We start from the raw sequence: 576,716 nt of genomic DNA, 5'->3' as shown, positions 1-576,716 counted from the left end.
ACATGTCTCTCCATCCAACCAAAACTTTTATTGGAATGCCTGCATTTTGTTTTATGTCTATTGAAAAGTGTATATTTTGGGTACCACAAGCACCACAACGTATTCTATAAAAATACAACCATCTTTGCCTAAACTCCATATTAACTAGATCTTCCTGTTGTCATTATCTTCTAATTGAACAAAATCATCAGGAACCCAGACACCAAGCAAGAAGGATAAAATATCTTCTTTCCAACCCTTCATTCACTATAGCCCAGAGATGGAATCCGTTTCTTTATTTTGTTTCCAGCACTCTTGAGAAGCTTTCATCATATCTCCTTGGACTATTATAATAGCTGGGAATTGTCTTTCCTGCCCCTATTTGGTTTTCCTACAAACTGTCCTTCACATTTTTGCCAGAAGGATAGTTGTAAAATGCAAATCCCACCTTTTCGCTACTCTGTTAAAACATGTAACTCTAAAGCAGCATTGTCAAGTAGAAATATAATTCTAGCCACATATGTAATTTTAAATTTTTCAGTAATCAATTAAAAAAAGTAAAGACAGATGAAATTCATGTTAATAATATAGTATATTTTACTTAGCTCAATATATCTAAAACATTATCATTTCAACAAGTAATCAGTAAAAAAATGAGGTATTTTACAATTATTTTTTTCGTAGTAAGCTTTTGAAATCTGGTGTGTATTACTTTACATTTATAGCACATCTTAATTTGGGTTAGCCACATCGTAAGTAGTCATTGCCACATGTGCATCGTGGCTCCCATACTGGTCTGCACAGGACTAATACATAAAAGGTCCAAATTCGTTTATCTGGTTTATGAAGGCCCTTGATTATCTGCTTCCATTCCCCATCTTCAGCACCATCTCCAATCAACTTCTCAACAAACTCTAAGTCCTAGCTCTGCTGAAATTTTTCAAGATCTACTAAGTTCTTAGTATCTATGCTTTTGCACATATTATCCTCCCCTTTACTTGGAAGAGTGCCCCATCTTCTCTAGTTGGTGACCTGATTGTTCTTTACACCACTTTCTCTGCAAAGTTTTTCCAAGTCCCTACTACTGAAGACCCAGGTGCCCACTCTTCTTGTACATGTCCCAGTTCACATATGGTGTGAATGGAAGTTTTTTTTTGTCCCATGCACTCCTGGTTCCACTTTCCAACTTGTCACAGGTGAGTATGAGTCCTGCCTCTGATTCTACAAAATCAGATATTGTGAAATGTATCATTGGTTGGCATAAGGAGGTGACATATTTGAATCATTTTTTATTTCCTTACCTTAACCCACACACTGAGCAATTTATTTTTATTATTTTGACTACAATTTACAAGCCTACTTTAAAAAATGTAAACATTCAAAGCCTCTTGAAATTATATTATCCATAGTTGTTTTTTATTTCTTTTGTAACACTAAACAGTCAACAGAATTAACCTTGAGAAAAGTATGAATAATTTTAATAATTAACTTGCTGATCATTCTTTAGTTTTTTTTTATTTTTCAGCCATACACAAATGACTTATGATCAAGTTCTTAGCATAATAGGACTTTAAAAAAATCTTCATTTATTATTATTTAAAAGAACATCTACATTTCTAAATAAGCATGCCCTTTGTGAATATTCTGGCTTGTTTATAATGAGGTTAGAAAATAGTTTTCTAAATATGTTTATGTTCAATTTCATATGTACTATGGGAATTTGTTCTCCAGTAACAGTGTCAAATGATATAAAAGCACATCCCCAAAGTCCCCTGCATTTAGCAGAAACAACCACTTCTTTTTTTTTTTTTTTTTTTTTTTTTGAGATGGAATCTCACTCTGTGGCCCAGGCTGGAGCGCAGTGGCGCGATCCCGGCTTACTGCAAGCTCCGCCTACTGGGTTCACACCATTCTCCTGCCTCAGCCTCCTGAGTAGCTGGGACTACAGGCACCTGCCACCACACCCGGCTAATTTTTTGTATTTTTAGTAGAGATGGAGTTTCACCAAGTTAGCCAGGATGGTCTCAATCTCCCGACCTCGTGATCCGCCCTCCTTGGCCTCCCAAAGTGCTGGGATTACACGTGTGAGCCACCGCACCCGGCTGGAAACAACCACTTTTAACAGCTTTGCAGATATTCCTTCAGACATTTACTATGAATTTACACACATGTATTTTTCCCTTCTGTATTTCTGTAGTTCTGTAGAACTACTTTTGTGTGATGAATTTTTAATTTATTTCTGTGTGGGAGATCTTTCCAACATCAGTATGTACAGATCTATGTCATTCTTTTAAAAAGCGAGTGACATTTATGTTGATTTCAATGTTTCACTGTCATAAAGAATGTAACAAACATCCTTATTCAAATGTCTTTGGGCATGTGTGTGTTTTTGTAGGATGCATTCTTATAGGTGAAATGAATGAGTCAATAAATGAGTTAAGAATAGTCCTGTTTGAAATTTTGATAGATATTCCTAATGCTCTCTTTCAGAAAAAAAAAAAAAAAAGACTACTAATTCTATTAATTTCCACTAGAGTAGAAAGGATGAGAACTAGACCTGAAGGTAATGTAATTTGTTGGTGGCAAGGGTGCTGGGTCAGGCATCTGAGGAACTGGTTCCTATTCTCCTTTCTGATGGTCTGCTTAGCTCTGTGACATGGCTCTGTGACCTTCCTGTCTTCCTGGGTCCTCTAACATGCTACCTCTAAAAAATGCTAATGTAATAGAAGCATTTTGTAGCCTTGGTTTCCAAGCATGTAGCAGAATTTAACATGCTTAATATGCAGTTTATGAAGGCTGCATTTCTAAATCAATCTGATAAATCTTCTGCTTGCTGAAATTCCTTTAGAATGGAACCAAACTCAGAAAAGCTAAGACCTTCAAGACCCACTCACATTCTCGGGAGCCAGCACTGCATTTGGTGCTTTGCTGCCCGAATGCTACTTTGGCTCAGAGACCAGCTTTTGACTGGGTGTCTAAGGCCAGTAGGGATTCCAGGAAGGCAGCCGACAATCAGTTAGAAAGCCAGAAGAGGTGAGGTGGAGGGACAAGGCATGGCAGAAATCCACTTGACAAGTATTTTGGTGAAAATGCTGTGTTGCCAGACTTCCCTGTTTCTCAGTATTCACAGGTAGAGAGTTCCATATAAAAGAGTTTTATTTCCCAAGCCTGTGCCAGAATAGCCGTCAACCTGTGACTTAAGTTAACTTTTTTTTTTTAACCAACATTACTGTTATCACTGTAAGTGTTTAGCTTAAATACAAGTATACTATGAGGTGGTGGAGATAAAATCAACTGCAAGGCAAAACCTGATTCCAGGTTTTGCTGAACAGTGAGAAAGTGAATAGAGGGACAACTATATATACCAATTTTCTTTCTCCCTTTCAACTACTCATTTCAAAGTGGAAAAAAAAAATGAAAGGATGTTCAAACCAGAATTCTGAAACTGAGAGGAAAATTAGCAAGCAGTGGCAGTCTAGGCTATTTGACTCTTCATTGTTGCTGCACATCGTGTTTTCCTGGTTTTGAAAACAACTGGGGGGATGGAGGTTGTGTGGAAGTGGGATAGGGGAGGGCAGTACAGTTAGAGAACCAGTATTCCAAGTTCTGTGCCATCCAATATGGCAGCCCCTCGCCCCATGTGGCCATTGAACACTTGAAATGTGCCCAGATTGCTTTGAGACATGCTCAAAGACTTAGCACAAAAACAAAAAGTAATATCAATAATTAATGTATTATTATCATATTCTATAAGTTATATATTATACCTTAATTTAATATTACATTAATGATACTATTATTAATGTTATATTAAAGACATTGATAGCAATTAAATACTATTTTATCTGGATTACATGTGAGGATGATAATATTTTTGGATCTGTTGAGTTAAAATATATTACTAACAGATAAATGATTTCTTTTTACTTTTTAAAATGTGATACTAGAAAATTTTAAATTATATATGTGTTTCGTATTTACGGCTTACATTGTGTTTCTGTTGGAGAGTACTATATATTATCAGCTTAGGCTGATTCCTGATGATGCTTGTGCATTCACACACTAGAAAGAATTAGGATACTGATTAGAAGGGAGGAAGATGTGCCTCAGGTTTAAAGTTTCTGTGGGGGCAATTTTTATTTTTTATGACCATAGAAAATTTTGCCCATAAGATGTTGTGAACCCATAAAATCTAAGACAGGTCTCAGTTAATTTAGAAAGTTTATTTTGCCAAGGATGAGGGACACGCGTGAAACACAGCCTCAGGAAGTCCTGATGACATGTGCCCAAGGTGGTCCGGGCACAGCTTTGGTTTTACACATTTTAGGGAGACCACGAGACATCAATCAATATATGTAAGAGGTACATTGGTTTGGTCTGAAAAGGCGGGACAACTTGAAGCAAAGGCAGGAAGACTCCAAGTGGGGAGGGAGTTTCCAGGTCACGGATAGGTGAGACACAGACAGTTACATTTTTTGAGTTTCTGATTAGCCTCTCCAAAGGAGGCAATCAGATATGCACTTATGTCAGTGAGCAGAGGGATAACTTCGAATAGAATGGGAGGCAGGTTTGCCCTAAGCAGTTTCCAGCTTGAGTTTTCCTCAGTGATTTTGGGGGCCCAAGATATTTCCCTTTCACAATGTAGTCAGCCACTTTGAAAACATAGTTGTCAAACTAATGTCACCTGTTACTTTTTTTCCTCCATGTTGTAATGTCAAGGGAAATTCATCAGACATTTTTTGTTTTCTAAAGTAAGCTTAATAATTGCAAAGGAATACTGATTCTCATATGCCTGAAACTCTCTATTAAATAACTGACTTCCTTTGTGAAGAATGTAATGAATGTAGTAGGAAATTTACTGACTTCTCCAAAGAGAAAAGAAATCACGTGACCTTGAATCCTAGGACATCAAACTGCATCTGTCTTATAAAATTTTTTTTATCAAGGGAGAATTTGAGAGGTGTAATAGTAGGCAATATTTAGCCAATCTGCTAGGAGAGTTAAACTCATCTTTTTTTTTTTTTTTTTTTTTTTTTTCAGTAGTAGTTAGCCTTATTTCCTAGCAGTGGGAAAACCAGAAAGCCAAGTTGCCTAAGAACAAATTTACAGGGATGTAGGATTTATTCAAAATTGATCTGGCAAGGAAATCTGTGAATAAAAGCCACTTGAGCTCCACCTCCATCAAATAATGAAAAGGATGAAGAAAGATTGAGAATTTAGAGCAAAAACTGTAAACATGTCAGAAAATATAACACCCTAGTAGGTGTATGTCCGTGACTTTGTTCTTAATAGAGAATTACTGCATTGCTTTGCAGAATTTGAAAGTTTAATAAATTTTGTCTTAATCACTTTAGGGCTTTGCTTATCTAGTCCTTGTCAGATTCGTTCTGAAAATAAAGACGAAAAAAGTGTTAGCTCACTTCCCTTTACATTCCTTACTATTCTTTCAGCATCTTCAATATTCACTCTTCCTTCAATCTCTTTAACTGAGATTGAGAAAGGTACAAAGCAGATCATTTTGGAAGAGGATTTTCACTATTGTCTTTATTGTCTTTTTATTTATTTATTTATTTATTTATTTATTTTTTGAGACAGAGTCTAGCTCTGTTGCCAGGCTGGAGTGCAGTGGGCGTGATCTCGGCTCACTGCAACCTCCGCCTCCTGGGTTCAAGTGATTCTCCTGCCTCAGCCTCCCAAGTGGCTGGAATTACAGGCACATGCTGCCACCACGCCCAGCTAATTTTTGTATTTTTAGTAGAGACGGGGTTTCATCATGTTGGCCAGGATGGTCTCGATCTCCTGATCTCGTGATCTGCCCACCTCAGCCTCCCAAAGTGCTGGGATTACAGACATGACAGACATGAGCTACCGTGCCTGGCCCACTATTGTCTTTATTATCAATTTTATAGTTCTAAAAACTTTCTATTATTATAAAATGGAGGCTGCATTAGTCTGTTCTCATACTGCTACAAAGAACTACCTGAGACTGGGTAATTTATGACGAAAAGAAGTTTCATTGACTCACAGTTCCACAGGCTGTACAGGAAGCATGGCTGGGAAGCCTTAGGAAACTTACAGTCATGGTGGAAGGTGAAGGGGAAGCAAGCAGGTCTTACCATGGCAGAGCAGGAGAGAGAGAGTGTGAAGGAGGAAGTGCACACACTTTCAAACAACCAGATCTTGTGAGAACTCACTCATTAGCGTGAGAACTCACTCATTAGCATGAGAACAGCAAGGGGGAAATCTGCCCCTGTCAGCCAGTCACCTCCCACCAGGCCCCTCCTCCAACACTGAAGATCACAATTCAACATAAGATTTGGGTGGGGACACAGAGCCAAACCATATCAGAAGCTATAGTTTGAGTTTGTGTATAGACTTAAAGGTCCATGAGATAGTTGAATTTTGTGACACAAAAGAAGAATCCTTAAAGAGATTATCTGAAATAATCAACTTTGCTCAATGGTCGCTGAGAAAATAGTCCTTAAGGACATTTTGCAGGATATAGAAAGCCAAAGGAAAGAACAGGACGGTACATTATTTGGAGCCTCGGGACTCCAAATATGTTTAGTTTGGAGTCTTTTTTCCTTTTATAGATTATGAGCTTTGGAAATCTTAGATTTCAAAAGTTTTGGAGTTTTAATAAAATTGTACTCCAAAAATTCCTTTTGAACTTTGCTTTAAATGGGATGTGATGCTAAGTAATAAACTCTTGGCATACACTTACTGGAAACTCTTGGCATACACTTACTGGAAACTCTTGGCATACACTTACTAGGGAGTTTTATTTTCTGGCATGTTTACAGTTGCTAACTCTAAATCCTCAGTATGTCTTCATCCTTTTTGTTATTATTTGGTGTATGTATAGCTCGGGAAGACTTTGGTCTCTCACTTTTCTGTTTTGCATGAGTTTGCAATGGGTATATAGAATTTTCTGAGAAGGCAAATGTTGGGTTCAGACTGACATTAATTACTTAATCTTTCCTTTCCTGTATATGACTTGTATGTATTTATGCAACTGTTTTAGGCTCCAACTTTCGTCACCTTTAAAATTCAGATTATAGCACTCCCTTACATAATTCTTTTCAACATTAAAGGTACTTATCGATGTCTAGTTAGGGTTATATATGTAGTAGGTCAATGAGTGGTAACTTTTATTCTTATTATAATTAGTTAAAGTCTGTCAGAAACATAGAAGATACTGTGTTTGTATTTCTTGGCTGAATAATACTGTACTGTCTAAGAGGCAGTTTAATGTAGGACACTGACTCTCAAGCCCACTGCCTAAATTCAAATCTCATTTCTATCAACCACTATTTGTAAAACCTTGGGCAGAATTTTTAATCTCATCTCGATTTTCCTCATCTATAAAGTGGTTTACTCATACTACTTTATAAGATTATTACAGATATTAAATGAGTGAAGACCTTAGAGCAACAATTCCTGGCACCCGGAAAAACTTTGTAAGTATACCGCAATCCCAGCACTTTGGGAGGCAGAGGCAGGTGGATCACTGGAGGTCAGGAGTTAGAGACCAGCCTGGCCAACATGGTGAAACACTGTCTTTACTAAAACTACAAAAATTAGCCAGGTGCAGCTGTGGGTGCCTGTAACCCCAGCTACTAGGGAGGCTGAGGCAGGAAAATTGCTTGAACTTGGGCGGTGGAGGTTGCAGTGAGCTGACATTAGGCCATTGCACTCCAGCCTGGGCAACAAGAGCGAAACTCCATCTCAAAAAATTAAAAAAAACTTTGTAAGTGTATATTCATCCTGGCGCATTCTAGGTACTCAATAAATGTGCTATTATATAATTGCATCATGGACAGAGACAACTCTGACTCTTGGGCGGGAGTGGGAGTTTGGGGAAAAAGAATAAAGACTTCTGAATTTCCCTAGAATATCAAAATGTATATTAGGTTTGAGAGACCAATGATATTAATACATGGGTTGCAAAGATGAGTGTGTATTATCAAATTTTGGAAATAATCCAACTTGCATTTTCCAGATACTTTTACATGTATTTTATCAGTTATTTATTATAAAACTTGAAAGAGATTCAGGATAGACCTTATCATCCCCATTTTAAAAAAACTAAACCTTGAAGAAATTGAATCAATTTGCCCAGGAACAAAAAAACAGAAGCGAGCTATAAAATTATGACATTTACCTCCCAATTTTGGTTATTTTTATCATTATGATTATGTCACCTTGACTATATATGAAATGCTGCTGGTAAATGATGATAAGTATTTTCTAGATTTTCCAATACGTTCATTTAATTTTACCATTTTAATCCCTTTCTGAAGGAATCTTCCTCAAGGGAACTTTCCCTCAGGGAAAATTACATTTGTGTACAGTCAGCTCTCCCTAGCCAATGGCTTCAGCGTCCATGGATTCAACCAACTGCAAACTGAAAATATGTGAAAAAAAAAAAAAGAAAGGATGATTGTGTCTGTACTAAACACGTACAGACTTTTTTTCCTTGTCATTATTCCTGAAATAATTGAGCACAACAACTAATTACATGGCATTTACATTGCCCTAGGTATTATGAGTAATCTAGAGATGGTTTACAGTATATGGAGGATGTATGTAGGTTCTATGCAAATAACTACACCATTTTATATCAAGGATTTGAACATCTTGTGGATTTTGGTATCCACAGGGAGGACCAATCCACAGCGAGGAAGAAATTCCCCTTGAATGCTAAGGAACAATTGTATACACCACCTACATGGATTATACTTTGAGAATATTTTAATTAAGTTTTAGTTCTTCAGACATGTAGCATTGAATCTTGACTAACTTAGAAGCAGTTTCATTGGCTGAAGTTTTTATAAGCAAAGCTCTTGGAAATAAATACATTTAAAAAACCTTCAGATAACTGGGATGTTAATGTATTCTAGGTACTTCTAAAATCTAAATTGCAAAAGTTATTCTTTATTCTAAAGCTACATTGGCCTCAAGTGAAATGACATTTTTCTTTTGTACAACATCAACAGTGGCTTAATTTTTTAATCTTTAGTTAAGAATTTGTGTAGTTAGGCCGGGTGCAGTGGCTTATGCCTGTAATCCCAGCACTTTGGGAGGCCGAGGCGAGTGGATCACCTGAGGTCAGGAGTTCTAGACCAGCCTGGCCAACATGGTAAAACCCCGTCTCTACTAAAAATACAAAAATTAGCCAGGCATGGTGGCACATGCCTGTAATCCTAGCTACTTGGCGGGCTGAGGCAGGAGAATCACTTGAACCCAGGAGGCAGAGGTTGCAGTGAGCTGAGATCGCGCCATCACACTCCAGCCTGGGGGACAAGAACGAGACTACGTCTCAAAAAAAAAAAAAATTTGCATAGTTATTTGCACCGTATTAGTATTCTTTTCACCTTTATGGACAAAGCCATTAAACAATTTTAAGGAAAGAATCCCTCTTCTGTAAGTTTTGGGATCTTTATATTAGGTTTACACTTTTTAAGTGTATGTAATAACTCAAACATCAGACATTTAGTGTATTGCCTGTGTAGTGTTCTAATTTGGGCATAATTTCAGAATATTATTTCATTTATTTGATTAACTTTGAGTCTGTCTAGTTATCAGTCTCTAGATCACAAGATATTTGGCTACTGTAGTTTGAACTCTCAACACTGGTTCTGTACAGCCAGATGGCAGGGGCTTCCTGATATTTTGTTACAATTTGAGTTTGAAATAAGGTTTTATCTCTTATAAACACAACCATTTATGATAATTTGTTGAAAGAGAGCACTTCAATTGATGAGTCATTGCTCAGAAACCACATAAGCACAGAAACAAAGGGGAGTTAGGTAGGAGGGCTTTTTTTTTTTTCTTTTTCTTTTTTTTTTTTTTTTTTGAGATGGAGTTTCGCTCTTGTTGCCCAGACTGGAGTGCAGTGGCACGATCTCAGCTCACTGCAACCGCCTCCTGGGTTCAAGCGATTCTCTTGCCTCAGCTTTCTGAGTAGCTGGGATTACAGGCATGTGCCACCGCACCCGGCTAATTTTTTGTATTTTTAGTAGAGACAGGGTTTCACCATGTTGGCCAGTCTGGTCTTAAATTCCTGACCTCAGATGATCCGCCCGCCTCGGCCTCCCAAAGTGCTGGGATTACAGGCATAAGCCACCTTGCCAGGCCAACAGTCTTTATAAAGAACCCAGACCTTATTTCCTACAACGTAAAGTCCTTTCAGTTTAATAGCATATTGTGTTTGCCCCTACAAGCTCCTTCAGGAGATGGATCAACCCCTCTTTGCAGAGGCTCTGAAAATCCTCCTACATAATTCTTTCTGTTTCTTGCTAGATGGTTCACACAGTTATTTTTGGACTCAGCAAATCGAATTATTGGTTTAGTAAAGCCCTACATACAGTTAAGGCCAGTTATTTTATCAAATGGGGCTTTTTGCAGTTCAGCCTGTCACCTGATCAACACAAACACATGTGATGTTTTTGTTAGAGCCCATTTTAATTCACTACTCCTTTCAAGACTATACAAAGAATGGCCAGTAGTTTTCTGGGCACAACTCAAATGCCTACGGGACTGGACTGCTAAAATAAACAAATAGAGTGGGTGGTAGAGACTGTGGCAAATTGGAGAGTAAATATTCCTCCCAAGAATGACAGGATGGGATGGGGCCGGGAAGAAAGTGTTCCTGAATGGGGTACTCTGTTAGTTATTTTTACTATCCTTTGAGGCATGTAGGTTCCTCATTCCTTCTGAATGTCCGCGGTCACCTGAAACTGGACATACCTCTTCTACCTATGTTCCCAGTCGGGAACAAGAGTTTCTGTTTTTGTTGTTGAGGGACAGAGATGTGGAAAAGTCAATCTACCTGCTGCTCTCGCTGAAGTATCCACCTAGTTAGTTCCTTTGTTGCAGGTGCCAGAGCCCAATATCTGACTACCCATACTCAGGATGTGCTCAGAACCACTTCCACTTTTTGCAGGAGGCTTCTGCTATGCGTTTGTCTTCTTTTTTTTTGTTTTTGAGACGGAGTCTCGCTCTGTCACCCAGGCTGGAGTGCAGTGGCGCAATCTCGGCTCACTGCAAGCTCCGCCTCCCGGGTTCACGCCATTCTCCTGCCTCAGCCTCTCTGAGTAGCTGGGACTACAGGCGCCCGCCACCACGCCCGGCTAATATTTTGTATTTTTTTTTAGTAGAGACGGGGTTTCACTGTGGTCTCGATCTCCTGACCTCGTGATCTGCCCGCCTCGGCCTCCCAAAGTGCTGGGATTACAAGCATGAGCCACCGCGCCCGGCCTGCGTTTGTCTTCTTCTTAAATCTAATTCCTCTGCTTTCTCTCTTACCAGGATTTCTCTTTGGTTATTGTTTACCAGGGGCACCCCTTGTAATTTTTCAACTCATAAATTTAATTTATAAACAATATATTTAATTTTTAGAGTTGGAGTATGAAATAGTGACTTCATGAAGTCCGTCATGTCAGAACTCACCTATTTCTATTTTATAGAAGATAATCAAATTATTGAAGAATAGAAATAATACTGAGTATGAGGCTAGCATTTTTTGAAAATAATAACTTACTCATTTTCTTAGCTAATGCCTATAGACTATTTTGTTTTTGTATAACACAAGAAAACCATTTGCTTATAGGAATCTCCTAAGTTTTTTGGTTGACTTTTTTTTTTTTAATTGCTCTTCCTGGGGCAGCACATCTTCCAATGCCTTCCAGTAATTCTTTTTTTTTTTGAGACAGAGTCTTGCTCTGTTGCCCAGGCTGGAGTGCAGTGGTGCGATCTCGGCTCACTGCAAGCTCTGCCTCCTGGGTTCATGCCATTCTCCTGCCTCAGCCTCCTGAGCAGCTGGGACTACAGCCTGCCACTATGCCTGGCTAATTATTTTTTTTGTATTTTTAGTAGAAACAGGTTTTCACTGTGTTAGCCAGGATGGTCTTGATCTCCTGACCTCGTGATCCGCCCGCCTTGGCCTTCCAAAGTACTGGGATTACAGGCCCAGTGATTCTTTTTTGATTTTTTTCCTAAACTTATCCTAACTTGGGTGCCTGAGATCTGATAGAAGTGGAGTGTGAGACTAATATTATAAAATTAATTTATGCTTACATGCTGATGCAAAACAGTTGAGTGACTAATCTTAAAACTCATGTATCCAATAAAAGTAGAGATTGGGAAGGAAGCATATAAACAAAATCAGAGTTGAGTGGCAGCGACAAATCTGTATTCATAGTAGCTTTAGCTATTTGCCATCTGTCATTTTCACCTTTAGGAATCTGAGGAATATGAGATAATGAAGAGCATAGAGCTAAACATCTCATGTCCACAGTTTATATCCTTATTTTATTTTTAGTTACCTCCCCAAAGTTCATTACAGTTCCTGGTATGTAGGTGGTGGGTAATGAATGATCCTAGAAAAGATGATGACCTACTGTCTATTTCAGATATTTAAATTATTTGAACATATAGAAGCATACAAAATACAAAATATAATTACTAAAGTAACTGTTGTTTATTGAGCACTTAATGTGCAGGGCATGGTCAATTACTTCTTCATGTTAACATTTTTCATTTTAACCAAGACCTCGTTTTATGAATGGGAACTAACTGATGTATAGAGAGCTGAAGACAAACAGGTAACAAATGATAAAGCGAGGATTTGAATCCAAGGCTCTTTCACTTCAGAATCTATACTTGTTACTTGTCTACTTTTCAGCCAGTAGACTGAGAAGTGCTTGAGAAGTTCAAGACCAACTCTGTAAACAAACAAGGCAAGAAATAATTAATTACTTGGGTTGTTCAGGTAAAATCTGTGGGTTCCTTAGAGATGTGTATTTTAGGTTACCATGTTAGAGAAGAATTCCAAGCTTAGGAAGCAAAGAGTGTTTTAACTTGATGAATAGTTTATTTTCATTCTTTGTTTCTTGAATTGTTATAAAAATAACTTATGCATATAATAATAAAAATCAAAGTTGTATACAATGTTTAAAATTAATAGATAAAAGATTATTCTTCATCCCCACTTCTAGACTTGCTCTGCCTAAGGGAAGGCATGTTTAACCATTTCTGCCTGTATTTCATTTAGTGATTATTTCCATGCCATTAAATAATATATTTATAGTGCTTCTTCTGTACTAGCCTCTATTTTAGGGGCAAGGCATGTATGAATAAACAACCGTTAAAATCATCCTTCTTATGGAGATAACTGTCTAATCAGGAGGCAATCAATGAACAAATAAATAAGCTGGGTAATGTCAGAGTGGCCAGTATCCTCATGAAGAGAATGATATGAAGTACTACATGGAATGGTGTGGAAAACTGGTGAGGAAAATCCAGTGGATTTCTTGATTTATCTTGGAATTTTAGCTCTTCTCTTTCTTTGCTTCTGTTTTTTACGCAAATATCTTGTGGTGTTTGGGTGGCTAATCTTATTTTTAAATGAAAGACCAGGTAGATTGTTAAAGGTGGCTTCTCATGCCTCCTCATTTAAAAGATCTGATCTGGGCCGGTGAGACAACTTTACTTTAGGGTCTGCAGCTGCGAAACGGGGGTCAGCCACACCCTCCCAATCTCCAGGCCAAAATGGGGAGGGATTTACTCTGAAGTGCCTACTGATAGTGGAAACAAGTTTCATGGACTATTTGAGACAGGCAGGTTAGATAAACAAGTGGAGCTTCCCGGTGAGAGAATTTTGCCTCTACTCTGCCCCCACTGGATTGTTTCCAGAAAAGAATGTGGGTATAGTATGGATGGATACCCCACTGAATGGCAAATGCAGATTTTTATATGCAGCTTCCTGATTGCTAAATTTTGAGCCCATCTTTTAAACATTGTCAGTAGCCAAATGGAACATACGGAAGGGCTGTGGGTATGTGACTTCTTCAACCAGTGCTCCCAATCTTTTTTTTTTTTTTTTTTTTTGCATAACACAGATAAAATATTTGGTGGTACATGTGGTAATAGATTGAGGTTGTTCAGTCTGGCCCGGGACCTCTGGATGCCTCAGCCTACCTAAGAGCTGAAAGGCTCAGTATGTCAGGACACACATAACTAGCAAGTCTATACTTGCACGTTTGCCGGTTACAGTCTGTTTACACCTGTTGTCCCAGAATTGTTATTAATAACACTCCCCTTCACTCTCAAAAGTCTTTAGATTTGAACAACAAGTTATATGGTCACACTACCCATAACCCATTCATGGCACACAATGGTTGGGAAGTTCTGGAAGTCTTTTCCTGGCGGATAGATACCATTCCTTTAGAGAGAAACTCTGTGTTAGGTGCAACCTCTGTTGTTGCTCATGAAAGGAAGGTGGGGCAGGGGCAGCTGAAATTGTACAAGTTTTCTGTTAACTCTTCTCAATTAAATATTTTTATATCTGTTCCCCTACATTTCTCCATTTTCATAACTGCCTGCCTTGAGATTGAGTTGCTGAGAACTCAGCCAGGTAAAAATCTCTCATCTCTATTGCATCGTTCCGTGTGCTTTCTGAGTAATACATCCCTTGACTATTCATAATAATAATAATAAAATCCAATGTGTTTTATGCATTACAAAAATACTTTAAATCACGAGCTTGTTAATTTGTCACCCCTTTCTCAGTAGTGTTAGTGAATAGATACCTTTTTGAAGTTTTTTTTTTTTTTTTTTGAGACGGAGTCTCGCTCTGTCGCCCAGGCTGGAGTGCAGTGGCGCAATCTCGGCTCACTGCGAGCTCCGCCTCCCGGGTTCACGCCATTCTCCTGCCTCAGCCTCTCCGAGTAGCTGGGACTACAGGCGCCCGCCACCACGCCTTTTTGAAGTTTTAAATTGCATTTTTAATGAAATTTGAGTATGGAGAAAAGAGAAACATGGGTATTCAATTCAAAATCTTGATCTAAAATTTTAACCACTTTTTCTTATTTACCCAACTGAAATTGGAAACATAGGCCCTGAATTCTGTTTTCCTTCTTGTTTTCTTGTTCCTTTGGTAGGCTTTTGCATGCTTAATAAAGGCAGAACTTCTAAATGTAAGGTTGTCATCTGTATGAAATTGAGCCAAGCTTTATCAAGATTACTGTTCAAATGCATTCAGAGATTTTGTCAGATCTTGCCTGTGGCAGTGGGGTCATCCTGCTAGTTAAATCTCAAGAGTTGCAGACTATCCAGATAAATGAGATAACAGCAAAAGTCCCATATCTACCATCTGTGCAACACAACTTTTACACTGTTCAATGTCAGTGCTGCCTCTGAATCCCGGCTAGAGATCAGTTTGAGACTGGACCCGTTTAATTAGCTTGCTTCTTTAAATCCTCCCTTTCAAAGTAAATTCTAGGAAAGATATTTTGAAAAGTTAGTAGTGCTCTTGTCCTGAAATGCTCTAAAACAGGAGCCACAAATAGGCATTATCAAATAGATGAGCAGCAAAGTGCCAGTGACATTTTATAACCAATGCTTGCCAGTGCTTTTGAGATTAGGAGTGGTAGAAAGGGAAAGGATTAGAAAACTCTCATTTAAACAATGAGCTTTGCCTGTCTCTAATAAGCTGCTTCCTTTCTTGCCTGGGAGTTTCCTAGGAAATAAGCTGCCTGTGACGCAGCATGGGTGACATCAGCAGCTTTATCTTTTTGCCTGCTTCAGTGAACAGGCACTGTGCAAACTATGTCTACTAGTAAATAATTTAATTTTGTTATCTAGACTGAGGAGTGTGCCTGTGAAAGCAAATCCTTTAAAATGATCTTGTCACCCATCACACACAGACACTGCAGGAACAACTGGGTGAATGGTTAGGGGAAAATCAGGCTTATAAAAAAATCAGGGGGTAAAACAGGGAGAGTAGCTCTTGTTTCAATTTTTAGAGACCAGTTACCAGGGAGTTCTTTTTTTTTTTTTTTTTTTTTTGAGACAGAGTTTCACTCTGTCACGCAGGCTGGAGTGCAGTGGCGCAATCTCAGCTCACTGCAACCTCCGCCTCCTGGGTTCAAGCAATTCTCCTGCCTCAGCCTCCTGAGTAGCTGGGATTACAGGTGCCCACCACCAAGCCTAGCTAATTTTTGTATTTTTAGTAGAGATAGGGTTTCATCATGTTGGCCAGGCTGGTCTCGAACTCCTGACCTCAGGTGATCCACCTGCCTCGGCCTCCCAAAATGCTGGGATTACAGGCATGAGCCACCGTGCCCAGACTCAGGGAGTTCATTTTTATGCTGTCTCCCTGCTCAGCTGTTTGAAGATCTATTTTTATTATTCTCTCCCTGAACTAAAGTTATTGCTGAACTTAAAATTCCAGCATCACATAATACCCTAATAGTATCTATTTTTTTTTTTTTTTTTGAGATGGAATCTTGCTCTGTTGCCCAGGCTGGAGTGCAGTGGCCCAATCTCGGCTCACTGCAACCCATGCCTCCCAGGTTCAAGCGATTCTCCTACCTGAGCCTCCCAGGTAGCTGGGACGACAGGCACAAGCCACCAAGCCTGGGTAATTTTTGTATTTTTAGTGGAGACGGGGTTTCACCATATTGGTCAAGCTGGTTTCAAACTCCTGACCTCAACTGATCCACCTGCCTTAGCCTCCCAAAGTGCTGAGATTACAGGCACAAGCCACTGCACCTGGCCCTTAATAATGTCTTTTGTGAATGGATGGAAAGGAAAGTGATGTCACCTGAAAGGGAAGCTGTTCAGGGAAATGTTGTACTTTTTGGTCATTATTAAACCTTTTTAAAAAAGGGATTGAACCTTGAAAAACTATATAGCTTATTATTATGCCCATACAAAAAATGTAAAACAAGGCAGCCCTACAAGTGGATCTTAAAGGACATACTCTAGTCAAGTCATTTTTGGAAAATTAGAGAAGAGGGCATGGGTCCAATGGAGTCCTACCTTCACCTACAATAACATGAACCTAGCGAAGACTCAACCTTTCTGTGCTGTAGATTTCCCATGTGCACGGAGAGGTGAGGATACTGGGTCTGTCTAATCACAGAGTTCCTGTGAGCATCTCATACATTTTAAATACATTTAAAAATTTTCCGGGCCGGGCGCGGTGGCTCACGCTTGTAATCCCAGCACTTTGGGAGGCCGAGGCGGGCGGATCACGAGGTCAGGAGATCGAGACCACGGTGAAACCCCGTCTCTACTAAAAATACAAAAAAAAAATTAGCCGGGCGTGGTGGCGGGCGCCTATAGTCCCAGCTACTCGGAGAGGCTGAGGCAGGAGAATGGCGTGAACCCGGGAGGCGGAGCTTGCAGTGAGCCGAGATTGTGCCACTGCACTCCAGCCTGGGCGACAGAGCGAGACTGCGTCTCAAAAAAAAAAAAAAAAAAAAAAATTTTCTGAAAAGCTGTGAGGAATACCGAATGTGAGGTAGTAGTATTTTTATTTGTCTTAAAACCTGACAGCTAAGAAGTTTGTTTATCTTGTGTAGACAAGGAAACTATTACGTTACATAGGCATTTTCCTTTGCAATTTAAACTGGCTGAATTGTCAATTATCTCAGCTGAAGCTGAACACAGATGTGTGTACAGAATCAATTTTCTTTCATGCCAATTTCTTCTGTCATTGATCATATGATTTCATAAGCTTAGCAGTAATAAGAAATATTTTAACAGCAGCATTCTGATATTGGTAGGAGTTGAATTCTTTGGTTATATCACATTTCACTCTAAAATTTTTTATGTCTGTTACTCTCTTGTGATTTTTTTCCATAGACCCTTATTTTCTGAATCAAAGGTACTTACAAACTAATTTTCCATCTTCTACCTAAACTCTGGTTCTCTTTTAATTCAATTCCTGCATACTGCAGCTGAATCTATGGTTTACATTATATGATGAGAAAGCATTCAATCAGCCGAGTGTATCTACTCTGTCCAGTTTTGACAAATATATAGGGTGAAGTTTCAAGCTCCTATGTAATTTAGGTTTCTTGTGAGTAACCAGTACCACTACGGCAGCTAATTTAAGAACATTTTTCCCACTCAGATTTTTATAGCTTCCTCCTACATTGTTACTAAGAAGAAAAATAGACAAATATCACATCTTGAGTCACGAAGTATGTGTCTCATTAGAGCATTCTTGAATTTCAAAGAAATTTCAGGGTGAATCCATATATATATATAATCCTCCCTAAGACGTATTAGGCTGAAAAAGCAAAAGCCACTTACTGAGCTTTTGAGTTTTGAATCAAACAGCATTGCCCTGCCAAGGCCTACACACAATTCATATGAAGCTCATTGCAACCAATCATAGAGGAGAGAAGAATTTAGTAAGAATCCTTGTCCAGACATTTTGTTGATTGAACTTTGCAGAGATTGGCAGAGATGGGCTGACCTCCTTAAAGTCACACTGCTGGCCCTTGCGTGCAGAGCTGGAACCAGAATGCGAGTCTCCAGCACAGTCCAATGCCCCCCCACTACTTCATGGTGCCTACTATATGCTTTGCTGCTCCATGTACTAAACCTTAAGAAAGTCAAGAAATAGAAGAATTTTGCCTGTTTGGTTACTTCATTTTCCAACCAAGAGCAGTCTATTAGATTATTGGGGAAATGTTGGTCAATGGAGATGTGACTAAGTCTTCCTGCTGCGAAATTTAGGCTTTTTGAAGTCCAAACACAAATGGAAAAATGTAATTAAACCTTTCAAATTGTTATCAAATCGAATCAAGAAAAGAAAATCTCCACCTCAGTGAACAACTGTGTTGAAAAAATGTGTCAACCTGAAAATAAATTTGTTTATTTATGAAAAGCAAATTAATTCTTCCTGTTCTCCAGAACTGACTTATTTAACCTCCGCATTAAGGACATCTTACTGAATGACTTTGGGTAGAATAAAGAATCTAATGATTTGTTTAAGAGTAAGGAGAATTAGCTGAGCCCTTGCTTGGCACCCAAGTTTTTGCTTGGTACTAATGAGCTTTTTGGTGGACAAGGAAGTTTTTCTTCTAACTAATACTTGCAAAACCATAAGAGCAAAATACATCTCATGGCAACTGACTGCTAGGCAGTTAATGTGTTACTATCATCACTAGTTGTCAGCTCCTTATTTACTAATTACTTATGGATCTGTCTCACAGAAGTTTGGGCATATCGATTTTTCTAAATATATTGGAGGTTTATTTCAAAGGTAATTTTTACTTCTGTAAATAACATAGGACTGTGGTTCTAGTTTAAAGATTAATCTTAAGAAGTTATTTGAAACTCATTGGTAATAAATTTGAAGTCACATGTTAATCTCATGTGATGAAAGCATCATGGTTCAGTGAAAAAAGTAATAGATTTGGAATCAGAGTAGCTGATTCCATCTCTTGTTGATTGAGTGATCTTTGGAAAGTTACATATGTACACTGAGCTTCAGTTTATTATCTGTTAAACTGATAAAACTTCTTATTTTATTTTATTTTATTTTATTTTATTTTATTGTTTTTGAATTTTTTGAGACAGGGTCCCTATCTGTCACTCAGGCTGGAGTGCAGTGGCACAAACACAGCTCACTGTAGCCTCAACCTCCTGGGCTCAAGAGATTCTCCCACCTCAGTCTCCCAAGTAGATGAGACTACAGGCACACACGACCAAGCCCAGGTAATTTTTTTACTTCTTTGTAGAGACAGAGTCTCAATATGTTGCCCAGGCTAGTCTCCAACTCCTGGACTCAAGCAATCTTCTGACTTCAGGCTCCCAAAGTGCTAGGACAGCAGGTGTGAACCACTGCATCTGGCCAACTTCGTATTGAATAAAGTTATTCAGATGGCTGCATGAGACAAGATTTTTGAAACTCAATAAGGGAAAAATTATTCTACTATAAAAAATTTAATTCAATGGATAATAAATTAAGGAAAGCATGACAGGGCTAAAATCTAGTAGGTAGTGATGGCAAGCTTTCAATATTCTTTTTTATTCCTCAGAATACTTTTTTATTCCTCAGAAGGAGTAGAGAGGAAGAAGATACATTGACAGTAATGTTGAGGTTTTAAGCATAGGGAGAGAAGGCTAGGACAGATGGAGGGTTCTGTAGAGGAAGCTGCATATGACCTGTGCTTAGAAGATGCAATATGTCGATACTGAGGAAAAGGGCCTTTCAAGAAAAGGAAACATGTTTACGAATCTTGAGACAGGAAATTTGTGAAATGTATGCAGTTTGGTAACTGTGGCAAAGTTACAGAACCGAACTGGGGTCCGCTCACCTGGTGCAGTAAAACCAGATGTCTACTCTAAGGTTTTGCAGCAGTAGAAAGAAAGTCATGGCCGGGCACGATGGCTCGTGCCTGTAATCCCAGCACTTTGGGAGGCCGAGGTGGGTAGATCACCTGAGGTCAGGAGTTCAAGACCAGCCTAACTAACGTGGCGAAACCCTATCTCTACTAAAAATACAAAAATTGGTCAGGCGTGGTGGTGGGCGCCTATAATCCCAGCTACTCGGGAGGCTGAGGCAGGAGAATAGCTTGAACTCAGGAGGCAGAGGTTGCAGTGAGCTGAGATCGCACCATTGCACTCCAGCGACTCCGTCTCAAAAAAAAAAAGAAAGGTCTTTGAAGAGCACCAGGCAAGCAAGGAGGACCAGGCAGCTAAACACTCAAACCCTGAAAGGCAGGGGTAAATTTAGGGAAAGCAGAAGCTACTGGTAAAATCATAAATCAATACATAGAGGTTACACATTGGTTTTGGCCTAAAAGGTGGGGTATCTTGAAGCAGAGGCTTATAGGTCGCAGGTAGTTTCCAAGATTTTCTAATTTGCAATTGGTTAAGGAATAGAAGCTTTGTTTAAAAATTTAGGGTCGGCAGAAAAGTGCTACCTAGCTGAGGGGTGTGATTTTCTCCAAGACCCTCAGGAAGAAAAAATGATGGTGAAAATTTAGTCTTCAATTTTCCCTTATCTGAGGTCTACAGGCCATTGGATCCATTTGGTGGGTGTCCTCACTGGGGATCTGAGTCCCTGGAAGACAACTCAGGGACACATGTTAAAATGTTATTTTTAGTTTCTATAAGGAAAGCAAACATCTGTGAATTCTAACTTCCTTGACTATAGTTTTAGTCTAATATTACCTTCTTTTTTTTTTTTTGAGACAGACTCACTCTTGTCATCCAGACTGGAGTGCAATAGCGTGATCTTGGCTCACTGCAACCTCTGTTTCCCGGGTTCAAGCGATTCTCCTGTCTCAGACTCCTGAGTAGCTGGGATTACAGGCACCTGCCACCACGCTCAGCTAATTTTTGTATTTTTAGTAGAGATGGGGTTTCACCCTGTTGACCAGGATGGTCTCGAACCGCTGACCTCAGGTGATCCACCCACCTCAGCCTCCCAAAGTGCTGGGATTACAGGCATAAGCCACCTCGCCCAGCCCTATTACAGCCAGGTGATAGAGGTAGCAGCACAACCTCTACCACCTGGTTGTAACAAGTCTTTAACAAGTCACTTATTTGCTTCTGTGATTAGCTAACTAGATACCTGGAATTTCCCTTGAAGGAATTCAGGATTTTACTTTATTTTCATCCTTGGAGGTCCACAGGCCCCTAAAAAAAGGGGGTCCCTGCTTCATCTCAGGACAGGAAATAGCTGAGAGTAACTGAGAACAACAAAGAAAGCTTCCCAGGCCCATAGGCAGGGATTCTAAGGTGAAGAGCTTTTTAATCCTTCCTGAAGATTCTCCGTATCATTTTATTTGGGTCTCTCGATGATTTTACAGCATAGTTCTCTCTTTCTGTTCAGCATAGTTGATGTGGCCTTTCTCTTCAGAGCTTCTTTGGCAGCAATCCCAGACAACCTTCACCTCTCAGAAAAATGGAGATCCATTACTCCTGTTTGAGGGAGGGTAATTCAAAAGAAACACTTACAGATCCTTAAAATGATTAATGGCCTCTCAAGTTGGATGCTGGGTTGTCCCAGACCTGTCTCACTGTGTAAGCTTGAAATAAGGTTAGGAAGTTTGCAGCTTAGGTGTAGACATTTTACAGTTATGGAACTAAAGATACACAGTTCCTTCCTTCAGTATTGCATGTGATATAAATGTGGAACACAGGTATTCTCTTGAAAGACCACCATTCGCTCTGTCTCCCAAATTAGGCCATTTGCTTGAGCATAAAATAAATGACAGACCCAGTGTTAGGAAAGTAAGTCACTCAATACCACTGAATTCTTGGTTAGTGTACGGTGACAAGTCAGGTCTGTCTTTCATTGGTGTTATTTTTTACCTTTATGACTACACCTGATCTGAAGAGAATAACTAAAAGATGAACGTGAGAAATAAGATTTGACAATCTGTGAGGTAGGTCTGAAGTGAGATCCAAAGTGAGCCATTTTACATTTTGTTTATTGACTCTAATAAGTGGAAATGACATTTGCAAATTTCTTATTTCTTATACAATCATTCAATATAATGAAAGAATACCCAACATAAAACTATATAATCTATCAAAATTAATCTCTCTTATTAACACACACCACATACACACACACACACACACACACACACCCGTATAGCCATACCTTTTCCGTACACACACTTCCTGGCATTATGTCAGAAGAATTTCTGAGTGTGTATCTGTAATGGTCCATTAGTCGTCCATTAGTTGTGGGTGTAGATTTTGTATTACTTTCCAAAGGCTTGCTTAGGCTACATTGTAGATTGGATCCAGTGGGTGGGCCCTTGTAGGATCAAGGTTCAGAGTGGACTCAACCTTCAAGCATTAGGTGAGGAGGGAGATAGCATGTACCCACAGTGAGAGCAAGTAGCATCCACACTATCAAAGCTGAGAGGTTTTTATAATCCTAGTATCTTGGCCCTAGATATGATTGCTGCACACATTGGTGCTACGACCTCTACCACCTGGCTATAAATTTTATGTACATACTGTAAGGGGGAAAATTAGTTTGCTCAGGGCATGTAACTTAACCTCAGAAAGAGTCACCTTATCAGTGCAATTTGCACATGAGAGAATGATACTTACTTTGTATGTTGTAAAAAAGTTAACGTAAAGCAAGTTTCTGACTTCACCCACAGGCCTAAGTGCAACTTTGTAAGAGTGAACCATCACTGGATTTTTGTATCTAGTTAAAAGCAGGAGGTACACATTGGGTTGCCAGTATTACCTACCAGTTGCTTGTGAATGAATTTTAATGAGAGCCTGACGTAAGGGATGTGAACAAATGACTGAAATTCAAATAGCTCATAATAAATACCAGTTCTGGCAGGCCAATATACACATGCAAGATGAGTCTGGAAGACAGTATGGTTTAGTTTGGAAAGTTTAATTTAATTAATTTAAGACTTACCTTCTGCTAGATTTGGTGTATAATTATAAGGTCTTTCTCTTTTATTCCTTTCTGTCATTAATGGATGAAATAAAATGTTTTACTAAGTTTTGATTGGATTCAGAACTGGGCAAGAGTAGAAAGGAAAGCAGTTAGAGTCCCAAGCTGTGTGTCTTCAGTTTATTCAGCATTCAGTGTCTGTTAAGGTTTTTTTTTTGTTTTTGTTTTTTCATAAGAAAATATCTTGAAATAGCTCAGAGGATGATTTTGCCATCAAGTTTAAGAACTTGATGAGTTTAGAATGTATGACAATAAGACCTATATTTATCATGAAACATTTTGTGAAAGATCTCAGTTTGAACAAACTTTTCTGTTGGAGTCCATTAGTCTATTGAAACTTCCCCAAGATATCCCATGAATTGGGCCAGAACCATTTCCTCCTGTTGGTGAGAAGGAGGAATTGATGGAGAAACGATAGCGGAGTATTTATCAGATTCATAAAACAGTTAGGAAGAAAGCTTTCAAGTTATATATGACTTCCAGTCCATTACTTAGTTTCCTGAGTTCCACTTCCTTCCTTTCAAAGTTCCTACAAAATATACATATGAGATAAAAATAATTAATTATAATTCTCCCTTCAGTTGCTATAGCAATGACAGTTTCTTAATGCATCCTCTGTTTATGCCATTCTGAATTAATTTAGCGAAAAGCAGCCCAATTTTAGAAATAAAGTCCTTTCAAAATAGGTGTCAAGTGGTTTTACAGGGATTTTATGGTATCTAGATGAGAATTTCTCAAGACTTCCCGAAAGGCCAGGGCCTACTGACTAGGATTAGAAGGTGGAGGCTGCACGTTTCCTCTTCCCTTCTATGGCTGTTTTATTTTGAGAACAGCTATTTCTCAAAATAAGTCCAGATTAGGAGGATTCAGAATTTCTGTATTTCCCTCCCCAGATCCACTTTATTGTCTTCTCTAACTTTTTTTTTCTGATTATTCCCAAAGAGGAAAATAGCGTGTTAAAATAATTTTATTCAAAGTGATTTCTAAAATCCTGAAGAGCAAATATTGTTGTTATTATTCTATGAACAGTAAATGAGAAGTATCTGGCCATTCTAGAAGATTAGCACTTTTCTGTAGTTGCTATATTTATTCTTACAGTTGTCTGTAATTATAATGATATTTGAAGCAGAATATACTTTAATAAAGTAAAACGTTTCAGATATATATTTATAGAGAATAATTCACTAATGTAAAACTTCAGTATGCTAAGAAACAGGTCAATTTTTCTTCCTTCGAGAAAAAATATTTGGTCAAAAACCCATAACTAAACTCTTTGATGCTGCCTATTAACATCTGAGAAAATCAACACAATTAACTGAACAAAGGTTTGTATTATCTCTCTCCTTCATTGACCATTTGAATTTATTCATCCAAATTTTGGTCCAACTGTGAGTCATCTTTACTGGAATAAAATGGAACCTAGTAATAGAGCTCTAGTTCTTATATATGATAAATAATTTAAAGAATTCAACCCATTGTATTCAATCAATTTTATGGGATTAATCACGGTTCCATCAGAGAAGCAGAACCAGTAGGAGGTATATATTTGTTACAGGGACTTTACCATATCCATATGTGTAAGCTTCTTGGTGCTCCAATTATCCCATGAAAATCTCCATTATGGTCTAATTGGGAATTCTGGGAAATGTAGTTTATCTAGCCAAGTCCTTAGATGACAAAAGCACCACATGTGGTTTGAGATTTAAATACAATCACATGTCACATAATGATGGTGATATGCTCTGGGAAATGCATCATTCGGTGATATCATTGTTGTGCAAACATCATCGAGTGTCCTTACACAAACCTAGATGGTGTAGCTTACTACAGGCCTAGGCTATATGGTGTACTATTGCTTCTAGGCTACAAACCTGTATAGCATACAACTGTATTAAATACTGTAGGCAATTGTATCACAGTGGTATTTGTGTATCTAAACATAGAAAAGGTCCAGTAAAAATACTGTGTAGGCTGAGCGCAGTGGCTCACACCTGTAATCCCAGCACTTTGGGAGGCCGAGGCGGGCAGATCACAAGGTCAGTAGATCGAGACCATCCTGGCCAACATGGTGAAGCCCCATCTCTACTAAAAATACAAAAATTAGCTAGGAGTGGTGGTGCACGCCTGTAGTCCCAGCTACAAGGGAGGCTGAGGCAGGAGAATTGCTTGTACCCAGGAAGCAGGGTTGCAGTGAGCCGAGATCACACCACTTAACTCCAGCCTGGTGACAGAGTGAGACTCCATCTCAAAAAAAACCAAAAATACAGTGTAAGAGATAAAAAATGATACATCCTATGGGGCACTTACCTTAATGGAGTTTACCAGACTAGAAGTTGCTCTGAGTGAATCAGTGAGTGAGTGGCAAGTGAATGTGAAGGCCTGGGACTTTGCAAACTATTGTGGACTTCATATATGAACACTGTACACTAAGGCTACACTAAATTTATTTTTAAAAATTATTTCTTCAAGAATAAATTAACCATAGCTTACTGTAACATTTTTTACCTTATAAACTTCTGAATTTTTAAAAACCTTTTGACTCTTGTAATAACACTTAGCTTAAAACACAAGCACAATGAACAGCCATACAAAAATATTTTCCTTATATCCTATTCTATAAACTTTTTTCTATTTTTTATGTTTTTATTTTATTTTTAACCTTTTACACTTTTCTGTTAAAACCTAAGACACAAACACACACACTAGCCTAGGCCTACACAGAGTCAGTCACAATCAGCAAAATCACTATCTTCCACCTCCACATCTTGTCCCACAGGAAGATCTTCAGGGGAAATAAAATGCCTAGAGCTGTCATCTCCTATGAGAACAATGCTTTTTTTTCTGGAATTCCTCCTAAAGGACCTGTCTGAGGCTGTTTACAGCGAACATTTTTTTTTTTGTAAGAGTACACTCTAAAATAACCACAAAAAGTGTAACATATAAAATATATAAACGAGTAACAGCCATTTATTACCATTATCAAGTATTATGTACATAATTGTATGTGCTATCCTTTTATATGATGGACAGCACAGTAGGTTTGTTCACACAAGCATCACAGCAAACAAGTGAGTAATGTGTGTTGCTATGATGTTAGGACAGCTACAGCGTCATTAGGCAATAGCAGTATTTCAGCACTGTTATAATCTTATGGGACCATCATTGTCTATGTTGTCCATCGGTGGCCAAAATGTCATTATGTGGTACAAGACTGTACTTCCTTTAAACCTTCAGAGATTAAAAAAAATGTAAAATGCCCCAATCTACCTCAAGCTTCTTGCAAATGAGCTTTTAAAACCTGATTTAAAAAATCAATCTTTAGAACTGTAAATAACACAAAGTGGGAATGACACTAACTTTTGCCAAACAAAACATTGCCTCTTAAAAATAATAATCAATAAACCATGTATCAATATAAATCACACATACATTGCTTGTTATTATGCAGAGCAGGCACACCTCAGAGTTATTTCTGGTTCTGTTCCAGATCACTGAAATAAAACAAATATTGCAATAAATTGAGTCATACTGTTTTTGGTTTCCCAGTACATATACAGGTTATGCTTACAGTATACTATTAAGTGTGTAATAGCACATGTCTAAAAAACCAATGTGCATACCATAATTTAAAAATACTTGATTGCTACAAAATGCTGAAACAGAGACACAAAGTGAGCATATGCCATTGGGAAAAAGGCACAAATAGACTTACTTGATGCAAAGGTACCATAAACCTTCAATTTGTAAAAATGCAGTATCTGGGAAGGGCAATGATGTAATGCACAATAACACAAGCTATGCCTGGATAATATAATGAACAAGAGTAAGATCTTTGAAGTCTGACACTTGGAGAAATGTGAGTGCTAACTCTCGTAAGATGCTAAACCACCACTTTCTCATATACAAAATGAAGACAATACCTAAATCTTAGGATTGCTTGGAGGTTAGTTGTGATAATGTATTATATACATTCTTTCATCTAGCTGTTAGCATAGTGCCTGGGACATAGTAACCACTAAAAAATTATAACCATGGTTATTATTAATAAAATGTTCACCATTATTTTTTTAAATATTTTTTGGCTTTTATTTGTAAAACAGTGATTGATAGCTTTGACCCTATTTTGGTTAAATGAAATTCCTGACAGTACTCGATCAAAAGGTGAATATAGAGATTCTAAGGATACCTCATTGATTTTTCAAGTTTATGAATTTTAAATCCCTAGTGCTGAAATGAGCTTTCTGCTGTCACTCATTTGCTTCAGGGCTGACTTGTTTTGAAGCCAGTGGGCAGCAGAGAAAAGCACCTGGTAAGTGGTGCAGCAGGAGAAAACGCTTCTGTTGAGACACACTTTTCTTATCCTTGTCATTCCTGTACAAACCTGCTTTACTTGCAGATGGTCGAGGTCCTGAAGCCAAATAATAAGCAAATGCAATTAGGGGAAATGTATAAAATGTTCTTAGGTAAGACTGACTTGCCTTCACTCCTCCGGCTGCAGGAATTGTAATTATTTGTAGCAGGAAGTAATAAGGGCAAGGAAATTTATTCTGGCTCTATGCTATAAGATGCGTGAAGGTGGTAATTTGTAATCCTCAGCGGGTTTGCTTCATCTGCCTGCTGAAGAAATATTGTGCTTGTGTGGTCTTTTCAGACATGAGGATGAACTTAAATCCCTCTTCTCTCTGTCAACAATATCTATTTTAGGAAAGCCATTCTACCCTTGGAAAAGAAATGTAGAATTTTTAGGATAAAAATAAATTGAATAAACCTTATTCTTATATGCAGGCATTCTGAGACTATAGGACCATACAGCATAAGGGAGGTGATGATAAAGGAGATAATTTTATCCCTAACTTTATCAGCAATTCTCATCTGATATAAATAAAGAAATATTTGAAAATATAGAATGACTTCAATGGTATTGAAATGTATTAGACTTGGAGTCAGAATATCTGTTTGAGCTATGGTTTTGCCACCTGCTATTTTCTTTAGCTTGGTACTTATGATCTTTGACTACAGATTTATCCACAATAAAACAGGGATGATAGCACTTGTTCTATTTACCATATAGTATTGTTGGAAAGATTAAATATCATAATGAAACATTATACACAAGTATGTGTAATGTATAGTGTTTCATTATGTTATTTGATAATAGAGATGCCACTACTTTCTCTATTACCAAATTACCGATGAAGAAAAATAATAGAACCAAAGAGCTAGAATATGCCTTGAAGTAAATTTTGAAAAATTTTAGGGCTGTCATTTGTTAGGTCAACATTTATTGCATATGGCCAATGGACTTAGTCATTTTCTTTAGTATTCTTTATATATTATATGCCAAGTAAAAAAATTATTATTTATAATAATGTTGATGATGATGGCATGCTTCAAATTTCAGGCTCTAGGGTTGTCAATCTAAATAACAAACAGAGAGGCTGTAAAAGAAAATGATGTTTATTTGGGTCTACGGCATTGCAATGGGAGTATGTGTGCCATAGTAAACTATGTGCATATTCAGGGAGATAAAAGAAGACCAAAGATTTTTTTTTTTCTTTAAATGAGGAAGATTACATAATTATTTTGAAACTATCATCCTTGACTACAAGGAGTAATAACAAGGGTGGTGCCATTTAGAGGTTTGACAGGCAGTTTCTGGGAAGATGTCCTCCTAGAAATAATTTTTTTGCATAAGGTTGTGATGGTGTTTGTTGTGCTTTTTGCGAGTCTTTTGTGATAGTTCTTGTTATCAGGCATTTGTATATGAGAATCCTCCCTTCATAGTCTTCCTGGCTCTATTTGTCAGAGTTTTAAACCCAAGTGACTCCATTTGGATTCTGAAAACTTTCGCGTTGTCTAGAGATTTCTGGAAAAGTACATAGTAGTGTCGCTGCTCTAATCCTTAGTTTAATATGAAGGATGTTTCTTGACATATATTAGAACTTATGGGACAGGGAGGCTGGTACACATAATTTCAGCTACTGTGGAACAATAAAATCCACATTTCCTTAGATGTTCTGTACAGCTTTATACTGTCAGTATGCTGTTTTTCTTCCTTTTTATTTGAGCCTTACCACCAGTCTGAAGTCCATGTTTTGCATGGCTGTGGTTTGTCATCCTTAAAGCATATTTTCTTGTGGTCAGGCCTTGTATCCCAGCTGCCTCCTTCTCCTTTAGTTTCTTTAGCTGTCTTTTAGGGGAGGTGTTTGCTGTGCCATTGGAAAGGTGGAGATAAAACCCTCATCACTTATTACAAGGTGATAATGAAAGAAAATGGATTTAAAAGACAGCAGCTGAGACTAACATTAAATGTAGTGGTACAAGAATCAGTTGGTTAAGGATTAGGAGATTCAGTCAAAAAGGTATTTGGTGAGAACTGAAGATAAGACGAGCTTGGGTCTGGAGATGGAGTTACAGTGCATAAGCATAGTCCCCGTTCCCCAGAACTCACAATACAGTGTAGTGATTCTCAAACCTCATTCTGTACCAATCACCCAGAGGCCTTTAAAAATACAGATGCCTGTGTTCAATCCTTAGAAATCCTGATTGAATTCTCCCATAGTGGGACCTGGAGAAGTGCGTAGTTTTAACTGCTCCCTACATGATTTTATCTGATCAGTTCTGGTTTTATTCTTTCATATACTATGAAATCAGGCAAGTCTCAAATATACTTCTAGCCGACCTATCTATGAAACATGGATGATATCATCTGCTCTTTATTCATTTATGTCATAAACACTTATGGCATTCATATGTTGTGTTAGACATTATGATATGTCAAAGAGGCAAGTTACAATGTCCATTGTAAAGGGGATTGTAAGCAGAAAATTTGAAGTAAAACGATAAACCTGAAAAGCAGATTTGTTCATGGCTTTTGACATCAACTCTGTATACAGCAGAGAAGACAGGAACTTTGAGTTAATTGATTGAATCAGTTCCTGCACCTGAGCAGCTGGAAGCTTCTGGCAAAAAAATCACCTGCTTGTGTTGACCAGTTTTTCTTTAATTTAATCAAAAGCACATGTCACTGACTGGTAACCTTACTAAATGTGCTGGTTTAGTGATTTAAAATCCTACTTGCAGAAACTATTATTTCACACTCTTTCCAAAACCTCCAACATCACCTCGAGTCAACTATCAGTTACTGACATTGTTTATTTTACTGAGAAAATCAGAAACAATTAACAAAGAATCCCGTTGTTTTTCAAACATCAGATTTATCAGTTTACCAACATACCTACCCATATGTTTTGGCTTTCTTCCTGTTATAGCTGTTCCTGCCCATATCTAAGTCTAATTCCTTCTGTGTTCTAAATCTACGTGTGTTTTCAGCTATCAAAGCACTTCTACAATTGTCTCTGCTCTCACCTGCATCATCAATTTATCCCTGCCTGCCAGATCTTTCCCATCAACAAATATGCACTAATGGCACCTACCTTAGAAAAACTAAACAAGACTATCATCCAAGGAACCTACAGCCTCCTCCAGCTCTTAATCTCATCTCCCTTCTTCTCTGTAAAACTTCTTGAAAGTATCTGTATGGGCCGTCTCTACTTCCTCACCTTACCACATTCCAATTGAGTCATTAATTATATCTATATATTCTCTGAAAATGTCTTTTTCTCCTTAAACTATACATACACATACATACACTCCCTGTAAATGTCTTATCAAATCAGAAGAGATGGTGGTCAAGTCTCTGTTCTCCTCTAAATCAACCTCCAGATGGTATTTGAACACAGGCAGCCACTTCTAGAAACATTCTCTTCTCTTCTTTTGGTATCTACCACATTGTCTTTGTTATCCTGTTACATAACCAATTACTTGGTTTTAGTCTGCTTTGATCATGTCCTCAAATGTTGAGCCTCCCAGAAGTTACTCCTAGGCCCTCCTTTGGCCTCTATCAGAACTCTTGTCATCTCTTCTGGTTCTACAACTTGTAGTAGTCTATCAACGGATGAACTATTAACACATTTAGATATTAACATATTTAGTCTACTAAGGGATAACCAGCAGGTGTATATATATCCATCTTTCTTATCCCCTGAACTCTCTCTGCACAAACCTGCTCTTGCTCCTCCTTCAATCTTACCCAACTCAATAAATAAAATTAATTGTCCCTGCTTTTCAACTCTAAAACCTAAATACCAGCCTTCATTCCTTTCTTTATTCTACCACATCAGATCTGTCAGGAAGTTCTGTTGGCAAGATATCCGAAATGTATTCCACTCTGACCACTTTTTGACATCATCACGTTACCTCTTTTGTTCAAGCTACTTTCATCTCTGCCTCAACAGTGCATCAGGCACCTAAATGGTTTCATTGCTACTGCCTTTGCCTTCCTGTAATTTATTTGACAGATTTGTCAGAGTGATTTTTAAAAATCAGATTATGTTGCTTACTTTAATGGCTTCATTGCAATTTTAATATAATCCATCTCCTTTAAACAAATCAACTCTAAAGAGACTTTTTTTGAGAGAATTAGGGAAATTTGAACGAGTATGTGAGAATTTTAAGGGATTGTAGTTAATTTTGTTCTACTTTTATGTATGTTTAACAATTTCCATTAATTCATATAAAGTTGAAGGAGGACAGGTAAAGTTTCAGCCCTTTGCCATGGCCCCTATGGGACTGAATGTTTGGCTGCTTCCCTGGCCTTTTCTTTCACTCTCTCTTTGGTTGGCTATGGTCAAGCCACATTCACCTACTTTCTTTTTCTGAACACTTCAAGCCTTTGCACCTTTTGATCCCTCTGCCTGGGACGCTTCACAGAACTGGCTTATTTAGGTCTTACTGCCAGAGAAAATTCCCCTAACTTTTCCCCATCCCTCTTCTGCTTCCCTGTAAAACTTTCCATCCCCAACACCTCCATACACTCTATTCTTTTTTTTTTTTTTTTTTTTTGGAGACAGAGTCTGGCTCTGTCACCCAGGCTGGAGTGCAGTGGTGCGATCTCAGCTCACTGCAAGCTTCGCCTCCCGGGTTCACGCCTTCTCCTGCCTCAAGCCTCCCGAGTAGCTGGGACTATAGGCGCCCCCCACCATGCCTGGCTAATTTTCTTTTGCATTTTTATTAGAGACAGGGTTTCACCGCGTTAGCCAGGATGGTCTCGATCTCCTGACCTCACGATCTGCCCGCCTGGGCCTCCCAAAGTGCTGGGATTACAGGTGTGAGCCACCGCGCCCGGCCTCCATACAGTCTCCTTTTAAAAATTAGTTGACTTTGTTTACATGTTTATTATTTCTTTTCTCTACTAGAATTTAAGCACCATGAGTCAGAAACTTGGTTCTAAGATGGTGCATAGTGGGTATTCAATAAATACTTGTAAATGAAGGAATTGGTATTGTAATTGTAACAATAAATACTTGTAAATGAAGGAATTACAAGTATTCAATAAATACTTGTAAATGAAGGAATTGGTCATTACTTTTTATTCCATTTTAAAAATGAGAAAACCCAGACTGTAAAAATTAAATACTTTTTCCTAATATCACAGATATTAAGAGGCAGAACTGAGATGCGAACCCAAGTTTTTCTGATTTAGGAGCCCTTTAAAACTCTATTGTATAATTTTCTGCTAGAATAAATTAACAGAGGACAGAGGCAGAGCATAATCCCCCACTCACAAAACTGAAAGAAGAATTGTCTTTGTAGCTATATTGACTTAGGAAGAAATTCCATGACTTTTATTAAATTCTCAAAGGAGTTCTTGAGCCCCCAAATTTTAATCATTGTCTCTTTGGTTGCTACCATGGCAACTTACAATGTTAGAGGCTCAATACAGTATGAAAAATTTAAACTGCTTGCTGACTAAAGCGTTATGTTATCCAGTCCTAAACATAAACATTTGTCAACACTTTAACTTTTCTGGATTTAATAATTTTTTTCAGAGGCCATTGGGCATCCCTATTTGCCTCCATACTGGTCTCTAGGATTTCAGCTGTGTCGATGGGGTTATAATAGCCTAGATATGCTGAAAACCACAGTTGGACATTTAAGACAATATGATATTCCCCATATAAATGTACTCAAACAGTATGGAGGGCATTGAGAGGAACAAGGAAGTCAGAAATTGTAGTAATTATACTGTAATATATATGTGTGTGGATGTGGATGCGTGTGTGTATAAGAGAGATGTGTAACTGTAATCATTTTCATATATTATCTTCTCAGCTCCAATAAAATAGTCATTTTCATTCTCTTTTTCTTACAAGATAACCCAAAACTCACACTAATATTTAAATTTCTAATTGAATGCAGTCACTTATAAGCTACTTGTGATTCTTCAACAATATTTGTCTGTTTTCCTGGTGTGAGAATCTCATATCTGTGTTGCTCCTTGGTACAGGATGTTCAGTATTGTGATATCGACTGCATGGAACGTCAGATGGACTTCATATACGATGAAGACAAATTTGATGGTCTGCCTGAGTACATTAAGGAACTGAAAATGATGGAATGCATTATATCATTGTTTTGGTAAACTTCTTTTGAAGATCAAACACAATATTTTAATTTATATTTTCTAAATATGTATTATAATTAATTTATCAAAAAGTAGAAGTCCCAACACTTGTATATTCTTGAGGAATAAAATTTTATAATATTTAATGATAAATGTTATGTTTCATTAAAGGATGATAGATTATAAGTACATTTTATGTTATTTAATGACATAGACATGTCATCAAGTGATGAAGGAATTCAGTTAAGTTTTTAAAACTCAGTCCTCTTGCTAAAAGAAAATCAACATATTGATTTCACCATCGAGGTTTTTTCCACCATTTCACAACTTTATCTCAAATAAGAAGCAACAAACACAAAACCAGGAAAGGTTGCATACCAAAATAGCAACAGTATTTCCTTTATCTATTCGTATAACTTTCAAAAATTTTTATTTAAAATTTGTATGGGTACATAGTAGGTGCATGTATTTATGAGGTACATGACATGCTTTGATACTGGCATGCTATGTGTAATAATCACTTTAGGCTAAATGAGGAACCCATCACCTCAGGCATTTATCCTTTGTGTTACAAACAATCCCATTATGCTCTTCAAATTATTTTTGAATGCACAATTAAATTATTATTGACTGCAGTTACCCTATTGTATTATCAAATACTATTCTTTATTCTATTTTTTTGTGTCCATTAACCATCCCCACTTCCCCCCACCCCATACTACACACCCCAGCCTCTGATAACCTTTCTTCTATTTTTATCTCTATGAGTTGAATTGTTTTAATGTTTAGAACCCACAAATAAGTGGCAATATGTGATCTTCATCTTTCTGTGCCTGGCTTATTTCTCTTAACATAATGATCTCTGGTTTTATCCATGTTGCTGCAAATGACAGGATCTCGTTCTTTTTTATGGCTGAATAGTACTCCATCTTCATTGCGTCTAAGTACTACATTTTCATTATCTGTTCATTTGTTGATGAATACTTAGGCTGCTTCCATATCTTGGCTATTGTGAATAGTGCTATCATATTGAAGAGATTGCAGGTATCTCTTCAACATACTGATTTCCTTTCTTTTGGGTGTGTACACGGCAGTGGGATTGCTGGATCATGTAGTAGCTCTATTTTAGTTTTTTGAGGAAACTCTAACTTGTTCTTCATAGTGGTTGTACTAATATACATTCCCACCAACAGTGTATGAGGGTTCCTGTTTCTCCACATCCTCACCAGCATTTGTTATTGCCTTTCTTTTGGATATAAGCCTTTTTAACTGGGGTGAGATGGTATCTCATTGTAGTTTTGATTTGCATTTCTCTGATGATCAACAGTATGCACGTTTTCATATACTTGTTTGTCATTTGTATATCTTCTTTTGAGAAATGTTTATTCAGACCTTTTGCCTATTTCTAGTTTGATTTTTCCTATAGAGTTGTTTGAGCTCCTTATATATTCTGGTTATTAATCCCTTGTCAGATGGGTAGTTTGGAAATATTTTCTCCCATTCTGTGGATTGTCTCTTTACTTTGTTGACTGTTTCCTTTGCTCTGCAGAATATTTTTAACTAGATAAATTCCGATTGGTCCATTTTTGCTTTGGTTACCTATATTTGTGGGGTATCACCGAAGAAACCTTTGCCTACTCCAATGTGTTGGAGAGTTTCCCCAATGCTTTCTTCTAGTAGTTTCAGAGATTCAGGTCATAGGTTAAAATATTTAATCCAGTTCAGCTTGATTTTTGTATATGGCATGAAATAAGGCTCTAGTTTCATTCTTCTACATATAGATATCCAGTTTTCCCAGCACTATTGATTGAAGAAATAGTCTTTTCCCCAATGTATGTTCTTGGCACCTTTGTCAAAAATAAGTTCACTGTAGATGTATAGATTTGTTTCTGGGTTCTCTAGTCTGTCCCAGTGGTCAATATGTCTGTGTTTATGACAGTACCATGGTGTTTTGGTTATGATGTCTCAGTAGCATACTTTGAAGTCAGGTAATGTGATTCTTCCAGTTTTGTTCTTTTTGCTCAGAATAGCTTTGGCTATTTTGTGTCTTTTGTGGTTCCATATAAGTTTTAGGATTGTTTTTTCTATTTCTGTGAGGAATCTCATTGGTATTATGATAGAGATTCCATTGAAACTGTAGAATGCTTTTGGTAGTATGGACATTTAAGCAATATTCATTCTTCTATTCCATGAACATAGAATATCTTTCCATTCTTTTGTATCAGCTTCAATTTCTTTCATCAATGTTTTATAGTTTTCATTGTAGAGCCCTATCATTCCACTGGGTAACTTAATTCCTAGGTATTTTATTTTATTTGTGGCTACTGCAAATGGGATTGCTTCCTTGATTTCTTTTTCAGATTGTTAGCTGTTGGTATATAGACATGCTACTGATTTTTGTATGTTGATTTTGTATCCTGAAGATTTACTGAACTTTTGTATCAATTCTAATAGATTTTGGTTGGAGTCTTTAGGTTGTTCCAAATACAAGATTATATCATCTGCAAACAAGGGAAATTTGACTTCTTCCTTTCCAATGTATATTTCTTTCTCTTTTCTGATTGCTCTAGCTAGGACTTCCAGTACTAGATGTTGAAGTCTCCAGCTGTTATTGTATTGGGGTCTACTCCTCCTTTAGCTCTAATAATATTTGCTGTATAAGTCTGGGTGCTGCAGTGTTGGGTGCCTATACATTTGTAATTGTTGTGTACTCTTGCTGAATAAACCCTTTATCATGATATAATCATCTTCTTTGTCTTTTATAGTTTTTGCCTTGAAATCTATTTTGTCTGATATAGGTATAGCTACTCCTGCTCTTTTCTTGTTTCCATTTGCATGGACTTTCTTTTTCCATTTTCTTTTCACTCTGTTAGTTTCTTTATAATTGAAACCTTTTTCTTGTAGGCAAGAGATTTTTGGTTTTTTTTTTTTTAATCCATTCACCACTCTATGTCTTTTGATTGGACAGCTTCATCCATTTACATTCAATATTATTACTGATAAGTAATGACTTACTTCTGTCATTTTGTTGTTTTCCAGTTGTTCTGTTGTCTTCTCTCCTTTCCTTCCTTCCTGTCTTCCTTTTCGTGAATGTAATTTTCTCTGGTGTTATGTTTTAATGTCTTGCTTTTTATTTTTAGTATATCTGTTGTATATATTTTTGAGTTGAACTTAGCAAGAAGCTTGTAAATAATATCTTATAACCCATTTTTTCAAACAGATGACCACTTGACAGTGATTGCACAAAAAATCAGGCAAAGGGAAAACTAGTAAAAAATCTACACTTTAACTTTTTCCCCCTCTGTTTTAACTTTTTCTTGTTTCTATTTATATCTTATTATACTGTGTCTTGAAAAGTTGTCATAGTAATTATTTTTTATTGGTTTGCCTTTCATCTTTCTACTTAAGAGTAGTTTATACACCACCTTTACAGTGTTATAGTATTCTGTGTTTTTCTGTGTACTTATTATTACCAGTGAGCTTTGTACCTTCAGATGATTTCTTATGGCTCATTTGCATCCTTTTCTTTCAGATCGAAGAACTCCCTTTAGCATTTCTTGTAGGACAGGTCTGGTGTTATGAAATTCCTCATCTTTTGTTTGTCTGGGAAAGTCTTTATTTCTCCTTTATATCTGAAGGATATTTTCACTGAATATCCTATTCTAGAATAAAAGTTGTTTTTTTTTTCCTTCAGCACTTTAAATATGTCATGCCACTCTCTTCTGGCCTGTAAGGTTTCCACTGATGAGCCTGCTGCCAGACTTATTGGAGCTGCATTGTATGTTATTTTTTTCTTTTCCCTTGCTGCTTTTAGGATTTTTTCTTTATCCTTGACCTTTGAGAGTTTGACTATTGAATGTCTTGAGGTAGTCTTATGTGGATTAAATCTGTTTGGTGTTCTATAACCTTCTTATACTTGAATATTGATATCTTTCTCTAAGATTGGGATGTTCTCTGTTATTACCCAATTGAATAAACTTTCTACCCCATCTCTCTCTCTATCTTCTCTTTAGGCCATTCACTTAGATTTGACCTTTAAAGGCTGTTTTCTAGATCCTGTATGCATGCTTCAGTCTTTCTCCTTTTGTCTCCTCTGACTGTCTATTTTCAAATACCCTGTCTTCAAGATCACTAATTCTTTATTCTACTTAATCAATTCTGCTCTTAGGAGACTGATGCATTCTTCCGTGTGTCAGTTGCATTGTTTAACTCCAGAATTTTTTCTTCTTAATGATTTCTATCTCTTTTTAAAATTTGTCTGGCAGGACTCTTAATTCCTTCTCTGTATTATCTTGAGTTTCCCCAAGTTTCCTCAAAACAGCTATTTTGAATTTTCTGTCTGAAAACTCATGTGTCTCTGTCTTTCCAGGATTTGTCATTGGTAGCTTATTTTGTTCATTTTGTGAGGTTATGGATGATCTTTATGCTTGTGGATGTTTGTCAATGTCAGGGCATTGAAGAGTTAGTTTTATTATAGTCTTCACAGTTTGAGCTGTTTTGTACCCATTCTTCCTGAGAAGGATTTCCAGGCATTTTAAGGGACTTGGGTGTTGTAATTTACAGTTTTGATCTCTGCAGCCGAATCTGCATTAGGGGGCACCCCAAGCCCAGTAACACTGTGGCTCTTGCTGCCTTATAAAAGTACCACCTTGCTTGTCTAGGATAAGATCCAGAAGAATTCTTTGGATTGCCAGGCAAAGACTCTTGTTCTTTTTCCTTACTTTTTCCCAGTCTCTGCCCCCCGATCCCTCCCTCCCTTCCCTCCTTCCCTCTCTCTGCTGAGCTGCCTGGAGCTGGAGGAGGAGTGACGCAAGCCCCCTGTGGCCACCATCACTGGGACCGTGCTGGCTCAGACCTAAAGCCAGCATGGCGCTGGGTCTTGCCCAGTGCCTGCTGTAACCACCACCTAGCTACCACCAATGTTCACTCAACACCCTAGGGTTCTACAGTTAGCAGGTGTCAAAGCCTGATAGGCTTATGTTCTTCCCTTCAGGGTGGTGAGCTTCTCTCAGCTCTGGATGTGTTCAGAGATGCCCTCTGGGAGCCAGGGCCTGGAGTCGGCAACCTTAGGAATATACCTGGTGCTCCATTCTGTGGCTGAACTGGCACTCCAGCCATAAGACAAAGTCCTTGCTACTCTTCCCTTTCCTCAAACAGAGGAGTCTCTCTCCTGGTGACCATCACGACCCCAGGCCCACAGCAAGTATAGCCTGGGTACTACTGATGTTCAATCAAGACCTAAGGGCTCTTCAGTCAACTTGTGGTAAATGCTGCGAGGCCTGGGACCTTTCCTCAAGTGAAGTTGCTCCTCTTTTGCCCAGGGCAGGTCCAGAAGTGCTGCTCAAGAGCCAAAGTCTAGAATCGGGGACCTTAAGAACCCACTTGGTGCTCTATCCCACTGTAGCAGAGCCAGTACCTAAGCTGCAAGACAAAATCTCTTTTACACTTCCCTCTCTTTTTCTCAAAAGCAGTCTGTCACTATAGCCAGCAAGCTAGGAATGTCCAGGGTCACACCAGAAGCCAGCACATCTCCGAGTCTCACCCAAGTCCCATGGCAAGTACTGCCTTGGCACCACTGCTGATAATTCAGAGCCAAGCACTCTTTAGTCAATAGGTGATGAATCCTTCCAGGAGTGAGTCCTCCCCTTCAAGGCAATGGATTCCCTTCAGGCCCCGGGTGTGTCTAGAAATGTCTGGAGCTAGGGCCTGGAATGGGTGCCCCAGGACTCTGTCCAGTGCCCTATTCTACTGTGGTTGAGCTGATATCCAAGTTGCAAAGATAATGTTCTCTTTGCTCTTTTCTCTCCTCTCCTCACGCAGGGAGAAGGAGCCTTTCTTGGAACTGTGAGCTGCACTGCCTGGGGTTGAGGGACATGTGATGCAAGCACTTTCTTGACCACCCTAACTGGTATCTTACTAGTCTGCATGCTCCCCAAAACTGCTGGCTCTGAGCCTAGGAATTGCAAGAATTGCCTAGGAATTGCAGTCCTTGTGACCTAGACAGCCTTTTAGGTTTGTTTAGGACTCCAGAGCACTTTAGTCTGCAGGGCTGAGGTTTGCTGGAATTCAGGTACCAACGGCTGGGATGGATGATTCTGGCTAGGGCTGGTCTAAATCCTCCCTCCTTGGGTTTCAGCTGAGTTCTGTCCAGTGTTGCTTTCCACTGTGACAGGACAGCACTGAGTTCCAATGCAAAGTCCCACATATTCTCTCTCTGTTTCAGGAGGTCCCTGCTGGGGGATGGGCGAGGGTTGGTGTTAGCAATTCAAGACTGTCTTTCCTACCCTCTTCAGTGCCTCTTTTTGCAATATGAAGTTAAAACCAAGTACTGCCATCACTTACCCGATTTTTGGTTCTTATGAAGTTGCTTTTTTGTGTGGATGGTTGTTCAATTTGGTGTTTCTGCAGGGAGGATAATCCTTGAAGGTTTCTATTTAGCCATCTTGCTCTGCCTCTTGCTCCTATAACTTTTTAGTAAAGAAAATTGGATATTTTCATTAGGAGCAACTGATTCCACTGCTAAATTAACATTGCTTGGGTCCCCATTTTGCAGCACTAAAAAATTCATAGAAATAATTCTTAAATTTGTAACTGTACTTAATAGGTGAGAAGATTTTAAAGAGTACAATATTAAACATTGTTTATATGAATATTGGAGATTCTTATTTCAAACATTTTTGTAATGCTTACCCTTAAATATCAATCACCAGACAGACTCTTACCGGTGACAACGTTCTTGGGAATTCGTAGGATCCCTTTTTGACCAAAGATGAACCACCAAGGCACTTATAAGCCCTGTGAGCTTGGATAGGAAATGGAAATTGGAGTAAATAACTCTGATGGAGTCACGCCAGCTATTGGCAAGGTAAGCATGTTAAAGAATAAATGACAACCTCCTTTCTGTATTGAATATTTGATAAACAAGTGCAATTCACAGGGCCTCAGTGAACTGATACTGCCTGATTTCAGTTCAAGAAAATTGTATTCAGCTTCTTCAGCTGTGTTAACTCCTGAGTGTTTGGAGCATTGGCCTACATAATAAGACTTTTTAAGAAATCATTTAAATCCCAGAGAATTGCCAAGAAATTCAAAAGAAATATTAGTATACGTGTATGACATCTTTTGAAAAGGCAATCTTTTATAATTATGGTAAAATTATAGAAAATGTTGATTGATATTATATTAGAAATTTAGGTTTTTGTAGATTGAGTAATGAGACATATAAAATATTTATTAAGCAAAAAGAAGTTTTTAACTTTTTCTTTTGCACAATAGAAATATCCTTAATGCTTTTGCCTGTTTATCAAAGTAGTACAACATTGTAAAAAATATTGTATAATACTGATTTTTATGAAGTAGAAAGTAACAGTTCTTTATCTTCAACTCCCTAAAATATCACTTTTATCATTTTAGTGAATATTCCTCCCAAATTTTAAATATATGTGACTATATTTTTAAATGGGAAATAAATTATATGTCATTTAAAACCTTTAAAAACAATAACGATATTATGTATATATATTTTCATGTTAATACATATAAAGCTATCTCATCTTTTTAAATAGTTACATGACATTCCATTGTTCTCAGGTAAGAAAACTAGTTTAACCAGTCCCTAGTGATGGACATTTTCTTGTTTCTAGTATCTTAATATTATACTATTAATATGAATATTGCAGTAAACATTTTATTACAGATTATTGTATATATTCTTGTCTCACTATTTCCATATATTTTTAAAATGGAATAATTATATTTAAAAATATACATCCCAAATCTATAAAGATATTTTCTCAATGTCCTCAAAATATACCAATTGGAACTCTTACCAAACAAGCCTCTTTGCTCATTCACCAACACAGGGCAACCAAAAAGGTGAAAGGTATTTTCTTGTATTAATTGCAGTTTTTCTATTATGAGTGAGGTTAAGCATCTTTTTCAAAATATTTCTTGCTGCTTCTATTTCATTGTAAAAAATCACTACTCTTTTTGTCATTTTCCTACTGGGGAAGTCTTTCTTTTTCTTATTGATTTGTAAAATATTAATTCTGTTTTTTTAAACAGTTTATTCTGTCTTTTGCTAAATAGTTTTAAACTTTTTCATAGCCAAATCTACTTTTTTTCTTAGTGGTTTCTGCCTTTGGTATCATGTTTCAAAGGGCTTTCCTTAACTAAATTTGTAAAAGTAGAATCTATATATTCTTAGAGAATTTTTAAGTTTTCTAAACACTTAAATTATGAATCTGCTTTAATTTTGTGTACAATGTTTGTCTTAATGTGCTTGAGCCACCATAACAAAAACTGAGTGACATAAACAGCAAAACTTGATATCCTGCAGTTCTGGTGGCTAGAAAGTCCAAGACCAAGGTTTTGGCAGGGCTCTCTTCCCGGCTTGAAGATAGCCACCTTCTCATTGTGTCCTCACGAGGCAAAGAGAGAGAGAGAGAGAGAGAGTGACAGACAAGAAAAGTTTTTAATAGGGGTACTAATCTTATGAGAGGCTCACCCTCATGATCTCACCTAAACCTAACCACCTCCCAAAGGCCCCATCTCTAAATACCATCATAATGAGGCTTAGGGCTTTGACTTAGCCATTTTGGATAAACACAACTCAATCCATAGCTGGAACATGACTTAATTTTTTTCCAAGTGGATAGATAATAGACCACATGTCACCTATTAAATAATTCCACATTTCTGCATACTTCGAGATATCATCTTTATCATAGAGCAAATTTCCATATAGATGTCTATCTGTATCTTATCTCAATTTTGTTGCATTGCTCTGTTTATCCATTCCTATATTCAGTTCTGTTTTATTTAATACGAGCTTATGGTATGTTTTTGTAGGCTTCTTATTTTTCTATAATTTGTAGCCAGTACCATCCACTTATACTTCCAAACGATTACAGAATCAAGTTACAAAACATACCATTGGAATTTGGGTTAGAAATACTTTGAATTTATAAATCAATTTGGAGCAACTTGACATTTATACAACGTTGAGTCTTTCCATCCACAGTCTTTCTGTTCATTCCATATCTCTTAACTTGTATGTCATCTTTTGTATACTTCAAGAACATTCTATAGTTTTCATTATTCTTAAGGCTCTCGTTAACATCGTGGCTATATTACAGTTTTGTTGTTATTATAAATGTAATTCTTACATTTCCTAATCCTCATATTTGTATTAATATAGATTTATATGTGGAGAAAAATTGCTAAAATTATAGCAGGCGAATAAAAATATTATTTCATGTGTAATTTCATGGCTGAAAGAGCACTGGACTGGGATTCTATTCCCATTCGACAATGAACTTGCTATATGCTTATACTACCTACTTGGTAAAGTTATTTAATTTTACTAGCTCTCAATTTTTATTTGTATGGCTCAAAATGCAAAATGAGACCCAATTACAGAGTTTTCTGTACCATATTAGCTGGGTTGCATTATTTAATTTGACTTACTCATCTATTGTAGGACTGGTCTCCAGGAGGATCAGTGTTTGCAGACTACACCAAACCCCAAACAGTAGATTGGTAGATCCAGATGTGCAAGGAATTTAAGAACATCCTTGATTATGATAGGATCTGGATTGTAAGTCTAACCTTATTATTTAAAAATATTTGTCCTTGGTGAAAAAGTGGAGTGTTCATCCACTTGTCTTTTTTCAGCTTTTTTTTCCCCTAACCCTTCAACTTCTATGAGCCCGTCAACATGCAGCCTCCATACCAAGTTCTCCATGGAGCCTTCACTGGCACTCTTACTAGAAGTAACTCCTCTTTTCTTTTAGTACGACAAATAAGTGTTTATTGAGCACCTACTCTGTGCCAGGAGGCATTGGGGATACACTTAGAAAAACTCTTGCCTTCATGGAGCTGACATTTTAGTTGGAGATATAGAAAATAAACAAAATAAGTAAGTAAAACATAGATTACGTTGGATGATAGTAACTGCCAAAAAGAAAAATTATCTAGGAGGTGGAGTAGGAAGTTTGAAAACTTAAACAAGATTGAAATTTAAATAGGGTGGTCAGAGAAGGTGATAATTGCTAACAAAGGCCAGAGGCTGGACCATGGAGATATTTGAGGGAAGAGTATTCACGAAAGGAAAGAGCAAATACAAAAATTCAAAGCAGAACATGCCTGGCATTTTCTAGGAATGGCAAGAAAGCCAGTAGAGCTAGAGCAGAGTACTCAGGGGGCACAACCACAGAGGAAAAGGTCGCAGAGATATAGAGGCAGCATTGTAGACCATTGCAAGATCTTTGGCTTTTGCTCTGAGTGAAATGGGAAACCACTGGTGGGTTTTAAGCAAAAGTTTTAAAAGGATTGCTCTGGTTGCTATATTGAGAATAGACTATAGGAAGCAAAAACAGTGTGAAGACAGAGGTGAATCTAGGTTTTGTAAAGCTTTCTACAATTTGAACAACTCTCTTTAAGAAAAAATATTTAAAAATTACAAATGGAAAATTAGGCATACAATTATGGAGGAGGTCACGCAAAAAGCAGTCATGAAACTTCAAATTTATTAGCTTCCAGATAAATCCATTTCAGGTCCCTATTGAAAAGAGAGGCAAATTAAGTAGATGCTATTACAACAGTCCAGGCAAAAGAAAATGATGGTGGCCTGAGATAGTGGCAACAGAGTGAATGACACATGGTCAGATTCTGCATGTATTTTAAATATAGAATTAACAGGATTGGTTGACAGATTAGATAGTGAGCTTCAAGAAAAAGAAATTAAAAATGATTTATGTCCATAGCCACTGGAAAATTTGAATTGCCATTCACAGAACAGAAATGGGTGGTATCTATTCTTGTGCAATGACATTTATAGCTTTGTGAAACCGTTGCTAATTTGCCAGTGTATGCTACTCAAGACCAGGGATACAATGTTGTTTATTGCCATGCCTCATAGAGCTTCTAACTTACCATCTCACACATTTAGATAATCAAAATATATCTGTTGAATGAGTGATCTTTATGTGCTCTGTTACCTCAATGGGAAGTAAGAAAACTATGCCCATTATTACTCATTGAGTTTCTATTTTTATGTAAGGATATGAATGAACCAGCCAATTTTAGGACAGGCCAATACCCAAGATGTGAAGAGCATACGCTAAACTACCCACCCTATGTACCTGGTAAATACACTGAAAATGCCAAATGGTTTTGAAGCATTTTCACATCCTGTAAGGAAAAGTCTCCTTACTGCTGTCAGTTTGTCTTAGGAAAATATAAACTCACCAATGAGTAATTCATAGCTCACCAATCTAAAAATAATCCAAAAAACTCAGAATACGTATGTGTACCTACTGTACTCCTTCAGTGGGAAGGCCTTGGAATGTCTGAGAATTGTGTCCTTACTTGTCTAGGGAGGAACCAGAGATTCTCTTCATAGACTGTCCTTCCAAGGAGGCAGGTTATGGTATTGCAGCTGACTCTTAGATGACTGAATTCTTCCCTTTGGCTACAAGGTGTGTCCACTTTAGTTTCCATAATTTTTGCTATTTCTGTAACTAGTCTACAATCAAAAATGCTACAAGATGGAAAAGTCGTGAAAATTTAATTGAGAAGTAGAGTTTTGCAGTCAGAGTAAAAGAGGCTTACCCTTGGCTGAGGATTTCAACTTTGAGTGATTATAGTCCTTCATTTACATTTCCTTTGCAATTATAGCCATTTTCATCTGCAGTGGTTCAGTTCCCAGTGAAACCTTAAAAAAAAAGAGAAAAGCAAAATACGATAAAATTCAGTTCAGAGAACTGGTGTTCCGTAAAGTCCTGCTTACCTTCCTTGAATCCTGGAGACACGGACCCCTCCTCCACATTTTACTTGTTAGGCAAAAGAAATGGTGTGCAATAATTATTTCCTCTTTTATCATTGTCTGAAATATCTAAATGAAAATATCAAGTAGGCAGCAAGATATGTAGGTCTAGAGAGAAGTCATATGGGCTTGAGATTAAAAAAAAACCCCACTGGGAATTAGATGCATAAAAATGGCATCTAAACCCAAAGGGATGGATGATTCAATGTACTAAGAATGACAGAGTATTAAAAAGTAAAATCAACAAGTGGGCCTCCCAACTCTGAGTTCTAAGTGAACCTGCACCCCAACATTAAGACTTTGTATAGAATAAAATACACAGCTAGGAAAACCAAACTGATGCAATTGGATAGGGAGGAAGAATGGCAGGAATACATGACTCAGCTGAGAAGACTGCATAGTCATTTCTATCAGATGCTGCCAAATAGCCAAATACAATGAGTGGAGACTGTGTGTAGAGTTCAGCAATATAAAGATGGACAATATTAGTTTCAATGGAGTAGTGGGAATGGATATCAAACTGAAGTCAGTTCAAAAGTGAAAGGAAGGTGAGAAAGTAGAGACAGGTTCGTATTGTTGCTGGAAGAAGAAGAAAATGTGTACAGGTGCATATAGATGGAAGGATTCAGTTTTTAAAATTTTTCATCAGTGGGAGTGATATGGGGAATGTGATTGAATTTGGGGAGTAAGAAGTTTGAAGAGAGAGGAGAATATGAAGGGGATGTACCACAGTCATATCAGGGAGTGGCAAAGTGAATTTTTGAAAGAAGCATAGTGGGATTCTCAGGTGGTACTGAGAATTCATTTGAGGTTTGCATTCTTGAAGTAAAGGATGAAGAAGAATAGAGAGAAGGTAATTTGGGTTTTTGGATTTGAAAATGTCAGTGTTGCTGTCTGAACAGCATTTGATCAAAATGTCAGGGACTCCATGAAGTCACACACAGTAACTTCAGCAATAAGACACCTGTGTCCCATAGTACACAGTAGTATAGAAACATTTGCCCAGAAAGTCAGCTCGCATTACACAGGAACATGACGACATGATACAGAGAATAAACGTGGGCGTTAGTGTCACAATGGCTCCCAGTCCTGGCTCAAGCACTTTCTTGTCTTATGAATTCAGAAAAGGTCTTTCACTTCTTTTGACTGTTGAACAGGGAATATGAGTACTATTTACAAGTTATGGATTTAAAATATTATATGTCAGAGTGACTGACATACAGTAAGTGTACATAAGATAGCTACTACTGTATCTATTACAAACAATTTGAGAGGACTTACATGTAACTCCAAATACTTGGAAAAACTCTGCAAATAAGCAAGTAATATAGCCAATGATTATTATAACAATTTTCCATCATCTTCAGTCTCCAGAGTATGAAGACAGAATTGTCTGTCAAAGCCAGTCCTCATTTTTGCCCTGATTGGAATAATTATTTCACAAGTGATAGTCTAGTGCTTAGCTACCTTATTTCTGGTTCATATTCTTTTAAGGAACAAATCTAACACTATGTGAAACTTAGAAAGAAAAAGGAAAGAGGATGAATCAAAGAAGAAAGAGAATGTTAATGCCAATTTGTAACATGAAAGAAAGAAACAAGGCCAGTTAAGCTCCCAGATGCATTATTTCTAAAACAGATTATTGTAAAAAGTTCTGAAGAAATCTGTTAGCAGTCAGGGTGAGTGTCACCAAGATACTGAGTCTAAAGACTATAAAGACCTGATGCAGCCTCCCATGAATATTCCTATTCCCCATGCCATTTTTAAACAATATTAAAAATTTTTATCTCTTTTACAATTCAACAATCTAAGGTTTTTACTGTTTCATGTAATCTCTTTGATTGTTAACTGTTTCTGATTGCATAAAGTTAGGCATTTGAGATAATTAGGAGTTATATTCTGGTTGAAGTACAGGAGTTCTATAATTACCCGCTGTATTTCAGTGAATAATTATCTACATTTGTACATTTTTTCTTCCTGGCTGAGCAGGCTGGCTCTATTATGATATAGTTAATGCTTAAAACGTTTTCTCAGAAGTGAAAGAATATGATGAGGTAGCTGCCTTCATCTACAGGGGGTAAGAAAATTATTACACAATGTCTATTTCCTTTTTTTTCTTTTTCTTTTTTCCTTTTCTTTTCTTTTTTTTTTTTTTTTTTTGAGACAGAGTTTTCCTCTTGTTGCCCAGGCTGGAGTGCAATGGTGTGATGATCTCAGCTCACTGCAACCTCCGCCTCCCAGGTTCAAGTGATTCTCCTGCCTCAGCTTCCCAAGTAGCTGGGATTACAGGCACGTACCACCATGCCTGGCTAATATTGTATTTTTAGTAGACATGGGGTTTCTCCATGTTGGTCAGGCTGGTCTCGAACTCCTGACCTCAGGTGATCTGCCCGCCTCAGCCTCCCAAAGTGCTGGGATTACAGGTGTGAGCAACCGCGCCCGACCAATGTCTAGATTCCTGTGTCACGGTTTTACATGTTTCCTGTGTCATGGTTTTACATGTTTCGGGGAACCTGCCCCGAAAATCACGTACGTTCTTTTCTATTTTCCTAAGCGTCGGCTGGCTTGAGAAATAAAGGGACAGAGTGCAAAAGAGAGAAATTTTAAAGCTGGGCGTCTGGGGGAGACATCACACGTTGGTAGGATCCGTGATGCCCCACAAGCTACAAAAAGCAGCAAATTTTTATTAGAGATTTTCAAAAGGGGAGGGAGTGTGTGAATAGGCGTGAGTGACAGACATCAAGTACTTATCAGGGTAATAGAATATCACAAGGCAAGTGGAGGCAGGGTGAGATCACAGGACCACAGGACCCAGGTGAAATTAAAATTGCTAATGAAGTTTCGAGCACCATTGTCATTGATAACATCTTATCAGGAGACAGGGTTTTGAGATCAACCGGTCTGACCAAAATTTATTAGGCAGGAATTTCCTCTTCCTAATAAGCCTGGGAGCACTATGGGAGACTGGAGTCTATCTCACCTCTGCAATCTTGACCATAAGAGACAGGTACGCCCCCGGGGGGGGCCAGTTCAGAGACCTACCCCTAAGTGCGCATTCTCTTTCTCAGGGATATTCCATGCTGAGAAAAAGAATTCACTGATATTTCTCCCATTTGCTTTTGAAAGAAGAGAAATATGGCTCTGTTCTGCCTGGCTCACTGGCGGTCAGTTTAAGGTTATCTCTCTTATTCCCTGAACAATTGATGTTACCCTGTTCTTTCTTCAAGGTGCTCAGATTTCATATTGCACAAACACACATGCTGTACAATTTGTGCAGTTAATGCAATTCTCACATAGTCCTGAGGTGACATACATCCTCCTCGGCTGACAGGATTAAGAGATTAAAGTAAAGACAGGCATAGGAAATCACAAGGGTATTGATTGGGGAAGTGATAAATGTCCATGAAATCTTTATAATTTATGTTTAGAGATTGCAGTAAAGACAGGCATAATAAATTAAAAAAGTATTAATTTGGGGAACTAATAAATGTCCATAAAATCTTCACAATCCACATTCTTCTTTCATGGCTTCAGCTGGTCCCTCCATTTGGGGTCCCTGACTTCCCGCAACATACATGTACTACAAATGGCTTTAACATGAACTGAGCTAAGTATGTAGTTAAATTTAAGCCATAACGAATACCCAAGTTAAGGTGACTCAGGTGTTCTTTACATATCAAAAAATCATGAAGAGTTTCATTAGACTTATTCTCAAATATGTAGATTTGGAGGTCAAATGTCAAGAGGCCCTACAGCTCTTTAGAAACATGTTCTCTTCTAATTATAACAGGTTGGGGGAAAAGTTTATGGTAGAAACAGTAATGCTTGAAATGGACAAAATTCTCCCTTCTCCTCTTTCCAAGGAGACCAGCCCTTTGGCATCTTGTGTGTCTTCAAAATGTATCATAAATTCAGCTTAAAATGATACTAATGTCTCAATTTTACTGATACATATCTAAAAGAGAGGCAAACATTTCAAGGCAGCAAAACCAGTACTAGAATTAGATTTTCTTGTCTGTTAGACTCTAATCCTTGCTACCGTGTTGAACAAAATGCAGTTTAAAAAGTCATAAAAGCTGAAATTCATGATTCCAAAGGAAAAAGCCAAGAAATAGAAAAATAAGGGGAGACAGCTTCCAGTGTGAATCCTTACAACAGAACACATTAAAAGTGGTATATGAAGAGGTGTCTTTGAGTAGACTTGTTTAGGTCAAGCTTTTGTGATATGTACTGGATATGTTTTGAGAGATATGATTTAACACTGGGAATCTTTGGATCTAGGTACAAAGGAGATACATGGATGAGAGGCTTTTGGAATTCCGCCACTCTTGTTTGAATATTAGGCACATGTCCAAGGCTCATGCTTTCCTAGCAGCACAGCTGCTGGAGGCGTATCATCTCTAGCCACATACAGTACTGGACCTCTTCCACTGCAAGGTAAGAGTGAGTCTATTGAAAGACAAGTGTTTGACCAGAGCTTGCAAGTTCTGCTTTAGTGCTGCATGTTTTATAGATTTTAGCACAGAACATATCGTTTTTTTTCTATTTTTGAGGCAGGGTTTCACTCTGTCACACAGGCTGGAGTGCAGTAGCATAATCATAGCTCACTGCAGCCTCCATCTCCTGGGCTCAAATAATCCTTCCCCCTTAGCCTTCTGAGTAGCTGGAACCACAGGCCCACAGGTCCACTCACCACTATACCTGGCTAGCTTTTGTATTTATTTATTTATTTATTTTTTGTAGAGACAGGGTTTTACTGGACTGCCCAGGCTAGTCTAGAACTCCTAGGCTCAAGAGATCCACCCAACTAGGACTCAGCCTCCCTAACTGCTGGGATTACAGATGTGAGCCACTGCATCCAGCCCAACGTACCCTTTTCATCTTGTTCTTTCTGCAGCCTCTCCTTTCCTGCCTTGCGGTTTTTATACCCATAGTAATCTTGAGGACTGTTGAAAACATATAAGAAATGTCTTCATATTTTAGGACCTTGTGTATGATAGGATGCTATTAGTGTGATTAAGATCCTACAGAATATGATTTAGTCCCGTGTGTAATCTAATCTACATCCAACTCACTTCAAGTGTTTAGCACAGAGATGAAGAATGGGGAGTTATTATGAAGAGGAGTTGAATTTCAATTTCAAAAAAGTACAGCAGTTAGGGACACTGGGCATATACTAAGAAACAGTTCATGAAATATAGGTAGGCCTTGGAGATATTGTGGGTTAGGTTCCAAACCACTGCAATAAAGCAAATATCACAATAAAGAGAGCCACATGATTTTTTTTTGTTTTCCAGAGCATACAAAAGTTATGTTTACACTATACTATAGGTTATGAAGTATGCAATAGTGTTATGTCTAAAAAATGTAAGTTATTAATTAAAAATACTTTATTGCTAAAAAAATTCTATCATCTGAACCTTCATCAAGTTGTAATCTTTTTGCTGGTCTTGCTTCAAGGTTGATGGCTACTGACTGATCAGGGTGGTGGTTGCTGAAGGTTGGGGTGGCTGTGGCAATTTCTTAAATAAGACAACAATGAAGTTTTCCATATTAATTTATTCTTCCTTTCACAAAAGATTTCTCTGTAACTTGTGATAGTGTTTGATAGCATTTTACCCATACTAGAACTTCTTTCAAAATTGGAGTAGTCAACCCTCTCAAACCCTGCTACTGCTTTATCAACTAGGTTTATGTAATATTCTAAATCCTTTCTTATCGTGTCAACAATGTTTCCAGCATGTTCACCAAGAGTAGATTATATCTCAAGAAACTACTTTCTTTGCTCATCCATAAGAAGCAACATCTCATCCATTCAAGTTTGATCATGAGATTGCATCAATTTAGTCACACCTTCAGGCTCCACTTCTAATTCTAGTTCTTGTTATTAGCACCATATCTGTGATTATTTCTGCCACTGATGTCTTGAACCCCTCAATGTCATCCATGAGGATTGGAATTAACTTATTCCAAATTCCTGTTAATACTGATATCTTGGCCGGGCGCAGTGGCTCACGCTTGTAATCCCAGCACTTTGGGAGGCTGAGGTGGGCGGATCATGAGGTCAGGAGATCGAGACCATGGTGAAACCCCGTCTCTACTAAAAATAGAAAAAAAAAAAAAATTAGCCAGGCGTGGTGGTGGGCGCCTGTAGTCCCAGCTACTCGGAGAGGCTGAGGCAGGAGAATGGCGTGAACCCGGGAGGCAGAGCTTGCAGTGAGCCGAGATTGCGCCACTGCACTCCAGCCTGGGCGACAAAGCGAGACTCCGTTTCAAAAAAAAAAAAAAAAAAAAATTGATATCTTGACCTTCTCCCATGAATCACAAATATTCTTACTAGAATCTAGAATGGGGGGGTCCAGAAGTCTCTCAATTTACTTGGCCCAGATCTAGCAGAGGAATCACAATCTATAGAAGCTATAACTATGAAATGTACTCCTTCAATAAGAAGATTTGAAAGTTGAAATGACTGCTTGATCCACAAGAATAGATATTGTGTTAGCAGGCATGAAACAACATTAATCTTCTTGTATATCTTCATCGGAGGTCTTGGGTGACCAGGTGCATTATCAATGAGCAGTAATATTTTGAAAGAAATCTTTTTTTCTGAGAAGTTGGTCTCAACAGCTTGAAATAGTCAGTAAGTCATGCTGTAAACAGATGTGCTCTCGTCCAGGCTTTGTTGTTCCATTTCCAGAGCAGATTTAGCATAGAGTAGATTTAGCAAAATTATTAAGGGCCCTAGGGTTTTTGAAATTGGGAATGAGCATTAGCTTCAACTTAAAGTCACCAGCTCATTAAGTCCTAACAAGAGTCAGCCTGTGCTTTGAAGCTTTGAATCCAAGCATTGATTTCTCCTCTTTAGCTATGAAAGTCCTAGATGACATCTTCTTCCAATAGAAAATTGGAAAATAGAAGACTGAAAATCTATTGTTTGATGAATCTACCTTTATCAATTACCTTAGGTATATCTTCCGTATAACTTGCTGCAGCTTCTCCATCAGCACTTGATGATTCACCTTACACTTTTATGTTATGAAGATGACTTATTTCCTTAAACCTTATGAACCAGCCTCTGCTGGCTTCAAACTTTTCTTCTGCAGCTTCTTCACCTCGCTCAGCCTTGAGAGAATTGCAGAGAGTTAGGGCCTTGCTCTGGAATAGGGTTTGGCTTAAGGGAATGTCGTGGCTGGTTTGATCTTGTATCCAGATTTGTCAAATTTCTCAAATATCAACAATAAAGCTGTTTAGCTTTCTTATCATTCATGTGTTCACTGGAGTAGCAATTTTAATATCCTTCATAAACTTTTCCTTTGCATTTACATGTTGGCTGTTTGGCACAAGAGGCCTAGCACTTGGCTTGTACTGGCATTTGACTTGCCTTTCTCACTAAGCTAAATCATTTCAAGCTTTTGATTTAAAGTGAGAGATGTGTGACTCATCCTTTCACTTGCATATTTAGAGGCCATTGTAGGGCCATTAATTGGCCAAATTTCAATATTGCTGTGTCTCAAGGAATAGGGAGACCTAAGGAGAGGGAGAGAAAAGGGGGAATAGCTGGTCAGTGGGTCAGAACACCCACAACATTTATTGATTAAGTTTGCTGTCTTATATAGGCATGGCTTGTGGTACCCCCAAATAATTACAATACTAACATCAAAGATCCCTGATCACAAATCACCATAACAGATGTAATAATAATGAAAATGTTTGAAATATTGTGAGAATTACCAAAAATGTGACCGAGACATGACGTGAGCACATGCTGTTGGAAAAATGGTACCAGTAGACTTGCTCCATGCAGGGTTGCCATAAACCGTCAATTTGTAAAAAATGCAGTATCTACAAAGCAAAGTGCAATAAAATAAGGTATACCTGTATAAGGTAATAGTATTAAATTCCAGAGAAAATAGTATATCTATGTATGTTTAGCAAACTATTTTAAAAGAAGTTAGGCTGGGCGTGGTGGCTCACACCTGTAATCCCAGCACTTTGACAGGCCGAGGTGGGCAAATCACAAGGTCAAGAGAAACATGGTGAAACCCCATCTCTACTAAAAATACAAAAATTAGCTCAGTGTGGTGGTGCGCTCCCAGCTACTTGGGAGGCTGAGGCAGGAGAATCACTTGAACCTGGGAGGCAGAGGTTGCAGTGAGCCGAGATCATGCCACTGCACTCCAGACTGGTGATACAGCGAGACTCCAACTCAAAAAAAAAGAAGTTATACTGAATGCAAAGACTTTTTTCAAATTTGTTATGGTCAACTTAAAATTGTATATATTTATGGTACAGAACATGATGTTTTGTTATATCTATATATTGTGGAATAACTAAGTCACAATAATTAACATATCCATTATCCCACATACTTATTTTTTGTAGTGAAAACATTTAAAATCTCCTAGTAATTTCAAGTAGATAATACATTGTTATTAACTATATTCAGCATGTTCTACAATAGATCTTCTGAATCTACTCTTCTTGTCTAACTAAAATTTTGTATCATTTGAAAAACATCTCAATTCCCCACCAGCCCTTGGGAATCACCATTCTACCCTCTACTTCTATGAGTTTGACTTTTTAAGATTCTGCTTTAAAGTGAAATCATGTGGTATTTATTTTCCTGTGTCTGTCTTATTGCAGTTAGCACAATGTCATCCAGATTCTTTTCACTTGAGAAGGGTGCTTCCCAACTCTGAGAGGGGCAACCACAAGCTACTTCTCACTTGCCTCATAATTGGTACCATGCCATCAGTAAGAATATTTAGAATTCTTGCAGATTACTCAGTAGGAATACTTAGAAGTCATTAGTAGGAGTAAGTAGGAATTACATGAGTAAGAATACTTAGAACTCTTGCAGGTTAATCACACAGGTTAGTTTTCTGTTTCTGCCATAACAAATTTACCACAAATGTAGTGTCTGAAAAACAGCATGAATTTATTATTATCATACAGTTGTGTAAGTTAGGAATCTGACGTGAGGCTCACTGGATGAAAATCAAGGTATTGGCAGAACTGCCTTTCTTTCTGGAAGCTCTGGGGGAGAAACCCTTTACTCTCCTTTCCAGCTCCCCTACTCCTTGGCTCATGACCCCTTTCCTCTAACTTCAAAGTCAGCAATGTTTTCTGTATCTCTCTCTGACTTTCTTTCAGCTTCGCATATTTCTGAACATAACTGGGAAAGGTTTCATTCTTTTAAGGATTCATGTTTTTGGATTGCACCCACCTGGATAATCCAGGATATTCTTCCTATCTCAAAGGTCTTATTATTTTTTTTTTAAATTGACACATAATAATTGTACATATTTATAGGGTATAAAGTGATGTTTCAATACCTACAATGCATAGTGATTAGATCGCATAATTAGCATATCCATCATCTCAAACATGTGTCATTTCTTTGTGTTGGAAACATTCAATATGCTCTTCCAGCTGTTTCAAAATGTATAATGTATTATTGTTAATTCTAGTCATCCTACTATGAAACACTAGAACCCATTCATCCTATCTAGCTGTAATTTTGTGTCCTTTAACAAATCTCTCCCTATCCCCTACTTCCTCCTACTCTTCTCAGCCTCTAGTAACCTCTGTTTTACTTTTTACTTCTGCGAGATCAACATTTTCTTAGCTTTAGCATGTGAGTGACAACATGCAGTGTTTATCAAAGTTCTTAATCTTTATCGCATCTGCAAAATTCCTTTTGCCATAGAAAGTAACATTCATGGGTTCCAAGGATTGGACATGAACAATTTTGAGAACTATTGTTCTGCATACCACACCATGACCACAGAGCTTTATTACTATCTAGTCTTCTTTTGCTTAATTTTGACTCAGTAGACTTTATTCTTACTTTGGTTCCAAATTGTGCACAAACCTTTTCTCAACCAGTTTACCACAGTTTTTGGATTCGATAATGTTTACCAAATTCCTCCTCAATCTTTTCCTACTAAGTCTGATCACTTTATCACTCATTAAACTCTGTGGATTTCATAGGACTCCATTCTAATCTAAATCATGGCTATATGGGAAATATTGCATTACTTTATTTCCTTTAAAACAAATCAAATCTGTTAGCCTCCATCTTAGGTGTAAAAACCTTTCTCAGTTGCTACTGTAGTACTCCTCTTTTTTTTTTTTTTTTTTTTTTTTTTGAGACGGAGTCTCGCTCTTTCACCCAGGCTGGAGTGCAGTGGCGCGATCTTGGCTCACTGCAGGCTCCGCCCCCCTGGGTTCACGCCATTCTCCTGCCTCAGCCTCCCGCGTAGCTGGGACTACAGGCGCCTGCCACCTCGCCCGGCTAATTTTTTGTATTTTTAGTAGAGACGGGGTTTCACTGTGTTAGCCAGGATGGTCTCGATCTCCTGACCTTGTGATCCGCCCACCTCGGCCTCCCAAAGTGCTGGGATTACAGACGTGAACCACCGCGCCCGGCCTGTAGTACTCCTCTTTCTACTCTCAGTGTCATGCCCAAATTGTTTCAGGCAGAGAAAAGCTATTTGAGAAAGGTGTTTGGGTCTTTTGTTTCTGTGGAGATGGAAGCCCAATTGTTCAAACCCAAAGTCTGCCAAAATTCTTGTCCTTCTATTATTTCTTTGCGTGTATGTGGGACATCTTTGCAGGCCTCAGGAACCTGGTCGTCTACAGATACAGATAGTCTCCTGAGGTGCTCTACATACTCATTTTCCTTTAAATGTCCTTTCTTTTCTCTAGGGTATTGTGAGTGTAGACTAAAGACTGAGCACCAAATCTCTATCCCCTCTTAATGCCTTCAAGCTAATATCCCCTCCTCTAGCCTTGGTAAACTTGCCTCTTTTCCATTATGGCCTTCATATGCAAGCACCTTTGTCTTTTACCCCCTCACATAATTTCCTTAAAAAGATTAGATTTCTGGAGGTAAAACTTGGAGATAAATTAGTCTGCTGAGACCTACTGCTTTTCAGAAAGCCTTCACCAACATCTGTTGAAATAAAGGGGACATCCTGAAACATCTTGAAACAATGGGGAGAAAAAATACTGCTAAAATGAAACACAAGTTAATAATTTCATAAACGATTTCTTCATGCTACAGTTTACTTGCAAGTACAGATTTATATGTCGCTCCAGGACTGATCTTATTAGTTTTCTAGCTAGATGTGCACAGCAGCTTCCCTCCAAGTTGCAATAAATGCCTCGAGGTTAGACTTCATAATTTTAGGATAAACAAATAAATAGAATGCTAGCAGGTAGGTTGAGACTCTACCTAAAAGGTCTACATTGTACAGACTGTGTAAATTAGGAAATATTTGTATTTCATATAATTCATATTCATATTTATATTTAATATAAATATAAGTAATATGTTTATTAATAATATAATAAACTAGTAACATGAAAAGACCTATTATTTATACTAATTATTTCATTTAATCCTCACAACATACCACTGAAGTGAGAATTGCTAGAACCATTTTCCAGATGAAGAAACTGAGGCTCACGAAGTACCTTACTCAAGGTCACAGTGTTAGTAAATGGCTGTGCCCGGACTTAAGCTCTATGAAGATCTGGGCTTTTACCACCAGGCTGTGCTGCTCATAGCGCAGTGTACTAACCAGTGGACTTCGATCTGGAGGTCCAAGCTGAGTAGAACTGTCACATAAGTAGGAGTTTAGGTTTAAAGCTGACGCTCAAAATTGAACTTTCATCTTTGGAGTTTGTTTAACAGAATTCAACACCAGCAGGCAGAGAGGTACACACATGCCAGTCTTGCGTTTGTCTGTAATCTGTAGTCAGTTTGAAAACCTCTCAAACTCATTGCCATTTTATTTTATTCAAATAATGTGGAAGATTATAAAGCAGGACAAAAAGGCAAATCCTTTTCATGCTTCCCTTTGCATTACAGTGACTATTGTTGAGTTAATATTCTATATAGCCTAAGGCATGGGGAAAAATAATTTTCTAATCAAAGGCAAAGTTTTCTCTAAACTTAAAATGATAAAAGTTACTACATTTAAAAATAACTTTCTTTTTACAAGGACCTTGAGAATATATTCTTACAGAGTATATCTTTTAATAACCTTTCTGAATTATTCCCCTACTCTTCATGTTTTAGACTTTTATGCAGCAACTTTTTTCTTACTCATCTTGCTTCAGCTATGTAATGCAAATATATTTCAGAGATAGGTATTGTATTTTTATGTGTGTGATTTGTTATGATATTATAAATCTATATATATTTTGGAAGGTGTTGTGCACACAGGTTACAAGACACTATTCTTGATTATCTACATCTCTTTCACTTTTGAAAGAAATGGAAAAGCAGAAGGGAATGGGCTAATCCCTACTGTGAATAGTTTTTAGGAAGCAAGGATGAATCTCCAGTCCTTTATCTTATTTGTTTCAACACTCAGTTAATTTAGAGGGAGAAGTCCCTTCTTATCCTAATCTCTCCTTTCCAGAAAGTTCCAGGTTCTGCCAACAGTAGATAAAACCTTTATTCCCTTCTGTGTGTATGCAGAAGCAAAGATTCTTACAGCAGGAAGGAAACATTAATGGTACCTAGCATTTTTCCTACATTGCAAAAACACTGCTGTAATTTTTTCTACAGTTGCAAAGTCTTCTATTCTTAAAAATTTTCAGGAAGAAAATCATTATTTGGTCTGGTAATATTTTTCTTATACTTAACATAATCTTTGTATACTATACACCTATTTCCTCTCATTCAGTTATTTGTAGGAATGGGAGATAATTTCCTAGTTATTGTGCTCTGTGTAAGAATGCTTTATATGCTTGCTAAAGAATCATTCATTTGGAAAATATTTCTTGATCGCTTCCTATCTGTTATGCACAGTACAAGATGCTAGACACCTACCATCTACCCTCACCATCAATGGGGCAGGACAAACATACCTAAAAGATAGCTGTCTCTAGAAAGCCGACAGTCTAGTGAAGGTGACCAACATGTAACCATACAAATATAATCAGAGATGTCCAGGTGATAATGGCAAAATAAAACTACACTCAGAATCTCCCATCCCCAGTAATTAATGAAATTTTTAAAAATGGGAAAAAGCAAAATTTATCAGTAGCAACCAAAAAAGGAAAGGGAACTCCTTCTTAAGCCTTTACCTTCAAAAGTGGCAGAGGATATCACAGTGTGGACTCTTTAGAAAATAGAGACTGAGGCAAAGTTTATCTGGTAAATGCTGTTTTGGCGTGGAAGGAATCAATGCTAAGCAGAAGGGTCAGGAAGAGAGGTAAATGAGGCTGGGAAGAAAAGGAACCATCATTCTCAGCAAACTATCGCAAGGACAAAAAACCAAACACCGCATGTTCTCACTCATAGGTGGGAACTGAACAATGAGAACACATGGACACCGGAAGGGGAATATCACACTCTGAGGACTGTTGTGGGGTGGGGGGAGGGATAGCATTAGGAGATACACCTAACGCTAAATGATGAGTTAATGGGTGCAGCACACCAACATGGCACATGTATACATATGTAACAAACCTGCACATCATGCACATGTACCCTAAAACTTAAAGTATAATAATAATAAAATAAAAAAATAAAATAAAATTATTTGAACCACTGGAAAAAAAAAAGGAACCAAATGCAAGGTGGCATGTTAACCTGTTGCTCAGTCATCTCAATTTTTATCAAAGTGGTGAGTATGAAATGTCAACTCTGTCTGTATTTTATTTGCATATCTCTGATTATAAATGAGACTAAGCATTTTTCCTCTTGTTAGCTTTTTAGGTTTTATTGACTGGTTCAAGGGTTTTCCTCATTTTTCTATTGGGACGTGAACTTTATTACACTGATTTTTTGGTTATATGTATTAAAATATCTCCAATAATTTCTGGCTTACATTTTCATGCTCTTTTTAGTATCTCTTGTTGAACACAGGTTCTTAACTAAAATATTGTCAAATTTACCAATGCTTTTCTTTAACAATTTGTAACAATATTTTTGAAGTGGTAGTCATGAAAATATATTATTTTAAAAATATTTTATAATTTTGCCCTTTCACATTTGGGCCTTTAATCTACTTCGAGTTGATTTTGAGAAGTATGTGATAACAATATAAATTCATTTTTTTCTATATGGAGAAAGAATTGTCTCAGAACCAATGAAAAGTCTATCCTTTTCCCCCAGTGATCTGCACTACTTATTTTTTCTCGTGATAGATATCCATGTATACTATGTGTTGCTTCTACGCTACTTTTTCTGTTCATTGGTTCATTTTTCTTTCCCTTAACCAATTTGACACTGCCTTAGTTTCTATTGATTTATAATAAGTCATCAAAAAGGGTAGAAAATAGGTCTTCCCACCTTGGCCTTCTTTAAGAGTATTTTGGCTGTTGTTGCCATTAAATGCATATAACAATTTGGAAAGAATCAATATCTTCTTCATACAGAGTTTCCAAAGATATAGTATTGCTCATCCTATATTTGTCTTTAAAATTACTTTTCATAAAAGGTTATAATTTCTTTATGAAGTTTTTGACTCATTTGGTTAATCATATTTCTAGGTTCTCTATATTTGGATGCTATTTTAAAGGCCCTCCTTTAAGGCTTTTGTTGCTGATTTATGAAATGTAATTGTGTTTTTATATTGATTTTTTACCAGGAAAACTTGCTATACTGTCATATTAATTATCATAACTTATCTGATGACATTTTAAGATTCTTTGTGTAGACAGTCTTGCCTGTGAATGATCCATAGCGTTGGTTCCCATTCTAACTTTTTCACTTTTTTTTTTTTGCTTGACTTATTCCTAGGTGAGAACTCGAGTTCAGGATTGAATAAAAGTGCTGACAGCAGGCACTCTCTTGTTCCCAATCTCAATTAACTGTTTTTTGTTTTGTTTTGTTTAAATTTTAGAGACAGAGTGTCACTCTACTGCCTAGGCTGGAGTGCAGTGGAGCGATCATAGCCAACTGCAGCCTTGAATTCCTGGGCTCAAGAAATTCTCTCATCTTGGCATCCCAGGGTTGGGATTACAGGCGTGAGCCACTGCACCTGGCTGAAGTGTTTTTAATATTTCACAGTTATGTATGAAATGTACTATAGATATTTTTGTAGCTAATCTTAACAAGGTTAAGAAAATTTTATTTTATTTTATTACTATTTAAGAAATTGTTTATCAATCAAGTTGAATTTATCACTTTTTTATATCTCTTGAGATAATTATATTCTTCTTTTAAAATATATTAATATATGAATCATGTTGCTTGATTTTTTTAATGATAAATTAGTTTTATATTTCTGAGATAAATGCACCTTGGTCTTGATACTAATATTCAACTATGTCTCAAATTCAGGGTGCAATTTAAAATTTTTGTCATGTCAGGGTAACACTGTTTTCATCAATTAAAAAGACGTTTATTGTTCCCAAAGAGCTCATAGACGAGAGAAAGTAACCAACATGCAAATCGATGAATAAAATACGATGATATTTAGATTCTGTTAAGTATGCATATTTATTTTGTTTCATCCTCAGATATCACAGGTAGACTTTTGGCTCAGAAACATCATGCCCTGATTCCAAGACTTATCTGGGATATCATTATGACACACATTCTCTGTCTGGTCACAAGCAGCACTTACTTTCTACTGCATAGCTTGTAAATCTTGAAATGTTCTTGGTGTTTTAATACCCAAAAATTATTATTAAAATACCATTTAAGAAATAGGGAAAAAATTGTTTACAGCAGATGTTACATTTTGTTATATCATTTCTTAATTTGTTAAGGACTAATAAACAATCTTCCTTTTCTAAGGTTTTATCTTGCTGATTTTACAAGTATTTCTAACAACCCATTTAAACAGCACAAAAGCAGAGTAAAATGGCCTTAGCAGAAGCACAAAAACTTCTGTAAGACAGGCAAAAATCAAATCTAAATTTCAGATAAATGGTGGAGGAAACAGAATTTTGGAACAATTTTATAATGTAGGATGTAATTGTTAACAAATGCTACAGTTTTAAAGGTTATGTGCACTAATGTTGCCTTTATCTTGCTTCGACTAAATTATCTCTTATACTATTAGCTCTGAATAGAGCCATTTTTAAACCTGATTAAATAATGATGTGTAAAGTCCCTACCATTAGAGTCATAAGTCAGGATTTATGCGTGTTGTTACACTGACTGCAGTACACTCCAAGCTTGGCAGACAAAACCTTTTCTCTCCCGGAGTTAACAATCCCAGATCTTGAAGCACCTTCTCCGTGACCACCTGATTCATGCTGTTCCTCTAATGAGGGTTTACTGTGTTGCATTATTTCTGTCTTTTCCTGTGTGTGTCTATTAGGAGATTCTTCTAGCCTGCATTAGTAAAAATGGGTTTATGGGCTCAGGGATAGAACACTGTGTTTCCATTTACTGCATCCTTGTCTGTTTAAAGCAGGTTTTCATTTTAATTCAGGTTTATTACAGTACTTTGACAAGATGTCATAAACATGGGTAAAATATATGTGATTAATAGACTCAGCCTGTCTGATTTACAGAGTGAGTTCTCAGAAATACTAGTTTTAAGGTATGAGAATCAAGATAGAACTGCTTATTTAGGTCATATCCAAGTATATGCCACTTTAATGTTTTGGAATAGAGCCATTTTTCTAGACCATTACATTCAGGAAATGTAATGAAATTTGTTTGGTGAAAATAATAGATATCGGGCTCTCTTAACTACTACTGAAAAATTCTTAGGTTTTGATTTGACTGAAAACAAAATAAACAAACTGTCTAGTAAACTTGATGGACAAAGTTCTGAACATATATTTTTAAAATATGGCAATTAAATATATCTGCCAAAATATTTCTCATGGACTGGTAAAAAAGAAGTTATCTTTAAATATAAAAGTAACAATACATTAGAAAAATAGAATCATATGTCAAGGCTATAAAACAGAGAGTGGTTTATAGCTACTTTAGGTTCATTTATCCTATTTTAATCAGGATTCTAGAAGTCTAATCAGTTCTTCAGACTTTATTATTTATTTATTTATTTATTTTATTTTATTTTATTTTTTTTTTTTGAGGCGGAGTCTCGCTCTGTCGCCCAGGCTGGAGTGCAGTGGCGCAATCTCGGCTCACCGCAAGCTCCGCCTCCCGGGTTCACGCCATTCTCCCGCCTCAGCCTCTCCGAGCAGCTGGGACTACAGGCGCCCGCCACCACGCCCGGCTAATTTTTTTGTATTTTTAGTAGAGACGGGGTTTCACCGTGGTCTCGATCTCCTGACCTCGTGATCCGCCTGCCTCGGCCTCCCAAAGTGCTGGGATTACAAGCGTGAGCCACTGCACCCAGCCTCAGACTTTAAAATGTACCACACACACCTAGGTCCTAGGTTGCCCATGCAACTGCTACTTGTGTCTAACTCATAAAGAAGTTTAAGCAAGGGGGAGAAGGGGAAGGGGGAGGGATAGAGGAAAAAGTTTAGACATGTATTTCTTTTCAGTGTTGAGAGATACATATCTGAACACTTTTCATTCTCTGAGATAAAGGGAACATGACTTCCAAATTCTGAACTTCACTAAAATCAAACAATGAACATTTTTCCTGAAGGACGTAACCATTTTAAATGGAAGCACTAGCAAGATTCACCTTGATAAGGCAGTAGGAGTGTCTACTGAATTTATTAGTAGAGCTTCTATCATTCAATGTCATCAAACAATCAATTCAACTTTTCTTTTTATTTCTCATTATTTTATCCTTGAGAGACAGAATAATTGGTCCTGAAGTTCTAGGTAAATAATGGCTAAAAATGAGATTCAAGTTGTTTAGCTAGGATGAAGTAGATTTGCAGCTGTAACTGCTCAGCACAATTTACTTGTTAAGTGCTGTTGTGATATATATATATATTCTTTTAAACATTACAACAGTCCTGTGAAGTTAAGTATTATTAGCTTCACTTTATAGTTGTTAAGTAACTTGCTCAAAGTTACAAATATTTTTCATGGAAGAGATAATGGAGTTTAAACTTTATCTGTAGATTGCAATGCCCATTTCAATTTTTTCTTGATTTATTGGTTTGTAATCCCAGCATACTGCGAGGCCGAGGCGGGCGGATCACGAGGTCAGGAGATCGAGACCATCCTGGCTAACACAGTGAAACCCCATCTCTACTAAAACCACAAAAACTTAGCTGGGCGTGGTGGTGGGTGCCTGTAGTCCCAGGTACTCGGGAGGCTGAGGCAGGAGAATGGCATGAACCTGGGAGGCGGAGGTTGCAGTGAGCCAAGATTGCACCACTGCACTCCAGCCTGGGCAACAGAGTGAGACTGTCTCAAAACAAAACAAACAAACAAAAAAAGGCCAAATATACAAGTTAAATTCAAACAAAAAGTAACCAAAGTAAAACCTTAAAATAATGCTACTAAAATAGGTAGACATTCTTTTTCATATACATGTAAAGATTCACTAGGTAAATATAATCAATTATCGAAAGAAAATTACTAGCATTTCCAACATTAGTATAACAGGCACCATGGCTGTCACATTAGAATCACACAGAATTTTTAAAAATGCTGATTTCCAAGTCCCAGCCCTAGATATTTTGATTTAATTGATTAGGAATGGAGCCTTGGCATTGTTTTGTTTTGTTTTGTTTTTTTTAAAGCTTCTAGAAATTTCTAACATAAAACCATGGTTGAAAACCCCTGAACTATAGGATAACTTACAAGAAGAGTTTAGTGCAAGAAAATTTGGTTTGAATACTTACCATTGGCTTTTAACAGCTTTTTTTCTCCATAAAATGTGTATAATAGCTTAAATATAACTTCTTTTTTATTTGTTTCTTCCATTTTATGTTCACAGATTTATATTTTTGATAAAATATTTGAATTACATGAATATTAGGGAATCATTAATATATTTTAAAACTATGTGTTTCTTTAGTGAAAAAAAAGGATCATTTTAGAATAATATTGAAGACAACTTTTCTGATGTTTCCTCCAGGGCTTCTCAGAATGCTACAAAAAAGCAAGCATTGCTTTGAGTCATTCAACATTTATTGGGAGTGGGAAGTACCCTGGCCATTGGCTGGGTGGTAACTTCTCATGTTGGAGAGACATGCATTTGTCAATCATTGGAATGCTAGAATGTAATCTCTTTGGAATTCCATATGTGAGTTTGTTTGTTTTTTTAGATGGAGTCTCTCTCTGTTGCTCAGGCTGGAGTGCAGTGGCGTGATCTCGGCTCACCGCAACCTCTGCTTCATGGGTTCAAGTGATTCTCCTGCCTCAGCCTCCCGAGTAGCTGTGATTACAGGCACGTACTGCCACGCCTGGCTAATTTTTTTGTATTTTTAGTAGAGACGGGGTTTCACCATGTTAGCCAGGATGGTCTCAATCTCCTGACCTCATGATCTGCCTGCCTCGGCCTCCCAAAGTGCTGGGATTACAGGCGTGAGCCACCGCACCCAGCCCATATGTAAGTTTTAAAATTAAATGAGTAGATTACATATTTTCAGGGCATTACAAATAATACACTTCATTTTGTCACTGTAGAAATTCTCTTAAACTGTGTAGATCTCAGGAGTACCACATCTTTCTAAATTATTTTTTGTTCTTTTTGTCTTAAGTCACTAAAGTACTTGGTCATGGTAAAACTGGTAAAGTTTATTTCCTCTGCCACTCATTTCTCCCCCTACCATATCCATGATTCTTCTACAACCTATTGTTTTAAAACTCATAGATAATGGGGAAAAAAGAAGGACAGATAATTTGGATAGAAAATTGATGCCAGGGGTGTCTCCATCTCCTATGAAAGGAGGAAGTGCAAAGAAGCTAACAAAATGCTTTAAATACACAGTAAAATACTCCCTTATCTGAGCCCTAGTGATAAATGAACAATTGAACTATTAAATAATTTGCTGCTATGTTACTAAATCAGAACATTTTATCATAGCAGTTTTTCCATATCTCAATGACATTTTAAAATAAAAGTATAGAGCATTATTTGCCTTATTTTGGAAAGCTACAAATATAATGATCTACTCTGAAATTTAGCAAGAATTGCATTTGTTGTTCAAGTGATGAATTAGCTACATTCAAAGAAGAATTGCTAAATATTGAAAAAGAAATATAGCTTTAAGTTGTGTCTGGATCAGAAAACGACAGAAGCCAAACTTTAAATAAGCAGCTTCAGAGAGAAAGGTAACATGAACTGTTTTTTCTCCAGGGAAGGCCTTATAATTTAGTGGAGCATACAGTACAACCTCTGTGGTTTGAAGAACATTTTTCTGTAATCAACATATTTTATGACTCCATGCTGTACTTCTTCATGACTTTTTAACCTATAAGCCTTGACATTAACCACAGCTTTGGGGTTAAAGGTTGTATTTCTGAGAGAACAAGAAGAGCTCTGAAATAAAACAATTTGAGCACCATGAGAAGCCATCATTAGATGTCAGGAAGCAAAGTATCTGTAAATACAAAGAGAGTATAGTCAGGTGCAATAATCCTGTGCCCTTTTGTCCCAGCTTGAGTAGTCAGCTACTAAGGCTCTTGTGTTAGCTAAACACATTGTGAAAATTCTGTGTCTTTTAATTTATATTGAGACAGGAAATTTACAGCACTGCACTTGAAAATAAGCATTTTAATGTAAACTGGATTACCCAAAAGACTCCCTGCTTGTACCACGATGTAGCCCACAGTTTTCTTTCAATCAAGGCTGCATAAGCGGGACTTGTCACTATTTTATCCCATATGCTCTTCTCAAAGAACACATTTACACTGTCAGATTGTACGTGAATATGATATCCTTGTGGTCTTAAACATATTTGTCAATTCAAAATAGTGTAACCTGAAAGATTTCAGAGTGGTTTTCTTGACAAAATTAACAACTGATATATTTTGAAGTCGATAAATTTTTCCCCAGGTTGGAGCTGATATATGTGGGTTTAATGAAGAGACAACTTATGAACTTTGTCTGCATTGGATGCAATTTGGGGCCTTCTATCCCTTTTCCAGAAACAATAAGGTCATTGGAAATAAGGCAAGTGACAGTCAATTTAAAATAACTGCTATGCTCAGTATTAATCTGTAATTAGAAACTTGGGTTAGAAAAAACTGTATACAATCATTAAAATATGAATAAAAATCAAACTGTTCTTTGACAGCTTTCAAAAATATGTGATTTTTTTTGAAAAAATATCTTGCATGTCATTCATTTTATCAAGACCTGTGAGAGAGAATGCCAAGAAATACATTTTGGAGAAATAGTTTTCTAAAATTGTTTTTGAAAATGCATTGTTTGTAATTTCTACGAGAGGGAGCATATTACATCATTTAAAATAAGCTGTGAAAAATCTTTCACTTTATGACACAGGTAGCAACATACAAATGTATGATATTTGAAATTATCCTTAGCAGCCCAGTAACTGACCAAATTACAAGACTTTGTTTTGATGGCAGGCAGATTTTAGTGTGATCTTGTGCTAGATTATCTCCTCAGTCTGAAGGCAGAATTATTTCGCAGTCAAATGACTGTGAAGTCTCCCACTCCCTTAAAGAGAAGTTATAGTAATTCTATCGAGAAATTATTTGAGGCTTTGCTGGGAGCTGGGCATAGAGACTATATAGTACACACTATAATATATGAACTTTATAGAGTACATTTAATTGAGAAACAACTCTGTAATAATCTACCTTGGTGAAAGGCTTTCAAGTAGAAATAATATTCAATAATATTGAAATAATATTCAAAAATTGTCTGCTTCTCCTTAACACCCCCAAAAAGAAAGAAAAATGCTTTACAAATTAACACTTCAGTTAATAAGTATGTTAAAATGTTTCTTTTTAATAGGAATAAGATCCTGGAGCGTTTGGAGAAGAGTTTGCTGCAATTTCTCATTCTCCATTAAGGATTAGATACTTATTGCTGCCTTACTTTTTTTTTTTTTTTTTTTTTTTGAGATGAAGTCTCACTCTGTCGCCCAGGCTGGAGTACAGTGGTGCCATCTCGGCTCACTGCAACCTCCACCTCCTGGGTTCAAGCCATTGTCCTGCCTCAGCCTCCTGAGTAGCTGGGATAACAGGTGCACACGACCATGCCCGGCTAATTTTTGTATTTTTAGTAGAGACAGGGTTTCACCATGTTGATCAGGCTGATCTCGAACTCATGACCTTGCGATCTGCCTCAGCCTCCCAAAGTGCTAGGATCACAGGCATGAGCCACTGCGCCCGGCCTATTGCTGCCCTACTAATACACCCTCTTCTACCATTCTTATGTCAGGGGACATACAGTGGTCAAAGGATTGATGCATGCGTAAGTAAGATTTTTTTTTTTTTTTTTTTTTTTTGAGACGGAGTCTCGCTCTGTCGCCCAGGCTGGAGTGCAGTGGCACAATCTCGGCTCACTGCAAGCTCCACCTCCCGGGTTCACGCCATTCTCCTTCCTCAGCCTCTCCGAGTAGCTGGGACTACAGGCGCCCGCCAGCACGCCTGGCTAATTTTTTGTATTTTTAGTAGAGACAGGGTTTCACCGTGGTCTCGATCTCCTGACCTCATGATCCGCCCGCCTCAGCCTCCCAAAGTGCTGGGATTACAATCGTGAGCCACCGCGCCTGGCCGTAAGTAATATTTAATAGTTACTCAGGTCTTAGATTTTCTACCATTTAGATCCTGTAAGTCTGAGTTTTTCTACTAAGGCAATTGTTTAAAAATGAGAAAATCAGTTTTTCTCTTTTCTGATTATGATTAGAAATGATTTACAAATTTGGAGAATTTAGTTAAGAAAACAATCAATTATCAAAAAGGGAAGGCTATATCTTGTTGTCTAGTGTGTGTAATATATAAAAAGGATGAAATGATTCTTTTCCATAGAGAACTGGGAGGATTACCACAAATTTGGAAAAAAAATGATTACAATGTAGAACATTATATATTTATATCCTGAGTGTGTGGCACAAGCTATGGAATATAGAATGCAGTAAAATTTCAGAGAAAGGTAAAGTTAACGTGAATGAAATAGGAACAGCTCTGTGTAGAAGAGGGGATTGATGCTCAATACTTGAAGGATGTTCAGGATGCAGAAAGGTGCAATAACAACAAAAACATAGACAATTTAATTACTTGACACTATTTTGACCTTAGCTTTAATACCTAATTATCTTTGGGTGAGGGAAGACAATTGATGCCAATTACTTCACTTGATGACTAGATGTTTATTTCTAAAACACTGCTTGTACCCCAAAACTTTCCCTGTTTTGGTCATTTTGGTATTGGTCACTATGAACAAAAGTTGGTTGAGTAAAAGTGTAATTAATTATATAAAGACGTAAGTTTAATTAAAGTAATGGGTTTTCATTCTAAAAGTCTAGATTTCCATCAGATCCTAAAACCAATGAAATTGACAGAGCATTTCTTTGGGGGCAGCTTCGATGATTGTCCATTTCTTGAAGAGATAAGTACTAGAATTTTATATCAGCACAATATAGTTATTTAAAGCAGTTTACACAGTTGCCGTTTTTTACTTACAACCAGTCTAGGCTTATCACTTTTCTCTATTTTTCTTATATTATTATTATTATTATTATTATTATTATTTTTGAGACAGAGTCTCACTCTGTTGCCCAGGCTGGAGTGCAGTGGCGCAATCTCGGCTCACTGCAAGCTCCGCCTCCCGGGTTCATGCCATTCTCCTGCCTCAGCCTCTCCGAGTAGCTGGGACTACAGGCACCCGCCACCATGCCCGGCTAATGTTTTTGTATTTTTAGTAGAGACGGGGTTTCACCGTGGTCTCGATCTCCTGACCTCATGATCCACCCGCCTCAGCCTCCCAAAGTGCTGGGATTACAATCGTGAGCCACCGCGCCCAGCCTATTATTTTTGTTCTTGTATTTGAAAGCAATGTATTTTACCTCGTAAATGCATATTACCTTATATTTGAAAACAATGTAAAATATACTCATGTATGTCAAAGATCAGATGGTTGTAGATGTCTGGTGTTATTTCTGAGGACTCATTTCTGTTCCATTGGTCTACGTATCTGTTTTGGTACCAGTACCATCCTGTTTTGGTTACTGCAGCCTTGTAGTATAGTTCAAAGTCAGGAAGCATGATTGCTCCAGCTTTGTTCTTTTTGCTTAGGATTGTCTTGGCTATGTGGGCTCATTTTTGGGTCCATATGAAGTTTAAAGTAGTGTTTTCCATTTCTGTGAAGAAAGTCAATGGTAGCTTGATAGGGATAACATTGAATCTATAAATTACTTTGGGAAGTATTGCTATTTTCATGATACTGATTCTTCCTATCCATGAGCATGGAATGTTTTTCCATTTGTTTGTGTCCTCTTTTTATTTCGTTGAACAGTGGTTTGTAGTTCTCCTTGAAGAGGTCCTTCACATCCCTTGTAAGTTGGATTCCCAGGTGTTTTATTCTCTTAGTAGCAACTGTGAATGGGAGTTCACTCATGATTTTGCTCTCTGTCTGTTACTGGTGGATAGAAATGCTTGTGATTTTTGCACATTGATTTTGTATCCTGAGACTTTGCTGAAGTTGCTTATCACCTTAAGGAGATTTTGGGCTGAGACTATGGGGTTTTTTAAATATACAATCATGTCATCTCAAACAGAGACAATTTGACTTTCTCTTTTCCTATTTGAATACCCTTTATTTCTTTCTGTTGCCTGATTGCCCTGGCCAGAACTTCCAATACTATGTTGAATAGAAGTGATGAGAGAGGGCATCCTTGTCTTGTGCCGGTTTTCAAAGGGAATGCTTCCAGTTTTTGACCATTCTGTATGATATTGGCTGTGGGTTTGTCATAAATAGCTCCTATTATTTTGAGATACGTTAAATTACTACCTAGCTTACTGAGAGTTTTTAGCATGAAGGGGTGTTGAATTTTGTCAAAGGCCCTTCCTGCATCTATTGAGATAATCATGTGGTTTTTGTCATTGGTTCACATAAATGTGATGGATTACATTAATTGATTTGCATGTGTTGAACATGCCTTGCATCCCAGGTGTGAAGCTGACCTGATCGTGGTGGATAAGCTTTTTCATATGCTGCTGGATTTGGTTTGCCAGTATTTAATTGAGGATTTTGGCATCGATGTTCATCAGGGATATTGGCTTGAAATTTTCTTTTTCTGTTGTGTCTCTGCCAGGTTTTGGTATGAGGATGATGCTGGCCTCATAAAATGAGTTAGAGAGAATTCCCTCTTTTTCTATTGTTTGGAATAGTTTCAGAAGAAGTGGTACCAGCTCCTCTTTGTACCTCTGGTAGAATTCGGCTGTGACTCCGTCTGGTCCTGAACTTTTTTTGTTTGGTAGGCTATTAATTACTGCCTCAATTTCAGAACTTGTTATTGGTCTTTTCAGGGATTTGACTTCTTCCTGGTTTAGACTTGGGAGGGTGTATTTGTCGAGGAATTTATCCATTTCTTCTAGATTTTCTAGTTTATTTGCATAAAGGTGTTTATAGTATTCTCTGACGGTAGTTTGTATTTCTGTGGGATAAGTGGTGATATCCCCTATATCATTTTTTATTGCGTCTATTTGTTTCTTCTCTCTTTTCTTCCTTATTAGTCTGACTAGCATTCTATCTATTTTGTTGATCTTTTCAAAAAACCAGCTCCTGGATTCACTGAGTTTTTTGAAGGGTTTCATGTCTCTATCTCTTTCAGTTCTGCTCTGATCTTAGTTATTTCATGTCTTCTGCTTGCTTTTGAATTTGTTTACTCTTGTTTCTCTAGTTCTTTTAATTTTGATGTTAGGGTGTTGATTTTAGATCTTTCCTACTTTCTCTTGTGGGCATTTAGTGCTATAAATTTCCCTCTACACAGTGCTTTAAATGTGTCCCAGAGATTCTTGTATGTTGTGTCTTTGTTCTCATTGGTTTCAAAGAACATCTTTATTTCTGCCTTCATTTAGGATTCCCTATTTAATATATGGTGTTTGGAAAACTGGCTAGCCATATGCAGAAAACTGAAACTGGACCCTTCCTTACTCCTTATAAAAAAATTAACCCATGAGGGATTGAAGTCTTAAATATAAGACCTAAAACCATAAAAACCCTAGAAGAAAACATAGGCAATACCATTCAGGACATAGGCATGGGCAAAGACTTCATGTCTAAAACACCAAAAGCAATGGCAACAAAAGCCAAAATTGACAATTGGGATCTAATTAAACTAAAGAGTTTCTGCACAGCAAAAGAAACTACCATCAGAGTGAACAGGCAACCCACAGAATGGGAGAAAATTTTTGCAATCTATTCATCTGACAAATGGCTAATATCCAGAATATATAAAGAACTTAAACAAATTTACAAGAAAAAAACAAACAAACCCATCGAAAAGTGGGCGAAGGATATGAACAGAGACTTCTCAAAAGAAGACATTTATGCAGCCAACAAACATATGAAAAAAAGCTCATCAGCACTGATCATTAGAGAAATGCAAATCAAAACCACAATGAGATACCATCTCATGCCAGTTAGGAAACAACAGATACTGGAGAAGATGTGGAGAAATAGGCACATTTTTACACTGTTGTTGGGAGTGTAAATTAGTTCAACCCATTGTGGAAGACAGTGTGGCAATTCCTCAAGGATCTAGAAATAGAAATACCATTTGACCCAGCAATCCCATTACTGGGTGTATACCCAAGGGACTATAAATCATTCTGCTATAAAGACACATGCACAGGTATGTTTACTGCGGCACTGTTCATAATAGTAAAGACTTGGAACCAACCCAAATGTCCATCAGTGATAGACTGGATAAAGCAAATGTGGCCCATATACACCATGGAATACTATGCAGCCATAACAAATGATGAGTTCATGTCCTTTACAGGGACATGGATGAAGCTGTAAACCATCATTCTCAGCAAACTAACACAAGAACAGAAAACCAAACACCACATGTCTCACTCATAAGTGGCAGTTGAACAGTGAGAACACATGGACACCGGGAGGGGAACGTCACACACCAGGGCCTGTCAGGGGGTTGGGGGATCGGGAGGGATAGCATTAGGAGAAATACCTAATGTAGGTGACTGGTTGATGGGTGCAACAAACCACCATGGCATGTGTATACCTATGTAACAAACCTGCATGTTCTGCACATCTACCCCAGAACTTAAAGTATAATAAAAAATATACATATGTATATAAAATATATATATACTCATGTAAAATATACTTCACATCAAGTAAATCTGAACAAAAATGAAAGATATGTTTCTCCCATTCAGAAATTCTGAAATTGGTCTCAAGATAATTCACAGAAGTAGAATATTGATCCCAGAATACATACTGCATTAAAAAGAATGGAGGTAGAAGTCCCTTTTCCACTTATGCCAATTTAATAGCAAGGAAGTCTACGTGAAGAACATCAGTAGCTTCATACAACCTTTCCTAATCAAAATCAAAATTCCTGATTCAATATTGCTTTTTCCTTGTCCTCCAGATAGTTGTCTTACCCATTCTTTAATCACAAAGGAGCATATACATCATGTTAGGTTACAAAACAAGTATTAACAAATTTAAGAAGATTGAAATGGCACCAAGTATCTTCTTGTACTACAATGGAATTAAACTAGAAATTAATAGCAGAAGGAAAATTGGAAAATTGCAAATATGTGAAAATTAAACAACACATTTTTTACAATCAGTGGGTCAAATAGGAAATCAAAGGGCAAATTAGAAGATATCTTAAGATATGGTATAATTTAGGCCAGGCATGGTGGCTCACGCTTGTAATCCCAGCACTTTGGGAGGCCGAGGCGGGCGGATCACGAGGTCAGGAGATCGAGACCATGGTGAAACCTCGTCTCTACTAAAAATACAAAAAATTAGCCGGGTGTGGTGGTGGGCGCCTGTAGTCCCAGCTACTGGGAGAGGCTGAGGCAGGAGAATGGCATGAACTCGGGAGGCGGAGCTTGCAGTGAGCCGAGTTTGCGCCACTACACTCCAGCCTGGGCGACGGAGTGAGACTTCGTCTCAAAAAAAAAAAAAAAGATATGGTATAATTTCAGTCTTCTTAAATTTGTTAATATTTGTTTTGTAACCTAACATGTAATCTATCCTAGAGAATGCTCTATGTATGCTTGAGAATAATGAATATTCTCCAACTGTTGGGTGGAATGTTCTGTAAATGTCTGTTAGGCTCATGTTGTCTATAATGTGGTTAAATGTTTTGTTTCTTTGTGATTTTCTGTCTAATTGTTCTATGTATTACAAAAAGCAGGAGTATTGAGGTCTCCTATTATTATTATATTGCTATCTATTTCTCCCTTCAGTTCCGTCAATGGTGGCTTTATTTATTTAGATGTTCTGATTCTGGATGCAAATATATTTATAATTGTTATGTCTTCCTGTTGAATTGACTTTTTACCATTATATAATGTTCTTCTTTGTCTCTTGTGAGTGTTTTTGACCTCAAAGTCTATTTTGTCTGATATAAGTATAGCTACATCTGCACTCTTTTTGTTACCATTTGTTTGAAATATCTTTTTCTATCCCTTCATTTTCGATCTTTGATTGATTTCCTTAAATCTAAAGTAAGTTTCTTGTAGCTAGCATATAGTTGGATCTTGTTTATTCATTCAGCCACTCTGTCTTCTGATTAAGGAGTTTAATTCATTTATATTTATAGTAATTATTGACAGGGAAAAATTTACTATTGACATTTTAATTTTTTTTGTTTGTCTTACATTCGTTTGGTCCCTCTTTTTTTCTTGTGATCTTTCTTTGTGTTTTTATAATTTTATAGAAATTCTCTAATTTCTATAATTTTTTGTAGTTATTTTTTAAAATTATTTTTTCTCTCCCTACCTCTCCTTTTTTTTGTTACTTTTATAGGTATTTTACTTTTGATTATTACATAAAATATAATAGCCTATTTTAAGCTAACAATTTAACTTCATTCACATAGAAAAAGCCTGTTGTTATTAATTCCCATCCACACTTCATGTTATTGATATTACAGTTTATATCCATTTATACTGTGTATGCATAAACATACTTTCTAGTTGTAGTTACTTTTAATACTTTTGTCTTTTGACTCTTATACTAACAAGTAATTTCTTCAACACCATTACAATGATAGTTTTCTATATTTGTCTATGTATTTACCTTTACTGACAAGTTTTATAATTTATTATGCTGTGTTGCTTTTCAACATCTTTTTACTTCAACTAGAAGACATCTCTTTAGCATTTCTTCTAAGGCAGATGTAGTGGTAGTGATTTCTTCATCTTTTGTTTATATGGAAGAGTCTATGTCTCTTTATTTTTTGAAGAATGGTTTTGCTGAGTATAATATTCTTGGTTGGTAGCTTTTTAAATTTTTTTTCTTTCAATAGTTTAAATAATTCATTCCACTCCTTTTTGGCCTACATTTCTGCTGAAAAATCTGCCGATAGTTTTACAGGTATTTGCTTATATGTGGCAATTTGCTTTTCTCTTGCTGTTTTCAACATTCTGCCCTTGACTTTTGATAATTTCGTTATAAAGTGTCTTGATGTGGGTTACTTTAGGTTCATCTTCTTTTGGGTTCTTTAGGCTTTCTGGATCTGTATTTCCACTTCCTTTTCTAGATAAGAAGTTTCAGCAATTTTTTTTTGATCATGCTTTTTTGATCCTTTCTCTCTCATACTTCTAAGACTCTCATTATGCATATATTGGTTGCTCGATGGTATTCCATAAGTCTCTTAAGTTTTCTTCAGCCTTTTTCATTCTTTGTTCTCTTTGCTTCTCTGACTGAATACTTTCCAATGACCTGTCTTCATATTTACTAATTCTTTCTTCTGCTTGATGTAGTCTCCTATTGAATCGCTTTAGTGAATATTTCAGTTAGTTCTAATATTCTCCAGCTTTATTATTTCTGTTTGGTACTTTTTATATTTTTTATTTCTTTGTTGAAATTCTCACTTTCTTCATGCATTGCTCTCATGATCTTGGTGAGCCTCTTCATAAAAATTATTTTAAATCTCTGTCAGGTAGATTTCACAACTGTTTTATTAGGGTTGATTTCCAGAAATTTGTCTTGTTCTTTAAAACATGTTTCTCTGTTTCTTTTTTCTTTTTTGACTGTTGGTGTCTGCACATCAGACAAAACAGTTATCTTTCTTATTCATCATGTGACTGGTCTTCTGTAGGAGAAGACCCTTACCCATCAGCATGGACAGATTCTAGTGGCCTCTCCATTCCTGAGGGATCTGCCCCCACAACCCAAACATCTCCCACTAAACCCCACCTCTAATACTGGGGATCACATTTCAGCATGAGATTTGGAGGGGACAAACATTCAAACTATATCAATAAGCATTTCATATTTTATATTTTTCCATAACTGTATGATAATTGTCATTGAATTAAAATGCCACAAAGTAATTGCATGGTATGTAATAATCTATATCTATATTATAATGAGACATTAATATTTTGAAATATAGCAAATTTAGTTTTTCAGAAAACATTATGAATATTATACATTAAAATTCCATAATATAGACATGAAATATATTTTCTGATAGAACATAAATGTTTCATGTAGATTCTCCTGCCCCACTGCATAATCTTGTATGAATTCACTAGGACTTGGTTTGAATGGCAACTAATATAAGATTAAATATGTATACAGTCTAATTCATTTTAACTGGAATATTTTAATTCAACAGAATAATTTTAAAAGTCAAATATTTTCTTTTTTCCAAAGGGGAAAGATCTGTGTATGTGTATTTTCCTGAAGCAACTTGGTTTGACTCAGTATATGCTTTATAGATATTTTATAGAAAAAAATAAATTCATTAACTTGGAGATTTTTTATTGTTTCTATACGACCTCTAGAGCCTTGGGCTGTGTAATTCTGATGACTTGGCTCTTTGTGAAGCCTTATGTTTAGAATTGCTTACTCTTCTCAAAATAGTGGAATTGGCCATATATAGATCAGCAAATATTTAAGATAAAAGATGTGATAATTTTTTTTTTTGGAAGCAGACTGGACTTGATATTTCATGCAAACATTTAAATTCTTAAGAGCAAATGGGGCCAGACACAGTGGCTCATGCCTGTAATCCCAGTGACTCTGAGGTCAAGGCAGGAGGATTGCTTGATGTCAGTTCATGTGAGATACTGAGTCTAGAAAATTTTAAAAACCAAACCAAACCAAACAAAACAAAAACCCAAACATTAGACAGGCATGGTGGCATGCACCTTTAGTCCTAGCTACTCAGGAGGCTGGGGTGTTTGAGGCTGCTAATGAGCTATTATCATGCCACCAAACTCCAGCCTGGACTGGAGTCCAGAGTGAGACTCCAATTCTAAAATAAATAAATAAATTCTTAAGAACAAATGAATTCCCATAGTGAGGTTTCTTTATAGTAGAGTGTAATAGAGATTACATATAATCCATAAGACACGTACTTTATCTTGCAAAAAAGCAGAAATCCATTCCAACTAGCTTTAGTATGAGGTTTATAGTAGGGATCTAGGTGAACTGACCAAAGAAATCTCATGGAAATTCAAGAACAGCAACTATGACAGTACTGGATTTTATGGAGAATTCCAGGGTCAATTGCAAGAGTTGGTGAAATTTCAGCCTGGTGTTCTGCCATTCCCAAGGCTCAGCATTCCATTGAACTCTTTTGTTTTACTAATAACTGGTTTGCAAAGGGGCCTCAGCTTGACATGAACTCTTCAGCCTTAGTGAGGCAGGTGAATACCGTCTGGAGGCAGGGAACCTAAAGCTGTTCATACTGACTTCCTAGAACTAAATTGAAAGGAAAACCCTAACTTTCCATGTCTAAGTAACAAAAGGACCAGAGGCTACTACTCCCTTTGACCTTTTCTGCCAGCAGATGAAAAATTGGCTGTCCGCAACAAATCAGACTGATTGCAGGTCCAGTCTTCGTCTGCAACTTTGTAACTTCACTCCAGCCTCTGAATGGTTGCTGTCCACAACCAGTCAGAATGACTGTGGGCCAGTCTTCGTTTGCATAGAAATATAACTTTGTAACTTCCCCCTAGCCTCTGATTGGTTGCTTTTTGCAACTAATCAGATATTTGCACAGGAGTGTGACCTTTGTAACTTCACTTCAGCCTCTGGTTGTCTGCTTTCTGAAACCAATCAGACTAATTGCAGGCTACTACTTCATTTACATGAGGTGAGCATGAAGTGGCCAATAGGAAACTTCTAGGGTAACAGAAGTAGGAAGGTGGCCAATAGGAAACTTCCAGGGTAACAGAACTTCTAGGGGGCATTTGAACCCAAGAAGATTCTGTATCTGGGCCCTTGAACCACTGCTCGGGTCCGCTCTCACACTGTGGAGTGTACTTTCATTTTCAATAAATCCCTGCTTTCATTCTTTTGTTGCTTCATTCTTTCTTTGCTTTGCTGGGTGTTTTGTCCAATTTTTTGTTCAAAACACCAAGAACTTGGACAACTCGCAGTCGGGACCCTCTATCAGTTACACTAACAGGAGACTTTTATATTTATACAGCCTTCGTGCTTCTGTGATAAGTGGCAGGCTCTCTCCATATTTCGTAGTTCAAATTACTCCCAAAATATAATATTATCCATCCAACTCATCTTTTCATCCAAGATATACCTAGTCTCTTAGGCAGTGGGAGTTATAGTTGTGATGATCAAGGAGAGCGTGGACTGTGAGAGAGAAGCAATGTGTCATCTCTACCATAGAACTTTCATTTGAACTAATGAGTTCATTTCCCCCAACCTTTTAGTGTGGTTTGATGAACATTGACTAATCTTTCCCAGAAATTTTTCAACAAATTTTTATGGGAATGAGTTTTGACTATAAATGTAGGACTAATCTCAAATTGGAAGCAAAGATATGTGACCTTTTTTTTTGAGAGACCAAGTCTCATTCTGTTACCCATGCTGGAGTGCAGTGGCATGATTTCGGCTCACTGCAACCTCTGCCTCCTGGGTTCAAGTGATTCTTGTGCCTCAACCTCCAGAGTCACTGGGACTACAGGCGTAAGCCACCATGCCTGGCTAATTTTTGTATTTTCAGTAGAGATGGGGTTTTACCATGTTGGCCAGGCTGGTCTCAAACTTCTGACCTCAGGTGATCCACCTCCCCTCAGCCTCCCAAAGTGCTGGGATTACAGATGTAAGCCACTGCACCCAGCCATGACCTATTTTTAAATTACCAATTAGTTATGACTAATTATAAATATTATTATATTAAATTTTAACACTTTTTAGTATGCGTGGTTATAAAGTTAAATTTTTGAAATAAGTATATACTATTATAATAAATGCTACTGTTATGTGTTTTACATATTGGAGTTTGTACGTTTTTTTTTTTTTAAGCAATGATTAGACATTTCAAACCACCCTTCCTGTTAGTGAGTTCTATGGATGCTTTGTGGAATTTAAGTAGAAGTTTGGATTTCAACTTCCCATGTCTCTTGAAATGTATGACTTCTTACCAGTTATATAATTGGAACAGTTAACTCTGGCTTGTTCTATGCTGGGGGGGTCAAATGCTACCTTCTTGGCAGAAGAAGTTTGTTGAAGTTCCTCCTCCTCTAAATGTAATTCCTCTTTTCTTTCTTTCTTTTTTCTTTTTCTCTTTTTTTTTGAGGAAAAAAAGAGGAAAGGAAGTTCCAGCCTGGAGGGCAGTGGCACGATCTCCACTCACTGCAACCTCTGCCTCTCAGGTTCAAGTGATTCTCCTGCCTCAGCCTCCCGAGTAGCTGGGATTACAGGCACCCACCACCACGCCTGGCTAATTTTTGTATTTTTAGTAGAGACGGGGTTTCACCATGTTGGCCAGGCTGGTCTTGAACTCCTGACCTTGTGATCCACCTGCCTCGGCGTCCGAAAGTGCTGAGATTACAGGTGTGAGCCACCAATTCTTCTTTCGTTCATGGAGGATACATTCTACCTAAACAGCTTCCAGTCAGAACAACAACGCTCAGGTAATAGGCACATCCTGTCTGGAGACTTCACAGGAAGTATGATTAACCCCCCTATTTGCAGAGTGTCCAAGGAGGCGGTGTTGTGAGTAGGGGGCCACCAACAAGAGATTGGCGCAATCAGTAGTACAATCAATTGTCTATGTGTGAATTTATACCTGTGTCTGTGCATATGTGTGTGTATGTGAGAGAGAGAAAGCAAAGAGGAAGAGAAGAAAAAAGGAGTGAGAGAAGTCAGTAGATAATTTTCTGCTTGAGCATTTGATTCAGTTCTAAGCTATCCTTCTCTAAATATATGCCTATCATCATTTTTAAGTTGCTAGTGACTTCAGATACAGAAAGTCTCTCCAAGATTTTATATATAAACTAGATCAGGTCCCAGAGCTTTTTTCCCACCTAGGTTATATTTGATTAATCATTTTTGTTCCATAGATATCACGTAATCAAAGCCTTTGTCAAGCAAATAAACAGATTTTTTTTTAAAAAACAATGATTTGCTCATACTTCTATTTTACATCAACGATACATAATAGCAACTCAGAACTTTTAATCAACATTAATTAAAAATAAAATTCAGTTAAAATTATACATCATTAGAGAGTTTTGACCAGACATTTAAGAATATTGAATGCACACTGTCCAGCCTGGGCAACATGGCAAAACCCCATCCCTACAAAAAATACAAAAATGAGCTGGGCATGGTGGTGCTCTCCTGTAGTCCCAACTACTTGGGGTACTTGGGAGGCTGATGTGGGAGGATCGCTTGAGCTTGGGATTCTATGATGGCGCCACCTGCACTCCAGCCTGGGTGACAGAGCGAGACTCTGTCTTTAAAAAAAAGTACTCGGAGGAGCCCAGAACCAGGTACTAGAAGTAGATCCATAGCTTCTAGAGACTAACTTGAATAATAAATCCATTTGAACTTCAAGTTATTATATTATTCATTGCCAAGAAGAGCAGATCTCATGTCTTTCATTTCAATAGGAAGCATATAATGACATAAGTGTATTTTATATGAAACCAAAGCATTTTTCTTTTTTTTTTTTGAGATGGAGTCTCACTCTGTCGCCCAGGCTGGAGTGCAGTGTTGCGATCTCAGCTCACTGCAAAGCTCCGCCTCCCGGGTTTACGCCATTCTCCTGCCTCAGCCTCTCCGAGTAGCTGGGACTACAGGCGCCTGCCACCACGCCCGGATAATTTTTTTGTATTTTTCAGTACAAACGGGGTTTCACCGTGTTAGCCAAGATGGTCTCGATTTCCTGACCTCGTGATCCACCCGCCTCGGCCTCCCAAAGTGCTGGGATTACAGGCGTGAGTCAGCGTGCCTGGCCAAAACATTTTTCTTAAGGAATTTTCACTGTAACTCAAGTTCTCCAAAAGTAAGTTGGTTTTATTGCTTGCATTGTGTAGTTCTTTTCTTGTTATGCACCTTTCTGTTGCCAAGCGGTTAAAATCAAATCTTTGAGTCTTGTCTCAATTGTGGAAAAACAAAAATGGGGCTCATGGATTCTGGCATTTTTGCTCCTGAGATGTTAATAAGACTCCCAGCTGTGCAGACTCACTAAGTTATTATTTAAGCCTCATTCTTCCTGGAATTCCATTGCTCATACCTTAAAATCAGCTCCCAGGATCTCTAATCCAACAACTTTGTGACAACTTTGTTACAACTTTCTTTTTGTTGTAGATAAGCCAAAGAAAGGGAAGGGTATGCCTTCAATCAGCATGGTAGAATAATTATATCATTTTGTTAAACATAAAAACATTTCCTTTTTTTCCAGTGGAAGGCTCTTTGATAATTGCATTTGATGAGAGGTCTGTACTATTGCTATAACTTTTTTTTTTTTTTTTTCAGATTGAGCTATTCAGAGGTAGAATAGGTTGCTTAGGGATATTTTAAGTTTCTTATCACTGGAGGTATTCAAAGATAAATTTGAACATTTGGTAAAGATAATAAGTGAAGATTTAGTAAAGATGTTTCAGAAAGAACTCAACAATTTTCTGCATAGTTCTATAAGATGACTGGAGATGGACTTTTCTAACCCTGAAAATACACACTTATGAAAGAAAATTAATATCAATTTTCACTCTTCCTCTATAGCTGTCTGAATCCTTTTGGCTTCAGAATTGCTCTAGACAAACAGGGAGAAGCATCTGGCTCCATTTTCTGGGATGATGGTGATTCTATTGATAAGCAGACTAACAGCACAATAGTTGAAATGTTCTGGATTTCAATATGACTTTATTTAACATTATTTGGAGACCTAGGCCCACAAAGTAAGTATGATGTAATGAACATCATAGCAAAATTCTGCTTTTTTCAACATTACTGCACAGGAACATGAAATTTTCCTTATCTCTGACACTCTTCTGGATTAAGCAACACAGGTGAGACATTATCTCCAGGAAGGTGGTAACAAAATACACTATGGTTACCTGAAAGGAGAACATATTTCTCTGTTTTACTAGTGTGCTGAAATAAAATTTCTTCTCATGAACACATTGGCATTTCGGGAGGAATGAGGACACCAGTCTTAAGGAATAGGGATTTGAATGGAAAGTTGTATAGCTGTTAAGTCAGAGAAAGAAGGGACTACTGAGGTTCTGTGGTGAACAGAACTGAACCCTTCATTGAATAATGTTGTGTAGTAGAGGAAAAAGATATGGCTTGACCCAAGAAAACGGTCAAGATATAGCTAGCAAAGGCACAACATCGGTGTTTTTTTTTATTTATTTCTCTTTTATTTATCCATATGTTTTCCTTTGATCTAATGTCACGGATCAGTAAATTATTAGGGAAGACTTTTAGGCCCGGCATGGTGGCTCATACCTGTAATCCCAATGCTTTAGGAGGCCAAGACAGTAGGATCACTTGGGCCCAGGAGTTCAGGACCAGCCTGGGCATCATAGTGAGATCTTATCTCTACAAACTGTTTTAAAAATTTAGCCATGTGTGGCAGCACATGCCTGTAGTCCCAGCTACTCAGGAGGCTGAGGCAGGAGGATTGCTTGAACCCAGGAGGCTGAGGCTGTAGTGAGCTATGATTGCACCGCTACACTCCAGCTTGGGTGACAGAGTGAGACCCTGTCTCAAGAAAGGATTTCCTCAGAACAATATAAATGACTCCCATGACAAGAACGATACATACTTACTATATACATTGATAACTATATTCAAAGAGGCCCCATTTTACAAATCAGAAATGAGTTTTCAGGGACTACATCACAGACAATAACGCTTCTGAGGTTACTGCTCAAAGCATTTCTTCCTTCTCCACATTGACCTCCCATCTGTCATCAGTGAGAAAGACAGGCAAGAAGAAGAATCATTTTAATAAAAAAGATGAAAGGATAGAACAAGAGAATGTGAAGCCAAATAGGAAGATATTCTCCTAATCTTACATATAGATAATATGGTTGGTTGCTTCTGGATAGAAATTAAGGGAAGGTACAGAAGCCTCCCCAGGGCCTGGATTTTCGTGATAACCAGGACTCTTTTATGTCCCTTTTTAGTTTTCTTTTCTTTTCTTTTCTTTTCTCTCAGCGAATTATCTCAGGATAATCAGATTAAATATCTAACACTTGAAAGAGTTTGTTTCTGAATTTTAGAGACAAGAATTGAAATCAGAAGAATATTGGCAGTGGGAGAGAGAGATGCCTATGTCAGTCTGTGATTGAGTGTTTGCATATATGGACAACAGAGAGAGCTTCAGGAGGACATTGTCCACAATGTCATTATACCATCTCCCTCCCTTGCTAAGTGAAAGTGTTGAGAACATGTCTAAAACAAAGCTCCTTGTCTCTTATTTTTCCATATAAAATGAAGGAAGAAAATGAGGAAAAAGTGGAAGGTATGGTAACATGATGAGGTCTACTTCATCAGATTAACTTTATTTTTTATTTTCCAAAGAACATCATGAAAAATGTAAGTTTTTTTTAATTAATTAAAAAAAAATTTCCCCCCGAGGATTCTAAGTAAACAACCTAGGACAACTTATGGACTTGGAGCTTATTTGACCAAAATCTAAATTTAAAAAAATATATATAACATTGACCTTTATTTTCTAAAGTTAACATTTGTTTTGTAGATTCTATTGAAAGAAGGGAGTAATTTATGTCCAATAAACATTCGGTGATGTAAGTTTAAATACTCAGTATTTGTGACATAATAGTTCATTTTTCTGAAGAAAAATATGTACCAAGAGATCTTAGAAATAAGTGTTTCAAAGTATTGGCAGTTCTCCAAATTATGTTTCATTGTACATTTCTGTATATGTCATCATTTGTTTAAAAATGTTACTCGGCCGGACGCTGTGGCTCACGCCTGTAATCCTAGCACTTTGGGAGGCTGAGGCGAGTGGATCATCTAAGGTCAGGAGTTCCAGACCAGCCTGGCCAGCATGGTGAAACCCCGTCTCTACTTAAAATACAAAAACTAGCCCTGTGTGGTGGTGCATGCCTGTAATCCCAGCTACTCAGGAGGCTGAGGCAGGAGAATTGCTTGAACCTGGGAGGTGGAGGTTGCAGTGAGCCGAGATTGTGCCACTGCACTCCAGCCTGACCAACAGAGCAAGACTCCGCCTCAAAAAAAATAAATAAAAAAAAAGTTTCTCTCCCCTAATAACAGAGAATGTTGAAAACTACTGTGATTAAAAATGGCTACCTTGGAATCAACAGTCTGGCATATGGCACAATTCAGATCCTTGGTCCGATTTCAAAGCCAAACAGTATTTCTGTAAATGGAGAAATCATTCCAAGCAACAGACTACTATATAAGTCTAATAATAGGGTAAAGTTTAAACACTATTGACTTAAATGGCAAAATTTCCTTAATTAAGTCGTAAGTGCTAATAATTGAATTTTCCCTGAATACTGCCTCTTTGCAAAAACTACAGTAAATCACATTTCTTAAATAACAGATTGCATATTTCTGAAGCACAAGGAAGACAATAAGCATACAGTTATATTTCCAGACAAAACTGTTCCCATATCAGGATTAGAAACTTTGTTGGATTAAATGTCACAGGCAATATCATGCAAGGCTGGTGCATTCTCTGGCAAGTGTAATATTAAGAAAGGATAAATGGGGAGCTAAAATAAATGAGAATTAAGTTTATAGAAAACTGAAGTAGAAGGTTTGGAGGGACTGTATTTAAATTCCTTCATTTAACAGATATTCATTTAACTGAGCACCCAGGGAGGTGTAGTGACTTATCAAGGTCATATACTCTTAACAACTGACAAAACTGAGTCTTGATCTTAAAACTCCTGACAGCTCGTGCCTCTTTCCTTCTACTTCATTCTCTCTGGAAATTAAGCATATTTAGTGAGCTCCTACCGAGAGTTTGAAAGTTATGCTATAGATGCATGCTTATGGATACAAGACATGGTTCCCACTCCTGAAGAACTCAATGAATAGTATGCTGAATAGACACCACTCCCCTACAATATGAAGAGAGATCTAGAGATTTCAGAGTCTCTGAAGCTCCTATGTCTAGTACTTTGTCACACAATACAACATAATTGTCTTTATAAATACAGAGAAGTGACATAGAGCTCAAACTACTAGATTTGCTTTTTTCTAATTAAAAAATGTTTGATAACAAGGTTGTTTGACTAATAATCCATTCAAAATGTGCCCTTCTCTATCTAAATGCAATTCTCTCTAATTGGGATTTTTTTTTTTTTTTTAGTAAGTTTGATATCTTAGTCTTAACAGTAATTCTTTACTTGAAGTTTTATAATTTACAAAGAATTTTTAGCAACATGACTCCGTTTGATTCTCACCATGCTCCTGGGGGATAGATATAGCTGATATTATCATGCAGATTTTACAGAGGAAGAAATGATGCCTTAGAATGATCTTGCAGTTGGTAATGGAGTGGTGGGAAACTTGGTCTGCCCTCCCTGCTCTCTGTGTTCGTTCTCTTTTCTAAGCTGTCTGACAAACTAAAGCTGGTTGTTGAGGTCAAGAAAACAAAAATACTTCTGGGAAATTATTTTCACAAACTTTTGTTTCATGTATGTGTGTGGCTGATCTTGAGTTAAACAAACAAACAAACAAAAAAAAACAAGAAAAAACTTGATAAAATTCTGTAGGATATAAAAGTAACTTTCTAATGAAATAAGCTATTGAATTGGAGGGGTCCATGGGCTTATCATCTTAGGGTCTGTAAACAATTTAGTCCAATGTGTGAATGTGTGTGTGTGTGTGTGTGTGTGAATACATATGTGTTATATACGTGATATACCATACCATATACACATTATTACATATAAATGTGTAAAAGTTTCCCTTGACCCTTGATAACATTTGATTGTCTTTATGGCATCAAAAGTTAATTCTGATGACATCAACTGTAATTAAATTTCTTTACGTCAGTTTACTTTCATTCATTTATTTCCTTTCTCATCTGTAACAGAAAATTATTTTATGGATATTTGCACCCCTTTCCCAGGAGCTGACCATTTTATTTCATTAGGTTGAAAAGTTTTCAAAATAATAACCAAAATAGTAGTGAAAAATTGTCTATAACAGTTATTTATAACAGCTAAAAATTATTTGAATAATATGGAAATTGTTTAAATAGCAATACAATTAAAATAATTCAATCTTGTGTGTTGTCTGTGTTTATTACTCAAATTATTTGACAGTGTCTCTTACAAAAGCTGGAAAAACTGCTGAATAAACTTTATCTGCCTTATGTGAACTAATATATGTTGAAATGCTGAGCTGACAAATGAGACTGTTTCTTGGTTCTCAAAGCAAGCCTCTTAACAAATATGCTGGAGAGTTTTTAGTTCAGTAGAAGGCTCGTGAACCCAGTGATACTTGGTAGATCTCTGGCAAAAAGTAGCATTTTGTATGAACTTTTCAGCAGAAAATACTTTTTTTAAAAAAATTGGAACATATCTGATTTTCATTTTATATTACCTGATTTTTTTCTTAGGAGTAAAATAAGAAAACACAATTTCTGATTTTTGTGACTCAAAGATATCTCTAAGCCCAAGTTTCCTGGTGAGGGTCAGGCATTTAAAGAAATTATTTATCCTTTCAGAACAGTGGCTTAAGTATTTATTGCACCAAATTAACTATTAAATGATGACTAGGGTATTGAGGAGCAGTCATGAAGTAGGAGGAAACCAAGAGAAAGTAAAGGTCCAAGAACCAAGGAAGAAAGTCTTTCATGAAGTAAGACCTCTCATAAAATGCTATGGGTAGGTCAAGTAAATAGGCACTGAGAAGTGACCATCAGGTTGGTCAAAGGGAGTGTTGTTAATGAACATGGTGTCAGGCCTCTGAGCCCAAGCCAAGCCATCGCATCCCCTGTGACTTGCATGTATACGCCCAGATGGCCTGAAGTAACTGAAGAATCACAAAAGAAGTGAATATGCCCTGCCCCGCCTTAACTGATGACATTCCACCACAAAAGAAGTGTAAACGGCCGGTCCTTGCCTTAACTGATGATATTCCACGACAAAAAAAGTGAAAATGGCCGGTCCTTGCCTTAAGTGATGACATTATCTTGTGAAAGTCCCTTTTCTGGCTCATCCTGGCTCAAAAATCTCCCCCACTGAGCACCTTGCGACCCCCACTCTGCCCACCAGAGAACAACTCCCCTTTGACTGTAATTTTCCTTTATCTACCCAAATCCTATAAAAGGGCCCCACCCTTATCTCCCTTCTCTCACTCTCTTTTTGGACTCAGCCCACCTGCACCCAGGTGAAATAAACAGCCATGTTGCTCACACAAAGCCTGTTTGGTGGTCTCTTCACACGGAAGCGCATGAAACATGGCAAGAGGGGATACGGTGAACTGGAGAAGGTCTAAGAGAGAATGGGGAAAAGCAGTGACTAGAGAACACTCTTTAGTGGAACTTAGCTGTAAGGGACAACAGAGACTGGGCAGTTGTTGGAGGAAATGTGGGTATGGAGTTAAAGTTTGCTTTGTTTTTGTTTTTAAGGTGAGAGATTTTACAGCATGGCTGGTATGAAAAATAAGATGGATAAATACAGATAAAAACTGATGAAAGGGATAAGAGAGGTAAAAACTTCAGGGAATAAGTCCTTAAAAAAAGTGTGAGTGGAAGGAATCTAATGCATAAATAAAGATTTAGCATTAGATAAAAGCACAGCAAATTCATTCATCCCAATGGGATAGAAAACAGATGTGTGTTGGTAGAGATATGGGCTGATTTGTAAATTTGGTGGTGGAAAGGTGGAATTTCCCTTTTAATGGCTTATCTTTTTTTCAATGAAATAAACAATGTTATCATCTGAGAATGAGGATAAATAAAGAGGTGTTAGAAATTTGAGGAAAGAGAAGAAGATGAGAGAAGAAGAAAAATGAACTGATGAGAGAGATTAATGTGATTGTTATTTAGCACCAAGGGCCCACTTAAAGTTACGTCAGTTAGCATGATTTGTGATTTCTTCAACCAGTTTCAGCTGTTATGGTGCAAGTGGTAATTAGAGGAGAGTAGAATTTAGTCAAGTTGGGAATTTGGCCATGAGAATAAAAAGGAGGGAGAGAGTAGAAAAGACATGGAAGGAAAAAGAGAATAATTATAATGATGGAACATGGAATTTCAGTTAAGCAAGAAAAGACATGCAGGATATGAGGGACAAAAAAAAAAAAATGATAGGGTCAATAGATCAGAAGTCACAGTGAGCTGGAGGAATTGCTGGAGAGAGGGAGAGGGTTGGGAAGATGGCAGTAGGGGAGTGGGATTCTTGAGATTAACTTTATGTGGGCAGTGTCTGTTCAATGACTACCACTCATAAATGTGTATGTTTGGTTGTGTTTTCTTGTATGATTTAAAAATAAAGTGCAGGCAATAATTTGGTGATGTCTACAATTTATGTTTAGAGGTACTCTCTAAGCTTGAAAAGCCTGAGTCAAAACCCACTATACACCTATTAGAATGGCTAAAATCTTCTAAAAACCTGGCAATGCCAAGTGCTGGTGAGGATGCAGGAGAATAGGAACTCTCATTCAGGAATGCAAAATGGTACAGCCATTTTGGAAGACAGTTTAGCAGTTTTTCATAAAAGTAAACATAGAGTTACTATGACTTATGCCTACATAAAAACCAGCACACATGTATTTCTAATGGATTATTTATATTTGCTAAAAGCTGGAAGCAACCAAGATGTCCTTCAATAGGTGAATATATATAGCAATGATGCCCCAGTAGCAACAAGCACACTTAGCACTCAGATCTTGGTGTCTAAAAACATTCTCCAATATAAGGAACCAGGCCGGAGATCCCTGGAGAAATGACTGTTTTTAAGGATGAGACAGGAAATATACAAGATGAGTCTGGAACATAATATAGTTCCAAAATTGATGGACGTGTTCAAAAATGACATGATGGGAATATGCCAAAGGGACACAGGAGCCATCATAAAGAGCTCCCAATGGCTGAAGCTGGAATCAGATTTTACCCTAAGGATAAAATAAATATCTATAGGCCCAAACGATATGACTAAATGGTTGAAAATAAGTAACTGTGGGGAAAGAGACACATCTTCCTTAAAGAAGAATTCTAAATAATTTATAAAAAGACTTCCCCCTCAACTCTCAGCTACACTTGGTGACTTCCTTCCAAAGAGCACATTATAGAACAGGGGAGAAATAAAAGAGTAACCATACAATGGAGAAACCTGACAAACACTACCTCAGACTGATGGTCAAGGTTAATATCATAAGTGATAAATTGTGTTGGTAGTATGTACTCGTGGTCTGTTATGTTGAAAATGACATTTCACCCATTATGAGCTTCCTCTCAAAAAAGTCATAACCCTAGTCTAACTATGAGAAAAACATCAGACAAACTCAAATTGAAGGATATTCTACAAAATACCTGACCAATACCCTTACAAACTGTCAAAGTTATTAAAATTAAGGAATGCCTGAAAAACTTACAGTTCATAGGAACCTGAGGAGACATGATGATTAATTATAATGTGATACCTTGGACAAGATCCTGGATCAGAAAAAGGCCATTATGGAAAAAAACTAATGAAATCTGAATACAGTGTTGAAGTTAGTTTATAATTATGTATAAATATTGGTTAATTAATTATTGACAAATATACCATAGCAGTATGTTAACATACTGTTGCCAAGATGTTAACAATAGGAGAAAGTGGATGCAAGGTATATGGAAACTCTGTACTATCCTTGAAACTTTTCTGTAAGTCTAAAATTGTTCTAACACAAAAAAGTTGATGAATAAGAAAGCATATGGAGCTTCATAAGGGTCCATATTTTCGCCTGAAATTTAGGATTGTCTTCCCAGTAGGAGTCATTGCAGTTAAATTATCTTTTTAGGTCATCACCATTTCAACTTCCCATTCATTTTGACTTCCTACGAAGAAAGTTGCTGTGATACCAATATGGTACTTAAAACAAATAGGCTGGTTATCTTAAGCCTGTACACAATGTAAAACAATTATGGAAATATAAATATCTTTTTAATTTCAAGAGCTTCCAGCCGTTTATACTATTCTAATGAAAATGTTATTAAAATCCAGATTGCGCCCAGTCTTAAATTTATGGTTGACCCAGGATTAGAGAGATGCAATAAATATCATGTGGATATACTTAATGATTTTCACAGTTTGTGACCCCTAGTATTATCAGCATGAGACAAATAAACTCATGTCTTTATTGAATAAATGTCTGTTGTGGGCCTCCTGTGTGACAAGCATTGTGCTACCTGCTGGGATGCCATGACAGAGCAAGACATCATCTCGGGCCTCTGACATTGACATCCTTCTTTAAGAAACTATGTCAGGGGCAGCTGGAAAAGAGAGAGTAAATTGTGGCAAAGACCAAGCATTTTGCCAAACTGTTTTAAAGTCCTGGATGTTGACACTGAGCCCACATCCCTAGGTCTATCTCCATGGGACAGAATAAAATGTCCCAAAGCCCCTTGCAGGGACTCCTGCAGATCAGGAGAGACAGCAGGAGATTTTTCCAAAACTGTACTCTTTGTCTTTAATGACCAAAGGAAGAGGCATGAAACTTTTCTCGCTGTCAGGAACATCTTACCCTATAACTTGAACCTCAGAGATGTTTGAAATTTTCAGATGAACTTTTTAAGAAATACATAAAACAGGAGAGACAGCTCTCATTACATGGCAGTGTGTCCCACCCCATCCAAATATCATGACTCTCCCTGCCAATGGGCCTCTTCTGCAGTAAGGATCTTTCAAGTGACTCCATTGAATTCTTAGCACTTTGAGACTATCCAGGATCTTTCATGCAGTAGTTTTTAAAACACATGTGATTTTATAAAGAGAATGATTTCAAAACATATTGAAACTAATCACTTGACTAGCACCTTTAAGATATTTCTTAACATTTTCTTAAACCAATATCTTGAACTTTTAAAACCTGGGGTCTTTTAGAACTAAGACACAAAATCCTTCATGCAGCATCCAACAACATAAAGCTATATATTGGACCAAGCATGATGGCTTATGCCTGTAATCCCAGCACTCTGGGAGCCTGAGGGAAGGGAGAGGATTGTTTGAAGCTGGGAGTTTGAGACCAGCCTGGACAATATAGTGAGACCCCATCACTACAAAAAATAAAAATTAAACATAAAAAAAAGCTATATATAATTTCCTCGGCTTTTTAATTCTTCATAGTATATAAGAGTAGTGGAATTATTTTATGAGAATAAACAATGTTAAAAAAAAAAACCAGAGTTCAATGAAGATATTATGGTTGTCAATTCGTGCTACTTGGGAAACATGGGATTATTTTCAAACATAATCTAAAGACCAAATTTCTGCCTATTTCTAACAGAAAATGTAAACTCAAAGCATATATCAAAATAATATTACCTCATTCCAGTTTCAGCCTCAGTATATGTAACAAGTGGGCAAGATGGAGGCTTTCTCACAAAATGTATTTCATATATTGATTATGGATCAATTTTTCTTGTTTGCAAGCAAAACAAAGCCCTCTTGTTACTTTCCTCAGTGTATTGATACAGAAAGCAAACTCACTCAGCTTTTCCACACAAGAAAAACAAATGATACTGAAATTGGAAGGAAATTAGTGCCAATTAAAACAATTGTGCAGCTGTGAAAAGGGGCATGTTTATACTTAGATTGCTGCCCTTATGGTATGCTTAATAATGGAAAATCTAACAATGTGATGTATACATCGGGGCTTATAATTTTCAACAAAGTTTTAACTTTTATTTTCAAATGATGCTATTTTTATTCTGGCTCACAAATTGGAGCATATTTGTGTAAATTACTTAAAATGCATGCTGGAAGATTCATTGTACCATCACATTTTTCCATTTGCATTCCCCATTCCATCTGTCTTTTTTTTTTTTTCTGTGAGAAATCTGTACATGTTAAAATAGATTATTTCTTGAAGTGTTAATTATGTACAAGAGAAAACCCAACTGTGAATGGGTTGTCATCATCAACGGCTTCACAGTTTTACTCTTTATGTGCTTTCTTGTATGTGGTGGTACAGCGTTCAGAACTAGGCAGACACAATAATGTTAGTAGCAACAGCCTACATCCTCAGACATTTGTAAATGAATTTGTAGGTGACTTACAGACATACAATCGAAGAGGCTCCCAAGCACTGAGCAAATAGACATGAAATGAAATATTCATATTCTATAGAAGTATACTATAGGCAACATTTCTTGAGGGAGCATGCAGGTTTTTGTGGGAGCCTATGTTAATATAAAGGAGCTCCTCTGGTTGGTAGAAGATTTTGTGCATAACAAAGATTTCAGAAGTTTCCAAATGATTAAAGAAAGCAATCTTGTTAAATCTAAGAAAGGTATTTTGAGGGGATACACAAAGTGAGTGTCCTTATGCGTCCCTTCAAAATGCCTTTCTTAGATTCAAAGATGCCTTTGAAAGATTCAACATGGAAAGCATTAAAAAGCTTTTCAAAAGGAGGGATATTGGCTGACCATAGCAAAGAAAAGGAAACAAGGGAGTCCAGGATGACTTGGAAAGTTAGACAGTGTTTATAATAAAACAGGAAAAAGATTATAATTGATTTAACAGCAGATGAGTTAAATTTCTTAGTTACGAACCTTACTATGATGCTGAGCATGAAGGATCACAGTGAACTGAGATGTAGACAACACCCAAAACCAGAAATGGAGAAAGTTAATCTGCAGACAAATTATTATAGCTGGATAAACATCACAATATGTTGTATGCCATTGTTTATGCTGGAGGTATGTGTAAGTATGTGTGTCTTTGCGGGTATGTGGGAGTGTAGAGCTACATACACAATTCACTCCCCTTCCCGTACAACACACACACAAATGGAGACATTCAGTGATAAATCTGGTGGACTAAATAAATATCATGTACTTTTAACGTGTGGAATCTCTAAAAAAGATAATATAGGTGTGAACATAAAGCAAAATGGAAAGTAATGTAAAATAGAATGTAGGGAAATAACCAAAGGTGTCTTCTCACTATGCTCGAAGCAGCATCCTGGTGAAGTATCACAACATGGAATAAGCCTGGGAGTAAGGTCAAGAGTGAGTCTGTCACTTGATCATGGTAAATGCTGCCTCTTAGGAGGTTGTTGCAGATCAGATTAAAAGTGCGATGAAGGCATTCCTCTTCTACTCAAGGTGAATTAAAAAATAAGATTGTTTCTGGATAGAATGGGATCACCAGGATTGCATTTACCCTCCCACCTTAAACAACTAAAACAAAACCAAACAACAAGAACAACAGCAGCAACAACAAAAACAGAAAAGGAACGTGAGAAGCAAGAGCTTTCTGGCAGTGGATAACAGGTAGTAAAGCTTACAGGACAATGAGAGGCTGAAAAAAATGAGGTAAGAGCGTGTCCCACTTTCCTGTCTGAAAAGAGTTCCCAGGCCATTGTGCAGAGAGGGAATCCAGGAATAGCCCAGCTGACTCCGCAGGTTAAGAGACAGAGTTTGGAGTATGAGGAGGCCAAGGCAGCTAAAATTTGCAGAGCAGGGGACCAGAGAAGAGAGAGCTGCCCTACGTTTCTGTTAAGGCAGCCCCAAACTGCTAGAGTGAAAGAAATCAAATACTATAGAAATTGAGTTCCTACTAATCTACTAATCTAATCCACTAATCAATTCTAATCTAATTATAAAATACTTTCAATTTTCAATTACCATTAAAAGGTACAATTTCTAATCCACAATAGCTCTTTCTAAAATCTAATTCTGTCACCCTCTGCAGCTGAACTCGTAGGGTACCTTCAATTCTCCTCCAACTTCCCAAACCCCATTAAGAAACTAGAGCAGCCCTGGTCTTTGCTCTGTTGCCTCCCCTACTGCTCATATCTCTAGGCTTTCCCTACTAATTCTCCATATTTCCATCACAAAAGCCCAAGGACTAATACCTAAAACTCTCCTTAAGGAAGAGGAAGCTGAGTGGCCTGAGAAAGATTCTTCTAAGCAGTGTTGGTGGAGGAGAAAAGAGGGAAGACAAGAGACATCTACATGTGCGTACACTTGCTCTTTTTATAGACATAAAAATTCATAGATATTTTGCATTCTCCTTTTGCAAAGAGTTAAATAATCTCTACGATGGTCTACCCTAAGAGCAAAATAACTGCATTCTGGGTATTCATCAGAATGGGCAATGCTGAATTTGCAGTTTGTAATATTTAATATGAACCCACTGTGACAAAACTAATAATTAATTCAACTCCAAGTATCTCCACATTCTTCGTTTGGGAAAAAAAACAAACTGCTAGAAAGGTTTTTTTTTTTTGACAATTTTCTGGCAAAACCTAAAAATATTGAATTTATTTGAAGGAAACAAACTAATTTCGAAGCCAAGAACAATATTTGAAGCCTCTATTGCTTTTTGAATAAGAAGTCATCTCTTTTAATCAGAATCTAACACACAAAATGGAGAGAGAGAGAGAGAAAGAGATGCCAGATCCCTTCCACATAGATTTTTATCAGTATATACGGAACATTCAGTTAGCTCTCACAACCAATGCTAAATAAAACATACAAGGGTGATACTGAGCAGATAGACTTATTAAAGTAATGCTAATAACTCATGAAATATGTTAATCTCTTGAAAAGAAAGATAATCAAATGAGATTATTGCACATTCATGTACTCTAACTGCCAAGTTCTGAGTAAAATTCCTTGATTGCAAATTTTGAAGCATGAATTTTAAGCTGAGTGTTATAACTGCAAATAACATAATCAGAATTTTCCAAAGAAAAAAATATTATTGAAAGAGAAATACAAAATTGCATTAACATTTAAATTCTTTGATTTAAATGCTACCAGGCAAAGATGCTCATAGGATAAAAATAACCTATAAATAAAATCCTTTTCTCCTCAGAGCCTTGCTTTTTATTTCAACACCAAACTGAAATATAACTTTTGCTCTCATCTACAAGCTTGGATCAATCACATAATCAATATCTTGTAGAAATAAAGATAATTTTTCTGCATCTTCTTAGGCATAATTGAAATTAGGGCAGAAATCGGACCTCTCAAGTGGAGGATACAAAGATGCCCTTAATTTGAGGCAATCTATTTACTTATAGTAATAAGCAATCTGTGTCTTAGGCTTTGTATAAAGGTACAAATCTGTACTGAGAGAAGTCATGGGATCTTTGCAATGAGGAAAACCTGAACAGGAGATAAGTAATGGCACTATTGGAACTCAATGGAGACAGGAGAAGAGGGTTGAGTAGAGCACCAGGATTCACCAGGTGGAAACCGTCTATCAACATCCATGGATAGTATCCTCAAATCCGAAAAGAAAGAAAAGCAAGTGTGGCCACATTTCTTAGTCCCTCTTCAACAGACCTAATCTTGTCTTTCTGGCACTGTAAATTTCCCCCCAGTGGCAAATAAGAAAGAATTGCTTGATATGCCTTGAATCAAATTCCCCTCAACACTCAGTCTTAGAACTAGAGAGATCAACACTAATACCATTTACAATGCAAAGCAGTATTAAATGTGTGCTATAAGACAAGCAGACACCATGTGCTTTAGGGGAACCAGTGAGAGCCCAACTCATTCCAACAAAAACATCCAGGGAAGTCTTGGGGGAATGGGAGTGGGATTAGCAATAGTGAGGAAAAGAAAGAGCTATGGAGGGGCCAGTGGAATTATCATTTGAGAGAAGAGTAGGCTATTACAAGTTAGAAAATAGGAAAAAGAAAATTTTCAGGAAAGAGAAGAGAATGAGTAGAAACAAAGATTATAGGCTAAGATGTTTAAAGTTCTTGGTTTTCAGAAAGTTTTTCCTCAGCATCATGTTATTGAATAAAGTCTTCCTTTCTCACTGATTTTTAGTATTATTTTAGTCATATTTTAACTTCTTAGATGGACCAGTTTATCCAGTGTAATATCTAAATTATCCCAATCCACATACTTGTTTATTTGCTTTAGAGAACCTCTACATCACTAAATCCATATGCTATTAATAGCATCCCCCACATGTTAGTAATCTGTTTTTGGAAATCAAAAGTTTTGTCTGAGAAAACTAACCAATAGCCTAGGCTGGGTATGGTGGCTCACACCTGTAATCCCAGCACTTTGGGAGACCGAGGTGGGAGGATCACCTGAGGTCAGGAGTTCAAGACCAGCTTGGCCAACATAGTGAAACCCCATCTCCACTAAAAATACAAAAATTATCCAGGCATGGTGGCACACACCTGTAATCCCAGCTACTCAGGAGGCTGAGGCAGAAGAATCGCTTGGACCTGGGAGGCAGAGGTTGCAGTGAGCTGAGATCACCCCATTACATTCCAGCCTGGGCAGTAAGAGTGAAACTCCGTCTCAAAAAACAATAAAACAAAAACAAACAACTAACCAAGAGCATATTATTATTTTAAAGAAAAAACTATAATTCATTATACTTCATCCCATATTCACCAGCAAATTTTCTGAAATTCAACTAAAATCTAGTAAATACAAATATAATAGGATACTGTAGTGTTAGGATCTAAAGTGCTTTAAACATAGCTTCTACAGATCATCAGTCATTGTGTTTAAAAAACACAACTGTTGCTTTTTATATGGTAGTGTAGATTTTGCATGCTGTACTATGGTAAACACACGGAAAAAAATAAATTTATTAGAGCTAATGTGCACAAAAAGTAACAACCAAAAACAGGAAAATTTTCTGTGATGAACTTTACTTACCAAGTAAGACAGAGACTTAAAACTTGTAAATGGAGGGGAGTTTAAATGCATATTCACTCAGTATCCTTTTCAAAATGTCTAGCATATGATTCCAACAATGTACCCAATTGTATACAGAATGTAATTTAAACAGTTTTTGCACATCCTTTAATTTTGTATTGAATTTGGAAGAAATTACTGTACTTTTTCTAAATAAATATCGTCTGATAAAACATGGATGGATAAATACTTGCATTCTATACATTTGGATACTAAAAACTAAGGAGCATGAAAAAGCAGGTGAAATGTGAATAAGGATTTTTATTTGATTCAATGGTATTGTGCCAAAATACAATATCAATATTGTTGTGCCAGTATTGATTTCCTGGTTTTGACAATGTATGATAAGATGATTTCCATGGGGGAAGCAGAGTAAAGAGTACATTGGGACTGTGTACTATTTTTTGGCAACTTCTTGTGAATCCAAAACTATTTCAAAATAAAACATATTTTTAAAAAAGCATTAACTGAGAATATTATGCGGAAGATGCCTGTACTTTGTTATTGTTCTTGATTTATTCTATCAGTTTATGCTAGGTTCAGAGAATTAGTTATAACTATCCTTTTAGGCTTAGGCTGGGTGCAGTGGCTCACACCTCCTAGCACTTTGGGAGGCTGAGTCGTAGAAGGATCACTTGGGGCCAGGCATTCGAAACCAGACTGGGCATCATAAGGAAACCTCATCTTTACTAAAAAAAGAAGAAGAAAAAAAAGAATTATTCTTTTAGCATATACTGATGATATTGCACTTTAGAAATGGTTAGAATATATTATCATGATTTGATCACATTACTCTAAGTAGGTACTAAACCACTTGTGGTAAAAAAGAACTTTGCATTTATGTAACTTGTTGGTAAATCAGAGTCAATACAGTGAATGAATTAATAGCTTCCAGCTGGAGGTATTTCTGTTCTGTAGAATGTGATGAATTTATTCTAGGTTTTTAAAGTCAAAAGTTATAACTCATACAGAAATTAATCAGTTTTATGTTTCCATATGTTGTAACAGCCTTACCATCACTAACTATCTGCCAAATTTTAAGACTGTGGCTTTTGAGTGAACATAGAAGAATGGAGTAAAGAAATTCATAGTTACATAACATCTATTGTGTATCAACCTCTATGGTAGGCACTTTCACTTTCTCATTAAATCCTAATGACTCTGACTCTGAAAGTCAAGTGTTACCATTCCCACTTGAAAGATACGAAAGTTGACTACAAGAGATTAAGCAATTTTTCAAAGGTTTCACAGCTAGTAAGTGTTTGGGGGTCATGATTTAGCCTCAGATCTGCAGCTCTCATTCAGCCCTCACTCTCCTCCACTGAGAGGGCATGATGATACTGATTTTCTACTAGCTCAGTAATTGCACTTGTCTGTAGAGATAATAAATCTTGGACTGATCTCTCCTTAGCATGGTATTCTGTATTGATCACTATGTCCTCCTAATCTTCCCGTACTTATGGAGAATACTTGTTCAAATGTGGGCTAAATTCTATTCCTGAACACTACTAATTTCCTACGGTGTTCCATATAAAAGATTCAGTAAGTTATTTTTACTCCAAAGACAGAATCTACTCCTATCACCTCCACAAAGAAATAATTTATTTAAATGATATTAGGTAAGCTGGGCGCAGTGGCTCATGCCTGTAATCCCAGCACTTTGGGAGGCTGAGGTGGACGAATCACTTGAGGTCAAGAGTTTGAGACCAGCCTGACCAACATGGCGAAACCTCATCTACACTAAAAGTACAAAAATTAGCCAGGCATGGTGGCACATGCTTGTAATCCCAGCTTCTTCTTGGGAGGCTGAGGTGGGAGGATTGCTTGAACCCGGGAGGCTGAGGTTGCAGTGAGCCAAGATCGTGTGACAGCACTCAAGCCTGGGCAACAGAGCGAGACTCCATCTCAAAAAAAAAAAATGATATTAGATAGATCACAGAATCTTCTGATGAGACAGAGAAGCTAACCAGCCAGAAAAAATGTCCAACCATATTGTAGACATAGGTAGCTAAAATGTCATCTCCTACTGTTGTATGGTTTCTGTGACACTCAGAACTGAACATCAGAACGTCTGGTAGTGTTTTTTTCAACAAACCAGTGCCTGTATCATACTAGCCAGAAACTCAACCTTCCTCAACACAACTTTGGCCACATAATACACATTTCCACACCCAGGACACACGCATACATGCATCATTGGCAAAATCTAGGTCATATGACTACATCTTGAGTAAACATTTGAGGTCCGTTTGAGGTCCACTTGAGGAAACACCTTTCAACAGTGACACAAGTAAAATCTTCTTCCTGGCCTTCATCAAAATAACTTTAGCCATTTATCTAGGTGACTATGAAATGCAGAAGGGGAAATGTGTAAGAATTTCAGGGATAACAGCACTGGCTCTGAACTGACATAAATTCCAGAAGTCCTAAAATGCCATCATGCTTCATTAGAGTGGGGATTTATGGAGGCCAGAAAATAAGTGAGGTTTTGGCTCAAGTTCCTTTCAAAATGGGTCCCTAGGTCCATGAGTTCACTCTAGAGTTATTTCCCAGGTTCCTGAATTCATAATTGGGGTAGATGATTCGGCAGTTGCTAAATAACATTCTGGCCAGCAGCAAAGACCTACACAGAGTATCTGATACAGTACAATTTCTTACAGAACCATCTAACCCTTTCTCCTTTCATTGTGGAAATGGCAGAAATTTGACTTTCACTGGATGCTTTATACAACATCCTGGTATCCAACGACAATATTACTTCCAATCAGAGAACTAGTTTTATAGCAAAATAACTAAAGCTCTTCTCTTAATCCTGTATTCATGAGAATCAAAAGTATTACGACATATGCTGTCAACAGAAGCTGCTAACATGAGAGAACTGTGCATAATATATTAAAAACTGACTTAGGTTGCCGATTTAGTAATGGACCATGAGGGGTTGATATGCTGTCCCGAAGATTCACTATGTACTCTAAAACAGTATCCAGTTTATGGTGTTTTATCTCCCATATTCAGAATATATGGGTCTGGGAACTGAGGGTGGAAAAGAGATCAAGAACTTTTTATGCTTTAATGCCCTCAAATCTGTGCTCTGTTTGTTTAGAAGGGTTGTTTCTGAGGGAGGCAGGGAAGGGAAATGAGAATTGTACTGGATAAAGTGACTGGTTCCAATTGTCGTTGAAAAAGAAGGCTGATGCTACATAGTAGGGATTAGAAGTATGGAATTGAGAGGATTCTATACCCTGGGGCATTTCTTATAATTTCCATACAATGATAGAACAGAAGACAACATCAATCTAATGCAGTTAGAAGCATTAATAACAGATCCATTTGGAATAAAGGTTTGGGTCATGAAACTTGGTGAAACAAATAAACAAACAAAACTAAACTAACTTATGATCAATTGAAGGACCTAGTAACAGATATTAGAATAAGGGAACAATGAATATCAAAATGGCTTCATGACTAGTTATAGAATTAGGACTGTATAAGCCATGGATATTTTCTCCCTTGGTTTGTTATATATTTGTATATATTATTATTTTCCTCTTCACTCTCCTACCTTTATATAGGATGTGTTGGTGATTGTTTTGTTGGTTTGTTTTTGAGACAGAGTCTCACTTTGTCACTCAGGCTGGAGTGCAGTAGTGCCATCTCGGCTCACAGCAACCTCCATCACCCAGGTTCAAACGATACTCCTGCCTCAGCCTCCTGAGTAGCTGGGATTACAGGCACGCACCAGCATGCCTGGCTAAGTTTTGTATTTCTAGTAGAGATGGGGTTTCACCATGTTGGCCAGGCTGGTCTCTAACTCCTGACCTCAAGTGATCCACCCGCCTCAGCCTCCTAAAGTGCTGGGATTACAGGTGTGAGCCACTGCGTCTGGCATTTTTTTTTTTTTTTTTTTTTTTTGAGATGGAGTCTCACTCTGTAACCCAGGCTGGAGTGCGGTGGCACCATCTCAGCTCACTGCAACCTCCACCTCCCGGGTTCAAGCAATTCTTCTGCCTTAGCCTCCTGAGTAGCTGGGACTACTTAAAACTTATGTGAATGTTGTGTCCCTGTCTCTCAATATCTAATTGTAAGGTACTCTTTTTAAGACCACTGAAATTATTTTCAGACCACTGTTGACCAGAACTGTGGAAAGTAAAACCAGGGATAAAGGAGGACTACTATATTTTTTAAATAGTTGGATGAATAGGTTAGAATGGTGTAACGGGACCACCACTCCCAGCTAATTTTTTGTATTTTTAGTAGAGATGGGGTTTCACCATGTTGGCCAAGTTGGTCTCGAACTCCTGACCTCGTGATCTGCCCACCTCGGCCCCCCAAGTGCTGGGATTACAGGTGTGAGACACCGCACCCAGCCTGGCCATTTTATATTTTAAGCAACTCTAATTCTGTAGTTGATTTACAGAATACCAAAAAGAGATCATGACTGCTAAAAAGAGAATAACTGTTATCCACAAATGGACATGGTATTTTATGGGAATTTGTGTTACTTTTGCCTGTAGGGCTCTGGTTAGATTACACAATGTGAGGCAATCCTGAAAAATTCATAAGGAGAGAATGAAAAACCATCATTCTCTAGTAGCAGCTGCGAGAATATTCATGAGCATCAACAGACAGCAATGTCAAGAGCAGTGAAGGGTTGGAGATCAAGTTAGCCTGTGACAGGTTCATAAACGCTGGCAGAAGACATGAGCCTGCTGGGTCAGAGACAAAAAACTTTATTATTCGTGGCACATCAGGCAGCATGAGCTTCATGTTCACATCAGGTCCCTTTGCCCAAGTCCTATAGGAGTGATGTGAAGCCATATGGGTAGATGCTTCACACATAGTGGCTTTATGTCACAGCTGAGAAATCCTGAATTTATGACACCTCAATCTTATAAGGCAGCTGCCAGAAAACTTGAGCAAACTTTGTACAGGGGGAAGGATATTATCTTTATTAATCTGATCAAATAAATCTATTCTCTGCCCCAGAAGGAAACACCATTGCTATATTTCAAGGCTATCTGCTATTAAACAACCTTGGGACGATAGTCCAGAACAAGAACTAATACAAGATACATAGAAATGCCATGGTGAATTGTCTTTTAATAAGCTATGTGGTTGTGTGAAATCTCTTCCTACTCAATTACTTGTTTTTCTAACCAAACACTAACAAACACTGTTGCTTTTGGAAACTCTAGCCAAGAAAATAAAATACAAAACAGATAAAACAAAATGGGGATAAAATTACTATTTACATATCACATAATTTTATTCCAGGAATACATTACAGAATCCCATAAAAATATTACAATTGCTAGAAGTCCATTAAAGTGACTAGAAAAGTATATTGTATATAAAAATACAAAAATTACTAACTCTCCTATGTATCAGTAATAGCCTGTGAAAACACCTATGTCAAAAAACCCAAACTTATAACCAATGGTAAATTAACTGCCCAGCATCCAGGAATTAATTTAAATTAATAAAAATAATTGCATGAAGAAAACTAAACGTCCTTATTACTAGATGTGGAAGAGGAATTGGAACAAGTGAAGAGAAATACAGAGCTCTTGGGTCATATAACCTAATGATATATTTACATTCTTTCTAAACTGAAGCTATAATGTAATGTTTATCAAAATTCTAACAGCATAAACAAAGGGTCAAAGCAGTGAAAAGTGAAACTATGTGTGATGGCTAATATTGACTGTCAACTTGATTGGATTGAAGGATGCAAAGTATTGTTCCTGGGTATGTCTGTGAGGGTGTTGCCAAAGAAGGGTAACATTTGAGTCATTGGACTGGGAGAGGCAAACCCACCCTCAAGCTGGGTGGGCACAATCTAATCAGCTGCCCGTGTGGCCACAATAAAAGCAGGCAGAAGAATGTGAAAAGACTAGACTGGCTTAGTCTCTGGGCCTACATCTTTCTACCGTGCTTAATGCTTCCTGCCCTTGAACATCAGACTCCACGTTTTTCAGCTTTGGGACTCTTGGACCTTCGACCACAGACTGAAGGCTGCACTGTCGGCTTCCCTGCTTTTGAGGTTTTTGGACTTGGACTGGCTTCCTTGCTCCTCAGCTTGCAGACAGCCTATTGTGGGAGCTCACCATGTGATTGCGTGAGTAAATACTCCTTAACAAACTCCGCTTTACATATACATCTATCCTATTAGCTCTGTCCCTTTAGACAACCCTGACTAATAACTGTGGTTAAGGAATAAAACATCAAATATTCTGGAAGAAAAGAAATTCAGGTCTAGATGAGTTAAACAGGCATTAGAACAGAGAAAACAAATCAAGATCTCCATAGTTCTTTCATTCAAAGTCCATATATTCTCATATATTCTACCATAAGTTTAAATTTTGTATGCATTTCTATCACATAGTAGATTAGTGAATAATTTTATTGCTGGAAAACAGAATATCTTCAATTTAATCCCAATATTTTAAATGTGAGGAACTCTCAGACAGAATATTAAATGCTTTTCTTGTATATGAATCTATCACCAAAGACTGCAGTCATGTTTGGAAGACTTTCTAATGAGCTGTGATCTTTGTTATTCATTACCTCCCCTCCACCTTTTTGGTAATAGTACTGTTATTCTTTAGGGAAATGCCTCAACACCATTCTCATTCCATGTGTCTTGATGCACCCATTCTTCTCAGCTTCAGGAGTTTGCTTGAAAGAGGAAGGAGTTGGGGTGGAGGGATAGTATCACATCTCCCTGGCCACTGTGATTAAATCAAGGTTCTGCATGGGCCTCACTCAGATCTAATGAAATGTAATGAGATAACTTTTTACCAGGGTCACCCAGAGACAGGCAAGTTTTCTCCTCCAGCGTAGCTGCTGGTATTCATAATGATGTGAGACTAGAGCTGACTGGAGTATAATGAAACCAACAGAGGGAAAGAAGATAATCATTTGACCTCCTGGGCCAAGCTCTGCTTTAAAAAATCAAATACTATTCCTGGAAGTTTTTATATTTTTTATTCAATAATGTTTTTAAATCAGTTGATTGGGTATTCTGTTACAGTAAAAAACAGTTCTAACCTATTCCTCCAACTATTTAGAAGTGAATATAGTAGTCCTCCTTTATCCCTGGTTTTACTTTCCACAGTTCTGGTCAACAGTGGTCTGAAAATAATTTCAGTGGTCTGAAAAAGAGTACATTACAATTAGATATTGAGAGAGAGGGAGACAACATTCACATAAGTTTTATTACAGTATATGATTATAATTGTTCTGTTTTATTAGCAATTGTAAATCTCACACTATGCCTAATTTATAAATTAAACTTCATCATAAGTTTGATGTACAGGAAAAACACATATACAGAATTTGGTACTATATATGGTTTCTGGCATCCACTGGGGATAAGGGGGAAACTACTGTACATTAATATATATTTTAGAAAGGAAGAGGACAAACTTTGTATATTAATAGAATGCACAAAATACAAATGTAATACAAGAACACTTCAGTGTCAGTATTTTTTAAGATCTTTTAAGCTCTATTCATAAAATACCTATAGCTTTTGTTTTGAGTTAGGCAATCCTTTGGAGAGACACTTCCTTTTGTATGCAAATTTCCTAAATATTTAAAGAATTCCATTGGAAGAAGTGATGTGTAAAAAATGATAGTCAAAATAAATATGTATTTATGCTTAATTTTGAACAAAAGTCTGAATCATTTGTAGGAGGAAAATACAAGTATGTGAGGGTTGACAAGATTTTGCTTGACTACTGAATTACTGAACCAATAACAAATGTGGATATAAAAATCTTTCCTTCCTAATTGCTGTCTTATATCTATGTCCCTATCACTACCACATAATGCCAACTTTTGTCCAGGTCGGGTGTGGTGTCTCGTGCCTGTAATCCTAGCATTTTGGAAGGCCAAACAGGAGGATCACTTGAGCTCAGGAGTTCTCAACCAGCCTGGGCAACACTGAGAACTTATCTCTGTAAAAATAAATACGTAAATAATTTTTTTTAACAAAGCAACTTTTGTCTAGCCTAGGGCACCTCAGCATCCATGTGGTCAATCATTTCAGTTCCTTGATCTCCTCCTACTAACAATTATATAAAGTAAATATTTATCAAACTCCTAGTCATTGCTTATGCAGTAAACCAAAATGGTTAATCTCCTAGTCATTACCTAACGCAGAAAACCAAAACAATTTTTTTCTAGCAGCAAGGGGCTTACATTCCACTGGAAAAGACTTGGAAAATAATAAATAACTGTGTAATACAATGTCAGGTAATTAAGTGCCACGAAATTAAACAATGCAAAATTAAATAATAAAACATTGTCTGAAATAATGCTATTTTAGAGCAGTCAGGAAAGGATTCTGAAGAGTGATGTTTAAGCAAAGATTGTACTGACCTAAAGATGATCTATGCAACACCTTGGGACAGAACTGATGGAACAGCAAGAATATTCTCCCCAAGTTAGAGTTCGTTTGTTAAGTTAGAGAAAGAGCAAGAAGCTCACTGCCTGGACCAGAGGAAAATGAACCTGGAGAAGTGGCTAGAAGCCAAGTACATATGGCCTCATATGTAAAATAATTTTGAATTTAATTCTAAAAAGCCATTGAAGAGTTCTGAACTGGAGTCGGTATCAGATGACCTGCACTTTAAAAAGATTACTCCAGGCTGGGCGCCCTGGCTCACGCCTGTAATCCCAGCACTTTAGGAGGCTGAGGTGGGTGGATCACGAGGTCAGGAGATCGAGACCATCTTGGCTAACACGGTGAAACCCTGTCTCTACTAAAAATACAAAAAATTAGCCGGGCGTGGTGGTGGGCGCCTGTAGTCGCAGCTACTCGGGAGGTTGAGGCAGGAGAATGGCGTGAACCCGGGAGGCAGAGCTTGCAGTGAGCCGAGATCACGCCACTGCACTCCAGCCTGGGCGACAGAGCCAGACTCGGTCTCAAAATAAAATTAAATAGGCTGGGCGCGGTGGCTCACGCTTGTAATCCCAGCACTTTGGGAGGCCGAGGCGGGCGGATCACGAGGTCAGGAGATCGAGACCACGGTGAAACCCCGTCTCTACTAAAAATACAAAAAGTTAGCCGGGCGTGCTGGCGGGCGCCTGTAGTCCCAGCTACTCGGAGAGGCTGAGGCAGGAGAATGGCGTGAACCCAGGAGGCGGAGCTTGCAGTGAGCCGAGATTGCGCCACTGCACTCCAGCCTGGGCGACAGAGCAAGACTCCGTCTCAAACAAATAAATAAATAAATAAATAAATAAAATTAAATAAATAAATAAATAAATAATAACACTCATGCTAACGTCCCTAATATCCTTGTTCTTCAGATTATTCATTTTACTGACTTGGAAAAAATGCAAATCTAGATGCCTCCACGATCTGCTTATTCTATTTCTGCAACGCAGCTTTGTGCCATTTCTCAACACACACTCACAGACAAACCTGGGTATCTATCATTCCTAATACCTCTTCCTCTTCTCCCTTATCTTTGATACCCATTCCAAAATATCATCAGGTTCTCTCAAGCTCTCCAATGGATTCATTCTTGCTATGTGTAAGACATCACTTTTGTCCTGAACTTCAAGATCCTCTAACCAGTCCCTACAACCTTCCACCCCCTACAATACATTGATGCAACCATAGTGATTTTTATTTTTTACAATCAAGTCTAATTATGACTTCTTTGGTTAAAATTTCAGTGAGTTCACCTTGGGATAATTTTTTATCAAATGGCCTGTAGATAGGGTGACTATGTAACTTGTAGTTCAGAATGGGACACTTGAGTAAGTATAAAGGGGAACTATTAATGGATGTGTTAGGACAACTGACATAAACCTGGACTACCCTGGGAAAGCTGGAACATGTGGCCAGACAACATAATATCCTATTGATCCTGTTACTCTCTAACTCTGCCGTCTCATCTCACATTCCATTCCCATCATTTAAAAGCATTCCAGCCACAATTTCACAATTTCTACTCATTCCGCAATCCATGCCAATTTGGCTTCTCCCTCCTCCAGGATAACAGCTTCTGATCTTCTAGTCTAGGTTAAGTCCTCCTATTATATTCACTTAACACATCAAGTACCTCTCCTTCTTGTAATTTTATATATACTTGTGTTGTTGTTTAATTGTCTCACTTTCTAGACAGTTACTTTTGCTTACTATATAACTAAATTTCCTGTAAAATGTCCACTGTATAGTGACACTCAATAAGTATTTCTTAGACACAGAATAAGTTAATGAAAATTTAAATCATGTTGCAAAGTGGGTAATTATGCTTATCCCTCTGTTCTGATCAGTGGTAGATCTTAGTTAAGTCCCTTTCTATGTGTTAATTCTAATACGATTTGAATGGAAAAAAAACCAATTTTTTCCAGTATGCCCCAAATATTTGCAATTGCTTTTCAGCAATTGTATAGCTTTGCTCTTTCCTACATTGAAACCAGTTGAAATAGACACAGCTGTGGGGCTATCCGTTATGCTTGCTATTGTTGTGACTGATAAGTATGGCATAATGGGATATAAGAACAAACACATGTATATGTACAATAGAAATTGCCTATGCATCTATTTTTACCTATATCCCGTCCCCACTGCCCATACCATCCCCATCAGGAAATTAGTTTGGAAATGAGGCATAAAATTCCATACCTAAATGAATGCAAACAATTTTTTTCCTGAAAAATAAAAGAAAAAAATGTTTGTATGGAGGGAGTAGAGTGGGATGGCATAGCCACCTTTTTGCTGTCTTCTTGAGCTAGATGAATTGTTTGGGTTCATTATGACTCTACTATTCCCATAAGTGAGTTATAATTATTGTCTCAGTACAATGTAGACACTAGTACCAAGCCTGCCAACTTGTAAGAGCAAATTCAATGACATAACAGCTTAAATATTTTCAAAACTGTTGTTGAGTTCTGAATGTTTGTCCCCCTGTACCGCCCCCTGCAACTCCCAAATTCATATATTGAAATTTAATCCCCAATGTGTTGATATAAAAAAATGAGACCTTTGGGAGGTGACTAAGTTATGAGGGCTCTGCCCCCAAGAATGGGATTAGTGTGTTTATAAAAGAGAACTGAGAGGGCTGTCTTGCCCATCTGCTATGTGAGGACACATAGAAGGTGCCATTTATGAGGAGTGGGCCCTCACCAGAAACTAAATTTGCTCACACCCTCACACTGGACTTCCCAGGCTCCAGAATTGTGAGCTATAAATTCCTATTGTTTATAAATTACTTAGTCCAAGGTATTTTGTTATAGCAGCCCAAACAGACTAAAAAAACCTGTAAATCTCTTATGAGTCTAGGCAATGAACATTCATGGCCACTAGAATCACAAAAGTGACTAGTCACCCTGTTGTGCTATCAAATAACAGAACTTATTCATTCTATCTAACTATATTTTTGTGCCCATTAACCGTCATCACGTCCCCCCTCACTACCCTTCCCAGCCTCTGGTAACTATCCTTCTACTATCTCCATGAGTTCAATTGTTTTAATTTTTAGCTCCCACAAATCAGGGAGAACATGTGAAGCTTGTCTTTCTGTGCCCAGCTTATTTCACTAACATATTGACCTCCACTTCCATCCATGATATTGCAAATGAGAGGATCTCGTTCCTTTTTACAGCTAAATAGTACTCCATTGTGTAAATGTACCACTTTTTTTAATTTATTCATCTGTTGGTGGACATTTAGGTTGCTTCCAAATCTTGGCTATTTTGAATAGTGCTGCAATAAATCTGAGAGTACAAATATGTTTTCGATATACTAATGTCCTTTCTTTTTTGTATATACCTAGCAATGAGATTTCTAGATCATATGATAGCTCTATTTTTAGTTTTCTGAACAACCTCCAAACTGTTCTCCATAGTGGTTGTACTAATTTACATACCCATCTAGAGTGTACAAGGATTCTTTCTCTTTACATCTTTGTCATAATTTTTTATTGCCTGTCTTTTGGATAAAAGCCATTTTATCTGGGGTGAGATGATATCTCATTTAGTTTTGATTTGCATTTCTCTGATGACCAATGATGTTGAACACCTTTTTATATATCTGTTTTCCATTCACATGTCTTCTTTTGAGAAATACCTATTCAGATCTTTTGCCTATTTTTAATTAGATTATTAGATTTTTTTCCTTCAGAGTTGTTTGAGCTCCTTATATATTCTGGTTATTAATCCCTTGTCAGATGGGTAGTTGGCAAATATTTTCTCCCACTCTGTTAGTTGTCTCTTCCCATTGTTGATTGTTCCCTTTGCTGTGAAGAGCTTGTTAAGTTGATTGTGATCCCATGTGTCCATTTTTGCTTTGGTTGCCTGTGCTTGTGGAGTATTAATCAAGAAATCTTTGCCCACTCCAATGTCTTGGAGAGTTTTCCCCAATGTTTTCTTGTAGTACTTTCATAGTTTGAAGTCTTCGATTGAAGTCTTTAATCCATTTTGATTTGATTTTTGTATAAATGAAAGATAGGGGACTAGTTTCATTCTTTTAAATATGGATGTCCAGTTTTCCCAGCACCACTTATTGAAGAGACTGTTCTTTTCCCAGTGTATGTTCTTGGTACCTTAATCAAAAATGAGTTCACTGCAGGTGTTTGGATTTGTTTCTGGGTTCTCTATGCTATTTCATTGGTTGATGTGTCTGTTTTTATGCCAGTACCATGCTGTTTTGGTTACTATAGCTCGGTAGTATAAATTGAAGTCAGGTAATGTGATTCCTCCAGTTTTGTTCTTTTGCTTATGATAGCTTTGGTTATTCTGGGTCTTTTATGGTTTCATATAAATTTTAAGGTTGCCTTTTCTATTTCTGTGAAGAATGTCATTGATATTTTGATTGGGATTACATTAAATCTGTATATTGCTTAGATTAGTATAAGTGTTTTCAAAATATTGATTCTTGTAATACATGACCATAGAATATCTTTCCATTCTTTTGTGTCCTCTTCAATTTCATTCATCGATGTTTTACAGCTTTTGTCATTGATATCTTTCAATTCTTTGATTAAGTTAATTCCTAGGTATTTGATTTTATTTGTAGCTATTGTTAATGAGATTGCTTTCTTGATTTCTTTTTCAGACTATTTTCTGTTGGCATATAGAAATGCTACTGATTTTTGTATGTTGACTTTGTATCCTGCAACTTTATTGTACTTGTGTATCAGTTCTAATAGCTTTTTTGGTGGAGTTTTTCCAAATATAAGATCATATCATCTGCAAACAAGGATAATTGGACTCCTTCCTTTCCAATTTGAATGTCATTTATTTTTTTCTGGTTTGATTGCTGTACCTAGAATTTCCAGTAGTATGTTGAATAACAGTGGTGAAAGTGGACATCCTTCTCATGTTCCAGATCTTAGAGGAAAGACTTTCGTATTTTTCCCATTCAGTATGATACTAGCTGTGGAGCTGTGGATCTACCATATATGGCTTTTATTGTGTTGAGGTAAGTTTCTTCTATACCCAGTTTTTTGAGGCATTTTATCTTGAAAGTATGTTCAATTTTATCAAATGCTTTTTCAGCATCAATTGAAATGACTATATGGTTTTTGTCCTTCATTCTGTTTATATGATATGTTACATTGGTTGACATGCATATGTTGAACCATCGTTGCATCCCTGGCATAACTCCCACTTGTTCGTCATGAGTTACCTTTTTAAATGTGTTGTTGAATTTGGTTTGACAGTATTTTGTTGAGGATTTTTGCATCAATGTTCATCAGGAATATTGGACTGTAGTTTTCTCTTTTTTAATGTGCCTTTGATTTTAGTATTGGGGTAATACTAGTCTTATGGAATGATTTTAGTAGTATTCCCTCCTCTGATTTTTAAAATAGTTTGAGTAGAATTGTTATTAGTTCTTCTTTAAATATTTGGTAAAATTCAGCAGTGAAACCTGGGCTTTTTTTTGGCCGGGTGCGGTGGTTCAAGCCTGTAATCCTAGCACTTTGGGAGGCTGAGGTGGGCGGATCACGAGGTCAGGAGTTTGAGACCATCCTGGCCAACATAGTGAAACCCTGTCTCTACTAAAAATACAAAAAATTAGCAGGGTGTGGTGGCGGGCACCTGTAGTCCCAGCTACTTGGGAGGCTGAGGCAGGAGAATGGCGTGAACCTGGGAGGTGGAGCTTGCAGTGAGCAGAGATGGTGCCACTGCACTCCAGCCTGGGGGACAGAGCCAGACTCTGTCCCCAAAAAAAAAAGAAACCTGGGCTTTTCTTTGTTGAGATAATTTTTTATTAAGGCTTCAATTTCATTACTTGTTATTGGTTTGTTCATGTCTTGTGTTTCTCTGTGGTTCAACCTTGTTAGGTTGTGTGTATCTAGCAATTTATCAATTTCTTCTAGGTTTCCCCTTTATTGACATACAGTTGCTCATAGTACTCTCTAATGGTCCTTTGAATTTCTGTAGTATCAGTTGTAATGTTGCCTTTTTCATCTCTGATCTTATTTATTTGGGTCTTCTCTCTTTCTTTCTTAGTCTGGCTAAAGGTTTTTTAATCTTTTCAAAATACCATTTTATTTCATTTATCTTTTGTATTGCTTTCTTTATGTCCGTTTCATTTATTTCTGCTTCAATATTTATTATTTTCTTCTGCTAATTTTGGTTTTGGTTTGCTCTTGCTTTTCTAGTTCCTTAAGATTCATTATTAGGTTGTTTATTTGAAGTTTTTCTAGTTTTTTTCATGTAGGTGTTTATAGCTCTTAGTATTGCTTTTGCTGTATCCCATATGTTTTGGTATGTTGTGTTTTCATTATCACTTCTTTCAAGAAATTTTTCAATTTCCTTCTTAATTTCTTCATTGACCCACAGGTCTTTGAGGAGCATATTGTTTAATTTCCATTTGTTTGTATAGTTTCTCATATTCCTCTAGTTTTTGATTTCTAGTTTTATTCCCGTATGGTCAGAGATAATTCTTTGATTTTAATTAAGAAAATGTTTAAGACTGCTTTTGTGGCCTAACATATGGTCTGTCCTTGAGAATAATCCATGTGCTAAGGAGAAGAATGTGTATTCTACAGCCATTGGATGAAATGTTTTGTAAATATCTACTAGGTCCATTTGGTCTACAGTGCAGATTAAGATTGGTTGATTTTCTCCATCGGAGATCTGTTCAGTGCTGACAGTGGGGGTGTTGAAGTCTCCAGCTGTTACTGTATTGGAATCTATCTCTCTCTTTAGCTCTAGTATTTGCTTTATATATCTGGATGTTTCAGCATTGGGTACATACATGTTTAAAAGTGTTATGTATTCTTGCTGAATTGACCCCTTTATCATTATATAGTGACCTTGTTTGTCTCTTTTGATAGTTTTTGTCTTGAAATCTATTTTGCCAGATATAAGTGTAGCTACTTCTGCTCTGTTTTTGCTTTCCATTGGCATGAAATACCTTTTGCTACCCTTTTATTTTAGGTCTATGTTTGTCTTTATAGGTGAAGTGCATTTCTTCTAGGCAAGAGGTCATTGTTGTTGTTTTAAATCCATTTAGCCACTTTATGTCTTTTAGTTGGAGAGTTTAGTACCTTTATATTCAACATTATTATTGATAATTAAGGATTGCCTCTCATTTTGTTATTTGTTTTCTGGTTGTTTTGTGATCTTGTCTTTTTTCCTTCCTTTTAGTGAATGTGATTTTCTGTGATGATATATTTTAATCTGTTGCTTTTTATTTTTAGTGTATCTGTTTCTATGTGTTTTGAATTGAGGTTACCATGAGGCTTGTGAATAATATCTTATAACCCATTTTTTAAAAACCAGTGACCTCTAATGCTGTTTGTATAAACATACTAATAAACAAGCAAAGAGAAAACTAACAAAAAATTCATACTTTACTTCCTCACTTTAAAACTTAGGACGGTTATTTCTATTCATGTCTTATTATAGTATGTCTTGAAAAGTTACTATTTTTAATTGGTTCATCTTTTAGTCTTTCTACTCAAGATATGAATAGTTTACACACCTCAGTTGCAGTGTTATAATATTCTGGGTTTTTCTGTGTACTTACTGTTACTAGTGAGTTTTGTACATTCGGATGATGGTTTATTGCTCAGTAACGTCCTTCTCATTCGGGTTGAAGAACTCCCTTTAGCATTTCTTCTAGGACAGGTCTGGTGTTGATGAAATCCTTCAGCTTTTGTTTGTCTGGGAAAGTCTTTATTTTTCCTTCATGTTTGCTGGGTGTGTTATTCCAGGATAAAAGGGTTTTTTCTTTCAGCACTTTAAATATGTCATGCTACTCTCTCAAGGCCTGTAAGGTTTCCATGGAGAAGTCTCTGGCCAAAGGTATTGGAGCTCCACTGTATGTGATTTGTTTCTTTTCTCTTGCTGCTTTTAGGATACAGTTTTTCTCCTTGACCTTTGAAAATGTGATTATTAAATGTCTTGAGGTAGTCTTATCTGGGTTAAATCTGCTTGGTGTTCTTTAACTTTCTATAAACATACTTGAATATTGTACTTGAATATTCATGTCTTTCTCTAGGCCTGGAAAGTTCTCTGTTACTGTGCCTTTGAACACATTTTCTGCCCCTATCTCTCTCTCTACCTCTTTTTTAAGGCCACTAATTCAGATTTTTGTTTTTGTGGTTATTTTCTAGATCTTGTAGGTGTGCTTCATTCTTTTTAATTCTTTTTTATTTTCTCACCTCTGACCATGTGTTTTTAAATAGTCTGTTTTTAAGCTCACTAATTCTTTCTTCTGCTTGGTTGATTCTGCTTTTAAGTGACTGATATATTCTTCAGTATGTCAATCAAGTTTTTCAATTCCTGAACTGCCGCTTAATTCTTTTTAATTATTTCAATCCCTTTGTTAAATTTATCTGATAGAATTCTGATTTTCTCTGTGTGTGTTATCTTGAATTTCACTGAATTTCCTCAAAACAGCTATTTTTGTCTGAAAGGTCACATATCTGTCTCTTCCAGACTGGTCCCTGGTGTGTTATTTAGTTTTTTTTTTTTTTTTTTTTTGTTTTTGGTGAGGTCATGTTTTCTTGGATGGTGTTGATGTTTGTGAATGCTCTTCAGAGTCTGGACATTGAAGAGTTAGGTATTTATTGTAGTGACTGCAGTCTGGGCTTGTTTGCACCCATTTGTCTTGGGAAGGTTTGCAAGTATTCAAAGGGACTTGTGTGCTGTAATTTAAGTTTTTGACCACTGCATCCATGTCTGCATTAGTGGGTATTCCAAGCCAAGTAACACCATGGATCTTGCATACTCAAGAGAGGTACTGCTTTGGTGGGCTTGGATAAGATCCAGAAGAATTATATGTATTACCAGGCAGAGACTCTTGTTCTCTTCCCTTACTTTGTCCTAAATAAATGGAGTCTCTTTCTCTGTTCTGAGCTGCCTGGATCTGGGGGATGGGTGACACAAGCCTCCCTGTAGCCAACACCATTGGAAATGCACGGGAACGGGATCAGATCTAAAGCCAGCAAAACACTGAGTCTTGCCCAAGGCTCACTGTAAGCACTGCCTTGTTACTTACTATGTTTGCTCAAGGCCCTAGAGCTCTATAACCAGCAGGTGACAAAGCCAGCCAGACCTGTATCTTTCCCTTCAGGGTGGCAAGTTCCCTCTGGTCTCTGGCGTGTCCAGAAATGCCATCCAGAAGCCAGGGCCTGACGTTGGGAACCTTAGGCATCTACCTGGTATTCTATTCTACTGTGGCTGAGCTGCCACCCAAGCCACAAGACAAAGTCCTTGCTATTTTTTTCCCATTTCCACAGGCAGAAAAGTCTCTCCCTGTGGCTATCACCACCCAGGCCCCCAGCAAATACTGCCAGTCTACTGCTGATGTTCATTCAAGGCCCAAGGGTTCCTCAGTCAGTCTGTGGTGAATGCTGCCAGGCCTGGAACTCTCCCTTCTGGGCAGTGGGCTCTCCTCTCGCCCAAGGCAGGTCCAAAAATGCCTTCCAAGGGCCAAGGCCTGGAATCAGGGACCCCCAAGAGCCTGCTTGGTTCTCTAGCTCATTGTGGCCAAGCTGGTGCCTACGCTGCAAGACAAAGTCCCCTTTACTCTTTCCTCTCCTTTCTCAAGCAGAAGGAGTCTCTTCTCATAGCCACCACAGCTGGGAATGTGCTGGAGGATACCTGAAACCAGCATGTCTCTGAGTCTCCTCCAAATCCCAAGCCAAGTACTGCGTGTGTACTACTGCTGATTATTCAGGGCCCAAGTGCTCTGTAGTCAGCAGGTAATAAAACCTGTAGGGTCTAGGTCCTTCCCTTCAAAGCAGTAGGTTCCCTTCTGTGCCTAGGGATGTCATGCAGGAGCTAGGGCCTGGAATAGGTGCCTCAGGACTCTGCCCAGTGACCTATCCTACTGTGGCTGTGAGGCTATCCAAGTTGCAAGACAAAAGTCTCTTTCCTCTTCTCTCTCTTCTCCTCAAGAGGGGTAAGGAGTCTCTCTTAGACCTTCCAGCTGTGCTGCCTGGGGTTGAGGCGGGGTGGCAGGAGTACTTCCTTGACCACCTCTGTTGGTGTTTCACTAGGCTGCATGCCCCCCATGTCCACTGGCTCCAAGCCCAGCACAGCATCAGGACTTGCCCAGGAATTGCAGTCCTTGTGGCCTTGACTGCCTTTCAAGTTTATTTAGGATCCCAGAGTCCTTAGCCCATAGTGGCAAGACTTGCCTTGACTCAGGATCCAAGTGCTAGGATGGACAATTCGCATCTGGCTAGGTCTGGTGCAAATGCTCCCTCTGTGATGCCACCTGAGCTCTGCCACAGTCACTGTGCTCTTCCTCCCCGAAGTGTACAGATTCTCTCTCCTCACCATGCAGCCACTGCCAGGGCTTGGAGGAGGGGATGGTGTCAGCAATTCTAGACCGTTTTTCCTCCCTCTTCAGTGCCTCCTTCAGTGATATGAAGTTAAAAACAGTTACTGTGATTGCTTACCTGATTGTTGGTTCTTATGAAGGTGATTTTTGTGTGGATAATTGTTCAATGTGGTGTTTCTGTGGGGTGGGTGACCATTGGAGGTTTCTACTCAATCATCTTGCTCCACCACAGAACTTTAGCTTTTAGATCTACCTGCCAAGGTATTATGGTTGAAACGATATGCTGTCTGGGTGAAAGGGAGTGGAGTATAGGTGAAACAAGATGGTTTTGATAGATAATCACCTAAGAAAGGTTATGGGTATGGGGGTTTTATTGTACTATTGTTTATATATTTTAAAAAATTTACAATAAAACCTCAAATTAAAAAAAAATCCATAAGGAAAAGACGCAATTCCTTTATCCTCTTCTTTTCCTCTAATACTTTTCCTCCTCTCTCTCTCTCAGAAATGGAGGCTAGGAGAGATAGGTTTATCTAAGGTACACTGATTTCAAAACTTGCAGTTTCTGAGAAGATTATTAATTTCACATTCCTGCAATAAACATCTGTGTGTGCATGTGTGCGTGTCCTTGTGTATTTTACTCCCTGTAAAAAAATATTTTTATTGTAATCTCAAAGAAATGTAGAATCTGATATGGCTACACAACTGTAGAGTAAATATACTCTATTTCTTATAATTTTTTTTTTTGAGACGGAGTCTCGCTCTGTCGCCCAGGCTGGAGAGCAGTGGCGCCATCTCGGCTCACTGCAAGCTCCGCCTCCCGGGTTCACGCCATTCTCCTGCCTCAGCCTCTCCGAGTAGCTGGGACTACAGGCGCCCACCACCACGCCCGGCTAATTTTTTGTATTTTTAGTAGAGACGGGGTTTCACTGTGGTCTCGATCTCCTGACCTTGTGACCTGCCCGCCTCGGCCTCCCAAAGTGCTGGGATTGCAAGCGTGAGCCACCGCACCCGGCCTTCTTATAATTTTCATTGAATGATTATTCTTGTGTATAAAGGTGATTTTCATTTGATTAACTATAAATCGTAAAATATACACCTTTTTCTACCTTTAGTCCTGACCAAATTGAAGATGTAAAATAATTATAAGCTTCATTTCTGAGCATTTTTATCAAAAAGAGAGAAAATTTTGTTTTTGTTTCTAATTATTCGAGAAATACATGATTCTGATTGTGAAAAAAAACCCTCAAATAATAAGTATGGAGAGCAAAAAAGGAAATCTTATTTCTCTGGCAAAGCATTTCCTTCAGAATATCCACTATTTACAGTTTAGTTTGTGTTCATTCAGAAATTGCTATGGATTTACACATCTTTATCCATATTTCCACATTATATGCTTTTAAAAATATATAAATGGGAACATCTTGTATTTTTTTTTTCTGTGACTTTCTTTCTCTTAACAATAATCATTAACATATAATTCTTTGCGAACTTATGTAGATTACTTCATTGTTTAACCAATTTGTTTTGGTGAATAGTATGGAAGCAGTATAATTTAACTATATCCATACTGATAGATGTTTGTTTCTAGTGTTTGTATGACAAACAGTATAGTGGCACACACATCCTTGTACATGAAATTTTGTTAGCATATAAAAGTATTTCTGTTGGATAAATGCCTTCTTTTTTTTTTTTTTTTTTTTGAGACAGAGTCTCACTCTGTAGCCCAGGCTGGAGTGCACTGGTGTGATTTTGGCTCACTGTAAGCTCCACCTCTGTGAATGGGTTCACACCATTCCCCTGCCTCAGCTTCCCAAGTAGCTGGGACTACAGGCGCGCATCACCGCACCCAGCTAATTTTTTGGATTTTTTTAGTAGAGACGGGGTTTCACCGTGTTAGCCAGGATGGTCTCAATCTCCTGACTTCGTGATCCACCCACCTCAGCCTCCCAAAGTGCTGGGATTACAGGTGTGAGCCACTGCACCTGGCTGATAAATGCCTTCTTCTATAAGATAAATTCCCCAGAGTGGAATTACTGGGTCAATGGTCTTGTTTAAAATTATATTCGATACTATTAAATTGCCTTCTGAAAAGCTATACAAATTACTTTCTCACCAGCAATGAATTTCAGAACCCATTCCCCTACATCCATGATAATAATGGTTACTATCAATTTACCTAATTTAATTCAATTTTATGTATAAAAAATAGTCACTCATATTTTTTTGATTACTAGGCAGTTTGAATGTTATTTACAGACTTATGAGCCATTATATTTCTTCCATGAATTTCTCTCCTTTATGTGTATTAAAAAGTTTTTTGTAGACACTCTTTCTATACAACAAATATTGTTTCTCTACTACATTAATTTCAGATGTCTCTTTCAGTCCTTTGCTTGTGTTTAATTTTAATTGTAATAGACTTTGACAGACAGAAGTAATTTTTATGGAATTTTTAGTTGTTGTTCTGTAGTGTTTCTCACTGAGAAAGTCTTCCTGCACATCAAAATTTTAAAAATATGTATATTTACATATAGATAGATTTTTTCTTCTAGTAATATTACAGACTTATTTTATATATTTGACCTATGAAAAATTTGCAATTTATTTTTTGAATAGGGTATAAGGTAGGTGTAGGATACAGTCAAATTCCTCTTCAAAGGTTTTAGCCTGTTAATTTCCTTTAAAATCCAAGAGGGGAAAATCGTTAAGTACAATGAGTTCTGAGTTCCTCTTCAAAGAGCCAATATGTCAGTATGTTCAGCTTCCCTGTTCTTTGTTCTCCATTTTAAAGTTTAATTTCCTCGTTCTTTATGTCTCTTTGCCCCTAGTTTCAGTAAACAACTCCATCCTAGCCTCTATCACCTGCTCTGTCCTTAGTCATCCTTAGTCACCTCCTCTGTAACCATCCTTCCCACTGAAACTATTCACCCTGCCACTCTGGCTCATACCCCTGCTTTCTTTATAGTAGCCAATCAGAATTAGCTTAGACTGTGCAGTCCAACCCTAGACAATAGGGGAAAGATACAGCAGTAGGGACTAGCTGCATTAGGATAAGAACCCCTTCCCCTCCCTTGTCCAATGTGCTCTCGCCATTGCTTCATCTGTGAGATGCACCCTTCTATAGAAGTAAATTGCCTTGCTGAGAAAACTTTTGCCTGAGTGCTATTTTCATTTGGTGGCACTGAGCATTTACTTCCAACAAATTTAGGGGCCCCCCTGGGATCCCATTCTCCTCTGGGAAATAGTTTCTGATCACCTCTTATGAGGAGACGTGTCCTGCTGCCTCACTGAGGTGGCCCCAGGGGCAAGGAATGGAGACCCACCCGATGTGATGAATAAACCCAGACTCTCAGCAACGTGGGAAGAAAAGGCCTACAAATAAATACCGCGGCAACCAGGTAACTCTGTGCACAGACCAAGGTAAGAAAAGTGGCAGGGACAATGAAGTATTTCTTTGGTGTTTGGGACCAAGATAAGAAAAGCTGCAGAGGCAGTGAAGTATTTCTCGGTCAGGACATACCAAGGTAAGAAAAGCCACAGGGACAGTGAAATATTCCTTGTGGTCAGGACATCCTGGAAGTTGAAAGTGTGTGAGTGAGACACACAATTGAGTGCAGAGCAAATGCAGAGTCTAGATCTCTTTCTGCAGTCACCTCATATGGCTTAAAGGTGGCTTGCCTTCGTGGGGTTTGTACTGACCTGCCTGTGATAAGAGGGACCTGAAAATTCCTATAAGGGAAGCAGATGGAGAAGGACAAGCAAAAGCCGAAGGGTGCAAGAAATCTCTAGTAGGAGAGGTTAAGCCCTGCAGACTCGCTAGGTTGCAAGAAATTTCTAGTAAGAGAGATTGAGCCCCGCGGACTCAGGGAAAAACATTTTCTCCAGGATGGGAAATATAGCAAATAAGATAAAAGATAGGAAGGATCATGATCACGATAATATCCCCTCTGATAGTCTCCAAGGCCTAATGTTAGAATACTGGAAGGATAATGGGAGGACCAAACACAAGAAAAAGCAGCAAGTGATAAAATACTGCTGTTTTATTTGGACTAAAGAACCTTCCTCTCCCCAAGCAGCTGCCACCCCAGAACCTTCCCCTACTCATATTATACCCTCCCCCCCATAATCCTGAGTGTCAGCCCTCAAGGGGACTTCAACATGAGACAGAACAATATAAGAAAGATACCTGAAATTTCCCTTCCCCAGTACCTCCAAAGAGTTGGCTCAAACTCTCTTTCCCTTAAGGGAAGTGCTTCTTGGAGAAGGGGGCATTGGCTTTGTGAACACCCACTTAACCACCTCAGAAGTCCGAAACCTAAAAACAAAAGGAACTTAAACCACTCTTAGATGACTGTTATGAAGTTGCAGATCAAATTGATCAGTTTTAGGACCCCAGTTATATACTTGGGCCAAGTTAATGTCTATCTTAGGCACCTTATTCTCAGGAGAAGAAAGGAGCATGATACACGGGGCTGCTATGACCGTGTGGGAACATGAACACCCTTCCAGTCAGAATGTCCCAACGGCTGAACAAAATTCCCAGCCCAGGATCCTCAATTGAATAACAACAATATAGCCCATCAAGGAATTATGAAAGATCTTAGGGGAGACAGAAGTGAAATACAAAAACCAATCAGCTAATATCAAATTTCTGTTAATTCCAGAAGCAGGGACAAATCTATTAGGAAGAGATTTAATGCTAAAGTTAGACTTAGGCCTCCAAATCAATCATGGAAAATTCCTCCCTTCCCTAAACTTGCTCACCACCACAGATGAAGAACACATTCATCCTGAGGCATGGCCAAAAGATGGGAATCTAGGACAGTTACAGATTCTTCTGATTCATGTTAAATTAAAAACCTCTGGAGAAGTAGTAAAGAGAAAGAAATACCCTATTCCTTGAGAAGCCAGGATAAATTTATAACCTATAATTGAAGGTCTTCTCCGTGATGGGCTTCTTGAACCATGTATATCTCCCTATAACTCTCCAATACTACTGCAAAGAAGCCAAACGGGTCATACCAGTTAGTGCAAGACCTTAGAGCTATTAATCAGATAGTCCAAACTACATACCCTGCTGTTCCCAATCCTTATACTATTATCAGTAGGATCCCATACAGCCACCAATGATTACAGTCATAGATTTAAAAGATAGCTTCTGGGCTGGGCGTGGTGGCTCACGCCTGTAATCCCAGCACTTTGGGAGGCCGAGGTGGGCAGATCACGAGGTCAGGAGATCGAGACCATTCTGGCTAACACGATGAAACCCCATCTCTACTAAAAAATACAAAAAAAATTAGCCAGGCGTAGTGGCGGGCACCTGCAGTCCCAGCTACTCAGGAGGCTGAGGCAGGAGAATGTCATGAACCCAGGAGGTGGAGCTTGCGGTGAGCCGAGATGGCGCCACTGCACTCCAGCCCGGGCAACAGAGGGAGACTCCGTCAAAAAAAAAGCCTTCTGGGCTTGTCCCTTAGCAGAGGACAACCAGGACTTATTTGACTTTGAGTGGGAAGACCCTCACTCCAGTCAAAACAGCAATACTGATGGACAGTCTTATCCCAGGGGTTTACAGAGTCTCCAAATTTATTTAGTCAAATATTAGAACAAGTCCTAGAGAAACTTTCCCTGGCCTTGCACATATGCCTCCTCCAGTACCTGGATAATCTTCTAATTTCAAGAGACGATAAAGAAGAAGTAACAGCCTTCTCAACCCACGTCTTAAATTTTCTATGGGATGAAAGCCTAGGGGTCTCAAAAAACAAACTCCAATTTGTAGAACCTAAAGTAAAATATTTAGGGCATTTAATTAGGAAAGGTAAATGAAAACGGGGCTTGAACGGATGGAAGGCATCATATCCTTGCCTCTGCCGGAGACTAAACAAGAACTTAGAAAATTTTTTGGATTAGTTAGATACTGTCATCTGTCGATAGACTCTTATGCCCTAGAAACAAAACCCTTATACAAAAAGCTTATGCGAGACGAGCCAGACCCCCTCGTTTAGCAATTACCAAAAAGCCAACAGGTGGAAAGGTTAAAATATCTATTACTAACTGCCGCTGTCCTAGCCTTACCCTCCTTAGAGCAGCCATTCCATCTTTTTGTCAACGTAAAAAAAGGCATAGCCTTAGGAGTACTTACCCAAAAGCATGAAGGCCATCAGTAACCCGTAGCCTTTCTATCAAAAATCCTTGACCCAGTAACCAGAGGATGGCCCAAATGCATTCAATCTGTAGTGGCAACTGCTTTGCTAACAGAAAAAAGTAGAAAAATAACTTTTGGAGGAAACCTCGTTGTGAACACACCTCATCAGGTCAGAACTATCCTAAGTGAGAAGGCAGAAAGATGGCTTACTGACTCAAGAATTTTAAAATACAAGGCTATCTTGTTAAAAAAAAAAAAAAAAAAAAAAGATGATTTAACCCTAACCACTGATGATTCACTTAACTCTGTTTCCTTCTAACAGGAAATCCAAACCCAGAAAAAACCCACGCCCCAGAACTTGGGCATAGATGATTAGATATTATTGCCTATCAGACAAAAGTTAGACCAGACTTAAATGGAACTCCCTTTCAAACCAGAAGACACCTTTTTGTAGATGGTTCTTCTCAAGTAATAAAAGGGAAAAGGCACAACGGGTACTCAGTAGTAGATGGAGACACCCTCACAGAAATAGAATCAGGAAGATTACCTAAAACTGGTCTGTGCAAACATGAGTTGTTTGCACTAAATCAAACCTTAAAATTTCTTCAAAATCAGAAAGGAACTATTCATACTGACTCCAAGTATGCCTTTGGAGTAGTCCACACCTTTGAAAATTTGGGCAGAGTGAGCCCTCATTAACAGTAAAGGCCAAAACTTAGTCCACTGAGACTTAATAATCCAAGTACTAGAGAACTTACAGCTGCCAGAAGTGATAGCAGTTGTTCATGTTCCAGGTCACTAGAAGAATCTTTCCTTCAGGAGCCGAGGATAACCTAGCTGACCGAGTAGCCAAATAAGCTGCCTCTTCTCAAGCAGCACCCATTTTCCACCTAACCCCTTATCTTCCCCCTCCAGCTGTAGTCCCTATCTTCTCCCCAAAAGAGTAAGAAAAGCTAAGAGAAATAGGAGCCAAAGAAAACCACGAGGGAAAATGGATACTACCAGACAAGAGAGAAATGCTGTCTAAGCCCCTCATGTGGGAGATATTGTCACAGCTACATTGAGGACCTCACTGGGGCCCCCAGCCTATGTGTGATGCAGTCATTACAGTTTATGGATGCATAGGAATTTATACAAGTTGTAGATAGTTGCATAGTGTGTAGAAAAACCAACAAACAAACCCTAAAGAAAATGGGAATACCACACGCCATGGCATCTACCCTCATCAGGGAAAGTAGAAAGGCCTATTGCCCTGTTGAGAGTCCGAACTGCTCCCTGAAAAGACATAGACCTACCCCCTTATGAGATGCTTTATGGATTGCCTTATCTACATTCTACTACTGATCTTCCTACATTTGAAAAAAAGATCAGTTTCTCAGAAATTATATACTTGGTTTATCTTCCACTTTCTCTTCCCTCAGAACTAAAGGTCTTTTAGCACAAGTGCCACCCCTAGAGTTTCCAGTACACCAACATCTGCCTGGGGACCACGTCCTCATCAAAAGCTGGAGAGAAGAAAAAGCTTGAACCAGCTTAGGAAGGACCTTACCTAGTGCTCCTAACTACTGAAAGTGCAGTTTGGACAGAGAAAAAGGATGGACCCATCAAGAAGGCACCGCCCTCTCCAGAGTCATGGGCCATAGTCCCAGGGGAAAACCCCAACAAACTAAAGCTAAGAAAAAGTTAACTCTCTTTCATCTATTGCATTACTCCTTCTTCTTTCCTCACTCTATTGCTGACCACCTCGTTATTAATGCAACCAAGTAAATTTTGCCTCAAACTATTACATTTAATGCTTGCCTTGTTATACCCTGTGGAGACTTGTCAAGTCAAAGACAGCTCTCCACTCAGAAAGTACCTCTGTCCTTCCTGGCTCTACTCAGACTGGGCATTAGTAAATCAGGATCATTTAGCCTGGAGAGGTTTCGATGAAGACCCTAGTGTCAACCGGAAGTCTTGCCCCCCAAGACAGAGCTTTTATGCTGTAGTTGGTCCAGTGTTCTGTGGACCACTAAAGAGCAAGGATGGACTGCCCCAACCAGTAGTTGAAATTTCCTAAAGCTATACATTCACTACTAAAAGAACAGCTTCCCCTCACTGTCAGCTAAACCAGTACTATCCAATACAGGTTATTATCTCAAACCCTCAAAGTTCTTCCCCTTCTCTAAGCTGGCTCCCTTCTTTAAGCCGGTTTTATGGTATGGGGGCTGAGGCTTCAGGAACAGACTATCTGATCCTTTGAAATAAATACGCTTCATTGATCCCCCACCGCCTACACTTTCCCCTAAGCCTTCTTCCAAAACCTCTCACAATGAAACTGTTGTTCCTCCTCCATGTAATGACAAGATCAAGGTAGCTATTGTAGAAGTTAAAGACCTAAAACAATCTTTGGCAATTGAGACAGGACATCAAGATGCTAATGCCTGGTTGGAATGGATCAAAGATTCCATCCGCACTTTAAACAAAAGCAATTGTTATGCTTGTGTGCACGGCAGGCCAGAAGCCCAGATTCCCCTTTCCACTAGGATGTTCTTCAGTCAATCAGGCATGGACTGTATAGTAGCTCTTTTCCACAGTTCCACAGCTTGGGGTAACAAGTCATGTCAAGCTCTCTCTCTGCTATATCCCGAAGTTCAACACCTTGCGGGTCAGCCCCCGAGGGCCATCCAACTTCCATCTCCAGAAACTAAGTTCACTTCGTATCTCTCACAACAAGGAGGAAACTTTGTGTTCCTTGGAGACCTAAAAGGATGCAGTGAGCTTAAGACTTTCCAAGAGCTTACCAATCGGTCAGCCCTCATTCACCCCTGAGCAGATGTATGGTGGTATTGTGGCAGACACTGGACACTCTACCAAGTAACTGCAGTGGCACTTGTGCTCTAGTCCAATTGGCTATCCCTTTCACCCTGGCATTTCATCAACCAGGAAAAGGAAAAACAACATCGTAAAGCAAGGGATGCTTCTTATGAGTCTTTTGACTCCCACGTTTATTTAGATGCAATTGGAGTCCCACGAGGAGTACTAGATAAATTTAAATCTCGAGATCAAATAGCTACAGAATCTGAGTCAATATTTTCGTGGGTGACAATTAATAAAAACGTAGATTGGATAAATTATATCTATTATAATCAGCAGTGGTTTATTAATTACACCAGGGATGCTGTTAAAGGGATAGCCCAACAATTGGGGCTGACTAGCCAGATCTCAGCATTGTACCTTTATCCCAAACAACACTGCCTCCACAGCAACAAGGGCCTTACAAGGACTTACCGCTTTAATCCAATGAATTAGCTAAAAATTCTGGAGTCGACAACCCTTTCTCAGGATGGCTAGAAAGGTGGCTTGGTAAACGGAAAAGAATCATAGCCTCAATTCTTACTTCTCTTGCAGCCGTAATAGGTGTACTCATTCTTATTGGGTGTTGTGTCATACCATGCATCCGTGGGCTGGTGCAAAGACTTATAGAAACAGCACTTACTAAAACCTCCCTTAACTCTCCTCCACCTTATTCAGATAAGCTTTTTCTTTTATGGATCAAGTCAAGCAGCAAAACCAAGATATGTTAAAAAGGTTTGAAGAGGAAGGACTATGAAAATTGAAAGGGGGAAGATTGTAGGATACAGTAAAATTCCTCTTCGAAGGTTTTAGCCTGTTAACTTCCTTTAAAATCCAAGAGGGGAAAATCATTCAGTACAATGAATTCTGAGTTCCTCTTCAAAGAGCCAATATGTCAGTATGTTCAGCTTTCCTGTTCTTTGTTCTCCATTTTAAAGTTTAACTTTCTCATTCTTTACATTTATTTGCCCCTGGTTTCAGCAAACAACCCCCTCCTAGCCTCTATCACCTGCTCTGTCCTTAGTCATCCTTAGTTACCTCCTCTGTAACCATCTGAAACTATTCACCCTGCCACTCTGGCTCATATCCCTGCTCTATTTTAAATAGCCAACCAGAATTAGCTTAAACTGTGCCGTCCAACCCTAGACAATAGGGAAAAGACACAGCAGTAGGGACTAGCTGCGTTAGGATAAGAATCCCTTCCCCTGCCTTGTCTGGTGTGCTCTTGCCATTACTCCATCTGTGAGACACACCCTTCTATAGAAGGAAATTGCTTTGCTGAGAAAACTTTTGCCTGAGTGCTATTTTCACTTGGTGGCACAGAGCATTTACTTCCAACATAGGGATTATTTTTTTCCAACTTGATTGCCAATTCTCTTAATAGCATTTATTAAATAAATGATCTTTTCCATATTGATTTGAATTGTCAATTTAAACTTAAACTATTTTCATCAAGACAGATTTTTTCAAACAAATTATTTTGCCAACACAGTATTTTTTATTGGCTTTAATTAGCAGAGCCTTCATAAACATTGACATTTATTGTTGGTATGTAACATACATATAACATAATAACATAAATAATAGGCTTTTTATGAATAATTTTCATAAGGCTTGGGTATTCATGCATGTTTCCTCTTCTTTGTGAAATTTAGAATCCCAAATCCCTGCTGGTATTTTACTAAAATTTCACTGGATTCATGGAGTAATTTCAAAAATTGTATTTTAATTTATTGGCAAAAGTAAAATGTATCTATTTAGTTGGGGCTTCTCTTACACCTTTCAGCCAAATTTGATAGTTTTATTCTCATAGCTATTAGATGATTCTCATCATGTTCCTTCTACTTCTGGGAAAAGAAAATGTATAAGGTGAGCCTAAAACATGTTTTCAGACCAGAAAGCAAAGAAGCTGTCAAAGACTACTAGAGTTATGTCAAAAAGAACTCAGGACACAAGTCGAATAAACATCTAGTCAAAAGATGAGAAAAAGCGGTTACAAATAAATCCAGTATCTTCAGTAGATTGAATTGAGAATGTTTCAATCCCTATGTATGTAGTGACACACACAAAATTACTTGTTAACTTTGGAGATTGCTAAGGAGTTCATTATTTGAAAAAACAGGCAAATAGAGAAACAATCGAGCATTTATCACACCTTTCGTATCTAAACTGTACGATGGGGTGACCAAATATTTGATATAGGAATGTTTCCATTTATTTATTTATTTATATACTTCTGATAACAAAACATTATTGCCATTTTGAAAAATTTTGTTAATTAAATGCATTGGGTAATGTAGTAAATGCTCAAGGAGTGATAACTATTATGATGATTACCATGCAGGTAAATATTTTGGATATTTGGAGTTGGAGTAGTTGTAATCAATGGCTGCTAACATAACATAACAGGCATTATGTATATCCTAATGAAAATCTACAATGTCACTTATCAGGACTCTTACCATAAAAATGAAAAATGAAAATGAATCTGATCAAGCCATTAGATCCAACTATGAATACTTTAACAGATAAAGCAGAGATGCATTTAACGAAACAAACATTGTGAAAAACTCTACAGGACAAAAAACCCAATTCTTTCAATAGCAACAACTCCCCTCCCTCCTCCTGAAAAAAAAAATCACAAGAAAAAATACAGAGGGAAAACTATAGAATACAAGAGACTTAAGAGGCTTATTAAACAACTAGAACACCTGTTTTGTTCACTGATTCCAACAAACTAAAGAAAAAACAAGACAATGGTTATATGTGAACTAACTGTAAATAAGATGATATATTAAAATTATTGTTACTTTTTTTTTGAGACAGGGTCTCACTCTGTCACCCAGGCTGGAGTGCAGTGGTGCGATCTTGCCACACTGCCTCTGGGGTTCAGGTGATTCTCCTGCCTCAGTCTCCTGAGTAGCAGGCATGTAGCATCATGCTTGGCTAATTTTGTATTTTCAGAAGAGATGGGGTTTCACCATGTTGCCCAGACTGGTCTGGAATTCCTGACCTCAAGTGATCCACCCACCTCAGCCTCCCAAAGTGCTGGGATTACAGACATGAGCCACAGCGCCCAGCCGATTGTTATTTTTTAAATGATATAATGAAATTGAAGTTGTTTTTTTAAACTGCATTCTGGGGGGATTCCTTTACTTCATCTTGCATCTTAAGAATGTAATCTTTACTGATACTTATATTGCTATTAACTCAATTTGTTGTATTTTTTCTATTTTAACAATCACTTTTTATAGTTCCCTAAACTCCCTTTCCTAAAAATTCATTAACGTTTTATGATTGTCATAGCTTTTAAAGATTTCTTTTCAGACATTATGTTTTAATGTACTTAAATATATTCTTCTGCTCATTCATTTTTTCCCATGAATGTTGTTGAATGCTGGATGTTTTGTTGACTGAATGTAGTGATTCATCATGTTGACTTTCCCTCAATTTTTACAACTCTTCTTTGCATTTTCATATTTTTCAATAAATGTAATATCTAAAGTAAGACCTGACATATATATAGGAATTACCTGGATAATGAGTATGGCAGGAAGAGGGATTAAAGTGAGAAAAAACTCAGAGCTAGAATGGAAGTGCACATTGCTTAGTATGGCTAAAATAAAATTGCTGAAGAGATGTGATTACAATACAATAGGCCAGAGAGTTAAAATAGAAAACAAAAACAAAAACAAAAACATAAACATGTTGGGCAAGGCTTTTTGTGCCACCTAGGACATTTTAGACTGGGTTCTAAAATCGATGGGTAGTAATATCAAATTTGTGGCTTATAAAGATCAGTGTGGGAGAGTGGTTTCCAAGGAAATAGAAAGCAGTCCCTTAAGAAAATTAGCTTTTGAGATAGAGGCTTTGTTTAATAGCTGGCTTCACAACTTATAAGCTTTATATATTAGGGCAAGTTATGTTACCATACCTTTCTAAATTTCAGTGTCTTTCAAAAATTGTAGCTAATAATACCTACCTCACAGCATTGTTGAAAGAATTAAATTAGATAATCTTTCATTGCACTTACCAGGATAATGTAGTAAATGCTCATGGAATGATAGCTATTATGATGACTATCATGCGGGTAAAACTTCTTTTGGACATTTGGAGTTGGAGTAGTTGTAGGATGTTTTTAAAAGCCAAGCAACTGGCATTTTAATCTGGTCAAAGATTCTTAGTGCATACCAAATATCTTCTATTTTCTCACCTTCCTTGCAGTAAGTTTGGACCATATGATTAGTGCTGGCCAATGAAACATGAGAAGTGGCATATGCCCATTCCATAAGAAACTTGTAAGTCATGTTTCAGATGGCATGGATAAAATATAGAGGTGGAATACCTGATTTGCACAAGATTGTGGTATGAGGGGAAAGGAAAACTTTACTGTGTTAAGTTACTAAGATTTGAGGGTTTACTTGTTACTGCAGCCTATTCAATCTTATTAATATTCAAATTGACCAAAATGATAGATGGTAGAATGGAGAATATGGCAAAATTTTTAAGCCACTGGAATATAGCCAAAATGTTTTTAACAGAGAGCTTGTGATTTAGCTATAGATAAAATGGGAAAATTTTTGGACATTAAGAATAATGAAACGTAGAACAAAGGGAACATATTGAAAGGGTAAATTCCAAGGCCCCACCACAACAATTTGAATATTTTACAAGTGACCCAGATGATAAAAAGTTTGAGAATCCCTGATCCATGAAAAGGCTTCAAGATATTACTCAAATAACTAAAATAGAAGACAGAATGCATAATAATGATCATGTCAAATGTAAAAATAAAGTGTTAGGAGAGCTGACAGTATATTTCTAAGATATGTCCATATCTAAGTCTTTATTACCACTAGGAAAAGTATGAAGAAGGTGGCATTTGAGATGGAAGATAAAAGGATGAGATTTTGGTAGATTAATATAGGCCACTCACATAAAGGGAATGGTACAAGCCAAAGGAGGGTAGAGATAGGTATTGCACCTGCACCTAAGGTAACCTGATAGTTGATATTCATATAAAGTGCCTAAAAAGCTTTAGGCAGAAGATTCTTCAATTTAGATTTCCAGTTTTAATTTCTCCCTCAAGATTCTGATGTGAAGACAAATGGTTTTCTGGTTTCATGTATACTCCCAAACTTGACTTTACACTACAAAAACAGACATACTTTTTGAAAACGGCAATTTCCTGATTAGAGAAGTAGAATTTTTCTGCTAATACAGGCTGATTTTGTCATACATTTATAAAGCTGACTTTACACTACAAAACCTTACACATACTTTTTGAAAATGCCAATTTCATGATTAGAGAAGTAGAATTTTTCCGCTAATATAGGCTGATTTTGTCATAAATTTATAACGCTCTGTAGGCAAGACTTAAATGTATTACTTGTTTAGATTTTTTTCCATAAATGGGTGGATTTCTAATCCTTCTTACCATGAGAACTGTTGTATTTTCCTAGTCCTTCCACCAAATAATAGTTTTTAGGACTCTGCTTAGATTCTGAGTCATAAAAGATCTCTGAGATGTGTTAATTAATGACTTCCAACGGAAACAGAGAAGGAGGTTGTGGGGGAGTGATTGATATTTACATCCTGTGGTAGTTGAGTTCAATTATACCATTGAAACCTAGAACAATGCAGTGCTTTAAAAACCAGCTTCCCATATTCTTAACTGTTCTGTGTCTACTTATTCTGGAGAACTGTAGGTTACTTGCAAGCTCTGGGGGAATAGGCTTTCGTATTTTAACATAGGTGAGAACAGCAATTTGAGTCTATTGTTTGTGATGCCACTTTGTCATCTGCAACTACCACTATGGCACTTACGCAATATTTCTCTAACTGCTGTTTAGTACATTACTGTAGAAACACATGTTCACATACAAATATCTCTTTTGATTCGAACATTAATTTTATCTCAATTTCCTCCTCATTTAGGAAGGTTCCTCAAGTCACATCTATGGGGTCCCTTGAAGCAAGTGTCATAACATGGAACAGAAATATTCTCCATGTAAACCTCTGTGTTAACATTTCCTGCTATTTAAAATAGAGAGAATGACTTGTGTAATTTCCTACAATTCCTTGGTAGGAACAATATAAAAAGGCATAATGAGTAAAACTTTTCAAGACACCATCTTGCAATAAAACCGAGTCTTGGAACAAGGCATGTATTTTCCATCTAATTTGAGGCACAGTTACCTAGTGCTACTTAATGCCAAAATCAAAGCAGGAAGTAAGAAATTCATTTTGCCTTGTAAAGAAAGTATTAAGTGGATGTCCCAAGCTTCAGCATTTATGGGTCATTAGGCTACCATTTTAAGACACTGGACTTACAATTTAGCCTTTTCATCAAGTGGCTTATGGTTATATTTTCCTGCCTAAATTTCAGACTTGATAATGAGCGACTTAGGAGCTAGGGAGAAAGAAGCCTACTGACTTATGATTTAATTTAAGAAATGCTCTTACTTCGAATGAGCTTAATTTTCTCTGAGTTAAGTTATGTGTGTAAGATAACGGGGTGGGTGGAACAGTTCATTACTTTTGATGTGCACAACTAACAAAATCATTCTTCTACGGTGTTTCTTCCTAGTTCATTCATTCATTAACATTTTTAAAGAATTTATTCTATGCTAAGGGTACTATTGTAGGTGGTAAGAGTAAATAAAGAAGTGACTAAGACACAGTCTAGTCCCAGGTCTCCAGAAATTAATACAGTTTAGTGAGAGTTAAATATTACCCTTATATCCAGGAGAGGTTTAAGTTATTAATCACTTAAACTTGGTGTTTGCAACTGACTTATGCAAGTAAGCATGACTGGGAGAAATTCTGTCTGTTAAGAAGGCATCATATTCTAAACTGCTACTATAGAGAAGGAACAAATTTTCCACTCTACAAAACGTATGTACCAAAAGACAAATTTTCTAGAACTGAACTTAGTTTCAGTCCCAAGTTCCTTTTCTGCCCAGTGATGGGGAACCTAATCTTGTGAATTGAGGGTAAACTCAATCAATCTATGGTTAGTATTATCCTGTTACATTTCTCAAGTCATTTAATTTTCTTGAGGCTTACGTAACATCATAACAACTTAAGTCCAAGATCTGTTACCACAATTAAAACTAAGAATCCATTTATATTTGCTTCCTATCCCTCTGTCTGTCTCTGGCCTCTACTTCATTATTTTCTCTCCTGTAAGATAAGTTCCTTGGACAGAAGCAATTTTATGTGGTGTACCATGATGGTCATGAAGGTTCAATGTATTAGTACTCAAGGCGGTCAACCTTTAACTAGCTAACAAAGGAATGGATCTGTTGGATTAGAAGGTGTGACTACCAGCCGGACAGATAATTCTTTTTTTTTTTTTTTTTTTGAGACGGAGTTTTGCTCTTGTTGCTCAGGCTGGAGTGCAATGGCACAATCTCAACTCACTGCAACCTCTGCCTCCCGGGTTCAAGTGATTCTCCTGCCTCAGCCTCCCAAGTAGCTGGGATTACAGGCACCTGGCACCACACCGAGCTAATTTTTGTATTTTTAGTAGAGATGGGGTTTCACCATGATGGCCAGGCTGGTCTTGAACTCCTGACCTCAGGTGATCCACCCACCTCGGCCTCCCAAAGTGCTGGGATTACAAGCATGAGCCACAGTGCCTGGCCTGGACAGATAATTCTTAGCTGGCATTTTGAGACCTTTCAGTCAGCTGGTATTCAGTAGATACAGGTTTGTGGTACAATAGGCTGATTTGCACAAGATTAGGTTTACTGCAATCTCAGTGTTGTAGGCTTGCAATGTTGAGAGGCTGTTGTCGTATAAAACAGTAGAAGACTCAATTACACTGCAAGCCTGGAGACAAGTTCTTGTGAGGGTGAGGTGTTCTCCTGTAAGATGCCTAATATCCTCTGAACTCATTAAATGGTGCATTCTCTTTCATAGTCACAGTATTTGCTTTTATACAACTCTGGAATCTTCTTGTCCACATGTTTGAGAATACACGGAGGAATGCTTTGACTAGAGAGTTCCATTGAATTGGAATCTGAGCTTGCTGCCAGACAATTCTAGACTCCAAATGGCATTTAACGAAAGACAAAAATATTCTTAGGATTATGGTGTGGGCTTGGGTGACAGCCTGACCCTCAACAGGAAACAGGTTTGCTACTACAAGCAGGAATGGAAAAGAGTATGACTAGAGCCCAGGAGATCTCTGGTACATCCATGCTTATCAAGTGGAATAAAAAGCAATATCATAGAGGCAGGACTTCCGGGAGTTGGTTTCTAAGAAATGAAGTTGTAGGCCATAAACTTAGGCAATAAACTCAGACCAGATTAGATGTTAGCTAAAGGAAAAAAAAAGGAACAAGTAAATGAGATAATTAATGAGATACAGAGATTATCAATACCAACTACAGCCTTATAACCAGTTATAGATACAAAGTAGAGAATACCTGCATTTTCTTTCTTGCAGTCATATGCACACACACACACACACACACACACACTCTGATAATTATCTCTCTGATAATTGCTCTCTTTTCTTCCATTTCATATTATTTAATGTTAGTTCATACTTAAAAGATTATCGATACAGAATTATGTTGGAATAAAAAAGGAATGGGCATTCCCCAGAGATATCGAAACTGAATGTGGTAACTGGTAAGTCTTTGTGGAAGAAATGAGTGTATATTTGATGTGCAAGGCATAGTTATGATGTGCCACGTGTGATCACACAGGTAGTTTTATACATCCAAATATATATTTGGAAGTGTTAATAGGAAAGGAACTAGATATTTTTTGTATGCCAAGTGCTATAATTCTTTTCTACATTTGGATTATTCTTACTTTGTAAATTTTGGTGGGAGACACACCCCATCTCTCAATATAAATGCTAATAAATTCTTTATTTTCAATTTTCCAACTTTCCTTGCATCTGAGGAATAGACACTTGCTCTTAACTGAATGTCCCAAGATAAATAGACTAGTTTGTCTTTGCTAGTGATGGCAGTGATGTAATTGGTGTAGGTAGTGGTGGCAATGGTGAAGAAATGACAGTCGAGGTGGTGAAAATGATGACAACACGTAGCAAAAATGGCAGTCTGGTCTGTGCTACCTGGGAGTCAATTTTCCAGTACAATAATGGAAGTGGTACTAGGGTCAGTATTGAGTAGCCGCTCTAGTAATAGCAACAATATAAGGGCAACATCTAATATTCACTGGTGTACTCATTAGACCAGTCTTGAGGTGTGATTTTGGGGCATTTTAACTTCACTGTCTCAACTTTGTTGACTTTGAGACTGGTTCTCTTGAACTCCCAGTGATTCCAGGAGCAACCCAATATGTAATTAATTTAATTAATTTTCTGCTTAAAAAAACCAGAGTCAGATTTGGTTGCTTGCAATTAATTAACTTGAATGATAAGACCTGTTGATTAAAGCCTTCCTCTGAGAGAAGGGAGGGGGTCAGGGAGAGGTTTGTCAATTTTCCTGACAACAAAGATTTCTTCATTCTTCTCTGATTACATTCTTCCTTTGGATATGAGCCTTGCAATTTCCTCCCCTTATCTAGATTAAACCACAAAAAGCCTTTCTCAAATAACATGTGTGTCTGTATGTGTGTGTATATATATATATGTGTATATATATATATATACACATACACATCTGTGTATATATATAAACACATATACATATATGTATATATATACACATACACATCTGTGTATATATATATAAACACATATACATATATGTGTATATATACACACATACACATCTGTGTATATATATATACACATACACATCTGTGTATATATATAAACACATACACATCTGTGTATATATATACACATACACATATGTGTATATATATACACACATACACATATATGTGTATATATGTATAACTTCCCCAAATACTAGATTAGTCTTTTCTTATCTTCAATAGAAGTTTTCTTATATGCTATCTTCTGGGATTTCTTGTTGGGTGGTGGGGGTGGTTCTCTCATTGAAAAAAAAAATCTCAAGTGGCTTATAAAATCTTATTTTTAATCAAGGTTTTGACTCAGTGTGAGAGAGAAAAAAGCAAAAAGACTACTTAAATAAAACTGGAAAAGACCTTTAATTAAATGCTGTGTACCTGGAAATTTTGAGATGACTAAGTTTAATACAAGTTAAAAAAATTAAGCTACTGTATATTTGTTACAAAAAGGATCAATGAGAATTACCCATTTGGAAAATGATAAATACTTCATGCTTCTTAAAATTAACTTGATTATAACATACATTCATTTAAAAGAAAAAAGTAACATTTTAGAGGGACACTACACATGTGCAAGAGAAAAGAATAGAAAATTTCCAAATTCTGTATGTTTCTTTATATAATAATTTATAGTAATTTAAAGAAATATGTCTGCCACTATATCTTTTTTGTGTTTTTAACTTATTTTTTGTTCTGAAAAATTTAATAATAAAAACTACACCTCTTATCAGAAAAAATACTCCCACGAACAACATTTTGCACATAATTTTATGGGATTCATGGGACTTTTGAAGTCCCTTTATTAATCCTTTTTTAGGATCCTTGGTTATCATGTTAAACATCTCTAATCTACTCTAATCTCCAAAGGAAATTCAATAAATTTTTCAGCCAATTACATTTAAATTTATATTATTATAGTATTGATTTAATTTCTTATTTAGAATATAAGCTTAACTTATCATATATAATAATCTTATTCCATTGAGTATCTTAGGCATAGAGTTTGAGGAAGCATAATACATTAAAGAATAAATGCCATTAATTCTTTTTAAAACAGGATCCTTTTTCTATTTGATTGAAGTAGTACTCTAAGCAGAAGAAAGGGCAAAGAAATCTTTAGTTAAAACAAAAGTAATACAAAAATTTGAATCTGAGCAGTCACAGCTGTTCACAACAGCTTATTGTGAGAAAGTCAGTTACTGGTTATTTGTACTCCTTAGCAGGTAGGCATGTGCCACCTGCTGGTCAGATAGTTTGAGCTGAGAATATTCTCAGCATGTTACATGCATGAGTCAGGAGCCTGGAGTGTGGATATATTTTTACAAAGCAAAACCTGTTGAGAGTCTATCTATCTATCCGTCTGTCTGTCTGTCTGTCTATCTATCTATCTATCTATCTATCTACCTACCTATCTATCTATCATCTATCTATCCATCTTCTGTCTAGCTATCTTCTATCTACTCTTCCAAAAGGAGGTATTTCTATTGTAGCATAACTCTAAAAGCCCATAAATTTAATTTACGAAGCTATGATGTTAGTTACGTATTGAACTGAAATCTACTTGCTGCACAAGCATAAACGTTTGCTTTGATGCTGTTGTTTTTCCTATTTATTGAATCTCCCTTTCCACCAAAGCAGGTATATTATTAGAGAATTCTCAATCAAATTATAAAAATAATCCTTGGAGAGGACTTACCTATTTATCTATCTTTCATAGTCTGAGACAGAGATAAACACTAAGTGGCCTCTCAAGACCTCTTATGGTGATGTTTGAAGATTTACAGGTAATTACTTGAACTAAATATATATAAGATAATAAAAGAAGTCTTCATACACTCAAAACTGTTATTATATAATCCATTTTATCAGATAACATTGTAATTGGATTATTAATCAATAATGAAAAGATGATAAGATACTCTTTTGAGAAAAAAGATACACTCCATACAATCAATTGGTTAAAATGAAATTTGTAAAATATTATAAAGCAGCAGTCAACGTACAGTCAGCCCTCTGTACCTGTGAGTTTCACATCCATAGATTCAACCAACCACAGATCAAGAATATTTTAAAAAATATTTCATTTATATACAGACTTTTTCCTTGTCATTATTCCCTAAAAAACACAGCATAGTAACCATTTACATAACATTTACATTGTATTATTATACTAATATAAATAATCTAGAGATGCTTTAAAATATACGGGAGGATGTGCAGAGATTATATGCAAATACTATGCCACTTTATATCAGAGACTTGAGCATGTTGGTGTCCATATGGGTTCTGGAACCAAGCCCCCATGGATACTGAGAGGCAACTGTACTCTATATCAAAACTTGTGGAATGCAGTTAAAGCAGTACTATAGGGAAATTCATGGCTTTAAGGCTTTAAGTCCTTGTATTATAATATGAAAAAGATTGTGAAAAACTAAGCATTAAACTTAGCAAGTCAGAAAAAATGAAAACAGAGTAAAGACAAAAGACAAGAAAAGAGCAAAATGAAAAGAAAAAGAAATTAATAAAATAGTAACTAGATAAAATGATACACAATTACAGGCTGTGTCAGCAGAGCTAAATGATTATGAGCAATTGTAAATGCTATGGACATACAGAGGAGGAACAGACTGGCTATGAGGGAATGGAAGATAAGTGCTATAGTGAGAAGAATTCAACCTTTGGAGTTATTTGATTGGAGCCATTTGCCACTTGCTCTAGATATGTGACCTTTAAGTCACAGAGCTTCCCTAAGTCTAAATTTTCTTACATGGGATGGGAATAAATAATACCTATTTTAAATAATACTTACTTCACAAGGTTTTTTTTTTTTTTTTTTTTTTTTTTGAGACGGAGTCTTTCTCTGTCCCCCAGGCTGGAGTGCAGTGGCGCGATCTCGGCTCACTGCAAGCTCCGCCTCCCGGGTTCACGCCATTCTCCTGCCTCAGCCTCCCGAGTAGCTGGGACTTCACAAGGTTTTGATGAGAAGTAGTTATTGACTTTATTTATTATACGTCAACTTTGGCTCTCACTGCCTCATGAGTGATCTGATACAGAGAATTTCATTCGAGGTTCTGAAATGCTTAATGTATACATTTTTACATGTCATTCATACCCTATAATACATATGTAAAAGGAAACAAAACATCTTTATTATTAGAATTCTAGATTTTAAAAACTCTCTGGATTGAAAAATCATACTGTCTCCTAGTTAACTACCAATTTTCCTTCACATGAAAAAAAAAACCCTCCCATTTTTAATCCATTCAATACATATTTACCACGAGTCACTGTGTGCCAGGCCCTGGCCTCGGCAGTCACGTGTCTTGGCTCGCTCTCAGCTGACGGACGGCCACGGTCTCTCAGAAGCTGACTTAATTATTTTTTTGTGGGTCATTTTGTTTTGGGTGAAAACATGTTTTGTGTTTACAATTGTGGAGGTCCAGGTAGACATCGGTTGCAACCAGAAACAAAAAAAGGAGCTTATTTGAAGTTTTTAATGTTGTTTAATTTTTTCTCTATGTGTATTGGACTACATACAACTTTTTGCTTCCTTAACCAAATCTATTTATGTAGACCTGTTATACTGTTGTTAAACAACCATCTGGAACTTTATCGTTCACTTGCAAATGCTGGAGTCATGGAGCTACCATTTGTGTGAAAAAAAAAGCAGGTTTCTGAAAAGAGATTTGCACTGAAGATGTATCTAGCATTCTATATATTGAAGTTACATAATATCCTGCTATTTTTTGGCTATAGTCATAATAAAAACAAAGTGGCAGGAAAAAGTCTCTTGTAAAGAATAAGAATACTGCATCCTTCTAACCTGTGAGTCTTTGAATGTTAGTACATTATCAAGAAAGAAAAGATACTTTTTTTTTTTTTTTTTTGTAAGACAGAGTCTCACTCCATCACCCAGGCTAGAGTGCAGTGGAATGATTTTGGCTCACTGCAACCTAGAGGTATGCGCCACCATGCCAAGGTAATTTTTGTATTTTTAATAGAGATGGTGTTTCACCACGTTGGCCAGGCTGGTCTCAAACTCGTGACCTCAAGTGATTGCCCTCCTCAGTCTTGCAAAGCGCTGGGATTACAGGCGTGAGGCACCGCACCCAGCCACCAAATTTTTAAAAATTTTAAAATCCAACGTAGTTGTGAATCTTGGCAATCAGAACAATTAACTGCCCAGCTAATACAATGAGTCACACTAGAAATGCTTCTTAAAACAAGCATAACAACCACCACTACAACCACCATCACCAAAACCTAAGATATAGTGGAAAATGGTTTGAGTGGCCTCTTAAAGGCAAGCCATTCTAAAATATATGTGGAATTAATGAATAGACCTTTTAAATATTAATTTTTCTTTTTTATGTTTGTTGACATTCTTTGACATGTTGACTCATGCTGGGATAAGCATGAGTTTTCTTGTACTGATTTTAAAGCTCCTAATAGAGATACATTGAGATCCTGTAAACACCAGACGGAATGCATAGAAATCAATCTTTTTTTCTCTGCCATATGGAGAGCTACTATACCAAAAATGTAGTATCCCAGAGGCCACTACAAATCTGTGGCATAGTGTGATACTTCATAGTTTATGAAAAGGAGGCAGAAAGAAAGGAATGATGGGAAGGAAGGTGAGAGAAAACACACTTGCAAGTAAGATGCTTTTAGGGTCTGTTTGTGGCCAGTGGGATGGAAATGATCACTGTTGGAGTAAAAAACAAGCAATAGTTGGTACAACTGAATTGCTTGACTATTTTCCCAAAGATCTAATAAATATTTAAAGAATTAAGAGTTTTAGCTAACTGTATGTATCATAACAAAGATTTGAAAATAAAATCTGTCTTCCCTTAATTGAGTGACAGGGTCACATAATAATCATTTTATCCGGCCAGGCACGGTGGGTCATACCCGTAATCCCAGCACTTTGGGAGGCTGAGGTGGGTGGATCATCTGAGGTCAGGAGTTGGAGACCAGCCTGGCCAACATGGTTAAACCCCATCTCTACTAAAAATAAATATTCGTTATTATGCCTGCCTGATATTCAACTGTGAAACATGCTTTATTTATCAAATTCCTTATTGATGAACACTTACTTTGTGTCCAGTCTTTTGATATTGTTAACTGGTATAATAGGTAACCTTAGGCAAGTATAATTTCACACATTTGCAAACATTTCTCTACAATAGATTCCTTGATTGGAAATGCCAGGTTAAATGGTGTGTGCATTTTTTTTTTTTTAAAAAAAAGCTTTATTGAGGTTTTATTGACATACAATAAACTATATGTAATTAAATTGTTCATTTTGATACATTTTGACATATGTATTCAACCATGGAAGCACCACCACAATCAAGACTATCATTATAGCCATCACCTTCCACTGTTTTGCTTTTTCAGTATTACAACTAAAGCTGCTATGCACATCTATGTGTATATCTTTGTATGAATATATGTTTACTTGGGCAAATACCTAGTGGTCAAATGGCTACATCACATGATCATATGATGAGTGTATGTTAAACTCATACATCATATGATCAGTGTATGTTTAACTTTTAAGAAATGTCCAGACTTCCGAACTGTTTTCCAAAGTGGCTGTATCATTTTACATTTCCACCAATAGTATATAAAAGTTCCAGTTACTCCATATCCTCACCAATACTTGGTATGGCCAACTGTTTTTATTTTAGCCATCCTAATATGTGTGCTCTAGTATCTCACCATGATTTTAATTTGTACTTTCCTAACAATTAATGATGTTGAGCATTCTTTGAAGTATTTATTTGCTGTCTGTGTATCTTCTTTGAGGAAGTGTGTGTTCAAATGTTTTTTCAATTTTTCAAATTGTGCTGTTAGGTTTGTTATTAAGTTTTGATTTATATATTCTTGCCATTGATTAGATATATGTTTTGTAACATATTTCCTCTCCTATGTGATTTGTCTTTATTCTCTTAAGAATGTCTTTCAAATAATAAACATTTTTAATTTTGATGAAGTCCAGTCTATCAGTTTGTTCTTTTCTGTACCAGGCTTTTCTGCCTCAACCTCCCAAGTAGCGAGACTTACAGGCTCCCACTACCATGCTCAGCTAATTTTTGTATTTTTAGTAGAGATGGTGTTTCACCATGTTGGCCAGGCTGGTCTCGAAATCCTGACCTCAAGTGATCTGCCTGCCTCGGCCTCCCAAAATGCTGGGATTACAGGTGTGAGCCTTTGCACCCAGCCAAACTTTACAACATTCTAAGGGACTCACTTGTGAAATGACAATTTAATTATTTGAACTTTCAATAAAGAATATTGCATCTGTTATCACAAAATTATGGTAAATTTAACAGCAATTAACATAACTATGAAAAACAGTTTTGTGAATTACAAGTTTTGCCTGAATCTCTTGGACGGTTAGAGAAAGGTCCTGTAGTATTTTAACATTTTCTAATTAAAATAATTATTTTCAAATATACCAAAAAGGCTAGGTTAGCTCATAAGAATGTCAATTATAACAAGTTACTAAACACTCAAGATTTATATTCTTTTTTTCCTCTCTGTCTCTATTTCCCTAGTTTCCAGCAAAACTTTTACTTTTTTGCATGGTTGCACATTCTAATTGTCCACGCAGGAAAGAAACCAGAGCAGACTCTGACCACATACTAATTAATGCTTATCTGCCCTGCTCTAGCAGAGATCTAAATCAGGTCTGGAAATGAGGCATTAGTTCCTCATACATCTGGCTATAGTAGGCCAGAGGGCGTTGTTCCTATGTGAGGTCCTCAGCCATGCAGTTGCTTACTTAAGAGCTATCTTCCGGATTAATGGCATGTGAAGCAGGGTGGGCTTTATTCTCAAGACAGCACAGTGGGAGCTACAGTTGGGCTTCTAGGACATTTTGGTAGAAGAATCTGAAAGACAGTCCTTGGATGATTACAGAAAATCTTTAGAGGATTCTGTAACATTGGTAACTGCCCGAGAAAAATAGTGAGGCAACCCACAAGGACAACAAAAACAAGGCAGAAATGTGGCCTCTGCAGCTTCTACCACAATGATCCCATTGACATCTTTCCCCTTAATAGCTTCTTCTTTTTATTTAGTGTCTTGATGCTGTTTTTTGTTTGTTTTTCTTTTCCCGTTTGTCCACGTGCTTCTTCCCAACTTGTTTCCTTGGTAGGACCTTTCTTTGTCCTTCTCTCCTAAGGCCAGATATGCATTATTTTTCTTCTTTTCCTTTCTGTCCTGGAGTACTCACCAAAATGCTTGGCATCGACTGCTAATTCTAAGCTATTGATTCCAATATCAACCATCTTGTCCTCTCACCAGTCCCAAATGCCTGTTGGACAATCCAGCCAAGTGCTCAGCTGTTGCTGAACTAAACGTATCAAAGTGAATTTAGATACTTTCAACAGTCCTTGGCCACACAGCACCTCACTCACATTGGTGTACACTGAGTGCAGGGGACAATCAGTGAGTAAGACAGATGGACCCCTATGCCCTTGAGGCTCAAAGTCTAGCAGGGGAAATAGGTATTAAGCAAATTGTCAAACAATGCTTATTCTAATTATGATAGTTAAAAGTTATCACTTATTTTGGGCATTTAGGAAGGTGTCTGTAGATGCAAAATATTTTAGACTTCATACTCCTTTTATATGAATGTATTTTTTCTTGTATTCTTTTGAAAAGTTTCAGAATTCTTTAGGCCTGCCCTTTCTGATTCATTCTTGCAAATGGATTTCTTTCAGCAGTCTTGAAAAATCAAACTGTCTGAATTAGCAGATTTAGTGAAAAGCTACTTAGAAGACATTTTTGATAAATTTAGAGGCTGAAAACATTTATAAAAAATAAGTCTTGTTCTGTGCTTAATAATCATGAAAAAATATCCTTGTAAAATTCTTATGGACAGGCCCCTTTCAAAGACATCTGGATTTCAAGGAGTAAAGGCTTTATTCTAGGAAGTCTCTCAATGTCAGCTGGGTATCATTGAGTAATCATATACAAATAAATGTCTACAACTCTAGAAGAAACATACTGTTTCTTCTAAACATACTAAAAAAAATCTAAAATCTTTTTTAGATAAAGGAATCCTCAGATTTCATATGTCTCTTCTCTATGCATTAAGTTGTCCTGCTAGATTCATTTTTTAAAAAAGCAATGAAAATGAGAGTATTTATTGAACACTTCCATGAGAAAATGACATTTAGGTAGGCCATGAGGACTGAATACGAGTTGGCCAAGTAAGACAGAATTAAAAGGAAGTACAGTTTAAAAGCTTTGAGAAGGAGAGGGGCAAAGTAAGTTAGAATAGTTCAGGGAAGGCTGTGTGGCTCAACTGTAGTGAATGTAGATGCCTCTTAGTCATATAAGCCACATAAGTAATTTTAAATTATTACTTGGGAGATAGGTGACACTGGGAATGCTCCTCTGGGAAGCTTACGTAAGAAAATAGAGCCAGAGGGGTTAAACCATCACCACCAAATTATGGTCATCACTATAATCAGCATCACTACTCTCATTTTAAGTGTTAAGTGCTAAATGAATTACATACATTTTCTCTAATTTTCACTAACTATATATCACACATAATGGTATCATTTAATAGGTAAGAATATTGAGACTCAGAAGTACCTGAAAAGGCTTTGTTGAGGTAGTGACATCTGATTTGGGGTCAAATATGTAACTGTTAGCTAAAGAAGAAGGCAGAGAGGAGTATTACAGACAAGGAGAGTGGTATGAACAATTTAGGAAGGATTTTGACAAGATCAGATTAATGTTTTGTAAAGTGCACTCTAGCCATGGAATGAGGAGCAGATTGGAGGAGGGGACTGGAAACAGGGAGACAAGGTAGGAGAGTGTTGCATTAACTGGGTGGAAGATGACCATAGACTGAACTAATGTCTACCATCAATGGAGTGGATGAGAGAATGTGAAAGTTGAGGAGATTTAAGAAATATTTAGGAAGTAGAATAGGTTGTCAGCACTATCCAATAGAACTTTAGAGAGTAGGCTGGGAGTGGTGGCTCACGCCTGTAATCCCAGCACTTTGCAAGGCCGAGGTGGGCGTGTCACCTGAGGACAGGAGTTCGAGACCAGCCTGGCCAACATGGTGAAGCCCCATCTTAGCTAAAATACAAAGATTAGCCGAGCATGGTGGCATGCACCTGTAATCCTAGGTACTCGGGAGGCTGAGGCAGGAGAATTGCTTGATCCTGGGAGGTGGAGGTTGCAGTGAGCTGAAATCGCGCCACTGCACTCCAGCCTGGGTGACAGAGTGAGACTTCATCTTCAAAAAAAAAAAAAAAAAAGAACTTAAGAGAGTAAAGGAAATCTTCTATCATCTGCATTATTCAATAGGGTAGCCCATAGCCATGTGTGGATATTGAGCACTTGAAATGTATTAGGTTGGTGCACAAATAATTGCAGTTTTTGCCATTACTTTTAATTGCAAAAACTGCAATTATTTTTGCACCCACCTAATCGTGCAACTGAAGAACTGCATTTTAAATTTTATTAAATAGTAATTAATTTAAATAGCCACTTGTGGACTCATGGCTACTCTACTACAGTTCAGAATTGTATAATTTTAGATTGCTGAAACTTTTACATATCCTCACTTTCATTACAAGATCTTTTAAGATAACTTTGTCCTGTCTATCCAAATTTGCACACTTCTTTGGTGAGTTTGGTTGTCTTTCTACTGTGCAAACATATGTAGTACTTAATTTTACTTCTATATTTACTTATATTGTAACCCTTTTCTATATTGGTCAGTTGTCTTTTTTTACCTGTTGGAAAGTGTCAAGTCCCATTTTTCCAGGAAAGTTTTAATAGCTTGTCTTTCTCATTAATATGTCTTCCCTTGAGCATCAATTACATTAGTCTGTATCACATTATCTCATGACAAAAGATCATTGCTTATTTCTTGCTCTTTCATATTCTTTACTGGTGCAATGAATTGAAGCTGGGTCTCACACTACACTCCAAGATGCTTGGAAGGAGGGAAGATATCCTTCATGTCTTCTATATTTCTTCCTCCACCACCACTGTTCAGCCTATAGTTGGCATAACAGCAATTCTTAAAGACGAATACTTGCTCACTACTATGAGCCTACTCATTACAATGTATGCTACGAGATTTCTGGTTCCTTAAATGTGTTTGTTCTTTTCAATCAGAAAAAGTCTAAACTAGTGAAAAAAATATATGAATGTCTTTTTTTTAAAGTGGAGGATACATGCTATTTTAGCCTCTATTGACTATTTTAAATAGCTAGTCCCCAAGGAGGCCTGCCATCAATTTCCTTCCCTCATAATATGTGCATGCTGCTCTACCCTGCAAGTCAAGTCAGCCACCCCCCGCCCTCCCAACTCCTTACAATGGCCTTGAGACTTGCTTTGACAATTAGAAATCAGTGACGCTGTGCCAGTTCCGGGCCGAGGTTTTCAGAGACCCGGCAGCTTCCACTTTGGCTCTGGGAAAGCCAGCCACCGTGTTGTGGAGAAGCTCAGGAGAGACTCGAGAAGGAGGAGAAGCCATAGAGCAGCTACTTGGGGGAAAGGCACTGAGCTGCCAGACACGGGAATGAAGGCTTGTTGGATTTTCCAGTCCAGCCAGCCTCTGGCTGAATGCAGCCATGTGTACGACCCAAACTGAGGCTACATGGAGCAGAACTGCCTGGCCAACCCGTGCCCTAATTCCTGACCCAAAGAATCATGAAAAAGAGTAAAATCATGTTGTTTTGCATGACTAAATGCTGGAGGGCTAGTTATACAACAATAGATAGCTGAAGTATTATCATTAAAAATAATAGAAGATTCAGTTATAGTAAAATAACTAACCTCCGTTTGGTCACCTTCCTGATCTACACTCTCCCTTGACTCCTGCAAGTTTACGGTCTCCTTTTACTATAGCCGGTGGGTGGAGTCAGTTGACTCTGTGATAATGGAAAGCAAATATCCAAACCAACCCAAGACCTTCAAAACATCATGTGAAATAAATTACGTGCTTAAATATGAAGTGTGAAATTCTGAAATTGAAAAGATTTTGCATTCTATGTGCTCTCTTAAGTGTAAATTTTACTTTGGAAACATTTACTTGAGACTAAGTTTGCCTAAATAATCATACATGGTCCCTTAGAAAAGTGTTACTTGATTAAAATATTGGATTTACTGTCCCTAGACACTTATTCATGACAGATTTTAACTTTGTTATTATTTGTATTATTTTAAAGTTGATTTTAAAAGTGAGAGTCTTCCGACTGTCTTAGCTATTGGCAATTTACGAGGTTGGTGAGACATTGATCTTACTTGGTCACAAAGGTAACTTTAAGCAAAAAGTGTTAGTGATATTGACAATTTGAATGTTTGAAATGATTGAATTATTTACAGACTTGATCCGCTTTGTATGGTTTAAAACCAGGTGGTTATCTGATCCAGAGAGAAGGCAGGTACTCAGAAAACATGTTTTGGCCACTCATCACAATGTCTTCCCTCATCTGTCGCTCCCTAAAATTGAACAACTAGCCAATTTTTGCTGTGATATAAGTTTATTTTATTTTAAGCTGTGTCTTCATAGAGCAGGTCAAGTAGCTAAAGTAATTATAAAGCTATCCACAGAGGTTAGAGAACTATGTATTTTCTTCAATTTCCTGAGGGTATTTTAAAGGTGAGCATAGGGCAATGCTGGTATTTCTGACTTATCTTTGGCTAGGATAGTTGTTGGAGCCCGTAGTGCAAATGTTTCATGGTGAAGCTATGCCCTGAAGAAATGCTCAGTCCAGTTTGTTTTGGATTATGTGTGAGCTCATACATCACTTGCCAGGCATTTTATCCTTATATTATAAGCATACACTGTTTCAGGGACATTCTTCAAAAAGTATATTCCCTTCTTTCTGTTTTTTTTTTTTTTTCTTTTTTGTTTGGTCTTTCTCTTCATATGTTTTTCTCATTAGCCTCTCCTTAACCAAGCTATTTTGTAAATAAGTCCTTCTGAAAATAATGGTTAATAATAATTTAATTGACAAACTGAAGTCTTCTCTAATCTTGTGAAATTATAAAATCTCAGAAATGAAAAGAACTCCATGATTCACAATAACCAAGATATGGCATTAACATAGGCGCCCATCAACAGTGGATTGGATAAGGAAAATGTAGTACATATGCACCATCGAAATACTAGACAGCCATAAAAACGAGCAAAATCATGTTCTTTGTAACATAGATGCAGCTGGAGGCCATTATTCTAAGAAAATTAATTCAGGAACAGAAAACCAAATACTGCACATTCTTACTTATATGTAAGAACTAAACTTTGGGTGCTCATGGACATAAAGATGGCAATAACAGACACTGGGGACGAATAGAGGGGGATGGGAAGGATGGAGGCAAACTTTTGGGAACTGTGCTCACTATCTGGGTGACAGGATAATTTGCATCCCAAACCTCAACATTACACAATCTATCTATTTAACAAACCTGCACATGTACCTCAGAGATCTGAAAGTTGAAACTATTTAGAAAAACAGAGCTCGATGATTCAGTCAGTATAATCTTTACCCAATAATGTATCTCCTTGCTAACTTTTACTTGGTCTATAAGTGCCAGAAGGAGCTTTAGCTCTTAGATCTAGTATAGTGCCTAGTGCATAGCAGACATTGAATTAATGTTTGCTAAACCACTGATTCAGTGAATGATGGTTTATTATGTTATAGTAAATGTAACTTATCTTTGATTTTTAGCATATTCCATGGGCTTTATGTTATTAATTTAAATGAATTTTAACAAATATAAACTGTTTATTATAAAATCTCCAAAAGTTTAGACGTGTCATAATTTATATTTATATGATTAAAATTTATTTTTAAAAATTGTATTCCTTTCTGTATTGTGCTAACTATAGCAACAGAATTTGAGTATACTTTCAAAGTTTTATCATTTAAAGCTTACTTCACTATGATGAATTTATAAGCACAGAACTTGAAAGAGTCAGCAAAATGGAAATAATAAATGTTATCGGTATGCATTACTTTTCTTAGGGCTGCTGAAACAAATTACTGCAAGCCCAATTGCTTAAAACAACAGAAATTTATTCTTTCACAGTTGTTGGGGGCCAGAAGTCTAAAATCAAGGTGTTCCAGGGTCAGGCTCCTTCCAAGATCTCTAAGAAAAATCTTTCCTGGCCTCTTCCAGCTTCCTATGGTTACTGACAATACTTGATATTCTTTGCCTTTGGTGGCACAACTTCAGTCTCTGCCTTTATCTCCACATGGCCTTGTTCTCTGTCTGTATTTTTCCAAATCTCTCTCTCCTTAAGCACACCACTCCACTGCTGACCTATATTAAGGAAGACCTAAATAAATGGAAAGATATACAATGTTCATAGATCAGAAGATAAATTTGGATCAGATGTCAATTATTCTCTAATTTGTCAATACAATCAATGCAACCCCAATGAAAATCTCAACGAGACTTTTTGTGGACCTTGTCTAGCTGATTCTAAAATTTATATGAAAATGAGAAGGATTAAAAATGAAAAAACAATTTTGAAGAGGATCAAAGTTGGAAAAGTTATACTACCTGACTTTAAGAGTTATTTTAAAGCTACAGTAATCAAGACTCTGTGGCATTGGTTTAAAGAAAGACAAATAGGTCAATGGAATAGGATGGAGTCTAAAAAATGGACTCATAGATAGATGTTAATTTTTGGCAAAGGAGCAAAGATTTTTCAATGAAAAAGAGTAGTATTTTCAACAAATGGTGCTGGAAAAATCTGATGACAATGTGTAAAAATGAGAACTTTGATTAGAAAAACCAAAATAAATTATAGAGATAAATGTAAAACCTAAACTGAAATTTTAGGGGAAAGTATAGAAGATGATAATTTTTGTGATCTCACATTAGACAAATATTTCTTAGTTTTGACATCAATATTATGATTTATAATAGATAAAGTTGAAGAACTAGATTCATCAAAATTAGAAACTTCTTCTCTTTGATAGACAGGAGAATGAAAACACAAGCCACAGACTGTCAGAAAATATTTTGTAAACCACATGTGATAAAGGTCTTGGATACAGACTAGATAAAGAATTCTCAAAACTCAGAAATAAGAAAACCAACAACCTAATAAAAAATAAGTAAAATATATGAAGACACTTCACCAAAGAAGATACGTATACACATAGCAAAAAGACATAGGAAAATACGTTCAACATCATTAGTCATGAAGCCACGTGAGATATTACTACACATCTGTTAGATGAGCTAAAATTTAAAAGACCCTAATAAATGTTGGCAAGGATGTGTGCAACCAGATCTCTTATATACTGTTGTGGGAAAGAAAAGTAGTAAAACTCTTTTGAAAAAAATGTTTAATAGTTTCTTCTTCTTTTTCTTTTTGCGACAGAGTCTCGCTCTGTCACTAGGCTGGAGTGCAGCGGCGCGATCGATCTCCACTCACTGCAACCTCCGCCTCCAGGGTTCAAGCGATTCTCCTGCCTTAGCCTCCCGAGTAGCTGGGACTACAGGCGCCCGCCACCGCGCCTGGCTAATTTTTTGTATTTTTTTTAGTAGAGACAGGGCTTCACCATGTTGGCCAGGATGGTCTCGATCTCTTGACCTCATGATCCGCCCACCTCGCCCTCCCAAAGTGCTGGGATTACAGGCATGAGCCACTGCACCTGGCCTTAATAGTTTCTTAAAATGTTAAACATACACATTCCATATGATCCAGCTATTCCACTGCTAGGTACTTACCCAGAAGTAATGAAAACATATGTCCACAGAAAGAGCTGTACATATATGTTCATATCAGTTTTATTTGTAATTGCCCAAAGTTCGAACAACCAAAATGTCCATCATCAGGTGAATGGACAAACAATTTATGGCGCATATATACAATTAAATACTATTCAGTTAAAAAAGTAGAATGAACTATTGATGCTAACATAGATGAATCTCAAAAGAATTTTGCTTAGTGGAAGAAGCCAGACCAAAAATACTACCTGCTTTATGATTCCGCATACATAATTTTTAAAAATGCAAACTCTTCTATAGTGACATAAAGATCAGTGGTTGCTTAGAGGGTTGTTTCAGTGATGAAAGGAGGTACTGATTACGACATAAGAAAACTTTTGGGGTGATGGAATGATTCATTATTTTCATTTTGGTGATGGCTTCACAGGGAGATACATGAGTCAACATGTATACAATGATGGATGCACTTTATGTGCAGTTCATTATATATCAGTTATACCTCACTGAAGTGGAAACAAATTGGACGTAAGTATCCCACATGTTGACTACTAAAGTTCTCAAGTTTCATCTCTTCAGTAGCCTTCTGTAAAGTAAAATTCTGGTGAGCTTAAAAAAAACCCTAGATCTCTATGCCAAATTAATTTTGAGCAGCATAATAGAAATGCCTGGAGTTTTAGGGCATTTCCAAATCGCAGTAAACTACAGTTTAATTTGTAATAGGACAAGAGGAAGAAAAAAAAAAAGGAGAAGAAAAAGCGGTGGGTGGCGAAATCAGGAAAGGAAAGCAAGAAGAAACAGGGGAAGTACACTCGGCAGGGGAAGCGGCAAGACTGCACCTACACACTCTCACCCGCCTCTATAGATTCTCCAGGCAGGTGGCTGCAAGTGGATTAAAATGTTACAACGCAAGGCAAGTCCTCCACCGCAAAAACTGCTCCTCCCAAACTTAGCCCAACCAGCTGGAAACTCCGTGCTTGCAGCGTTAAATCGGATGGACACCCGCCCCCTCTTCACCCTCCGCCTTCCAGCTGCGCCGCATCCTGTTTTCCGTCGCCGCCTGGTGGCGAGCGCCCGGGACCCGCAGGCGCTCGGGTGAGGCAGGAGGGAAGGCGCGGGGAATAAAAGTCCCTGCAGTGGAGAGGCGCCGCGTCTACCTCCGGATGCTTTTGCCGCGACTCCGTCTTGCCACCAGTCTTGCTGCCCTGGAATGCAGTTTCCCAAACGCGGCGCTCACTCTGACTCGTCTCTGCTTTTATCTGTCAGGTCTCAGGTCTTGCGGGTGGGAGTCGGATGAAGGAGCTGCGTTATATGATTGTGACACCAGTCCCCCCGGCCCCCATTTTCAGGTCAGAACTTTCATGCCTTTGGAAACGAGGGACCCAGAAGAGCCCTTACTGTAGGAGGATTGTCGCCGTTAGACCTCTAAGCTCCAAAGAACCAAGGGGAGACAGAATCCAGATTGTTCCCTTAAATCCCAAGGAGTATTGTTTTTTCCACCTTAGAGTCCGCCCCCCCGCCCCCACTTGTCCCATATATTGATCGGCCACTTTGCCACCGCGTTCCAAGGTTGGAGAGCGTCACAATGCCCCACCGTCCCCAACTCTCAAGTGGCCGACAGTGGGCAGTCCAGAAGCTGGGACCAGACTCATCTGCCCGAGGGCACAGTAGGAGGGACGGAGGGATCTCCCATGAGCTCCGAGGGCGAGGTGAGAACCAATTGTGGGGAGGGGAACCTTATAACGGGGCAGTTAGGAACGGGCAGAGGTGCCCCCACCTTCAGCTTTCAACTCAGGCGAGGAAACTTCCAGACCTTCCCGTCCACACCTGATTGACAGAAGGAAGCTGTCGCGGCCCAGGAGGCGAGTGTGGGTGTGCAGAGGTGGAGACAAAACCTAAAAGCACGCAGAGCTGGCGAGGGCTTGCCGTCCTGGACGGTAGGGGTCTGCGTCTGGTGCCACCTACTCCATCAGGCTACTTGCTGGGTCCACCAAGCCTGACCCCTCCAGCCAGGAGGGGATCACGGAGTGTGCCCCCGCCCGGGCTGCTGCCTGCCGGAAGGGGGCTGGGAAGCCGGGAGCCCCGCGCGCCACTTCCCCGGCAGCGTCAGTTTCACCCAGGACTGGCTCGCGGTTCCCTCGTGGCTCTGCGCGGAGGCCCGCCTCCTCCCTTCCCTCCCCCATCCCGCCCGCTGCCTCCGCCTCCTTCTTCTGCCTCCACCCTCAAACCCCATCCCCGCCTGACGGGAGCTAGCCCTCAGTCCGCCCGAGCTCTGGTTGTGGGCGCCGGACAAGTCCAAGGCGCCTCATCCCAATATGGACAGCCGCTACACCAGCACTGCGGGCATCGGGGACTTGAACCAGCTGAGCGCTGCCATCCCGGCCACGCGGGTAGAGGTGTCCGTGTCCTGCAGGTGAGGACGCAGCCCTTCCCCTCCCTCCTGCCCTCTCATCTGCGGTGTTGGTAGCACTTGGAGAGCGCTTGGGGTACCACGAGGCTTTGCGCGGGCGAGAAGTTGCGCCATGAGTGGGAAATATCTCAGCAGTGGGGCTGGAGTTACCCCGGGTCAGGTGACACAGGGGAGCGGGAATTAGAAGCGAGTGGTGGGCTCCGGGACTGAGACTTCCTATTTTCTTTCTGGGAAACGCTGTAAAAGTTGGCTGGGCTGTGACTCAGCTGCGGGAACACCGGCCGCCGCCCACTTTACAAGCCCGTTTTCCGTCCCAAACCCGGGCTGGATGGTTGGGTGATGACCGGAATCGAAGGGGACAGCACTGCCAAAAGCGCTTGTGACCGCTGCACGCTTCGGCCCGGGACTTCCTCTGCTAGGCGTGTGCAAACCTGCTGTTGCTAGGGTTGGAGCTTCCTCCCCACCCACTTCCTGGAGCCTTCCAGCTTGCTTCTCCCCCACCCTTCCGGGCTTTTTGCCTTTTGCCTGATAGGTAGAGATTTCGGCCCTCCTTGCAGACGACTCTATGCCTTAACTAAGATCTGGGAAGTCACGACTTGTCTTTTGTTTTGTTTTGTTTTCGGGCCCACATTTGAGTGCTTTTAAGAACTGACTCTCGGTCGGGCGCAGTGGCTCAGTACAGTTTATACGCCTGTATTCCCAGCACTTTGGGATGCCAAGGCGGGCGGATCACGAGGTCAGGAGTTCGAGACCAGCCTGGCCAATATGGTGAAACCCTGTCACTACTAAAAATACAAAAATTAGCCCGACGTGGTGGCACGCGCCTGTAGTCCAGCTACTCGGGAGGCTGAGGCAGGAGAATCGCTTGAACCCGGGAGGTGGATGTTGCAATGAGCTGAGATCGTGCCATTGCACTCCAGCCTGGGCGACAGTGCAAGACTCTATCTCAAAATAAACAAACAAACAAACAAACAAAAAAGCTGACTTTCAACGCTGTCCAGAGACTGTAAATTGCAAACTCGTTGTCCTGACCTTCTTTCGGTTAGTTGCCCTGTAAATAAAGCAGCATCACCGCTGTATCGTAGATGATTTTGAGAAGGAGATGAGCGACGGTGCTAAATTGGTACTGGCCACTAATTTGCGAATTAATAATGACCGGAGCCCACTCCCTTGTTTGCATAATTGGGTCTTTCTCACTGGAAAACTCTTTCGTCATTTATCCATTTTTGCCCTAAGACTGTTTTTATGCCCTCAAATCCTCCCTTTCCTTTCCTTAGCAAACCTGCCTTGGAGAAATCTAACAAATTTGGGTAATCTTGATGTAAATAAGTTTAAAATTCCATCAGACTTGACTTTGCATTTTCACAAACTGAGCCTAAAGCCAAAGGAATTCTTTTCTGGGGGTGGAAATTCGAGCACCAGCAACCCTAGTAGAAGTATTGTTTGAGGGTAGGGGACGGCCTTTATCTAGCCCTGAAACTGTATCACCTGATTGTTTGCCGCCTCTTAAGACTGATCTGGGACTATGGAAAAATCATGCTGATAATGATAGCTAACATTAAGCTCTTGCCTTATTGCTGTCACTGCTTTAAGTGCTGTCTGAGATTTTTCTGTCAATGGAACAGGTGAAGCTGTTTGGAAAACTCTTTAGAGAATTCCTAGGCCTTTTTCTTTTCTCTGACGCTGGCTTTGGTTGTTAGAGGGAAGTTACTGGTATATACAGATAATGGATAGCCAGAAGTCCTACAGTAACAGCATTACTAGAGTTCTTACCCTCTACTCAACAGTCTGCAAAGTCTGAATGGCATGCCTATACTTGGAATGAATATAAAAGAATATTGTCAATCAAATCTGAATTTTTCCATGAGCTTTTTAAGGGAAATTATTCCTAAACTGGTCATTCTGCCAGTAGGGCCCACGTTTAATGCAGCCCCTTTTTTGATGCATGTTTTCTGTGAGTGTGCTGGGCATACTGAAGTCAATTGGCTTGAGGCAATTTGTTTCAGTTTGCTGCCTCAGAACCTGGAAATCCCTTGTTCCAGCTTTTTTTCATAACATTGCTTTGACATTTTGTTTTTAATTTTTAAGATTTCTAATAGGAAAAAAAAAATCCTGAAAGAGAACCCAAATACTTAGTGTCAAGCATCTCTTCCAGGGGCACTAGTGCTTAGTCTATTGTTTGAGTTGCTTCTGACTCAGCTTACTATTTACGGTAAGTTTGAGGTAAAAAGCGTCTTTTGGTCAAAGAGAAACATAATTAAATACCCAAGTTAGTGCCTTTGGAATAGGTTTGCGAATAGTTCTTGAAAAGGTGGGTTAAATTTATTTTTAATACATTAAAATTCAAAAATAAAAATATTTGAGTATTGTTGGATCTTGTAACCATAGGAGGTGGTTTAGTTTGGGCTTTGGCATCAGAGACCTAAGTACAAATTCTGGCTTTGTGACTTGTTCTTGCTACCTCGGAGTAAGTTCTTAGTCTGTCTAAGCATTCTCATCTCCAAAAATAAGAATAATTATGGTATTTACCTTATATAGAGTGTTATCAAGGTGATGTGTGAAAGCACTTATACAATGCATGAAACAAAAACATGTTTTCAAAAATGGTAGTTATTATTATAATATTGGAAATAACATTTGTTGAATAAATGTGTCATATATGATTCAGGTGTGGAATTCTGTAAAAGTCCTTCTCCTTTGAACTTCAATAAGTTGGTTAAAGAACACAAGGATAGAACCAGCATTGGGATACCTGTTCCCTCTTTCTCTATCTTCTTTGATGTGCATCAAGAACATGTTTTGTAGAAAGTTTGTGGGGATTTCACTTAGCAACAAGGCACAGTTGAAGGCCTCTGAGCCTTACTATGGGCAGGCAGAGTAAGGAATTCCCTTGCCTTACTATACCAGAGACTTCTGAGGATTTGACCACACTTCAAAAGCAGCTCAGATTTGAATAGGTTCTTTCTTTCTCATTCTTTCCCTCTCTTTCTCTTTCTCTCTCTTTTCTTTCTTTCTTTCTGTTTCTCTTTCCTTTTTTCTCCTTCCTTTCCTTCGTTTCCTTTCTTTCTTTCACTTCCTTTCACTGTCCCCTATCATTAAAAGCTTTATGACAAAGTTTTTAATCTTCATTTTGGGGAAGGTGAAAAAGATCAACAATTGAAGCTTGAATATAATTCATGGAAATAATTTAGTCTGTTTATTCATCAAGGGTCTGAGTGCCTTTTATATGTCTATGTTTATGCTAGGGTCCATGAGAAATGCAAAGAAGTTCTCCTCTGAAAATGTAAAATCTGATTGGGAGATAAACACTACATAAGACACGGTAACAGGGCTAAATTCAAAGATGAGGCTCATGAATGAGGAGGGAAAGGATCATTGTGGAATAGGGTGCTTGGAATATATTACAAAGAAGAGATGGGGCTTGGGCAGAGACAAGCTGGATAGGCATGGTTTGGATTAGAGAAGGGACAGTGGTTAAATTTATAGCCACTTAAATTTGTGTTAAGGGGGTGAGAGGTACCCTTTTCTAGATGTATTTATGCAGAGGCAAGCTCCTGCTATTTGACTTCCTTCCTCTTCTACCCATTGTCTAGCTCTTCTTGCATTCATTTTCCTTTATTGTATGAATTTGTAGATTTTTAAATTAATTAGCTTACTTAATTAACTAAAAATGCCTGTAGCTGAAATGATACAACCTTGGGAGATAAACTAAGGTAATATTTCCATTTTATTCTGAAAGCTTATTACTATAGAATGAGGTAAACCCACTGGAAAAAATAATATGCAGTAATCACCTGTTTTCCTTGGGTCCTTGATTTGTTGCACTATTTCACTGATTTTCATCATTTTCTCTGATTGAGAAGCCAGCTTATCAATATTAAAAGCAGTGAGAGTATTGTGTATTTCTAGACTTTGTATGTTAGGTATCAAATGTACATCCTGTCACAGAAATAATCCTATAACGGTGATAATACTGACTATTTATTTATTTGAGATGGAATCTCACTCTGTGGCCCAGGCTGGAGTGCAGTGGCGCGATCTCTGCTCACTGCAACCTCCACCTCCCAGGTTCAAGCGATTCTCCTTCCTCAGCCTCTCGAGTAGCTGAGATTACAGGTGCCTACCACCACGCCCAGCTAATTTTTGTATTTTTAGTAGAAACGGGATTTCACCATGTTGGCCAGCTGGTCTGGAACTCTTGACCTCAAGTGATCTGCCCACTTTGGCTTCCCAAAGTGCTGGGATTACAGGCCTGAGCCACTGCCCCCCTGACCAATACTGACTTTAAGCATTAAAGTGGAAGGAAGACTATGAAGTGGAAAAGGGTTGAGTGCCTACATGGTGCTAGGCATTCTAAAAAGCCCTTCCTGACCTGGTGTAAGTCTATTGCCTCATCTCCCATCACTCCTTGCATGAACCCAGCAACTGTATATAGTCTGATAAACAGGTGTGTGCCATAGGCCAAAATGCATGCCCAATAAATATGGCTAAAAAATACTCATAAAAGGTACAGTCCCAAAGCGTGAGTGTTCATCCTAGACAACCAAACTCCTCATGCTTATGTGGCTACACAGGTGCTGCTCTTTGCCCTGCCCTACCTCCCTTCCCCTTCTTTTCTGGTTTAGGTTGTTCTCCTAAGCTGGATTAGTCCCAAAGTAGCCAGGGTGTGCCAGTGTCATAGGTATATAACCACTCTTAGTCTTTCTACTCTCCTTGAGGACAAGTTTTGTCTCTTTCATATCCATGTACTGTATTCTGAGCTTGGCGCAGAATATGTAGTTAGTAAATGTTTGATGCTGCAGTTCTACAGCCAAATTGTCTAATGTGGGGAGGGGGATTTCTCCTGTTAAAATGTCATTCCTAGGTCCCGTAGCAGATCTATTGAATCAAAATCTCTGGGGATGGGACCCAGGAATCTGAGCTTTTAACAAGTTCACCCTGTGCTGGTTATACACACTAATTATTTTAATCTCCTGGTTTCGTGAGTAAGTGACTCTGACTGTAGTCCCTTGATCTAAGTTAGTAAAACCCACCCTACTAGGGTGTTAGGAAGATACTTTTTGATGGTGTGCTGGAGCTTAAATGGGTTTGGGAACAGAAATTTGTAAGTCAGTTGTTAAAGTGACTATTAAAAATTGGATTATATAAACAAAATTAAATTATATTAAAAATAAATTTAAGAAATGCTGAAAGGTTATAACTTCCTAATTGCTTTACTACATTTTACTGTCTTCTGTTTTTTTTTTTTATAATCATCTATTCTCTATTTTTTTAATCTGTGTGTTGAAAGTATTCTGCAGTGCTGTGCTTCTGTTCTCTTCCCAATTCATGTATGCCACCTTGGCAACTTGAAATCAGCCATAGCGGGAATATTTACACCATGGAAATTGGCAAACACTGCAAATCAGTGTTTGACTTACCCTTTTGTTATCTATACTTAAGAAAGCATTCTGTGGGAATCAGTTGACTCTATGGAGTTTATAATAAAAGTACTATATGCAACTTATTATTTGTAGATTGTGTGCCAAGCTACGTACTCTACACATCAGTAAAAAATAACAAATTTTGTACACACACACATTCAGCTTTTTATTGAAGAGCTTGTTTTAAAATATATACTTGCACATCACTGTTTATGGACTTTTTGTAAAAGGTAAAGCCTTATATAAAAGAAAATTATTGTTGTTTGTCTGGTTCAGTTCTGGCTACTGTAATAAAGTACCAGAGACGAGGTGGCTTATTAACATCATACATTTATTTCTCACACTTCTAGAGGATGGATGTCTGCGATCAGGGTGCCAACATAGTAGGTTCTGATGAGAGCTTTTTTTCAGGTTACAGGCTGCCAGCTTCTCACTGTACTTTCACATGGCCTACAGAGAGTGAGAGAGCTCTCTGGGGTTCCTTTTATTAGGACAGTAATCCCATTCGTAAGGGCACCATCATCATGACCTAATCATCTCCCAAAGGCCCTACCTCCTAATATCATCACACTGGGGGTTAGGATTTCAACACATGAATTTTGGGGGGTCACAAACATTCAGTTCATAACACTCTTGTTAGACTGTCACTATTAGAAGTGGTAGTGTCAAGTTCAGCACTATCTCTGGTCTTCCTTCCTTCTCTACTGGAATAAGTGGGGTTGTATGATTTTATAATCATAAAAGTTGTGATAGCAAGTATATTGCAGTTAGGAACTTACAGACTTTTAAATTTCTCCCTCTCGTTTTCATGTGGTCCTCTCTACACCTTTATTCTTCTCTTACTTTGAAGTTGTATTTTTCTTTCCGTTTCTCCATCCAGTGGTGGCATATCCTTTGCAAGTTTACATGTTACAAGTCCAGCTACACTTAGTGATTAACTGACCACCTGCGAAAGCAAAGTTAGATTCCAAGAGAGAGCATGTGACCCTTTTTGGAGTTGGCCGTTTGAGGTGGATAGCTGTGCTGTTCCAATGATCTGTGGTGAAAGGCATCAAAGCGCTCAAACACAACAGTTGGAAGCTCTACTTTAGTCCACACTGGTTCATCTCTCAGCACACTTTACCTTTCTTTAGTCAGACAAAAAATTTGGAGTTACTACGTAAATAGGTTTTCAAGTGATGTTATTAGTTGATAAATTAAGTTATATAAGCTAGGGATATTAGACTGCCTGTTGTGCTGTTAATGAGCCATATGACAGGTAAATGGAGGGTAAAGTTGTTGTAGACCGTAACATTTTATTCTGTCTCTGCAGCTCTTGAGATCCTGTGGTTCAAGACTGTAGTCACCTCGTAGTGCCTTTTTTGATCATATTTAGGTTTGTCTTAGCCCCAGAGTTTCAGTAAAATTTGTCCTGGGAACTTTCTGAACTGTGGCGTTGAAGTCTTAATGTGAGAGTTGCCCTGGTATATTTTTTTTTTTTTCGGAGAAATACCTTATTTAACATTGTTGTTCCACCAGTATTTTGGTCTGCCTGTGTTTTTTAGCATTTGGGGCCTGAGGGGTTCTCAAACAGCCCTGGTATGTGGAGAAAGCTAGTCTAGAAGCAGTTTAAAAGGACAGGATCCCACAGGAGAGGGTGGTAATAGCTGTGCTCCTTTAGGTCTGTTATTTGTGTTGTAACAGGCAGAAGCCTACATCCCCTGTTTGAGTTTACTCGAGGCTGAGAAGAAATACAATTCCTTTCAAAGAGATTTCATCCAGTTCTTAGCCTGTTTGAGAGCCAGTTTTGCTTAGCGTTGAAGAACATGGGTGTAGGGCTAGATTAGCTCTGCCACTTAATATCTTTGAAACATCTGTTCCTCAGTTTCTTCATCTGTAAAGTGGGGATTATAATAGCCCCTACTTCTTATATTTGCTTTGAGGATTAAATAAGTTAATACATGTAAGTGAGATAAAACACTGCTTGTGACATTAGTTAAGCACTCAATTATTACAAAAAGATAATAAAAAAATTAAAATCCTTCACTGTTCCATCAAATTATGAGCAAATGAGTTCATTTTTGTCTCATGTATAGCATCACATTTGTATTATCTTTGTGTATATTAATATATACACACATATATAATATATAATACATAATACAATGTGTAATATATTAATAGTGTGTATATAATATAGAATATAATTGTATATTCTATATAATATTCTGTACTTTTCCATTAATATTATATCATGAATATGTTGTTGTCATTAGTCTTTGGAAATATAACCTTCCATGTCTGTGCAGTATTCTATTATATGGTTGTACTATATTTATTTAACTTAACCCTTGTTTTCCAAAATTTATTTCAAAAAGTTGCTATTCAAAACAGTGTTAACAATGAGTATTCTCCGTCACAAGCATCTAACATCTCTGGTAATTTTTTTTCCTGGGGATAGTTTTCTAGAACTGAAATGATTAATAAGCTATCTTCTCAAAGGGATTTTGGTAGCTTGTTTTGATTACTTCCTTCCCATTCCTATTTAAATACACAGAATCAAGGCTGAGCTACTGGCTGCACTTTTCTAAATACTTTTATTACCATAAGAATGTTGCATTTAGAGATTAATGAGAATTCGAGGCAGCAGAGTATAGCAGCAAGACAATGGAATTAGAAATCAGACAGATGTCTTTAAATCTCATTTTTATCCCTTTTTGGGATGTTATTTTGGGTAACCTGTTTCAACTCTTGGAACCTCATTTCCTAATCTGTAACATAGAAATGATTTAAAAACCAAAATTTCAAGGTGGTTGGATGAGTAAACGAAATACAGTCTGTACAATGCCCAGCCTGTCACAAGAAAAGCGCCAAGTAGCTGTTAGTCTTATCCCAGTTTCTTCAGCATTTTACTGTGTGGCACACAGCAACATAAAAGAAGGTATCTGTACTTTGGAAAAATTTACAGTCAATTTGGGGAGCCATAGAAACATAGAACCAAGGTGACAGTGATAAAGCTGCATGTTATACCATGCTGATTAATTCAATGTGGAGAGAGTGTGGAATAAAACAGTCGTTAGAATAGTGTGGATTTGTAAATGCACACTCAGTTTCTACAGATTCCACCCCATAGGCCCACTTCTGCCAAGACACAATCAGTCATGTGGGATTTGACAGGTAGGAGGTAGTCTGCTGTAATAACCAAGTTTTAGAACAAAAGAACATTCTTGTATCTGCCCAATAAAATCAATGGGCTGATATTTAAGACAGCTGTTTTGTGTTGGGCATGATAAAACACATACTGCAGTAGTTGCCAACACAGGCTGAGGTAAGGCAAGTATTTATTGCCCGTAATAAAATAGGATGTATTTGAAAGGTGCCTGCCCCAGGGACTGGTGATGTTCACTCCCTAATACACAGTACCTTAATATTGGCAAACTTAATGACAACTTTCAGTGTTAATGCCTCTCCAGCCGGGACTATTAGCTACCAGACATTCTTGTTCAAATTGTGAGGGTTTTTGTCAGGTTTATTCTGTGAAGAATAATGCTTCAGATCTCCTGAGGGAATCATCAGCTGATTTTCTGACACTCTGAAGAAACAAAATATTATTGATAGTCCCCAGCAAACATTTCTATTTATTAGACAGTAAAGGAATTCAAATATAAGCTGTTTTAATGAAGCCAAGAAACATGCAACTTTTGGATATTTGCCATCTATTTTCTTTAAATTCATCTCAAAATCTAACTCTTTGTCAGACAATGTATAAAGTGGTTAATGTGGGCTAATTCATTCAATCCTTGCAATTCTGAAAAGAGGAGATGTTATGTCCTGTTTTACAAGTGAAGAAATTGAGGTTTAGAGAGAGTATAAGTAACTTGGTTGAAGTCACGTATCTGGTAAGTGGCAAAGTTGAGTTCCTAATCCATATATGTCTAATTCCTAAGCATATGCTTATGACCATTAGGTATATTATGTTGTTCTTCCATAAATTCTTTATTGTCGGCTTGAAGAGTGGAGCTCTTTTCTGTCAATACCAGTGTGTTAGTAACTAAAAAAAAAATTATAAAGCTTAGGAGACGCAATTATAATAGATCATATCAACACTACTCTACCACAAAGGATATATTTCTCTGAGGATGCAAAATACAGAATTATTTCCTATTTTTCTGTTCCCCACTGGTGAGAGCTTTGAGTAGAGCAATTCATAGGAGTGGCATAAACTTTATCCATGTGTTGTTTTATTTCCAGTATTGATTCTCATCTTTTTCTGATGCTGAGTTACCTAATGAAGATGTGGGAAATTAAGTAATGAGAAGACTATTTAGCTAGAAATCATCAGGCAGGGTGAGATGAAAACTAAATACTGGAGAGAGGTGATGGTCTGGGCAAATGAAAAGTAAGAAAAGTTAATTGAATTGACTACGTGACATTCAAATTTACCAGTGGAATTGAGAATTGACTTCAGGCCCTACCATTTCAGTCCAGTGCTTTCTTAGTACTGGGGAAGTCACCGTTTAACTTGCTAGCTTTTCAGTAATACTTAATTCCAGAGTTTCCCTTCATGGCAAATTCATGCTTCAGAATTTCATGTAAATAAAATAACTACTTCAATATTAATATCAGTACATTATTCTGAGCTATATGAATTGTGGCATGAGTTTGTAAAAGTCAATTTTTTCTTATCTTGCTAATTAGCTTCATGCTCTCTCTCTCTCTATGTATGTAAAATAAGTAACAAGTGACACATTAATTTTATTAAGAACGATCTCAAATGTCAGAGAGTGTAATGAACCAGAGATATGATTATAATTGCCATAACTGGTTGAAACCAACATGTGTCTCTGCCTTAGCATAATAGTGGTTTTATAATCATTTTGAGAAATGTAATTGTTTCTCACTGTCTGCAGATCCTTCTTACTGCATCCATCTCCTATAACTCTGAGCATTCCTACAAACCTCTTTTATCTAAATGTACTCCTATAAAGGAGTACTCTTTTATCTAAATGTACTCCTATTTGTGGATTTTTTAGGTAATTGAAAGTAATGCAAACATTTTTCTTTAATGTCTTAAATAGGTTTTCATGTTTCCAAGCTATAAGCAAAGAATATGAGAGAGAGAGAGAGTGAGCTAGAGTGAGAGCAAGCACGTGAGACTAAGGGATACGTGGGAACTACACCAGAATAATAAATGTATTTGCTAAACCCATCTCAATTACCTACGATTTTAGATATAGCTTATTATCTGACTTATCTTGGTATCTCCACTCTCAAACTAATTATGGAAGCAGAGATATTAGAAAGTTGATTACAACCGATTTTTATGACAGTGGTTTCATCCAAAGCCTCTTGGAGGCACTGGGGAAAGGAGGCATAATCAATATCAAGTTACTAGTGAACTTCTCTCTTAATTGATAATTTAAATTAGTAAATTAAAAAATTTTTTTTGGGAAAAGTTTGAAGTATACTACCTAAAAGATGATTGATTTTTTAACTTAAGACATATCTTATAATGGCTTTAATTTCTTTGTTTCACTTAAATCACTGTGCCATTGGAATGTCATATATATGGCATCTTGCTTCCTTGTGGAACACTTCAGCAAAGAAACAGCATCTGTTTTGTTTCTGGAACTAGCTCTGTGACCTTTGACAACCATGCCACTTCACTGGATCTTGGATCCTATAGAAAGATTGGGTCTCTGCTCAAGATGACCTGTGATATTACTTGGAGGTTCATAATTTTATGATTGGAGAAGCAGGACCTTGAAATAAAATGGAGACATACTCCAGTTTAAGGAAATAATGTGATTGTCAAAGCCCATTGTAAACTAGCTAAACCAGGTGGTGATAATTTATGTTTAATAAAACAACCAAAAAAGGCTATTTTGCTTTCAAAATATTTATCTCAGAATGTCTTTAAATAGACAATTCCTCTAGTGTATTTAAAATGATATTGATGTATGAATTTTAATTTTAATCAGAACAAGTACAGATGTAGAGTAAAAGTTATTTATTATCTTTGAGTTTTTTAAATAAAAGAAGGTTTGTGAAGAAAAAGTAATAGGGAAAGGAGTAGTATTGTTACTGAAAAGAGGTCCTGACCCAGATACCAAGAGAGGGTTCTTGGATCTCGTGAAAGAAAGAATTCAGGGTGAGTCTATACAGTAAAGTGAAAGCAAGTTTATTAAGAAAGTTAAGGAATAAAAGAAGGGCTACTCCATAGGCAGAGCAGCACCAGGGTGGCTGGTTGCCCATTTTTATGGTTATTTCTTGATTATATGCTAAACAAGGGGTGGATTATTCATGCCTCCCCTTTTTAGAACATATAGGGTAACTTTCTGATGTTGCCATGGCATTTGTAAACTGTGATGGCGCTGGTGGGAGTGTAGCAGTGAGGATGACCAGAGGCCACTCTCATTGCCATATTGGTTTTGGTGGGCTTTGGTTAGCTTCATTATAGCAGCTTGTTTATCAGCAAGGTCTTTATGACATGTATCTTGTGCTGACCTTCTATCTTATTCTGTGACTAAATGCCTTAACCTCCTGGGAACGCAGCCCAGCAGGTGTCAGCCTTATTTTACCCAGCCCCTATTCAAGATGGAGTTGCTCTGGTTCAAACACCTCTGACAGTATTAATATATATTTAGAAAACCTTAATTTCCTCCAAACAGTTTAACTTTGTTGCCATATTACACTTGATTTTCTAGGCATAGGCTCTTAAACCTTTGTGTGATCTTGAGACTTTAAAAATGTAGGCTCTAATTCTAGTGTCTAAGGTTTTTTTAAAAGAACTATTATGTTAGATTATTTCTAACACCAACTACTTGCTATTTCAACGTCCTCATTTTCCTTAATATTCTCCCCAAGAGTTGTCAAATTCTGCTGTTGCTGTTCTAGTTTTTTCTCTCAACAGAAATCTGTAACAAACTGTATTCATGGAAATGAACAGTGTTTGATATGAATAGATATGAATGCCTTTTCAGTAATTTACTTTTCTAATATGTTACTTTTAAAAAATCATTCAGGTCTCTTTGGCAAATAGAGAGTTTTTAGTAAAATTGTCAGATGGATTCAGTCTTCTGTGCTTCCTCTGATCAGTTGTCACTGAGTGTGGGCTACCTGGGCTTTCTGGAACAGTTGACCTTCAAAATGAAATAAGCCAACACTATGAGTCATGTATGCTATTACTTCCCTACCATTATAATGCTTGACTTACTGTATTTCATAGGCTTTATGAATGGTTTCAGTACTTTTAAAATCACCTTATCAGTCACCAGGACTTGTTTATTCCGTTCTCCAAAGTGTCGGTCACCTCCTTTCCATTTCTACTGTCTCCACTCTGGCTCAAGAAGTAAACATTTTTCCTCTTCTTCACACATGTAGTGAGCTTCACATGTTTAGTTAGCTTTGTAAACAAAGGTTGAATTGCATGATTTTTCTTTGCAGAAACTTCCACTGTTTCAGTGTGTCCCCTTTGTTTACAGAGTAAAGTCCAAGTACGCTAGCATGTGTTCAGAGTATTTACTCATCCTGCCCAGATTCCTTTCCCAGTCTCATCTCAGACATGGGCACCAGCCAAAGTGGACTAGGTGTTAATCCCCACATTCCTTTATGTCTTCCCTTTCCCCACCCTTGTTGACACTTTCCTACAGCCTGAGAAGCCTTTCCCCCATTTGTGGCTCTCCTTGCCTGGTTGTCAAGATTTACCTCACTCAGTGCAATTTGTGATATTTTACTAGATTATTGAAATTGGAATTAATTGTTGCTTCCTTGGAGTTCCCAGACAACATTTCTTGTACATTCTTTTTGTTTTATTTTGACTTAAAATTTTTTAGGTTTTTGCACTCCTGTCTCCCCAACCAAGTTTAAAAATACCTATTTGTTTTATCATTGATTATTACAAAACCAGACTTTGTGCTTTACACATGAAAGGTTTTCAATAAATGTTTGCCACTTGATAGATTGGAAGAATGAATGTGGACATCTATGAATTTGAATATGTTTATATATTATATGTTTATACCCTTAAAAATATTAGTTTACATTGGCTGGTTGTGGTGGCTCACGCCTGTAATCCCAGCACTTTGGGAGGCTGAGGCAGACGGATCACATGAGATTGGGAGTTTGAGACCAGCCTGACCAACATGGAGGAACCCCATCTCTACTAAAAATACAAAATTAGCCTGGCGTGGTGGCACCTGCCTGTAATCCCAGCTACTAGGGAGGCTGAGGCAGGAGAATCACTTGAACCTGGGAAGTGGAGGTTGTGGTGAGCCGAGATCGTGCCATTGCATTCCAGCCTGGGCAACAAGAGCGAACACTCCGTCTCAAAAAAAAAAAAAAAATTAGTTTATACACATAGTGAGAACACTGAAATGCCTGATTTTGCTATTCAGTAAAAATATAATTATTTAATCTTTGTTTATATAACGTTCTACAAAGTTTTATTTGTGAAGAAATGAGAAACAAATAAATTTAAATTAAAACACATTGTCCTCAAGGAGAGCAAAGCTAATTTTAGAAGTGGCCACAGTGCATTCTAAATATTGACCCATAATTTGGCCAGGCGCAGTGACTCATGCCTATAATCGCAGCGCTTTGCGAGGCCGAGGTGGGTGGATCATTTGAGGTTGGGAGTTTGAAATCAGCCTGGACAACAGGGTAAAACCCCATCTCTACTAAAAAATACAAAAATTAGTCAGGTATGGTGGTGGGTGCCCATAATCCCACCTACTTGGGAGGGCGAGGAGGCAGGAGACTCTCTTCAACCCAGGAGGCAGTGGTTGAGTGAGCCAAAACTATGCCACTGCACTCTGGGTTGGGTGACAGAGTCAGACTCTCTCTCTCTAAGAAAAAATATTTTATATATATATATATATATATATATATATATGTATAAATGTAGATAATTCGCTTAATCTGGGCATGAATACTACCCAAAAAAAGAATACAATTTGCATGTGTGATATCCTATATAAAATACCTAAGTAGAAAAATAAATGAACATATCTTTTACTCAAGGAAGATTTTTGTCTTGGGGAAAAATACGTCTTAAAGTACTTGGTGAACTAATAAAGTGCAGCAGCACGTGATGGTTTCACTTGGGTATAATCTAGGGTAAGAAGAGCCGTTTGGTGGCCTGGCCACTTGAGGAGGCAAAAACTTGCTTATGCGCTAATGTACTTCTTCCAGACTCTGTATTTTTTTTTTTTTATCACCAATTTAAATTTTGTGCCACACAATGCAAAATAAAATTTTAGAAAAGCCAAAATCCGACTAAAGAAAAGTGTCAAGGATGAGAAGATGGAAAACAATGCTTTCTATAAAAAAAGGAAAAGACAGAACTTGTTTACACATGTTCTAGTTAAAAATGAGCAAGTTTACTTAAGTCAAGTCACTATCCATAAATCATGTCTTTCCTACACTTGTCTGGCTATAAAGTTTCCTTGGATGGCCTAAGTAATTTCCTAAGTGCTTGTAACAGCTGAAGTATCTAAGTGCTCAGTTGATTATATTTAGCCTAAAATGTTGTCATCCCTGATTACATCAAGTCTTTCCAGAGAAACAGACCTCATTAGTGGCTATAGCTATAAAATTAGAAAAAAAAGAAAATTATAAAGCCACTTTGTTTCAATGAGGTCAATAAATGGTAATACAAGGTGATGATGATGATGATTGACGAACAATTTCCAGCACATATATAAAATGCTGTGATTTAAAAAATGCAACTATTGTGTGGTTGTGTCATTTTCATTTTGGCAGCATGGTCTAAACCAGCTATTGTCAACAAGAGGCACCATCAAAATTGCTTCAGAGGTTTTGCCAACTACTTATGGGCACTCCTGAAAATTCTAGGTTGCTTTCCTACAAGGGACTAAGTCCTCCCCATCATTTTCTCTATGCCCCCAATACCCCAGTAAAACTTCTGTCAGTTGAGCCTCAGGCCTCATCCTCCCATTCCTTCTACTTCCATATTGTCTCTTTAACATGGCTGACCATTCTGCTAACTAGGTCCAGGCCAGTCTGACCCATGCAAAGACGATGTACAAGTTCCTTGACTCTTCCAACCTCACAATCTCTGGCCAACCTCCTCCTCCTCGCCAGGAATCCTGTACTTTGAGCTGGTAGAGTTGTACTCAAAAAGGGCAAATGACACCATACTATTACTCCCTTGTTTAAGACCCTCTAGTTGCCTGTATAATGAGTCATCAGGATCTTCCAAACCCTGACTTAAATTTTAAGCCTCATCTCTTTCTATGTCCCACCACCCTCGCCTTCTCCACTTTTGCCTCTAAACTCTTTCCTAAACTCTAAGTCACTTCAGACACCTGCATTTCCTGAGAAAACCATGATGTTCACACTGTGGTTCTCTCTGCTAGGAATAGTTCGGCCTCACGTTGTTATCTCACATGATGGACTCTGCCAATAGTTCAAGCATCACTCATACTATGAAGACTTTTCCTGATCCTTCAGATTGAATTGTCCACCCCTCCCTTTCTCTAATTTGTAATGAATTTATTTATTATACATATTCCACATTTCACTGCACATATTTGTTTACAAATCTGTCCCCTTAATGGAATATAAATAATCTAGGCCTGGAGCCCAGTGTGTTCATATCATGGTCTCCAACACTAAATCCTTTATCTGGCACTTATTAACCTAGTGCTGGTTGAATAAACATTTGAATGAGTGTCAGACAGCTATTAAACTGTAAACTCTCATAGGATAAGAATCATGTCTTATTCAGCTTTGCATCCCACTTAGCTTCTAGTCCAGTGTATTGCATATAGAAAGTGCTTGATAATTATTCAATATATAGTTGAAGAAAGGAACGTTAGTGGAAGAAAGGCGCATCACATATGAACAGGAATCATGGCTGGAAGGCCTGAAGGCCAGAAAGAGTATAGTATTAATTGAGTTGAAAAAAAAATCAATTGTAAAAAGGCAGGATGAAGGAGACATGGCTAAGCAATTGCCTATGCCTGTTTCATTCAGTGGTTTTTTAGGACTTGTAGAACTGTAGGTAGGATGGGCTGCTACTGAGATTTTGTTTCCATTGTTGTTTTGTTGGTTTTGGGGCCGAGATGAGAGCCTTTGAGTCAGGGCACACTTCTGTTCTACTCACTTCTGATAAGGATGAAACATACATATTAGGAAGTTATTTTCATTCTCCTGTATCTCAGCTGATCATTTATGCTGACCTACATGTTCCCATTTGGATTAGTTCCTTCTTCTGTTTAAATTCTGTTATTGAGTCTGCAAATCTCAGATTACTCCTAGGTACTTTTGAATTGTCCAATGGTCCAAAGAAATTACAGAAGATATTGCTTAAAATCTGGAGGAAGAAAAAAACCAACCTTGCCAATCTAGCCTTACCTTTACAAGCATGTCACAGCCTATGTATTGATTTATGCATCTTAAAGAGAGCTGGCAGAAGACAACCTTGCATATAGATAAAGATTTTCTTTTGAAATGTTGAAATGTAGAGCCTGAATATACATGACTTTTCCTCCCTTATAGAAGCAACATAGTGTTCTACAGCTAATAGACAAAGGAACAAAATGTTAGAAAATCCAGTCATATGATCAATATATTTTGGTGGTGGTGCTTGGAAGGCAGCAGTATGTGAGCTGATGTTGGGTAGAGTGATGTTAGCTTCCAGCTTTCTACTTAGTGGAGATTTGTAGGCACATCACAGTCATCAGCTCTTGCTCTTGCATCAGTCAGTGCAATGGACAAGTGATCCATTGCACTGACTCTGGGAAAGCAATAAACCCTAAAAGACTACTAATCTAGCTAATTGTGTAAAATATTTGGAGGGTCATTGTCCACTTAGCTGTTAGCAAGTGAGCTGAAATGTGGTTACTGCTTTTAGAGTGGGCAGGAGGAGAGACAGAAAAATCATGATATATAATCTCAAGTGTTGTAACATAGTTAGGGAATGGTGTAATGTATTACAGGCTTAGCAAAACTTTAGAGCCAGAAAGATCTGGATTTAAACGGCAGCTCTATACTTTGAGAGTTCAGATAAGTTAGTTTCCTTGTGCTTCTGTTTATAGAAATTCCTTCTGATACAGTTGTATAAGGATTGTCTGAGATAATATTAATAAAGTGTTTTGAAAATTTCCATCCCTTAGCAAGGAATTCTTGTTTTTATACAGGTATTCAACTGAAATATTTGGGAAACAGTGGATCACTTCATGAAGATAAAGTTTCAAAAATACGCAAAAAAAAAACCAAAAACAAATTATGTTGAAAAGAGCAAAGGAGAAAGTACAAATCGCCCCAACTTTCTTACCCAGCAATAGGTCAGGCCAAGCAGGTATCTCTTTGTGCATTTATTTAGAGGCATATAAGGCATATTTCCATTCATATTTATTTTACAATGACTTAGGTAAGATGGAAGTCGAGTTTTTTTCCTTGGATTTTGGCTTCAGATATTAATACCTGAACCTAGCTGCTGCTTTGCAGGCCTAGCACGCCCTGCCTGGAGAGCATCTCTCCAAGGGAATGATCTCAGCTGTGGTCTCAATACACCCGTCTTCCTATCTGTCTGCCTCCATGCAGCCTTCACTGCTGTTGTTAAAACATTGCTGTTGACAGTGCCACTGGGAAGTTGCAGTAATGCCCTATTGCTACAAGGCCTGGCATGAGGCCTTGCTGTCTGCTGTCCCTGTAACCCTGTATGTAACTCTGCTCATTGCCTCCTGGTGCTGGTCTCTCTTGATTTACCAGATCTTTGTGGTTCTATGTGGTCCTTCTAGGTTCAGTCTCAGTCAGGAGTCCTCCTTACTACAGACTCCCTGGGTGTCGTCATTTCTTTAAATCCATATATTCACAACTTTTTTGCTCTGTGGGCACACACCCCACAGTTCCAGGCTCCGGACTGTGTGGGCTTGTCTTTGTCTCTGAATCTGGGTCTCTCATCTGAGCTCTACCTTCTTTTGTAAAGAAATTCCTCTCAGAGTTTCCTATTACATATTCCTTCCACCAGACCCCAGCTGGGCCGACAGTATAAACTTAAAAAGATATCAAGAGGATTCATTTTTCATTTTACAGGAGGCTCTTTGGCCCTTTTTAATTTCATAGAAGGCAAAAGGAACTTGGAGGAGCAGCCTTAGGCTCACATTACATCTTTCTTCTACAAAGTGGACTTGAGATCAGGGCTTAACTATTCCCATGCACTACTCTAGTAGTGCCTGGCACATAATACACGCCCAATAAATCTGTGTTGAAAGAAAGCATGAATGAATGTTTTCGAATGAATTTGACCTTTTTCCTTAATCACAGTTTAGGGCTTTATCACTTAATTTAGGGCATTGCACACCCACTCTACATTATTCTCTTTGCCTTTGCCTCTAGATAGTTTTTCTGATATTTACTATATGCTGGATTTGCTCTAAGTGCTTTATATTTACTAACTTACTCCTCAAACAACTCTATGAGGAGGATACTATGATCATCTCCTTTTTTACAGATAAGAAAACTGAAGCCTAGAGGGTTTTAGTTTACACAGCTAGTAAATGGTGGAACTGGTGGTTCCCAGTTGTAACGATTGTTCAGAGGTGGCACCCTGCCAGGTGATGACAAGTCCATGAGATCTGGTGATTGTAATGAAGCGGGGAAAAGGTGGCAGTCTCTTCTTGGGTGCCAGAATTATAAAATATGAAGCTAATAACCCCAGCCATCTATATTAGTCTGTTCTCCCCTTGCTGTAAAGAACTATCTGAGACTGGGTAATTTATGAAGAAATGAGATTTAATTGGCTCACCATTCTGTATGCTGTACAGGTAGCATAGCGGGGGAGGCCTCGGGAAACTTTTAATCATAGTGGAAGGCGCAAGGGGAGGCAGGCACATCTTTACATGATGGAGCAGGAGAGAGAGAGAGAGAGAAGAGGGAAGTGCTACACACTTTTAAACAACCAAATCTCCTGAGAACTCACTATCACAAGAACAGAAGGGGGAGGACTGCCTCCATGATCCAGTCACCTCCCACCTGGCCCCTCCTCCAACACTGAGGATTGCAATTCTACATGAGATTTGGGTGGGGACATAGAGCCAAACAATATCAGCATCTATGTTTCCCATCATGTAGTTCAGACAAGTAGAGGAAGCAGGCCGGGCGCAGTGGCTCACGCTTGTAATCCCAGCACTTTGGGAGGCCGAGGCGGGAGGATCACAAGGTCAGGAGATCGAGACCACGGTGAAACCCCATCTCTACTAAAAAATACAAAAAATTAGCCGGGCGTGGTGGTGGGCGCCTGTAGTCCCAGCTACTTGGAGAGGCTGAGGCAGGACAATGGCGTGAACCCGGGAGGCAGAGCTTGCAGTGAGCTGAGATTGCGCCACTGCACTCCAGCCTGGGCGACAGAGCCAGACTCCGTCTCAAAAAAAAAAAAAAGAAGTAGAGGAAGCAGTTAAAAAAAAAAAAGATTGAAATAGATAATACATGCACACAGAAAAACAGTTTGGATGTTTCTGCCCTTGCTTTTGTTCTTCTCATAGGATCAGCTACATGCCTGAGTCTGGGCTGTATAAAATATCTGTATTTTCACCATAAATTTCCCTTTTCTTCTGTAACTTACAACTAAATGAGTTCTATTCATGCTGCTAATATTTGTCTGTCTCATAGTAGAGCATTATCTTATTATTTATTTTATTTGCATGTCATTGCTCATTATTCAGGATGAACTTTATTTAAAATGTGAGTGACCAAATATATTTCTTCCTCTTACAAAATGCCAATTCACTTCTTTAAGTCATTTTTCTTTTGGGGTGCTTATACTTTTTTCTCATTAATTTAGAGAATGCTTTGTATATTTATAGCCTTAACATTCTTATATATATGTTACAAATGTTGAATTTTGAGTTTAATTATTATATCATTTTTTGTATATTAGTTTAAAATACATTCATTATCATAAAAATTAAATTTTTCTCTAGGCTTTGTACACAGCTTAGAAAGTATCCCTTATGCCAAAATTTTAAAATCGTATGTTACATTTTCTTCATGTTTTTTTCAATTGATGCTGGTTGATGATATCTTTTCTGTAATTTACTTTAAAATATTTCAGCAGAGAGTGTCATATAGATGTGTGTGTTAGACTGTAGAGTTAAATCTCAAGGATCCTAAGCAGTTTTATATACTTTGGGTGTGGTGAGTTAGCATTGGAAGTTTAATCAGTAGATCATGCTCTGGAAGTGGCTACTCCTAACTGTTATACTATCTTTACCCTTTATCAACACCAGAGCGTTTTGTAATTACTATGATGTTAGACTTAAAAAAAACAAACTGATAAAACGTATGGTGATCAGGTATGTGGACTGACTACTTCATACCACTATATGGTTATAAAAAAAAGACTGATAATAACACTGGCGAGGATGTGGAAAAATTGGAACCGTTACATATTGCTGGTAGGAATGTAATATAATGCAGTCACTTTGGAAAATAGTGTGGCAGTTTTTTCAGATTTTAAAAATAGTGTTACCATAGGACCCAGCAATTCTGTTAGGTATATACCCCAGAGAAGTGAAACCATATGTCCGCATAAAAACTTGTACAAATCTTCATTGCAGTATTATTCGTAATAGCCAAAAAATAGAAACAACCAAAATATCTATGAATTGATGAACCAAAGTGGTATATCCATCCAATAGAATATGATTTGGCAATAAAACGGAATGAAGTACTGACACGTACTACAACGTGGCTGAATCTTCAAAACATCATGTAATTGAAAGAAGCTACTCACAAAAAGAGCACATGTTGTATATGATCATGATTCTATTTACATGAAATGCTCAGAATAGGCAAATACATGGAGACAGAAAGATTAGTGGTTACCAGGGGCTCAGGGAAGTGGAATAGGGTGTGATTTTTGATGGGTTCAGGGTGTTTTTGGTGGAAGGAAAGAGGTAAATATTCTAAAATTAGTGGTAATAGTTGTACAACTCTGGGAATATACTATCAACCACTGGATTGTACACTTTAAAAGGGCAAATTTTATAGTATGTCATTTACATCCGAATAAAACTGTTATAAAAAAGAATAATGTGGATTAGCTAGAAATATTGCTCAAGTGAACGGGAGATACATGCCTAGTGACTCCGGGGGTTATGCCCTTTAGAGTGGTGCCATAGGCCTAGGGACACCTTAGGTAATGGGTATAAATGTTTAGAGAATTCTCTACGCTTATCTGACCAGAAAGTTAGACACTGTCAACAGAATATTGTCCATCTGCCTGAAGGTGCTATTTAGAGTGTCTGAAAGGACAGGGAGCTGGAAGTTGATTAAACTGATGGAGTACACTGTGTGACTGTTTTGAGTTCTTCTTGGTAATGAATATTTGTCACTTTGGCACAATTTGGCCTGAGACTTGCTTTGTTGGTAACATACTATTTTGGAGTGAGGTTATAGTGAGAGCTGCATAGCTCACATACTTCAGCAATTGAAGGCAACATATAACTACTAAACAGCCTAGTTGGATAGAATGATTAACAGTTGATACCCAAGAGCATTATCGACTATTATGTATTCATCGAGCTTCCAGTCACTCTACTGAATTATCTTATTAATTTAAAAAGCTTTTATTTGTTAATTTTCTTGCTTTTTTCTGTGTACAAAATTAAATCTTCTGTAAGTAAAGATAATTTAATTTTTCTTTCCACTACTGCCTAATTTTTATTTTATATCTTTCTCTGTAGAGTCTCTGAAATGATGCTAAATAATAACATTATTTGCAGCTCATTTCATTTTGTTCTTAATGATACAGATGAATAGTGTAACGAATACAGACATCAAAAATCAAAATCAGATTCAGAAATCAATAGAAAATTTGCAAAACAGCCTCCAAGTGTTTGCCTTTTCTGTGACTTTGGCCACTTTATTTAACCTCTCTGAATTTGATTAACTTCTTTGGAAAATGGACCCTGCTAATAATTGCTACTTGGTAGGACTATGGTGAGGGTTAAGTGAAATGATTTATTTAAATGCCCAGCTCAGCGCCTGGCACTTAGTAAATAAACAGTAGGTGTGCAATTTGTGATACAGATTCTTGTTGAGTATTATGGGGTACCTGGGGGAAATAATCAGTTCTGCATGCTAGGAGAGAGCCATGGAGAGAGGCTGAAAGAGGAATTCTCATTTCCTAGCAGGAAAGGGGTTGGTGAGGAAATTTTGGGAAACAGAATGCTATGGGTAAAATGTAAGTGTAGAGAAGTGTGAGGCAGGATTTGTTTGAGGGACCGCAAAGAATCTGAAGTGTCAGGAAGCAAAGTCTGTAAGAAATAATATGGATAGAGGTGCAGCTGGAGACATAGCCGGGGTCAGAATGTGGCAGGTGTTCAGTGCAATGTTATGGAGTTTGGACTTTCGGGAGGTAATGGGTTTTTTGCAAGCAAGGCGTTTGCTCAAGTATTTACGGCAGAGAGCTTTCTCCTGGAGGTTTCTCGGTGAATGAACTGGGATATGGGAGACAAGATGGCCTGTTACTGAGGCGTCTTGCTTGGAGGAGAGGTTGGACAGTGTTGCTGGCTGTATTTGTTTCCTGTGGCTGTTATAATAAATTGCCACAACCTTGTTGGCTTAAAAGAACAGAAATTTATCTTCTCACAGGTCTGGAGGCCCAGAAGTCCTAAATCAGTATTGCCAGGCTGAAATCAAGGTGTTGGCAGGGCTGATGCCCCTCCAGCTGCTCTAGTGGGCAATCCATTCTTTGCCTTTTCCAGCTCCTGCTGGTTGCTGCTAGCATGCTTTGGCTTGTGACTGCATCACTCTAATCTTCAAGGCCAAAATCTACAACTCTATCAGTGCTGTCACTGTCATGTCTCTTCTGTAAGTGTCAAATCTCCCTCTGCCTTCCTCTTATATGTGATGTATGTGATTGAATTTGTGGCCCTCCCAGATAATCCAGGGTAATCTACTCATCTCAGGATTTATAGTTTAATCACATCTGCAGAGACCTCTTCCAAATAAGGTCACATTTACAGGTTCCAGGGATTTGGACCTGATATGTTTGGGTGTCCATTATTTTTCTTTCACAGTTGTCATTTTCTAGGACAGAAAATACAGGAGCCATAAGATTGGGGAAAAGGTAATGAATTTAGTTTTGTACTGAGATTTAGGTTTTTAAGAAGACCCATATCCTGCTCTCAGTCTCTTTTTTTTTCTGCGTTTTTTAAAGCATAAACATGTTTCCCTTTTCCAGCTGAAATGAGGAATTGCATTCTGTATCTTTTTCTGAAAGCTTGCATTACCCTGAGTTAACCCGTCATTACTTCAGACTGGTAGGTTCTTGTATTTATCTCAGGCTAACCAGAGCTCTGACATGTCAAGTTCTGACAAAGCACAGGTTTCTTTTTAAGTAGTTTCCAAGGATATTGATCACAGTTGAATGCCTCAGAAGGAATATAAAAAATTATGCAGTTAATTCTCCTCTCCTCAAATTTCTGTTAGTATCTAACCCAAATTCACCCATGCTGGGAGTGGTGGCAGGCGCCTGTAGTCCCAGCTACTTGAGAGGCTGAGGTAGGAGAATGATGTGAACCCAGGAGGCAGAGCTTGCAGTGAGCTGAGATCGCACCACTGCACTCCAGCCTGGGGGACAGAGTGAGAATCCGTCTCAAAAAAAAAAAAAATAAATAAATAAAAAGAAATACTTTAAAACCAAAACTTACTAAAAAGCCAAAGTCAGCTAGAATCTAAGATACCAAGTAATTCTGAAGGATAGGGTCATTGGAAAGTACTTAAGTTTATCTGGCTTTCAAGAAAGTAAGAATAGACTTTCAGATTTGAAGCTGCACAAATAGACTAAAAGATTCAGTTCAACAGCTTCCTCTGGTAGCCTGAATATACAGCAAGAACTTTATCATAAATGACAGATATTACCCAACAGACACTAGGGATAAAAGAAATTTTAAGTTATTTTTCAGTTTCTGCTGAAATTGGTTGTTCAAAGTACTTATTACTACTTTTAAGCTGAAAAGGCCAGTTATAAAATTACAGTTTCAACCTTTGCATGGGTGAACCTCACACAGCTAATTTTGAACCACGCCCAGCTAATTTTTTATATTTTTAGTAGAGACGGGGTTTCACCGTGTTAGCCAGGATGGTCTCGATCTCCTGACCTCGTGATCTGCCAGTCTCGGCCTCCCAAAGTGCTGGGATTACAGGCGTGAGCCACCACGCCCGGCCTTTTTTTTTTCATTTCTAAACCTTTCCTTTTTGCCTGTACACAGTTTGGCTCCCCTTGCTATAGAAATTGTAGTTTTGGGAAAAATATTTTTTCCTGAAATGTGTATGTCAAATTTCTCAGGGTATTGTTTATTCAATGAATAAAATAAAAGAATGAATGAATGAATCAGAGAGAATTAAACATTGCATTCAAATCACTTCCAAAGATTAAATTTGCTTTCAGTTGCTCAAAAAAAGTTTTGATTTCCTTGTCTTCATTAAAAAAAAAAAAAAAATTCTGAAAACCATTTTGTGTGTATGTACATTAAAAAATATATATACGTACAAATAACTTTCTAATTCCAGTCCATAAGATAACATAATGCCCTAAATAAAGGCCGTGGGCATGGTTCAGTGACATGAGGCCCAGTGATGCTGTCACTCTCAGGGATTTTCAGTTAATGGATTACCTATTAGGGCAAAGGCCCCAGATGCTAGATTCCCCTTCTACTCTGCTTTCTATAATAAAACACCTAACCTTACCTAAAGTGAAAAAAGATGATGCTTTAGATTGGAGACTGAAACTCTTCGTTCATTCAATGGGCCCCACTTATGTGCAAGCTTGTGCTAGTTTCTGTAGCTGCCTAAGCAACATTTGGTAAAGCTTGCAGGCTATCAGTGCTCCAGAGACTACACTGAAAAATATATAAATAAAAGGCCCTTAATAATTTACAAAATTTTAATTAAAACCAGAATCATTCTGCTTATTGACACAGGGCAATTTGCAGGGGACACTATGATTCAGAGATACTGGTCTCTGTCCACATGTGGAAAATTTATTCTGGACAGTGTTTGCAAAATGATAAAGCATTGTTTGGCTCTACTTATAAACTGTATTTTTGTCCCTATAGAAAATTAAATATTTTTTTTGTTGGGCTCTATTTACAAACTATATTTCCATTCCTGTTGAAAATTAAATAGAAAAATTGCACTCAAGGTACAGCAGTAGATTTTTTAATGTGTTGTTTCACTTCTGCTGGTCACAGTGCTTTTTGGAATTAATTTTATGTCTCCAAGTAGAGGACTTAACCCCTAAAACAAGTATCTTGTATTTTTTTATTATTAAATTAGAACTTTAAAAACGTCACAAATAGCAAAATTGCCTTTATTCTGAAACTATTAACTTTAAAATTCATACACAGGTTGTCTTTTTCAAATTTCATCTGTGGAAGGATAATGATATTTGTTTCCCTTTTGAAGGATTTTTTAACAAGAATATTTATGAGGTGATTTTATCTGCTGAGCAGGAAAGAGTCAGTAGCATGCCTGCAACTTTAGGATTAACTCACAAGTCACTTTTTACTTTAAATACATCATGTTATGCTCATTTTACATATGAAAAATTCAGAGTTTTTATTTTCTACTATTAAATCCTTAATACATATAAATATAGTAGAAAAAATACTTAGCTTTTTAAAAATAATATTGCAGAATTTTTTCCTTAGTTCAGCTAAAGACAGGATCCTTGTCCCATGGCCATGAAAATTCAGGCTCACAGACAATTCGAGGAGGGAGAAAAATGGGACATATTTGGCAAAAAGGAGAAAAAAGGGGGAAACAGAGACTCTCTGTAAAGCCGGGGTCCCTGCTGGGGTGCTTCCTGTCTGGCAATTTGAATCTCAGGTTCCACACAGGAAGAGGAGTGGCCAGGCTCCTCCCGGCTGCAAATGGGGCAAACTGTGGCTCCACCTCTGTATGCATTCCCAGTGCACAGGCTGGTTGGAGTTTTGCCAGGGACCCCCTCCCACCTGGCTGTCTCAATAAGGTACTTATTTCAGGATATCTATTTATTTAGATCACTTAAATTATATATATGATTATCAATTATTTGAAAAATAGTTGGAATGAGAACTAATTACTGTACCTGGCTTTTGTTGTTGTTGTTGTCGTCGTAGCTGAATCAATTTGACACTGTTTTTAGGTTACTGTTCTTTCTCCCTGTAATAAACTGTGATTTTATATACCATCCTATGTTGCTGTTTAGTTGTTTCTGTAAGTAAAATTCAGGCTTCTTGAAATAAACCTTTAATACAGATTGTATTATTTTTGGTAGTGCTTAGTTAGGTCTTGGCCATAGCTCATTTGCTTGAAAAATACTTGCAGATTTGCTTTGAAGTTGAAAGAGAATTGCTACTTTGCAGTTTGAGAAAGACAAGCATGAGATACATTTTAAGAGCCTAGCTGGCTGTTCAGTGTGGGTCTCAGAATGCTGACTGACAATAAAAACTACAACTGTGATATTCATATTGGCTACTTCGTAACTACTATATGGGAAACGGTCTTCAATTTGGAAGATGGCTTATTGAGCATAAAATCAGAGCAGGCTGAGTTCAGATGAGCTAACTGACTATTGTCTTTAGGGGAAGGTAGCCTGTTCTCAAGGCTGAATATGCATGAGAATTGACTAGGAAGGCTGAGGAGTCAGGGAATTCTTTATCTTGGGTGATTTTGGAAAGGTGTTGCTAAATTCCTGCTTATCTACTTCCTAATTTTACATTTCATGCAAAATACACCTCTCCAGTTAACCCAGTGATGTTACTAGGAAGGTGTCCCGATCCAGACCCCAAGAAAGGGTCTTGGATCTTGCCCAAGAAAGAATTCAAAGTGAGTCAATAAAGTGAAAGCAAGTTTATTAAGAAAGAAAAGGAACAAAAGAACAGCTACTCCATGGGCAGAGGAGTGCCAAGGGCTGCTGGTTGCCCATTTTTATGGCTATTTCTTGATTATATCCACAGGGGTGGATTATTCATGCCTCCCCCTTTTAGAACATATAGGGTACTTCCTGATGTTGCCATGGCATTTGTAAACTGTCATGGCCCTGGGGGGAGTGTAGCAGTGAGGAAGACCAGAGGTCACTCTTATCACCATCTTGGTTTTGGTGGGTTTTGGCCAGCTTCTTTACTGCAACCTGTTTTATCAGAAGGGTCTTTATGACCTGCATTTTGTGCCAGTCTCTTTATACTGACACTAAGGATGCCTTAACCTCCTGGGAATGCAGCCTAGTAGGTCTCAGCCTTATTTTACCTAGCCCCTATTCAAGATGGAGTTGCTGTGGTTTGAAGACTTCTGATAGTATTTCTTCCTACAGGTTAGAATTAAATTGGCTGGGCCTCGGCTTCAGTTATGCTATTTCAGTTATCCCCCTTTAAGCTCATAGTCTAGGAATTTTAATGAAATTTGAGGATGAGTGGCTACTAGAACAACTCAGGCAATTTATAGGTTATAATTTTGATTAGATATTTCATCAGGTAATTTTTCTAACTTGTACACTGTATTTTTCCAAAATTTCTTTTGAAGAATTTGTTCTTTTGTATTAGCTACATCTAGATCTGCAGAATAGAAAGACATGTTCAGGACTTTTAACCTAGTGTTGATGTTCAACATCATGTTATAAAATGGTAGGAACAAAGTTACAGGCATCCTAGCTCAAGCAGATGACAAGTCCATGGAGGGAAGAGTAGCCTTCTCGTATAAAATCTGGTCATGGAGGGGTGTGTGTATGTTTATTTTTAAAAGTGCGTTATATATAAAACAAAGATTTTTTTCTATGGAAAGTATAGTCAGTTTGGCCTCTCATTCTGGTTTTCTGTCCTCATTCTATAAGCAGCATCTCTCTTTATACTAGTCTATGAACAGGAATTTATTTCCCTTTATATTCATGTGATAGGTAAAATTGGAGGCCTTGGACATTTTTAATACTCATAGAAAATAAGAAGTCTTCTGGACTTCTCCAGAAACTGAGGTATTTTGTAAAGAACAGAAGAATCAGATTCAGAATGATTGGTACCATTAGATTATTCTATACTGGGCTGTGTACATTGAATCATTCACTCACTTTCTCTGAGCCCCCGCTTAGTTTATGAATTTATGAAATGGCCTTCACAATAATACCTATCTTATTTTACTTAATGTTAATGGGTTTTGTTTCTAATAGGAACTTGGGAAGATAAAATTCTTATTCCTAAAATAAATCTAAACTGAATGGTGCATTTTAACAATCACTGGTCTTTTGCAGTGTATGTATATCACTAAGAATATTTGCCTTTTCCAACTTTGCAGTCATACATGCTTGAGTAAAGTAGTCTTTTGGGAATTCAATCTGTCAGAGATAGTCTATTCTACTGTATTCATATGACCAAAGTACAGGTAAAATTATTACCAAATATAATTGGAAAGTTAAATTGCAAATTTCAGACTATGTTATGAAGAGTTACAGATTTTTACTTGTCATTATACAAAGGGTTTCTTGTTGGCTTGTTTTATTTTTTATCTTACCATTATGCGTTATGGATCACAATGGCTGAGTGAAACAATGTGACAAGTAAAGTTTATGATTAAGAATACTAATCTTGGCGGGGCGCAGTGGCTCACGCCTGTAATCCCAGCACATTGGGAGGCAGAGGTGGGTGGATCACCTGAGGTTGGGAGTTCGAGACCAGCCTGACCAACATGGAGAAACCCTGTCCCTACTAAAAATACAAAATTAGCTGGGCGTGATGGCACATGCCTGTAATCCCAGCTACTCGGGAGGCTGAGGCAGGAGAATCACTTGAACCCAGGAGGCGGAGGTTGCAATGAACAGAGATTGCACCATTGCACTCCAGCCTGGGTAACAAGAGTGAAACTTCATCTCAAAAAAAAGAATACTCATCTGTCCTATTGTTGATAGAAATCCTTTATTTTATATTTGTGGTTAAAACTTGTAGTTTTTTTTTTTTACATAAGTAAGACATTGAAACTACATTATTTTCTGTTAAATACGTCTATAGCATAGTTTTTGAGTCACAGCCACATCACAATGTTTTGCACTGTCATCTCTGTTTTTTTGTAAATTCTGAAAGAAACAGCATAATATTTTCCTAGGATACCTAATGAGCAAAAGCTTGAGTCACAGGAAGGATTGGGAGAATTCCCACTGAAGTGAAGAACTACCTTTGTATAATAAATGTAATATCACAGTAATTTCTCAAATGAAAATGTTTTAATTTACTGTTTGCTAACCATTGCTGGAGTCATGGTGTCTGCTCAGGGGATGGAAAGGATTAATTTAATGTGATTACTGACTAGTGGTCTTCTAATCTGATTTAATTCCAAATATGAGTATGTCTGATGTTTCTCCTTTCTAGGAATATTTCAAGACATGATCTCATTTCACTGTTTGTACTGCATTGGTTTGTTGAATATATTTTTATTGTTTCAGTGTATGGTGATTCAATGGAGGCAATCACTTTTGAGAACCTGAAATAAGAAAGGATGCCAGATTCATATGAAAAAGGGACTTTTCAGATACCAAGGGCAGTACAAATAAATGCACGTGAATAGTAGTACTGGTGGAAAATAAGGCAGCTTGAACACGAGATTTTTATTATAAGTATTACAAATAGAAATGTAATTTAGCTATTCCAAATTATTACCAATTAATGGAAGATGATTATTAAACACAAATTCAAACTTTTAGAACCCTCAAGTCATCATTCTAATCAAATTTTTCAGAAAAGCATATAGCTTTAAATCATAATTTTATAAAAACTAATTTTAGATGGAAATTTTTCTAATAATTTCCTGCGTTGTGAATCAGAGCATATTGAATTTAACTTTTTAATGAGTACTCAGTGTTATTGTTATGAGCATAAAGTATAGGACTGCATTACTGTCACTGAGGGTAGCAATACACTGGTATCAGAGGAATCCAGGCTTTCCTACTTTCTGATATTCCATTGTTATTCTATTTTAGAAATATTTGGAGGGCCGGGCGCGGTGGCTCACGCTTGTAATCCCAGCACTTTGGGAGGCCGAGGCGGGCGGATCACGAGGTCAGGAGGTCGAGACCACGGTGAAACCCAGTCTCTACTAAAAATACAAAAAATTAGCCGGGCGTGGTGGCAGGCGCCTGTAGTCCCAGCTACTCGGAGAGGCTGAGGTAGGAGAATGGCATGAACCCGGGAGGCGGAGCTTGCAGTGAGCTGAGATTGCGCCACTGCACTCCAGCCTGGGTGACAGAGCGAGACTCCGTCTCAAAAAAAAAAAAAAAAAAAAAAAAAAGAAATACCTGGAAAAAAAAGTACTAATAATGGCCTTGTGTATGTTTTTAATGTTTACTGAAAAGAGTCTTCAGGCAACATCTATATGTTCATCTTAAATTCCCAAACCGTAATAGCAACATGAAACTCGTCAGGGTTGATGTAACACAAATGTCAGTAGATGCTGCTTCACAACTGTATTCTGATTGTATGGACTAACGTGGTCATGTGCTTTGAACGGCAAATAAGTTTGCATTAATGACAACTCACAATTCAATTCAGGAAGCATTTCTGAACACCTTTATATTCTTCATGAAGGATTAAATGGAAACCTAAAGCAGTTAATTCTCTCAAAGAGATTTTCATCTTAGGATGTAAGGAGTCATGTTATTGGTTAAGTGGAATGAAAGTCTGAGAAAATAAAAGCTTTCTCTTATTTTTGGAGTCCAGTGATGTTCAGTCTGAATATATACAAGCAGACCCCTAGGACATGTTTATTTAGTCATATATATGTATATGTGTGTGTATGTTTATATATATATACACAATTATGTACATATACATTTTAATATGTCTATATAAATATAAATATTTTGCTTTTATATCCAGCTAACATTTTCTGTTTTATTCAACAGAAATCTTCTTGACAGAGACACATTTTCTAAATCTGATCCAAGTAAGTATGTATTGCTTGCCTTTTGAAAAATCATTTGATTTTGCAAAAGTTGTATGAAACTCATAGTTCTTGTTTAAAGGTTTGTTTTAAAGCCTAGAAAGCAGCAGGGGTCCCAAGCCCTACATACTCATCAACCCCGGGCAGTACTGTGGGTAAAGAGGGACTTGCTGCGCACTTTGAGAATAAAATGAGAATGCAAATGACTCCAGTGTGGGACAGTTCACTTTGAAATTAAAACCTCGTACTCCGGCCATTTGGTAGAAATTATTATATTTGAAAGAAAACTGTAATGGGCTATAATTTAAAGTTATTTAGTCACAGAGTAATACGTTTCTTTCTTTTTTTTTTTTTAAATGAAAGTGCTGGTCGGGCAAGGTGGTTCATGCCTATAATCCCAGCACTTTGGGAGGCTGAAGCAGGAGGATTGCCTGAGCCCGGGAGTTCAAGACCAGCCTGGGCTACATAGTGAGACCTGCCCACCCCCGTCTCTTAAAAATAAAAGAGAGAAAAGAAAAATAAAATAAAAGTGGTATATAAAATTTACAACCAAGTGAAATATGTAACATCTGATATGAACCAAAGTGTTTACTAATTAGAGGTATTGAAAATTGGAGATAACTTATAAAGTGAGAAGGGTAGTTTGAATTAGAAAACAGCAGAATGAACTGTATAAATCAATGTGTTTCCGAATCTTGTAATATTTAGAAATGGACATACAACAGTTCTTTATCTCTACAAATGTGTGAACAAATACGGTTGAATTACAGAGAAAAGGTTTTTGTCAGTTGTCAGAATTGTTGAGGTAGTCATTGGGAAAAAGGCATTGCAATCGTGGGTATTAAAAATTCCTGGGGCTCATTTGACAAGTGGGTGGGACACTTCTTATCTCTTAATCTTTATCCAAAGCCCTTAATCTCCCTTTTGGGAATTCCTTTCTTGGTTGACAGAATTTCTTACCTATTTACAAATATTGAGGGTGGAAGTTATAAATATTAAATGTAGAGCATGACTTGCCCCAAGTTTTCGTTCCTGTTATACTCTTGGGCACTATAAATATCTTAGGAAGAGCTTGGCTTGTTTTTCACAACATAATGAAATATTTCAAATTGTTTAAATTATGGTTTTAAAATTTATCTGTGAAGACCTTAGCAAGTACTTCTTATTTTATGTGCCAAGCTCAATTCATACTAAGTTCTAAAGATCTGGCATAATAGTTTGTTTTCTGCTTATTTAAATTAATTTTTAGTCATATGATGATTTACTAGCCTTTTTTTTTTTTGCAAGGGTAAGTCTACGAATTAGGCATTTAATTTTGATGTAGCTTTTGGACAGCTGAAAAATAAATTGTACACATTCACATAGGATTTTCATAAAAGACATTTATATGTGCGTATTTTTTCATCTTTTGTAGTTTGTGTCTTATATGTACAAGGAGTTGGAAATAAAGAATGGAGAGAGGTAAGTTTAAAACTTTTTTAAAAAAATCACTGGGCTTGAAGATATGTAAGTTATAACTTGATCAAGATGATACTTTCTATTTTCCGTTGTAAGTCCTTCTTAACCCAAAGATTGAATTGTTTTTATCTTAGGAAAGTTACCTTTGTGTTTTGTTTTCAATAACAGTGAATGGTTAGCTGACTTATGACCTTCTTGTGAGATATTCTAGTCCTGAAACTTGTACTTCCTTTATCCAGACATAAATTTAATGTGTTGCAATCTATTTGACATGATTTCTTAAAAAAATTAAGTTTGTGGGTTGTCTTATTTTTAGAGATCAACTGCTGATACTTATAAAATGCCACTTTAAAAGATTTCAGTTGTGCCGCTTAATACCAAATATTGCCTACTTTTTGTAACATATTTAAAAATAAAGTAGAAATTCAGCTTCTTAATACAAATGTACGTTGTTTAATGAAACAAAAGTGAAGAGACTGAATTGTTAATTTATTTTCTAGAGTATCTCCACATTCAAATGGATGGATGAACATTGGAAGGTGGGGGGCATATTAAATAAAAGGCATTTCCATCTGCCTATAGTTGCCAGTTATCTCAGGAAGTTAGTGCATTGTTTTAATGAGGTTACAGTTTCTGGCTAGATTTCCCTAGTGAGGTTTGTGCTATTTGTGCCACAGAGTGCATTTGCCAGTCATTTTACCACTGTGTCTCAATTTTGAGTAGAGGGCAAGAATAAATCATTTAATTTATTCTTAAAACCTGGGGAAAATAATTCAAAACTTGTTTCTACTGATAATGAGCTGGTGGTCGGTAGTCTGCTGAATGTTTATCGTATCTAACTGCTTCTGCACATTTTTTTTTTTTTTTTTTTTTTTGAGACAGTTTCACTTTTGTTGCTCAGGCTGGAGTGCCATGGCACAATCTCAGCTCACTGCAAACTCTGCCTCCCAGGTTCAAGTGATTCTCCTGCCTCAGCCTCCCGAGTAGCTGAGATTACAGGCATGCGCCACCATGCCCGGCTAATTTTGTATTTTTAGTAGAGACGGGGTTTCTCCATGTTGGTCAGGCTGGTCTCAAACTCCCAACCTCAGGTGATCCACCTGCCTCGGCCTCCCAAAGTGCTGGGATTACAGGTGTGAGCCACTGCGCCTAGCTCATTTCTATTTAGTTCAATATTTACCTCGAACTCTGTATATCAAATATAAACTCATCATCTTTACCCTATGTCTGCTGCGTTTTTTCTTCAAATGTAGCTAAAACTACCAGCCAAAATATGAAACTGCAATTTTTGTAGTCATCCTGAGTTTCTCTCCCACATCTTCATCACTTAATGTCATCCAGTGCTATGAATTCTCTTTCATAAAAAAGAAAAATCCACACTTGGATAAGCCACCCTTTTTATTCAGACCGATTTTCTCTTTTGTCTTCCCTGTTGCAACAATTCTCCTACCTTAGTATATGCCCCCTTTTTCCATGTTCATCTCTCTAATCATTCGTTTGATTATCTTCCTGAAAGACGTGCTGTCTTGTCATTCTCTTCGGAGTTCCCTTTCTCAAAGGCCTGAAACAATACAGTGGAACTGCTTATTGACCATAGATGCAGGCTAGATGGGACTGAGCATTGACCAGGGTGTCCACAAAATGACTTTGTTTCAGGCACCAAAAAGTAACCAGGATAAGGATACCTAAGTTACAGTACCAGACATCTGGGCCAATGCAAATGACTAATAATGAGGCAACTGGAAACTTTATTGGATAAAGGGAGTTTGAAGAAGGACAACAACAAAAAATTCTGGACCTAAACCAGGATTCTGGGAGTTAATTCTTATTTATTTATTTATTTATTTATTATTTTTTATTTTATTTTATTTTGTTTTATTTTATTTTATTTTATTATTATTATACTTTAAGTTTTAGGTACATGTGCACAATGTGCAGGTTTGTTACATATGTATACATGTGCCATGTTGGTGTGCTGCACCCATTAACTCGTCATTTAGTATTAGGTATATCTCCTAATGCTATCCCTCCCCCCACCCCACAACAGTCCCCAGAGTGTGATGTTCCCCTTCCTGTGTCCATGTGTTCTCATTGTTCAATTCCCACCTATGAGTGAGAACATGCGGTGTTTGGTTTTTTGTCCTTGTGATAGTTTACTGAGAATGATGTTTTCCAGTTTCATCCATGTCCCTACAAAGGACATGAACTCATCCTTTTTTACGGCTGCATAGTATTCCATGGTGTATATGTGCCACATTTTCTTAATCCAGTCTATCGCTGTTGGACATTTGGGTTGGTTCCAAGTCTTTGCTATTGTGAATAGTGCCGCAATAAACATACGTGTGCATGTGTCTTTATAGTAGCATGATTTATAGTCCTTTGGGTATATACCCAGTAATGGGATGGCTGGGTCAAATGGTATTTCTAGTTCTAGATCCCTGAGGAATCGCCACACTGACTTCCACAATGGTTGAACTAGTTTATAGTCCCACCAACAGTGTAAAAGTGTTCCTATTTCTCCACATCCTCTCCAGCACCTGTTGTTTCCTGACTTTTTAATGATTGCCATTCTAATTGCTGTGAGATGGTATCTCATTGTGGTTTTGATTTGCATTTCTCTGATGGCCAGTGATCATGAGCATTTTTTAATGTGTTTTTTGGCTGCATAAATGTCTTCTTTTGAGAAGTGTCTGTTCATGTCCTTCGCCCACTTTTTGATGGGATTGTTTTTTTTTTCTTGTAAATTTGATTGAGTTCATTGAAGATTCTGGATATCAGCCCTTTGCCAGATGAGTAGGTTGTGAAAATTTTCTCCCATTTTGTAGGTTGCCTGTTCACTCTGATGGTAGTTTCTTTTGCTGTGCAGAAGCTCTTTAGTTTAATTAGATCCCATTTGTCAATTTTGGCTTTTGTTGCCATTGCTTTTGGTGTTTTAGACATGAAGTCCTTGCCCATGCCTATGTCCTGAATGGTAATGCCTAGGTTTTCTTCTAGAGTTTTTATGGTTTTAGGTCTAACATGTAAGTCTTTAATCCATCTTGAATTAATTTTTGTATAAGGTGCAAGGAAGGGATCCAGTTTCAGCTTTCTACATATGGCTAATCAGTTTTCCCAGCACCATTTATTAAATAGGGAATCCTTTCCCCGTTGCTTGTTTTTGTCAGGTTTGTCAAAGATCAGATAGTTTTACATATGCGGCGTTATTTCTGAGGGCTCTGTCCTGTTCCATTGATCTATATCTCTGTTTTGGTTACTGTAGCCTTGTAGTATAGTTTGAAGTCAGGTAGCGTGATGCCTCCAGCTTTGTTCTTTTGGCTTAGGATTGACTCCGCGATGCAGGCTCTTTTTTGGTTCCATATGAACTTTCAAGTAGTTTTTTCCAATTCTGTGAAGAAAGTCATTGGTAGCTTGATGGGGATGGCATTGTATCTATAAATTACCTTGGGCAGCATGGCCATTTTCAGGATACTGATTCTTCCTACCCATGAGCATGGAATGTTCTTCCATTTGTTTGTATCCTCTTTTATTTCATTGAGCAGTGGTTTGTAGTTCTCCTTGAAGAGGTCCTTCACATCCCTTGTAAGTTGGATTCCTAGGTATTTTATTCTCTTTGAAGCAATTGTGAATGGGAGTTCACTCATGATTTGGCTCTCTGTTTGTCTGTGATTGGTGTACAAGAATGCTTGTGATTTTTGTACATTGATTTTGTATCCTGAGACTTTGCTGAAGTTGCTAATCAGCTTAAGGAGATTTTGGGCTGAGACGATGGGGTTTTCTAGATATACAATCATGTCATCTGCCAACAGGGACAATTTGACTTCCTCTTTTCCTAATTGAATACCCTTTATTTCCTTCTCCTGCCTGATTGCTCTGGCCAGAACTTCCAGCACTATGTTGAATAGGAGTGGTGAGAGAGGATATCCCTGTCTTGTGCCAGTTTTCAAAGGGAATGCTTCCAGTTTTTGCCCATTCAGTATGATATTGGCTGTGGGTTTGTCATAGATAGCTCTTATTATTTTGAGATATGTCCCATAAATACCTAATTTATTGAGAGTTTTTAGCATGAAGGTTGTTGAATTTTGTCAAAGGCCTTTTCTGCATCTATTGAGATAATCATGTGGTTTTTGTCTTTGGTTCTGTTTATATGCTGGATTACATTTATTGATTTGCATATGTTGAGCCAGCCTTGCATCCCAGGGATGAAGCCCACTTGATCATGGTGGATAAGCTTTTTGATGTCCTGCTGGGTTTGGTTTGCCAGTATTTTATTGAGGATTTTTGCATCAATGTTCATCAAGGATATTGGTCTAAAATTCTCTTTTTTGGTTGTGTCTCTACCTGGCTTTGGTATCAGGATGATGCTGGCTTCTTAAAATGAGTTAGGGAGGATTCTGTCTTTTTCTATTGATTGGAATAGTTTCAGAAGGAATGGTACCAGTTCCTCCTTGTATCTCTGGTAGAATTCGGCTGTGAATCCATCTGGTCGTGGACTCTTTTTGGTTGGTAAGCTATTGATTATTGCCACAATTTCAGAGCCTGTTATTGGTCTATTCAGAGATTCAACTTCTTCCTGGTTTAGTCTTGGGAGGGTGTATGTGTCGAGGAATTTATCCATTTCTTCTAGATTTTCTAGTTTATTTGTGTAGAGGTGTTTGTAGTATTCTCTGATGGTAGTTTGTATTTCTGTGGGATCGGTGGTGATATCCCCTTTATCATTTTTTATTGCGTCTATTTGATTCTTCTCTCTTTTCTTCTTTATTAGTCTTGCTAGCGGTCTATCAATTTTGTTGATCTTTTCAAAAAACCAGCTCCTGGATTCATTAATTTTTTGAAGGGTTTTTTGTGTCTCTATTTCCTTCAGTTCTGCTCTGATTTTAGTTATTTCTTGCCTTCTGCTAGCTTTTGAATGTGTTTGCTGTTGCTTTTCTAGTTCTTTTAGTTGTGATGTTAGGATGTCAATTTTGGATATTTCCTGCTTTCTCTTGTGGGCATTTAGTGCTATAAATTTCCCTCTACACACTGTTTTGAATGTGTCCCAGAGATTCTGGTATGTTGTGTCTTTGTTTTCGTTGTTTTCAAAGAACATCTTTATTTCTGCCTTCATTTCGTTATGTACCCAGTAGTCATTCAGGAGCAGGTTGTTCAGTTTCCATGTAGCTGAGCAGTTTTGAGTGAGTTTCTTAATCCTGAGTTCTAGTTTGATTGCACTGTGGTCTGAGAGACAGTTTGTTATAATTTCTGTTCTTTTACATTTCCTGAGGAGAGCTTCCAACTATGTGGTCAATTTTGGAATAGGTGTGGTGTGGTGCTGAAAAAAATGTATATTCTGTTGATTTGGGGTGGAGAGTTCTGTAGATGTCTATTAGGTCTGCTTGGTGCAGAGCTGAGTTCAATTCCTGGGTATCCTTGTTAACTTTCTGTCTCGTTGATCTGTCTAATGTTGACAGTGGGGTGTTAAAGTCTCCCATTATTATTGTGTGGGAGTCTACGTCTCTTTTTAGGTCACTCAGGACTTGCTTTATGAATCTGGGTGCTCCTGTATTGGGTGCATATATATTTAGGATAGTTAGCTGTTCTTGTTGAATTGATCCCTTTACCATTATGTAATGGCCTTCTTTGTCTCTTTTGATCTTTGTTGGTTTAAAGTCTGTTTTATCAGAGACTAGGATTGCTACCCCTGCCTTTTTTTGTTTTCCATTTGCTTGGTAGATCTTCCTCCATCCTTTTATTTTGAGCCTATGTGTGTCTCTGCACATTAGATGGGTTTCCTGAATACAGCACACTGATGGGTCTTGACTCTTTATCCAATTTGCCAGTCCGTGTCTTTTAATTGGAGCATTTAGTCCAGTTACATTTAAAGTTAATATTGTTATGTGTGAATTTGATCCCATCATTATGATGTTAGCTGGTTATTTTGCTCGTTAGTTGATGCAGTTTCTTCCTAGCCTCGATGGTCTTTAGAATTTGGCATGATTTTGCAGTGGCTGGTACCGGTTTTTCCTTTCCATGTTTAGTGCTTCCTTCAGGAGCTCTTTTAGGGCAGGCCTGGTGGTGACAAAATCTCTCAGCATTTGCTTGTCTGTAAAGGATTTTATTTCTCCTTCACTTATGAAGCTTAGTTTGGCTGGATATGAAATTCTGGGTTGAAAATTCTCTCCTTTAAGAATGTTGAATATTGGCCCCCACTCTCTTCTGGCTTGTAGAGTTTCTGCCGAGAGATCTGCTGTTATTCTGATGGGCTTCCCTTTGCGGCTAACCGGACCTTTCTCTCTGGCTGCCCTTAACATTTTTTCCTTCATTTCAACTTTGGTGAATCTGACAATTGTGTGTCTTGGAGTTGCTCTTCTCGAGGAGTATCTTTGTGGCGTTCTCTGTATTTCCTGAATGTGAATGTTGGCCTGCCTTGCTAGATTGGGGAAGTTCTCCTGGATAAAATCCTGCAGAGTGTTTTCCAACTTGGTTCCTTTCTCCCCATCACTTTCAGGTACACCAATCAGATGTAGATTTGGTCTCTTCACATAGTCCATATGTCTTGGAGGCTTTTTTCATTTCTTTTTACTCTTTTTTCTCTAAAGTTCCCTTCTTGCTTCATTTCATTCATTTCATCTTCCATCAGTGATACCCTTTCTTCCAGTTGATCACATATGCTCCTGAGGCTTCTGCATTCTTCACGTAGTTCTCGAGCCTTGGCTTTCAGCTCCATCAGCTCCTTTAAGCAGTTCTCTGCATTGGTTATTCTAGTTATACATTCGCCTAAATTTTTTTCAAAGTTTTTAACTTCTTTGCCTTTGGTTTGAATTTCCTCCTGTAGCTCGGAGTAGTTTGATAGTCTGAAGCCTTCTTCTCTCAACTCGTCAAAGTCATTCTTTGTCCAGCTTTGTTCCGTTGCTGGTGAGGAACTGTGTTCCTTTGGAGGAGAGGCACTCTGCTTTTTAGAGTTTCCAGTTTTTCTGCTCTGTTTTCTCCCCATCTTTTTGGGTTTATCTACTTTTGGTCTTTGATGATGGTGATGTACAGATGGGTTTTTGGTGTGGATGTCCTTTCTGTTTGTTAGTGTTCCTTCTGACAGACAGGACCCTCAGCTGCAGGTCTATTGGAGTTTGCTAGAGGTCCACTCCAGACCCCATTTGCCTGGGTATCAGCAGTGGAGGCTGCAGAACAGCGGATTTTCATGATCCGCGAATGCTGCTGTTTGATCGTTCCTCTGGAAGTTTTGTCTCAGAGGAGTGCCTGGCCGTGTGAGGTGTCAGTCTGCCCCTACTTGGGGGTGCCTCCCAGTTAGGCTGCTCGGGGGTCAGGGGTCAGGGACCCACTTGAGGAGGCAGTCTGCCCGTTCTCAGATCTCCAGCTGTGTGCTGGGAGAACCACTGCTCTCTTTAAAGCTGTGAGACAGGGACATTGAAGTCTGCAGAGGTTACTGCTGTCTTTTTGTTTTTCTGTGCCCTGCCCTCAGAGGTGGAGCCTACAGAGGCAGGCAGGCCTCCTTGAGCTGTGGTGGGCTTCACCCAGTTCGAGCTTCCGGGCTGCTTTGTTTACCTAAGCAAGCTTGGGAAATGGCAGGCGCCCCTCCCCCACCTCGCTGCCGCCTTGCAGTTTGATCTCAGACTGCTGTGCTAGCAATCAGTGAGACTCCGTGGGTGTAGGACCCTCTGAGCCAGGTGTGGGATATAATCTCCTGGTGTGCTGTTTTTCAAGCCCGTTGGAAAAGTGCAGTGTTAGGGTGAGAGTGACCCAATTTTCCTGGTGCTGTCTGTCACCCTTTTCTTTGACTAGGAAAGGGAACTCCTTGACCCCTTGCACTTCCCAAGTGAGGCAATGCCTCGCCCTGCTTTGGTTCACACACAGTACGCTGCACCCGCTGCCCTGCGGCCACTGTCTGGCACTCCCTAGTGAGATGAACCCGGTACCTCAGATGGAAATGCAGAAATCACCTGTCTTCTGCGTCACTCACGCTAGGAGCTGTAGACCGGAGCTGTTCCTCTTCGGCCATCTTGGCTCCTCTGGGAGTTAATTCTTAAGTGGGTGCTGACCAAGTAGTATTGGCCAGTTAATTTAAGGGCAGCCTCAGCTCAAAATCTCCCTTCCTAAAAAATTTCTCATGCTTTCCTATTGCCTAAGCAATGAATTATAAATTTCTTATTTAATTTACAACTTTTGTAATAATGATGGCTAACTAATGTTCCAAACCCTTTATAAATATTGACTAATTTAGTTTTCACAGCAAGTTTAAGAGGTAGGTTATATTATAATCCTTATGTTTCATGAGAAAAATGAAACACAGAAAGGTTAAATGACTAGACCAAAGTTACTCAGTTGTAAATGACAAAGTGGGAATTTCTTTTTTTTAACTTTTAAATTATTTAAACTTTTATTTTTATTTATTTATTTATTTTTATTATACTTTAAATTAAGGGGTATATGTGCAGAATGTGCAGGTTTGTTACATAGGTACACGTGTGCCATGGTGGTTTGCTGCACCCATCAACCTGTCATCTACATTAGGTATTTCTCCTAATGCTATTTCTCCCCTAGCCCCCCACACCCCGACAGGCCCCAGTGTGTGATTTTCCCCTCCCTATGTCCATGTGTTCTCATTGTTCAACTCCCACCTATGAGGGAGACCATGTGGTGTTTAGTTTTCTGTTCCTGTGTTAGTTTGCTGAGAATGATGGTTTCCAACTTCATCCATGTCCCTGCAAAGGACATGAACTCATCCTTTTTTATGGCTGCATAGCATTCCATGGTGTGTATGTGCCACATTGTCTTTATCCAGTCTATCATTGATGGGCATTTGGGTTGGTTCCAAGTCTTTGCTATTGTGAACAGTGCCACAGTAAACACACGTGTGCATGTGTCTTTATAGTAGAATGATTGATTTATAATCCTTTGGGTATATACCCAGTAATGGGATGGCTAGGTCAAATGGTATTTCTAGTTCTAGATCCTTGAGGAATCACCACACTGTCTTCCACAATGGTTTAACTAATTTATACTCCCACCAACAGTGTAAAAGCATTCCTATTTTCTCCACATCCTTTCCAGCATCTGTTGTTCCCTGACTTTTTAATGATCACCAGGCCATCTGGCTACACAGCCCTTGCTATTAGACCATCTTGCTATGCAGAATTCTTGTCTGATACCAACCTTTATGCTCTTCTTTTATAAATGGAAAGAAACTTTACCAATCAACTTTTGGGGCTTTATTAATATTTTCTTATGCTTAACTTGGAAAGAAAGACAAGTAGAAAGAGGAAGCCTACAGTTTATGAGAAATTGCATAATATTACCTACAGTTTATGAGAAATTGCATAATATTAAAATAGAAAAAACAGAGTATTTTGCTTATTTTTTATTTTTGAAGGAGTTAAAAGTATTGGTAAGATGGAATGATGATCAAAAAGGGTTTGAAAAGAAAATGAAAATGGAGAAAATGATGAGATAGGACCCAGAGTTATATAGAGTATGTGGGAGCTGAAGATGGCTGAAGATGGGGAAATACAAATTAAGAGGCATTTTCAACATAGTTTCAGAAGAGTGAAAAGTATTAAAGAAAGAGAATGGTCTGGAAGAATAGAAAGGAAGTGCCAGATGGAAGAGACAAGCATTTTGGAACATTTAGCAACTAATTGAACTTGCTGGATAATGAAAATGGATCAAAAAATGAATGACACTATGTGTGTTACTAAGCCCCACAAAACCATTTGAGGAAGATACTTTATTTTGAGAGCCAGCATAATGTTGTGGTTGAGGGCATGCACTTGATCTTTCAGTGACTCTGTTTCCTCATTTGTAACATGAGAAATAATGATAATGATTCTAGCTAATACAGCTGTTATGAGGATTAAATATGAATCACTTGTAACAGTATCTGGCACATAAGAAGTACTGTAGAATTAAGGACACATTATAATTCTAAGACATTAAGCAACTTGTAAAAGGATAACAAAACTAGGAAGTGGCAGGTAGGTAAATTCCTGCATTACAAAATTCTGTAAAATTCTTTGCACAAGCCCAGCAGTTGATGGGAAAATGACTTATGGGATTTACTTGGCCTCAAACCTAATATGAAGCTGTGGTGTTACCCAGCTGCTAAAAAGCTAGTGCAATCTGAGGATCCATCGATGGATGTGCAGTGTTTACATCAAGGAAGATAATGCTATTATGTTGAACCGTATGAAATTGTCATATTTTATAGGTTAGAAATGGTTGAATGTTGGCAGTTTCATGTGATTCAACTGAATACTATTGCATTTTGCTCCAGTGGAAAATTGCTTTTTTATCGACATTTCAAACCATTGGAAAGCCAAGTCTGTATTCGAAGAGGGCTGCCATTTTGAAGAAAGGGATAGAAACTATACCATACAAATAAAATAATATTTAATCTGAAAAAATGCAAAGACTGAACAGGTCACAGTACTTTCTTCAGACTCTTAAAATATTTTCATTTGGAAATGGGGGTATACTTGATGTTCAAGAGAAAACAAAAAATTTTAACCAAAGTTTGGAGAGACAAATAGACAATATTTAGTCTACTGTGAAGAAAACCTTTGTAACACTTCAAGTATCCCACAGTAGTAGGTTTTTCAGAACTGTATCCTGAAACTATAGCGCATTTACTGTTACTGGAAGTATTGAATAAGAGGCTGCATTGATTCATCAGGAAAGAAGTTGAACTTCATTATCTCTGTTTTCTTACAAGTTTGCGAATTCTTATGATGCTATGGAGTTCAAAGAGTTTCCTAGTCATTTTATTAATTCTACCAAGTATCTTTTAAGTGTTGAACACTATTTTATAAGGATGAAAAGTAGCAAAACTGCTCTAATAATTACTGTTAGGATTATTTGAAATCAGACTGGGAAAATTTAGATACTTTATTAATAGTTTTTAAATGTATCCTTTATTTATCAATTTGACCAATATTATTGGGTGCTAATTATGTAGTAGTGGATAAAATTTAAAAATAGTGTTTCTACCTCAGAGAGCATGCAGTATAATTGGAGAGTTTTCTCAGCAATTTTGGTACATCTGTAAAATCAATTTATTGATGGAGGTATCAGCATTATCTCAATAATATAGTGGTTATGTTTGTATTTAAATTCAGGTATATTTTGGAAAAGCATGTATATAACAAGCCATATGAATTTATGTTCTGAGATGAATCACTTTTAGATAATAAGGGGAATAAGTGAAAAAATAAAGCTTAAAAATGTATTGAAACAAATGCTCCAAATAAATATAAAATTATTTAAAATTAATCCGTAGTTGAAATTTATGGTTTAAAAATTATCTCTAACATGATTATAATTACCACTATATTGTTGATAAGTTCTATCTAATGAGTGAATTATGAAAAACTCTTGAAGTAATGGATGTTGTAAAACTAAAATTATTTTTAGTGTATAGTAATTTCAGAGCTAGAAATGATGCTTAAGCACCATGAATTATGAAAATGTGGAAACCTCCTAGTAGCAAATGGAAATAACAAAGTAACATCTCTAAGAATGGCCACTTTACTGAGAGTTGGGACAATGTTCCAACTAATTTCTTGAAGTTAGATTTTAGTTATCCATAGACAATTCATTTTGTGAATTACTTTTAAACATTTAAAATTATAGAATTTGTTCCAGGTTCCCTAAGTTAGTATGTGATAAAAGAAGGCAAGCTGAAGTTGTTTATGAACTACAGTGATTATAGCATAGAGGCAAACAAGTCTGCTTTCAAGTGCTGATTACTACAGTTTGACATTGTCTCCGCTCTGCTCCATTCCATTGACACTGAGCTATTTTAACATTTATTCATCTCCATACTGAATAATACTTGTTTTGGTATCTCTCTCTCTCTCTCTGTCTCTCTGTCTCTCTCTCTCTCTCTCTCTCACACACACACACACACACACACACACACACACTATACTATTCAACAAACATCAAGGACTTTTTTGTAAACTTACTCTCTTACATGTCTTAGCTTCACTGTTTAGCTTTGTGCTTCCAAAGGTGAAACCTCCTGCACAGCATTTAGAATATGGTTTTCTTTGTTCCTAAAAGGTGTTCAGGGCCAGGTGCAGTGGCTCAGGCCTGTAATCCCAGTTCGTAATTTTAATTTAATCTAACATAGCAATATGATCCTTTATAATCATAACATATCCTTTATGATCTGTGCTTTTGTTCTCTTTAAGAAAATCTTCTTCTCTGAAGGCCATGATGATATTTCCCAGTGTTATCTTTTAGAAGTTTTATTGTTTTACCTTTTATGTTTAGACCTAGAGTTCCTCTGGGATTAATTTGTGTATATGGTTTGAGATGAAATTTACTTTGATGCCATATAGTGTTGAATTGACTCGGGAACATTTGTTGGTGGGATCGCCTTTCTCCGCTGCACAATTACATCACCTTTATCATAAATAACTGTATATGTGAGGACCTTCTTGAGGAGTCTATTGTGTAATACCAGACTGTTTTAATAACTAGTGCTGATGGCATGAGCTTTGTAGTTTTTTTTTCTTCTTCTTCTTCTTTAGGATTTTCTAGGGCAGGGGCTGGCAAACTTTTTTCTGTAAAGGGTCAAATGTAAATAGGAGCCAGGGCAAAGATTTTAGGCTAGGTGGGCCTTATAGTCTCTCTAGCTACTGTAGCATGAAAGCAGCCATCGACAGTACGTAAATGGATGATGATGGGACTATGCTTCAGTGAAACTTAACTTACAAAAACCAGCGGCAGACCAGATTTGGCCTATGGGCCACAGTTCTCCAACCCTATTTCTAGGATATTCTTAGCAGTACACAGCTCAACAGAAATTTTAGAATCTGTTTGTCAATTTATACATATATTTATCCTTACGCTACTGACAGGGGCCTCTTGTATAGTGTTGAATAAAAGTGGTGACAGGAGGCATTCTTTTTTTTTTTTTTTTTTTTGTGAGAGACGGAGTCTCATTCTGTCACCCAGGCTGGAGTGCAGTGGCGGGATCTCGGCTCACTGCAAGCTCCACCTCCCGGGTTCACACCATTCTCCTGCCTCAGCCTCCCGAGTAGCTGGGAATACAGGTGCCCGCCACCAGGCCAGGCTAATTTTTTTTTGTATTTTTTAGTAGAGACAGGTTTCATCATGTTAGCCAGGATGGTCTCGATGTCCTGACCTCATGATCTGCCTGCCTCGGCCTCCCAAAGTGCTGGGACTACAGGCGTGAGCCACCGCACCTGGCCGACAGGAGGCATTCTTGTTCTTGATCCCATGGGTAAAATTTCCATGTGTTTGCATTTATTCAGATAATTATATGATTTTTATTTTGTCATTAAGGTAAAATACATGCTTGATTTTCAGTGCTAAAACACGTATTTCCGTAATGTTTCCAACTGAATAATGATGTATTGTCTTTTAAATATATTGCTTACTAGGCTTTGCTACTATTTGTTAGAATTTTGCCTGTTACGAATTATACTGATCTATAAATTTACTTCTTTGTCATAAACTTGTAGCTTTTGTTGTTAAGATTAGGCAAGCCTCATTACTTCTGTTTGAAAGCATTTCTGTTTTCTCTTTGAAGGAATATGAGTAAAATTGGTGTTATATTTTAGTTAAATGTCTGACAAAGTTTGCTGCTAAAACATTCTGAGTCTGGACATTTCATTATAGGAGGTTTTAATATCAGATTCAGTATCTTCGTTACATACATGTCCACTTACAATTTCAATTTCTTCTGTTAGTTTTGTGTGCCATGATTTTTCAGGAATTTGTCCATTTAACCTAAATTTTCAATTTATTGGCATAACACTGCTTATAATACTCACTTACGACATGTGTACTTTCTGTAGGATCTATAATGATATCCCTTTTTTACCTTCTTATATGATAATTTGTGTTTCTTTTTTTGATTCTTCTTGGCGAAGGTTTATCAATTATTAGTCTTTTCAATAATCAATTTCTGCCTTTAATGGTTATCTCTAATTAAAAAACTGTCATTGGTTACTGCAACTAATTTTTTTTCTCATTTTTGGGTTTAATTTGATCTTTTATTTCTTTTTTGAGTCACAGTCTCATTCTCTTATCCAGGCTGGAGTGCAGTGGCATGATCTTGGCTCACTGCAGCCTCCATCTCCTGGGTTCAAGTGATTCTCATTGGTCAGCCTCCCAAGAAGCTGGGACTTCAGGTGTGTGCCACCAGGCCTGACTCATTTTTGTATTTTTAGTAGAGCCAGGGTTTTGCCGTGTTAGTCAGGCTGGTCTTGAACTCCTGACCTCAAGTGATCCGCCTGCCTCGGCCTCCCAAAGTGCTGGGATTACAGGCGTGAGCCATTGCACCCAGCCTTTCTCTTCTAAGTTCTTGAGAATGACAGCTTAACAGTTATTGTCAGTCATTTTTCTAATATATGCATTTTAGGCAAAAATTCTCCTTTGAGAGGCTTTAATTATATCCGAGTTTGTTATGTTATGCTTCTATTACCTTCCAGATTCAAAGTTATTTTTTAAAATTTGAAACTATGTCAGACCTACAGAAAAGGTGCAAATATAGTATAAAGGATTTTTTCCCTTTAAACTGTTTGAAAATAAGTTGCTGACAAGATGCCCCACAACATTAGAATGCTTTATTTACATAAAAGACATGCTCCTCCATAATCATAATAACCAGAATCAGGGAAATAAACTCATATGTTTCTACCATCTAATCCTCAGGATTCTATAAGAGAAATATATAACGATTATAATATATATAATAATATGTATAATGCTAACAAGCTAATTTGACCTACAGTTACACAGTCAGGATCTTGTTGACCGTGTGCTTATGGTGCATTTCATTCTGTTTTTTCTGTTCTTTGCATTTCCACAGTTTGGCAAATTGAATCTGAATGTTGAATAGATAGAGATTTAGTTTCTTTAACAAATCTATTGGTGGTTGTATGAACTTTCATTGGAAAGCAAATGATGTCGTTTTCACTCTTTGTGATATTAGTACCCTTTGATGCTTAGTGCCTAGATCATTGGAGATTTTCATGTATTAGTTGGAATAATGTTATTCTATACCAACATTAGCAGGTTATATTGCCATTCATACTTTATTTTCTCTTTCAGCCATAATTTAGTCTTAGTTCTGTAAGTAATGCTCACCACTACTCTATATGTCAATATTTCTCTAGTAATTTTGGTTTTATAAAAATCAATCTTTAGTAGATTCCTTAGAAAAGTTCATAGGAACAATATTTCCCTAGTTCTTGCATATTGATAACAATTTGTGTCCTTTATACTTGAAGAACATAAAATCTTTTGATCACATTTTCTTTCCTTGTGTATATTTAATATATTATTCCATTTTTATTCTGTCATAAAGCATTTCTGACAAAAAGTTTGATGAAAATATAATTTTATTTTAAGCCATGTACTCATTCTGCATGAATGGCTAGTGGATTAGTTTTCTTTTTTAAATAATACTAAGTACTTTCACTAGACTGTATCTTGGTATTAGTCATTCAAGACTGATATTCTGAGTAGGTCATGTTTTCTGTTAATGCTTCAAATTGTTTTTGTGTTTGAAAGTTTAATAAGTTGTTTTTAATATTCGTTCTGATTTGCTTTGCTTTGATTTTCTTTATTTTTTATTGTGATAAGAACACTTAATATATGCCGTTTAAAAAATTTTAAGTGTACAGTACAGTATTATTAACTATTGGCATAGAACTTACTTGTCTTGTGTAACTAAAACTTTATACCCATTGAAAACAATTCTCCGTTTTTCTCTCCCCGCCCAGCCAATGGCACCCACCATTCTGTGCTGTTTCTATAAGTTTGACTATTTTAGATACCTCATGTAAGTGGAATTATACAGTATTTGTCCTTCTGTGACTTGTTTATTTCAGTTAATATAATGTCCTCTAGGTTTATTCATGTTGCTGCATATAGCAGGATTACCTTATTTTGTAAAGCTGAATAATATTCCATTGTATATTTTCACATTATTTTTTGTGATAAGAACACTTCACATAATATCTACACTTTTAGCAAATTTTTAAGTATGAAATACAGTATAGTTAGCCATAGGCGCCATGCCATACAGTAGAACTCTGGGACTTACTCATTTTTTGTAACTGAAACTTAATACCCTTTGACTAATTCTTCCCAGTTTTCCCTCCCTTCAGCCCCGGACAGACATTCTTCTACTTTTTGCTTCTGTGAATTTGACTATTTTAAATTCATCATATAAGTGGTATTATGTAGTATCTATCCTTCTGTGTCTGATTTATTTCACTTAGCATAATATCTTCCACATTCATCCATGTCGTTACGAATGGCAGGCTTTCCTTCCTTTTAAAGGCTGAATCATGTCCCATGGTATGTAGACTATTGTGAATAATGCTGTAATGAACATAGGAGTGTAGATATCTCTTCAAGATCGTTATTTAAGTTTTTTTTTTTGGATATATAATCAAAAGTGGGATTGCTGGACCACATGATAAATATTTTTAATTTTTGGAAATTTCATACTGTTCTCCATAGTGGCTGCATCATTTTACAATTCCACCAATAGGGCACAAATGCGCTAATTTCTCCACATCCTCAAAAACAATTCTTCCTTTTTTTTTTTTTTTTTTTTTGATAATAGCCATTCTAAGAGGCATGAGACAATATCTCAGGGAACTGTGAATTTACAGTTCTCCAATGATTAGTGATGTTGAGCATCTTTTCATATACCTGTTGACCATTTGTGTATCTTCTTTGGAGAAATGTTTATTCAAGGTTTTTTTTTTTTTTGCCTATTTTTAAATTGAGTTATTTGGTTGTTTTGCTGCTGAGTTTCTGATTTCTTTGTATATATTGGTTGTTAATTCCTCATCAGATGGTACACAAATATTTTCTCCTTCTGTAGGTTGCCTTTTGACTCTGCTTTCCTTTGCCATGGAAAAGCTTTTTAATTTGAGCTAATCCCACCTAATTTTGCTTTTGCTGCTTGTGCTTTTGGTGTTATAATCAAGAATTCATGGCCCAAGACCAATGTCATGAAACTTTTACCCTATGTTTTCTTCTAGGAGTTTTACAGTTCCACATCTTACATTTATGTCTTTACTTCATTTTGAGTAGTCTTTTGTGTATGATTTAGGATAAGTGGCCAGTTTCATTCATTTGTGTATGAATATCGAATTTTTTCTACACCATCTGTTGAAGAAATTATCTTTTCCCCATTGACACGCTTGTTGAAGATCAGTTAAACACCTATGTGTGAATTTATTTATGAGCTTTCTCTTCTATTCCAATGATCCATGTGGCTGTTGTTATCAGTACTATGGTATTTTAATGACTATAGATAGCTTTTTAGTATATTTTGAAATCAGGAAGTGTGATACCTCGAGCTTTGTTCTTTTTCAAGTTTGCTTTAGCTATTCAGGATCTTTTGTGGTTCTGTATGAATTTTAAGATTGTTTTGTCTATTTTTATAAAAAATGTCATTAGGATTTTGATAATTATTGCATTCAATCAAAGATCAAGATCACTTTGGGTAGTGTGATTATTTTGATCTTCCAATCCATTAACATGAGAGGTTTTTCCATTTTTTTTTGTCTTTCTTATTTATTTCATTAATGTTTTGTGTTCAGTGTACACAGGTCTTTTACCTTCTTAGTTAAGTTTATTACCAAGTATTTTATTCTTTCTGATTCTGTTAGAAAGAAGTTATTTCTTAAGTTTCTTTTTGGATGGTTCATTGTTGGTGTATAAAAGCACAACTGATTTTTGTATATAGATTTCGTATCTGTAACTTATGAATTTGTTTATTATTTCTAATAGTTTTTGTGGAGTCTTTGGGATTTTTTATTTTACCTATAAGGTCATTTGCAAATGAAGATAATTTACTTCCTCTGTTTTGATTTGGATACATTTTATTTCTTTTTCATGTCTAATTGCTCTGGCTAGGATTTTCATACTATGTTGATTAGAAGTGGTGAGAATTGTCATCTTTGCCTTTTTCCTGATTTTAGAGGAAAAGCTTTCAGTTTTTCACCACTGAGTATTATGTTGCCGTAGGCTTTACGTATATGGTTTTGTCATGTTCAGGTAACGTATTTACTAAGTATTTTCATCAGGAAAGGTTGTAGAATTTTGTCCAGTGCTTTTTCTGTGTCTATTGAGATGATCATGGTATTTTCTCTTTTAATCTGTTTTATTGTATATTGCATTAATTGATTTGCTTTTTTTGAATCATCCTTGTATCACAGGAAAAAAAATCTCATTTGCTCATAGTGTAACTGAGGTGGAAGTTGGTACTGGACTCCAGAGGTGAGGCTTAGACACTAGACCAAATTGAGGACTAGCAAAAACAGGGCTGGTGTGGAAGCAGCTTTCCATAAGATGTCTACCAATGTGCCATGTCAGTTTACCATTGCCGTGATAATACCTGGAATTAATTGCCCCTTTCCATGACAACAACCGAATGACCCAGAAGTTACCACTGTTTTCCTATAAATTTCTGCATACACTGCTCCTTAATTTGCATGTAGTTAAAAGTGAGTATAAATATGACTGCAGAAGCACCTTTGAGCTGCTACTTTGGCACATTGCCTATGGTGTAGCCCTGCTTGCAAAGAGCAGTAACTCTGCTGTTGCTGTACACTGACACTTCAATAAAAGTTGTTGTTTAACACCGCCAGCTTGCCCTTGCATTCTTTTCTGGGTGAAGCTAAGAAACCCTCCCAGGCTAAGCCCCAATTTTGGGGCTCGACTGAACTGCATCATAACCATCTATGTTACGTAATTGGCTTTCTATGGAGGAAAAACAAACTTCCTGTCTTTAAGATAAAAGGTAGTTTTGCAACTTGGAACAATGACTCTACCAAAATTAGGCTCCTACTTTCCCACAGAAACTGGGAGACAGAGGTGCAAGTTATTTTGATGTTTACGTTATATAAAGATGGCTCCTGTGTTCTTGAGAAAGACATTCCTGGGTTATAAAGCTGACCAGAGTTTTCAAAAGGATTTATATACATTTTAGAGAGAGAAAGTACTTGTAATTACGTGTTTTCCAAAGTAAATGCTCTGAATAAAAGGAGGGAAGGAAATATTTTCTCTTATTATCAACAGGGAGAATTAAGCCTCTTATTTATTTTTTTTAGACAGAATCTTGCTCTTGCCTCCCAGGCTGGAGTGCAATGGCACGATGTCAGCTCACTGCAACCTCCACCTCCCCGGTTCAAGTGATTCTCCTGCCTCAGCCTCCCGAGTAGCTGAGATTACAGGTGCCCGCCACCATGCCTGGCTATTTTTTTTTTGTATTTTTAGTAGAGATGGGGTTTTGCCATGTTGGCCAGGCTGGTTTTGAACTCCTGACCTCGTGATCCACCCACCTGGGCCTCCTAAAGTGCTGGGATTACAGGCGTGAGCCACCACCTCTGGCCTAACCCTCTTATTTTTAATTTTTGGTTTGTATTTGTCCTTACATAAGAAATAATACAGAGAAATCCTGTGTCCTGTTTGCTCACTTTCCCCAAGTGGTAATATCTTAAAAACTCTAGTACATTATCACGACCAGAATATCGACATTGATAAAGTAAAGAAATAACTATAATGTAGTTCAGTGTTTTTAGTTGTACTTTGCAAGAAAAATAGAGAAATGACTCCATCTTTCTGAAAGTGAAAGTCCCATTCTTACAGTTTCTTTGATAGCCAATCAATAAACAATGACAGATCTATGTTTTATTTATAGTCAATATATTCATGTACTGCCAATTATATTACAAAATAAAATATGAATTATTAGAGTTGTAGCTATGATTTTAATTAGGTGTGTCTCTTGTGTAAAGGCTACATTGGCATGAATAATACCGTTATATTTTGTTGACATTTATGTATGTTAGATCAGTATGTGATAGGGTTTTGCTATATGAATCAGTAACACTTGAAGGAAAAGTTTGAAGGTTGTCAATATAGGTTGCTAGCCCTTTATTTTGAAAATTAAGGAAAAAGACAACAAGATTAAGGTAAACATCTCTATTATCATAATTTATTTCTAAGTAAAGAGTATTTATTTTTTATCAAAATATATCTAGGCTGTATATTGAAAAAAAAAATCCCTGATACTCATAGTATAGTCCAGTTAGAAATCTTATGCCGTCACAATTTTCCTTAAATGTGAAGCATCTAAAGTTTTAAATAAAGATAAATCACAACATAAGATTTTGTGATAGTACATGTATACTGAAAAACCACAGCCTAAAATTTTATTCTATGGTTAATCATTGATATTGTAGCTGTATTCTCCCAAGTTTTAAATGTGGTGATCAGTTTCTTGCAGTACAACATGAAGTACAGAACAATGTCCAGCCTATTTGTATTTTTATTTTATGGGCATTATAAACAATTCAATTTTACATAGGCATTGTGGAAAATGTGTAAGCACTACTGTCAAATTTATTTTATCGATTCAGAATATTATAGGAAAACTAAGAAAAATCTAAGATTCTGCCCTCTAGGCAACCCATGCCGTTAGTTGGTGACACCAGGTGTCTAGCTAGTGAGGATTATAGACAAGGATGATCCTTTTAATGTGCTGTTGAATTTGGTCTACTTGTATTTTGTTAGGATTTTTACATCCATATTCACCAAGGATATTGGCCTATAATTTCCTTTTCCAGTTGTGCCCTTGTTTGGCTTTGGTATGATGATAATGCTGGCTTCATAAAATGAGTCTGAAAGGTGTTTCTTTTTCTTAATATTTTGGGAAGAATTTAAGGAAGATTGATATTGATTCTTGTTTAAATGTTTGGTAGCATTCATCAGAGAAGTCATCAAGTCCCAGGTTTTTCTTTTTGATTACTACTTTTGAGGTTGTTGATTACTGCTTCAATCTCTTATTCATTATTGGTCTGTTCAAGTTTCCTATCTTTTCATGGTTCAGCCTTAGTATGTTATATGTTTCTAAGAATTTATCCATTTCTTCTGGGTTATTCAATTTGTTGGCTAAAGTTGTTCATAATAGTCCCTTATGATCATTTTTATTCCTGTACCATCACTTACAATGTTTTCTCTTTCATTTCTTATTTTATTTGTGATTTCTCTCTTTTTAAAATTAGTTTAGGTGAAGGCTTTTCAATTGTTTTGTTTGTTCTTTGGTCCCTTTCTATCTCTTTCTTTCAGTTGTTTCATTGAATTTTAAAGTTTTTGTTTTAACTTTTAATTGACAATAGTTGCATATTATATATTTATGTGATACAATGTGGTATTTTATATGTTTACATTATGGGAATAATTAAATCAGGTTGTTTAAGAAATCCAGTACCTTACCTACTTATTATTCTTTTTGTGGTGAAAACATTTAAATTTTCTCTTAGCAATTTTGAAATATACAGTGCATTATTATTATAGTCACTTTTTTCTACAGTAGATCATTAAAACTTATTCCTCCTGTCTAACAGAAATTTTGTACATTTTGATCAACATCTCTCCTTTCCACATTCTGTGTTGTGCATGGATTTATTTCTGGACTCTCTGTCCTGTTCCACTGGTCATTATATGTTGTTATGACAATAACATGCTGTGTTGGTAACTATAGCATTGTGATCGATTTTGAAGTCAGGTAGTGTGATGCCTTCAGCTTTGTTCTTTTTTTTGTCAAGGATACTTTGGCTATATGGGATCTTTTGTGGTTCTATATAAAACTTAGGATTGTATTTTCTATTTCTGTGAAAAATGACTTGGAATTTTGATAGAGATTGTATCATTTATGTAATATGGCCATTTTAGCTATATTAAATTTTCAGTCCATGAACATAGACTGGTTTCCATTTATTTGTGTCATAATTATTTCTTTCATCAGTGTTTTTTTTTTTATTATACAGGTTTTTCACCTTTTTGGTTAAATTTACTCCTCAGTATTTTGTGTTTTTTCATGTTATTGTGGATGGGATTTTCTTAATTTCTTTTTCAGATAATTTGTTGTTAGTGTAAAGAAATACTACTGATTTTTCTGTGTTAATTTTGTATCCTGTAAGTTTACTGACTTTATCAGTTGAAATAGTTTATTGGTGGAGTCTAGAACTTTCTCTAAGATCATGTCATTAGCAAATAGAAACAGTTTCACTTGTTTCTTTCCAATTTGCATGCCTTTTATTTCTTTTTCTTGTCTAATTGCTCTGGCTAGAACCTGCAGTCCTATGTTAAGTAGAAGCGTGAGAGCGGGCATCCTTATCTTGTTCCTGAATTGGAGGAAAAGCTTTCAGTATGATGTTAGCTGTGGGCTTTTCATATATGTCTTTTACTGTATACCAGTATATTCCTTTAAAACTTAACTTGTTTTGAATTTTTATCTGGAAACGTTCTTGAATGTTGTTAAAGGCCTTTTTGGCTCCATTGAGTTGATCATATAGTTTTCATAATTCGTTCTGTTAATGTACTGTATCATCTTTATGGAGTTGTGTATGTTGAACCATCCTTGCATCCCAGGGAGAAATCCCACTTATGATAAATGATTCTTTTAATGTGCTGTTGAATTAAGGCTGATAGTATTTTGTTCAAGATTTTTGCACCTGTGATCATCAAAGATAGCTGCCTTTAGTTTTCTTTTCTTATAATGTTTTTGTCTGGCTATGGTATCAGGGTGTATTAGTCAGGGTTCTCTAGAGGGACAGAACTGATAGGATAGATGTACGTATAAATGGGAGTTTATTAAGAAGTATTGACTCACACAATCACAAACCACTGGTATAAGTCCAAGAGTCCAAAAGCTGAAGAACTTGGAGTCTGATGTTTGAGAGCAGGAATCATCCACATGGGAAAAAGATGAAGGCCGGAAGACTTAACAAGTCTGCTTTTCCATCTTCTCTTGCTTGCTTTATTCTAGTGTGCTGGCAGCTAATTAGATGGTGCCCACCCAGATTGAGAGTGGGCCTGCTTCTCCCAGTTCACTGACTCAAATATTAATCTCCTTTGGCAACACCCTCACAGACACACTCAGGAACAATACTTTGCATCCTTCAATCCAACCAAGTTGACACTCAGTATTAACCATCACACAGGATAGTACTGGACTTGTAAAATGAGTTTGGAAGCATTCCCTTTTCTTCAGTTTTTGGAAGAGTTTTAGAAGGATTGGTATTACAGATTGATTGTCCCTAATCTGAAAGCTCAAAATCCAAAATGCTCCAAAATTTGAAACTTTTTGAGTGTTGTCATAATGCCACAAGTGGAAAATTTTACATGTGTCCTCATCTGATGGGTCACAGTAAAATGCGATCAAAATCCTGTTTCATGAACAAAATTATTAAAGTTATTGTATATGATTGCCTTCAGCATATGTGTATAAGACATACACTGAAGCATAAATAAGACACACACTAAAGCATAAAACAAAGGAGTTTCATGTTTAGACATGGGTCCCATTCCCAAGATATCCTAATATGTATATATAGTATTCCAAAATTTGAAAAATTCTGAAATCTGTAACACTTCTTGTCCCAAGCATTTCAGATAAGGGATAATCAACCCGTATTTTTTCTTTTAATATTTGGTAGAATTCTGTGTGAGTCATCTGGCCTTGTTTTTCCTTTGATGGGATATTTCTTTTTTATTATTGTTGATTTAACCATTTTATTCATTATTTGCTTATTCAGGTTTTCTATCTTTTTTTTTATTCAGTCTTTGTGGGTTGTATGTTTCTGTGAATTTATCCATTTTACCTAGGTTATCCAATTTCTAGGTACCTTGTTTATAGTAGTCTCTTATGGTCTTTTGTATTTCTGTGGTATCAGTTGTAATGTCTTCTCTTTCATTTCTGAATTTGTATATTTGTCTTCCTTTTTTTTCTCTCTGACTAAAGGTTTGTCAATTTTGTTTACCTTTTCAAAAAAATCAATTCTTAGTTTTATTTTCTATTGTCTTTCTAGTCTCTATTTTATTTATTCTTCCCTGATCTTTATTATTTTCTTCCTGCCACAGACTTTGAGCTTAGTTTTTTCTTTTTTTTTTCTAGTTCTGTGAGGTATAATGTTGTTTATTTGAGATCTTGGTCTGCTATATGCTGCTGTGATCTATTACATAGAGCTGGAACAGAAGTTCTCATTTCTGATGATAATTGCTGCATATGGCATATGAAAAATTAGAGATAATGTGAAGGTTTGAATGATTTTGTATTTTTCTAGAGTGGGTTTACTTTTACTTATGTAGATACAGAAAGGCTAGTAAAAGTTCACCTTAATTCCTTAAACATTTGAATGACTCTAATCTGGCTTTCATTGCTCTTGAGGGTTGTTCTTCCGATTTATCCTTCTCAATTGTAGCCCTTTGGGATCCCAGTCTAAAGGTTTGTTGACATATTTTTTTAAATTTTTCTCTCTCACTTTTTAAAGGTTTAGACATATTAAAAATGGAAAGAAATGTAGACCAAATAGACCAAACATGCATATACACTGCTAAAATCTCTGCCTAGTTTGACCTTTTCTAAAGTATATGATAAAACTTTAATAAATGTTTTAACTGAAGTTTTAAAACACTATAATATAATTTTAAATGCTGGTAGACTTTAGTTCTTTCTATATTTTATGTGTGAAAATTACAGAGACATGATGTAGGTATTCATTTGTTGGTGGTTAATGATTTAGGTGAGTTCCTAAAAACAGAAAATCCTAAAAATTGAATGACAGTCCCTTATGTGAAATATTTTGTCTTAACCAAGAACATTAGAAGGAAGTCATTTTACTTCTTTCTTTCTCTCTCTCTGTGTGTGTGTGTGTGTGTGTGTGTGGTGTGTACATGTATTTTTATATCTATAGCTACATCTCATTGATCTATAGTATTGTAAGATCTAGATAAAGCTTTCAGATATTCTACTTGTTTTAATAAAGTGAGTTTTGTATTATTGGATTGTGAAAAAAAATGCCTTGGATAATGAGTTATATAACAGAACTATATGTCTTCCTCTTAGAAGAAGAGGGCTGTGGAGTCTCTGGTGAGGCCGGTGTTTTATTTCCAAGAGGAAGAGTATGAGAATGTAAACCTTCTTTGTGTGTGCAGCTGTGTGTGTTTGTATGTTTGGTATCCTTCATGCAAGTTGGATATTTATGGTCCTAAATTGCGGTTTTAGATTAAATTTATCTTAATATTATGTCAGAATATTCTGCCTGCTGTACTCATCTAATTTACTCTTGTCTAATCTCTGGAAACTGTGGCTGTATATCATGGCTACTAAGATTTAATTATAACATAATAATTGAATTAAAGATGTGCAGTTGTTCAGATGACGTTATTTCTTCATCACTTTCACTTGACAAGTGAATGTGAGACTGGGTGGTTGTGCTGGGCCTTCATAATATATTAAAACATTCTGAACATTTTTATCAAAACATAGTTAATCTGCTTGGTGCCATAAATAGATGAAGTTACTGAGTGTTCTTTCCAGTACTGCTTCTCTGAAGTAGTTTAATAATTAGTTGATTTAGAAATGAGGAGTATTTCTATTCTATCATTTTCTGCAAGATTTGTTCCTAAATTGGAAAAGTAGCTATTTATCCAATTAGCTCAAGCAAAAAACAAAGGAAAACTTTGAAAGACTTGATTGTGAATTGTGTTTCATTTTTTGCTTGGAATTTTAAAGGGAACAGTGTTTTCTGGTTTTAACAAATTTAAGTTTACACACTTTTTTTTTCAAATAACTGAAAATTTTCATACTTGGTGAATAATAGTTTCCTAATTATAAGTTTATGAAAACTTGATACTGTATCATGTAAAAGTGCTTGGCTTCCACATATTTGTACATGTACATTGTGCCAGAGGTTATTGTAATTAGGTTCATAGGTACTTTTGATAATCTAGTATTATTGATATTCAGAACAAGACTTTTTAGGACACAAGTTAAAATTCTTTAAAATGTAGCTGTTTCTGGGTGTATAACATCAACAAATATTATTAATAATTGTCTTTCCTCAAAATTTTACACCCCTTTGATAGGTATAGAATGATATAACACTGCACATTTTCCAAAGAATTAGCAATTATTTATTTAGCAGCATAAGACATTAGCTAAGATGTAAATTTTATTTCAAGTCAAAAAGATTAATCACTTGGTTGATAGCTAATACATTCCAGCCTCCAGGAAATAACCAATGTATTTCCCATAAGCTGAACTAGTCATAACATATCTGTAGATTTCTTATTATGTCCAGTTTTCACTTTTTATAATAGAGTGAACTAAAAACAGGAAAACTGCCTGAAAGTTTTTGTTTCTGATTTTAAAAGTAAATTCTACTCATTGCAAGAAATTGGGAAAACCCAGAAATGCATAACACACTTTTAAAAAATTAGATGATAATCATTACATTCTGGTACACTGTATTCTATTTTTTTCCATATATATATGCATATATATGCTTATGTTTTAATCAAATTGGTATTATGCTATACATATACCAAAATTGGTATTATACTATATATTACCCTTGTTATATTTTCTGAACCTTGATATTTATATCTCAGATCTCCCTTATTTAACCATTTGTTCAATTTTATTCAGGTGTAAATCAAACACATATCTGTCCTGTTCCTTCATGAAGCTTCCTGTCTAGTGGGGGAAACATAAACATTTTATTTTTATTTTTATTTTTTTTTCGAGACAGAGTTTCACTCTTGTTGCCCAGGCTGAAGCGCAATGGTGCGATCTTGGCTCACAGCAACCTCCATCTCCTGGGTTCAAGTGATTCTCCTGCCCCAGCCTCCCGAGTAGCTGGGATTACAGTCATGCGCCACCACGCCTGGCTAATTTTGTGGTTTTTTTTTTTTTTTTTTTTTTTGAGATACAGCTCACTCTGTTGCCCAGGCTGTGAGTGCAGTGGCGCGATCTCGGCTCACTGCAAGCTCCGCTTCCCAGGTTCACGCCATTCTCCTGCCTCAGCCTCCTGAGTAGCTGGGGCTACAGGCGCCTGCCACCACGCCTGGCTAATTTTTTGTATTTTTAGTAGAGACGGGGTTTCTCCATGTTGGTCAGGCTGGTCTTGAACTCCTAACCTCAGGTGATCTGCCCACCTTGGCCTCCCAAAGTGCTGGGATTACAGGTGTGAGCCACCGCGCCCAGCCTACATAAACATTTAAATGTATAGTAGCAAAATATACGTTTTAGTAAGGGGGAAGACAGGTCCTGTGAGAGAGACTAAGAATGGAGCACCTATTGCAGATTGATGTTTAGAGCTGGCATGCTGACATTTAAGCAGAGGCTTAAAGGATGAGGAAAAAGTCAGCCATTCAAGAATGGGGTTAAGAACATTCTAGTAAGAGGAAATAGCAGGTGCAAAGGCCATGAGGTGGGAAAGGGTTTGGTGTGTAAAAGGGCCTACATGAAGGCCAGGAGGCTGGAGCAAAGAGAAAGAAGGGATACTGCCTAAAATGAGGTTAGAGAGGAAAATAGGAGCCAGGACCTGTAGACCAAAGAAAAGAGATTTTATTATAAGTACTATGGGAAGCCATTAAAATTTTTTGGCTGGTGGAATGACATAGGCATGTTTACATTTTCAAAAGATTATTCTGGATGTCACATAGAAGGTGAATTGGAAGGAGAACAAAAGAAGAAGCAGAAATGTAAGTTAGGAGGCCCTTTGGGTAGACCATGAGAGAGAAGAAAAGCTTGAGTTAGGCTGATGATGGGAGCTGTGGAGAGAAGTAAACAGCTGTGAGGCATGTTTTGGAGTTATAACTGATAACTTATGAGGTAGTGATGAATAGGAGTTGGCAGATTAAAAAGAAAGACTTGAGATTGATGACTTTCATTTATGGTCTGATAAATCAAGTGGATAGTGGTAACATTTATTGACAAGAAGTAAACTTGGTAAGCACCAGTATTAGGGTGATGTTTGTGATATGAAATAATTATTTTATGTTTGGATGATACTTTTGAGGGATCTATAAGACAACCACTTGTATAAGTTAAGAAAGCAGTTGTATGCATGAATACCTAGAAGTGAGTCTCAGAGCTGATGACATGCCTTTGGAAGTTATCATGTAGATGGGATTTAAAACCAAATAAATCATCCTGGTCTGTTTTGTGTTGCTATAACAGAATACCTGAGACCACGTAATTTAAAAAGAAGAGAAATTTATTTTCTCACAGTTCTGAAGTCTGGGAAGCCCAAGATCAAGGCACTGGCATCTGGTGAGGGCATTCTTGCTGTATCCTCACATGGTGGAAGGCGGAAGGGCAAATGATGGCCAAATGCTGTATGAAGCCTCTTTCATAAGGGCCTTCCTGCCATTCATGAGAAAGGTGCCCTCATGGCCTAATCACTTCTTAAATGCTGTCACATTGGTAACACCTCAATTTTGGAAGGGATACATTCAAACTATAGCAGGAACAGATGAAATAACCTAATAAAAAGTGATTGTATAGAGAACAAGAGTGCCTTGAACTGAGCTCTGCGAATGAGATGTTGAATGCTTGAGAATCTGAGAAGAGGAGAAACAGAGGAATGTGGTGTCAAAAGTCAGGAAAGACGGCTTCTAAAAAGAATGAGTGGACAGCTGTGTCACATGCTGCTGAGAGATCTGGCAAGATGAGGGCCAGAAGTGATCACTGAATTTAGCAACATGAAGGTCACTGGTGATATCATCAAAAACAATTTCAGGGCTGTGTGTTAGAAGACATATTGTAATGGATATAGTCATAATATACAGATGATTTGCTAAAGCCAGGATTTTAATGGCTACGAATTAATCTTCACTAGAGATAGCAGAGTATACTCAGTCACTGCTATTGCTGAGGAGCCAGCATTCTATGAGGAATAGGCTTGTGTGTGTTTTAAGGGCTAATAGGCTCTGGGGAGTTGCTGGCTGCACCTCAATGGGGCTTATTGTGGGAAATTTAACTTCATTTTTAAAAATTCTCTCTGAGTGTGAGTTTGGGTTAAAAATCCAAATACTTGGGAATGTGGGTACTGGCTGAGCTTCTGTTTGAGAGTGTTGTGCATTTGCCGCTTTAGTGCTCTCTGCTCTGGTCTGGAAATCGTCTTTCCTCCCAGCAGTAGGAACAGTGGGAGGGTGGAGGGTCCCTTTGGTTTATACTTGAACTTACTGACCTCTGCGCAGTTCTCTTGAAGTACGTGAGCACTGCCAGCCCCTGGTTATTTGGGTATATTCTCTTCTTCCCACTCCCTTCAGATTAGAAAATTAAAATGGATAGGCTCATTGTTGGATCTTCTCCAGGGCCTACGTTTTACGCTTGAATAGAGGAGAGTCCTAGAAAGAATGCAGATTTTGTAGCCAAAGTGACTTAGGTTGAAACTCTGCTTTAATTTTCTTATCTCTAAAATGGGGCTGGTTCTACCATGCAGAATTATAGTAAATATTGAAAGTAATGTGTGAAAAGTGCTTGGAACAAAGTAAATACTCAATAACTGGTGACTGTAATTAATATTATTGTTTAAAGTAAATTCTCAATATTATTGAAACGTTGAATTAGTGACCTGGTTTATAATTTGTCTGTATGATATTTGTCTGTGATATAAAACATTGTCCAATGGCATAGGCCTCTGAAAATTTGTTCTTTTTGGGAGTGATCCGTTGGAAGTAGCCTTAGTAAATCCTATGTTATCAATATTTTGTACTATAGTTTTATTATTACAATTTAAGAAAGCTTCACATTTTAATGGATTATCATAATTCTTCTCTTTTCCTACTAAAAAGATAATATTTCATTGAACTTTAATAGAAGTTGGTTCGTGATAAGACAGCATGCTTCATTGCCTAATGCCGCTCAGAACTAAAGTTAAAATTCTCTCATTAGAATTCCATGGGAGTTGTAAGGGAAGAATGTAAGCCAAGGATAGAAAAGAGATGTGAATTTTATATTTGTGCTCTATCTTTGGGAGAAGTGCCAAATGGCCTTCTTTCACATTGAAAGGAGGAAGGACTAGAAAGTGGAATATTTTTTCCTGTTTTCTACTTGCCCTAAGATGGAGAAACTCAGTTTTTCTAAGCTAAAGTGCAGCATATTGCTTTAAAAGATGCAAGAAGTATAGGTCCCATTTTAGCTATCTAGATATGGTAAGAATTAAAACATGATTAATCAGAAACAACTGATTGTTGTGACATTGTGTGTAGGAGATTTTCAGAGCATTCTCCCCAAAACATGGCTAATAAACGGCCTTGTATATGGGACTGTTATGTATAAAAAGAGGAAGAAGGTTATGAATACTATGATCTCTTCAATTACAAGAATATGTATTGTCTGGCCTTCTTATATACAAGGTTAGGAAAATAATTTGTAATACATTTAAATTTTAGGTAGAAATAACTTCTTTTCATTAAAAGAGGATTTAACTTTCAAGTAGGGAGAGGTGAAGGAGAAGCATTATGGTTTGTCGTATGAATTTTGGGGAGAAGCTGATTTTTGAATGAACTCAGGGCTTATTTTATGATTTCCCTGAATAAATAAGAGAGGTGATTTGATCGCTAAAAAATTTCTATTATTTGGATATTTATTGCTTATTTTTTAGAAGAACTGTGTGATGTTAAGTACTGTACTTGTAATAAGTAGCCATACAAGGTTTAATTTTAAATTCTCTCTCTCTTTCCACAGTTTGGAAGAACTGAAGTAATTGATAATACTTTAAATCCTGATTTTGTAAGAAAGTTTATTCTGGACTACTTTTTTGAAGAAAGAGAGAATCTTCGTTTTGACTTGTAAGTTCTACTAAAACTTGCATTTAGAAAAATTTGATTTTAAAGACAATATTACTAATGTAAGGCAGGGTCCTATGGTTGCACTGAGTTCTAGATTATATTGGCAGGAAACCAGATTAATTCTGTTCAGCATGTGGCCCAAGCAAGCCCCCTGCTTTGCATTTTGTAGGTCTGAATACATGTTGGATGAATAGGTGAGCAGTTTAGCCATGCAGGACGGTGTATATGGACATTCTTCCCAACTGCCCCGTGCTTCAGTGCATTTCCTACAAGTTCTATGTATACTCCAAAGTTATCACATCCACTCCCATGGCTGATGTCTCTCAGATCTTTAAGTTTGGCTCAGCAGCTTCTTAGCATAGCACCTGGATGTCTGCCTAACTATGGCTTCCGTTCATCCCTTGGTAGCCTTGTATTTTTCCAAGGGCCAGGATAATCAAGTCAGCATTTTAAATATGTTAAGTATTCTTGTTACTTTGATACTAAATCTGGCATATTAAAACATTATTGTCAAATCCAAGTTCCTGTCCACAGAGAACCTAGAGTCAGCCTGTTTATATTATTATAGAGTTTTTGTTCCACAGAAGTGAACTGTAGCGATTGTTGAAGTATCTGGATATGATTAAAAGGAAATCTGTTGTGGGGAGGTGGGTAAAATATGCCTAAAATATCAAAATAATTAAAGGAAATTTATGAACATTAAAAAGATAAATGTCTTATTTTAAATAGCTGAAAATCCTGATGTACCATGCTTTTACAATTTTTAAATACTTTTTGATAACAAAAGCTATCAATATCTTATTTGAAAAAGTCATGATTTGCTTCATAATATAAAAAATAATGGCTCTTTACTGTTAATAGTCTTTCTCATTTTCCTCTAAAATATGCATGGTAAAATAACCCACAGTGCTTGTGTTTAAAAAAGATCTTATACTAGCTTCTTTCTTCAGGAATATTGAGTATTTGTCATATTTATCAAACAAAATTTATTACATCTACATTTGGTTTTTTATTTTTTAGAAACTCCTTTGCAAATAGTAAAAATGAGGCTCATCAGAAGAGAAAGTGAAATGGAATGTAGTCACTTCTGATTATGTTTATGGTAGAGGCTGCACATAGCGTTGCCACTAAAAAACAGATATAAATCATGTAGTATGTGGTTGAATTCTCCCATTATTCTGGGTCTTGGTAGCAATTGCTTTTTAAGAATTTTCTTTTACACCAGCGTGGGAGTCTTAATTTTTCCTCCTTAATCCCAGACTTAACTTTATATTAAAACCAGTCTCTATTTCATGATTCTTTGTTCTCCCCTTTGTTTTTTTCTTTCTTTTTCTTCCTTTCTCATTCATCTGCATTGTTTTCACTGTTGAAAGTAATAAATATTTATTGCAAACTTTAAGTGATATAGACATTTAAAATGAAAGCTTCCTTTTATCCTAATACAAAAAACATTGTCCCCCCTCCCAAACCTGCAAATGACTCAATGTATATGATGGGAGTTTTTTTTTTTCTTTAAGCATACACATATGCATACAGGAATTGCAATAAATATATTTTCCTTTACCTTGTATTTTGCAGATATCCTTTTATGCCACAAAGTATGCATATACCACATTCATTTTAAAGGTTATATAATTTCCATTGTTCAAAAGAACTGTAATTTATTTAACCAAACACTTACTGATGGGCATTTGGCTGGTTCCATTTTTCCTACTACATATAATCCTGCAGTGAGTTTCCTTGGATGCAAATCTTTTTTGTAATATATATTTATATATACTTTACGTTTTCAGAGGACAGATTACTCAGAGCCAAATTTTAGGATTATAGGATGCAGACAGGAGTACCCACTGTCTGGTTCTAAATCTTTGAAATCAACTTGGTGTGAAAGTTGATTATATGAATTGAGTCATTCTTGTCATACTCAACTAAATCAGAGTCAAGAGGCCAGCGGGGAAAAGCACTTATAGCACCTGTCCCAAGAATTGAATTTTCCACAAGGCCAATTGCTGAATTGGTCCACTGTAACCCTAAAGAACAGTCATGACCTGCCATGACTCTAAGACTAGTTTTACCTACCACCGTCACTCACCAATCACTTTTGCCAGCTCCCAAAATCTTCTGTAGTGCCAATCAGTTTTCTTTCAAAGCAATATATAGCGTTTCTCTTTCTAATAAAACTCCCAACCTTCTCTTTGTTTTTTGGACATACTGAATGAAAACCACCCTGGTATGTGTGTATATGCCCTGAATTGCAATTCTGTGCATCCCAAATAAAAGATTTAATTTAGAGATTCATCTCTGTATTTTAGTTTGATTTCAACATTGGAGATCTATAAGCTTTGTTACTTCCCTGAACTCCTTGTCAGTTATTTAGCTCTGATTTTTAGATCCATGTCCTGCTCTTCTTTCATTACCTGATACTCAAAACTTGTCTGTTCCAGGAACATTTATCTCAGAGTGTCAGGAAACTATAAAGTAACATAAATTAATGTTATGTAAATGGATATATTTTAACTTCCTAATTGAAGTTGAAGCAATTTTTACAGAAACAGTGTAATGTTTGAAATGTGAAAGCATACTGCAAAATGGAATTAAATAAGTATTGTTTTACCTTTTGCATGTATTTTGTTAGTTTCAGAAATTCAATTCAAAGAACATCTCCATTTTATATGATTGCTGAAAAGTTCAAGCAATTAGGGCTAGAAAGGGTTACCTGCAGGAGATCATCAAGAAGAATAACAAGTCCATCCTCTTAGTTCATGTAGTGTCTTTGCTATCACTTTAATTCCTTTTGATTTTCCATTTTTTAGAATACTCACATAATAACCTTTAACCTGAAAGAATACGCTTATTATTATTATCATCATTGTTATTATTGTGATTTCTTCAGGATATCTACATAAGTAAATGTGGAAATAGTGTAATTAGTTCACGAGTTATATATATATATATATATATTATACCTGTGATATTGGCTTTTAAAATTCTTAGCAATGTGTTATTCCTAGTAAAAGTAACATATTCATGGTAAAAAAATCGGAAAATAAAAAAGATTAAAGTAGGCAATACAAATTACCAGTAGTCCCAACCTCTACCACCCAGAGAACTACTGCAAATATTCTGACATATTGGCAGTATCAGCCTTAAGTAAATATATTCAGAGATTAATCTCTAAGAAAAGTATTTAGGAATAATATACAATAATTAGAATTGCAATTTGCGCACGTACACACACATACCAGAATGGTTTCTGGTGTGTTCAGAGAACAAAAGGAAAGGCTGGAGTTTTACTGGGAAAAGAGAAAAATTACATAGGTTGTTTTGAAAGAAACTTTATTGATGCTGGTTGTGTCTTACAGAAGCTGGTGATCTTTCATTGGTAAGGGGTGGCAATTACAAGGTTAAACTTGTCTCAAAATCACAGCAGGTCCTTGAGGTTTTGGATTGGGCTTGTGAGACAGTTCTTGGAGTAGGTGTTTGTGACTCCCAAGTGATTTTCCCCATGGCTCTGCTGCCCCTTCAGTCCTGATTCTGTTTTAGTTGGGTGTGACAAAAATGGCCTCATTTTGTGTGATCAATTTTCATTGCAGTAATGTAGTTCGTTGAAGGAACAGCATGCTGAAAGATGCACTAGTGTAAATTGAGCAACGGATAGATGTAAATGGTTTTCAGAATTGTTTTGGATTTACTTAATGCCTATTGATTTTATAAAAGTCTAAAAAAATTAAAAAAGAAGCTTTGAACATGTTTTATCTAAACTGGATATTGTAACAGGTTTTAGAAATGGCTTTTATAAACTTAAAAAAAAATCAGTGCTTAAATAATTGTAACGACAGTGAGAGAAAAAGAGAGAGAAAGAGATAGAGACAACTTATTTCTGCTACCACTGACCCAAATTCTTGTAAGTACTATAATAGTTAACCGATAATAATTTTTTTATTGTTACTATGGTATGTCTGAGATATATTTTCAAGATTACCTTATTGGCTATAAGTCCTAAAATTCCCTTGCCTTTTTGATCCGGTATGTGCTTACTCATTCAAGAGACATGGTTTCTCTCATCATGCTATGTATATATCACAGAGAAAGTAATAAACTTTGACATTTATTTATTTTCATTAAAATTATCACACTGATACAGGTTCCTAATAAATCCACTTTGTTGTCATGGTTGAAAACTTTATTAGTGGTAGAGTAGCTGTACCAAAATGTGTTTGAGCAGGAAGTGTGGATAGCCTTATCACTTCGTAGTATGTGCCAGATACAGCATAATTTAGAAATTACTCTTCTCATTTGTTTTTCCATTCAGACTGGAACACTAAAAAGGGATTTCTGAGTCTAGATATGACTTACCCAGATAATTATTTTCTTTCTTGATAAATAAAATGGTGATAATCGTGAAATGTATAATGTTATTACAAAATATTTTAGATGGATCTCAACACTTTGAGGAAAAATAAGTTGTTTTATTTCTTCTAGTAGTTGTCCCAACACCATGTCAACTGTGGTTTTTCCCATTGGTTAAGGGCTCCCTTAACAATGTCAAAGTCTAATTTCATGCCTTTTCAGTCACTTTTGTTTCTTAGAACCATCTTACTCTGTTAATTGTTAGGTACTTTTTATTTTAAAACTTTAATCTCAAACTTCATTTAAGACTTTTCACTTCCTCTACCTTCAGCTGGAGCTATTGCCCAGCTCCTTGCAGGACAGAAGGGAGGTGGGAATGCAAAAACGTAAGCGGTGTTGGGAGACAGAGATGTGGGTCTCCTACCGTCCAAAAAATCCAGCCCTTATGTGGGAATCAGCCTCAGGGGACACATTTTAAGTACTTTGCTTGTCTTGTCCTTATGAAGGAGGGGCCAAAAAGGACATTATTCTATGTTTTTCATCTCTCAGAAAGCACTTTCTAGAACTTTCCAGTGAGTTTCTCTTTCATTGACAGCCCCAGGGTGGACTTGCAGCAGGGCCCCTTAGCTTACTGATGAACCAGATGCTGCACTCCCCTTCTTGCAGGCATCCCAGATTTTGGAGCCATACTTTACTTGGCTTTGGGGAGTGGAAAGAACCCCCCTGCTGCCCCCCAACGGAGAGGGAAAAGTCTTCACTTAGGAATAGTGTGTTCATCACCTGGCCATGGACTGGTCCCCTGAACTTTAGGGAGAAAGTATATGATCCTAATGTGATTGACTCAGTAACTCTGAGCTAAGCATGATCACATATTTTGTTTTTCTCTGGGCCTTAGTTGCAATTCCAGAAATAAAAGAAAAATTTCCATCAATATCTGTTACTCTCGAGTCAAAAATGTAATCCTAAGGTGCACACAAATCAGCTACTGCCAATTCATTACTGTAGTAATAACGTTTCAATGGCAGGATGAAGTTGTTTACAAAATTTGTTACTAAATTTAGGCACAGTGGATGCATCCTCTTAGGGGAAACTACCAAGCTTCCTCCATGATCTTATATTCTGTCTTCCTTAAAGAAAGTATGGAACTTATAAACAGATACACAGGTACACGTATACATTGTAACCAGTTAGGATGTAGTGTTTATGTTATGACCTGTGAGAGTGGGATTAGAGAAGTCTTGATGTATTTAGAAAAGTTAGAAGAAAAATTGTGTTAAAAGAAGGATGGTAATTTTAGGCTAGGCACGGTGGCTCACCCCTGTAATCCCAGCACTTTTTGGAGGCTGAGGGGGGCGGATTGCCTGAGGTTAGTAGTTCAAGACCAGCCTGGCCAACATGGTGAAACCCCATCTCTACTAAAAATACAAAAATTAGCCAGGTGTGATGGCAGGTACCTATGCCACCCCGGTGACTCTGGAGGCTGAGGCAGGAGAATCACTTGGACTGGGGAGGCAGAGGTTGCAGTGAGCTGAGATTGCACCAGTGCACTCCAGCCTGGGCAACAGAGTGAGACTCTGTCTCCAAAAAAAAAAAAAAAAAAAAAGGAAAAATGGTAATTTCTAATGCTTTATAATCTAACATACGGTATTCAGATGTATGATGTAAATTACCTATGAGATAATGGTATTTAAAAAGCTTTGTAAATTACAGTGAAAGAGGATTGTATTTGAAGATACTTAAGCTTTTTGTGATGAAAACATTTTCCTTTTACTTCTTAATTGAACATTCGGTGTCATTTCTCCCCAATCCACACTCGGTTCTTTTTAGAAGATAGTTTCCAGAGTTGATTTTTGAGAAGGAGCTAGCACAGCTATGTTTCATCTCTTATATTGTTTAAGTTGCTAATTTCAATCTTACCTTTAAAAAAATTTTCTTATATAAGAAACATTTCTTGGGTAAAAAAATGTATTTTTTTGTACGAGCAACTGTAGTTCTACAGTAAATGTTGGCAATTTGCTGATTTAAAATTCCAGGCTATAGCTGTTGAAAGTGCTCAGAATACCTTGATGCGAAGGAGAGTAATTTGTAATTCTTCTGAGGCAGGTTTTTGCATCATGCGTTTTTTTTTTTTTTTTGCTATTGTAAAATTTAATTATAAAATTATGAAAATAAATTCATTTACATAGGTAAACAGGTCATAATGAGTGTGTGCTGTTGGAAGAGAGAGGCAATTAACTTCCTCCTTATTTAAAAAATAATAACAAGAAGTCATATTCTCTGCATTTAATCCTTCATCTTTCTGCTGCTTTTCCCTGCGGAAAGGAAGTCACAGGACTTCTGGAGGAGAGACTATTTTGATAAAGACAGAAAAAGCTCTAAATATTTTAAGTTTTATCATGGACATTTTCAAGCAGATTCAAAAATGGCATGTGTGTATTGCCAGTTTTGGTTCATTTACTTCCTCCAGGTTATTTATTATATACTTATTGCTGAATCACTTTAAAGCAAATCATTTCACCTACAATACTTCAAAATAAAGCTCTCACAGATAAGGATGCTTATTTATGACCCTCCTGTTTGTTTGCTTGTTTTTATAAGACCACCACGCCATTGTCCAGCCTTACCCCAAATAACTACTTAATGGCAGCTAACATTCAGGCCATTTGGAAATTTCTCTGATTGTCTTAAAAATGTCCTACAATTAGTTTGTTTAAGTCAGGCTCCAAACAAGAGTCACACATTGTATTTTTCTCCTGTGTCTCCTGTATTCTATAATAATTTCCTTCCCCTTTTTAATACCAGTTATCTGTTGATGAGATTCATAATATTTTTTTAAAAGAGAAGGTGAGGCAAGAAATTCCATCTCTGTAGAGTGGCTCTGTGTATTATCTTTCACATCCCATCACTTGGAGTAATGCTAAGATTGTTCTGGTGTTGTCTGCCTGATTAGAAAAGACCTTGTCCTTTCACCTCAAAGCCTTAGTATCCTTGGATGATTATTACCTAGAACCATTGCAATTCTAAAGCTAGTTTATGGTAAACATTCTTTGCTAGAGAGTGAATGGACCCTCTGCCTAGCATCCGTGTACTCAATGAACTTTTAATGATTGCGATGCTTTCTTTATTTGTGAAAACATTCTTATGTGAGAGAGGAGACTTTAACCTTTAAAGAGGCAGTTAATTTTTGGTAGGAAGCTATTCACAAGAAATTTGAAATGAATATGATTTGGGAGAAAGACTGTAGTCAGTACAAATATTTTCCTATACAAGAATTTGGCAAATTGACAGTATTTTGACTATCAGTGTCCTCTCTACTTCTACAAACTCTTTAATGCCAGGGGATAAAGTGATGATGAATGATCTTATTGCAGAATCTTTCCAAGAACTGATTAGCTTCCAGTAGCAACTGGTCAAAACCAGAACATATGGTAGTCTTACGTAAATACGTTTGTTTCCATAAAATGTATGTTTTCTTCAAGTTCTGTGATTAGGGAAAAATAGTGTCTCATTACTGCAGCCAATTTAACAATAGCATTTAAGATATTAAGTAAAAATTAAAATGTGTGTTAAGGACAACCTGTTACCAGGATCTGTTTGTTAAATAATTAATTTGATTTTTTAAAATATTTTATTTTGAGATAAACATAGATTCATTCACATGAAGTTATAAAAAATAATACAGAAATTATACAGAGAGACTTGTGTATCCTTTACCTAGGTTCCCCCAGTAGCAACATCTTGCAATATCACAAATAGGATATTGACATTTATCCTGGCACTATACAGAACATTTCTATCACCTCAAGGATGCCCTTTAAAATGATGTCCAGAGAAGAGGGCTTTTCAGTTTTTAAGGAATTTTGAAGTAGCACAGTACTGGGATACTACTGATGCACAGAAAAGAGAAAGTTTAAACTTATGCACAGAAAAGAGAAAGTTTAAACTTATCAAAAAGCAGAATTGATTATTGAGAAAATATTAAGACTTGTTAGGTGTTTAGAAATGAAAGAACCCAAGGATCGTGAATTCTACCACTGGCATGTAAGCCACAGATTATGGGAAACTTTAAAATTTGCTAAGTTTTTCTTCCTATTGGTATTATTTTGGATTCATTTTTATATTTTATATGCGTTTTGGAAAATACTGTTTTTTTTTCTAGCTGTATTTTGTGGAAATAATTTGAGTTTTATATTTCAATCTTTTAGGTATGATGTTGATTCAAAGAGCCCCAACTTATCCAAACATGTAAGTTCATATTTTTATGTTTTTATAATGTTATAATGATTAGTACTTATGCTGACTTATTAATATTAAAGTTATACATCTATTAAGTTATTCATGTAACATGATTGTCATAGAAAATAAGTAACATTTTAAAAGAACCCCAGAAAAACATTTTGGAGGAGCTTATTAAAAAAAGTTATCTTTAGTAAGTAAAATGGACTAATCTTTTTAATTTTTAATCTTTATTTTTTCAATAAATGATAATTACAGTTCCCAGTGATGCTTGAAGTTGGATCAGGTTAAGCAAGATGAAATTGCAAGTGTCTTTTTGAAAGGTTTAACTTCTGAGAGAATGGGAAGTAGCTGAGTGTAGGCAGAGGGTTTTGTTATTCTGGTTTTTTTTTTTTTGGAGTTTATTTAACAATATTTCCTGAATATCTGTATATGCCAGGCATGGTGCTAGTTTCAGAGGGCATAATATGGGCATGATAGACATAATCTCTGTCCTCAAGTCACTTATAGTTTTGTTTTCTTTTTTGGGTCCCTCCTTCGACCTATTCCTCTTTTCTCAAGAGGAACAACTGTTACCTGGGGAAGTTTCCAGGTCCAGGAGTAGTCGGGCATCAGAGCTAGACAGAAAAGAAGTGCAGATGGGAAGGGAGGAATGAGAGTGAGATACTCCAGCAAAACATCGTGCTAATCATCAACTTGTTTATTGACCTGTGAAGTTGGAATTAGGCCACCCCTAGTAGGAAGGGCTGAATGAGTGTGAAAACAGCATTCTAAAAGGGGATAATTGAGGTGCCAAGTGAAATCTGGGTACACAGATGTAGAATTAGCAGCTGTGTCAGAGTTAGGAGGCTGGCTGGACTAACAGTGCCCAGAAATGTAGGAGGGTGAGATTTTTTAACTTTTCCACTGTTGTAGGCTGTCAAATTAGAATAGATGGGCATGTGATTTCCCATGAAGTTTGGAGAAGGGGAGTGTGATAATTCAGAAAAGAGATGAGACAGAATGGGGGATTACGAGCTAGGAAACAGATTTGGAAAATATGGGAGCATGGATACGTATGGTGGTAAAAATCATATTTACTGCTGCCCCCTTCATTGAAGGAGGTATGAGATTTATTTGTGTTATGAAGCATACAGCAGAATCATGTGAAGAAGTATTCAGGAACAGTCTTTCTAAGTGATTTACCTCTTTACAGGTTGAAAAAAATGCTGCAACAAGCTTACTGCTCTCCATAAGTAAAGTTCATTGTGATTGTCATGCCACCTTCCTGCTCATGATTAAGGCTTATAGCATTGTGACTAGACATTTACAATTTATTTGCATAGCTTTATATCGGAAGTTTTGCAAATGTCCTAAAAAGAATCAGAAAAGAAACTGCATTTTACAGTCAAAGTTGTTGAGTTGTAAGGAAAGAAATGTATTCACTTCTCACACATAGGTTGTTGATTAAAGGGATTATGAGCATGTCATAAATGTGAAGTGTAGGTTGGCTTTGTGGGAGCTGGCACTGGAAACAGGGTGGTGAGTTGTGAGTGAGATAGCTATTCTCTCCATTTCTCTTTCTCTCTCTCAGGCCACATATTCTTTTTACCATGTCTTTTCTCTGAGCTTCTGCTTCTCTCTGAAGACCAAGTTTCTCTGTTTAGGGAAATGACCTCCCCACTTCTGACTGGACGTAGATTTCCAAGTACCACTCTCCCTGAATATAGTTTCTGTGTTTCTTAGTTCAAACTACTCTTCAAAGGGCGTAATAACTGGCAGGTAAGGACATTTCCATGGGGTTGGATATTTTAAGTGAAGTTGGGAACATGTGTTTCCTATCAGTGGAGTTGCCTTGAGTACAGGGCAGAGAGAAGTGTATGGGATAGGAAGGTACCTTAAACATGGCTAATTCTTTTCCCTTTAATAGTCACTAGTGACTACATTTTATTATATAAGAGACACTCCTCCTAGAAACCATAAATGTGTGTTTCCTCTCAAATCTTTCTCTTTTGTAGAAATACTTTTATTTTCATAAGAAAATTTTATCTTCTCATCTTAAGAAATTTTATCTTGACACTGCTTTACCTTCATGATACCTCTTTTACTATCTCCTCATCAGGTTTTCACTTCTGCTTAAACTACCCCGACATAGGTTAGATTAAGATTGAATGTATTCTCTTCACTCTTTACCTCGTAATCTCTCTCTCTCTCTCTCTGTTCCAAATAGGATTGACTACTCCATTCTTGAAACATTCATTTCTAACTTCCACAGAAACCTCTCCCTTGCTGCTTCTCCAGCCTCCCTGTTTACCCATTATCTGTCATTTTAAGCTTTATTTCCTCCTCTTATCCCTTAATATTATTTTTTCTCATAACTTGATTTTCAATTTTTATCTCATCTCACTGTATAAACTGTTTTTGGGAGAGCTCAACCATGTCCCTACCATACCTGATGACCCTCAAGTGTTTATCCCTCTGGATACCTTAGCAAATGCAAGTTTCAATTGCTTGTTAAGTATTTCCTAGTACATACTCCACAGAAGCCTAAAACTCAAGTAGATCTAAAATTTATGATTTTTTCCTTCCAGATCATGTGCTTCTGCTTCTGTGATTTATCTTGAGAATAATTCATCAACACAGTTTACTCAGTTAGAAAACTTGGATGCATGGTTAACCACTTTCTGTGTTACATTTGACTCTTACTGAGTCACCAAGTCCTGTTCCTTCTAACAAAAAAGTGCTTCTCTTTCTGCCTTCTTCTTTCCCTTCTTGCTGTTATTGCCTTAGTTCAGATTCTCATTACTTTTCTACCGACATATTGCATCATCTCCTGTAGGTCCCATGATTTATATTATTTCACATTTTAAGCTATCCTTTATATTTGTGTCTGTGTTATATTTTTAAAATATATTTAGTCAACTATACTGATTAGTTAATAAGTGCCTGAGCTTGTAAGTGGGTGAAGGATGTTGAAAGAGAAGAAAAATGTGTTTTTGAATTGTTGTAAGAACTATTAGAGATGACTATCTAGATTTCTGTTACAAATTTATAGCAAAAGCCGCTCCTTAATTGAAAGCATACAAGTACAGATTTTAGGTAAAGGCTCATATAGCTCATCCAACCCAAAAGGAATTCATGAGGATTTTTGAAGATCAGACAGAATCAATGAACAAGATAGGTTTATTCCCTGAGGATATGATTCATTAAGACTTGTTGTCTACCTGCCAATTTTGCAAAGTGAAATAAATATGAACTGGAACCTTTTAGGAAAAACTGCTAAGTGCCCAGGTTGCATGTGGCATAAAGGCACTTATTTTTTTTTTTTTTATAAAAGGGATTTTGTAGCAAGAGAGACCCCTTGAATTAGTAATAATAATTTTTTTTCCATTCTCATTTCCGATAATTATGAAATAATTTTCTTTCAGGATGGCTTTATTTGGTGTTCGGTACTTAAGACTCTTGGGTCAAATTCCTATTTTTTGATACTGTTAGGGAAAATGGATATAGAATATAGAACTGCACCTTAGATTTCTAACATTGCAAATAAATATGACATAAGACATAATTACTTTAATTGATTCTATTTGTGGTGGAAACGTGTTTTAGTGAAAATCATTGTGCACCAGACAAAGACTTATGGAATCTAGGGACATCTTTCTTTAGAAGATTTATTCTGTTTATGATTCTCTGAGGAAATAGCTTTACTAAGATATTTTTCCCTATAGTGTTAGGCCCTGTGAACAAAATATGGCATTTTGAATTCTCAGTTTGTTCTCTAAGGTGCTAGTGAACCTACTCATCTAAATACCATTAGCAGAACTACATAGCATACTTTCGTTTGCATAATTAAATTGCACGAGCCAAATCATTAATGAAATGATTAATGACAGGCCCATAATTGGTGTGTATAGGATTCTGCTTGGGATGTTGGACCAGATGACATAGAAACTGTACTCTATATACTAAATTTTCATACACACAAGGCAATCCAAAATACATTTATCCACTTGGTTGGTTGCAGAAGACACCACTAAACTTTTTGTTTCAGACGTATTCATGGCTCACTGGATTATTTTGTACACTAGACACTAGCCTTCAGTGAAGGTGTGTATTTTTTAACACACTTTCTAAATATTATAAATATAAACTTTCACATACAGATCAGTTATATTTAAAAATTTATTTGAATGTTGTTTGGACTATGAAATGGATTTCCTCATAGAAACAGATTTTTAAGTGGGGCAAGATTCTTTCATTAGAGTATAAAGCTAATTTAACCTATATATAGATGAACTGAATTCTAAAGTATTAATATATATTCATATAGGCAGACAGGCAATAAATATAGCACAGGCACTTGTCATGCTGGGGAATATGGCAATGAATAAGACAAACAAGTCCTCTCTCCTAAAGCAGCTTACATTTTGGAATTGAAGAGGTGAGGTAAGCAGATTTACTCAATGAACACGAATGCAATAAATGATTAAGATACTTGACTTTCTTTATGGCACTTACACTAATAAGACATTGACACCGGGAGAGAGTGACTGGAGAAGTACCAGTAGTTAGAAGCTGAAGTTTCCCTAAACCAACCAGCATGGTTCTATGCCATTTATCACCTTGGGTGTATATTTACTGAGGAGAAGGAGGGAATGAATGAAAATCTAGGAGAACAGCATCCCAGGCAAAAGGAAGAATAGTACAGTGGCCTCGAGTCAAGAAAGAGTTTGGGGCCAGGCGCGGTGGCTCATGCTTGTAATCCCAGAACTTTGAGAGGCCGAGGTGGGCGGATCATGAGGTCAGGAGATTGAGACCATCCTGGCCAACATGGTGAAACCCTGTATCTACTAAAAATACAAAAATTAGCTGGGCGTGGTGGCACATGCCTGCAATCCCAGCTACTCAGGAGGCTGAGGCAGGAGAATCGCTTGAACCAGGGATGAACCAGGGAGGCAGAGGTTGCAGTGAGCCGAGATTGTGCCACTGTACTCCAGCCTGGTGACAGAGTGAACGCCATCTCAAAAAAAAAAAACAGAAAAAAAAAAAAAAGGTTGGAATGTTGGTGTGACAGGAAGATGGCTGCCATATGTAAAATATTATGAGTGATGAAGGGAGTGTACTGAAATAGTTCGGAAACATACATAGGAATCAGATGATGGAGAGATTTGTAGGCCACAGTTAAAAAGAGTTTGGATTTTTCTTTTTTCGGATGGATGTCACTGGAGGATGGTGTGATCTCATTTATGCATTTAAATGGTGACTGTGACAGTTGAAGTGGAGAATGGGGTTGAGGAAGCAAGACTGGAATTAAGGAGATCAGTTATAAGGCTGTTGTAGTTTGACTGGGTGAGCAACCTTTGGTGGTTAAAAACCATTGAAGTGGTAAGACGTGGTCAGATTTGGAATATATGTTGGTAGTATGACTGATGATGAATTGGATGTCCAGTGTAAAAATAAGAGAAGTTAGAGTCTCTACTAGGTTCCTGATGAGAAAAATTGGGTAAAAAGTGATGAGGTTCCTATAATGAGGTACACTGGGGAGAAGGAGATTGAGGCAGGGGGGTGAGGATTGAGAGACCCATGGTAAGGCCAAGTTCATGTTAAATTTGAGACCCCCAGTAAGCATCCAAATGGAGATATTGGTTAGGCAGTGTTTGAAGACTAAGATATAGATTTAGTAACCATCGGCCAATCAAGTTGGAACTCAGAGTTATCTAAGAAAATACAAATGGAGAAGAGAATAGGATAGAATCTTGAGGGAAGAAGAGTAGCTAGAATGATCATTTTAAAAGCCAGCTAGGACATGTCACTTTCCAGTTTAAACCCTCCAATGGCTTTCATCCACACTTAGGATAGAAATCAGTCCTTGATATAGCCCCGGGTTACCTCCTCTCCTGCCATTCTCGTCATTGCTCACCCTGCTCTAACCTGCTGTCTCTCTTGCTTTTCCTTGAGCACCCAAGTACTTGTCTCAGGGACTTTATTCTTGCTTTTTCTCCTATCTGTAATGCTTCTGCCCCAGATATTCACATGGTTCCCTCCCTCATATTATTCAGGTATCTACTTGAATAGATAACTGCGAGGCCTTACCTGACTGCCCTGTGTAAAAGAGCTCTTCATGTTATCCTTTGATGCTTTTTCAATAAAAACTTTCTTTTTTCCTGTAGCCTTCTTTCTAGTTCTTATTAGATGATGAGAGGTAGCCTTATACACATATTCAAGCTAAAGTGTTTATGACTGTTGCTATACATGGCTATCTTTCCATTTGCATTTTCAGTAGGGTCTTAAAGAATCTGCCTTAGACTTTCAGACAGAGATAGGGACAATGCCTGATGGGTTTGAGTATAGTAACTTCAGCACTCATTAACTTATATTAGGTGGGATCGTTTGCACATAAAACTGGCCCTTACTCAGGGCTTAGTATTTAATAATGATACTTTGTCATAGTATGATGTCATATTTAATATTATTATTTGATAATGCTATATTTCAGACATCTGATCATAATATTTAGTAAGTTTTCTAGTTATTTGGCATAGCACCTGTCTCACCATGTTTACTAGCAGTGAGAATATTTACTTATTTTCTGTTAACATATTACATTTTGAATTTCATTATTGATGAACTAGTGTTCTATCAAAAGTGATGTGCTGTAACAATGTAAATATTTTCCATAGATTTGTAATATTTGTGAATATAAATATTTAAAAACTATGGTAGAATGTTATTTTACTATAGCATAGCTTTATTTTGAAAAGCTATATGTTGCAATTGTTTGCAATTATTGAGTATATATGTGGTTTTTTTTTTTGAGACAGCGTCTTACTCTGTCACCCAGGCTGGAGTGCAGTGGCCCAATCTTGGCTCACTACAACCTCCACCTCCCGGGTTCAAGCTATTCTCCTGCCTCAGCCTACCAAGTGGCTGGGACCGCAGGCCTGTACCACCATACCTTGCTAATTTTTGTATGTTTAGTAGAGATGGGTTTTCACCATGTTGCCCAGGCTGGTCTTGAGCTCCTGACCTCAAGTGATCCGCCGGCCTCTGTCCCCTAAAGTGCTGGAATTACAGGCGTGAGCCACCATGGCCGGCCAATATGTGGATAATTTTTAAAAATTGGTGGCTGGGCACGGTGGCTCACACCTATAATCCCAGCACTTTGGGAGGCCAAGGTGGGCAGATCACGAGGTCAGGAGATCGAGACCATCCTGGCTAGCACGGTAAAACCCTGTCTCTACTAAAAATACAAAAAATTAGCCGGACGTGGTGGTGGGCACCTGTAGTCCCAGCTACTTGGGAGGCTGAGGCAGGAGAATGGTGTGAACCCGGGAGGCGGAGCTTGCAGTGAGCCGAGATCGCGCCACTGCACTCCAGGCTGGGCGACAGAGCAAGACTCCATCTCAAAAAAAAAAAAAAGGTTAATTTCAGTCACTGATCATCTACTTGTTGAAAACTTAATTTTCTTTCAGTGTCTTATTTAACTGCCTTCATTTGGACTGTTAGAAAGCCAAAGATACTTTTTCTTTTTTTTTTTTTTTGAGATAAGGTCTCATTCTGTCACCCAGGCTGGAGTACAGTGCCACGATCTCAGCTCACTGCTACCTCTGCCTCCGGGATCAAGTGATTCTCCTGCCTTAGCCTCCCAAGTAGTTGGGATTACAGGCACACAGCACCACACCCAGCTAATTTTTGTATTTTTAGTAGAGATGGGGTTTCACCATGTTGGCCTGACTGGTCTTGATTGCCTGACCTCAAGTGATCCTCCCGCCTTGGCCTCCCAAACTGCTGGGATAACAGGCGTGAGCCACTGCTCCTGGCGTAGCCAAAAATATCTTAAAAATCAACAGTTGTGCTGAGGGAGAAGAAATGTATACATTCAGGGATAGGGTATAATTTTAGAAACTGTATTTGTAATTTAAATTTGGAACTTTGTATTATCTCTCGGAGGTTGGATTTAGCATTTTGGTTTGTAGATGGATCTATCCGTTAAAAAGACAAATTCATGCTTTTTTATAATATTAAAATGTGAGAAATTATTTCTACTAAAATATTGAATCAAGCCCGGGTGCAGTGGCTCATGCCTGTAATCCTAGCTCTTTGGGAGGCTGAGGCAGGTGGATCACCTGAGCTCAGGAGTTCGAGACCATCCTGGCCAACATGGCGAAACCCTATCTCTACTAAAAATACAAACATTAGCTGAGAGTGCCATAAATATTTGGGGGCAAAATGTACGGTACCTGTAGAGGCCTCCATTCAAGTCGTATGTACATTATACTTACCTGAATTTGCAAGAGCAACAGGCCGAGGTCTTCTACAGCCTTACGCTTCCCAGCTTCACCTTTAAGGGAGAGGCCTGGGAAGTGATCTGGCAATACTGCCACAGTACTGTTTTCCTTCTCGGCTGATGCCTGTGCTTTTCACGTCCGCCATTATGGGCCTGTGTTGATTCTTCAGCAGTCCCAATTTAGCTGATTGGGTGATTGCATTCCCCTGCACTGGTGGAGCTGGGAAAGGAAATGACTTCTGACTTAGTTTTCTCCTGGGGCTTTTTCTGTAGAGTCCAGTGGTGTATGTCATAGTGTATGTCAAGCCACATACACTTTCCTGTGCTTCTTGTAGGTATGAAATCGTCCTTATTACCTAGCACTCAGGTGTTTTTAATTCAGGGGTTTATCAAACCAGTCTAGTGGAGTTCTGGCCAATCAGCTAGGACTGGCCAGAGCTGGTTGGCACCAGTGTGTGTGTGGCCTTTGACACAGAAATACACAGATTCACATCACAGCTTTTTGGTGCACGTTTTGTTGATTTTATTCAGCCAAGATGATTGTTCATGTGTTCTCTTGTATTTGTTAGTATGTCTCCATATTAATATGATCCTGCTCAATATTTATGTTTTATTCTCTTGAGTAATTTCAGCACAGATGGCTTTTACTGAGACTCGCTACTCCATTGGCAAAGTCCATTTTATTAAATGTAGTATTTGCAGGTGCCCATTAGCATAAGTATGCTTAGAAAAGAATTCTGGAATCGCACTTGTGTGTTTTTTTGCTGCTGACTCAGAAGAGCAATGATACATTTCAGATCTTCAGTTTTCAGTTCTTTCTAGCTGCCATGAGACTTAAAGAAATTTAGGTTTATTAAAATTCCATAAACATTTGTAAAATCTGTTTTGATATTGATAAAGAAGTGCCATTATGAAAGTTGTTTAATTTAAATATGGGAAAGCTTTATCTTAAATTATCTTTATGTATTTGAAAGCAAATTTAAAGTGATTTGCAGTTTAATGAAGGTATGGCCATGCCGGCAGTATCCAAGTATCAGATGTGGGGTTATTTTTTGTCTCATGTGCAAGTACGGTTTTCACCAAATCCTGTCATTTTTCTGTGCGGTACTGTTTGGGGCCTTAACACTTTGCCTCTTATTAACTACCATAGCCTTCTGATTGATCTGGCATCTGGTTTTTTTCCTCATTCCTGAAATCACTCTGCAAACAGGCACTTGAGTAATCTTCTGAATGCACTGCTCTAATGGTGTCCCTGAATTGGTGAAAGGCTTCTGGTTGCTTCTGATGACTCTAAGACAACTTTTGTGTCTGGTCATGAGGGCCCTCTCTGGGCTTGGCTCTTCATCTCCATTTCTGCTTTTTACTGGAGTCCTTCTCTTTTCTCATTATTCTATGGCCTGTAACTCTGATCTGTTCTGTAAATCTGGAATGTCCAATTATCTTCCCTCCAAGCAATATCTGATCTGATTCTTATTTTTTTTTTGAGACGGAGTCTCGCTCTGTCACCCAGGCTGGAGTGCAGTGGCGCGATCTCGGCTCACTGCAAGCTCCGCCTCCCGGGTCATGCCATTCTCCTGCCTCAGCGTCTCCGAGTAGCTGGGACTACAGGCGCCCGCCACCACGCCCGGCTAATTTTTTGTATTTTTAGTAGAGACGGGGTTTCACCGTGGTCTCGATCTCCTGACCTCGTGATCCGCCCGCCTCGGCCTCCCAAAGTGCTGGGATTACAAGCGTGAGCCACCACGCCCGGCCCTGATCTGATTCTTTACTGGCTCTGAAGAAAGTAATTCCTTTGGGAAAATGTTCCCTTGACTATGCTGGTCTACAGAGATCTTTTCCTCGTCTTTTTAATGAGAGCACTGCTCACACCGCTTTCCCCACCTCCACCACTGAAGAACGTAGTGTTTACTTTTGTGGCTTAGTGAGCTTTTTTGTGACTGGGTCTCATTCCTTTCATTAGACTAGAAGCAGAGAGGCAGCATGGCTTGGCATAGTGATTAGGTGAGTAGTAAGCCTTGGGTTTAGACTTGGGTCCAAATTGTAGCTCTGAGCAATTTAGTTTCTCTGTGCCTCAGTTCCCTTATCTGAGAAACGGGGCCAATACTAGTTCCTCACCATGAGTTGGGTTTTTTTCTTTCATCTGAGAACAGTCATTTCTCTGTAAAACTACTAAACAGATTTGTTTATTTAGTATACTGAACACATTTTGTTTGCCATTAATCCTCTCTGTCCATCATTCTTAGAGATTTTCTTGGTCCTGTTCACTACACAAACAATTTAGAGAGATCTCCCACCTTGTTTTAGAACACGGCAATTCTTTGAATCAAATACAGGCTAAACTAGAAGGCACGTGTCTTTCCCTGGAACAACTTCACATTTTCTGGACCTACATATCCAGATGGTGTTGGTGCCCTTATTTTATAGATATATGAGTTTGCATTGTACTTAATGGTATTTAAATTCTTATGTGGCATATCAATCTGGAATCAGAACATCAGAGTTTGTCCTGGCTCTGCTATTTATAGAAAATCAACCTTCTAGAGTTTTAGTTTCTTTTTTTAATTAAATTAAATTAATTTAAAAATTTTTGTGAGTACATAGTAGGTGTATGTATTTATGAGGTACATGAGATATTTTGATATAGGCATGCAATGTGAAATAAGCACTTAGTTTCTTTATATGTGAAATGCAATGTTAATATCAGACCTCTCATTTACAGGGTTATTCTGAGTCTTGAAAATAAGAATCATACAGTTGTATGTTAATGAACATTATAGTATATTTTACTTAACCCATTTTTAGGCACTTACAATATGCTAGTATTAACTCATGCAATAAGTAATTGAACCCTCAGAACAATGTTGTGCGGAGGTACTAATACGTTATAGAGAAGAGCAAACTGCAGAACTTAATTAATTGCCTACAGTCAACAGTTAGTAAGTGGTAGTACTAGAATAGACACCTGGCAGGTTGGCTGTGGACCCTAGTTGAGGCTGCTGCATCACATGACCTTTCTCTAAGTGTTACTGGGATTAGCCACCTCTGCTGTGTGCTTGCTCATTTTGTCTCCTCAGCCAACAATTCCAGTAATTCAGAGGCATCCGAAGTTAAGCCAATTGTGCATTCAAAACCTCCAACTTTTGTCTATTTTTTATTGTAGCTTAAAACATAAAAAGAAAACAAATGCAATGCCTGTGAACTCAGAATAACTGCTCTGTGATTAAACACACAAAATGCTGTGCAAACATGTGAAAGTCACATGGTAATATTAATGCATATTGAGCTGATTTTACCTATTATTGGAAGTTAGAAATATCAATATTTCAGCAATGAAAACAATGCAGATGTATGATGTACAAAACATATACTGTAGAGATAGTTTGGAAACTTATGAGCTTTAATCTTTTTATCTATTTCAGGACTTTCTGGGACAAGTGTTTTGTACATTGGGAGAGATCGTTGGTTCACAGGGAAGTCGCCTGGAAAAACCAATAGTGTAAGTATTTTTTAATTCAGACAATGAAATGCCAATTTTAACAGTTTCTATTTTGTCAGTTTGGAATTGGTGAATGCATGGGTGTGGAGCAAAAGTGGGTTTTAAAATCTTGTTTGAGTTTTTTCTTTTAACAAATAATTTTGACATATTTTTAAAGAATAATTTCTATGTCACCTGTCATGCTATGCTAAAAAATTTTCACAAGATGAAATGAGCAAATTTAAATAAGGAAATATGTTGTTTTTCTTTTGGTTGTACTATTAATTGTTAGATTTAGTACTTCCCTGAAAAAGGGATTTTAGTCTTTTGTGTTAGTAAATATATGTAGTAAACTGCTGTTAATACCACGTATTTCATAAATGCACTTTTGGTTATTGAAATTTTCATAATAATTTTTACCATGGAAGTGGCTTGTAGAGAAAGCTGTAAGTAGGTAAATATTGGGAGAAGGTAATCACTAAGAATGGTCTATTCCATCTTCACCTTCAATTACTAGGATCATATTTAGTTTTCAGGTCAATTGCATGAGTTGATTCTGTTTTCTCCAGTTCCAAATAAGGCAGGGAGCAAATTTTAGAAATTTTTCATGGCTTTATTCTCCTTTCCTCCTTCTTCCCCCTCCCTAATCCTGATTATTTGGATTGACTTAACTGTTCATAAATTTCAGAAGATCTAGAAAGAATAGTACATTTGCAGAGCTAACCACAATGTCAAAAGCTTTAGGGAATTTTGAAGTCTTTATCTTCATCAATCTTTTAAGAATCTCAAACTCAAAAAATAAATATGTCAATACTCCATAAATCTGTTTATTTCTGACATAAATACTTGAAATGGCGAGGCATTATTCTCACATTTCTTATATAAAATTAAACTTTTTATTTAGTGTGTTCATTGCTATGCATTAAATTATTAGGCTACTAAGAATTCTATAAATTCTAATTTTTTGCAATTTAATTTGATTTTCTTAGAAAATTATTACTGAATGTCAGTTTGAAAACTTTCATATATCAACTCCCATTTTACATTCTTTTTGTGTGTAATTTATTTTCACATAATTATAGGACTTGGAAGCTTATTACAAAAATATATTTATGCTCACTTTAGTAAGTAGTAAGCAATCTGTAAGGCAAATGCAAGTATTAAGTGCATATAATTCTAATCGCATCTCCTATTCCAGTGACTTATGCCCACAAGGATTCCTAAGATCACTACATCTACCTTTTGTTTTTTGCTGTTAAAAAGAATCAATAATATATGCAATACCACCTTAAAGATGCCTTTAACATTCTTCAAGAGAAAACAAAAGCAATTAAAATACAGAATTTTCATTTCCAAGCAACAGAATAGAGATTTTATGAATGGGTACACTTTTTATTCATTTATTTATTTGTTAGCTTTTATTTTAGGTTCAGAGGTACTTGTGCAGGTTTGTTATGTAGATAAATTGCACATCACAGGGCTTTGGCATACAGATTATTTCATCACCCAGGTAATAAGCATAGTACCCCATAGGTAGTTTTTCAGTCCTCACTTTCCTCCCTTCTTCCACTCTCAAGTAGGCTCCAGTGTCTGCTGTTGCCTTCTTTGTGTCCATGACTACTCAATGTTTATCTCCTGCTTATAAGTGAGAACATGTGGTATTTGGTTTTCTGTTCCTGTGTCAATTTGCTTAGGATAATGGCCTCTAGTTCCATTACTGTTGCTACAAAGGATAAAATTTCAGACTTTTTTTGTCTATGTAATATTCCATGTTGTATATTTACCACATTTTATTTATCCAGCCCACCATTGGTGGGCATTTAGGTTAATTCCATGTCTTTGCTATTGTGAATAGTGCTGCAATGAACATAAACATGAATGTCTTTATGGTAGAACAATTTATATTCCTTTGGCTATGTACCCAATAATGGGATTGCTGGGTCAAGTGGTAATTCTGTTTTAAGTTGTTTGAGAAATCACCAAATTGCTTTACACAATGGCTGAACTAATTTACGTTTCCACCAGCAGCATATAAGTGTTCCCTTTTCTCTGCAACCTCACCAGCATTTGTTATTTTTTGACTTTCTAGTAATAGCCACTCTGACTGTTCTAAGATGGTATCTCATTATGGTTTTTATTTGCATTTCTCTAATGATTAGTGATGTTGAGCATTTTTTTCCTATGCACGTTGGCTATGTGGTATATATTTTTTTGAGACAGAGTCTCCCTTTGTTGCCCAGGCGCAATCTCTGCTCACTGCAACCTCTGCCTCCCGGGTTCAAGCAATTCTTCTGCCTCAGCCTCCTGAGTAGCTGGGATTACAGGCGCACGCGTGGCGCCCTACCAATTTTTTTTTTTGTATTTTTAGTAGAGACGGGGTTTCAGCACGTTGGTCAGGCTGGTCTTGAACTCCTGACCTGGTGGTCCGCCCGCCTCGGCCTCCCAGAGTTCTGGGATTACAGGCGTGAGCCACTGCACCCAGCCTATGTGGTATACATATTTTTAAATTAGTAATTTTATTGGAAGTTTTTATCTGGTGTTTTTTTACCATAAGGAAATCGTAATTCTAATTTCAGAAAATTATTAAATTTTTTTTTTTTTTTTTTTTTTTTTTTGAGATGGAGTCTCGCTCTGTCGCCCAGGCAGGAGTGCAGTGGCACAATCTCGGCTCACTGCAAGCTCCACCTCCCGGGTTCATGCCATTCTCCTGCCTCAGCCTCTCCAAGTAGCTGGGACTACAGGCGCCCGCCACCACGCCCGGCTAATTTTTTGTATTTTTTTAGTAGAGAAGGGGTTTCACCGTGGTCTCGATCTCCTGACCTCGTGATCCGCCCACCTCGGCCTCCCAAAGTGCTGGGATTACAAGCTTGAGCCACCGCGCCTGGCCTAAATTATTAAGATATAAAAAATTTACCAGTGGAAAATCATATTTATATTAATCTTGGAACATATTAAAAATTTGATATTATTATAATGTATTGATTGTGGTATGTGGTGAATAGAACATAGCATAAGATATGGTCCTTGTTCAGCTGATTCAACAATTCCCACTAGGTATGACCAGCAAAAATAAATTCTTGCTAAGAGGTGAAGATACCTAGGGTAGACTGGTAGAATATGCAAATGTTGGGAAAATTTGCTGGGGGTTGAGTCATGATCATTTTATGTAATCAGAAAGGATGAGATTTAGATTTTCGTTAGCTCTTGCTAAGGGCGGGGTATAACATATACATATTTCATATAGTGTAATGAGGGAAAGACTTCAAAACTTGTTCATCCAACATGGATCTACAGTAACCACATGCTGTGCTGCATCTATAAGATATTCTGAAATTTAGACAACTTTATTGAAGGTCCTCAGGTTCTATCTTTCTTACTGAAAAAGGAACAATTAATTTGATTTTCTAAGCTTATATCACTAAACATTTATTCATCCCTTCATCTCCTTGGACAATCTTCTCAGGCAAATAAACATTAAGAAAATAGTTTAAAGGTAAGATTACTGTTTGAGCAGTGGAAGATTTCTAAATTTTTCTGAGAAAACTTAGCTAGGCAAGTTTTAGTACTAAGTGGGTAAGAAAATGTAAAGCTTGAGTGTAGCAAAGAGATGAGCTACAAAAGAAAAAAGCAAAGAAACAAAACCTTAGGAATTGCAGAATTGTTGCAATTACATTCATTAAACAGGAGTGAATTGGATTAGATACCTAAGATAATCCAATAGAGGAAAGAGATGAGAGGGTGAAATGAAATAGAAGAGATGAATTAAAAATGGGAGAGTAAAAGTGAATACGATTAGTTTGCTAGTGGAAAGATATTTTGGCTTTATTAATTAAGGCACCTAGTGACGTGCTATCACTGGATCAGATGTTCCAACGCAGGTGAACAATGGACTGGAAAAAACATTTTGTAGTCACCCTTCCTCTTGCATAGAAAAGACTGGCTTTAATGAAAAACTCTAGCTGTGAGAGAGGCATGTGTTTGGAGGAAGAACATGTGGATTGAAGAACAAGGTCGGTTGGCTAAGTTTTAGGTTCAGGTACTTTGAGAGAAGATACAGCATCTATGCAAATAGGATTTTACTCCCTTACCTCAGTCTCAAATGGAAAACACAACCATTCATACTTTTTGTTTGAAAAAGCACAATTGGGTTGAGGAAGAGCAAAATTGCTGTTTGCATGGAAGCTTTATCTGCGAATAATGCCAAGGTCGCCCTTCAGAGCAGCTGGTCCACTCCATGGAGTCCTAAATTCCACATTCATCCTTGCTAACTCCTGCTCTTCCATGTACTTCACTTTTTTTTACTTTTTAACTTTTCTTCCTGAATCAATCTAATAAGCAAATAGTCAGAAGAGATGGGAACATGGGAAGATCTGGGATATTTCAGTGGAAGAAAGAATGGCTTTGGAAAAAAGGATGAAACCAGGGAAGATATTGGAGATGATGCAAGGTCAGGAAGTGTTTTCTTTTTGTGACAGGAAGCTTGGTGACAAACACAACTTTGAAGCCTCCATGTTTTCTTTTTTTTTTTAATTTTTAATTTTTTATTATTATACTTTAGGTTTTAGGGTACATGTGCACAATGTGCAGGTTTGTTACATATGTATCCATGTGCCATGTTGTTTTGCTGTACCCATTAACTCGTCATTTAGCATTAGGTATATCTCCTAATGCTATCCCTCGCCCCTCCCCCCATCCCCCCACCCCACAACAGTCCCCGGAGTGTGAGGTTCCCCTTCCTGTGTCCATGAGTTCTTATTGTTCAATTCCCACCTATGAGTGAGAACATGCGGTGTTTGGTTTTTTGTCCTTGCGATAGTTTACTGAGAATGATGTTTTCCAGTTTCATCCATGTCCCTACAAAGGACATGAACTCATCATTTTTTATGGCTGCATAGTATTCCATGGTGTATATGTGCCACACTTTCTTAATCCAGTCTATCGTTGTTGGACATTTGGGTTGATTCCAAGTCTTTGCTATTGTGAATAGTGCCGCAATAAACATACATGTGCATGTGTCTTTATAGCAGCATGATTTATAGTCCTTTGGGTATATACCCAGTAATGGGATGGCTGGGTCAAATGGTATTTCTAGTTCTAGATCCCTGAGGAATCGCCACACTGACTTCCACAGTGGTTGAACTAGTTTACAGTCCCACCAACAGTGTAAAAGTGTTCCTATTTCTCCACATCCTCTCCAGCACCTGTTGTTTCCTGGCTTTTTAATTATGGCCATTCTAACTGGTGTGAGATGGTATCTCACTGTGGTTTTGATTTGCATTCCTCTGATGGCCAGTGATGATGAGCATTTTTTCATGTGTTTTTTGGCTGCATAAATGTCTTCTTTTGAGAAGTGTCTGTTCATGTCCTTGGCCCACTTTTTGATGGGGTTGTGTGTTTTTTTCTTGTAAATTTGTTTGAGTTCATTGTAGATTCTGGATATTAGCCCTTTGTCAGATGAGTAGGTTGCAAAAATTTTCTCCCATTCTGTAGGTTGCCTGTTCACTCTGACGGTAGTTTCTTTTCTGTGGAGAAGCTCTTTAGTTGAATTAGATCCCATTTGTCAATTTTGGCTTTTGTTGCCATTGCTTTTGGTGTTTTAGGCATGAAGTCCTTGCTCATGCCTATGTCCTGAATGGTATTGCCTAGGTTTTCTTGTAGGATTTTAATGGTTTTAGGTCTAACATGTAAGTCTTTAATCCATCTTGAATTAATTTTTGTATAAGGTGTAAGGAAGGGATCCAGTTTCAGCTTTCTACATATGGCTAGCCAGTTTTCCTAGCACCATTTATTAAATAGGGAATCCTTTCCCCATTTCTTGTTTTTGTCAGGTTTGTCAAAGATCAGATAGTTGTAGATATGCGGCATCATTTCTGAGGACTCTGTTCTGTTCCATTGATCTACGTCTCTGTTGTGGTACCAGTACCATGCTGTTTTGGTTACTGTAGCCTTGTATAGTTTGAAGTCAGGTAGCGTGATGCCTCCAGCTTTGTTATTTTGGCTTAGGATTGACTTGGCGATGCGGGCTCTTTTTTGGTTCCATATGAACTTTAAAGTAGTTTTTTCCAATTCTGTGAAGAAAGTCATTGGTATCTTGATGGGGATGGCATTGAATCTATAAATTACCTTGGGCAGTATGGCCATTTTCACGATATTGATTCTTCCAACCCATGAGCATGGAATGTTCTTCCATTTGTTTGTATCCTCTTTTATTTCATTGAGCAGTGGTTTGTAGTTCTCCTTGAAGAGGTCCTTCACATCCCTTGTAAGTTGGATTCCTAGGTGTTTTATTCTCTTTGAAGCAATTGTGAATGGGAGTTCACTCATGATTTGGCTCTCTGTTTGTCTGTGATTGGTGTACAAGAATGCTTGTGATTTTTGTACATTGATTTTGTATCCTGAGACTTTGCTGAAGTTGCTAATCAGCTTAAGGAGATTTTGGGCTGAGACGATGGGGTTTTCTAGATATACAATCATGTCATCTGCCAACAGGGACAATTTGACTTCCTCTTTTCCTAATTGAATACCCTTTATTTCCTTCTCCTGCCTGATTGCTCTGGCCAGAACTTCCAGCACTATGTTGAATAGGAGTGGTGAGAGAGGACATCCCTGTCTTGTGCCAGTTTTCAAAGGGAATGTGAAGCCTCCATGCTTTCACACGAATATATAAAAGTAGTAAAATTTATGAATGCATGACCGAAATAGTGCAGAAATTCACACTGGGGAAATAATAGGTATTTATGGTATAGCTCTTCCATCTATTCTTCGTAGTTTCCACTGCCTCCTGCTGTCTTGCTGTGTGAACCTGCCCTGACCAGATTATCTTTAACTGTCTGGTTAAAGATAATGTTGTAGGACAGCCACTAAACATTCTACTGTTTTTCATGGTCTGTTCCTCATGACTGAGGATAGAAATGGAATTTGCACACTCTTGGTGCTGCAGCCATTACTTTTTGCAATCATGTTTGTGAGAGGTTAGGTGATTTTCCCTATCTGGATGGGCACTGGCTTCTGAATTGCAGCACAGGACACCTCCAGACGCAGATATCCTGAGGCAGACAGTCCACTCGCAAGTAACACACAATTGATTTATCATGAATTTAACGCCTTCTTGTGTCCCAAATGTTATTTTTCTTAAGTAGCATTATCCAAGTACCTCTTATTTATTAATTTTAGATTAGAGATTTATTTCACAATTAGTTTCCCATTTATATTCTGAGTTATTCAGAATACTTCCTTGTGTTTTTTTTTGCTTTCTTTCCTTTAAATGGCCTAACTTATTTTCTTATAAGATAATCAGAATAATTTCTTCTGGCTTTTTAATTGCGATTGTGTTGTAATATCTCCTCAGAGGTAGTCTTTTTAAATTTATGATAACTGTAAAATTGGGAGATTTAAAGGAGACAACTTAGAATTTGAAATTATTTAATATCATCAAACTTTTGACAATGAAATTAGGATTATTATGAAGGTAAAATGGTTTCTTGTATGTAGCCTCTTGCCTCATTCAATAATGAGAATTTGAATTTAACCTCAGGCTTTTTTACTTTCTGTGTTTTGGTTATTGTTGTCATTTATCAAATTAGATTTTCTCATTTTATTATGAGAAAAAGCATTTTTATTTTTAATATTTTATATGCATAATGACGAAATAATTTGAAATTGATGTTCAGTAATTTTTAGTTTACTTTTTAGTAGCAGCTTAAGATTTTTGCAATTTCAATAGTCTGTTCTGTTGGATTTAAGCTTTGGGCAAACACGTTTCTCATCTGAATTACATCCTACACTTTTGGTCTTTTCCTGGAACCCTCCTAAAATGAGTCTTGTGCTACTTAATTTGACTGAAACATTTACTGTGCTTCCTATGACTCATTGGCTCCTCTCTTTAGATCATCCCATTATTATTTAGCATGATACCCACTCAGCAGCGTGGTTTCTCATGCTGTGAGATTGTATCCAATTGTCTGTGATGCTGTCAAAGAGTCGTGTGTCTTCTATCTTTAGGGGTCTCAGTGATGGATTCAGCAAAGCCTTCCAAAATGCAAGAATCAGCACCAGTTTAAGAAAGATTGCCATTCTCTCCTTCGGGAGGAAAATATTTATTATGTTCCTCAAGTAATAGGCCTGTTTATTCCAGACGTGTTAGCTAGGAATTCAGCAAGTTTAAGGAAAGGACCGTGTTAAACCAAACTTGATTACACTTATGTAAAGTGTTAAGTATTATCTAAATATAAATATTAAAAACTATTTGTCTGTTTTCAGTATGTAGCTGAACTATCAAATAGGGGAACTGAGTTAGATTTCTGCTTTTCATTAGTTTGGGTTTTATAAGATAGTGTTGGAAATATCCTGAATTTCCCATGTTAGTATGTAATTGCAAAAAATAATCCAGAGTTCAGTGTCAATTAAGAATTAGTTATATTCCTTTATTTGCAAAGACTACACAGATGTGCTTACGTGTTTGTAATCTTCACATGATTCAACACATTAAAAATAAAACCACTGATTGCCTTTCAGATAGATATTAGATACTTCACCAGCCTAGAGTAGAGCTTTAATCTACTTCTGGGAAAGGCTCTTGAAGAATGGTATATTCTTTTTAAAGGCCTAAGATAGAAGGAATTTTAGTACATTTACTCATGTTATTATATACAAGCTTCTGAGGTTTACATATAATCAAAGTTTAATAAAAATGTTGAGTTGAACCACTTTCTTACATTCATTTTCGAATGTGAGCTCATTCTCTGGAATGATCTCCAGGGAGGTAAATCGCTTACTCTAAATAGGCAGATTATGTATATCTGCAGATTCCCATGATTCTCTGCTTTACTCAGATATTCCAGTAGTGACAACTGAAGTCATACAGATGAAGAACTGTTCTGGATGGAAAGGATTGTAAAAGATATGACCAGTCATGAGAGATATAGGTAAAATGAATGAGTTTTTTACAAAGTAGCCTTTAATGTCATTGTCAGAGACAAGCCTCAGAATGATTGGTTGGTTGTTCTGACTTGGTGTGACATGTGTTTTGTTCCTATGAGACTTGTGTGCAAGTAAGCCCTTTGGGCATCCCAGTTTAGGAAAGAAAAACAAAAGGAAAAATTGTTTTACGAATGGTAACTTTATGGAGCAAATAATTTACTGACAGATTCTGGTAGATAGAATCTGAGTATAATAGAGGTTTTAGGGATTGTATTTTTAAAAATAGTATTTTCAGTAAATCTTTACTAGGAATTGATTATGGATCAGAAACTGTTAGGTACTAAGTAAACAATGGTGAAAATGCAAAGTTGTTCCTGTCTTTATTGGTTTTTACCATTTATTCATTAAATGAATAATCACACAACTAAGTATAATTGCATATTGATACAGGCCCTGTGGAAATGAGAGTATTAGCTTAACCTACAATATTGGTCTAAAGTTCTCTTTTTTGGTTGTGTCTCTGCCCGGCCTTGGTATCAGGACGATGCTGGCCTCATAAAATGAGTTTGGGAGGATTCCCTCTTTTTCTATTGATTGGAATAGTTTCAGAAGGAATGGTACCAGCTCCTCCTAGATTTCGGCTGTGAATCCATCTGGTCGTGGACTTGTTTTGGTTGGTAAGCTATTGATTATTGCCTCAATTTCAGAGCCTGTTTTTGGTCTATTCAGAGATTCAACTTCTTCCTGGTTTAGTCTCGGGAGGGTGTATGTGTCAAGGAATTTATCCATCTCTTCTAGATTTTCTAGTTTATTTGCGTAGAGGTGTTTGTAGTATTCTCTGATGGTAGTTTGTATTTCTGTGGGATCGGTGGTGATAGCCCGTTATCATTTATTGCATCTATTTGATTCTTCTCTCTATTCTTCTTTATTAGTCTTGCTAGCTGTCTATCAATTTTGTTGATCTTTTCAAAAAACCAGCTCCTGGATTCATTAATTTTTTGAAGGATTTTTTGTGTCTGTATTTCCTTCAGTTCTGCTCTGATCTTAGTTATTTCTTGCCTTCTGCTAGCTTTTGAATGTGTTTGCTCTTGCTTCTCTAGTTCTTTGAATTGTGATGTTAGGGTGTCAATTTTGGATATTTCCTGCTTTCTCTTGTGGGCATTTAGTGCTATAAATTTCCCTCTACACACTGCTTTGAATGTGTCCCAGAGATTCTGGTATGTTGTGTCTTTGTTCTCATTGGTTTCAAAGAACATCTTTATTTCTGCCTTCATTTCGTTATGTACCCAGTAGTCATTCAGGAGCAGGTTGTTCAGTTTCCATGTAGTTGAGTGGTTTTGAGTGAGTTTCTTGATCCTGAGTTCTAGTTTGATTGCACTGTGGTCTGAGAGACAGTTTGTTATAATTTCTGTTCTTTTACATTTGCTGAGGAGAGCTTTACTTCCAACTATGTGGTCAATTTTGGAATAGGTTTGGTGTGGTGCTAAGAAAAATGTATATTCTGTTGATTTGGGGTGGAGAGTTCTGTAGATATCTGTTAGGTCTGCTTGGTGCAGAGCTGAGTTCAGTTCCTGGGTATCCTTGTTAACTTTCTGTCTCGTTGATCTGTCTAATGTTGACAGTGGGGTGTTAAAGTCTCCCATTATTATTGTGTGGGAGTTTAAGTCCCTTTGTAGGTCACTCAGGACTTGCTTTATGAATCTGGGTGCTCCTGTGTTGGGTGCATATATATTTAGGGTAGTTAGCTCTTCTTGTTGAATTGATCCCTTTACCATTATGTAATGGCCTTCTTCGTCTCTTTTGATCTTTGTTGGTTTAAAGTCTGTTTTATCAGAGACTAGGATTGCAACCCCTGCCTTTTTTTGTTTTTCATTTGCTTGGTAGATCTTCCTCCATCCCTTTATTTTGAGCCTATGTGTGTCTCTGCACATGAGATGGGTTTCCTGAATACAGCACACTGATGGGTCTTGACTCCTTATCCAATTTGCCAGTCTGTGTCTTTTAATTGGAGCATTTAGCCCATTTACATTTAAAGTTAATATTGTTATGTGTGAATGTGATCCTGTCATTATGATGTTAGCTGGTTATTTTGCTCGTTAGTTGATGCCGTTTCTTCCTGGCCTTGATGGTCTTTACATTATGGCATGTTTTTGCAGTGGCTGGTACCAGTTGTTCCTTTCCATGTTTAGTGCTTCCTTCAGGAACTCTTCTAGGGCAGGCCTGGTGATGACAAAATCTCTCAGCATTTGCTTGTCTGTAAAGGATTTTATTTCTCCTTCACTTATGAAGCTTAGTTTGGCTGGATATGAAATTCTGGGTTGAAAATTCTTTTCTTTAAGAATGTTGAATATTGGCCCCCACTCTCTTCTGGCTTGTAGAGTTTCTGCCGAGAGATCCACTGTTAGTCTGATGGGCTTCCCTTTGTGGGTCACCCGACCTTTCTCTCTGGCTGCCCTTACCATTTTTTCCTTCATTTCAACTTTGGTGAATCTGACAATTATGTGTCTTGGAGTTGCCCTTCTCAAGGAGTATCTTTGTGGTGTTCTCTGTATTTCCTGAATCTGAATGTTGGCCTGCCTTGCTAGATTGGGGAAGTTCTCCTGGATAATATCCTGCAGAGTGTTTTCCAACTTGGTTCCGTTCTCCCCGTCACTTTCAGGTACACCAATCAGATGTAGATTTGGTCTTTTCACATAGTCCCATATTTCTTGGAGGCTTTGTTTGTTTCTTTTTATTCCTTTTTCTCTAGACTTCCCTTCTCGCTTCATTTCATTCATTTCATCTTCCATCAGTGATACCCTTTCTTCCAGTTGATCACATCGGCTCCTGAGGCTTCTGCATTCTTCACGTAGTTCTCGAGCCTTGGCTTTCAGCTCCATTGGCTCCTTTAAGCACTTCTCTGTATTGGTTATTCTAGTTATACATTCGTCTAATTTTTTTTCAAAGTTTCTAACTTCTTTGCCATTGGTTTGAATTTCCTCCTGTAGCTCAGAGTAGTTTGATCGTCTGAAGCCTTCTTCTCTCAACTCGTCAAAGTCATTCTCTGTCCAGCTTTGTTCCATTGCTGGTGAGGAGCTGCATTCCTTCGGAGGAGGAGAGGTGCTCTGCTTTTTAGAGTTTCCAGTTTTTCTGGTCTGTTTTTTTCCCCATCTTTGTGGTTTTATCTACTTTTGGTCTTTGATGATGGTGATGTACAGATGGGTTTTTGGTGTGGATGTCCTTTCTGTTTGTTAGTGTTCCTTCTGACAGACAAGACCCTCAGCTGCAGGTCGGTTGGAGTTTGCTAGACAGAGTTATCTCATTCCATTAGAAAATTAGGGCTTAGAGTTTATCAGAAACATAGTAGAATATTACATGTGCATGATGGCAATTTATCCCTGAGCATTCTCCATTTCATTTCCTCTAGATTTCCACTTTCCTTCTCTAGACAGCCAGACCTGCCACACTACAGTGAAGTATTGATCTAAAATTTTAATTTATTAGTTGGATTAAAAGAATAATGATTCTGGTGTGCCGTTTTTTAAGCCCTTTGGAAAAGTGCAGTATTACGGTAGGAGTGACCCGATTTTCCAGGTGTGCCGTTTTTTAAGCCCTTTGGAAAAGTGCGGTATTAGGGCAGGAGTGACCCGATTTTCCAGGTGCTGTCTGTCACCCCTTTCTTTGACTAGGGAAGGCAACTCCCTGACCGCCTGCGCTTCGCGAGTGAGGCAGTGCCTCACCCTGCTTCGGCTCTTGCACGGTGCGCTGCACCCACTGTCCTGCACCCACTGTCTGGCACTCCTTAGTGAGATGAACCCGGTACCTCAGATGGAAATGCAGAAATCACCCGTCTTCTGTGTTGCTCACGCTGGGAGCTGTAGACCGGAGCTGTTCCTATTCGGCTATCTTGAATTAAGAGCTAATGTGTAACTTTAAACGAAATTTAAAAAATTGGTATCACTTTAGTAATACAAAATCATTTACTGAAGAGTCAAGAATATCTCTAGATGCAAGAAGAGCTCCCAGGGTACACCCATTCTGATTTAGGTCATTTCAAGGATGAGGTTCCTTCCTGGTGTCTGTTACCCATGCCACTCTTCCTCAAGCACAGCCCAGTGGCCCACCGTTATCTGAGATAAACAGGGCTCAACTGTTTTGCAGAACAGAGCCAACACAGTTTAAATATAGGAAGGCAATTGGAAGGATTGAAAAATAAATTCATTTTTAGTTTTGGAAATAAATAAGTACTTCTTTTTTTTCCCTTTATCTGGAAAATCATTGTTTTGAATTGACAATATGGTAACAAGAAAACTGCACAGTGTTGTCATCTTATCTGGTCATTTTTTCTATTTGATAATTCAGGATGATTTGCCCAGTCTCTAACTCTACAGAGCTTTCTAGGGCTTTCTATCCTTTCGAAAGTTCCTGTTTGAATGGCTCACATATTCCTTGGAGAAAGGGAAGGGGAGAGATTAGACATACTGTTAGTGTTTGTATTGATTCATTCGTTTATTTAAAAAGCTTTTGAGTATTTAGCCTTGATTGGGCGGTGGTATCATTTTAGATCCAGGTAGACTCAGTGCATCAGGCTGCCCTGAGAGCAAATGCCAGTAAGTAAAACATTCCAATAATCTTGACATTTCACTGTTTTCTTTGATAACAACAATAGTGATTGGACCCTCCCAGTAACTGTGGAGATAGATCAGCTGGCTCTCAATTCTTTCACAGTTTGAGGTAACTCTGATGAAAGATTCTAAACACGGACAGCAGTTTAGTAAGTGGACATTCACAAATACAGCTACATTCCAGTATATATTTTTAATCATTAGCAGGAATGGATTTTAGTTTTTAAAATAAATATACAATTTCTGGCTAACTGTGAATTGTTAGTTTCTCCAGTATTAGAGTGATGGTTCTTTCTCCCCTTTCTTTCATACTATCTTTGTTTGTTTTAAATTATCAATTTTTCTTTCTTAGGCAGGTCTGCTTAAACAAAAACAAAACAAAGAACCTTCAATAGTTGTTCCTGTTAGGTTTTTATTAATTCTACTGTATATTATGACACAGGGAGTCCACAGCATGCTGGATCCAAGAACCTGAACAAACTTCTAAAACTCAATCAAGAGGCTGAATACCTTTCCCCCATTTCTTTCTTTCTAGAATAATTGTAAAAAGACTTAAAAAGAAAACATTATATTCTCTATATTGTGGGGACCTGTTGTGCCTTGTAAATAGTAAGAGTTCAATAAATGTTTATTGCACTGAATTTTCCAGGATAATAGTCATATTTATATGTTTCTTCTTTTTCTTTTGATTATTTTAACTATCTCTCCTGCACATTATAACTTTGCATTTGTTTCTCAAGACTTGGGAATTTTAAAATTCAGAATTTAAAAATACAGAATTTTAAAATTATAATAAATAGCCTTGCTACATGTGTACCTTACTACATTATAAATGCAAAGTATGATTTTAGTAATGTTAGAAACCTCATATTTCTGTAGATGGATAGATAGATAGACCTAGCTTATCAGAGTACAACAATTTCTTGAAACATTTTTGACATATGTGGCATGTAAGAGCTAGGAATATGCTACTCTATTCAATAATTGTTTATTTTTAAAAACCTGAATCTCCAGAGATTGAGCAGTTTACTTTGTTTTTGCTACTGAAAAAACTATGTATTACATAATTTATTGTACTCCTTATGATTCCTTACCATGATAATAACTATTTTGCTTCCCTTTTAATGTCAACATTTACATTCTAACTATAAAATGAGATCCCATTTAATCTAATTACTATGTTAAAAATTACCGGGTAACAGATGGATTTCTTGATAAGCATAGTGTTTTAAATTTTAAACAATAGTTACAATTTTAGTTTCTGGCATATGATGTATTTTAACAGTGAACATAGTGTGTTTCATGTGTGACAGCAAATTTATTAAAATCTTAGAAATGACATTTTGTTAATAATTTGAAAATAAAAAAAGCTGCATAGAAAGATAAATGCATCTGCTTTCAATTAAATGACCCATTAGTTTTAAACTGTACTTGCATGCGTCTTTTATTTTTAGTTGAGGAAAGATTGAATGATATGTGAAAAGCTCTTGGGCACAGTGTGACAGGATTAGATAATAAATATGACAACTAATATTTAATATGATATTATCTACTCAGAGTAAAAGGTGAGATTGTAAAAATAAAAGACTAGGAGTGGTGAGAAGAGGAAAGGGTGAGTGCTGGGGGGCTTGAAAAAAGTTATTCATAATATTTGGAGAAGCTACTGAGCAGAAAAGGAAAATGTGCTTGGAAGGGTCACAGCACATTGCAGATGGAGCTATGGCTGGAGACCAGGACCCAGTGGTGGCACCAGCCTGTTTGGTTCTGTAGTGGGATCCTGCAGTGCTCAAACCACATGGGTCTGCCTAGGTGCAGAGAGGGCAAATAGCTGGGGTTGACGACACCATAGAAGGATGAGGTCAGTGTGAAAGGGTATTGAAGATGTGACAATACATTTAATGAAATGTATGACCGAAGCAGAAATTATCATACATAAGGTATTGCAGGTCTCATGTGGCTAACTTAAAAAATATATATATAAAGTTAAAATTGTTGACATATTCACCACCAAAATATAATTGTTTCAATGGGGTCCATGACGAATCTACAGAGATTTCTAAGAGGACACTAAACAAGAAATAAAAAGCTATATTATTTGCTGACAGATACAATTAGTGTTACTATAGTTTACAACCTAGTATAGAATATGAAATGCTATATATTAATAGTCATATAGAGAATATTCCAGACTGCCTCAATGCATAAGATGCAGGCCTGTAAATGGATATTTAGTCATAAGATCTCAAAATTCCATTGTTCAGCAAAGAAAAGCCACATAAATAGCCCATCCTAAATCAATAGGGGAAGGAAGTCAGGAGCAGGACTGGTTTTTAAAAGTCAGGTCTGAGGTCACGAGTTCAAGACCAGCCTGATTAATATGTTGAAACCCTGTTTCTATTAAAAATACCAAAAAAAAAAAAATTAGCTGGGCATTGTGGTGTGTGCCTGTAGTCCCGTTTACTCAGGAGGCTGAGACAGGAGGATTGCTTGAACCCGGGAGGCAGAGGTTGCAGTGAGCCAAGATTGCACTACTGCACTCCAGCCTGGGCAGCAGAGTGAGACTCTGTCAAAAAAAAAAAAAAAAGTCAGGTCTGGCTCCTTAAACTTTCTTCAGTTTTTTTTATCTCACTACAGTTGAGATATATTTTCTTTTCTGGCTTAGTTGAGCATGTTTCTCTTCTTCTCCTAAGCAGTTACATTTATCGAAGCTCTGGATTTCGGTACACAGAGGCTTCTCTAGAGACCTTGCCTGCATCTTGAACTTCCTCCCTGACAGCCCGCAGACCCACAGTTCTGCTTCTACCTCATGCTGCAGCTCCCCCTCCATTCTTTCTATCCTCCAAGACTCTTCTTGTATAGCTACTCAGCTACTACTCCCTCTTCAACTCATTCTTCATGATTCCACTCCATGGCATACTTGGGGTCAGGGACCTCCTCCGTGTCATGTACCCCAGGTGCTTGCAGTTATCGTATTTGTCCTCTCTGTGGCTATTGGAAATCTTGACCACTTCTTCCTTAAATCTCCTCTTCCTTTGCTTTCATGACACCATCTCTCTGAGGTTTTCTTCTGGTTCTCTCGATAGTTTTCACACTGTCTTTCACAGGCCTAAGAATGACCTGGAATTTTATGCAGAATTCTGGGTGAAAATCTTTTCCTGAAAATTTCCGTAGCTCTTAATGGAGTCTCAAATGTGTTTGTGAATCAACAAAGTTTAAACCTACTGCCTGCAGTGTATATTAACCTGAGTGATCTATTACATGTCCCTGATTTCAACAGTCAACTTTATGCCATCAATGTTCATGTCTTATAACAATTATATTTCTCCCCTTGGCACAACTGCCCACTGAACATAGATGTCCCAAATAAATCTCAAACTGAGTAAGCCCCAAAATTGAATTGACCATTTATACCTCAAAACTCCTCCTGCTGTATTTTATTTCTGTGATAACATCACTAGACAGTTTTCTAGGTTAGATAGCCAGAAGTCATATTCCAGTCTTTTTTCCCTCTATCATTCTTTTCCCAATTAATGACCATCTTTTTGGGACTGTTCTGTCCATCTCCACCTCCACTACCCTTGTGTAGCAACCCTTCTTATTTAGATCATTATATAGCTCTCACAACTGGCCTTTGATGTGTATGGTCTCATTGTGCATTAGTCCTGTCTGTGTATAGCAGCTCCTAATTGTTTTTTCTGGAATCAGATATAAAATTCAGCCCCCTCTCCTTGTTTGAAATCCTCCAATTCTTTTCCATACCCTTTGAAGAAAAATAATCTCAGCTCTTTATTATAGCACTTGAGACCAAGCAGTTTACTCTCATATTCCTAAACACATCTTATGCTCTCAACTACTTAGATTTTCTCCAGTGGGCCATATTCTCACAACAATGTATCTGTTCCCTATGTCTGAGAGGTACTTCTCTTAGTCTATTTTGTACTGCTGTAACAGAATACCTGAGATTGGGTAATTTATAAGGAACAGAAGTTTAATCTTTCACAGTTTTGGAGGCTGCAAAATCCAAGATCAAGGCACAGCATCCGGTAAGGACTTTTCTTGCTGCATCTTTATATCGAAGAAGTCAGAAAGGCAAGAGAGGGGCACCCTCTGTCCTCACATGGCAGAAGAGCAGAAGAGTGAGAAGCCACTTCCATAAACGCTTTTTAATAGTGGCGTTAATCCATTCATGGGGATGGAGCCCTCATGACTTAAACACCTCCCCAAAAGCTCCAGTTCCCAATTGATATGGTTTGGCCATGTCCCCAGTCAAATCTCATTGTAGTTCCTGTAATCCCCACCAGTGGGAGGTAATTGAATCATGGGGGTGGTTACCCTCATGCTGCTGTTCTCATGATAGTGAGTTCTCACGAGATCTGATGGTTTAATAAGGGGCTTTTCCTCCTTTTGCTCGGCACTTCTCCTTCCTGCTGCCATGTGAAGAAGGATGTGTTTGCTTCCCCTTCTGCTGTGATTGTAAGTTTTCTGAGGCCTCTCCAGCCATGCTGAACTGTGAGTCAATTAAACCTGTTTCCTTTATAAATTACCCAGTCTCAGGTATGTCTTTATTAGCAGCGTGAGAACAGATTAATATACCAACACTGTACCATTTGGGTGAATTTTCCAACACATAAGTTTGGAAGGGACACATTCAAATGATAGGACAATTTCTGCACCTGTTCAACTTGCCTATTTGTACTCACCTTTTTAGTAGACCCAGCTCCTGCCACCTTCTGTGTTAAATCTTCCTTGTCTCTGCCAGATCATGATTATTGCCCCATTTTTGGTGTTCTTCTATTGACTTTGTCTTACTTCAGTTTATACTGCTCATTATCCTTTGTTGTTACTGCATCAGTGTCTGCATCAGTTATGACATCATTACTATGTGCTTATTTGCTTTTCTTCCCAAGAGACTCTTTAGGCTAGGGACCATATTTCTTCAACTTTGTGACCTCACTACCTAACATAATGCCTATAAAAGGGTAAGTACTACATACATTATTTTAAGAGATGGAATCTTGCTCTGTCACCCAGGCTAGAATGCAGTGGCACAATCACAGCTCACTGCAGCCTCGAACTCCTGGGCTCAACAGACCTTCCTACTTCAGCCTCCCAAATAGCTAGGACTACAGGTGTGCACCACCACACCCAGCTAATTTAAAACCTTCTGTTTGTTTGTTTGTTTCTTGTAGAGACAGGTTCTCACTATGTTGCCTAGGCTGATCTCAAACTCCTGGCCTCAAGTGATCCTCCTGTCTCAGCATCTGAAAGTGCTGGGACTTCAAATGTGAGCCACCATGCCTGGCCAACACATGTCTTTTAAACAATTATATTCTGGAACCTAAGTGTGATTTTTTTTTTACGTTTCTTAATTTATAGAACTGAAATCTTACTGTATATATTTTTGTGACTTGATTTTTTTGCTTAAAATAATTTGTGAGAACCGTCCATGTAATATGTGAAGCCATAGTTTATTCATTTTTTATTGCTATATCAATTTTATGAATTACAAATAGATTTGCCTAGTATCTAGTCAATGAGCTTTTTTGCTGTAGTTTAGTCTTTTTCTCATTGTTCTGTAATAATCTATTTTATGAATTATAAAGAGATTTACCTAATATGAAGTTAATAGGCTTTTTTAGTAGTTTTTAGGTTTTTTTTCTATATACGCAATACTGCAATAAAACTTATATGTCTTAGATGCCTGGGAATGGAACTGTGAGATTATGGGTATGTGCAAGTTAGAAGGAAGAATTTTGGCTCTCATGATCTTAGCTATGTGGTGTCACACCCATAGTTAGGCTACTTTACATGGCAGGAGGAAATTTACAGGTATAGTTAAGGTTACTAATAAGTTGAGCTCAAGATGAGGGTGGGCTTAATGTACTCACATGAGCCCTTCAAAACAGAAGAGAAAGGCAGACTAGGAAGTCTGAGAGATACAGTAGGTGGGGAAGTCTAAGAGATTGAAAGAATGAGAAGGATTTGATCTTCCTTTCCTGGCTGGAAGATGTAGGGAGCCACATGGAAATTATGAGAAGAAAATGAATTCTGCCAACAACGTGAATGAACTTGGAAGTGAAGTCTGTCTCAGATCCACTAGATAAAAACATAGACCACTCGACACTTTGATTTCAGCCTTTGAAATTCTAAACAGAATACTTAGCTGATCCTACTGAAATTTTGATACACAGAACTGTCCAATAATGAATGGATATTGTTTTAGCCCACTAAGTTTATGGTAATTCGTTATGGCAATAGGATAGCCCCTATCCTCCACCCACTCCTCTTGCATAGAAGTGGGTGGAGAATGGGAGAATTCTGAAGAACATGTTAGAAAAAACTTAGAAAGCTTTGAATAGGCATGATGAGTTGGGAAATACTCAGCCTACCCAAATGGCAAAAGACTCTCAAATGGAGAGATTCAGTATCAAGAAAGTCTACTCCAGAAAGAAGCATGAAGATGTGACTCTGATACTCCTGCTAAAACTTCAGGGAGATATACAATTAGAGTATTCAGTCGCACAAAAGGCTCTTTGAAGAGACCAAATATGTGATCCCTAGACACTCTCAGTTATCTCAGCAGAAAGTAAATAGAGATAGTATTATCTAAGAAAGATCTGTGGAGGATGCCATTGCCTGTTGGAATGAGTCCTCATGACATATGCAGGAGATCCATAAAGATCTTGAGGACTTTTTGTCAGCAGAAGCACTGCCAACTTGGACTGAAAGAGAGAGAGGGAGAGTATAAATGAAAGTAGATTGTCATACCCTCCAACTTTTTCTGTCAGGAAACAGGCTGATAAAACTACTCAATTGCAATTTGTTGCTACCCTTTTACAAAAAAGGAAGAATGACTCAGTTGATGGAGCTGTGAACCATGAAAAAGCTCATAGAGTTTGCGCAGCTGGATTTCAAAATTATTTTGGACTCATGACTCCATTTTACCTTTTATTTCCTCCCTGTTTGAACTGGAATGTCCACAATGTTATCCTATGCTTGACCCATCATATGTTGGAAGCAGATAATTTGTTTCTTTACAGCCACAGGTCCCTGATGGAGGGAGCTATGTCCCATGATAGATTATATACAGAGCCCCAACCATACGTGATTTAAAGGATTTAGATGATGAGATTTGGAACATTAAAGCTGGTTAGATTTAGGGAAGATTTTTGGACTGAATTTGTGTTATAATGTGATGAGATCTTCAGGGACCTGGGGAGGGAGCGAATGTGTTTTTATATAGGAGGACCATGGATCATGAGGGCCAAAGGGTGAACTGTGAAAGCAAAATTCTGCCTCCATGATCCTCACTCTCTGATGTCACAACTATAGTTATGTTATGTTGTGTTATGTGGCAAAAGGAACTTGCAGATGTAACCAAAATTACTAATCATGCTAATTAGCTGACCTTAAGATAGGAAGATTATCTTAGTCCATGTAGGTACACCTAATATAATCGTGACCCTTTAAAGGCAGAAGAGATGCAATGCAAGAGAAAGTTAGAGACTTGTAGAGCGAGAGGCACTCAACCTACTTGTTGCTGACTTGAAGACACGGAGGCCACGTGGAAACCGTGAGAAGGAATTAAATTATGTTTGCTATCAACCTGAGCCTCCAGATAAGAACTCAAGCTGGCTGACACCTTGATTTCAGCATTGTGAGATCCTAAGCAGAATTCCCAGCTGAGCTCGCTCGACTTCTGACTTCATAACTGTGAGATAGCATTATTTTAGCAGCTAAACTTGAGATAATTTATTTTGGCAATTTTAGAAAACTAACGTAAGCAGGTTGAAATTTATTAGGTTACCAAGTTGTTTTCCAAATGGTCAGACTCAATTTACCTTTCATAGCAGTATAAAAGGATTCCGCTTGTTTTTACTTTTTGTCAAAACTTGACACTTTCAGATTTAAATTTTTGTCAATATATCATATATTTTACTTAGCATTTACCCATTTACTAGTGTGCTTGAAATCTACATATTGCCTGTTTATCATATTCTTTTTTTTTTTTATTATACTTTAGGTTTTAGGGTACATGTGCACAATGTGCAGGTTTGTTACATATGTATCCATGTGCCATGTTGATTTCCTGCACCCATTAACTCATCATTTAGCATTAGGTATATCTCCTAATGCTGTCCCTCCCCCCTCCGCCAACCCCACAACAGTCCCCGGAGTGTGATGTTCCCCTTCCTGTGTCCATGAGTTCTCATTGTTCAGTTCCCACCTATGAGTGAGAACATGCAGTGTTTGGTTTTTTGTCCTTGAGATAGTTTACTGAGAATGATGTTTTCCAGTTTCATCCATGTCCCTACAAAGGATATGAACTCATCATTTTTTATGGCTGCATAGTATTCCATGGTGTATATGTGCCACATTTTCTTAATCCAGTCCATCGTTGTTGGACATTTGGGTTGGTTCCAACTCTTTGCTATTGTGAATAGTGCCGCAATAAACATACGTGTGCATGTGTCTTTATAGCAGCATGATTTATAGTCCTTTGGGTATATACCCAGTAATGAGATGGCTGGGTCAAATGGTATTTCTAGTTCTAGATCCCTGAGGAATCGCCACACTGACTTCCACAGTGGTTGAACTAGTTTACAGTCCCACCAACAGTGTAAAAGTGTTCCTATTTCTCCACATCCTCTCCAGCACCTGTTGTTTCCTGATTTTTTAATGATGGCCATTCTAACTGGTGTGAGATGGTATCTCACTGTGGTTTTGATTTGCATTTCTCTGATGGCCGGTGATGATGAGCATTTCTTCATGTGTTTTTTGGCTGCATAAATGTCTTCTTTTGAGAAGTGTCTGCTCATGTCCTTTGCCCACTTTTTGATGGGGTTGTTTTTTTTTTTTTTTTTTTCTTGTAAATTTGTTTGAGTTCATTGTAGATTCTGGATATTAGCCCTTTGTCAGATGAGTAGGTTGCAAAAATTTTCTCCCATTCTGTAGGTTGCCTGTTCACTCTGACGGTAGTTTCTTTTGCTGTGCAGAAGCTCTTTAGTTTAATTAGATCCCATTTGTCAATTTTGGCTTTTGTTGCCATTGCTTTTGGTGTTTTAGACATGAAGTCCTTGCCCACGCCCATGTCCTGAATGGTATTGCCTAGGTTTTCTTGTAGGATTTTAATGGTTTTAGGTCTAACATGTAAGTCTTTAATCCATCTTGAATTAATTTTTGTATAAGGTGTAAGGAAGGGATCCAGTTTCAGCTTTCTACATATGGCTAGCCAGTTTTCCCAGCACCATTTATTAAATAGGGAATCCTTTCCCCATTTCTTGTTTTTGTCAGGTTTGTCAAAAATCAGATAGTTGTAGATATGCGGCATCATTTCTGAGGGCTCTGTTCTGTTCCATTGATCTATGTCTCTGTTGTGGTACCAGTACCATGCTGTTTTGGTTACTGTAGCCTTATAGTATAGTTTGAAGTCAGGTAGCATGATGCCTCCAGCTTTGTTCTTTTGGCTTAGGATTGACTTGGCGATGCGGGCTCTTTTTTGGTTCCATATGAACTTTAAAGTAGTTTTTTCCAATTCTGTGAAGAAAGTCATTGGTAGCTTGATGGGGATGGCATTGAATCTATAAATTACCTTGGGCAGTATGGCCATTTTCACGATATTGATTCTTCCTACCCATGAGCATGGAATGTTCTTCCATTTGTTTGTATCCTCTTTTATTTCATTGAGCAGTGGTTTGTAGTTCTCCTTGAAGAGGTCCTTCACATCCCTTGTAAGTTGGATTCCTAGGTATTTTATCTCTTTGAAGCAATTGTGAATGGGAGTTCACTCATGATTTGGCTCTCTGTTTGTCTGTGATTGGTGTACAAGAATGCTTGTGATTTTTGTACATTGATTTTGTATCCTGAGACTTTGCTGAAGTTGCTAATCAGCTTAAGGAGATTTTGGGCTGAGACGATGGGGTTTTCTAGATATACAATCATATCATCTGCAAACAGGGACAGTTTGACTTCCTCTTTTCCTAATTGAATACCCTTTATTTCCTTCTCCTGCCTGATTGCTCTGGCCAGAACTTCCAACATTATGTTGAATAGGAGTGGTGAGAGAGGGCATCCCTGTCTTGTGCCAGTTTTCAGAGGGAATGCTTCCAGTTTTTGTCCACTCAGTATGATATTGGCTGTGGGTTTGTCATAGATAGCTCTTATTATTTTGAGATACGTCCCATCAATACCTAATTTATTGAGAGTTTTTAGCATGAAGGGTTGTTGAATTTTGTCAAAGGCCTTTTCTGCATCTATTGAGATAATCATGTGGTTTTTGTCTTTGGTTCTGTTTATATGCTGGATTACATTTATTGATTTGTGTATGTTGAACCAGCCTTGCATCCCAGGGATGAAGCCCACTTGATCATGGTGGATAAGCTTTTTGATGTGCTGCTGGATTCGGTTTGCCAGTATTTTATTGAGGATTTTTGCATCAATGTTCATCAAGGGTATTGGTCTGAAATTCTCTTTTTTGGTTATGTCTCTGCCAGGCTTTGGTATCAGGACGATGCTGGCTTCATAAAATGTGTTAGGGAGGATTCCCTCTTTTTCTATCGATTGGAATAGTTTCAGAAGGAATGGTAGCTGTTCCTTCTTGTACCTCTGGTAGAATTCGGCTGTGAATCCATCAGGTCCTGGACTCTGTTTGGTTGGTAAGCTATTGATTATTGCCACAATTTCAGAGCCTGTTATTGGTATATTCAGAGATTCAACTTCTTCCTGATTTAGTCTTGGGAGGGTGTATTTGTCGAGGAATTTATCCATTTCTTCTAGATTTTCTAGTTTATTTGCATAGAGTTGTTTGTAGTATTCTCTGATGGTAGATTGTATTTCTGTGGGATCGGTGGTGATATCCCCTTTTTCATTTTTTATTGCGTCTATTTGATTCTTCTCTCTTTTCTTCTTTATTAGTCTTGCTAGCGGTCTATCAATTTTGCTGATCTTTTCAAAAAACCAGCTCCAGGATTCATTAATTTTTTGAAGGGTTTTTTGTGTCTCTATTTCCTTCAGTTCTGCTCTGATTTTAGTTATTTCTAGCCTTCTGCTAGCTTTTGAATGTGTTTGCTCCTGCTTTTCTAGTTCTTTTAATTGTGATGTTAGGGTGTCAATTTTGGATCTTTCCTGCTTTCTCCTGTGGGCATTTAGTGCTATAACTTTCCCTCTACACACTGCTTTGAACGTGTCCCAGAGATTCTGGTATGTTGTGTCTTTGTTCTCGTTGGTTTCAAAGAACATCTTTATTTCTGCCTTCATTTCATTATGTATGCAATAGTCATTCAGGAGCAGGTTGTTCAGTTTCCATGTAGTTGAGCGGTTTTGAGTGAGTTTCTTAATCCTGAGTTCTAGTTTGATTGCACTGTGGTCTGAGAGACAGTTTGTTATTATTTCTGTTGTTTTACATTTGCTGAGGAGAGCTTTACTTCCAACTATGTGGTCAATTTTGGAATAGGTGTGGTGTGGTGCTGAAAAAAATGTATATTCTGTTGATTTGGGGTGGAGAGTTCTGTAGATGTCTATTAGGTCCACTTTGTGCAGAGCTGAGTTCAATTCCTGGATATCCTTGTTAACTTTCTGTCTCGTTGATCTGTCTAATGTTGACAGTGGGGTGTTAAAATCTCCCATTATTATTGTGTGGGAGTTTAAGTCCCTTTGTAGGTCACTCAGGACTTGCTTTATGAATCTGGGTGCTCCTGTGTTGGGTGCATATATATTTAGGATAGTTAGCTCTTCTTGTTGAATTGATCCCTTTACCATTATGTAATGGCCTTCTTTGTCTCTTTTGATCTTTGTTGGTTTAAAGTCTATTTTATCAGAGACTAGGACTGCAACCCCTGCCTTTTTTTGTTTTCCATTTGCTTGATAGATCTTCCTTCATCCCTTTATTTTGAGTCTATGTGTGTCTCTGCACGTGAGATGGGTTTCCTGAATACAGCATACTGATTGGTCCTGACTCCTTATCCAGTTTGCCAGTGTGTGTCTTTTAATTGGAGCATTTAGCCCATTTACATTTAACGTTAATATTGTTATGTGTGAATCTGATCCTGTCATTATGATGTTAGTTGGTTATTTTGCTCGTTAGTTGATGCAGTTTCTTCCTAGCCTCGATGGTCTTTACAATTTGGCATGTATCTACAGTGGCTGGTACCGGTTGTTCCTTTCCATGTTTAGTGCTTCCTTCAGGAGCTCTTTTAGGGCAGGCCTGGTGGTGACAAAATCACTCAGTGTTTGCTTGTCTGTAAAGTATTTTATTTCTCCTTCACTTATGAAGCTTAGTTTGGCTGGATATGAAATTCTGGGTTGAAAATTCTTTTCTTTAAGAATGTTGAATATGGGCCCCCACTCTCTTCTGGCTTGTAGAGTTTCTGCCAAGAGATCAGCTGTTAGTCTGATGGGCTTCCCTTTGTGGGTCACCCGACCTTTCTCTCTGTCTGCCCTGAACATTTTTTCCTTCATTTCAACTTTGGTGAATCTGACAATTATGTGTCTTGGAGTTGCTCTTCTCGAGGAGTATCTTTGTGGCATTCTCTGTATTTCCTGAATCTGAATGTTGGCCTGCCTTGCTAGATTGGGGAAGTTCTCCTGGATAATATCTTGCAGAGTGTTTTCCAACTTGTTTCCATTCTCCCCGTCATTTTCAGGTACACCAATCAGACGTAGGTTTGGTCTTTTCACATAGTCCCAAATTTCTTGGAGGCTTTGTTCATTTCTTTTTATTCTTTTTTCTCTAGACTTCCCTTCTTGCTTCATTTCATTCATTTCATCTTCCATCAGCGATACCCTTTCTTCCAGTTTCTCGCGTCTGCTACTGAGGCTTCTGCAAATCTTCGCGTAGTTCTCGAAACTTGGCTTTCAGCTCCATCAGCTCCTTTAAGCCCTTCTCTCCATTGGTTATTCTAGTTATCCATTCTTCTAATTTTTTTCAAAGTTTTTAACTTCTTTGCTATTGTTTTGAATTTCCTCCCATAGCTCAGAGTAGTTTGATCGTCTGAAGCCTTCTTCTCTCAACTCGTCAAAGTCATCCTCCATCCAGCTTTGTTCCGTTGCTGGTGAGGAACTGGGTTCCTTTGGAGGAGGAGAGGTGCTCTGCTTTTTAGAGTTTCCAGTTTTTCTGCTCTGTTTTTTCCCCATCTTTGTGGTTTTATCTACTTTTGGTCTTTGATGATGGTGATGTACAGATGGGTTTTTGGTGTGGATGTCCTTTCTGTTTGTTAGTTTTCCTTCTACCAGACAGGACCCTCAGCTGCAGGTCTGTTGGGGTTTACTAGAGGTCCACTCCAGACTCTGTTTGGCTGGGTGTCAGCAGCGGTGGCTGCAGAACAGCGGATTTTCATGAGACCACAAATTCAGCTGTCTGATAGTTCCTCTGGAAGTTTTGTCTCAGAGGAGTACCGGGCCGAGTGAGGTGTCAGTCTGTCCCTACTGGGGGGTGCCTCCCAGTTAGGCTGCTTGGGGGTGAGGGACCCACTTTAGGAGGCAGTCTGTGTGTTCTCAGATCTCCAGCTGCGTGCTGGGAGAACCACTACTCTCTTCAAAGGTGTCAGTCAGACAGGGACATTTAATTCTGAGGAGGTTCCTGCTGATTTTTTGTTTGTCTGTGCTCTGCCCCCAGAGGTGGAGCCTACAGAGGCAGGCAGGCCTCCTTGGGCTGTGGTGGGCTCCACCCAGTTCGAGCTTCCTGGCTGCTTTGTTTACCTAAGCAAGCCTGGGCAATGGCGGGCACCCCTCCCCCAGCCTGGCTGCTGCCTTGCAGCTTGATCTTAGACTGCTGTGCTAGTAATCAGTGAGACTCTGTGGGCATAGGACCCTCCGAGCCAGGTGCGGGACACAATCTCCTTGTGTGCCGTTTTCCAGGCCAGTTGGAAAAGCGCAGTATTAGGGTGGGACTGACCCGCTATTCCAGGTGCCGTCTGTTACCCCTTTCTTTGACTAGGAAAGGGAACTCCCTGACCCCTTGGGCTTCCCGAGTGAGGCAATGCCTTGCCCTGCTTCGGCTTGAGCACAGTGCGCTTCACCAACTGTCCTGCACCCACTGTTTGGCACTCCCTAGTGAGATGAAACTGGTACCTGAAGCAGAAATGCAGAAATCACCAGTCTTCTGTGTCGCTCAGGCTGGGAGCTGTAGACCGGAGCTGTTTCTATTTGGCCATCTTGGCTCCACCAGCTGTTTATCATATTGTATAAAGTATTTTTTTATAACTTTGCCCATTTTTTCCTGTTAGGTGGTTTGTCAAAATTTTCTTACTGATTTTCGAGCATTTTTTTGTATAGTCTTGATACTATTTTTGTTGTTGTTCAACTATTTTGAAAACATCTCCCAGAGTACGGTTTTTTCTTTTATTTTTTATATACTATACTTTGATGAATAGGATTTCTTAATTTTAATGTCAAATCATCAGTCTTTTATCATTTTTACTTTTATGACTTGTTAAAGAAATTTTTATTGCCCTAAATTTGCATTATTTTATAAAAACTATTTTTGTCTTTTCGACTTCAAGATTTTTTTTTAAATTTTTTGAGATCGAGTCCCACTCTGTCTCCCAGGCTGGAGTGCAGTGGCACGATCTTGGCTCACTGCAACTTCTGCCTCCCGAGTTCAAGTGCTTCTTTTGCCTCAGACTCCCAGGTAGCTGGGATTACAGGCGTGCACCACCACATCTGGCTAATTTTTTATATTGTTGGTAGAAATGGCCATGTTATATTTTTGGTAGAGATGGCCTTCACCATGTTCGCCAGGCTCATCTTGAACTCCTGAACTCAAGTGATCTGCCTGCCTCGGCCTCTCAAAGTGCTGGGATTAGAGGCGTGAGCCACTGTTCCTGGCCTGAGTTCAGGATTTTAAAGTGTTACACAGTCTTGTATTCTCCGAATAACCTCAACTGGTCATGTTGTATTATCTATCTTTTATCTATCTATCTGTCTATCTATCATCATATTTACCATTTTAAGTGTACAGTTTAGTAGTGTTAAATATATTCACATTGCTGAGAGACAGATCTCTGGAACTTTTTCATCTTACAAAACTGAAACTCTGTACTCATTAAACAACACTCCTTTTCCTCTTCCCTCTAGGAAGAGGTGTGCTGGTAATTACCATTCTACTTTCTCTTTCTATAAATTTGATTACTTTAGATATTTCATATATGTGGGATTATACAGTATCTTTTGTGACTGGCTTATTTCACTTAGCATAATGTCTTCAAGATTCATTCTTGTAGTATGTTATGGGATTTCTGCCTTTTTAAAGACTGCATAACATTCCATCCTATGTGTATACCACATTTTGCTTATTCATTCATCTGTGGATAGATTTTTGGGTTGCTTCTACTTCTTAGATATTGTAAATAGTGCCGCTATTAACATAGGTGTGCAAATATCTCTTAAAGACCCTGCTTTCAATTATTTTGAATATACACATGGAAGTGGGATTGCTGGGATCATATGGTAGATCTACTTTTAATTTTTTAAGGGAAGTCCATTGTATTAATCAGTGTTCTCTAAAGGGACGGAACTAATAGGATATATATGTATACATGAAAGGAAGTTTATTACAGAGAATTGACTTACCAAGGTGAAGTTGCACCATAGGTGGTCTGCAGGTTGAGGAGCAAGGAAGCTAGTAGCGGCTCAGTCTGAATCCCAAAACCTCAAATGTAGGGAAGCCAACAATGCAGGCTTCAGTCTGTGGCTGAAGGCCCAAGAGCCATTGGTAGAAGTCCGAGAGTCCAAAAGCTGAAGAACTTGGGGTCTCATATTCGAGGGCAGGAAGTATCCAGCACAGGAGAAAGATGAAGACCAGAAGACTCGGCAAGTAAGCATCTCCCGCTTTCTCCTGCCTGCTTTATTCTAGCCATACTGACAATTGATTGGATGGTACCCAATCTCACTGAGGGTGGATCTGCCTCTCTCAGTCCACTGACTAGCAGGTTAATCTCCTTTGGCAACACCCTCACAGACACTCCCAGGAACAATACTTTGTATTCTTCAAACCAATCAAGTTGAAACTTAATATTAACCATCACATTCATACTGTTTTTTATAGCAATTGCACTGTTTTATAATCCCACCAATAGTGCACAAGGGTTTCAGTTTTGCCATGTTATTGCCAACACTTGTGTTCTGTTGTTCTTTTTTTTTTTTTTAAATAGTAGTTATCCTCATGGGTATGAGGTGATATTTAATTGTGGATCTGATTTCCATTTCTTCATGATTAGTCATGTTGAACATCTTTTTATGTATTTGGCCATTTGTATATCACCTTTGGAAAAATGCTTACTGAAGTGCCATGCTCATTTTTAAATCAGGTTATTGGGAGGAGTTCTTTACACAGTTCTTATGTATTATTAACTCTCTATTGGATATATACTTATTTGGCAATTTGTATATAATCTTTGGAAAATGTCTTTTCCAGCCCTATGTTCACTTTTTAATAAGATTATTTAAAGGAATTCTTTGTATATTTTGGATATTACCTGTCAGATTTATAATTTGCAAATATTTTCTCCCATTCTGTAAATTGCTTTTTCACCCTGTTGAGTATGTCCTTTGCTACACAAAAGTTCTTAAATTTAATGCAGCCCCCATTTGTCTATTTTTGCTTTTTGTTGCCTGTACTTTTGGTGTCATATCCAAGAAATCATTGTCAAGACCAATTTCAGGAAGGCTTTCCTCCTGTGTTTTCTTTTGGGGGATTATGTTTAAGTCTTTAATCCATTTGAGTTTATTTTTGTGTATAGTGTAAGGTAAGCATCCAAAACATTCATTTGCATGTGGATAGTTTTCCCACCACCTTTTGTTGAAGAAACTATTCTTTCCTTATTAAGAAGTCTTGGAATTCTCATTAAAGATCTTCTCATCGTGTACGTTAGGGTGTATTTCTGAGCTCTGTATTATATGTCATTAGTCTATTTGTCTTTATACTAGTAACATACCATTTTAATTACGTAGCTTGTAATTTGCTTTGAAATCTTGAAGTGTCAGTTTTCTAATTTCATTCTACTGTTTCACAGTTGCTTTGGCTATTTGGAGTCCCTCGAGGTTCTATATGAATTATAGGATGATTTTTTTTCTATTTATTTCTGCAAAAAAATGCCATTGGCATTTTGGTAGGAATTACATAAAATCTGTAGCCACTTTGGGTAATATGGATATCTTAACAACATTAAGGCTTCCAATCTATGAACATGGGATGTCTTAACCTTTATCTATGCCTTTAATTTCTGTCAGCAGTGTTTTGTGGTTTTAATTGTAAATGTTTTTCACTTCTTGGTTAGGTTTATTTCTAAGTATTTTGTTCATTTTAATGCTATTGTAAATGGAATTATCTAAATTTCCTTTTCATTATTGTTAGTATATAAAAACACAACTAATTTATTTATTTATTTATTTATTTATTATTATTATACTTTAGGTTTTAGGGTACATGTGCATAATGTGCAGGTTTGTTACATATGTATCCATGTGCCACGCTGTTTTGCTGCACCCATTAACTCGTCATTTAGCATTAGGTATATCTCCTAATGCTGTCCCTCCCCCTCCCCCCACCCCACAACAGTCCCCAGAGTGTGATGTTCCCCTTCCTGTGTCCATGAGTAAACACAACTAATTTTTAATACTGATTTTATATCCTGCAAATTTGAATTTATTAGCTCTAACAGTGTGTGAGTGTGTGTGTGTGTGTGTAATTTTTAGAATTTTCTGCATATTGCATGAGCTCTTCTGTAAACAGATAATTTTATTTCTTCATTTTCAATTTTGATGACTTTTATTTATTATACTTGCCTAATTGCACTGGCTAGTACATCCAGTATTATGTTGAATAGAAGTGGGAGAGTGGGCATACTTGCCTTCCTCTTGATCTTAGAGGAAAGTCTTTCAGTCTTTCACCATTGACTACAATGTTTGCTGTGGACTTTTCATATACTGCCTTTTTTATATTGAAGTAATTTTATTCTGTTTCTAGTTTTTATCATAAAAGGCTGTTGGAATTTTGTCAAATGCCTTTTCTGCATTAGTTAAGATGATCATGTAGTTTTTTGTTCTTTATTCTGCTAATGCGGTGTATTACATTGATTGATTTTCATATGTTGAACTATCCTTATATCCCAAACATAAGTACCAGCTGGTGATGGTGTATAGTTCTTTTAGTGTGCCATTGATTTCAGTTTGCCAGTATTTTGTTGAGGATTTTTGCATCAATATTCATCAGGGATATTGATCTATAACTTTCTCTTTCTTTGTATAGTGTTTTGATGGGCTTTGGTGTTGGGGTAATTCTGGTTTCCATAGAATGAACTTGGAAGTATTTTTTCCTTTCAATTTTTCACAAGCATTTCAGGAAGACTGGTGCTAATTCTTTTCTAAATGTTTGATCAGATTCTGTAGTTGAACCATTGGGACTTATGCTTTAATTTTGTTGTGAGGCTTTTTGATTATTGATTTAACCTGTTTGCTAGTTATTGGTCTATTTAGATTTTCTATTTTTTCATGATCCAGTCTTGATAGATCCTGTATTTCCAAGAATGTGTCAATTACTTCTAAATTTTTCAATTCCTTGGCCTGCAGTTGTTCATAGTATTCTTATACTTTTTTCATTTCTGTGGCATCAGTTGTATTGTCCCCTCTTTCATCTGGTTTTGTTATTTGAGTTTTATTTCTCTTTTTCGTAGTTAATCTAGCTAAGGGTTTTTCAATTTTGTCAACCTTTTTAAAAAAAACAACTCTTAGTTTCATTGATATTTTTGTATTGTTTTTGTATTCTCTATTTTATTTATGTGTGCTCTAAATTTTATTACTCCTACCTTTTCCTAGCTTTGGGTTTAGGTTTTTCTTGTTTTTATTTGTTCTTTGAGGTATAAAGTTAGGTTGTTGACTTGAGATCTTTCTTTTTGTAAATATATATGTTTATAGCTATAAACTTCCTTGTTAGTACTACTTTCACTATATCATAAGTTTGGTATGTTCTGTTTTTATTTTCATTTGTCTCAAGTTTTTTTTTTTAATTTCTCCTGTGATCTCCTCTTTGACCCATTGTTAAGTGAAAAATGTGTTAATTTCTACTTATTTGTGAATTTTCAGTTTTCCTCTGCTGTTGATTTTAAATTTCATTCCATTGTAATTGGAAAATATGCTTTGCATGATTTCAAGCTTTGTGAATTTGTTAAGCCTTGTTTTGTGACCTAAAATGTGGTCGTCCTGGAGATAGTTTCATGTTCACTTGAAAAGAATGTATATTCATTGTTATTGAGTGACATGTTCTGTATGTCTTTTAAGTTCAGTTGTTCTATCGTGTTGTTCAAGTTTCCTAGTTCCTTGTTGATCTTTTCTCTGGTTGTTCTATACATTATTAAAGATGTGGTATTGACGTCTCATATTATTTTCTTTCTGTTTTATTATCTTTTGTTAACACACTTCAAGACTGTTGTTTAATGCTAGTTTGTTTAGGTTTTTTACACATTCTAAATAATAAACTAGTAGAATATTAGAAGTATTGTTTTCATTATTGTGCAATTCTAAGTATTCTCGTCTCTATTTTTATTACTTTTTTCAACCAATACATTTTTCAGAAATGTTTTAATAATTACCTTAGCTATTAATCTCTAACTCAATTTTTTGGTTAGTAAGTATATTTTAATAACTATTCTATAACATAGTATATGGTCCATTTTAGTCTGTGTTTCATAAGTTAAAGCTAATTTTGAAGAAGAAGAAGAAGAAATATCTGAGATGAGAAAAGGTCATTGAGTAGTTGGTAGGGTCAACATTCTAGGTAAAGTCTGGGAGAAATGAAACATCTATTCTGAGTTTAGGTGACTCTTTAGTAAGGGGTTGGGAAAGATGAAACTACCTGGCTGTATCATATGAAGGCAGTTACATCTTAATTAATAAGTTTAAAATTATTGTACGATCTATATAGAGACACTGGAAGATGATTAAAGTGTACATAGTTAAGATTTGTTGCCCGATCAATTTGGCATTAACAAAGAATGTAAATTAAATGGGTACTAGTCTGAGACCGCTGTGAAAGAAGAAAACTTCAGGAATTGGAGCAAAAATATAAAGGTACAAGCTAAAGCAGTGGCAGATATAAAGGTGAAATAGTAAGAGATATGGAGAATGTTATAAAAACAAAACAACCACAACAATCAGTACAGGGCAAAACAAACCAAATCACACAAAAAACAAATTATCCAGTCTCTCAAAGGTCATTTATTCTTCATGTGCTCTATTTTGTTTTTTGTTTGTTTGTTGTTGTTTTTAAATCTTTTTTAATTTTTGTGGGTACATAGTGGTGTATATATTTAAGGTGTATATGAGATGTTTCGATATAGGCATGCAATGTGTAATAATCACATCATGGAAAATATGGTATCCATCCCCTCAAGCATTTCTCCTTTATGTTACAATCTAGTTAAACAATTTTAGTTATTTTTAAAAATACAATTAAATTATTATTGACTAGAGTCATCCTGCTGTGCTATCAAATACCAGGTCTCATTTCGTTATTTCTGACTATTGTTTTTATATTCCCATTAACTAGCTCTATATTACCCCAAGCACCCACTACCCTTCTCAGCCTCCAGTAACCATCTTTCTACTCTCTGTCTTATGAGCTCAATTGTTTTGATTTTTAGATCCCACAAATAAGTGAGAACATGCAACGTTTGCCTTGCTGTGCCTGGCTTACTTTACTTACTATAATGACCTTCAGTTCCTTCCATATTGTTTTAAATGGCAGGATCTCATTTTTCTTAATGGATGAATAGTACTCCATTATGATCAGTATCACGTTTTCTGTATCTATTCTAGGTGGCTTTCAAATCTCGACTGTTGTAAACAGTGCCGCAACAAACATGGGGTGCAGATATCTCTTTGATATACTGATTTCATTTCTTTTGTGTATATACCTAGTAGTAGGATTGCTGGATCTTATGATAGCTCTATCTTTAGTTTTTTGAGTAATCCCCAAAGTGTTCTCTGTAGTGGTTGTACTAATTTACATTTCTACTAAGAGGGTCCAAGGGTTTCTTTTCCTTCACATTCTTGCTAGCATTTGTGTTGCCCGTCATTCAGATATAAGCCATTTGAACTGGGGCGATGTGATATCTCATTGCAGTTTTGACTTGCAAGTGATGTTGAGCACTTTTTCATATGCCTGTTTGCCATTTGTATGTCTTCTTTTGAGAAATGTCTATTCAGATCTTTTGCCCATTTTTTCAATGAGGTTATTAGATTTTTTTCCTATAGAGTTGATAGAGCTACTTATGTATTCTGATTATGAATCCCTTGTCAGATGGGTGGTTTGCAAATATTTTCTCTTATTCTGTGGGTTGTCTCTTCCCTGAGTTGATTGTTGCCTATGCTGTGTAGAAGTTTTTTTAACTTGATGTGATCTATGTGTCCATTTTTTCTTTGATTGCTGGTGGGATATTACCTAAGAAATTTTTGCTCAGACCAATGTCCTGGAGACTCTCCCAAAAGTTTTCCTTTTTTCATAGTTTCATAATTTGAGGACTTTTAAGTATTTAATCCATTTTGATTGGAATTTTGTATATAGCAAAAGATAGGGGTATAGTTTCATTCTTTTGCATATGGATATAGAGTTTTCCCACTACCATTTATTGAACAGACTGTCTTTTCCCAAGTATATGTTCTTGGCACCTCTGTTGAAAATGAGTTCACTGGAGGTGTATAGGTTTGTTTCTGGGTTCTCTATTGTGTTCCATTGGGCTATGCATCTAATTTTATGCCAGTACTATGCTATTTTGGTTACTATAGGTCTGTAGTATAATTCAAAGTCAGGTAATGTAATTCCTCCAGTTTTGTTCTTTTTGCTTAGGATAGTTTTGGCTATTCTGGGTCTTTTGTGGTTCCATATATATTTTAGGATTGTTTTTCCTATTTATGTGAAGAATGCCATTGATATTTTGATAGGGATTGCATTGAAACTGTAGAATGCTTAGGGTAGGATGCACATTTTAACAATTTGAATTATTCAAATCCATGAACATGAAATATCTTTTCATCAGTGTTCTATAGTTTTTATTATAGTCGTCTTTTACTTCTTTGGCTAATTCCCAAGTATTTAATTTTATTTGTGGCTACTGTAAATAGGGTTACTTCTTTATTTCTTTTTCAAATTATTCAGTTTGGCATACAGAAATTCTACTGATTTTTATGTTGATTTTATATCCTTCAATTTACTGAATTATCAATTCTAATAGTTTTTTGTGTGGCATCTTCAGGTTTTTCTAAATCTAAGACCATATAATCTGCAAACAAGTATAATTTGACTTCTTTCTTTTTGATTTGGATGCCCTCTATACCTTTCTCTTGTCTGTTGTCTGATTCCTCTAGCTAGAACTTCCAGTACTATGTTGAATAACAGTGGTGAAAGTAGGCATTCTTACTGTGTTCCAGATCTTAGAGGAAAGGCTTTCAGTATTTTCCTATTCAGTATGATACTACCTGTGGGTCTATCATAAATGGCTTTTATTATGTTGAAGTATGTTTCTTTTATACCCAGTTTTTAAAGGTTTTTTTGATGAAGAGATGTTCAATTTGATCAAATGGTTTTTCAGCGTCAATTGAAATGATATGGTTTAGGCCTTTATTTTGTTGATCTGATTTATCACATTGATTGATTTGCATATGTTGAACCATCCTTACATTCCAAGCATAAATCTTACTTGATCATGATGAATAATCTTCTTTTTTTTTTTGGAGAGAGTCTCGCTCTGTCACCCAGGCTGGAGCGCAGTGGCGCGATCTCAGCTCACTGCAAGCTCTGCCTCCCAGGTTCACGCCATTCTCCTGCCTCAGACTCTCTGAGTAGGTGGGACTATAGGCGCCTGCCACCGTGCCTGGCTAATTTTTTTTTGTATTTTTAGTAGAGACTGGGTTTCACCGTGGTCTCGATCTCCTGACCTCGTGATCCACCCACCTCGGCCTCCCAAAGTTGAATTCAGTTTTCTAGTATTTTGTTAAGGTTTTTTGAATCCATATTCATCAGAGATATTGGCCTGTAGCTTTCTTTTTTTGGTGTGTCTTTGTCTCATTTTGTTATCAGGGTAATATTGGCCTTGTAGAGTGAGTTTGGACCTATTCCCTCCTTCTCTGTGTTTAAGAATATTTTGAATAAGGTTGGTATTAGTTTTTCTTTAAGTGTTTGGTGGAATTTAGCAGTGAAGCCATTGGGTCCCGGGCTTTTGTTTTTTTTTTTTTTTCTGGGGGACTTTATTATGACTTCAGTCTCCTTACTTGTTATTGTTCTGTTCAGGTTTTGGATTTCTTCAAGTTTCAATCATGGTAGATTGTATATGTCTAGGTATTTGTTCATTTCTTGTAGATTTCTTAACTTGTTGGCATATAGTTGCTTATGTTAGCCACTAATGATTCTTTGAATTTCTGCAGTATCAGTTGTAATGTCTTGTCTTTCATCTCTGATTTTATTTATTTGGCTCTTCTCTTTTTGTTTATTTATTAGTCTGCCTAAAGGTTTGTCGATTATGTTTAACTTTTCAAAAACCTAACTTTGTTTCATTGAGCTTTTGTATTTTTGTAATTTCAATTTCATTTATTTCTGCTTTGATCTTTATTTCTTACCTTCTACTAATTTTGTGTTTGATTTGCTCTTGCTTTTCTAATTCTTTAAGATGCATTGTTAGATTGTTCATTTGAAGTTTTTCTTTTTTTTTTTAATGGAAGCACTTACAGCTATAAACTTCTTAGTACTGCATTTTCTGTATCCCGTAGGTTTTGATATGTTGGGCTTCCCTTACCAATTTTTCTTTTTTTTTTTTTATTATTATACTTTAGGTTTTAGGGTACATGTGCACAATGTGCAGGTTTGTTACATATGTATCCATGTGCCATGTTGTTTTGCTGCACCTATTAACTCATCATTTAGCATTAGGTATATCTCCTAATGCTGTCCCTCCCCCCTCCCTCACCCCACAACAGTCCCCGGAGTGTGATGTTCCCCTTCCTGTGTCCATGAGTTCTCATTGTTCAATTCCCACCTATGAGTGAGAACATGCGGTGTTTGGTTTTTTGTCCTTGCGATAGTTTACTGAGAATGATGTTTTCCAGTTTCATCCATGTCCCTACAAAGGACATGAACTCATCATTTTTTATGGCTTCATAGTATTCCATGGTGTATATGTGCCACATTTTCTTAATCCAGTCTATCGTTGTTGGACCTTTGGGTTGGTTCCAAGTCTTTGCTATTGTGAATAGTGTCACAATAAACATACGTGTGCATGTGTCTTTATAGCAGCATGATTTATAGTCCTTTGGGTATATACCCAGTAATGGGATGGCTGGGTCAAATGGTATTTCTAGTTCTAGATCCTTGAGGAATCGTGACACTGACTTCCACAATGGTTGAACTAGTTTACAGTCCCACCAACAGTGTAAAAGTGTTCCTATTTCTCCACATCCTCTCCAGCACCTGTTGTTTCCTGACTTTTTAATGATGGCGATTCTAACTGGTGTGAGATGGTATCTCACTGTGGTTTTGATTTGCATTTCTCTGATGGCCAGTGATGATGAGCATTTTTTCATGTGTTTTTTGGCTGCATAAATGTCTTCTTTTGGAAAGTGTCTGTTCACGTCCTTGGCCCACTTTTTGATGGGGTTGTTTGTTTTTTTCTTGTAAATTTATTTGAGTTCATTGTAGATTCTGGATATTAGCCCTTTGTCAGATGAATAGGTTGCATAAATTTTCTCCCATTCTGTAGGTTGCCTGTTCACTCTGATGGTGGTTTCTTTTGCTGTGCAGAAGCTCTTTAGTTTAATTAGATCCCATTTGTCAATTTTGGCTTTTGTTGCCATTGCTTTTGGTGTTTTAGACATGAAGTCCTTGCCCATGCCTATGTCCTGAATGGTATTGCCTAGGTTTTCTTGTAGGATTTTAATGGCTTTAGGTCTAACATTTAAGTCTTTAATCCATCTTGAATTAATTTTTGTATAAGGTGTAAGGAAGGGATCCAGTTTCAGCTTTCTACATATGGTTAGCCAGTTTTCCCAGCACCATTTATTAAATAGGGAATCCTTTCCCCATTTCTTGTTTTTGTCAGGTTTGTCAAAGATCAGATAGTTGTAGATATGCGGCATCATTTCTGAGGACTCTGTTCTGTTCCATTGATCTATGTCTCTGTTGTGGTACCAGTACCATGCTGTTTTGGTTACTGTAGCCTTGTAGTATAGTTTGAAGTCAGGTAGCGTGATGCCTCCAGCTTTGTTCTTTTGGCTTAGGATTGACTTGGCGATGCGGGCTCTTTTTTGGTTCCATATGAACTTTAAAGTGGTTTTTTCCAATTCTGTGAAGAAAGTCATTGGTAGCTTGATGGGGATGGCGTTGAATCTATAAATGACCTTGGGCAGTATGGCCATTTTCACAATATTGATTCTTCCAACCCATGAGCATGGAATGTTCTTCCATTTGTTTGTATCCTGTTTTATTTCATTGAGCAGTGGTTTGTAGTTCTCCTTGAAGAGGTCCTTCACATCCCTTGTAAGTTGGATTCCTAGGTATTTTATCTCTTTGAAGCAATTGTGAATGGGAATTCACTCATGATTTGGCTCTCTGTTTGTCTGTGATTGGTGTACAAGAACGCTTGTGATTTTTGTACATTGATTTTGTATCCTGAGACTTTGCTGAAGTTGCTAATCAGCTTAAGGAGATTTTGGGCTGAGACGATGGGGTTTTCTAGATATACAATCATGTCATCTGCCAACAGGGACAATTTGACTTCCTCTTTTCCTAATTGAATACCCTTTATTTCCTTTTCCTGCCTGATTGCTCTGGCCAGAACTTCCAGCACTATGTTGAATAGGAGTGGTGAGAGAGGGCATCCCTGTCTTATGCCAGTTTTCACAGGGAATGCTTCCAGTTTTTGTCCATTCAGTATGATATTGGCTGTGGGTTTGTCGTAGATAGCTCTTATTATTTTGAGATACGTCCCATCAATACCTAATTTATTGAGAGTTTTTAGTATGAAGGGTTGTTGAATTTTGTCAAAGACCTTTTCTGAATCTGTTGAGATAATCATGTGGTTTTTGTCTTTGGTTCTGTTTACATGCTCAATTACATTTATTGATTTGCGTATGTTGAACCAGACTTGCATCCCAGGGATGAAGCCCACTTGATCATGGTGGATAAGCTTTTTGATGTGCTGCTGGATTCGGTTTGCCAGTATTTTATTGACGATTTTTGCATCAATGTTCTTCAGGGATATTGGTCTGAAATTCTCTTTTTTGGTTATGTCTCTGCCAGGCTTTGGTATCGGGACCTTGCTGGCCTCATAAAATGTGTTAGGGAGGATTCCCTCTTTTTCTATTGATTGGAATAATTTCAGAAAGAATGGTACCAGTTCCTCCTTGTACCTCTGGTAGAATTCGGCTGTGAATCCATCAGGTCCTGGACTCTTTTTGGTTGGTAAGCTATTGATTATTGCCACAATTTCAGAGCCTGTTATTGTTCTCTTCAGAGATTGAACTTCTTCTGGTTTAGTCGTGGGAGGGTGTATTTGTCGAGGAATTTATCCATTTCTTCTAGATTTTCTAGTTTATTTGTGTAGACGTGTTTGTAGTATTCTCTGATGGTAGTTTGTATTTCTGTGGGATCGGTGGTGATATCCCTTTTATGATTTTTTATTGCATCTATTTGATTCTTCTCTCTTTTCTTCTTTATTAGTCTTGATAGCAGTCTATCAATTTTGTTGATCTTTTCAAAAAACCAGTTCCTGGATTCATTAATTTTTTGAAGGGTTTTTCTGTCTCTATTTCCTTCAGTTCTGCTCTGATTTTAGTTATTTCTAGCCTTCTGCTAGCTTTTGAATGTGTTTGCTCTTGCTTTTCTAGCTCTTTTAATTGTGATGTTAGGGTGTCAATTTTGGATCTTTCCTGCTTTCTCTTGTGGGCATTTAGTGCTATAAATTTCCCTCTACACACTGCTTTGAATGTGTCCCAGAGATTCTGGTATGTTGTGTCTTTGTTCTCGTTGGTTTCAAAGAACATCTTTATTTCTGCCTTCATTTCATTATGTACCCAATACTCATTCAGGAGCAGGTTGTTCAGTTTCCATGTAGTTGAGCGGTTTTGAGTGAGTTTCTTAATCCTGAGTTCTAGTTTGATTGCACTGTGGTCTGAGAGACAGTTTGTTATAATTTCTGTTCTTTTACATTTGCTGAGGAGAGCTTTACTTCCAACTATGTGGTCAATTTTGGAATAGGTGTGTTGTGGTGCTGAAAAAAATGTATATTCTGTTGATTTGGGGTGGAGAGTTCTGTAGATGTCTATTAGGTCTGCTTGGTGCAGAGCTGAGTTCAATTCCTGGATATCCTTGTTAACTTTCTGTCTCGTTGATCTGTCTAATGTTGACAGTGGGGTGTTAAAATCTCCCATTATTATTGTGTGGGAGTTTAAGTCCCTTTGTAGGTCACTGAGGACTTGCTTTATGAATCTGGGTGCTCCTGTGTTGGGTGCATATATATTTAGGATAGTTAGCTCTTCTTGTTGAATTGATCCCTTTACCATTATGTAATGGCCTTCTTTGTCTCTTTTGATCTTTGTTGGTTTAAAGTCTGTTTTATCAGAGACTAGGATTGCAACCCCTGCCTTTTTTTGTTTTCCATTTGCTTGATAGATCTTCCTCCATCCCTTTATTTTGAGTCTATGTGTGTCTCTGCACGTGAGATGGGTTTCCTGAATACAGCACACTGATGGGTCTTGATTCCTTATCCAGTTTGCCAGTCTGTGTCTTTTAATTGGAGCATTTAGCCCTTTTACAGTTAAAGTTAATATTGTTATGTGTAAATCTGATCCTGTCGTTATTATGTTAGTTGGTTATTTTGCTCATTAGTTGATGCAGTTTCTTCCTAGCCTCGATGGTCTTTACAATTTGGCATGTTTTTGCAGGGGCTGGACCGGTTTTTCCTTTCCATGTTTAGTGCTTCCTTCAGGAGCTCTTTTGTAGCAGGCCTGGTGGTGACAAAATCAGTCAGGGTTTGGTTGTCTGTAAAGGATTTTGTTTCTCCTTCACTTATGAAGCTTAGTTTGGCTGGATATGAAATTCTGGGTTGAAAATTCTTTTCTTTAAGAATGTTGAATATGGGCCCCCACTCTCTTCTGGCTTGTAGAGTTTCTGCCAAGAGATCAGCTGTTAGTCTGATGGGCTTCCCTTTGTGGGTAACCCGACCTTTCTCTCTGGCTGCCCTGAACATTTTTTCCTTCATTTCAACTTTGGTGAATCTGACAATTATGTGTCTTGGAGTTGCTCTTCTCGAGGAGTATCTTTGTGGCATTCTCTGTATTTCCTGAATCTGAATGTTGGCCTGCCTTGCTAGATTGGGGAAGTTCTCCTGGATAATATCTTGCAGAGTGTTTTCCAACTTGTTTCCATTCTCCCCGTCATTTTCAGGTACACCAATCAGACCTAGGTTTGGTCTTTTCACATAGTCCCAAATTTCTTGGAGGCTTTGTTTGTTTCTTTTTATTCTTTTTTCTCTAGACTTCCCTTCTTGCTTCATTTCATTCATTTCATCTTCCATCAGTGATACCCTTTCTTCCAGTTGATTGCATCGGCTACCAAGGCTTCTGCATTCTTCGCGTAGTTCTCGAAACTTGGCTTTCAGCTCCATCATCTCCTTTAAGCCCTTCTCTCCATTGGTTATTCTAGTTATCCATTCTTCTAATTTTTTTTCAAAGTTTTTAACTTCTTTGCTATTGTTTTGAATTTCCTCCCGTAGCTCGGAGTAGTTTGATCGTCTGCAGCCTTCTTCTCTCAACTTGTCAAAGTCATTCTCTGTCCAGCTTTGTTCTGTTGCTGGTGAGGAACTGCGTTCCTTTGGAGGAGGAGAAGTGCTCTGCTTTTTAGAGTTTCCAGTTTTTCTGCTCTGTTTTTTCTCTATCTTTGTGGTTTTATCTACTTTTGTTCTTTGATGATGGTGATGTACAGATGGGTTTTTGGTGTGGATGTCCTTTCTGTTTGTTAGTTTTCCTTCTACCAGACAGGACCCTCAGCTACAGGTCTGTTGGAGTTTACTAGAGGTCCACTCCAGACTCTGTTTGGCTGGGTGTCAGCAGCGGTGGCTGAAGAACAACGGATTTTCGTGAGACCACAAATTCAACTGTCTGATCGTTCTTCTGGAAGTTTTGTCTCAGAGGAGTTCTTGGTCGAGTGAGGTGTCAGTCTGTCCCTACTAGGGGGTGCCTCCCAGTTAGGCTTCTCGGGGGTCAGGGACCCACTTTAGGAGGCAGTCTGTCCGTTCTCAGATCTCCAGCTGCGTGCTGGGAGAACCACTACTCTCTTCAAAGCTTTCAGTCAGACAGGGACATTTCAATCTGCAGAGGTGCCTGCTGAATTTTTGTTTGTCTGTGCCCTGCCCCCAGAGGTGGAGCCTACAGAGGCAGGCAGGCCTCCTTGAGCTGTGGTGGGCTCCACCCAGTTCGAGCTTCCTGGCTGCTTTGTTTACCTAAGCAAGCCTGGGCAATGGCGGGCAGCCTCCCCCAGCCTAGCTGCCGCCTTGCAGTTTGATCTCAGACTGCTGTGCTAGCAATCAGCGAGACTCCGTGGGCATAGGACCCTCCAAGCCAGGTGCGGGACACAATCTCCTGGTGTGCTGTTTTCCAAGCCCGTTGGAAAAGCGCAGTATTAGGGTGGGACTGACCCGCTTTTCCAGGTGCCGTCTGTTACCCCTTTCTTTGACTAGGACAGGAAACTCCCTGACCCCTTGTGCTTCCCGAGTGAGGCAATGCCTCACCCTGCTTCGGCTCGCGCACAGTGTGCTGCACCGACTGTCCTGCACCCACTGTTTGGCACTCCCTAGTGAGATGAACCCGGTACCTCAAACGGAAATGCAGAAATCACCAGTCTTCTGTGTCTCTCAGGCTGGGAGCCGTAGACTGGAGCTGTTCATATTCAGCCATCTTGGCTCCACACCCTCTTATCAATTTTTCAAGAAAACTTTTCAATTTTCTTCTTAATTTCTGACCCACCATTCATTTCAGGAGCATATTTTAAATTTTCATGTGTTTCTATATTTTCTCAAATTCCCCTTGTAGTTGATACTAGTTTTATTACATTGTGGTCAGAGAAAATGCTTGATATTATTTCAATTTTTTGAATGTTTTTAGACTTGTTTTGTGACATAAAATATGGTCCATCCTTGAGAATGATCCACGTGATGAGGAACATAATGCGTATTCTGCAGCTGTTGGATGAAAAGGTTCTCTATATGTCTGTTAGGTTCATTTGGTCTATGTATAGATTAAGTCCAATGTTGCTTTGTTGATATTCTGTCTAGAAGATCTGTCCAGTCCTGAAAATGGGTGTTCAAGTCTTCAGCTATTATTGTATTGGGATCTGTCTCTCTCTTCAGCTCTGATAATATTTGTGTTACGTATCTGGATGCTCCAGTGTTGGGTGCATATGTATTTAAAATTGGGTGTTCCAGTCTCCATTTATTATTGTATTGGTATCCATCTCTGTCTTTAGCTCTGATAATATTTGTTTTATGTTACTGCAAGCTCCAGTGTTGGGTGCATATGTATTTAAGATTGCTAGACTCTCGTGCTTAATTGACCACTTTATCTTTATATAGTGACCTTCTTTGTCTCTTTTGATAGTTTTTGTCTTTAAACCTATTTTGTCTGATACAAGTATACCTGCTCCTACTCTTTTTTGGTTTCCATTTGCATGGGATATTGTATCAATCAGCATCCTCTAGTGGGACAGAACTAATGGAATATATATATATTAATAACTCACATGATCACAAAGTCCCATAATAGGCCATCTGCAGGCTGAGGATCAAGGAGAGCCAGTCTAAGTTCCAAAACTGAAGAACTTGGAGTCTGATGTTCCAGGGCAAGAACTATCCAGCAGGAGAGAAAGATGTAGGCTGAGGGGTTAGGCCAGTCTCTCTTTACACATTTTTCTGCCTACTTATATTCTATCTGCACAGGCAGCTGATTAGATTGTGTTCACCCAGAGTAAGGGTGGGTCTGCCTTTCTCAGCCCACTGACTCGAATGTTAATCTCCTTTGGCAACACCCTCACACACACACCCAGGATCCATACTGTATATCCTTCAATCCAACCAAGTTGACACTCAGTATTAACCATCGCAGTTATCTTTTTTCATCCATTTATTTTCAGTGTATGCTTGTCTTTATAAGTTAGGTGTGTTTCTTCTAGGCAACAGAACATTGGGCTTTGTTTTGTAATCCATTCAGCCTCTCTGTGTCTTTTGATTGGATGGTTTAGTTTATTTGCATTTAGTGTTATTATTGATAAGTAAGGACTTTCACCTGTCATTTTATTATTTTTTTCTAGTTGTTTTGTGTTCTCTTTCTTTCCTTCCTTCTTCCATTTGTTGAAGCTGATTTTCTCTGTTGATATGATCTAGTGTTTTGCTTTTCTTTGTTATTTTTTTGTATCTCTTGTGTTTTCTTGTTTGTGGTTACTATGAGGCTTGCAGATATTATCTTATGACTCATTATTTCAGCCTTTTAACAACTTAACACTGTTTGCATAAACAAGGAAGTAAGCAAAAAGACAACTCTTAAATTCCATGCTTTAACTTTGTTACTCTGCTTTTTAACTTTTTGTTGTGTCTATATATGTCTTCTTGTGTGTCTCGTGGTGCTAATAAAGACATACCTGAGCTTGAGTAAATTATAAAAGAAAGAAATTTAATTGACTCATAGTTCCACATGGCTGGGGAGGCCTCACAATCTTAGTGGAAGGTGAATGATTAGCAAAGTCATATTTTACATGGTGGCAGGCAAGAGAGAACATGTGCAGGGGAACTCCCCTTTATAAAATCATCAGATCTTCTAAGACTTATTCACTATCACAAGAACAGCCTGGGAAATACCTGCCTCCATGATTCAATTACCTCCCACCAGGTCCCTCCACAACATGTGGGAATTATGGGAGCTATAATTCAAGATGAAATTTGGGTGGGGACACAGCCCATATCATGTTTTTTTTTTATTGGTTAATTTTTTAGTCTTTCTACTTAAGATTATTTTACACACCACAGTTACACAGTTAGAGTGTTATAATATTCTATGTAGTTACTACTATCAATGAGTCAGTGAGTTTTGTACCTACAGATGATTTCTTATTGCTCGTTAATGTGTCCTTTTTTTTTTTTTTTTTTTTTTTTTTCAGAGACAGAGTCTCACTCTGTCACCCAGGCTGGAGTGCAGTGGCACGATCTCTGCAACCTCCTCCTCCTAGGTTCAAGCGATTATCTTGCCTCAGTCTTCTGAATAGCTGGGACTACAGGCATGTGCCATCACGCCCAGCTAATTTTTGTATTTTTAGTAGAGATGGGGTTTCACCATGTTGGCCAGGCTGGTCTCAAACACCTGACCTCAGGTAATCTGCCCACCTCAGCCTCCCAAAGTGCTGGAATTACAGACGTGAGCCACCGCACCAGGCAAAGTCCTTTTCTTTCTGATTTGAGATACTCTCTTTAGCATTTCTCATAGGAGAGGTCTTCTGTTGATGAAATCTCTAAGATTTTGTTTGTCTGAGAAAATCTTTATGTCTTATTCATGTTTGAAGGATACCTTCACCAGGTATATTATTCTAGGGTAAAAAGTTTTTTTTTCCTTCAGCATTTTACATATATCATGCCACTCTTTTGTGTCCTGGAAAGATTCCACTGAAAAGTCTGCTGCCAGACATATTGGAGCCACTTTGTGTGGTGTTTGTTTCTTTCTCTTGCTGCTTTTGGGATTCTTCTTTATCCTTAACCTTTGGGAGTTTGATTATTACATGCCTTGAGGCAGTCTTCTTTGGGTTAAATCTGCTTGGTGTTGTATAACTTTTTTTTATCCTTGGGTATTGATGTCTTTCTCTAGGTCTGGGAAGTTCTCAGTTATTATCTCTTTGAATAAACTTTCTACTCCTCCTGTCTCTTTTCTGCTTCCTTTTTAAAAGGCCAATAGCTTTTAGATTTGCCCTGTTGGGGCTTTTTTCTAGATCCTGTAGGCGTGCTTTTTCGTTTTTCATTCTTTTTTCTTTTGTCTTCTCTGAATGTCCATTTTCAAATAGCTTGTCTTCAAGCTCACTAATTCTTTATTCTGCATGATCAACTCTGCCATTAAAAGACTGATGCATTCTTCAGTATGCCCATTGTATTTTTAGCTCCAGAATTTTTGTTTGATTCTTTTAAATTCTTTCAATTTTTTGTTGTATTTATTTGATAGAATTCTGAATTACTTTCTGTGTCATCTTCAATTTGTGTTCCCTCAAAACAGCTATTTTTACTTCTCTGTCTCTATGCTCACATACCTCTGTTTCTCTAGGCTTGGTTCCTGGTGCTTTATTTAGTTCATTTGTTAAGGTCTTGTTTTCCTAATGGTCTTGATACTTATAGATGTTCATTGAATATTGAAGCATTAAAGAGTTAGGTATTTATTTTAGTCTTCACTGTCTGGGCTTGTTGGTACCCATTCTTCTTGGCAAGACTTTCCAGATATTTCAGAAAACTTGAGTGTTGTGATCTAAACTGTATCTACTTTGGGCCAAAGCTCACCAATGCTGTGGTTCTTGCAGACTAGTAGAGATACTGCCTTCATAGTCTTGGATAAAATCTGTAAGAGTTCTTTGGATTACCTGGCAGAGACTCTTGTTCTATTTCCTTACTTTCTCCCAAACAAACAGAGTCTCTCTTTCTCTGTTCTGAGCCACCTGAAGCTTGGGATGCAGTGACACAAGCCTGTCTTTGGATATCATCACTAGGACTGTGTGACTGTAGTAAGACTAGTTTAAATGCTCCCTCTGTGGGTGGGCATCAGCTGAGTTTGGTTTGGTTTTACTTTCTGCTATAACAGGGCAGCACTGAGTTCAATACCTCACCATTGCTGCACTCCCCTCTCCCCAGCACACGGAAATGTTCTCAGCACCACAGTGTAGCTGCAAGAGGATTAGGGAGGGGTGACACTGGTGATTCAAGACTGATTTTCTTAGTTCTTCAGTGCCTCTTTCGATGATATGAAGTTAAAGCCAGGTACTGTGAATGCTCACCTGATTTTCAGTTCTTATGAAGATGCTTTTTGTGTGTGTATAGATAGTTGTTAAAATATAGATAGTTGTCCTTGCAGGAGGGATGATCAATGGAGTCCTCTATTTCATCATCTTGCTCCGCCTTCCACCCTTTCTTATCTATGTACTAAATTTTGTGAAGGATTACTCATCTCTAATAATCTCTTGAGATCATGTTTAACTGTAAGTGGATGAGTTTTATTATTCTGTGTCTCTCAAAATGTGAGAATACAGTTAAAAGAAGCAATCCTTAAAATTGATCTTTTTTGATAACTTTCTTTTTTGATATAATTTTAACTGCATGTAAAAGTTGCAAGAGTAGGCAAGGTGGGGTGGCTCATGCCTGCAATTCCTGTACTTTGGGAGGTCAATTCGGGAGGATTGCTTGAGCCCAGTAGTTTGAGAGCAGCCTGGGCAACATAGTGAGACCCTGTCTCTAAGAAAATGAAAAAACATTAGCTGAGCATGGTGGCACACAGGTGTATTCCTAGCTACTTGGAAGGCTGAGGTGGGAAGATTGAGCCCAGGAATTTGAGGCTGAAGTGAGCTCTGATCACTCCACTGCACTCCAAACTGTGTGACAAAGTGAGACCCGGTCTTGAAAACAACAACAACAACAACAAAAAAACAAACAAACAAAAACAAAACAAAACAAAACAAAAAAATGTAGTTCAGAACTCCTGTTTACTTTAATCAGGAGCTAACTTTATTCTATTCACTTTCTTACCCTGTTTCTCATTCTCTTTCTGTTTCATATTCTCGGTCTTTCTTTCAGAGTCATTTGAGAGTAAGTTGGAGACATTGTTGGAAAAATTATGCCCTCTTTCCTCTAAATACTTGACAGTGAATTTCTTAATAAGAATATTCTTTTACACAACCACAATATGATGATCAAAATCAGGCAACTTCACAATGATACAATATTATCTAATCTACGCTTCACTCACATTTCAACAGTTGTACCAATAATGTCATTATAGGTGTATTTTCCTCTTCTAAAATTTAATTAAGAATCATAATTGAGATTAGTTGTTTTAATTCTAGTCTCTTTTAACCTGAAATAGTTTCTTAGCCTGTCTTTGTCTTTTATTGACCTTGCATTGTTTCAATAAACTTTGTATTTTAGAATAGTTTTATGTTTATAGAAAAGTTACAATAGCACAGAAAGTTCCTGTATTCCTGTCACACCAGTTTCTTCTAACATTAACATCTTGTGTTACCATGGTATTTAATACATTTGTCACAACTAGAAAGACAACAGTCGTACATATATTACTCTTAGCTAAATTTCAAACTTTACTTGAATTTCACTCATTTTTCACTAATGTTCTTTTTATACCAGAATTCATTCAGAATTCATTTCAGGATGTACACTTTCTTTTGATTTGATATGTTACAATTTCTTAGTCTTCCCTTGTTTTGTATGACCTTGATAGTTTTGAGGAAGTATTAGATTTTTTGTAGAACGTCCCTAAATTTGCATTTGTGTGATGTTTTTCTCATGGTTAGATTGGAGTTAAGGATTTGGGTAGAAGGCCACAGGAGTGAAGTGTCTTTCTCCTTACATCTTATCAGGAATACATATTAATATGACATCACTGGTGATATTAAGCTTGATCACCTTGCTAAGGGCGTTTGCCATGAAATTGTTCAACATAATGGTGTATTTATCTTTTCGTAGTTGTGTCAATTTTGCTTTATGTATTTTGGAGCTATAATAGTAGATGCATGCAGTATTGAGGTTACTATATCTTCCCAATTAATTGAATGTTTTGTCGTTACACAATAACTTTTTCTTGCAACCCTTTTCAATTTAAAATCTGTATGTATGCTATTAATGTAGGTACACTGATTTTCATTAGAATTAGTGTTTTTTCTGAGATATCTTTCCATTCTTTCCTTTTGAATTTTTTGAATCAAATTTTGTTATCTATTTTAAGTAGCTAATGGCTGAATTTAATTTTTATATAATTACATGCAATATTTGCATTTAATCTGGAGCATTTAGTTCATTTACATTTACATCAGTAACTATTCCTCTAGGTTTATTTCTATCACTTACTTAGTGATCCTCATCTGCCCCATTCTTTCTTTAGTGTTAGTTCCTTTTGAACTGATTACATTTTAGAAACATAATTTCAAAAATTTTCTAAACTTGAAATTATAAAGTACTTAAATAATTGTAGTTTCTTTGAAGTTTTTAAACGTATTTACTCATTTTTTATGAAATTCTATTTTTTCAGCATATTTAATTTCTTCCTGAACAGTAAGAGACCATGAGAAGGCTTTAACTTAAATTATCACCTTGCTGATTAATGCTATCATATTCATTTGTATTTGTTATTTTAGTTTTTAACATTAGTGTTACTGATTTAGGATTAACTCATATTTAATATTTCCTTGGCTTCTCTCATTCTTTCTGTTTTCATCTTAGATCCCCCATCTGTGATCATTTCCTTCAGTTTGAAACCCATTCTTTAGAAACTTCTCAAGCAAAGATTCTTGGATATAAATGTATTATTTCTTATTTGTTTCAAAATATCTGTAGTTTATGCTTGTTTTTAGAATAGATCTTTACTGTTTACGATCTTATATTTACAATTATTTTCTTTCAAACCACTGAAGATATTGTTTCAATTATCTTTCAGTTTCCAGTGTTGCTTCCAAGTAGTCAGCTCTTAGTTTAATCTTTGTAGATCATATCTTTGTAGATCATCTGTCTTTTCTGTCTGGTTCCTCTGGAGATATATTCTTCATCTCTCATGTTTTTCCATGCTCCTATCATGTGCCCAAGTATAAATTTATTTTTATTATGCTGCTTGGGATTCACTGAGCTTTCTGAATCTAGAAATTGAGGTGGTTCACCATTTCTAGAAGTTTCCCAGCCATTATCTCTTCAAACATTGCATCTGCTGTATTTCTTCCTTCTTCTACTGGAACTCTGATTAAACATATTATTAGACCTTTTACATTTGTGTTCTGTGACTCCAGACCTCTTCATAATAGTTCCCATGTCTGCTTCTCCATGCTGCATTATGGATAATTTATTTATATCCTTCTTTCAGTTCACTGATTCTCTCTTCACCTTTGTCTAATCCAAACATATATAGTCAACTAATTTTTTACAAGGGCACCAGGAGGAGAGGATGGGGAGCAGACAGTCCCTTTAATAAATGGTGCCAAGAAAACTGGACTTCCACATGCAAAAAATTAAATTGGACCCTTACTTTACACCATACACAGAAATCAGCTCAAAATGGGTAAAAGACCTAAACATAAGACCGGAAACAATAAAACTCCTGGAAGAGAACATAGAGGAAAAGTGTCTGGACATTGGCACTGGCAATGACAGCTTGGATTTACTTCTGGGCTCCCTATTCTGTTCCAAATATTCTTTCTTATTTTTTATAATCCTTTGCTAGTTATCCATATGTCCATTTCCTCTTTACATTTTAAATATATTATAAATGCTTATATTTTGTATACTATTCATAATATTTACAACATTCTAAATCTGTGTTTGATTCTGCAACCTGTTGTTTTGGAGAGTCTAACTCATGGTGGGTGCATTTTGCCTTGTGTATTTTTTGATATTGTAAAACGAGCTTCACATTTACTTTTAAAACTTTAAATGTGAGATATTTTGAGATGTAATTTGAAGGGAAACTTTTCTAGAGAGGATTTGCATTTACTAGGCAACCATGATCGCTTGAATTAAATGTAATTCTTGGTTTGAAGTTTTGGTAACTACTCAAGTGATGTCAATTAAGACAGCAAGCCTGGTTGAGCCTTAAATTATTAGGACACATTTTTTTTCTCTTTCATTCGTCACCACGTTTTAAGGCAGTGATTTATTTTTTAGGCCCATAAAGTGAATGTTTATATATAACTCATGCTACACTCAGGCAATCTAGTTAATGAGATATAAGCTTTATGCTGTGGGTTGGCTGTTTATTGAATTTCCCGCCTTGTGAGTCTCACCTCCTCTTGATTTTCTCTCTAATTTTTATGCCCTAAGTAACCATAAAAATCAGAAGCCTAAGATCAAGTTCTCCAGTGTTCAGTTCTGCTTATCTTTCTGACTTCACTTTAAACTTCTGATTGGTCCTTATTTTCTTGTAACGTTATCTGAGCATTTGTAAAGATCTTTGCATATTTTATTCAGCATTTTAAAGTGTGTTCAGGTTGATGCTCAGTCAGGGTATTTGGTTTTCCATAATGCTGAAAATATTAAACTCATAGTTCACAAATAGAAGAAGAGAAAGGTACAGCTGAATTAGAAAAATTAACTGATTAAGGATGCTAGAAGGATGCTGAAAATGATAATGTAGTAATATAAGACAAAATGTGCAATGCTATATTGAGTTCTTCGTCATAAGGACCTAGGGAAAATGGAAGATCTTGACACGTGCAATTACCCTGGTTAAGAGTAAATGCATGGTGGAAACAAGCATTAAGCAATGTATGACTGTATATTACATACTTACCTATAGACTAAACACCTGCTGTATACAGACATGTAACTCTGTGCTTTCAAGAGGTTTATGTCGTGAATATTGCTCTTACAGAAAGCATAATCAACTTGAGAAAAGAAAGGTTAACAATTTGTCCTTTTAACAGTTAAGGAATAATTAAGTGCTAAACCTTGCAGTATTGACTTTAACATCAACAGGAAAGCAGAAAAGGCTGAGCTTTGTGTAAGGCTGCCTAGGATAAGGTTTTCTTGGAACAAATGGAACTTCATCTGCGGATATGGAAAGTTTGAGGCAAAACAGGGAACAGTTAACAAGCTATAGTATATCAAAGCATGGGAATGAACACCAAGAAGAAGTAAACACAAAATGTCACCAAATTGATGAAAGGAGAGGGAACAGTGAAACCCACGGTTTTAGATAGGTTTTAATAACCTAGTAAAAAACTTAGAAACCATGAGAACATTTTGTTCTATAGTCATGCACTACTTAACAACAGTGATATGTTCCGAGACATGCTTCCTTAGGTGGTTTCATTGTTGTGAAACCATAATAGACTCTACTTACACAAACCTAGATGGTCTAACCCAGCAGTCCCCAACCTTTTTGGTACCAAGAAGCGGTTTTGTGGAAGATCGTTTTTCCATGTACTGGGGGTTTGGGGGTAGTTTCGGGATGATTCAAGTGCATTACATTTATTGTGCACTTTATTTCTATTATTATTATATTATAATGAAATAATTATACAACTCAGTATCACGTAGAATCAGTGGGACCCCTGAGCTTGTTTTCCTGCAACTAGATGGTCCCATCTGGGGGTGATGGGAGACCGTGACAGATCATCAGGCATTAGATTCTCATAAAAAGTGTATACAACTTAGGTCCCTCGCAGTTTACAAAAGGTTCGTGTTCCTATGAGAATCTAATGCTGCTGCTGATCTGACAAGAGGCAGAGCTCAGGTAGTAATGCCAGCGATGGGGAGCTGCGGTGAAAACAGATGAGGCTCAGCTTGCTGGTGCCTGCCGCTCACCTCCTGCTCTGCAGCCCTGGGGTTGCAGACCCCTGGTCTAGCCTACTACATACCTAGGCTATATGGTATAACCTCTTGTTCCTAGGCTACAAAGTGTACAGCATGTTACCTCACTGAACAGGTAATTGTAACATCAGTATTTGTGTATCTAAACATAAGTAAACATAGAAGAGACACAGTAAAAACATGAGATAAAAGTTGTAAAATGGTATACCTGTGTAGGGTACTTACCATGAAAGAAGCTTAGAGGAATGGAAGTTGCTCTGGGTGAGTCTAAGTGAGTGGTGAGTGAATGTGAGGCCCTGGGACATTATACTACTGTAGGCTTTATAAACACTGTATAGTTAGGCTACACTAAATTTATTTAAAACTATTTTTCTTTCTTCAATAATAAATTAACCTTAACTTACTATAATGTTTTTACTTTAAAATATTTTAAACTTTTAAAAATGTTTTAATAATAACGCTTCTCTAGAACACGAACACATTGTACAGCTGTACAAAAATATTTCCTTTCTTCATATCCTTATTCAGTAATCTTTTTTCTGTTTTTAAGTTATTTATTTATTTTTGCTTTTTAAACTTTTTTTTTTTTTTGGTTAAAAACTAAGACACAAAGTTATACATTTACCTAGGCCTACACAGGGTCAGGATCCTCAGTATCCCTGTCTTCCACCTCCACAACTTGTCCCACTGGAAAACCTTCAAGGGCAATACCATACATGGAGCTGTTGTCTCCTGTGATAACAGTGCCTTCTTCTGGAACATCTGCAGGACCTAAATGAGGCTGTTTTTACAGTTAGCTTTTTTTTTTTTTTTTTGTATGTGTAGAAGAAATACACTTTGAAATAATGATAAAAAGTATAGTATAGAAGATACATAAACAGTAACATATTTGATGTTTACTATCATTGTCAAGTATTTTGGACTGTACACACATACTTTGTATGACTGGTAGCACAGTAGATTTGTTTGCCTCAGCATTACACCAACACATGAGTAATGCTGTGTGCTAAGATATTACATCATTAGGCGGTAGAAAGATTTCAGCTCAATTATAATGTTATGGGGCCACCAATGTATATGCAATCTGTTGCTTATTGAAACATAATTAGATGATGCATAACTATTACATTATCTTATATTTTATTATATATTAGACAATATGGAGATATTGAAGATTCTTGAGGAGAGGATCAACATGTTTAAAGTTATGTTGAAAGTTTAGTCTCATTGAGGGCCAGGTGTGGTAGCTCATGCCTGTAATACCGGCACTTTGGGAGGCCGAGGGGAGTGGATCACCAGAGGTCAGGAGTTTGAGACCAACTTGGCCAACATGGCGAAACCCCATCTCTGCTAAAAAAACATACAAAATTTAGCTGGGCCTGTAATCCCAGCTACTCAAAATATATTTGTTAGGGTAGAACCATGTTATTATTATATGCTCTTTATTAGAGTACATAAAAATAAACATGATATACAAATTTATATTATATAGTATTAATATAACACATTAATGTGTATAAATATATTTTTGTTGTTTTAGAGGAATTCCAGGGAAGAAATGTGGTACAATCATACTTACAGCAGAGGAATTAAACTGTTGCAGGGTAAGTAAATATTTCTTTGGTTTAGAAAATACTTCCATACTTCAAATGCTATATCTAAAATTATACTTAACTAATTAATTTTTAAGTAATTGTAGCAAAAGTGTCATACAATTTTATAATCCATAAAATATCATTTTAGATACTTAGCCCTATGACCAGAGAGACTGTATTTCATAGTCTGAAAAGTATAATCAGTTATTTTAATAATCTTTTTAAGGAATTGAAAGTATTAAAATAACACCTAATATCAATACTGCTTTTTAAGCATTGGTATAAGGAATAGTCAGTTATACCAATCAGTTCAATTACTGCAAAATTTTTTGCAGTATTTTTGAAGATCTGTGTGTAATCCTGAAGGAATATTTCTTGTCATTTGAGTTTACCCCATTTGTATAAGATATTTCCCCCAATTTTTCTAATTTAATTAATCCAGAATTTATATTGGTTCCATCTCTTGTTAGCTTGGGAAGTCCACATTTGAAGAAAGTATTAGCTGCCACTACAGCTAGCAGTATGACTGCAGAGAGTGCATACACTGCATTTTTAGAACATTGCTACGTTTAGTTGTGATTTGCTGATGCATCCATTGAGTCATGATTAATGATTTCACTGTTGTCACGAAATAAGGTGATAGCTATGACACTCCACACTGAAAGTAACAATGACCAGCTTAATCTGAAGTCGATATTGTCTGTTTAATGTGGGCCAACAGATCTCTGGGAATTGGTATTTCCAGAGGAAAAAATTTTTCCCTAGGTTACCTCTAGTGCCCTTACTTTTAATTGCTGCTCGATTGTAGGAACAGAAACTCACCCCAAATACCAAAAGCTTAACACTTTGACATTGACCAGAGTTTTTATAGAGAGAGCCATAGTTTATTTTATTATCTCAAGAAGTTGTCTTTTTAACTTTTAGGTAAATTCTGTGGCTTTATTTACATAATACATTTCTGGTGGGACGTGGTGGCTCATGCCTGTAATCTCAGCATTTTGGGAGGCCAAGGTGGGAGGATCACTTGAGCCCAGGAATTCAAGGCTGCCGTGAGCTATTGTGACACTGCACTCCAGCCTGGGCAACAGAGCAAGACCTTGTCTCAAATATATATATATATAAAAAATATCTCTCAAATATAGATAGATGATCAATAGATAGATAGCTGAGATAATATGCTCAGGGAATCATATGATATTACTTGTCAGCAAATGATAGAAACTGGGTATTACAACTGATTACATACCTTTGGGATTCTGGGGGTGGGAGTAGAACAGTGAGATAACAATAGGAACTATAATAACAGATGAGTGGAAATAATTAAACACTAATATTAGAATTTAAGTCATTTAAAATAACGTAAATTGAAGCCTTCCTATTGTTTTGCTCATTGTCTTTGTCCCCTTGGGCATGTCACGGTCATATCAGTCTCAGTTTTCTCATCTATAAAATACCCAAACATGCCCACGTATAATGCTGTTAAAGACTATCAGACTCATTAAGTTTTTGTTTTGCTACTAATTTGTACTTTGTCTGATCAAGACAGTTGACTGCTTACTCTGAGTTTTACTTTTCATATTTGAAGGGCAAAAAACCAAAAAATGTGAACTAACCACTGGACTATTTAAAAAAAAATATCTTCCGGTCCTGGCAATCAACTACCATAACATTAAGTTTGGTACTATAATGTACATAAAAGTAGTTTGCATATACTACACAATGCCTTAGAAAATATAGCATAATTATTTAAATGCAGCGATATTACCTATCCTATTTTTGTAGTTAAAATGATACAATAATTTTTTAAATTATATCATCTAATCATCATTTATGCTTGTCTCAATTTGCTAATGTTTAAGATAATATATGTTTTGTATGATAAAGGAGGAAAGAAAAAAGGAAGCTCACAGTCAATAAGATACATGTTCTTTATGGTGATATTAACATGCTATTTTGTCAAAATCTTGAGTTCATTGAGCAGATTTTGTGTAAATGTGTCATGAATACAGTACTATCCATTCTATTTCAAAGTAGAACCAAGATACCAAGACATAGGTTGAGTATGGACAGGCTGCATCCTAAATATCTTCCACTCTCAGTTCTACTCTCCTGTTGGAAGAGCTGGGAAAATTCTTTTACCAGGCCTTAGTAAATGAAAGGGAATGTGTCATTTAGTGGTCTAGGTATTTTTATCCCTCTTTTACAATTAATTCAGTAACATCTGGAATTATCTTTCAATGAGTCAACACATATTTCTCATACTTAGAGATTATAGATTAATATTTTTATCAATATTGTTTCAAATCTTGGTGTAACTTCATCTTATGTTTTCTATGTCCTGATTCTTGGCCACAGCCTTATTGATCATCAGCATCATTTTTAATACTAATAAACTTGAAATAGTATTTCATTACTACATTAGTATAGTAGAATGCACAAGTGTACTCAAAGCAATGTTCATAGTTACTTCAGAAGAATCAATGCTTTTTAAATTTATACTTTAGGGAACATTAAAAGTATTGGGCATTATTATTTATAATGTTGAATGCGATCATTTTAATTCACCTACAACATCATAAAAATCTACATTTTTTTCTTTAAAACGAGTTGTCAGTTATTAACTTGTAAAATGAACATAAGCTTTAGAGTCAGCTCACCTACATTTTAGTCTTGCCTTTTTCACTATTTAGCTGAGTGAGGTTATATTGTTGAAGCTTTAATTTATGCATTTGTAAAATCACAATTTTTAAAACCAGTTTATTAGGTATAATTGGCATACAAATAGCTGGACATATTTAATGTATACAGCACGGTGAGTCTGGAGACAGGTATATACCTATGCAACCATCACCACAATCGATGTCATATAATATATTAGTCACTTACAATGGTTCCCCCTACCCTGCTTATTTATTATTAATATTTTTGTGATAATAAACAGCATAAGATTTACCCTTTCAGCAGATTTTTAAATATACAGTGCAGTATTGTTAACCATAGGTATTATACTGTATATAGTAGATCTCTATGACTTACTCATCTTGCATAACTGAAATTTTGTGCTCCTTGATGGTACCTTCCAGTTTCTTCTTCCCCTCAATCCCTGGAAACCATCATTCTACTCCCTGCTTCTAGAATTTTGACTATTTTAGAATCCTCATTTAGGTTACAATATGTAGTGTTTATCTTTTTATGGCTGGCTTATTTCACTGATAGAGTGTCTTCCAGGCTCATCTATCTTGTTGCAAATGGATGGATGTTCTTCCTTTTTAAGGCTGAATAATATTCCATTGTTTTATATATATGTGTGTGTATAAATTATATATATATATATATATATAACATTTTCTGTATCTATTCATCTGTTGATGGACACTTCATTTGCTTCAATATCTTATTTGTGAATAATGCTAGAATGAACATGGGAGTTCAGATATCTCTTCAAGATACTGATTTCAGTCTCTTTCTTTGGATATATACCCAGAAGTGGGATTGCTGGATCGTACAGTAGTGCTGCTTTTAATTTTTGAGGAACCTCCTACTATTTTCCACAGTGGCTGCACTAATTTGCATTCCTACCAACAGTGTACAAGGGTTTCCTTTTCTTTACATCCTCACTGACACTTCTTCCCTTTGCGTTTGTTGTTTGATAGTAGGCATTCTAACAGGTGTGAGCTAATCTTTTGTATGGATTTGCATTTCTCTGATGATTGGTGATGTTGAGCACCTTTCATATATGTGTTGGTCATTTGTATGTCCTTAGAGATATGCTTATTCAGGTTCTTAGCCCGTTTTTAAATTGGGTTGATTTTCTATTCTTCATTTTTATTTATTTTTAGTTTTTGCAGTATTTTTGAAGATTTGTAGGAGTTCCTTATATATTTTGGAAATTAACCTTTATGGTATACAGTATCTTAGTCCATTTTGTGTTGCAATAAAAGAATATCTGAGACTAGGTAATTTATTTTTAAAAAGGAGTTTATTTAGCTCACTCTTCTACCAGCCGAGAAGCTCAAGAGCATGGTACTGGCTTGTGGTAAGGGCTTTCATACTGTTTCACAATATAGCAGAGAAAGTGAAAGTGGAAGCAGACATTTGTGAACATAGGGAAACCTGAGGGGCACCCTAGCTGTATAAAAACCCACTCTTAAGAGAATGAACTCATTCTGAGAGAATTAATCCAGTCTCATTCAAGACTGTGAAAGCAGCACCTACCTATTTATGAGGGATCCGCGCCCGTAACCCAAACACCTTCCATGGGGCCCCACCTCCCAGCACTGTCACACTGGTGATCAAATTTTGACATGAGCTTTGGTGGGGACAAACAAGTCATAGCAACCACAGCATATTTTCTCCCGTTCTGTAGGTTGCCTTTTCATTCTGTTCGCTGTTTCCTTTGCTGAGCAGAAGCCTTGTAGTTTGATGCAGTCCCATGTGTATTTTTGCTTTTGTGGCCTATGCTTTTGTATCATACCCAAGAAATAATATCCAAGGCCAATATCACAAGGCTCTATGTTTTCTTCTAAAAATGTGAATATTATTAATACTTTCTTTAGATGGATACTCTACAGGAAAGAAATGGTAGCATTTAAGAGATGTATAGGTCATAAATTTATACAAATATTTATTTGTAGTGTAATAATCCTAATTATCTCAACTTATTTTGATACAGTTTTATTCAAATGCAAATTTTATACTTAATTAAATGCCACAGTAAAAACTAATGTAGTTTAGAAATTATGTTGGGAGTGTATGTTCACTCAGTATTTTTTTTTTTTTAAATACAGGGTCTCACTCTACTGCCCAGGCTGAAGTGCAGTAGCACAATTTTGGCTAAGTGCAGGCTTTGAGCTCCTGGGCTCAAGTGATTCTCCCACCTCAGTCTCGCTCCTAGCTGGGACCACAGGCAGGCACCACCACACCTGGCTAATTTTTTTTTTTTTTTGGAAAGAGATGTGGTCTCGCTGTGTTGTCCGGGCTGGTCTTGAACTCCCAGACTCAAGTGATCCAAGCCCCCCTTGACCTCCCAAAGTGCTGGGGTTACAGTCATGAGCCACTATGCTTGGCCTTTTATATAGTATTTTAAAAGTAGCTTGAAATTTTTCATACAGAATATTTTTTGTTTTTATTGATTGATTGAGCAGTGTTTACAAAATGTTATTATGTCCTTGGAATCAATGCTTAGAATAGAATGGCAAGAAAAAAACAGTACAAAACACACCACCGCAACTCCCAATCCTGGTCCTTGTTTTTAATGAACACATAGTTTGTGGGAAAGAGAGACATTAGTCGGCTGACTATGCAGGTAATATATGTCATGATATGTGCCAAGTGCTTCAAATATATTATGAGAGTACAGTAGGGATCTAATTTATATTAAGCCTTGGGGGGATCACTGGGCCTCTTTGAGAAAGTGACATTTAAGCTAAGATCTAAAGAAGGAGTAGTGTTTGCCAGCCCAAGGATAAGAATTCCAGCAGACACAGCTGTATAAGGTCCTGAGGTGGGAAAGGCATGTGTGGGTCTGATGTGAGATGGCCAGGGGTGAGCAGTGGGAGATGATCGAGCTAAAACATTGCCAGTTGAAGGTGGAAAAGGCTGGTCAGAACCCATTAGATGTTGTCCTTTGCGGACCATGGTAAAAGTTCTGCATTTTTCCTAAATGCAAGGGAAAGCCTTAAAGCATTTTAAGTTGTGAGCAACATGAATTTTTCATGTTTCAAGAATCTTATTCTGTCTGCTGAATGGAGAATGGATTGGATACATCAAAGAATGGAAGTGGGAGTAAGGAATAAATGTCACTGAACATGTCTGGGTGAGAAATAAGATTGAACTGGACTGAGGTGGTGGCAGCAGAGCCAAAGTAAAGATTTGAGCAAAATTTTAGAGGTAAATGGTGCAACTGGTGGTGGATTGGATAAAGGATCAGGAAAAGAGAAGAGTCAAGGATGGCTTCCTTGGGCACTTGGGTGAATGACAATGCCACTAACTGAGCTGGGAAAATTATAGGAGAAGCAAGTTTATGGATAGACGTTAGATGTTCAGATTGGAATATGTTAGAAGTGCCTGTGAAACATCCAAGTGGCTTTATTCAATAGAACGTTCCTTATATGTGGAGTATTAAAGAGAGGTCTTAAAAAATGTATTAGGTGATATTAAGCATAAGGCATAAAAACAAAACAAAACTTTGCAGTGATGCTTGTGTATTTCTAAAAGTATATAAATACTTTTCCTCTCAAACAAGATTTATTTTGTGCTTGATACAAATGTACCATTTAATCCCTGCTAAGTTGTTAACCTGGGTAATGGCAAGAACATTATTTTTCCTAAGGCTATATAATTTTCTGCATTGAAATAAATCTTATTTTGAATCAGTTATTCATTTTGCAAGCCCTAAGGAATATAATTTGAAAAATTAAATTTAGTATTACATTTACCAGTGATCCTATGAAAATTCATGCTTTTATAATAATACACCTCTGATGTTTTATTCACAATCTATTTGACATAAACACATTTCATTTATCTATTATGCATTGTAAGTATACAGAATGTTTCTTGGAAGTTTATATTTTGGCCCAGGTGCTTTGGGAGAAATGTGTTAAAGTGTAATGTTTTTCTGCAAGAACAATGTCCTTGGAATGTCCCCATGTTCTTAGAAAGCCATTCTCTGCCTAGGGCATTTAAATATATATGGAAATGAAAGGGCATTCAAAATAAACAAACTAAACCAAACAGCTCATCCTTTTCGATGCTGCCCTTGATTTTATAATTTGATCATCCAGAATGATTATTTCACTGCTTCTATAATAGATAGTATAGAACTTTTTGATCTTTAAACCTCAAATCTAAAAAGAACATGATGTGCTTGAGAGGTTTGAGGTGACAGTGATGTCCATATTGTCCTTACCTCTGTTGTCACTATACCTTGCTAGAATGTATTTCCTGCTCTGTTATAAATGTTCCTCTGATAGAAGTTATCACAGCTACATGCTAAAAGTAAAATAAAATAACACTATACCAATACTTTTGAACATGTGAAATTAAGAAATCTGACCTTTCCAAGGGTAGATACTGCCTTGTTCATTACCCTATTCCAAGATTCTAGCTTGACTATTGCTTGCAAAATGTTCGCTAAGTAAGAAAGTGAGTGAATGAATGAATGATAAAGGTGGCATCATGTTTTGTGTAGTCTCCTGGAATTACTGAAAGGAAATAATTAAAAGTTTAGTTGTATTCTTAGTAAGTATTGCTGGACTCTGTAAGATAAAGAAGTGATGAATAAGAGAATGCTTTTTCAGACATTGTTAACATTTTATCACGTAATATTCAAAATTGTAACCTCTTTGTTCAATCTGAGTTACTTTGCCGCTTCACCTCTTTCCAACATTTTAAGCTTTCCTGTTCAGTTAAAACACACACAAGCCTGTAATCCCAGCACTTTGGGAGGCTGAGGCAGGCGGATCACGAGGTCAGGAGATAGAGACCATCGTGGCTAACATGGTGAAACCCCGTCTCTGCTAAAAAAAAAAAAAAAAAAAAAAAATACAAAAAAATTAGCCGGGTGTGGCAGCGTGTGCCTGTAGTCCTAGCTACTCGGGAGGCTGAGGCAGGAGAATGGCAAGAACCCGGGAGATGGAGCTTGCAGTGAGCCGAGATCGCGCCACTGCACTCCAGCCTGGTGACAGAGCGAGACTCCGTCTCAAACAAAAACAAAAACAACACACACACACACACACACAAAACCCCACAAAAGCATTTATTTTGATTTTAAATAGCAATACATTTTCTACTTTAAAAATGGTTATCAATAATGTGTTATGATACCCTAGCCTGTTTTCCTTTAAATCATGTAGCTGTGAGTGTTTGAGTACATAAATTGGTTTAAATGATCGATTTGACATAATAATTAACACGCAAATTGTAATTTAAGTTACAGAAGAAAATTGTTTTTAAATGTAGTTACTGATTCATTATACTACACTTGTATATGATTAAGAAAGTAGGAACTTTCTGTCCCCAGATTATAAACTATGTGGTCAGTGTTTATCTTTCTTATTCCCCATCTAATCATCTAGTACATCTCAACATTTTATACATACTAGATATGTAGTAAAAACTTAGTAAATATTTCCTTAATGAACAGGAATTTTTTTAACTATGTTCTAAAAATGTGTACCTGTATAACCGAAGATCTGAATGAGGATCCTGTATTATAAAATCGAGTACCCGGCGTCACCTAGCTTAATATCACTTTTCAAAGGAAAAATGTTAAAAGTTTTTGAAAAGTCATAGTTTTGTAACTACAATGAAAATTACCAGCAAAATTTTTAAAGTCATATAACCCTTTAAAAAGCAATTTTATGTTGTCTGGAATTCTCCCAAACTTGGCCATTTGCATTAAAATAGCAAATATGTTTTCTTGTCAAGTCTTGTTTGTAATCTGCAGTTTCTAGTTATTTATAGCCAAAATCTTGAACTGTTTTACTAATTTTGTTTTTAGGATGCTGTTTTGATGCAATTTTGTGCAAACAAATTGGACAAGAAGGACTTCTTTGGAAAATCAGATCCTTTCCTTGTATTTTATCGAAGTAATGAAGATGGCAGGTAGATTTATCTTTTATGCATTTTAACTATATGGTAATGATGATTCTTGAATTATAATTATTTTTCTCAGAGAAGCTCATTAAATTACAAATGAAGTAAAATAGTTTGAAGTTTTAAAAATTGATACGATTTTTTGCATCTCAAAATAATGTGCAACTTTATAAACATTTTATGTTTTGTCTGATACTTAAAATGAAAAATTTCTAGTTTCATAGAAATATTTCCTCTTTATTTGTTATAAAATTATAACATTGAGTTAATAGTTTAGGAGAATTATATTTTGTGAAAACCCGAATGCTGAAACAAATATATTTTGTTACAGATTTGAACCAAAACCATTTTCTTAGAGAAGGATATGGAGCTTATGGGGTTTTTTTGCCAATAATATCTGAGTCTAACTTTCAGTAAAAATGTTCATTATAGTCTAGTAATTTGAATACTTTTGCCAGTTATGATTAGACTAGTTTCTATAAATTTTGAATATGTCCTTATGAGTTATAGACCATAATTTAATATGTATGGCTGTACTATTAAATATATCTGACTTATTTTTTGTGATTCATATTGTACTATTAGTATTTGTGAGAATGTTTAGTTGTTAGTAATATGGCTAATTTCTGTTGTCTAGATTTAAATAATAACCTTGCTACTTAATAGCTATAGTACTATGGCAGGTTTTTAACCTATGTGAGATTCCGTTTTCTCCTCACCTGTAAAATGGGGTAGTAATCATAGCTACCTCACAGGGTTGTTGATCAGATTAAATTAGTTACTATACAAAAAAATTACTAAGTCTGACACATAAGAAGAACTTAAACATTAGCTAATATTATTATGTATAGTTAATATTTTCTTTTTTGTTTTTTTAACTATGTGTAATATATCAGCTAAAGAGAACAGGTTATTTGGAAATTAAAAATGAGGGGAATAGAATGGGAAAAAATGCTACACTTATATATGAAACTATACAATGTGTTGTTATGTAATAAGTATAAAATGTTGCATAATATAGACAGTTTGCTATTCAAAGTGAATGCACTGGCCAGTTTAAAATGATGGTCTACTTATTGGGAGATGTTTGTTGATGCAGCTGCTGAGCAACTGTTGGATGTATTTGCTATAGTGTTATACTATTAGATTTTGTGTATTTCCCATCCTTTTGGTGATAAAAATGTCAGTGTCATATGCATCTGAACACTAATTTTATTCATAAGAAAAATGTTGGAGAGTGAAGAAAATAATATTTGCCAGGCATTTCAAAAATAGAGGAAAACCTCAAGAATGATTCTGAATTTCTTGAATGAAAATGTTCTTATGAACTACTTGCTCCCTGAATTTTCTATTTTTATTCTTATTAAATAGAATATAAATAAAGTTTTCTTTGTAAAGATTAGTTGTACAATTGTAAAATTTCACTTTATCACACATCTAATGCTCTTAGTGATACTTTTATTAGAAAATGTATTATGCTTGTAAAAATGATGTTCACGGCCGGGCACGGTGGCTCACACCTGTAATCCCAGCACTGTAGGAGGCCGAGGCGGGTGGATCACGAGGTCAAGAGATCGAGACCATCCTGGCCAACATGGTGAAACCCCGTCTCTACTAAAAATACAAAAAATTAGCTGGGCGTGGTGGCAGGCACCTGTAATGCCAGCTACTTGGGAAGCTGAGGCAGGAGAATTGCTTGAACCTGGGAGGCGGAGGTTGCAGTGAGCCAAGATCGTGCCATTGCACTCCAGCCTGGGCAAAAAGAGTGAAACTCCATCTCAAAAAAAAAAAAAAAAGTTCACTCATTAAATAAAATCTAAATATTAAGAAAAATACAACTAATCCAAAAATGTCAACTAATTTGAAAAAACTGTTTTTAAAAGTTGGTGAATCTCATTTCAGAAAACTTTCCATTTATATTTACACACAGAAACCTAGTTTGCCAGCTTGATCCAGATATTTTATGTATGTATACGCACACATAGGCTTTGTTGTATTTTGAATGTATACAGATGCTTTTACGCCTCACTTTTTGTCTCTATTTTTAACTGCAAAGATTCTAGCTTTATTTTAAATATTTTTTTAATATGGGACTATTTCAAAAATTGCCTAATACCTAATGTATTTGTGGCTTATTTCATAAGAAAGAGAAAAACTTAATTTCTACTGGAAGTATTAATTAAAAGCCTTCATACTATATGACCTTATACTCATATTCTTGCTTTGACATTTATTTAGTAGTTTGACGTTTATATATGATTGGGTAATAATTTTCCTTTGGAATAGCTATTTTTGGTAAATGGCTTCAGTTAAGGTATCTTAATACCTGTTATTCAATAAAAATATATTTTTATAATACTATTTGTAACACACATTATATTTATATAGAAATACTTCTGAATGTTAGGAAAAGCTACACTGGATTCCTGGCAGAATTGTTATGAGTTACACCAGCACTGGAATTCTTACCAATGAGATTTTCCTGTATATATGGTATCTAATACATTAGAAATGAGAATGATTAATAGGCAACAAATGACTACCTGCCTCATAAATATCACAGTAAGAAGGACGTGCCTTCCCTCAGAGGAAATGTTTCAAGTGTCAAAAGCATTTAATTACTGCAGCTGGTGACACTAGGAATATAAGAGAAATTTTGATTTAACCATAAGCAAAGAGGCCAAAAAGTCAGTAGACAGTTGAACATGTTGGTCTGAAGATGGTCAGTTGGTCTCTCAGTCTAATCTCTCTCTCTGTCTCTTTCTCTCTTTTTCTCTCTCTTCCTGTCATCTATCTAGATATCATCTGTTTAGCTATCTATATCACCCTACCAAAGACTTGCCATATATTAGAATATGATACAAGAGAAGAAATTCCCTTTGCAAATCTTTAAGAATGTATTTTATTTTTATGAATATATCTTAATGAATATGTTGTTTCTGAAACAAACCAACATACAGCTCTGCCTTCCCTCTGTTATTTGTTTTCTATGAATTTTTCTTAACAATTTTTTGGTACCTTTGTCTTTTCTCTGTGTTCTGAGCCCCTATAGGCCACCCCTAACTTGCCCTATCCACTTTTATTTTCTTCTTCTGCTTTAGACATCTTCATTACCCTTCAAGAGTCTTCTCTGTCTGCCCCTCTGTCTTACTTGTAATGCCTTTTCCCCCAGTGACTCCTAAATTGCTTCAGGTGAGTAAGCTCTGAGAACATTTGACCACAGATACATTTTCCTGGGCTCTGTCAATTTAATGACATGAGTTTTCTTAGATGGGTGAGGATACTACCTGGAAGGAGAAGGCACTAATGCCGTTAAGTCTTGTAATAAAAACTTGATCCTTTCATAAAGTGTTATGTTTCTATCTTATCTCTTAATAGAAACAAATCCCTCTTGTTTGAGAGTAGGAAAATGAACTTGAAGACTTATCAAAGGGGGGATATTTCATCGTGGGGGTTAGGGGCAGTATATTCACTATGGTATTTATTAGTATTTTCATGTGTCATTACTGTTAGGTAATTGCATTTGAAACACTTCATGACTAAGGTCTTGATGAAGGTTTATGTATTGTTTCAGTGAAGCTCACTTTGAATGCTTCTAGCTCAGAAACTGCTGCATAAATTCACATGAAGGAAGAACATTTCCAGAAGCTGATTGATGTCTTAAGACTGAATAGTTTTGTGGAAATGACACTGGAATTTGAATCAGAAAACCGAGCTTAAGGCTTCATGAATTTTGCCCCATATTTTGAATTGCTGTCTTCCTTTCCTTAGGAATTCTTTAGATATATAGAACCAATAGTTTAGATAAAGAAAGAACCCACACACCGAGTGGTCTTTCTGTAGATTCATGATGTGATGTTAAACTTAAATGGGCCCTTGGGGCTCCCGAGGAATTCTACTTCTTTTTCCTAATCTATGAACATTTTCTTTATCCTGGACACTTTATCACTAATGTCCCATCCTCCTCCTTTGCTCATTGTCATGCATCCTCTTTCATAAGGAAATGGTGGCAATTGGAGAGCTTCCTCATGATCCCACCACAACATTAGCCCATGTACTCTGCCTTCCTGAATGTTCTTGCAGAATGACTATCTGGCCTCTCAAGGGCAGCCCCTCCACTGATGCTCAGAATCCCATCTACTCTCACCTGCTTAAAAGACACTGCTCCCGGCTGGGCACCGTGGCTCACGCCTGTAATCCCAGCACTTTGGGAGGGCGGGGCAGGTGGATCACGAGATCAGGAGTTCAAGACAAGCTGGGCCAAGATGGTGCAACCTTGTCTCTACTAAAAATACAAAATTATCTGGGTGCAGTGGCAGGCGCCTGTAATCCCAGCTACTCGGGAGGCTGAGGCAGGAGAATTGCATGAACCCGGGCGGCGGAGGTTGCAGTGAGCTGAGATCACGCCACTGCACTCCAGCCTGGGCGACAGAGACTCCGTCTCAAAACAAACAAACAAACAAAAACATTTCTCCCACCTTTCTCTCATGCATCAGAAGTGGCTTCCTTTCTGCCAGATCTTTTCCTTTACCAGACAAACTTGCTGTTATTTCTTCCATCTTGAAAACAAAAATTAAAAGTAAAAACAAGAACAACAAAAACGTTTCCTGTGATTAATCCCTTCTTTTCCCTTAAATTAGGCTAATTTTTTTCTTTTTCTTCACAGCTAGACTAAAAGTTCACACACTGTGCCTCAGTTTCTCTTCCCTTTCTTAAACCCACTCTAAAACCAGGTTTCTTTTCTCTACACTCCAACAAAGCTGTTCTTCTCAAAGTTGCTGGCGACCTTCATATTCTTAGGGACCTATGGATATTTTTCACTCTATCAGCATGTCACCACAATTTTTACAGAGATTGTTTACAAAACAACTTTAGGATTTATTGAATTTTCAGATTGCTTTTGGTAAATTTATTGCAAAGTAGATTATGGTGAGGTGATCTTTCAGGTTTTAAAGTCACGTATCTCTTTCCATGAAGTGATGTAGCAGCAACAGCAGAACTGACTATTCTGAACAAAAAGTAAGCAGAGGAATGGCTACTAAAACAATAGATCAATTAAAATAGTCAAATCATGCAAATAACTGAAAACTTTTTCTTTACAGTTTTACAATTTGTCACAAGACAGAAGTTGTGAAAAACACTCTCAATCCAGTATGGCAAGCATTCAAGATCTCAGTCAGAGCATTGTGTAATGGAGACTATGACAGGTAAGAAAGACAGTTTATTCAAAAATCTTCAAATAACTTTAAAAAAATCTATAGTGATTTGGGGAAGTGGGATTAAGTCGGCTAATTAAAATTTGGTTAAACTTATTTTCCAAAAATGAAAATATGCAAATACAAAAATACATTGCATATTTGCTTTGAACTTTAATTTATTATTCAAAAGTTATTTCAGAATCTTCATTGCCCTAAGCCTTTTCTATGGTACAGTCCTTCTAGAGTGGAACAAGTAGAAACATGAAAGTTGCAACACTATGCTTAGACATATTATCAACCCTGAAATACTCTTGAAAATGTTATTTGGCATAACTCATGATTGCTGACTCACAAAAGTTCCGTAGTTGTAGCACAGGAGATTTTAATGTTTCACAATTACCTGGGTAAGGTGGTCCTGAGGATTTTCCCACAATATACCTGAAGATTTCTTAATATCAAAGTTTTTTCTTATGAAACTTTATTGTATGATTATAATATAAAAACCCCATCCATCCCAAAAGAAAAGCAAATAAAAAGTAAAAATCTCAATCTTCATTTTGTTACATGTGATAGAAAAATAGTTTAACCCATATCATAGAACTATTGATTATCAATATGTTATTAAGTTTACTTTGAAATTTATCATGTCACTTGACTATCATTCTTTTCATTTAATAAGATCATATCTTTATTTAGCTGGACTCATTTTTTCCTAAGAAAGTTCTTAGAAAAGTTCCTAAGAAAGTCATAATGTTCTTCCTTATTAGCAGCATCAGTCAGCATCACCTGGTGATCTCATAGAAATTCAAATTATCTGGCCCCAATCCAGACCTGCTTAATCAGAAACTCCAGGAGAGAGGTCCAATAATCCATGTTTTGACAAGTGCTCCATATGATTCTGATCTTTGCTGAGTTTGAGAAACACTGCTCCAAGACAGCAAGTTTCAAGAGTGGAGAAGTGGGTGCATACCAAGTCTTTGAGGAGCTCTGTCAAACTGCACATGCTTCCCCTGTAGACTCTCCTTACTCTCTTCAAGGAATCAGTGAAGATTTTAGAAGCCTCTTTTAAGATGCAAATTGGATTATAATAATGAAATTAGCAAAATTAACTTCAAATTCATCTGTAAAATCTGTAAGCGTACATTGTTTTAGCTAAGAAAATCAACTTATTTTTAAATTCTCAACCATACATTATTTTGATCTTACTAAGTAACTTTACGTGTATGTTTTTCTCATGTACAGAACAATCAAAGTAGAGGTGTATGACTGGGATCGAGATGGAAGGTAAGACAGTTCTTATCTTCTTACTCTTGAACTGGGTGTACTTTAAGAGGCACATACATTGAAATGACCACATTTTTAAATTGTAATTTTTAGATGGCATATTTGTTTTGTTTTTCCAAATGTTACTGATGCGTTTACATGAAATTTTAAGAATGAGCATATTTTCTCCAACCTTGAGATGAAAATAGAGGTTTTTCTTATTTCCAGTAACTTAGTAAAGATTTTCAACTTGAGTCTGATGATTATAGATGTCTAGTTTTATAGCTGTAGTATCAAATTTCTGCATCTCACAATTTCTCTGAACATTTCTATAACATTGATATCCCATACTGTTCAAGGGAATACAGTAAGCTTTGCATTCACCACCCAACTCTGCCTATGTATATATATACCACACAACAAAACTCGAGAACTGTGTCTGGTCATTGCCAGACCAAATAGTTATTCAGAGCTCTGCAATCACTGTAGTCCTCTGCATATCAAAGTAGACATTGAAGACTAAAAGAGAGGAAACACATTTTTTTCTTTTTTAAGCATATTTTGTTTCTACTGTCATCTACATAGGATGATGATGAGATGTTTGTAAAATGATCTTAATCCCAGGACCCAGAAATGCTCAAATCCCATTTTGCCCTAGACTACTGCCTCTCTAGGTGCTACCTGAAAGGGCTGAATATGCAGATATCAAAGGAGAATGATAAATTGGAAAGCAAAGGTTACTTTTAATTTTTCAGTCAATGTGTGTCCTAAACTCAAATCCATAGCTCACTGATAAATGGAGCTGAAACATGAGGTTAAAGCTAAATAATGCTTTTCTCTCTGCATCGTGTACAAGCCAGAAACCAACCCTCAGAGGGATGAAAGTGCCTGGATAGCTGAACACTCCTGTGAATACAGGAACAAGTTCAAGAAGGCTGGCCTGTGCTGCGGGGGCATGCTCTTCTCTTCCCTTCTGCTGCATTGGCAGAAAGTTGCTCAGTTGGGGAGCCACACGCCAGCATGTGTATGACACTTGCCCATATGCTTACTCACACACACTGTGCAATAAGTGTCCTGGAATTTGATGCAAATAGTATTTTTTTTTTCTTTCAAGAAGTGATAAGAGAAGATGGGGAGAGAAGTGGAGCTTATTATTCCACACTTTAGCTGCTACCAAATAAGTATATAAGACTCAAATATTTCAGTCTTTAAGTTGTATCACAAACGTTATTATGAAAAACAGTTGTAACACTGATTTGAAGTTTGCTCTTAGAGATAACTTGATAATAATCCATGCTATGCTACTGATCTTTACGTTTCTGCCAGGTATTCATTTGGTTAATGTATTATTTAGTTCTATGTGCATTCTGGAGAAATCTTATCAGAAAACCTTCTATTTTTCCATAGGGAGTTATGCTCCATTGCTTTATTAAACTTGATTCACTGAGATAATGAGTTTTGCTGCTCAGAATAATAGGAAATAATGCCAGTCTGATAAAGGACTTTGTACCCTGTATTATATACCCCATTTTATATTTTAATAGTGAATAGGCAAAAGTTGCGGCTTTTCCCTAGTAATTTTTAACCCGTTTTCCATTTAGAAACAAAAAGTGCAGCTCGCTGCCAGAGCTCCTTTAATTTTACATAAACACGATCCTTGAGGCTGAAGCAAATCTGACTGATTTTCCGTGTGGAAATATAAAAACTGTGTTTGGAGTTATTTCTAAATAGAACTTGTCTCTAATCCTAATGTAACAGAAATGTATCTGATATTACATTAGACTTAGAGACAAGAGTATTTTTCGGCACATGAGAAATGGCTTAAAACTTTGGGAAATGGTTTTAATTTAACCACTAATAAACAAGGGGTATAAATTTGGGTTTCATCCACATCCGTAGACGTTCAATCCTAAATTTGCTGAAATTATAGATATTGTATTGTCTTCCTTCAAATTATGAGTTTCTGTGACTCTCCTATTGTCTCCAATCTATTTCTGAGCCACAAGAATTTTGAATAGCTTTGAAGATCAGAATTACCTTGGAATTTAATTATCTTTTTTCCTGACTTGAGCATTTTGAGCATTCCTATTCAAGATATGATTTATTGAAAGTTTCTAACATGCCAAGTATTCTCTAAGCTTTTTTAATGTTATTCTTTATTTAATTTTCACAATAAATGATAGGTACTACATTAATTACCTTTTACAGATAAAGAAACTGAGGCAAAGAAGTAACTTGCCTAAAGTCACAAAACTAATCAATGGTGGAACCAGGGCTTGAACCCTGGCACTTCGCTTCCAATAGTATATTCATAACTATTGCACTGTCTTTTTTAATAGCATTGTAATCGTAGTTCCTGGCATTAAGTGAAAGGCTTCAACCTGGACATTGGACTTACTCTGTGCTACTTTAATGTGATAGTTATGAAGACTATAAGGAAAATTTAAGAAACAATCTAACATAATTTTTTTTATTATCTCAAATTGTATATTGTCTGGAAAAGTGGGTAAAGCATTCCTTGGTAACAGTTTTTATGTAACTAGAAGTTAGGTAGAAAGAAATGAGTATTACAGACTCTGAAAGAATCCTAATAGACATTGAAAGGACCAGTGAAATGTAAAAAAGAGGTGGCTTAGATTAAGTGAATGAGAGCTATAATAAGAGCAAGAATAGAGAGAGAGAGAAAGCCAGAGTTTGTTCACAGATGATTTGCGCCATTAGATAGGAAAAATATTTTTCAACAAGAAATAGTAATTGCTTTTGAGACATCAGATTTAAAAGCAAAGAAACTAGTTAGATATTGAGATTTGATAAGCATATTTTGTCATTGGGTCATCAACTGCTTGGGGGGAAGATTGGTAGTGATGGAGGATATATTAATGCATTTTTAAATACTCATCTTACTATACCATCATTAACAGCATGTTCCAATGAAGTCTAAGGAGTTAAAGGCTGAAAATAAAGGGGTGAGATTGGGAGGGGAAAATTGTTTGGTGAAATTTAAACATTCCTTGGAAATGAATTATATGATTAGTAGAATAATTAGGATAATGGATTGTAATTTTGTAAGTGAAAGTTTAATACCTTTTTAATGTTTGAGTAAAGTGCTCTTTTATTAATCCAAAAATAGATCTATATTTTAATGTAGAAAATTTAGTGTATAATTCTATATAATACATTTTCACCAAGAAACCTTTTTCAATGTTAGCAAAATGATCAGTTTGTGGATGCCATATAAAAAGCAAAATTAGAATAATTCTTGATAACCCTTTTAATTCAATAATATGTCTTATGTATGAAATTTGAAAGGCGCATTAGTCTCCAATAAAATATAATACATTGAAGTTTTTTAAAATCCAGATATTAATTTTATAACTTAATAATAATGATCACTGTGTGTATTATTATACAAATTGCTATGAAGCTTATGATTATGTGTGGTCTAATAACATGGTTATTACACTTTTTACATTTTTTTTAATCTGACAAAATTGCCCAATGTAGATTTTTTTAAAAAATCAGAGTGACTATGATAGGACTCATTATATTTCATGACATAATGATCAACAGAGACTGTTTCCTATTACTTATTTTTGTATTCCTGTCGTCATTAATATTTGTCCTAAATCCTGTACATGTGTCATTTTTTACCCTATTTGTTGATCCAGAACTTTTAATTCTTCTTATTAAAAAACATTATTTGCTCAGTGGATGTTTTTTGACAACTTGGACTAACATTATACAATGGAAATATAATGCAAGTCACATATATAATTTTACATTTTCTAGTGATAACATTACAAAGTAAAAATAAACCAGTGAGATTAATGTACTAATATATTTTATTTAATCCCGTGTTTCCAGAATATTGTCATTTTAATATAGAATCAATATAAAATTACTAAGAAGGATTTTTACTTTTTAAAAATACTAAGTCTTTGAAATGTGGTATACATTTTATGTTTACAGCACATCTCAATTCAGACTACCTACATTTGAAGTTATAGCAGCATGTGGCTAGGGGCTGCCATATTGGTTGGTACTACGTAGACTTAATTGAAGTCCATGTAATGTGCATCATAAGTAACCTTATATCAGATGAAATGTTTGTCTGCATTTAGTAGAAGTCTAGAATCGACTCCTTATAAAATGGGGAAAAGCTGGTCAGATATCTGTATTATTTTGTATGTAAATTTACTCATAGAAAACCAATAAGGCAATGTGCTCTTTCAATCTAGAGAGAATATGTCAGTCAAATATTAAAGTGGCAGCCAGAGCAATAAAACAAGACCCTGTCTCTATGAAAATAGTAAAAACATTAGCTGGACATGGTGGCATGTGCCTGTAGTCCTCGCTACTTGGGAGACTGAGGCAGGAAGATGGCTTGAGCCCAGGAGGTTGAGGCTTCAGTCAGCTACGATCATGCTACTGCTTTCTAGCCTGAGTGACAGAGTGAGACCCCTGTCTAAAAAAAAAAAAAAAAGTGGAAAATGCTTTCCTTGCTTACAATCACATTTTGTTTTACTAGCTAGAGTATTTCAGACAATTGTGGTAATGATATTCACAGATTGGGCACTTCAGGGACTGATGTCCTCTTGCGTCAGAATTCTGATGGCATTTTTTTTTTTTCTTTTTTATTATACTTTAGGGTTTTAGGGTACATGTGCACAATGTGCAGGTTTGTTACATATGTATCCATGTGCCATGTTGATTTCCTGTACCCATTAACTCGTCATTTAGCATTAGGTGTATCTCCTAATGCTGTCCCTCCCCCCTCCCCCCACCCCACAACAGTCCCCGGAGTGTGATGTTCCCCTTCCTGTGTCCATGAGTTCTCATTGTTCAATTCCCACCTATGAGTGAGAACATGCGGTGTTTGGTTTTTTGTCCTTGCGATAGTTTACTGAGAATGATGTTTTCCAGTTTCATCCATGTCCCTACAAAGGACACGAACTCATCATTTTTTATGGCTGCATAGTATTCCATGGTGTATATGTGCCACATTTTCTTAATCCAGTCTATCGTTGTTGGACATTTGGGTTGGTTCCAACTCTTTGCTATTGTGAATAGTGCCGCAATAAACATACGTGTGCATGTGTCTTTATAGCAGCATTTTTGACTAAATTCATCAATTGAAAATTAATTCTATAAGAAACACCTCACAAATCTATGACGCATACAGAAATGTGGTAATGTGGTGATGCTGCTGAGCGTGTAACCAGTTGACATTAAATTAGGTATCTTAAGCTAAAGTAGAAAAGAAGAAATATAGTTACCTGTGCTTTTTATTGAAACACATTGACAAGGGTCTGAGAGTTAGAGGCACTGCTTGACCTTGTTATTAATAATCAGTTGGAATGGATTTAATTTTCAACAAGTTAAACCACAATGCTAAAATCATTCCTATACTTCTCTTCGCACTATTTCTTTTCTTTTTTTTTTTTTTTGAGATCGGTGGATCACTATTTCTTTAAAAGATGTGAAGGAAGAATATTTAAAGCTCACTTTAACAATTGAAAAGCTAAAGTGCTGAGAAACTGCCTTGTGCTGGTTGCAAAGCAATCAGTAGCGGTATCCTTGAAAAGCTTCAATTGCTTGAAGTTTTTTCAGTTGAATTTGTAGCTTAACTTAAAATTCAGGGAGCATTAGTGGAACAGTGCTGCATTAATACCATGTGGTTGTGATGTGGGACTGATTGTAAATGGGCCACCGAGTAGATTGCTGCCTACCAGAAAAATGATGCTTTGATGAAAAGGCTGAGTTAGTGAACTGTCCATCATAAAATCCCTGCTTGTGAACAGAGAGAGTGAAAGTTTCATTTTTACCACTTTGCATTTTATCAAATGTAGTCATTTCAATAATGATATTTATATAATTAAATGCAAACTTCGTTTGTCTGCAAAATGCCATACAAATGCTGTCATTTTCTGTTGTTACCTTAGAAGATAATATTTGATCAATGCATTTGATGTTTTCATTCTGGGATTATGCATCATCATGACCAAGTGATTCTTTGCCTATTGCTGAAATGTATTTGTGAGTTGTCTAAAACATTAGAACTCATTTAGTAGAAGCATTTGTAAACCTTTTATATTTTTCTTATTTATTTTGTTTCCTCACTTACTCTGTGGAATCTTCCCTTAATGGTAATCTACAATTTGCTTGCAGTTAACCCTGAATATACTAAACTTGTATTTAATAGGCAAGTTTCAGCCTCTTTTTCTTGTTCCCTTATGTATCACTTCTTTGAGACTTAAAATGTTGATAAATGGAATTTCATAATCTATATGTGATTCATTGACATATCTAGTCTTCCAGCTGCTAAAAATATAGGTCATGGTTTTTCTTAACTGTAGCTTGTGAATTTTTTGTCCCATTTCACTTCAATCTATAATTCTTGCTCTCAGGAAAAACTGATTTAATGATATATGTATCTAGTATACCTGAAGTGGTAATCAATTTTTAACTTCTGTACATCTTCATTTATTTATGACTCAATAGAAATTATATTAATTAATTTATGAAGAAATTGTTATTGAGCACTCATAATGTGTTCAACATTTTGCCAGGTAATATGACTTAACTAAAAACTTCAATCTTTATACAACATATTTTAATTTTATTTAATTTTTTTTTTTTAATATATATCCACCTGCCTACCTTGAATGGTTTGGGATTCTTTCAGATAATGTTTCAGAGGAAAAGCCTCTTTCTCATTTTCAATAATATTTTTAAGAAAATTATATAAACATTCAACACCAGCCCTTTACTAAAAGATCTTTGCAGGATTTTTGAAAGTGGTATTTCAGCCAGTTTCACTATGCAGTTTTGGTGTTTGTCCTGTGCTCTTCTATCCCACATATTTGCTTGCCCTCACCATTTGGAAAACCCTTCTGTGTTCATTTTGCCTGTTGATATTCTGTTCGGGTCCGATTTCAATGCTGTCATTTGTATGAAAGTTTTCCTTATACATTGAAAGTCATTTAATCCCTCCCTCTCGTGTGTTTACTTTGCCACTTTGGAATGTTTATCAGCATATCTAACACATTATGACTTATATTGAAGTTATTTGTTTCTGCTTTGTCCTTTGTATCACAGTAATCCTCTCTTATCTCTGGGGGAATATGTTCCAAGACCCCCAGTGGATGCCTGAAACCATGAATAGTATGGAACTCTTTATATAGCTCTATTTTTTCTTATACGTACATACTGACGTTAAAGTTTAATTTTTACCTTAGGCACAGTAAGAGATGAACAATAATAATAATATAGAACAATTATACTGTAATACAAGTTATGTGAATGTGGTCTCTCTCTAAATATCTTATTGTACTGTACTCACCTAACTTGCAGATGGTAGTTGACAGCAGGTACCTGAAACCACAAAAAGTAAAACCGTGGTTAAGGGGGCAGGAGTAGGGGAGACTTCTGTAATTATAAACTACCTGAATCAAGGACTGTGTTTTGTCATATTATTCCTCACAGTGTAGATTATAGTGCCTTTAATGTAGTAGCTTCTTGCTATGTTACTTCAGTAATACCGAAGAGAGGACTTAAAATAGAGCTCTGCTATCTTTCTTTTTCTTGCTTTTTTTTTTTTTTTTTTTTTTTTTTCTTTTTTTGAGATAGAATCTCACTGTGTCACCCAGGCTGGAGTGCAGTGGTGTGATCTCAGCTCACTGCAACCTCTGCTTCCCGGGTTCAGGTGATTCTCCTGTCTCAGCCTCCTGAGTTGCTGGGATTACTGGTGTCTACCACCATGCCTGGCTAATTTTTGTATTTTTACTAGAGACGGGATTTCACCATGTTGACCAGGCTTGTCTCAAACTCCTGAGCTCAAGTGATCCACCCGTCTCGACCTCCAAAAGTGCTGAGGTTACAGGCACGAGCCACTACGCCCTGCCAGCTCTAACATTTTTCTATATCAACACTCAGTCCTCCATCAATACTTATATCCCCTTTATTTTAAATTATGGAATTACCTTAAATAATATTAGAGCTTTTATTTCTCTGGTGAAACTTCAGATAGTGAGTAATTAATTTAGATGTCATTTTCTTAGTCTTGTTTTTACAATTTGCAGGTACCTTAGATTTTATATTCAGAAATCTATCATCTTTCTTGTCATTCAGATTAATTACTTTTTCTGCTTTGTTCCATTAAATACTGATAACGTTCACCAACAGGAGAATTATCAAGTTCAAATCATCAAATACATTTATATTTTAAATTTTTATTTTTAATCACCTTACTATTTAAATTTGTCTCCATTAGAATGTCATCAGTCAAATTTGGAATACCAATTAAATTCTAATTCTGGTATAAGGTGATATTAGAATCTTATGGCTAGAAGAGGCCTTTAGAGTTAACTCTTTGTTTACCAAGAACAGATTGAGCATATTTCTTGATATTTGATACTGAATGAGTTATATTAATTTCACCACTAAATCTGCCTTTTCTCTCTCAAGTTTTATTCTGTTATGAGGTTACCAGATGTGATATTGAAAATATTTATCTTCCATCAAAATAGATGGGAGCTGTACAATGGGAATAGGGTCCTGGGAGGCCTTTTCTTTGCCAGAGCCAGCTTTTTAATTGCTGAATTATGGGGTGGCCCAGGGAGTCCAGGGGAAGGTTCTGGGAAGCTGAGGTAGTAGCCAGGCACACAGAAAATGGTGAGCAGTGACTAATTATCAGCAGGAGGGTAAATAGGTATCTTTGTATTTTTATATTTACTTTGGCTTTATTGATTTACCTCCCTTGAATGTAAGGCCTAGGCATTACTACAACCCCAACCTTGCAGACTGGAAGGATCGTAGTCATATTAACCCTGCCCTTGCTGTCATCCACTAAATCCAATCAATTGCCAACACTTGCATCTGTTAGAAATAAATAATTGAATGTCGCCTCCATTGTCACTAGAATGAATGAATTTCCTGAAGTTAATTATGTAATTATTTATGGTTTTATGACATGAAAAGATGGAATAAACACAGATGTTTATGAAAACAGTATAAATATTTGTTACCAGGCTAATTTTATTTTGCAACAGTATCACAATTTATGCAACAAAATACTGAGGATGAATTTTTTAAAAGTAAACAGACACTGAAAGACAAGAATAGTAAAGAGAGCAGCATAGCAGTAGAAAAAGTTTTTACAATGCAGCCTGGTGGAAAAGAAAATAAATCAGAACTAAAGATAGCCTGAATAATAGAAATGGTAAAAAGTGATATTATAAGGGACTATTGTGAATTAGACAAAATAGGAAGCTCTGGAATGAGGGCAAGTGGGTAGACCTGAGGTTTTATACATGTCTGTCAAAAATGTCTGAGTTATAAATCCAACTTTCCAAAATAAATATATATATTTTTTATCTCCAGTGCCACTATTGCTGAATTAGGATTAACTCTATCACTGAAAATGAACTCAAGTTATCTGAAAGTACTAGTTTTTAATTTGGCCTGTAGGCATAATGTAGTATCAACATTCCTAGCTTTCTAACTCAACATCCCACAGCAACTCAAGCTGAGAATTGCTATGTGAAGTCCATAGATTTAAATACATCAAGCTTTATAGGTAAAAATATCATACAACAAAAAGTTAAAAGATGATTAGAAAATAAATTGCAACATATGTAGTAAGATAAGATTTCTTTAATGTATAAAGAGCTCTAGTACAATAATAAGAAGATGCCCATACCTAATAACAATGGGGCAAAGACTTTAACAATTTTTTTAAAAAAGGTGAATAAAGATTTTAAAAATGAAATTTACTAGAATATTAGTCCGTTTTCATGCTGCTGATAAAGACATACCTGAGAATTTACTGTATTAGTCTGTTTTTCACACTGCTGATAAAGACATACCCAAGACTGGGCAATTACAAAAGAAAGAGGTTTAACTGGACATACAGTTCCAAGTGGCTGGGGAAGCCTCACAATCATGGCAGAAGACAAGGAGGAACAAGTCACTTACATGGATGACAGCAGGGAAAGAGATAACTTGTGCAGGGAGACTCCCATTTTTCAAAACCATCAGATCTCATAAGACTTATTTAATATCAGGAGAACAGCATGGGAAAGACCTACCCCCAGGATTCAGTTACCTCCCACCAGGTCCCTCCCACAACATGTGGGAATTCAAGATGAGATTTGGGTGGGGACACAGCCAAACCATATCATGCTGCCCCTGGCCCCTCCCAAATCTCATGTCCTCACATTTCAAAATGAATCATGCCCTCCCAACAGTCCCCCAAAGTCTTCGCTCATTTCAGCATTAACTCAAAAGTCCACAGTCCAAAGTCTCATCTGAGACAAGGCAAGTCCCTTTGGCCTCTGAGCCTATAAAATCAAAAGCAAGTTAGTTACTTCCTAGATACAATTGGGATATAGGCATTGGATAAATACAGCTACCCCAAAAGGGAGACATTGGCCAAAACAAAGGAGCTACAGGCTCATGCAAGTCCAATATCCAGCAGGGCAGTCAAATCTTAAAAGTCCAAAATGATCTGCTTTGACTCCGTGTCTCAAAGCCAGGTCACGCTAATGTAGGAGGTGGGTTCCCAGGTCTTGGGCAGCTCCACCCAAGACCTTGTGGCTTTGCAGGGTTTAGCCCCCTTCCTGGCTGCTTTCACGGGCTGGCATTGAGTATCTGTGGCTTTTCGAGGTGCAAGGTGCAAGCTCTCAGCAGATCTACCATTCTGGGGTCTGGAGGACCATGGCCCTCTTCTCACAGCTCCACTAGGTGGTGCCCCAGTGGGGACTCTATATGGGGGCTCTGACCCCACATTTCCCTTCTGCACTGTCCTAGCAGAGGTTCTCCATGAGGGCCCCTCCCCTGTAGCAAACTTCTTCCTGGGCATCCAGGGGTTTCCATACATCTTTTGAAATCTAAGCAGAGGTTCCCAAACATCAATTCTTGACTTCTGTGCACCTGCAGGCTCAACACCATGTGGAAGCTGCCAAGGCTTGGGGCTTCCACCCTCTGAAACAATAGGTCAGGTTGCACTTGGCCCCTTTTAGTCCTAGCTGAAGTGGCTGGGATGCAGAGCACCACGTCTCTAGACTGCACAGAGCATCACAGGGACCCTGGGCCCAACCCAGGAAACCATTTTCTCCTAGGCCTCTAGGCCTGTGATGGGAATGGCTGACGCGAAGACCTCTGATATGCCCTGGAAACATTTTCCCCATTGTCTTGGGGATTAACATTTGGCTCCTCCTTCCTGATGCAAATTTCTGCAGCCCGCTTGAATTTCTCCTCGGAAAGTAGGATTTTCATTTCTATTACATTGTCAGGCTGCAAATTTCATGAACTTTTGTGCTCTGCTTCCCTTATAAAACTGAATGCCTTTAACAGCACCCAAATCACCTCTTGAATGCTTTGCTGCTTAGAAATTTCCTCTCCCAGATACCCTAAATCATCTCTCTCAAGTTCAAAGTTCCACAAATTGTTAGGGCAGGGGCAGAATGCCACCAGTCTCTTTGCTAAAACATAACAAGAGTCATCTTTATTCCAGTTCCCAACAAGTTCGTCATCCTCAGCCTGGACGTTACTGTCCATATCGCTATCAGGCTTTTGGTGAAAGCCATTCAACAAGACTCTAGGAAGTTCCAAACTTTCCCACATTTTCCTATCTTCTTCTGAGCTCTCCAAGCTGTTCCAGCCTCTGCCTGTCACCCAGTTCCAAAGTCACTTCCACATTTTTGGGTATCTTTTCAGCAACACCTGACTCTACTGGTACCAATTTACTGTATTAGCCTGTTTTCAGGCTGCTGATAAAGACATACCTGAAACTGGGCAATTTACAAAAGAAAGAGGTTTAATTGGACTTACAGTTCCACGTGGCTGGGGAAGACTCACAGTCATGTCAGAAGACAAGGAGGAGCAAGTCAAATCTCACATGGAGGGCAGCAGGCAAAGAGGTAACTTGTGCAGGGAGACTCCCATTTTTCAAAACCATCAGATCTTGTGAGACTTATTCACTATCACAAGAACAACCTGAGAAAGACCCGCCCCCATGATTTAATTACTTCCCACAGGGTTCCTCCCAGAACACGTGGGAATTATGGGAGCTACAAGATGAGATTTGGGTGGGGACACAGAGCCAAACCATGTCAAATAGTAATCAACAAAAAAAGAATTTAAAACATATAACTTAATATATAACAAATAACATTTAAACTAATGTAAACTGTTCAAACTAAATAACTTTTTAAATGAAACTGGCAAATATTTTAATATATATATTACCCAATGCTGTTTAGGGTGAACTGAGATAGGTATTCTTATATTTTTAAGGTATTATAAGTGGGTACACATTTTTTGAAACTAATTTAGTTACATGTATTAATATCCTTAAAAATACTGTTATGGTGGATCACAAGGTCAGGAGATCGAGACCATCCTGGCTAACACTGTGAAACCCCGTCTCTACTAAAAATACAAAAAAAATTAGCTGGGCATGGTGGCAGGTGCCTGTAGTCCCAGCTACTCGGGAGGCTGAGGCAGGAGAATGACATGAACCTGCGAGGCGGAGCTTGCAGTGAGCCGAGATTGTGCCACTGCACTGCAGCCTGGGCGACAGAGTGAGACTCCATCTCAGAGAAAAAAAAAAAAAAATACTGTTATGACTTTTATCTAGTAATTTTATTTCCAAGAATCTATTCTAAGGTAATATTGGAAAACTGAAAAAGGCTTGTGGTAAAAATGTTCAACTCAGTTATTTATGATAGAACAACACTGATGTCCAAATTAATTGTGGTACTTCCATCAAAAGGAATATTATGTATCTATTAATAGTACTGCGTTCGGGCGAGTTTGCTCATGCCTGTAATCCCAGCACTTTGGGAGGCCACAGCAGGCGGATCACTTGAGGTCAGGAATTGGAGACCAGCCTGGCCAACATGGCAAAACCCCGTCTCTACTAAAAATACAAAAATTATCTGGGTGTGGTGGCTCATGCCTGTAATTCCAGCTACTTGGGAGGCTGAGGCAGGAGAATCGCTTAAGCGGAGGTTAAGTGCGAGACAGAGCTTGCAGTGAGCCAAGATCGCGCCATTGCACTCCAGCCTGGGCGACAGAGTGAGACCGTCTCAAATAAATAAATAAATAAATAAATACAATAGTATTGCTTTCTAGGAATGCTTACTTATTTGGGAGTATGCTTTTTTTAATAAAATGAAAAATGAAAATTACAGAGTACTTTATACTAGTACTGTCTAATAGAAATGTAAATTGCTCACATATTTTCTAGTAGCCGTATTAAAAATGTAAATGGAATCAGTTAAAATTAATTTTAATAATATATCTTAAATTGATATCAGAAGTATTCAGTGTGATTAATATCTAAATTATTGAGATATTTTTCTTATGTACTATCTTTGAAATACAGTATATGTTGTACATACTTACAGGAACAATCAATTCATACTAGCCACATTTCAAGTACTCAGTGAGTGCAGGTGGCTAATGTCTACTATATTGAACAGTGCAGCTTTATACAATGTATCTGGAATATTTTCTTAAAATATATACATGGAAATGATATATTGACCATCAGAAAGATTATCCCTGGATAATCTTAAAATGTAATACACTTTTTACTCCTTTTTTAATGCAATTCTGTATCCTCAATATTTTTTACCAGGAGCTTTTAAAATATATTCAGAAAAGAAGGTTTTAACCAACTGTCTGGAAATGTCCACATTATAAATAAGCCAACTTGTCCTACCAATTCTCCATGCCTATAGGTGGCTAAATAACTTAAATTCATAATCCAATTCCTACTCCTTTACTTGTGGGATTGAGACACAGATGAGTAAGTAAGCAAGCAGAGACTTCACCTCGGTGTGAAAGAGACACAAAATGGAGAATAGGCAGTGACATTACAAAGGATTCTATGTAGAAAATCTTTGGCAATAGCTACAAATATTGGTGCTAGTAGTTTGATTAAACTGTTAGTAGAGCATATAGTGTTTTATTACTGAATCAGGATCTGCTTTTCTTTCAAAATAAATTGAGAAAATCTGGTTGCTTCTGAAAAGTGTGGGAAGATCAGATGAGAGTAATTCTATATGGCAATAACAGAGGCTTGGAGTTTAGTGTGCCTGATCTGAGGTGGCCTGCAGATCACTCATGTGTCTCACGTTTCTTGTTTCTCTTCATAAAAACCACATCTTAGATTTTTCCTCATTCATTTAATTAAGATATATTACATTTCAATCTTACTAGTTCGGGAGACAAAAACCATCTAAGTCATATGCAAATTCAATCACTTTTTAATATATAGGATTCTAGTTCCTGTTTTAAAATTGAGCAGTAACAAAGAGGAAACTTTTAATTGCACTTTATTCTCTGTAAAAATTAAGATAATACCTGCTTTATGGCGATGATTTTGATTCAAGTTCCTGTTAGCATCTCCAAGGTGTGTTAGTTTTGGTCCTTAAATTGAAAATATTTCTGTTCCTGTTATATTCAAAACATTTATGAATGATTTCTTATAGAGATGCTTTTAGCGAAAAACAGTGTTCTAATGAAAGAAAGCAGAGTTCTCAATATCATGTTGAGAAACTTTCACTTGCGTCAAAATGATATTTAGTCGTTCAACTCTGAAGCACCTCAGCATTGTTTGTTATTGTCAATTTTGTTATCATCTTATGGTGTCTATCTTACAATTTGTAGCTTCGGAAAAAATTAGTCTGGAAAAATACAGTTTATTTATATTGTAACATGCATGAGAAATATACAGAGTTTTCCAAAGGAAAAAAGTGAAAGCCTGATCTCTTTCCCCTATTCATGGTAATCCTTTCGACCACCAAGTTACCACATAAAATACTTCATTGATTAGCATGTTCATGACTTTAGGTAATCTTATCACCTACATCCTAAAATATTTTTGATCTATGTTCAAAAGGGTTTTTTTATATTGAAGAATATTTTGAATATCTCTGTGATGACATTGTCATCTCCATCCTATGAAATAGAATACCTTGACCTCTTTCTGTAATCAAGAGCAAAATATACTGAAATTGTCTTACTGGTTGCCAGAAATACATATTGCGGCCACTTAAAGCAGTGGTTTTAACTGGAGGTATGCATGAGAATCACCTGGAGAGCTTTTATTGAAATACCACTTCTCCAGATGCTGCTTCAGGATGCTCAGGATGTGGTCTAACTGTGAGTATTTGAAAAAACTCTCCAGGTCGGCCTGACTCAGATTTGGGTTAAGAACCATTGCTAGAAACTCATTCTGGAATAGCATAATAAAAAACCTATGGGGTGCCGTGGCTCACACAGGTATTCCCAGCACTTTGAGAGGTTGTGGCAGAATTGCTTGAGCCCAGGAGTTTGACACCAGCCTGGGTAACATAGTGAGACCTTGTCTCTGCAAATAATTTTTTAAAATTAGCCCAGCATGGCGGTGCACTCCTGTGGTCCTAGCTACTTGATAGGATGAGGTGGGAGGATCACTTGAGCCCAGTAGGTCCAGGCTGCAATGAGCTGTGATCACACCACTGCACTCCAGCCTGGAAGACAGAGGGAGACCCTGTCTCAAACAAACTTAGTAACCTCACTTCGTTATGTTTTAACAGATGTTTTCTGAACATCTATTAGGTATGGGTCACTATACTAGTTACTGTAGGGAAATTTAAAGATGATTGCTATCCAGCCTATGGATTGAAGAAGGGTATGTTCCTGCCAAGAATGCAATAAAATTCTAGGAACAAAATACCAAGCAGAGCATGGATGTTCCCTGAGAGATGCATAATGTGATGCTGGATTTCAGGAAAGGATAAGTTCACATCTGTGTTGAAGTATCCCAGATGTGTTCATAATAAAGTATGATATGTGGTTTATCTGAAAGGAGTGTAGGAATCAAAAAAGGATGGATATTGTGGGTGAAGAGTTCTGCTTTGGCCATGTGGTTCTGAGTACGTTATAATGTATTAGAGGGAATTCATGAGAAATGTGGACATAGAAAGGTAGATCAAGATCCTATGGTGGAAGGCCTGTAATGACAGACTGGATATTATGTATTGAATCCCATTGAAATTTTGGAATCTTCGAGAAACTTTTTGACTCGGAATCAGGAACATTTTGGCATGGCCAAAGGTATGGGAAAATATCTGTAGAATGAATTGGAATCAGATACAGAAGTGCAAGGACTAGTTGGAAGATTGTGGAGGTCATTAGGAGAGTAATGAAAACCTGTATTAGGCTGGTAGGAAAGGTAAGAGAAAGAATAATAAAACCACTGTTATGAATGCCATCTGAAGTACACTTTGAATATGCATAGAGCTTTTCAGTTTACAAAGTACTTGTTTTACATACTTTTCCATTTGATCGTTGCAAAAATCCTGATAGGCATGCATAACTTATGGTCGTTCTGCTTTTGTTAATAAATGAATAGAAGTTCAGCTTCTTGCCCAAGTTTACCTAGATGACAGCTTCAGAATGTGGAGCCTTCAGATTTCACATTTATGAGTTTTCATTTCTCTACAGCACATAAAGCTGGGTAGTAGGGCCAGTGTTAAAGAGATGACATCTATGGGTTTATAACAGCCACATTATTTTAATTGAAGACTGATGTAAAACACAATTCTAAAATTCTAAATGTAGTTGATAAACATATATAGTATTATTGATGGGAATAGGAGAATAAGGCATTGCTAACTTGTCAGTTTGGGGGAATAGAGGTCGATATAATGGACTTAGATTTTGAATGGGTGAATTTAAAATTCCAATATTAGCTTTTCTTTAGTTTTAACGAGGAGAATCCCAAATGTAAACTTAGCAGATAGTTACAATCCAGACAATACTGGAATTCGTGATTACCTCATGTCAGAGGAATGAAAATATTTCAGATTACACCAACCTGAATCTATTGTGCTTTCTTATGTAAGGTTTAGTTCATGCTTCCTAACAGACACAGATGTTTCCAAGACCTCTCTGTGTTTTACTCTGGTTCCCTTTATGTGAAAACCGGATATTTCTTCTGATATTCAGAAGTCCAGAATCTCTTCTTGAAAGCACAAATACTTAACTTTTTGCGCTTGATGCTGCCTATAATAGATCCTACCTGAGATAGTTAAAACCAAACAAAAATATGTTTAGCTATTTATTCATGTTCTAGTCAAATCATGCCAGGAAACGAAAATTTTATAGTTGTTTATCTGGCAGAAACAAAGACATGTAGCATATTGTCACTGCCAATAAAAATTCAGCTTTGATAAATACTCAGATACATTTCAGTGCTGCTTTTACTTATTTTTAATTTTTTTGATTGAATGACTGACACACGCTTCTCCAGTATACTGGAGATACTTTATGTATCTCCTAATGTACCCTAAATATTACTTTATAGCCTGAAGTTCGATTTTCTGCTCCCTAAATCAAGAATTTTGTCTTTACTTTTAAAATTTAGTCTCTCTGGAGTTCAACTGTGACATTCATAGTTCCAGCCTGCTTATGCACGTAGTTTTAGGTACTCATAATTTTTAATTTGTATCAACATATGAGAGAAGGAAAATCAAGCCTTCAAATAGTTTTATTTAAAATATATAGGTAATTGTATATTTCAATGATCTAAGTAATTGCCTCAATAATCCACATCATTACAAAGGGAAGCCATACATTTTTGTGGCATAAGATCTTTTAAAGTATTTTGGATCACTTTTGCATTATAGTTTTAACCAGATAATATAGTCTACATTAAGATTTATGCTACTAAAAATTAGAGTATTTTAATATGAAGCAAATACCACATAGAATCTTTGGCATTTCACCGACTTTCACATCTTCAAAGAAATTCAAGAGACTAACCCATTCTCTTCTACTTTATTAAATAATCTATTTAATGTTCATATTTAGTGGTTGTAATATCATTATTTGGCATTGAAATTCAGAAAGAGGAAATACTCAGTAAATGCTTTCTGACTAATAAATAAGGTCATAAATGGGTTTGCTTTTTTGATATAGTTCTATGATTAATATTTATGATATAATGTTAAGAATATCAAATTAATGTGAGATTTTAGATTTTCAGTTAAATTGCATATTTAGTTAAGAACAAATGAAATATATTAATTAGTATTGTGTATGCTATGCTATGGAGGGTTTTAGAATTATTTAGACAACTTTTTCCTTCAGAAACCAAATATTCTAAATTTCTATATTGATGCACACATGAAATAAACTATTATAAACATGAAAAAATGTTTATAGATCATGCTACTTATCTTGCTGGTTTTGCTTGTATTATACTATGATTACAACTCTAGGACAGATGTACAAAGTTGTTAACTTATAATTTTAGAGTTTACATTGTACTTTACGTAGAACAAAATAAACATAGGAAACAACAGAAGGAATTTCTGAGGTGCCATTCTTCCTATGGTTTATGTTTTATTTTTATTTTTTATTTATCTATTTATTTTTATTATATTTTAAGTTCCAGGGTACATGTGCACAACGTGCAGGTTTGTTACATATGTATACATGTGCCATGTTGGTGTGCTGCACCCATTAACTCATCATTTACATTAGGTATATCTCCTAATGCTATCCCTCCCCCCTCCCTCCACTCCACAACAGGCCCCAGTGTGTGATGTTCCCCTTCCTGTGTCCAGGTGTTCTCATTGTTCAATTCCCACCTATGAGTGAGAACATGCACATGCGGTGTTTGGTTTTTTGTCCTTACGATAGTTTGCTGAGAATGATGGTTTCCAGCTTCATCCATGTCCCTACAAAGGACATGAATTCATCATTTTTTATGGCTGCATAGTATTCCATGGTGTATATGTGCTACATTTTCTTAATCCAGTCTATCGTTCTTGGACATTTGGGTTGGTTCCAAGTCCTTGCTATTGTGAATAGTGCCGCAACAAACATATGTGTGCATGTGTGTTTATAGCAGCATGATTTATAATCCTTTGGGTATATACCCAGTAATGGGATGGCTGGGTCAAATGGTATTTCTAGTTCTAGATCCCTGAGGAATCGCCACACTGACTTCCACAATGGTTGAACTAGTTTACAGTCCTACCAACAGTGTAAAAGTGTTCCTATTTATCCAAATGCTCTCCAGCACCTATTGTTTCCTGACTTTTTAATGATGGCCATTCTAACTGGTGTGAGATGGTATCTCATTGTGGTTTTGATTTGGATTTCTCTGATGGCAAGTGATGATGAGCATTTTTTCATGTGTCTGTTGGCTGCATAAATGTCTTCTTTTGAGAAGTGTCTGTTCATATCCTTTGCCCACTTTTTGATGGGGTTGTTTGTTTTTTTCTTTTAAATTTGTTTGAGTTCTTTGTAGATTCTGGATATTAGCCCTTTGTCAGATAAGTAGGTTGCAAAAGTTTTCTCCCATTCTGTAGGTTGCCTGTTCACTCTGATGGTAGTTTCTTTTGCTGTGCAGAAGCTCTTTAGTTTAATTAGATCCCATTTGTCAATTTTGGCTTTTGTTGCCATTGCTTTTGGTGTTTTAGACATGAAGTCTTTGCCCATGCCTATGTCCTGAATGGTATTGCCTAGGTTTTCTTCTAGCATTTTTATGGTTTTAGGTCTAACATTTAAGTCTTTCATCCATCTTGAATTAATTTTTGTATAAGGTGTAAGGAAGGGATCCAGTTTCAGCTTTCTACATATGGCTAGCCAGTTTTCCCTGCACCATTTATTAAATAAGGAATCTTTTCCTCATTTCTTGTTTTTGGCAGGTTTGTCAAAGATCAGATGGATGTAGATGTGTGGTGTTATTTCTGAGGGCTCTGTTCTGTTCCATTGGTCTATATCTCTGTTTTGATACCAGTACCATGCTGTTTTGGTGACGGTAGCCTTGTAGTATAGTTTGAAGTCAGGTAGCGTGATGCCTCCAGCTTTGTTCTTTTGGCTTAGGATTGACTTGGCGATGTGGGCTCTTTTTTGGTTCCATATGAACTTTAAAGTAGTTTTTTCCAATTCTGTGAAGAAAGTCATTGGTAGCTTGATGGGGATGGCATTGAATCTATAAATTACCTTGGATGGTATGGCCATTTTCATGATATTGATTCTTCTTATCCATGAGCATGGAATGTTCTTCCATTTGTTTGTGTCCTCTTTTATTTCGTTGAGCAGTGGTTTGTAGTTCTCCTTGAAGAGGTCTTTCAAGGACGAACTGGTACCATTCCTTCTGAAACTATTCCAATCAACAGAAAAAGAGGGAATCCTCCCTAACTCATTTTATGAGGCCAGCATCATCCTGATACCAAAGCCTGGCAGAGACACAACAAAGAGAATTTTAGACCAATGTCCCTGATGAACATCAATGCAAAGATCCTCAATAAAATACTGGCAAACCAAATCCAGGAGCGCATCAATAAGCTTATCCACCATGATCAAGCGAGCTTCATCCCTGGGACACAAGCCTGGTTCAACGTATGCAAATCAATAAACGTAATCCAGCATATAAACAGAACCAAAGACAAAAACCACATGATTTTCTCAATTGATGCAGAAAAGGCCTTTGGCAAAATTCAACAGCGCTTCATGCTAAAAACTCTCAATAAATTAGGTATTCATGGGATGTATCTCAAAATAGTAAGAGCTATTTATGACAAACCCACAGCCAATATCATACTGAATGGGCAAAAACTGGAAGCATTCCCTTTGAAAACTGGCACAAGACAAGGATGCCCTCTCTCACCACTCCTATTCAACATAGTGTTGGAAGTTCTGGCCAGGGCAATCAGGCAGGAGAAAGAAACGGTATTCAATTAGGAAAAGAGGAAGTCAAATGTCCCTGTTTGCAGATGACATGATTGTATATCTAGAAAACCTCATCGTCTCAGCCCAAAATCTACTTAAGCTGATAAGCAACTTCAGCTAAGTCTCAGGATACAAATCAATGTGCAAAAATCACAAGCATTCTTATACACCAATAACAGACCAACAGAGAGCCAAATCATGAGTGAACTCCCATTCACAATTGCTTCAAAGAGAATAAAATACCTAGGAATCCAACTTACAAGGGATGTGAAGATTTACGTTTTAAAATGAATTCACAGTGGGATTTTTGTTTAGATCTATAGAAAAATATCCTTATATTTAAGTCTTCACACATCGACAATGCCCCTTTGAAGTCATTATTATCTAAACATATGCCTGGTGTTATGTTTCCTAAAGGTATAGAATAAGATATTACATATGTAGAAAAAGTCTACCATATTGTAGAGTCTACCTTATGTTATCTACTTTAGAGCACAAACTAATTCTGAATATATCATAGTAGAGACTAAACAAATCAAGCCATTGGAATGCATATGTTAAAATGTAAATTTTAATCTCCAAAATTAATTTCAGTATATATTGAGATTAGGGCTGCATTTTTATTTTCTAAGATAATACTTTTCTTCAAAGAAACCAAAACAAAAATTTGGTATCCCCTAATTAATTATATCAACTTTTAAAAAGTGAATAGGAAAAGGTATTTTATGGTTTTGACGGGGTGAAAAAAATTATCAGAAAGCCTACTAAGTGACCCAAAGTCAGTAGAACCCAAAGGTAGAACCAACAGCCAGACATTATTTTTGCATGATGGCAAGGATATTTCTTTCATTTTCATAGAATATTCAAAGATTTTTATAATGTGTTTTAGGAACAAGTTATCTACTATGCATATTTAAAGAAGAGTTTCTGCATACAGATATTATACCATCCAAGCAGCAGCTCACTCAGCTTTTTAAATTATTAGATTTAATGTCTCTGGGGAACTCAGTAATTCTGAAATTTTACTTCATATTTTCCGGGAGCGTCATTTGGTTAAAAAAGTATATAACATATGCAGACTTCTAACGAAAAGTCTTTTATGAGGTGAACTATACTATTTCCATATTTTAATGCTTTGAGAACATTTATATTGTTAAAACCATTTTCATAAAGTAACACTCTTCAAAAACCATATCAGGAATTATTGAAGCCTATCACAAAATCTAAGAAGTTTGTTTCCCCATAAATAGTTTAAGAAAGTAATTTTAGGCTGGGTGTGGCAGCTCACGCCTGTAATCCAAGCACTTTGGGAAGCCAAGGCAGGCGATCTCTTGAGCCTAGGAGTTTGACACCAGCCTGGCCAACATGGCAAAACCCCATCTCTACAAAAAGACAGAAATTAGCTGGGTGTGGTGGTATGCACTTGTGGTCCCAGCTACTTGGGAGGCTGAGACAGGAGGATCCCTTGAGTTGGAGAGTTGGAGGCTGCAGTGAACCAAGATCATGCCACTGCATTCCAGTGTGGGCAACAGAGCAAGACCCTGTCTCAAAAAAAAAAAAAAAAAAAAGGAAGAAAAATTTTAATTTTGAGAGGTGAGAAAAGTAATGATATAAGAGTCCAAAGAGAACTTTATAAATACTGAATGGTAATAAGGAGTTATTACTTTTATGTTAATATTAAAATATGTACACAATCCCTCGCTGGCTGAAAATTCTTTCAAATCTGAAAGATCTGAGTTGTCAAGTAAAATCGATGTCAAGGATTACAGTACACTGTCAGCTTTAAATTCAAAATGTCACTAAAGTGGTAGGATGGTCTTTTAAAATTTCATAATGTACATTTTTTGACTAACAATCCCTTATCTATACAGCACAAAATAAAATTAAAATTTGTGGATTAGTTGATTGATTTGAGGCAAATCTTGTAGGCAAATTTGGTGGGAGCTGGGATAAGTGCTTTTGGGACTTGAATTATCTAAATTGTCTCTACATACTGATTGATTGAAAATGACAACAGCAACAATTTACATAACTTTGTACTGGGTAGACATATATTTTTGGGGTTTGTGAGACTATTAAATCTAAAACCCTGACATGATCAAAGGATGTTTTCCAAAATGCATTTTCCCCCCCATGTTTGAAAGAATTTCAATAGCAAATTTACTTTAATCTCCTCCTCTTTGTGAGTTACCCTTTGCAGTTGATCCTTGTTGCCCTTTTTGGAGTCCCTCAGTCTGTCAGGAAGATAATGAACAGTATGTAGACTGGTGGCCAAAGAAAGCATGGAAACTGGTAGCCGGCTCCACAAGCGAGAATGGTGAGGGAGCTAGAACACTTATGATGCCTGTTGGCAACTCTGGCACAACTATGGGAAGTGGTGTCCCGAAATACAGAGAGGGGAGGATATGCCAGAGGCAAAGAAGGGACTGTTCGCCATTGAAAAGACCCTACCCTTGTGTAGCAGTGGACTCTAGAGCTCAACTTGCCAACTTTTGCTACTTCAGGCTGGGGGTTTTGTGTTGTATACGTGTGTGCAGGAGAGAGAGAGAGAGAGAGAATGAGTATGTGTTACTTCTGGCAGATTTTTTTTCTTTGTGCTTTCTTATCAAAATATAAACCTTGGTTCAAAAAGTTATGGACTCTCTCTGTTCCAGGTTTAATCTCTGTGAAAAAGTGAGAGAAATTAAGATGAAATTATTATCTTTCAATGACGTGGTAGTGATGGCTGACAGAGAAAAAACAAAGGTAGCGATATAATAGCAAACCTAGAGAGATGATTATATTGAACTTTACCTAATGAACTCAGGCAAATTTGAGTGAAAAAAGTAAAAAAATAGAAAGTGCTAATCTATATTTAGCATTGACCCAGAATTATTCCAGTATGTAAATTAGTAGGCTATAAAAGTATATGCTACATAAAGTAAAATTTTTTGAACTACTGTGCTATATAGTTAAAGTAAAATTTTTTGAACTGCAAATTTAATTTGTCTTGTCTACTTATGACTGAAGTATATGTGTATATTTGTTCTTGAATAAGGTATCTGTTACTAGTATGTGGGAAAGTAAGTGATCACTTTAATTGCATTTATTTAGCCATAGACCAATGACATAAAAAAAAAAGATACAAGAATACAGACTTAGTAGCACAGTTTTTTTTTAACTTCAGTCTTTGTTCAACGTTGAATATGTCATCATTTTATAATAATGCTGCTTTTTTGTTTTGCGATAATGATAATTATTGTTATTACTATTATTAATTCCCATTACTCTGAAAAAAATTACAACTTACTGGCTTATAGTTTAAACTTTTGAAACAGGATACTGAGTCACACAGACTTCCTTTTCTAGAGATTAGCGTTCAAGCTGAAAACTGAATTCAATCACATACAGAGACAAAGTATGTGAGTGACATAAATATTTTAAAATCCATGAAACTGGACGAGATTTTAACCTCAGACTTGAGTGCAGTAAAGTTTCTAATTTATATAATTCTAGATAAGTATCCAAGGTCATAACTGGATAAAGGAACTCAATTCTACTTTTTAATAGATTAAGTTACATTTGTGAAACTATTGCTAGGTAAAACTTATTTCCTGTTAAGAATTTTTTGTCTTAACTATCATATGCTTTCTATTTGTGTAGGCAAATTTTAATTTGAATGGGGAGCTTTTGTTTGACAATATTCTGGTGCATTCAGCTTGTTAGAAGCAATAGAAACAGAATTAAAGGTATTTATATTTTAAAAGTATATTTTATGTGGAGTTAAAATTTAAATTATGTCTAATAGATACACATGCAATTTAAATGATCTAACATTATGAATATACTTAAAAATGTGTATATATTCTGTTTTTTAAAAAAGTAATTTGGCATAACTAAATAGGCACACAATTTTAGCTTAAATGTGATAAATTATTATATGACATATCCTTAACTATGGAGTATAGCACTTGCTTTACCAATGTAAACCACAATAAAAATATTATCTTCATCTTAGAAAATGTGATTTGTTCTAGTCTTTGTGTATCTTTGTGTGGATATAATCAAGAGGTGAAAATAAAATTAATAAAATATTCAATAATCATAATAGATGAAATATTAACATACTAAAATTTAGGATTATAGAAGTGTAATACACACACACATGCCCAGCAGGGCAATAGAACTTATTATATATATGTATAAAAAGATAATTATATCCTTTAAAAATTCTATCTGTATTAGAAATGGATTAATGAGCAGGTGTGGATAAGACTGATAAAATTAGCCTAGTTCTCCTGCTGAACTCTTAATTTATGAGAGTGATTTTATCTATCTATTTCCCTCTTGGAGGCCCAGAGTACTATTGTAATCTACATAGAGAGCAAAGGAAATTTAACCCTTATGAAATGATTTAAAATGTCAGCAAAGCTGGAGATAAATGATCACTTCTATATTGAATACATTGATATATATCTTATATATAATAATTTATGCTATTAGTAGTAAAAACATGAACCAGGACTTTATGAAGAAAAAATTATTTTTGCTCAAAATATGCTTATAGTTTGTGTTTACTGGGGCAATTAATTAAAAATCATGCTAGTTCTGCAGATTTAGACAGAGCTCAGCTCATAATCTAGGAATACTGAAAGGTCATATTTCTTACCTTTTTAAGAAACTAGATTATCAGGATTTGAAGAAGTTAAAAGGAAAAAAAAGGCTTGATTGTGTTGATGTTTTAACTACTTTCTTTAAGAATCAGTGAAGGTTGTTGATGTTATCATGTAAGAAATCATTCTTAGATGCTTAGAAGTTTGTCAAACACTATGCCAACAACAAAAGCAAAGAAAGTTAGCAAAATCAGGGACAGCTAATACGTTGTTATCTGGACCTATGAAGATGGCTTTTTGTGGTGATAGTAGGAAAACACAAGTCTCATGGTGCATTTTACTTGTAATCCTGGAATTAAAGGCTTGGTTCCAGTCATCTCTGAAAAACTCTGCTGCCCTCTGCCCACAAATGCAGGTTTAAACAGTAAAAATGTCTGCAACCCATGAGTTTAATTAGGGTCATCATAACTACATTTCAGTCAAAGGGGTCTTTCATTTTCGTGACTGCTCCATTTTCAAACTCACTGTTTTCAAAAATCTTGATATGTGTTCTAGGACTTGAACAGAATTGCAAGACAGGGAAACATGGGAAATCACTGCACTGAAGTACAAATGAGAGACAAAAACAAAGGATGTTGCTCCCATGAGAAAAGATCATGCCAATTTTGTTCCAAAATCCCTTCAGCATCCAAATTAGAGAAGTTGTCTTTCATATACAATTTGTTTACAGATTCTCATTTGAGATATCCTTTGATACATACCTGAAACATGTCACACTGTGGTGTACTCCAAAGGGGAGACATGCCTTGTGAATTAAGCATACCTGCGTGAAAACAACACAAGCCACATGCGTGTGTAACTCCAAAATATTATGGTGCAACACACATCCATTCATAAGCCTTTTACTTCTTTACAAATTAATTTGATTAAAGCTTCTTTATTGACAAAATATGTAAGTGTCTGGAGTTATAGTCTTCATAATTAGATTGTATTCTAGAAGTGACTTTTTGATACGTTAAACACCTTTCATAGAAAGAATCAAATGAATTCTTTGGTTGATGTTTGAAATAGAAAGTAGGCATTACCTCCAATTTTAAGGCGAAGACTTAAGGACCCAGAGGTTGACTGACTGACTCAAGACAACATGGTGGTAGAGAAAGGGATGAGATGGATTAGGTATGTATTTGCCAGTGGTCCATATTATATGAAAAACTAGATAAATGTCAGGAAAATAAGCATTATCTATTGAAGGGTGGCCTTCAGGAAAATCTTCATATGTGCCAAAAAAAGGCAATATTCTCTTTTTTTCATACCTTTGTTGTAATTACATGGTGACATTTTCATGGAAAATCATAGTTGTCTGCATTACTCTCAGTTATTTTAAGAAGACAGAGAAGGTTAATATGTTTAATATGATTGGCACTTGTGCCGTTCTTTGGGGCTGAATATAATTGATGTGCAACAAATTTGTTAATATCACTGGCAAGGTAAGATCATAGCATGACTGTGCTATTGCCCTAAGTGTGTTTGCAAAATTCAGCTGTGCCCATTGTGTAGCAGGTACGGAGGGGGATGCTGGGAATCCTGAGATGAAGTTGATACCTTTCTTGCATTCAAAACATAGGTGAAGAGAGGAAATACATGAATTGATGGGTTTAATATAATATAGGAACTGTGATGAGAGATACTGGTTATTTGTGCTTGTTTTATGTTTTTGAGAGCAAAAAAGAAGGGAATGAAGCAGAAAGGGCTCCTTGGAGGATATCATAGCTGAGCTGTAGAGTAAAAGATAAGTGATATAGGGGAGTAATACCCCAAAAGTAGAGGAAGATGGATGTTTGTAAACTGTCCTACAGGTTTCAGGTATAAATGTGACTATGCATAATACCGTTTTCCCACTATTAATGGAGCATAGAAATGATCCTAATTAACAGATTTTATTCAACAGTTTAATCACTTTGCTCAAGGACTTTTAGAGCCAAATTACTAGCTATAGTAGTAATCAATTTGCTCAAAATGCCTGTTTAATTCATTCCCTCAGACCTTAAATAACACATACATGTAATAAAAGGTATGGGAAAAAATAGAGATGTAAACAGACACAAGCCAGATAAATGGCACTGGAGTAAACTTTATTTTGTGAATGCAGTCAGAGAGCTTGGAACTTATAACATAGAATAATTGTTTTAGTTATAATTACATTAACAGGAAATAGCAAAACAGTATTATTGAATCACAAGGAAATTATTGGTTGTGATTTATTATCAAAGTATTTTTCATCATGTTTCTCTGTATAGTGAGAATTGTTTCAATATTACAGTATTGAGCATCATGAACAGATAAAATATTAATACACATTATATTTTTTCTTTTAATCTTAGAATCTAGGAATAGTTGATAATAGTGTAAAATATAATAAAAATCAGTGAACAATACCTTTAATATTCTCTTTAGGGTAAGTATCTGTGATTTAATATACAGTATTTGAAGTCAGACAGGTTACAAAGGTTAGAAAGTATAAAAATATCCATGTATTAAAAGAGATCTGTAACAAAATTGGCCTGAGAATCTGTCTATTATCTACCCAGATTCTTCAGATATATTCTTGAGACAATGCATCTTATGGCTTGGGTTGGCTATTTTATTTTTATCTCCATATACTGCCTTATGTTTATGACTTTTAGCAAATCCTCACTTCTGGATCATCTACTTCTCTAGATGCTGAACGGATACAATCATATGCTTTCTTAGTCTTACAGAAATGTTGTGTTGGAGGCTGAAATGCAATATGTGATCAACAGACTTTCTCCTCTACAACACATGGATAGCATTGCATTTATATGACATGCAAATTCAGTGTTTTATTCAAAATAATCATCTTGAACAAGATTTAGAAAGGAGGACTAATATTTTATTCATTGTTTCATTTATGTATGTTCTATCTTATTCTGAAAAGGATCCAAGGCAGTTTATAGAGATGCTTGTAATATGAGAGTAAACTAAATTAGCTGGGGACATTGAAACAAAGGAGTAATATAGGGTGAGAAATCTGAAAAGTCTGCAGAGGACAGTATGTCATGAAGACATGTCTTACTAGAGACTTTAGCTGTAAGCTCTCTAACCACTAATGCAGAGGAGAAAGCTTTCTCCCTTTCATGATAAAAAGGGTCCTTTCAGAACAGAAAATATAAGTGGGCAGCACAGAAACACAGATTCCTAGTCCTGAGACCAAAGAGATTGTCGTAGACCTGTTGTTCACTACTCAATTCTGTAGAGGCTTACAAATTTAACTAGGACAAAAGAGAACCAAATATCAAAGAACTGCTTCAAAGTTCCCCAATGACTTCAACACAGGCAAGTCAATGTGTAGTTTGGCAAACCTGACCATTGCAGTTGGGTTCGGGTTTGTTATTCTGTCAGATGGACTTTATCCAGATGGAGGAGAAATTGGATTTTCTCAAGACCAGTGAATGATCACTTCTTTCTGTCATGTTTTTGATAAGCATTGTGTGGCAGAAATTAAGTGTTAACAATTAAGAGTTGAACATTGGATTGAGATAATTAACCAAGCATGGGTAAGTTTAGCACAGTCAGAAAATGATCACAAGGGCTTAAGTGATTCAGGCATTTTTAAGGCCCCTATGTTAGGTTCTCACCACTGCTGTGGTGAGTTCTGTTTATATAAGGCTCCTCTACAACTATCAATATCAAAGCGTTGTGTTTGAAATGCTCATATAGAACCTTTTATCTCAGTGGTTATTCAGATATCTGAAACTTGCATGGCAATGGAGGAGGATGGATTCTAAAAAAAAACCTTCATAACTCCGAAAATTTTAAGAGTGCAGTGAAATAAATCATGAGTATACACTTGCACTTTTGAAGTCAAAGAGAATTATTTTATGTGTTCTGATTAAACCAATGTTACCGGATTTCATACAAATTGTACTAATCCAAAAGTACTGTGTAACACTAAAGTGCTGTTTTGTGATTTTCCCTGGGTAACTTGAAAGTGAGTTCTAGAAGTTTGGGTTCATAAATAGGAATATATCAGAACCTATAATTCTTTTTGCTTTTAACATATTCATATAAATCTGCTTCTGAAATTTAAATCTAGAAGACGTCAAGATGCTATTGATATAAAGAGTAATGTTTCACATAAAACACCATGATATATTAGTATATACAAAATACTTTAGGGAGAATAAAGGACTGGATACCTAAGTGAATTTTATCTCAAATAAGTTCTTTGAAAACATTTTTTTATTGCAAAAACTCTACTAAAATTAAGGGCAGATAGCATTTTTACCCGTCCACATCCTGTCTTTAAAAATCAGTATTTTCATTAGTTAAACACCACTTGTATGTTGCTTGTTACTGATCGCCAGGTCCATAAAAGTTTCATGGATTTTAAGTGATTCAGTTTTATGGCAAGGAATAGCTTGCATTTGCAAAACAAATTGGCAGAGCTTAAATTCTATTATACAAATGACTACTGTGACATCCCTTATGTTTGTTATACTGCTTTAGCTCCTACAATCTGTATCTTCTTCTAACATACTACATTTCACCGTTGCATTGCATACCAGCAGTTTGCACTTATTTCTCAGCAGTGTGTGTTCAACTTAGCACTGGCCATTAAATTAACTCAGAGGGGTAGAATATGAGTCTGCTCTAAACTGCTGAATGTTTAGCATGTTTTTTGTAGTTGCACAGGTCAACCTCAGTTGATGAAAGCTTTTCAGTGAGAACTAATACATGTTTACTCAATCCTTACCCCTCCTCACCTAAACTGAGAAGACACCTGAGAAAGTAGTGATGATTACTTTAAGGTGAAGAAATTCTGAATTAACATGTTGTTATTGATAAAATATTTATAAACTATTATAGAAAAAAAGTGTAGTGACTTACACATGTTAATATAACTTTTTAAAATAGCATCCTATTACACTCTGGCCATAGGAAAGTTTGAAGATTTTTAAATTATTATATTTTAAAAATATATATCCATAGATATGGACAATAATAAATTTATTAGTATAGTCTCTAACTTTCATCCTAATTAATCATTTGAATAATAGATGATTTAACAGTTTTGAGAAATGTGTTATCAAAACCAGTATACCTGTTTGAAATGTTAATATTGGTGGAATAAATTAAATATTTGAATATTAATAAAATTGTCCAGTGTACATAATTTTAGATTAATGAACAATGTAATTATGTATTCGTCCTTTTAAGTATTTTGTAAATTATTAAGTTATATTCATAATAATATCAAGCATTTTTTGATAATGATTAAACCTTTAAATTAAGCTTTTAAATACAATTGACAAATATATGAAAGCCATTATTATGTACTTTTTTTCCTTTAATTTTAGTCATGATTTCATTGGAGAATTTACAACAAGCTATAGGGAACTTTCTAGAGGACAGTCACAATTCAACGTATATGAGGTAAGAGGCATTTTATTTTACCATTGTTTTCTTCTAGAATAAATAAATCTATGCTTTAAAAGTATGGATTCTGCAAAGCATAATTGCCAAAGGTTAACTAAGTATCAATGTATGTAAGAATCTTTGAAGTTGTTGAGCAGACATTTTTAGATTCAATGATACTACTTCTTCACGTCACATTTAAATATTTTTGATTTTTAATTCTTGTGTATAAAGCATTTTACTTTAAAAAATATGGATATGAGTTTATTGTTTCTTAAGCTTCAGCCTTTATGTTTTGCCTTTTTACCAACCTCCTCTTCCATCCCTTCCTAATAAAGAAGAAGATTAGCATTTTAGTGGTGTCAGTGTGGCGTTATAAAATGAGCTGTGGTCTGCATATATATCTGAGCACCTTCACTACCGTTTAGGTGGAGACTGAAGGGAATGACAAGGTAATATGCAGCCGTTAAAGAAATCCAAGTTGTTAAAGCAGACACATTGTAGTTATTTCTGCCTAAAACCACCGTGCCAGTTAATCACCAAATATGTATTGAGCATATAGTATGTTCTAGCACTGTTATTCCTTGAGCTATGGTATCTGTACATTTCCTTTAACTTTAAAATTTAATATATGTGGATACCAAAGGAGAGTATCTCAGTATTTAATCAAGAATGGTAATACTCCTCTGCCAGGTTGATGCTAAAATTGGCCTCTGTTAAGTAGAGAGTGAGAAATCTCCTTCTACCACTTTATTCCAATATTCATTTATTCATTCATAAAACAATTTTTTAAGTAGTTTCTATATTTTATGTTCTATGTTAGGCCCTGGGGATATAAAGGTGAATATAAATTTCAGTACCTAATGGGAGAGACAGATATAAAATGTTCTGTGTAGATTGATATGTGCTCTATTAGTGCTCTATGAAATTATTACAGAGGGGCCAAACTCAGCTCAAGAAAATTTCTCAGTCAGAGACAAAGATTATGCATTAGTCTAGCTGGGTCTTTCGAGGAAAGAGTATTTAGGCTCTAAACAGGAAATAAGTCATGTAAGACAGGTTGTAATTATGTAAATACCTATTTTGTCTGCCTAACATCAAGGCTGAGGAAGAACCACACATGCGCACTAGTTCTCCTTGTACTTAGGCATCATCTACTGCTAGTCAGCATATAATATTCCAGAGATTAACCACTTTTAGTTTCTCTAGCTGTTATAGCATTTTCTCATCATTGGTTTCAGTCAGTCCCCAGACTCTCTTGTCCAATAAAGCTTGGTAAATGACAAGACTGGTGCCACATCCGATGAGATGACAAAGAAGCTTAATAATGTGTCTGTGTTCTTAAATGCCCTGTAAGGCCAGGACTTCAAATATAAATGTTTTCTTATTGTACATATTTTCAAAAGGAGAGAGCAGTCTGAGGAAAATCTAGGAGACCATTATGAATTATGTACAAGTAATTTTAGGAGTTCAATGGACAATCTTTGGTCCAATACATTACAAACTTTGTTATCTGCACTTGTGCAAGGGATTCGGGTTTATCAAGCAACCAAAAAAATTTCCAGCCATTAGTTCTTCATATAATTATTTCTGCCACTTTCTCTTTCTCCTCTCTCTTTTTGGTACTGCCATTCTACTTATGTTGTTATGCTTAATGGTGTCCCATGGCTCTCTTAGGCTCTGTTTTTTTGTTTGTTTGGTTTTGTTTTGTTTTTCTTTTTTTGTTTGGTTCCTCAAACGGGAAAATCTCAATTGACAAATCTTCAAAATTACTGATTATTTCTTCTGCCAGCTCAAATGTTCCGTCGAACCCTTCTGGTGAATTTTTCATTTCAGTTGTACTTTACAAGTTTAGAATTTTTATTTGGTTCCTTTTTATATAATTTTGACTCATTTTTGATATTTTCTGTTAGGTAAGGACTTGTTTCATACTTTCATCCTTTAGTTGTGATTTCCTTCTTTCAATATATTTGTAATAGCTGATTTAAAGATTTTGTTTAATAAATCCCATATCTGCAAGTCCCCAGGGACAATTTCTGTTGACTTCTTTCTTCTATGTATAGAAAAGTGTGGGCTATACTTTCCTGTTTCTTTGCATATCTTATTTTTGTTGCTGTTGAATGCTGGAAACTTTAAATAATATAATGCAGCATATTGGAAATCAGATTCTCCAGCTTCTCGAAGGTTTGTGTTTTTTTCTCTTTGTTTAGTGATTTTCATGGACTAATTCTATAAAATTGTTATTCTTTGCCATGTGGGCTACTGAAGTCTTTGCTTGGTTAGCTCCGTGATCAGCAGATGTTTTGACAGAGATTTGTGTACATTTGGGCACTCCTTATATGCTCCAACAACGTAAAATCCTGCCTTAGCTTTCACTTGTTGTTTGAGCAGAGACTTGAGGTTGGATGGAGATAAGAATTCCCTAGATCTTTCCTGGGCATGTGTACACCCCTTCAAAGGGCATGGGCTTCTAGATTTCCAGCAATATGCCAGAGCTTTTAAAAGCCCCCTATAAACATCTCATTCTCTAGATCTTCCTTTCTGGTTTTTCAGTTAGCCTCTTAGTTGCCCCAGATTATATCATCACCTCCAGCAGATACGCTGTTAAACACCTGCAACTGACTGCTTTCAACAAGTGTCCTGGAGATAGGGCATTTCCCTCTGAGCAGGCTTTGAGTTAAGTCAAATAATGACAAGCCCAAGCCCTATGAATGGAGCTTTTCCAGAAAGCTTCCATATAAGTCAGTTAATGACAATTCTCTAGAAAAGACACATTTTTTTAAGTTTTGTTTTTAATTGACACATGTTAATTGTAAATATTAATGGTGTACAGTGTGGTGTTTCAATACATATATACATTGTGTAATGATCAAATCAGGATAATTATCATATTCATTACCGGAAACACTTTTTGAAGAACTTTATACCCATTCTGTCCCCTCCAGTGGCTTTTAGACTGTTGGTTTACACAGCCAATGTAGTTGCTAGGCTGATGGTTTTCAATGCTGCTACATACAGAGCTGGGAAAAGTAGGATTGCAGTAAAGCAAGTTAAAATGATATAGTGAGATTTACTCTTTTTCTTGAATGAGTGATCATTGATTTTTGCAAGCCTTTGATTAATTTTCAGATTCATGAAAAAATTTGATTTTGACAATTTTTGCTAGTGTTCTCATTGTCTTTATGGACAAGTAACTTTGCAGAGAGCCTTACTCTATCATTCTAAAGTGACTTCCCTAGTCCATTATTTAGTTTTAGAAGTGACAAATGCTACTATATTTGTATATTACATAACTTTATTATTGTTATATCAGATGTATTATTGGCAATTGAAATGGCCCTATATGATTAAATGAAAACATCTTTATGCAATTAAATTTAATTATGTAATTTAAAACCAAATCATGAGGTAACTTTTCTGTGACAATAGCACATTATGATGTGCTGACAGCAAAAAGACTCATATGAACTGAAAGATGCTTATGAAATTTTACTAAAAGGTTACTCCTAAAATTTAGGAAAAACCTCTTCTAAACCGAAGGCATAATGCTAGATTAATGATTTGTAGGTGGAAAAATGCTGAAATACAGTTTTTCAAGAAAAATGTATCACTGAACTTTTTATTTTCAAACTTTTGATTGAATTAATTTTATTCACTGATTTCCTATATATTGTTCAGAGTGCTTGTTCCTCAAATTATCTGGAAGAATTGAGGAATTCTTCAAACCTCAAGATCAAACATTACCTTTCTCCTCCAAACAACCTGCTCCATATTTAATAGAATAACCATTGAGCCATCTGAAAAATGTGTGATCTTGCCAATGATGCCCAACATCCTTACTGGTGCATGTTTTCCTGTAGAATGTGTTCAATTAGGGCTTTCTGAAATACACAGTAAATAATACGTGGAATGAATGAATGAATGAATGACCAATTTCTCCTTTAGATTTTCTACTTAAATCTGAAAAATGTACTTTATTCTGTTTTCTTACATTTTTTCTTTTTTTGGCAAGCCGTTTTTAATGGGGCTTCCTTATTTAATGATTCATTACTTCTTGCATAGAAAATTTAAAAATAGCACCCTAACTGTTACCTTCATTTTCTCCCCTTACAACTCTATCCTGTAGACCAGGGGTCCCCAGCCCTCAGGACACAGACTAGTACAGGCCTGTGGACTTTTAGGAACTGGGCCACACAGCAGGAGGTGAGCCGCAAGCAAGGGAGCATTACTGCCTGCGCTCTGCCTCCTGTGTGCTCCTTATGAGAATCTAATGCCTGATGATCTGAGGTAGAACAGTATCATCCTGAAGCCATCCTCCCCACCCCCATCCGTGGAGAAAGTGTCTTCCATGAAACCAGACCCTGGTGCCAAAAAGGTTGAGGACTGCTGCTGTAGACCTATTATATCATTCTCCTATTTAAACATCAACTAAATAACACCCAAACTCCCTGGCTGAGATTAAGGATCTCCTTAACATGCCTCAGCTTATTTTTTCAGATTCACTTCTGATCCAGTTGTGTGGGCTCTCTGCCCAAGCCAACCTGGGTCAGTTGCTTTTTCTTCTTTCTAGAATGGTGTGTTTATTTATTTATTTTAAATTGAAACCCTAGTTTAAGTTAATAAATTGTGGTTCAAATAATACTTATTCATAAACTATTTCATCTTTTTTTCCCTGTCAAATGCTTTCTCCGTATTTTGGATTGAGATGATCTGAAGAAGTCTCTCCTCAGGCAATTATGTATTACATTTATCCCATTAGATTGGCAGGTCTTATTTATCTTAATATTCCCTATATCCCCTAACATCTTATGAAATATAGAAGTGCAGTCTTATTTACTCATGGACCAAATAGTCAAAAGGCCAATCTTATGTCTACAAATCAGTTATTATGTAGCATGGGAAACTGGTGGAAATTACTATCATTATAAAGCAATAGTGAGGTCAATAGATCCTGGATGATTTGCTATGTTAGTGTATTTAATTTTTAAAGTTATGTCACTTGAATATTCTTTAACAACCCATCATTTTTCTATAAAGCAATCATTAGTTAGGACATTGGATGTTAAAGGTCTCTATCATATCAAGAATGTGACCATATCATATCAAGAACGTGACCATAGTTAAGGGTAATCAATATGTACAGGTGAGAAGAATATTACAGACAAAACATTTTTAAAAGATAGTCACTGTTAACTTTTGCAAAGAAGTTTTGGCTGAATGACTGTCCAAAGTCATACTGAAAGCATTTGTAAACGAATACATGCATAAGAAGTGAAGGCAGCAGGTTAAACTACACATTTTTAAAAATTGAATATAAAAATTCAGTATAAAACCTATCACATTTTAATTGTTTTGCCTGCTTTTTAAGGTGGTGAATCCCAAAAAGAAAGGAAAAAAGAAAAAATATACTAATTCTGGAACAGTAAGTCAAATTTTATGTTATTTATTAAAGATTAAAATAAATGAATAAGCATATATGTAGATGGCATCTTTAATCCTACTGGAATCAGTTAAAAAAACTGAGCTGTGTTTCACTCAGGGTTTTAATATGAAGGAACACAATAGAAAAATCAGCTTCCGAGGGGACAGATTGTAATGAAGAATACCTTATAGAAGGTAGTGACTTGGCTTCTTGTAGATTATCCTAGGGGCTGCAAGGCCTCTGAGAGAGGCTGAAGTTTTGTTATGAACTCTTCATTCAGTGGAATCCAAGTATAATGAATCAGGCAGACGTAAAAAACACAAGTGTTAGTAAGAAATACTATACTCTTTATAGGCTATACTTAACAAGTAAGACTCGTTTCATGGGATGTGTATGTGCTCATTAAAATTGACAACTCTGTGGGAATGATGTACTAAATCAGTATAGAAGGTGCAAAGATGTATCAAAAAATATAAAAAATCAGTATAATCCTATTTTAAGAAAAAATTCTGCAGAGTTTTTTCTTAAGGTAAACTTTTTTGAGGAGCAGCAAAATCTAACTTTTCCCTCAGTTTTCTTTTAAAGATCTCTATAAAGCAAGACAGTTAAAATATTAGATGAGCTCATTACAGAATCATGACTGAAAACACACATTTCCTCTTGAAGACATTGCTCACTGAATTTGGTTTTTTGGTTTTAACCATTTTCCAACTCCCTTTCATCTTTCCTTTTATTATCTAAAATGGGAAGTAACACAATGTCCTTGTAGATACTTTCCATGCTGGTCTTCAGAGGAAGTAAACTGGTCATAGAAAGACATTGGTTAATTTTTTTGGTCCCTTTCCTTCAGATAATTTAAAATGTAAGAACAATCAGTCATAGCAGATGTTAATAAAAAAAAATCTTTAGTGAGTTTCAAAATGCAAAGAAATGTGATTTTCTCTCTAATAGTTAGAAAAGTCTATCTGGGGTCACAAACAACTAGAAGGTAATTCTGTCTTTTTCTTTTTCAGGTAACTTTACTCTCTTTCTTGGTAGAAACAGAAGTTTCATTCCTTGACTACATTAAGGGAGGGTAAGTCATTCTCTCAAATTGTTTCGTTGCTTAGTCATTTCCTAAAATTTGTGTAACAAGTGCTACCACGAGGTACCTGGCACTGAAATGATCACCTTTATTATATTTTGATGGCAAGCCTATTAAACTTCTGTTTCAGATATAAAGAAAAAACGTACATACCTAGAGCTATTACTTTTGGTGCAAATTGCAACTTTTCTTTAACCAAAAGAAAATATTGTATGATTAATAGTTGTAGATATGGCTATTATGTTCACTTTCATAGGATGTTTTTGTTTGCCTAATACATAGGACATTTTACATGTATTATTTATTATTTGTAATATAGGTGAAAAGCTTCAGGGCCTGATTTAAATGTATATACTAGGTTAAGAATATTAAAGGAATGTGCCTTGTCATAAAATCAGAATGCAGAAATGGATGGTGTAGTCATTTAGTTGGTCCCACAGCTCTCAGGCAGGAATACATTTCAGGAAAAAAAAATAGTTGTAACCAATTTTGAAATTTTTCAAAACCCAGACAGATCCTGTGTTGGTAATGTACTATAAGTTCTTACACCCTCATAAATAGGGAAGTATTTTCAATTTTGCTTCTCATTTTAACCTATCTCTTCCTTTTCTTAATCTGACCAAGCATCCCCTGTATTAGTCTGTTCTCACACTGCTATAAAGAAACTACCCCAAACTGGGTAATTTATAAAGGAAAGAGGTTTAATTGACTCACAGTTCCTCATGTCTGGGGAGGCCTTAGGAGACTTATAATCATGGTGAATGACCGATGGTGCAGGGGAAGCAAGGCATGTCTTACGTGGCAGCAGGCGAGAGAGTGCATGTGAAGGAGGACCTGTCAAACACTTGTAAAACCATCAGATCTCATGAGAACTCACTTACTATCATGAGAACAGCATGGGGGAAACTGTCCCCATGATCCAATCGCCTCCCGCCAAATCCCTCCCTCAACACAGGGGGATTGTGGGGATTACAATTTGAGATAAGATTTGGGTGGGGACACAGAGCCAGACCATATCATCCCCAGAGATTTAAAACAAGCATTCGTTGTCTTGCAGTATAAAATGTCTACATATTCTATTTTCAATATGCAAAAGTGGAATGAAGCAAATTTGAATGTGTTTAGTAACTTCATGATGAATAACAGTCAGAGATATCACTCACGTAAACCTCTTCCTAATTATGATTCAGCAACAGCCCCCTGCCACCCCATAAAGACACTGATAGAGTGTCCTCAGATTGAAGAAGGGGTTGAGGGAGTGGGGGGACCACGGGAACAAAGATAGCTTCACAAAACCCAGAGAGCTTGCCTCTTGTTGCTTTTAGTTAAGGATACAAAGCAAACAAACAAACAAAATACCTACTTAAATGAGTACTCTTTGCTATATACGGGTATCCAAAATGCAAAGTGGCTGCACAGACTAAGAAGCAACAGTGGTTGTTTCAATAAAGTTAAAGTACAAAGTAGAAAAAAAAGTTTGCCAACTGTTAGTATCCCAATGTCTGCGCCTATTTTTATTTTTAGAAGATAGAAAAAATAGAATGTTGAATTTGTCATAAAAATATATTTTATTCCTATAAAAACTCCTTAGTAGTTGTAGGTAATAGTGTTACAGGATCCTTGGGGTGTCGCTTTTTCTGGTCTGAAACCTCTGGCTGGCGGCACCTTTTCCTGAGTTTGCTAGGGCCTGCTGGGCTCGTTCCATCCGCTTGGCCTAGCAGACTGCACTTTTCTCAAGCTACCAGCCTGGATCCCACACCTGCCAAGGGTGAATCAGGTATGGAGTGGCGAGGGGTGTGTGAGCGTGGGATCCAGCCACTGTGCAGTCAGACATGCTGGCTGCTGCAGCAGGGTGGGCAGCTCAGGGTGCTGGCATAGGTACCAGCTCTCCGCAAGGCTGTGGCTGGACCAGACACACCACAAGCAGCTTCCCTGGCTGGCACCGGGGAATTCAGTGGCACCCGAAAGCTTGAAGATGCTAGGCACTGCAGGACCCCAAAAAGGAAGTCACATCCCTGGCTCAGGGAGCTCCCAGGTCTGGGCTCCCCCAGGAGCCACAGCTATTCTCTCCTTCTCTATGCCTGCAACATGGTGAGCAATGGGCAGATTTCAACCCTGTTTGTGTTGTAGTTTGTTTAGCTCCGCCATTTGGCAGGTCCCAAGTTCTTCTCCCATAGCCAGGAAGAATGAGGTACGCAGAAAATGAAGGATGAGCCAAGATGAAGAGTTTTATTGAGCAATAGAACAGCTCACAGGAGACCCGCAGGGGGTAGCTCCTTTTCACAGCCAGGGCGTCCCTAGTGTTCAGCTGCTAGCAGAGAGGGGACCCTGGAGTGGGAAGCTCCTCTCTGCAGGCAGGTTGTCCTATCATCTTCCCAGCTCTCCCAGATAGGAGGCCTTGGAATGGGTTGCTCTTCTCTGCAGGCAGGCCCTCTCATCATCTCCCCAGCTCCTAGCAGACAGAAGGCCGTGGAGTGGGTTGCTCCTTTCTGCAGCTGGCAGTCCTGATGTCCCTGCAAGTCTCTAAAGTGCTCAGCAGAAAGGAGGCCCTAGAGTGGGTAGCTCCTCTCTGCTGCTGGTCAACCCCATCCTTACCAGGCATCCATCCCCTTGGCCCAGGAGTCTGTCTGCCTCCTGCTGCTCTTCTTGGCACCTGGGCTCGGCACCGACTTTGCTCCAAGATTGGAGCGGAAGCCAACAGCAGGGAGAAGCCAAGCAGTCGGAGTAGGCACTTCTGAGCCTGTGAGGGCAGGAGCTCTTCCTGGGCCCCCAAGAGTACAGAGATGCCTGAGTTTGCAGCTGTGGTTTGGGCAACTGCAGCTGTGTGGGGAAATGGGAGGGAGCGGCTCCTGCCTGCTCCATGGAGCAGGAGTGGCCTGGAAGGTCTGCGTCTGTAGCCGTGGCTTGGACGGCTGCAGTGCACCCGAGGAGCTCCTCCCCCAACTCAGAAGAGGCAGAGCTCCTGCTTGTCCCCGGCTCCCACATGCTCCCCGTAGCATTCAGGCCCGGCTGTGCCTCCTTGCTGCAGCCAGCGTGATGGCAGTGGAAGGCTGTCTGGAGCAGCTGCTGCCATCAATAGTTGATAAAGAAATAAGGTAAGTAAATGGATATCCCTTAGTACCTTATTTATAACTTAAAAAAAATTACTTGATATATCTGGTTATATTTTACATACAGAAATACTGATTTGTGGTATTGAAATGTTATAAATTTATTTCAGTTTTTGTCTTGTTTTTTGTTTTGCTTTATGAGCATGTGAAGAGTATGTATGTGTATCTATAACAGATATCCAGTACGTTCGGTCAGCAGTGCCAATCTAGCAATATTTGGGTATGAGTCTATCAGTATAAAACATTTTCAGAATCTGGTACCAATAAATCACATTTATTGTTTGTTCTCATTCTCCTGTTGAAAATTCTTAGGGATAATCAGAGCAAATGGCTTTCTACAGTACCTAGAGCAATGACAGTCTTAAAACTCTATCACACTGTCACATTTTTCTGTTGCTTACAAACCTTAGGATTCTTTTCCTTAGCTACACACTTCCTACTTATAGCACTGCCTGTGCAGGAAGAAATGCTAGTTATTCTATAAGCGGAGCCCCAACTTATGGGGTACAGTTTGCTCCAATCCTGGCTTCTTGAGGCTTTTATAAGAACCCAGTTCTGGGGAGGCGGAGCTTGCAGTGAACTGAGATCGTGCCACTGCACTCCAGCCTGGGCGAGAGCAAGACTCTGTCTCAAAAAAAAAAAAAAAAGAACCCAGTTCTGATTTACAAATGGGGCCTGGGGAAATATAGTTTAAGTTTCACTACATAATTAATCTAACTAGACCTAAGATAATTTCTATAAAACTGTATTCTTTGTAAAGGACATGAAAAGATATTATTTGCATATATTCCATTGTTTTTATACAAAGATATATTATAAATGTATGTAATATCCTTAAAATATATTACAGGTATACATTTAACTATTATTCACTACAATATAATGTTTATAAGTAAAATACAGGGGTATCAACTTATTCTTTTGGATAGTGTAATCCAAATCAACAAGCAATAATAATCATTGTATTATGTATCTTTAAATGTATTTATATATCTTTGCCCTGAAGGACTTCTTAAAAGCAATTGGCACAATTTCTTTCTTTCTTTTTTTTCTGAGACAGTCTTAAGTCTGTCGCCCAGGCTAGCGACACTGCAACCTCTGCCTCCTGGGTTCAAGCAATCCTCATGCCTCAGCCTCCCGAGTAGCTGGGATTACAGGCATGTGCCACCACGCCCAGCTAATTTTTGCATTTTTAGTAGAGAGGGGTTTCGTTATGTTGGCCATGATGGTTTTGAACTCCTGGCCTCAAGTGATCTGCCCTTCTCGGCCTCCCAAAGTGCTGGAATTACAGGCATGAGCCACCACACCCAGCCATATTGGGCACAAATTTAAAATTTGACTTTTATTAATGATATGGTAAAGAGATCTAGCTTGATCATGACACCCTTGTGTTATACAGTGACAGGCAAAATCATTTAAAATATCTAAACTTTAGTTTCCTGTAGTTCACATGAATTGGATATTCTTTAGTCCATTTGTAAAAGGATATAATTCAATTCGATATTCCAGCTCTTCCATGACCTTAATGACATCTTATTTATTTTTTCTTCACTCTGAAATCATTGTTTGCATTTTTACAGAAGGCTTACTCTAACCTATCAACTTACTCTCAGGGTTAATTGTGTTTGATAATAGCTAACATCTGCTATTACTATTTTTTATAATCATGGGATCACACTCTGTGCAATACACTGCATTGTATGTTTTGTTCATTAAATGTATTGTGTGTATATGCTCGTATGTCACTACTACCGTTTTGTAAACAGTTTTCCACTATATGATTGTACATCATTTAATTTAAAAATTTCCTGTTAATACATGCTTTAGTGACATACATTTTTTATTACAAACAAAGCTGCAACATAAATACATGGTACGTGGCATTTAATGCACTTCATTATTGCATTTGTGTATAGATATGCAAGCATATCTATAGAGTTCCTTCCTAGAAATAATGTTATTGGATTTAATGGTATATGTTTTCCACAATTTGTTAGATATTTCTAAATTGTATTGCTAAAAGACTCTAAGACTTTATATTCCCCAAATCTGTGCAGGATGTTTACCATATCCTTATCCTTCCTGAATAGTGCCCCTCCTTTTTCATTTTCACTAATTTAATAGATATAGGTCCTTGTCAGTTTTCATCTGTAAAACCTTTTTATCAGATATTTTCAAGTTTCCTGTAGAAGCTCATGTCAAACCAGTTGTGTCTTTGGAAACAGACCTTTCAGAACTTTTTGTCTTCTGCTCCTTCTTCCCCCTCTTCCACCATAAAGGATTGTGTATTTTCAACTGAAGAAAAAACACAGAAAGATAGTTTGGAGCTGCATTCCTTAGAGCTACATTCCTTTTTTAACAAGTCAGCTAAACTTCTGCAATATTCACACCTTGGTCTTTGATCCTGCTCCTCTTCAGCATGCCTCAGGGGAGACTCTTCTTAAGTTAGCCCATCTGGCCATTATGCCCTCTGATGACACTGCAAAAGAATAAAATAAACAACACCTTGGGCTATCATCAACCAAACCACCCAAATTTATATATTAGAGGGCATATTTATTAGTACATTTGAATATTTGTGGAATTATCAAGCTTAGCTTTTTTTTTTTAAAGATGCCCTTCCATAATACATAATAAGTATGATATTTCAAGGTAATTGGAACAAATTGCTGAATTTAATTTGGTTTTTATAATGAATCACAGTAACTCCTCACTTTTAACTTAAAATAACAAGATAAGAGCACTTATTACTGCATTTGTGGATGGTTTTGTTGCTGGCTTAAGGTGCATCATCAATTCAGGGAACTTTTTTTTTCTGACTTTAAGGCTTATTTCTTTATAGTTTTTTGGGGGGTACAGGTGGATTTTGGTTACATGGATAAGTTCTTTAGTGGTGATTTTTGAGATTTTAGTGCACTTGTCACCTGAGCAATATACACTGTACCCAATATGTAGTCTTTATTCCCTCATCACCCTCCCAACCTTCACCCCTCAAATCCCCAAAGTCCATTGTATCACTCTTATGCCTTTGCGTTACCGTAGCTTACCTTCTGCGTATAAGTGAGAACAGGATACTTGGTTTTGCATTCCAGAGTTACTTTACTTAGAATAATTACCTCCACCTGCACCCAATTTGCTGCAAAAGACATTATTTTGTTCCTTTTAATGACTGAGTAATAGTCCATGGTATATGTATATACACACCACACTTTCTTTGTTTACTTTTTGGTTGATGGGCACATAGGTTGGTTACATATATTTATAATTGCAAATTGTGCTGCTATAAACATGTATGTGCAAGTGTTTTTTTTCATATAATGGCTTCTTTTCCTCTGGGTAGATACCCAGTAGTGGGATTGCTGGATGAAATGGTTGTTCTACTTTTAGTTCTTTAAGAAATCTCCATACTGTTTTCCATAGTGGTTGTACTAATTTGCATTCCCACCAGCAGTGTAAAAGTGTTTCTTTTTCACCACATCCATGCTAACATTTATTGTTTTCTGAATTTTTAATTATGGCTATTCTTGCAGGAATAAGGTGGTATCTCATTGTTTCAATTTGCATTTCTCTGATAATTAGTGATGTTGAGCATTTTTTCATACGTTTGTTGGCTGTTTGGATATCTTAGTTTGAGAACAGTCTATTCATGTCCTTCCTCACTTTTTAATGGGGTCATTGTTTTTTTCTTGCTGATTGGTTTGCATTCCTTGTAGATTCTGGACACCAGTCCTTTGTCAGATTCATTGTTTGCATATATTTTCTCCCACTGTGTGGGTTGTCTGTTTACTCTGCTGATTAGTTCTTTGGCTGTACAGAAGCTTTTTGGTTTAATTAGGTCTGATTTGTTTACTTTTGTTTTTGTTGCATTTGGTTTTGGGTTCTTAGTCATGAATTCTTTGCCTAAGCCAATGTCCAGAGAGTTTTTCTGATGTTATCTTCTGGAATTCCTATGGTTCAGGTCTTCAATTTAAGTCTTTGATCCATCTCGAGTTGATTTTTGTATTAGGTGAGAAATGGAGGTTCAGTTCCATTCTTCTACATGTGGCTTGCCAGTTTTCCCAGTATCATTTATTGAATAGGGTGTTCTGTCCCCAGTTTTTATTTTTGTGCACTCTGTCAAAGATCAGTTAGTGGTATTTGGTTTTACACCTTGGTTCTCTGTTCTGTTCCTTGATCTATGTGCCTACATTTTACCAATACCATAATGCTTTAGTAACTATAGCCTTGTAGTGTAATTTGAGGTCGGGTGATGTGATGCCTCCAGATTTGTTCTTTTTGCTTAGTGTTTATTTAACTATGTGAGCTCTTTCTTTGGTTCCATATGATTTTTAGGATAGTGTTTACTCGTTCTGTCAAGAATGATGCTGGTATTGATGGGAATTGCATTTGAGTCTGTAGAATGCTTTGGGCAGTATGGTCATTTCACAATATTGATTCTTTCCATCCATGAGCATGGGATGTGTTTCCATTTGTTTGTGTCATCTATGATTTCTTTCAGCAGTGTTTTGTAGTTTTTCTTGTAGAGATCTTTTACTTCCTTGCTGAAGTATATTCCTAGGTATTTTCTTTTCTTTCTTTTTTGCAGCTGTTGTAAAAGGGACTGAGTTCTTGATTTGATTCTCAGCTTGTCATTGTTGGTGTACAGCAGTGCTACTGAGTTGTGTACATTGATTTTGTAACCTGAGACTTTACTGAATTCGTTTATCAGATCTAGGAGCTTTTTAGATGAGTTTTTAGGGATTTCTAGATATACGATCATATCACTGACAAACAGCAACAGGTTGACATCCTGTCTTCCAATTTAGCTGCACTTTATTTCTTTCTCTTGTCTGATTGCGCTGGGTAGGACTTCCAATACTGTGTTGAATAGAAGTGGTGAAAGTGGGCATTATTGTCTTGATCCATTTCTCAGGGGGAATGCTTTCAACTTTTCTCCATTCAGTATGCTTTTGACTGTGGGTTTGTCATATATGGCTTTTATTACTTTGAGGTAAGTCCTTTGCATGCTTATTTTGTTGAGGGATTTTTATCATAAAGCGATGCTGGATTTCATTAAATACGTTTTCTGAATCTATTGAGATGATCATATGTTTTTCTAAATTCTGTTTATGTGATGTATCACATTTATTGACTTGCGTATGTTAAACTATCCCTGCATCAATTTAGGGGCCTAATTATCATAACCTTTCCACTGTCGGGTTATGCTCATGTTGAATCTGAATTGACAAGAAAAGCTTGACGTCATCAAAAGGGTGAAAAATTATAATGTAAGATATCATTAACAACAATTATATTGATTCTCTAGCTAGCTCTGGTTAATCCAAATACTTAGTTGAGTTTTCTTGAATTTATTTTGTCCTCTACATTAATTTTATAAAACATTTCTCTTAGACCAGATGCAAGGGAGCACGGGGATAGGGAAAGAGTGTGAAACAGGCAACTGTTGTGAACTGTTTAGCAATTTTGCTGAGAGTCAAACATTGCAATTAAACTCACAGAATAACTTATTGAATTGCAATTTAAAATTTTATCTCTTCTTGTGTCTTCTCACAAAAAAAAATGGAATCGAAAATTATAAAGATGTTAAGTTGGTTTTTTACTCATGAATCCAATTAGAAATTATGCAGAGTTAAGAAAAGACACATTTAAATACTAAAATTGTTTTCATAGCCTTTTAATATCTTTTCCTTCAAAGGAACTTATTTTTAGGCCTGGTTCCTAGTATTCAATATTATACACTTCCATTAGTTTAGTTATTATTGATGTAGATATTTACATGAAAATACCAGCTTGATTGTTTGTGAAACCAGGTTGTTAGTTTCTTTTCATTCATTGTCTCAGTCCCTAAAATACTGTATTTAGCTGCAGTAGACAGATTTATGGATTCAGGTTCACAGTGAGCAGATGAGACAGATGCATTCTAAATCAACCCAAATCCAATTTTTATTCAAATATTCTCTGAAATACAAACCTAATCTTTAGATCTTTTTTTTTTTTTTTTATAAGCAGTGCCGTGTTTTTTCTGGAGTATGAGATACATTCTATGATTTGAAATAGTGAAAAGTTTTATTTTCTAGACAGGAGAATAATATTCATAAAGGAGCTTTGTTATAATGTAATAAACACTGATGGTCTCTTCTGGATTATTGCCTTGGTGTCATTATTTTTAATCACACTCTGTACTTTTATCCCTGTAGTTATTTTATTTCTCTTTACTTATTAAAAATAATTTTAGATATTAAAATTTGAATACAATTGTCTGCCTAAAATATTTATTTAGTAATCTCTAACCTTTGGCATTGAATACTTCAGTTATCATTAATAAGGACAATGTCAGATTCATTTCAAATTACATACTGTTATGAAATCTAAGATAATTTATTAGGTAGCATGATAGTTATTTCAATTATTATTATTTGTGAACTGGGTTTATTCACTTTTACAGACTTGTAGAATATATACTTCCATATTCCCAGCAGCTCCCACTGTAAGTGTCTGAAGACAGAATCATAAATTTCAATTTGGTTCTTCTGCCTTTTAGTCCTCTATGTCTCTCAAGGAACAAACATCTATAAAGTTTTCCACATCTCTTTGATTGGCAGATGAAGGGGGAAAACAGATCAAAAATTTTGTTGCACACTGAGTCCCTGCTAAGGCACTAGAATTTCATGTCAACATGAAATCCTGGTCTATGCTTTTACCAGAAAATTGAGTGTGTTAGAAACTTGAAGGTCTACAGACTGTCATTTTTATCCTTTGAAGAAAGCCCAAACTCTCATCCAGCCAGTCCAGGTGAGCTTATACTAATTTCCCTGGATGTCATTTTAATTGTTTATTTGTATGATTTGTTTGTTCAAAGAGACGTAATTTTAAAATATTTTTATAGGTCTGAACACAGAGTGGCCATTGAATAAACACGGACTAATTAGACGGCCATTTGGAGCATGATTTTCTACCCTTTTTTTCTCCCAAATTTCTTAACAAAATTAAAACATAATGAACAAATAGAACTTTAAATACAGAGTGTGACAAACTGGAATACAAACCCTCACATCTGTCTCTCTGATTTTATCAATTTGCGATCTTACTCTCTCCACGAGTCATACAGCAATCATCAGATAAAACAGATGGACCAGGCTTTCTGGAATAAGAAGACATGCTTTTGTATTGCCTCTACCAGAATTTGTCTCAGCTGAACTCTATATCTTCATTGTAGTTACTTGGAGGAAAGGCAAAATCAAGATTAGAAGCACAAACAGCTTGTTTTCTTCGTATCTTAAGAGAAAGGGAGTATGAGAGAAGGTAATAGGAGAGACAGTAAGTGGACAGTAACTTCCTTATTGAATAAGAAATTCAATAAGGAATAAATGTTTGTGAAAAAGTCAGCCCAATTGCAAAGAAGTGGTTGCTGATAATTGAGGCATTGTATAGTACTGGCAAAGAATTTGGGTTCTGGCATTAATTGTACAGTTCAAATACTAGATCTGCCTCTTGCTAGCATAACCGGTTTTCATTTCTGTGAAACAGGAATATGAATAGCAATGCCTATTTCATAGAGTGGCTGTGAGGGTTAACTAAATTTCGTATAGTTAACCCTCAATAAATGCTAGCTATTATTTTTCTGAAAAATCTCAAAGTTCTAATATGTTGAAGCTCATCATATTGTTGTCATCATATTGTTGTAGTAATTGCCCTAGTTATAAGAGATATGAAGAAAAAGGTATGTATTCAAATTTACAAAGCCCATGAAAATCACTTTCTTGTAGTTCATTTCTATTTGAGGATAACCCCAGGATACTTCTTTCAGTCCAGACAGTCCTGTTCGCTCCAACCCAAACTTAACCCTAAATCTAAAACTTGTTTGAAAAAATTTTTAAAAGAGCTATCTACCTATCATAAGCTAATCTTAAAGGCTAAAGTGGGCTTCTTGATACTACTTATTTTAGAGGCTAGATGAATATCAGTAAGTTCCTTTATCAACAGGCCCCATACAGATTATTTTTTTTACTTAAAAATACTTGAACAATTGAAATGACTCTGTAAAACATTTAACTTAGTTTTACAAAATTGGTGGCAGGCTGGGCATGGTGATTCACACCTGTAATCCCAGCACTTTGAGAGGTTGAGGCAGATGGATCTTTTGAGCCCAGGAGTGTGAGACCAGCCTGGACAATATGATGTGCCCGCATCTCCGTAAAAACTAAAAAATATAATAGTTTGATGTGGTGGCACATGTGTGTTCTCCCAGCTACTCAGTGGGCTAAGGTGCAGGGGCAGGGATTGTTCAACCCAAGAGGTTGAGGCTGCTGTGAGCCATGATGATGCCACTGCACTCCAGCCTGGCAACAGAGCGAGTCCTCTTCTGGAAAAAAAAAAAAAAAAAAAAAGTCATCATTGCATTGGATATGTTGCTTCAGGAAGCACATCTGGCCATAACATGCAACAATATAAAGTTTTTTTTTTTCCTTAGTCCAATTTCTTTTTTTTTTTCTTTTTTTTTTTCTTTTTTTTGAGACGGAGTCTCGCTCTGTTGCCCAGGCTGGAGTGCAGTGGCGCAGTCTCGGCTCACTGCAAGCTCCGCCTCCTGGGTTCACGCCATTCTCCTGCCTCAGCCTCTCCGAGTAGCTGGGACTACAGGCGCCCGCCACCACGCCCGGCTAATTTTTTTTTGTATTTTTAGTAGAGACGGGGTTTCACCGTGGCCTCGATCTCCTGACCTCGTGATCCACCCACCTCGGCCTCCCAAAGTGCTGGGATTACAAGCGTGAGCCACCGCGCCCGGCCAGTCCAATTTCTTATTCGAAAACGGAATATACATGTCTAGGATTTTTTATAATGCTTTTTGTTGTGGCACCCAAGTACTTTCATTCATCAAATCAGTGGAAAGCTAAACCCTGTGGTGCTGAGTAGGGATAAATCTAATAAAAACAAAGCCATTCTGCCTTCTATAAATATTTTCAGATGGAACATTATCATATCGAAACTGAAAAGTTTGTTTAGAAAGCAAACTTTTAGGAATATTAAGACTGTCATAAACATTTACTTGGTTAAGGTTTGATTCTCATTTTTGTACATTTAAAATGTATACTTGGGCCAGGCGCAGTGGGTCACACCTGTAATCCCAGCACTTTGGGAGGCCGAGGCGGGCGGATCACCTGAGGTCAGGAGTGCGAGACCAGCCTGGCCAACATGGTGAAACCCCGAGTCTACTAAAAATACAACAATTAGCTGGGCGTGGTGGCTCATGCCTGTAATCCCAGCTACTCAGGAGGCTGAGGCAGGAGAATCGCTTGATCCCGGGAGGCGGAGATTGCAGTGAGCCGAGATCGCGCCACTACACTCCAGCCTGGGCAACAAGAGCAAAACTCCATCTGGAAAAAGAAAAAATAAAAAAAGAAGTACACTTAGAAAGCTTAGCGATATCTAGTTACATACTTTATGATTGTGATTTCATTGCCAGTTTATGTTATGCTGCAGATAAATTTTTTCAGAGCCCTCCATTTCAAAGTCAAAGGAAACTCTTCAGGTATGCCTCATCATCAGGACTAGCACTAATCTTGCCAAATATTGACACTCTATTGGTATTGGGCAATTTCATAGTTATGTTGCTTGGTTACAGTGTGCACTTTTAGCCACACACAGTGAAAACTGAAAGTTTTCACTTATTTTAGAGTGATGCAACAGCAATGAATTTTTGCAAAACTATTATTAATACTAGGAAAACAACTTTAAATATTTTCCTCCTGATGATGTACTAATAATTTTCTCTTGAAACGTTTAACTTTTCTTTGAAACTTAGAAACTTTTGTAGGAACAAAATTTTATCATCTATTTCTGTGAAATTATTCCATTGTAGACAACACACTTTACTATTTCTAAAATAGTTTCACAGTGGTGGACAATTAAAAGGTTGGGGGCTGGGAGCAGGAGAAACAGGAATACATAAAAACAGTAGCTTACCAAGGGCAGGAGTAGAGTGGGAAGGAATTTATCACGGACATTGCTTAGAATTGCTAGTGTATGGTGATATTAAAATGTAGGTTGCATATGCATAAGATATATTACTATATTTAAGTTCTGTACAGACAGTGTACCCCTTTACTGCCTGTACTAGTTAGAGCTTCATTGCCCCACCCTTGATACATCACTAACCCACATTATGGGAAGGACTAGTGGAAAATAAATTTATGTTACTATAAAGAAAGAACTCTCTTCTGACCCAACAGAGGAGAGTATTAGTATGAACCAGGATAAAATGGCATGGGTTGCTCACGAAATTTGTCCTACAGCCTGTAGAGTATTTGCTATGTGCAATTACTTGAGAGTTTTATTTCTAACATTTACAAGTCTCCTTCAAAGTGGTTGTTACCTATCTGTCATATGAGAAAACTGGGACCCAGAGATTTGATAGTTTTGCAAGGAGTCACAACTAGCTAGCTAGTGGTGATTCTGGGATTCAAACTCCAGTCTATATGACTCAAGAGTTCACTGTCTTCCTACTAGGCAGGCATTACCTCTCTGGCACCTACCTCATTTTAAATGGGATTTTGATGGATAGTACTTACATTTTCGGTTTGGGGTTGGTTTTTTTTGTTAGCTTATTTTGATTATGTCACATATATTTTCTAACTATTGGTTGGAAAAAAGGTTGGCAATTTTGCATACCTTTTTGATAAGGTGTTCTTGAATTGCATGAAGATAAGCTAGCCTCCTTATGAGGTTGTATTTTGGAGTAGTATTATTGTGTGAAAAAATATAGAAATCAATCTTCAAAGTCTAGAGAAATTAGAAAGCTTTGTTGATTTGTAAAAACTGAATTCAGTAAGGATGAAGAATAAAGAGTTGAGGGATCATATCTCTTGTCTCTAGTTTTTTTTTTATTGTTACTTTTGACATTTCACTGATCCCCAGGAATCCAGAGTGTGTGAAAGAAAGAAAGGATAGAAAATAAGGCAAAAGTCAAAGTTTACAATTACTTCATGCAGTAGAATTTTGTTTGAGGCAGTACCTAGATAACACCTAATAAAGTTAGATTATAAATTCATGGCTCAGTTTTGGGTTGGGCAGGTTGGTACCTTATTAGTGGGTGTGAAGGAAAGGAAATCTGACATGGGAGGGTCAGATTCTGAGCAATAACCTGAACCTCTGGTAGACCCAGAAATTTGATAAGCATTATACAATCCAGTATTCAAAGAAGTATGCTAAACTCAGGTTCTGAAAAACTAGTATCAATAATCATGATAATAATGAGTCATCTACTTAATGGGCCTTCTAAAGGACAGGTCCTTTTATGGTCCTCACAGCAACAATCCAGGGAAGGTTTTATAATTATTTACAAGTGAGCTGCAGAAGGTTAGTTTTTTCAAGATCACGTGAATCATGAGTGAAAGTATTTATATCTGAATTTGCATTTGTGCATCTCAAATCCTGCCCTCATTCTAGCAGATCTTACTTGGCAAGGTTAATTCGCTGAGTAGTTCATGTGCATGGAATGCCAGAATTTTGAAGATGCAGCAAAGTTTGGAATCAGGCATCTGTCTGCATTGTCATTTAGGTAGTTGAACCACTTTTAAGAAAAGCAAAAGGATAAGACAGAAAAGGGCTCAGGGTTTAGCCCATGGTAAGAGAAGGTCAAGAAGGGTTAGGTTGGATGACAATGTTTGAGGCAAGTGCACCAGGGCTTTGGGGCATGTTCCAGAACCGAAGTGTGAACTAGAATACATATTGGTAAATCAAGGCAGAAGCATAGTCCTGGTACCAACATAGAAAGAATGACAGGAATATTATTGTTAAGTGGGCATCCCAACTACATTTTTGGGTTCTAGATACCAACAGCTAGTGGATATGAATCTGTTTGTCAAGATTAATTTAAAAAGGAGTGGGAGAAATCCATTGTATAATTTACAAAGTTCAGTTTGTGCAACTGAACTGGATTTGAAATTGGAAAGAGAGGAAAACAAGCCTTCTGCACATCCCTATCACAGTTTTGTTAGTTCTCTGTAATTAATTCAAAATAACAGCTGTAGAAAACACATGTAAGATGGTATTACTCTCTGTATGTGTATATGTGTGTCTAGCTTTCTTTGATACTCACATATATACTTGTTTCCTGTGGATCTTTGCTGTGCTAGTAAATTACTCTCATCTTGACATCTGATTTCTGTGTCATTCACAGCTTTTGGAAAGATGGTAAAATAGGGACATTTTCCAAGTGCATATTTTAGTAGTACTAGGACATATGTATTAGGAAATCTCCTGAGATGTTAGTACTAATTCATGCAATTTGGCAGGCATAACTTTTTATATTCTAAAATATAATGCTGCTAACTGGATTTTATGAAATCCTTCTGTCTTTTCTGCTTCTAAAACATAAAATGACAGCTAAAGTAACACTTTCTAAACAAAATGTTTCGAGGATTTAAATGTGATTGTTTTATGAATATTCTGTCAGGAGTAATCTTGTATAAATTTGGATTTTTTTTTTATTTTGACACGATTGATTTTTTTTTCCTCTAACATTAGGCTTCAAGCAATATTAGAGAATGAAAAAGGGTAATGACGTTACTGATTGAAATGTTGTTTGGTTTACTTTTATAACAAATTGTCTATTAAAGTCTTCAAGAAACCTGTTTTATAGCTTGAGGTTATAGTATTGCTAGGAACTTTCTTTAAATTTTTTATCAGTTAATATTTTCTAAATACATAGAATATGACACTTGATTTAGTAAGTATGTATTATAATATGAATGGAAACTCTTAGGAATCATGGTATTGAACAAACTGATATTCACAGTAAATGTGCAGGTGAATTTTAGGTTATGCTGTTGATTTTGAATTCAATGATAAAATGCTGTGCTATCTTTGTCATTGAACAATATAAAGCTGGAGTTTTGCTCTGTGAGTTCAAGAATGGTGTTTTATTTGCTCCTGTTTCTCTTCATCCTCTAGCACAGTGCTTGGCAATTGGAAGGTGCTCCATAAATCGTTGTTGAACCGTGGTTTTTTAAGTAGAAAAATCTCAGTGGTATGATAGTAGGCTAACTGACCATCGGTACCATGAGCTGCTTTATTTAGTAAGCCGTAATATTTTCCTTCTGAGCTGAATGCTGCTGCTGATTCAAAGTAATAAAGGCGAGAGATTCTTCCTGACATGCAGAATGAGATAAAGAATTAATTAAATCTTGTCATCAATCAATCATCAAATATGCTTCAGGATTCTGCTTTACTCATTGAGTGTCTCTGTTGCACCATAATTACCAAATGGTCTTATTTGTCATTTAGTGCTAAATGAATGCATCCACCTTTTATACCTAGGCTTAGAGTGTCCTGGGTTCAACAGTGCTCATTGGTCCTGCCTTTCGTTCTTCTTCCTTCCTTCCTTCTTACCTTGCTTCCCTCCTCTCTCTTTTTCTTATCTTGTCTTCTTTTCTACCGTTCATTGTTTTATTATACATAGTCTACATGGTTTTATAATTTAGTTTAGCTATTGATAGTTTTAGTAAGTTAGTTTAATTCTAGATATCTGCTCCTTTTTATTTTCATTTTTTGACAGACAGAGTCTCACTCTGTCGCACAAGCTGGAGTGCAGTAGTGCAAGTATAGCTCACCGCAGCCTCAAATTCATAGGCTGAAGAGATCATCACACCTCAGCCTCCTAAGTGGCTGGGACTATAAGTGTACACCACCCCACCTGGTTTTTTAAAGTTTTTATACAGACTGGGTCTCAGTATGTTGCCCAGGCTTGTCTGGAACTCCTGGCTTCAAGTGATCCTCCCACCTCAGCCTCTCAAATGCTGGGCTTACAGGTGGGATCCACTGTGCCTGTCCTCTGCTCTCTCCTTCTTTTTAACTCTTATGTATGGTTCTTTAGTGAATAGCCATAACTTTCCTTTGTAGCTTTGGTAGGCACAACTTTGTCTTTGAGAGGACCTTTGCATCTATGACTACTGAGGTCTTGTATCTGCAACCAATGCTTCTAGGAAGCTGACGGTTATGCTACACATCCTGGGCTACCCTGGAGAACAAGTTAGAAACAGTCATAAACAAACGTATCCATTTGCCCAGTAAATACGGTGAGGTTTCCATACGTGGAAAGCATTGTGCAGACACTGTTGCAAGAGAGAGCTGAATCAAGACAGGAATGTGTCTACTACAGTGTACAGAGATTGAACCAAAGACTGGACTTCTAAATTGGTCTTTATAATCTGCTAAAACATATATTCTTAAAGCTCAAAGTTATTTTTTATTCCTAATGAGGTGTTATTTGAATAAAATAACATAAAAAGAATATATACAGATTATTTTGTTATTTATATACTTGATGACATATTTGATAGAAGGCAAAATTTTCCCGAGCATGAGATTATATCCAGATTTTTTTTATCATTAAGAATATTTACTGCCTATATCTGATAGAAGAATCCCATTTCTCATGAGAAAATCAATGGATAAAACTCAGCGTTTCTTCAAAACCAAAACTTCCTTTATCAAAACCTGTAGAACACAGGTTTCAGCAAACTTCGTAAAATATACAGATCAAATTTGGGTTTGTTATTGATTTTCAGGAGGATTAAACTCTTTTATATTAAAAGCTCATTTGGTCACACACAAAAAAAGAACATCTGTGTAGTTTTTTTTCTAGGATTGCAGCATAATATTAATAATATAATCCATATCCTTTATTGTGTGCCTATTATAGCCAGAAAGTTTGCAAATATTTAATTGGAGAAACAGATTAGTTGAATGTGAATTCAAATTCCAATGCTGTTGTTTATTACTGGTGTGGAAATTATTATTAAGTTTCGTTAGCATAGATTTCCTTCTCTGTAAAAAGAGGGTGATAGTATCTTCTCTTTAAAATTATTTTGTGGTTAACTGGTACAAGCCATGTAATGTCACATTATATGTAATGTGTGATATATATAATGTGAATATCTTATGATATATATGTATATATATTATGTGTGTAAAATAAAATGTATATGCAATATCTCATGTTGTTTCCTTTCAGTTCTCATTTCTTTTCTATCCACCAGGTACCTGCCCTCCAAGAGTTTTGAAATTTGGCTGAGATCACCAACTGGGTTGCTGGGACTCAAACCCAGTTCATTTAAATTCAAAATCCACACCCTTTCTAATCTACCCTACTGCCATGTATCACAGTCATTTCTCTCCCTACCACAGCATGACGAAGCAGTGTGCTGGTGGTGATTGTTCTTTTCAATCCCTCAAAGGGGCTTTTATCTGAAAATGTTCTCCCAGAAGTCTTACTCTATTCTTTTTCTAAAAGTTTGTACTCACTTAGGTTCATGCTGGTTAGTGTTATGGTCCAAATTAGCCTATATTCTTAGCCTATAAACCTGATTTCTACGCTGAGAAAAAAAATACCATATAACTATTAATATAAAGGGAATCTATACTAGTTTTTGTTAAATGTAAGCAAGAAAGGTTGTTGTTTCCGTAGGAAAAAAAAAATTGTGATTTTGATTCAATCCCTGCATTGTATTTAGGTCTTTCCAGGCTGAATATTTGGAGAAAGAAGGAAATATCACAATAGTTTTTACTAAGAGAACTACAAGGGATCCTATGCTGTAATAGCAGAATCAGATTGCTTTATTTAAATCCCATCATTATTTATCCAATAGTTCCAAAATTGGAAGTGTTAAATCAATTGTGCTGTCTGTCAAAAGTAATTTGTTGCTAAAAAACAGTCAAAGTACTCATGTTTTCAGATGATTTACTTTTTAATTAAAAATTATTTTGTAGACTAGATGTGATTCCAGGTTATTACGGTATTTATAGCATTGTCATGTATTTGTGTTTTCATATTTTCTCTGGTAAGAAAGAGATGGAATTACATATAGAGTCATAGGTATACTCAAAAAAGTGAATTTCTTATGTGAATGCCACTGCCTCATTAGTTTCCATCAGAAAAAAAAAACTAAACTAATTCTCTAAAATAACTTTGGGTAACAACCATGTGCTGAAATTTAAATATATATATATATATATATTTGTATATATTTGTATATATACACACACACACACATACACACATACATACACACACACACACAGATGGTCCTCAGCTTACAATAATTCAACAAGATTTTTCTTTACCATAGTGCAAAATCAATACACATTCAGTAGAAAGAAAAGCAGCATGATACTCTCTCCTGATGCTGGACAGTGGCCACAGCTCCCAATCAGCCACAGGATCACTGGGTAAACAACTGATGCTCCACAGTGTACTGTGTTGCCAGATTATTTTGCCCAACTATAGGCTAATGGAAGTGTTCAGAGCACAATAAAATAGGCTAGAGTAAGCTATGACTTTCCTTAGGTTAGGTATTTAAATGCATTTTTGACTTACAATGTTTTCAACTTACAGTTGATTTATCAGGATGTAACCCCACTGCAAGTTGAGGAGCATTTTGTAACATATTTTATCAATCAGTATATATCTGTATTTATCTATATCTGTAAATACACACATACACACACGCACACATACACACAAACACAGAGAGAAATGCTGTAAGCGATGGGAGACTAGTGTCTGAAATACTTCATTTCTGAAGAAAACAAAAGAAAATCCTGTGTGTTTCTTTTTTCAACCTTTATTTTAGATTCAAGAGTTACATGTGCATGTTTGTTACCTGGGTATATTGTGTGATGCTGAGGTTAAGGTTACAAATGACCCCGTCACCCAGGTACTGAGCACAGTACCCAACAGTTCATTTTTCAGCCCTCAAGCCACCCTTCTTCCCTCTCTCCTCTAGTACTCCCCAGTGTCTGTTGTTGCCATGTTTATGTCCATGAGTACCCAATGTTTAGCTTACACTTATAACGAAGAATATGTGGTGTTTGCTTTCTGTCCCTGCATTAATTTGCCTAGGGTGTTGGCCTCCAGCTATATCCAAGTTGCTGCAAAGGGCATGACTTTATTCTTTTTTGGCTTTTTCCATGGTGTGTATGTACCACATTTTCTATATCTAATCTACTGCTGATGAGCACCTAGGTTGGCTCCATGTCTTTGCTATTCTGAATAATGCTGCAATGAACATGGAGTGCATGTTTCTTTTTGGTAAAATGATTTGTTTTCTTTTGGGTGTATATCCAGTAATGGGATTGCTGAGTCCAGTGGTAGTTCTAAGTTCTTTGGGAAAACTCCAAACTGCTTTCCACAGTGGCCGGAACTAGTTTACATTCTTACCAACAATGTATAAGTATTCCCTTTTTTCCACAGCCTGGCCAGCCTCTGTTGTTTTTGGACGCTATAGTAATAGCCATTGTGACTAACGTGAGATGTTATTTCATTGTGCTTGTGATTTGCATTTCTCTGATGATTACTGGTGTGGAGCATTTTTTCATGTATGTTGGCAAGTTTAGAAGTGTCTGTTCATGTATTTTGCCCATTTTTTAATTGGGTTTTTTGCTTGTTGGTTTAAGTTGCTTGCAGATTCTGGATATTAGACTCTTGTCAGGTGCATAGTTTTGAGTATTTTCTCCCATTCTCTAGGTTTTCTGTTCACTCTATTGATAGTTTCTTTTGCTGTGCAGATGCTCTTTAGATTAATTAGGTCCTGCTTGTCAATTTTGTTTTTGTTGTGATTACTTTTGAGGACTTGGTCATAAATTATTTCCCAAGGCCAATATCCAGAATGATGTTTTCAAGGTTTTCTTCTAGCATAATTATAGTTTGAGGTCGCATACTTAAATCTTTAATCCTTCTTGATTTAATAATTTTTGTATATGGTGAAAGGCAGGGGTCAAGTTTCATTCTTCTGCATGTGGCCAGCCAGCTATTCTAGCACCATTTATGAAATAGATGCTATTCAATAAAATGCTATTCAGTAAATTTCCCCATTGCTTATTTTAGTCAACTTTGTCCAAGATCAGATATCTGTAAGTGTGCGGCTTTATTTCGGGGCTCTCTATTCTGTTGCATTGGTCTGTGTGTCTGTTTTTGTACCAGTGCTATGCTGTTTTGGTTAGTCTTATACTAAAAAGTCAGGCAATGTGATGCCTCTGGCTTTGTTCTTTTTGCTTAAGATTGCTTTAACTCTTCAGGCTCTTTCTGGGTTCCCTATGAACTTTAGAATAGTTTTTTTCCAATTCAGTGAAAAATAGTGTTAGTAGTTTGATAGGAATAGCTTTGAATTTTTAGATTGTTTTGGGCAGTGTGGCCATTGTAATGATTTTGATTCTTCCAATTCATGAGCATGGAATGTTTTTTCTTTTGTATGTTCTATGATTTCTTTTGGCAGTGTTTTATGGTTCTCCTGGTAGAGATCTTTCACCACCTTGGTTATATTTATTCTAGATATTTTGTGTGTGTGTGTGTCACTCTTGTGAATGAGATTGCATTCTTCATTTGGCCCTCAGCTTGAACATTATTGGTATATAAACATGCTACTGATTTTTGTACATGATTTTGTATCCTGAAACTTTGCAGAATTTATCAGTTCCAGGAGCCTTTTAGTGTAGCGTTTAGGATTTTCTAGGTATAGAATCCTGTGGTGCGTGAAGAGAGATAGTTTGACTTATTTTCCCATTTTGATGCCTTTTCTTTCTTTCTCTTGCCTGGTTGGCCAGCTCTTCCAATACTCTGTGGAATAGGAGTGGTGAGCATCCTTGACTTGTTCCAGCTCTCAAGAGCAAGGTTTCCAGTTTTTGCCCATTCAGTATGATGTTGGCTGTGAATTTGTCATAGATGGCCCTTATTATTTCGCAGAGCGTTCCTTCAATGCCTAGCTTCTTGAGGGTTTTATCAGGAAGGGATGCTGGAGAAAAGCCTGTGTTTGGGGGATTGTCAAAAAGAATTAGTTTAAGGAATGACATTATTAGAGATGATTTTAGCAATGCAACACTTTAAAGGACATGCTAATTTCACGATGACTACAGAACAATTTTGAAAACATAAATTAATAATAAATGATGGCATTGAGGCTGGAAAATAATTATTTGCAGTTTGACTACTTTGTTATGAGTCACTTCCTTACTCCAAAATAGGAGATACTTTTATTCCTGAGACTTTAGTTTTCATTTTATGTGACTATAAATATATGTAACTATAAATATATTTTTGCCAAGTTCTTACCATGTAAACCTGCCTAACTGATGCTACCCAATATGTACTATAATATATTGCTCTGAATTAACGTTTGAGAAAATCAGTGACATTAAAAAATATAACCCAAATGGAAAAGAAACTCCTTTTATCAGGTTATTTCATTATTAATGAGTCTTGTTTACTTCTATTCCAGGACACAAATCAATTTCACAGTGGCTATTGATTTTACAGCATCAAACGGTGAGTGTTTTGATTATCCTCTGATAAAAATCATCAGCAATTACATGAAAAATAAATTTATATTTTCATGTGTTAATTTATTTATATATTTACATACTTCTGAAGTTTTCCATATAAAATTTACATAATTTTTTCTTTCTCTTTAATGTTGTGAAATAGTTATACAAAAGACTAGAAATAATATAACAAAAATGCTAATAGTCTCATTCAGATTTATTATATATTGAAATATTGTCATTGTTTTACATGTGTTTAAAAGAATACAAATTTTAGATGTACTGAAGCCTATTGTATCTCTGACCCATTCTCCCACCCTCTGTTCTTTTCCATCTATAGCTATAATTCTGAAGTGTATCAAGTTATAATCCTCATTTTTATAGTACCTTTGTATGTATGAATTTATATAAATGTAATTCAACAGTATCTGTCCTTTATAAAGTTGGTTCACTTTTACTCAATTACTAATTTTTAATAATTACTTATGTTAACACATTAATATCTAATTCACTTAGAGGGACTGATATATAACAGCCCATGTATGGATATTCATAATTTATGTATTAAACCTTTTAAGAAAAAAAGATAGTGGGCTTTTATTTTGAAGCAACTTTATTTCACACAGAACAATCATTTGAAATTAGTTGTTATGTATCATCAGAATGTGAACTTCATTGTGTAACTTTTACCAGAAGTTGCCACTAGTTTATATTTGTCTATTTTTTCTTTCAAATGGCTTATTATGTCTATGGATCCCACCTTATATTCTTTTTATTTCATTTTTATTTCACAATCATTCACGTTTTACAAAACAATAGAAATTTTAGGGAAGAAAGTACCTTAGAGGTCACTTAATTGAACCAAGTGAGGACACTCAGATCCAGGAAATATTTTTACTAATAAACACACTTGGCTTGTTAGTTCTAGAGTTAGAACTACAGATAAGACCAGACTCTAATTCAGCTTTCACTGCCTGTCACGTTCATTCTGCAACATTATGGCTTCCAATTAATCATTTCTACTCGTGTTTTATTCAGCATAATACAGAACATAGAAATAATACCTAAGGCCAGGCATGGTGGCTCATGCCTGTAGTACCAGCACTTTGGGAGGCTGAGGTGGGCAGATCATCTGAGGTCAGTAGTTTGAGACCAGCGTGGCCAGCATGATGAAACCCCATCTCTACTAAAAATGCAAAAATTAGCCAAACGTGGTGGCACACACCTGTAGTCCCAGCTACTCAGGATGCTGAGGCAGGAGAATCACTTGAACCCAAGAGGCAGAGGTTGCAGTGAGCCAAGATTGTGCCACTGTACTCCGAACTGGGTGACAGTGAGACTCCATCTCAAAAACAAAACAAAATAAACAAAGAAACAAAAAGAAACAATACCTAAAATCCAACTGCTTTAAAATACTAGGTTGTGTTCACTGATGAATACTAGCACAACAACTAAGATAAGCAAGAATTTATTAAATAAAAAGACAAACATTTTTGATTTGAGAAGAAACATTGACTTGAGAAGAAACGGATAATCAGAGTAGGCCTATAACAAGCAAAATGACTAAATTAGTAGTTTTTAAAAGACTATGCACAAAGTTAATCTGAACCCAGGGCCAGGTAGCTTCACTGGTAAATTCTAACAACTATCTGAAGAGGAATTAATACCAATTCTTCACAAATTCTTCCGAAATGTGAAAGAAGTTTACTTCCCAGCTCATTTTGTGAGGTTAATATTATCTTGATACCAAGAGAATTACACACCCTAACAAAGTAAGATTTGTCCTTGCAATGAGAGGATTTTTAATACTGAAAAATCAAATAACATAACCTACCTGTATTAGTCTTCTTTCATGCTGCTAATAAAGACATTCCCAAGACTGGGTAATTTATAAAGGAAAGAGGTTTAATTCACTCGCAGTTCTACATGGCTAGGGAGGCCTCACAATCATGACAGAAGGCGAATGAGGAGCAAAGTTATGTCTTACATGGTGGCAGGCAAGAGAGCATTTGCAAGGGAACTCCCCTTTATAAAACCATCAGATCTTATGAGACTTATTCACCATCCTGAGAACAGTATGGGAAAGACCCACCTCCATGATTCAATTACCTCTCACCCGGCCTCTCCCATGGCACATGGGAATTATGGGAGCTACAATTCAACACGAAATTTGGGTGGAGACACAGCCAAACCATTATCAACACCCTATCGATAGAAGAAAACACAGAAACCACATGATCATCTCAACTGATGCAGAAAAAGCATTTTACAAAGTCCGGTGCACTTTCATGTTGAAAACACTCCACAAACTAGAAATAGAAGGGGACTTCCTGGCCGGGCTCAGTGGCTCACGCCTGTAATCCTAGCAGTTTGGGAGGCCGAGGCGGGTGGATTGCTTGAGCTCGGGAGTTTGAGACCAGCCTGGGCAACATGGTGAAACCCCGTCTCTACTAAAATACAAAAAATTAGCTGGGCGTTTAATCCCAGCTACTAGGGAGGCTGAGACAGGAGAATCACTTGAACCTGGGAGGCGGAGGTTGCAGTGAGCCGAGATCATGCCGTTGCACTCCAGCTTGGGTGACAGAGCAAGACTCCATCTCAAAAAAAAAAAAAAAAGAAGGGGACTTCCTAACCTGATGAGGGAATCTATGTAAAGTCCACAAATAACATGATACTTAGTGGTGAAAAGCTTGACATTTTCGTCCTGAGATGAAAAACAAGACAAAAATGTATGCTTCCACCTCTTCTATCCAACATTATACTGGAGGTTGTAGCCAAGACCATTAGGCAAGAAAACTAAATACAAAATATCTGGATAAGAAGGGGAGAAATAAAAGTATCCTTATTGCAGATGGCATGATCTTGTGTATAGGAAATCCTAAGGAATCCACTGAAAATCTACTATAACCAATAAATAACTTCAGCAAGTTTGCAGGATAGAAGATCAATATATAAAACAATTCTTTTTATGCACTTCCAAGAAACAATTAGAAATGAAATTCAGAAAACAATTTCCTTTATCATAGTATCAAAAGGAATATTATACTTACAAATAAATTTAACTAGCAATTCTTCCTCTGGAAATATATATATATAATACAGATTTACCTGCACTCACAGAAAATGCCATGCCATAGTTCATAGTAATTTGTAAAAAAAAAAAAAAAAAAAGTTCAGAAAGCTTCATAGAGTACATCAGCTGGTGAAATAAACTGCATACTGGTGAAATAAACTGTGTTTCAGTCACAGAATGAAACACTATGCAGCCACCAAAAGGAAAGAATGAGGGGAAGGAAGGAAGGAAGGAAGGAAGGAAGGAAGGAAGGAAGGAAGGAAGGAAGGAAGGGTAGGGGAAAAAGAGAGAAGAAAGGAAAGTGGACCATTCTTTCTACTAATATGGAAAGACTTCTAAGATATATTGTTAAATGAAAATAGCAAAGTAGAGAACAGAGTTATCAGTTATCAGTGTGCTGTCCTTTACATAAGAATCGGGGCACATAACAATATAAATGCATAAATATTAGAAGTATATGCAATGAGCTAACAAAAGGTGACTAGCACCAGTGAATTAGGTGAACAAGAACATGGGAGAGCAACTTCTTTATGGAAATCTTTTTATAGTATACTGATTGTGAGATTGTGAATACCTGTTCATAAAATAAATATGGTTAAAAGAATGGAAAACAAGAGAAAAGAAGTGCAAAACTTATAGTCCAACAACTCTGAAACAAGATAAATGCAAATTATTTTCTTAAAAAACATTGTTGAAATAAATTAAAAATCAAAATAGAGAGAAAAACCAGCCACGCTTGTGGATTAGAAAACTCCACACTGTTAGGATGGCACTATTCCCCAAAGTGATCTACAGATTCAAAGCAATCTTTATAAAAATCTGAAAGGACGCTTTGGAAGAAATTCATATGGAAATTAATATGAAGTTTATTTAAAGCAATCTTTATCAAAGTTTGAAAGGACTTTTTGGAGGAAATTCATATGGAAATTAATATGAAATTGCAAAGGACCCAGAAGAGCTAAAGCAAACTTGAAAAAGAACATTGAAGTAGGAAGAGTCACACTTCTCACTTTTAAAACTTACTACAAAGCAACAGTAATTAAGACAGTATCTACTGGCATAAAGATGATTATACAGATCAATGAAATGGATACAAGTTTGCAAAAGTAAACCCTGATGTCTAAGGTCAACTGATTTCAAGAAGAATACCAAAACAATGCAATGGGGGAAGACTGGTCTTAGCAAATGGTGCTGGGACAACTGGATAGCCACATGCAAAAGCAAGAAGTTGGACTCTTCCCTCGCATATGAAAATTAACTCAAAATGGATCAAATACTTAAATGTAAAAGCTAATGCTATGTAATTCTCAGAAGAAAACATATTCATGACCTTGGATTTGGCAGTTGATTCTTAAGACACCAAACTCATGAGCAACAATAACAACAAAATAGATAAAATAAACTTCAAAATCAAAACTTTTTATGCTTTGAAGAGCACTGTCAAGAAAATGAAAAGATATCCCCCAAAATGGAAAAAATGTTCGCAAATCATACCTCTCATGAGGGACTTGAATCTAGAATATATAAATAACTTACAATTCAATAAAAAGACAAATAATCCAATGTTAAAAGTGGGCAAAGGATCTAAATAGATATTTCTCCAAAGAAGGATGTATAAGTGGCCTATAAGCACATGAAATTATTCTTGGCCAACTTAGGCATCAGGAAATCCAAATCAAAACTGTAATGAGATATCATTTCATACCCACTAGGGTGACTGTAAGAAAACAGTCAAATAGCAAGTGCTGGTGACAATATGAAGAAATCAGAATCCTCATAACATTGTTGGTGGTTGTGTTAGTTCATTTGCATTGCTGTAAAGGAATACCTGAGACCAGATAATTTATAAAAAAATAGGTTTATTTAGCTCACAGTTCTGCAGGCTGTATAAGCATGGCACCAGCATTTGCTTGGCTTCTGGTGAGGCCCAGGAAGCTTTCAATCATGATGGAATGCAAAGGGGCAGTCAGCATGTTATATGGTGGGAGCAAGAGAGAGAGAGAGAGAGAGGAGGAGGTACCATGCTCCTTTTAGCAACCACCTCTCATGTGAACTAACAGAGTGAGAACTCCCTCATTACTATGAAGATGGTACCAAGCCATTCATGGGGGATCCTACCCCATGACCTAAACACCTCCCACCAGGCCCCATCACCAACATTGAGATTTGGAGGGGACAAACATCCAAACTATATCAGTGGGAGTGTAAAATGGTACAGCCACTTTAGAAAAACCTTTGCTAAGTTCCTCACATTGTTAAATATAGAGTTACCATATGACCCAGTAGTTTCACTCCTAGATATATACTCAAGAGACCTAAAACCATATGTCAGCACAAAAACTTATACGTGAATATATATAACAGCATGATATCCCAAATGTGGAAGCAACCCGAATGTCTAACAAGCGATAAATGATAAAATCCATACAATGGAATACTATTCTGCAATAAACAAAAATAAAGCACTAATACATGCATGCTACAAGATAGATGGTTGTTGAGATCTGTAAGCTAAGTGAAAGCAGCTAGTTACAAATGATCACATATTATGTGATTCTGTTTTTATGAACTGTCAAGAAGAGGCAAATCAATGGAGACAAAAAGACGATTAGTCATTGTTTAGGGCTAGGGTGGTAACTAATGGGTACAGTTTCTTTTTGAAGTGATGAAAATGTTCTAAAATTAACTATAGTGACGATTGCACATAACTATGAATATAGTAACAATCATTGAATTGTTCTTTGTTTTATTTTGTTTTGTTTTTTTGAGATGGGGGGGTCTCACTCTGTCGCCCAGGCTGGAGTACAGTGATGCAATCTCAGCTCATTGCAACCTCTACTTCCAGGGCTCAAGTGATTCTCCAGCCTCAGCCTCCCAAGTAGCTGGGACTACAGGCACATGCCACCAACTCCTGGCTAATTTTTGTGTTTTTTGTAAAGACGAGATTTTGCCATGTTGCGTAGGCCGGTCTTGAATTCCTGAGCTCAAAGTGATTCCACCCACCTTGGCCTCCCAAAGTGCTGGGATTACAGGCATGAGCCACCATGCCCAGCTGAATTATATATTTTAAATGGTTAATACGTAACTTACGCCATTATGTCTCAATAAACTCTTAAAGATATTCTATTGAACTGTGATTTTCTTACAAAGGCATAGTACATCTCTAAAGCAAAATCAGATATAATTTTGATAATATAGGGTATAACAAAAGTATACATATTGTCAGTTTGTTGAAAGGGTTAAGTGAGCTATGATATAAAATGGTCAATACATGTTAGGTTCCATGTTATAATTAGTATGGCTATTAGTTGGGCCCCAATGTTATTAACCTACTACAAATTCATTGTTTAAAAGCATCTTTGCAGATACGAGGAAATACAAACACTGTCCCAGACTCAAGGAGTTGACTCAATACTTTAAATTGCCTTTTTTTTTTTTTTTTTTTTTTGGTATAGAATACAAGATCCATAACAGTATAAGAGAAAAGACAATAAGGGCTGGAATAAACAAAAAGGGCTGTCTAGTATGTGTGAGACATAAGTTGGAGGAGGAGAAGGTGAATTTCAGGACAGGGTGGCAACTTGAGAGGTAGAGGTGGGAGGGAAAGTATCATTAGCAGTAATGTGAAGAGACTGGTGTAGAGGAAGATGCTGGAAAGAGATAGGTAACATCTTTGTATGGGTACAAAGGGCCCAGCTATGCATGATAGGTTAAAATGTTTAAATGTTCTGGGGTATTAATTATATTTTTTTATTTACAGTTTTCATAGCGAAGTAAAAGTATTTGCCATATTGTCACCATTTGAGAGTTGGGGGAAGTGTTTGTTTGTGTTTGTTTTTGAGACAGGGTCTTGCTCTGTTGCTCAGGCTGCAGTACAGTGACACTATCAGGGGCTCACTGCACCCTTGACCTCCCGGACTCAAGTGATGTCCCACATCTCAGCTTCCTGAGCAGCTGAGACTACAGGCACATGCCACCACACCCAGCTGATTTTTGTATTTTTTGTAGAGGCAGGGTTTCACCATGTTGGCCAGGCTGGTTGCAAACTCCTGGGCTCAAGCTATCCACCCGCCTCAGCCTCCCAGAGTGCTAGGATTTCAGGCATGAGAGTTGTGCTAAATAACCACTTAGTCTAGTAATGGTATTTTTTAATCTCTGATTCCACTGGGCTTTGGATCAAGTGGCAAAGTCCCTACTTTAGAAGAAAGTGTCAAAGAAAAATCACACTGGACACATTAAAAAGGCAAGAAAGGCTTTATTTAAGACCATTGCAAAGGGGTCAAGACTGTTACAACAGAGGACAAAAATTGAACTCAACTACTCCAAAACAAAAGGTTGGAGTGTTTGTGCTTGCTGAGGTGAGCTACTGGAAAAGTCCTAGAGGACGTCAGCCCGGAGGTTGGTTTGTGTGCTTAGGCCATCTCTGTTTGCTAATTGGTGCTTATTGAAGTTAGGCTTCTGTCTTCTCACAGAGACTGGAAGATAGGGCTGCTGTTTTTCTTGATGTTTATATTTCAAAGGGATGCCTTCCATGTCCTTGAGAAAGATACTCCTTGGTTGTAGAAGATTTACATCTCAAAGGGGCAGAGGAATAATTTACAATTGCAAGTTTTCTAAAGTGAGAGCTGTAAGAAAAGAGCAGTCAGGGTCTTATAGTCAGGAAGAAACTTTCTACAAGTTTAGTCAAGTTGAGGGGAACATTAGGCCATTTTGGTCAGAAGATACTTTTTTAGTGATTTTGTTATGTGGAGCCAGCCCTTGAATGCTGGTAACTCTTGGAAATATAAAATAAAAAAAGTTCAATTAATTGTTTTTAGGACAAAAATATTATGTGTATAATTACCTGTCAAATAACTCAAGGGGAGATCTTTATTTTGTTTCTCTCTGGATCTCAAGTGCTTTTTGTAATTTTTTTTCCTTATCAGAAAAACTATGCCCTGAGGCTTTTCTTCTTCAGGCAATGCTTTAATGTAAAATTGAGCTTCATGTGCTGATTTAACAAGTCTCATTTAACTTTCCATTTTCACTTAAGAAACCAAATAGACTTTCAGGCTGCCTTTATGCTGGTAATTAGGGCAACTTGATGTGAATCTCAATGTGTTTGAGTGGTAGCACATATTAATACGTTACACTTTCTCTCAATTTCATCACTATTCAAGTGCAACATCCTACACAGTATAAGCATTTTGAAATTCAGAACCTTGTGGATGACCCAGACCACAATAACTGTAGCAGTTCAGCTTACAATTCTATGGTGCTTTATTATTTTTAATCACTTTTAAACATGTAATCTCATTTTGTCCTCCGGGTAAACACAGTGGTAGGATTTATTTTACAGAGGCTGCCGTACAAATGGCAAGACTTGACTCTGTCCTCTGGCTCCTAGCTTAATGTTTAGTTCGAAAGTTGTGAAGAATTTTTTAGATCTAGATATTTAATCAGCCTGCACTTGAAAATCACTATGTTTCCCTCTTTTAGGTGCTAAATTGGGATATTTCTTAAATACTCAGTTATTTATAGGAAGCCTTCATAATTATTGAAGTCCATTAAATCTATTGGGTCATCATGCCATAGGCATAAGGATTCAAGCTAAAGGCACATGATTTTGTTTAAAAATAAAGATTATAATAAAATAAGATTAACAAAAGTACTTTTATACTTCCAGAACAAAAACTCAAAAATACCCTGTGGCATTGAAAATAAGAATCATTTCTGAAAAATTCTGCATATGCTTTGGCATATCTTAGAACTTTCTATATGTCTAACATAACAAATATTTCTATGTTAATATCCATCCAAAAAAAATGATTTGACACACTGTATATCGGCAGAAAAACATAATTTTGAATATTTCATTCTGAAATAGACACCAAGAAAAATCTTGTTAAATGTATTTAGCCTAACTGTTTATGTTTGAAACATGTGTTCTGTCATCAGGCAACCCTGCCCAGCCCACTTCCCTCCACTACATGAATCCTTACCAACTGAATGCCTATGGTATGGCACTAAAAGCAGTGGGAGAAATTGTTCAAGATTATGACAGTGATAAAATGTTTCCAGCTCTAGGATTTGGTGCAAAACTGCCTCCAGATGGAAGGATATCTCACGAATTTGCTTTGGTAAGAACTTGTCAAAAGGATTTGATGTTTTGAAAAATTAATGTTAGACCTTTTAATATTGCTTTGGTACTTATTCTTTAGTCAGTCAAGTAGCAAGCTTTGCTGACTATAGCTTAATTTTGGTAAGTAATTGACTTTGGAGTGTGAACTTAATGGGAAAAAGGACAGCTAAATAGCTTAGCCATAAATCTACCTGAAGTGCACCCACCTGATTTACAAATGGGGGTCTATTTTGGTTATCTATTGCTTGCTAACAAACCTTCCTAAAACTTAGAGTTATCAAACAATATCATTCTATTATGCTTATGATTTGTGGCTCAGGAATTCAAGCCGAATATAATGGGAGATAGCGCATTTTTGCTTTGCAGTGCCTGGAGTCTCAGCTTAGGTGACCTGAATGGCTAGAGATGCCTGGAATTGGTGACTGGGGTCATATTTTTCAACTTAGTTCTGGCTGTCTTTTGAATTCCTTAGATCTTCTCCATGTTATGTCTTCTGGGGCGGATGTGTCTCCTAACATGGCTTCTTTGCTCATGTTCATTCATGTCTTAGGCCTGAGCTTGGGTAGCTGAAAAGCTGGGGCTGCCTGGACAACTCTCCCTTGTTTTACGTATGGCCTGTCTCTGTAGTTATGGAGGGCTTCAGAACTGTACAGTGGTCTCATTGTAGTAAGATTTCTTATGTAGCAGCCAGCTTTCCCAGGGTGAGTAATCTAAAAGTCTAGGACAGAAACTCCAAGGATGTTTATATCATATTCTTAGAAGTCCCAAAATGTTATTTCTGCAACATCCTATTGGTCAGGCAAGTTACTAAGACCATCCCAGGTTCAAGGTAGAGGAATTAACCTTCACTTCTCAATGGGAGGAGTATCAAAGAATGTGTGGCTATCTGTAATCTACCATCATTTTTAAAACCTAAGAAAAGAAATAATTGTGTTAAACTAAATGAGGTTTATTAATTTTCCTTTCATATGTTTCTTCTCACCGTTGAATTTTTCCCTTTCTCTGTCTCTGTAATTCTCTCCTTTGCTGCCTTTCCTGCCTCTGTGTTCATTCCTTGTGACCAAACCTATACAAATATATACTGGTTGAGCCTCCCAAATCAGAAAAGTAAATGTTCCAAAATCTGAAACTTTTTGAACTCAATAAGATACTCAAAGGAAACGCTCATCAGCGCAATTTGGATTTTGGATATTCATATTTGAGAGGCTCAACTGGTAATTATATAAATATTTTAAAATCCAAAGAAAGAAATTCAAAATTTGAAACACTCCTGGTTTCAGGTAAGGGATACTCAACCTGTACTCTTAAGGATGGATTTGTGCCTTACTTTTTTTTTTGGTTTATTTTTTTTTTGTTTTTGTTTTTCGAGACAGAGCCTTGCTCTGTTGCCCAGGCTGGAGTGCAGTAGTGAGATCTCAGCTCACTGCAACCTCTGCCTCCGCGGTTCAAGCAGTTCTCGTGCCTCAGCTTCCCAAGTAGCTAGGATTACAGGCATGCATAACACCTGGCTAGTTTTTGTATTTCTAGCAGAGATGGGGTTTCGCTGTGTTGGCCAGGCTGGTCTCAAACTCCTGGGCTCAAGCAATTCGCCTGCCTCAGCCTCCCAAAGTACTGGGATTGCAGGTGTGAGCCACTGTGCCCAGCGTTAATTTGTTCTTTGAGCCCAATTAAAACACATACAGGATATGTATTGCTGTGGTTTCAGTCGGTCCTCTCCAGAGTTCAGGTGCTGCTAATGTAACAGCATTAAGTGAGGCCTTTAAGAGCTAGTTAGTCTGCTAGGGCTCCACCCTCATGAATGAAATTAGGCCCTTGTAAAAGAGGCTTTACTCAGCTTGTCCTGCCTTCTGCGATGTGAGGATACAGCCCTCACCAGGCAACTGAACCTACTGGCTTCTTGATCTTGAACTTTCCAGCCTCCAAAACTGTGAGAAGTACGTTTCTATTGTTTATAAATTATGCAATCTCAGGTATTCTCTTATAGCACAAACAGAATAAGACAGAGCGATCAGACCTCTTTAAATCTATGAAAAATAGTCTCCCACATTGATGATGAAAATAAGAATGATTATGTTAATAATAATGTTTCAACTTCAGTATTCCCTAATGATTATATTACTTTAAAATTTTCAAAGCACTTTTGTTTTTTTTTTTTGGATAAGACAGACAAGGGTTAAGTATTTTTTCCGTGAAACAGTATTTGACTCAATGCTGAGTATTTACTGAGTATCGAGTCACATACTTTATACTCATTGTCTCATATAATCTTCATAAAATTCCTATGTGGTAGATATTTCATGTTGACACATGGCACTGCTCCAGAAACTGCCAATCTCATTACCTAAAGTGAGAAAAGTGCACCCAGGAGTTGTGTAACTCAACTCAGAGGCTCAGAAGTTGACCATTGTCCCAAAGGACAGGACTTCAACCCAGGTCAGTCTTATTTTAGAATTCATGCTCTTAACTACAGCTAAACCCCATCTTACAAAAGCACCTGTAATCTCACCTCTTGGATACATGCTTATATTAACAACATGATATATGTACCTTTATATAAGTTTTTATATAAGATTTCATCTTTCTCAAATGTTTTAAGAGGAGTATTACATTTTTATTTTTGTATTTATTCTTACTTTTCTATTCCATCACCCACACAATTTCTAGAGAGGTTGCTGGAGGGCTTAATTCTTTCTTCCATGAAATAGCTCACATGCCACACTCCCAGTGTCATAAAAATGAGTAACTGCTGGGATTTTGTTGTGTCTTAGGAAATTAAAATCTCCCAGAAACTTATAAAACCATGAAAATCACTCATGTGATTCTAAGCCTGAAGTGCCTCAGGAAAAAGGTCATGAGCTATTTAAAGCCTAAGAAAAGGAATAACTGTGTTAAGCTAAATGAGAGCTTTATTAATTTTCTTTCCATATCTTTCTTCCTCCTCTAGTGTGTATTTTTTTTCCTTTGTCCTCCCCTCCACTTTTCTCCTTCTCTGCTTTTCCTACCTCCACATTTACCCCTTGTAACCAAACCTATACAAGTATCTACTCCTAAGGAATGATATATATTTTTTGTTATTTACACCATAGTCTGTTCTTTGAGCCCAATTCAAACATTTATGGAATAGAGATCATACCCCTTTAAATCTATGAAGACTAGCCTCTCAAATTGACGATGAAAACAACAATTATGTTGATGATAATGCCTCAATTTTAATATTACCGAATGATTATATTACTTTAATTTTTTTCAAAGCACTTCTGTTTTGTTGGATAAATAAGGCAGATATGGGTTAAGTAGGTCTTTAGTGAGATAGTATTCGATTTCATTCTTGCTGAAGTGTTCTGTGTTAAGCTCATCCTAAATCACTGCAATCTCTATCTGTAGGTACTGAAAATGACAGATACAAAAAGTTCAGTTTCATGACAGTCTGGTCTTTCATGAACTACCTGGTGTTAATAAACCCTCGTATTTCCATGGTATGAATTTGTGATATATGTTCTCTAACATTAACCTATTTATCTCACCAAATTCACATAATTCTTTTGGCTAGCAAGGGAGTCTTCTTAACAACTTAAATTACCCCCAGTGTATAAGTTTTGGCTAGTACAGATGTTGAACCTAAGCTTTGCTCATTTGAAAAGGTCTCAGTAAATCCCAGCTTTTTATGTGAGACACACTATGAGAAAAGAAGAAGGAATGGGAGAGGAAAGAATTTCCTAATATTACCATTTCAAGACTTATGGTTATGAAAAGAATGAGTCGTTGCTCTCCTCTCGTTGTAATTCTTGATGACTCCTTTTGAGGTTATAACTGAAAACACACTAGTGCAGAGCTCTGGCAGAGGTATTTCTAATGAGCCTGTGGCCAGTGGTCCTTAAAACAAGGTCTTCCATGTGGACCAACAGAGAAACGCTACACCTGTCCAGGTGATTTCTCCTGGGAAATACCTAAATGCACTTGCATGCTTTTCACTTATTTTGGCATTTATACAAATGTGTGCAATTTAATGTTTATGTGTATGTATTTTTTTGCCAAGTAGGCACCAGCAATTTAATAACTAAGAGTCTTTAACACTGTACTCTATATAAAACAGAAGCTCAATAGGTGTTTGTTCATTGAATAAAAGGAAGAATTCTCTCAGCTTTTTCCCACGGTAAGCAACAGTCACATTTCAGAGTAGAGCAACAACCCTTAAGAGCTTCTTTTCAGTATTTTGTCAGCTTGTTAGCCCTGCTGAAAAGTGTCACAGGCTGCAGGCAGCAACAGAGATGACAGGCTTCTTGCATGGAGCTGAATCCACACCCTCAGCACAATCTCTGAGGGAGCTAAACGAGAGGAAAAATGGGTGAGAGCTGGGCACTCCTCCCCACTTAAATCTGAGTGGTGAGATGATTGATCATTTTAAAGTCAGATCTTTATGCTTTTCTATGTGTTCTACAAGTTAACATATATTATTTTATAAATGGAAAGGTTGTTAATTAGGAGGGAAATATGAAATAAGGCATCCATTGCCCTCTTCATTAATAAACAACAAAATTAAATGTGCTTATTAAAAAAAAAAAATCCTGTGTTTTGCTTTTGTGTCCGAGCCACACCTGGACTTATTCTAATTTGTTTTAACAAGCAATAACTGATTCCCTGCATAATTATTTCAAGAAATGAGTTTTTAAACACATTTAAAATGTTTTTACTTATTTCACTAGTTTTGGGGGAACAGGTGGTTTTTGATTACATGGATAAGTTCTTTAGTGGTGATTTCTGAGATTCTGATGTACCCATCACCTGAGCAGTGGTCACTGTGTTATCCTTCACCCTCCTCCCACCTTTCCCCGCCGGTCTCCAAGTCCATTATATCATTTTTATGCCTTTGCATCTTCATAGCTTAGCTCCCACTTATAAGTGAGAACAGACAATATTTGGTTTTCTATTCCTGAGTTACTTCACTTAGAATAATGGTCTCCAACTCCATCTAGGTTGCCATGAATGCCATTATTCCATTCCTTTTTATGGTTGAGTAGAATTGTAGTACACACACACACACACACACCACATTTTCTTTATCCACTTATTTGTTGATGGGCATTTAGGCTGGTTCCATATTTTTGCAATTGCAAATTGTGCCGCTATAAACGTGTGTGTGCAAGTAACAGACTTAAAAATCTTTTTATAACTCATTACAACTTTCTCATTAAGAAAATCTCATTTTAGTAGCTATAAAATATTTTAAGTAATCTTGATATAATCCAGAGCATATACTAAAAAGAAGGCATAATTTTATGTAAGATATTCTTATCATCTAAGACATATGAGGAAACCTTAGAGCAACTTATTATGGTAGGACTAATTCAGAAACCATTAAACATTCCATGTTGATGAATAGAACATCTAATGATTACCTTTCCATTATCAAAGAAGAGAAAAATGGTGACCTCGTAGTTTCAATTCCAGAGAAATAGTGATAACATACAGTTTCATCAAAATGTAAACCTCCAATCAACATGTTAAAAAATAAAAGTAGCTCAGGACTACCCTAGTTTGTAACTGTTCCCTTAAGGTAGATATATAATACATTTTTATATGCCCAAAATCAGTAATGAGTTTTAATTTTAATTAGCTTCATACCTTATCAAGGGAAAAGAGCACCATAAAATCTTAAAGGAATGTTAAATAGGTCGGCTCAGATTAACATCAAAACACTAACGGCTTTGTGCTAAATATTAAACTTATCTTTTACATTCTATTTTCAGCCAAGTCATGCAACCAGTTTTATAATGTAAAGCAGGCTTTTATTTTTATACTTTCAAAAATGTATGAGGGTTAATAACAATGTTTGAAGAAAAGACAAAATTAAAAGAAAAAAAGTAGATATAAATCCCTCTCTCACGAATGATAAAATTGAAGTAGTTGGTAACATTTGGCCCCGTTTCCTAAGCTCCCCAGCCTTGTAGAAAGCTTTGCATTTTGGCCGGGTGTGGTGGCTCACGCCTGTAATCCCAGCACTTTGGGAGGCCGAGGTGGGTGGATCACCTGAGGTCAGGAGTTCGAGAGCAGCCTGGTCAACATGGCAAAACCCTGCCTCTACTAAAAATACAAAAATTAGCTGGGTCTGGTGGTGCATGCCTGTAATCCCAGCTACTTGGGAGGCTGAGACAGGCAAAGCACTTGAACCCAGGAGGCAGAGGTTGCAGTGAACCGAGATCTGGCCATTGCACTCCAGCCTGGGCAACAGAGCAAGACTCCATCTCACAAAAAAAAAAAAAAAAAAAAAAGAAAGCTTGGCATTTCATAATTTGGTAGCATAATGGTGTTTAAGAAATTGAGCTCTGGAGTTAGACTGCCTGGTTTAAATCTTAGCTCTCCTCTTCGTGTCGTGTGTGACCTTAGGCACAGTATCAAAGTTCTCATTGCCTTGGTTTCTTTATAAAGTGGGGTTAATGGCAGTCCTACATTTTTAGGGTTATCAAAGTTATAGAACATATGTAAATATTTTAGTATAAAACTTGGTATATAGAATTCAACAAATTTTATTTATAAATTACTGGTTACTTGTGATCGTTCAAGTAAAAACATGTATGCTAAAATTATTCCTAACTCTCTTTAAATGTAGTTACTATCACTAATGCATAAAAAATATATACACACAATTTTAGATATTCCCCTTCCTGAAGTGGAGGCTATCTTCTTTTTCTCAAGTGTGAACTAGACTTAGTAACTCATTTCTAGCAAACGGATTAAAGTAGGAGTAATGATATGTAACTTCTGAGACTGGCTCACAAAAGGCATTGGGGCTTTGTCCTTGCTCTTTCTCTGGGATCACTCAATCTGGGGAAAGTTAGCTGCCATGTTATGAGAACACTCAAGCAGCCCTGTGGAGAGTCCATTTGGCCTCCTGCCAACAGCCATGTAAGTGAGCCTTTTTGGAAATAGATCCTTCTGTCCACTGTCAAGCTTTCAGATGACTGCAGCCCAGGTCGGCATCTTCACTGCAACCTCATGAGAGAACCTGCTCAGGAACCACCCTGCTGAGCTGCTTCTGGGTTCCTGAGACTTCAAAAATGTGTGAGATAATAAATGTTCATTGCTCTAAGCCACTATACAGAGGGTATAACTTTGGAGGTAATTTGTTACATAGCAATAGATAACTAATACATGGTCTTGTGTTATTTGTGTAATTTGGACTAGGAGAATTAAACCTAATAATGACAGAGCATTTAAGGTGTGAAAAAGCCAGCCTAGGTGTTCAGGGTTAAAGTTGCCTCAGGTCCTGTCCCCAGAATAAGAGCTTGGGTTAAAGTTGCCTTTCTGGGCGCTGTTCCCAGAATAAGAGCTTCTTAACAGCAAGCTCCATTTCCCTTGAATGACCTGGGTGTCTTTTTTATTCCTTTCCTTTTGCCTTGTCTTGATGCTCCCCACACCAAATTATATTCCCTCTGACTCCTTCTCTACTTGGAGTTATCAACTGTGGCCTGAAAATGTTCATGTGGCAGATATTTTACATTTTTTCTGCTATCAGGTAAAATTGTTTGAATTGATAGCATTTATTTTTTATAATTTTAATACATGTTCACTGCAGAAAAATTGGAAAAATAGAGAAGAGGTTAAAGGATGAAAGTAATCAGTTATCTAACCACCCAGAGGTAGCCACTATTAATATGTTGGTTTTGTTCTTTTTAGGATTTCTATATGTTTATCTCCACATGTACCCAAACCTGTGTAAATTAAGATACTGTTAATTTTAGGCTGTTGTGGTGTTCAGCTTCTCTTATTTAAAATTTTCTTCTGCCATTTTTTTAAGAGTATAGATTTTTAATGATTGTACATTATATCATGCTCTCCATAATATATATCATAATCTATTGTTGATCACTTAATATATTATTGTTTTGCTATTGTAAATTTATAAATAAGTGTTCTTCAAAAAATATTTGAGTGTCAACGTGTATTGTTCTCTTGTCTTTTTCAATTGATTTTCACGGAGATTTACTTTTTTACTGTTGTTTTGTTTTGCCTATAAATTTCTACAGAATGGGAATCCTCAAAACCCCTACTGTGATGGCATTGAGGGGGTCATGGAGGCTTATTACAGGAGTCTGAAATCTGTACAACTATATGGGCCCACCAACTTTGCTCCTGTAATTAATCATGTAGCAAGGTAAGTAGAGGGTAGACAAGGTGCTTATTCTGATGTACTGGAACATGGTGAACTCATAACATTGTTGCTAGCATGACTCCAACATGAAAGTTGCTTTCTTCTAGTTTACCTCCAAGAAAGTGGGGAAAAAATGTATGTTAGAAAGAGTCTCTATCAAACGATCATGATACTTTGCTGAGAACTGTACATTAAAATCTCAAGTGAAGAAACATTTGCTGGGTTACGTTAGGAACTATCTTTGTTCAACTAAGGAAAACGTTTTCTTAGGAAAAGACATCCATGAGGAAAATAACAAGATCAATGGTGATGTCAACTGTGTAAATCATTCTTATCTAATATCACATTCCATAGTAGTAATAAGTAGCATAGAAGTAATAAGAGACCGAATTCTATTAGATGACTACTTGAAGCTTTCAGTGATATATAGGGCACATTATTTTAATCTCTCTGAAATTAATATAGTAGCTAATTTATAAATTCCCAGAGCTCTACCTGTATATAGTACATAGTACTGAGATCAGAATATAATTGCATATTACTCCAAGTACATGTTCTGAAGAAAATGTTAAAATGTTAAAAATAAATCTATATCTACTTATCATTTTTTCATTAGTACATAAATGAATTAGACAACACTTTTTAAATCCCTAGAAAGTTTGGCCCGTGTAAATCCTATGACACCCTGACTTATTTTGAGATAATCGGAAATTGCATATCCTTTCAAATATGTAGCCAGAACTTGAAAAAAATTCTGTATTTTGGTCAGTTTATCAAGTACAAAGGCAACGTGAAACCCCAGTTCTCTGAAGGTTCTAGTACTTTACCATCTTCCCTAATGAATATTACCGGCAACTTCAGTGTGCTCTACTTTTCATTATCTGGGACATGGACAAGATGCTAAAATATCCCTTGCACTCAGGGCTGACCCCAGTGCAACTTCCCAGTGGAACTCCAACTCAGGTTGACAGTGATACATTGATGACTGTTCTCTGAGTGTGACCCTTCGGCTTGAATTTTTCGGACAAAATCATCTGCAATCTCTACTAAAATATGAATTTTATTAATATATATTAACCCTGTACATACACAACCCTCCAAAAAAGTTACTCATGAAATGGTACTTAGTCTTACCTGTTTTATCTTTATTTCTATGGCACCTGTTCTTTTCTCTTTTTTTTTTAAATACAATCTTGGCCCCCAAAATTGATCTCACAATCCATTAATGGGTCGTGACTTGCAATCTGAAAAACATATCCTAGCTTTACTAGCCGATGTAAAGTAATGTCATATATACTATATATTGATGGCAGTCAAATAAGCAGAATATAATACCATGCTAATGCAAGATAAATTATAATTGATGGCCACACTACCCTGCAGATCACTTTTTTATAAAAAGATAAGAGAAAAATGACAAGACTTCTTTTGTGTGAACTCATGCTGGTTATTAGAAATGTGCTCATCAATGCTTACAAGTAATTTCATAATTTTTCCTGGTATATATTTATAGTAAAAGTTAAAGTGATAGATATAAAATATCTAGGTACATTTCTATATACATTTAAAATCAAAGGCTCCACAGTATTCTATTGCGATTTTTTGTTTTATCCATCATTTTGTAAGTTCTTGAATATAGGAGCACCTGCTAGTGAAAGCTTTCAGACTCCTTGAAAATAAACTATGATCTAATAATTCTTTATTATTTTTTACATGAGAAAATTAAGAAAAACAGTAAGAGATGGCTATTTAAGAGTCATCTGTAGGCCCCTTCCAATACAATATAGGAAGTTCCATGTATACATTTCTTAGTATAAGGCTACAAAAGAAATGCTTTTATCCTTTCATCTTTGAATTTTATGTTTAATTGTATTTTTAAGCTTGTATTGAGACAGGCAATTTCTGTCTGACCCAAAATTATCATTCAAAAAGTTTAACAACTAAGTAGACAAGGTACTATTTTTTTCTCTATTAAGAGAAGTGCCATAGTTATAATGTGTATGACCTCTGTTTATATAAAATTCTTGCTTTATATAACTCTTAAATGCTTATCAACAGTACTTAGCATCATACCCATTATGTAGGAGGTAAGTATTCAACAAATGTCTAAAAAACAAATTCTGTATATGTTAATATATTATCATTAAAAATTATTTTTAGCAATGTCAAAACAAATATATATTCATACTTTTTATATTGGCTTGATATTATTTTCCTTAAGTATATTTTCTATGTGGGTAAAAGCTCAGTTTTTTATTGTCATTTTCTATAAGCATTTTAAAGAATGCCTACTCTTTTTAAGAATACATGTTAGACTTAAAACCATAAAAACCCTAGAAGAAAACCTAGGCATTACCATTCAGGACATAGGCATGGTCAAGGACTTCATGTCTAAAACACCAAAAGCAATGGCAACAAAAGCCAAAATTGACGAATGGGATCTAACTAAACTAAAGAGCTTCTGCACAGCAAAAGAAACTACCATCAGAGTGTACAGGCAACCTACAGAATGGGAGAAAATTTTCTCAACCTACTTATCTGACAAAGGGCTAATATCCAGAATCTACAATGAACTCCAACAAATTTACAAGAAAAAAAAACCCCATCAAAAAGTGGGTGAAGGACATGAACAGACACTTCTCAAAAGAAGACATTTATGCAGCCAAAAAACAAGTGAAAAAATACTCGTCATCACTGACCATCAGAGAAATGCAAATCAAAACCACAATGAGATACCATCTCACACCAGTTAGAATGGCCATCATTAAAAAGTCAGGAAACAACAGATGCTGGAGAGGATGTGGAGAAATAGGAACACTTTTACACTGTTGGTGGGACTGTAAACTAGTTCAACCATTGTGGAAGTCAGTGTGGCGATTCCTCAGGGATCTCGAACTAGAAATACCATTTGACCCAGCCATCCCATTACTGGGTATATACCCAAAGGACTATAAATCATGCTGCTATAAAGACACATGCACACGTATGTTTACTGCGGCACTATTCCCAATAGCAAAGACTTGGAACCAACCCAAATGTCCAACAACGATAGACTGGATTAAGAAAATGTGGCACATATACACCATGGAATACTATGCAGCCATAAAAAATGATGAGTTCATGTCCTTTGTAGGGACATGGATGAAACTGGAAATCATCATTCTCAGTAAACTATCGCAAGGACAAAAAACCAAACACTGCATGTTCTCACTCATAGGTGGGAATTGAACAATGAGAAAACATGGACACAGGAAGGGGAACATCACACTCCGGGGACTGTTGTGGGGTGGGGGTAGGGGGGAGGGATAGCATTAGGAGATACACCTAATGCTAAATGACGAGTTAATGGGTGCAGCACACCAACATGGCACATGGATACATATGTAACAAACCTGCACGTTGTGCACATGTACCCTAAAACTTAAAGTGCAATAATAAAAAAATAAAAAAATAAAAAAAAAGAAAGTACACTAAGGCAAATCCTTAGGAATTTTCATGTGCCTTTAAAAATAAAACGTGTTAAGTCAATCTGCAGCATAAAGAAAATGCAAAAAAAAAGAAAAACAATTTTAAGCACATGTTTATTTTTACAATTCATATCTATGTATCTCTGATCTGTTTGACTTTTTAGGTAATATTAATGAGGTAACAATATTGTAAAATAGACAGGACTCAAAGCATCAAATTTATAAAATTTGAAGGTTTTATCAGCTTTTTTTGAGGCTTTCCAGCCTCTGCTTCTGATTTCTTGCCTTTCCAGTCCTCCTCTTCCAGTGCTGTCTGGGGAGCAGCATTTCAAATGATATAAAATCCTACTCAACATCTGTTGATGCCTTGTCATAAATTTAAGTGCAGACGGTTTAGCTTGGCATCCAACAACATCCAGTATTCAACCAGCGCTCACCTGTCCAACCTCATTTCCACATTCTCCCAAATGTACTGCACTTCAGTCACAGAGAATCTCTGCTTCTTCTGGTCTATGATATCATTCCATGCATATGTCTATTACTAATGTGATACTACTCTGTGGTTACATGTAGATCTTTTCCACATTGAAGGGAGGAATTATTCATTGTGACATTCATATACGTGCACATATATACATATAAAAATAAAAGCCACAGTACTTTGGATATACTGAGATATCTGTACCTGTTTGTTTAATTAAATTATCTGAGTATTATATGAGATTTTGTTTGTTTGCTGTGTCGCCCAGGCTGGAGTGCAGTGGGATGATCTCGGTTCACTGCAACCTCTGCCTCCCAGGTTCAAGCAATTCTCCTGCCTCAGCCTCCCAAGTAGCTGGTATTATAGGTACCCGCCACCATGCCTGGCTAATTTTTGTATATTTAGTAGAGACAGGATTTTGCCATGTTGGCCAGTGTGGTCTCGAACTCTTGACCTCAGGCAATCTGCCCGCCTTGGCCTCCCAAAGTGCTGGGATTATAGGCGTAAGCCACCGCGCCTGGCTGAGTTCATTTTAATTAACAAAGTTATAATAGGAAACTAAAGAACCTTTTTGGTTTTGAGACAGAATATCTCTCTGTCACTCAGGCTGGAGTGTAGTGATGCAATCTCAGCTCACTGCAACCTCCACCTCCCAGGTTCAAGCGATTCTCGTGCCTCAGCCTCCCGAGTAGCTGGGAATACAGGTATGTGCCACCACGCCTGGCTAATTTTTAAATTTTTAGAAGACACAGGGTTTCGCCATGTTGGCCAGGCTGGTCTCCAACTCCTGGCTCAAGTGATCCACCCGCCTCAACCTCCCAAAATGCTGGGATTACTGGCATGAGCCACTGGGCCCAGCCTAAATACTCTTTTAAATGACAATGCTTAGCCAATCTTAATGACCTGTGGAAATGTGATTGTGATTAACATCTACTGTATCAGTCACGGTTCTCCAGAGAACAGAACCAATAGAAGACATATAGGCATGGACACAGATAAAATATAGAGATATATTTTAAGGAATTGGCTCACGCAATTGTAAGGGATAGCAAGAATGTAATTTGTAGGACAGGTTGGTAGATTGGAAACTCAGGTAGGATTTCATACTGCAGCCTTATGTGAGTATTCCTTTTTTTCTGGGAAACCAGTTTTTGCTCTTAAGGCCTTCAACTAATTGGATGAAGCTCCTTTACTTAAAGTCATTTGATGGTAGATGTTAACCATATCTATAATCTTTGATTAAATAAGTGGGATTTATAGTCTAGCTGACACATAAGCATCATCATCCTACCTACTAAAACACAGAAATATATTGCCATTATGTTGTAAATTGACAACAAATTTAAATTCTGAGAAATAATTTTAGGTTCTTGCAGATATGAACTTAATACTATGTCTGATGTCCAAAGTACTATGTTTAAATCTTATTAATCTCAATAGAAAGAAAAATATTTTAAAAATAATGGTTTTTGTGGAATGCAGTTTGAATAAAATGGAGTTTTAAGCATCCCCTGATTAATCTGTTTCCTCTTGTATATAGTGTGAACCATCTTTACGTTCCTGTTCTTATCATTTAAAAACAATTTCTATTCATCTAGAATTCTTCATCAATAATTTTAAGTAATTTGAAATAAATTTAATTTGTTGGTATATTATACCAGCTTAGTATTTCAAAAATAAACTAATATACTAATGAAAATTTCAAGTATCTTTTCAGACTATTATGAAAATTTCTTCACTTGATTTAAATATATTCATTATTTCCTATTAGTCTTTTGTTTCCTGTGCCTAATGAGTTACTTGTTTTGAGGCTGTCACATTTCAATTTTAAGGGGGATCTATCACTTTCTATCTTTTGGCTATTTGTAACTTTTTTCTGTTTTTTTCTGATATTGAGAACCTTCTAAAATCCAGATAACTATCCAAAATGAATTTTCATTTTTTAGGAAATAACTTTTTATTTTGGAATTCTCATAACTAATTTTCAAATTAAATAATGTATTATGCTTTATTTATTCAATCCGTATAATCAATAATAAAATAATAACTATTCTTATGGAGCCCATGATCTATCTCTAGCAACATGTTCAGTGCTATAATATGGATTATCTATTCATCTTCACAACAACTCTAAGAGGTGACAGTAGTATCATTTCCATTTTGCTGATGATAAAATAGATACATGGAGTGATCATTTGTGGTGGAGCTAAAATTCAAACCGGAATAATCTGACTCCAAATCACTACGTTTTGATGCCTTACATCTTTAAGCCTTTTTATCTCTGCTACAGAGGTAAAGACACACAAAAGAAAATGCAACAAATCTACCTATCTATGTGGATACAGTGATCACTTCATTGCCCAGTCAAAAGTAGTTTGGGGTGACACTTGGTAACATAAAATTTGCTCTGCTACTTTGTGTTGAAATATTTTACTGTATTCCTTTATTCATTGTTAAGAAGTTTTAATCCATTGTGCAAATCATAATTGAACTACTTAAATAAAACATCCCCAAGTCAGTTTCTTATCTTCTTGCCCTCTCTATTCTTGTGAACTAATAATAAGCTGAAAGAATATTCCATGAATCTGAGCCAACCAGATATGAACTTTTATAGAAATAATCCCAGAAACTTCTTTCAAAGAAATGCAAAAGAAATGTGTTTGAATTGTACTGCCCTGACAAAGTTAACCTCTCTCTCAGATATATCATAGCAATATTAAGATATAAATTATAGATAGGCTATATTTCAAAAAAGACAGCTGGCTTTTAATAATAAGACTTAATTATGCAATTTATAAAAGGATTCCCCATCAAGTTCTTCTAAGAAGCAAGCTTCTCTAATACCTTTAAAATATAATTTGAATCTGTGAGTCTATATATCAGTGTCACCTCCTAGAAAAAGTACTGAGGTGTGGCCAGCTTATAATTTTTACTTCATCCATTTCTATAGCATGTTAATTATTTTATCTTAAATATATAACATTTTTAAAATAATAACTAAATTAAAAGAAATGGTAGTACTTTAAAATAAAAGGCTAAATAGAATAAATGGTAATACAACATTGATTTTGTTTGAAATTTAGATTTACTTGCAAAGTGCAACAATGTGCCAACGTGTAGAACAAGTGCCAAAGAAGCAACAACTGGTTTTAAAAGATTAATTTGTGGTGCCGAACGTGATAAAGACTAAAATGGATCGGACAGCACTTAAAAGTAAAATGTAATTGATTTTCCAATTAAGTATGCCTAGCAGTAGTGACAGTCACACAATAAACTCATGCATCTTTCTACAGCTTTAATGTTTTTCAAAGTGAGAAGATATAAAATATTAATACAAGCATATGTTTATCATGAAGTGTAAAATTTCTATGAATTTTTAAGATAAAACAAACTTCAGCGAAATTCCAAGTTTACTATGATCTGCTTTAGGCTGTATCTATAACTCTCTTACTGTGTGAATGTATTCTTGTCCTTTTCTTAGGTATACATTCTGGTGTATCCAAAGAAAATCAGTTAAGCCACTGGAAGTAGTATTTTATATGACTGCATAGTAGTCAGCTGTCTGTATTGTTTTTTAATCTGGTAGATATTTTACATTTTAAGAGTACCATTTGGTAAGAAAAGTGTAAAAGCTGTACTGTTGTACTTAAGAAGGTTTTCACTACTTATAGAGTCTTTCATTATTCTCATGAAATATAAAACCCTATCTTTCTGAATCATAGTAAGAAATGCTTTCTTAAAAAATAATGGATATTTAAAAATTAAAAATTGAGATCCTGGGGGAAATTGTTAAGACTTCTTTTCTTTAAAACAAAAAAAGTTAAAGGTGGAATAGGAGAACAGGTTTATAACTGCTTTGGACTGTTTTCCACTGGTTGTGTCACTACTAAATTAATACATATTCTTTAATGTCCAGGATCAATTGTTCAGCATTATGGGGATATTTTTAATTCTATAGTACATTGTGGAACCTGTTGAACATCCTGCTTACAGGATGTGAGTGAGCATGCCACTTACTATATTTACTTCAACAATCTTTAAAATTACCAGTATTTTATTAGTAGCATGGACCAATCTTAGTATCTGTAGTCCATGGGGAAAGTTGTAAGTATTTTTCTTCTTTATATGTTTTTAAATTCTGCTACTCAAGAAATAAGTTGTGCCCTGACATACGTTTTATACTATTTGTCACCAACTTGTTCAAATGGGATTCACTGGGCTCCTTAAGATTGTAAAGGAATTTTCATTAATCCTTCAGGTTGTAAGGGAAATTTTACTTGGTAACTTTTAGAAATACAGATCAAGATCTTCTTTACTATCCTGTCTCCTAAGAGAACCATAATGCTTACTTAGCACTGGATGTGAATTACATACCAGCCAGGTGAAAAAATAATAAAAATTATCTCTATTGAGAATATAATCTAGATATCTAGAATGTAGAAAACTAAAGGAAAAGAGAAATGCAGTGAAATGTAACATATTCATAAAATTCGCCTCTAAATTACTGAGTATTATTTGATGTTATCATATACATAATTTTGTGCTTTGAAATAACTCTCCATCTCATCTTTCTTAGATTTAACATATATTAAGACTTGACTGTGGATGTGTCAAAAATATTTCTTCTATTGTGTAATTTTATTGAGGTGAAATTTTCATAATAAAATTCACCATTTAAAGGTATACCATTCAGTGACATTTAGTAAATTTGTAATGTTGCAACCATTACCTCTATGTAGTTCAAAAAACAAAAGCATTTATGATTCTTGCTATCATTTATACAATGGTTATATTGAGTACCATACATGCAATTCTTTATTAATTCATGCAGCAACATAAAGATGTAAGTGTTATTATCTCAATTTTAAAGCTAAGAAAATAACGTTCACATAGCTTAGGTAATTTACTGAAGATCATTAACATAATGTGGTGCTTAGTCAGGATAAGTCTATTTCCAAAAGCTATGTCCATTCCTTTGTACTAAATAGTCACTAATCTAGCACACTTTGTATTAGTAAATGAACTTCTAAGGCAACCAGATATTTCTGTGTGCCAGCATGCACTAACATTGCAATTATTCTAGTGTGTTATTTCAGATAATTGTGTATTTGAAAGTTTGCATAAGATATACCTCTAACATGTTCAAATATTTTATTGAGATTAAAATGTTTGTTAACTATTCCAAATTGTATTTACCAACCATCACGTATAGAAAACTGTTTTACTTTCCTTACCTTTTCGTTGCCTTTCAGATATGCTTCTTCTGTAAAGGATGGCTCCCAGTATTTTGTGCTTCTGATTGTTACAGATGGTGTTATCTCAGATATGGCCCAGACTAAGGAGTCCATAGTTAATGTAAGTGGGAGTCGCTCCGTATTGGGCTGGCCACGTGACAACATGGTGCTACTTAGAGAGAGACTAGAGTCTATTTTAGTTAACAATAAAATAAAATCACCACACCTTTGCAGCAGATTGCATCCTTAACCTTATCCAGACAACTCGTATACATCTGTACCACTGATCCATGGGGATCAAGCTAAGGGATATGAATTGTTTTAGTGAAAAAAAAATTCTTGCCTAAAGAAAAAAAAAAGATAATAGCATAATTTTCACAGGCATGGGTGCGTTTACCTCTATTAGTTTGATCTATTTGTGTACAATCTTGTGATTTATACTGGTTATTTCTTAACATTTACATTCCAGTTAGAGGAGAACTATGATAGCTAATTGCTATTTCTGTAGAACTGGATAGTGACTGATTGATTAAAAAACCATCCTGCTCATTATAATTCCTAATTGTATGTTTGTTTTTTTAGGGTTATTTGATTGTTTACTAATCTATAAAATCTATGTTTACTAGATGGTAATCTGTAAAGTCTCTAGGTTTAGCAATGTTTGGCATGAAGTAGACATTTGATAAATATAATGCAGGAATGAGTTGCATTAATATGCACTTTAAAATATGGACTTAGTAATTTAGGTTTAACTAAGAGGACATGATGCCCTAAGGAATAATTAGTCATATTTCAGTGACCTTCATAGCGAAAGATGTGGTTGCTCTATGTTCCATCTATCTATTGCTGGATCAATCTCACATTCTTACTATTAAATTATTTAAGTGATGATATGTGATATGTTATATGGAATAAAATGTTATAACATGAAATATTTAGTCTCCCTCAAAATCTCAAGGATATTTAGTGCATAACAGTACTAACTTTCTGTAATGATCATTTGTATTCACTCATTTACTGTGAAAATTGCTTTTTCTAACCTTGGGTATAAATGAGGTAGATTATGGTACTACTACTGTTTTATGAATCTGTTACCGCTTTCCCCCTTTAGCAACTGAAAGATTTTTGGAGGAGAAAGAACATGAAAAGAGGAAAAAGATACCCAAAGTCAGCTTAGAAAGGTTTTGTCTGAGAGTAGCAAGTGGAAGTAGATGCTCCTTTACCTTCTATTTGATCTAACCCAGGGCTGGTCATTTCCGAAGAATGTCCCACTGGATTAATGTGTGCAGAGAGTTTGGAAAGGATAAGAATGGAATCAAGTATATTATTCTGTATTAACAATTTTGAATATGCTCACAAATTATTTTAATGAATATCTGTGAAAAAATATTAAAACTCCGGTTATATTTGCTTCTTATTATTTTTTCTTTTTTAATTTTTTTTTTGTTTTTAGACAGGGTCTCACCCTGTTGCCCAGGCTGGAGTGCAGTGGCACAATCATAGCTCACTGCAGGCTCGAATTCCTAGGCCCAGGTGATTCCCCCACCTCAGACTCCCAAGTAGCTAGGACTTCGGGCACACACCACCACACCTGGCTAATTATTTTTTGGTGTAGATGGGGTCTCAGTGTGTTGCCCAGGCTGGTCTCAAACTCCTGGCCTCAAGCAATCCTCCTTCTTTGGCCTCCCACAGTGCTGGGATTTCAAGTGTGAGATGTCATGCCTGGCCTTTAATTATTTTCTTAAGAACTCATTTTCTTAATTGAAACCTAATTGTATATTCTCTTTGAAGGCCTCAAAACTTCCAATGTCAATAATTATAGTAGGTGTTGGACCAGCAGAATTTGATGGTGAGTAGTAAAATTTCAATAATATTCCTTGGAAATTCATTTAATCTAATGTAACATGCTCTTAGGTTTCTGCCATTCTTGTCTCTTTAGAAGGATGTGACTGTGTATTTGGGTTTGTATATAATGTTCATGTGTCCATAATTAGACATATACATAGATAGCTCATGATGATGTCTATTCAGATATGCCAATTAAAAGATCCTGTCTTTTGACTAGGATATTATCTCTCTAGTTTATAGATTATTTCAACATGTAGCTTTCCATTTCATTAGAGATAGTTTGTACCTCAAAATAATATCTCCCAAGACTGACAGAGTGATAAATTGAGTTTTTGTTCCCAAGGCAAAACACACGCTGGGTTCACTAAAACCCTTTAAGGATGAGTGCTAAATTAGTAAATCATTAGGTTGTGAAAAGGAATGTTAACATAAGCATAATATGCTAATTTAATGGGTTTTCAGGCTCTAGCTAGTTGATAGACATTAGCCTTATAAATAAAGAAGTTGTGTCATATGAAAGAGCAAAGTAAAATGAAAATAGAGCTGACCAGCTGAAATTTAATGAGACTTTATATAATTATGCTAAATTGGCATGCTGGGTAGTTTTTCATTCAGGCTCAAGGCTTGTTCAAATGCCCGTTAAGAGACAAATGTTTGTGTAACGAGTGATCTGGGTAAATGTTCCTAGTCATCTGATAAATTCCTTTAAGAGAACTCTGTGCTAGACAGCAAGTACACAGCCACATAATAGTCACCCGGTTCAGGTGTTTTGTATTAACAATGGCAGCTTATTTAGCTTGAGGCTTTGGAAATGAGAATGGTTTTAGAATGTTTGACACAATCTTTGTAAGTTACTGGTTAACTTAGGCACATAGGTGGCTAACTAGATTGTAATTATCACTGGGGTGATTCTTATTTAACCACCAGTCCCTCCTCCATGAGAATAATACAGAGCTGTCAGTCTCAGGTAAAGCACCACAGGCAAGTTGTATTGCTGACCCTGGAATCCCTAAATTCTAATCTTGGCTGGTCATCCTTTCTAGCATGATAATCTTACAGTTTCAAAAGCAAGTCATTTATCCCTCACCGACACTGCTTCTCCTGTTATTTTCTCTGTCTCTGTTAGCATCTACTTGAGTTGTACTTCGGGCACGAATTTCAGACACCTCTCTGGAGACAGGAAGGCTAAGACATCTTTCCTCTCCATGCTTTGTACACTTGATAATCTGCATTAACTAGTGATAGACTGTGATTCACAAACTTCACGAATTGGTAGGCTAAAATAACTCATGCTTTCTTCTTTGGCTACTATTTGCTTTTGCCTTTGAAGGATGTATCTTTCATGGGTATATCTCAGGTCTCTCAGACTCCTGTGGAAGTTCACCTTTAGGCATATGACCTCAGAGATGGTAAACCTCAATCAGTTCTTTTTCTTTGAGAGCTCCCACACCTGATTCATAAATGCAAAGCCACTGACCCTTCCTGGCGTCTATTTCTGGTAATATATTTCTATACAGAGCAGCAGGCACAGCCGTTTGGCTACTGCCCTTATCCAATAGCCACAGCTATTTATTTTCTTTGTTTCTTTAGTTCCCAGCAAATCTGTTAGGGTTTTAAGGTATGATAATTCATCATTTCTCTCTGTGAGGTCCTGAACTAACTGGAAAAAAATATATGCAAGAATCATTCTGATCACTCTATCAGCTTTATTACTAGCAATGCAGAATTTGAGAACTTGGGTTAACCTGTGGACAATCACATTCCCATTACTTTTTCCCTCCAAGATTAAATTATCTCATTCTTATCTCCAGGACTTCTCCTTATAGAGGCAGAGTTTTGCCTATTAAGCATGCCACCGAGAGAAATTACACTTATCCTCAGGATGGTGCTGCTCCAAATGAGAGTGATTCAAGCTCAGTTATTTCTCCTAATTTTAGTAATCCTATTCCTCTTTCCATGCAGAAAGGTAAATGAAGATTGTAGATGAAAAGGAAAGTTGCCTTCCTAGAAGTTAGAGTGAAATTTTCCTCTGGAAACATGGGAACAGGGAATTAGGCTCCTGTAACACCTGGTTTCTGTTTTCACCATGATGGAAGTTTTAATGGGATAGAAAAACTTCTGGGCCCAGTACTAGAAAAGTAGATTATTCTGCTAGGTGACAGTAGGTGCTTCTCTAAAACATTTTTCTTTTTTTCCTTCCAAAACACATCTCTTCATGGCTTAAAAAAAAGTTTCTATATTAAACTCATGTTTAATATAGAAGAATCTCTGACTAGTCAAATTGTTGCTCTCCTATCAGAGAAGCCTCCCATGGCACTTCCAGATCTACTCTAGAATAAGTGTATATATCACACATATGAACTGACTGACCGAAATCCAAGTCACAAATTGTATTAGTCTGTTTTCACACTGCTATAAAGAAATGAGACTGGGTAATTTATAAAGGAAAGAGGTCTAATTGACTCACAGTTCCACATGGCTGGGAAGGCCTCAGAAAACTTAGAATCATGGTGGAAGGGGAAACAGGCACATCCTACATGGTGGCAGGAGAGAGAGAGAGCATGTGAGAGGGCAGGAAAGAGGGCCATTTATAAAACCATAAGATCTCCTGAGAATTCACTCACTATCACGAGAACAGCATGGGGGAACCACCCCCATAATCCAGTCACTTCCCTCCCTCTACATGTGGGGATTACAGGTCCCTCCCTCAACACATGGGAATTACAATTTTAGATGAGATTTGGGTGGGGACACAGAGCCAAACCATATCACAGATTTCATCAGCTAACCACATAAATCCAACGTCTACACATTTTCTTAACCTGAAAGACATTGTTTGCATGGGCAAGAAATACAATATTTTGCCATCTGTCCTTTGAAGGTAGAGGAAATAAGAATAAACTATTAGATTGAGTATTTAAATTTAACTCTGTATTTTGATAAGACCATTTTAAAACTATCTACATAAATTTCCCCAGTGACTCTTTTTCACTACTAAAAAAGAACCTTTATTCTAAAGAAAGATTTCTTTATGCTCAAAAGGCAGCCAAAAAGTCAAATTAAAGCAGCATCTGGCTATCTGCTTTGATTCGAGTTAGACGAAGGGGATAAATAAAAGGGTTTCTAACTTCATTGTGTCTCCCACGGCTAGAAAGAAATGCAGATCTGTCTCATACACCTTTCCAGAAGAGGTAATGGTGGAAGACTGGGGTTCATAATCTCCACCTGCTGGAGGACCAGATGGTCTGCACACCTGAAGAGTAGACCTGACCCCTCCACCACTTACACACCATCTCTCTTCTTGCTCTCAAAAGCACAGCCTCCACTTCTTGCTGTCTACAGTGTTTTAAACCAGACATGCTGAAAAGTGGGAGATATTTTATAGGACCTCATGCTAATACAGTATTGCCTAAATGACTGTCCTTTTCTTCATTAACTGGAATGAAACACAGAGACCAATGGGGATTGTAGAAGATTGTGGAAAGTGAGACCTAGATTATCATCTAATCCTTGTTTCCCATTTTAGCATAAGTATAGGGTAATTGTTGTAAATTATTAACATATTAGAGAATAACGGAGAAGTGTTTGTGACCACTGAATGTTACTATTGGTGCATATTTATGTCCCAAAGTAATGTGAAAATTGTAAAAGCAAATTTAGATATAAAAAGAATTAATTACTGAAAGTATTCAAACATAATGAATTATATTTACATATCCAAGAAGTAAGGGAGATTAAAAAATGTCTTCTGCATTGGGATAATTATCTTATTATTGGTAATATATAGATTTTACATAATTATTATATATATTGTACACCTTGACAAATTATTGAACAGTAGCTCTCTGTTAATTATGTATACTAGCAGCATTTCAGCCCAAGCATTGACTCATGAACATGTGTACAAGGTAAAATTGAAAACAATGTTTTTAACCCAAATACATTATCTAAGCACTGAAGAAAAGAGTAAAGAAGTGAGGATTGTATGCTGACTGAGCAGTATTGGGGCCGGGGAGATGGGTGATGAGGCCAAAATTATAATTGTAAGTGGCTCTCTGCAGTCTGGTGAATGTCATGTGTTTACAAAATGAATTATCAGTAACAGAATTATACTTTAAGCACAAATTAGCATTCCTCATGTAATTAATTATTTAGAGAATTCTCACTGAAAACTTAATAAACCCTAGAAAATGTCTTAATTGCAGCACGGCATTACCATATCACCAGCTGTCCCATTATATCCCAGCATTTCCAAATACCAGCTGATCTAGGAAATGTCAAAATTATTTCTTAATCAACAAAAAAATTGTACTTCAGAAAAATCACACTTTATCCAATCAGTATAAGAGCAGAGAAAATGCCTCTGTTTTTAAATCTGTTTGTAAAGTAAAAATCAGGCAGTGTGTGTGTATGCTTGTGTGTGTGTATATGTGTGTATGGCTTTGCCGTAGTTTCAGTGAAAATAAAGTTCAACTTGTAATTGAAAATTCTATGATGATTAAGGCCAAGCTTCTTAAATTAGAAAGAAAAATTAAAATTTGATGGATTAACATCACTTGCTCAATCAGTCATGTAACCATATAACCCGAAGTTGAGAACTGGTAGAATGGAGAGATAGACCCAGAGACAGTTTTACAGGTTCTACAAAGAGATAGACCCAGAGACTGGCTCTGCTCACCTTTCAAAGAGTCACACAAGATCTTGGTTCACTCCTTGTCTGTAAAATGCACACTTAGTCAAGTTTTGTGTGAGAAATGAGTGAAGACATGAAGGGATCAACATGCTTTCTGTCTTTTCACAGCACATTTTGCTACTTCATACATCTTGATTTCCTTATTGTCCACATTGTTTTAGTATTTGGCTAAAATGTGCTGAATAAATGATCATATTTTCTCTTAAAGCGATGGTCGAATTGGATGGAGATGATGTAAGAGTCTCCTCTAGAGGGAAATATGCTGAAAGAGACATTGTGCAGGTAAGAAATAAACCTTTTCCTACTTTACTATTGCTAGCAAATATCATCGGGATCTTTCACAAAATTAGAAGCTAAAAATATAACAGACTTTTTAATGATGCTTTTCTATTTATTAGTCTCAACAAAAACTAAATATATTTTAATCTGGTAGATACCCAAGAGTAAATAAATTTAGTAAAAATATACCAAAAACTTTGTGTGTATTTTCATGCTTCCCTCATACATTATGGTTAGAAAAAATAGGGAAATAGATCCTAAAATATGTCATATATTAAGAAATTACGTCTACATATAGAAAAGGCTAGAATTAAGAAAACTACTTAAGTAAAGCCTATTACTCTAGAAGTGAATATAAACAATCAGTAATTAAATGTAGTTCAAATTTATAATTGAAAGCAAGGTGTTAATTCAACTAAATAGTTGCATAAAATTTCCATATTTTTAAGATGTCAGGCAAAAAGCTGTGAAGTATATCTTTTTGGATAGGAAAAGGAAGAAGGTCTCAGTACCATTTAAGCACATGGTATCAAAATTTTAAGGGAGCAAACAATGAACTTTAATATTATTTCCTAAATAGTAACATGTATATTCACCCATAATACAGTCATTAATAGAAAATAATTTGTGATTGTAAGAATTAAAGAAAGAGCAGAGAAACACAAAGGGTGGCTTCACAGTCAACAGGTTTTCAAACCTGGGAGGGACTTTTGACTGAATTAGATCAGAAACCTCACTCTCTTACAGACCAGGAGTTTTTAAGGATTCTGGGCTGGAGAGTTTATCAAAGGCTTGTACTACTTCTGTGTCTCTTTGTTGTGCTTATCTGGGAGGGAGAGTTGTGTGTCTGTTCCCATGCATCTTTCTGCAACTGCAGGCATATCCCCCGACTCTGCTTTTAGCTTCACTATCTTAGTGCACATGAAAGGAAAGGAGTGTGCTTACTAAAGGCCCACTGTTTTACTGGGCCCCTTGTATAAGGGTAAAGTTTGGCAGTTACCTAATAGACTTTCCCTCCCACCTCCCTCTGTGCCCAGGCTGTCTTATCTGTGTTTTACTGTCTGCTCTTTGTGGCTGCCTGTAGTTAGAAGAGAAGTAATTTCCTTAAAATGCATGAGGCTAGAAAGGGAGCTGGAACTTAAAGTGGCCGTGTTTGTCCAGGATGACGGTGCTCCTGCTCTATCAGGGATCATACAGAATTTGGTTCAAATTCTGACTGTTCCACTATGATAACTTGGATAAGCTTTCTAGATTTCAGTGTTTTGGGGGATAAATAGAATTGTGAAGATTAAGTGAGATAATGCATATAAAATACATTCCTGAAATAGAACTCTTAGACAAAAGAACAACAAAAAATACTTGAAATAATTTGAGGAAGTAATAATATAATCTGTTAGTATGATAATATAAAGAGCAACGTTGATAAAGATCAAAAATAATTATTTTTCATTAGTCAGCAAAATTAAATTTTAAAATAAAAACTTCTGTAAAATAGTTTGTTTAAAAAGATAATTGAATATGATGTAAGCTTTTCAACCTAAAGTACTTGATACAGTAAAAATCACACTCACATAAATGATTAGGTTAAGAGCAGCTGGGAAAAAGAACCTGGTGATATGGTCATTTGCTTAAGAAGCTCATTGTGCGTGTGTGTGTGTGTGTGTTTTTTTTTTTTTTTTTTTTTTTTCAGGCAGAGTCTCGCTCTGTTGCCTGGGCTGGAGTGCAGTGGTGTGATCTCGGATCACTGCAAGCTCCGTCTCCTGGGTTAACGTCATTCTCTTGCCTCAGCCTCCCAAGTAGCTGGGACTACAGGTGCCCGCCACCACACCTGGCTTATTTTTTTTTTTGTATTTTTTAGTAGAGATGGGGTTTCACTGTGTTAGCCAGAATGGTCTCGATCTCTTGACCTTGTGATCCGCCCGCCTCGGCCTCCCAAAGTGCTGGGATTATAGGCGTGAGCCACCGTGCCCGGCCCATTATGTGTTTTTTTCATAATTAGACACATGATTATTCACCTTAACCTCATCAGCATAATTATAGGTCTAAGTAATTACACTTTATTTAAAAGCTCTCTAGAATATTTGTTCAGTTTCCAAAAAATTGAATTACCACATGGAAGTATGAATTTGAAGTCTTTAGAATGTTATGTTGCTGTTCTAATGCATTTTTACCAAGTTAGCAGAGGCAACCTCATATCTCATAGTTCTATTTAAATGATGCCTAAGAGAAGCTTGGTATTACTTTCTTCATTAGGAAATAGCTAAGATTACTCACATCATTAAGGTTTCCTTTCAAAAGACCAATAGGTTATGTTTGTAACAACCTATTTGCATTAATAAAAATTGTCCTTGATCACAAAACTAATCAATCAATAGGTATACTACATTGAACAGAATATTGAGATAGAACACTGATGATCTATGAAACTATAATTTTGTCACTCTGGTCTTGAACAAGTAGAAAAATTTCTCTTTGTTTCATTATCTGTAGACTCCAAATTCTTTCATCTTTGCTCCTCCCATGATGTTGTGAGTCTCAGAGGAAGTAACAGACATAAAATACTTTGTTACTTACCAATAGCATAGGTATATAGTAGTATAATTATATAAGTTTTTGCTTCTTGAAAGTCAGAATCCAACCGGGTATGGTGGCTCACGCCTGTAATCCCAGCACTTTGGGAGGCCGAGGCGGGAGGATCGCCTGAGGTCAGGAATTCAAGACCCACCTGGGCAACATGGTGAAACCCTGTCTCTACTAAAGATACAAAAAATTACCTGGGTGTGGTGGCGGGTGCCTGTAATCTCAGCTACTCAGGAGGCTGAGGCAAGAGAATTGCTTGAACCCAGGAGGTGGAGATTGCAGTGAGCCAAGATCATACCATTGCACTCCAGCCTGGACAACAAGAGTGAAACTCCATCTCAAAAGTGAAAGAAAAAAAAAAAAGTCAGAATCCTTGACAGCAGCCTATCACCATAAAGTAACATTGAGATCCCAAAGATTTTGAACACACCTGGGGATACAGGTGAACACTCAAGGGATTCTGCCATGTGAGATTGAACTGAAGAGTAGTGAGGTCTTAACATTTACTGAACAAGAAATCAAAATGTCCCTAGGAAATTAGTAGCACCCTGAATGACAGTGGCATCTTGACTTACATTCCTGCATTGAGTTAGAGATTTGATGTACTCATTTCTACTTTCATAGAGAAGTTTCTACATGGTGGTCAGTACTTTACATATCACATTGATCATTTACATTCACATTGTGTAAAAGAATTGGCACCTCCTCTCTCACCTTGAATAAGGCTAAACCTTCCACCATCAGAGTTTTCCAGGTTCTACCAGTCACTAAAAAGTTTTTAAAGCAAATTATTTTAAAGGAGAGAAACACTCTTGAATATTTAGAATAGTGGGGTTGCAAGTGTACATGCAGGATAATATTTTCAATCTTCCCATGGTCAGAAAATACTGTAAACCAATTCTCTAAAATATTATCAGATAATAGGGTCTATTTAGGCTGTCTCACCTTTTCTCTGCTTTCCATTTCTCACTGTTTGAAGCGAATCCAGTTTATACACACAACACAATTGAAATTCCAGATTCTCAAGTGGACAAAGAAAACCCTAAGGTGGCAAATAATAGTACGTAGCTGAGGTTCAGCAGAAAATTGGGGGTAGTAGATGGGGTTTTATTAGTATAGTAAATATTAAATACCTTCCTTTTCGTATAATGATATTTAACCCTTTATTAAGTGTTTCATGTGCTAGGCAGGCTAAGAGCTATAGCATTAAATCACCCAGTCCTTAATTAACTTTATGTGACAGGTACTTTGATTATTGCATTTTACAAAAAAGGACATGAAGCTAGCTGAATTCCTGTTGTCCACAGTCACCCAGCTAATGAGAAGTGGACCAGGATTTAATCCAAAAATGTCTGATTCTAAAATTCTTAACATGTATTCTGTATAATTTTGATTCTAACACCTAAACATGGCATTTAAGATTCTCTATGACCTGACTTCAGGCTCTTCTTTAGCTAAAAATACACACAGAAACAGACAAACACACTGTACTTTATCTTAATAAACTAACTTCACATCATACATTTCCATGGTTCTTGCTTTTATTTTCACTTGTCATTTTACCTGGAATACTCTTCCTCCTCATCTGTTCTGATTGAAATCCTATACTTTCAAATTTCTCAATGTATAGCCTGTCACACAGCCCTCTCCAAAGACCTCACTCACCACACCTGGATGAATTTTCACTTTGTCCCCCCAGCCCCAGATCAAAAGTTAAACAACTTTTGGAAAGTTGTTTAGGTCATAAGTTGGTAGATCCAGATTTCCAAGAGTGTTCTGGTTCTAAAACCTGTGCTACTCCTATTTTAACACACTGTCCTAAAAGACAAAATTTTAATGAAAATTATCAAGATCTATTACCCTTTTTATATTACTGAAGTGGCTAATCAATTCAAGTCAGATCCATTTGAGGTCAAGTAGTGATTCTGACATACTCAGAGCCGATCCTGGATAAGTTAATTAAACTTTCTAAGTTTCAGTTTCCTCTTATGTGCATTAAAAGTATATAAGATATTTGTGAATATTAAATGACATATTTTGCTAAATCTCCTAGCAGAAGACCTCCCAACTACCAGTTGCTCAATAAATGCGTTATTATCAGTACAGTACATTGGCGCAGTCCAGTAGGAAGGCATTTTTTTGTCATTATTTCATAGTAGCTGTGCCCTAACATAAGAAAAGTCACTTAAGTTTTAGAATGACAACCATCCTGCTTACTGTTTATACTATACTGATATGAAATTAAATATTGAGGCAATGAGACTTAATCACAAAACTTACTACCTTGTCATAAGTCAATATACATAAAGGCTTTCTATTTGTTTGTTTATACTGTGGATTGGCCATTGTGTATAATGCAGTGCCATTCCCCCTGGCTGCATGTAGCTGCTGGCCAGCTTATCATTTCCTTAAAAATTATATTTAAATCATATTTTCCATTAAAAGGAGAGTAATAACCTTGAGGGCTTAGACTTGAAAATCACTAATGGAGCTCTGCACAGTGGGAACAATAAAGCAAAACTGGGCAGAGCAGAAACTAAAAGCCCATTTGCCCAAATGAATTCAAGCTTGTTTTTACAAATAGGCAAAGCAAGCAGTTAGAGCAGTCATGTGGAACATTTTCCCTACACTGGTGGGTGCTGAAAAAAGATGTAGAGTAACAAGTATACCATACTTCCTATAGAATACAATGCATTTATTGGTATTCTTTATATGAATGTGATAAATTAATGCAAAGTAAAAATTGATTTATTCTTCTCAACTAAATATTATAAGGGTCTAAATTACCATGTGGTCAACATGCATTCACAAATGTGTGGGAATTATTTTGAACAAAAGGTTCTCAGGTACAGGGATCAGAAATGAGGGACTAATAGAGGTAATAAACAGAGTGGCCTAAGAAGTTGAGTGGAAACCTGTAAATATAAAAGGATATGAGCAATCTTCCAAGAAAGAGGGCAATTTTGTCATGAAAATTTTAAGATTTGAAATAAGAGGTAATTTCTGAAGCCACTTGTCTTTTTTTCTCATTTATAAAGTACCTTGTGACATGACTGAAGAAATAAATGTTCCTTTGGAAAAGGTTTAGTTTAGGCTAGTGACTTTTTTTTAATCCTACTCCAAATATAAGTGTGGGATGAAGGATACTCCTGTTTGTTAACAGTGACTTCCTATGACAGTGGTTCTCAACCTGTGGGCAGTGCCCCCTAATGTCCAAATGGAGTATCAGACTCTGTGCTCACCTAACAAACCTAAGCTAAATGTGATGTATACTCCCATCGTAGGTTGAAATTGAGGATTTCTTTTTTACCTGTATGTTTTAAAGAAGAGTAGAACTGTGTGTATTATAAGAACAGTGATGATTATGAGCCTTAGCTTTGATGTTCCAGAGTGTCATAAAATTCTTAAAAGTGAAATTCAATTTACCTCAATTAAAAAACATCGCATATCCTGTAGGACTTGCTGAAAAGGTGAAACAACAGTGTTTTAAAATTTGAAAAGTCCAGGAATTACTGTATAACTGATACTGTACTCAAATTTGAAAGAGATAAAATTAATAATAATCTTCCTTATATTTAATGTTTGATATGAATATAAATTGAAAACTATTAACAAAATTGCTTTATATTGACTATATAAATGTGTAAGTTAATGAATAGAAATAGTAATTATAATGATGGCTTTCATGTATAATACATATTACAAATTGAACTGTTAACTGTTTAAGCACTTTAGGTTTTAACTTATTTAATACAAAACAATGAAATAGGTATTCTGTAATTACCCTTTTTATTTTATTTTATTATTGACATAATTATACATATTTATAGGGTACAGTGTGATATTTCATTACATGTATGCAATGTATAATTATTCCATCAGGGGTAGCATACCCACATCTCAGACATTTATTTGGGGACATTCAAAATTCTGTCTTCTAGCTATTCAAAAATATTCAATAAATAATCATTAACTACGGTAACCCTACAGTGCTAGAGAACAACAGAATTTATTCCTCCTATCTAGCCGTAATTTTGTATCCATTAACCACAGTCTCCTTACCCCTCTTTCCCCACCTATCCTTCCCAGCCTACAGTAACCACTATTCTACTCTCTATTTCTATGAGATCAACTCTTTTAGCATACACATATGAGGGAGAACATGTGGTATTTATTTTTCTGTGCCTGGCTTCTTTCAGTTAACATAGTGTCCTCCAGGCTCATCCATGCTGCCACAAGTGACAGAATTTCATTTTTTATGGCAGAATAGTATTTCATTGTGTACATATGCTACACTTTCCTTTTGCATTCCTCTAAGGGACTTCGGTCATGTCATATCCTGGCTATTGTGAATAATGCTGCAATAAACATGGCAATGCAGCTATTTACTTGACATACCGATTTCCTTTCATTTGGATAAATACCCAGTAGTGGGATTGCTGAAGCATATGGTAGTTCTGTTTTCCATAATGGTTGTAATAATTTACATTCCCACCAACAATGTATGAGTTCCCTTTTCTCTACATCCTTATCAATATTTGACATTTTTGTCTTTTTGGTAATAGCCATTCTAACTGGGATGAGATGATATCTCACTGTGATTTTGATTTGCATTTCCCTGATAAGTTGTGATTTTTCAGCATTTTCTCATTTATTTTTGGCCATTTGTGTGCCTTCTTTTGAGAAATATCTATTTAGGTCACTTGTCCATTTTAAAATCAGATTCTTTGTGGGGTGTTTTTGGTTTGCTTTTGTTTTTTGTTTTTTGTTTTTGTTTTTTGTTTTGCTATTGTTTGAATTTATTGTATATTCTGGATATTAATCCCTTATTAGATGAATAAAAGGTTATCTCTTCACTCTCTTGATTACTTCTTTTGCTGTTGAGAAGATTTTAGCTTAATATAATACCATTTGTCTAGTTTTACTTTTGTTGCCTAAGTTGGGAGGCCTTATTCATACAATTTTTGCCTACTCATGTCCTGATGCATTTCCCCTGTGGTTTCTTTCTAGTAGTTTCATAGTTTAGGATCTTACATTTAAGTCTTTAACCCATTTTGAGTTGATTTTTTATGGTGATAGATAAGGGTGTAATTTCATTCTTCTGCATATGGATATCCAGTTATCCCAGCACCATTTAATGAAAAGGGTGTTCTTTCCCCAGTGTATGTTCGTGATGCATTTGTCAAAAATCAGTTGGCTGTAAATATGTGGATTTATTTCTGGGTTCTCTATTCTGTTCCATTGGTCTATGTGTCTGTTTTTATGCCAGTGCCTTCCTGTTTTGGTTTCTATGGCTGTGTAATACATTTTGAAGTCAGGTAATTTAATACCTTCAGCTTTCTTCTTGTGGCTCAGAATTGCTTTGGCTGTTTGGAGTCTTATGTGGCTCCAAACAAATTTTAGGATTGTGTTTTTCTATTTCTGTAAAGAATGTCTTGGTATTCTGACAGGTATTACTTTAAATGTGTAGATTGCTTTGGGTAGTATGGTCATTTTAACAATATTAATTATTCCAATTCATGAACATGAGATTTTTATTTGTGTGTCTTCTTAAACTTCTTTCATCAGTGGTTTATAGTTTTTATTGTAGAGATCCTTCACCTCTTTGATTAAACTTATTTCTAGTTTTTTTGGCTATTATAAATGAGATTGCTTTCTCGATTTCTTTTTCAGCTAGTTTGCCATTGGTATAAAGAAATGCCACTGATTGTTGTATGTTGATTTTGTATCTTATGACTTTTCTGAATTCACTTATTAGTTCTGACAGTTATGTTGTGGTATTCTCAGGATTTTCCATATATAAGATCATCGCAGCTGCAAACAGGGATAACTTAATCTCTTGCTTTCCAATTTGGATGCTGTTCATTTCTTTCTATTGCCTAATTTCTCTGGCTGGGACTTCCAGTGCCACGTTGAATAAGGGTGGTGAAAATGGGCATCTTTCTCTTGTTCAAGTTCTTTGAGGAAAAGTTTTCAACGTTTTCCATTCACTATGATATTAGCTGTGGGTTTGTCATAATAGCCTTTATTGTGTTGAGGTATGTTCCTTCTATACCTAATTTACAGACAATTTTTATCCTGAAGGGATGTTGTATTTTATCAAATGCTTTTTCTGCATCTATCGAGATCATGTGTTGTTTTTTTTTGCTTCCATTCTGTTCATATGATGTATCACATTTATTGATTTGCACACATCGAACCATCCTTGCATATCTGAGATAAATCCTACTTGATCATGGTGTATAATCTTTTTGATGTGCTGTTGTATTTGGTTTGCTAGTATTTCGTTGAAGATGTTTGCGTCTATGTTCATCAGGAATATTAACCTGTAGATTTTTGTTGTTGTGTCCTTGTCTGGTTTTGGTATCAGGGTAGTTCTGGCCTTGTGGAATACATTTGGAAGAATTCATTCCCCTTCAATTTTATTTATTTATTTATTTTTATTATACTTTAAGTTCTAGGGTACAACATACAGGTTTGTTACATAGGTATATATGTGCCATGTTGGTTTGCTGCACCCATCAACTCATCATTTACATTAGGTATTTCTCCTAATGCTCTCTCTCCCCGAGTCCCCCACCCCCAACAGGCCCCAGTGTGTGATGTTCCCCACCCTGTGTCCAAGTGTTCTCATTGTTCAATTCCCACCTATGAGTGAGAATGTGCAGTGTTTGGTTTTCTCTCTTTGCGATAGTTTGCTCAGAATGATGGTTTCCAGCTTCATCCATGTTTCTGCAAAGGAGATGAACTCATCCTTTTTATGGTTGCATAGTATTCCATGGTATACATGTGCCACATTTTTTTAATCCAGTCTATCATTGATGGACATTTGGGTTGGTTCCAAGTCTTTGCTATTGTGAATAGTGCCACAATAAACATACGTGTGCATGTGTCTTTATAGTAGTATGATTTATAATCCTTTGGGTATATACCCAGTAATGGGATGGCTGGGTCAAATGGTATTTCTAGTTCTAGATCCTTGAGGAATCGCCACACTGTCTTCCACAATAGTTGAAGTAATTTACACTCCCACCAACAGTGTAAAAACATTCTTATTTCTTCACATCCTCTCCAGCATCTGTTGTTTCCTGACTTTTTAATGATCGCCATTGTAACTGGTGTGAGATGGTATCTCATTGTGGTTTTGATTTGCATTTCTCTGATGACCAGTGATGATTAGCATTTTTCCATGTGTCTGTTGGCGGCATAAATGTCTTTTGAGAAGTATCTGTTCATATCCCTTGCCCACTTTTTGATGGGTTTGTTTGTTTTTTTTCTTGTAAATTTGTTTAGGTGCTTTGTAGATTCTGGATATTAACCCTTTGTCAGATGGGTAGATTGCAAAAATTTTCTCCCATTCTGTAGGCTGCCTGTTCACTCTGATGGTATTCTTTTGCTGTGCAGAAGCTCTTTAGTTTAATTAGATCCCATTTATCTATTTTGGCTTGTGTTGCCATTGCTTTTGGTGTTTTAGTCATGAAGTCTTTATCTGTGCCTATGTCCTGAATGGTATTGCCTGGGTTTTCTTCTAGGGATTTTATGGTTGTAGGTCTAAGATTTAAGTCTTTAATCCATCTTGAATTAATTTTTGTATAAGGTGTAAGGAAAGGATCCTGGTTCAGCTTTCTACATATGGCTAGCCAGTTTTCCCAGCACCATTTATTAAATAGGGAATCCTTTCCCCATTGGTTGTTTTCATCAGGTTTGTGAAAAATCAGATGGTTGTAGATGTATGGTGTTATTTCTGAGGCCTCTGTTCTGTTCCATTGGTCCATATCTCTGTTTTGGTACCAGTACCATGCTGTTTTGGTTACTGTAGCCTTGTAGTATAGTTTGAAGTCAGGTAGCGGGATGCCTCCAGTTTTGTTCTTTTTGCTTAGGATTGTCTTGGCAATGCAGGCTCTTTTTTGGTTGCATAGGAACTTTAAAGTAGTTTTTTTCCAATTCCGTGAAGAAAGTCATTGGTAGCTTGATGGGGATGGCATTGAATCTATAAATTGCCTTGGGCAGTATGGCCATTTTCATGATATTGATTCTTCCTAACCATGAACATGGAATGTTCTTCCATTTATTTGTGTCCTCTTTTATTTCATTGAGCAGTGGTTTGTAGTTCTCCTTGAAGAGGTCCTTCACATCCCTTGTAAGTAGGATTCCTAAGTATTTTATTGTCTTTGTAGCAGTTGTGAATGGGAGTTCACTCATGATTTGGCTCTCTGTCTGTTATTGGTGTATAGGAATGCTTGTGATTTTTGCACATTGAGCAGGTTGTTCAGTTTCCATATAGTTGTGCGGTTTTGAGTGAGTTTCTTAGTCCTGAGTTCTAATTTGATTGCACTGTGGTCTGAGAGAGAGTTTGTTGTGATTTTTGTTCTTTTACATTTGCTGAGGAGTGCTTTACTTCCAACTCTGTGGTCAGTTTTGGAATACGTGTGATGTGGTGCTGAGAAGAATGTATATTCTGTTGATTTGGGGTAGAGAGTTCTGTAGATGTCTATTAGTTCTGCTTGGCGCAGAGCTGAGTTCAATTCCTGTATATCCTTGTTAACCTTCTGTCTTGTCGATCTGTCTAATATTGACAGTGGGGTGTTAAAGTCTCCCACTTTTATTGTGTGGGAGTCTAAGTCTCTTCGTCGGTCTCTAAGGACTTGCTTTATGAATCTGGGTGCTCCTGTATTGGGTGCATATATATTTAGGATAGTTAGCTCTTCTTGTTGAATTGATCCCTTTACCATTATGTAATGGCCTTCTTTGTCTTTTTTGATCTTTATTGGTTTAAAGTCTGTTTTATCAGAGACTAGCATTGCAATCCCTGCTTTTTTTTTTTTTTCTTTCCATTTGCTTGGTAGATCTTCCTCCATCCCTTCATTTTGAGCCTATGTGTGTCTCTGCATGTAAGATTGGTCTCCTGAGTACAGGACACTGATGGGTCTTGACTATCCAGTTTTCCAGTCTGTGTCTTTTAATTGGGGCATTTAGCCCATTTACATTTAAGGTTAATATTGTTATGTGTGAATTTGATCCTGTCGTTATTATGTTAGCTGGTTATTTTGCCCATTAATTGATGCAGTTTCTTCATAGCATTGATGGTCTTTACAATTTGGCATGTTTTTGCAGTGGCTGGTACCAGTTATTCCTTTCCATATTTAGTGTTTCCTTCAGGAGCTCTTGTAAGGCAGGCCTGGTGGTGACAAAATCTCTCAGCATGTGCTTGCCTGTAAAGGATTTTATTTCTCCTTCACTTATGAAGCTTAGTTTGGCTGGATATGAAATTCTGGATTGAAAATTCTTTTCTTTAAGAATGTTGAATATTGGCCTGCACTCTCTTCTGGCTTGTAGGGTTTCTAATGAGAGATCCGCTGTTACTCTGATGGGTTTCCCTTTTTGGGCAACCTGACCTTTCTTTCTGGCTGCCCTTAACATTTTTTCCTTCATTTCAACCTTGGTGAATCTGACAATTATATGTCGTGGGGTTGCTCTTTTTGAGGAGTACCTTTTGGTGTTCTCTGTATTTCCTGAATTTGAATGTTGGCTTGCCTTGCTAGGTTGGGGAAGTTCTTCTGGATAATATCCTGAAGAGTGTTTTCCAACTTGGTTCCATTTTTCCCATCACCTTCAGGTACACCAATCAAACGTAGATTTGGTCTTTTCACATAGTCCCATATTTCTTGGAGGCTTTGTTTGTTCCTTTTTACTCTTTTTTCTCTAATCTTGTCTTCTTGCTTTATTTCATTAATTTGATCTTCAATCACTGATATCCTTTCTGCCACTTGATTGAATCAGCTATTGAAGCTTGTGCATGCATCACGTAGCTCTCGTGCCATGGTTCTCAGCTCCATCAGGTCATTTAAGGTCTTCTCTGCACTGCTTATTCTAGTTAGCCATTCGTCTAACCTTTTTTCAAGGTTTTTAGCTTCCTTGTGATGGGTTAGAACATGCTCCTTTAACTCGGAGAAGTTTGTTATTACCGACCTTCTGAAGCCTACTTCTGTCAACTCGTCAAACTCATTCTCCATCCATCTTTGTTCCATTGCTGGAAAGGAGCTGTGATCTTTTGGTGGAGAAGCGGCGCTCTGGTTTTTAGAATTTTCAGCTTTTCTGCTTTGGTTTCTCACCGTCTTTGTGGTTTTATCTACCTTTGGTCTTTGATGTTGGTGACCTATAGATGGGGTTTTGGTGTGGATGTCCTTTTTATTGATGTTGATGCTACTCCTTTCTCTTTGTTAGTTCTCCTTCTAATAGTCAGGTCCCTCAGCTGCAGGTCTTTTGGAGTTTGCTGGGGGTCCACTCCAGACCCTGCTTTCCTGAGTATCACCAGTGGAGGCTGCAGAACAGCAAATATTGCAGAACTGCAAATATTGCTGTCTGATCCTTCCTCTGGAAGCTTCGTCTCAGAGGGGCATCCGGCTGTATGAGGTGTCTCTTGGCCCCTACTGGGAGGTGTCTCCCAGTTATGCTATGGGGGTCAGGGACCCACTTGAGGAGGTAGTCTGTCCGTTCTCAGAGCTCAAACGCCATGCTGGAAGAACCACTGCTCTCTCCAGAGCTGTCAGACAGGGATATTTAAGTCTGCAGAAGTTTCTGCTGCCTTTTGTTCAGCTGTGCCCTACCCGCAGAGGTGGAGTTTATAGAGGCAGTAGGCCTTGCTGAGCTGCAGTGGGCTCCACCCAGTTCGAGCTTCTTTGCCACTTTGTTTACCTACTCAAGCCTCAGCAATGGTGGACACCACCCCCCGCACCAGGCTGCAGCCTCGCAGGTCGATCTCAGACTCCTGCGCTGGCAGTGAGCAAGGCTCCGTGGGAATGGCACCCACTGAGCCAGGCACAGGAGAGAATCTCCTGGTCTGCCAGTCGCTAAGACCATGGGAAAAGCACAGTATTTGGGCAGGAGTGTCCCCTTTTTCCAGGTATAGTCTGTCATGGCTTCCCTTGGCTAGGAAAGGGAAATCCCCTGACACCTTGCACTTCCTGGGTGAGGTGACACCCCGCACTGCTTTGGCTCACCCTCTGTGAGCTCCACCCGCTGTCCAACCAGTCCCAGTGAGGTGATCCAGCTACCTCAGTTGGAAATGCAGAAATCACCCATCTTCTGCATCTATCACGCTGGGAGCTGCAGACCAGAGCTGTTCCTATTTGGCCATCTTGGAACGGACCTGAAAGGCTTGGTCCCAACCACCAAGGAAATACTTTACGGTTCCCGCAGTGTCTATTCTTTGGTCTGTGCACAGACTTGTGTGGCTCTTATGGAGGATCCTTTAAGCTGGGTTGCTGGCCAGTTCCTTTCCACGTTGCTGAGAGCTCCCCACTTCAATTTTAAAAAACAGTTTGAGAAGAATGTGTGTTAGTTCTTTACAAGTTTGGTGGAATTTGCCGTGAAGCCATCTGGTTTTTATTTTATAGAAGAAGAAACTGAGGCAAAGAGTAGAAAATAACCTGCTCAAGATCATGCAGGCAACAGGCAGCAGAACCAGGCTTTGAACCTGGGAAGTCTAATTCCAAAGTTTCTGAGAATAGGGAGGTAAAAACTTAAATGAGTTTAATGTCCATAATGTAGAAGCAAGGTAAAGAATATGAGACCAAAGTTGAGGTAAAGGTAAGATAAAAGAAGCAGAGGAGATCTCCCCTTTCCATAGAGAAGCATCAACTGTTTGCCAACATTTCCATGAAATGTGTGTATTAGCTACATACATTTTCAAAAACAAACACTCTTCAAAAAAAGTCTAAAGACCACTGCATGTATACTGACCATACCAACATTACTAAATGTTAACATTTAAAGCATTATACCTTCTAGAATAAGAATTAAGTAAATTATAGTTACAATTAGATATATTTTCTCATTATTCCCTAACTGTATTGATTCCTATTTTCTCTTTTCTAATTATAGTTTCAGAAAGAAAATTAACCTCAATTTGTTTTTGTTTTTTTACCTCTTTGACTTTTTTCTGTTAAAAATGTCAAGTCTTGTCCATAGCTAGGGAATAAAGACTTCACAAAAGTTCCAATTCTCCTCATTCTCTTCTGAAGTGAACATCACATTTATTGTTAGTTGTTTTTTTTTTTTTTCCACACCCTTAGCAAGCTGCCTTTCTTGCCCTTAGTAGGAGAAAGATATGTCACCTTTTAAATACCTATTTCTAAAAACTGCTCTGAGTTTCCCTCCTGGAAATAGGGTATAAAGACAAATAAGGTAAAATTTTAGTCATATACATGTGCTTCCTTGTAATGTCTTATTTTAAAAAGAAAGGAATAGTTTTCTTCTCTTTTAAAAGAGACTACCTTCATTGCATAAAAGGCATTATACCTAATCTTTGATTTCTTAAAATTGTTCTTGGTTTATCTGTAGCAACCTGATCATTTTAAATGCTGCCTTCCAATAATGATTGTTTTCCAGAGGCACATATTGAATAACTTTAAATAAAAAACACACTTACTTTATTTTTCAAAATAAATGTAAAATGGTATTTTACAGCATGAGACAGGATTGTTCTTTGTCTTCATCTGGGAGAAAAATGATTTAATTCAAATTTTTATATATTGTACTCAAATTGTTCAACATATTAAAATATCTTCACTTTGCCTTTTCTCTGAAGACCTAAAATTACTGTGCTCTTAAATTATCACAACCTTCACAGTTCTAATCACTTCAAAGTTGCATCAAGCATCATTATGCCCCTAAGGGAAAATTGAACTAATGCCCTCAAACAGCACAGTGTTTATTAACTTAAGTAACCATTATAAATGAGAATGGAATCAGGCAATCTATTACAGGAGCATTTGGTATTGAGCTGATAAAGGCTCTCACATAATTACATATATAAAGATATAGTAATCATTTTTATTAAGGGTGGTGCAAAAGTAATTGCGGTTTTTGCCATTGCAAAACCACACATTACTGCAAAAACTGCAAGTACGTTTTGCTCCAACCTAATATATGTTGTTAGAATGATGATATTTCAATAAGAAATATACCCAAATCTTATGCCAAGATCTTTTTTTCTGTCTTCCCAAATAATATTCAAAAATCAATATCTGATGCAAAACTCAATGTACTGAATATTTCAGCTTCCTATTAATATGAGCTGTGTGAATTCTATATTCATAGTCCATGCGATTTTGTCTTAGAAATAATTAAAATACTTTAATGTGTTCAGGACTTTTTAACAATGTACACTGTTACATTTTACCCTGAATTGGGTAATACTCATTTCTTATCCAGAATTGGGTAGTATTTTTATATCAGAAGCTGAATTAGGCATGTATTAACTCCATTTGACAGGAAGCCAAGCCCCAAAGAGGTTAAACGCTCCATCCTGTTGGGATTCGGGCTAGGTATAGAACCCAAAACTGCAGAAGACATTTGGCAACATAATAAGCATATTAGGATTAAGTGACATGAGTTATTGGAGGAAAAACATAGAAAATGATTGCATTCCTTTTGAGATAAAGCATATATTAGATAAGTTTAGTCACTTATAGCTATTTGTAGTGTATTGAATTTTTTTTTTTATTTTTTGAGACAGAGTCTCGCTCTGTCAGCCAGGCTGGAGTGCAGTGGCATGATCTCGGCTCACTGCAACCTCTGCCTCCTGGGCTCAAGCAATTCTCCTGCCTCAGCCTCCCAAGTAGCTGGGATTACAAGGGTGTGCCACCACACCCAGCTAATTTTGTATTTTTAGTAGAGACAGGGTTTCACCATGTTGGTCAGGCTGGTCTTGAACTCCTGACCTCAGGTAATCCACCCACCTCAGCCTCCCAAAGTGCTGGGATTACAGGCATGAGCCACCATGCCTGGCCTATTGAATATTTTTAAAAATGTATAATAATTGTTATCCATCTCTCCATTACTCTCAGATTCCCTGATTTTCCTATGACCAAATGTGTACATGTGTTGATTTTTTGTGTTTATTACATAGCCTGCTAAAGTCTGTGAAATAACTTTCTTTTGTCTCTGTTTTAGTTTGTGCCATTCAGGGATTATATCGACAGAAGTGGAAACCACATACTGAGCATGGCTAGATTGGCTAAAGACGTCCTAGCTGAGATCCCTGAGCAGTTTCTCTCCTATATGAGAGCCCGAGGAATCAAGCCATCACCTGCGCCTCCCCCATACACCCCACCTACACATGTGTTACAGACTCAAATATGACTGCGCTCTGAAATGCTAATGTTAATTACAAATCAGAACTGCTGAGTTAATGCTTTGTGCCTGGTGCTCTGTAATGAACCAGGCAATGAGATACTTTTCTCAGTTTGGTTTCAGCAGTTAATGTGCTTTCTTGGATCCAAAATTAAATCTCTTCCTAAACCAAAACTGTAAATATGGTTGTTGCATGAGCAACAGAAAAAATTGTTTAAATGCTTGAAGCAAAGTACGGATGTCTTCTCTAAATCTTTCTTTCTTTTTTTTTTTTTTAACAGAAACAGCTAATTTCCAATGTATTGTTGGGAAAAAGCACAAACTATGTTTTTAACTCACATATCGTCTTCGACTGCTATGTGTATAGGAAAGCAGTCTCTGTATCAATGTTTACATGTTACTACTTTTTAAATTTCAATACTTTTATAACTGTTCTTAAAAATATGAGTTTTGAATACTGAATCCTTTGTCTTCTAAATTGCAATAGCTATAATCACAAGAGCAATATCTCTTTGAATGACTGTCTGGACAAACGCAATTGCAAATAAGGGAAGGGAAAAATGCTTTTCTATTTTTCAGTAACCGGATTGTCTTAAGAAACTACATCTGCTTAATAATCAATTTCTCAGCAATGTTTGCTGGGTATGGGAGTTTAAGCCCGGCAGATGTGTCTCCTGGTTGAACATGCATTTTTCATGGAGTTTGGGTTCTAAATTTAGACTGGAGTCGGTTTGTATTTTGTAACACTAAGTAGAAATTATAAAAAGTCAAACATTGTGATCTATAAATGCACAGAAAATCCTTTGTAAAAAGTATCATCCTTATATAATAATGCTATTTAGAAAGACTGAAACCAAGACTATTTAACTGTGAACTATGTAGCAGATGTTTTAAACTTTTTATTCCATTATATCTTGTCTAGATATTTTAATTCAAAGGGATACTGGCTCTCTTGATCGGGATTTCTTGTTATCACTATTCCACGTTGCCACACAAGGTGCACAGGCTGGAAGTCTTTTGTGAAATTCCCAGTTAAATATATACAACTATGTGACTTAGTGCACAACACATTTGTGAAATAACCTGCTCCTATATACTGACCTGCCTGTCCACGAATAATTGTAAAGAGTTTTTGCATGTACAGTTTTTACAAGAATTACAGTTTTGTGAAGTTGTGTCTAAATTAAAGCATTTCTTTAGAACAAATGGCCTTAAATTCTCACAGAATTCCTGGAAATGATTGTGAATTGCCTTCAAATAATAGAGAAGTGTATTTATTTGTGTGTGTGTGTGTGTGTGTGTGTGTGTGTGTGTGTGTGTCAAAAATGTAACTGCTTTATAATATTTTTTCCTTAACTGTATATTCTATTTAATACTTGGTTTATTTCTACTGTACATTGTTTTCTTTGTCCCAAGTTGACCTAGAGTGACTTTTATAAGCATGAAACTATTTTACTGGAAAGAAAAATATATACATCCACATATCTAACAGTATCAATGTTACATAACTATGTAATACTCAATTGTCAATTTTTAATTATGTATTAAAATCTTTAAATCATAACTGTTTGCTTTGTACATTTCATGTATGAATGACAATAGTTTGATGATTTCCTTTGCTGATCTTAAATATTTATGCCAGTACAGTGTATAACCTACAGATTTTTAAATTTATCTTTATCAACCCAAAAAACAAATAAATAAGATCAATATTCTTTTCTTCTTGTCAAACATCAGTTATTTTTTTGAACTGTCCAGAGAAAACAAAAGTTGTATAATTCCTTGTGTAAATAATAGATTGCTCAAACCTAGTGGGAGTAAATGGCCAGGAATGAAGCAATTTCTCTTTACAAATGTTATCATTTATATGGCTGAGAATGATAATCAGAAACTTCTTAAGTGATGTTAATGCTACATGTAAGATTAGAAAATATGTAAATCTTGTGTATTCATTGCAAAAATGTAGTAAACCAAGATTGGAGGGATTAAGTGATGTATCCAAGACTGTATAACTAGAGAAGAGCTCATTACCATCATGGAAATATTTGTTATAACTTAAATTTTGTTGGTTGCTGTTAGGTGCTATGCAATAGGAAATCCCAGAGACATGCTTCATAAAGGAAAACACATAGTAATAGTTGTACGTACAAACTGATTATCAGGGATATTTACACTTACGGTAATGAGCAACAAGAAAGGTATATATTGAGAAGGGGTGATAGATTCAAGTTATTAAACCTGCTGCAGAAGTCAGTCTTCAAGTGGTGCCCTCAAGAACCCCAGAGACTTTGGGCACTGTCCTATCTTTCTAATCTCATTTCCTTCCTCTCTAATGAAAGCCTCTAATTATCATTTGAACTCCAGGATGAACTCTTGGTGTTATTGTCAAGTATCTCCATCATCTGAATTTGCCCAGTTATGTAATACCAATTCCCATTGCTTCTCAAATTAACATTAAAACTAACCAGGCCTGCCTCATTCTTTTTCCACAACCACTCCGAGTTTACCTGGAGTCTGGCTATAGTGTTCATACTCTGTTCTCTCATCAGGCCGTCTTCTCTGGTCTTTAACCAAGGATATCCTTTGCACTTTCCAACTCAAGCCCCAGCTCCTCTGAACCTTGTTCTTTGAAACTTCAATGCTAACGATAATCAGTACTTTCTATGAGCTCATCTTTGTATTGCATTTTGCCTCAGATTATTTCTAAACTATTTTATCTGGGGCATCTCATCTCTCCATCCTTACAGAACAGTATTTAATGGCGCCTGGATATAGGTAAATTGTTAAAGCTTCCCAGTTTATTGTAATGTGTAGCTAGAGTGTGAAATTGCTGCAACTAAAGACTATCGGATGACTCAATTACTACTTTTTAAATTATCTCTTCCAACATGCAATATCGAGAGAAAAGAAGAGGTGGATATGACTCTGGTGGTGGTGAATGTGGAAAGAGAGTGGATTTGGGATTAGGGTTGAAACATAGGTTATTTTGTTTTTCAGGCTCAGGGAAGATAATAGATGGACTCATACACTTTTTTTTATTATTATTGTGTCATCATCAGCTTAGGAAATAAAGACCTCTGACAAAGATGAGGTGGATGTGGTTATTTCTTAGAAGACCTGAAATGCCAAAGATTTTACTGAAGAGCATGCCTTTTTCTTTCAGCTTGTGTGAATTTTAGTTATTTAATGCCTTTGTGTTACATCTAGCTGTAATTGAGACAAAGTGGCCAGATTCTTCATAAAAACAGAGTAAAGAATACTTTTTGTGATTAGCACAAATCAGATACATTTACTAATAAATAAGCAGCTGAGTTGAGGGTCAAATAGATTGAGTGCATGTGGAGTGTTACCTGTGAAGATGGAAAGATGAATTATAGGTGCCTTTTATCTTTCATTTATTTTCTGAGGATATCCTGTTGTTTTCAATCAATGATTTGAAACCTAAATCCAAAGTTACATATGTGCTTGGTATCTTCTATAGGCTGGTTATAAAATTGCTAGAAGCTTCAACGGAAGGAGTGTGACTCATCAATGTGCCATCTACTGAGAGTCAAAAAACCTTAGTTTCCATCTTGGTAGTCTGATTTTGGGAAAATACCACATAAATGTCCAAACTTGATTTTTACCATTCATATAATATGGTGATATTTCCAAGGGTCCTTAAAGCACCCTCCTTCTGCAATTCTCTCAGAAGGACAGAGGTTAACTTTAATTGGAGCACACCTGGCAAGTTGGCTGTTTAATAGTGAGGCGGGACGAGGTTATGAAATAAACTTAAGATACTGAGCTATCAGAGTACCTTCTTACAGATTGTGCAGCAAGCGAAACATCTCAGTTTCTTCTTTTACAAGGCAGGTTATTAACTTAGCCATTACTCTTAGTCCTGCATTCTCACCATAATTATTTTTATCTGAGAACCCAGAGGATATGGGAAAGATGGGAGAAAATGCCAAAGTCCCATTGCTCTGTGAAGGTCTTTGAGACTACCTGTATGCCCCCATGCTTGTGGCGCTCAAAAGAGGGCTTCTGGACACACACTTCCTAGTGATGGTCTGGATGCTCAGCAGGTGTTTTCTCTATTCTCCCTAAGGACTTGCCTGAAAAAAAAAAATACCAAGGCTACTCAAAACAAGTGTTTCTTATTAGGTAATTTAACTTGACTGATTGCATGATCTCTGCCTCAAATGCTCTTAAAACTCCCTAGCCAAGTGGCTAGCTGCTGCTTGTTCTTCAAGTCTCCCCTTTACATGATTCCCTTATAAAGTCCTTCCTTGAAGACATGGACTGGGTATAACCTCCTTGTTCTGTCTTCCCACAGCACCCTGCGCTTCTCCTCCTGTCATTCATCACATCTGTAATTCCTGGTCTGTTGGCTGTATTTCAGTTTTGCCCACGAACTTCAGGAGAGCAGGAAGCAGGCAAATCTTATTCACTCATCTATCTCTAACACATAACCCAGGGCCTGGCTTTTGGTAGGTCATCAATTGAATTGTGAAAGTGAATAGAATCAAAATATTGGTTACTAAGAATGTTGTATTAGTAACTTGGTATTTTAATATTTTAAGCCTGAATTTCAGTGAATTCAGATTAAGAAGATCTGTAAAATTTTAAAGCAGCACCAAACCTCCCTTTTCCCTTATTTATTTTTCCCTCCTTCTAAACCAGAACCATGAAATTGAATGAAAAGAGACCAACAGCTTCTCTCTACCTGCTCTCAGGGATAATTACCAGAAAAATGGTCAAAAGGCTGACAGCAGCAGGAGAGAAGAGATTAATAAACCTTCAATACAATCTGATAGCCTGTTGGTCTTGACTCAGGACAGACTGAGGAGAAAGTATTCACAAGATGCCAGGATCTTATGTCAGCTCTGAAATTTCCTTTGACTAAGCATTCTAAACAAAACAATACAAAAAAAATAAAAAAGATTATTTTAAGCATATGTTGACCTATATTCTCCCTTAAAAACTGAAAGTGACAAGCATTTATATTTAGGTAGTAGAAAGGTATTCTAAATCCCTACCTTTACTTTTTAGCTGTGTCTGTGTGTATTTCCATGTGGATTGTGCATGTATGCATATGGGGGTGAATACATGCCTTCGCTTATGCATGTACCATCATATATGTGTAGGCATCAGTAAAAGTGGAGATAATAAACAAGGGCAAGAGGTACAGAAGAAATGGCAATGCTAACAAGCATTTACTGCCTTTTCTGGTGCTGATTTTATGTACCCTGGAGGAAGTACTGATGACCTGCACAGACTGTGGACAAGAATTCAGAAGGTTAGAACTTTCCAACTGCATTCGTAACAAGACACGTTGACTTGCAAATCCTACTGTGCTAATATTTATGAATTTTAATATGTTCTTACATCATCTGCTTAGCAACAAGCAAGAAGGATTTAATGAATATGAATTTGACTCTGGGAAAGGAATGTGGAGGACTGTAGTTCTTACATATTGATATTTTAGTTCGAAATTCCACCCACTAGTTGATAAGACTGAATTCCATTTAACTTTCTAAGAAGAAATGAATAAACACTCCAAATCCTACCTGCATCCTCCGTTAGATAATCTATTTTCTATAACCATTGGTATAGTAATGACTTTTGTTTAGCATTTAATCGCTTAGAAAGCACTATCTCACATGTAACCTGTCTTTCCCTGTCAAAACTCTGCTCACTCACCAATCCTCAGCTCAAATGCTACTTTTCAACAAAGCTTTCCTGCATTCTCTTAATTACTAGAACAATCTTTTTTTTTTTAACAGCCTGTGTATGGGCATTCTACTCTGTCTCCCTAGGGGCAGACTCTGTGTTTGCAGTGGGGAAGTCTTATGGCCCTAACCCTGTTGAGAGTCAATCTGTCTAGTTGAGGTTAATCAATTGGTAACTTATCTGCCTAAATATATGAGTCACATTCTCCTATATGACCTTTGTCAGAAATAAAATTCAGGCTTTATCTTCCATCTGCGTTGCTCCTTTGTCCTATTTTTATTGCTTCAGAGAAGCCGGGGTGATTCCTCTGGACACTCTAAGACCCAAACCATCTCCCAAGGAGTCCCCTGCCTGCCTTGTTGCTCATTATCCGCCTGGCTCTGTGTAGCCCCCCTTGACTAGAGTTTCCACTACCTTGCAAGATGGAATCTAGAAGGCTTAGTTTGTGTTCTCCTCTTAAGACCTGGGTGCATGTAGTTCATTAGGAAGGCAATCTCCTGGGGCAGCAGTAAGGAACTTGGGAGAGGGAGGAGGTAGGGAAATCCATTATAAGAGTAGGTTATCAAGCTCACCACTGAAGGTAACAAAGCTCTCACTTGTCCCCTCAACTTCTGAGCATAATATGTTCCCTTCTCTGAATTGTCTCCATGAGGACCAACTGGAAGTATTTATCTTTAAGTTCCCATCTCCTGTTGGTGAGGGTTGCCTGCACTTTCTGGGCTGCCTATGTCGGCATGAGGAAAGAGCATTCCAGGCCGGGCGCGGTGGCTCATGCTTGTAATCCCAGCACTTTGGGAGGCCGAGGCGGGCGGATCACGAGGTCAGGAGATCGAGACCACGGTGAAACCCCGTCTCTACTAAAAATACAAAAAAAAAATTAGCCGGGCGTGGTGGCGGGCGCCTGTAGTCCCAGCTACTCAGAGAGGCTGAGGCAGGAGAATGGCGTGAACCCGGGAGGCGGAGCTTGCAGTGAGCCGAGATTGTGCCACTGCACTCCAGCCCGGGCGACAGAGCGAGACTCCGTCTCAAAAAAAAAAAAAAAAAAAAAAGAGCATTCCAGTTTCTATGGCATGAGAGCCTTTCCAGGGTGAAAAGTTAAAAAACTGCAGTACCTGCTTGAGGTAAGACACCATCTACAAAAATAAGTTGAAGTCACTATGGAAGTCAACCATGGCTGAAATGGGACATGAGGCTAAGAAAACGAGTTGAGTCATTAGAGGCACCTGAAACACATGACCTTCAAGCCCACATTAAGCTGTCATTACCTGTATTTCCAGCCTCCTCTTCTTCCACTTCTCCTTACCACACAGAAGGCAAATTGTGTTAAAGTGTATGTGGTTCTACAAACACCCCATTCCATTTCATACTTCATGCATTCCATATGCCAACTCTTTCACATTCTCACTCCTACTCAGCTTCCAAAGCCCTCCTTAGGTGTCTCTGCATAAGAATCTCTTCCTCTTTTATTTTATGTAACTTTTTAATTGAAGTAAAATACATTTAGAAGTACAAAAATTATAAGCACATTGCTTGAGGATTTTTCGCAGAACTTATCTATGTAACAATTTCACAGATCAAAAACACAACATGTTCAGCACCCTAGCATCCTGCTTTTGTCCCACCATAATCACACACGCCTCCTCAAAGTAATCACTATCTTGATTTTCATCACCATGTTATTTTTGTCTTATTTTCAAGTTTTATATAAATGGAATTATACAATTTGTATTAGTTTCTGACTTCTTCATCCAATATTTTGTTTGTGAGATTTATCCAAGTACTTGTGCATAGCAAAATTTTTTCTCAATTCTGTTTAGTATTTCCTTGTATTAATATATTACAATTTGTTTTTCTCCTTTAATGAACATTGGATTATTTTCAGCTTCAAATATTATGAAGAAAGCTTTATGACTAATATTGTACATTACTTTTAATAAAAATACACATCCATTGCTATTAGGTATATACCTAGAAATGTTTATTGCCTTAGGGCTTATTGGTCTGAAATTAGTATATCTAAACTCTACCTCCATCCTATTACTTTCAGTTTTTCTTATCCTTACATCTAAGCTTTATTTTGGGGTGGCAGCATTTACTTGAGTTTGCACTTCTGCTTCTCTAGGAACAGGTTTTAAATTTGTAGTGGGGAGGCTTGCCTGGAGTCATGCTGTGGTTGGGTTCATCTGTCTAGTTCTGAAGTTATTAGGGGGCCATTCTGCCACAAATCATATTCTCCATTGACAACGATAACTTCATCAGTGATAATGTTGCACCTACATTTACCAGATAAAATACATCATGTTCAGTTAAATTTGAATTTCTGATATACAACAAATAAAGTTTACTCCCATCCACAGATGTGCTTCTAACATGCATATTTCCCCACATACATGTCTGTTTTCCTCACCATATTGTGAGCTTTCTGAGGATAGGGACTGAATCTTTGTGTGGATTATCCACAGGCACACATGGCCTAGCAGACATTTAGAACTCAATAAATACAAATTAAAATGAACTGAACGTCCATTGGGTAGAAACTATAAAAGTAGACCAGAACCATATGCATAAACCTTAACTCAAAATAATTTTTTTTTTTTTTTGAGATGGGGTCTGACTCTGTCACCCAGGCAGGAGTGCAGTGGCATAATCTTGACTCAGTGCAACTTCTGCCTCCCAGACTCAAGCAATCTTCTCACCTTAGCCTCCCAAGTAGCTGGGACTACAGGCACACAGCTAATTTTTTTCTTTTAATATTTTTTCATAGAGGTGGAGTTTTGCCATGTTGCCCAGACTGGTCTTGAACTCCTAGACTCAAGCGATCCACCTACTCAGCCTCCCAAAGTGCTGAGATTACAGGTCTGAGCCACTGTGCCCAGCCAAAAGAAAATTTTTAAGTATTTCATCCATTCTACTAACCTTACCAGGAAAAGCATAAAGCTCAACAGAGATTTCAGTGACGTGATCCCTTTTTGATATAATCAGTATTGCAAATAGCTCAGAGACTGTTTCTTCCCTTTCTTATGATGGAAATCATTTCTCCATGTAAAAAAATCAAGCCAATAGAAAGATATTTTGGGCATGAAATATTATTATAGGTTAAAATAAAATAACTGTGAAAGCCTCAAACTTCTTTCAGTGGATAAAGACCTTTGCCTACCAGACACTAGCCAACCAACCTTACTGAGTCTGCATCTGCTCTGCCATATGCCTAAGACTTCTACCACCGATTTCTATGAAGCAATATGAAGGACCAATTAACCATTTTAGTAACTTTAGTACATTCTTGCTTATGCTTTGTCTTATAATGTTATTTATTTGGCTATTGTTTCCTAGATATGTTAATAAACTCTCAAGAAACCATATTTTTGGGAACAGTAGACACTGGGGATGAGAGAGAAAGGAGGGAGGAGAGCAGAATTGAAAAATTACCTATTGGGTACTATGCTCACCACCTGGGTGATAGGCTCAATTGTACTCAAAACCTTAGCATTATGCAATATACCCATGTAACAAACCTACATATGTACCAGTGAATCTAAAATAAAAGTTGAAATTTAAAAAATAAAAACACTACTGTTATTGCTTTTAGAAAAGAAACTATCCCTTCAGAACCTGAAAACATTCTCATTCCTAAAGATTGAAGCTGCTATAACATATATTCCATCAAATATTGAAAAAATAATATAAATATGGTATATAGACTTACATAACTCTAGATGGAAAAATCAGGATTAGTTGTAAAGTTGTAAGAAAGCATATTTTGTATCAACATAAGAAATATATTTATTTTATATATATAAATATATAAGTGCCATATATATTTATATATTAATATATATTAATATATTTATATATCTATATATAAATATAGATATCTATATATATTTATATATAGATATCTAAATATCTATATTTATATATAGATATCTAAATATCTATATTTATATATAGATATCTAAATATCTATATTTATATATAGATATCTAAATATCTATATTTATATATAAATATATTTGTTTATATATATAAATAAATATATTTATATATTTATATATAAATATATTTATTTAGATATAGATATCTAAATATTTATATCTAGATATCTAAATATATATATTTATATCTAGATATCTAGATATTTATATCTAGATATCTATATATAGATATCTATATATTTATATCTAGATATCTATATATAGATATCTATATATTTATATCTAGATATCTATATATAGATATCTAGATATTTATTTATATATATCTATATATAAATATATGTAAATATATACATATATTTATATATATACATATAAATATATCTAAATATATACATATATTTATATATATACATGTAAATATATCTAAATATATATAAATATATAAGTGTATATATAAATATATATATAAGAAATATATTTATATCTATAAATAGATATAAATATATATATTTTATATATATACAGATATATATAATATATATATATTTAGAGATGGAGTCTCACTCTGTTGCCCAGGCTGCAGTGCAGTGGTGTGACCTCGGCTCACTGCAAGCTCTGCCTCCCGGGTTCACCCCATTCTCCTGCCTCAGCCTCCCGAGTAGCTGGACTACAGGTGCCCGCCACCACACCCAGCTAACTTTTTGTATTTTTAGTAGAGACAGGGTTTCACCATGTTAGCCAGAATGGTCTCAATCTCCTGACCTCGTGATCTGCCTGCCTCAGCCTCCCAAAGTGCTGGGATTACAGGCGTGAGCCACCATGCCCAGCCAAAATATTTTTTGAAAAGACTTAGAATCCTTCAATTACAGGGTGGATTGACCTGGAGGATAGCAAGTCTTCTCTTCTCTTACTAAATATATTTAACAGCAGAGCTGGATGACCTCTTGAGATGTCATAGAAATACATTTTTATAAAATAACTGTATTAGTCTGTTTTCATGCTGCTGATAAAGACATACCTGAGATTGGGTAATTTATAAAGGAAAGACGTTTAATTGACTCACAGATCCACATGGCTGGGGAGGCCTTACAATCACGGTGGAAGGCAAAGGAGGAGCAAAGTCATGTCTTACATGGTGGCAAGCAAGAGAGAATGAGAGCTTGTGCAAGGAAACTTCCCTTTATAAAACCATCAGAGCTCATGAGACTTATTCACTATCACAGGAATAGCACAGGAAAGATCCACTGTCATGATTCAATTACTCCCACTGGGTCCCTACCACAACACATGGGAATTGTGGGAGTTACAATTCAAGATGAGATTTGGGTGGGGACAGAGGCAAACCATATCAATAACCTTAAAGTTTTCACCAAAATCAATTTGCTCTTTTATATCCCTCGTTATGTTTCTTCTAACATAAAACCTATAAAAATAAATATGTAAGCTATTATTGTATATTGATAAGTATAAGGAAGAAAATAGACTGAGTCATATAATAGGAAGTGTTTGTCATATGATTTGGCTGTGTCCCCACCAAAATCTCATTTTGATTTTTTTTTTTTTTTGCAGTTGCAAGATTTAATACAGTGAAAACAGAGCTCCCATACAATGGGAGGGGACCCAAACGGGGTTGCTGCTCCCTGCTCAAATGCCTGGGTTTATATCCCAATCATTGTCCCTCCCCCTGTGCTATCAGGTGATATGTGATTTGACTATTTCTTTACCTCCTGCTCCTCAGCCTAATTTGCAGTTTAGTGAGCCCTCTTTACTACCTGATTGGTTGGGTGTGAGCTGAGTTACAAGCCCTGTGTTTAAAGGTAGGTGAAGTCACCTTTCCCAGCTAGGCTTAGGAATTCTTAGTTGGCCTAGGAAATCCAGCTAGTCCTGTCTCTCAGTCCCTCCTCTCAACAGGAAAACCCAAGTGCTATTGGGGAGGTTGGCCAATGACCACTCTTAACTGCTTCCTGCTGAACTGGGGCATAGTAGGGGTCATGCAGTTGAGATTTCCTCAAGAGGGGTGTCTTTGATGTCATTAACATTGGTGCATGGGCTAGCAGGCTGGTCCAAGGGTCCGTGGTAGATCTTAGTCATGGACTGCATCTGGAGCTCCGTTTGAAGAATGATTTGTAGTTTTACAGCTTTGATTCTGGAAGAGACAAACTTAACAAGGAGGTTAAAGATAAAGGGATTGAAATGTATGGCCTGAAGGGCAGGGGATTATTTCTTTGGCACACTTCACAGGCCCTGATTATCTGCTTGATAGTTTTGAAAAGGCCTGGTCCAGTAAATGATTTGGCCATCTGATGGGTGCTATCAATGCCTAAGTGAAAGGTTTGGTGAAGGGTTTTAAGTAATTTCCATTGGTTAGCTGCAGGCAAAAGTATTTTCCTTCTTTGGTGGCTAGCCATCCTGAGGGGAGGAAACTATGTCCTCATGAGTTTCCCCATTCTATTTCTCCTGCTGAGTACTGGTGCTTGGTTTCTGAGAGGGGTTACCCCATACTAGGGGTCTTTCTATAAACATTTCTAATGAAGGATCCCGCCTTGTGGCTTTTTTGGCTTCAATATTCGCTTGGCGGTTCCCTTCTATTTCCCTTTCCTTTCCTTTCTGATGACACTGGCAGTGTAAGACTGCCACCACTTTAGGTTTCTGTACAGCCAATAATAATCTCCTAATGGCTTCCTGGTGTTTGATAGGTGTTCCCTCGGATGTTAGGAATTCCCTTTCTCTCCATATTGCTGCGTGGGCATGGAGGACTAGGTAAGCATACTTAGAGTCTGTATATATATATATATATATATTTACCCTTTTTCCTTATCCTAATTATAGTGTATAATGGTCTCTGCTTTTGCTAGGATGTCTCTCCCTAACACAGGAGTGGGGCTTTCAGTCATAATTAGAAAGGCATGTGAAAAAGGTAAAGTTCCTGAGTCACAACTTAGTGTCTGGGAGAAGTATCTAGTGATTGCCTGTCCTAGGATCTCTCGGATATTGACAGATATGGAGGACACTTGTCCGGGACAGGAGAGTAAGACTTAGAAGGCCACGCCAGTGTCCAAGAGACAGTTAATCTCCTGGCCTCAATGGTCAAGCATACCTGGGGCTCTGTGAAGGTGAGGGCATGGGCTGGCATTTGCCCTGGGCACCCTCAATCTTGCTACTGGATCATCTGGTTATTGGCTTCTGACTCAGAGGACCTTTGTCCCCTGGGGCAGTGGGCCTTCTAGTGATTCCCTTGACATAAGGGGCATGGACGAGGGGGTGGCTTATTTCTATTCAGACAATCTTTTTTTTAAAGTGTCCTTGTAGACTGCACTGGAAGCAAGCCCTATTAGGCATTCGATTTGCCCAGCCTTTCTCTGTTCCAGAGCCTCCAAAGCCTGCTTGCCTGAGGGCCATGACTAAAGCGGTGGCCTTTTTTTTATCCCGTTTGTCCCATTCCACCTGCTCCTCCTGATCTCTATTTTAAAAAACCGAGGTTGCCAAGTTAAATAGGGTTTCTAAGTTTTGCTCTGGGCCTAAGTTGGACTTTTGAAGTTTTTTTCTAATGTCTGCAGTTACTGAGTGTTAAACTTATCCTTTAAGATTAGTTGGCCTTCAATAGAGTCAGGTGACAGAGAGGTATGCTTCCTCAATGCCCCCCTTAGTCTCTCCAGAAAGGCTGTAGGATTTTCTTCCTTTCCCTGTGTTATAGTGGACATCATTGAATAATTTATTAGGCTTCTTTCTAGTTTTCCTTAGTCCTTCTAAAACACAAGTTAGTGTCTGTGGCACCAATCTCCATATTCTGATTCTGCGTCCCAATGAAGGTCTACACTGGCAACTGCCTGCTGGCCTGTGGGAAATTGTCCTTTTTCCTCTGTTGTCATCCTATCATTGACGTGACTGAGATACCAGAGTTCGCCAAACTCTCGGGCTGCAGTTATGGCGGCACTTCTCTCAGTTGGGGTTAGTGTCTGATCTACCAGTAACGTTATATCTCCCCATGTCAGATCAAATGATTGTCCTAACCCTTGTAAAACATCAATATAACCATCAGGGTTATCTGAGAATTTACCTAGGTCTATTTTAATTTGCTTCAAGTCTGACAGGGAAAAAGGTACATGCACTCTGACTGGGCCGAATTCTCCAGAATACATCTTAAGGGTGTTTTGCCTTGGGGGAAACATTTCCCATCTGGAAAAAGAACATAGGGATGCCAGCACCCCTAGTCATTTTCCGGTGAGCATTAGACCTAGAGTGTCCTCTATGGTCCTAATGCTTATTCCTTTCCAGGGTGCGTAACCACCCATGGACCTCTGCTTATCAGATTAGTTATGCTCACCAATGTAGCAGTCCTGCACCCCTTTTCCCACCTTTCTTGACCACAAACAAACGGGTCTGGGTTGCTGGATTCTAGTGGTCCTTTACCAGTGGTGCCCAACATTGCCTTTGTGCTCAGAGGTGAATTCTAGAGCTGGGCTGGGTTCCTATTTCATAACAACCCAGCTGCCCCATCAAGATGCATTCCCATAAACAACAGTTCTTATGCAAATTCATTTCAGAGAGGGTGTAGGTAAACTTTTGAGTCAGGATTGAGATAGAGTTTTTTTTTATTATGTACGTACTTTAAGGCTTGGCTGAGTGCAAACAGCTCGCACATTTGAGCAGACCAATTGTTAGGCAATTCTCCTAACTCTGCTTCCACAAGAGTTTCCCTATCAATTACTGAATACCCATTGTGTTTTTTTCTCAATCACCCAGGAGGAAACAACTATCATCCTGTCCTGAAGGGAGTTCCTCCTAGGTCTTGTTGGACCTTTGTATGGTAATTAAGATTTAAATCCCCTGTTAGGAAATCTGCAGGGTTAAGGGAATTTTTAGTGGTTAATGTTAAATCACCTTTTTCTAACAGAATAGCCAAAAGAGAGATCTGAAGGTTTTATAAGCATCTGGCATTTCCCCTGCTAGTTTTCATATTCTTTCATGCTGCCTTGTGAAGAGGTGCCTTCTGCCATGATTAGAAGTTGTCTGAGGTTTCCCCACATGTGAAACTGTGAGTCAATTAAAACTCATTTGTTTATAAATTACCCAGTCTCAGATATTTCTTCATAGCATCATGAGAAACAGACTACTATAGTTTGGGTGCTTACTTTAGACTGGGCAATCAGGAGGTCAGCTGAAGTCTGAAGACAAAGAATCAGCCATTCAAGATCTAAGTGAAGAACATTCCTTGAAGACGGAGTAGCTAGCAAAAAGGCCCTGATGAGGGAACAATTTGTCATGGGAGCAGATCAGAAAGAGGGTGACTGAGGCAGGAGACTAGTGGGCAAGGGCAGGAGTGGCTCAGAAGAAGGTGGAGAAGGAGAGCAAGGTCTCATGCCTTATGGGTTTCTGAAATCCCTCAGTCACACCGACACATTCAGGAAGATGCCACATCACACTCTTCACATCTCCTCTTTGAATCCTTCACCAAACCTTCTCTTGGGGTTTGGCCATGTCCATAGGTAGCATCATCTCTCTGCAGATAGTTTCATTTCATACTGTGGTCAATCGATGGTATTGTTAGATGCCCATACCCACTCAACGTCCTGTTGTAGAGTGGATGAAATTTCCCCCTTCTGTTGCAGTAAATTATATTAAATTGTGTTATAATTTTTATTGTCTCAAACCCGTTTATTTAATCTCTTTATATAAATCAATTTATTTCTTTGATAAATATTTTAGCCAACAAATATCTATGTAGTGCCTAATGATATATGTCAGGCAAAATGTGATTGGGCATAAGTCCAATATGAGAGTAGAACAAGCAATAAATCTCTAATAACAAACACCATGTTGGACACAGAACCATGGGTCCCTCTGCTGACCAATATGTTGTTATTTGGTTAAACTGGTTATTTCTGGCTTCTTTCTTCAGAATGATTTTCCTCAAGGAGATGCCACATTACCTCCTATAACCAGACTTTAGTGGTTCAATCCACCCATTAACAAGACGACACTCTATTAGTTGAGCCTAGGGGCAGACTTTGCCTAGACTATTAATGGTCTTAAACATGTTAAGGTTTGTGAAATAATAAACTTAACAAAACATGACATTCTAAAACTGGATTGTGGTGATAGCTGCAGAACTCTGTAAGTTACTAAAATCAATGAATTTTACATTTACAATGAGTGAATTTTATGGCATATAAATTATACTTCAATAAAATTTTTTTTCTAAATCCAGAGGAAAAAATGCCTGCTATAATCCATAGGAGCCAACATTTTAGGAGAGATTAATCTAAAAGAATTATTTCCTTTTTAACCTGAAGTTTCAATTACTACAGATAATATAAAACACTACTTGCTCTATAAACATCTTTTGCTTGGTTTACTGCATCTTCCTGATCTCTTCCATGGCACTCTCAACAACAAACTTTTGGTCAACAAATTTCTGAAAGGTATAGCAGCTCACCAAAATTCTCTCTTTAGCCTACTACTCTTATTATGGAATAATTACAGGATAAAGTGTGCAAAAAGATGCATTGGCCAGGATTTTTGGACAGGACTCTGGTGAAGAGTCATATGCTGGCCTACTTTTAGGGGTGGGAAGAATTAGGGAACAAAGTAAAATTCACAAGGAGATTAACAAACATTTTTTAAGTTCAAATATATGGTAAAAAGCAAAAGTGTGTCAAAATAACAATTTGGCGGGATTCTTGCTTGGTCCACAGCCAGCATCCTGATAATAATTTTTCCTGTATTGGTATGTTAGTTAATTTATGGAATTTCACAGTTCTTTGTCATTGTTATTTTTCATTGGTTTCCTAAACAATGCAGAAGTATTCATTTATTTTTAAATAAAAAGCAATGAGATAAAGAAAAATCAAAATAAATGAAAGTTGAGATTTACAATTTTTAAAAATATATTTCCCTTTTTGTTCTAATCCACTTTCAGTCAATCTTGCCAGCTATCTTTGTTTGGGAATGTTTTCATAAACTATTACATTGTATAACTTACTTGAGTAAATGCATGGAATTACTAGAGGATTTTTTGAATAAGCATACGGCCTATAGTGAAGGCAGTTAGCCCCATTTTGATATATAAGTGCTTCCATGATAATTAAAAAGAATCTCATCATCTCTCAGTTAAGTATTATATGAAACCAAAGCCTCCCTGCTTTAGGTGTTTGTGTTGCGAGACAGCTGTAGTAGAAAATAATCACGTCTGGAAGTGTACCATACTGGCAATTAACTTTTAATGACCCATGAAAACCCCAGGATACCTTTAGTTATTTCTTTTCCTCAATGTCTGAGAAGACCACGGGGCATTTGCTGGGGATTAAAGTCAAATAGCACTTTCTGGCCAAATCAGTTTCAAGCCATTTACTTCAGCTACTTATTACACCCTTGGATGTAGCTCAGACTGTTTTCCATTTACATTTTGTCTTCCTATTGCTAAGACTTTTCTTTCTTTCTTTCTTTTTTAACATAGAGCTGCTCCACTGTCAGAATGATTTCTGCTGGTGCTTTGCATACTCTTCACTTTAGTTAAGGTTTGCCATTTATCAAATGTGACCTACATATGTTATTATATTGTTGGATTCTCGCAAGCACAATTCTCCATCTCCTGAAACTGGTTAATGCCCAGTTCATGCCTGGATTGCCAGCTTTCTGTAATACTACGCCAATTGGGATTATGTTACCCCTCTGCTTAAATCCTTCAATAATTCCCCACAGCTCTCAGGATAAAATCAAAACCCCTTTGCTTGCATACTCATCTCTCAATACATGCCTAAGTTCTGCCTGCGACTTCAGGCTCATTTCTCACCAACATCCCTACACAACCTTTGTTTTCATCGTTTGGAACTTTCTATAGTTCCTTTGGACATCTTGCTTGTGAGCCCGCAGTTTTCTCCATCTTCATCTTTCTCGATCCTCACTTCTTTCATCCAATTGACTCTTACTCATTAACAAAACATGGCTTTTTATTCTGCCATTCTCTTGTATTTCTTGATCACAGTGTTTACAATACAGTGCTGTCATTGTTGAGTTAGTGGCTGTTCTCCTCTAATAACACTTATGCTTCCTGAAAAGAAATACCAATTATTATTTGGCTTTAAACCTCATATTCTATTAAATGTTTGTTCATACTGGATATTTGACGGATTTCAAATGAATGAATGAATGAATGAACAAGGAATATGTGCTGGGCTTGGCTCAATTAATCGAATGAATACTGTTACCACTTTATGGGATGAAAATCCTAGCAGTCATTCTAAAGTCTTAGAAAATAATTCTAATGGCATCAACTAAATCTGCATTTTCCCGTATGTCTTAGAGCTATAACCATTCTGACCCCAATAAAATGAGCTCAAATCTCCTTCTCATCTTCTCAGCCCTCCCCTTTGCTTAAAAGTCCATGGAAAATGTCTATTTTAGTTTTAAACTCAACGTCCAAACCATAGAATTATTGAATGAACCAGAAGTTGTTAAGTAGCCATGTGTTAAACCAATACTTATTATTATTCATTAAAATACAAAGACAGATATTTGGAAGCATCTGATATACAAAGACAGTACAGTTTTGTCTGTGCTTCAATATCTGATTGATACAAATTTCTTAAGGGATTCCCCTGAGACAGGTTTGAAATATACTGTTAAATGAGAAACTCTTTATAAAAACCCTCTCCCCAAAACTTTTCTTGTTCTGTCTCTTAATTGCTTTAGTCAATATACCTTCTTAGTCAATATACCTTCTCATATACCTCATACCTCAGGATGGTTTGTTGAAAATCCAGATTGTGTATCTGCCATGCCCTAGCACTGTTCCAAAGTACCATATATCCAGGAATCATGACGTGCAAGAGAGACAAAAGCAGACTCTAAATCTTCTCTGCTCAATGTGAATTCTTTCCTGATGAGACCCAACTGGGACTTGACAGTTAGAACAAGCTATTCCCATTGCCAAAATTGAGGAAATAATCACTGGCTCTGCAAATAGTAATGCACATGATCAATTCAGAAACCAGAAATCACTTTAAACCTTTCTCTCTCCCCATATCCTGTCACACAATCCATCCTGTCTCTTCAGTATTTTAACTACCTCTCAAATCCACCAACTTTCTCATTTTCCACTAGCACCATCCTGTATGAAACCATTATTATTTCTGACTTCAATCTCCAAAAGCACTCTGACAGCAATCTAACTTACTTCCCTTCCATCTCAGTGGCTGCACTTCTTTGTCCACACTACAGCCAGAGATCTCTAACAGTCTGATCACATTGTTCTCCCTCATTAGCTCCATCAAAAGTTTCCTGTCGCTCTTAGGAAAAAGTCTGCAGTTGTTATTGATGCAGTTTCCAGTTTACATCTGCAGGTTTAAGACTTATCCATCCTACCTCTTTTCACTAATTCCTTTTCAAACACACACACACACACACACACACACACACACACACACACACACCACTCTTAATGCCTATGATCCACTCAATCTTTCAATTTCTTGAGTGTGACATATTTTTTCTTCTCTCTCTGTTGGAGAGAACAACATCCCATTAGGTGCTCCCGAAGTCCCTTGTTAGTGCTTCTGAAGTACCCTGCTATATTATGTTGTACTGTAATATCCTCTTTTTTTCCTTTTAACCAGAGAGTCTAGTCAAGGCCTGACTCTGGCTGATACTTTTTAAAGCTCTTATGGGATTAAAAAATAAATGACTGTATTCAAGTTTCAGAATCCATGTTGGTTGGATGGCTTGTCATCATTTATATAGTACCCTGAACTTAACACAACAATTAAATTTAACTTCTCTATAGCCAAATGGCATTGATTTTTTTTATCTGCACACCAAGAGGACTTATTCATAAATAACTATGGAGACTGTGATCAATAACAGCCTCCATTAACATCCAACACCAATGGAAAAAATCCTGCTTTAAACCTTCTTAGTTTGAAATCCAATTTGCTATGACATTTTTTTCACATATATCATGCAGTCTCTGCTTTGAAAGGGTTCCAAATATAATTATCTAAGTAATGTCCTGATCACAGAAACCAATAATGTGTGAAGTTCTGTGATGACTCCAGGAAGTGCTACATTACTTCAGTATCCCAGACAAAGTTAAAATTTTTAAATAAAGGAAATAACACTTTCAATGTACGAGAAGAAAGGTGAGCCAAGAAAGGTGAACAAAGTCTCCCTTGAATGGGCTGGTAGAGAATATTTTTTACGCTTTCTCTTGTTCCACCTAGGACTCTTCTTTATGCATAGTAGTTATTTAACAAAGACTTACTCAATTAAGGCTGTAATACATATCAAAAATGAATACTCTTTTTGTTGTAAGGTTTAGAGTAGAATGTATCTCCTTGTGTTGGAATCTTCTGTTTACAGAAGAAAAACAAAAGCTATCTGTTCTAGAATATGTTTTCTTAAAGCCTTCATTTGATTATGTTGCATTTAGCATGAATGACTCCATTTTGGTTTGGTCTAGTCTGTTGGGGCCTAGTGCATAACCTCAGTCCAAACAATTGCCTCCCATAATTTTGTTTTTAAATTTTCCCCCTTTCAGTCATGTTCTCACTTTAAGTAAGAGTATGACTAAAACATAGAGTCTTAGCATCACTCTCAGTTACCATCATTTTGGATTTCTGGTCTCAGCACATCATTCATAGGCTACAGTGCCCTCAGGATTACACATTTCTTTGAGCTTTTGCCATTCCAGTTGAAGAAAGACCATTTGACATTCCAGAGATGGCTGCATGCAAACATTTACAACCTTTGGGAGAATACAATGCACTAGAAATACAATGCACTACTATGGCCATCAGGAGAATAATGCCAAAAGTTTGGAGTATGCTCCTTAGCCAGGGGCCGCGTGAACCAAACCAATCAGAATCAAATAGATCAAAGAATGTGCTACATAAAGAATCTATTTGCTTTAGTCAAGCAGCCTGCTCTTAATCCCCTACAACTGAATCTATGTAATACTTGCTGTATTTTTCCATGGGCAATAAGAAGTGTTACTAAACCCACTCTTCTGCTATTTCCTAGTGAGTTTCAAGACTAAATAAGTATATTTATGATGGTGATAGTGACATCAATGACTAAACTTTTGGTCAATACCTCAAAATTGAGAGGATAACTAAAAGGGGGAAATTGTTAAATCAAGTTTAGCCTAAAGAGGCCTCCTTACATATTTTAAGTTTGGATTAAAGTTTCTCTATACATAGTAAATTATAACCTAAATGGAGGTATAAACAGATTGTAACTTACTGTTGTACCGATCACTGAGTTTTGGCCAAAGGGGGCCAAGTGTTCAAACCATATTCAAATAAGGCAAATGCCGAGCTGTAACCAATCTGGCTGTTTCTGTACCTCATGTCCATATTCTGGACATCATTTTCCTTTTCCTATCCACAAATCTTCTTCCATCACGTGGCTGTGCTGGAGTCTCTCTGAGCCTACTCTAGCTTGGGAGGCTGCCCAAATCATGAATTGTTCTTTGCTCAAATAAACTCTGTTAAAACATTTTTTAAATTAAATACTTTTTAAAAGGAATTATTGTTATAAAATATTCATTGCTTCCCGATTACTGATTAAATATATTTTTACAGACTATTCTGCCTAGTACTCCTAAAAACATCCTACTGAAATTCTACTCTTTTAACCTTGCCCTGTTTGGGATTGCATAATATATTTGCAAAAGAGAGACAACTGTCTAAAATCACATCTGTGCAGATATTAGTGTCAACAGCACTATATATGTTCTGTTTATTCTATTGCCTATTTAACCTTTTGGATGAGTTGAGTAGGTAATGAAGCCTTGCCTGTTTAATCCTATGAGATGGATTGCTGTCCTAACTTCCATATCTTTTAACTCAATTGAGGCTGTTTATTCATTTATCAAACATTTAAGGAGAACCTATTACCTGTATGTTTATGAAGCTGCACAAGATAATGGAGATTCAGCTGTGAGCAACAAAAGCATGTTCCTGCTCTCATGAAACTTACTTTCTAGTATAAGTGACAGAGAACAATAATTAAGTTCATAAAACTGGCCTCTGACCTGATCCATTTTAAACGATCAGTGACACATAGTCATTATTGTTTGGATAATTAAGTTGTGAAAAATAAAGGAATTAACTAGATAATTTGTGGGAAGAAAAGAGCAAGTTTTGTCTAACTTACCCAGACCTGCTCTTAACATCTTTTACTTGGGAATTATACATTCTCAACATAAAAGGGACCTAGTTCTTTTCTGTCAGTGTCATAGAACATTACATCTATGTCAGTATTTTAACAAAAATTCTACTACTTTTTTTCCTTTAAGTAAATAAATCCCATCAAAACTATTTATAGCTCATTCATTTTTCTAAGTATGGGAGATTTGTAGATGTAAAGAGATACAGTGCTTTTCAACCAGTACCAATATCACAGAAAATCTATGATGGAATACCCAGTTGCAAGACATTTCTTCTCTTTCATGTAGATGACTATCTGTGCCAAAGCAAGGATTAGGTAATTGCTATAAAAGCACTCTTATCTTATGAAGCCTCCTGGGTAAATAAAAATAGGACACATTTAACTCTGGTTAATTAGAAAAATCTTTAAACTTCTAGGTTTTGATATTTTTATGTGTAGAAGAGGATAGGCATAAAAACATGGAATAAGCAGATCCTCTACAAAACAGTGGTTTATTGCTAAACAAATACTACTTTCTTTCTTTGCTTCAGTAGGAGATTGTGTCTATTTTTCAATCACAATCATCTATGAGAAATATTGAAAATGCAGCAGCCACTGAGGCACCCATGTAGATAATTAGAATCACTAGAATCCACATGCTATTAATGGACACAGCAGATCCTGGTCTGTATTGTCATAAACTTATAATTGCACTATTCCTCTGGGATGTCCTTCTACCTGCAGAATCTAAAAATGTATATTCTGGGAAGGGTCCATGATATAGGGAGACATTTGAACCTTTTCCAGTAGAACTTAATTCTTGTCATTTACTCATGCATGAAATCATTGAAAATGTATCTGTTGAGTGTCAGTGTAAGCAAACAAGTGTCAATATAAGGAGATATTACAGCTGTCTTAAAATAATCAAACCTGGATTCTTTCTAAAGTGAAGGGATGCTCTTGCTTATCTTTCCTTTGAGAATTGCTCTCTAACTCTTGCTGCTACTGTGACAAGGACCTTTGGATTTCTTTATAGACTAAATGACAGTCAGGTGAATGCATCACAGCATACAAAGATAAACAGTGTGTGGCTCCTGCCTTCAAGAAGATCACATTCAGGAGGATGATAGAGATAAGAAAGCTGATAATATCAGGAAACTGTATTATAAGTGGGTATTTAAGGAGGATTAATAGAGCACAGAAGATCTTTTAATTATTGTACATCAAGTAAGGCTCCCTAAAGACAAAGGGACACTGAAGCTAATTTTTAAAAGGTGTAGAAAGGAGTTGAGCAAATGAACAAGCGAGTAGAGAAAAAAGGATACGGGCATTCCAGACAAAGAAATTAAGAGTACAATCGGCACAGTCTTGAAACAGCACAGCATTTAGGGAAATACAAGCACTTGGGTATGAATGGAATAAATGGCATATTTAAGGAAATAGGATTAAGTAAGTCCAGAGAGGTAGATAGAAGAATATTTATGAAAGACTTTACATCTCAGATTGAGGAATTTGAATTTTGTCCTTGAAGCTTTATGGGAGGGCCACTGGGGATCTTAAGCAGGAAAGTAAAATGATTCTATTTAAATAGGATGAGCTCAAGTGGAATGAGCCTAGGGGCAGAGAGATTTGGAAGGGAGGTCATTATAATAATCTAGACAAGAAATAATGAGAACCCAAAGAAGTGACGAGAGTAATGATTGCTGGAAGGGAGAGGACAGAACGGTTTTGAAAGCAATCAGCAAGGAATCTGTGACTGATTGGGTTTTAGGGGTGAATGAAAAGCAGGAATGTCAAATGCATTCCAGGTTTTGGTTGGGAGAACTGGCTGGACAGAGAACAAAGGAAGTCAAACCTATATTGTCAAGTTTAAAATATTTGTGATATCTCTATATGCAGAAATCCAGTAGGCCACTCATATAAAGGTGTGAAACAGAGTAGGACATTCTGGGCTAGAGATGACTATACCAGTATGTGAGGGTTTTTGGTGCTACCATTAGCCACCTACACTGTCAAAAGAGGTTATAAAATGTATCATTTAACTAAATAAATGTGTTATCATATTAGCATTATTGTACAGTATTTCCACACTTACTGAATCTAAACACACTGAATTAAATAAAATAAGAAATGTATAATTTTTAATAACTTACTAACCTAAAATGTGGATTTCTTCAAAAATTTCACACAGAACCACTTTTACACAGGACCACACTTTAATGTCGTAAGATCACATCATAAAAGAGGCTATCCGATAACACAATAGAACAACTGCAACAAGCTACCACTCTCCTTGCTTTATAATTTTATCATGCATGAGATGGGGGAAAGGCCATCATTTGACGATGACCTATCAACTCAAAACACAAATGGCTTTGTTTGCCATGCCACAGAGTTTAGATTTTAGCCACATGATAGGGAGCCATTAAAAGGTTTTACAAGGAGAATAACAATACCAGACTTAATATTAAATAAAGTTTATGCTAGCAGCAGTGGAAATGATGAAATGGAAAGAGGAAAGTTGTGATCAGGCAAGAATTTGGGGGAGTTATTTCAAGATCTAAAGGAAAGTTTGGTGCATACACTAACAATAGGAGAACAGATTATAATTCCAGGCACTGGAAATAATAATAGCATTAGTAGTAGTAATAGTTAGCATTTATTGAACACCTAACATGTGCCAGGCACTTTTCTAACCCTAACATTAAGTAGTATTTTACTTAATTCTCATTAGCATCCTATGAAGTAGGCAGTATTATTTTTCCCGTTTTATATGTGAGGAAACAGATACCAAGAAACAAACACACTCAGTATTATACAGCTCGTAAGTTATAGAGTTAGAATTTAAATTTAGACTGTGCAATTCTAGAGTCCTTGCTCTTAATCATGATGCTTCAAAAGAATCCCTGACAGAAAGAGTGGATATCCATGGGTCATTCTGAAGGCATAAAGCTTGTGTAGCTGTTACGGGTCATCATCTGAAAATTAAAATTCCACCCAAAGCACTCAGATAGCATGTCAATAGACATCAGAAAAAGGAAGAAGCAAAAGAGTTATCTGTATACATCTTTGAAAAATATTGGATTTCTAAAACCATTGTATCCAGTGTCAATAACACTCAACTAGGAGTTAGAAAACATATTAGTTTCACTTAGCTGAGTGACCAGAAAATTGCTAGACCTTGGACTCCTAATATACCAGATGTAAGGGCTGAAATAAATTATTTTCAAGACCTTTTCCAGGACTAACACTTGACAATTCTCAGTGTTAGCCAAGAGGGTGCTACAAAGCATCCATTGGTTTGGCTAAGCAGGCAAAGCCTTGGTGGTCGTAATATGCTTGGCAAATTGTAGATTGTATTGAATACTGGGGTGAATGCATTTGTCCCTGTCAAGAATTAATTGTCTCATTCTGTGGTCACCTAATTATACTTTTCTGAAACTTACCTTCATTAATAAGTATATTGGACATCTCTTCTTATCTATGCACAGAAATAAACATTATTTATTTGCCTACTGATGAGCCATATTTTATTTACCAGTACCATATTTTCTTGGCTAGTTGGCTATACCGCAATTTAATAAACTGTGTGTTATTAATTGGCATTTAGATTTATTTCAGATTTTTACCATTGCAAATAATGCTTCAATAAAGATGGTTTGTACATTCATGTTTGCATACTTAGGATAAGTTCCTAGATGTGAAATTATGGAACTATGGTTAATTTGAAGAATTCTTTACATATGAAAAACATTTGTACTTTCTTTACAAATATGAAAAGTAATTTTCCTAGATGTTAAACATTTTTCTTCATGGTGTTTGGCTAAAGAACTTTAAAACTATATGTGCAGTAAAAATTATTTCTTTGTAACTTTGATTTATTTCTTTCAGGTAGAAGGGACTTTATCCACTCAAAGGTTATTGCCTTTGCTTTCTCTAGTACTTTAATTTTATTTTTAATATTTGAATATTTGATGCATGTGGAATTTATTTTGCTGTAATAGATGACAAAAGAAACCAGGTTTATTTACTAGCTAGCTCTTTTCACAACAACATTTATTGAATACTTTATCTTTTCCCAATGACATTTATATGCCAAATTTTATATATGGTATATTTGGGACTGTTTACTTTTATCTAATTTCTCTGTGTTTCTCTATCATCAATATGAATTTTCTTTAATTGAAGTGGCATTTTAATATGCTCAAATATTATGTATGATTACACTATTCCTTTATTCCATTTTTTCTTTCTCTTTTTTAAAAATCGGGTTAAAGATAGCAGAGTTTGATACTGAGGCTAGATGAAAGATGTCCTTTTTTTTTTTTTTAAAGTTTGAGACTCCTAAATGGCAGATTAGACTTATAAGCAAATACAAACATATATCTAGATTTGTCATTTGTGATTATAGGACTTACATCAGAACCTCTGTCTCCTACACTCTTATAAACATTATTATGGTATAATTTATCAAAAAATGAACATATTTAATATGTAGAGTTTGGACATAACGCAGACTTTTGGGATACCATCACCACAATGAAGGTAATAGACATTTCTAGCATCTCCCAAAGTTTTTTTGTGTCCCTTTGTTTTGTTGTTGTTGTACTGTGATAACAATGCTTAACATGAGTTCTCTTAACAAAATTTGCAGTGCATAAATCTGTGCTATTAATTATAGACATTATGTTGTACAGATCTCTAGAACTTATTCATCTATCCTGAAACTTTATAAGCATTGAACAACTTTCTATTCCCCCCACCCCTCAGCCCCTGACAACCACTATTGTATCTTCTGCTTCTATGAGTTTCACTATTATATTTTCCTACATGTTTTGAATTAATTCGGCCGGTACAATACAGGAAGTTGTACCTTCTTTGGTCAATTCTTATGCTGATACAAATCGCAGAGTATACATTTCATGGGCACAACACATGTAAAAGATCAAATAGTTGATAGTTTTGCTTTTTAATAATTCCTAATATTCAGCACTTCTAATTATGATTAACCTGCAAGATCTTATTACTTAAATTATATGTCATATTTACTGTATCTAGTATATTCTAGAAGTTTTTGCATTTGGAATGTGATTTTCTTTGTGTTTGGTTGGTCCTATAAAATATTCTATTTTCTGATTAAGTTTGCTTCAGTGACTGCATCCCTCTTGGCAATTGAAAGAGAAGCAGCAAATGTGAGCATCTTAATCTTTACAAATTAATGCCATTGATAACCCTGTTTTGATTACTACTTTAGCCCCCAGTGATAGAAATTTTCTTTATGCTACCAAATTTCAGCACATACACAAAGAGAGCTACTAAGCTGCCAATACCAAAGGCTTAAACCTTTCATTAGCACAGTAAATGAATCTGAACTAGCACAGACTGTGCTGCACCTCTACAATTTCCTGGTGCACTTTGGAAATTAAGAAGTAGGAATGCAATCAACATAATAATTTGGCCAAGCTCTGGAGGAGAGATTTCAGAGTTAATGCAGAGCATATTTTTAAAAGAATAAATGTAAAATGACCTGAATCTAAAGAAAGGTAATTTTGAGAGTGAGTTACTTGAAATAAGTATTCACCAAGTTTAAAATACTTCTAGAAAATAGTCCATGTTGTCATAGGGGCATTTTGAGCTTAAATCAAAGACTATCTAATAAATAATGCTCTGATTACCAACCAGAGAACTAGAGGGCATATTTACAGTGCTGCTCTACCAGCTTTGGCATTCTCCTAATCTACATGCACTGTACTACTTAATTGATAATTGGAATTTGGAGCTGACCCTTGAAAAAGTATGGAGATTGGTAGTATGCATAAAAGTAAAATATATGTCTTAGGAGAATCATGACCACAAACTGGAAGCAAAATGTATAAAAAATGTATATAAAGTAAATTAGACTAAAAGAATTGGAAACCAACCTATAATCTGTGGTTTAAACTTTATGTATTGGATGATTTTTGCTTCTGTTAAAGTTTTTTCTATGCCATTCTATTTTTGCTGGATGGGTGGGTTGAGATGTGGGATGCTAGTTGTATTATCAAGGGAACTTAGGTTCAATACAAAGGTTAGCAATATTCGGCTGGGATTAACTGAACATATGTATGTATAAAATTGAAATATGAGGAGTTGAGGCAGAAGCTTGGGGAAAGGTTACATAGAAGTTCAGATGACTGCTCCATAAAAGGCCAGAAAAAGAGGAGAAATCTGTATGTAAACCATCAGTATGGAAACCAAAAAATTCTAAACAGGTTCAAAGAGGGAAGTGGAATGTTGGTGAAGTAATATGCGTATATTTCCTTAATCCATAAATGGTTGTCATGGCTTTTTATAAGGAAATATTAAAGACATGGACACTCTTCTGGTCCTGACCTGAAATACCTAATTTCAATTCTGTCATTCCATTATCTACCAATCCAAACCCAAACCCATCCTTTAAGGGTTGGGTTTACTGATATCTCCTCGACAATTCTTCTGTAATGACAAAATTCAGGGATTCTCAATGATGACTACACAATTAAATCAATAGTGAGGTTTTTGACATTTGTTTTTAGTACCAATGCCCATACCTGATCCTAGGTAAATTTTATCTGGCTCCTAGGAGGTGAATTCCAGGCTATTTTATAGTGGGATATTTTTAGAATTTCCCCAAGTACGGCCAAGGGTAAATTTAGACATTTCTGATCTCTCTCCTTTTGCTATAATAGAATCCCTGACTTTTAGTTGAAAAAATGGCTCCTATCTACAGTAAAAATTATATTTTCTAGCTTTCCTTGCAGCTTCGTGTAATCAAGTGACCAAAATCTGGCAAAATGTATACAGGTAGGAATATCTTGAGATTTTCTTTCTGCAATCATCCTATATTTTGTTACCTAGAATACAGATACAAGAATTTGAAGACGTGTGGAAGAGCAACTTGATAGTAATATGTCCATGATATCTTGATGAGGCATGCTAACTTTAGACTGCCTTTCAGATGTTGTAAGAGAAAAACAAACTCCTATTTTAATTCTATGTCTTTTTTGTCATAGATAATCTTAATTCTAAAAAAAACAAATTTAACTTCAAAGTACAGTGCTGCACACAACTAAAATATTTGACATTGTTTTTATCAAATAATAAGTAGCAAAGGCACAGATATTGCCAACTGTGAAGCTAGTGGCTATTGTACTATGACAATTAAAAAAATGTAGTTAAACTGCTGCCATGGATGTCTTGAAAGGTAGTTCACATATCTACTGAGATTGTAGCATTATGACAAATAACAGGAACAGTTTAGAATATGCCATCTGTGTTGGATGGTTCATTCTGATTTCAATAAAGTAGGCATAGAGCAAATATAACTGCTAAAATAGGCACTTTCTACCTATAACCAGAATTTAAATTAATGGATAGTCTGTAATTTGAGGATTTGCATGGTTAAAAAGCCAACTACTCTGTACCCCAATGTCTCAGTTCATTTCGTGCTGCTATAATAAAACGTCAGAAACTTACTAATTTAGAGTGAACAGAAATTTATTTCGTCACAATTCTGGAGCCTAGAAAGTTTCAGATCAAGAGGCTGACTTCTGGTGAGGGTCTTCTCACTGTGTCATCACATGGTGGGAAACAGAAGAGCAAACAGAAACTAAAAGGGGCTGAACTTGCCTTTTCATACGGGCATTAATTTCACCATATTGGCATTAATATTCCTCATGGTTTAATCACATCCTAAAGGTCCCAGCTCTCAATATTGTTACAATGACAATTAAATTTCAACATGAGTTTTGGGGAGGACAAATTTTCAAACCATAGTATACAAATCGAAACAGTTGTAAATGATGGCTTCAAATGCACTAGTAGGTGGTTAAGACTGAAGCAGATTTTTAAAGTAGCTTCCTTTAGGAATTCTCTGCTAAACGTGGAAGAAACAGAAAGCAAATTAAAGATTTTGCCTTCCTACACAAACCCGAGGTTTCAGATGGCCTCAAGCTATCTTCAATTTAAATGAGAGAAGAAGGAATGGGCAGAGCCTGAAGCTCAGTAAGTAGGTTCCAGGCTAATAAAAGGTGTCTAATGAAATATTTGGATTTGGTTACTTACACGTGGAACTAACTAGAAACAGTGAAATTAGTTGAAGTAAAGAGATGACTATACATGTGCCATGTTGGTGTGCTGCCCCCATTAGCTCGTCATTTAGCATTAGGTATACCTCGTAATGCTATTCCTCCCCCCTCCCCCCACCCCACAACAGTCCCCAGATACTTATGTAACAAACCAGCACGTTGTGCACATGTACCCTAAAACTTAAAGTACAATAATAATAAAATTAAAAAAAGAGAGATGACTATATTTGTGAGAAAATTGTTTTGCTAAAGAAATGCCTGAAATAGCCTGTTTTATTCCTAAAACAATCTTTAGCCCTTAAACATCTAACATTAACTGATTCCTCAAAGTATGCAGTTCCCAAGAACGGCATCCGAAGAAACTTCCAGGAGCAGATCCAAAGCCCATGGAGGGCTCTGAACAAGGAATTTCATTCCAGAGCAAGAATAAGAAGCTACCAGACGGGCTCATAAGAAACTTATTTGATTGTGATAGAAGGAGGTCTTTGCAGTGACAGCCCGTAGAAATCTGATAATGTTAATAAAGGATGAGTGGCTGCATGTTTTTCCCTCTTTTTTTCCTTTCTATTCTCATATTCTTTTGTGGTAGACAGAAAAATGGCTCCCCCAAAACACCTGTGTCCTAACACCAAGTACCTGTGAATATACCACCTTATTTAAGTGGGACTAGGACTTTTCAGGTGTGATTAATTTAAGGGGCCTTGAAATGGGAGAGTATCCTGTATTATGCAGGTGGGCCCAATGTAATGACAGGGTTTTTATGAGAGGGAGCTATGAAAGTCAGAGAAAGAGATGTGACAATAGAAGCAAAGTCAGAGAAAGACGAAGTCAGAGAGAAAGACAGACTTGAAGATTTTATGCTACTTTTTTTTTTTTTTTCCTGTTTGAGACAAGGTCTCACTGTGTCACCCAGGCTGGAGTGCAGCAGCACGATCCTGGCTCACTGAAGCCTTGACATCCCAGGCTCAGGCAATCCTCCTACTTCAGCCTCCTGAGTAGCTGGTACTATAGGTACAGGCCTCCGTGCCCAGCTAATTTTTTGTATTTTTTCTTTTCTTTTTTTTGTTTTTTTTTGAGATGGAGTCTCTTTCTGTCACCCAGGCTGGAGTGCAGTGCCGTGATCTCGGCTCACTGCAAATTCTGCCTCTCGGGTTCAAGTGATTCTCCTGCCTCAGCCTCCCGAGTAGCTGGAACTACAGGCAGGTGCCACCACCCCGAGCTAATTTTTTGTACTTTAGTAGAGACAGAGTTCCACTGTCTTGCCCAGGCTGGTCTTGACTCCTGAGCTCAGGCAGTCTGCCCACCTCAGCCTCCCAAATTGCTAGGATTACAGGCATGAGCCACCACTCCTGGCCAATTTTTTTGTATTTTTTCTAGAGATGGGATTTTGCCATGTTGCCCAGGCTGATCTCAAACTCCTGGGCTCAAGAAATCCTCCCACCTTGGCCTCCCAAAGTGCTGGAATTACAGATGTGAGCCACCGTGTGCAACTTGTTGCTGGTTTTGATGATGGAAAAGGGAATAAGAACCAAGATGGCCTCTAGAAGCTGTTAGAAGAAAATTAATTCTTCCCTACAGCCTCCGAAAGAAACACGAAAGAAACAGCTGACTCTTATGATCTTAGCCCTGTAAGTAACATCCATCTTTGATTTCTGCCCTCCAGAAATGTATAATGATAAATTTGTAGTATTTTAAGCCACTAGTTGGTGGTAATTTATTGTAGCAGCAATGAGAACTTAATATATCTCCAACATAGTTCCAAAAATACTTAAAAATTTCCGCGATACTTCCTCCAAATATTGGAATGGATAAGCTCTAATGTTTAATATCCAATACATTTTATATATTTTATACTTAGGAATATACAAAAATACTCTCTGCAACACACACATACACACATTTTGCAGGTATATTAGTCTATTCTCACACTTCTGTGAAGAAATACCCAAGACTGGGTAATTTATAAAAGAAAGAGGTTTAATTGACTCACACACATGGCTGGGAGGCCTCAGGAAACTTACAATCATGGCTGAAGGCAAAGGAGAAGCAGGCACCTTCTTCACAAGGTGGCAGAATGCGGTGAGTGCAAGCAGGGGAAATACCAGATGCTTATAAAAACATCAGATCTCGTGAGAATCACTCATTATCATGAGAATAGCATAGAGGAAGCCACCCTCATGATCCGATTACCTCCACCTGGTCCTGCCCTTGACAAGTGAGAATTATGGGGGTTACAATTCAAGGTGAGATTTGGGGGAGGGACACAGAGCCAAACCATATCAACAGGTGAGAAGATTTTTGGTATCTCTCTTGCTATTTTTTCTGTTCAGGCAAATGTACTTATTTTCACTGCTTATCATGCTTTAAAACAATTCTGAATTTTGAAGAGATGTGAAATTTTATTTCTTCTTTTTGCAATAATCTGCTCTCCCTTTAAAATTATATCTTATTGTAGGTCAAACATGGGTCAGAATTTATCTCCTGCATGGGAACTTTCCTGAATAACCTGGGAGAACAGCCTGACAGTCTTGGCTGTCACTTAAGCAAGTCACTTAGCATATCTGAGCTTTATTGTCTAATCAAAAATTATAACAGTCAGTTCTGTTTGATTTGATTGTATTTGTACTATGGATTAAGCAGTGCTGTATTTCATGTAACGCTATAGGGACTTAAGTGAACTTGGAAGAGAGCAGGAAGAATATTTTGTGGGAGTGAAAGCCAATTCAATCAGGTAACCAATTGAGAGTTGAAGGCAATTTAGCTTTCTCTTATCTATGTGAGTAAAAATAAGACTTTCGAATGGAAAATAGGTACATTATCTTCTACTTAAATTATATTAGAAGATCTGCTCTCCACAGACCACAGTGAGCAGGAAGAAAATGCTATGAAGTCCTTAGTTCTATTGTCTGTTTATGAAGAAAACCTTGATTGTAACAATGATGGAATTGGTTTCCAATGAATGTCATTGACCTCTTCCAGGAAAATTAGATTTAGGAATTGTATTGGTCCATTTTTGCATCATTATAAATACCTGAATCTGGGTGGTTTATAAAGAAAAGAGGCTTAATTGGCTCACAGTTCTGCAGGCTTTATAGGAAGCATGGTGCTGGTGTCTGCTTCTGGTGGGGGCCTTGGGAAGCTTAGAATCATGGCAGATGGCAAGGGGGAGCCAGCATGTCGTACAGTGAGAGTAGGAGCAAGCGAGACAGTGGGGAGATCTCGGACTCTTTTGAACAACCAGATCAGGTGTGAACTGAGTGAGAACTTACTTATCACGAAGGGGATGTTGCTAAGCCATTCATGAGGACTCCGCCTTTATGATTCAATCATCTCCCCTCAGGCCCCACCTCCAACATTAAGAATAACATTTTAACATGAGATTTGGAGGGGACAAATATTCAAACCATGCCAGAAATCAAATTTAACCTCCCTTGTCTCTTTTAGCAATTGTATGTATGGTATCTTCAGGTTTTGTGTGTTGCTTTTTTCCAAACAATTTTTTTGATGTTGTGTGTTTTATTTTACTTTTTAATAGTTTATTTTGCTTTTTCTGGAATATTTTAGCTATATCTCTGTGTCCACTCAATTTTATGGACCTAAATTGGAAATAGAATTCTTCTGAGATGGAAGAGGACTCTGGTAGCTTTAAGGAGTGCTAGATTGCCTTAGCTTTGATGAGCAACTTTAGCGTTGATAGTATTGGAAACACTTTGGAAGATTAGTTCCAATAAGTTCACAGTAGTTTCAGCTGAAATGCCCTAATCACAATTACTAATTCTTTTCAAAGACTGATAAAGTGATGCTCCTCAGGATTCTATATGTTACCATCCACTAGGCATCTCAAAATAGAAAGCAGTCAGCATGAAATAGAGAAAGTGATATCTGCTCCAATGACATTAATGCTTTTCTTAGAGCATGATCAGTCTCATTCTGCAATACAGTGCCATCAAAGGAATTTCGTTCTTGTTTACTACAAGATTCTTTCATTTTATGGACCATTCATTGCTTCAAAAAACACAAAAATAACCCTATTTCCAACAAACAAACAAACAAACAAAGCTTCCTTTCTTTTTTTAAGACAGTCTTGCTCTGTCACCCAGGCTGGAGTGCAGTGGTGCTATCTCAGCTCACTGCAACTTCCACCTTCCATGTTCAAGTGACTCTTGTGCCTCAGCCTCCCAAATAGCTGGGATTACAGGTATGTGCCACCACACCCAGATTATTTTTGTGTTTTTAGTAGAGATGGTTTTATCATGTTGGCCAGGCTGGTCTCAAACTCACAACCTCAGGTGATCTGCCTGCCTTGACCTTCCAAAGTGCTGGGATTACAGGTGTGAGCCACCACACTTGGCCCCAAATAGAGCTTTTTGATAGCTAAAGCATTGCTATAGGGAATGGAAATTTTGGTACTTTCCCATTTATTAACTCTTTCCTTGACTATTGTTACTATCTAGAAACTTCTGCTCTATTTGGCTTTGTTATTATTATGTTGGAACAAAAGTAATTACGATTTTTACCATTGCTTTTAATATTTTAATATTGTGTGTGTGTGTATGTGTGTGTGTGCATATCTCCTGACTGTTTTCTACAGGATACTTTAAAAAAGTATCTAAATAATGCAATATTCATTATGAGAAAAGGTCTATGAGAGAGGAAAAATGGAAACGACCAAAATGTCCCAAAATAGAGATTTAGTTGGTTAATTTAAGACAGTTACGACATACAAATATAGTTAGTCTTCAGTCAATAAAAATGAAGCAATGAACAATCAGTGACATAGGAATATCTCTATCCTAATTGTTAAATGTGAAAAGGAGGTTAAATATGGCAAACTCAGTAAACATGATTCTGCTTTGTACTGCCACAAAAACTCCTCCTGAAAACACTGCACTTCTAGAGGAAAATTACTGAATTCTCAGGAACAACACATTAGCAAAATATACAGCCAAACTCACCAAAAGAAAACAAAAGGGAGGAGATACTTGTTCATTGCTGCAAATGAAAGGGAAACATAAAACTGAACTTTTAGCTGTTACTGAAGTCGCTTGGAGGTATGAGAGCTGAGACAAAGTTGAGAGATCAGGATATTGTTACTCATATTGGAACAAAAGCTGTGATTTTGGCTTCACACAACATATTTAGCTGGAATGGAACCCTCTTCAAAGAAAAGAAAATAGATGTCACTATTGGCTATAATGTCTATGAAAATTGGACTAGAAAATCCGCAGGTCCAGGGGAACATCAGGAATCACGTCAATTGCTCAGAACCATTAAAGGAAAAAAACATAACCTTGAAGAAATGACAACTCTAATCCCAAATCACAGGCTGTGAAGTTTGAATGTTTACCACCCATGTGGTAGGAAACCAAAAGTTAATAATTTAACATTGGCCCACAATAAGACTCCCACAAATAAATCTGCCCTCACTGAAAATGAGATATAATAAAAAAATTTAAACTCCACATGAAAATTAATTACCTCAGTCAACAAATGTGAAAAATAATATATGAATAGCTAGGAATAAAAGAACAATACAAACATGACTATGGAATGTCAACGTTTAACATTGTTTAACAATGTTAATTGCTTAATGTTTATAGAGATACAAGAAGGATAAAATCCATACTGAGAGAGGTATGGGAATTGTAAAAGACTAAATGTGAAACAGACAAATCAAATCTCTAAGAAAAATATAATTAATAAAATTATGAATACAAAGGACAGATTACACAGAACAGCAAATTCAACTAAAGAGGGATAGTATATAGAAAAATCAATTTAGTGATGTATATAGTGAGATAAAGAGATGAAAATACAGACTTGAAAGAGAGTAAATGAAGGTCTAAAATATAGTAACAGGAATTCCAGAATTAGCAAGAAAAAAGGTTGGAAAGATCATAGTCAAGGGAAGATAATGATTTTCTAATAGTAACATTATTAGTTTTCAGATTGAAGACGTTCAAAATGCCTGATGAGTGAAAACAGAGTCATTCATATGTATGCATCTCACTAAAACTGAAGAATATCAAAGAGAAAGATAAAATTTTACAAGTAAATTTTCTGCTAGTTTCTGTTTCTCCTTTACAGCTGTAGCTCCAATTACATATGTCTTAAACTGTCTTATACTATCACATAGGTCACTGATACTCAATTTTTCTTCAATCTTTATTCTTGCAGTTCTCCAGATTTAATATTTTCAATTCTGTATCATTGAATGTCAGTGATTCTTTCTTTTACTTTCTCCAATTTGTTGTTAAGCTGTTCAATTAATTTTGATTCACTTATTATATTTTTAGATTTAAAATTTTTGTCTGGCTCTCTTTTATACTTTTTATTTCTTTGCTATGACTCCTCATTTTCCCGTTCATTAGGACTGTATTTTTTTTCTTTTTCTTTTCTTTTTTTTTTTTTTTTAAATCGAATTTCATTCTTGTTGCCCAGGCTGGGGTGCAGTGGCGTGATCTTGGCTCACTGCAACCTCTGCCTCCCGGGTTCTAGCAATTCTCCTGCCTCAGCCTCCCGAGTAGCTGGGATTACAGGCATGCGCCACCATGCCCAGCTAATTTTTGTATTTTTAGTAGAGACGGGGTTTCACCATCTTGGCCAGGCTGGTCTTGAATTCCTGACCTCGTGATCCACCCTCCTTAGCCTCCCAAAGTGCTGGGATTATAGGCGTGAGCCACCGTGCCCGGCCCTGTATTTTTCTTTTTTAAATTTAACTTTTATTTTAAGTTCAGGGGTATATGTGCAGATTTGTTATATAGGTAAACTTGTGTCATGGGGGTTTGTTGTACAGATTACTTTGTTATCATGTATTAAGCCTAGTAGTCATTACTTATTTTTTTTGATTGTCTCTCTCCTCCCACCCTCAACCCTCCACCGTCTGGTGAGCCCCAGTGTGTGTGGTTCCCCTTTGAGTGGCCATACGTTCTCATCATTTAGCTCCCACTTATAAGTGAGAACATGTGGTATTTGTTTTTCTGTTCCTGTATTTGCTTGCTAAGGATAATTGCCTCCAGCTTCATGCGTGTTCCTGTGAAAGACATAGTCTTATTCTTTTTTATGGCTACATAGTATTCCATGGTGTATATGTACTACATTTTCTTTATCCAATCTATCATTGATGGGCATTTAGGTTGATTCCATGTCTTTGCTATTGTGAATAATGCTGCAATGAACATACACATGCCTGTGCATTTATATTAGAACAATTTATATTTTTCAGGTATATAACTAGTAATGGGATTGCTGGGTTGAATGGTATTTCCGTCTTTAGATCTTTGAGGAATCGCCACACTTTCTTCCACAATGGTTGAACTAATTCACACCTCCACCAACAGCATATAAGCATTCCTTTTTCTCCACAACCTTGCCAGCATCTGTTATTTTTTGACTTTTTAATAATAGCCATTTTGACTGGTGTGAGTTGGTATCTCATTGAGGTTTTGATTTGCATTTCTCTAATTATCAATGATGTTGAGCTATTTGTCACATGATTGTTGGCTGCATGCATCTCTTCTTTGGAAAAGTGTCTATTCATGTCGTTTGTCCACTTTTTAATTTTTTTTTTGTACATTTGTTTAAGTTCTTTATAGATGCTGGATATTAGACTTTTGTCAGAAGCATAGTTTGTAAAACTTTTTTCCCACTCTGTAGGTTGTCTGTTCACTCTGTTGATAGTTTCCTTTGCTGTGCAGAAGCTCTTTAGTTTAATTAGATCCCATTTGTCAATTTTTGCTTTCATTGCAATTGCTTTTGGTGTCTTCATTATGAAATATTTGTCCATTCCTATGTCCAGAATAGTATTGCCTAGGTTGTGTTCCAGGGATTTTATAGTTTTGGGTTTTACACTGAAGTCTTTAATCCATCTTGAGTTAATTTTTGTATATGGGATAAGGCAGGGGCCCAGTTTCATTCTTTTACATATGGCTAACCAGTATCTCAGCAACATTTATTGAATAGGGAATCATTTCCACATTGCTTGTTTTTGTCGGATTTGTCAAAGATCAGATAGTTGTAGGTGTGCAGCCTCATTCTCATCTAAACAAGGAGCTGAAAGCTCTCTACAAAAAGAACTGCAAAACACTGCTCAAAGAAACCAGATATGACACAAACATGGAAGAAACATTCCATGCTCATAGACAGAAAGAATAAATATTATTAAAATGCCAATACTGCCCGAAGCAATTTATAGAATCAATGCTATTTCTATTAAACTATAATTGACATGATTCACAGAACTAGAAAAAGAAACTATTTTAAAATTCATATGGAACCAAAGAAGAGCCTAAATAGCCAAGGCAATCCTAAGCAAAAAGAACAAAGCTGAAGGAATTATGCTACCTGACTTCAAACTATACTACAGGGATACAGTAACAAAAGCAGCATGGTACTGGTACAAAAACAGACACATAGACCAATGGAACAGAATAGAGAACCCAGGAATATATTTTTTTCTGTAAACCCTGGATCTATTTATAATTGCTGCCAGAAGGATCTGGTCTCTAGAAGGCTGGAGCATTCCCAGTGTCACTGCTGCTGTGGACTGGGAAATCAGAAAAGGGGCCTCTGGACACTGCACCTGCTGTCCCTCTCCACCACATGCACAGAAGAATTGGTATTTTGATATGGATTGCATTGAGTTTGTAGATTGCTTTGGATAGTATTGACATCTTAAGAATATTGTCTTCCAATACATAAACATGGGATCTTATTCCATTTATTAACTTATTTATCATCTTTCATTCCTTTCAGCAGTGTTTTGTAGTTTTCAGTATACCGTAGTTTCCACATTATCAGTGGTTTAGCATTCTGCCATTTCAGTTACCCAAGGTCATCAAGGTTCAAAAATATTAAGTGAAAAATTTCAGAAATAAACAATGCATAAGTTTTAAATTATAGGCCATTCTGAGTAGCATGATGAAATCTTGTGCCATCCTTCTCTGTCTGGCCTGTGATATGAATTATCCGCTTGTCCAGTGCATCCACACTGTATATACTACCTGCCTATGAGTCACTTAGTAGCTTACTCAGTTATCAGACTGACTGCTGCATTATTGCAATGATTGTGCTAAAGTAATCCTTATTTTACTTAATACTGGTCCCAAGGTGCAAGAGTAGTGATGCTGGCATATTGTTATAATTGTTATGTTTTATTATTTGTTATTGTTGTTAATCTCTTACTGTGTTTAATTTATATCATGGGTATGTACATACAGAAAAAAATCATTGTGTTTGTGTGTGTGTGTGTGTGTGTGTGTGTGTGTGTAGGTTTTACTGCTATCTGTACTTTCAGGGATTCACTGGGCATCTTGAAATGTGTGCCTCTCAGAAAAGTCAGGACTAGCATGCAAGTCTTTTACCTTTTGTGTTGGGTTAACTCCTAAGTATTTTATTATTTTAATGCTTTTGTAGATGGAATTGTTTTCTTAATTTCTTTTTTGGATTGCTTATTAGCTCTGTATATATCTGTTAGAGATACTCATTTTATTGTGTTGTCTATTTTTTTTTTTACCTTATCTATTGTCTGGTTTATCTATTATTGAGAGCAGGGTATTAAAGACTCCAACTATTATTAGTGCATAGACAATCAGCTTATTTTTGCATGTGGATTTTGTATTCTGTTAATTTTCTGCATTTGTTTATTATTTCATTTCTTTTCTTTCTTTTTTTTCTTTGTTTTTTGAGACTGAGTCTCTTTCTGCCACCCAGGCTGGAGTGCAGTGGTGTGAACTTGGCTCACTGCAACCTCCACCTCCCAGATTCAAACAATTCTCCCTGCCTCAGCCTCCCGAGTAGCTGGGATTACAGGCATCTGCCACCACACACAGATAATTTTTGTATTTTTTTTAGTAGAGACGGGGTTTTGCCATGTTGGCCAGGCTGGTCTTGAACTCTTGACCTCGGGTGATCCACCTGACTTGGCCTCCCAAAGTGCTGGGATTACAAGTGTGAGCCATCGTGCCCAGCCTGTTTATTATTTCTAACAGTTTTCTTGTGTAATCTTTGGGGAATTCTATATGTAAGATCATATCATCTAAGTACAATAATAATTTTATTGTTTCCTTTCAAATTTTGATGCCTTTTACTTCTTTTTTCTTGCTGAATTGCTCTGGCTAGGATTTCCAGTACCATGTTGAACAATAGAAGTGGTGAGAGTAGACATCCTTGCCTTATTCTTCATCTTAGAGGAAAAAATTTTAATCTTCCGCCATTGGACACTGAGTATAATGTTCACTGTGGCTTTTTCATAAATATTTTTATCCTTTCCGTTAATGTGGTTTATACATTAATTAATTTTTATATGGTGAACCATCCTTGCATTCTGGAAATAAACCTCACTTGGATTTTTGTATTCATGTGCATCAGGGATATTGGTTTGAAGTTTTTTTTTACTTGTAATGTCTTTTTCTGGCTTCGGTTTCAGGGCAATATTGTCCTCATAGAATGAGTTAGAACATGTTCCCTCTATTTCGAATTTTGGAAAAATTTGAGAAGGATAGATGTTAGTTCTTAAAATGTTTGGTAGATGCTATGGTTTGAATGTGTCCCCCAAAGTTCATGTCTTGGAAACTTGATCCCCAGTTCAGTGTATTGGGTAATGAGACCGTTAAGACCGTTAAGAGCTGTTTTTTTTTTTTTTTTTTAGTCGGAGTCTCACTCTGTTGCCCAGGCTGGAGTACAGTGGCGTGATCTCGGCTCACTGTAAGCTCCGCCTCCCGGGTTCACGCCATTCTCCTGCCTCAGCCTCTCCGAGTAGCTGGGACTACAGGTGCCCGCCACCATGCCCAGCTAAGTTTTTGTATTTTTAGTAGAGACGGGGTTTCACCGTGGTCTCGATCTCCTGACCTCGTGATCCACCCGCCTCGGCCTCCCAAAGTGCTGGGATTACAAGCGTGAGCCACCGTGCCCAGCTAGAGCTGTTTAAGTCATGAGGGCTCCACCCTCATGAATGAATTAATGCTTTTATCACGAGAGTGGGTTTGTTATAAAAGAGGGAATTCAGCCCCCTTTTCTCCTTCTTGCCCATGTGATGTCTTCTGCCAGGTTGTGATGCAGCAAGAAGGCTCTCACAAGATGCCAGCCTCTTGACCTTGGACCTCTCAGCCTCCAGAACTGTCAGGAGATAAGTTCCTGTACTTTGCAAGTGATTCAGTCTCAGGTATTATGTTACAGCAGCACAAAAGAAACAAACACAGTAGAATTTACCAGTGAAGCTATTTGGTCTAGAGCTTTTTCTTTTTTAGGAGTTTTTGATTACTGATTAAATCTTCTTACTAGTTATAGGTCTATTCAGATTTTCCATTTCTTTGTTATCCAGTTTTTGTAGGCTTTATGTTTCCAGGAATGTGTTCATTTCATCAAAGTTATCTGATTTGTTCATTTACAAAGTAATCTCCCATAATTATTTATATTTCTATAGAATTCATAGTCATATATCCACATTCATTCCTTATTTGAGCTTTCTCTCTTTTTCTTAGTCAATCTAGCAGTAGCTTTGTCAATTTTATTAATGTCTATGAAGAACCAACTTTTGGTTTTATTGATTTTTCTCTATCATTTTTCTATTCTCTATTTTATTTATCTCTGCTCTGATCTTTATAAATGCTTAACTTCTAGCTTTACATTTAGTTAGGTTTTTTTTTTTAATCGTTTCTAAAGTTTTAAATCTAGGCTATTGTTTTGAGATTTTTTTTAATGTAAGCTTTTACAGCTATAATTTCACCTTCGGTACTGCTTTCACTGTGTTCCATAAGTTTTGGTATGTTCTGTTTTTATTTTCATTCATCTCCATATATTTTCTAATTTGCCTTGTGATTTCTTTTGATCCATAGATTAAGAGTGTGTTATTTAATTTTTACAAATTTTGTGAATTTTCTAGTTTTTCATCTGTTACTGATTTCTAACTTCATTCTGCTGTGGTAGAAGCCACTTTGTATGATAGCTCTTTTTAAATCTATTGGTATTTAATTTGAAGCCTAACATATGGTCTGTCCTGAAGAACGTCTGATGTACACTTGCATATTTTTTTGTTTTTTGTTTAGAAGGTTCTGTATGTGTCTATTAGAGATAACTAGTTTTACTCTCTTAAGTTCCCTATTTTTTTGTTTTTTTTAACCTATCTTTTGTCTGGTTGATCTATTATTGAGAGTGGGGCATTAAAGCCTCCAACTATTATTGTAGAACTATCTCTTTCTCCTTTAAATTCTCCTTATTTTTGCTTTCTATATTTTGGTGACTTGTTATTAGGCATGTGGATGTTTATAATCATTATATCTTCTTGCTATACTAAAACTTTTATTAGTATACAATATTTTCTTTGTCTCCTATAATTTTTTTTATTTAAAATATATTTTGCCTGATAGCATGGCCATCCCTACTCTCTTTTGATTACTGTTTGCATGAAATATCTTTTTCTATCCTTTTATTTTCAACCTATGTGTATCTTTGGATCTAGAGTGAATCTTTTATAGACAGCATATAGTTGAGTTATCTTGTTTTTTACCCATTCTGCCAATCTCTGTCTTTTGATAGGATAATTTAATCCTATTACATTTAGAATAATTACTGATAAAAAAGAACTTGCTTCTGTTTATTTGCTATTCATTTTCTGTATGCTTCATGTCTTTTGTCCATTTCCTGTATTATTGTCTTCTTTTGTGTTTAGTTAATTTTTTGTATTAAACTTTATAATTACCTTGTTATTCTCTCTTGTGTGTATTCTATAGCTACTTTTTGTGTGTTTATCATGGGATTATATTTAAAATCCTAAAGTTAATGCACTCTAATTTAAATTTTTACCAGCTTAACTTCAAAATCCTATAAAAATTATGTTCCTATTCATCTCTGGCCCCATTCCCTTTCAGCTATTGATATCGCAAAATTACGTCATTATATACTGTGTATCCAAAAATATAGACTAGTAATTGGTTTTTAATACACGAATCTCATAAATTATGTAGAAAACCAAAAGTGAAGTTACAAACAAAAGTTAAAATAATGTTAGCTTTGATGATAGCCTATGTATTTTACCTTTACCAAGATCTTCATGTCATCATATGGCTTCAATTTTCTGTCTAGTGTCCATTCATTTCTTTTTTTCCAATTTGACTCATTTTATTAATAATGTTTCCCACACAATTAGTCAACTATTTAGCATAAGTTTCATATATTCTATTGCATCTAAAATAAATTCCTTAAATGCTGACAGATTCTTAATAAAAATAAAAGTTATAGAAGGAGGGAGACAAAGAAGTTCGTTTTTTACGACATTTTTCTTTCAGTGTTCAGATTAATATCTTCTCTTTTTTTGTCCTTAAAATAATTATATGATTCTAAATCATTTCCACTAAATGCAATGCTACAATACTATCTCTTCTTTCCCTTCTTTTCCTCTCTCTCCTTCCCTGCCATTCCATTTCTTTCATTTGTTTTTCCTTCTCAACACACACACACACACACACACACACACACACACACACACACACACACTCTAAAGGTCTCAGTTGATACAGCAAGCCAGAAGATGAGCTAAATAATTTAGAACAGCAAGGGGCTCTCTCTCTTTCCTAAAATCACATATCACAATAATGTCCTTTTATTTAAAACTGTAGGACTCCCTTTATGATTTATTGTAGGTCAAGTCTAGAGGTAACAAACTTCCTCTGGGAATGTCTTAATTTCTCCTTCACTTTCAAAGGACAGTTTCATGAGAGATAGGATTCTATTTACTGTTTTGATATTTATGAAGAGACTAGGGAAACTATAAATGTTCAAAAAACCCAAGATTTTATTGTGGGTAAACGATGCTATGAATTTTTGTTAGATCCTAAAAATAATAACTTCTATGACAGAAATTTCAAGGACATTCTATACCAGGTTTTGTAAATACTAGGATGTAGATCACAACATATAGACCCCGCCAGGTTTCATCAGTAATGTGATGTGTTCTAACTAGAGAGCTGTACACCAGATTTTATTGATCCTCAAATGAATCAGCATTATCAGTTTGATCAAACATTTGCAGAAATTCAAGAATCAGTGGTTTTGAGAGAGTAAGAGCAAAGGAAGAAAACATCCTGAAATGAGAATTATAAACATATTTACCAGTAGATACTTGAAGCCTCTGGTAGATTGGTTACAAAGCTGTCATGGATTTGCAAACCAGCAAGATCCAAATCTAGTCACAGCTCACCTCACCCCAAATATTCCTTCATCTTTTTACTCAGACTTGGTGAGATAGCCAACAAATCAACAGCTCAGAGTGAGAGTAAGCACAATAAAAAAAGCAAACACTAAAAAAATACCCTGAGGCATTTATTTTTAGTGATTATTTCCACCTGGCAGAACACAAACCTCTGTGAGACAAATCCTGCCACTGCTAAGACCAGTTAGCTATGACACTTGTCAAAGGTCACAACAGCATGCAGGGAGATTTATTTCTTACTTTATTACCGAGGCATGTGGATATTCCATTCCTCAAAATACGTTATTTTGAAGATTAAGAAGAAGTATTTTTCAACATCATATTTTAATACAGTGCACGGGGATGTATTTAAAAAATCTCTCCTTTTATGAGAATCCAACACACACACACACACACACAATCAAAGCATAAATTCAATGACATTTTCATTTAATGTGACAAATCTATGTTGTATAAATTACCAGAGGGAAAATTTCCAAATATATGAATAGCATAACAGGCTTTCATCTTCTTTTTCTCTCAGTCAGAACCTTCTTGTGAACAAAGGACAGTTGAACAGTAATCCCTGTGAAAACAGAGAAAATTATAATCTCTCTAACCTGATTTTCAACTGGAAGGATTGCATAATATGTAGAGGGACAGAAAATTATTACACAAACCTCAAAGAAAATATCTTCTTAATATATTCCAGGGAACCACAAAATTGTTTAATTGTAATTTGCAAAATACACTATACTACTAAAAACATGGTTATCTATAATATTCTCCTGGATCTGGCAATATAATAAAGCTAATGATCACATACTTTATCTTCAAGCAGTTAATAAGTGTTAGTGAAAATAGCAATTATTTATTGGATATTTATTAGAAGAGGTCAGTACTTTATACACATTATGTCTAATTTTCACAAAACATTGTAATATGTCATAGTCACAATTTTACCGTGAAGATTTCCTCAGTGTCAAATAGCTGGTGTCATCGCATGTCCAGCAATGTTACATGTAAGAAATAGAAAGCACATTAGGTGTTTTAAGCAGAAAGAAGTAGAATAGAATGGATAATGATGCTTACAAAATTGCTGAAAAACTAGAAGAAATGCAAGTCGGGACAAGAACAACCAAGGACCCTTGGTTTACAGATCACAACTGTAGTTATAATCTAGAGGTGAGGAAGCTATGATTGGTGCTTCTGCTACTATTGCTGACGTGACTGCCTCACATGCAATCACACACTTGTGCTATCATAGCATGGTTTTTACCTGTGGCAGCCACAGTAAGATTGTCTCCATCTCATTTTTACTTTCCCAATATTGTGTGAGTAAATCTCATTGGCAAAACCAAAGAACATCTAGAATTCCATTTGTAAGGGAAGATTAGTCAGTCAGCCCCGATCATGCAAAGGAAAACATGAAAGAGAATGTAAATGGATGTGCTCCACTTTGTAACACAGTCAACCCCCTTTTAGCTCAGTATTCACACATACACTTCTATCAATAAAGTTTCTAACACCAAGAATGACAAATATAAAAGTAAATGAACCTTCTTATGTAACATAATGCAACTCCCTCATGAAACCTACATTATCCCCAATAGGAAATATTATATCTATCTCTGTGTCTATCTTGGAGTGATGTTCACTATTTTTTACACAGTAATTTTAATTTATTTTTCAAAATTTTATTTTGTTGTGGTAAGAACACTTAAAATGAGACCTACCTTTTTAAATTTTTAAGTGAACGTTATTGTTGACTATAGGCACAATGGTGAACAGCAGCTCTCTGGAGCTTATTCATCTTGCTAACTGAAACTTTGTCTGTTGATTAGTAACTGTATCATGCTACTGATAAAGACATACCTGAGACTGTGAAGAAAAAGAGGTTTAATTGGACTTATAGTTCCACATGACTGGGGAGGTCTCAGAATCATGGTGGGAGGCGAAAGGCACTTCTTACATGGCTGTGGCAAGAGAAAATGAGGAGGACATAAAAGCGGAAACCATTGATAAAACCATCAGATCTTGTGAGACTTATTCACTACCACAAGAACAGTATGGGGGAAACCACCCCCATGATTCAAATTGTCTCCCATGGGATCCCTCCCACAACGTGTGGGAATTATGGGAGCACAATTCCAGATGAGATTTGGGTGGGGACACAGAGCCAAACCATATCACTAATTCTCCATTTCTCCCTTCCCCCATCCCTGGCAACCACCATTCCATACTTTCATATTATAAATTTGACTATTTTAGGTACTATGTGCAGGTGGAATCACGAAGTGTTCCTTCTGTGACTGGCTTATTTCAATAAGCATAATTCATCTATGTTGCCACATATTACAGATTTTCCTTCCATTTTAAGGCTATATAATATTCCGCTGTGTGTATATCCTACCACATCTTCTTTATCCATTCATCTGTCAATGGAAATTTAGGTTGTTTTTACAACTGAGCTACTATAAATAGTGTTGTAATGAACATGGGAGTGCTAATCTCTCTTCAGGATCCTGATTTTTATTGTTTTTGGATAAATAGCCAGAAGTGGAATTGCTGCATTTTAAAATATATCTTTTAGGCATTTGTATGTCTTTTTTTGAGAAATGTCTATTCAAGTTATTAGCCCATTTTAAAATCAGATTATTAGTGATTTTGTTATTGAGTTGTATAAATTCCTTATATATTTTATAGATTAACCCCTTATCAGGTATATCGCTTGCAAATATTTTCTTCCATTTCCTAAGTTGCCTATTCATTCTATTAATTATTTTCTTTACTGTGTGTATATTTTTAGTTTGATGAAGCCTCACTTGTTTATTTTTGGTTTTGTTGACTGTACTTTTGGTGTCATATCCATGAAACCATTACCAAGACCAATGTCATGAATGTTTTCATCTTTTTTTTTAGTAGTTGTACAGGTTCAGATCTTATGTTTAAGTCTTTAACTCATTTTGGGTTGATATTTGTGTATGGTGTAAAATAAGAACTGAATTTCATTCTTTTTTATATGGATATCTGGTTTTCCATACCATTTGTTAAAGACACTATCCTTTTTCCAATGTGTATTCTTGGCACTCTTGTTGGAGATCAGTTGACTTTATATGTGTGGGTTTATTTCAAGGCTCCTTATTGTGTTCCATTGGTCTATATAGCTGTCTTTGTGACAGCATCATACTGTTTTGATTATTGTAGCTTTGTAATATGTTTTGAAGCTAGGAAATGTGAGGCCTCCCACTTTGTTCTTCTTCCTAATTTGGCTATTCCTAGTCTTCTGTGTTTCCATATGAGTTGCAGAATAGTTAAAAAAAAACTTTCTGTAAAAAATGCCATTGGAATTTGATAGTGGTTGCATTGAATCTGGGAATCGCTGAGTAGTATGAACATTTTCATAACATTAAACCTGCCTATCTGTGAACATAGAATATCTTTCCATTTGTTTGTATCTTCTTTTTTTGCATAAATGATTTGTAGTTTTCAAATTTAGTGTACAGAAATACAACTGTTTTGTAGGTTGATTTTGTATCATGCAACTTTACTGAATTTGTTTATTCATTCTAATAGTGTCTTAATGGAACCTTTAGGGTTTTCTGTATATAAAATCATATCATCAGCAAATGGACAATTTTACTTCTTTTTCATTTGAATGCCTTTTATTTCTTTTTCTTGCCTAGCTGCTCTATCTGTGTCACAATTACACCTTCATGTCCTATAATTTGGGGAATAAATTAAAATTTTTTACCATTACTGGATTGCTTTTTCATAAATTAGCAAGGAAAGGAGAGAGAAAGGAAACGTTTGTGATTATGTGCATAATATAAGAAATAAATTATAAGTAGATCTTAAAGTCTTTGATTCTTCATTTGGCCACTAAAGAAAACAGTACTACTAATAATGGCATATCCAATGTAGTTTAGTTATGGAGACATTTCAGGCTTTTTAATGACAGCAATACTCTATCTTGGGGGTACTAAAAGCAGTTGTCTTACACCTATGTAGGTCAGATAGTAGAGAGAAAGAGAAAAATGGATTCCCCCATACCCATTTCTAGAAGAAAGTTTTGGGTCATGATATCATTGTACTTATCATGTTGCATCAAGAATTGAGCCAAATGTGGCCTTTATGCAGGCTAGCAGGTCCAAAAGAAAAAGATGAACGGCAGAACTCTATATGCTCGACTCTTTTCCAATTACAAAGGCTCTGCTTCTTTAGGAAGAAGTGAACTGGAAAAGATGGTAGAAATTCTCTTCCCATTTAGTTCAATCAGTGGAAGCTCCTGCTCTGGAATTCTAGATGAAGAATTGAAGCAGAATAAGGAGAGAATGATTCTTATACATCAGTTATAAAAGCCACATTTCTTGTATGCAAAGTTTTAAGACAAATCATTTGCTAATATCAGTAGTGTCATTCATCATCAATGGAAGGGCGAACAGGAAGGCTATGAATTGGTAACTCTCCTGTTTAATAAAGACAATTCAAATAGGTACTTTGCTGGTGTTAGAGACTACACAATGAATGCTATATTATTAATTAATTAGAGGGAAAAGATTGATAATTGCATTCCATCGGAAATAAAATTAAACTTTAAGAATTTAACGCTACTTATGTAAATAACAGGTATCTATTTCTATATATAAATAACATATTTATATAAATAACAGATATCTATTTTTATATATAAATAACAGATTATAAATACATTTATGGAAATAACAGATATCTATATAATTTTTTGTAAATAAACTTACAAAAAGTGTTTATGGTAATTTAAAAAATCAGTAGGAATAGGTTTCTTTTAACCTTTCTTTGGGATTTGTATTTGTTGAATTTCTGAATTATGTTTTAAAACTAATTCTCAGTCTTTAGTTCATCATAAAAGTTTCTGAAAAGGTATGCTAGTTAAAATCCTGCCTTGTAAAATACCTGGGTAAATAAATCTTTGAAACCTTGAAAAAGCTTTTCTGCTCCTCTTCCCATGAGCGCAGACTTGCACAACTTTGAATACTGTGACTTTTTCACTTACCGTGTAGGACATCCTGTCCTCATTCTCTATGTCTCTTTGATATAATCCCTAAAACAGTTCAACTTCTTGCCATCAGCTTTAGTACCTCTAGCACTTCCGTTGATAATACTTGCAGTGTCTGAACTCAGAATAATATCACTCATATCCTTCATTCTTTAGCATTTATATGGATGTTTTATGGTTTGGAATTATAGCATGTATGGCATCCAGCTATAACGATGTATTTATTATTTTAAATGAGCTAGATATAAGCAAGGTTTTCAGCTCTTGCTTGCTAATTTTAAGAAAAATTTCCATACTCTGAAGCCATGATCTGTACTTCCAATTACTCACATTTTGATGCAAATAAAAAGACATATGAAATTTGTAAGTAATAATGGAGATCAATCAATTTCTTTATACAGCTAAAAATCAGAAATATTGTAAATAGATGCCACTCATAAAGAAACTATTCTGGTACTGATGAGATATTCTTATATTTCTTCATCAGATTCATATGCACTGCTTTGGCTTTATCAAAAGCCTTTATATGACTAGTAGCAAGCACATTATATAGCAACAAAGATTCCATGGCTTTCGCCATACAATTTCAAAGCTTTGTTGATTAATTCCATGTGTCAAGCAACTATAACATCCATTACACTTTTAATGTTTATATTGCTCTTATATTCATTATAAACAATGTTGCCAGCTGTTGATAATTTTTTTTAAAAAATCTTAGAATTGGATTGGCTCAGAGAAAGCAGGAAGCAGTGATACAGTTTAAAAATTGATAAATAGCTAACTTGATAGATGAATGAATAGCTGGGTAGATAGATACATTGGATAGCAATAGAGAGGCTGCAGAAAATTTCACTCACCAGACTGCCTGTGGAGGAAATCATGCATTTTTAAGAGAAAGATTAATAAATCATTGTGGGTGGATAGTGAACAGTCAGGGAGTAAGTTCATTATCCCTAAATATCCATTTTCCCTTTCTTTTTTGATAATAGAACTTCAGATTTTAACTGGACTCATGATTGCTCAGAATAATTTTCCAGGTTCCTTTGAAGCTTATTGTATGGCAAAATAAGAAATATTGGCAAAAGGAATTAAGTAGAAGTTGTATGTGCAATTTCTTGGAAGCATTCTTAAAGAGGGATGGAGAAGTCATGCTTTTCTTTTGGTGCTTTCTCCTTTCTGCTGATTGAAATACAGATGTTTGCATTTTGAGTAACCATGTGGAAACATGGGATGGGAACCATGCACCGAGGAAAGGATGGCAGAACAGTAAGATTTGGGAGATTATTTTTTATTATAACTGTGTCATACCCTGCCAGCCTGGGATTAATGTAAGAAGTTTCTCTTATAAGAAAAGAAAATAAATTTATACATTCTTTAAAGTACTGTTACTGTGCATCCTCTTGTTATAGGCAGCATTCTGAAAGCCTAATTAATCTTGTGAGCCACTAAAAACATTTTCAAATAGCAAAATATGATTGGTAAACTGTCTTCTATGAGCATAAATTTCTAATTCATTTCATATTTTTTAAAAAAGTGCAAATTGGTGGGACATGGAGATGTAAGTTTTGGAGGCAGAGGCCAAGAGGGCTTGATTTATTTGTGTAATAGAGAAGAGAGAAAATGTAGGTTTTGGAGGAAATCAAGGGAAAAAGAAGAGTAAATAAAGGGATTGAGGAAAGAGAGGAAGAGAGTTAAAAAAAAAAAAACCCACAAATAAATCCAAAGAAACAAAAACATAAAGCTCATGTGGCTGGACAGATGAAAGAGACTTGGGGAAACCAAATGATATAATAAAAACTTCTAATATATTTGTTTTGGCTCTGCTATCAATTTTCTATGTTTTCCTTATACAATCATTTGTGAAGTCTAGATAGCTCACTAAGATGCATCTATGTATATATACATGTCCTTTTTTTCTTTGGGGTTGAAGTCATGGCGATTCAGGGAAAAAACTAAGTCTATAAGCAAATATTTGAATAAAGATTTAGTTGGCTCACTAATAACTGAGATATCCTTCATCTTAACCAGAGAAATGGTTGGTCTAGAGTATGAAGAAACAAAAGAAGTTTGTGTGCCAGAGGCAAAGTGAGGAAAATGTTTTAGAGGAAAAGCAATCAATCATGAGAAATATTGCTGATAAGGAAAATAAAAGGAAATTGAAATTGACCATATATTGTGGCAAGTTGGAGGTCATTGGTGACCCTCACAAGCACTGTTTCATAAAATGGTAAATGGCTTGGCTGGAGAGCAAGATAGAATGAGAAAAGAGAAATTAGAAACAGTGAATATATCCCAACCTTTGGAAGAATTTTATTGTAAACTGGAGCATAGAAGTTGGGCTGTAGCTGGAAGGGGATGTGGGATTAAAAGATTTGTTTCTATAAGGTGAGGAAAAGTAATAGCACCTTTAATACTGATGAGGATACTCAAACTGAGAGGGAGATGAGTCAGGAGAGTAAAGGGAGACCTGCAGTAGCAGTAACCTTGAGTTGAGGGTGGACTCCAGTGGACAAGTAGAAGAATTGGTCCTAGTAGGAGTATCAGTCATTGATCCATGGTAACAGGAGGGAAAACAGATACAGATGAAGATGGCTTAGATATGTTTGATGGTGGCAGCTTATGAATCCCCGTAGCACTTATAGTACTTACTACATCTGACATTATTATTTATTTAGTTGTAAGGGCCATCTCTTACACTAGATTGCAAGCTTTCTGCGAGATTGGAAAATGTGTACCTAGTACATCACTATATTCTCAGCACAAAGATTAGTACTCAGATTAATAAATGCCCAATAATGGATGAGAGAATTAATAATACCCGCCCCCCCATCACACACTCCACTTCACATTGTGTCATGCTCCCACCTGGTTAGGATGTGAACATTAAGTGTTAAGGGTCATCATTCTAAGGATTCTGAAATTCTAGGTTATTACAATTCCCCAAATTTCATAGCACATTTATTATATGTAAAAAAGATAAGGCTGTCTGAGTTTCTGTCATGTTTATAACCCTTTGTTAGAGAGGAAAAAAAGCCGCAGCAATTACTTTTCACTTTTACTTTTTTGTGTCACATGAGTCTACTCTCTGGACCCAGTGGATTGGACCTAAAGGCATACCGCAGAGGCTCTTGAAATGGGCTTTGCTCAAAAGAGAACATCTTTACTGGATGTAACAACCAAACACCCAAATTTTTTTCCTTTTGGAAAGCATGAATCAAAGACACAGAAAGATTAAGGAAAAATTTAAGATACAAACAGAAGGCACTACAAGGCATTGGGAAGATAGCAGTGTAGGACAAAACAAAGGTATCCAGAAGCAAAGGCAGATAACACTTGGATCAACATTATGGTGGTAGCACTTGGGCAAGGAGTGGGGAGAGGTCTTTCTGGGAGTTTGCTAGGTTTAGAGGTTTGCTAGAATGACTATATTAATCTGAATGATGTTTCAAAGTTTTATGACATCTGGATGTGTGGCTTCAAAGGCTGTTTCTTATTCTTTTCTGCAGTAATACACCTTGAATTAAGTTAGTAGGAGTGTGACTCTGTTTTTGCAGCCTGAAATGTGCAAGCATGTATTTATTATTTATATTGAATTGTGTTCTTCATGGTACATTATCTCTGGAGACATGATTAAGCTTCATGTTTTTTGTATGAATGTCCATACTAGTCTCAAATTATTCAAACTATAAACTTGGAGATGATAGGGCCAATGTCAGTTAATTTGAAACACGCAGTAGAATGGTATAATTGTATTATTATAGAATTACTAAACACTGTTGGTATTTTTATTATTTAAAATAATTATTTCCACTTCTTGGGTAGCTATTACTAAATGGACAGATTGGTATGAATAATTCATTTCAACTCAGAGTAGCTATTATTTCAATTAGATATCAAAGAACTTTTTAACTAAAAATGTATTTACCTGGGAAATTGTCTTTCCAGCTCTTGACTGCTTATCAGAGCAGAGAAATTAATTGCTTCTTAACATCTTCCTTTTCTCTTTGAGACTTCCTGCTCTATGTCAATCCAATTTTATCCAACCAATATCAAACATGGCCTAATGTCTTGAGCTCTCAGCCCTTGTAGGTTAACTATATCAGAACTCTCCCAAGGCCCGCTATTTATGCCTGCATTATGACTTGCTTTTAATAGTCTTTCTCAAATGTGGTATTTTATTTTATGAAGAGCCTGTTAATCTTTTTGTGGTTTCTTTCCAGACGTCAAGTGTCTCTTTTTTCTTCTTTGGTCTTTTCAAGCACCATCAAATATATAGTAGGGTAGATTTTTAAACAAAAATTAAGAATGGTTTCAACATGAATAATTTTTGAAATTGATGATAATTTTAATACTACTTCTGTATCAAGAATATGGAAAATACAATCATGATGACTTATGCCCTACTTAGTATTAGAAACAACTTACAGGTCCATTTCTGGATTGTTTAAGGCAACAGTGAAAATCTTTCTATACTATTTTGTTGGGTTTATTTAAAACCATACTATGAAGATCCTAAAAAATATTCTTTGGGGGCATATTTTTAAAAGGATATGGCCAGGGTAAGGTAAGTACTTTTTGACAGGGAACTTTCCTTTTGTGGCAAATATGGAAAGGAATAGGATAACTGTTTAGTTTATATTTAAAGCTGCAGAACCTGGCCAGAAGGGAATCTTCCTAATACTGCTGGTGACCTCAACTCCTGATGTCCTTTAAGCCATCTATTGTTTATGGGTAGACCTAAAGACACTTCCATTACCAGGTGTGTGAAATAGAGTAGTGGCCCTGAGAAGATGTCTACATCCAAAACTCCAGAAACTGAATATGTTGGGTTACATGGCAAAAGAAAATTAAGGTCGTAGAGGAATTACAGCTGCCAAACATCTGACTTTAAAATAGAGAGGTTATCCTGGGCTATCCAGGGTGGACCCAATGTACTCATAAGTGTCTTGAAAGTGGAAGAAGGCAGGAAAGAGGGTAAGCGAAAGAGGTGAAGCCCTCTGAGAAATGGCTTTGTGATGTGTGTATTCATCTCGCAGAGTTAAATCTTTCTTTTCATTCAGCAGTTTGGAAACACTGTTTTTGTAGAATCTGCAATTTAATTTTTTAATGTTATACTCACTTTTTCGCCATAGGCCTCAATGAGCACCCAAATGTCAACTGGCAGAATGGACAAAAAGAGTGTTTCCAAACCGCTGAATCCAAAGAAAGGTTTAACTCTGTGAGATGAATGCACACATCACAAAGCAGTTTCTCAGAATGCTTCTTTTTTGTTTTTTTCTGAAGATGTTTCCTTTTTACCATGGGCCTCAATGCACTCCTAAATATCCCTTTGCAGATTCTACAAAAACGAGGTTTCCAAACTGCTGAAAGAAAAGTAAGTTTTAACTCTGTGAGATGAATGCAAACGTCGCAAAGTGGTTTCTCAGATAGCTTCCTTCTAGTTTTTATCCTGGGATATTCGATGTGATGGTGGAAGCGGGGTCAAAGAATTGCTATGTTGCTGGCTTTGAAAATGGAGGAAAGGGGTGAGAATCTAAGGAATGTGGTTAACTAATGAAAGCTGGAAAAAACACAGAATAGATTCTCCCTTAGAGCTTCCAGAAGGAATACAGCTCTGCTAACACTTTGATTGTAACGATATCTAGGCCAAACTTCACACCTATAGTGAGATATATGCCAAACTTCACTCCTATAGCGAGATCTATCTCAAACTTCAAACGTATGGAACTATAAGATAATACATTAGGGTTGTTTTAAGCCATTATATTTGTGGTTATTTGTTATGGCAGTAAATAAGAAACTAATACACCAGGTGTAGGTAACATAGTAACACTTGGTTAGTAGAGTATTTCTGTGGTATGCTGACTTGGTAAATTCCTTAGTGGGGGTGAATTTTGAGTGCTGGATCACTCATATTAAAGTTCAAGAAACTCAATATTAGCATTAACTGAGGATGGCTTTAGCTAGAAGTGCAAAGCATAAGAAATATGACAAACTAAATACGTGACTGTAGCTTGCTAAGAACACATTTGACATGCAGTTACCATATGATGTGTTTATTAAGAATAGTCTCTTCCTCCAAATTATCTGAGATGTCAGGAACTAAACAGTTGTGCTTTATGTTTTTTAAGATGTTTTAAAACTGTGAGCCTGTGTTATTTTTACAGAATTTTAAAAATGGAGCCTGTCTTCTCCACAAAGGAGAGGATTCCCAGGTGTTATGAAAACTGAGATTAAAATTTGACATTCAAGATTTTTGAGTAAGTTGTCACCACTTGTTCCTCATGTACTAGGTGACATACAGTGTTTTGTGGTTTACCATATATTTCATCACATATATATCACATATTGTATACTAAAACTGAATAAAATTAGTATTCTTCCAATTTTAGATTAATACATCTAGGCAATATAAATACCTTGTTACAGATAGAACCAAGACTTGAACACATGCTTTTGTGCAATTTCAAATTCTTTCTATTACCCTATAGTGACTTATTTTGTTTAGCTTTTCAAATATTGTCTTTATCAACAAATATTAATGTGGAAAGTGAAGATGATTGCCATCAGGGTTATTTGTAATAAGAACTCCTTATTTATCCAGGATGACTAAAATATCACTAGAAAAGAATAATGTCACTGGTGCAATGAATTTGGTCCAAAATACATCTCGTCATTTTGTAGCATTAATTATACAAAGCTTTCTCTAAATTTGAAATCTATGTTTTTAAAAGGCACTGATTGACAAATTGACAATGACCTCATTAGGTAGTGACAGAAATGATTCTGAGAAAATAGGTGCTGTCAATCTAGCAGAGAAATGAACAAGAATTTTGGAAGATCCTGCTAATGTTGAGTAGTATTTGCTATATGCGGTGAATCTAAAAACTAAAAAATGCATATTTCATAATTAAGGGGTAGAAATGGTTACGGCTTGAGTTTGGGCTAAGATAAAGTGTAACTGGCAAGAACAGAGAATACACATTGAAAATAAAGAGATGTGAGGTTGAATAGATTAGGATTAGATTATGTAGGATTTTTGAAAGCAGGCATGGTAGATCATAGAGATATAGAACATAAGTGATTGATTAAGGCAATGATAGGATGATCTGTTAGCAGCATTTAGGATAATCCATAGCAGGGAAAGAGCTGAATTAGAAACTACAGGTAGGAGGCCAGGCGCGGTGGCTCATGCCTGTAATCCCAGCACTTTGGGAGGCCGAGGCAGGTGGATCATCAGGTCAGGAGTTCGAGACCATCCTGACCAAGATGGAGAAACCCCCATCTCTACTAAAAATACAAAAGAAATAGCCAGGCATGGTGGCATGAACCTGTAATCCCAGCTACTCAGGAGGCTGAGGCAGGAGAATTGCTTGAACCCAGGAGGAAGAGGTTGCAGTGAGCCAAGACTGCGCCACTGTATTCCAGCCTGGGCAACAGAGTGAGACTCCATCTCAAAAAAAAAAAAAAAAAAAAAAAAAGAAAGAAAGAAAGAAACTACAGGTAGGAAACCATTATTATGTCTCTAGGTCCTAATCCTCTCTGTTCTGAACAGTATCATTACAGATAAAGTTGGAAATCTTTGGTCTTAGAAATCTCCATAGCTTATTTTTTTCTCATTTTAAAAATACGGGCTAAAATGCTCAATTCATTTCTTTTAAAAATAATTTATATTTTTAACTAAATATAAAATTGGGAAATGTTATCCTAATAGTTACATAGATGTACATATTAATATAGCAACTCAGCAGTTTTACAATGCATTTCATGACCATTTTCCAACTAGAGATCCTGAACAACCCTATGAGGTGGACGAAGAAAATAGCCTCATGCTCATTTTAAATCTACAGTAACAGAGACTCCAAGACGTTAAGGGGTGAATTCACAGTAAGAACCAGTCTGCTGCCTTTTGATTTCTCATTTGAAACTATCTAAACTATCTTCGTGGTAACAATCACTTTGGAAATGAAAATAAATTAGTTAACCCCCCCCACCCCCGCCTCTTGGATGTAATATGAGCTCCCTGCTCTCTGTAAGCTATCTAGCTATTGCACAAGAAATCTGAAGTGCATTCTTACCAAGGATTACAATAAATTCTGGTTGGTACTGAAACATCTACTTGTATTTCAATTACTTGCATTCCAGTACTCACGAAGTTTATAATTTCTTTAAATTAAAAGTTAACCATTGTTCATGATGCATGCTTTGGAGATCTAAGTTCCTTCTATTATCTTCTTATGAAATTGAAGATACAAAACAATGCCAACCTGACTGTGAGCTAACACATAGTTGGTTTCCTTTGTAATACGTGTGTGAAAGACTCCAGAATCTCCCCAATTTCCATTTGCTCTTTCACAGTGGCTGTTCAAACTGCGATTATGGGTGTGCCTGTGTTGACAGCAAGCCATTTTGTGTGTAAGTGCTTATAAGTGACAGGGCGAGGGTGAGGGCAAAGCAGTGTTTACCCAAAAGCAAGTATGTAAGAGAAATGAGCTCTTAACAATGAGTATGGGGGCAGGGGACGTGAAGCCATGAGATTATTTTTTTTGAGTTCTTATAAATGTGATGAAAGGAGAACTTAAGTGAATTTGGCAGTACCTAAAAGAAAATTATTTTATTTCTAAAATGAAGGTTCACAAGACAAATCTATATATTCGTGTTCTATTATTTGTAATATTGATAAAACTGTTTTGGTGTTTATCCAGCAGTGAAATCCCTCTTCAGAAGCTCAAGAAAGTTTCTTTACTATGGGTTTAACAAACCAACTCATACTCTGTTAATAATAGCTAGTATTTCTGCATCCTCACTTTATGTCAGGTATGTTCCTAGGGTTTTATGTACATTATTTCTTTTTTTTTTTTTTTTTTTTTTTTTTTTTTTTTTTTTTTTTTATTTTTTTTTTTTTATTATACTTTAGGGTTTTAGGGTACATGTGCACAATGTGCAGGTTTGTTACATATGTATCCATGTGCCATGTTGATTTCCTGCACCCATTAATTCGTCATTTAGCATTAGGTGTATCTCCTAATGCTGTCCCTCCCCCCTCCCCCCACCCCACAACAGTCCCCGGAGTGTGATGTTCCCCTTCCTGTGTCCATGAGTTCTCATTGTTCAATTCCCACCTATGAGTGAGAACATGCGGTGTTTGGTTTTTTGTCCTTGCGATAGTTTACTGAGAATGATGTTTTCCAGTTTCATCCATGTCCCTACAAAGGACACGAACTCATCATTTTTTATGGCTGCATAGTATTCCATGGTGTATATGTGCCACATTTTCTTAATCCAGTCTATCGTTGTTGGACATTTGGGTTGGTTCCAACTCTTTGCTATTGTGAATAGTGCCGCAATAAACATACGTGTGCATGTGTCTTTATAGCAGCATGATTTATAGTCCTTTGGGTATATACCCAGTAACGGGATGGCTGGGTCAAATGGTATTTCTAGTTCGAGATCCCTGAGGAATCGCCACACTGACTTCCACAATGGTTGAACTAGTTTACAGTCCCACCAACAGTGTAAAAGTGTTCCTATTTCTCCACATCCTCTCCAGCATCTGTTGTTTCCTGATTTTTTAATGATGGCCATTCTAACTGGTGTGAGATGGTATCTCACTGTGGTTTTGATTTGCATTTCTCTGATGGCCAGTGATGAGGAGCATTTCTTCATGTGTTTTTTGGCTGCATAAATGTCTTCTTTTGAGAAGTGTCTGTTCATGTCCTTTGCCCACTTTTTGATGGGGTTGTTTGTTTTTTTCTTGTAAATTTGTTTGAGTTCATTGTAGATTCTGGATATTAGCCCTTTGTCAGATGAGTAGGTTGCAAAAATTTTCTCCCATTGTGTAGGTTGCCTGTTCACTCTGATGATAGTTTCTTTTGCTGTGCAGAAGCTCTTTAGTTTAATGAGATCCCATTTGTCGATTTTGGCTTTTGTTGCCATTGCTTTTGGTGTTTTAGACATGAAGTCCTTGCCCACGCCTATGTCCTGAATGGTATTGCCTAGGTTTTCTTGTAGGATTTTAATGGTTTTAGGTCTAACATATAAGTCTTTAATCCATCTTGAATTAATTTTTGTATAAGGTGTAAGGAAGGGATCCAGTTGCAGCTTTCTACATATGGCTAGCCAGTTTTCCCAGCACCATTTATTAAATAGGGAATCCTTTCCCCATTTCTTGTTTTTGTCAGGTTTGTCAAAGATCAGATAGTTGTAGCTATGCGGCATCATTTCTGAGGGCTCTGTTCTGTTCCATTGATCTATGTCTCTGTTGTGGTACCAGTACCATGCTGTTTTGGTTACTGTAGCCTTGTAGTATAGTTTAAAGTCAGGTAGCGTGATGCCTCCAGCTTTGTTCTTTTGGCTTAGGATTGACTTGGCGATGCGGGCTCTTTTTTGGTTCCATATGAACTTTAAAGTAGTTTTTTCCAATTCTGTGAAGAAAGTCATTGGTAGCTTGATGGGGATGGCATTGAATCTATAAATTACCTTGGGCAGTATGGCCATTTTCACGATATTGATTCTTCCAACCCATGAGCATGGAATGTTCTTCCATTTGTTTGTATCCTCTTTTATTTCATTGAGCAGTGGTTTGTAGTTCTCCTTGAAGAGGTCCTTCACATCCCTGGTAAGTTGGATTCCTAGGTATTTTATTCTCTTTGAAGCAATTGTGAATGGGAGTTCACTCATGATTTGGCTCTCTGTTTGTCTGTTATTGGTGTACAAGAATGCTTGTGATTTTTGTACATTAATTTTGTATCCTGAGACTTTGCTGAAGTTGCTAATCAGCTTAAGGAGATTTTGGGCTGAGACAATGGGGTTTTCTAGATATACAATCATGTCATCTGCAAACAGGGACAATTTGACTTCCTCTTTTCCTAATTGAATACCCTTTATTTCCTTCTCCTGCCTGATTGCTCTGGCCAGAACTTCCAGCACTATGTTGAATAGTAGCGGTGAGAGAGGGCATCCCTGTCTTGTGCCAGTTTTCAGAGGGAATGCTTCCAGTTTTTGCCCATTCAGTATGATATTGGCTGTGGGTTTGTTGTAGATAGCTCTTATTATTTTGAGATACGTCCCATCAATACCTAATTTATTGAGAGTTTTTAGCATGAAGGGTTGTTGAATTTTGTCAAAGGCCTTTTCTGCATCTATTGAGATAATCATGTGGTTTTTGTCTTTGGTTCTGTTTATATGCTGGATTACATTTATTGATTTGCGTATGTTGAACCAGCCTTGCATCCCAGGGATGAAGCCCACTTGATCATGGTGGATAAGCTTTTTGATGTGCTGCTGGATTCGGTTTGCCAGTATTTTATTGAGGATTTTTGCATCAATGTTCATCAAGGATATTGGTCTGAAATTCTCTTTTTTGGTTATGTCTCTGCCAGGTTTTGGTATCAGGACGATGCTGGCTTCGTAAAATGTGTTAGGGAGGATTCCCTCTTTTTCTATCGATTGGAATAGTTTCAGAAGGAATGGTACCAGTTCCTCCTTGTACCTCTGGTAGAATTCAGCTGTGAATCCATCAGGTCCTGGACTCTTTTTGGTTGGTAAGCTATTGATTATTGCCACAATTTCAGAACCTGTTATTGGTCTATTCAGAGATTCAACTTCTTCCTGGTTTAGTCTTGGGAGGGTGTATTTGTCGAGGAATTTATCCATTTCTTCCAGATTTTCTAGTTTATTTGCATAGAGGTGTTTGTAGTATTCTCTGATGGTAGATTGTATTTCTGTGGGATCGGTGGTGATATCCCCTTTTTCGTTTTTTATTGCATCTATTTGATTCTTCTCTCTTTTCTTCTTTATTAGTCTTGCTAGTGGTCCATCAATTTTGTTGATCTTTTCAAAAAACCAGCTCCTAGATTCATTAATTTTTTGAAGGGTTTTTTGTGTCTCTATTTCCTTCAGTTCTGCTCTGATTTTAGTTATTTCTAGCCTTCTGCTAGCTTTTGAATGTGTTTGCTCTTGCTTTTCTAGTTCTTTTAATTGTGATGTTAGGGTGTCAATTTTGGATCTTTCCTGCTTTCTCTTGTGGGCATTTAGTGCTATAAATTTCCCTCTACACACTGCTTTGAACGTGTCCCAGAGATTCTGGTATGTTGTGTCTTTGTTCTCGTTGGTTTCAAAGAACATCTTTATTTCTGCCTTCATTTCATTATGTACCCAATAGTCATTCAGGAGCAGGTTGTTCAGTTTCCATGTAGTTGAGCGGTTTTGACTGAGTTTCTTAATCCTGAGTTCTAGTTTGATTGCACTGTGGTCTGAGAGACAGTTTGTTATAATCTCTGTTCTTTTACATTTGCTGAGAAGAGCTTTACTTCCAACTATGTGGTCAATTTTGGAATAGGTGTGGTGTGGTGCTGAAAAAAATGTATATTCTGTTGATTTGGGGTGGAGAGTTCTGTAGATGTCTATTAGGTCCACTTTATGTAGAGCTGAGTTCAATTCCTGGATATCCTTGTTAACTTTCTGTCTCGTTGATCTGTCTAATGCTGACAGTGGGGTGTTAAAATCTCCCATTATTATTGTGTGGGAGTTTAAGTCCCTTTGTAGGTCACTGAGGACTTGCTTTATGAATCTGGGTGCTCCTGTGTTGGGTGCATATATATTTAGGATAGTTAGCTCTTCTTGTTGAATTGATCCCTTTACCATTATGTAATGGCCTTCTTTGTCTCTTTTGATCTTTGTTGGTTTAAAGTCTATTTTATCAGAGACTAGGATTGCAACCCCTGCCTTTTTTTGTTTTCCAGTTGCTTGATAGATCTTCCTCCATCCCTTTATTTTGAGTCTATGTGTGTCTCTGCACGTGAGATGGGTTTCCTGAATACAGCACACTGATGGGTCCTGACTCCTTATCCAGTTTGCCAGTCTGTGTCTTTTGATTGGAGCATTTAGCCCATTTACATTTAACGTGAATATTGTTATGTGTGAATCTGATCCTGTCATTATGATGTTAGTTGGTTATTTTGCTCGTTAGTTGCTATAGTTTCTTCCTAGCCTCGATGGTCTTTACAATTTGGCATGTTTTTGCAGGGGCTGGTACCGGTTGTTCCTTTCCATGTTTAGTGCTTCCTTCAGGAGCTCTTTTAGGGCAGGCCTGGTGGTGACAAAATCTCTCAGCGTTTGCTTGTCTGTAAAGTATTTTATTTCTCCTTCACTTATGAAGCTTAGTTTGGCGGGATAGGAAATTCTGGGTTGAAAATTCTTTTCTTTAAGAATGTTGAATATCGGCCCCCACTCTCTTCTGGCTTGTAGAGTTTCTGCTGAGAGATCAGCTGTTAGTCTGATGGGCTTCCCTTTGTGGGTAACCCGACCTTTCTCTCTGGCTGCCCTTAACATTTTTTCCTTCATTTCCACTTTGGTGAATCTGACAATTATGTGTCTTGGAGTTGCCCTTCTCGAGGAGTATCTTTGTGGCGTTCTCTGTATTTCCTGAATCTGAATGCTGGCCTGCCTTGCTAGATTGGGGAAGTTCTCCTGGATAATATCTTGCAGAGTGTTTTCCAACTTGGTTCCATTCTCCCCATCATTTTCAGGTACACCAATCAGACGTAGGTTTGGTCTTTTCACATAGTCCCAAATTTCTTGGAGGCTTTGTTCATTTCTTTTTATTCTTTTTTCTCTAAACTTCCCTTCTCTCTTCATTTCATTCATTTCATCTTCTATCAGCGATACCCTTTCTTCCAGTTGATCGCATCTGCTACTCAGGCTTCTGCATTCTTCGCGTAGTTCTCGAAACTTGGCTTTCAGCTCCATCATCTCCTTGAAGCCCTTCTCTCCATTGGTTATTCTAGTTATCCATTCTTCTAATTTTTTTTCAAAGTTTTTAACTTCTTTGCTATTGTTTTGAATTTCCTCTCGTAGCTCAGAGTAGTTTGATCGTCTGAAGCCTTCTTCTCTCAACTCATCAAAGTCATCCTCCATCCAGCTTTGTTCCGTTGCTGGTGAGGAACTGCGTTCCTTTGGAGGAGGAGAGGTGCTCTGTTTTTTAGAGTTTCCAGTTTTTTTGGTCTGTTTTTTCCCCATCTTTGTGGTTTTGTCTACTTTTTGTCTTCGATGATGGTGATGTACAGATGGGTTTTTGGTGTGGATGTCCTTTCTGTTTGTTAATTTTCCTTCTACCAGACAAGACCCTCAGCTGCAGGTCTGTTGGAGTTTACTAGAGGTCCACTCCAGACCCTGCTTGGCTGGGTGTCAGCACCGGTGGCTGCAGAACAGCGGATTTTCGTGAGACCACAAATTCAGCTGTCTGATAGTTCCTCTGAAAGTTTTGTCTCAGAAGAGTACCCGGTTGAATGAGGTGTCAGTCTGTCCCACTGGGGGGGTGCCTCCCAGTTAGGCTGCTCAGGGGTGAGGGACCCACTTTAGGAGGCAGTCTGTCCGTTCTCAGATCACAAGCTGCGTGCTGGGAGAACCACGTCAGACAGGGACATTTAAGGCTGTGGAGGTTCTCGCTGAGTTTTTGGTTGTCTGTGCCCTGCCCCCAGAGGTGGAGCCTACAGAGGCAGGCGGGCCTCCTTGAGCTGTGGTGGGCTCCACCCAGTTCGAGCTTCCTGGCTGCTTTGTTTACCTAAGCAAGCCTGGGCAATGGCGGGCGCCCCTCCCCCAGCCTCGTTGCCGCCTTGCAGCGTGATCTCAGACTGCTGTGCTAGCAATCAGCGAGACTCCGTGGGCATAGGACCCTCCGAGCCAGGTGCGGGACACAATCTCCTAGTGTGCCGTTTTCCAGGCCCGTTGGAAAAGCGCAGTATTAGGACGGGACTGACCCGATATTCCAGGTGCCGTCTGTTTTCCCTTTCTTTGACTAGGAAAGGGAACTCCCTGACCCCTTGCGCTTCCCGAGTGAGGCAATGCCTTGCCCTGCTTCGGCTCGCGCACAGTGCGCTTCACCGACTGTCCTGAACCCACTGTTAGGCACTCCCTAGTGAGATGAAACCGGTACCTCAAGCAGAAATGCAGAAATCACCCGTCTTCTGTGTCGCTGGGGCTGGGAGCTGGAGACCGGAGCTGTTCCTATTCGGCCATCTTGGCCGGAAATCCCCAATATGGAACGCTTCACGAATTTGCGTGTCATCCTTGCGCAGGGGCCATGCTAATCTTCTCTGTATCGTTCCAATTTTAGTATATGTGCTGCCGAAGCGAGCACCATTATTTCAATTAGTATTGCAATAGGTATCATAGCAATTTCGAGAGGAAGACGGTCTTTTTTCAAACAGAATAACCGAAGGTAAGAGAGGGTAAGCAATTAGCCCACAGTGACCCAGACAGGATGTAGTGGGGCAAGGATTTGAACCCTAGTGACTCCACGATCACTCTTTTTACCAGGAGGTAATATAGGTGCCCCAAAGCTGTGACTATGGTAGTGCCAACCGAAGGGGAATACAATATCTTTGAGCTCTGTACGTGAGATCTTTGCTTTTTTTTTTCCTGGGTATTTTGTAAGATCTTAATAAATATTTAAACTAAAAACTTGTAACATGATTTTGGAGTCTTACCCTCATAATTAAGCATGTTGTTGATAAGCTAGAGAAAGTGGCACACAAATGCAATTCATCAGGACAAGAATGAAATGAATTATTTGCTGAGTTATTTGAAACAACAGAAGTAAAAACAGAGTGGAACTCACATTTTGCAATAGAAAAAAAATCAGGAAGTCAGCGAGAATGTCAGATGAAATGTTTCTTGATATGAACAGGAAACGTGTTACTTCATTCTGGTTTTAAAATAGGAGTAGTGATCATCACCAACTCAGTTAGTTTTACTTCTCTAATTGTAGACTTGTGGGGAACTGAGGAAGGCTCAGTTGTGCAAGAGTGACACTCTCCCTGCCTTAACTCTTTGGAAGTTGCCTTATGTTGACTGAACACTATCAGATGCAGAGCTTTCCACACCAAATTCCGTATCTGAATTTAGGGGAAAGCACCCTTCCCCGACATCTCACTAACATACTGAACATGTTTCCATCTTTCCAAGCTGATATCTGCAGAGGCAATGAGACCCGGTTTTTCTGTCTCCCATCCATCTCTCTGTCTCTGTCATCTTATCATAAATCACTTAGCCAGAAGGCACAGGCTTTTGCTTTTCCTTCCTGTCTGTTCAGAACTTTCCTCTGCACTATATTGCTCTCCTTGTTGAGGTAGTGGCCATTCCTTCTCCCCTTTCTTAAAAACTGTGAAGAGACAAGAGATCTAAACATGCTCATGGATATATTTTGGGATATATACTTAAAATAACATAAAGCTTTTTCACATGTTTACTTCCATCTAAACCTGTGTTAGAAGAAATGGTTGTTTTTGCAATTTAAAAATTTAATATTGACAGAAGAGAATAAAACTAGGAAGTTTTGAGGTAAAGCAAAAGATAGATAGCCAAGACGATGATGTTTAGCAACATGAGTTAAGCAACATAATAGCCTTATGAGGATACAAATAAATGATTCAGACATGAGTAGTCTGGAGCTCCAATTTAGATAGCAGACAGAAGCTTAAATGTGGTTACTACCAGGAATTATAGCTTCAGATAGGGTCTTAAGGCATTGATGTCCAGAAAGAATTCCAGTGTGTTAGAGGCTAGATGACAGTGGGAGGTATGGTAAAGAGAATGAATAATAAAGATTGTGCAATTAAAGGTCTAGGGTAAGAATGTTGAGATAAAGGGAGAAATTCATCTGTAAAAATATTGAATCACCATACTCATTATTGCATTTATTAAAAATGAATAAGCACTTAGGGAAGATAGCTGATTCCAAGCTGTATATTTTAAGAGTGCCTAGAAAACAATGGTAGAATGTCAAAAAAAAAAAAAAAAAAAGCTAGGTCTCTGTTTTGTAATCGGTACTTCTTTTCTTCTTCACAGACAGGAGTAATGTGCTGCATGGGGAAGATAGCAGTGTTAATAGATGACAGAAAGAAATGAGTACCTCTCTCTTCTTTGCTTCTGCCCTTTTTTTCTGGCAAAGATATTAGAATAGAGTAGAAACATCAGAATAGAATTTAAAGAATAGAACAAATATTTTAAAACAGAAATTGAAATCCAAGTTAGTCAAAAAATTGAGAGGAAACCTGCTTTTAATGAATTTAAATATTTGGTTCCAATGGATAATAACACAGAGGGCATTGAGCTAATTTGCAAAAATTCACTGATTATTACAACAGTGTCACAAGAGCAAGTTGGGAAGTGATGAAGAATTAAAAGGGTTCCAGCAAACTGTAAATATATAGGCAAAGTCATTGTCAAAGTCAAGAAAATGCTTGATATCACTGTAACAAAACAATTATAGGATAGATTGTAAAAAGTAATGGTTTGGGCCTTCATTTGAATATAGTTATTAAATGTCATTCTCTTTCTGGAAATTATTCACAGCCAACAAGGAGAAGTGAAACAAAATTATAAAATCTGAATAAATAAATAGAATCTATTTTTGGGGAAAACTAGAAGTCAACCAAAACTCCAGATTCTCAAATAGCTGGAATGGTGCTCAAAAGAATAGAAATAGAACAGGTGGACCCCTGAAAGAAAGTGGAGGAAACAAGGATCCCATTGGAGAAGTTGGCTTTGACTGTAGATTTCAGGAAGAACCAGTAAAAATACCACTATTTAAACTGAGAGGCCTACCCTGAAGTGTAAAACCGAAGTCCACACTGTACAATATGAAGAGCAGCATGACAGAGTGTAGTCTTTCTATCAGGAAAAACAAATCCATGGCTACTTATTCTTGTTGGTTGTAGAGAAGTCACAGCTAAGCAATCCTCAGGCAGATCATGGTAATGGGATATGTGTCCCCTGTCTCACATGAAAATTCTGAAATAACAAATCCGGAAAAATACACAACAAAAAAACTACAATAAGGAAAAAACTTATTGAAATAAAGAATAAGTTTAAAAGGCGGGGTAGTGGGAGAAACAGAAAAAGAAAATGAAGATGAAAGATGTTGTGGCAGCTGTTTCTTTTCAACTTCTGTTGTGGTCCCCTAAACCTAATCTCATCCATTTTGTGAGCAAAAGAATCCTAATTTATAGTTGTCATGGCCCATCCAGCTGAGAAACTATGTCTCCCAATTTCTTTTAAAGATACACATGGCTCCTTGACTAAGTTTGGGTCAAAGAGATATATAAGCAGAAGTGTTAGGTGGAACTTTTGAAGAATTACTTGAAAAGAAAGTGATACTTTCTTCTCCCCCTCCTCCTCCGCAGTTGAATTTCTAGCCAGAATGAGATACAATGAGTCAGAAAGATCGTAGGTAATTTTGTGGGCACTCACCAGCTCCAGGCTACCGGATACCAATCTTTTTTTGTTTGTTTATACATGAATTGGGGATAAATTTTATTTGTGCTACAGTCCTTTGGGGTTTTACTGTTACATGCAGCTGGAAACAAACTCACAACAGAGAAGTGTTCTCATGGAACGAGTAAAAATTTTCATTTGCCAAGACTTTACTTATTATTAAAATACAGAAATAAATTAAACATTCTATAAAATAAGTGTATAAAACAAAAATGTAAGTACTCAAGGAGAAAAATGATATGATAGCAGCAGGAAATAAAAAGAAATTGGCATAATTCAGGAAAGAAGTAAAAGGAAAAAATATAAAGCCATCACAAAAAGCAGGACAAAGTTTGAGGGTTACAGTGAAAATAAACACTGTAGAAAACAATTAAAGACATTAATGACAAACTAAAACATAATTATTCTTCCATGAAGTTAACTGAAATGATTGAACAGAACAAATATTTAAAGATATACTTTTTAAAATAAAAGAGGATTTGAATGGACATACTGTTTCCCATGCAAATTTACCTGAAAATTAACAAAGGCACATCCTGGTAAATATACTGCACTTCCAAGATAATGATGGTATTCTTCAGGCAACAGGTACATAGATAAAGTCACTTACGAAGAGTGAAAAAGCCAAGCTAGCCCTAGTCTTCCTTAGACATGAAGGAAGGTAGAGTAATACCTCTGAAATCTTCTAGGAAAAAAGGAGCCAAAGATTTCATATCAAATGTAACTGTATTTCAAGTAAAAAATGTTACAGATCAATCGTGATCATATAAGAACCAGGTAGTAAAATGTTCCTATAAGACTTTCTTAAGATCAACTTCACCTAACCAAGAAAAAATTGGTTAACATTGTCTACAAGTAAGACATAAACACATGTGTATTTTAGGATAGTGGGACATAATATTGCTACTTGTAGGAAGCAGGATTACACGCATTATCAGAACTTTTAGTTATCAAGTAAAATTATAACAAAAATAAAAACCTTCTTAAGATAGAAATATATGAGCAAGAGGAACACAGTAAAGGATTTTATTAAATCTATACAACATATTCTCAAATAAGCTGCAAAAGATATTTCAAAGTACAACAGAATTGTACAACACTGTGAATTTACTAAATGTGGCTATATTGTTCACTTTAAAATGGTTAATTTAATGTTATGTGAATATCATCTAAATTTCAAAAGTACAACATAATTAAGATCAAACATTCTTGTGATATTATTTAACCTAAATGGGCTATGCTTACCTATTAAAAGAAAAAAATCTCAACGGATCACAAAGTGAAACCCAACTAGAATGAACAGAAAGACAGTCTAAAGCAAAGTGTCTCAAAAAGATTGATGTTAAAAAGAATTGACGCAACAAAAGAAACTATCATCAGAGCGAACAGGCACCCTACAGAACAGGAGAAAATGCAATCTATCCATCTGACAAAGGTTTAATATCCAGAATCTACAAGGAACTTCAACAAATTTACAAAAAGACCCACAAGCAATCCCATCAAAAAGTGGACAAAGGACATGAACAGACACTACTCAAAAGAAGATATTCATGTGGCCAAGAAACATTAAAAAAAGCTCAACATCACTGATCATTACAGAAATGCAAATCAAAACCACAATAAGATACCATCTCACAACAGTCAGAATGGCGATTATTAAAAAGTCAAGAAACAATAGATACTGGTGAGGTTGCACAGAAATAGGAATGCTTTTACACTGTTGGTGGGAATGTAAATTAGTTCAACCATTGTGTAAGATGGTGTGGCAATTCCTCAAAGATCTAGAACCAGAAATACCATTTGACCCAGCAATCTCATTATTGGGTATATACCAAAAGGCATATAAATAATTCCTTTACAAAGATACACGCACGCATATGTTCATTGAAGCACTATTCTTTGCAGCAATAGCAAAGACATGAAATCAATCCAAATGCTCATTAATGATAGACTAGGTAAAGAAAATGTAGTACCATGGAATACTATGCAGCCATAAAAAAGAATGAGATCATGTCCTTTGCAGGGACGTGGATGGAGCTGGAAGCCATTATCCTTAGCAAACTAACACAGGAACAGAAAACCAAACATTGCATGTTCTCACTTATAAGTGGGAGCTGAACAATGAAAACACTTGGATACAGGGAGAGGAACGACACACACTGGGGCCTCTTGGGGGTGCAGTGAGGGGAGGGAGTGCATTAAGAAAAATAGCTAATGTATGCTGGGTTTAATATGTAGGTGATTGGTGGATAAGTGCAGCAAACCACCATGGCACATATTTACCTATGTAACAAACCTGCACATCCTGCACATGTACCCAGAAACTTAAAATTAAAAAAGAATTGACAAATGTGCAATAGAAAATAAAAACAAACAAGGCAGAAATCATATTCACATGAGGCAAAATCTAATTCAGAGCAAAATGCATTACATGAGACAAAGTAGAATGCTTTATAATGTGGAAAGTAAAGATACAAAAGTTATTAATACATATTCAATAAACAACATGCCATCAACATTCATAAAGAAAAAATCTCCCAGTTACAATGAGAAATAGACACAAAATTACTAATAATGTAAAATTTTGGTTCATTCCTTTTAGTTTATCACAGTCCAGGCAGAAAAAAAAATGAAAGCCAGCACGTGAGATTTAAATTACACAAATAAAAGGTTAAATATAATTGATTTGTACGAAACCCTGAAAAGAGAGAATAGACTGTCTTTTCAAGTGGCTATGGAACTTTTGCAATATGAAATTTTGAAATGCATTTGCCCAGGTATTAGAAAGAAATCCTCAGTAAATGTCAAAAAGTAATATTAGATTATGCCCTCCCTTCACTGTGTAAAAATACCTAAAATTAAAAAAAAACACACACAGAAAACAAAAGCATTAAAAGCTGATTTAAAAAGCTTTCCCATATAAAATTATTTATTTTAAAAAATCTAAGTATAATAGTGAAAATACTGCATATCCAATACGTGAAACTTGTTAAGACTGTGTTCAGAGGAAAATTTTCAGCTTCAATAATTTAATCAAATATGGCATTAAAGAATTCCAAAAAGAAAGAAAATGAATGAATTATGCATCCAACTTAAGAAATTTAGGAAAAAATTGTTAAAGCAATAAAATAATAAAATAATGAGTTAATAAATGGCAAAAGAGAAAAACACTTAAACCAATGCATCCAAAAGTTGCTTCTTAAAAGAATAGTAATAAAATAAAGCAATAAAAATGAATTTTTTTTTAAAAGGAGAAATCATAGGTGAGCAAAGGAAGAAGTGATAATATAAATATAACCATATCGAAACATTCCTAAGAGACTGATATGCTCACCCTTTTTAAATCTATTTTATGGACAGAGAAAATGGCAAAGTTTAAGTGAAAAACAAAGACCAGAATGGTTATACTTACAATAAAATGAGAAATTTGTCAAGATGCTTGGTCTCACAGCTTTCCAAAATGCACGAAGCTCACATTGTGTCGGAGTAAGTTATAACAATGTTTTGAAAAACAAATATTTTCAAAATAACTTAAAATATTCTCAAACAGAAAAAAACCTTCTGAATTATTTCTATAAAGCCCCCAAAATGTGATATCAAAGCACAAAAGAATCGACTAAAAAGAGAATTAACACTTTTATTTATAAAGAAATACAAGTAGCCCGGCCCGGTGGCTCACGCCTGTAATCCCAGCATTTTTGGAGGCCAAGGCGAGTGGATCACGAGGTCAGGAGATCGAGACCATCCTGGCTAACATGGTGAAACCACCGTCTCTACTAAAAATACAAGAAATTAGCTGAGCGTGGTTACACGCACCTATAGTCCCAGCTACTTGGGAGGCTGAGGCAGGAGAATCACTTGAACTTGGGAGGCGGAGGTTGCAGTGAGCTGAAATCACGCCATTGCACTCCAGCCTGGCCGAGAAAGCAAGACTCTGTCTCAAAACAAACAAAAAAAAAAAACAAAAACAAACAAACAAAAAAAGTAAAAGAAATACAAGTGTTAAGAAATACTAAAACAAATTTGTGAACTAAAACCATGTTCCATATTGCTGAAAAGACAGTCCAAAATCTAACATGTGTTTTTAAAATTTAATAAAATAGAGCAGATGAACTTACTTAACATGATAAAATGTATTTATCTCAGATGACAATTCAACATCATTCTTTTTTTTTTTTTTTTTTTTTTTTTGAGACAGAGTCTCGCTCTGTCGCCCAGGCTGGAGTATAGTGGCGCGATCTCGGCTCACTGCAAGCTCCGCCTCCAGGGTTCACGCCATTCTCCTGCCTCAGCCTCTCTGAGTAGCTGGGACTACAGGCGCCCACCACCACGCCCAGCTAATTTTTTTGTATTTTTAGTAGAGACGGGGTTTCACTGTGGTCTCGATCTCCTGACCTTGTGATCTGCCCGCCTTGGCCCCCCAAAGTGCTGGGATTACAAGCATGAGCCACCGCGCTCAGCCTCAACATCATTCTTAATGGGAAAACATTAACATCAAAAAACAAAATATTTCTTATTATTGTTCTAAAGCTACTAACCAAAATGATTAGAAAAGAAAAATGAATCATTGGTACAAATTTTTGAAAAAAAAAAAATTATTGCTAATATACAAATGATATGTTTTGTTATTGGAAAATCACAAAAGAATCAAAACAATTTGCAAGTTTATTGCCAAAAACAAAACAATTACAAAAAATTAAGATACTTTCATAATAAGCAAACAAAAAATATAAATAAATTAATAGTTCAGATATGTAATTAATAGCTAAATAAGAGATATAATGGAAGAAAAAATCACACATAATAGCAAATAAAAGATAAAATAGAAATAAATATAAAATGGTTATGCATTATTTACATACAAAATAATAAGCTCTCCAAGGTAGACTTGAAATAAAATAGGAAGCATCCATGTTCTGGGACAGGCACATGATAAACATGTAATTATATCTAATTAATGTATATATTTAGTGCATTCCTATGGCAATATCAAGTGTGTTTTTAATTTCAATAGATGAGCTGATCTTACTTTAATATGGGAAAAATAAATACGAATAATTACAAAAGTTTTGACAAAAAGAAGGAAAAAGAAAGGAGTTTGGTCTAACTCACTAGACAACATTTTATTTTTAACTTTAAATTTTAAATTTTTGTGGGTACATAATAGATATATGTATTTATGGGGTATGATGATTTGATACAGGCATGCAATGTGAAAGAAACACATTATGGAGAATGGAGTATCCATCCCTTGAAGCATTTAACCCTTGAGTTATAAACAATCCAATCACACTCTAAGTTATTTTAAAATATACAATTAAGTTATTATTGACTATAGTCATCCTGTTGTGTTATCAAATAGTAGGTTTTATTCATTCTTGTAGTTTTTTGTACCTGTAAACCATCCACACCTCTCCCCACTTCACCTTTCCACTACCCTTCCCAGCCTCTGATAACCATCCTACTACTCTCTATGTTTGTGAGTTCAATGTTTTAATTTTTAGATCCCACAAAAAAGTGAGAACATGTGATGTTTGTCTTTCTGTTCCTGGCTTATTTCACTTAACATAATGATCTCCAGTTCCATCCCTGTTGCAAGTGACTGGATCTTGCTCTTTTTTATGGCTGAATAGTCCTCCATTGTGTATATGTATCACATTTTCTTTATTCATTTGTTGATGGACACAGGTTACTTTCAAATCTTAGCTATTGTAAACAGTGCTGCAACAAACACAGGAGTACAGACAGCTCTTTGATATACTGATTTCCTTTCTTTTGGATATATACCCAGCAGTAGAATGGTTGGATCATATGGTAGCTCAATTTTAGCTTTTTTAGGAACCTTCAAACTGTTCTCCATAATAGTTGCACCAATTTACATTACCACCAACAATGCACAAGTGTTCCCTTATTCTTTATATCCTTGCGAGCATTTGTTATTGCCTCTTTTGCATATAAGCCATTTTAAGTGAGATGAGATATTGTCTCATTGTAGTTTTGATTTGCATTTCTCCGACTGAGCACCTTTTCATGTGCCTATTTGCCATTTGTATGTCTTCTTTTGAGAAATGTTTGCTCAAATCTTTTGCGCATTTTAATTGTTAGATTTTTTTTTCCCCTTAGGGTTGTTTGGGCCCATTATATATTCTGGTTATTAATCTCTTGTCAGATGGGAGGTTTGCAAATATTCTCTCCCATTCTGTGGGTTGTCTCTTCACTTTGTTGACTATATCTTTTGCTGTGCAGAAGCTTTTTAACTTGATATGATCCTATTTGTCCACGTTTGCTTTGGTTGCCTGTGCTTGTGGGGTGTTACTCAAGAAATTTTTGCCCAGACCAGTGTCCTGGAGATTTTCCCCAATGTTTTCTTCTAGTAGTTTCATAGTTTAAATTATTAGATTTAAGTATTTAATCCATTTTGATTTTTTTTATATGGTGAGAGATAGGGGTCTAGTTTCACTTTGCTGCATAGGATATCCAGTTTTCCCAGCACCATTTATCGAAGAGACTGTCCTTTCCCCATTGTATGTTCTTGGCAGTTTTGTCAAAGATGAGCTCACTGTAGGTGTATGAATTTGTTTCTGGACTCTACATTCTGTTCCATTGGCCTATGTGTCTGTTTTTATGCTGGTACCAATATGTTATGATTATCACAGCTGTGTAGTATCATTTGAAGTAAGGTAATGTGATTCCTCCAGTTTTGTTCTCTTGGCTCAGGATAGCTTTGGCTACTCTGGGTCTTTTGTGGTTCCATATCAATTTTAGAACTTTTTTTCTATTTCTATGAAGAATGTCATTGATATTTCGATAGGAATTGTATGGAATCTGTAAATTGCTTTATGTAGTATGGACGTTTACCAATATTGGTTGTTCCAATCCATAAACATGGAGTTTTTTCCATTTTTGGTGTTCTCTTCAATTTCCTTTATCAATGTTTTATAGTTTCCCTTACAGTGATTTTTTACTTTGATTAATGCCTATGTATTAAATTTTACATGTGGCTATTGCAAATCAGATTATTTTAAAATTTCTTTTTCACATTGTTCAGTATTGGCATATAGAAATGCTATTTTTTTATGTTGAATTTGTATCCTGCAACTTCACAGCATTTGTTCATTAACTCGAATACATTTTTGGTGGAGTCTTTAAGTTTTTCCAAATATAAAATAATGTTATCTGAAAACAAGAATAATTTGACTTGTTCCTTTCCAATTTAAATGCCATTTGTTTCTTTCTCTTGTCTGATTGCTCTAGCTAGGACTTCCAGTACTATGTTGAATAACAGTGGTGACAGTGGACATCCTTACTGCATTCCAAATCTTAGAGAAAAGGCTTTCAGTTTTTGCCCATTCAATATGATACTAGCTGTGAGTCTGTCGTATATGGTTTTTATTATTTTGAGGTATGTTCCTTCTATTCCCGGTTATTTAGGGTTTTTATCATGAAGGAATATTGAATTTTATCAAATGCTTTTCCAGCATCCATTAAAATGATCATATGGCTTTTATCTTTCATTCTGTTGACATAAGGTATCACACTGATTAATTTTTGTGTGTTGAACCATCCTTGCATCCCTGGAATAAATCCCATTTGGTCATGAAGGATGATCTTTCTATGTATGGTTGAACTCAGTTTGCTAGTATTTTGTTGAGGATTTTTGCATCAATACTCATCAGAGATATTGGCCTGTAGTTGTGTGTGTGTGTGTGTGCGTGCGCGTGTGCATGTGTCTTTGGTTTTCTTATCAAGGTTAATACTGGCCTCATAGAATGAGTTTGAAAGTATTCTCTCCTCTATTTTTCAGGATAGTTTGAGTAGGATTGGTATTAGTTCTTTAAATATTTGGTAGAATTTAGCAGTAAAGCCATTGGGTCCCAGGCTTTTCTTTCCTAGGATACTTTTTATTACAGCTTTGATCTCGTTACTTATTATTGGTCTGTTCAGGTTTTGGATTTCTTCTGGGTTCACTCTGAGTAGGTTGTGTATATGTAGGAATTTGTCCATTTCTTCTAGATTTTCCAATTTATTGGCATGTAGTTGCTCATAGTAGCCACTAACAATTCTTTGAATTTCTGTAGTGTCAATTGTAATGTCTCCTTTTCTATTTCTGATTTTATTTATTTGGATCTTCTGTATTTTTTCCTTAGTCTGCCTAAAGTTTTTCAATTTTGTTTAACACAATTTTGTAAAACAAACACAACTTTTTGTTTCATTGATCTTTTATATGTTTAAAAATTTCTATTTATGTCTTCTTTGTTTTATTATTTTTTTTCTTCTACTAATTTTGGGTTTGGTTTGCTCTTGTTTTTCTAGTTATTTAATATGCATTATTAGATTCTTTATTTGAAGTTTCTGTTCTTTTTTGATGAAGGCATTTATAGCTATAAAATTCCAATTTAGTACTACATTTGCTGTATTCTGTCAGTTTTGATATGTTGTGTTTCTATTGTTGTTTGTTTCAAGAAAATTTTCAATTTCCTTCTTAATTTCTTAATTGACTCACTCGTCATTCAATAGCATATTGTTTAATTTCCATGTGTTTGTATAATTTCCAAAATTCCTCTTGTAATTAATTTCTAGTCAGGTAAGATGCTTGATATTATTTCTTTTTTTAAAATGTTTTAATATTTGTTTTGAGACCTAACATATGATTTATCCTTGAGAATGATCCATACGTTGATGAAAAGAATGTGTATTCTGCATATTTTGCAGCTTTTGGATGAAATTTTCTGTAAATATTTATTAGATCCATTTGGTCTATAGTGCAAATTAAGTCTGATGTTTCTTTTTTCTTTTCTTTTCTTTCTTTTTTTTTATGTTTTTTGAGATGGGGTCTCACTCTGTTGCCCAGGCTGGAGTGCAGTGGTGGGATCTTGGCTCACTGCAACCTCCACCTCCCGGGTTCAAGCGATTCTTCTGCCTCAGCCTCCTGAGGAACTGGTACTACAGGGTCATGCCACCACACTTGGCTAATTCTTGTATTTTTATTACAGACAGGGTTTCACCATATTGGTCAGGCTGGTCTTGAACTCCTGACCTCGTGATCTGCCCACCTGGACCTCCCAAAGTGCTGGGATTACAGGCGTGAGCCACAGCCCCTGCCTAAGTCTGATGTTTCTTTGTTGATTTTCTGTCTAGAAGATCTGTTCAATGCTGAAAGTGAGATGTTGAAGTCTTCAGCTATTATTGTACTGGTGCTTATCTCTTTGTTTAGCTCTAATGATGTTTCCTTCATATATCTGGGTGCTCCAGTGTTGGGTGCATATATATTTAAAATTGTTATATCTTCTCATTGAATTGACCCCTTTATCGTTATATAGTGTCCTTCTTTATCTCTTCTTATAGTTTTTGTCTTGAAATCTATTTTGTCTAATGTAAGTATAGCAACTCTTGCTCTTTTTGGCTTTTATTGGCATGGCATATCTTTTTCCATCCCTTTATTTTCAATATGTGTCTTTATAGGTGATGTGTGAGTCTTGTTTTTTTTATCCCTTCAGCCAGTCTATGACATTTTACTGGAGAGTTTAGTCCATTTATATTCAGTATTATTACTGATAAGTAAGAACTTACTCCTGCCATTTTGTTATTTGTTTTCTGGTTGTTTTGTGGTCTTCTCTTCCTTTTTTCTTTCCTTCCTGTCTTCCTCTAGTGAAGGGGATTTTCTCTGGTGATATAATTTAGTTTCTTGTTTTTTATTTGTTATGTGTCCATTGCATGTTTTTTGGTTTGAGGTTACCATGAGGTTTGCAATAATGGGTTGTTTTATAACCCATTATTTTAACCTGATAATAACATGATTTGCATAGATAAAGAACAAGCAAAAAGAAAACTAATAAAAACTCTATGCCTTACCTTCACTGCTCTTTTGTTGTCTCTACTTATATCTTATTTTATTACTATGTCTTGAAAAGTTATTATTTTTGATTGGTTCATTGTTTAGTCTTTCTACTTAGAGTAGTTTAGATACCACCATTATAGTAGTATAATATTCTGTGTTTTTCTGCGTAGTTACTATTATCAGTAAGTTCGGTATCTTCAAGTGATTAGTTATTGCTCATCAGTGTGCTTTTCTTTCTGATTGAAGTACTCCCTTTAGCATTTCTTGAAGGACAGGTCTGGTATTGATGAAATCAATACCTTCAGCACTTTAAACATGTCATGCAACTCTCTCCTGGCCTGTAAGGTTTCCACTGAAAAGTCTGCTGCCAGAATTATTAGAGCTCAATTATATGTTATTTGTTTCTTTTCTCTTGCTGCTTTTAGGATCTTTTCTTTATCCTTGACCTTTGAGAATTTGATTATTAAGTGCCTTGAGGTAGTCTTCTTTGGGTTAAATATGGTTGGTGTACTATAACCTTCTTGTACTTGGATATTGATATCTTTCTCTGGCTTTGGGAAGTTCTCTTTTATTATCCTTCTGAACACTTTATACGCTATCTCTTTCTCTACCTTCTCTTTAAGGCCAATAACTTTTATATTTGCCCTTTGAGGCTATTTTCTAGAGCCTATTTTCTAGATCCTATGTGAGGCTATTTTCCAGGTGTGCATCATTGTGTTTTCTTCTTTTTTCTCTCCTGATTGTGTATTTTTTGTCATATTGTCTTTAAGCTCACTAATTCTGCTTAATCTATTCTACTATTAAAGGACTATGATGCATTCTTCAGTAGGCCAATTGGATTTTTCAGTTCCAGAATTTCCTCTTGATTCTTTTAAATTATTTCAATCTCTTTATTAAATTTATCTGATACAATTCTGAATTCATTCTCTGTGTTATCTTGAATTTCTTTGTGTTTCCACAACACAGCTATTTTGACTTCTCTGTCTGAACAGTCACACATCTGTTTCCCTAGGATTGATCCCTGGTGTCTTATGTAGTTTACTTCATGAGGTGATGTTTTCCTGGTCGGTGTTGATGCCAGTATATATTCTTCAATGTCTGGGCATTAAAGATTCAGGTATTTATATTGCAGTTGTCACTGAATGGGCTTATTTGTAGCCATCTTTCTTGGGAAGGCTTTCCAGATATTTGAAAGGCCTTGGGTGTTGTGATTTAAGCTGTATCTATGTTTTGGGGCACCCCAAGCCCAGTAATGCTGTGGTTCTTGCAAACTCGTAGAAGTACCACCTTGATAATCTTGGACAAGATCCAGGAGAATTCTCTAGATTGCCAGGCAGAGGCTCCTGTTGTCTACCCTTACCTTCTCCCAAATAGAGAAGGGGTGGAGTGACACAAGAACTCTTGTGCCCACCACTAGTATAACTGTGCTGGGTCAGACCTGAAGCCAACACAGCACTGGGTCTCACCCAAGGCCTGCTGTAACCACTCCCTGGCTACTGCCTATATTCACTCAAGGCCCTGGGGTTCTATAGTCAGCAGGTGGCAAATCCAGCCAGGGATGTGTCCTTCCCTTTAGTGTGGTGAGGTCCCCAGGCCCTGGGTGAATCGAGAGGTGCTGTCCAGGAGTCATGGCCTAGAGTCAAAACTTTAGAAGTCCAGCTGGTGTTCTATATATTGCAACTCAGCTGGCACTCAAACCACAAGACACAGTCCTTCCCCCTCTTCCCTCCCATTTCCAAAGGCAGAGAAGCCTCACTGTGTAGCCACCTCCACCCCAGGCCACTAGGAATACTACTACCAGACCACCAGTTAATGTTCCCTTACGGCCCTAGAGCTCTTGAATCAGCCTGTGGAGAATGTTGTCTGGCCTGAAACTTACGCTTCAAGGAAATGGGCTCCCCTCTGCCCCAAGGCAGCTCCAGGAATGCTGTCCAAGAGTTAAGTCCTAGAATTGGGGAATCCCAAAAGCCCACTAGGTGCTCTACCTGCCTCCGCCCTCCATAATCATGCTGGTACCTAAGGTTCAAGACAAAGTCTCCTTTATATTTCCCTCTGCATTTCTCAAGCACAAGGGGTTTTGTCCTATAGCCAACACAGCTAGTAATATACTAAATCTCTCCTGAAGCCAGCAAATCTTAGAGGCTCACTCAAGTCTCTTGATTTAATACCCGGGTATTGCTGCTGGTTATTCAGTGCCCAAGGGCTCTTCAGTTAGCAGGTGATGAATCCTGCCAGTAATAGGTCCTTTCCTTCAAGGTAGTGGGTTCCCTTCTGGCCCAGAATTTGTCTAGAAATGTCATCTGGGAGCTAGGGCCTGGAAAGGGGGCCTCACTGGCCTCTGTCTGGTGCCCTATCCTGCTGTGGCTGGGCTGGTGTCCAAGATGCAAGACAAAGTCCTCCCACTCTTCCTTCTCCTCTCCTTAAGTGCAAGCAAAGGGTCCCTTTTGGAGCCATGAGCTGAGCAGCCTGGGCTTAGGGGAGGGGCGATGCCAGCACTCTCTTGGCTGCCACAGCTGGTGTCTCGGTATGTTGTGTGGTCCCCCACCCCAGTCCAGTGTCTCTGGGCCTAGTTCAGGACTAGGACTCACCTAAGATTTGCAGTCCTTGTGTCCTGTGTTTACTTGGAGACACAGAGTGCTTGTAGCCCTTGGTGGCAAGGTTTGCTGGCATTCAAGTTCTGACTCCTGGGATGGGTGATTCCCCTCTGACTAGGGCTGGTGCTGGTTTAAATGCTCCTCTGTGGGCAGGCATCAGCTGAGTTTGGTCTGGTTTTCCTTTATGCTCAACAGGACAGCACTGAGTTCAATGCCTCACAATTGCTGTGTTCGCTGTCCCCCAACCGCCAGAGATACTCTCCAGACCACACCTCTGCTGCTGCTGGGTGGTGGGGAAAGGGTGGCATTGAGGAGTCAGGACTGAAGAATTCTCTATTCAGTGCCTCTTTCAGAGACATGAAGTTAAAACCAGATACTATGAGTGCGTACTTGATTTTTGGTTCTCATGAGTTTTTTCTGTGTACGTAGTTGTTAAGTTGATGTCCTTGCCAGGGGTTGCAGTGTGGTGGGGATGAAAGATCAGTAGAGTTTTCTATTTCACCATCTTGTTCTGCCTCCAAATTATATTTTATATACTGAAAAATTAAAACAGTATGTCACAAGTACTCTGATTAACAGGTCAATGGAACAGGAGAAAATACAAAAGAATATACACATTGTGTTTAATATGGTAGCAGTGGATGAAATCATAAAATAAAAATATATTATTTAATGAATGATGTTTGGACATATGGGTAATCAGCTGAAAAAAAAATAGTTTGATTTACACCCAATTCTTTACACGAGTAAAATTTCAAATGGGCCCGTGATTTAAATGTACAAAATATAACCATTAGAGTATTTTTTAAACTATGGAAGAATTATTTTATAATCTCTAAACAAAGAATTTTATTCTGTGACACAAAACTTTGAAGCCATAAACGTGTAATAAATTTTAATACACACAAATGAAAAATTATACGTAAAATCTGGAAAATATTCATAGTTTATATAAATAATAAAGATCTAATTTTCTTAAAGTATGAGAAGTTGCTACAATCTGATAAAAAAAGAACACTTTTCGCCATGGACAAAAACTATGGACCTAGAACACTCAAAGAAAGATATACAAATGGCTCTTAAATACATATGAAGCTGTTCAACAATACTCTTAGGAAGAAAAATGCAAATTAAAGCTACATTAATATATAATATTTTACCTATCAAAATAAGAAAGATTCAAAAGTTTGGCAAGTTCTTGGGATCATAAAGGTATAAGGAAACAGGAACTCTCTTGCATTGGTGGCAGTAGTGTAAATTGGCACAACTGCTATGAAGGGAAATTTGGCAATATCTATCAAAATTACAAATGTACAACTTACTACAAAGCAGTTCTACTTCAAATTTCTACAGACATACTCCACATATGCAAAATAATGTTTATGTAATGTTTTTTCTTTAAGAATTCTTAATAATGGTAAAATACTGGACAAAACAAAAATCTTATTAACATAAAACATGTTAAACAAATTACGGTACATTTAACCAATAAAAGACCATTTGATAATAAAAATGAGCATGGAACATTTTCAAATATCGATATGAAAAGTCCTCCAAAATATAGAATTAATAATTAATTTTAATAAATTAAAAGAACAAGGTATGAGTGTGTATGTGTGTTGTGCATGCATCTACACACATTTAATTACTATTGAAGAATACACAAAAATTAATAACATTGGTTTTTCATGAGAAGGGAAATAATGGACTCTGAATAGATATAGGAGAGGCTGTCTACCCTTTATCCTTTCGGAATTACGAGACTTTCTGAATTTGAGCATGTAAAGGCCAAGACTAGCCCCACGCCACCGAAAATAAAAAGCAAATATATATATATATATATATATATATATATAAAACAATTCATGATTTATAGATGTAGAAAGAATGCAGTCATAAAGAGAACTTCTTATTGGTGGACTAAGGAAAAATTCATACCAAACTAACCACATTTGTTTTAATAAATTCAGTGATATTTTAAGGGACTATTAGGTTGTATTTTGACTCCAGATTTTTTGTTAACAAATCACTTAGGACATTTCTGGAAGAAAATAAAATAAATGCAGGACATGGCACTTGAGTCAATTTACAACCAGCTGAAAACCCACAGCCAATAACAAGAAATTTCACCCCTGTGGTGACATAAACTGCAAGAGAGTTGTTAAGAGCCATTCCCAACAACTTGCATTGATATTAAGATTGCTAATATGGTTTATAAGAGCGTTGTCATTCAAAATAATCTTAGCTATTAAATTGGAGCAAATGTCATTGTGGTTTTCAGTATTACTTTTATAGGCAAAAACTGCGATTACTTAATTGAAATAATGTATTGGATAGGTTTGGGTCCCTAACTATGCATGATAATTTGTTAGGAAAGGCCTATGAAGAATAAAGAGGAGAAAGCAGTAATAAGCAGGAAGCACCTTCAGAGCTCAATGCAGGTATAACAGCTGTGAACAAAGAGGAAGAAGGAAGCAGGATTAGGCAGGAAGGGTCTCAGACTGTAGCCCACTTCCAAAAAGGCTTTAGGCAGGACTTCGTCCCTCAAACCAAAGCCACCTGTTAGAGGATCCCTGCTTCTGCAGAAACAGGCCAGCAGCACTAGTATCTCTCACCTGGTCCAGTCTTTGGCTGGGAGCAGCCTGGGGAAAGTATAGCCTTATGAGAATGCGGTAGTTGTTTCCAGAGGGGTGGCAGTTACTTACCACAGTGAAAGATCTGAAAAGCACATTTGCCATTATAGTCTATCCCTTGCACAGATCTACTTCTCCATGTACATTCAAGGGGGCAGCTCCTCCATGGCTTCTAGGGGGAGTATAGGGGGTCTTTTTTGTTTGTAAGAGGGAACTTACAAGTAGGAGGTTAGAAAGATGAATTGTAGCCCCGTCAATGCAGTTATTTCCTTACCCTCAGTTCTGACTGTAGCGGGTCTTGATGGCTTATCTGAGGAATCTGAAGCATTGATAATTGCACCCCTCTCAGGATGTGATTTCTGCACATTTTTTCACTGTTAAAATTGCTCCAGAAATCACCTGAATTCCACACGTATTCCCTCCTGCCTCTATTGTGAACAAGTAGCCTTTCCTCTGCCTGATGATCAGAGCCAAATATTCTTGTCAAGATTGTGATACCTCTTTTCAACTGATGGTCTTTGTCAGAAATTTTAAAGTGCTCCAGAAGCTGCAACAGATTGTGGTTCAACAGGACCTTTTTTATACCACCTGGCAATGGTATAGCAAGGTGGTATAGCAAGGGGAGCAAGACTTCCACCCCTGCAGACCCCAGAGTTGTAGAAACAGGAAACACCAAGTCCTTCAGCTGGGAGCTGATGGAGAGTGAGCCACTTCCACCTCTTCACTTCTGAATCCATATATTCTTTCTACTGGGGGAAGGTGGGGGTAGGGGAAGCAGGACAATGTGAAGGCTTCTGATTTAATGCATATACTTCATCCCAAAGGAGAAAAATCTATCCTTTCCGGTATTTTTCCAAGGCGGCACTTTATCTTTGCCTATGAGGCTGGCTGCCTCCGATTGCATGTGATATATTCACAGGATTCCATGACTATGTTATACCTGTCCCTGCAACTCCTTTGCTGTGAAGAGGGCCTACTCTTCTGATGCCATGTTGGGTGAGATTTCCTGCTTACAGGTTAGGTATTCCTTAATCCCTTTCATAATGGTGCTGGATGATGCTTTTGGGGCACGCAAATCCACACCTGGAATAAATATCAATTTCTGTGAAGAACAACCCTGGCTCTTCCAAGTCACAAGGGGTCCATTGCAATCAACTTGTTACCAAGTGCCTGGTGGGTCTTTGAAGCAGCATCATATTGGGGGCTCAGCAGTGGTCTCTGTTGCTGACAGGTTGGAAATTCAGAGGCAGCAGTAGTTAGATCAATAGTGGGAGTCCAAATTGTTGGGCCAATAAGAGACTTCTTTCTCTACCACTGTGGCCATCCCACTTTAGTGCCCATCATGTCAGTAGTGGGGGTGACTAGTGATTAATGCTGGTGTCTTCATTTGGTTTGCTATAACAAAATACTATAGACAGGCTATAAAAAAACACTTATTTCTCACAATTCCAAAACCTAGAAGTCTGAGACCAGAGTGGTTGGGTTCTGTAAAGGCCATCTTCTGGTTTGCAGACAGGTGTCTTTTCTCAGTATCCTCACATAGTAAAGAGGACAAGCGAGCTCTCTGTGGTTCCTTTCATAAGCACATTGATCCTGTTCATGAGGGCTCCACCCTCATGACTTAGTTATCTTCCAAAGGCCCCACCTCCTTCCAAAGGCCCCCAATATGGTATAACATCATACTGAAGGTTAGAATTTTAATATGTAAATTTGGGGTTGGAGGCACAAACGTTCAGTCCCTTGAAGCTGGTTAATGGCAGTTGCCTGATTCATTTTGTTTACTGGGATGTTCTGTGCCACTTTAATGGTAAATGCTTTCTGTGAAGCACTAACTTTAGTGCCCATTTAGAGACACAGAATTGTTGTACTTCATGCCCACCCCCATATGACTATCCATATTCCTCTAGCCAGACCACCTTGTCTCTTGTCTCATATTTTCCAGCCCTTGTCCTATCAGTTCCTTGATTAGAGGGCGTGACCTTGCTTCAGGATTATAGGGACCTGAATTGTCATTGACATCAACTAAATACCATATCTTTTCCCACCATTGATATTTCCAACAACATAGGCTCTTCTAGATTTTGTGACCCAAGTGGCAGGGCTGTTTGCACCACGGTATAGACATGCTGAAGAGCCCTGTTATGCTTTAAGCACCACTCAAAGCTGTCAGCTTTTGACGTCACTTGGTATTTGGGCTACAGAAATATTTCCTGGTGTGGCCGTGTTGTGTCTAGAACCCAAAGAGGCCTAACAAGAGCTGTTTCCATTTTTATGGTGGAATAGATACACCATTTTTATTCACTTTGAAGGGGACAACCTTGTATGCTTCTGACTACTAGATCCCTAAAATTATCACTAATCTGGTAATTCTCTGAAACTTTGTGGTGATTACCTCTCATCTGTTGGAGTGTGTGTGTCATCCCAAGGTCTCAGTCCTATTAGCCACCTCTTGCCCATTCTGTCTGATCAGCATCATGTCATCAGTATAATAGATCCATGTGATGCTTGGTGAGATACCTACAAAGTTTAGATACCTTTGGACTATATTCCAAAGAGGATAGGAGAGTTAATATACTCTGAGGTAAAAAAAAGAATTAAATATTTTTGCTTATTCTATTATTTTCTAAATGAATTAAATATTTTTGCTTATTCTATTATTTTCTAATCACAATAGAAAAAAAATTCACCAAATGAATGACCACCTAACATATATTTGAGGCCTTATTAATCTACTTCTGCAATGATACCACATTTGACAAAGTGTGATCTATTCTACTATTGGTTGAGTCTGTGGTAGTCTTCAGTTATTTGCTCAGATCCATCTGGTGTCTTCAGGGGCCAGACTTTTTAATTAAACAGAAATATAATTCTACCTGTGTGTTTTTTGTTTGTTTGTTTTCATGGTGGCATGAGCATGGGCCATCACCATGGGATGCAATATTATTTTTAATTGACTATTTAGGCTAAAGAGAATGAGGAGCATTTGAGGGGTTTCTCTTTGGCCTTCTCCATTACACTACCTCTTATTCCACAAGCCAAGGACCCAAATGAGTTGCGATTTCATTATACACTCAGATGCTGGAAAAATAACCACTGTGTGGATCTACAGAAACAAATGGACTCAATATGAACTGATAGTAAATTGTCACAATGATGTTTTGGACTCCAGGTACCAATGTCAACTTAAGATTTGTACCCAACTGTCTTCTAAATATCTATGTATTCCCCTTTCTCTTGTATGTAGTTACCCAAGCAAATGGTTGTAGAACCCTAGGTGGGATAAGGACCAAGGGAAAACATTATCACATATACCTGTCAGAGGATTGCAGGGTCCTTCTTCCTAAGGGCTAGGCTACTTCTTCAGGTTTTGGATCTAAAACTTAGTTGAGGGAACTGAGAAAGTTATTGTGCTTTGTTTGTTTGTTTGTTTTTTAGAGCAAATACACTCAGCCTCCTTTTCTTCCATCCTTGTCTTTTCTGGCTGTAGATGTTAATCAGGATGCTGATTGGCTGCCCATGCTCCAGTAACCAACTCTATGATTCCTTGATGGTCAATCCTCCTTGGCTGTTGCTCCTACCTTGCTGGTCATTATCACAATTGTGTTATACTGGCTTCTGGCAGTTAAGAACTGCCACCTGGTCCCTATTACTTTGTGGTCCTATCATCCACAGGGATGGTAATGATCTCTGTGACCAACTCTCAGCCCTGGCTTACAAAGGACAGTCACCAATGAACTTCTGAGTGATTTTGGTGGCAGTCTCACCAGTGCATTCTTGATGGCCCTGGTGAATGTGTAGTCTCTGAGTCCTCTCATGGACCATGATACTCTTGAAAAATCTTCTTCTGGCTTCACATAATATATTTATTTCAACATTCTCTCTGCCATCAGCTTCATTATTTCTTTCTCTATTGTCTATAAGTGCAACTCAGGCATTTCCACTTTACTCAGCTTGAGTTATAATTTTCTCTGTGCTTCTAATAGCCATCTAGCAGTGACTTTGCCTTCTAGGACCCTTGGGGTCTTTACCAGGATGTTAAATCGTGTGTACCAAGTAAATGACCCCAACTTGATGAATTCTTTCTTATTCAGATTTGTATTATTATCTCCTTGATTAAGCATCCTTAAAACTCAAACTAGGGCTTGCGAACTCTCCTGGATCCTTGCTGATACATCTATCTAAATCTTGCAATTCCTTTGGCGTATAATCTCCTTTCCCCCAATCAGGCCCAGCACACACTAAGCTAGGCTATGCTAAGATTTTTTTTTGTTATACTCCTGGAAGCCAGGAAAGAAGGTGGAAATATAGGGGGATTGGCAACTTGTAGGGGTGGATGGAGGCTCTGCAGAATCTTTCCAGCTTGAAGAAATGCTAGCTGTTACTAAGGAGAGGTATTAGAATTCTTATTAGATGCCTCAGAACCTTTGCAAGATGAGTATGGTTTGCAGAGCCAACATCTCCAAAGGCAATCATCAAGATATTTCAGTTCCATATTTCAGGACTCATGATCAGGGCCCTGACCTATCTTGGCCTAGGAGTCTCTGGAGCTCTGTGTCTCCATCAAACTACAAGTGTGCTTTTTGGCTATGGTCCCTCTTCTATCCTTTGTGGTGTTCCCCTACACTGGGATATTTTCCCATATCACCATTAATGAAATTCTTCAGGAATCAAGCTGCTGCCCTGAGCCAGGAGCCAGGTATATTCCCCTGACCACTCAGAATGGCTTTCAGTTTGCACGGTGGGTGGTGAATGAGCCAGTCTCCAAATTTCACCTGACTGGCAGGCTTCTTGGACCACTCTTAGTAATTCAGGTTCTTTGCAAAGCAAATACCAAATGGAATAGGATTGCGAGTGTTTCATTGGGAAAAACACCTGTTAACAATAAAAAGAAAGAATCAGGAATGGGCAGAGAGCACCTTTAGAGTGCATCAGAAACCTGACACCTACTAAAGAAAAGGGGAAGGAAGATATTGGGAGGAAGTGTCTCAGACTACGGGAAAGTTCAAATAAAGTTTTCACCAGAGGGAGGGTAGTTCTTGAGCCAGAGTTGCTTGCACTAGTACTCCCCATTGTGTTCAGTCATTTAGTAGGCAAAGCCCAGGAGTAGCATGACCACGATGCAAATGAATTGGTAGATCCAGATGTGGGGGTTGGAGGGCTAGAGCTGTCAGTCAACTATTATTCCCAAGATGAGAATCTGCGTGGCACATTTTCAAGGCTACCACATGCACCAAGTGTGACCAAGTATTCAACTGGGGTAAATACATAGTCTTAAAATTTGGATTAAAAAAAAACAAATAATTCATTCATTTCTAACTAGGGTGAAAGACATAGTATGATAGAGGTTTATTTAATAAAAATCTGAGGATTCTTACTCCTCACATTTTCAATAATGAACCTTAGACATGGTTGGCATCTTACGCTGCACTTGTTGGAATATTGCATCCAGTTCCCAAAGAGTGATAGCCCTCCTATTCTTCATACTCATGAGATGCATCACTGGTTTGTTACAAGTTCTGTGTGCCAGAAGAAAGCCACGTGAAATTTTGTCAAATAAACAGTTGAAGGAAATGGAATATTTAGTTGGCAGAAAAAAACACTGTCAAATATTTGAAGGCTGTCTTGTGGAAGAAAGAAAAGACTTCTTTTGTTTTGCTCCAGGGAACAGAATTAATAACAATGAGAGGTAATTACAGGAAGGCAGATGATAGCTCAGTAAAAGAAACATCTCTGTAACAATTAGAGTTATCCAACATTTGAACAGGCACATCAATTACGTGCTAGGTTCGTGATCACTGCCTGGATGACCACTTCTCAGGGATGCCCTAGAATTAACCCATGCATTTGGAAGGGACTGAGTCTGATCTTTTTGTTCCCTTCCAACCCAAATGTTTTATGATTCACCAATTTAAATGGATAGAAAATCACAAAGCATTACTTGACTTTTCCTTTTTGGTCGACTGTAATCTCAGAAAATTTTGCTAATAGAAGAGGAGCTTGAAACATCTAGATCAAAAACTATAGAGGTAAAACATTAGTTGCTGTGTGAACAGGTGGCATACACTTACTACTTTTGAAATACTAATGTTTTGTGGCTTTAATAGCATTTTTTCTGAAATAAACTTTAAGATCACTTGGTTCATTTTACAGATGAGAAAACAGGCTCTTACTTGATCATGTTCACGTATCAATTTAGTGGTTGATATCCTGGACATCAGATTTCAAATAAAAGTGAATATGTTCCCACAACACTGTATTATTACTATCACCTTTCTATAGAACAAAGTTCTTATTTGGATAGACCATTATGGGGCCAATAAATAAACAAATAATTTATTTGAAAGAGATGAATGATTAATTCCTTATTAATTTAACTTAATTCAATATATATTAAATCAGCACCAATTTTGTGATCTAACATTATTCTTAGTACTGTGGGGGATATATTGCTTTATTTTTCTTCTTTAAAGAAAGATCTTAAAGTGCTTATAGTTTCTTGTTAGAGACATGGAACATACATAGAGGAATATTGAGAAAAAATTTTAACACTCTACTTTTACAAAACCTGTTAAGTCAATTTTTAAGTACTATTGAAGGTTTTGAAAAATTCATATTGTGTATATGTGCATGTGTGTGTGCAAAGCTTAAAATAAACATTCTGGCTAGGTGCAGTGGCTCATGCCTGTAATCCCAGCTCTTTGGGAGGCTGATATGGGAGGATTTCTTGAGCTCAGGAGATTGAAACCAGCCTGGGCAACATAGTGAGAATGTCTGTACCAAAAAAAAAAAAAAAAAAAAAAAAAAAATTTAACTAAACAGAGCTTTCTATCGCTTCTCGGCCTTTTGGCTAAGATCAAGTGTAAACAGAGCTTTCTTTTTTGGTCCAAACCCTTATTTTTCTGGAAACTATTGTTTCTCCTCCCTCATGTCCTTCATCTGCTAGTTTCCTTTAAAGATGGGAGCAGCCATTTTTAAAAGAAATGTTTTCTCTGGCCAAATTGATTCAGCCAGCACTTGCCACTTAATCTATGCTTACCAAGTAGCTTTCTTTCCTGGCAATGTTGGTCTTGGGAACGACAGAGTTAAATAAGATCAGTTTCGCTCATGTTGGTTGAAGTTGAAATTTGTAATTTGGAAATCCAGTCTGGGCCAGGGTGTTTTCCACTATGTAGAAGGAATAGCAAAGAGAAAAGAAAAAAGGAACAGAGAGAAAGTTAGACAACAGAGAAAAGCCCTCAGCTCTCAGACCCTGTGTTCCAGCTGCTCCAGAAGTCCGATGGCAACCGTCTTTCCCTCCTTTAGTCTGGTTGTTTAGTTACTCTCCGGATTCTGGTTGTTCAATTACTCCTTGGATTCCCTTGAATTCTGCCAATACATTTTCTCTTTTTTCCCTTAAAGTTAATTCAAGAGGGGTTTCTGAAATTCACCATAGTTAGGTCCTAAAAAAATAATAAACTATATCTGAAAAACAAAGGTGGCCAGGCACGGTGGCTCACGCCTGTAAATCCCAGCACTTTGGGAGACCGAGGTGGGCAGATCACTTGAGGTCAGGAGTTCAAGACCAGCCTGACCAACATGGAGAAACCCTGTCTCTACTAAAAATACAAAATAGCTGGATGTGGTGGCACATGGCTGTAATCTCAGCTACTTGGGAGGCTGAGGCAGGAGAATTGCTTGAACCTGGGAGGCAGAGGTTGCAGTGAGCCAAGATCGTGCCATTGCACTCCAGCCTGGGCAACAAGAGTGCAACCTCCTCTCAAAAAACAAAAAACAAAAAACAAAAAAACAAAAAACAAAAAACAAAGATGACCCAACATATGTCACCTACCCAAGCAGAGACAATGCATTATAGTGGAAAGACTGCTGACTGGAAGTGAGAAGGCTTAGATTATGGCTCCAGCTCTGTGTTGACTAAGTAAGCTTTGATCCATTTTAAGATTCCTAGTTGGCTAACCTGAAAAGCCAGAGGGCAGGGTGGGGTTTTTAAAACTTTCTTAGTGGAAAATTCTCTTCAAATAAAATAAAACAGATAAACCAATGTATTAATCAAGGGAGGATGCTCTGGTTTGAATGTTTCTCCCCTAGAAAACTCACGTTGTAATTTAATCCCCAATGTAGCAGTATTGAGAGATGGCACCTTCAGAGGTAATTGAGTCATGAGAGCTCTGCACTCATGAATGGATTAATCCATTCATGGATTAATGGGCTAAATAGATTACTGGGTTATCATAGGACTGGGACTGGTGGCTTTATAAGAAGAGGTAGAGGGACCACAGCTAGCACACTCAACCCTCTTGCCATATAATGCCCTGTGCAGCTTTGGAACTCTGCAGAGAGTCCTCACCAGCAAGAAGACCATCACTAGATGCAGTCCCTTGACCTTGGACTTTCCAGCCTCTATAATCATGTGAAATAAATTCGTTTTATTTGTAAATTACCCAATTTCCAATATTCTGTTATAAACAACAGGAAATGGACTAAGAGGAGAAGAGAATAGGGACAAGGGGTCCAGGTCCTCTCTCTTACTCCCCACAAAAAGCTTCATGGAACAAATAGAATAAAGCACTAGACAGTGTCTAAGTTCCAAATCATCTGTAACATACTGTGATTTAAAGAATTAAACAACGAGGAGTTTTAGTTAGGAAAGGTAAACTGTTGGTTAAATTCCAATGAGGAAAAGCAGGAAATAAATTCTGGGGTGGAACTAGTAGCTAATTGCACTCAAAAGCTGATTTTGAGAAGTAAAAGTTTCCAGACAGGTTCTCTTGAAACATCCACAGGGAGAATGACTTCATTTTTTCACTGATGACCTAATAGTCTTCCCTTTGGATCAGCTGAAGATTTTTCCCACCTGCCACTTGTAAAGAAAAGGCAAGTGATGCCTGATGACAATGTAGAAACGGGATCATCTAGACATAAATAGAATGATTATTATGATCTCAATTATCAGATCAAAAGTAGAAAGAAATTCTGAGGATGCAAAATAGTTAAAGGCATAAATAAAATCAAAAATAAAAATCCACTTTCAGGTCACTGAAGGAAAACAAATTGGTGCTCACCTGCTGATAACCGCTAATTGAATTTTTTGACCATAAATATGCATTGATTTTTCTCCCACTTGTTTAAAGAACACCACATATGTTATTTTGAAAATTGTATGCTGAAAAGTGGCTTTAGTTTTCAGTTTGTAAAAGCAAACATCCTTTAGAGAAAACAGGTTTGCAATGCTTCCCCATTCTGACAGATTCATTTTCCTTCATGAGAAACATTGTATCTAATTTTATTTTGTTGTTTGAAACGCAATCTAATCCTTACATTTCAGTCAGTCCTACAAGTCCTGAGCATATTTGGTTCTATTCACGTAGCCTGAAAACCTCAATAGAATAGGCTTTTTCATGAGCTTACAAATTTTTCTGTATGTCATTGTTGAACTGGAAGAGTAACACCTTGTGTTTTCAATTTTTCCAACATCTTTTCTAAATGATGGTAGCAGTTTGTAGGTTTTTTGTCAGATACCCTGGACATAGGAGAAAGTTTTAATGACCTCTTTAAGGCAATACCATAGGCAGCAATAGTCCTTTCATAGCAGATGGTAAAAACTGCTGCAGAAAAGAGATTGAGAACAGTGCCTAAGGTTAAACAGCAAAATTTGGGCCATGTTTAGGCTTATAATTTTTGTATCTGAATTTCTCATTAATAGTATATGTGAGCTTCCATTGACTCTCAGAAAGATGGAAAGATCCAAGAAAACTGAAACTGTATTAGATTTGGATCCTCAAAACTTACTTTTTTCCATATTCTACACCATAGTCTATGTTGTGATAAGAACTTACCATTCAATCTGTCAAGTTAGTCAGTGTTTTCAATATTGTTGAAAATCTCTGCATAAAAATGCTCATAAAAATGAATATGAAGGTATAAAAATGAACTTTGTAAACACATATGAATATAATGTGCACATATTACATACCTGCAATATACAGAATATATTTCTTTGATTCTAGAATGAAAAATTTTTTGTTTCAAACATTTCCAAAATTGGAATGTACTTAAAATTGATATTGTCATAAAGTTACTGTTAACCAGGCAACAGCTGTGATTCATCAATGACTGACCCTGGGTAGAGAGCAGTTCTAGTTTTCCATTCTGCTATTCTTTGAACTTCTCTGTATCTTTAAAATTTTTCATAATAAATGCTTTGGGGAAATCTATTTAATTAAATAATTTAAATCAATCATTCATTAAATTAAGTGATTTAATTAAATAAGCCTATTTAATTAAAATCTTTGTGGCACAGGGCATAATGTTTTGTTGAAAAATGTGGACATCAATAGCTCTCACTATAAAAGTATTTTACAAGATTGAGACTCTGAATATGCAGAAATTTTAGGAATACCTTAACCATTTCTATTTGCTTATCTGATATATGAGACATATAATTTTAAAAATCTGAAAGAGTTCTTTTAAAAAACATAAAGTAACAATTCTCAGTGACAAGAAAGCATTATGTCAAAGGTTAACTGGCAGTGACTTTTTTCATCTTGGTGCTCCTGAAAATAATGGTGAATTGCACAATATAAAATACTGTTAGTAATATTTCCAAAGCAACATGTCACAAAGAATTTATAGCCTTTACTTTCATATCTAAGTGTTAAATAAATATACTAGCTACCACTTAATAAACATCCATAATATGCTAAGAACTTTATGTATATCATTTGACTTAATCCTTAAAAAAGTATTTTCTTCATTTTACATATAAGGCAACTGAGTCAGAGAGACAGGTAGCTTGCCAGTTGTTCTGTAGTTATGGAAGTAGTAGAGCCATTATTCACACTCAGGTCTACTTGGCCTGAAGCACTATCCATAGGGAAAAAAAAAAAAGAAAGACTTTCCTGCTGTCTGTGAAACAGGAAAAAAAAACCCCACTAAAAGTATATAAACAATAAAAATGTTTTAAAACCCCCAAACAATTCAATAATATTGTGGATAGTAGGTGGAACCACCTTAAAAAAAAACAAAACAAACAAAAAAAAAAACTATGATGCAGGTAAATAAAACTTTCAACTTCCAAAGTTCCCTCTATTCCCTCTAGAGCAGTAAGTAGTTTACAAAACTGGAAACCTATTAGAATTATCTTGTGTGCTTGTAAAAATACAGACTCCTGAGTTTTATATCTGTAGACATCTCTGATTCAGATTATCTCTGAATCTCTGATTCGGTAACTTTGCAAAAGGGACCCAAGGAATCTGTTTATCTAAATGTTTCCAGTGAAAATTTGGTATGTAGTCAGGTGTGAGAACCTCTGCTGTAGAAAAGAAGACATTGTGTAAATGTTAATACAGCTTAGGTTCAAATTCCAGCTCTACCACTAGCTGGTGAGACCTTTGGCAAATTACCTTGTTACTCTGCTTTGTTGTATTCATCTCTAAAATGGAGCTATTAATAGTAATACCTTACAGGGTCATTGTGAAGATTAAATAAATTAAATGCATGTGGTGTTCTTAGAACTGTTCTTGGCAGAGAATAACAACTGAATACTTGTTGTTGGCTACTGTTAGGTGTTTGGCATAGACTTTCTTCTTTGTGAAGTCATGGCTATTAAAAAGAAAGGCACATAAAAGAACAAAATAAAATAAATAGTGTGGAAGTTTTTACATGCAGTCAGCATAATCAGGAGTTTATTTACCCTTCCACCTAAAATGTCCAAAAACTAGACAAAATATATGATGACATATTTTTCTAAACATTGGAAAACAGAAAACAAAGGACAGTGATCCCTGATTGATAGAGGCAAAAATAAGGTGAGATCTATCATAGGTCCTGTTTACTGCTTGAAAGAGCTTTCTAGACATGGTATAGGGAGGGGGAATCTATGCAATGGAAGTAATTAGATCCTGGGGTGGCAGGATCATATGGCAACACTCAACCACTAAAGGCAAGGTGGGTATGGTTGCTATAAAGGACAGCAGAGACAAAGCAGCAATGAGAATAGTCTGACTCATGCAGACCTATCACACTGGCTAATTGACGTTACAAGAAAAACGTTGAACCAACTAAATTTAGCAGAATTGATCTGAGCAAAGAACCGCTCATGAATCCAGCAGCCCTCAGAATCAGAAAAGGTTCAGAGAGCTCCACCCAACAAGGTCGGCAGGCAGTATTTATAGACAGAAAAAGGAAGTGACATATAGAAACAGTTTTATTGGTTACAGCGGAGCATTTGCCTTGTTTGGTCATGATGTGATGAGATATTTGCTTTATGTGAATGCAGTCTGGTCAGTTTGCAGCCTGTGACTGGCTGAAGCTCAGCTGCTTTAATTGGCTAAGACTCAGCTACTTCTTAGGAGAATATACTCTCAAGTTATATTGCAGTTTGTTTACATGAAAATTAGGTTGTAGTTTGCTAGGCATTCCGTGTAAATAAGCAGCTTCAGGACAAATGGATGTGATATAATATATACGTAATTGGGAAGGCACCATCTGAAGTTGGACAACTGAAGCACTATAGCCTCCTTCTGGGACATTCCTAAAGGACAGTGATGAAGGGAATTTCTCTCAGTGGACAGAACTTCCAGCAGTGTACCTGGTTGTTTACTTTGCTTGGAAGAAGACATGACTACATGTGCAATTATGTAACTATTGACTAGGGGATCAGGGACTGGGAAGAAGCATAATTGGAAAACTGGTGTCAGGAGAGAAAAAGTGAAATTGTGTTATTTACAGATGATAGGATTGAGTATGTAGCAAATTTGATGGAATCTACAAAAAAGCTACTAGAACTTATAAGTGGTTTATCAAAGTTCCAGGATGGAGGATACATATGCAAATATAAGTTGTATTTATATGTATGAAATGACAATTAAAACAAGTAAATAAAACTGAATTTAAAATATCATTAAATAACAAATATTAGATGCTAAGAGATAATCTGAAAAAAGATATGAAAAATCTGTATACTGAAAGTTATACATACTAGTGAGATAAATCAAAAAAGACCAATTAAATGAAAAGATATATTATATTCTGGATGAGAATATTATTATTATGATCTTAAGTCTCTATAAATGATCTATTATTCACAAATCCCAATAAATATCAGTAAGTTTTTTTTTTGAGTTAGAAATTGAAAAAGTAATTCTAAAATTTATTTGGAAATGTAAATAACAACGAATAGCAAAAACAATTTTTTTTTCTTTTTTTTTTTGAAACTGAGTTTCGCTCTGTTGCCCAGGCTGGAGTGCAGTGGAGCGATCTCAGCTCACTGCACCCTCCACCTCCCCGGTTCAAGCAATTCTCTGCCTCAGCCTCCTGAGTAACTGGGATTACAGGCATCCACTACCACACCCAGCTAATTTTTTGTATTTTTAGTAGAGATGGGGTTTCACCATTTTGGCCAGGCTGATCTTGAACTCCTGACCTTGTGATCCACCTGCCTCAGCCTCCCAAAATGCTGGGATTATAGGTGTAAGCCATCGTGCCAGGTGAAAAACAATTTTTTAAAAGAACAAAACTGGAAACCTAGTTCCACTTGATTTAGTCTTATTATAAGCTCATTATAAAGTTATAGTAACCAAATAGTGTTTTTTGGAGTTATGAGAGAAAACTCGATCAGCAGAACAGAATTAGAGATTCCAAATATATACCCATAAATGTAAGCATAACTGATAGGCTCTGCAAAGATGCAGAGGCAATTCAGTGCATAAAAGATTGTCTTCTCATCAGAATGTGCTGGATAAACTAGATATCCATGAACAAAACAAAGCAAAAGATTCTTACCTTGAAGGAAATACAAAAATGAATTCAAAATGGATCATACACCTATATCTACAAGCCAAAAACCATACAAATTCTAGAGAAAACATAGAAAAACTTTTATGACCTTCCCTGAGTTAGACAACAGATTTTTAGATATGACACCAGTTTTTTAGATATGACACCAAAACATGATCCATAGAGGGAAAAATGATAAATGGAATTTCAGCAAAAATTTTTATTTCTCTTTGGAATAAGAGAAAGAAACTACTAAGAGAATGGAAATAAAGCCATAGACTAGAAGAAAATAGGTGCAAATCATATATATAATAAAGGTTTTGTATCCAGAATATATAAAAAACTCTTAAATAATAGGGAAACAAACAACCCAATAAAAAAGGAGCAAAGTATTTGAACAAACATCACTAAAGATATAAAAATGACAAATCAACACATGAAAAGATGCTCAACGCCTTTAGTCTTTAGGGAAATGTCAGTGAAATCACGTGATACCCTTACACTCAAATTAGAATGTCTAAAATTAAACGACCGACCATAACAGGTTTTGGTGAGGATATAGATGAGCTGGAACCCTCAAGCACTGAAGGTGAAAATTTAAAATGATACAGCCACTTTGAGAAACAGTTTGGTAGTTTAAAAAAACTAAAACATATACCTACATATGATCTAGCCATTCTATTTCTAAATATTTAAAGAAAAGATATAAAAGCATATGCCTGTGTGAAAATGATATATGAATGTTTATCATAGCTTTATTTTGTGACAGTCCAAAACAAACAACTGAAATGTCCATCTATGGGTGAATATATAAACAATTATATTCTCACAATGAAATGCAATATAGTCAATGAATATACATTTAATGTGCAATGGAATACTACTGTGCAATATAAAAGTCTCACGCTATTGATACAGGCAACTACATGTATAGATCTCAAAATAATTGAGTGAAAGGTAGACAAAAAGAGTAAATGTTGTGTGACTCCTTACATATACAATTCTAGAAATTGCAAACTAATGCAAAGTGACAGAAAGCAGTTCATTGTTTGTTTAGATGAAAAGAAAAAGAGATGGATAGAAAAAGTTACAAGGAAAAGTGGTAGTTGTCATTGAAAATCTATATTGAAAGCCATAGGGACTGCTGTGTAAAATGGCTGATTGAAAACACACAAATCTAATTTTACTCCAAACCAAACTCCCACTGTAAATACAAAAGCATGCTATTTTTTGAAAAATCAACCCATAAATAATGGGAAAACAGGAAAGGAGAAAACATCACAAGAAAAATTTGGAAGCCGGGAAAACAGATGGGTAAGTGGTAATTGACTAGCACGTTTGAGAAAGTTGACTCATTAATAGGGATTAATAAGGCTAAGATTCAGCATGGTTTATGCAGAGGACCACCTAAAGACGGAAAATGAGTAAGACCAGGTTCTACTGTGAGAGGAGATGAAGGGAACGGGGGTAAATAAGGTACATTACTTGAAAATGTAATAAATGATTGAACAGTCAGATCCCTTCCATAACTCTTCACAGTCTAAAGATTTCTCACAACCCAGAAGAAGACTTAATAGTTTCCTTCTGCAGAAGGTAGAGTACTTTTGTTTGCCACTTGTTTTTGGACTTAGTGACACCAAACACAATGGAAGTCCTAGGTTCTCTATCATAAACAGGGGGATTAGTAGAATGTGTACAGACTGGATTTTGAGCCTCATAGATTTTTTCAACATATTTGCCAGAACAGTGGTAACCATGCTTTCACTTGGCAGACAAAAAATTGAAAAAGTCTTATTTATGTAATATAATCATTCCAATGGAAAATAGTTAAATATATTGACATCAAGATTTTATAAATAAACAGGCCAGTCTAATCTTCCTGGGATAAAACAGATAGCTGACAAGCCCCAACCGTGTATTACTCAATAGCTTTACAAACACTATTTCAGTCACACATTCTTAAATATGAGCATGTAACCAAGGATGGCCAGACCTCTGAAGAAGCCACTAATATGAAAGTTACGGCCTAAAAGAAGTAAGCAGAAGCAAGCCACACAAGGACCAGGGGCTATTCTAAGAAAGCAAACTTGGGAGAGGTAAGAAAATTTGTACTGTGAAACAAATTGCTAAAATTGGGAACATTCAAGTTATTTTGTGTGGAATGAACCGGAGATTTGATGGTTTCTGAAAATTTTAACCAATTAAAAGTAGTTCTATCTTTAATTCACCCTTTAAAAAACCAGGTGCTGCTGATTCCTAAGATGACAGAGGGAGATTATTCAGTATAAATTGGGTTGGATTTGTCTTTTATCAATCCTTATTAATCAGATTTCTCAGATATGGTAAGACAATTACCATTTGTCCACCATCTTTCAAGTTACCTCATTTGGGTTTTTGTTTTTGTTTCTGTGTTTTCCCTTTCTCTTCTCTTTTTTGTTGTTTTTGAATTTAAAAATGCAAATCTGGAAGTGAAAATCTCAATAGAAGTAAATTATAAAATTAACCCAGGATGCCTAATATTTGGATAATATGGGTTCCAAAAAGAGAGAGCGAAGGAAAGCTAGAAGATATCACCTATGAAAGCATTTAAGGAAATAAAATCACCAAAAAATAAGGGCATGATTTCCATATTTAAAGGATCTGTCAACACACACTGGGGAAAACAGAAAAAAGACACACTGGTGAAAATAATGAAATTTCGAATGCTGGGGACAAATAGATAATGCTACGTGGAAAGTAAGTAGTTAATATAAAACGAATTTGCAATCAGGGTGACCTTGGAATTCATAACAGCATTAAGGAAAGCTAAAAGAAGATGAATTATTGCTTTTAGAATTGTGTAAAAAATAATTTTCAATCTAGAATTTTATATTCAGTCAAACCATCCATTAAGTGTGAATGTAGAATAAAGTTAGTTTTTTACGTACATGTTACAAAAACATACCTCTCACAAACCTTTTTTAGTAAGCACTAACAGTCTGCTCCTATGGAGTAAACCAAAATTGAAAGACATGGCATACAGGAGAGTCATCACAAAAATTCCCATGATGAAAGCTGTGCACCAGACTAAGAATAATCAGTCAAGATGATAGCTGCAATATGGTACTATTCAAGAGAGATGTTCTCAAGAAAAAAACAGAACCAAAAAGATTACCTTATGATTTCTATTTTATTGAAAGTTATAAATGAACTGCCACAGATTATTTGAGATCATTTGAGAAAATTCTAGAAATACAGAAGACACCAAAATCAACAAATAGGAAAAATAATCTGAGAAAGAGAATGCATCAATGAAAAAGGAACACAATTTTTTTTAAGAAAAATAGAGGAAGGGAGAAAGATAAGACAAAGGTCTAAGAACTTACAGAGAGGGGAACTATTTTTTTTTTTAATTAAAAGAAGGCTTTGATAAAACTGCTGTGAATTTTTACAGACAATAGACTAAAAAAGACCAAGATATTTGCTATGCATGTACACACACATACACACTCATATATGTTCATATGTAATAATTACCTGCATTAAGTGTAAGGATTATATGGCCATAAATAATGTACGAATCCAGTGAGGTCAGCTGTGAACAATGTTTACATAGACAGTGATTTATATGCTGTATATTGAAATAACAGAAACTTTTGAAAGAAATTTTCTAAAGAATATGGAGAGAGAGGAATAAAGTATAGATAGGATAGAAAAGTGATAAATTCTTCTCTTCTCTGGTAGAATATAAATAGATTTGTCTAAAATTGAAGAAAAGGAATAGCTTACATTGAAAATGAATGCAAAAATCAGAAGAAAAAGCTAAAAATTAAGAATGGTTTTCTCACAAAGTGGGGCTGAAGCATAGAGAAAGGTACTTATTAGAAGCTTTATAGTAATAGTAATAAAACACAAATTAAATATACCTTGAAAATAAGTACAATAGGTATAATCCATAGTAGCCGAAAAGTGGAAACAACACAAATGTTGATCAATTAAGGAATAAACACAATGCTGCATATCCATACAACAGATATTAGTCAGCCATAAAAAGGAATGAAGTACCAATACATACTACAACGTGAATGAACATTGACATGTTATGCTATATAAAAGAAGCTAGACACAAAGGCCATATTTGGAATGATTCCATTTGTATAAAATGTCCAAAATAGGCAAATTTATAGAGACAGAAAGTAAATTAGTGATTGCCCAGAGTTGACTGGTTGAATGGTAGTGAATGCTAGTATGTATGGTGTTTCTTCTTGAGATGATGAGAATTTTCTGGAAAAAAATTCTGGTGATAGTTGCAGAAGATAATGACTATGCTAAAAACCACTTGATATAGTTTGGTTGTGTCCCTACCCAAATCTCATCTTGAATTCCCATGTGTTGTTGGAGGGACCTGGTGGGAGGAAAGTGAATCATGGGGGCGGGTCTTTCCTGTGCTGTTCTTGTGATAATGAATAAGTCTCATGAGGTCTGATGGTTTTAAAAGTGGGAATTTCCCTACACAAGCTCTCTCTTTGTCTGCCTCCATCTATGTAAGATGTGACTTGCTCCTCCTTGCCTCCCTCCATGATTGTGAGACTTCCCCAGCTACATGAAAATGAGCTCTCCATTAAACCTTTTCACTGGTAAATTGCCCAGTCTTGGATATGTCTTTGTCAGCAGTATGAAAATGAACTAATACAGTAAATTGGTACCAGTAGAGTAGGGCACTACTGAAAAGATACCCAAAAGTGTGGAAGTGACTTTGGAACTGGGTAACAGGAAAGGGTTAGAACAGTTTGGAGGGCTCAAAAGAGGACAGGAAAATGTGGGACAGTCTGGAACTTCCTAGAGACTTGTTGAATGGCTTTGACCAAAATGCTGATAGCAATATGGACAACGAAGTCCAGGCTGAGGTGGTCTCAGACGGAAAGGAAGAACTTGTTGGGAACTGGAGCAAAGGTGACTATTGTTATGCTTTAGCAAAGAGACTGGTGGCATTTTGCCCCTGCCCTGGAGATTTGTGGAACTTTGAACTTGAGGCAGATAATTCAGGATATCTGGCAGAAGAAATTTCTAAGCAGCAAAGCATTCAAGAGGTGACTTAGGTGCCGTTAAAGGCATTCAGTTTTAAAAGGGAAACAGAGCATAAAAGTTCAGAAAATTTGCAGCCTGACAGTGCGATAGAAAAGGAAATCCATTTTCTAGGGGGAAATCCAAGCCAGCTTTAGAAATTTGCATAAGAAACAAGGAGCTGAATGTTAATCAGCAAGACAATGGGAATAATATCTTCAGGGCATGTCAGAGACCTTTGCAGCAGGCCCTCTCATCACAGGCCTGGAAGTTTAGGAGGAAAAAAATTGTTTTGTGGACCACGCCCAGGGTTCCTCTACTGTGTGCAGTCTAGCGAGTTGGTGCCCTGTGGTCTCAGCCACTCCAGCTATTACTTAAAGGGGCCAAGGTACAGCTCAGGGTGTTTATTCAGAGGGTGGAAGCCCCAAGCCTTGGCAGCTTCCATGTGGTGTTGATCCTGCCAGTGCAAAGAAGTCAAGAATTGAGGTTTGGGAACCTCTGCCTAGATTTCATAGGATGTATGGAAATGCCTGGATGCCCAGGCAGAAGTTTGCTGCAGGGGTGGGGCCCTCACGGAGAAACTCTGCTAGGGCAATGTGGAAGGGAAATGTGGGATTGGAGTCCCTACACAGAGACCCTACTGGGGCACTACCTAGTGGAGCTGTGAGAAGAGGGCCCCCATTCTCTAGACCCCAGAATGGTAGATCTACCAACAGTTTGCACTGTGTGCCTGGAAAAGCCACAGACACTCAACACCAACCCCTGAAAGCAATTGGGGAGGTCTGGGGGGCTATACCCTGCAAAGTCACAAGGATGGAGTTGCCAAATGTCATGGAAGCCCACCTCTTGTGTCAGCATGACCTGGATGTGAGACATGAAGTCAAAGGACATCATTTTGGAGTGTTAAAATTTGACTGCCCTGCTGGATTTTGGACTTGCATGGGGCCTGTAACCCCTTGGTTTTGGCCAATTTCTCCCATTTGGAATGACTATTTTTATCCAATGCCTGTACCCCATTGTATCTAGGAAGTAACTAACTTGCTTTTGATTTTACAGGCTCATAGGTGGAAGGGATTTGCTTTGTCTTGGATGAGACTTTGGACTGTGGACTTTTGAGTTAATGCTTAAATGAGTTAACATTTGGGAGACTGTTGGGGAGGCATGATTGGTTTTGAAATGTGAAGATATGAGATTTGGGAGGGGCCAGGGGTGGAATAATATAGTTTGACTATGGCCCCACCCAAATCTCACCTTGAATTTCCATGTGTTGTGGGAGGGACCTGATGGAAGGTAATTGAATCACGGAGTTGGGTCTTTCCCATGCTGTCCTTGTAATAGTGAATAAGTCTGAGATCTGATGATTTTAAAAATGGGAATTACCCTACACAAGCTCTCTCTTTGCCTGCTGCCATCCACATAAGATACGACTTGCTCCTCCTTGCCTTCTGCCATGATTGTGAGGCTTCCCCAGCCATGTGGAACTGAGTTCTCCATTAAACCTCTTTCCTTGGTAGATTGCCCAGTCTTGGGTATGTCTTTATCAGCAGCATGAAAACAAACTACTACAGTAAATTGGTACCCATAGAATGGGACACTAATACAACTTGATGTGTACACTTTAATATTGCTGAATTATGTGTGTGAATTATATCTCGAGAAAACTGCAATACAGAAAGACAGGATAAAGAACAATGATATAGCTCAAGTTAAAGAATGAATAATGAGTCAGAAAAGTAAAGGGAAACCTTCCTGGACATTGAGGGCATGTACTGAGGCATGAATCATGAAAAAATATGAAAGTTCAAGAATAATGAGAAATGTAGCAAGAGTTGTTCAGGGGATGAGGAAAAGGAAAGGTGAGAAGATGAAGGTAGGGCAGTTAAGTTCAGAAAAATATGTATGATCTTATTGGTAAAGGCTCCTTAGATCATGAGAAAGGGTTTGGATTTTAATTTGTCATAGAGTACAGTGGGAAATACACAATAATGAGGAAATGACTAGGGGCGAGAACCAGTGGAACCTCTTTAAAAGTTCATGGATAAACTAAAGAGAGTGTGCATTGTGGCATGAGGTAAAGAGGTAAAGGGGTGACAGGACATATGGCTTAGAGGACTATGTATTTATTACATTAGAGTAAGAGAGGGTTAAAATGGAATTCCTGAAATAGAAGTAGTATGATAGAAGAATAATTAAAATTGGGAAGTGAAGAGGGAAAGACAAAAGATGAGTGAGGTTTCTAGCTGAAAAAAGGAAAAAAAATTCAGATTGTAGGAAGAAGAGAAGGCTTAAAGATAACAAGTTTATTTTGGAGGATGTTAAGCTTGAGATTCTGTGGATTTTCCACTGGAGATTTTTCCTTCATGTTTTCAGCATCTTTTGATTCACAAGTTTTTACTAAAATGAGGGAAGCTTTTCTTCAGAATATGAGTAAATGGGTGTAAATAAGACAGAAATAAGTGATCTTTCATTCTTCTGAAGTCTCATGCACTTTAACACTTAGTGTAGAACTCTCTACGTCTGTATGGTAATTATGTATTGACGATTACAGGATGCCGGCTTGAAGTTTTGAAAATTTAGAATTCCTTTTGCAGAAAATCACCATATAAAAATGATTTTATATCTCATTTAGTACTTTGCCACAGTAGGGATTCTACCTATGCGAGGAAGCTGGAGTCCTGAAAATTCAATGCGTTTCCCAAGATTATCCATTTAGTCAGGGAGAAAACCAAGCCTCAAGACAAGTTGTTTTGCTTTGTTTGTTTAATCTGCTAGACTACTGATATTTTTACTGTGTTCCTCTGCCTCCCTCAAAAGGCAAAATACATTGGATAAAGAGTCACGAAAGAGGTGGTACAAAATGTACATTTAATGCTCAGATTTGATAATATGTGACTTTTGATAACTGCTTCAGCTTTCTGAACATCAGTTTTCTTCCAATAAAATGAGAATGTTTACCTAACCAATATTGACAGGGAGCTCTGAGATTCTTCTTAATCAGCTTTTTAATTTGAGATCTCTTCTTTTTTCTAGTGGATGACTAGCAAAACAAGAGCAAACCAAAATGAAACAAAATAAAAATTATCAACTCATATCAAGCACACATGCGGCAGATACATTTTGTGATAGATGACCATTCTTATATAAAAACATACAGGTATGTGTAAGTATTAATATATCCTGGACAGAAGCAAATCCCATCCCTTCCCCTCATGTCCCACCATCTTTATTACATGAATCTCTTTTTTACATTCATTTTTAAGATTTTTATCTTATTCATGCTGGCATTATTTTCTTTAAGACAAAACATCTTTAAGCAAAAATTAGAGCATTTGTGCATTTTTTTTTAGTTTTACAAATTCAAATAATTAATACTTTTCAATATTAAAGTCTTTTTTGTATTTAAGAAGATTTCCATATTTCTTGTTATATAGTCAAGGAGATATTCTGAAACGGTGTGGTAGATCTGTTTGGCAACTGTGGAATGATACGTAAGCACTTTGGTGCTTTACTAGCAACATTGACCTCAATACCTGGAAAATTATTTTTAGCTAAATCCTCTTCTTCAATATTTAGAACATTATGACAACACAAGAAGCAGAACTACCATTATGACATCTTATTTCTCAGTTCTAACATTTAGCATTTTCTTAGCACACAGGGCAAGTGAAACATGGCATGGAGGTAGAACCCATATACAGATTGAAATGGAGAAATTGCCTCCAACCAAAGCAGAAACAGATGGGAAAGCTTCAGAGGAGCTGTATCCTAAAGGGAAAGGTACAACCTGCCATTCCCACTTATTGTTGCAAAACTGAACGCTAATTAGGATAGACTTTTTTTTTGCAAAAGCTTTGTAACAAAAATAACTTTTGAGAAAATTGTTTTCATGTCCTTTTTATAGCATTTTATTTTTAAAAAGTGCCTAAATTTACTTATGACTATGTGAAAAGTATTCAATACCTCCACATACATAAGTGGTTATTATTCTGATTCCTATAGATTTTAATTTTATATCTTTGTAGATTAGACTGATATATAACGAGAACATTGTTTCAACTGATGCCTTTTGATATGTTTTGGGGTCAAGACTTCCTAATTTATCTTCTGTATCTTCTGATCTGTTCTCCCCATTATTTTTATGTCTGCCTCCTTCCAAATATCTTTCCCTTTTGATAGAGTGATCTTTTAATAACAGAAAGCTAGTCATGGGCTTTTTATATCTTGCTTTTATAAACCATCATAAATTTATTGAATCAATTAATATTTATTAAATGTCTCCAACTATTAAGATTCAGCTAGTCAATGTAGGAGACACAAATATTGGTAGAATACAGTATTTTTTTCAAAAAATACAATCTAGTAATAAAGACACGAGAGATACCCATGTCAACATCAACCTTTACATTATGTAGTATTTCATGATTACAAATGCCTCCTGTATATTATTATATGTGATGGTTACAATCTTTGAGGTAGGCAGGGCAAACAGATGTATTCATTCATTTTTCCTGTCCACTGATATTAGTGAGCATTCACAATGTGCCAGGAATTGAGGTAGATTCTTGGGATGGAGAAAAGACAGAATCCACATTCTTTATGAGTTCAGAGATTAGCTGAGAGAAAGAACAAAAAGACAATGACAGTCCTCCGTGGCAAGGGCTCAATAGGGGGCGCAGCATCTTGTAGGAGAATGCAAAGGACAGAGAGCCATTCCAGACTCACCCAGAATTGGAACAGGGCTCTCTGCTCCTTAGGAATCACAAGACTTAAAACACGATATTTCACTTTCTCCAGCCTCAGTTTCTTATCTGTAAAATGCATCTATTTCATATAGCTATAATGAGGACTAAATAAGGTAATCTAGGCACAGTATCTGATACATGAGTTAGAACCAGCTCATCGCATCTCAAGGAACATGTTGATCTACTTGAACTCTCTCTCTCTTTCCCTCTCTCTCTCTTTGCCCAGCTCCATCTAGCTCTAAGTGCTTTTGTCTCTGCTCTCAACTGTCAGACATTTTGCAAGATAAACAGCAGCATGCAATGGGCTGGAGAAAGAAACAGCAGAAAGCAGAGTCAAAAGAGCCCAGGGAACCATCCATCACAAAGCCATCCTGCCTTAAAGTGAAAAGTGCAATTCCCTAAGACTCTGGTAACACCCATGACTGAACATCCTGCTAATTTTAGCAAAACAATAAATATGAATAAGTCTTGTTTATGAAACTGTCTCCAGCCAAATGAGAGTGGGAAACGTTAGCTTGCAAGAAATAAAAGCCAGAAGCTCTTCCCTTTCAATCGAAACCATGATTAACAAACATTTGTGAAATCCAAGTTGTTCTCAAAAGATCAGAACTGGTATGATTCAGTGATGGTAGCTTGCTAGAAATTTTTGTGTGTGTGTGTGCTTGCAAAACCAGCATCAATGATGTAGGAGAGTTGAAAGAGGCAGAGAGGATTAATGAAGGAGACTATTTAGGTTGGTATGGGCTAAAAACCCAATGAAATAAAAATTGTAACCAAGGAAGAACAACAGAATATTAAAGGAAAGTATTTTCTTCGATATTACTGCCTGCGCAGCTTCTTGGAGAAAAAAATGAATATTTTTAGATCAGATTTAGAGAAATGAGTAATAAGAAAAGGGATAAAGGTTTCTTTTTTAAGTGATTGTATCTTCTTTCTTCAACTGTGTTGTAAGTTCCTGGAGGGTAGGGTTTACAAATTTCCTTCTCTGTTCTTCTGTAGTGCCTGGAATAGGCCTTACATAGAGTAGGGGTTCAACAATAAGTCCAGCTTGACAGACAGCTATTAATAGAAGATAAGCAAAGCACAGGACATTGAATATTATTCTTTTATATGAATTTATATTGACATTGCTTCTTCTTCATTGAAAAGGAAAGACGACAAAAAATAGAAATGAAGCTATGTCTTGTTACTTGATTTCACTTAGCATAGAGATTGGCCCACAGTGAATGCTGAATAAACATTTATTGAAGGAGTTAATAAGGAAAACAACAGTATGCAGATATAATAGACAAGAAACACTGCATTTCTGTTGCTTTGGTAAAAAGACACATCCTCCTCTCATTCCAGCAGGTGGACTGGCAGCAGCAGCAGCAGCAGCAGCAGAGGTAAATGTAGCTGCATTTTCTTAAAATAGGACCATGGGTCTACAGGTTAGAAACTGTGACCTTCTGAAGGGTGTGAGTCACCAGTTCTGCCAGTGGCTAGCACCCAGCTGGGTCCTTGACAATACCTGTGGAGTTGATTGAGTCATTTATTGTAGTTTACCTTTCCTCATCTCATTTCTTATCTGCCCAGGTTCTCCAGGTTTACCTGAAAATTTCTCCATTTACCCCAGTAAAAGCAATCAAACAAAAATTTCAACTTTTTTGATATTATGTCCTTGTACATTTGTTGTCTTTCTTTCCTGATCATAATATGATCTTTTGGAAAGGAAGCCTTTTGTGAGATATGGAACATGGATCTCCTGTCCACTTTCAAAGCCTCACACAGCAAAAGCTTTGAATTTATGATGTGTTCACCCTGGATTTCAGGCATGTCTTGGAATGTCAGGAGGACTTTTTGTTTTGTTAAAAACAAAGATCTAGTTACATGAGGTATCATGTCTCTCTGATCACAGAGTTCATTCACTCAATAAACAAATATTTACTGAGTACCAACTAGGTAGCAAAGTGCTAGGCTTAGAAAGCTATGACCTCTGCCCTCAGAGAAGATATACAATGAACAAGTAAAGGAAGTATTTCAAAGAATTATGGAATGCTATGGAAGCATATTGCAAGATGATCTAAGCTAGTTTAGGGCACGGGGTCAGAAAATACTCTCCTAGGGAAATGATATTTATGCTGAAACCTGAAGAGTGAACTGAGTCACACAAATGTGGGTCAAAGAAAGGGCAGTGGGCCATGGTTAAGAGATGAAATGTGGTTTTGAGGGCAGGATGGTGTCTGTCACGTCGGTCCTATCCTGGATTAATTTATTTCAATTGACACCTGAGACCAAGTGCAATGTCAAAATAAAGAGCGTGAGGGCAGGGAAGCTGGTGGCTGGTAGTAGATCTATAAAAGCTGGAGACTGTCCTCTGGGAGTCCAGTGTCTGTTGCTTCCATGTTGAAAAGAAATTATTGCAATGACTTTTGTAACTCAGAGACACATTGCACATATTAGCGGGCAGGAGGGCTTACCTTTTGTAAGCACCAACTATAATACAGTTACCACAGCAGCAAGTCAAACAAGTGCAGGGAAACAGACAAGATGGCAGTGTGATGATCACATACTTCAAGGCGATCGTTCTCACATGCTCCACATTGCAGCCACTGACATTTTAAAAGCACAGATGTGATAACAGATACATTGTCATGCACCTGCTTATTTGCCCTCTCTTTGCTCTAGGAATTAATTCCAAACATGGCTTACAGTTCTCTTTATGACTTGCTCCTTTGATACATTTATAAATTTGAATATATTTAATATATATTCATAATAATATAAATTTATTCAGATTATTCATATATTAAATAGTATGTTTAACATATTCAAGTATATAAGTATCAAGATTTATTATTTATTAATTATCCTCCACTTTTCTACCCATCCACCCAACACATACACACACACTCACACACACACACACACAGTACATCCTGTATTCCATTATTCATCCATTTTTAACTCTGTTTACTTCTCTGGAATCACCATACTCTCGGAACTGCAGACTTGTATTTGTTGCCTCCTCTACTTAGTATTTCTCTGTCCCACCTCCCCTCTGGCCCCTCTGGCTTGACAAACAACTACTTGTTCTTTAAAATCTCCTCCAGAAATCCTTTCCTCCAGCCCCAATACTAGATATGGTACCCCCTTCCTAATTTCAAAGCACCCTACATGTTTCTCATAATGTTTGTGCTACTTCATAGTAATTGTCTGATTACTTGTCCATATCTCTCATAGGACTATAAGCTCCCAGAGGACAAATGCAGTGTCTTATGATTCACAGCATTGTTCCTGTCACATGGTAAGTGCTTCCTATATATTTGTTGGATACATAGCTGACTTCTCCTACTTTTATGACAGTTACTGCCATGCCCCATATCTGACTTGATTCCGTGTGTATCTGCTTGTATTTGCTGCCTGCTTGTCCATGTTGGAGAGAGGAAGCCCAGAACTTTGTTTGCCTAACAGAAAGATGGGTGTAGCTTTAGTTGTTTTTCTGAAAATGGCATCTAGTTCTGCCAAGTTGTCTCAAACATCCTGTCAGTGCTTCAGAAATTGTTTCTTTGTTGGAAATTTGACCTCATCATCAACAGATATATTTAGCTCTGAGATCTAATAGATGTAGTCCTTTTTGAAGGACTACTGAGCAAAGATAACTGAAATCTCCAGGTGTGCCTCTCCCAGAAAGGTCTACTAAACAAATCTGTTAGTTGGTGGAGCCTCTTCCACTTGTGCTTCCTGGGGCATGCTTCTTGCTTCTGTTCGTGGCCACCAACCCTGAGGGGCTGGGGTAACTCACTTGAGTGGTAAATTTGGGAAGAAAAACCAGGATACTTGGTTAACTGTGGCTGTTTTCCTCTTGGGTGCAAGCTGCTCACAAGGAATAAAATGCTCACAGGAAACAGAAGCTCTGTTTTTCATTGGGCCAGGCACTGTCTCTGAGGTAGTGGTAGGGGAGTTGGCTTGGGTGAGAAGTCTGTTAAATGAGATTCTCTATTAGAAAGGTCACCAGATGTCAGGGTAAGCTATATGCTCCAACTTGGCCTTTACCAAGGTTATGCTTCAGTTTCCCACCTGCCATTTGTCTTATTTATCAATTTGTTTAAAATATAAATGAGAAAGACACTTTCTCAAAGACCCCTAGTAAAATCCAATCTTTAAGAAAGGGCTTGGGAACTCTGATGATTCTGCTCCTAAGCTGCACTCTAGCTCAATCGATATCCCTTCTTCAGAAAGTTACTCACGAACAGACCCTGGACTTCTATATCTGGGGATTGATTCCAGCTTCAGCAGAAGGCAAAAATTTGGCTTACAGTGGATACAAAAGGAGGATTTAATTTCACTGACTCCAGTGTCTGCTGGCTTGATTGGTATCGGACTCTTTACCTTTACTTAAACTTCAATGTTTGTGTGTACCTAGTACATGAGCACTTGGCTGAGTTCTAACTCATTCTCGTGTCTTTATTACTGATCTCCCAGCAAGTCTCAGGCCCAGACCACTTCCATGTTTGCTCCAAACATTTGTTCTGAGGATTTTCCTGGTCCTCCTGGGACTGACTTTCCACATATCTGTATTCCATCACTCCCACACACCTGGCATAGTGAAATTAGAGACATCAGCTGTTATGTTGCTTTTTATAAAAGACAGCATGGCATAGAGAGAAATACCAGGGACTTTACCACCAGAGACATCTAGTTTGAATTCTATTCCAACATTTACTTGTTCCACGATCTTAAACAATAGTAATGGCAACCACCAATTACTGACTGCTTACTCTGTGTTGGGCATTTTCTGAGATATGTTATGTCTAATATCTGTCAATCAGACATGCCAGCTTTGCAAGATATCTATATCATCACCATTTAAAAATGAGAAAGCCTGAGAGGCTATGGATTACATATAAAAGTACTTTAGCATAGTTCCTGCCACATGATAGGCATTCAAAAGAAAAAAGATTGCTTAACTTTCCTTCTTGTTTTATTTTTATAATAGTTTTACACATAGAAGATTCGAAAATCATAATGATAAGCAATATATGCCCTAAGAAATTTTGATCCCTTCCCTGTCCTCATTTACCCTATTCTCCTTCATTCCCTGTACATAACCATTTTTAACCATTTTGTATTTTTTGTTTATACTTATACTATTTATTTATGCAATATACGAAGATATATGTGCATACACACATGTATTTTCCACCTTTGAAATAACTTGCAGCGTAATATGTTCTCTATAAAATATCACTATTTTTTCGTTGGAGAAGTCCAATATTTTTGTGTTAACCTTGATTTCTCTTTTCCCTTGGTCCCAACATACAATCCTTTACAAATCTTGTCTACCTTCAGAATGTAAATTCTATAACCATTTGTCACTTCCTCCACTCTGGTCCAAGTCACCACCCTCTCCATCCTGGATTGCTGCAATAACATTCTGCTTTACTCTGGTCCAACTCACTCCCATCTCTATCCTGGATTACTGCAGTAATATCCACAACAGTCCCCATGGCTGTGCCTGACCTCCACAGTTATTCTCACAGTAGTCAGAATAACTGTTTCAAACTCAGAGTCAGATTGTGTCACTATTCTCCTAAATCTGACTGTAAAATGCACCCCATTAAACTCAGAGTAAAATCTAGTTATGACACTGGTATACTTGTTAGCTATTGCTGTGCAACAAACCACCCCAAAATTTAGTGGCTTTAAACAGCAACCATATGTTTCTTCATGATTCTTTAATTTGGGCTGGGTTTAGCTGGGTTTAGTCCTCTGCTGGACTCACACAAGGGCGCCATGGGGCTGCCAGGAGTCACTTGTCTAGGATTCACCTGGGGCTGATGACTTTAGAATACTTTTATTCATACATATGGCAGTTCTCTAGGGTCGTTGGCCCAGACGCCTCAGTTCTTTCTCACGTGGGCTTTCCAGTAGGATAATCTGTAGCAGGATCACTTCTTTATATGGCCTTCTGAACTTCATAACTTTCTTTTCCCATAACTTCTTTCAGGAGTGTAAACATGAAAGTAGCAAAGCCTCTTGAGCCTAGGCTTTGGAACTCAGATAACATCACATATGCCACATTCTATTTGTAAAGTGAAGTCCAAACTTCCAGCTTACAGTCAAGGTTTGTATAAATATGCTTCATATCTTGAAGAGAACTTTCAATCTACCACAACTAGCCTATGACCTATGAGCACTTCATGTTCTGACCCCTGCGACCTCATCACTCATTCTCAGCCACACTCACTCTGGACTAGCCATACAACTAGCCTCACCATTGTTCCTCATAATGACCAGGTGTACACCAGCCTCAGGTAAGTTTCTTCTGCATGGGCTATGGTTTGTCTGCATATGGCTAACTTCCTCATTTCCTTTAAGTCTTTGCTGATATGTCCTCATTCAATGAAGTAAACCCTTTTAAATCATAGGCTTCATTCATTGAACATCCTGTCTACATGTTCTTTACTTATTTTTATTTTATTCATAACACCTACTATTTTCTTTTATGTAGAATAATAGCTTACTTATTATGTCTACTTTTCATTTTTTCCTCCTTCTGCTGCAGAGTGTGAATATTTTTTAAATTTTACTTAAGTTCCGGGATACATTTGCAGAATATGCAGGTTTGTTACATACATGTACATGTACCATGGTGGCTTGCTGCACCTATTGACCTGTTCTCTAAGTTCCCTCCCCTCACTCCCCACTTCCCAACAGGCCCTGGTGTTTGTCGTTCCCCTCTCTGTGTCCATGTGTTCTCACTGTTCAACTCCCACTTAAGAGTGAAAATATGTGGTGTTTGGTTTTCTGTTCCTGCGTTAGTTTGCTCAGGATAATGGCATCCAGCTTCATCTATGTCTCTACAAAGGAGATGATTTCATTCCTTTTTATGGCTGCATAGTATTCCATGGTGTATATTTACCATATTCTCTTTATCCAGTCTATCATTGATGGGCATTTAGGTTGGTTCCATGACTTTGCTATTGTAAATAGTGCTGCAATAAACATACATGTGCATTGTCTTTATAGCAGAATGATTTATATTCATTGGGTATATACCCAGAAATGGGATTGCTGGGTCAAATGGTATTTCTGCTTCTAGATCCTTGAGGAATTGCCATACTGTCTTCCACAATGGTTGAACTTATTTACATTCCCACTAACAGTGTCAAAGTGTTCCTATTTCTTTGCAACCTCACTAGCATCAGTTGTTTCTTGACTTTTTAAAAATCACCATTCTGACTGGCACGAGATGGTATCTCACTGTAGTTTTGATTTACATTTCTCTAATGATGAGTGATGTTGAGCTTCTTTTCATGTGTTTATTGGCTGCCTAAATGTCTTCATTTGAGAAGTGTCTGTTCATATCGTTTGTCTACTTTTTGATGGGGTTGTTTCTTTTATGTAAATTTGTTTAAGTGCCTTGTAAATTCTGGATATTAGACCTTTGTCAGAAGGTTATATTGTAAAAATCTTCTTCTATTCTGTAGGTTGCCTGTTCACTCTGATGATAGTTGCTTTTGCTGTGCAGAAGCTCTTTAATTAGATCCCATTTGTCAATTTTGGCTTTTGTTGCAATTGCTTTTGGCGTTTTCATCATGAAGTGTTTGCCCATGTCTATGTCCTGAATAGTATTGCCTAGGTTTTCTTCTAGGGTTTTTATGGTTTGGGGTTTTACATTTAAGCCTTTAATCCATCTTGAGTTAATTTTTGTATAAGGTTTAAGGAAGGGGTCCAGCTTCAGTTTTCTGCATATGGCTAGCCGGTTTTCCCAGTACCATTAATTGAATAGGAGATTATTTCCCCATTGTTTGTTTTTGTCAGGTTTGTTGAAGATCAGAAGGTTGTAGATGTGTGGTGTTATTTCTGAGGTCTCTGTTCTGTTCCATGTTTGTATGTCTGTTTTGGTACCAGTATCATGCTGTTTGATTACTGTAGCCTTGTAGTATGGTTTGAAGTCAGGTAGCATGATGCCTCCAGCTTTGTTCTCTTTGCTTAGAATTGTCTTGGCTATGTGGGGTCTTCTTTGATTCCATATGAAATTTAAAGTAGTTTCTTCTGATTCTGTGAAGAATGTCAATGGTAGTTTGATGGGAATAGCATTGGATCTATAAATTACTTTGGGCAGTATGGCCATTTTCACGATATTCATTCTTCCTGTCCATAAGGATGGAATGTTTTTCCATTTGTGTCCTCTCTCATTTCCTTGAGTGGTGGGTGGTTTGTAGTTCCCCTTGAAGAGGTCTATCACATCCCTTGTTAGCTGTATTGCTATGTAGTTTATTCTCTTTGTAGGAATTGTGATTGGGAGTTCATTCATGATTTGGTTCTCTGCTTCCCTACTGTTGGTGTATAGGAATGCTTGTGATTTGTGCACATTGATTTTGTATCCTGAGACTTTGCTGAAATTGCTTATCAGCTTAGAGTTTTTGGGCTGAGATGATGGGGTTTTCTAAATATAGAATCATGTCATCTACAAATCGAAACAATTTGACTTGCTCTCTTTCTATTTGAATAGGCTTTATTTCTTTCTCTTGCCTGATTGCCCTGGCCAGAACTTCCAATACTATGTTGAATAGGAGTGGTGACAGAGGGCATCCTTGTCTTATGCCAGTTTTCAAAGGGAACGCTTCCGGCTTTTGCCCATTCAATATGATATTGGCTGTGGGTTTGTCATACTTAGCTCTTGTTATTTTGAGATATGTTCCATCAACACCTAGTTTATTAAGATTTTACATGAAGGGCTGTTGAATTTTATCAAAGGCCTTTTTTTCAATCTATTGAGACAATCAAATGGTTTTTGTCTTTGGTTCTATTTATGTGATGGATTATGTTTATTGATTTTCATATGTTGAACAAGCCTTGCATCCCAGGGATGAAGCTGACTTGATTGTAGTGGATAAGTTTGTTGATGTGCTGCTGGATTCTGTATGCCAGTATTTTATTGAGGATTTTCACATCGATGTTCATCAGGGATATAGGCCTGAAGTTTTCTCTTTTTTTGTTGTGTCTCTGCCAAGTTTTGTTATAAGGATGATGCTGGCTTCATAAAGTGATTTAGGGAGGAGTCCCTCCTTTTCAGTTGTTTGGAATAGTTTCAGAAGGAATGGTACTGGCCCCTCTTTGTACCTCTGGTAGAATTTGGCTGTGAATCTGTCTGGTCCTGGGCTTCTTTTTGTTGGTAGGCTGTTAATTATTGGTTCAATTTCAGTACTTCTTATTGGTCTATTCAGGTTTTTGACTTCTTCCTGGTTTAGTATTGGGAGGGTGTACGTGTCCAGGAATTTATCCATTTCTTCTAGATTTTCTAGTTTATTTGAGTAGAGGTGTTTGCAGTATTCTCTGATGGTAGTTTGTATTACTGTGGGGTGAGTGGTGATATTGCCTTTATCATATTTTATTGTGTCTGTTTGATTCTTCTTCCTTTTCTTCTTTATTCATCTAGCTAGTGGTCTATTTTGTTAAGTTTTTCAAAAAGCCATCTCTGGGATTCACTGATTTTTTGGAGGGTTTTTCATGTCTCTACCTCCTTTAATTCTACTCTGATCTTAGTTATTTCTTGTCTTCTTCTAGTTTTTGGGTTAGTTGGCTTTTTTCTATCTCTTTTAATTGTGATGTTAGGGCAATGATTTGAGATCTTTCTGGCTTTCTGATGTGGGCATTCAGTGCTATAAATTTCCCTCTTAACAATGCTTTAGCTGTGTCCCAGAGATTCTGGTACATTTTCTCTTTGTTTTCATTGGTTTCAAAGAACTTCCTGATTTCTGCCTTAATTTAGTTATTTACCAGAAGTCATTCAGGAGCAGGTTGTTCAATTTCTATGTAATTGTTTGGTTTTGAGTGAGTTTCTTAATCCTGAGTTCTAATTTAAATGCACTGTGGTCTGAGAGACTGTTATGATTTCAGTTCTGCATTCACTGAGTGTTTTGTTCAGCATTTGCTGAGTGTTTTACTTCAAATCATGTGGTCAATTTTAGAATAAGTGCCATGTGGCACTGAGAAGAACATATTCTGTTGATTCAGGGTGGAGAGTTCTGTAGATGTCCACTTGATCCAGAGCTGAGTTCAAGTCCTGAATATCTTTGTTAATTTTCTGTCTCATCGATCTGTCTGATATTGACAGTGGAGTGTTAATGTCTCCCATTATTATTGTGTAGGAGTCTAAATCTCTTTGTAGGTCTCTAAGAACTTGTTTTATGAATCTGGGTGCTCCTGTATTGGATCCATATATATTTAAGATAGCTCTTCTTGTTTAATTGTTCCCTTTACCATTATGTAATACCTTTCTTTATCTTTTTTGATCTGAGTTGGTTTAATGTCTGTTTTGTCAGAGACTAGGATTGCAACCCCTGATTTTTTTTTTTTTTTTTTTGCTTTCCATTTGCTTAGTAAATATTCCTCCATTCCTTTATTTTGAGCCTATGTGTGTCTTTGCATGTGAGATGGGTCTCCTGAATACTGCATACCAATGGGTCCTGACTGTTTATCCAATTTGCCAGTCTGTATCTTTTAATCGGGGCATTTAGCCCATTTACATTTAAGGTTAGTATTATTATGTGTGAATTTGATCCTGTCATTATGATGCTATCTGGTTATTTTGCAAACTAGTTGATGCAGTTTCTTCTTAGTGACATTGGTCTTTATATTTTGTTGTGTTTTTGCAGTGGTTGGTACTGGTTTTTCCTTTCCATATTTAGTGCTTCCTTCAGGAGGTCTTGCAAGGCAGGCCTGATGATGACAAGACCCCTCCACGTTTGCTTGTCTGGAAAGGATTTTATTTCTCCTTTGCTTATGAAGCTTAGTTAGATAGCGAGGATGGGAAATTCCAGTTAAACTGAGTTAGCAGGATTCTGGCTAAAACTGGACAATGGAAAGACAAACACAGAAGCCCAAAAGCCAAGTCCTAGTTACAAAGAGAACTCAGAAGAACCTGATCAAAGTTTGATTAAGGGAAGAATCTTTGTTAGTAGTCAGAAACATTGAAGCTAAGTAAAATTTCCAAAATGCATATGCATACCTAGCCACCTAACTGAAGTGATGTCATTTACTACAATATTTTCCACAATTCAACTTTTAGAACATATTGGTTTAATTTGTGATGCTCTTCTTAAAGATTTAGGAAACTGAAGCCAAACAGTCTTTCTGGGGAGAGTAGGAGTCTTTCTAGATGTGTTACGGACAGAGGCTACATTTTCTATACTGATTATTCTTTCAAAGAAAGGAATATAGCATTTTCTATAGGTCATAAATGCATGCACTTCAGAATAAGCCAAGGAATAAATTTATATTGTATAAATGAGGTAGTCAAAGGCACTGTGCAGCCTACCCTGAAACTTGTGGAACAAATAGCATAATTCAGGGCAGAGGTGATTCTGTAGGAGACACTAGCTCTAGAACATTTCATCAAAGAGAATGCTATGTGAAAGACTAAGTACTCTGTTGAAAAAAAGCACAACTGAAAATACTAATTAATTCACTCTAAGATTAAAAAATGTACTGATGATTTGTTGTTCAAATTGATTGAACTTAATACAGCTAAGACATTTATGAGCCCTGGGAAGCTAGCTTCATTTTTAAAAATTATTGTGCATGCTAGTTTTTTCGGCCATTTCTTTAATGACTAAGAACAAAGGGATTAGACTAGAGAGATTTAGAAAAAACAAGTTAATATAAAACTGAGAGGCACCACTTTTCTTCTGTACTTGTTCTACAGGTTTCTGGGAAATTAACTTCAGCAATTCACTAAAGCCATAAACACAGTAGGGTTTTTCTTTTTTTATGAATTTATACCAGTTTATTCAACTTTATAAAGATATCACAAGTCAAGCAGCAGGAGTATTGGCGCAGAGCTCCACCTCTGAAGAACCTGATGAAAACTCATCCTCTGTAACATCTTGTCAGGCTAGTCTTTGGATGGGAAGGTATATAATGCATAAGTACTGTACCCCAAAACTGCTCTCAGATACGATACCAACTGAAAAAAAAAAAAAGATTTAAGATGCCACAGTAGGGTTTTTCACAAGAGCAACCATAAAGCCACACCTTAAAGAAGAATAGAGTTAATAGGGCAGACTATTCAACATCTTAACTTATGCTAAAGATTTCCCTTTGTGAATAAAAATGTATTGATTAACTAACTGGCTATGTTGGCCAAAAAAATAATAGAACTGAGTGAGAGAATTAGGTGTGGAGATACCAGATCAGAACAAATCCGTAAGACAGTCACACAAGCATAAGTCTGACAGTCACACATATCTAGCATATGAATTCAAATAGATATTATTATTTTCATATATATTAACACTACTAAGAAATAATTTATTTTTAACATTAAAAGTAAACATTTTATACACATTTTTGAGGATTCTGGGATTAATTAAAGTCAGACTCTGTTGTTTATGTTTTTTAAGTTGAAAGGTTCAATACAGGAGTCCATAAATCACGTAAAATATAACATAAAAACCACAGCTCACTCATTTAGTAAATGCCATAGAAGTACCTTACAACATTGAAATTTGTTACCAGTGTGGTGATCTAAGATGGCTACTTTTTGATACATGGTTATAAACTATTTAAAAAATTAAGATATAAGAAATTGAAACAAAAAGAAGGCAGAAAATGAGCTTTTGAAATGAGAATTTTCAAATTGTAAAGACAGGTTCCCTGTAGCCTCTCAATCAAACATGTATATTACCTAAATATTATGTTGTAAAGATAGATATGCTTTATGCTCTGATGACTCCTGCTTATAAAATATGTATATAATAACAAAACAGAGCAGATCATCAAATTGAGGCATTAATGTATCCCATGGATTGACAAAGATACAGATTTTATTTCATTGTAATTTCAGGCTTTATAGCTACAGAGTTCATCAAGCCAATATTTTGAATGAATTACTTTCCTTCTGGAAGACTAATAACATTTTCTGTTTAACAATAATACTTCAAATCATACTATAAGGCTACAGTAATCAAAATAGCATGGTGCAACTCTGGGCACATTGCCCATGGGTTAGCCTGCTCCATAGGCATAGTAAATAATAATAATAATAAAACAGTACAAGAAACAGACACATAAACTAGTGGAATAGAGTAGAAAATCTAGAAATAAATTTGCACACCTATAACCATCTGATCTTCAACAAAATTAACAAAAATAAGCAAAAGAACTTCCCATTCAATAAATGGCGCTGGGATAACTGGCTAGCCATATGCGGAAGATTAAAACTGGGCCCCAACTTCTCATCATATACAAAAATTAACTCAAGATGGATTAAAACTTTAAATATAAGGCTTCAAATAATAAAAATCCTAGAAGAAAATCTAGGAAATACCCTTCTCAACATAGGCTTTGGCAAAGAATTTATGGCTAAGTCCCCAAAAGCAATGCAACAAACCAAAAATTCACAAGTAGAGCCTAATTAAACTAAAGAGCTTCTACACAGCAAAAGAAATTACCAACAGAGTAAACAGCCTACAGAATGGGAGAAAATATTTACAAACTTTGCATCTGACACAGGTCTAATATCCAGACTCTACAAGGAACTTAAACAAATCAACCAGCAAAAGCAACAACAACAAAAAACTAATTAAAAAGTGAGCAAAAAACATGAACCAGACATATCTCAAAAGAGGATGTGCAATTGGCCAACAAACATATGAAAAAATAACTCATTATCACTATCATCATATCACATTATCATATCACATTATTATCAGAAAAATGCAAATCAAAACCATAAAATAATCTCACACCAGTCATAATGGCTATTAAAAAGTCAAAAAACAACAAATGTGGTAAGACTGTAGAGAAAAGGGAAGGCTTATACACCGTCAGTGGGAACGCAAACTAGTTCAGCCACTCTAGAAAGTGGTTTAGAGATTTCTCGAAGAACTTAAAATACAGCTACCGTTAGACTCAGCCATCCTACTACTTTGGGTATACTGATATATACCTAAAGGAAAATAATTCATTCTATCAAAGACCCACACACCTGTATGTTCATTGCAATACTGTTCACAATAGCAAAGATACGGAATCAGCGTAGGTACCCATCAATGGTGCATTGAATAAAGAAAATGTACATTTACACCATGGAATACCATGCAGCCATAAAAAGAACAAAATCTTGTCCTTTGCAGCAACATGGATGGAGCTAGAGGCTATTAACCTAAGCAAACTAATAATGCAAGAACAGAAAACCAAATAGGGCATGTTTTCATTTATAAGCAAGTGATAAACAATAAATACACATGAAAATAAAAATGGGAACAATAAACACTGGAAACCACTAGAAGGGGGGTGGGGAGTGGGGCATGGGCTGGAGAACCACCTGTTGGGTACTATGCTTACTGCCTGGGTGATGGAATCATTAGAACCCCAAGCCAGAATGTCACACAATTTACCCATGTAACAAATGTGCACGTGTACTCTTTAATTGACAATAAAATTTGAAATTAAAAAAAAAAGAGGACCAAAAATGCCAAATGACCTTTCTCACTCAGCAATTAATTGTCCATTGCTAATCCAGTTTATAAATTTTCTCAGCCACGCCCACTACTGAGATAGAAGTTTAGTTACTTTTTTTTAATTAAAACTTTTTTTTTAGAGATAGAATCTCACTGTGTCACCCACACTTGAATGTAATGGAGCGATCATAGCTCACTGCTGCCTCGACCTCCTGGGCTCAAATGATCCTCTTGCCTCAACCTCTCAAGTAGCTAGGAAGTTAAACAACTTTTAAAGGCAGTCAAATTATAAAACTTTTCAGTTTTGTCTGGAGTCTGACCAACGATTCTCACTCTTGCATCCTTTCAGTCTCCTTTTACCCAGCTCCCCGCCAGCCCACAACATTAGTAAGACAAATGGAGAAAGTTCTTTTAGAGTGAGACAGAGAGGAGACTGTTTTTGCCAACTCTACAGTACATAAAGGATTTGAATTACAGAATAAAGATAAGTATAGAGTCAAAAAAGTTCACACTAGTGAAATTTCAAATGTGTAGCCAGAGGAATGTTACTGTCACATAGACGGGGTGTTAAAGCTGGCTTTTTTGTTAAGGTTTATGTGCATATTTATGCACTATCGACCTTTGAAATCTGCCTCTCTCTTTTAGGCAATTTTTATAATTCAAAAGAAATTAAAGCTAATCTCTAATATATGCAGAATGATTGACAGGCTTTCATGTTGAACCTATCCCTTAATTGTCCAACTCATAAAAAACATGCCACCCATTTTGTTATTTTAGAATGTTCATATTGTTGCTTTACAAAATGTATGAGACTATAAAAAGGATTCAGTTCTGTTATCTGGCCATGGACTTGTCAAACTTCCCACGCAATCAAACGACTGCATAAACAGATGGGTGTTGAGTTTTGTCAAAATAAAGTGGAAGGCTAGTTCTGGAGACAGAAATCATCCTTAGGGAAATACTACTCCACTGACAGTATTATAGAATCCAAGCTTGGCAGAAGTGTGCTTGTCTGGCTTCAACTCTTTAAGGTGCCATAGAGATGGCAATGTGACTTAACCAGTTAGTAGCCCTGGCCACAAACATGGAGAATTTAATGATGAAAATGTGTATCTTACACTATATTGAAATTAAGTCAATTTATAAATTTTTTAAAAAGTGAAACAATCAATTTTGATTTAAATGCTTTCGTGAGTGGGTACAAAAATGATATGAAAGTTTGTGTTTCACAATAGCAAAGAGTTGGAACCAACCCAAATGTCCAACAACAATAGACTGGAATAAGAAAATGTGGCACATATACACCATGGAATACTATGCAGCCATAAAAAATGATGAGTTCGTGTCCTTTGTAGGGACATGGATGAAACTGGAAAACATCATTCTCAGTAAACTATCGCAAGGACAAAAAACCAAACACCGCATGTTCTCACTCATAGGTGGGAATTGAACAATGAGAACTCATGGACACAGGAAGGGGAACATCACACTCCGGGGACTGTTGTGGGGTGGGGGGAAGGGGGTGGGACAGCATTAGGAGATACACCTAATGCTAGGTGACGAGTTAATGGGTGCAGGAAATCAACATGGCACATGGACACATATGTAACAAACCTGCACATTGTGCACATGTACCCTAAAACCTAAAGTATAATAATAAAAAAAAAAAAAGATAAAAATGCAAAAAAAAAAAAAAAAGAAAGTTTGTGTTTCATAGTTTGAAAAACATGTAAATCAAAGTATTAGACTGGTGCAAAAGTTATTGCGAGTTTTGCCATAACATTGGCAAAAACCAATCTAATCTAATACATAATAGGTAAACTTAATCGAGGTGTGCAAAACGGGTCCAACATAGTGATTTAGAGAAAGCACAGAGAAAGCTCTTGCTCCAACCAGATGGGCCCTGTTGACCCAAATCCACTCAAATTCTGAGGGACAGTAGGTCTCTCTGTTTTTCTAACCTAAATTCTCTATTTTATCCCTCTCTCATTCAAATGTTTCTGGCTTCTGATTTTCAGTATAAAATTCCAGCCACTTCTAAGGCATATTACTTTAGCCCTCCATAATCTCTCTCTCTTTAGAAACACTTAATATTGTCCCAAAAAGAGGACTCGGCACTTAGAAGGCACTCAAGAAATATTTCCTGAATAAAAGAGTAAACATGCATAGTGCTTTACAAAGTGGTCTTATACATAACTATGTTTTTGATACTGAGAGCAATCCCACATGCTGGGGATAAGACGGCTATTATTCTTTTATTTTTATACTGGCTAACAAATTCAGATAGCTTTATGCCTTATCCTAGAAAGAGCACAGCCCAGGTGGGAACATAGGTTTTGTACCTAATGTAGTTCTCTCACCCCTTCTCCTGCCTTTGACCTGGATTATTTGCATCCTGAAATTGCATGCAATAATGTATTCTTTTAAGAATGAAGTTATTCTGAGAGGATCCATTTTTTTATGTAATATTTTTAGAGACTAAATAATTTAAGACATTGCCTTATATGGAAGTAAAAATAGATATATTGAGGAGAATTCACAAGTCACATTATTTTAAAAAAGGATATATCAAAGATTAACATGGGACAAGCATGTATCTTTTAGAAAGCTTTCCTCTTCATATCTGTTCATGCTTTCCCAAAGCACACACACACACGCACGCACACACACACACACACAGACACACACTGAGTTGAGGACAGTATTCAGCCCAGAGAAGAACCCAAGAATTACATACAAAAAATGTAAATACAGAAACAAGAAACAAAAATGAAAAACAAATGAACCCTAACTGCATTCCAGGGAATTATTTCTACTCCGGTGTAGAAAAAATGCAGAACACAATAAAGGGAATTTCAAGGTAACTCTAATGACCACTAAAGAAAATAAAGGTCAACAAAAAAATAATAATGGAAACATAATTTTATGCAAAGTGAAATGAACATAATAAAGCCTTTCTTATGTTAGCCATGAGTCAGAGAGGGCAATGTCTCATTCTGATTATCTGCTCCACCCCATGTATACCAGAGGGAAGCCTGCCTTTTGACATAATCCATTCTTTTTTTTTATTTTTTATTTATTTATTTATTTTTTTTAATTATACTTTAGGGTTTTAGGGTACATGTGCACAATGTGCAGGTTTGTTACATATGTATCCATGTGCCATGTTGATTTCCTGCACCCATTAACTCGTCATTTAGCATTAGGTGTATCTCCTAATGCTGTCCCTCCCCCCTCTCCCCACCCCACAACAGTCCCCGGAGTGTGATGTTCCCCTTTCTGTGTCCATGAGTTCTCATTGTTCAATTCCCACCTATGAGTGAGAACATGCGGTGTTTGGTTTTTTGTCCTTGCGATAGTTTACTGAGAATGATGTTTTCCAGTTTCATCCATGTCATTCTTTATACAAAATCCCCAGTCAGTTCCCATTCAAAAGAGAGACCTATTTGGGAAACCAGTCTATATAAATATACGGGGATCCTTTCTAAGCTATGTGGAATCATAAACCTGGTCTTCTATTTGTTAACATAAACACAAACCAAGAATAGCAGAATTGAGGAAAAGCAAAAACCCAAAAGATGGTAGGGGATCCTAGGTTGAATCTGGGAAGAGAAAAAGGAAATTAGTGGAAAAACTGGTGAAATCTGAACAAAATTTGTAGTTGAGTTAATAGTAATGTACCAATGTTTATTTCTTACTTTTGATAAATGCACTGTGGTAACCTTAGGGGAAGATGAGTGAAGCATATAGGGGAAACTCTGTACTATATTTGCAACTTTTCTGTAAATCTAAAATCATTGCAAAAACAATTAAAGATTTTTAAAAATCTGAAAGAAAGGATTAGGTGAACAAATGGCTGACAAAGTTTATTAAAAATATAGATTCTAAATTAAAAATAAGTCTAACTAACAGAATGATAACCATTCATGTTTAAATTAGGGACTGAAAGATGAAAAGGAGGTCTCCCAAAATATAAAACAAGAAGAAAAACAAATAGAAAATATTTAAAAATATTAAGAAGCATAAAAAGTTAATCAGAAGGTCCAATAGCCATCTAATAGTAGTTATATAGGAGAGACCACAATAAAAAAAAGAAAGTGTATTATAAGAACATTAATATTGGGAACTTTTCAGAAATTAGAGAAGAATAAATCCTCAGAATTAAAGTTTCCATTGAGTGTAAGGCAGGATAAATAAAGATACACATTTATATATCGGGTTGCAATTTCAAAACCTCAAGGATACACCCCCCCCAAAAAAAAATCTTAGAGCTTTTACAAGAGTAGAGGAGTCAGCTTGCCTGCAAATAAGCCAAAATCAAATAGTTATCAAGAATGTGACTTGACCTCTGTTTCAGATGACACTCATTTCAATTCCGATTGTACCACATCTTTATCATAAAACAGTGAACAAGGCCAGGCGTGGTGGCTCACGCTTGTAGTCCCAGCACTTTGAGAGGCCGAGGCGGGCGGATCACGAGGTCAGGAGATCGAGAACACTGTGAAACCCCGTCTCTACTAAAAATACAAAAAAAAAAAAAAAAAAAAAATTAGCCGGGCGTGGTGGCGGGCGCCTGTAGTCCCAGCTACTTGGAGAGGCTGAGGCAGGAGAATGGCGTGAACCCGGGAGGCGGAGCTTGCAGTGAGCCGAGATTGCGCCACTGCACTCCAGCCTGGGCGAAAGAGCAAGACTCCGTCTCAAAAAAAAAAAAAAAACAGTGAACAAACCACTTCTGTTTTAAAGCCACATATTTTTTACTTGAATTATGGACAATAATAGAACATATTTCATTGGTTTAAGTATTAAATGATATCAATTTATATGCATAGTAACCTAGCTCTTTGTAAACTCTTGATAAGTATTACCTTTATTATGATGATGAAGAATTCTATTGAGGGGAAAAATATTTTTTGAAAACCGAGGAAAAATGATTTTGAAGTTAAATTTCAATAAGCAGCCAAATTATTACCAAACATGAGAGAAGAATAATGACAATTTAAATTATAAAGAGGCTCCAACAGTTCAACATTTGCAGACTGTATTGAAATAATTTCCTACAGATTTATAATATCCAAATGAAAAATGAACCCAAGAAAGAGAAAGACATGCAATATGTAGATACAATAAAGTGGCAAAGTCAGAGTTGACGCTTCCAAAGATAGAGAGAGAGAAAAATCAAACCATGAAATAAAGGAACAAAAAGACCATTGAAGAAAGGAGACTACATAAAGGTCTAAAATGAAGAGACAAATATGGACAATTGCCTCTAAAGTAGATAGAACGAATTGCAATGGAAAATAACCAAGCACTTAATGGAAGAAAATTATTTGTAAATGAATGAAAATCTGAAGCTTCAGATTGAAAAAAACTATAGAATTACAGGGAAAATTAATTTTAAAATCTTAAAATTTCAAGACATATCTTAGTGATATCATTAAATTATGAACTTTTAAAACTGCATAAAAATAGAAGGTGTTCACTTAGAAAGTATGTATGGGGTGCTGTGGGTAGTATGTTGTAGATTACAGAGTTATTGTCAACGATTTTGGAAGCCAGGGACAATGGAGCACCTTCTCTAGATTATAAGTTCTTTAAATTTGCTACATCCTTCAAGATTTGTCTCAAATGTTATATTTCTAATGAGGTCTAGTCTGATCACTTACCATTTAAAACTGTAGTTTTTATACTTTCTAACATTTCACTCTTTACTCTCCGACCCCATGCAACTTGTTTTCTAATATGCCATATTATTTACCTATTTTCATGTGCATTGCTTTTTGTCAGTTTCACTCTACTGGAATGCAAGCTTTTGGGGAAATGTGCAATATGCCTAGGACCTGGCATGAGTAGATGTGCAATGGTTATTCATTAAAGGAATGATTAAATAAACATACACTGTTGGGAAGAGTATGGGAAATGGGTTCCCTCATACATGGCTGGTGGGTGGAGTGTGTAAATTGTAAATTGTTACAGGCTTTCAAATAGCAACTTGATAATATATTAAGCTTTAGAAATGCTCATATTCCCCTATTAAGCTTTTATGTTTCTCAGTCTGCATTCTAGAAAATACGTCACATCTACAGAAAGACTTGTAGGATGATTTTTCACTGCAGCATTCTTTGCAATTGCTAAATATTGAAATAACCCAAATGTTCATAAAAGAGAAAAAAACTATGGTATATGTAATCTAGGTAAAACACTGCAGCATGTTTAAATGAACCATTTACATGGAAACAAAATAAAACAAAGCTGAATTATCTGGATATGCACATACAAACAAATGTAAGTGAATAAAAAAGATCAGGAAGAGCACAGACTAAGTAGTTAAATGGTTACTTGGAACAACACTGGAAGAGCAGAGAGGGATTAAGTGATGAAAAGTATAGGAAGACTTCCACCATTTACTACACATCCATATATTTCTACATTGTCTGAATTTTTTACAATGAGGATTTTTCAGATTTTATTGTGTAATATTTTTATGATTGAAAATAAAATTATCCATCATAAGAATTTTTTCTAATGAATGATAAAATGTTTATGATAATATTGATGTCTATTGTTTGTTGTAGCAATGTTACAATAATATATAGCCATTATAATATTATTAATTCTAGCATTTGTTAAAGTCTTATAGTGAGGCTCCTTGCAGATGAATGTACCTGCATTATTTCATTTGGTCTTTAAAACCATTCTGGTACTATTGTAATCCTTTTTTATAGGTGAGAATACTGGGGTTTAGACAGGTTAAATAACTTACCCAAAGTTCCGTGGCAAGTATGCAGCAAATTAAGATATGAGTCACATACCATTTTTTTTTTAACTTTCCAAAATCCTGCCTCCTAGGCTGTTCTAGTTTTTGTTGTTTTTTGTTGGGGGGGGGGGGGGTTGATTAGGAACAAAAACTATATCTTATACAAAATTGTGTCTCTACATATAGGAGAACTAAATAAAGGTCTTTGGATTGTGCCTTGAAAAGTGCATAAAGGTTATCGACACTATTTTTATGGACATGTGCTGCACAATATGATTCAACGCAGGTCTTTTACAATGGCATGATCTTCTCTATTTTAATGATGTCATAACAAAGATTGACTAACAGTTATATCTGCACAAGATTAGAATGCTGTTGGCTTTCCTCCTTGAAAGTTTATATTTTCAACCTGTGGTTACAAAAGTGAATTAAATATACATTTTTTAGACTTACATTGAACTTTTCTGATGTTCCTAGTTAAATAATGAAACTTAGAATTAATGCTTTAATTTTCCTAAGCTATTTAGCTTGTCTGTACTTTCTCCTAATAATGCTTTAGTAATAAATTAGATTCCAAACTGTATATCTTACCTACACTGAGTTGCAATTTGTGGGATTTGCTTTTTCTATTTTAAATGTGTGCATTGCTTTAGAAAAGCAATAAAGAAATATTAAAAGCATAAATTAAGGCAAACACAAGGCTCTGGAGGAATTTCCAATATTAGATTTGAACACATTTTAAATGAAGAACATGTTTCAGGCTCTGAATAGAACCAAACGATAGAAAAGAAACAGCCCATTTATATTCAACCAGTGGCCTCAAGTTTAGGTTCAAATCTTTGAGTCATCAATCAAACTTCTGATTAGTGGATACTTTCGCTCCCATTAATTTGCCCAACAGAATCAGTGACTATTTCATAAGCATTAATAGGTTATATTTTCCTTTTCAATACAATGAGTTTACAGAAGTACCATGAGTACATGTTTGTATGTTGTTTTCTTGGTATTGACAATTGCTTCCCACTGTATTGTGAGTTTCTTGTTGGACCCCTGCTAAGTCTCTTGGCTGGCTGAAGTCAGAGGTTGGACCCGTGTTGATGGAACTGGGTAAAAGTGACTGGTTCCCAGAGTCTTCATGGCTGACCTTGACTTCATTAGTTAGAAACTAAAATCAAATCTAACTGGTTTGTAATAGCTTGACTATTTTCTTTTTGTGTGTGTGTGTTTTTTTTTTTTTTTTTTTTTTTTTGAGACGGAGTCTTGCTCTGTCGCCGAGGCTGGGTGCAGTGGTGTGATCTCTGCTCACTGCAACCTCCGCCTCCTGGGTTGAAACAATTCTCCCACCTCAGCCCTCTTGAGTAGCTGGGATTACAGGCATGCACCACCACACCTGACTAATTTTTTTTTTTTTTTTTTTTGTATTTTTAGTAGAGACTGGGTTTCACCACATTGATCAGGCTGGTCTTGAACTCCTGACCTCATGATCCACCTGCCTTGGCCTCCCAAAGTGCTGGGATTGCAGGCATGAGCTACTGCTCCTGGCCCTGACTATTTTCATTAAGATAATTTCCTTCTGAAAGGAGGGATGCTTTCTTTCCTCTGTAATTTCTCATATTCTTCTATCTCACTAGGTGAATGAAAATATATTTAACATAGTCTTCTTTAAATAAAGCCTCCCTTTGTTCTTCTCTGGTAAAATGGGATATCACTTTCTCATCATATTCTAAATTTACAGGACCTTAAAAGAAAATTAAATAAAATCTGAGTTTGATGAATGATCCAAATGTACTGAGTTAGGTGGTATGGGAGTTGAGGGAAAACAGACTTTTATTCTCTATTTTACTCCTTTTTACCTCTCCATCTCTTGGAATAAAAGATGCAAAAAATTAACTTAAAGGTAAAACTTTATCTTTTAAAAAGTGAGATTCAAGTTTTGAAGTGTATAGTAGGAAGAAGAGGGGGGAAAGGAGTGAGGTAAGAGATCTAGATCAATGATTTATGCCATAGTTTCATATTGAATCTCCTTGTTGTAAGACTATTACCCATGTGCTAAACACCTTTTGTGCAGTTTTTAAGATGGATACTTACTTCCTATTGTTAATTCCTTTCTAATTCCCAGAAACAGAACAAGAATGTGAAAAGAAGCAAAATAATCAACAAACCGTTTTTGAAAATGCATTAATTTTTTTAAATGATAGAAATTCAAATACTGTCTGATTTTATTGATTCTATGAATAAATGTGGTCAAAAGAGTGATGCATTAAGTATGTGTGGACAGGAAGGCTGCTAAGGAGTGTCTCTCCACCCGTAATCATGCTAGGCAAGGAAAATTGGTCTGAGATCACAATGGGTCATAGTGTCTCACTTGCATTTGTTTCACAAGGATATTACCTAGGCTGTGGTTTTAGGAGTGTCGAAGGCCCTAAAGTGCTTGCTTCAAGTCAGTCTCTGGAATGATCTGTAATTAGAAAACATTTTTAAATAATTTAAGATATTTTGCTTTCAGAAAGCTTCTGGCTAAATTTTCTGTCTCTTTTCTTTTCTTGCTTATTTTTTTTCTTCCTTTATTTCTACCCACAAACACTTATTAGGCATTTGTTCTATGCCAGAATTTGACTGGAAGTGAGGATAGGAAATCATATAAAACCCTTGCACTCAACTGTAGAACACAGAGTGGGTCAGATTTGTAAATAAGTAAATACAGCAACGTTTTATCTATGGTAACATGGTTGTACCTATGTGGCACATCAGGATCTTAAAGGAGAGAGGAATCTGAAAATGTCCTCTAGGAGAATTAACATATTAAGTTATTAGTGAAGCACAGATTAGCTTTCATCACAAAATTAAAACTAATTAATTTTGGCAGGAGCTAAAAATATTTGTTTAGGAAATGAGGTAAGGAATAGGTTAGAGTGGGTCAGTATCAGAGACATTTACAAATATATGTATTTTGTACCCCCCAAAGTGATTAAATTAATAAGAAGTTTCAGAAGGATGCCATCAAGATGCAAAGGAGGAAGAGGTTCCTTCCAGCAAGGAAATAAGAAAAGACTGCACACAAGTGGTAGAATTTTTCTCTAGATCTTAAAAATTAGAAATAATATAGATTTATGAAACTGAGAAAGAGGACTTCTAGGCAGTGGGGAGATTACCAAAAAAAATACAAACCTATACACTGCTGCATATGCGGCAACAAATAAAATTGTTCATTTTTTCTGAATAAAGGATATATAAGGTGGCACAGTAGGGAATATACTTGGAAAGGATAAAGGGAAATTAAGTTATTTCTGATTGATTGCTTAATAGTATGTCACCTAGTGAATATCCTGATTTTAGCATTCATCATATTTGATTTACCATATCTTAGGAATCATATTTGTAATTACATGTTCACATATCTGATTTTCTCTCAGAGCTGGATATTTTCTCAAGATTTGGGGCTGACTATTCATTGTTAAAATTATAGAACCCAGCTCAATCTCACCAAAATTACTGACCGCTTACTATGATGCAGAGTGCTAAATACATTAAAAGGGACAAGTAAAAAAAAATAGAAAAAACTTCCTACTGGGAAAATATAAAAAACAAAAATAAATGATTAAAATATATTTCAAGGGTGGGAAAATTATACCTTTATAGACGAAAGACCTCACCATTAAGATGCCATTTGTGCTAAGACTTGTAAGAGAAGGAACTATTCATACAGGTATTCAGCAGAAGCCAAGCTAGGCAGTGGGAATAGCAGGCACAAAAACACTGAGGCTTAAGTCTGGCTAACATCTGAGGTTGATCAAGAGACTGGTATTGATGACATCAGTTGGTGGGTACCATAAGATGAAGTTGGAGAGATAATGTGGAGTAAGAAAAGAGGGTAGCAGATTATGTATGTTGATTAAAATGTGTTTACTCTGTAATTCAGAGTAAAATGTGGCTTTTACCCAGAATGAGATGGGGCGCCATTGGAGAAGTTTGAGGAAAAAATAAAAAACCGAAAACAAAAATTGGTTTGATATATTTTATAAAGATTAGTCAGGGTAGATGGCAGCTACCACAATGTGTGTGTGTGTGTGTGTGTGTGTGTGTATTTCCTTGACACCCTCCCTGTACACACACGCACACACACACACAAAGAGATACAGCAACTAGAATAGCAAAACCACAACCCATAGACAGCATCTGCAACTAAACCAGAGGATAAGATTTCCATACAAATTCCAAATCATGAGTGAATGCAGAAAAACCACTGACGGCAACAAGATCTGCAGTGTATCAGTAACTATTCAGAGAAAAAAGAAATGGAAGGCAAGCAAAAGCATTATGCAAAGCCTGAGAACTAGAAAACTCCCCATTTTTCAAAGGAAAGCTCAGTGGGTCAATTTGCAGTCAGCATCCAAAACTGGGAAGTGGCTTTTTCAGGTTATATTTCATGGATGAGTACAAGCCTGGAGGAAGATGGAGTTGTGTGGACCCTGAGAATTCTCCTTTCTAATCTAAGGCCCTGTATTGACGAGAAATTCCTGTGCGCCTGCCTTTAAGGCAGACGGCAGTAAGGAAAGAGAAGAAACAGTTAAAAGAAGGGGAGAGGACAGAGCTAGAATATCTTAGTTACTTCCAAGACATTTTTGAACACTTTAAAATAACTGAAGAGAAATCTCTAGAATGCAAGGCTTAAAAGATGTCCCGCCCATGTTTTCCTTTGAGGAGAAAAAAAGCCCATTTCACTTAAGCATGAATAGTCCATAAAGATGCAATAGAATTTCACAGAAATTAGTTTTTGGAGGAGGAGAGAGATAGAGAATGAGAGAGAGAGAGAAAGAGAGAGAGAATGATAAGTAGAATAACATCTCTTCAGTCTCTTATGTCTTGGGACATAAGTCATGTCCCAACTTAGTTGTGTCCACTGAAAAGTACTAGAAACAATACCCATCAAAGAACACTAGTAGTGCCTAGATTATTATCTCCATAGCACATTTACCACTAAAAGGGAGCAGGGCTCATTAAATGGCTGATTCTAGGTTCAGAGCAAGAAATATACAAAACGAGCCTGGAAACTGTCATACCAGAAATTAAGGAAGTTAAAACCCACTAGGCTCATGGCAAAATGACTTAGGAGCCATCTTCAGCAGGTGCCTACTGACAAACTATGTTACAATTTCAGTATCAATAAGAATAATAACTGCAATAAACACATACCTTATAATTCGTGAATTCATATTGATTTAATTGCCATTCAGAATGGCAATTATTAAAAAGTCAAGAAACAACAGATGTTGGCAAGTTTGCAGAGAGATAGGAACATTTTTACACTGTTTATGGGAATGTAAATTAGTTCAGCCATTGTGGAAGACAGTGTGGCAATTCCTCAAAGATTTAGAACCAGAAATATCATTTGACCCAATAATCCTATTACTGGGTATATACCCAAAGGAATATAAATCATTATATTGTAAAGATACACGCACACTTATGTTCATGGCAGCACTAATCACAATAGCAAAGATATGGAATCAACCCAAATTCCCATCAATGAGAGACTGGATAAAGAAAATGTGGTACATATACACCACGGAATACTGTGCAGCCATAAAAAGGAATGAGATCATGTCCTTTGCAGGGACGTGGTTGAAGCTGGAAGCCATTATCCTCAGCAAACTAATGCAGGAACAGAAACCAAACAATGCATGTTCTTACTCATAAGTGGGAGCTGAACAATGAGAACACATGGACACAGGGAGGGGAACATCCCTCACTGGGGCCTGTTGGAGTAGGGCGGGGAGGGGAGAGAGCATTAGGGAAAAGAGCTAATGCATGCTGGGCTTAATACCTAAGTGATGGGTTGATAGGTGCAGTAAACCATCATGGCACACGTTTACCTATGCAAGAAACCTGCACATCCCACACATGTCCCCCAGAACTTAAAAATAATGGCATATAACTCTAAGTAAAAATAAAAAAAATTGCTTATTGGAGTCGAGCCTCATTCTGTGTTCTCCCTTTGAGAACACCTAACCAAAAATCCAAAAGTATGAAATACCTTACTTGTGAAGGGTTTACCTACTTTACAAGTTTATTACTATTTCGTTATAAAAATTAAAAGTAATATCGATATAACAATACTGTACTGATATTAAATATATCAATACTGTATCGATAGATCCAGTATATTGATGAATACAGTATTATGTATCAATATAACAGTCTTGATATCAAATATTCACTATAACAGGATATTTGAAAAATAGAACTTTTCATGAAATAACTTCACTTGGAGAACTGATTCTAGTTTTTGCCTAATCACAGATATATCTTTTTTTAGTTCCAATTGTAACACATCTGTTTCTGTAATAATAATATAAAATAAACACTATTCTAAGAGATCATATGATATTTTTGGTCATTGTTTTAATATCACATAACCTTGGATCAAGTAGATATTGATTGAACTAATAATTTTCCTTTGATATTTCTGGTGGCTATCATTTTTCTGTAATATTAAAAATAGCATCTCTCTCTTCCTCTCTCTCTCTTATTCATGGAGCTTTTTTAAAAAAAATTCTTTTAGATGATTTTCTCTAGCGTATATTTTCTAAAACTTAGCAGTTATAAAAGTGTTCGTGAAATTATCAAATTATTTTCTAAAAGGTCATAGCCATTGATATTCCCTTACAGCAATGCATGTGTACCAATTTGTCTGTACCTTTGCCAACCTTGCTTATATTGTTAAAATATGCTTTAGCAATTTCAGATTTTATCTCATTGTTTTAGTTCTATTTATTTATTTAATTGTAAGACATAACCTTTTAAAATTATTATGTTTCCTCTTGTGAATCTGATTTATCTCATGAACATTATCTATTAGTGTTTTAATGTTATTTCATAACAACTTGTATGCTACCTTATATTAATCTTTGCCCTGCTTACTGAGATATTTTTTAATCTTAGCAGGAATTATTTATTTTAACAAAAGATTCATAATTAACTTTCATAGTCGTGTAAAACCTAACCTTACTTAAATAATAATGTATGCACAACTTTCCATATACTCAACAATTGTAAAAGATGATATTTATAATCTATTACATCATCTATGTAGTGAATTTAGCTCAATATCCACAAGTATTATTATAATGGCAAAAATGTATGGAACACAAGTGTAAATCTCTTTCACGTATTAAAACTCAATTATCACAACAACCCTCTGAGCTAAGTATTATTAACACTAAATATATCAAGGTTCCCAATTAATAATAGAAAATAGATCATCAGACGCCACGGATACATGAGTACTTAAAGAATAATTAGACAATACAAAAGTCACTTTTTGGAGGAAAATTTTAAAAGCATTTTTATTGTTGCTAGTCAGTCTTTTGTACATGAAGAAAAGAAGCAGAATTTGAACTGCAGGAATCTTGTCCTTTTCTTATCAGGATGTAGTGGCCTTTAAACGAGTACCACCCTTATTCTCATTTCAGTGTTTTATGCAGTAATAGCCATTTCTCCAATGTCTTCCTTTACTGATGCTTTACTTTGTACTGCTGATGTGCAGTTGGCAGAGAAGTTAGATATACTCTAAATCAGGCGATAGGGAAAAACTTTGAGGTCAGCCATTTGCCATATAAAATACTCTCACTGGGGCTCTTTATTTTTTGTTTATAAACAAAGCTTCAGTGTGGAGAATGGTCTCACTTAACCCTCTTTCTCTGGTTTATCTGGAATGGAAAGTACTGACCTCAGTGCCACTGAGCACTGAAAGGAAAAGAAAAAGATTTGGATCTCTTGATGTCACTGGGAGTGAACGAGAAATGAACATTTTTAACTAGGACTTTGGCAAACTTGTCAGATAAGCAAACTCCTTTTTGAAAAAAAAAATGCTCTATAAAGCACGAACTGCTTTACGTAGATAAAACTGCTTGACTTCTTTTTTAGTAATATTTGCTAAATACTGCAGTCCAAAGTCAGATATTTGTAAAATATATTCTTTATTTGAGACTGAAGTCCTTGCTATTTTGTTTCTTTTCTTTGGCTGAAAACGTGCTGGATACTTTTGCAGTGAATGAAATTAATTATTAATCAAGTACTGTTGTCATAATCTGTGCTATACACACTTAATAGAGGAGACACAGTTCTTGCCCTAAATACCTTTTATTCTGTGTTCGACAAAATGACAATACACTTTGTAGCCAGTCCTGGTAGTATTTTTACACTGCAATGTGGTGTAAGATAGCCATTTCATTTGGCTCACACCCATAGTTTCCTTTACTGGACAATTGCTTGGCAGTGTTCAAGGACATAAATTGTGAGGAGAGTTCTGAATAGTAAAAACGAAAACAAAATCAAACAAACAAAAAGCAGTGTCTGAGGTTCCCAAAGGAAGATACTGGGTCATGAGTGATGTAAGTAGGAGTGGTGAGAGAAACCTCAGCTAAAGTGGAAAGAAAGCATCGAAACAAATATGGAACAAAGAATGAGGTAGTTTTCTTACTAGAAGCTGAAGAAAGAAAAGTCTTATTCAGAGGTTGTATTTTAATTCTTTTACCTATTTCATCCGCTGTTTATTTAATTCCTTCTGCCTATTATGTAAAGTATCATCATCTAAGAATGCTAAGCATTTTACACAGTTCTCACTATTTCTTAATGTTTAATTTAAAAATATCTTTTAAATTTAATTGCAATTTTTATCAAGACAATATCTGCTTAGTTAGGAAAATCAAACAGTAGCACAGGCATGTAATAAAAATAAAAAATCTTCTCTAATAGCCACTCCTAGAGATGACAAAGTATAATTTTCAAAAGTGGTAAAATCATGTCCTTCATCCAGATATAAAATGAATCTACAACAAATATTTTATTTAATTCATTAATTACTAAGACAATCATTTTAAAAGGAGAATCACAAAACTAGACAAATATGTAAACTCATTAGAAATTACTTGCATTATTTGAAGCAGTTGTGAATGGGAGTTCACTCATGATTTGGCTCTCTGCTTGTCTATTATTGGTGTATAAGAATGCTTGTGATTTTTGTACATTGATTTTGTATCCTGAGACTGCTGAAATTGCTTATCAGCTTAACGAGATTTTGGGATGAGACAATGGGGTTTTCTAGATATACAATCATGTCATCTGCAAACAGGGACAATTTGACTTCCACTTTTCCTAATTGAATACCCTTTATTTCCTTCTCCTGCCTAATGCTCTGGCCAGAACTTCCAACACTATGTTGAATAGGAGCGGTGAGAGAGGGCATCCCTGTCTTGTGCCAGTTTTCAAAGGGGATGCTTCCAGTATTTGCCCATTCAGTATGATATTGGCTGTGGGTTTGTCATAGATAGCTCTTATTATTTTGAGATACGTCCCATCAATACCTAATTTATTGAGAGTTTTTAGCGTGAAGGGTTGTTGAATTTTGTCAAAGGCCTTTTCTGCATCTATTGAGATAATCATGTGGTTTTTGTCTTTGGTTCTGTTTATATGCTGGATTACATTTATTGATTTGCATATGTTGAACCAGCCTTGCATCCCAGGGATGAAGCCCACTTGATCATGGTGGATAAGCTTTTTGATGTGCTGCTGGATTTGGTTTCCCAGTATTTGATTGAGAATTTTTGCATCAATGTTCATCAAGGATATTGGTCTAAAATTCTCTTTTTTGTTTGTGTCTCTGCCAGGCTTTGGTATCAGGATGATTCTGGCCTCATAAAATGAGTTAGGGAGGATTCCCTCTTTTTCTATTGATTGGAATAGTTTCAGAAGGGATGGTACCAGTTCCTCCTTGTACCTCTGGTATAATTCGGCTTTGAATCCATCAGGTCCTGGACTCTTTTTGGTTGGTAAGCTATTGATTATTTCCACAATTTCAGAGCCTGTTATTGGTCTATCCAGAGATTCAACTTCTTCCTGGTTTATTCTTGGGAGGGTGTATTTGTCGAGGAATTTATCCATTTCTTCTAGATTTTCTAGTTTATTTGCGTAGAGGTGTTTGTAGTATTCTCTGATGGTAGTTTGTATTTCTGTGGGATTGGTGGTGATATCCCCTTTATCACTTTTTATTGCATCTATTTGATTCTTCTCTCTTTTCTTCTTTATTAGTCTTGCTAGCTGTCTATCAATTTTGTTGATCTTTTCAAAAAACCAGCTCCTGGATTCATTAATTTTTTGAAGGGTTTTCTGTGTCTCTATTTCCTTCAGTTCTGCTCTCATTTTAGTTATTTCTTCCCTTCTGCTAGCTTTTGAATGTGTTTGCTCTTGATTTTCTAGTTCTTTTAATTGTGATGTTAGGGTGTCAATTTTGGGAATCCAACTTACAAGGGACATGAAGGACCTCTTGAAGGAGAACTACAAAGCACTGCTCAAAAAATAAAAGAGGATACAAACAAATGGAAGAACATTCCATGCTCATGGGTTGGAAGAATCAATATTGTGAAAATGGCCATACTGCCCAAGGTCATTGATAGATTCAATGCCATCCCCATCAAGCTACCAATGACTTTCTTCACAGAATTGGAAAAAACTACTTTAAAGTTCATATGGAACCAAAAAAGAGCCTGAATCACCAAGTCAATCCTAAGCCAAAAGAACAAAGCCGGAGGCATCAGGCTACCTGACTTCATACTATACTACAAGGCTACAGTAACCAAAACAGCATGGTACTGGTACCAAAACAGAGATATAGATCAATGGAACAGAACAGAGCCCTCAGAAATAATGCCGCATTTCTACAACTATCTGATCTTTGACAAACCTGACAAAAACAAGCAATAGGGAAAGGATTCCCTATTTAATAAATGGTGCTGGGAAAACTGGCTAGCCATATGTAGAAAGCTGAAACTGGATCCCTTCTTTACACCTTATACAAAAATTATTCGAGATGGATTAAAGACTTACATGTTAGACCTAAAACCATAAAAACTCTAGAAGAAAACCAAGGCAATACCATTCAGGACATAGGCATGGACAAGGACTTCATGTCTAAAATACCAAAAGCAATGGCAACAAAAGCCAAAATTGACAAACAGGATCTAATTAAACTAAAGAGCTTCTGCACAGCAAAAGAAACCACCATCAGAGTGAACAGGCAAACTACAAAATGGGAGAAAATTTTCTCAGCCTATTCATCTGACAAAGGGCTAATATCCAGAATCTACAATGAACTCAAACAAATTTACAAGAAAAAAACAACCCCATCAAAAAGTGGGTGAAGGATATGAACAGACACTTCTCAAAAGAAGACATTTATGCAGCCAAAAAACACATGAAAAACTGCTCATTATCCCTGGCCATCAGAGAAATGCAAATCAAAACCACAAGGAGATAACATCTCACAGCAGTTAGAATGGTGATCATTAAAAAGTCAGGAAACAACAGGTGCTGGAGAGGATGTGGAGAAATAGGAACACTTTTACACTGTTGGTGGGACTGTAAACTACTAGTTCAACCATTGTGGAAGTCAGTGTGGCGATTCCTCAGGGATCTAGAACTAGAAATACCATTTGACCCAGCCATCCCATTACTGGGTATATACCCAAAGGACTATAAATCATGCTGCTATAAAGACACATGCAGACATATGTTTATTGCAGCACTATTCACAATAGCAAAGACTTGGAACCAACCCAAATGTCCAACAATGATAGACTGGATTAAGAAAATGTGGCACATATACACCATGGAATACTATGCAGCCATAAAAAATGATGAGTTCATGTCCTTTGTAGGGACATGGATGAAACTGGAAATCACCATTCTCAGCAAACTGTCACAAGGACAAAAAACCAAACACCACATGTTCTCACTCATAGGTGGGAATTGAACAACAAGAACACTTGGACACAGGAAGGGGAACATCAGACTCCGGGGACTGTTGTGGGGTGGGGGAAGGGGGGAGGGAGAGCATTAGGAGATATACCTAATGCTAAATGACGAGTTAATGGGTGCAGCACTGCAACATGGCACATGGATACATATGTAACAAACCTGCACATTGTGCACATGTACCCTAAAACCTAAAGTATAATAATAATAAAAAAAGAAAAAGAAATTATTTGCATTATTGTTAGTTTCCTGGAAATTTCTTCTTTCTCTACAGAGGTGCAAAATAGCTGAAAGTCAGTGAAAGGCACGAGTCCTGTGCAATTTTATTTTCTGGAAGGATATGCTCTGAACAATGCAGGTTCATTTACTGATGTCACCTCATGATTTTTTTTTAGTCCATTCCAAAGTCTTTCACAAGTTTTCCTCACAGAGACCACTATGTTCTACTCTTGTAGCTATTTTAGTATTTAGCCCCATATTTATTTTATTTTATTTATTTTATATTTTCAACTTCTATTTTAGGTTTAGGGGTACATGTGCAGGTTTGTTATATAGGTAAATTGTACGTCATGAGAATTTGGTGTATAGATTATTTCATCGCCCAGGTAATACACATAGTACTCGATAGGTAGTTTTTCAATCCTTTCCTTCCTCCCACCCTCCACCCTCAAGTGGGCCCCAGTGTCTATTGTCCCCCTCTTTGTGTCCATGTGTATTCAGTGTTTATCTCCACTTATAAGTGAGAACATGCAATATTTGGTTATCTGTTCCTGTGTGAGTTCACTTGAGACAATAGCCTCCAGCTCCATCCATGTTGCTGCAAAGGACATGATCTTGTCCTTTTCTATGGCTGTATAGTGTTCTATGGTAAATAGGTACCATATTTTCTTTATCGAGTCTATTGTTGATGTGCCCCAGATTTTATAATAGCACACTTTATGCAGTTTTTCCATAATTGTTCAAGTTTACATATGAGTTATTGACATTTGTTATCTAGAAAATGAGGATTTAATTCTCATATGTGACTCTTCACACAAGCACTTCTTTCCCTGTCTCAATCATCATCAGATTCTTGCCAAATTTGGGCTGATTCTCTATGTGGCTGGCATTCTGGGACTTTTCTTACAGAATACATAGGAATTAATTCCTTCTACCTGCTTCTCCTGCTAGGGCCTCTATTTTCACGATCCTATATCTTATTTTTTTTGGAGTGAATTTTTTTCATTATACTTTAAGTTCTGGGACACGTGCACAATGTGCAGGTTTGTTACATAGGTATATATGTGACATGCTGGTTTGTTGCAACCATCAACTCGTCATTTATATTAGGTATTTTTCCTAATGCTATCTCTCCCCCCGCCCCCTACCCCCTGACAGGCCCATCCCTGTGTCCATGTGTTCTCATTGTTCGACTGCCACTTATGAGTGTGAACATGTGGCATTTGGATTTCTGTCCTTGTGATAGTTTGCTGAGAATGATGGATTCCAGCTTCATCCATGTCCCTGCAAAGGACATAAACTCATCTATTTTGTGGCTGCATAGTATTCCATGGTGTATATGTGCCACATTTTCTTTATCCAGTCTATTATTGATGGACATTTGGGTTGGTTCCAAGTCTTTGCTATTTTGAATATTGCCACAATAAACATATGTGTGCATGTGTCTTTATAGTAGCATGATTTATAATCCTTTGGGTAGATACCCAGTAATGAGATTGCTAGGCCAAATGGTACTTCTAGTTCTAGATCCTTGAGGAATCACCACACTGTCTTCCACAATGGTTGAACTAATTTACACTCCCACCAACAGTGTAAAAGCATTCCTATTTCTCCACATCCTCTCCAGCATCTTCCTGACTTTTTAATGATCGCAGTTCTAACTGGTGTGAGATGGTATCTCATTGTGGTTTTGATTTGCATTTCTCTAATGACCAGTGATAATGAGCTTTCTTTCATAGGTCTGTTGGTTGCATAAATGTCTTCTTTTGAAAAGTGTCTGTTCATATCCTTTGCCCACTTTTTGATGCGGTTGTTCGTTGGGTTTCTCGTAAATTTTTCTTATAAATTTCTTTGTAGATTCTGGATATTAGCCTTTTGTCAGATGAATAGATTGCAAATATTTTCTCCCGTTCTGTAGGTTGCCTGTTCACTCTGATGATAGTTTCTTTTGCTGTGCAGAAGCTCTTTTGTTTAGTTAGATCCCATTTATCTATTTTGGCTTTATTGCTTTTGGTGTTTTAGTCATGAAGTTTTTGACCATGCCTATCTTCTGAATGGTATTACCTAGGCTTTCTTCTAGGGTTTTTATGGTATTAGGTCTTATGTTTCAGTCTTTAATCCATCTGGAGTTAATTTTTGTATAAGGTGTAAGGAAGGGATCCAGTTTCGGCTTTCTGCATATGGCTAGCCAGTTTTCCCAACACCATGTATTAAATAGGCAATCATTTCCCCATTGCTTGTTTTTGTCAGGTTTGCCAAAGATCAGATGGTTGCAGATGTGTGGCATTATTTCTGAGGCCTCTTTCTGTTCCATTGGTCTATATATCAGTTTTGGTACCAGTACCATGCTGTTTTTGTTACTGTAGCCTTATAATATAGTTTGAAGTCAGGTAGCATGATGCCTCCAGCTTTGTCCTTTTTGCTTAGGATTGTCTTGGCTATGCAGGCTCTTTTTTGGTTCCATATGAAATTTAAAGTATTTTTTTCCAATTCTGTGAAGAAAGTCAGTGGTAACTTGATGGGGATAGCATTGAATCTATAAATTACGTTGGGTATTATAGCCATTTTCACAATATTGATTCTTCCTATCCATGAGCATGGAATGTTCTTCCATTTGTTTGTGTCCTCTTTTATTTTTTGAGCAGTGGTTTGTAGTTCTCCTTGAAGAGGTCCTTCACATCCCTTGTAAGTTGTATTCCTAGGTATTTTATTCTCTTAGTGGCAATTGTGAAGGGGAGTTCACTCATGATTTAGCTCTCTGTTATTGGTGTGTAGGAATGCTTGTGACTTTTGCACATTGATTTTGTATCCTGAGACTTTGCTGAAGTTGCTTATCAGCTTAAGGAGATTTTGGGCTGAGACGATGCGGTTTTCTAAATATACAATCATGTCATCTGCAAACAGAAACAAATTCACTTCCTCTTTTCCTAATTGACTACCCTTTATTTCTTTCTCTTGCCTGACCGCCCTGGCCAGAACTTCCAACACCATGTTGAACAGGAGTGGTGAGAGAGGGCACCCTTGTGCTGGTTTTCAAAGGCAATGCTTCCAGTATTTGCCCATTCAGTATGATATTGGCTGTGGGTTTGTCATGAATAGCTCTTATTATTTGAGATATGTCCCATCAATACCTAGTTTTTTGAGAGTTTTTAGCATAAAGGGCTGTTGAATTTTGTTGAAGGCCTTTTCTACATCTATTGAGATAATCATGTGGTTTTTGTTATTGGTTCTACTTATGTGATGGATTACATTTACTGATTTGCGTATGTTGAATCAGCCTTGCATCCCATGGATGAAGCCGACTTGATGGTGGTGGATAAGCTTTTTGATGTGCTGCTGGATTTGGTTTGCCAGTTTTTTTTTTTTTTTTTTTTTTGGAGATGGAGTCTTGCACTGTTGCCCAGGCTGGAGTGCAGTGGTGGGATTTTGGCTCACTGCAAGCTCTGCCTCCTGGGTTCACGCCATTCTCCTGCCTCTGCCTCTGGGCTAGCTGGGACTATAGGCGCCTGCCACCACACCCTAATTTTTTGTACTTTCAGTACAGATGGGGTTCACTGTGTTAGCCAGGATGGTCTCGATCTCCGACCTCGTGATCTGCCTGCCTCAGCCTCCCAAAGTGCTGGGATTACAGGTTTGAGCCACCGCACCCGGCCTTTGCCGGTTTTTTATTGAGGATTTTCGCATCAATATCATCAGGGGTATTGGCCTAAAATTCTCTTTTTTTGTTGTGTCTCTGCTAGGTTTTGGTATCAGGATGACACTGGCCTCATAAAATGGGTTAGGGAGGATTCCTTGTTTTTCTATTGACTGCAGTAGTTTCAGAAGGAATGGTACCAGCTCCTCTTTCACCTCTGGTGGAATTCGGCTGTGAATCCATCTGGTCCTGGACTTTTTTTGGTTGGTAGGCTATTAATTATTGCCTCAATTTCAGAACCTGTTACTGGTCTATTCAGAGATTTGACTTCTTCCTGGTTTAGTCTTGGGAGGGTGTATGTGTCTAGGAATTTATCCATTTCTTCTAGATTTTCTAATTTATTTGCATAGAGTTGTTTATAGTGTTCTTTGATGGTAGTTTGTATTTTTGTGGAATCTGTGGATGGTATCCCCTTTATCATTTTTATTGCATTTATCTGATTCTTCTTTCCTTTCTTCCTTATTAGTCTTGCTAGTGGTCTATTTTATTGATCTTTTCAAAAAAACCAGCTCTGGATTCATTGATTTTTTTGAAGGGGATTTTCTGTCTCTATCTCCTCCAATTCTGTTCTGATCTTAGTTATTTCTTGTCTTCTGCTAGCTTTTGAATTTGTTTGCTCTTGCTTCTGTAGTTCTTTTAATTGTGATATTAGGGTGTTGATTTTAGATCTTTCCTGCTTTCTCTTGTGAGCATTTAGTGCTATAAATTTCCTTCTACAGGCCGGGTGCGGTGGCTCACGCTTGTAATCCCAGCACTTTGGGAGGCCGAGGCGGGTGGATCACGAGGTCAGGAGATCGAGACCACAGTGAAACCCTGTCTCTACTAAAAATACAAAAAATTAGCCAGGCGTGGTGGCGGGCGCCTGTAGTCCCAGCTACTTGGAGAGGCTGAGGCAGGAGAATGGCGTGAACCCGGGAGGCGGAGCTTGCAGTGAGCCGAGATCGCGCCACTGCACTCCAGCCTGGGTGACAGAGCGAGACTCCGTCTCAAAAAAAAAAAAAAAAAAAAAAATTTCCTTCTACACACTGCTTTAAGTGCATCCCAGAGATTCTGGTATGTTGTGTCTTTGTTCTCGTTGGTTTCAAAGAACATCTTTATTTCTGCCTTCATTTTGTTATTTACCCAGTAGTCATTCAGGAGCAGGTTGTTCAGTTTCACGTAGTTGTGTGGTTTTGAGTGAGTTTCTTAATCCTGAGTTCTAATTTGATTGCACTGTGGTTGGAGAGACAGTTTGTTGTGATTTCTATTCTTTTACATGGGCTGAGGAGTGTTTTACTTCCAATTATGTGGCCAATTTTAAAATAACTGCAATGTGGTGCTGAGAAGAATGTATATTCTGTTGTTGGGGTGGAGAGTTCTATAGACGTCCATTAGGTCTACTTGGTCCAGAGCTGAGTTTGAGTCCTGGATATCCTTGTTAATTATCTGTCTCATTGATCTGTCTAATATAGACAGTGGGGTGTTAAAGTCTCCCACTATTATTGGGTGGGAGTCCAAGTCTCTTTGTAGGTCTCTAAGAACTTGCTTTATTAATCTGGGTGTTCCTGTATTGGGTGCATATATATTTAGGATAGTTAGCTCTTCTTGTTGAATTGATCCCTTTAACATTATATAATGGCCTTCTTTGTCTCTTTTGATCTTTGTTGATTTAAAGTCTGTTTTATCAGAGACTAGTATTGCAAGCCCTGAATTTTTTTTTTTTCTTTTTTGCTTTCCATTTGCTTGGTAGATCTTCCTCCATCCCTTTATTTTTTATTTATTTATTTATTTTTTGAGATGGAGTTTCACTCATGTTGCCCAGGCTGGAGTGCAATGGCACAATCTTGGCTCACTGCAACCTCTGCCTCTTGGGTTCAAGTGATTCTTCTGTCTTAGCCTCCTAAGTAGCTGGGATTACAGGCATGTGCCACAATGCCCAGCTAATTTGGTATTTTTAGTAGAGATGGGGTTTCTCCATGTTGCTCAGGCTGGTCTCGAACTCCTGACCTCAAGTGATCTGCCCACCTCAGCCTCCAAAAGAGCTGGGCTTACAGGTGTGAGCCATCACGCCTGGCCTCATCCCTTTATTTTGTGCCTATGTGTGTCTTTGCATGTGAGATGGGTCTTCTGAATACAGCACACAGATGGGTCTTGACTCTTTATTCAATTTGCCAGTCTGTGTCTTTTAATTGGGGGCATTTAGCCCATTTACATTTAAGGTTAACATTGTCATGTGTAAATTTGATCCTGTCATTATGATGCTAGCTTGTTATTTTGCCTGTTAGTTGACACAGTTTCTTCATAGTGGTGACGGTCTTTACAATTTTTGCAGTGGCTGGTAGTAGTTGTTCCTTTCAATGTTTAGTGCTTCCTTCAGGAGCTCTTGTAAGGCAGGCCTGGTGGTGACAAAATCTCTCAGCATTTGCTTGTCTGTAAAGGATTTTATTTCTCCTTCACTTACGAAGCTCTTAGTTTGGCTGAATATGAAATTCTGGGTTGAAAATTCTTCTCTTTCAGAAGGTTGAATATTGGCCCCCACTCTCTTCTGGCTTGTAGGGTTTCTTCTGAGAGATCCGCTGTTAGTCTGATGGGCTTCCCTTTGTGGGTAACCTGACCCTTCTCTCTGGCTGCCCTTAACATTTTTTCCTTCATTTCAACCTTGGTGAATCTGGCAATTACGTGTCTTGGGGTTGCTCTTCTCAAAGAATATCTTTGTGGTGCTCTCTGTATTTCCTGAATTTGAATGTTGGCCTGCCTTGCTAGGTTGGGGAAGTTCTCCTGGATAATATCCTGAAGAGTGTTTTATAACTTGATTCCATTCTCCCCGTCATCTGCATGTACACCAATCAAACGTAGATTTGGTCTTTTCACATAGTCCCATATTTCTTGAAGGCTTTGTTTGTTTCTTTTCATTCTTTTTCCTCTAATCTTGTCTTCTCGCTTTATTTCATTAATTTGATCTTCAATCACTGATATCCTTTGTTCTGCTTGATCAATTCAGCTATTGAAGCTTGTGTATGCTTCAGAAAGTTCTCATGCTGTGTTTTTCAGCTCCATCAGGTCATTTATGTTCTTCTCTACACTGACTATTCTAGTTAGCCATTCGTCTATCCTTTTTTAAATGTTTTTAGCTTCCTTGCAATGGGTTAGAACATGCTCTTTCAGCTCAGAGAAGTTTGTTATAACCCACCTTCTGAAGCCTACTTCTGTCAACTCGTCAAACTCATTCTCCATCCAGTTTTGTTCCCTTGCCGGCAAGGAGTTGTGATCTTTTGGAGGAGAAGAGATGTTCTGGTTTTTGGCATTTTCATCCTTTCTGTGCTGGTTTCTCCCCACCTTTGTGGTTTTATCTACCTTTGGTCTTTGTTGTTGGTGACCTAAGGATGAGGTTTCGGTGTGGATGTCCTTTTTGTTGATGTTGATGCTATTCCTGTTTGTTAGTTTTCCTTCTAACAGTCAGGCTCCTCAGCTGCAGGTCTGTTGGAGTTTGTTGGAGGTTCACTCCAGACCCTGTTTGCCTGAGTATCACCAGCGGAGGCTGCAGAACAGCAAATATTGTGCCTGATCCGTCCTCTGGAAGCTTTGTCCCAGAGGGGCACCTGCCAGATGCCAGCCAGAGCTCTCCTGCATGAGGTGTCTGTTGGCCCCTACTGGGAGGTGTCTCCCAGTCAGGCTACACGGGGGTCAGGGACCCACTTGAGGAGGCAGTCTGTCTGTTATCAGAGCTTGAACTTCATGCTGGGTAAACGATTGCTCTCTTCAGAGCTGTCAGGCAGGGACATTTAAGTCTGCAGAAGCTGTGCCCACAGCTGCCCTTCCCCCAGGTGCCCTGTCCCAGGTAGATGAGGGTTTTACCTATAAGTCCCTGACTGGGGCTGCTGCCTTTTCTTCAGATATGCCCTGCCCACAGGGGTGGAATCCAGAGACGCAGTTGGCCTTGCTGAGCTGCAGTGGGCTCCACCTAGTTCATTCTTCCCAGCAGCTTTGTTTACACTGTGAGTGTAAAACTGCCTACTCAAGCCTCAGCAATGGTGGACGCCCCTCCCCCTGACAAGTTCCAGCACCCAAGGTCGATCTCAGACTGCTGCACTAGCAACAGGAATTTCAAGCCAATGGATCTTAGCTTGCTGGGCTCCGTGGGCACGGGACCCAATGAGCCAGGCACCAGAGGGAATCTCCTGTTCTGCCAGTTGCAAAGACCATGGGAAAAGCACAGTATTTGGGCAGGAGTGTACTGTTCCACTTGGTAAAGTCTCTCAAGGCTTCCCTTGGCTAGGAAAGCGAAATCCCCCGACCCCTTGCGCTTCCTGGGTGAGGCAATGCCCTGCCCTCCTTCAGCTCACCCTCTGTGGTGTGCACCCACTGTCCAACCAGTCCCAATGAGATGAATCAGGTTCCTCATTTGGAAATGCAGAAATCACCTGTCTTCTGTGTCAGTCTCACTGGGAGCTGCAGACCGGAGCTGTTCCTATTTGGCCATCTTGCCAGAAATCCTTTCTACTTTTGCATTTTAGCTTGTCCACTTCTGTCAGATTAGTTACAATTTAAAGTATTTTGTTTATTGTAGAACTAAAGAGATAATAAGAACTGATGAGGCAAGATCTAAGCAAGTATGAGGTTTTCTCAGGTCCCTGAAATCATCCTATATGATGTTACACCTACTCTGCCTATATGTGACACTGAAGATGTGGAGACATCTGAGATGTCTGAAAAGGAAACATCTGAGAAGGAGGTCTCTGAGGCAGGAAGTAACTATTCCTTCCCATGCTGGTAATGTGCCTCAGAAGAAGTGGTCATTAAAATGCTTTTCAATATGCATTTTGAATTTTTCCATTTCAACATTACATATCCATAAACTCCTCCTTTTTCAGAGGATCATTTCAGAAAAATGAATTTAACAAAATTAACCCAAACAAGAGTGGAAATGAGCTACTGTTCCTTTGGGCCATGTATTATATAAATACAAATGCTGAGAATAGATTCTTGGAAAGGGAAGATAGCAAGGTGCTTCACCTATTCATACCCAGGCCAGAGAGAATAAAAATAATTAGATAGACTCTTACAGGGATTCTTTACTCTTAATTAGGAGCATAAAAAGAAAACTGAACAGGGCGTATTTGGTCTGAAGATAACAAGCAAACATTTTCAGGGAAACAGTGAAACTTCATATCCTGAAAAATGTAAAATTATTCTGAAGAATGTACTGAAAATTATACAATAATAAGTGATATTGCCTTGAATATAAAATGAAACAAATGTATTCACTCTTTTTCCTCTTATATTTGTGATTTAAGAATATGTAAAAGTTTGAGTGCTTTTCCAAATAGCCTCTCCAGCCTCAGCTTCTTTCCATCATTGTGCTTCCAGACCTTGCCCTGAGCATTCCATCTGCACCATGTGAAAGACAAGGGGCAGGGACTGGGGGCAGGCCTATCGTGAGTGGATCTAAGGAAGCCTAACTTGTTTGGTAGTTATCATCAACCACAGGTAATTAGCATGTGGGAAATACAACTCCATATAGGATCCCCTCTGGCATGCTCTCCATTTTATTATGAATACAAATCTGGGGTTGTTAATGTGAAATTCCAAACAAATATTTAGAGTTGTTTGTAATTATAGAGCTGTTGAATCTATTTATTTTGTTGTTTAATAGAAGTCTTGGGAGAGAAGTGTTATAAAAATCATCATGGAGAAATGTTGGTAGTATAATTAGTAAATCATTAGCTACCAGAGGAATTATCATCATTTCACAAATCTTGTAGGACTTACTTTTTGGTTTTAACTTGCTCTGTTTACAAATCTTGATTCTAGTTTCAAAGGTGGTTGAATCTTGTTCAGAAGACTAGTGCTATTCCATAAAATTTCCTTTTGCTTTCTCCTGCAAAAAGGAAGCTCTCTGGGTTTCCAGAGTGGTATCACACATCTCATGTTTTACCTGCTCTTTTAGACATTTTCTTTAGCTACAGTGTTTATTCATCCTTTCGATAGAGAGAGAGAGAGAGAGGAAAGTTGTGTTGGCTGCTACTGACTTAGCATCAGATAGATACTCGGCTGCATTTTGTTAGAAAGCAGTGCAGGTTCCCATCCAAATATTTCACTGGGGATTTATTACACTCAAAGTACACCAGGAGCAAGAAATTTTTCTACGTTTGATATGGCCACCCCTGCTGTGTCACAAGCCAGGAGACCCTAACCATACTACTGGTGTCCAAGTGCTTGAATGAATGGATCCTAGCTTTATGAATATGATTCCAGGAGTTATAAACTCGCTTATCAATGTGAAAGAAGTAAGAATAGACCAGGATCCCAATGTTGGAGAGCCAGGAAAGTATTCATTGAGAAAATGGCAGGAAGTAGCTTTTGAGCAATGATGAGACATTTCCCAGGCAGAAAACACAGGCTGAATCTATCCTGGGCAAAGGAAGTGGTGTGAGAAAAGCAGGGAGGTATGAAACAGCATGGCACATTGAGGGAAACAGAAGCCATTTAATGAAGCTGGAAAGCAGAGGGGAGGAGGGAGTTGTCAAGAAAAGAGGCCAAAAAACTAAATGAAGACCAGATCATGCAGTTCTCATAAAATGGGCGACTGGAATGTTAAAACATGGAAATACTTCCAATTGGCAAGCAAGTGTGTGTGTGTGTGTGTGTGTGTGTGTGGTGTGTGGTGTGTGTGTGTGTGTGTGTGTGAGATAACCTACAGGTCACATTTGACAGGCTTTCAAATTAACCCTCCTAGGGGATGTCTTGTGATTCATGGAAACATCCTGTCTCTGAATAAAGAATCTTATTGTGAGTTCCCCATATTGTTGACATACTGATTAATGCATGACCTGCTGACATTGAAAAGGACACTGATTTGTTTATGAATCATGAAGCTTTACTGATTAATTTGCAGGTAAACATTTTAGCTTAGCTATTTTCATCTATTAATATATGTTACAAGATGTAGCTAATGATTGTAACTTCAGTATTGTACCCTCCAATGAAAAGGACAGCTCCAGTATCATGAGTCCTCTTCGCTTCTAAACTTTCCTCTAAAAGTCTTCCAATTTGCAGCAGACTCTGGAACTCCCAATTTTGTCGGTGTCTTCCTGGGTTGATACTCGCATTTGGGTTCAAATAAACCTTTATCAAATTACTTCTGTCTCAATAATTTTAGTTTTGGTTGAACTGTATAAAATCATATATTATCTATAATTGATATAGAGTTTATAATGCAGAATTTAGCTTATTTAGAAAATAAATGGAAATATATTTATTTTCTATTGCATTATATATTAGTAGTACCATAAATTTTTTTGAATGTTGTTAATATTCTCTGTTCTTAGCCATACCAGGAGTAGAGTGACTAAGCTTCTACCATGCCATCTTTTAACATTTTAAACACAGTAATATATGCACACGGGTCACCCTTCAAACTTTTTTAGAAAAGGTTTGTAGAGAAAGGCATTAATTTCCCAAAGGTACTGTTGAAGGGATCTTTCCTAACTCCCAGTCTCCCTTCCAACCTCCAGACCTGCTTCCTTAGGACAAGCATGTCTAACTCTTTCAGTAGTTAATTGAGAGAATACTCAGACAGTAAGAAGAATTTTTGCATGGTTGTTAAAATATATAAAATTATTTCCTTTCTGTATCTCAATGAACTGAAACCCCTCATTACATGTTTACCTAAATAATTACAACATGGAGATATGTTGCAGAACAACATATTTTAAATGTGCAAACGTTGATAAAAATTTGGGGCCAATGAAAACCAGTATGTGCCCTAATTACATAGTACACAACACTTATTGAAGTTCTGTGTGTGCCAGGGACTACATGAGGCACCTTATCTTTAATATTTAATATTTGTAATTATCACATGAACTAGACTTTATAAGCACATTTAAAGGTCATAAAACCTGTTTATTGTGTAGTGAGTCATTACTCAATTGTTGGTCTGTCAATTTCTTAGAACTGTTCCATTTTCCAACACTATCCAAATGGTCAACAGTATGTCCACAATTGGTTGATCTAATTCCTCTCCCAGGACCCTAGACCCTTTCTAGGACCAGAGAGATCTCTGTACTATTTGGCTTCTGCCAGCCTTGCTTCCCCAGAGTTGGACCCTGTTCCGTATCGCCCACATGAATGGAAGAGCCTGCAATTTTCTGGGTATTTTCTAACATAATTGCCCGCCCTCGTGACTCACAAAGAGAGTTTGCACCTGGGATGTCTCTCTTGACAGTTTCTGTTCACCAGATTGGACATCTGTGTATTGATGGTAAAACCTCACCACCTTACTTGAGGATTTTTGTATTACCCAGTTACCTTCTCTGCATCTCACCTCTGAGTAGAGTTCTTTTCTACAGATCAGTCCTATATCTTCCACTCAGTGTTAGCTTCTCCCAAGGCCCTGTCAGCCACAGAGAATGACATATGAGAATGTTTCATGTTCAAACTCATCCAAGTCTCATCAAGCAGAAACTGCCACATGTCACCTGCTAAAGTTATTGTTTTGCTTATATTTTCTCACAATTAATGATTATTTTATTGCTCATAAACTCCTTTCAAAAATTGTTGACTTTTCACTTATTTTTGAATGTCCTATTGTACTTTCCCTATAGGTGGTTCAGATGAACATATTAGGGTTTGTTGATTCACACATTTCCTCTAGGGTTTCCTAATCTGGAAGAGTTTTGTTGTCTTCAGCTGGTGCTGGTTTTATTGTGCGTGTGTGTGTGTGTGAGAGTGTGTGTGTGTGTGTGTGTACAGTGGTGCAGTACCATGATCCTGTCTTGATTTTAAGATTCTAGAAGACAGGAGTTTTACAGTTTAAACGATGCATCATTTATATGATGACCTGAATGCGTAGGACAGGATTAGTTTTTTTTTTTTTTTTTTTTTTAGGTGGAGTTTCACTCTTGTTGCCCAGGCTGGAGTGCAGTGGCACCATCTCGGCTCACTACTACCTCCGCCTCCCAGATTCAAGCAATTCTCCTGTCTCAGCCTCCTGAGTAGCTGGGATTACAGGTGCCTGCCACTGCAACCGGCTAATTTTTTGTATTTTTAGTAGAGACAGTGTTTCATCATGCGGCCAGGCTGGTCTCAAACTCCTGACCTCAGGCAATCCACCTGCCTCGTCCTCCCAAAGTTCTGAGATTATAAGCATGAGCCACCACGCCCATCCAGGATTAGTATTCTTACCTTGGCTCTACCATTAATCAACCTTGGGTCTGTTAGGGTCCGTTAAATTCTTTTGATGTAAGTTTCCTTATGTACAGAATAAGATATTTCTCTCTCACCCTCCTAATTTCCCTCTAGCAATACAGTCCAGTCCTTTACCATAAGACTTTCTCCAAAACACTTTTATGAGCATCAGCAAATTGGAAGGCTTAAATGCCAACTCACAACAAAGACGGCTAAATATTATATTAACCATTTCTATTATTTATATGTTTCAACTTCTTTCAAAAGCATCTGGCTTTCCAGAGCTCAGGTTTTGTTCCCCCCTTGTACCCTGTGGTTCAGGAACCATATTTTTAGTTTTGCTAAACTGCTAAGCAGGTAGCACAGAGGATTTAGGCTAACTGATAAGCTAAAAGTAAAGTTGCTGGTGCAAAAAAAAAAAAAAATGTTTCTCCTTGATTTCCTCTTATAATCCTCCTAAGAAGACATACAATCTCCAGACAGGCTGGTTTAAAGAAAAAACCTTTTGTCAAGACAAAACACCTGCCCTGGAACTAGCTGAACAGATTGTGCAGTTCTACTCCATGACAGCTGTGAGAAAGAAGCTTGGAAACTGCTAATTCAGTCAAGAGCAGTTTAATGCAATTTGAAAGATTTCCAATATAAATCGGGCCATGTTGCTATTTGGAAAAAAATGTCCCTTACAGAAACGCATAGCTTAAGGACAAACACTGGCAGACTGAAAATTTTGCGGGGACTCTTGACGAAATTGAGAGTTAATAGACCTGGTCTCCATCCAAAGCAAATCTATAATGAATTGGAATGAAGTAATTAGAAAAGTATCTGATGGGGAAAGCCAGAAACTTTTACTACATCTAAAGGCAAAACATTTGATGAATTGAAAATTCCACTAAACAGTTAAGCCCATGCACTCTCCTCTTCAAATTTCCAGGCCGCAAACCAAAGAGTAAATCTGTTTGGTTTACACAATATAAGATAATAAAACCACTGGAGAAGTCAGTGACTCATGATCTGGGACGAAGAAAGAATAATAAATGAAAAAATAGACTCCTTCTAGACAAAAGTACTGAGTATTTCAGACATGTAGGGAAAGTTCCTGAGATTGAATTGTCTCTCTTCAGTTGATTAGCAAATACCTTAACCCAGGAATTGCAAATTTAAAGGTCAAATTGGTAAAAATAAATAAGTATAGAAATGGTGGGACCTGCTAGCACAAAGCCTGTCTCAAAGTGACAGCCAATACTTAGTTCCAGCTGTTCGTGGTCAAGGGTGTATTTGTCCCCAGTGTGCCAGATCTTTTGAAATTTTAAGAGAAACTAGGAACCCATAATTTCTGTGAAACATTCACATTTTAAATGTTGGCTTAAATTTAGAATAAAACCATTTTTTTTTTTTTTTTTTTTTTTTTTAAGAGACGGAGTCTCACTCTGTCGCCCAGGCTGGAGTGCAGTGGCACGATCTCGGCTCACTGCAAGCTCTGCCTCCCAGGTTTGCACCATTCTCCTGCCTCAGCCTCCTGAGTAGCTGGGACTACAGGCACCCGCTACCACGCCCAGCTAATTTTTGTATTTTTTTTTAGTAGAGACGGGTTTTCACCGCGTTAGCCAGGATGGTCTTGATCTCCTGACCTCGTGATCCACCCGCCTCGGCCAAACCAAGCACACTTGTGGCCTTCGGCTGTGACTGCTCCAGCCTCTCTACTTCAAGGAACTCATTCACAATAGGGACAATGCCTTCTTCACATTTCTTGCAAAAGAAATTTCTAGGTTTGAAAGTGGTGGGGAAAGAATTTGCATGTTTTAATACTTTTGTTGTATATTGTCATTATTGCCTCAGCAACTGCAAAACAGTTCATACTCCCACGAGCAGTGTAAAAAATAGCTACTCTTCATTCTCTGAACAATACTGGTACAAATGTACATATGTTTTTTTTTTTTTTTTTTTTTTTTTTTTTGAGTCAGAGTCTGGCTCTGTCCCCCAGGCTGGAGTGCAGTGGCACCATCTCGGCTCACTGCAAGCTCTGCCTCCCGGGTTCACACCATTCTCCTGCCTCAGCCTCCCGAGTAGCTGGGACTACAGGCGCCCGCCACCACGCCCTGCTAATTTTTTTGTATTTTTAGTAGAGACAGGGTTTCACTATGTTGGCCAGGATGGTCTCGAACTCCTGACCTCGTGATCCGCCCACCTCGGCCTCCCAAAGTGCTAGGATTACAGGCTTGAGCCACCGCGCCCGGCACAAATGTACATATATTTTTAAATTCATTAATGATTTTTTAAAATTAAAGCATCACATCCTTATTTCTAATTATAATTTTCTCTTTTTTTATTATTCTTTAAGTTCTAGGGTACATGTGCAGAGCGTGCAGGTTTGTTACATAGGTATACACGTGCCATGGTGGTTTGCTGCACCCACCAACCTGTGATCTACATTAGGTATTTCTCCTAATGCTATCCCTCCCCTAGCCCGCACCCACCAACAGGCCCCACTGTGTGATGTTCCCCTCCCTGTGTCCATGTGTTCTCATTGTTCAACTCCCACTTATGAGTGAGAACATGCAGTGTTTGGTTCTCTGTTCTTGTGATAGTTTGCTGAGAATGATGGTTTCCAGCATTATCCATGTCCCAGCAAAGGACATGAACTCATCCTTTTTTATGGCTGCAAAGTATTCCATGGTATATATGTACCACATTTTCTTTTCCAGTCTATCATTGATGGGCATTTGGGTTGGTTCCAAGTCTTTGCTATTGTGAACAGTGCCACAGTAAACATACGTGTGCATGTGTCTTTATAGTAGAATGATTTATAATCCTTTGGGTAGATACCCAGTAATGGGATTGCTGTGTCAAATGATATTTCTAGTTCTAGAACCTTGAGGAATCGCCACACTGTCTTCCACAATAGTTGAACTAATTTACACTCCAACCAACAGTGTAAAAGCATTCCTACTTCTCCACATCCTCTCCAGCATCTGTTGTTCCCTGACTTTTTAATAATCGCCATTCTAACTGGTGTGAGATGGTATCTCATTGTGATTTTGATTTGCATTTCTGTAATGATCAGTGATGATGAGCTTTTTTTCATATGTTTGTTGGCTGCATAAATGTCTTCTTTTGAGAAGTGTCTGTTCATATCCTTCTCTCACTTTTTGATGGGGCAGTTTATTTTTTTCTTGTACATTTGTTAAAGTTCTTTGTAGATTCTGGATATTAGCTCTTTGTCAGATGGATAGATCACAAAATTTTTCTCCCATTCTGTGGTTGACTGTTCACTCTGATGATAGTTTCTTTTGCTGTGTAGAAGCTCTTTAATTTAATTAGATCCCATTTGTCTATTCTGGCTTTTGTTGCCATTGCTTTTGGGGTTTTAGTCATGAAGTCTTTGCCCATGCCTATGTCCTGAATGGTATTGCCTAGGTTTTCCTGTAGGATTTTTATGTTTTTAGGTCTTACATTTAAGTCTTTAATCCATATTGAATTAATTTTTGTGTAAGGTGTAAGGAACGGATCCAGTTTCAGCTTTCTGCATATGGCTAGCCAGTTTTCCCAACAGTATTTATTAAATAGGGAATCCTTTCCCCATTGCTTGTTTTTGTCAGGTTTGTCAAAGATCAGATAGCTGTAGATGTGTGGCATTATTTCTGAGGCCTCTGTTCTGTTCCATTGGTCTATATATCAGTTTTAGTACCCGTACCATGCTGTTTTTGTTACTGTAGCCTTATAGTATAGTTTGAAGTCAGGTAGTGTGATGCCTCCAACTTTGTCCCTTTTGCTTAGGATTGTCTTGGCTATGTGGGCTATTTTTTGGTTCCATATGAATTTTAAAGTATTTTTTTCCAATTCTGTGAAGAAAGTCAATGGTATCTTAATGGGGATAGCATTGAATCTATAAATTACCTTGGACAATATGGCCATTTTCACAGTGTTGATTCTTCCTGTCCATGAGCTTGGACTGTTTTTCCATTTGTTTGTATCCTCTCTTATTTCCTTGAGCAGTGATTTGCAGTTCTCCTTGAAGACGTCCTTTGCATCCCTTTTAAGTTGTATTCCTAGGTATTTTATTTTCTTAGTAGCAATTGTGAATGCGAGTTTACTCATGATTTGGCTCTCTGTTTCTCTTTTATGGAGTATAGGAACGATTGTGATTTTTGCACACTGATTTTGTATCTTGAGACTTTGCTGAAGCTTATCACCTTAAAGAGATTTTGGGCTGAGACAATGGGGTTTTCTAAATATACAATCATGTCATCTGCAAACAGAGACCATTTGACTTCCTCTTTTCCTAATTGAATACTCTTTATTTCTTTCTCTTGCCTGATTGTGCTGGCCAGAACTTGCAATACTATGTTGAATGGAGTGGTGAGAGAGGGCATCCTTGACTTGTGCCAGTTTTCCAAGCAGATGCTTCCAGTTTTTGCCCATTCAGTATGATATTGGCTGTGGATTTGTCATAAACAGCTCTTATTGCTTTGAGATTCATTCCATTGATACCTAGTGTATTGAGAGTTTTTAGCATAAAGGGCTGTTGAATTTCATTGAAGGCCTTTTCTACATCTATTGAGATAATCATGTGTTTTTTGTCATTGGTTCTGTTTATGTGATCCATCACAATTATAATTTTTTAAAAGAATACTCATTGGAATGTAGAAAAACTAGATGAGAAAACATTCAAATCTTTCATCTTTCCAAATGTCTCCCTTTAGATATATTTACAAACACACACACACACACAGATGAATTTTATATCAATGAGGTTATTTTGTTATCTGCTCTTTTTCACTAAATAATGTGTCAGAAAGTTAATTCTGTGTCACTACCAGTATAGCTATACCTTATTATTTTAATAGACTTTAAAGAATTCCAGGATAAATATCTTTACTCAAATAAATTAAAATACAAGAATATTATAGCTGTTTATTTAAGCAGATCCTGTTTTGGACATTAAGCTTGTTTGCAATAGTTCACTGTTAAAACAATGTAACAATAAACATTCATATAGTAGACATATTTAACCACTTGGCAACTATCTCCTTGGAATTATTTCCTGAGTCATGGTGAATATATATTTAAATTTTGGTGAACATTGTCAAATGACTTTTTTAAAGGTGTGCATTAATTTACATTCTTACCAACAAGATAGGATACATTCACAATTTTGTGCTTTTGTATATCTTTTTGTTCTTTAGGGGAGGTGGGTCCATCTGATAGATGGAAAGTATGCAATCAATTTTGTATTTATTTAATTTTCTCTATTAATTAGCCAAGTTGAATTTTTAAATATTATATTAAAATTGCATTTTTTGTAAATTGCCTGAATGTTTTGTGCTTTTTATTTTAGAGCTATTTGCATACTATACGAGAATTATCAATTTATTGTCCATCAAATGTGTAGCAAATATTATTTTCCAAATTTAGTATTTGTATTACAATTTTGTTAGTCATACATTTTGCCATAGAGAAATTTAATTGTTATTTATTTATTTTTATAATTAAGTCTACCAAAGTTCCTTTGCTCTCTATATTTAGTTGTATATTAAAAAGGCTTTCCTCATCTAAATTCTGCTTTAAAACTTACCATATCTTGGGGAAAGATTTATGACCAAGTTCTGAAAGGTAACTGCAACAAAAACAAATATTGGCAAGTGGGATCTAATTAAAGTTCTGCATAGCAAAATAAACTATCAACAGAGTGAACAAACAACCTATAGAATAGGAGAAAATACTCACAAACCATGTGTCTGACAAATGTCTAATATCCGGAATCCATAAGAAATTTAAACAATTCAGCAACCAAAAAACAACCCCATTAAAAATGGGCAAAATACATGAACAGGCACTTCTCAAAATAAGGCACACAGTGGCAAAGAAACACATAAAAAAAAGTTCCACATGACTAATCATCAGAGAAATGCAAATCAAAACTACAATGAGACACTATCTCACACCAGTCAGAATGGTTGTTGCAATAAAGTCAAAAAACAACACATGCTGGAAAGGCTGTGGAGAAAAGGGAACACTTATACACTGTTGGTTGGGAATGTTAGTTCAGCCAGTGTGGAAAGCAGTTTGGAGATTTTAGCCAGTGTGGAAAGCAGTTTGGAGATTTTAGCCAGTATGGAAAGCAGTTTGGAGATTTTTCAAAGATAAGATGGAATTACCATTTGACCCAGGAATCCCATTACTAGGTATATATCCAAAAGAAAATAAATTGTTTTACCAAAAAAACACAAGCACTCATATATTTATTGTACCACAATTCCAATAGCATCAATGTGGAATCAACCTATGTACTTAATGGTAGCGGGCTGAGTAAGGAAAATTTAGTACATATACACCATGGAATACTATGCAGCCATAAAATAGAAAAAAATAATGTGTTTTGCAGCAACGTGGATGCAGTTGGAGCCCATTGTTCTAAGTGAATTAACACAGGAACAGAAAACAAAATAACACGTTATCACTTATAAGTGGGAGTAAACATTGGATAATTGTAGACATGATGATGGCAACAATAGACATTGGGGGCTATTGAGGAGTGCAAGGTTGAAAAACTATCAGGAACTATACTCAGTACCTGAGTGAAAAGATCAGCTGTACACTAGACCTCATCATAATGCAATATACTCAAGAAACTTGCACATGAAATCCTACCCCCGAATCTAAAATAAAAGTTGAAATTATAAAATAAAATAAATTATAAAAAAACCCTCATATTTTTTCCTATAATTTTGGTTTTAATATTCACATTTAAATCTGTATTCTTTTTTAAATGTAAAATCTGTTTTATTGAAATCTCTTTTATCCCATATATGTCTATTATAGTACATTAGTTTAATTACTAAAATTTTACACAGTATATTTTACAAATGAGAAGAGACAGACTAAAAGTTTTTCAGTTTTTCAGAATTTCCTGATTTCTCAAAAATGTATACTTTTGGCTAAATTCTAGGAACACTTTGTTTTGTCAGGAAAAAAATTGTATCTTTTTCACTGAATTTTTATCGTACTTAGAGATTAATAGTCATATATTTATGACTTTATTATATTTTGTTTTTTAATAGTATATTTTATTTTTAATGGTGTTTATTATAAACATCATATATTTATAGTGTTGCATCTTTCTTGCCAAGAATAAGTTATATTTCTCCACTGATAGACATATGTATGTCCCTTAATACATTTTAATAATTTTCTTTATATCAGTTGTATATGTTTCGGTATGTATTTGCTGGGTTGTTTTGTTATTTAGAATGACATATTTTACAATTTCCTTTAAAATTTGCAATTGGTTATTTTTAGTTAATAAGCACCTTGTTTTGAATCTTTTAAAGTTTTTCTGTCACAATTAAGTGGTTTCACATTATATATATTTTTTTATTTGAGCTAATTTAATCAGCAAATGGTATAGTTGATATAACTACACAAATGACTTTCAAATATATGGAAAGTGATTTTAATTATATATTGACTACCCATATTAAAATTCTGTAAAATTAATTATAGCTACCATTCATGATCCAGTGAAGTCAGTAATTTACAAAGAAAGCAAGAAAGAAACTTACACACACACACACACACACACACACACACACATAATATATGCATATACATACAGTCTATTTGGCTATTTCTTAATAAATATCATCCAAATTGCTCTTCTCCATTGTGTAAGGGTGAAATGATGAAATTAAATTATCTTTGTTTCATAAAAACAAGGGAGGCAGCTACCTCCCCATTCTCTCCTTAGAGTGTCTGTTTGTAAACATAATAGGCTTAATATGAGGCCTGAACTTTTTATTTTAAAGTGCAAAGTCTTGGGCCTTTCTGTTCCTTGGGACTGAAAACATACTTCCAAATCAATTCCTGATTTCATTATGGACTTTACAGAAGACAATCACCAGGTGCATCTACTTATCTTTCAAGAAGATACAAGACATTTTCATTGTGTTTTTCTTCTACTTTACTCAGTAAATTTGTGTGAAATTCTGTCCAGAGTTTGTAGTCACTTTCCTGCTACCTTACATCCATATAAATCTGACAGTGCTTCTCAATAACAAATTGTGTTCTTTCTTCTGTATTGGTATGAAATAATTTTTTTTCTTGGCAATATTGTTTTATTTTCCCAGCATTTGATAAGATATGCATGCATTGGCTTTAAAACAAACATCACATGTAAGAGTAATTTGTGGAATCAGAACATTAGATCCAATCAACATTATTTCAAATTCTTCTAATAATATAATCTAATAAATGTGATCAATTTCACTTTGGAATAGTCATTTTTTCTTTTATAATATAATGCTCCTTATGATTTTGTTACTGTGTTTATGTGCACATCCTTGTTGTAAATGTATCTAAATAACATAAACTTTGCCTTTTATATTTTCTGTTCCAGAAAATATTATTGAAAGTTAATGATGTGTTTTCCTGCAGCACTAATTAAGTACTTGCATAAGCCAAAGCAACATCATTATTGCTAAAATCCCATATTTTATCTTCTCAAATAATTCCTCCTGGCCCAGGCAAATAACTGAAACTTCCAAAGCAGTGCCAAATTCAGATGAACCCTGTGGATCACATAATGAATTTTTAATTGCATTGGGTAAAACAAATGCCTGGGAGCACTCAAAAGAAAAACAAAAATATCTGGGTGGGTTTAAAACAAATGAGGAGAAAAATCAAATTACACAAAAATGATTAATGATTAAAAGAAGCTAACTCTGCATTTTTTTTTTGTCACTTTGGGGTTCTGAACTGTCATCTTGAGATCACAGACCTTTGGAATATGGCTCCCATGGTGAATCTGATGGATTTGATAGTGACAGCTGCAAAACTTTGCCCAAGTAGTAATCGTTTTTTAATCCTCTCTCGCTAAGACATCTCAAGGAGAACCACATTCCATCCCTAGACAACACTGTTTGTTCTTCTTTCCTCTTCTTTCTTTCATAATTACTAAAAGTAAAGAGTGAGTCTCAGAATACAGTACTACGTTATAGGAGTTAGATACTCACAATTGGGAAAAACAACTTCATATGATGGAGCTAACTAGAATTCATTCACACATGAAATTAGTTGATTACATGTATCTTTCAAAAAATAATACACTTTGAAACATGACTTATGTTTATATTATTAATGAGGTGGGTGTGCACTCCTCAATATTACTAGGCAACCAGGAAACTATCAATTCACATGTAATGAGTACAATTAATGCAAAATAGGTTGAAATCCTGAAAATGACCACAAGCACTGGAGTCATATTAAAATAATGGAGGAGATTTTGTAATCAAAGAAGAGATACAGATTGTCGTATACTAGCACTACTAAAAATGGAGATCTATCGAAAAATGGTAATTATGTAGGTCCCCATTACTATCCAGAAAATATTTTTGCTAACTAACTGATATTAGGATTCTTGTTTCTTTTCCAAGTATTTTTACAGGAAACAATGATGTACCAAGTTGCCACAACATTATAAGAACATTTTTTAAAGTTTTCAACCACCTTTTGCTTTCTGACATTGTTTTTCCATTGTTGGAGGAATGTTCTGGAAGATAATTTTATACTTGCTGACGTGTGTTTGGTAATTTTGGCAGTATTAATTTCAGAGAAAACAACTAAGTTTTTATATTGGTTTATGAATAAGATTCATCTGAGTTGAGCATAAATCGGTCCCTCAGAGAATGATCAACTTACAACTTAATAAACTAGCATTTTTGCAAACTTGCTGAGTAATGGAAGTGTAAGAGCAACATAAAACAACCCCAACACACATGCATACACACACACAAAACACACAGAGAGAATAATACCTAACACTTATATGATACAAATTTCTAGACATTATTCTAAACTATTTTCTTAAAATAATTTGTCTAATCCTTACAATAACCTTGTGACTTCAGGGCTAAATTATTAGTAAGTAATAGAACAGAATTCACACCCAAAGTAGCCTGGTTCCACAGTCTGTACTAAACAAGAAACTCTACTGTCTCACCTCCATATAACTCACTTTTTTCCTCGATCTGCAACTACATCCTTATCTCTCTGGCAATAACATAAATATAAGTCATGGGGTGC

The 576,716-nt window shown here is 36.8% G+C and overlaps 1 protein-coding gene and 1 non-coding gene across 5 annotated transcripts; one reads left to right on the top strand and one right to left on the bottom strand.

The window, feature by feature from the left end:
* The first annotated feature begins 150,429 nt into the window (after positions 1 to 150,429).
* CPNE8 (copine 8) lies at positions 150,430 to 416,214 on the top strand. 4 transcript variants are annotated; one of them, XM_063620133.1, is made up of 21 exons: positions 150,485 to 150,547; positions 150,622 to 151,251; positions 182,545 to 182,585; positions 183,997 to 184,043; positions 214,573 to 214,676; positions 223,232 to 223,271; positions 234,948 to 235,024; positions 289,642 to 289,705; positions 298,200 to 298,303; positions 303,397 to 303,501; positions 304,735 to 304,776; positions 335,468 to 335,543; positions 340,894 to 340,947; positions 341,961 to 342,022; positions 364,410 to 364,456; positions 373,463 to 373,644; positions 381,671 to 381,798; positions 390,996 to 391,098; positions 392,769 to 392,826; positions 397,727 to 397,800; positions 414,334 to 416,214. In XM_063620133.1, exons 2-21 carry the CDS (start codon positions 151,154 to 151,156, stop codon positions 414,520 to 414,522), a joined length of 1,695 nt encoding a protein of 564 aa, XP_063476203.1. In that variant the 5' UTR covers positions 150,485 to 150,547; positions 150,622 to 151,153; the 3' UTR covers positions 414,523 to 416,214. The 4 variants fall into 4 exon arrangements, 3 of the variants coding, with proteins under 3 accessions (XP_055103529.1, XP_063476204.1, XP_063476203.1); XM_063620134.1 differs by lacking the exon at positions 150,622 to 151,251 and having other exon boundaries at positions 150,458 to 150,547; XM_055247554.2 differs by lacking the exon at positions 392,769 to 392,826 and having other exon boundaries at positions 150,430 to 151,251; positions 414,334 to 414,480.
* A 62,459-nt stretch (positions 416,215 to 478,673) lies between these two features.
* On the bottom strand, positions 478,674 to 478,780 carry LOC129467187 (U6 spliceosomal RNA). Its single transcript, XR_008652311.1, has one exon. It is a non-coding gene; the product is annotated as a U6 spliceosomal RNA (small nuclear RNA).
* Positions 478,781 to 576,716: the final 97,936 nt, after the last annotated feature.

The sequence above is a fragment of the Symphalangus syndactylus genome, chromosome 17, assembly GCF_028878055.3.
Source record: "Symphalangus syndactylus isolate Jambi chromosome 17, NHGRI_mSymSyn1-v2.1_pri, whole genome shotgun sequence".
Classification (NCBI taxonomy): Eukaryota; Metazoa; Chordata; class Mammalia; order Primates; family Hylobatidae; genus Symphalangus; species Symphalangus syndactylus.
This window is presented reverse-complemented; position numbering and strand designations above follow the sequence as displayed.

What these genes read in the sequence shown, in the direction of transcription:
- CPNE8 (XM_063620133.1), top strand. Translation starts at nt 151,154, where the DNA reads ATGGACAGCCGCTACACCAGCACTGCGGGCATCGGGGACTTGAACCAG. An exon ending in GCCCCAACTTATCCAAACAT is followed by an intron (nt 223,272 to 234,947) that starts GTAAGTTCATAT and finishes TATCTATTTCAG; the next exon opens with GACTTTCTGGGACAAGTGTT. An exon ending in CGAAGTAATGAAGATGGCAG is followed by an intron (nt 298,304 to 303,396) that starts GTAGATTTATCT and finishes TTTTCTTTACAG; the next exon opens with TTTTACAATTTGTCACAAGA.